At 39.8% G+C, this 542,899-nt stretch overlaps 5 protein-coding genes, 2 long non-coding RNA genes and 4 other non-coding genes across 32 annotated transcripts; 5 read left to right on the forward strand and 6 right to left on the reverse strand.

Annotated features, from left to right (window-relative positions):
* The first annotated feature begins 27,304 nt into the window (after window positions 1-27,304).
* On the forward strand, window positions 27,305-117,354 carry LOC133269865 (ankyrin repeat and sterile alpha motif domain-containing protein 1B-like). 10 transcript variants are annotated; one of them, XM_061454536.1, is made up of 11 exons: window positions 27,305-27,335; window positions 65,760-65,867; window positions 71,005-71,184; window positions 84,927-84,998; window positions 90,309-90,437; window positions 93,446-93,517; window positions 103,129-103,215; window positions 107,805-107,942; window positions 114,090-114,257; window positions 115,433-115,521; window positions 115,718-117,354. In XM_061454536.1, exons 3-11 carry the CDS (start codon window positions 71,101-71,103, stop codon window positions 115,752-115,754), a joined length of 876 nt encoding a protein of 291 aa, XP_061310520.1. In that variant the 5' UTR covers window positions 27,305-27,335; window positions 65,760-65,867; window positions 71,005-71,100; the 3' UTR covers window positions 115,755-117,354. The 10 variants fall into 10 exon arrangements, with proteins under 10 accessions (XP_061310520.1, XP_061310518.1, XP_061310521.1 ...); XM_061454534.1 differs by having other exon boundaries at window positions 27,308-27,335; window positions 84,924-84,998; XM_061454530.1 differs by lacking the exon at window positions 27,305-27,335 and adding an exon at window positions 27,418-27,722 and having other exon boundaries at window positions 84,924-84,998; window positions 103,132-103,215.
* Window positions 117,355-130,154: 12,800 nt separating this feature from the next.
* Window positions 130,155-161,278, reverse strand: APAF1 (apoptotic peptidase activating factor 1). Of its 5 annotated transcripts, none has more exons than XM_061454546.1 (27): window positions 161,119-161,278; window positions 159,200-159,341; window positions 158,700-158,889; window positions 157,229-157,444; window positions 156,111-156,294; window positions 154,877-154,989; window positions 154,214-154,345; window positions 153,592-153,830; window positions 152,869-153,036; window positions 151,914-152,045; window positions 149,954-150,067; window positions 149,199-149,377; window positions 146,918-147,044; window positions 144,790-144,915; window positions 144,032-144,163; window positions 142,114-142,239; window positions 140,868-141,029; window positions 140,441-140,569; window positions 139,551-139,676; window positions 138,573-138,692; window positions 137,021-137,146; window positions 136,542-136,667; window positions 134,806-134,925; window positions 134,350-134,475; window positions 133,476-133,601; window positions 132,898-133,044; window positions 130,155-131,779 (listed from the first exon to the last, which is right to left on the reverse strand). In XM_061454546.1, exons 2-27 carry the CDS (start codon window positions 159,335-159,337, stop codon window positions 131,636-131,638), a joined length of 3,768 nt encoding a protein of 1,255 aa, XP_061310530.1. In that variant the 5' UTR covers window positions 159,338-159,341; window positions 161,119-161,278; the 3' UTR covers window positions 130,155-131,635. The 5 variants fall into 5 exon arrangements, with proteins under 5 accessions (XP_061310530.1, XP_061310531.1, XP_061310529.1 ...); XM_061454547.1 differs by lacking the exon at window positions 161,119-161,278 and adding an exon at window positions 160,588-161,068 and having other exon boundaries at window positions 157,247-157,444; XM_061454545.1 differs by lacking the exon at window positions 161,119-161,278 and adding an exon at window positions 160,588-161,068.
* Window positions 161,279-161,492: 214 nt separating this feature from the next.
* Window positions 161,493-170,620, forward strand: IKBIP (IKBKB interacting protein). 3 transcript variants are annotated; one of them, XM_061454553.1, is made up of 4 exons: window positions 161,493-161,529; window positions 163,604-163,831; window positions 165,345-165,462; window positions 169,434-170,620. In XM_061454553.1, exons 2-4 carry the CDS (start codon window positions 163,638-163,640, stop codon window positions 170,196-170,198), a joined length of 1,077 nt encoding a protein of 358 aa, XP_061310537.1. In that variant the 5' UTR covers window positions 161,493-161,529; window positions 163,604-163,637; the 3' UTR covers window positions 170,199-170,620. The 3 variants fall into 3 exon arrangements, with proteins under 3 accessions (XP_061310537.1, XP_061310535.1, XP_061310536.1); XM_061454551.1 differs by lacking the exon at window positions 169,434-170,620 and adding an exon at window positions 166,361-167,228; XM_061454552.1 differs by lacking the exons at window positions 161,493-161,529; window positions 169,434-170,620 and adding exons at window positions 161,605-161,728; window positions 166,361-167,228.
* Window positions 170,621-174,608: 3,988 nt separating this feature from the next.
* On the reverse strand, window positions 174,609-183,886 carry SLC25A3 (solute carrier family 25 member 3). Of its 2 annotated transcripts, none has more exons than XM_061454538.1 (8): window positions 183,737-183,886; window positions 183,434-183,587; window positions 179,379-179,500; window positions 176,682-176,861; window positions 176,390-176,571; window positions 175,545-175,717; window positions 175,064-175,174; window positions 174,609-174,945 (listed from the first exon to the last, which is right to left on the reverse strand). In XM_061454538.1, exons 2-8 carry the CDS (start codon window positions 183,579-183,581, stop codon window positions 174,785-174,787), a joined length of 1,077 nt encoding a protein of 358 aa, XP_061310522.1. In that variant the 5' UTR covers window positions 183,582-183,587; window positions 183,737-183,886; the 3' UTR covers window positions 174,609-174,784. The 2 variants fall into 2 exon arrangements, with proteins under 2 accessions (XP_061310522.1, XP_061310523.1); XM_061454539.1 differs by lacking the exon at window positions 179,379-179,500 and adding an exon at window positions 179,665-179,786.
* Window positions 176,028-176,267, reverse strand: LOC133270020 (small nucleolar RNA SNORA53). Its single transcript, XR_009743651.1, has one exon. It is a non-coding gene; the product is annotated as a small nucleolar RNA SNORA53 (small nucleolar RNA).
* A 4,755-nt stretch (window positions 183,887-188,641) lies between the features above and the next one.
* Window positions 188,642-214,490, reverse strand: TMPO (thymopoietin). 5 transcript variants are annotated; one of them, XM_061454540.1, is made up of 11 exons: window positions 214,016-214,490; window positions 203,066-203,192; window positions 201,258-201,416; window positions 199,633-199,733; window positions 194,053-194,172; window positions 193,846-193,941; window positions 193,186-193,296; window positions 192,206-192,295; window positions 192,058-192,123; window positions 191,806-191,900; window positions 188,642-190,467 (listed from the first exon to the last, which is right to left on the reverse strand). In XM_061454540.1, the coding sequence occupies exons 1-11, from the start codon at window positions 214,253-214,255 to the stop codon at window positions 190,179-190,181; spliced, it is 1,494 nt and encodes a 497-aa protein (XP_061310524.1). In that variant the 5' UTR covers window positions 214,256-214,490; the 3' UTR covers window positions 188,642-190,178. The 5 variants fall into 5 exon arrangements, with proteins under 5 accessions (XP_061310524.1, XP_061310525.1, XP_061310526.1 ...); XM_061454541.1 differs by lacking the exon at window positions 194,053-194,172 and having other exon boundaries at window positions 214,016-214,489; XM_061454542.1 differs by lacking the exons at window positions 192,058-192,123; window positions 192,206-192,295 and having other exon boundaries at window positions 214,016-214,484.
* Window positions 214,491-220,481: 5,991 nt separating this feature from the next.
* On the reverse strand, window positions 220,482-220,553 carry TRNAW-CCA (transfer RNA tryptophan (anticodon CCA)). Its single transcript has one exon. It is a non-coding gene; the product is annotated as a tRNA-Trp (tRNA).
* Window positions 220,554-220,947: 394 nt separating this feature from the next.
* TRNAD-GUC (transfer RNA aspartic acid (anticodon GUC)) lies at window positions 220,948-221,019 on the forward strand. The gene has a single exon. It is a non-coding gene; the product is annotated as a tRNA-Asp (tRNA).
* Window positions 221,020-221,147: 128 nt separating this feature from the next.
* TRNAD-GUC (transfer RNA aspartic acid (anticodon GUC)) lies at window positions 221,148-221,219 on the reverse strand. The gene has a single exon. It is a non-coding gene; the product is annotated as a tRNA-Asp (tRNA).
* A 1,412-nt stretch (window positions 221,220-222,631) lies between these two features.
* LOC133269873 (uncharacterized) lies at window positions 222,632-293,076 on the forward strand. The gene is made up of 4 exons (XR_009743581.1): window positions 222,632-223,361; window positions 257,939-258,017; window positions 289,767-289,879; window positions 292,774-293,076. It is a non-coding gene; the product is annotated as an uncharacterized LOC133269873 (long non-coding RNA).
* Window positions 293,077-302,036: 8,960 nt separating this feature from the next.
* Window positions 302,037-307,637, forward strand: LOC133269870 (uncharacterized). Of its 2 annotated transcripts, XR_009743580.1 has the most exons (3): window positions 302,037-303,188; window positions 303,865-303,890; window positions 307,224-307,637. It is a non-coding gene; the product is annotated as an uncharacterized LOC133269870 (long non-coding RNA). The 2 variants fall into 2 exon arrangements; XR_009743579.1 differs by lacking the exons at window positions 302,037-303,188; window positions 303,865-303,890 and adding an exon at window positions 306,076-306,908.
* The last annotated feature ends 235,262 nt before the right edge of the window (window positions 307,638-542,899 follow it).

Raw genomic sequence — 542,899 nt, forward strand, 5'->3', positions numbered from 1 at the left:
CGAGGGCCGCCATTACAATACAATAATGTTTTGCAACATGGCCTTTGACACCAATATTCAGCATTTAGAATTTTGTTAACATGCATATGCATCTTACAGTGCCATTAAATAGACATTAGAAGCCATATATTTAACGTTGATATACATGCTGTATGCATATGCATGCATTTTTCAAGTCAAGGAAAATTTCTTTTCTCTTGAAAGCTGATCTATCTCATGGTATTTTCAGACTAACTGTACTGTCCAGCTCAAAATCATTTCCTCAACTAGCCTTCTCTCTCTAACTCTCTGTGAACCATTTATTCCTTCTTTTGTGACTTACAAATTTTAAACCTACATTTACGGGAAAAAAATAATAGGAAAAAATACCAACTTTTATGATTTTTATGCTTTCTTTTCCTACACAAAGACCACCAATCAGCTGAGCAAGTCACCTCCTTACTTCAGTTCAATATGCCGTTACTGCTTCCCTTCTCCCAGTAAAAACATGAACACTCACGCACATTCACTTCAAGGCTCCCCATTTAGTTGTCTGTTACTAGGAAGCAAATATTCTGCCTTATACACCAAGGAATGCATAAAGTGGGATTTTACCTCAGAATATAATCCTTAGTCAGAATTGACAGCAGATTTTCACTCTTTTTCATTGCTTTGCTTTCTGATCACACGTTGCATCATACCTGTTCACTCATCTCTTTCTTTTCCTTTCTAGTTAGACAAAGCTAGAATAACCTCTATTGTTATCGTGGTCACAAGAATAAAACGTATCTATGTACGTTTACTAAATTTATGTGCTGGAACCACGCAGATCTTCCCTGTCAAAATAGTACAACGGGCTGGGTTCACGTTTGCCTCCTCGCCGAGCTGCTGAACTCCTAAAAGTGCCCTTCTTTCACCGTCTTGATAGAAACCTTCATTCTTTCTTAGGACTTGGTAACTGTTACACACTCGCTTCCTTCCTGCAGAGCTGCTCTAGTCTGCAATATGGTGCAGTCAGTGGAAGTAATGAAGTTTATGGCAGGTACAGGCAAATGGCTGGCAGTGCTGCATGCTCCGCCACCATCACATGGGATTCATGCTGACGTCCCTAACTTGTTCCTCGTCTGGTTTAGCAATCCCATGAAAGCGTTGCTCCTCCCGGTGGGGGTTTAAACCCCGCCGCTAAGCCCCACCAGCAGGTGGCTCTGTGGCGCAGTCAACAAAGCTGCGAAGTCTCAGCGAGTGCTGGGGGGACTGGTACAGCGCGTCACGGGTTCGAATCTCACCGCGATGCCGACAGCCACGAGCGTTTTCCTGCGGGATCAGGAAAAGGAATACGTCTTTATATGCTGACGTCCCTAACTTGTTCCTCGTCTGATTTAGCAATCCCATTCAAGCATTGCTCCTCCCGGTCGGGGTTTAAAGCCCGCCGCTAACCCCCACCAGCAGGTGGCTCGGTGGCGCGGTTAGTACGGCTGCGGAGTCTCAGCGGGTGCAGTGGGGACTCGTACAGCGCGTCAGGGGTTCGAAGCCCCCCGCAATCCACCGCCACGAGCTTTTGCCTGCGGCATCCCAAAAACCAATATGCCTTGTCCGCGGACGGGGCCCGCCGCCTTGTGCCCCTTGCTGGTTCCCTGCCGCGCTGGGAACGCAAGCCAGCCACGTTCTGCGCACGGAAAACCCCCAGGGTGGCCCCTGGCTTGCCGCTGGCACTCAACCTTCCAATGACTCCCATCAACACACGCTGGAAGGCCAGGGGGCTGTCCCTCGGGTCACACAGCCATCAAAGATGTATACTACACGGTTCATTCACAGGCAATTAATTCACACAAGTTCACATACTGGTGCTGGTGCTGTCTCATTCGAGTGGCCACGTGATGCTGGCGCGCTCCAGCTGAACCCAGGATGCTAACTCAGAAAGCCGTTAAGGGATCACATCCCACCTATACTAAAGATCTGATTTCACTTTACAGATGTAGATCTCACAAAATCCAGGACAAAGTGACTTGGAGCCGTGCAGAAAGTCTTGCTAGCGGGAGGGATGGTGATGTGGAAATACAAGGGGCTGGAAAAGTTTAGACACATTCATAAACATAATTCGGCATTTTAAGGAAATGCTGCCAAAATGTCTACTTTGAAAAGACCTGTTCCTCTCAGAACAGAACTGATACTGACTATTTAGATGCAATGTTTAAAACTGCATTAACGTGTTTTGCAAGGATGAAAAAGAAATGTCTTGAAATGGTCATTCTCATATTTAGAGTCTCAATCTTTGGAGTTCTGTTCAGGAAACATTGCAAAATGTTTATCTTTTCTTCTGATTCAGGGTGAAGCTAAACTTCTGTATAATCCCGCATAGATCTTGTTTCCAAAACATCTCCGTGCAGCCACAGTCTATCCAGCTGCTTTGGCGGGAGCTCATCCTTTTAAATACTGTCCCCCTAGACAATACTCTTATCTTTAATCACCCTCCAGTACTGCATAGCCATAGCCTAAAGGGAACCCTAGAAACAAGGAGGAGGAAAAGGGCAATTTAAGGGGAAATGTAAGAGTGATGTTAAGAGAGGCAGCGGTTGGGGAGTCCTGAAATTCTCTCTCCTGTTTTACTTGGGTCAGTTAGGTGTAACCACACAGCAGCAAGAGCTAATGTTGTTCTGATTGGGCCTACAAGGAGTGTGTATGATGTTGCCCTTCTTGCATGTAAGTGTTCCCGTGACCAGATGCAGGTTCCTTAGATCAACCTCTTTGCCATAAATTGTCTTATGGTATGACATTCCAGGATCTTAATGCAGAAAAATAACACATTTCTCTCCTTCGCAGTGGTGTGAAATATTAACATAGGATCAATTTATATTTGATCCTGGGGAGAGAATTAAAGGTCATCGTACCTTTGCCTTGCATTCGTTACGCAGCAATCCCTTCTTGCCCTAAAAGATAGGAATTTTCTGAATCATTAACGTGAGCTGGTATTTTGACGGTGTATGTTTTCTCTTTGATTACGTCCTAAAATTTGAATAGATTTTTTTCTTTAAATGATAATTTATTCTTTTTTTTTTTTTTTTTATCCAGTTATTGTTCTAGAACTTTAACATTTCTTTTAGCTCTGATTCATGACAAGAAAATGAAATCACAAAACATTGAATGGAGAAAATTTTATTCAAAAGTTTCATTTGGACATAGCCAGACGTTTGGTTCGAATTTTCAGTCAAAACAAAATAGTAGCTTTGTAGGTTAAAAGTATATTGCTGTCATTTTCAAGAAGGATCAGCCTTCATAGACATATTTCAATAGTACATAGTCTAGTGACTCCTCTGATTCACCATGGTACTTGTTCAGACAGAATCTCATGATGTACTGAAATACTAACCTTGAGGGACTCTACCTTTCTGGGAGAATGTAGAAATCTTAATTATAGATACTGTGAGAAAGTCACTGATTTGGAAAGATAAACAATGCTTTTTTTTTTTACGGGGGGGGGGGGGGGGAAGGGAGGAAAAATTAAAAAAAAAAAAAAAAAAAGAATATTCCATTTTGTTTTACTTATCCAAAACATGCCATTCCGGGAAGAAATGCTTCAACTAGATTTTTCAAACGAAAATTCGGTATTTTTAATGTAACATCTTAATTATAAAGAAACGACATCAATCTGTTAATAATATATTGACAATTTTTACACTGCAGAGTCTCAGACATAGAACATTTGTGTCTAATAAGTGAATAGTGTAAGTATACGAGGGCCGCCATTACAATACAATAATGTTTTGCAACATGGCCTTTGACACCAATATTCAGCATTTAGAATTTTGTTAACATGCATATGCATCTTACAGTGCCATTAAATAGACATTAGAAGCCATATATTTAACGTTGATATACATGCTGTATGCATATGCATGCATTTTTCAAGTCAAGGAAAATTTCTTTTCTCTTGAAAGCTGATCTATCTCATGGTATTTTCAGACTAACTGTACTGTCCAGCTCAAAATCATTTCCTCAACTAGCCTTCTCTCTCTAACTCTCTGTGAACCATTTATTCCTTCTTTTGTGACTTACAAATTTTAAACCTACATTTACGGGAAAAAAATAATAGGAAAAAATACCAACTTTTATGATTTTTATGCTTTCTTTTCCTACACAAAGACCACCAATCAGCTGAGCAAGTCACCTCCTTACTTCAGTTCAATATGCCGTTACTGCTTCCCTTCTCCCAGTAAAAACATGAACACTCACGCACATTCACTTCAAGGCTCCCCATTTAGTTGTCTGTTACTAGGAAGCAAATATTCTGCCTTATACACCAAGGAATGCATAAAGTGGGATTTTACCTCAGAATATAATCCTTAGTCAGAATTGACAGCAGATTTTCACTCTTTTTCATTGCTTTGCTTTCTGATCACACGTTGCATCATACCTGTTCACTCATCTCTTTCTTTTCCTTTCTAGTTAGACAAAGCTAGAATAACCTCTATTGTTATCGTGGTCACAAGAATAAAACGTATCTATGTACGTTTACTAAATTTATGTGCTGGAACCACGCAGATCTTCCCTGTCAAAACAGTACAACGGGCTGGGTTCACGTTTGCCTCCTCGCCGAGCTGCTGAACTCCTAAAAGTGCCCTTCTTTCACCGTCTTGATAGAAACCTTCATTCTTTCTTAGGACTTGGTAACTGTTACACACTCGCTTCCTTCCTGCAGAGCTGCTCTAGTCTGCAATATGGTGCAGTCAGTGGAAGTAATGAAGTTTATGGCAGGTACAGGCAAATGGCTGGCAGTGCTGCATGCTCCGCCACCATCACATGGGATTCATGCTGACGTCCCTAACTTGTTCCTCGTCTGGTTTAGCAATCCCATGAAAGCGTTGCTCCTCCCGGTGGGGGTTTAAACCCCGCCGCTAAGCCCCACCAGCAGGTGGCTCTGTGGCGCGGTCAACAAAGCTGCGAAGTCTCAGCGAGTGCTGGGGGGACTGGTACAGCGCGTCACGGGTTCGAATCTCACCGCGATGCCGACAGCCACGAGCGTTTTCCTGCGGGATCAGGAAAAGGAATACGTCTTTATATGCTGACGTCCCTAACTTGTTCCTCGTCTGATTTAGCAATCCCATTCAAGCATTGCTCCTCCCGGTCGGGGTTTAAAGCCCGCCGCTAACCCCCACCAGCAGGTGGCTCGGTGGCGCGGTTAGTACGGCTGCGGAGTCTCAGCGGGTGCAGTGGGGACTCGTACAGCGCGTCAGGGGTTCGAAGCCCCCCGCAATCCACCGCCACGAGCTTTTGCCTGCGGCATCCCAAAAACCAATATGCCTTGTCCGCGGACGGGGCCCGCCGCCTTGTGCCCCTTGCTGGTTCCCTGCCGCGCTGGGAACGCAAGCCAGCCACGTTCTGCGCACGGAAAACCCCCAGGGTGGCCCCTGGCTTGCCGCTGGCACTCAACCTTCCAATGACTCCCATCAACACACGCTGGAAGGCCAGGGGGCTGTCCCTCGGGTCACACAGCCATCAAAGATGTATACTACACGGTTCATTCACAGGCAATTAATTCACACAAGTTCACATACTGGTGCTGGTGCTGTCTCATTCGAGTGGCCACGTGATGCTGGCGCGCTCCAGCTGAACCCAGGATGCTAACTCAGAAAGCCGTTAAGGGATCACATCCCACCTATACTAAAGATCTGATTTCACTTTACAGATGTAGATCTCACAAAATCCAGGACAAAGTGACTTGGAGCCGTGCAGAAAGTCTTGCTAGCGGGAGGGATGGTGATGTGGAAATACAAGGGGCTGGAAAAGTTTAGACACATTCATAAACATAATTCGGCATTTTAAGGAAATGCTGCCAAAATGTCTACTTTGAAAAGACCTGTTCCTCTCAGAACAGAACTGATACTGACTATTTAGATGCAATGTTTAAAACTGCATTAACGTGTTTTGCAAGGATGAAAAAGAAATGTCTTGAAATGGTCATTCTCATATTTAGAGTCTCAATCTTTGGAGTTCTGTTCAGGAAACATTGCAAAATGTTTATCTTTTCTTCTGATTCAGGGTGAAGCTAAACTTCTGTATAATCCCGCATAGATCTTGTTTCCAAAACATCTCCGTGCAGCCACAGTCTATCCAGCTGCTTTGGCGGGAGCTCATCCTTTTAAATACTGTCCCCCTAGACAATACTCTTATCTTTAATCACCCTCCAGTACTGCATAGCCATAGCCTAAAGGGAACCCTAGAAACAAGGAGGAGGAAAAGGGCAATTTAAGGGGAAATGTAAGAGTGATGTTAAGAGAGGCAGCGGTTGGGGAGTCCTGAAATTCTCTCTCCTGTTTTACTTGGGTCAGTTAGGTGTAACCACACAGCAGCAAGAGCTAATGTTGTTCTGATTGGGCCTACAAGGAGTGTGTATGATGTTGCCCTTCTTGCATGTAAGTGTTCCCGTGACCAGATGCAGGTTCCTTAGATCAACCTCTTTGCCATAAATTGTCTTATGGTATGACATTCCAGGATCTTAATGCAGAAAAATAACACATTTCTCTCCTTCGCAGTGCTGTGAAATATTAACATAGGATCAATTTATATTTGATCCTGGGGAGAGAATTAAAGGTCATCGTACCTTTGCCTTGCATTCGTTATGCAGCAATCCCTTCTTGCCCTAAAAGATAGGAATTTTCTGAATCATTAACGTGAGCTGGTATTTTGACGGTGTATGTTTTCTCTTTGATTACGTCCTAAAATTTGAATAGATTTTTTTCTTTAAATGATAATTTATTCTTTTTTTTTTTTTTTTTATCCAGTTATTGTTCTAGAACTTTAACATTTCTTTTAGCTCTGATTCATGACAAGAAAATGAAATCACAAAACATTGAATGGAGAAAATTTTATTCAAAAGTTTCATTTGGACATAGCCAGACGTTTGGTTCGAATTTTCAGTCAAAACAAAATAGTAGCTTTGTAGGTTAAAAGTATATTGCTGTCATTTTCAAGAAGGATCAGCCTTCATAGACATATTTCAATAGTACATAGTCTAGTGACTCCTCTGATTCACCATGGTACTTGTTCAGACAGAATCTCATGATGTACTGAAATACTAACCTTGAGGGACTCTACCTTTCTGGGAGAATGTAGAAATCTTAATTATAGATACTGTGAGAAAGTCACTGATTTGGAAAGATAAACAATGCTTTGTTTTTTTTTTTTTTTTTTTTTTACTGGGGGGGGCGGGGGAAGGGAGGAAAAATTAAAAAAAAAAGAATATTCCATTTTGTTTTACTTATCCAAAACATGCCATTCCGGGAAGAAATGCTTCAACTAGATTTTTCAAACGAAAATTCGGTATTTTTAATGTAACATCTTAATTATAAAGAAACGACATCAATCTGTTAATAATATATTGACAATTTTTACACTGCAGAGTCTCAGACATAGAACATTTGTGTCTAATAAGTGAATAGTGTAAGTATACGAGGGCCGCCATTACAATACAATAATGTTTTGCAACATGGCCTTTGACACCAATATTCAGCATTTAGAATTTTGTTAACATGCATATGCATCTTACAGTGCCATTAAATAGACATTAGAAGCCATATATTTAACGTTGATATACATGCTGTATGCATATGCATGCATTTTTCAAGTCAAGGAAAATTTCTTTTCTCTTGAAAGCTGATCTATCTCATGGTATTTTCAGACTAACTGTACTGTCCAGCTCAAAATCATTTCCTCAACTAGCCTTCTCTCTCTAACTCTCTGTGAACCATTTATTCCTTCTTTTGTGACTTACAAATTTTAAACCTACATTTACGGGAAAAAAATAATAGGAAAAAATACCAACTTTTATGATTTTTATGCTTTCTTTTCCTACACAAAGACCACCAATCAGCTGAGCAAGTCACCTCCTTACTTCAGTTCAATATGCCGTTACTGCTTCCCTTCTCCCAGTAAAAACATGAACACTCACGCACATTCACTTCAAGGCTCCCCATTTAGTTGTCTGTTACTAGGAAGCAAATATTCTGCCTTATACACCAAGGAATGCATAAAGTGGGATTTTACCTCAGAATATAATCCTTAGTCAGAATTGACAGCAGATTTTCACTCTTTTTCATTGCTTTGCTTTCTGATCACACGTTGCATCATACCTGTTCACTCATCTCTTTCTTTTCCTTTCTAGTTAGACAAAGCTAGAATAACCTCTATTGTTATCGTGGTCACAAGAATAAAACGTATCTATGTACGTTTACTAAATTTATGTGCTGGAACCACGCAGATCTTCCCTGTCAAAACAGTACAACGGGCTGGGTTCACGTTTGCCTCCTCGCCGAGCTGCTGAACTCCTAAAAGTGCCCTTCTTTCACCGTCTTGATAGAAACCTTCATTCTTTCTTAGGACTTGGTAACTGTTACACACTCGCTTCCTTCCTGCAGAGCTGCTCTAGTCTGCAATATGGTGCAGTCAGTGGAAGTAATGAAGTTTATGGCAGGTACAGGCAAATGGCTGGCAGTGCTGCATGCTCCGCCACCATCACATGGGATTCATGCTGACGTCCCTAACTTGTTCCTCGTCTGGTTTAGCAATCCCATGAAAGCGTTGCTCCTCCCGGTGGGGGTTTAAACCCCGCCGCTAAGCCCCACCAGCAGGTGGCTCTGTGGCGCGGTCAACAAAGCTGCGAAGTCTCAGCGAGTGCTGGGGGGACTGGTACAGCGCGTCACGGGTTCGAATCTCACCGCGATGCCGACAGCCACGAGCGTTTTCCTGCGGGATCAGGAAAAGGAATACGTCTTTATATGCTGACGTCCCTAACTTGTTCCTCGTCTGATTTAGCAATCCCATTCAAGCATTGCTCCTCCCGGTCGGGGTTTAAAGCCCGCCGCTAACCCCCACCAGCAGGTGGCTCGGTGGCGCGGTTAGTACGGCTGCGGAGTCTCAGCGGGTGCAGTGGGGACTCGTACAGCGCGTCAGGGGTTCGAAGCCCCCCGCAATCCACCGCCACGAGCTTTTGCCTGCGGCATCCCAAAAACCAATATGCCTTGTCCGCGGACGGGGCCCGCCGCCTTGTGCCCCTTGCTGGTTCCCTGCCGCGCTGGGAACGCAAGCCAGCCACGTTCTGCGCACGGAAAACCCCCAGGGTGGCCCCTGGCTTGCCGCTGGCACTCAACCTTCCAATGACTCCCATCAACACACGCTGGAAGGCCAGGGGGCTGTCCCTCGGGTCACACAGCCATCAAAGATGTATACTACACGGTTCATTCACAGGCAATTAATTCACACAAGTTCACATACTGGTGCTGGTGCTGTCTCATTCGAGTGGCCACGTGATGCTGGCGCGCTCCAGCTGAACCCAGGATGCTAACTCAGAAAGCCGTTAAGGGATCACATCCCACCTATACTAAAGATCTGATTTCACTTTACAGATGTAGATCTCACAAAATCCAGGACAAAGTGACTTGGAGCCGTGCAGAAAGTCTTGCTAGCGGGAGGGATGGTGATGTGGAAATACAAGGGGCTGGAAAAGTTTAGACACATTCATAAACATAATTCGGCATTTTAAGGAAATGCTGCCAAAATGTCTACTTTGAAAAGACCTGTTCCTCTCAGAACAGAACTGATACTGACTATTTAGATGCAATGTTTAAAACTGCATTAACGTGTTTTGCAAGGATGAAAAAGAAATGTCTTGAAATGGTCATTCTCATATTTAGAGTCTCAATCTTTGGAGTTCTGTTCAGGAAACATTGCAAAATGTTTATCTTTTCTTCTGATTCAGGGTGAAGCTAAACTTCTGTATAATCCCGCATAGATCTTGTTTCCAAAACATCTCCGTGCAGCCACAGTCTATCCAGCTGCTTTGGCGGGAGCTCATCCTTTTAAATACTGTCCCCCTAGACAATACTCTTATCTTTAATCACCCTCCAGTACTGCATAGCCATAGCCTAAAGGGAACCCTAGAAACAAGGAGGAGGAAAAGGGCAATTTAAGGGGAAATGTAAGAGTGATGTTAAGAGAGGCAGCGGTTGGGGAGTCCTGAAATTCTCTCTCCTGTTTTACTTGGGTCAGTTAGGTGTAACCACACAGCAGCAAGAGCTAATGTTGTTCTGATTGGGCCTACAAGGAGTGTGTATGATGTTGCCCTTCTTGCATGTAAGTGTTCCCGTGACCAGATGCAGGTTCCTTAGATCAACCTCTTTGCCATAAATTGTCTTATGGTATGACATTCCAGGATCTTAATGCAGAAAAATAACACATTTCTCTCCTTCGCAGTGGTGTGAAATATTAACATAGGATCAATTTATATTTGATCCTGGGGAGAGAATTAAAGGTCATCGTACCTTTGCCTTGCATTCGTTACGCAGCAATCCCTTCTTGCCCTAAAAGATAGGAATTTTCTGAATCATTAACGTGAGCTGGTATTTTGACGGTGTATGTTTTCTCTTTGATTACGTCCTAAAATTTGAATAGATTTTTTTCTTTAAATGATAATTTATTCTTTTTTTTTTTTTTTTTATCCAGTTATTGTTCTAGAACTTTAACATTTCTTTTAGCTCTGATTCATGACAAGAAAATGAAATCACAAAACATTGAATGGAGAAAATTTTATTCAAAAGTTTCATTTGGACATAGCCAGACGTTTGGTTCGAATTTTCAGTCAAAACAAAATAGTAGCTTTGTAGGTTAAAAGTATATTGCTGTCATTTTCAAGAAGGATCAGCCTTCATAGACATATTTCAATAGTACATAGTCTAGTGACTCCTCTGATTCACCATGGTACTTGTTCAGACAGAATCTCATGATGTACTGAAATACTAACCTTGAGGGACTCTACCTTTCTGGGAGAATGTAGAAATCTTAATTATAGATACTGTGAGAAAGTCACTGATTTGGAAAGATAAACAATGCTTTGTTTTTTTTTTTTTTTTTTTTTTTTTACTGGGGGGGGCGGGGGAAGGGAGGAAAAATTAAAAAAAAAAGAATATTCCATTTTGTTTTACTTATCCAAAACATGCCATTCCGGGAAGAAATGCTTCAACTAGATTTTTCAAACGAAAATTCGGTATTTTTAATGTAACATCTTAATTATAAAGAAACGACATCAATCTGTTAATAATATATTGACAATTTTTACACTGCAGAGTCTCAGACATAGAACATTTGTGTCTAATAAGTGAATAGTGTAAGTATACGAGGGCCGCCATTACAATACAATAATGTTTTGCAACATGGCCTTTGACACCAATATTCAGCATTTAGAATTTTGTTAACATGCATATGCATCTTACAGTGCCATTAAATAGACATTAGAAGCCATATATTTAACGTTGATATACATGCTGTATGCATATGCATGCATTTTTCAAGTCAAGGAAAATTTCTTTTCTCTTGAAAGCTGATCTATCTCATGGTATTTTCAGACTAACTGTACTGTCCAGCTCAAAATCATTTCCTCAACTAGCCTTCTCTCTCTAACTCTCTGTGAACCATTTATTCCTTCTTTTGTGACTTACAAATTTTAAACCTACATTTACGGGAAAAAAATAATAGGAAAAAATACCAAATTTTATGATTTTTATGCTTTCTTTTCCTACACAAAGACCACCAATCAGCTGAGCAAGTCACCTCCTTACTTCAGTTCAATATGCCGTTACTGCTTCCCTTCTCCCAGTAAAAACATGAACACTCACGCACATTCACTTCAAGGCTCCCCATTTAGTTGTCTGTTACTAGGAAGCAAATATTCTGCCTTATACACCAAGGAATGCATAAAGTGGGATTTTACCTCAGAATATAATCCTTAGTCAGAATTGACAGCAGATTTTCACTCTTTTTCATTGCTTTGCTTTCTGATCACACGTTGCATCATACCTGTTCACTCATCTCTTTCTTTTCCTTTCTAGTTAGACAAAGCTAGAATAACCTCTATTGTTATCGTGGTCACAAGAATAAAACGTATCTATGTACGTTTACTAAATTTATGTGCTGGAACCACGCAGATCTTCCCTGTCAAAATAGTACAACGGGCTGGGTTCACGTTTGCCTCCTCGCCGAGCTGCTGAACTCCTAAAAGTGCCCTTCTTTCACCGTCTTGATAGAAACCTTCATTCTTTCTTAGGACTTGGTAACTGTTACACACTCGCTTCCTTCATGCAGAGCTGCTCTAGTCTGCAATATGGTGCAGTCAGTGGAAGTAATGAAGTTTATGGCAGGTACAGGCAAATGGCTGGCAGTGCTGCATGCTCCGCCACCATCACATGGGATTCATGCTGACGTCCCTAACTTGTTCCTCGTCTGGTTTAGCAATCCCATGAAAGCGTTGCTCCTCCCGGTGGGGGTTTAAACCCCGCCGCTAAGCCCCACCAGCAGGTGGCTCTGTGGCGCGGTCAACAAAGCTGCGAAGTCTCAGCGAGTGCTGGGGGGACTGGTACAGCGCGTCACGGGTTCGAATCTCACCGCGATGCCGACAGCCACGAGCGTTTTCCTGCGGGATCAGGAAAAGGAATACGTCTTTATATGCTGACGTCCCTAACTTGTTCCTCGTCTGATTTAGCAATCCCATTCAAGCATTGCTCCTCCCGGTCGGGGTTTAAAGCCCGCCGCTAACCCCCACCAGCAGGTGGCTCGGTGGCGCGGTTAGTACGGCTGCGGAGTCTCAGCGGGTGCAGTGGGGACTCGTACAGCGCGTCAGGGGTTCGAAGCCCCCCGCAATCCACCGCCACGAGCTTTTGCCTGCGGCATCCCAAAAACCAATATGCCTTGTCCGCGGACGGGGCCCGCCGCCTTGTGCCCCTTGCTGGTTCCCTGCCGCGCTGGGAACGCAAGCCAGCCACGTTCTGCGCACGGAAAACCCCCAGGGTGGCCCCTGGCTTGCCGCTGGCACTCAACCTTCCAATGACTCCCATCAACACACGCTGGAAGGCCAGGGGGCTGTCCCTCGGGTCACACAGCCATCAAAGATGTATACTACACGGTTCATTCACAGGCAATTAATTCACACAAGTTCACATACTGGTGCTGGTGCTGTCTCATTCGAGTGGCCACGTGATGCTGGCGCGCTCCAGCTGAACCCAGGATGCTAACTCAGAAAGCCGTTAAGGGATCACATCCCACCTATACTAAAGATCTGATTTCACTTTACAGATGTAGATCTCACAAAATCCAGGACAAAGTGACTTGGAGCCGTGCAGAAAGTCTTGCTAGCGGGAGGGATGGTGATGTGGAAATACAAGGGGCTGGAAAAGTTTAGACACATTCATAAACATAATTCGGCATTTTAAGGAAATGCTGCCAAAATGTCTACTTTGAAAAGACCTGTTCCTCTCAGAACAGAACTGATACTGACTATTTAGATGCAATGTTTAAAACTGCATTAACGTGTTTTGCAAGGATGAAAAAGAAATGTCTTGAAATGGTCATTCTCATATTTAGAGTCTCAATCTTTGGAGTTCTGTTCAGGAAACATTGCAAAATGTTTATCTTTTCTTCTGATTCAGGGTGAAGCTAAACTTCTGTATAATCCCGCATAGATCTTGTTTCCAAAACATCTCCGTGCAGCCACAGTCTATCCAGCTGCTTTGGCGGGAGCTCATCCTTTTAAATACTGTCCCCCTAGACAATACTCTTATCTTTAATCACCCTCCAGTACTGCATAGCCATAGCCTAAAGGGAACCCTAGAAACAAGGAGGAGGAAAAGGGCAATTTAAGGGGAAATGTAAGAGTGATGTTAAGAGAGGCAGCGGTTGGGGAGTCCTGAAATTCTCTCTCCTGTTTTACTTGGGTCAGTTAGGTGTAACCACACAGCAGCAAGAGCTAATGTTGTTCTGATTGGGCCTACAAGGAGTGTGTATGATGTTGCCCTTCTTGCATGTAAGTGTTCCCGTGACCAGATGCAGGTTCCTTAGATCAACCTCTTTGCCATAAATTGTCTTATGGTATGACATTCCAGGATCTTAATGCAGAAAAATAACACATTTCTCTCCTTCGCAGTGGTGTGAAATATTAACATAGGATCAATTTATATTTGATCCTGGGGAGAGAATTAAAGGTCATCGTACCTTTGCCTTGCATTCGTTATGCAGCAATCCCTTCTTGCCCTAAAAGATAGGAATTTTCTGAATCATTAACGTGAGCTGGTATTTTGACGGTGTATGTTTTCTCTTTGATTACGTCCTAAAATTTGAATAGATTTTTTTCTTTAAATGATAATTTATTCTTTTTTTTTTTTTTTTTATCCAGTTATTGTTCTAGAACTTTAACATTTCTTTTAGCTCTGATTCATGACAAGAAAATGAAATCACAAAACATTGAATGGAGAAAATTTTATTCAAAAGTTTCATTTGGACATAGCCAGACGTTTGGTTCGAATTTTCAGTCAAAACAAAATAGTAGCTTTGTAGGTTAAAAGTATATTGCTGTCATTTTCAAGAAGGATCAGCCTTCATAGACATATTTCAATAGTACATAGTCTAGTGACTCCTCTGATTCACCATGGTACTTGTTCAGACAGAATCTCATGATGTACTGAAATACTAACCTTGAGGGACTCTACCTTTCTGGGAGAATGTAGAAATCTTAATTATAGATACTGTGAGAAAGTCACTGATTTGGAAAGATAAACAATGCTTTGTTTTTTTTTTTTTTTTTTTTTTACTGGGGGGGGCGGGGGAAGGGAGGAAAAATTAAAAAAAAAAGAATATTCCATTTTGTTTTACTTATCCAAAACATGCCATTCCGGGAAGAAATGCTTCAACTAGATTTTTCAAACGAAAATTCGGTATTTTTAATGTAACATCTTAATTATAAAGAAACGACATCAATCTGTTAATAATATATTGACAATTTTTACACTGCAGAGTCTCAGACATAGAACATTTGTGTCTAATAAGTGAATAGTGTAAGTATACGAGGGCCGCCATTACAATACAATAATGTTTTGCAACATGGCCTTTGACACCAATATTCAGCATTTAGAATTTTGTTAACATGCATATGCATCTTACAGTGCCATTAAATAGACATTAGAAGCCATATATTTAACGTTGATATACATGCTGTATGCATATGCATGCATTTTTCAAGTCAAGGAAAATTTCTTTTCTCTTGAAAGCTGATCTATCTCATGGTATTTTCAGACTAACTGTACTGTCCAGCTCAAAATCATTTCCTCAACTAGCCTTCTCTCTCTAACTCTCTGTGAACCATTTATTCCTTCTTTTGTGACTTACAAATTTTAAACCTACATTTACGGGAAAAAAATAATAGGAAAAAATACCAACTTTTATGATTTTTATGCTTTCTTTTCCTACACAAAGACCACCAATCAGCTGAGCAAGTCACCTCCTTACTTCAGTTCAATATGCCGTTACTGCTTCCCTTCTCCCAGTAAAAACATGAACACTCACGCACATTCACTTCAAGGCTCCCCATTTAGTTGTCTGTTACTAGGAAGCAAATATTCTGCCTTATACACCAAGGAATGCATAAAGTGGGATTTTACCTCAGAATATAATCCTTAGTCAGAATTGACAGCAGATTTTCACTCTTTTTCATTGCTTTGCTTTCTGATCACACGTTGCATCATACCTGTTCACTCATCTCTTTCTTTTCCTTTCTAGTTAGACAAAGCTAGAATAACCTCTATTGTTATCGTGGTCACAAGAATAAAACGTATCTATGTACGTTTACTAAATTTATGTGCTGGAACCACGCAGATCTTCCCTGTCAAAACAGTACAACGGGCTGGGTTCACGTTTGCCTCCTCGCCGAGCTGCTGAACTCCTAAAAGTGCCCTTCTTTCACCGTCTTGATAGAAACCTTCATTCTTTCTTAGGACTTGGTAACTGTTACACACTCGCTTCCTTCCTGCAGAGCTGCTCTAGTCTGCAATATGGTGCAGTCAGTGGAAGTAATGAAGTTTATGGCAGGTACAGGCAAATGGCTGGCAGTGCTGCATGCTCCGCCACCATCACATGGGATTCATGCTGACGTCCCTAACTTGTTCCTCGTCTGGTTTAGCAATCCCATGAAAGCGTTGCTCCTCCCGGTGGGGGTTTAAACCCCGCCGCTAAGCCCCACCAGCAGGTGGCTCTGTGGCGCGGTCAACAAAGCTGCGAAGTCTCAGCGAGTGCTGGGGGGACTGGTACAGCGCGTCACGGGTTCGAATCTCACCGCGATGCCGACAGCCACGAGCGTTTTCCTGCGGGATCAGGAAAAGGAATACGTCTTTATATGCTGACGTCCCTAACTTGTTCCTCGTCTGATTTAGCAATCCCATTCAAGCATTGCTCCTCCCGGTCGGGGTTTAAAGCCCGCCGCTAACCCCCACCAGCAGGTGGCTCGGTGGCGCGGTTAGTACGGCTGCGGAGTCTCAGCGGGTGCAGTGGGGACTCGTACAGCGCGTCAGGGGTTCGAAGCCCCCCGCAATCCACCGCCACGAGCTTTTGCTCTGCGGCATCCCAAAAACCAATATGCCTTGTCCGCGGACGGGGCCCGCCGCCTTGTGCCCCTTGCTGGTTCCCTGCCGCGCTGGGAACGCAAGCCAGCCACGTTCTGCGCACGGAAAACCCCCAGGGTGGCCCCTGGCTTGCCGCTGGCACTCAACCTTCCAATGACTCCCATCAACACACGCTGGAAGGCCAGGGGGCTGTCCCTCGGGTCACACAGCCATCAAAGATGTATACTACACGGTTCATTCACAGGCAATTAATTCACACAAGTTCACATACTGGTGCTGGTGCTGTCTCATTCGAGTGGCCACGTGATGCTGGCGCGCTCCAGCTGAACCCAGGATGCTAACTCAGAAAGCCGTTAAGGGATCACATCCCACCTATACTAAAGATCTGATTTCACTTTACAGATGTAGATCTCACAAAATCCAGGACAAAGTGACTTGGAGCCGTGCAGAAAGTCTTGCTAGCGGGAGGGATGGTGATGTGGAAATACAAGGGGCTGGAAAAGTTTAGACACATTCATAAACATAATTCGGCATTTTAAGGAAATGCTGCCAAAATGTCTACTTTGAAAAGACCTGTTCCTCTCAGAACAGAACTGATACTGACTATTTAGATGCAATGTTTAAAACTGCATTAACGTGTTTTGCAAGGATGAAAAAGAAATGTCTTGAAATGGTCATTCTCATATTTAGAGTCTCAATCTTTGGAGTTCTGTTCAGGAAACATTGCAAAATGTTTATCTTTTCTTCTGATTCAGGGTGAAGCTAAACTTCTGTATAATCCCGCATAGATCTTGTTTCCAAAACATCTCCGTGCAGCCACAGTCTATCCAGCTGCTTTGGCGGGAGCTCATCCTTTTAAATACTGTCCCCCTAGACAATACTCTTATCTTTAATCACCCTCCAGTACTGCATAGCCATAGCCTAAAGGGAACCCTAGAAACAAGGAGGAGGAAAAGGGCAATTTAAGGGGAAATGTAAGAGTGATGTTAAGAGAGGCAGCGGTTGGGGAGTCCTGAAATTCTCTCTCCTGTTTTACTTGGGTCAGTTAGGTGTAACCACACAGCAGCAAGAGCTAATGTTGTTCTGATTGGGCCTACAAGGAGTGTGTATGATGTTGCCCTTCTTGCATGTAAGTGTTCCCGTGACCAGATGCAGGTTCCTTAGATCAACCTCTTTGCCATAAATTGTCTTATGGTATGACATTCCAGGATCTTAATGCAGAAAAATAACACATTTCTCTCCTTCGCAGTGCTGTGAAATATTAACATAGGATCAATTTATATTTGATCCTGGGGAGAGAATTAAAGGTCATCGTACCTTTGCCTTGCATTCGTTATGCAGCAATCCCTTCTTGCCCTAAAAGATAGGAATTTTCTGAATCATTAACGTGAGCTGGTATTTTGACGGTGTATGTTTTCTCTTTGATTACGTCCTAAAATTTGAATAGATTTTTTTCTTTAAATGATAATTTATTCTTTTTTTTTTTTTTTTTATCCAGTTATTGTTCTAGAACTTTAACATTTCTTTTAGCTCTGATTCATGACAAGAAAATGAAATCACAAAACATTGAATGGAGAAAATTTTATTCAAAAGTTTCATTTGGACATAGCCAGACGTTTGGTTCGAATTTTCAGTCAAAACAAAATAGTAGCTTTGTAGGTTAAAAGTATATTGCTGTCATTTTCAAGAAGGATCAGCCTTCATAGACATATTTCAATAGTACATAGTCTAGTGACTCCTCTGATTCACCATGGTACTTGTTCAGACAGAATCTCATGATGTACTGAAATACTAACCTTGAGGGACTCTACCTTTCTGGGAGAATGTAGAAATCTTAATTATAGATACTGTGAGAAAGTCACTGATTTGGAAAGATAAACAATGCTTTGTTTTTTTTTTTTTTTTTTTTTTACTGGGGGGGGCGGGGGAAGGGAGGAAAAATTAAAAAAAAAAGAATATTCCATTTTGTTTTACTTATCCAAAACATGCCATTCCGGGAAGAAATGCTTCAACTAGATTTTTCAAACGAAAATTCGGTATTTTTAATGTAACATCTTAATTATAAAGAAACTACATCAATCTGTTAATAATATATTGACAATTTTTACACTGCAGAGTCTCAGACATAGAACATTTGTGTCTAATAAGTGAATAGTGTAAGTATACGAGGGCCGCCATTACAATACAATAATGTTTTGCAACATGGCCTTTGACACCAATATTCAGCATTTAGAATTTTGTTAACATGCATATGCATCTTACAGTGCCATTAAATAGACATTAGAAGCCATATATTTAACGTTGATATACATGCTGTATGCATATGCATGCATTTTTCAAGTCAAGGAAAATTTCTTTTCTCTTGAAAGCTGATCTATCTCATGGTATTTTCAGACTAACTGTACTGTCCAGCTCAAAATCATTTCCTCAACTAGCCTTCTCTCTCTAACTCTCTGTGAACCATTTATTCCTTCTTTTGTGACTTACAAATTTTAAACCTACATTTACGGGAAAAAAATAATAGGAAAAAATACCAACTTTTATGATTTTTATGCTTTCTTTTCCTACACAAAGACCACCAATCAGCTGAGCAAGTCACCTCCTTACTTCAGTTCAATATGCCGTTACTGCTTCCCTTCTCCCAGTAAAAACATGAACACTCACGCACATTCACTTCAAGGCTCCCCATTTAGTTGTCTGTTACTAGGAAGCAAATATTCTGCCTTATACACCAAGGAATGCATAAAGTGGGATTTTACCTCAGAATATAATCCTTAGTCAGAATTGACAGCAGATTTTCACTCTTTTTCATTGCTTTGCTTTCTGATCACACGTTGCATCATACCTGTTCACTCATCTCTTTCTTTTCCTTTCTAGTTAGACAAAGCTAGAATAACCTCTATTGTTATCGTGGTCACAAGAATAAAACGTATCTATGTACGTTTACTAAATTTATGTGCTGGAACCACGCAGATCTTCCCTGTCAAAACAGTACAACGGGCTGGGTTCACGTTTGCCTCCTCGCCGAGCTGCTGAACTCCTAAAAGTGCCCTTCTTTCACCGTCTTGATAGAAACCTTCATTCTTTCTTAGGACTTGGTAACTGTTACACACTCGCTTCCTTCCTGCAGAGCTGCTCTAGTCTGCAATATGGTGCAGTCAGTGGAAGTAATGAAGTTTATGGCAGGTACAGGCAAATGGCTGGCAGTGCTGCATGCTCCGCCACCATCACATGGGATTCATGCTGACGTCCCTAACTTGTTCCTCGTCTGGTTTAGCAATCCCATGAAAGCGTTGCTCCTCCCGGTGGGGGTTTAAACCCCGCCGCTAAGCCCCACCAGCAGGTGGCTCTGTGGCGCGGTCAACAAAGCTGCGAAGTCTCAGCGAGTGCTGGGGGGACTGGTACAGCGCGTCACGGGTTCGAATCTCACCGCGATGCCGACAGCCACGAGCGTTTTCCTGCGGGATCAGGAAAAGGAATACGTCTTTATATGCTGACGTCCCTAACTTGTTCCTCGTCTGATTTAGCAATCCCATTCAAGCATTGCTCCTCCCGGTCGGGGTTTAAAGCCCGCCGCTAACCCCCACCAGCAGGTGGCTCGGTGGCGCGGTTAGTACGGCTGCGGAGTCTCAGCGGGTGCAGTGGGGACTCGTACAGCGCGTCAGGGGTTCGAAGCCCCCCGCAATCCACCGCCACGAGCTTTTGCCTGCGGCATCCCAAAAACCAATATGCCTTGTCCGCGGACGGGGCCCGCCGCCTTGTGCCCCTTGCTGGTTCCCTGCCGCGCTGGGAACGCAAGCCAGCCACGTTCTGCGCACGGAAAACCCCCAGGGTGGCCCCTGGCTTGCCGCTGGCACTCAACCTTCCAATGACTCCCATCAACACACGCTGGAAGGCCAGGGGGCTGTCCCTCGGGTCACACAGCCATCAAAGATGTATACTACACGGTTCATTCACAGGCAATTAATTCACACAAGTTCACATACTGGTGCTGGTGCTGTCTCATTCGAGTGGCCACGTGATGCTGGCGCGCTCCAGCTGAACCCAGGATGCTAACTCAGAAAGCCGTTAAGGGATCACATCCCACCTATACTAAAGATCTGATTTCACTTTACAGATGTAGATCTCACAAAATCCAGGACAAAGTGACTTGGAGCCGTGCAGAAAGTCTTGCTAGCGGGAGGGATGGTGATGTGGAAATACAAGGGGCTGGAAAAGTTTAGACACATTCATAAACATAATTCGGCATTTTAAGGAAATGCTGCCAAAATGTCTACTTTGAAAAGACCTGTTCCTCTCAGAACAGAACTGATACTGACTATTTAGATGCAATGTTTAAAACTGCATTAACGTGTTTTGCAAGGATGAAAAAGAAATGTCTTGAAATGGTCATTCTCATATTTAGAGTCTAAATCTTTGGAGTTCTGTTCAGGAAACATTGCAAAATGTTTATCTTTTCTTCTGATTCAGGGTGAAACTAAACTTTTGTATTCGGCTCAGTCCTTCCCCATATGGGCTACTTCAAATCTATATAAACACCAGACTGCATCTATAAATTTTATTGGGAAAAAAAAACAAACGACGAGAAAAAAGAGCTATGCAAAGAAGCAGAGAGTATTTGGTTAAAATCAAAACTTTCCAAATCTCATCCTTTTTATTTTTATATGCTTTGAAAGTAATGCTTAGGGTTCCCCAACATTAATTTGGCAGGATTAATTAACTAAAATCGGTTTAAAAAGCCTGTATCTCTAGGAGCTTGCATTATCCTTTAAGTGTTCCTTTCATCTCTTAAATAATCAACGGTTCACAGAATCATAGAATACCAGGTTGGAAGGGACCTCAAGGATCATCTGGTACAACTTCTCTAGGCAAGTATGACCTAAACCAGATGTCCCAGAACCCTGTCCAGTTGAATTTTGCAAGTATCCAAATTGGGGAATCCGCCACTTCCCTAAGAAGATATTCCAGTGAGAGAGAATTATGTCACATCTTTATTACCTGACAGATTTTTTTCTTTGAGGCTCTTTCTACATTCCTATTGCTGTGTGCCTCATGGAACTGTATTCGTAAGAACTATCAGACCTTCAGATTTCTGTAACAGCTAATTAACAACCTTTTTGACTTTCCTACTTAATACTATGTGGAATTTAAGAAACAATTTAGGTAGGTAATTAGGAATGTTATTTAAAAATAATGAGCTGAAGCATCTACAAGGTTTTACTTAGATAAAAGTGTGATTGCTAAAATTTTCACTGACTAATACATATTTGGGAGGAGCACACACCATTTAAAAAGAGAAGTGCCTTCCCTGACTCCACAGAACCTCATTAGAAATGAGAAAGAAATTCAGATCTCCAAAGAAAAGTATATGAAATGGAAAAAGGGGGGGGGGGTAATTTCTTAGAAATTCTCTTTTAATGGATAAAAGTATGGAACATCCACTGCTAGTTGCCAGGGACTGGGCTTTGCAGCACACTTGAGTGTGACTGTCTCACCGCAATGTGTATTACAAGACTGGGGACTGAGGAGTCACTGTCATGCACAATTCAATGCTATAGACCTTTATATTTAATTTGTACAGCCTTTCAAATGTTCTTATTTACAAACCCAAATGTATTCTTTCAGAATCTGGTGTTTCAGTCTGCTTCTCATTCACTCATGCCCATAAGAAACCGTTTTCTACTTACATAATAAGGTTGCCCTAAGGTCCTTAACGTAAGGGTATTTGAAGCAAAAAGTTTATGAAAATGAATGGTTTGCATAAAGTAGTGGTAAACGTCTAAAGTACCTAGAGGGTAGGTAAAATACAGTATAATTGTATACAACACAAAGGTGTAAATCAGTCTCATATTTTTATTGCCTTTTAACAAAAGCCATAGGTTATTGCAGCTACAGGATTGCTTGGGCTTGAGATGACCTCTAGAGGTCACCCGATACTTTCTCTTCTAAAGCACAGGGTTTCATTATTTCTAATTCACCCCAAGAAATTAGAGTTCTTAAAAGTTTTTTTCACTTTAAACCAGTGGTGGCAAACTCCGTTTTGTACATGAGCTCGTATTTGGTCAGATATTACACAGTCTTTCCTAAAGCGTAACCTAAATTTTCCCTACTACATGTTAAATGAATTCCTCGGTCTTCTTTGATTAATCAAAAAAATGGCCTACTTTATGACATGCCTTTAATTATTTGTAGATAGTTCTTGTTGTGTCATTTTCCTCTGGATGGCACTTGCTTAACTCTAAAATGACAGCATGCAGGTACAGACATGTCTCACTCACTGCTGACATAGCCGTGACACCCTACTCAGCTCCAAGTGTGCAGACCTTAAAGACCTGCTGGCTGGAAAGGCATCCAGGTAAGGTGAGAGCGGCTGACTGGGAAATGTACCTTGTGCTGGAACCACGCAGATCTTCCCTGTCAAAATAGTACAACGGGCTGGGTTCACGTTTGCCTCCTCGCCGAGCTGCTGAACTCCTAAAAGTGCCCTTCTTTCACCGTCTTGATAGAAACCTTCATTCTTTCTTAGGACTTGGTAACTGTTACACACTCGCTTCCTTCCTGCAGAGCTGCTCTAGTCTGCAATATGGTGCAGTCAGTGGAAGTAATGAAGTTTATGGCAGGTACAGGCAAATGGCTGGCAGTGCTGCATGCTCCGCCACCATCACATGGGATTCATGCTGACGTCCCTAACTTGTTCCTCGTCTGGTTTAGCAATCCCATTGAAGCGTTGCTCCTCCCGGTCGAGGTTTAAAGCCCGCCGCTAACCCCCACCAGCAGGTGGCTCGGTGGCGCGGTTAGTACGGCTGCGGAGTCTCAGCGGGTGCAGTGGGGACTCGTACAGCGCGTCAGGGGTTCGAAGCCCCCCGCAATCCACCGCCACGAGCTTTTGCCTGCGGCATCCCAAAAACCAATATGCCTTGTCCGCGGACGGGGCCCGCCGCCTTGTGCCCCTTGCTGGTTCCCTGCCGCGCTGGCGAACGCAAGCCAGCCACGTTCTGCGCACGGAAAACCCCCAGGGTGGCCCCTGGCTTGCCGCTGGCACTCAACCTTCCAATGACTCCCATCAACACACGCTGGAAGGCCAGGGGGCTGTCCCTCGGGTCACACAGCCATCAAAGATGTATACTACACGGTTCATTCACAGGCAATTAATTCACACAAGTTCACATACTGGTGCTGGTGCTGTCTCATTCGAGTGGCCACGTGATGCTGGCGCGCTCCAGCTGAACCCAGGATGCTAACTCAGAAAGCCGTTAAGGGATCACATCCCACCTATACTAAAGATCTGATTTCACTTTACAGATGTAGATCTCACAAAATCCAGGACAAAGTGACTTGGAGCCGTGCAGAAAGTCTTGCTAGCGGGAGGGATGGTGATGTGGAAATACAAGGGGTTGGAAAAGTTTGGACAGATTCATAAACATAATTCGGCATTTTAAGGAAATGCTGCCAAAATGTCTACTTTGAAAAGACCTGTTCCTCTCAGAACAGAACTGATACTGACTATTTAGATGCAATGTTTAAAACTGCATTAACGTGTTTTGCAAGGATGAAAAAGAAATGTCTTGAAATGGTCATTCTCATATTTAGAGTCTCAATCTTTGGAGTTCTGTTCAGGAAACATTGCAAAATGTTTATCTTTTCTTCTGATTCAGGGTGAAGCTAAACTTCTGTATAATCCCGCATAGATCTTGTTTCCAAAACATCTCCGTGCAGCCACAGTCTATCCAGCTGCTTTGGCGGGAGCTCATCCTTTTAAATACTGTCCCCCTAGACAATACTCTTATCTTTAATCACCCTCGAGTACTGCATAGCCATAGCCTAAAGGGAACCCTAGAAACAAGGAGGAGGAAAAGGACAATTTAAGGGGAAAAGTAAGAGTGATGTTAAGAGAGGCAGCGGTTGGGGAGTCCTGAAATTCTCTCTCCTGTTTTACTTGGGTCAGTTAGGTGTAACCACACAGCAGCAAGAGCTAATGTTGTTCTGATTGGGCCTACAAGGAGTGTGTATGATGTTGCCCTTCTTGCATGTATTGAAATGGTCATTCTCATATTTAGAGTCTAAATCTTTGGAGTTCTGCTCAGGAAACATTGCAAAATGTTTATGTTTTCTTCTGATTCAGGGTGAAACTAAACTTTTGTATTCGGCTCAGTCCTTCCCCATATGGGCTACTTCAAATCTATATAAACACCAGACTGCATCTATAAATTTTATTGGGAAAAAAAAAAAAAAACAAACAACGAGAGAAAAGAGCTATGCAAAGAAGCAGAGAGTATTCAGTTAAAATCAAAACTTTCCAAATCTCATCCTTTTTATTTTTATATGTTTTGAAAGTAATGCTTAGGGTTTCCCAACATTAATTTGGCAGGATTAATTAACTAAAATTGGTTTAAAAAGCCTGTATCTCTAGGAGCTTGCATTATCCTTTAAGTGTTCCTTTCACCTCTTAAATAATCAACGGTTCACAGAATCATAGAATACCAGGTTGGAAGGGACCTCAAGGATCATCTGGTACAACTTCTCTAGGCAAGTATGACCTAAACCAGACGTCCCAGAACCCTGTCCAGTTGAATTTTACAAGTATCCAAAACTGGGGAATCCACCAGTCCTCTAAGGAGATATTGCAATGGCTGATCATTCTCATTGTGAAAAGTTTTCTTCTTCTGTCCAACTGGAATCTTCCCAGGAGGAACTAGTGCCCGTTACCCCTTGTGTTGTTCATTTGACTCCTTTTAAAAAGGGAGTCTCCATCATCTTTGTAGCCAGCCTTTAAATAGTGGATCATGGTGATGAGGTCTCTCCCGAGCTTTCTTTTCTCAAGGTTGAGCAAACCCAGTTCTCTCAACCTTTCCTTGTATGGCAGGATACCCAGTCCCTGGATCAGTTTTGTGGCCCTTCTCTGGACCCTCTCCAGCCTTTCCACTTCTTTTTTGTATAGTGGGGACCGAAACTGAACACAGTATTCCAGGTGTGGCCTGATAATCTCTGAGTGGGATAGTGACATTTTTATCTGTACTGGTGATGCCCTTGTTGATGTAACCCAGCATTCTGTTGGCTTTACTTGGCACAGCAGCACACTGTTCACCTACATGGAGCTTGTCCATTTCAACCCCCTGCTCCTTTTCCAGAGAGCTGCTCCCCAGCCATGTAGATCCCAGTCTGTGCTGCACTCTAGGTCTGTTTTTACCAGGTGCAAGACCTTACACTTGCCCTTGTTGAACTTCGTGAGGTTCTTGTTAGCCTATTCTTCCAGCCTATCCAGGTTATCCTGGAGGGTGTCTCTCCCTTCCAAAGTGTCCCCTTTCCAACTCATCATCAAACTCCATCAGGGTACATTTGATCCCATCATCTGGCTCATTCATGAAGACGCTGAACAGTCTTTCAATACTTATCTGACCAGCAACAGGTCCCCAGCTGGAAAAGGAGCTGTTCACCACTACCCTCTTGGTGCAGCCAGTCAGCCAGTTCTCCGAGAGCACTAATTTGCTCTTAGTGACTTACAGAATTTACTCTACTGCCTTTACTCACGTGTACTAGTGCATTCAAAGTCTACAATGTTGTGGCTGAGTCAAGTCAATCCAGCTGACCTATTCATTAATTGTGCTGAGCTCAGTGGCCATGTGTGGCCACAGCAAAACTTTTTGTAGAGAACAGGTGTTCCTGACACTGTTTATAATCAAGAGAATCACTTCTGGATAGGATCATTGTTTTCTTGAAAGATTTGCTTTTGAAAAAATGCAGCTAACCACTAGTTTAAGATGTAATTAATGCTCTGAGGGATGTAAATTCAGAGCCTCAAATAGGGCTTATTTTGGTGCTCAAAGCTATCTATGCTTGAAGTTCTGTGTGGGCACATACAGTTGGCCATGCGAAACAGAAGAGCCTGTGAATTACATTTCTACATTTAATCAGTGTGAGGTCTCTCAGAAGTTTTGACTATGGACATATACATGTGTTTGGAAAGTTTGCCTTGCTGGTGCAGCTCCTGTGGCTTCTACATCTTTTGTCCATATTCCTCCTCCTGAGAAGGCTGTGAATTTCAGCACTATGAACTGGCGGTGCAAAACCATGTCCAGAGAGTGGTATTTAAATTGTCTTTCACTTTTTTATTAAGCCTTTTATTTCACGGAAAAGCCAGTTCTCCTTGAGTCTTGGTAGCTTTGGAGGCAGGATCAGGGCCTGAGGCAACTGACTGGCTGCCTTCTTGGTGAGATCTGCTGTAAACAAGCCAGGGAAACGCAGCCTGCATTAGAAACCGAACACTTCACCTGCCATAACCAAGTAAAATTTTTATACTTGGTAAAACGTTTCTTGCAGGTTCTGCTGGCTGATCTTGTCAGATAATGCACTTAGCCATCAAGTGTGTAACTTCCTTGGGGAAGCAGAGCAGGAGATAAGAACTGCCATGGGGGACTGAAAGTGCAACTCTGTCCCCTGGCCTTTTGTAAAGTTAAATTACAGGGGCGTCACCTTCTGTGGTTTATTTCCCTTATTAGCGCGGGTGCTGCTTAACGGGGTACAGTTACCGGAGTAAACAATCCTGCGGGATGCTTATTTGGTCGTATTAACGCAGGAAGCAGAGAGCTCGACCAAGATTTATTTAAACGCTGGCGTTAAAAATCAACCAAAAAATGTTTCTGCCGAGGGAGCAGGGAAAGGTTCCCGCCAGCTGCCGCCGGGCACAGAGTTTGGCTGCGGGCTCCCACAGCCGCCCGAGCTCCGCAAGCCGGCCCCCACCCGGCCCGGGGCAGCGGAGCCCTGCGGGAGCGCCCCGCTGTGCGGCACCGCGCCGCCGGCCGCCTGCGAGGGCGGGCGCGGAGGAGAGGCCGGGCCCATATCCATAGTAACGGCGGGGGCAGAGGGGAGGCGCCGCGGCAGCTCCCGCCCGCTGCAGCCCGCGCGGCGCCGGCACCGCACCGAGCTGCGGTGAGCGCGCGCGCGGGCGCGCGCCCGCGCCGCTCCGCTCCGCGCTTCCCCGTGTTCCGCCCCTCACACCCCTTACCTTACCCACACCCCCCATCCCCCCTCCGGGAGCAGCGCGGACCAGGACGCGCGCGCGAGCACCCGCGAAGGCGGGTGGGGGGGGAAGCGGGGAGCTGGCGGGGGCGCGCGCGGCAGCGGCTGGACGGGAAGGGCGGTGGGGGCTCCGGTGTGCGCGGCTCCGCGGCGCTCGCCCTGCCTGACTCACCGCGGGGCGCGGGGAAGATGCTCAGCGCGGAGGGGTAGCAGCTGCGGAGCAGACGTCGGGCCCCCCCGCCGCTCCCCGCCTCCGCCGGGCTCGGCAGCTCATCTCTCCGCCGCCGCCGCTCCTAGGTGAGACCGGGGGGCACGGGAGGGCTGGGAGAGCACAGGGGGCCGGGCACGGGGCCATCGGGCGCCGCCCCCGCCCCGCCGTGGAGCCCGGAGCGGGAGGCTGGGGACTGGGACACGGCCCGGGCACCCTGGGGAAGGGAGAGCTCTGGCAGCGTACCCTGGGAGGCTGGCGGGAGAGAGCCGGCGGCGTCTGCGGTCGCCGCTTTCGCAGGATTATGTCAGCCTCGCCGGTGGCCCCTCCACCGCCTCTGGGGCGGGCGGCGACGGCGACTCCCACCCGGCGGCGCTGCGGGGTGCCGCGCTCCTGGGGCAGGCAGGGGGCGGTGGGGAGGCGGCGGCTGTGAGCACCGGGATGGCCGGAGTTTCAGCCGCCTGACGGAGCCGGTGCTGTGGGCTGGTGAGCTTCCACCGGGCCGGAGCGGTAGGGGGAGGAAGGCGCTCCGGGCACCCCTGCCTGCCCCAGCGTACTCCCTCCGTGCGTGTCCGAGCCAGAATCCCTTTCGGAGATGGGGGAGAAAGTGGGCATCCACCTGGTGTGCTGCGCCCGGGGGAGAGGTAACACGGCACACCGAGCCTGCAGCTGCCGTTTTCGGGGGGGGGGGGGGGGGGGGGGGGCTGTGTCAGTATTGCAAACCTCCGTGTTCCTAGGTCTTGTAACTTGATTGTGATTGTGCTCTGGTCTGAAACTTGTCAAAAAACGTCTCGGCTTCAAGGCACCGCTGTTTGTCCTTTCGGTTATTTAAGGAACGCTAATTGGGCGAAGTGCTACGGTTATTCTATAAGGGGAAAAAAAAAAACCGAAAAGGTTGATGGAAGGGAGAAGTGTGTAGAGATCGGAATGATGGTTTATGGTTCAGTATCTACGAAAAAGGCGCGTATTGAAAAATACATCTTAACGAATAGCTATTTTACCTAATGGCAAGAAGGCAGTTTTGGTACTGGGAGGGAAAAAATGATACCTCAGAATTTCAGCTGGAACTCAATTTGCTGCACACGTGCAGTAACGGTTTTCCTAAGGATTTTGGCATGTGGACTGATGCATGTTGCCATGTGCCTTGCAAAATTCTTTCTGCTCTGTGAGCAGTGGCAATGTGTGCCCACATGCACGAAATCAAGGTGTGCTCTGTACTGTTCTCAACTGCAACAACGTTAATAAGGAAAACTAATAGTGTCCATCTGTAGCAGGATTACTGATAATAATGTATTGTAATGGTTCCGTAAAGAGCATTTTAACTTACAACTAGTGTTAAAGTAGACCCTGACGTGATGGATGGTAACTTCTCATCTGAATGCATGTTAAGAACCAATTAGTGTCATATTCTTTCGTATATGCCAAAATATAAAATATAATAATCCGCTTAAAAAAGAAACCAACCCTCAGTGGAAGGTTGACATGATAATGGGGCATTTTTTCTTGAATAAATATGAACACAAGTTGTAAGCATTCATGTAAAGTTGATACTTGTTTGCCAAGTACAAATACTTAATCCTGTAGTGTGTAGTTACTTTAACGAATTAAAACTCCATTTTCATGGCATCCTAAAAGTCTCAGTGATACTCTGAAAAGAATGGAGAGTAAGTGATTTTAGCTGATGAATTTGGTCTGGCAACAGTAGTTTGCTAAGAGATCGATTCTTTTTGATGTGTGTATATAACTTATATAAGTTGTCGTCATGTGGTCACTCACAGACTCTCTTAACTTTACACGCCTGTGAAGTCCCATTTCAAGAATTTGTGCAAATGGTTGACAAGTGAGAATTGGAAGAACTCACTGATGTATTCAAAGTAAGCTCTGCTTTCTGTAATACTGGTGAGCTCCTTTATATTTTTTTTTGGGTTTTGGTTTTTTGTTTTTTTTTACAGATCAGGAAAATGTGATAGTCGGGAAGAGATAAATTTATCCAGTAAGAAGGCAAATTGAAATATACTATACATATTCGTTCTACTTAGAAGGCATTCAAATGCAGTACCCCAAAATTAATTCAGAAAGCTAAGGGCCTGATGCTTTTCCTCTTAGCATTTTTCTTTGGGGGGGGGGGCGTAACACCTCTAACTGGAAGTGGGCACATGGAGTTAAAAAGGGAGGGTAGAGAATGTGAGAATTAGGAACAGAGCTGTCAATAAAGCCTCCATCGGAGAAGGCTGCACTGAACTAACTAAAGCAGATCAACTCTAAGCAAGAGTTTTGCTACTGAGGAACATGATGAGGGAGCTGTGATCCAAGTTAGTTGGAATTGACTTAAGATTCCAAGAGCAAGACATTTTAATGTCAGATGAATCTGAATTCCATGTTGGAAATACTCAATTTATTTCCATCAATCAGGAAGATGCACATTTTGCTTTAACATTGAACAGCTGACATTTTGGTAAGGATCTATATATTTATTTGTTGAATGTTAGTGATAGGCATAATGAATAGTGTTCTTCACAAATAGTAAACTTCCAGCTTGCTTTGAGCAGACTGAGAAACTGCCAAACCTTGGACTTAAGATCTCTTGGCTCTTGGTCCTGAGACACCTGCTCTGTGTGCAGACTGAGAGTTAAAGGAGAGATGAGAGTGAATGGTATCAATCCGGGTCCAATCTTACTCATTTGCCAAATGTCAAGAATGAGTACATTACATTTGTAAGACTGGACTTCTTTTCCTGGTGGTCCTACTGTCACAATGCTTTGTTTGTGAAATCTTGAAAATCTATGTTAGTCTTCCAAATTAACAATCATTGTGATGATTTGGCCAGTTTTTACTTGGAGAGATGATTTGGGGTTGTTTTCACATTTGGGAACATGTTGGTTTATGCTAGTTCACATTTTCAATGTTGTCTTCACAGCTATATGAGCGACAAGCTTATTTTTAAGAAATCACAGTCAGATTCCGGAGAATAACACCTTCAGAAAATTGTATCAGCCTAGCAATGTAATTTCTCCCTTTGTGTAGGCTATAACAGAGGGCTGCTTGTACTTGATCTTTTAGTCCATGTGCCAACTATGCCAGCTTGTCTACAAGACAGTAGTCATGGTTCCAAGTATTGAAGGGTTATGCTTTAGATAAACCTGGCTGAAACAATGTAATCAAGCTAATGAAAGCACATCGTTGTCACAGTTTGATTGCTGTCTCTAGCCATAGGCTTTCTGTATTTTTCGCCTTTGAGAAGAAAAGCTTTGAAAACTTGATGATTTTAGTAGTGTTTAAGCATGTTGAGTATTTTGAGCACTGAGATTCAAAGATGCAGGTCTTCACAAACCTTATTCTCAACAATTTAGCTCTATAAGTTAATCAGTCTGCTCCCATGCTTAAATTGCTCTTGGAGGTGGTCTTTGTTTACAGATTACATGTAAAGATTGCTGGGCGTTTTTGGAGAGTTTCAGTGGTCATATTGGTTTTGACATAGAGTTATATACTGTTCAGTATTCTAGGAGAAAAAAATGAGTTACCTGATGTTGGTTTGCTTTTCGTTTTTTCTCTGCCTGTCTGTTTATGTAGTCTGGAGCAATAGAATTTTTCTAAAGGTCCTTCAGTCAACTAAGAAACATTTCGTCCTCTCTCCAAAGATTCTTTGTTTAAAAACCCCTCATGTTTGGCCTGGATTCACTCTCACAAGCTTGAGCACAGGAAAAGATCTTGTTGACATTGCCACCCCCCAGTGAATTTCTGTGAAATATCTTGGAGTATTGCAAGTGACATTTGGGCCTATCTTCATGTTAGCTGCAGATAGCAGTCATTATGCCTAGTGTAAGGGAGTGATGATACTAGTGTTGAACAAACCTTAACCATGGGAGAATCATCAAAGATACAGCTTTCCTTCACTGGTGAAAGAGTAGCGATTCTGTTTTGAGACATGCTGGCAGACCTCCTGGAGACTATCTCTTGTCCTTAGATCACAGAATGAAACAGGTCCTTATTGTCACAGAAATGTTCAAGCACAAAGGAGAAAATCCAGGATCATCTCTGGTCTTCCTCTATTCCTTACTTACTGCCTTCAGCCTCTTGCTACTGGGATATTTCCAACTGATTTGACTGAGGAACATCTTTAGGAGTTTTGCAATTCCTTTCTTTAAGACAGATGATGTTTGCATAGTCCTTACTTGGCTCATTCCTGTGGGGTTGGATAGTGTCTTTGTGGTACATCTAGAGAAATCGCAAAAACATACAGGTTGCAAGTGTAACAATGATACCAAACATTTGCCTCATTTTCATTAGGACTCAAATCCCAGTATATCTGCACACCAATAATTGAGATTGGGTTAAGTCAAATGTCTGAAATGCAGCTTGATCAAGAGAAGAGGTACTAAGCAAGGACAGCGTATCTAAGGATATTATGAAATCCCTCACTGTTTTGTCACTTGAGGGCACTTGTTCAGCATCATAATCATCTTCAACACTGGGACATACTTAACTCCGTGGATGGTTAAGATTTGTACATTTTTTCCCCTTGTGAGTATTCATATCTTCACTTGTTTCCAAGACTTGCATGATCCCTCCTAAGCAACCAAAAAGGACAGTTTTCCTTTAGGAAAACCAAATGAAAATTCTACCTGTTACAGAACTAAGTATTTGTAACCATCTTACTTTTATTAAATATACCACACATGCTCCATGCTTAACAGCAGTGCCTGAATGGGGGGGAAAAAAAGGCCTTAAGAAGCTTGAGATGGAACTTCTTACTCCTAGGCCTTTGCAGCTGGATGGAGTGTCCTCTTTCTAGAAACACAAAACTATGATGTGTTAAGGAAAGATATGTCTCTTTGCTTATGTTTTTTCCAGCTTTTTCATGCAGGAAATCCAAGGTGATTCCTGTGAGCTTTGCTACATGTAATTAGTTTGTTCTGCATTCTGCCCCTGGTTTCTGAAGTCAGCAAATGTCCATAGAGGTTTTTCTGTTGTTTAGAGTATTTTAAGTTCTGATGCTGTAAAAATGGTAAATTTAATAATGGCTGCAGTAATGGCAGATGAAGTCAGCAAGGAGTTTTGCCTGTTTGACAGCCAATTTTAGCCCACTGTTTAATTTCTGAAATACTTTTTTTCCAGAGAGTGTTACCCCGCTGCAGTGGAGAATTAACATTTAGTTTTTCATTGTGAAACCTGGAGGTAGGAAACACTTGTTTTGCTTGTCAAGCTGTGGCTGGTCATCTAAACTCTTCATTTAGTTGACTGGGCCTGCAGACTGCAGAGTAGAGTCAGACCTTCAGTGCTTCTGGGTATTTGCATGTATGCCATCTTGACTGGTTCTGTAAACCTTGCAGTAAAGCTTTTGCCAAGATGTCAGTGAGAATATATGTCTCTTTTACCAAGGGTATACTGAAGATAATTTCTTTCTTCTTTGTGTATCTGTTCAATAAAGAACATTATTACACGTAATATCTTTATTTCTAAGTATTGTGAATGACAGTAAAAGCCACTGTGGTAAACTGGTAAGCAAAAAAGATGGTTGCATGTAATTATTCTGAATATAGGAAAATGCAAAGTCAAATGTGGTGTTCATCAGTATTTATTATGTAATACTAAAATGTGTGTATATGTACTACCCTTACTGGAAAAAAAGTTTGCATGAGGGTGGTAAAACACTGACACAGGTTGCCCAGAGAGGTGGTGGTTGCACCACGGCTGAAGACATTGAAGGCCAGGCTGGATGTCTTTCTGGGCAACCTTATCAAATTGAAGATGTCCCTGGTCATTGCAGGGGGGTTGGACTAGGTGATCTTTGAACGTCCCTTCCAACCCAAACTATTCGATGATTGTATGTGTATATACATGCATAATAGGAATGCATAATTATCTGACTGTTTTTAGGCTTCGTCTTACCCCATTGAAATTGATACTAATTCTGTCATAATTTTAAATACCTGGCCATATGTATTAGGTCCATAAACAGTGCTTGTAAAAATAATCTAGCAACTTTTTACTGTTCTATAAAGTCTTAGATACTGGCACTTATTGCATGAATAAGTATGCTGGCTAAACATAATTTTTGAAATAGTTAAAACACTTAAAATTTAAGGTAACTTAGAACTGTCTAATTATCTTCTTCAGGGTCCCGTAATCAAAGGGCTGTTATACCATTGTCATGCTTTGTTAATGCCTTTATTGTCCACGCATATATTCAGAGGTAATGCTGGAATCTAGGAAAAGTGTTACTTTGATAATAGTGCAGTCACCTGGAAAGCTCATTACTAATGAGTACGCAGTTGGTTAGTGAAACACCTGCACTATTAATATATGATGAAAATACATAGAACTTCAACATTCTGTACTAATATTTATAAACCACCACAGGGGTAAGTTGATATTGGAGTGAATTGTCACACAGCAAAATGCTTTAGCAAAACCTAAGGGAAGTATTGTATGACTCATTTGTATTTTTACTGAAGCCATTACAAGACTGAATGCAAGTTATTATTTTTCTTTTAAAAAATCTGATTGTGGTGGTTTTCCTGCTCTTAGCACTAGCAAGAAGCAATTCAAGGATTTTCATAGACCTTTATGAGTACTCCTCAGTCCTAATCCATGTTATGCCCAGCTCAAGTATCTCAGAAGCAAAAATTGGCTCTACAGAAAACACATTATAAAAAGACTTCCAAATCTCATCTTTGTTTAAAAACTCATAGTAAAATTCAGTTTAACAGGTGGTCATAGGTTTAAAAGTCTGTCGCACTAACCTTTTCTAGGGGTTTCACTGATGATTATTTTAACTAATTGATTGTCCATGTGATTTTTATGTACCTGTGCAAAATGGCAATCAATCTTTACTATTTGTAGAGTGATAGCATTATAAAATGGTTTGGGTTGGAAGGAACCTTAAAGGTCACGTAGTTCCAAGCCCCTTGCCATGAGCAAGGGACATCTTCCACTAGACCAGATTGCTCAAAGCCCCATGGATCTATCTTGCACTTCTTTAAGTATAAAAGTATGGGAAAAGCACTAAATATTATAATTTTCTGTTTGGATTCTAGTGATTCTAATTTTTGTTGTTTGAAAGAGTATCTTTATGATCTGCATGAAAGATTAAAAGGCCCTTTGCCGTAGCGCTAGACATTGATTTTGGTGTCATCATATGGTGCCATGACTTGAGTGCTTCTAAACCGCTGCCTGCACCCAGCCATCTTGGCACACCACCAGATAGCTTCATACTTGTCCTTTGTGTGTTAGTCATGATTACATCATAGTAATAACAAGTGTTTATTTAGCGCTGTCCGCAGGATAATCTTCAGGGTTAACCTGGATGAAAAATGCGCTTTCCACCTCTAGTGGTTGGCTGTGCCCATTCCTGCTCCATTTCTAAGGCTTCCTGACACTATTTTTGTTCTTTATAGATTTGTCAGGGACTAGCAGTAGCTCCTCAGTGATGATATGCATAAGGAAGCATAGGGCAGAAAAAGAAAGCATCACATATCCCAAGGAGATTTTGAACAAGGTTCTCAGCTGGTGTAAATTGTCATAGCACCATTGATTTCACTGCACAGACTGAAGATATGTCTCATGTACTTTGTCAGGAGTAAGCTTGGGTACTAGGAAGATAGAAAAGCAGTAGAGTACATTCAGTTATAATTGCAGGGAAGCAGTATTTGGGCAGCTCCTGACATAACTCTCTGAAGGTAATAAGCATTCACCTGTTGCTATCACTGTCATGAGAGCCCAAACACTGATAGAAGCCCCATGTACTCTTGCTAAAGAAGCCATCTTCTAATGTGGATTTATTCTTGATTCATTTTCACTGACCACTTAGTTGGCTAAAACTTCAGAGAAAATGTAATGTTGAAGGGGGAGGTCAAGGCCAGTATTTTCCATTTTTGTGGCCTAAAAATTAGGCTCTAAACTTTCAAATTCATTGTGGGTTTCAAAAGTAAAGGTGCCTTTAGAGGAACTACTAGTTGATAATCTCTGTAAATGTCCAGTTGTGGAAGTTTACCTTAGGCAGTCCTGATCTGGAAAGTGTGGCTGTAGAGGGTTAAGTTTCCCTTTAAACTATGTTAAAATAAATATGCCATACTCTATTGTATATACAAGCAGGTGACATTCCTAGGTTGAAAATTTTGTTGAAATCCTTTGGCCTTCATATTTAAGGATAGTACTGCAGGACTGTACTTCTGTAATGAGAGTATAGGTAATGGTCATATAAAATAAATGCAGTTTAAAACATAAGCTAAAGAGCAAGTAAAATGCCAAAAACTGTATTTTTCCCTATTTAAATAACTGCATTGAGATTATATTTCCTTTGTTATTATGTATATCAAATATCACTCCAGTCATAGGAAGTTGGGAAGCTTCTTTCTGTTTGAACAGTTTCCTAATTATTTTCACAAGTAAAGGAAAGCTATCATTCCTTCTGTTGATCCTTGGTGTGGTGCAGCATTGTACATGCATGGTACCTGGGGACTTGCTAAAGCCCTCCTGTGGTCAGACCCTTTCAGCTGAGGGCAGTAGTTTAGTCAGACTGGGAAGTGATTTCCCAGCTTGCTGCTCTTTGGTGTCTGAGGTTGGTAATCTGTGACGGGACCTTTGCAAGAGAAGAATCCCTTTTTATCTGCAGAGCAGAATTTGTTTTTAAAAATATCTTTCTTGCCTTATGGTGTAAGAACTTAGACTTGGTGTAAGAAACTTTGTTTTGCAAAAGCAGTTTAGATGTACTGGATACGAAATAGCCTGAATTAGAAGTGGTGAATAAATAGAAAACAGCAGTCATCTTCCTATGTTGTTCTTGCATTGGCATGCACCCTAGTTTGAGTTATGTAACTTAAGTAATACCATTGTTATTTGACCTTCCTAATCTCATTGTATCACTGAAGGTACAAATACTCATGTAGAATAAAATTTCTTCTTTTCTAACCAATCTTCACTTTTAGTTATCTGTATGTGATGATGATTTTATACTTTGATGCAAAACTGTTGATTCATGGCAGTAATCTTGTGTTCATGCATTATACAGAAGCTGTATCTGGTATTGTTGCTATTGCTAGGGGCTGATGTGTCACGCATTTATAAATCTTATTTTTAGAATATCTTATTTCAGCCACCACAACCTGCTCTGGTTGAAACTCTGTTTTGTTGATCCTGATGCAGTGATGACATAACAAAGAGGGTGAGTGGGCTAGCTGGAAAACTAGTAGCACCCCTGAAGTATTACCTCAATTTGTTAGAAACAACCGACTTGTAAGGATTTTCTGCATTCTGAAAGAGGTGGTAATAGCAAGAAAACAGTCAATTCAAATATGTAAATTAAATGGAATTTAGCACTCTTGGTTTATATTACATTTTTCAGCAACTCACCTCCTCCCTGGTTCTTTAGTCTGAAGTTTATACTTTTCATTGTATGTCTTACGCAATTATTCACATCTACTATTTAAAAAAAAACAAAATCCTAACCTTTTGCCCTGGTGTCTTTGTGCTTCTTAGTGGGAAATGGAGAATTGGAGCTGCCCTACTGGAGTGTGTGTGGAGAATCCACACTGGTGCTTTCCAAGGTGGATCTCACCATCTAGCTTTCCCCCATTCCTTCTGTTCTTTCTCTCCCACCTCAGCATAGGGTCCTGCTGAAGAGGATGGAACAATGGTCTGGCTCTCCCTGCCTGTGGGAGGGAGCAGGTGGTTGAAGCTTAGCTCAGCCTTGAGGTATCCCCACATCCTACAGGTTCAAACGGAGGATGAGGGGATGATAGTATAACTTCAGGTCACTCTTTGTCACACACTGCTGTGTTGTGCAGAGGGTCTGGTCCAGCAGTATGAAAACTGACGTAATTGAGTTCAGTCTGAAGGTTTTCATGATGCTGCATTCACATGTAAAGCAGTCTAAGTTTGGCACAAACTTTAATGATGTGCGAGTCTGTGTAATCAAATTTGAAGGTATTTACATAATTACTGAATTATCAGAAGTATTAAGAGAGCTGTCATGCATTATTATGCTATAAAACCTGATGCCTTTTGTAGACTATGACACATGGAGTGTTTTTGTTTATACTTTTGACATACTACAAAAGATTGTGTGATGCATTCAGAAATTACATTGACAGTATGGCAATCTCTGTCTCCCTTTTCTATACGGCAGTTCCATAAAAAGATGAATGTCAGTCATGGTTTTCTGTGAACTGAAAAGAGATAAAAGTTGAGGTAGTTAATCATAAATAATAAACAAATTAAAAAATACATTTTTTTCTATTTCTTGAAGCTCTGACAAAGTGAGCTCCCTTCTGACTCTACAGCACATTTTCAGGCTGTGAAACTTGGAAGCTGGGGACAGCAAACTTGTTAAATTGTGGATGGGAGTAGTTGAAAACAAGCAGTTTTAATGATTTCTGTTTGTATTCTGGAAAAGATACTTATGGTAGAAGGGAATCGAAACTTCAGTCTGCAGGAGAGATTCTAGAACTGTGGTAATTGGACTGCAGTCAAGGTTTAAATGATTACAGGTTTAATCGTATTCTGGTATCTTCTTCCATAGGGATATTTTAGTTTAGGTCTTGCAACCCTAGGTTTTGGTTGTGCTACTTTGAAACATTGTATTGCCTGTTAAGGGTGGTGTGGGTGTTTTCTTACTTTTTGGGATGTAAGACTGAGTTATATTTGTGAGGGTTCTTCAAAGATATTCTCTGCTTTACTCCATGTGTTGCCCAGGGAGCTTGCATAATCCAAGGACTCCGAATGGAGCTTTAGTCCACCCTCCCTAATGTATCTGGGAGATATTTTTATACCTATGTATGTTTATCTTCGGTATGTAAGGTACTTATACATAACGGAATATGCATGTTAAAGTAGAGGGCCTGTTTCTTTAGAGTGCATCCTCTCTGTGTCCTGACATCAACATGAAACTGCAATATACCTGTTATTTAGCTGAATGTCCACAAATTTCTGGAACTGGTGTATTTTGTATTGCCTATGTACCCATAGCATCTCAGTGACAGGTCAAAGAGAACATTCTGATAGATGCCATGTGGTAGAAAACTCTTGCCCAAGTGGCACAAAGTATGAGTGGCTGAAGGCATGTGACAAACATTGCCCATCACTAGCCTGTGTTGCTGCAGAAGACATTGCAAAGCCACATCTGTTGTTTCAGCAGTAGGAAGTGGGAGAGCAAGGTGTCCGAGACGTGTGCTCGACTACAGCAAACACTCCTTTACGAAATCACTCTGGCTGCTCTCTATAGAAGATTAGAAAAGATTATGCTAGTCTGCTACAAATAGCCCCAGTATCTGTCTGTGAGTTTTGATTTTGCAGAGTAGTGATTCAAATGCTTCTGCTCACTGTAGTGAATCATCCGTCTGAGGCAAGGATGTTTTCTACCAACCAGACCAAGGCTCTGTCAGTGATAGGGTTTATTGCTCCTCCAAAGTATAACAAATCCCACTGGAAAGCAAGAATACTTTCATCAGGAGCACTTGGTCCATGATGAAAGTGGAAATGGTTTTCTGGATGAAGTAGATAAGAAACTGAGTGATGCTCATTTCAAACACTTTTATCCTAAACTACTGACCTCCTCTTAAGTCGTCCTGAATTTCTGTCAGCTCAGTAAGAGCCCAGGACTTTCATCTGTCTGTTTAGGATAATGCAATGTGTGTGATTATTCTACAGTTAAGAAGTTTTTGAGGGATTTATTCCCTGTGTTTTCTCTGCTGCCTGAACCGTACCTATCCTAGGAGTTGATTGCAAGTATTTATCAAAGCTATGGAGCCCCCATTTGAGCCATCTGTAGGTAGTGGTTTTGCCATCTGTCACTAAAGACTGCATTCCAGAGGGAGAAACAATATGCACAGACTTCGTCATGCAAAGCCTGTAGGGGATGGTCTCTGATGTTTGCTTTATTCTTGTAAGATGTGTAAGAAGTAGAAGTTGCAGCGTTTCACTAACTTCTGAAATTTTTATTGCAAGAGGCTTCTGAATGCCATGGTAGCCGATACTTCATGCTCACCCATCTCTATGCATTATGCATTTTGCTGAGCTCCACACATTCCTCTGGGAGGTGAACTGTGGTACCTAGCTGTTAAAGGCTGCAAGAATGTTAAATAAAATGGGCAAAACCAAGGTACAAAAGATTTCAAACTAGTATATAGCACTCGGAGATAATGGTAAGAGCCATATAAAATGAGATGCCTTTGGGTGCAGGCATATCATTTCCTGAATATTTCTGCAATGAATGATCAAGGATTACAGCAGCAGCAGATGTTTGAGGCAGCATGATATAGATTGTGTATACTTTTGTGTTATGATTAACTGAGCCAATATCCTCCATACTGAGAGATAGGCGACTTCAAAAAGTTTCAAGAGAACATTAACAGTATGTTTCAGGAATACTTTCACTGCAGTTTTGTTACTAAGAGCAGCATTGAATGTTTCTGTGTGGTGTGTAATGATCACCTAATTTATGATTAGCAGTAGTGATTTGTGATGGGCCACTTGGAGTGGAATTTGTGTTGTGTTCAGACGTATTTCACATTGGATCTGGGGGGCAGGGTGATGACCTAGACAAAACTAAATGTGAGAACAATTACCTACTAATGAAACTGTGGTTTCAAAACAGCAATTTTCATGACTTTGTATCTTCTCTATTGCACAAGCTTATTGGCAGTCCTTGTCGCAGTGAAGGGTATGTCTTCATACTGTTTGGTCATGAGGCCACGAATCCTTCTGCCGCCTTTTCAACTTGGAGTAAAGCATGGGCTAGACACATGCTGGTAACCAGAGGTACCAGAAGCTGCTGCTGAGTTTGTGTGTTTCTTGGTGTCCTGGGTTCAGCAGTAGCAGTCATTTTTTCTCCTTCTTGGTAGCTGGTGCAGTGCAGTGTTTTGACTTTCAGCTCGGGAACAGAGCTGATAACAAGGATGTTTTGGTTTGGCCAAGGACTTTGTGAACTTCATGCTCTGCCAGGGAGGAGGGGAAGCCAGGAGGAAGCAGAGACAGGACACCTGACCCAAACTGACCAAAGAGGTATTCCATACCACAGCACGTCATGCCCAGGATGTAACTGGGAGTTAGCCGGAAGGGCTGGGTGACTGCAGGGTTGGAGGAGGTATCGGTCGGAGCTTGGTCGGGCTTGGGGGGCGAGTTATCGGTCAGCGGGTGGTGAGGTGTTGTATTCTGTTCCCTTGTTATTTCCTTTATCATTATTATCATTGGTGGTAGCAGTAGTGATTTGTGTTATACCTTAGTTACTAAACTGTTCTTATCTCAACCCGTGGGAGTTGCATTCTTTTGATTCTCCTCTCCGTCCCTCTGAGAGCAGGGGGAGGGCAAGGAAGGGGGAGAAGTGAGCGAACGAATTACCTGACTGGGTTTAAACCACGACACTTGGGACAGTAGCTTATCCACGCAAGTAGGACTTGTGAGCTACCGTTATCCATTTTTGACCCACATGGTGTTGGCAATCTGTCAAAAACAGACAAGAGACGTGAAGCAATGAAGTGGCAGGGCTTGTAGTACATATTTTTTTTTAATATAACACAAGGAATAATTTGTACAAATTACAACTCTAAAAGGAGACATTGCATCAGTAAGAGGTTAATACTGTGCATTGCTGTGTTAAACAGGAAAGGAACTGATTTAGCGTAAGCAAATGAACTTTTAAAAAGCCATGTAATAGCTATTCCTATTCTAATACAGATAAGATGTAGCATTAAGAGCCTGTCATGACTTACATGTGTAATGTCTGTGTACTTATATGTGCATTAATAAAATATTCCAAGAAATGCATAGCAAGAACATTACATCCAGTAAGAGGTAATGCATGTTTAATCTAGACCTAGCTTCTGAAAATATTCATGAAACATGGCAGATCAAACATTTTATTTAAATACTGAATTTAAGGGCATTTGAGTGGATTATTCTTCTTTACGGATGTTCTCTCAACATGAAACCAAGGGGATATATAAATATATAAATTTCCTTTTTTTTCTTGTTTCTTTTTTTTTTTTTTGCAGTGTAGCAGGGACTTGCTCAGTTGCTAGGTAACAAGGTATTGCTTTATTTGCAGGAGCAGTAGCTGAGTTGATAGTAGAGGCAATGATTTATCCAAAATGTATTAATATATACTGTAGCAGTAATAATGATTATTGAATTGCTTATTTTTATGTGTTCTGTGTCATGGAAAAAAAATATATAATCAGTTCATTAGAATATTTCCTTCCGCAGAATATAGAAAAAACTGCTTAATTACTAAGAATGTCTTGTTATTTAGCGAAGCAGCAGAATCTGTATCATTTATTCAGTGTTTTAAAATGAGTTATTTAAAAAAAAAACAAGGATTAACATGTTAACAAGAAAAGGGGATTTATAAGGAGGAGCAGTTTCCCTAAATTGTCCATTCATGTCTTTTTTTTGGCCTTTCACACAGGCTTGCTTTCCCAGAAGCAATACGTTTTCCTCCGGGGATCAAGAAAACCTGTCAGTCACCAGGGCAGAAGTTGGCTCCTTCCTAGTGGCAGGCTGCCACCTCTTTTCTGACTCCAAAAAGACCAGCAGGTGGTCTGCAGGCCACTCCACCGCCTGCTTTCTCATACAAGTCTGTAAATTCTGAACGTCAGGGCTGCCTTTAGGGCACATGCTAATGCCACCTGCTTCCACTGCTGGCATGCTGGCTAGTGACTTGCTAGGTGGTGCTGGATGCTGTATCCCTGGCCAAAAATGTTACTGCCATTCATCTTGTTCAGTTTTGCCATTATCTGGGAAAGAGAAGTATATAGAGTCCTAGTGGATTCCCTGTTGTCTTGATGCTCCTTTTAGCCAGGTAACACCTTCACCCCTGCCTGTTAGTGAGATGTATTAGCCAGGTTTCTCTGCTGTTCGTGGATCTGGGAAGACTATGTCTAAGTGGATGGAGTAGGATTTCTGTAGTCACACTAAAGAAGACCAGTTGTTCTTTCAGGATGATGGAAGCTGTATTGACTTAAAAGAAAGTTGTTTTCAGAATTAGCCAGATTAGTGAATAAGCATTATGGCTGAGCATTTTTTAGCATGATTCAAGTCACCTTTGACTAAATTTTTTACACCTTTCCTCCTTGCAGGGACTTACTAATACATCAGATGTATAATTCTGGCATTTTTAGAGCAAACATTGAACTTTCCCCCACATTGATCAGTTTTTAGCAGTTTCAAATCTTTTTAACCTGCAGGCTCACCTCTTGGACTCTGAACTTGGTTCTTGGACTTTCACACATTGGTTCAGAAAGCTACAGTTTACCTCCACTTGGAAGTTATTCGTCACACTGGTTTTCTCATCCTGGTGGATTTACCTTTCAAAAGACTGTTATCTATAGTCCTGATCATTTGGCTCTTTTGGGGGTTGTTTTTTTTTGTTGTTTTTTTTTTTCAACAGAATTCAAGCAGAATTAAAATGGTGTTTATCAGTCTGTGATGGAGAGCAAGGTTAGTCTACAAGTGACTGTTGATGGGCAAGCAAGAACAGGATAGTATAAATGGCAAAGTTGATTTCCATGTACCTCACCTGTGCTAATGAACATTTGCAGCACTGGGTAACATGTTATGTTGCTGCTTGAAAACCTGTTTGTATCTTTTATATTCTATTGTACATGACATTATCCCTTAGACCTCTAATGACATCTAACAGAGTCATTCACAATCAGTTCATGAGTAAATCGCTGGAGGCTTGGACAGTGTATTAAGAACTAAAGTATTCCTGATCCTTTGTCTTTCATTTCAGCAAAAGAAATTAGTAGATTAAATAATTAAGAGGCAGAATGGCACTCTTGCAGTATCTGCCTTCCTGAAAAGCTACAGAAAAGAAAGAGCCAAAGCACAAGAGACTTAAAAAGAATGTAAGTTAGAAAGCTATTCCTGTATCTATAAATTTAGAAGACTAAAAGAAATAAAGGGAAAACAGAAAGGATAGATGAGAGAAAATGGGTGCAGCAATAAAAAAAGAGCAGCAATTATGCTTCAGCATGAGTCAAAAGGACACATGAGGATGGTAATCTTTTGTGAATCATCAAAAGGAAGGTGTTTGGAGCTGTTGCAGGATAAGGCCTTCAGAAGATACAATTCTGTTGTCTAGAAGTTAGAGGAAAAATTTTATATGTATATATATTTTTTATTTTTTTACGTACTGTCAACTGAAAGCTGTGCATCCAGGGTCAGTCACTACCTGTCTGCTCATCTTGCCTCCAGTTTCAGAAGTTTCACCTTTTACGACAGCATCTGGCTGCAGCTTGTTGATGCTTGGTGTGCAGCTGCCCTGGGTGCTTTATCTTGGCAGCAAGAGAATCTAGACAGTCCTTGGATCATTATCATCACACAGAAGAATACTAACCTGGACCGTAGGACTCCCTTAACTGCCCACATTTAGTGAGCTTTGTGTAATTCATTTCACTATTTAAAATTCCCCAGTTGTAATGATCAGGCTCTGACAGGGGACAGCATTTGCCCACTTGATGGTTTTGGTATTTGAATAGTCATGTTCACAAATTGGTTCTTCCCTGAACAGAAGATTGTCTGTATGGCTATTTTGGTAAAAATGCTTTCCTTAGTGGATAAATAATCAAAGTACTGGATTGTTTCTAATTTCAAAATGCTTTAATATAATTATATGGGTGTGTTATAAGCTTAGAAATCAATCTGATGCTTGCTTGTCCTAAGCAGCAGACCACTCTTTCCAGTCTCAGTCAAAAGAATCCTGCATAGAATTTCTGGATGTGTATGACCAGGTGTGAGAAATCACTGAAGACAGTTGCTTAATTAATCACTGTTCTGACATATGTGTGGAATGGCATTCACTCTGCATGAACGTCATGTCATTTATGTAGACACGAATGCACAGCCTATATTTGTTTCACTGAGAAGTGGTTTTCACTGCTGAAGGACAGAATTGAATCTAAATTTAGTGTGCTTTAACTTTTCTGATTGTAGCAAAAGAGTATCATGCTCCTTTTATTTTATGAGGAATGGTGATTAGCTGCGGTTTTGTTAAAGTTAGGTAAGAAATAAGATTTGAAGTTCTTGCTGTGAGCTATAATTATTTTTAACAGACATGCATTTTAGAATTTTTGGTCACTGATTTTCTCCATTAAACTTTCCTTTTGGGGAACACTTTTTAACTTAATGAAGTATGTTTTTGCAATTACGCTGTCAGCCTTTTGAACTTGATTGGGCATTTGAACTGAAAGAATGGTTTGTTTCAGAGGTATTGAGTTCCCACAACTGTCATGAAAGTAAGTAGAGGAAACCCTTTCAATACCCTTATTCTGGCACAGATACTGTGGCTTGCAGTGCTGGGGGTGGGAAAAATTGCAGGTAAGGAATAGAAGAGCCATGGTTGGAAGCTGGAAGTAGTACGGAGGAGAAAGTGGTAAAGAAAAAGGAGGAGTTCTGAGTCAAGAGAAGGATTGTAGAGATGTTAAGTGAAAATCCCTAGGAAAACATACTGCTATTTATGCGCCTGGTGGCACATGTCAATCACCAGGTGCCTCTTTAAAATAAGTCCCTGTGTAATAAGTGGCATATCGGTTTAAATAAAAGCATCTGGTTGTTTGCAGGTAGCTTCTCATACTGCTCTCTTCATTATGCTGAGCGCCCTCTGGTAGCACAGCATCACTGGTAAGGGCCGCGAGTACCTAGCACTCTCGTTTTCTGCCTGGGGGAAAAGCGTATTCCACAGGGTAGCTGGATTTAGCAGAACGTTAGTTTGTGGGAAAGGGTTCCTCAGTGTACGTGTTGCTATGTAGTGGGGAGGGAAAGCAAAGGCAGAAAATCCACCTTCCACTCAGAATGGAAGGTGGCAGAATGGCGTGATAGATGGCTATGTTAAGAATTTGCTTTTGCTTTCTCTTCTCCTTTTAATCAGGTATTTTGCTCTTTTCCAAGGATCAATGCTTGCTAATATTTGATTAGGCAAGCAGTACGTGTTTTTATAACTTTTTTTCTTGAAATTTGTGATCAGTAAATGCAATGTCACTTACGTAATCATAACCTTTTTTCACTTAAACTAGCAGTCTGTGAGGAAGAGTGCTGTGATTTTCATTAATATCATCATTAGTTTATGAGAGCAAAGAGTAGCAGAAGAAAACAATGTTGAACATCTGATTTTAGGCAGAGAGTGAAGACTGTGGACCACTTCTTAGAGTGCTTGGCCAGACTGCACATAGGGTGGATGATTTTTATGGCTCTTATTTCACCCATTCTGACTGTGTGTATACAGCAAGTAAAGCCAGGATAATTTTGTGAGTAAAGCATGGCATTAGTATTTAGAAGATGGGGTTTTCATTCATATTAGTATGCCGAGTTTTATCTGCAGACTTAAGTTTATCAGTTAATCCACTTATGTGGATCAGGTGTTAATTTGTTAAAAGAAAATAGGAAAGAGAAACGAAGTTAGGTTTTTGGTGTTTTTTTTTTCTCCTCTGCATTCATAGAAACACACACTTACATTGTTCAGTGGCTCAAGAGCCACATTTTATCAGCAGTACAGAGTGAAGTGACCGCATTGCAACAGGGAAAGTTGACTCTATAAAAATTAAAATCAATGCATTAAAAAATAGGTTCATAATCTGATGTTTATACTATGGTAAGACTCACTAGAGAACAATAAAGCTTGATCATATGCAATGTAGTATAGTGGATTAAATTTCATAATTGCTAATAATAAGTAATCCTTCTGTCTCCAGGGTATGTAGAAGGTTGAAATGCAGCCAGTGCATTTTCATTGTGTCAGTCTCCTTGGCAGTTCTCTCTGGAAGCATGCTGATGGGCGGGAGGGAGGTTGGGAAGAGCCTGTGGGTATGTATGGTGTTGCTGACAGGTACATAAATTACACAGGTCCACCGAAGTGGGTGCACAGTAGCACATGTTGTATATCTTCCTTTGACACTCCAGTGTAGCATTCTTCTGGCTCAGGGGATTCAGTTATTCAGTGCTCTCTTCCTCTTTCATTTTCGATTGTGAGCTCATTTCACAGGAGTCTATTCTACTCTTAATGCTTCTACATAATTTTCCTGAATACTGGAAGTATATAAAGAAATGAGAAGAGAATAGACCCCTGAGCTTGGACTGTGTTTTCACTGTGCTAAATTCCTGTTTTACCATTCATAAGCTCTCACCCTACAAAACCTGTGCTGTTGCTCTAAGATAAAATGTGTAGGTTTGGATTTCATTTTTCTAAGAAGCTGGATAATAGCCATAGAAGCGATGCATACAGCAGCATATCAGAATGGTTGTCCTGTATTGCTGTATTTGAAAGTGAAGGTAAAAGAGCAAGTCTTTTACTCTTCTTCTTGTTTCTTTAATCATTTTTTAGCATGCTGTGAAGTAAAGCATACTGTGGCATATAATTTTATTCTTAAATCACATTGCTCAACTCTATTCTCATTTATCTAGGTGAAGCAGGAGGCCATGTCTGAGCACATGTACTTTGTTCCCTGTTCTCTCCACTTCCAAACTAATTTGATGTTCAGCTCTTCATTTTATTGTGAGGTTCTGTGTCTTCTCTGGTACTTTGACATAGAATGATGGAAGTCCTGGACGCCTGAGATGCAAGGACAAATATTACCAAATTTGTTGTTCCCTTCATTTCACCATGGGCATTCTTCTTAAGACCAGGGGCTGCCTTAGCACTGTGTAGGCTTCTGCTGTAGTAAAACACAGGTGTTAACAAAGCAGGCTGGAAAGGCTGAGAGCTGACATTACAGGATCAAGAGCAGCTATTAGGAAAAGTTGCTATCATCTGCATCTTACTAGTATATCACTAACATTGTGACTGGGATGAGGTGGTCTGTGGCTGTTTCTTATCACTGACATCAACAGTCTGGGAGAGGTTCCTGTAAGGTCAAGAGAAAGGAGAGACATGCCAAATCTGCAGGTTGTCCCCAGCTTGTCTCAGATCTGCCTCAGTTTTAAGTGCTGTATCAATGGGTTGGGAGGAGAGGATTAGCACTAACAACAGTGACAAGGCCCTTTACGGAGCACAGCCAGGGAGAAATACTGCCATACAACTTCTCTCATTCATCTTTGCATGTGGTTTTGCGGTTTAGTAGTTTGATTACACTTGGGTTGTGTCATAATTGTGTAATTGAAAGATTATTCATTGCTTTTACCTAAGTGCAAGTTAGAACATTTCATATCCCAGCACTGTAAAAAGTCAAGGATTTATTGAAGGGTAGCAAAGTGCCGTGTTTTGTTTTGTCTTAGGGACTACAAGGTAAAAATCATCAAGTTTGGAAATAAAAGGTTAAAGTAACCGCAGTATGCATGTTGCCTGCAAGTCAAATTTAGTGTCTGAAAGGCTGTCTTTCTTGCTTTTATGTTGTAATAGGATTCTGCAAGCAGAATTTACAGTAGGGCTGCTGCAGCCTGTGGAGGCTGTTCCCGTGTATAGAATTTGCAAGTTCAGTTGTTGTTTAATTAGCAGTTACATAGATGATGAGCTAGTCAACCTCAGAGCTTCGGATATCATAGGAAAAATAAGATGGGGGGTGTCCCCCCTGACCTTCCCACTATGGTAATTCAGAGCTTTCTATGCAGTCATGGGACGTGTGCATTTGCCTTCCTAACAAAAGCTGAGATTCGAAAGTTTGTGGTTTTGGGAGGAAGTTAGAGTTTGGTGAGACTCATGAAATTACAAGAGTGAGAGACAATATAAACAGTATCTACTTACTCTCAGCATAAATATGCCATCTCTGAAATGGAAATGAAAAGTAATCCTAGTTTTTTTTTCTAGCCATGAGTATAAGCAGCTATGAGACTGAATATATTTGTAGAGTAGGTTTGCTGAATAAGAAAACACTATTTTTACACAGCTCTCATTCTAGCATTTCATTTTAACTGTACACATCCTTTTCAGTTCTGCAATGCAATAATCCCTATTTTATTGGAATACATCATGTCCAAGTGAGACCCTGGCTTCATTGCAGTCAGTGGTATTTTGCCACTGAGATCAAGAAAACCAGGTTCTCATCCTTGCAACCAGTAAGTGGTGTTTGAAACACACTTTCACTGGCATTAGATCATTGCACGCAGGTAATTTTTAAACATGTGGAAAATATTTTAGATACTCTCTAAGTCCTGATGTATATATGCTTGCTTAAGTTATTAAACAGCTGATATTCAGTGTACATTGAGAAATTAAAGCAAATCAAATGTTCCTTTGGCAACAAGGCACTTTGTCCCAAGAACATAAGTGTAAATCTAGACAAAAGATAAAGTGTTAGCTAAGAACTAAACGTGAGCAATTTCAGCAGGGAATGCAAGTCGTGCAGCCCCAGATGTCTTGCACTCTGGTACTTGTGGCAAGCTGAGAAATGGGTTCTGCTGCCCTGGACAAGTACATAGGTCAACAGGCAAGGACAAACAAGCAAACAAACAAAAAAGCATTTTTATTCTGCTTGGAGGATTTTGTTGTTAATATTTAAGTAAATGAAATGTGTGATCTATTGAATTATTTTCCTAACTGTTTATCTAACTTTAAATTGCATGAAAAATTCAATACCCCTAACATAGCAAAAGTGCTTTGAATGTTCTGTATTCACTGAGTGCATAATAACCTGCAGTGTATAGGTAACTTTTCAGTTTGCTGCACAGAGATTTAGCTGTGCAACTTTGAGCTAAGTTAAAATAATGATATACATTTTCCCATTTAATTTTAGATCCTATTTTTCAGTATGTGGGTCAGCTCCTTAATTCAGACCTGTATGAGTCTTGTTACACAAAGCAGGTTTAGAACTAGGATCAGGTCCTCCATGTTCTCATTTCTTTAAAATAGTGAACTGTAAATGAGATGTTTATATCTAGAAATGTAGATGTGTCAAATGACAGTTACTGTCTTATTGCAATCTGCACAATAAAAGTTATATTTACCTTCTGAAACAATTTATTTTTTTTTTTTTACTAGTGACTCTTATTTAAACCCCATATTCATGCTTCCATGTACTTGCACACCAAATACTTGGAATCAGCTCAATGAATCACACTAATTCAAGTTTCATTATACTCTCCATTTTATGCCTTAAAACTACACATTTACAAGGAGGTTGGGCTGGAAGATTTGTCAACACAGGTCACTGGAAGGTGTCACTGAGGGATACCAGACTAGGTCTTGTCCATAGAGCACTCTAAATACAGCATTACTGTACTATTCATATGCGGAAGTTCCTCTTGCCTTCAGTTTATATTCGATGCAGGATTTATTAACGTACATTTTATTATTCCAAGCACAGAGTAAAATTGTTGTTGAAGTTACAACAATGAGTGACTGCCCTTGCACTAGTAGAAGCCTATATAATATATTCTAGGTATACATCACATGGCCTTTAATCTTAACAGGTGGTATGAAGTGGTGAGCTGCTAGGTAAATATTATCCTGATTTTGAGAGGTACACGTGGGGAAAAAAAAAAAAAAAGCTAGTGTAGGCTTTTGGATTTTTAGTGTCTATTGAGTAATTCCATGCAGATCTTATGGTAGACAACTTCATTGTGCTTGTCAATTGTTTCACAGCTTTACACGTATTTTAAATGAGAGAGCTGGACTATACTGCTCTAGCATTTAAATGAAGCCAAATTAGTATTCTGTCAGCAAGCAGAAGGGGGTTTTTATACTAGAAAGGTGTAGGAGGGAGATGGATAATGACGGGTGAAACTTGCTGATACAAACACATGCCATGTTTTCTTAAAAATATGAAATTCTAAACCACTGAAGCTTGCAAATTGTTAAAACTGACCCTAGGTGATTTTAACATATATGCCAGTTCCTGGGGGCATACAAAAATTATTAGCAAAATAATACAATGGTAACATAAAGAAGTAAATTTTGATATTTTCTAAGTATTTCTCACTTCATGACACTGCAATCATTTTCAATTTAGACAGTAAGAAAATGTATCCAATGAAGAGATGTCATGAGATTTTAAATAGCTAAAAATTAGATGCACATTTTTTAAGAAATCCATAGCAGGCACCCATGTTCACGAAATCCCTTCTTTCTTCAAAATATTATTGAATAGCCATTCTGAAAAATGCTTCCTATTGGTAAAACATTTTCATGATAAAACATAAAAAAAATTCTCAATATGTTTTATCTCAATATAGAATTAAACCATCATACTATGCCTGGTAGTATACTAAGTTGTGCTAGGTCACAGCTGATGAAGCAAGCTGGTTGCAGTGCTCCTAGCAGCACCACTTGTGCAAAAGACTCACTGTACAGACTACGAAAGAATAGAAATGTATGTGGGTGTTTGTTCTCTTCATTTCAACGATATCCTAGAGATGCAAAATAAGGACAGAGATTGCTGAAGAATGAGGCGGTCTTCTTCTGCAAGCTTGGGTGGTTATAGCATAAATGACATGTATAATAGACATTGAACATACTTTAAAAAAATGTTTGTTACACAGTTATTTCACTGCTTATGGAGGAAAGCAGATACCATGAAATGCAATCAAATCTGATTTTATTATTAATCCAACAGCTTCCTTTCAGCTTTTCCATGGGCTTTTTACCTTACTTGTTCAGCAGTTTTAGCATGTTGTTTCGTCCTGTCACCTCTGTAGCAGTCTGCTGGACAAGGTTGGATTATGGCTGCAAATGCAGATTGAATTGCTGAGCTGAGTGGGGGGCAATAAAGAAATGCGGGAGACCTGGAGCAAAGCTACAATGGGGAAAGGAATTTGGGGTCTGTTGAACTGAGAACAAGATGTTAGAGGAAGGGAGAGGGTTGACAAATGAGAGAGAAGGAAATTGAGTTTGTAAAGAAGAAAATAGGAAAGTTATCCGAATAACCAGAAGAGACGAATAACGTAATCTACTCTGGTTTACCACAGATGCCTTGTGGATGTCGCCTACTGATATTTTTCAAATAGTTACCTTTTAATTTTATTGTAAAATGTAAATCCTTCCTATTTCTCATTTTATTACTGTAATGACCCTTTTCTTATCTTCCTTGTTCTCGTTTTTCGCTTGTCTTATTCATCCTTTTCAAATTTCTTCTCATTTTTCTCTCTCATGGGTTCCAAATTCCCATTTTACCTTATTTTTCCAATGTGTGTTGGTTGTATCTGCAATTAAGAAGTTGATTAATAAAATTTAACATTTGCATTTCAAGTTCTCAACAGATACAATTCCTTGTACAGTTAGGACTTAATTGTGTCTTGTGGTGCTTCTCACTGTCTTTTGATTCATGATTTACACTTAGTGTTTTGTCATTTATTTGCTTTCCCCTTTACTCCCTGACTACAGAGGAATCCCTGGCCTGTCTGAGGTCTTAGTTTACACTGATCTGTAACACAAATGTAGATTGTCATACTATATAGTTGGAGCTGTCTCTGAAGGCGTTTGTTGCTGCCTGTGTCCGTCCTAGCAACGAAGCATGACCCTGAGCTGCACTGGCTTGCAGTTGGACTGCAGGATGGCTGCAAAGCAGCCCCAAGTGGGGAATGGCGCACCCTGATGGTGGCAGGGAAATAAGTGTATTAAAGCATCCTGCTGTGCTTCAGGCTCCTTTATCTCGTGGCCTCCCAGCAGGCCAGTTTTGAACTGATGCTTCTGTGTCAATCGTCAGAGGGCTTTGCCAGCAGAGAGCTGTTTTCTGAGAACCCATTTCATAATTTCAGCATGCTAGTGGGTGTACCATGCTCTGCTCCCTCTCTTTTCAGAACTGAAATACATAATCTTATCTCCTGGGCAGCTCTGAAGTGCCAGTATCTTTAGTGTTTTCTTTTAAAATGTTTTGTTAACTTTACATATAATTCTAAATCTTCAAGAGTGAAGAATCTAGTTAATTTTCCCCAGCCCATCCTTGCTGCTCTTTGATGGGAAAACGGGGATGCACTGCTCTCATGCTAGTTCTGTCCTCTGGGCTCACTGCCAGGGAGGGCATTCAAGTCCCAGGGGACTCAGTGGGAACATCAGCACTTCATAAATTCCTTGTGATAGATGTTAATTCAGAAAAGATCAGCTGTACCTATCTTGGACCAAATCAGGGTGAAACGCAGAATGATTTCTTGAAGATTAAGAAATTGCCTGAAGCTGAGTAAACCCATTGTATGTGATACAGAAACATAACATTTCAAAAGCATATTTTAACCTTTTCCATAAGTATTCTTCATTTCTACTACTAAAGTAACACAGTAATTTATTTTCAATTCTGTGCATAAATTTTGTTTACTTACGCTGTTAAGTATCTCTGAGAAATCTGATAAAAAAATATGAACACAAATCATGAAAAGAAAATGTGTTATGATTCAAAGGTTCGTATTAGAGCAGAAACAAGAAAGCTTAAATGTCAGAGCTCTTAAAATGAGAAAAGCCTTACACTTTTCTGCATTCAGATCTGGATCACAAATACAGGAAGAACTAAAAAACCCCATATGTACTTGAATAGTAGTTTCTAAAACTATACTTACTTAACAGTGACCAGATTTAGGCTTACTTATTCATTTGAAAACCCCAAAATGTTATTTAATTTGTTAGTACAGAAATACATTTGAAGTCTAAGTTATATGAAGATAACTCAAGTAGTTACACATGAGAACATAGCAAATATGTAGTATGTTACATTATCATCTAATCATCCATAATAAGAGGGTTTTTTCCTCTTGCCATTCATGTAAATCTACTCTTCTGATTCATTATTAATCATAGTTCATGTGGTTATTGGTTGTAAAATGTTCACGACAAGATTTCTTATGTTACAGTGAGTTAATGTGATCTGTACTGTAGTGCATGTGTGTGACAGGACAATGTAGAAACTTACTTAGCTTCAGAATAATACTGCTGGCTATACATTATAGTATTATACCTAATACTATATATTAATAGGTATAGATATAAATATACATGTAAACTAATATCTTTCTGGTTTAACATTTGAAGCTCTAGTAAAATTAAAGGTCTACGAACTTGTTCTCCAAAACAGATGTGGTTTTTCATTGCATTAGTTTTGATCTGAAGGGTGATTATTTAACTTCATGGTAACATTTGTATTGTAAAATAGGATTAAAGAGATTATGATCTTTGCAACACATAAATGGGCAGTATCAGTTATATAAGATTTAACTGAAGAAATGTTAAAGATTTATTTTGGAAGTACAGATCACATGAGAGAATATAACAAATTCTGACTATCCTACTGGACAGCAGTACTGGGGGAATAATCTGAGCAGGAGTAGTAGAGCTACTGCGTATTAGACTGAACATCAATCAACAGCATAGCACAAAAAAAGGGCAATAATATATGAATGTTGTGCATACTAACAAGAGGAGTATTTATAAAAGCTTGCAGATTTCTGTCCCAGGGAGTGGTTTCCTTTGTGTTTCAACTGGGATAATGGGTTTATATGTTGGATTCTTTATGATCAGGTAAAATGAATTTAAGAGCAAGAGTTATTCTTGGTAGAAGAATTTTGCAAAATTGCATGTATATTAAGGTCAATAACTTGCAAAAGAAAAGAAAACTGTTCTTTGGTTTTATTTTTTTGTTTGTGTTTTTTATTAAGCAAAAGTTTACATGTTTATATTAGTTTTTAGATTAGGAGAAGGAGGAATTGTTTCTGCTCATCTTATATGTTATAAATAATGGCTAGTGTAACAGGCATGTTTCTTCTAGGGGGAACAAGACTGAGGGCAAACGTAAGTTTCTGCCAACATGTAAGCAGATGTTAGAAAGGAGATAATGGTGAATTATTTTCATAACTCTGTGAGGACAGAAATGCTAGAGAAGAGAAAATTCAGGTTGAATATTAACAAAAAAAACCCCAATCAAAATAATTTGATTAAAGATATTTGCTAAATAACAATATTTAGAATTATAAAAGTCATGACTAGACATTGGGGAGATTCTTGAAACATTGAGTGGTTTGGGAATCATAATAGACAAGATTTGGGAGCTCTGACTTCTTGCAATGTGGGGCTGCTACCCTGCAGTTAGCTGCATTTGTGGTTCTGCTACGTCGTCTTTGTGACTAGCCCCCTCATACAGCACTCTGAAAAACAAGGACTGCCGGTGTTACTACTACTGATGGGAAAAGTGGGTAATGAACTCCTTGGCACTGCCTTTCTTTCTTTCAACTTTATTGCATGGGTTGGATGGGCCTAAGATAAAAAAATAAGAAAAGCAAAGCCAGAGTGTGGAGATCCGGTTTATCTTCTTTTCGATACTCCCTTTGCAGAGAGCTTCCCTTTTTCAGGAACTTTTGATAAAGCTGAAGAAAAGGAGAGAAAGAGTAGAGGTGAAGAAAACACACTACACTACACTGTACAAGGAGCCCTGTGCAGCCCTTCTCACTGAGAAAATTCAAATAGAATTTATAGCAAGAAAGACTTTCCCATGATAACCCATTCATTGGTGGGTTTTGCCAGAGTTCTTCATTAACAATGTATCTGCCCAAACCGTGGAATTCAAAAAGATACGGTCATCTCTGTTCTTTTTAATTTATAATGCAGCTTTAAGGGCAACAAGTTTGAGATGACCAAAGCTTTGCTGTTTTTCACTGTTAACATGAAGTTCAGTTTGTCTTTTTTTCAGCTGTAGTACTAAATCAGCTGCCTGTTTGGAGAGCTCTTCAGTACAGCTTGCCCACTCGCTTTGTTCTAATTTGGTTATGTACAAAAATGTTTCTTCCTTAAGCCATACTAATGTTGAATGTTTAATGAAGGAATCTGCATAAGAAGATGTGTATGATCTGAGCGGCCTTGCAGTTTCAATTTCTCTCAAATCATGCAGACAGTAATCTTTTACATTGGAATTTGTTGTGTTGCTCAGAGCCACAAGGGAAGAGCCTGCTTGAGCTATTGACAGACGAGTATTTTTGCCACTTTATTTGTATCTTTTTGTAACCCCGCTTTTTGATGGTGTTCCTTCCTGCTCTTACCTCAAGGCATGAAAGAAAAAGATATTTTGAGAAATGCTTTTGCTGTCCCCTTGCTGCCCCTGGCAGAGTTAATCCAGCCATCCCGCTGTGCTTATAGAGCCTGTTCTCTCCCACCCACAGTGCTTCCTCCTCACAGATTAAGAGTCAAAGTACAGCATGATGCAGCACTGCCTATGATGTATGATTCTGCTCTGCCATGGTCACCATTGCTTTAAGGTAATAGCATTGCTACTGTTGTGATAGCATAAAGGGTATGAATGAAGCAAGGATATAAGGAGGAACTAATAGGGTTTTTTAAGCCATACCAAGTAGCTGGAAAGTGGACAAGATTTGGGGTTCAGAATCTGACAAACATCCTTGCAGTCTGAACCAAATGTTGGTTAGACAAAATTGCCCTTAATTTATTTTAGTTATGCTAATCGATAAGACTAGCTGAAAGAAACAGTAGATTACTATAGCTGCAGTTGAGATTAATTGGTATCTTTTATACACATGGTAGCTTCTTCCAGTTGTTGTTAAAGGATGAGATTGATGATGGGGGAAGAGGGGCTGAAACCTGAGGAGAGGGACTGGTGGCATTTATTTCAAGCTGTGATTTTTTTCCAGAACCTGTAGTAATTGTTTTAATGAGTTTAATTGAGTAATTGTTTAATGAGCAAAGATTGCAAGCCAGGATACTATAAGACAACTGAGAAAATAAATTGATAGAGAAATTTTATTTATTATTTTTATGCTAAGGTTGTATATGATGCCATGTGCTATACTGAGATTCTCAGTCATTCAAAGTTTATTCTTTTGTGGAGTGTCCTTGCTGACAGAAAAGTAATGGAATTGGTCAGCTGGCTGTTGCTGCAGAGCAGGTAGAGTGGTACATCTTTACAACACATCATATATGTAGGTGTTTATTTCCTGTAGTAATGAAATTATAATCTTGATAGAGGTGACATCCGTGGACTGCACATAACACATGGTACCCAGAATAGAGTCAACGGCACCTATACTAGCACATCACAAAATGTATTTTACTTCATGCAGTGTGCCAAATGCTGTCAAAGAAAAAGGCATGGCTGAGGCTAAGTAGCCCCTCTGCAGTAGTGTCATGGTTTAGCCCCAGCTGGCAGCTAAGTACCACACAGGTAGTTGCTCACTCCCTCCGTTCCCTCCCCCAGTGGGATGGGGAGGAGAGTTGGAAAAAGGTAAAACCCATAGGTTAAGATAAGAACATTTTCAATAACTGAAATAAAGTGAAATGTAATAATAATAATAGAGAAAAGAAGGAGAGGAATAAAACCCAAGAAACACAAATGATGCACAAAACAGTGCTCACCCCCTACTGACTCGCCCAGCCTGTCCTGAGGAGTGATCGGTGGCATCCAGCCAACATCTCGCCATCTGATATACTGGACAGGATGTTCTATGGTATGGAATATACCTTTGGCTAGTTTGGGTCAGCTGTCTTGGCTTTGCTTCCTCCCAGCTTCTTTGGCAGCACCTCACTGGCAGAGTATGAGAAACTGAAAAGTCCTTGACTTAGGGTAATCTCAATTTAGCAACAACTAAAACGTCCCTGTGCTCTCAACATTATTCTCAGACTAAAGCCAAAACACAGCACTGTACAAGCTACTAGAAGCTTGTAGAAGAAAATTACTACAAGAAAATTACTAGAAGAAAATTAACTCTATCCCAACTGAAACCAGGGCAAGTAGGGTGAATCCACACTGATTACTGGTAAGACAGAAACAGTTGTGAGAAGAAAAACATCTTTCATTAAATGGCTACCCTGTCTCTGCCAGATTTGCTCCAGTCCTTGGGGAGAAAATGGTAGACACCTGACAGACAAACTAGAAAACTAGTAACTGCTGACTACTAAAATCCATAGGCCCAAAGACCGTAGTTTCTCTTTAAATGTTGGTGTTCGGGTTCTTTATAGATTTATTTTTTTTATGCCCTCTTCTTTTGGGCATCCATTGTAAAAGGAGCTGCAGTTTCACTGGTGGATGCATTTCCTGTTTGGTTTGCAGCGCTGTAAGCACAAGCAGCTGCTAAAATGAGATTTCCACCCCTTTCTCTTTCCCCCATCCTTCACTGTACTTTCTGACCATTTACTTATGTCAGTATTAGCTTTTCTGTGGTCAAGTAAGGAAGCAGATGAGGACCTTCCTTACACAGGCCCTACAGAGAACTTCTCCCTGTCCTCCTCCCAGGTCTCTTTTTAAGGTGGATGGGATCCCTGGAGCAAGATCCCTGGGAGGTTGCTCTGCTGCAGCTGCTCCTGCTGTGCAGCCCAGCATCCCTCCTGTTGGACCAAATCCTGGTGTTTTCTTCTGCAGATCTTCTTCTAAGGAAGCATTTCCATGCAGTTTTCACAAGACTTATGGGACAATTAACCTGTACTTTGTCAGTGAATTGGGATGAGTTGTGTCCTTAGATCATGCTATCAGTTTATACTAGTAAAGTATTTACATTGCCAGTGATAGCTTTTGTAGCAAAGGCTGCAAACACTTTCCACATTTTTATCTTTATGATACTTTTACAGTTCTTCCCTTAAAACAGAGGATAAATATTAATACTAGCAGTAGAATAGTAATACATGATCAAATTTGTAACTCTGGAATGTTTAATACTTTAGGGGATAAGGGTATTTTGGATTGCTGTATGTGGTGTCTTGTGCCAGTCATTCCATAGCACAGCCTGAATGCAAGCCGTAGGTAGCTTCTGGGTGTAGAATTGGCTTGAACTAGAGATTCAAGGGTGGAGCCCATGCTTTCAATGTGAATGTTTTACGATACAGAAAAATAATTTTACTAAACTGAAAATACTTTAGTGCAATAAAAATCAGGTCTTTGTGCATACAGCTAGTAACTGGCAAATACACTAGTAAACTGAATGTGTTCAGACTAACATCTCTTAATAACATTTGTTCTGATCCTTGGTCCAGGTTCTCCTGTCCCGTATTTGGCTTTTCTTTCTGTATTTTTTCGGCAGTCATTATGTATCTAAAAGATGTTGACAGTTTAAAAAAACAACACATAGAAGGACCTCCGTTAAATTCTAGTATTAGAAGGAGATATTTAATGCCTCCCTAGGTTTTTCATTATTTTTACTGCCTTTTTTATCAGACTATATAATTACATGATATAGAAATAATTCTGAATCCTAATATATTAATATCTGTATAATTAACTGATCTTATTCTCATATGACAGAGTTTACCTTTTTATGACTGCATTGGTTATAACTGTGAGCTACATTAATCTGCATTTTCACTCCAAGCAATGAATGGCTGTTTGCTTCTTCTGATATGAAATCATTCATTATAGTATGGTATTAGAAGGCTTTAGGAAAAAAAAAGCGCTATTTATTTAGTAGACAAATGTCCCACTCTTTAAAAGGCCTTGAACGTTGTTTATTTTTTCCCTTTTCCTTAGAATTAAATCCGTGATGAAATTTAATCAAGATCAGAAAAAGGATCAGTGTTAGAGCTGTTAAAATTTTCTATGGAGATTGGTATCTCCTATTATTACACAAGCTGTACTTTACACTTGTATACAGATTAATGTAGTTTGCTGATAATTGTGTATTAAAAACAGATAAATAAATTATTAGCTCATTATGAAATGTTTTGTAGTACCAGAAACTTTAATTAAAATTCATCTGATGTGTATGTAATCCTGGAAAATGCTGTGGGATAACATATTGCCACTGCTACTGCTCTCTCATAGTGCTGTATGATTAACATTGAAGACCTCACAAAGGTTGGCCAGGAATAATATTCCTGGTGTCTATGACCACACATTTCCAAACCTGATCTGAACCAGTGACTAGGTCTGTTATTAATTCAACATGCACGTGGAAATGCATGTCACCAGTGGAGGGAACAGTCTAAAAAGTCTATCCACTAGGACTCAATTTGGAAATATATTCCACCTTTCAAAGTGCCCAGTATTTTCTCCACTTGCTGCCTGTGAAAACAGAAGGAATGTTTTCGCTTTATGTACACACCTGCTTAGTGCTTGGTATTTTTCACATAGGTAATGTTTTCAGCTTTGTCTCTCAGAATACATAAACATTATTGTAATAATCTTTGAGTTTGTATGTATAACAGTGTCCTGGGTTCAGCAGTAGCAGTCATTTTCCTCCTTCTTGGTAGCTGGCGCAGTGCAGTGTTTTGACTTTCAGCTCGGGAACAGAGCTGATAACGATGATGTTTTGGTTTGGCCAAGGACTTTGTGAACTTCATGCTCTGCCACGGAGGAGGGGAAGCCGGGAGGAAGCAGAGACAAGACACCTGACCTAAACTGACCAAAGAGGTATTCCATACCACAGCACGTCATGCCCAGGAGGTAACTGGGAGTTACCTGGAAGAGCTGGTGGACTGCAGGGTTGGAGGAGGTATCGGTCGGTGCTTGGTCAGGCTGGGGGGGCGACTTATCGGTCAGCTGGTGGTGAGGTGATGTATTCTCTTCCCTTGTTATTTCTTTTATCATTGTTATTATTGGTGATGGCAGTTGTGGTTTGTGTTATACCTTAGTTACTAAACTGTTCTTATCTCAACCTGTGGGAGTTGCATTCTTTTTGATTCTCCTCTCCGTCCCTCTGGGAGTAGGGGGAGGGCAAGAAGGGAGGGAAGTGAGTGAACAAGCTGGCTGGCTGGGTTTGAACCACCACAGTGCTTTTTGGTGCCCAGCGTGGGGCCAGTGGGCCCAGTGGACTAGATACTTGCCCATACTGTCCCACACACCCTGCCACTCATGGCTGTCCAGCTTTGGGGAAAATCTCAGTGTCCCCTATATCGTCGTCTAACCCCAGACAAGACCCAAACCAGACTCCGCTTAACTTTTGAGATCAGACAAAATGGTGGTGGGTAAAACACAGTCTGTATGTGTGCCAACATGCTGATCCCCATCACAATCAGCAGGCAGGTCCCAAGGATACCCAAAGGCCATTCAAAACCTTCAGAACTCTCAAACGATGCTGCTGTACTTGTCACTGGGGCTGGTGTAGCTGCTGTGCTTGCCGGCTCTCCCACCACCAGCTTCTCTCTTTCTGAGTCCAGCTCTTCCTCCTCTGCCTTGCTGGGAAATGCTGCGTGGTCTCCTGCATCCTCCTGGGGCTTGGCTGGCGGCTTCCGGGGAATGCTCTCGGCCGTCGCTGGGCTCGGCTCCTCCGCCGCCTTCTCCCGCTGCTCAGCAGCCGCCTCCTTCCGCTCCTCGACCGCCCCGACCTCCTCCACCGGCAGCCGTCCCCTCGCGGCCTCGGGCCCCCCTCCCGCCGCCGCTTGGTCCCCGGGGCCGCTCTCCCGGGCCGCTTCAGCAGCCGCCGGCTCTCGGGGCTGCCCCCCCCTCGGCTCCCCGCGGCCTCACGAAGACGGAGGCGAGGACGAGGGCCCGGACAGTGAAGAGCAGCCGGACGGCCACGTCCGTCTCGCCTTGCTGCTGGAGCCCGCCCGTATTACAAGTCATTGCCATAAAGTACGGTGAGACAAGAGCCTTAGCCCAGGCCCCACACTTGATAAACACTAACACAGCAAATACCGGCTCTAAGTAATGTACTGCATTCTGAAACTGTGAGATCAAGAGGAACAACTCTGAGAGCCAATAAATCAGCATTGTGACGAGTGACTATTAATCTGGTCAGATCTGTTGTTATCTCAACACCTCGTGCCCCACACTGGGTGCCAAAAAGCACTGTGGTGATCCAAACCCAGCCAGCCAGCTTGTTCACTCACTTCCCCCCTTCTTGCCCTGCCCCTACTCCCAGAGGGACGGAGAGGAGAATCGAAAAGATTGCGTGCAACAACTGTCTTTGTGAAATGCTGTCATCAAGACAACAGACATCTGTTTCCAGTTGGGTAATTAATTCAGGGCAATAATGGTGCATATTTCATATCATTATGATATGAAATTGTAAGTCTCTTGCAAGACTCTTTGTAGGCATAAGAAACAATTGGTTCCACTGCAGTTGAGGAAACCAGGAAAGTCTTGCATCTAGCACAGTTGGAGCAAGTCTCTGACCTGCAGGGTCCTTTGGCGCCTCTCTGTTTTCCTGTGCCTGTGCTTTGCTGCGAAGTCAGGGCTTTGTAGGAAAATCCCTGGCCTGATAAAAATGGCAACGGTTTGTGATAATTTAGGGTTGGAAGGAATCAGTAGCTGCAGTCAGGATGAGAAAGAGCATAAAGCATCTGTATGTGAAAAATTCAACAGATGTTTAATATGGTTTGGACTGGATTTGGCTGTGTCTGGTAAGCCACTGGGCATTCAATATCACAGCTGACTCAGGCATATTTATCTTTCAAAATATCCCAATTATTACAGTATGTAATCTTGGTCAGTATGTGGGGCATAGGGTTTTTTTTTGCCTTTTTTTGCTTGGTTAGTTTTTTTTTAATTGTTAATCACTGACAGCAGTTCTGTGGATAGTATTTGTAAACATTTTGAACAGTTGTCCATGCTGGGAATTTATATAACAAGTGTATTTAATCGTTTTTCAAATTTTTACTGACACCAACTCTGATGATCAGGTGAGGTGCAGTGGTTGGTGTGGGCTCACTTCCTGTGTATTCTGGGCAGTGCTGTGCTTTAGGATAAAGCCCTATGAGGTGTCATTGTGGCAGCAAAGTAGGACTAATCAGTATATCCTTCACGCACAGTTCCAGATAGCCTGGAATTTATTCCTATATGACCAGCAGTAAGATGGTTAATAAAATTGAATTTAGCTAGCCTTTTGAGCTCTTTGCTTGGAGAAATAGGAAGATCGCACCTTGTTGGCATGTATTTGCTATTTTTTTCCTTCTTAAATTCTGAATTGTCTGATGCTGCTACCAGAGAATCATTAGTACTATTTTGATCACTCTCTAGTTTGTGGCTAATTCCCAGTGTCTGATGGCTGCTACATGTTTAGTCCAGACCACTTGCACTGTTATAGTTCTTCCGTTAGCCCATACAGTTAACTTTTCAGGTTATCACAAAAGAAAGAAAATTTATAACTTGAATTTCAGTAATCTTTAGAATACTGATTTTAAAGGGGGAAGGAGGGGAGGGAGTGAAAAAATTATAAAAATACGGTATTGGATCATATTGTTCAATCACAAGAAAAGATCAGGCAGAAGAATGTTGCAGAAATAATGCTTAGTTTTAGATGGAATAACTTTTTAATTCCAGCATCTGCACATACACGGTCATCAGGGACTTACTGGACTACATGTGTTTGTTTTTTAGAATATCTGTCAACTAAGAAACCTAAATGCCAAGTGTAAAATTGGTTACATTTGTGGATTCCTTACATTTCCTAGTGGAATTTCATTTTGTATGCTAATAACTGGAGAATATGGATGTAAAAATATTATTAGGTTTGTGAACGTGTGTAATTTCTTTGGACAAATGACTTGCCCTATTCTGCTTTAATTTATTACAGAACCAAATGTAAGTGAATATATGTGATGGAGTTGTATTATTTTTGTCTCAGGTATCCTATTGTTGGTGTGGAAAGTGGCATGTCATGTAAATGCCTTTTTTTTTTTTGTCCCAGTAACAGAATCACAGGTTGTGGAGGGCCTTAGGCTACACTGAATAGTTTCTTGACATGTAGCTGATTCCTGCAGCAACACTGCAAAGCTCATTTCACTGTCATATATTGAGTAGGCTACAACCCATTTGACAAAATGCTTCACTATGAAGCACAAGTGCACTGTATTGGCTGTCGGTATAGTTCAGTGTTGTGTTCACTGTTATCAGGTATGTAGAAAATATTCCTGGGGCTGTAACCTGTGGGCTAAAGAAGTGCAAGACTTGTAATAGTTACCTGATACACAGCACTATGATATTTCTAAGATACTGCTTTAGGCAACTTTACCATTGCACTCTGTTGACCTATATTTGTGATATTTGACATTTTGCATAAATACTGTCAAGGGTAATCCATCACGGAACAAGTTTTCAGAGTTTCAGGGTGTTTGTTAAACTCTGATAACTAAAATATAGAAGTGTTTCAGAAAACAGTATTTTATATTTCTAAGTTGTGAAACAGGTTTTCTAAGTAAGAAAATTACTATGGGGTCCATTTCCAGAAGAATACAGCCGTCCTCAGTTAACAAGAATATGTGGTGCAGATGGGACTGGGCTACAGCTGCCTTTTGGCTGAGGACCATATGTTTCTGTAGGTTGCATCTTTAAATCCCTACCACTTCTGATTTAGGGTGACCACTATTTTAACGGAAAAACTAAATGTCAAATAAGCTTAGCAGTGCTTATGGTGTTTAAAGATCTGTATTGCTTTCAAATTGAGCACAGTTTTTGAAATAAAATAGCCGTTTAGACCCATCTGCTGACCTCCTATGTGCCAAGTCCCTCTTCTGTCCTTTTCTCTCCTGTTCAACAGCTGTTAAGTCAAAGAGAATTGCTTTGTGTGGTTGATACAGCTAATAAGGCAGTCAGAGCATCAAGGAGCTTGAAACAACGTGAGAACTATAGCTTGACTTAAAAATCTCTGGATAAATGTTCTTGATGATTGGGAAGGACAGAGAAATAAGCAAGTTCATTGAAGTGAATTACCTGAGTAACGCTTAAAGCGGCTGTAGCTCATTCCTGTGTTTCATATAGTTAAATACGGAGACAAACTGTGCACCCTTCTGTTTAACATTCAATGTAAACTAAACACATAACTGTCTCCTGCATGCCTCTGGCATTTTTGTGTGTGCTGTGCTGTCTCAGCTTCACTTGTGCTTCTCCAGATTTAGACTAATAAGGAAGCACACAGCAGGCTTGTGGGACTCTGCGGCTTGGGTCTGCAACAGCCCAGTAAGCTGCCTCTCCAAGGAAGGCCTCAGTCTCTTCCATGTCATAGCCCATTACTTAATAGATGCAGGCAGACAAGATGTTCTTTATGTTCAACAATATCAGACAATACAGAAGCATCCAACAGAGGAAGTGTGGACCAATTCACATGCCTGTGGATGGGCAGGAGTTCACCCACCATAATAATGACAGCATGTTGCTCCGCTGTATCCTGAGATAGTGGATCTAAGAGATGTCATAGAGGAGTTGTTGGGGTTTAGGTTCTGTTTATTCTCATGAGTGGTAGCTCTTAGTGGTACTGCTTAAACTGAGATAATTGTTCACTTAAAGAGCATTTTCAGGGCTTTTTGGAGAATATTACTTTTTCTAGGTTGAGTGAGAAATTCCTCTCTACTGAAGGGTGTTGACACATGGTGGTCCTAAATATAGTGGGAAGTACTGTCTTCTGAGTGGGAATGGAGGCAGCTCTGGTGTATGAAACCATATATACAGTCTGGAAGAGTTACATGAGGACATGATTCTGCAGAGCAGAGGTTTGCTTCTACAATTAGGGCATTGTAACCATGAAACAATAGCAACAAAATATGATTTTTTTTTTTTTCCATTAATGTTTGATTTTACAACTTGCTGCTTCTGCCCTCTCTCTTTTCCTGAGAGCAGTTGTGGTTTTGTATGTGGCAGGGACACAGAGAGATACAAGTGGGGAGTGGTTGCAGTAAATTCAGTACACCTTTTTTTTTGGTATTCTTGGAGTCTGGACAAGCACAGTGTATTTGAATCTGTCCACTGACAGTCACATTTGCGTGCAACAGAGATTTTTTTTCCTTGCATCTGATAAAAGTAATACACCTCCAGGACGAAGTTTGTACATCCTGTGTTTCTTATGCAAGGATGATTCTACATGATAATTCAAACTGTATGTGTCATTCAGAGATTACCTGTGAAAGGCATGGTGAATTGAATTTAAAGTGCTAACATTTATTCACTGTGAGTTTCCTTTTCTCCCTTCTTGCCTTCTCTAAGCATTTGCTGGCTATTACTCACTCCCTTTCTCATCTATCCTGTGAATCCTCTTAACCCTCATCATTCAGTGTTTGCCTGCACCTCTGCATTTCCTTCTCCAGTCTCTTTCTCCCTCTCCCTTGTTTTTGCTCCATCTCTGCTGCCTTCTCTTCCTGTTTCATTTTCCTTTCCTCTTTATTAATTTTTGATTATTTTTTTTTCCAGTTTTCCTCATCTATACCTGCTTTGGTTTCTTCCTTCATTCTGCAGGGTTTTTCCTCTGATCTTGCCTCTCGTTTTCTCAGCTGACTGCCTTGCCCTGCTCTCTGTCTGCTTAGCCTGTGTAGTGGACTAACTTGTTAAAAAGGTTAAGAAGAAAATGGCTTCACTCTGAATAGGTCTTCATTTAATGATTACAATGTGTTCTTTTTAACAAGGTATTTTTTGTTATTATTTCAGGTCTTAAAAATTAGCTTGATTGGCCACCGGAAGCGCGTTCTGGCATCTTTGGGAGACAGGCTTCACGAAGATCCTCCTCAGAAACCACCTCGGTCAATAACCCTCAGGGTGAGTCCCCTGGAAAATTTGTTTGCATTTCTCAAAAAGTCAGCAAGCATTTCACAAGTCACGTGAAAACAACAGCTACTTTGGGTGGGCTTCAGCTTACTTCATCTCTGAAGCTTACAGTGTAGACACCTTAGGCTGACCTATTCAGTCGCTGCATATAGCCAACGGAGATAAGTTGTCATTTGTACAGTGTGATTCACCTGACTTGTTTCAGATGTCTACCTTAGGATGAAATAAGTAGTGTCTTAGAAGTCCCCACTTACCTTTTCTGCTTAAGAAATTAGCTCAGGACTAGGTGTGTGCAAGCTGCACATCTACATTTGTCCCCAGGCATCCCAGCCCACCTGATCAATATTGCAGGAGGAGAGTTACCATTTTCTTTTCATGTTTCCAAACGCTTACACTTACTTTTCAGACATACAGTTCATGCTTTCTTTAAGGAGAGCTTCTTGAAGTTGCTGAGATACAAATGTCATTAAGATGTTCCTGTGTATGGAGTTTCATGTTGTTTTTAATTTTCATTTGTATTCCCTCTTTTAGAAACATTGTTGCAATATCCCTGTGATTTTTCCGCACTTCACCAGATTTAACCTTCTCTTGTTACACCACAAACACTGGGTTTCTCCTATCCAGTGCCTTTGTCTCTTTACTGTCTGTTACCCTGAGTTGTGTTCTGATGAACCTTTGTTCTCGCCAAGGGAGTTCATATCATCAGTTTTTATTTTGATAATTTAGGTCAAACCTTTTGCATTTGATTGGATCTGATTATTTTCATGGGGCTGGCATTTCTGACTGGAATCTCATTTGGGACTAAATTTCAAAATGTCAGAGTGTCCGTGCTCCCAAGTAATATTTCCTGGTATAAAGAGAAATAGAGAAAGACAGAATGAGGGCTTATTTTTACATACGCTTCTAATTTCTGTGACCAGATTGTTTTCACCCTGCGTATTCTGAGATGTCACATAAAGATGTTTTAGATCCCCTGCCCCAAATTCAGCCTATTCCTAATGCCATTTTGAAAAAGGTCTCGCAAAACTGTAGCATTCTGCTCTCAGGCACTTTGCGCTAATGTGGATGTTTTCCTTGTATTTTATGTGTTATGTGAATAATTCCTGATGCATGGCAGGTGTTAAAACACTCCCAGGAAAGAGGAGTCATTTGGAAATTGCACATTTTTGCTCAGTACTTTCAGTGCTTTGGACTGGGGAATTAGTTCCTCTTCAGCAGGTGGGAAAGTTTCCACAGCTCATGCTATTATTGGTTGGCACTGTATATTATCAGTTAATAGTGAAAAGGAAAACGAATTTCCTCCATCTGTAGTCAAAAAGATAAAAAGTATTCTGCTGCTCCACTGCTAGGGCTACTGATGCGGGCAAGCGCTAAATGTCATTCATCACCTCATGGTATTGGAGTCTTTACAGAGAATCCTAAAGAGGAGGACATGGATTTGGATTAAGGTTTTCTTTCCCATCAACTGCTACTTTGCCATTTCACACAAAACAAAGCAATAGTATTTAATCTGTAGTTTGCAGTAATTTTTAGCTTGAAAATTGGTTTAAATAAACTGTCTGATGCTTCAAATAGAAGATTGATTTATAATAAATCATAGAACGGTTCAGATTGAAAGAGATTTTAAAGATCATCTAGGTCCAGTTCCCCTGCCACGGGCAGAGACAACTTTCACTAGAGCAGTAGAAGAAGATCATTTGTTGTTTAAAATGTCTGCTTTTAAGGTCTCAAGATCAACCTAAAGCACTTCATCTTTTTTGACTCTTTAAAATATTTTAGAGGAAAAAATTATCAAATATTGAGGAAAAGCAACAAAGATTATAAATATCCACAAAATATGTTATTCCCACAATAACTGTGTACGAAAGAAAAGTTATTTTTACTTCAAAGTCATATACTCAAAGTTAGAAAATGCTGGGTCTTGGGTTACCTATACAATCTTGCAGCCTGGGGAAGGATTTCTTAAGCTCCCCTCCAGTTCTGACCTATGTAGTTCCAGCTTTACATGACTAGCAGGACTGAGAGGTGAAAATGAAGCAGGTTTTAATAGTTAAATATATGGTCAGGCATCTTGCAGAGCATGTGCCTGTGCATTTGCGACAGGATGGAAACATGATATGATTATCTGGTGACTAACAGTAGGACGGTACTGAGGCCATGATAGCACCTGCACAGGCATCCATTCCTGGTCTGCTGATTTGTTAAGGAGATGAGAAAGTGGGCATGGAGTGAGGAAGTGGAATGAGGGAAGAATGGGAGAGAGACTCATGATTAAAGGAATAGCTGTACCTGTGAAAATACAGATTTACACCTGCTTTTGCTACAAAGCCCCTGGATAACACTTAGTAAGTTATTTAGGTAATTGCCTCATAAACAGTCACTAACTGTACATTACCAACATTCTACATATTTGACTGGAGTCTAGAGTCTGATTTATACAAGTGCTGAGCACACAGTCCTGCAGATTAGGTCAATAGAAGCAAAGTTTTGAATACAAGCACTTGGAAAACCAGGCAATAGATATTGTAATCGGGCATCCGAAGTGACTTATATTTTTTAACCTTTGGCTGTGTGTCTTGGGTCCCCCACACAAAAGTGGTAATTAGAAATGCCAGAAGTCAGAGGGTGCGGTGAAAATAAATTGATTGACATTTGTAAAGCACTATGAGTATCACGAACATGACGATATTAGTCATCCTATCTTCAGAACAGGGGTTGAATAGAGTTTAGGGAAGGGGCTTGGGGCCATGAAACGAGGTGAGAATAAAATACTACACAATAACTAATGATAACACAGTGCTGACTATATGACAACATGCTGCACAGTTGAGGATCCATCTGTGCTGTGAAGGACGACTTTGAGAAAATAGCATAAAATCATAAAATTACATACTGTTCCATAATGCAGAGGCACTGTAATTCTTTTATTTCTTGACTTTGTAATTCTTATCTGTATTGCCTTGCCAGCAATCTTCCAATATAGATCTCTGAGTGAATTTCCTCTTTACATGCAGTTTGATAAAATATGAAAAGCTCGATGAGAGCTGGAACCTGTATGTCCATTCATTGCACGGTCATTTGTAACTTTGATGCATTGGTGACTCTTATCAGTCTACTCATAGTGGGTGAATCATGATTCAGAGCGGAGAGAGGTTACCTACCTGGTTGGAGCAGTAGATAACAGTCATTATAAAAGATCTCATTTGGAGCCTCTGTACTCAGGTTATTTTCAGGGCAGAAGCATGTGCACCATCTAGTCCGGCCTGTGGAGGGTAGGTTTTAGATGTTGTGCCTCACCAAACCTGCTGAGCATGTGCAGATGACAGCTTTTCAGAAGCTTTTAACTGGGCCAAATGTAGGTGGATTTTTGTGAAGGAGGGAAAAAGACTATTCCTAAGAGGAAAACACTCCTTTTTTTGCCCTGGGAAGTGTCAAGTGCTTGTCTCAGATTATACAAAAGCTAGAGAATTTAGAAATTAAAAAAACCCCAAAACAACAACCACCAAAAAAAAACAAAAAAACCCCACAACAAAAACCCCAACACAGCAAAACCCACCCACAACAGTTAATTGAAAGTTGCTAAACAACTATATATCCCTGATTTTAGTTAACCAAATGATAAATTCAGATGCATTACTGTGATTGTAAGGAATAATGTCACATAGACTCCTACACTTCAAATATTAACATCAGATGTTACTATCACTTGAACACATGCAGCGAACTGCAACTTCCCTTTCCATTTGAAAGACATCACAGCTCTCTGGTTTCTTACACCAGATCTTGTTTCTTAACAGCATGGAGTAAAGTACCTTGATGCTTTTCACAATTAGGTTTGCTCCAAGGTAATAATGCATGAAATATCCACTTTAATTCTTTCTTTAAAGGCAGGTCTTTATACCCTCCGTCCACACTGGAGCAGGTCTTTTCGTACTCTAGTATCTTCAGGTCCTTTCATGTTGTTCAGTGTTGAAATACAGTATTACAGCAGTAGGTAATTTATACAAGTTCTGCACTTTGCAAACACACTCCTGGGTGCATTCTGCCTCCAAAGAACTTACTATCAGAGAAATCTAGTGTCAGATAAATTGAGCCCAGTGGGATTGGAACTAGATGATCTTAAGGTCCTTTCCAGCCTTAATCATTCAGTGATTCTATGAGAGAAAACTGATTCCCTGTGCAGTTGCAATGACAGTGTTTTACAGTCTGCACTGGGGTGGCATGCATGTAGACTGGCTGGCCAGTTCACCATAGCTCTGCTCCTGCTGATTGCAGTCTCCAAGACAGTGGAGCCAGGCACCAATGTTTGTAATTGGTGTTTGAACAACTGATGTGATGTGCACGAGAGTAAGTGTTGCCAAACATACATACTGTGGCTGGATGTGAGCGGAGTGGTGGCAGATGCTCGTAACAAGTATGATCAGGAGGACATGTTTAGCTGTTTATTACGTAGAATTCATGTATCATTTCACTGTGGTATTTGCACACTGCCTGATAGAAGGTCACAGTTCAGCACAGATTACAAGAAAAGCCTTGTAAAATGTTTGTACTCTGCAGCTTTCATGCATTCTAGGAATTGTTATTTAGCTTGTTTCTGATACCCAGTACTTCAAGTTAAATGAGTGTTCTGCAAGACCTATAAAAATGGCAAACGAAGTGTCTCTATTTTGTAAACATTCATGCATTGCTTTTTTTCCAGCCAGAGATGTTGCTAGAGTTCAAATCACTTTCAAATCACTTTCACCGCTCAGAGTGGCTGCTCAAAAGTGGTGAGAATGTATTTCATCTTACAAATAGCTAGTGCTAAATCAAGGCTTTATTTGGGCCTTGACAAAAAGTAACTCACTGTTTTATCTATCTAGCAGGCCTAGAAGGGAGAATGTATTACACAGGGAGGCTTTAGAGAGGAAATTTGCCACTAGTTGATGTAAATCGTGAATTATTTTTCCTTCCACATGGGCTCTGCACATTAGGTAGGAAAACTCAGAAGTCCATCCATGGTAACCTCTATTTCAGATATTGCTCCTTAATTTTTTTAGTAAGAATCATTCAAATAAATACACTTTTAAATGTGTGGTTTGAAGTCACCAGTATGCTGTTACACTGCATTTTTCTCCTCTCTGCCCAGGAACCCAGTGGTAACCACACTCCTCCTCAGTTGTCTCCATCACTTAGCCAAAGCACGTTCACTACTGGTGGCTCCCTGGACGTTCCCCACATTATCATGCAGGGTGATGCAAGGAGAAGAAGAAATGAAAACTATTTTGATGATATTCCCCGGTCAAAGCTGGAGAGGCAGATGGCACAGGTAGGATTAAAACGATGCCATTAAGAGGCTGCGCCTTGCTGCAATTGCTTACAGCTAAACCTAGCCCTAGCTGTGGGTCATATGTGAAGGGTGAACTGTAAACTACAAAGATTAACAATTTTTCCAAGCTGTCTGTTCCAGTTCTCCATAGTTCAAATAGTGTAAGTTGGTGTGTGGTTTCTCCTGAGAGGCAGAGTTTTGGGGGTGTTTAGATGGAGGCTGAGATGAAGGTGCCTTCAGTGTACCAGAGTATGCAGACTCCCACCAGCACTGACTCTGCCTCTCATTTCTGTAAGAAGGTGCAGATTCCTCAATTTCTGAGCAACCTAGATAAAAACAAGCTGACATCAGTTCACTGCCAGAAACTTGGAGGACTTGGAGGACAGTAATTGCTGCATTTATTAGTGGAGAGGGTCAGCATTCTGCTAAACTTTGTGATCTGGGGATATATCTTGAGTGTTTAAAAAAAGATTTAACAATGCAACAATTTAGTTCAGCATCGCAACAGCACTAGACTCAACTGGATGCTAAATCAAGCTGTTCATAAAAGAAAGCCTTCATCTCCAATGTTTTTCACCCCAACAGAAAAAGAGTACTGTTAATTTCAAGTCAAACATACACTGGCAAGCATGATGTCTTGAACAGTTATAAATGGCAATAAAGTTAAGCTTGGACAGCCTGTTGCTGAAAATGCTTAAGGATGAACTCAGCTGTTTTTTGGTGCTGCGTATGATGAAATACAGACAGGTCTTAAGCCAAGCTGTGCTTTGCAGTGTATATTGGAAATAAGGCTTTGATTTGCTGTGAGAAGCAGATGGGCAGCCAGTGCGGTTCCTGGAGCGACTCACTCCATGAAGGAGCAGGTTGCTGCATGCTGCCCTGTGAGGCTTCCCAATGGTTCTCTGCCTGCCACAGCCCAAAATAGAGCCTCTATCAAAAATTCAGCCTCAAAATGGAGAACACTATGCAAATAACTGTGTTACAATGAACAAAAGGCTGCAGTCTGTTAGCTAATTGCATGAACAAGAAAAAGTAATTAAATAAACAAGCAAAACAAGGTGCCGCTGTTACCTGGGAACACAGAAACAAATTGAATTCCATTTGTTCAGAGGATATTTCTGGGGAGGTGAAATTGCATTTGGTTGGGTGGGGTTATTTCCATGCCTTTCCTTAATCTCCTAATTTTCTGCTGAATAATTTTATTGTACAAAATTAAGGGGAAAGTTGCCTAGTGAATGATCTTGTTTTCAAACTGAAGTCTGCTAGGCTTTTGTGGCAAGAACACAAAAGTCCAGCAGGGAAAAGCCCAGTTCTTAGCATGAAAAGATTTCTTTGAAGGTCATGAAATTTAGGTGTTTGAGCATGAAATACACACTTCCTTATGGCTGAGTAGACTGCTTCATGTACTTAGTTCATTTTATCACTTGGTTCACAAATCCCTATTCTCACTTCCTCTATTAGTCACTAACATTGAATTCTTCCTGTCTCCTTTTCACTCTTTTATTTTCATGTTGGAAGTCCTGATATTCCCAAGAGGTATGATACACTCTCATATATGGCACTTGGAGATTTTCTTTGGGCTTTTAAAAACTGCTTTTCTAGAAGGACTGTGATATGTTGCATACCCAAAGAGAAAACTGAGCAGTTAGTATTTGCACCACTTTAAAATCAATTAAGTGCTGGGATTTTTTTTTTTTTGTGGGAGTGTGTACCCACTGAATGAATTACTTCAGTGCCTTCTCTCTAACTTTCACAGTGGAATATAGCAGTCATCCTTTGGGACTCCAAAGGGGAAAACTGATTCAGATGAAATCCAGAAAATGGTGTTTTGTGTTAGTCCCTGAACTCCAATCTGTTTGGAGTCTTTCTCAGCTCTGCCCCCTAATTCTACACTCCTGATGTATGTAAAATTCCCTTTGACTTTAATGGGAAAGTCAATGACTCCCTCTGGTGATCATTCTCACTAAATTGGACTCACCCCATTAAGAGGCTAATCAGGGATTTATTCAACCATTCTAGGCCAAAAATAGAGTTTTAAATTTATTTTTTGCAATATGTGCTTTGGTAAAATGAACTATATTTCCTTCAATCTTTTCCCCCAAAGACCCTTCGAAATTAAAGGTAAAATAATGGTTTCTGGAAAATAAAGGAGATCCAACTGATTGTTATCCTGAGCCTTCAGTTCCATGGGATTTTATCTAGCAACTTCCTCCTTGCAGTTTGCAGGTTCCTTTGGCTTAAGTCAGATCAACCGTAACTTCTGAGGAGATACTAGTCCAGCTTTCCAGTAGAATACTTCTCACAAACAGAATGATCTAAAGGGATTATTGGAATTGCTTTGAAATTATTCTTTGTCCAACCATTTCTTTGCTAGGCTGTTTGCATGCCATTGTATGAATCTGCATGTTTACTGGATGCTGCAGTAGAGAGACGTGCATAAAGATATTTCTGATGCTGTGATTTTCTCAAAGGGTCTTAGGTGTGTTCTTGATGATGATATTACTGAGTACTGTTATGGCCTTGAAGAGAGAGGCAGCATGGTATTGAGAGTTTATTCATGGTATTGCTTTCATGAACTTTATTTTATTTTAGAAATGTTAAGGTAATACTATTTTAGCCTCAATTTAAAATCTAAAATCTGAAGATATTTTGAGAAAATGGTGAGATCTGATGTTTCTGTCTTTACTACAGCCTGTGTTTTCACTAAACTTTTTATGTGGAAATCATCAAGCATGTTGATCTTTGTATCAGATACTAACTAGTGTTTGTTACAACAATGAGCACATCAGTTTAAATCTGTTTTCGTCTGATCTGCTAAATGGGTTTAAACAGTTCTCTTAACCATAATAAAATCTGCTTGTAAATAATACAACACTTGGTTTCCTGGAGGAAGCACTGATTTAAATGTACTTAATGTGAGTGGTTTTGTCTCAAGGCTAGTATGTACCTTCATTCACTGGCAGACTGTTTGTGGCATAAGAGGGGAAAGTCCTAATGTAAGCAGTACATGTAACCAGTTTAGATTCCCCACTGAAATAGGTTTGGTCGTCCAATTCTCCAGGTGGTCATACAACTTTGAAAGTCTCTGATATCTGGTTGGATAAATCAGAACTGCCAAAAAGGTGATAAAGAAGGTTGTGAAAGGGTTTCTTTTCCAAAAGAGAAAAAAGAAATCCAGAAAGGATTGAGTAGTCTGAGTCATCTTTGACTGTAGATGTTTGATTCTGAACCTCTAAACCATAGAATAATATGATCAAATTAGCGTAGTTTAAAATAGCAGAGGTAACTCTTAAGATTACCTAATCCTTTTAAATAGAACTGAATTCATATAGGCAAAGACTGAGGACTTTGAAACCAAAATCAGTAGCAGGAGTCCCACTAAAGGTATTGGGTTCTTCATTTACCCCTGAAATCATGGAAGGTGGGGGAAATATATTTGTGGGGAAGAGCTTTGGAGGTTAAAAGGAAGCATAGATAAGTTCATTAAAATACATTAATAAAAAAAATAAAATGTCAGGTCTTTAGGATTTGTAATTCTCCAGCCAGTAGAGAAACTTTAGGTACTAGCAGCAAGCATATCCCAGACTGCCAGCCCTGAAGCTGTTGCTGTTTATTGTCCCAGCCAGTGACCTAAGGTGCTTGTAGCCACTGTGGTCCATAAGGCCTATTGCTGTGGTGTTCAGAGCACTGCACCCTGACCAGGAGCAAGGGACAGAAGCATCCTCCCTGTGGCTGATGGGCAGAGAGATGCAGGAAACACCTCTGCCCACGCTGGCCAGCGCAGGAGCAGAGCTGGGTTAGGCATCACCCGGATGCTGACACATGCTCTCCCCATGCGCCTCTTTAGGGCTCTGGGAAAAGCTCCAGGCTGTGCCTGCCTGTGGGAGAAGACACTGGTAATGAGTCAGAGTAAGCTGTCTGGTAGGATAAACCTAGTCATGGCCCATATGGGTGGCACCCTAGTGGGCTGTGATGAAAGGAAGAGATCCTCTAAGATGTCAGAGAGCTGGAGAAGTTATTCACAAAGGCTGTCAAGAGGAGTTCTTTCCCAGAGATGCTGAACCCAGGCTTAATTTTGAAAGCCTTTCTGGGTTCTTTGCTCCCTTGGTCTGAGGGCTCTCACTGCTGGTTTTTCTTCTTTTTTGTTTGTTTTGGTTTTGTTTTTTTTTCCCTGCAACACAAGATAGCTTAAATGTAAGATTTTAATGACTGGGTAGTAAGTTTGAAGTAAAGCTATCCTGATTGTTTGTATTCTGCCTTGTAACATTATTTCATGAGATAATTTTTCATGGCAGGATTAGGATTGATATGCAGGAGACAATTGTTTAAACAGAGTTAGTACTAGAGGATACAGATCTTTATCTACAATAGAGGAAAAGTGTAATAAAAGCAAGAGACAGAATTAGCAAAGGCTGATTCATTAAAAAAAAAAGAAATAATTTTGATGCTTTCTGAAGTAATACCTTCAACTCATTAATATCTTCCAAATACTTCACGGACACTAATGCATTCATATTTCCAGTGCAGTGTGGGTCTATATGATTTAAAATCACGTTTTCCATTTTGCAGCTAAGAAAACTGAGGTACAGGGATGTTGCAGGCTGGCTGAAATGTCACTAAATTTGACATAGCCAAAACCAAAACTCCTGTCTCCTAGGACCCACCTTGAGTTCTTTTAACTTTTAACCACAGTATGGCATTTTCTTATTTGCTTGTTTCCTGTTTGGATATTTTTTAAATTTTTTTTTATTTTTTGTCTCCTTCTCTACTTTGGAAGGATTTAAAGATCACAGCAAATGAAGGAAAATATGACCCTCAGAATATTGGTATGTAAAATGAGATTATCTAAGAAGCAATGAAGAATGGGTTTTATCAAGGGTTGAAATTACCGATGAAATAACAGAATCTTTTACTAGTAGATTTAAGAAGGAATAAATGCAAAAATACAGTTGTCTAGATTATTTTCTAAGGTTTCTTACTTCCATTCTTTATAAGCATAAAGCAGTATCTATTGTGAGGATGAATAGACAGCCCTTTTAAAGACAAGTTTGTAAAATCCAGACAAAATCCTCTAAGGTTCATATTTTATGTGCATTTTATTTTTAATACAGAAAGATGACTGAACTATGACAACCTTTAATTTGACATCAAAAGTACGTAACTCTATTGCATAGTATAGATGTTACTGACAGTTGTCTTATTAATTCATATAGATACTAATGGCATAGAGGGCTGTATCTTGAGCTGTAAATTTCAGCAAACTTTCATCTGTAAAACCATTTTGTACTGTGTATTTAATGGACAAGTAAACTGATAAAGACACTGTGAAAAATCTAAGTAATTTCTGCCTGAACAGAAAAATACTTTTTTTTTTTTTTTTTAGAATGTTATAGAAGCTAGCATTTAGAAATAAAGTTTTGTGATGTTAATCATACCTACATGCTGCTTCAGCATATGGAACTAACGGAGTTGCTTCTATATTTGGTGTTAATGATCCAAACTGAAGCCATAAATACTACACCAAGAAGAGAACAGATGTTCCTTCAAGATGGGGACAGATGTTCTTTATTAATTTACTGTTTTTCACACTCAGTCTTGTGAACAAGAAGCCCTACATTGGAAAGATTGTATTAAAGCTGAATTTTAATATCTAACATTGATATTTTTTAGCTGCTGGAAAAAAGTACTTAGACTTTAGTGTGCTCTTCTGAATAAGCCATTTTTTTTGTTGCTGTGGGGGTTTGGGGAGCTAAAATGTAGGTGTATTACCTAATATTCAGGGACCAAAGTCTCATCATCTTTACTGGTGGTATTTGTCTAGAAGTTTGTACTGTCTGTCCAGGGCTAAAAGCCTGGGGTGCACTTGTAGCTGGCAGCACCAGCAGAAGAGGTGATGTCCATCCCAAGCAACTTGGCTGCTCAGCAGGGGACATGGGGCCAGAGCTGCAGCTGTAAACTGCACCTGCAGGAGCTCAGCAGGGCAGCTGTAGCCTTAGCAAGCCACTTGGAAGATCCTTAGTCCATCCTCCCCAAGCGGGAACTTGGCTCCTGGTTGCTGAATCAAAATCAAATGAGAACTGCCTGCCTGTAAGAAAAGATGGCCATTGCATTAAGGAAGGTGTCAGCTGTTTGAGAGAGAAGCACAGCTGTGTTATTAGTCTTTTCTCTTTAGAGAAAAATGTGCAAATCATGGCCCTGCATGGAGCAGGAGGTGGAGGTGCATGGGACCTTGAGCACTGACGCTGGTGTGGGATGAGGCTTTGCTTCTTGCCCTGCCATGGGCTGGAAGAGACAGTCTTTGCAGGCTCACTGTGGTCCTGGGCCAGTCATCTCCCTTCATGGGGTGTGCTTGCCATGGCATGCACGTTCTTGTGAAACCTTGCTGGATGCATTGACATGGAGAGGGGTGTCACTGCTCATGCCACTGCCTGCCTTCAACGAAGCCATGCCAAGATGGACAGTGATTTTCTGGAAATCTTCATGTAAAGTATTTTCGGGAGAAGCAAAGTAATATACCAATGTACTTATTGTAATAAGAAGTGGTATTTCTGGTTTCTGCTTCTCTAAAAGAAATACTGATTTCAAATTTCACTCTTTGTCTCTAAGGATCTTGGTTTCAGAGGAGGATCTGTGATCATTCCTGCTGGTAAGGCAAGCTCTCCCCAGAGCTTTGGGAACATTCAGGGAAGCAGCAGCCATTGAGACAGTACAACTGCTCTCCCACGGTCCTAAAACATTTGGAGTGACGATTACAGAAGGGGCCAGACAGCCCCATTCATCCGGTTTTCATTTGTTTCTTTCAGCTGTTACACCTTTAAAGATTGTTCAGCATGCCAAGAGTGATATTTCTGGGATTTGATCCAAATTTCTGAAGCTAGACTGAATTACAGCTAGCTAGTTAGGTAATGTGCATCAGAGGGAGTGGGGTTTGCTGCTATTTCTCTCTTTCCCTCCTGTGCCTCACTGGAGATGCAGCACCAAGAGGCGTGAGCGATTTCCCAAGGCTCAGCCCAGTGGTGAGACACAGAAGATGAGGCAGTGGGGGAATAAGCCAAGTGGTTATGTTCAGCAGCTCCTGTTCTCCCTGTGCACCAGCTCTGCAACATGGAAGTGCAAGAGAGGGCAGCCGTTCTAAGGAGAGGTGGAGAAAGCAACAGAAGTCTCCAACAGTGTCTACTCAGACCAGCTCAGAGGTGAACAGACCATTGGGACCCTGTAACCAGCTCCAAGCCCTGGTGGTTTCTAGGCTTCTGGTTATTGTTACTGCCTCCTGGATTCCCTCAGTCTGCCTCCATCCTTTTTGCAGTGCTGTTGCTAATACTGGATGCTGCCCTGTATGAGACCTCACTGGTAGCTGCCCCATATGGCAGAAAGATTCCTTCCCATGTGTTAGAATATGCTGCTTTTATTAAATACCTGGGAGTTTTTATTTAGGAGAGGGCAATTTAGCAAAGGACCACCCAAGATGGCTGGGGGCTGGATCATCAGCCCTCTAAGGAGAGGCTGGGTGACCAGGGCTGGCAGGAGAAGAGGCATCTTTGCATACTGAACTGAAAGAGGAGAGGCACTGACTGGATGCCAAGAGAAACTTCTTCCCCAGGAGGACAGGCAAGTAGCAGAACAGGTTGCTCACAGAGGCTGTCCAGTCTCGATCTTGGAGGTTTTCAAGATCTGACTGGATGAAGCCCTGAGCAACCTGATCCCATCTCACAGCTGCTCCTGCTTCAAGCTGGGGTTAGAATGGAAACTTGCTCCCTTGCAGCCTGAATTATCCTGTGATTTATTTACTTATCCTTTTGCAGGACTGCTATGTTCAAGTTGAAGTATACTAAAACTTCCAGATCTTCTTGTGTCCTCTCCCCACCTCCCTCTTAAATTGTTCTGCTAATTTATTTGCTATTTTACTTGTGTAAAAGTCTTACAATTCCAAGGAATACTCTTAGCTTACTGAATTTCATCTGACTGGTTTATGTAGTTCATCAAATCCATTTTCAGTTCTTAACCCATTCTTAAAAATCTCTCACTTCTGGATCCTGCCTAGAGAGCCTGAGCACTCTTCCAAGCCATGGCATGGAGCAGGTCATTTCAGATCTCCTCAGCTTGTTCCAGTCCAGGTGTGCTTAAATACTGATAGTTATTCTCTAACTGTTCACTTCAACTTCTTGTGCATTTTGATTCAGGCTAGTTTGTATATGGGGCATGTCATGTGTTGCTGCATCAGGAGTCACATAGTCAGTGTTCAAGTCCTGCTGTGCTTCTCCTTGCTGCTGCTGATTTAGTCATCCAGTTTTCCAACAAAGGATGGAAATTCGATCTGAGATGATTCATACTGAACAACCTCATTATGAACATCTTGAATTTCCCTTGGCCCATAGAAGCTGTCTCAGTTAACACGTTAGGCAATATTATGCTCTTTCTTTGTGATTCTCGGAAAGATATACATAGTTACAGATATATACACACATGCACATATTCCAAAGTGTTTATTTCAGGTGGCCAATATCAGAAGGCTTCATAGGCCACAAGGACCAGGGGATGGTGACTGGGTTTCTAAATATTTTTAATAACTTGCTGGTCCCTGTGGTTAGGCTGGCTATAATCTTCTGAATCTTGCTTTTCTCCTATCTTAAACATTCTTTTAGCCCCTCTTTGGTCCTTTCATTATGTTCTGTGACTTTCTGAGGCTAATTGCTCCTAGCTTAGGTAAATCATTAACATCTCCTGAAGTGCCAGTGAGTTCAGTGAGGTGTGCTGAATACATCAGGACTGCCTTTCACCCAGCTTCTTATGCATATGCTGTCCAGGTATTGCTTTCCTCTCCCTAGAAAATATGTAATTTCCATGATTACTCTTACTGGTTTGTGATCACTTTCAGTACAGTTATTCTGTCTTCAGATTATGAACCAAGTCTTCCCTGATTCACTTTATGAAACACCAGGTTGTCTCCAACATAGCCCACAACCTTGAAGACCTGTGTATGTACTGTTCTAGAGCTTTTCCAGTAAACATATGAGTGATTAGAAAGACTTGAAGCAGGTGGAAATGTGCAAGCACTTTGTAGCATGATTGGCTACTGAGTTCACTGTAAGTGTCTGAAGTAATTAAACCATATTGTCTTCTGTCATGATGGAAATTAGCCAGAACAGTAAGAATATTCTTACATGAATGTTTTCTTGAAGTCAAGTAGGTTAAGTTAAATAAACAAGAGAAGTGTAAATGTCCTTAAACAATTCTTTTTAAAGACAGTCATAAAGTGATTGGGAGACTATGTCAGAACTGTGGGAAGAGAAGGGAGATGGATGAGAGGGAAGCAGGTAATACAGAGCTTCACCTCCCTCCCTCTCATACTGTTAACCACCCACCTGTATCATGGGTAGCAGATGGCAGGAGCTGTGCACTGCAAGCCATTTCTTTCCCCCCTTTCTTTGCCCCTCCTGCCCATCAGAGTTGTGTCCCATGGTGATTAGATGGGGGAATCATAGAATGGTTGAGGTTGGAAGGGACCTTAAAGAACATCTAGTTCCAGCCCTCCTGCCATGGGCAGGGACACCTTCCACTAGACCAGGTTGCTCAAAGCCCCATGTAACCTTGAATGCTTCCCGGGATGGGGCAGCTACAACTTCTCTGGGCAACCTATGCCAGTGTCTCGTCGCCCTCACAGTAAACAATTTTTTCCTAATGTCTAATTTAACTCTACCCTCTGTCAATTTAAAGCCATCAAAATCCTTCATGCATGGGACATCTGTAGTTATCACAGGAACAGTATCATGATAGCAGGATCTTGCTGTGATATTACTTGCAAGCATTTATCTTTTGGGAAGTATAAATGCATGTTTGATACTAATCAGGCAATAGCTGATGCCATTTTTTTGATGCTATTTACCATAATACCTGGGAAAATGTTTTTTGTTAAACTCTTTTTCATAGAACCTCTGTGTCACTTAATACCAAGTGCCCAAGCGTATTTGTGTTTATTACGGTGGAAGTGCAGGCACAGATTGAATTCTTTTCCTTTTCTTTGAGGGCATATGTTTTGGGAGCTCAATATTATGAGTGTTTGAAGCTTAATCCCCATTCTCCCTCCTACTGCCTATTTACTGGCCTCAGATACTCACTTAACCTTTTTCCTTTCCCTGTTTTTTTCCTCTTCAGCACACGGGTATGCAACTTTAAGTAATTCTCCTGAGGATTTCATAATTCATTAAAAAGTGTTAGCACTTTGAAGACATAAAATATGTATCTAGTAAATGCTAAATATTTTTACAGTGGTGCAAGGAAAAGGTTGGTTTCTGAATTTGAATTCATTACCTTCTATAAAATTAATGTTCCTTCTGTACTGCATTTCAGTACCTTAGTCATTCAAACATTAATGAGTGCAGAACTAAGGAGTTTTGCACTGCTGCCCTTGTGACTGGGCACTCATACAGTTGCAAGAAATTCTCAGTCTCTGCTGGTTCACTTGATTTATTATTGATTTAATAAATCAAGTCACCTATATTTAAGGATGATTTAGCTTAAGCCTTGATCCTCCAAATAACTCTGGAGGTAGGCCTGTGTGATGGGGGCAGTTCACTTAACAGTCCTTGGAGCAGACACCTGGAACCAGAACTTGTCTCTCACAGGTGAGTACTCCAAACATCTGCTTTTATGCACTCTTCTTTCTCCAAAGAATTAAAAACAAAAATTAGGACTGCATTTATAAAAGGAGTTGAAGACAGCCTGTCTTCTGCTGCTTTAACCTGTGAAAGAGGAAGGTGAAATAGATAGGTATGAATTCCCTCAGAGGCCATCGAGACCTCACAGTTTTTGGGTGAGTACTCTAGCCCCTGAGTTTATGTTTAGGAGAAGATGAGCTGGGGGGGCAGGGACAGTGTGGGTACCATTGGCATGTATGAGGAAGGACTGATTCCCTGCCCTCCTTTTAAATGAAGCAACTTAAAGCTTGCATACATGTTTACTGCAGTGTCACATAACCTGTTCCTGAGTTAGCACCAAAGCAGCTGACCGATGTATCCAGTGTATTTATACGTTAGGTGCTGCAGCACGGTAGGGCTGCTGTTGCAGCATCGCTGTCAGTAGCAGCAGCCCCGGCACTCTGCTAGGAGAGCCCTGCACACCTCTGCTGTGCTGGGACAGGCATTGTCTCTTGGCTGTCATGGTTTAAACCCAGCTGACAACTCAGTACCACACAGCCATTTGCCCACCCCTTCTCCTTTCCCCCTAGGTGGGATGAGGTGGAGAATTGAAGAATGTAAACCCTATGGTTTGAGATTAGAACAGTTTAATAATTGAAACAAAGTAAAATATAATGATAATAGAAATAATACCGCTAACAGCAATACTGGTAATAATAATAAGGGAGCAACCTAGAAAAAAGAAAATTCAGGAAACCCAAGTGATGCACAATACAATCACTCACCACACACTGACTGATACCCAGCCTGACCTGAAAAGCAGCCTGGCCCTTCCGAGTAACTCTACCTAGTCTATATATTGAGCATGACATGCTGTGGTATGGAATATCCGTTTAGCTAGTTCAGGTTGGGTGTCCTAGCTGTGCTCCCTCCCAGCTTCTCGTGTGCCCCTCCTCACTGGCAGAGCATGAGACTGAAAAGTCCTTGATCAGAGTAAGTGCTATTTAACAACAACTAAAACATCAGTGTGTTTTCAGCATTGTTCTCAGACTAAAGCCAAAACACAGCACTGCACCAGCTACTAGGAAGAAAAATAACTCTGTTCCATCCGAAACCAGGACACCAGCTGATTCACCTGAGGCACCACACTACTCCCTAAAGGCTAGTCCTTGGAAGGGGCAGGATTTAAGGATACGCCTTTTTCTCCAGAATATCAAGATGGTGAGCACCAGCTGTATAATATGATAGCATTACAGCAACTGTGTGCCAGCACTGGGGAGAACTAAAATATCTGTAACACACGTTATCGTGCTGCCTTACCTTACTCCTTTCAGGACCACAGCAAGTGTGTCCAAATAGCACTACATTATGTTTTCCTGATTACCAGATGCTTGGGGATGCTGCACCTGGCATGGAAATTTGTTCTCTTTTACTCTTCTCTTGAAAAGCAGAGGCACAATCTCCTGCCATGGACTCCCATTCAGGAATCCTGCCCCCTGCCCCAGGCAAACAAAAATAGGCGTCACATCCATGGGCATGATCAGAACATCCAGAAGTCAGTTTGCTTGACATACAGAAAAAAGGGTCATTAGTGCCAACTAGTGCAATGTTCTAATAATGGCACAGCAGAGGAGTGGTTGCTGCTGGTCTTGCACTGAGAGTAGGTGTTCGTCACATGGAGGAGGACTGTTTTGTAGCAAGTTGCAGAGGATGAGATAGAAGACTGTGAGCCAAAGTCAAAGTTTTTATTAGCTAATGCTATCAAAATGAGCCCTGCACATCATGAAGAAGCAAATAACTTCAAAAACAAAATGAGGGAGAAGAAATTAACCAGATAGGGGAAAGTGTAAGAATTAACTGAAGCTGTAGGAAGGGATGCATGCTCATCCATTACAGATCATGAAGGAAATAAGGGACGATTAACAACATTAGGCTGCCACCAGCCTGTCTGGCAGCGCTCAGTAGTCAGTCCAGAGGATACCAGCCTGCCCTGACAGTAACAAGGTGATAACCTAGTCTGTCACTCCCCAAGCAGCTAGGTTTCAGGCTACAAAAGGTAAGAGCAAGAGCCATATTTTTAAAAACAGTTGCACTTCTTTGAGCATCGGTGCTAAAATCCTGCTGCTGCTGCTAAGAACTGGGAATGCACATTCTTGCTGTTGTTAAATAACTGATATTAATTGCTATCTATTGTGGATGTGGCAGTTGCATTTTTCAAGTGTGTTTATTGCCTTTGTTTGCTGCCTGCCGAAGATACTGTGGGCAGATCCTACATCTGATGCTTTGTTTTAGTTGCCTGGCTACTGTAAAATGTTATCTTAGCTTTTGCTGAGGTGTCACAGATGCTTTCTTGATGAGTGCCCAAACAAGGAAATATGTAAAAGATGCTGGCTCTGCTTGCCAAGTTCTGTTGCTTTTGCTAGAGATGCTACAGTATGCTTACTTGGCTTCGCTACTACGGACTATCTGTACTATAATGTAGAAGGTGGACTGAAACCTTTCATTTGTACAGCAGGGTCATGGTCAGTGCCAAAGGTAATACTAATCTGTATCTCTGTATGCAAAGGAACTGTTTTTGGAAGGCGGTGTTGGGCAACTGCTTCACTTAGCTGCAATGCGTTCTTTTCTGGTAATTGCTACAAAGAAAACTTGTTTTTCCTGTTGACTGTATTGCCAAATTTTTCTCTTCCTCTCTCCCTGTGAAAGTTTCCAACAGAAGGAGGCTCAGATCTCAAAACTTAATTGGGATGTTAACTTCAAACTTCTTCCCTACCAAAACCTGAAAGTAACCAGTATTTCTTCTGCGCTCTGCATTTTCTGTTTATGCCTACATAACTTTATCTCCTTACATCACCAGCACTTCTGACTAAATTGTTTCCTTGTACTCACAGTCTGAAACCTCTTCTAAAGTCTCTGAATAAGCTTTGTTTCCTTCCAGTCAGTCCAAAAATATTTTGTCATCAAATAAATAAAAAACTACTTTTAACAGCTGTTTTATTTCCTTCTTTGATATTGTTGCAAGCCTTTTCTTAATTATTCTTGCCTTTTGGCAGTTGCAGTGCATTAATATTTACAAGATGAGATGTAGTTTTCTGTTTATATTAGCAGTCCTCGGTCTGTGAGATCTGGACCAACCAGAATGCAGGATATCCTTTCTCATCGATTCATCAGGTTCATAATGTAAGATACAGTGATAAATGGCTATGTTGTCACTCTATGGATGTACAGTCTGTTGCCGTGGTGTTATCTACGGGTGTCATGTCACTGAAATGACAAAAAAAGTTTGTAACTTGTCCGCCCTCTTTTGGGATTATGTGTGCGTGCATTCATGTATCGTGCCATGTGGCTAGCATATGTTGGCTGTATGGTGTACATACAGGATGGGGGTATTGCCAGCAGCAGTCTTGCTCAGGGGGAGCTTTGACTTCTCTTCACAATATTTCATTTGCTCACTTTTCCAAAGCGAGAAACCGTGTAAACAGCTCGGTTTGCACAGTTTCACCCCCACAATGTGTTGTGCTGCCCTTTCTGTGTTAACCTATAGGCTTTGCCTAGCTGGGGAACACGCCATGTTTGCAGAGGCACTTTTGGGGAATTAGAGGTAATACTGATGCTGCTCTGAATTTTCATCACTTCTGTGACAGTCACGTGTGCTGTGCACGTGAGAGCAAATCTGGTGATCTGTGCTGCAGCATGGTAAGGGCGACAGCCTGTCATTCAGCAGAGTATATCAGAGGAACTCTAGATTTCTCCTAATTTGTGCCATATGACTGCTTCCTTGGAGTATCTCTCTCAGAGAGGGGCTGTTTTGGCTACTGAGCTTTAGAAGCTTTTAAAATGTAAGTATGCCATGAACCTGCTTCCATTATTTCAAAAGCCAAAGATACAAGGAGCTAAGAAAAGTTTCTCTTGCTCTAGGAATTAAAATGTACATAAATAAAGAAGATTTGGCTGGTCCACAGAACATTTACAATTCTTACAGGGAGAAAATTACTGATTTTTCAGGCAGAAGCGTTGTATCTATGTGTGCTCCAATTTATTGTTGTCATGGTGACTAATGCATGTTACCATAACTAGGCATGAGGCTTTAACAGGTGAAAAGTTAGATGATGTGGTCCTTCTTAAAAATGACTATATTCAACCACTCAAAACCAGGCCTTTCTTTTTTTCTTTTTTCCTGCAGCATGGAGGGTTTTTAACTTGACATTTTTATAAGAAGATGAGGCAGGTGTTAGGTTTTATAAAAGTTGATTTGAGATCACTTGTTTACATATTAAAGATACCTCTTCATCCTTGTCTTTACTATGAGCCAAATTCAATTGTCAGAGAATGGGATGAGAGAGAAAAATGTGCAACAATTGTAAAAAATTACCTAACAGCAATAATCCACTTCTGTAACTCATTTGACATCAAGCATCTGACCCTTTCTAGAGCACTGAGAAGTGCACATCTGCCCATTTTTAGTGTTATGAAGGACTGCAAGAGCATGAGATACTGTTTTTTTTAGGCTGTTTCCTTTATGGTTAAAAGTTGTCACTGTAAAAGAATTGAATCTTTATCACTCTGGCACCTGACTTGAGACCATTTTGTGATTGTTAATTCTTTATCTGCAAAATGTGGAGGAAAAAGATCTTCTTTCTCGAGCTGACTGAAGCCAAAGAGAGGAAAGGCAGTGGTTAAAGGCATGGGAGGTTAGAATACTAAAACACGGGCAGTACAGCAAAAGCCACGTGATAAATTGCACAGCTGTCTGATGAGCTGTAAAGTTAGATGAGGAATAAATTATCTTTTGCCTTTCTACTTCATCAGAGAGATAAAAATCTTCATACATATATTGTGTCATAAAAAATACAGAAGCTTAAATGTTTGTTTTTTATAATTGCTAATTAAATATTCAAACCAGAAAATCCTCATCCGAGCATACCTATTTTTAAAAATCAAATCAAACATCGTAGTTAGTTCTGCACAGTAATTTGTGAACATTTCTATACTGCTTTAAAGTGTTTTAGGTGCTTAGGAAGGTCCTGAATTCTCAGTATGTCAGCCATGAGTTGTACCAGACAGATTCCTCACATTTAGAATTGCTAGTATTTCATGTTTTTCTACCCGAGACTTGAGACTTGTTGTTTCAAGTCTTCTGTAGGTCAAAGATGTTCCTACTTTATATTTTACCTGAAGTTAATTGCCATCATCACATCCTAAATTGAGAAGTTACAGTACCTGACTTGAGTCAGTCCACCGAGGAACAACTTTTTTGCCTGTAGGGGTTTTTAGGCCCAGATTTATGAAAGTAGTTTCCTCTCTAAATCTTTTCTAAAAGCCTTTTTTCCCTTAAAAGAATAAAGATAATGTGTGGGGAGTACGTAGTAAGAATTAAACTTCTAACCATCTTCCTGGATCTGGGCTTTAGAGACTGCTCTGTTCTATCTCAGTCTAAGTAGGTAATGAATACTAGCAATAGTTTGGTTTAAAAATCTGAGGAGTTTGGTAAGAAACAAAAGGAAAGGAGACCAAAAGCCACTTCTACTGAATATTAAAAAACACTTCTGATACAGTTAAAAAAATTTATGTCTATGTATAACATGTCTTCTTCAACTATCATTATAACCTATACCTATGATGTTTAATTTTATGCAGCATTTCTTAGTAGCTGCTCCCTCTGCAAGTCACACTGAAATGCACAAAAGGTCTCTCGGTGCAGAAATCCTGTATCTCTGCATTGCCTTAACCCCAGCTGTATTGTGTGTTTAGATCATCCACTTGTATAGCAGTCTTATAAATTCTGTCTTGTCTAATTTAAAAAGAGTAGGTACTAGAATGATTGTATATATTTATAGAGCAAATACAAACAAATATACAAACAAATACAAACAAATGGTCTCCAAACAGTCCCTCTCCAAGTGACTCATACACTAGTTTTATTAGCCTAGTGGAAGATTATTTCTCATTTTTTCATGATTATTGCTTCCTAGCTCTTTTATAAAATTGAACCAATATGAGATTAATCAGGGATACTCTTTTTACTGCCCTTCATTGACAGAAAGAAACAATGCAGTTCTTCATGTTTTTAATATCTTCCATACAAAAGTGAATCAAACTATAAAATGATGTACTCATTTTATTCCTTATGTACCCTGCTTAATTTGTCAGTATTGTCCATTTTCTGCATGCAAGAACAGTCACCTGCACAGCAGTGCAACAAAAGGGTTTGAAGCACCACTCAGTGTTGGTACTACCCAGAATCACTTGTTCTGTAGAAATTCTAGTCCCACTTATGGCCATCTCCATGTTTCCTTGGTGGAAAGACCAGTGGTTAAAAGATACACTTTTATAGCTTTTTTTTTCCCTGGAGTTACTCCTATTCCGTCATAATAACCTTTTGCTAAATAGATAGGATATACCTTCTGCTTCCTCACACAGAACATGTAGGAGTGTTTCTTTATTAGGAAAAAAAAAAAAAGGAGGCTATATCAAATTGTCTGTTAGCTATTACCTTGAACAGTTCATGAAAAACAGTTGAGCACACTCTTAGAATGTGTCATGGGTTCAATCCATATTGTAGTCAAATACAAACTCCACTAACAAGGATGCAGATGCTTTCCCATTGTAAAATGATGGAAACCTTATTTAATAAGGAGAACTGCTTCTTAAACAAATGAAATTTCCACTTCAGATTAAATATGATAGAAGGATAGAAGGTGGTCAGAAGTATTCATTTCTATGGATACAGTATGCCACAAATTGGAGCAATTGCTCCTGCTACTTTCCTTTAAAAATTTGAGGTTGAAGTCATATCCATAGTATATAGGGAACTTAACTAGGTAAAATAGAAATTACAGTACTGTATATTTTGTAGGTGTGCTAATAGTGCCAATATTAACTGCATTTGACTTGTTTTATGATGTTCCCTTGCTTGAAGTTACCATATTGGCAGGGTAATGTTGATGTTTCCAGATTTATCTCTTGCTTTTCATTGTAGAGTTGTGCAAATGCGTGTCATTTCATTATTTTGTGACACATGAAAATGATGTTTTGTTTACTCTGTCCTGATTTAATTAGTAGGATGTGATAGTTTGCCAGACTTTTGAATGTCTTCAATAAGATTTTTTCATGTGTTTTTGATGCTTAACTTCTTTTTGCTTTAAAAGTCTTAAATTCTAGCCATATTCTGTGTGAAATGCTGATGACAATTCCTTGCCAGCTTTAACACATATTTTAACAACATGGCATGCATAGAAAATACACAGAGATAAGTGCAGGTAAAGAAAGAAGTAGCATGATCCAAATTGAAATAATCAAATAGGACAGGGTAAAAGAGTTTGAGAGAAAACAGGCAGAGGAGGAAGAAGGATAAGGAGGCAGAAATCTGATCCCCAAAAGACAGATAGGAAGGACAGGGGAATTCAGAGACAGACAAGAACAGACCAGACAGGATAGGGGAGAAGTGGGGCTGGTGGTAAAGGGAAGGAGACTTGGGAAGAGGAGAACTCCATCCACAGGTCATTTTCTCTTAAAGTGAGCTGATGCTGATTTGGCAGCATCCCGGTTGAAGAGAGCATGGGCACATGTGAACCAAAAGTAGGAGAGATTGCAGTTAAAAAATAAATAAACAATCTCAAAATAATAGCTGTTTTTGCAAGGGCCTTCAAGGTGGGAGGAGTCCCCAAGGGCCCAGTGGTCAGTCCAGGTCCAATAAAGCCATGTCCAAAAATAGGCAATGGCAGGCAAGACCCAGACCAGCACAACCATGCTGGGGGTATTCCTGTACCAATGCCTGTGTTGGCTCTTTTTGGAAGGGAGAAGAGTGTCCTGCAAAGGGATTTGGTAAACCGCAGTCCTACCCTTGTTCTCTGACAGCTTTGAGGACAAAGGGGAGATGACAGCTCAGGAAGGCAATCAATCACCTGTATCAATGAGAATGATGGATACAGAAGGGCAATGTTAGTAGCTCTACAGTAAGACATCAAGAGAAGGTGTTCAAAGCAAATATTTGTGAAGAGATTAAAGAATACCTGTGTTTGAAGAATGTGCAGTAAGTTTTCAGATCAAAGCAAAGTTGAAGTTATTTAGTCATTTAGTAAAGTTAGTTATCGATTATATGTGCTGGGGTAATGGAACACTTTTTAACAGCGTAGAAGAGCTTGTAAAACATGTAGTGAAATTTGTGAATGGCATTTTTGTGTATCTCATTGCTTTCATCCTCATATATGTATTGTAAACAGTTATTTTTAAAGAACGTTTCCAGAGCCTAATGATTTTATTCTCAAAGCAAATAGATTTAATTAAAGCCTCATTAAACACTGCAGTAGATGACTTTGGATTATAAATTAAATCATGCAAAATGTTGTAGGAGTTGTGTTCCCTTATTTTAGTAACATGGCTCTATGTGTATAAAATAAATTATTGTTAATTGAGCACAACAATGGAGGGTTACTGTATAGTGAATTTGCCTGCAACTTCTCTTATATCTTGAACAACTATGATTTTCAGACAGGAGACTGGGGAGAGCCTTCCATTACCTTGAGACCTCCAAATGAAGCCACAGCATCAACGCCTGTACAATATTGGCAACATCATCCAGAGAAACTCATTTTCCAGTCATGTGATTATAAAGCATTTGTAAGTGTTGATAAATTTAGTGGTTTGACTTGGGGTAGATATATTAACCTTAGATTTTGATGGACTGAGTTTTTTTCATTTGTAATATTTTTTCAGTGTAATTGTACTAAATAAGAAACAAGAATGCACAGTACTTTTTGATACGAATTTAGTGATATATTGCAGTCTGTGTAGCAACAGCCTTAAAGAAATGCTCTATGAATAAGTGGCTAAGTGTCATAGAAGTGGCAGTGAGAGCAAACACCCCTACTTGTAATCTGTCACAAATTCCTTTCTGTGGTTGTCCCTGGACAGTAACTAGCACCTCTGCCTTCCTCAGCAAGTCACAGTCAAGGTCCAGTTCATCTGCTCTCAGGTTTGCTCTCCTCCTGTGAAGCACTTCAAATTGAAAAGGAAACTCAGTGATTTATAATTCCTTAAATATTTTTCATAGTTTGCAGTAAAATGAACAGGTTTATCACACCTGTGTGCCTCTTATCTCATTGCTTGATCCAGCAGTAAATTCACAATCAGATGTAACCTTTGTAGTAGATTGGAAGGCGTGTGGATGACAGAGATGAAGTTGGGATGACCAGGAATATTCAGATTACTGGTGATGAAGGAAACACCTTCCTTTCTTAAGGAGCACGTACCAGTCTATTGTCTCAGCTCCCTGAGCTGTATTGACCTCAGCTTTAAAACCCTAGCTTGGATGTTATAATGAGGGCAGCTTTCATTGTATGGTGCATCACTCAGTTAAACTGTTGGATGCCCTCTGCCTTGCTCCCACATGCTCTGGGTCTTTCAGAAGGAACATTTCCAAAAGCACAGCAAGTCAAAAGAAAGCAAAATTCCTAGAATTCTCAATTTTTCTGGTAACTAAATTGGGCAGTACTTCTGTGATTTGTTTGTCTGTTACACAGTCCACCCTGAGAAACATTTCTGAATGCTAGCAGCTGAGGCAGGGACTGGAGCTGCCAGTCTCTTCCTGTTGTTCTGCCATGAGCTTTTTTGCCCGATGCCTGACCAGCTGGTAGCTTTCAAGGAAATACCAATTTGGTGTGCTGTAGTCCATTAAAAAAGAAAGTAAAGGAATTGTGTCCTTCCCAGAGAAGACTGAGGCTGCCAAAGGTGGTAGACAGGAGGATCTGGAGAAATGTATAGTCCAATTCAATATGCTTTTGTTTAATTTTCTATTTTCAGAACTTGCTTTAAATTCATTTCTCTTCTCCAAGGGCAATACTAAGCCATCCCATCAAATTAATGCCCAAAGCCCTATTCATGTCACCGCTGGGCCCCCAGCTGGACTTGCAGCTGCTTAGTTTATGAATCTTCATAGGAATGCCCTTCATTCCTTTCTGCTTGTGCTTACCTGGCAGTGTTGGTGTTGCTTACCCTTACATTTATAATGCCCTGTAAAGTTTCTCAACATTACCATCAATTAGCATGTTGGCTGCTGTCTACATTGAAATATTTATGCATTTTCTTGCAGGTCAGAAACCCCTGCGGTACTCAGTGTGAACTGAAGGCTTTAAAGAAAATATCTCAGTTTAGGTCAGGAGACTGGAGATGAACCAGTATACTTTCTGTTTTGTCACAGCTTGTATTCAGCTGTAACTGAAGTTATTTTTGATAAGTTCTTGTTTAAGGTGAAGCTGGTTCATGACCTGGTTGAGTCAGCTCAATCTGTTCCTAAGGGGAGTCAGTGTGGTGGAATGAGAGGGATCAGGCATTGGTGGTGGTCTGCAGCATCCTCTAAGAAGAGGCTCCTGCCCTTGGCACTTTCCCTCCTCCTGCAGTCTACCTGCCCCATTCTCACCAGAGGCAGGACTTCTCTTCAGCTCCTGTGTTGCTCGCCTCCAAATGAAGACTTGAGAGAAGCCATGGCATTGCGCTGCAGTGAGAATGCAAAAAGACATCTCTGTGCCTGGGGAGAAGACAAGAGGTGGCTTGCTCTCCCCTTTCTGCAGTTAAGCCAGAGTTGCATGAGACAGAAATACGGAAACATCCTGTTTACTCAGAGCTATATGAGCATGTGCACATCCATAAATGCACATGCCTGAAGTATCTCTAGGAGAAATGCAAGCATGGCTCTCACACAGCCCTGTTAGCAGTAACAAGACCACCCGAGAACAGCAGGGATGATGCAGCCAGCTCCATCCCTGAAGGAGCAGTGCCATTCAGTCACGGTATAGAGAGGTCCTGAGACCTCAGAGGAATAAATCCAGAGGACAGAGCCCACTGTCACAGTGCAGGAGGGCTCAAACTGTGCATGCCAGCAAGTGACAGAGTGAGGAAGAGACAGGTAGAAAAGTGGATGTGTCAGTGAGGCACTCACTGCGCCTTGTGTACCCTCAGAGATGAGCAGGCTTCTCAGAGAGCACAGTGGCTTTCATCAAGCTGAGCCAGGACCAGCACCGACACCCTGCTGCTTCCTCTCACCCAGCCCTCACTCAGATCAGTGAAGGCTTCCAAATAATAGTTCAGGGTCAGCCTTTTCTTAGGAAGAAATAATGGCTTAAACTAGTTTTCAGTTCAGATTTATTTCCTCTGTTGCCATCAGGCTCTGTTATTTGCACATAAATTAGTTACAGATTGAGTACACAGAGGTTAACATCGCTGCTGCCCTTCACATCCATGTGACTGCACACATAGCAATATGAGTTTGGCAGATGGAAGCTAAAAAAAGCAAATTCTCATTTTGTTTTACTCAAACGCCTTTTTTTAAGATGGGATCTGTAGTGTTTCTTTGTTGTTTGAGTCACTACAGTGGTAAGCTAGAAGACTTTCAGATATTGTTTCAAAGGGCTCCATCTGATTCACTACACTTGTTGCTGTGCATTCCTGTTTCATAGGCTGATTAACACACTGGTTTAAATGATTTATCAGAGAACTGCAAAGTAAAAAAAATCTATAGCAATATATTAATTTGCTGCTACCACTATGATTTTTAGGCATTTTTAGTGCATTTGTGCAGATGTTTGTTTGTTCTGGAATTCTAAATTAAGTTTAATGGATTTTTATCTTAGTATTTAGGTTCTATGCTGGTAAAAGAGTTAAGAGGCACAGAGTCAACACAGGATGCCTGTGCAAAGATGAGGGTAAGTTAATAAGCCTATTCCTTTCTTTATCATCGTAATATTAAACACTATCAACTTGTGATTACATGTACTGTGCCCTTTTTTGCTTTTATAATGTTCTGTTGCCCATTTGTTTCTCATTGTCCTTGCATTTACTTTGGTGTTCAGTAGGAAGTCTCATCTGCCTTTTATCAAGTAGTACCAAAATTTAAAGGCAGATTTTTATTTTTATTTTTTATTTTTATTTTGCATTTTGTATGTAAGAGAAAACCATACTGTGTGCATTATGTTTTCTCTTGAATCTTAAACTATGTTTCCACACACTTTAAATGTGCCCATATCATGTTGCTTTTACAAAAAGAATTTGTAGCTCACATATGATAACTACATTGAATTTATTATGTGAAAATACGTACTAGTAAATATATTAGTATGTTACCAAAGCTATTGTTTTTTGCATATGGTCAACTCCTACCGTCACGTAACCCTATGGATGCTTTTACTCACATGAGTATCCCCACTAATTATGAGTTACTTACATGCTTATTGATTGAAGGGTGAAAAGAGATCTAATTCAGTTTCACCTGATGGTGGAAAAGCATTTAGGTTTCCTTCGAAGTGGTAAGAAGATATTTTTCTATGGCTCTGGTTCATAGAAAATTCCAATGAGGCTTAGTCTGTCTCCAAGAAACATACTGCTGGTGTAAACTCAGAACAAGCCACAGGCCAGCTACATGATTTACTCCCAACTGTAGCAAGAATGCACCTGTTCATGGAGACGGTGAACATATTATGGTCCGTCATGATTAATTAATGAAGGATATAATTGGTAATCTACCAAGTGTGTAAAATTACATAGAAGAATGAGTGAAATTCTTTCTTATGTGGATCATAAATCCTTTTTGCAAGATGCCTCTGAGCATTAGACATAGCATTCAGATCAATTAGAAAGCTGGAAGATGTGTAAAATTCATGCAATCAGACAGCCATTTCCTACTGGTTACATATCTGCAGCATACAGACTTTTGTATAAGCTGTTCTAGCCAAAGGTTGGCTGTAATTCACACTTACTAGATTGCCTGAGATCTGTAGCTTTTCAGTTAATTACATGCTAATCATTCTTCACCTAGGCTTAAATTCCTCTGAAAAAAAAACCCAACAGCTTGACACAGAAGGAGCTACAGTCACATATGTGTGTTCTGGGGCATTAATTGAGGCTGCAAGCACACCACCTTCCAATCCAGTTTTCAAACTGTCAGCCTTAGCAGTTCAATTTTTCAGGCGTATGCCTATGCAGATCTTAGGGCAGAATTTGACACCGTAAGTAGAATATGACAAATCAGTAAGTTTTCTGACTGAACTAAGAAGCTTAACATCAAAAAAAGTCTCTCTAAATAATTTATAGGCATTTTAAGATATTTTTAAAGCGATATATTTGGCAAATTTAAATTATATACCTGAAGAAATAAGTGTTTGAAAACAAATTTAAAATACATTTTTTTTCTGTAAAAATAATGGAGTTGCGTAGTAATCTGTAGTGCTGTACATATTATATGGTGATGGGATTTATATACATTTATTTTTTACATTCTCTTTCGAAACCATTGTGCTGTGAGAATGTTTATTTTCTGGCTTGAGGAGTGTTTATTGCAAAGACGTTTGAATAAATCAGGTTTTTAATCAGGATTTCATCTATTCTTTCTATGTAGTCATTTTAGTCATACTGTTATTCAAGTCAGAAACAAAAAACATTGACTTAATGGGAGCAGATTATTATTTTAACATAAGCTTCCCAGCAAGAATTATGTTCATTTGTGTGTATGAATTGGGAGTCCAGGCTGTCCTAAGTAATCCTGAAGTTTTCCTGTGATGTGCTTAATTGTATTTAAGTACCAGTGGGTTGTTGTTGAAAATGTGGCTTCTTTTATAGTTACATTTTACTTTAAATGCACTGAAAGAGACATTTCACACAATGAAAAAAAGCGAAAACCTAGCTATATTAATTTGACTGCTTCTCAAGTACTGAATTTTGTCCACTTGTCAAGTATCTTTAGAGGTAGTAAAATTTTTACATAGAGGTAGTAAGACTTTTTACATCGGGTTGTACTAACGTGATGGAACATTTTTTAATTTTAGTATTTTACTTGGTTTTCCATTTATATATTTCAAATCTATAGCATGCTGCAATCTGAAACATGCTGGGAGGGAGTATGTCGCATATAACCTTGTACCACTTTCAGATTTTTTAATCTTTCTGAAGCCAGCCACATAATGCTTTTTAAGGAGAAGGTATTAAAATCAGGTACCTAAGTTTTTTAACCTAATGCCCCTCAAAAAAGGGTTTATATTCACTGGATGCCTTCCAGTCAACAGATGCACAAGGACAAAAGAAGTCTATCAGTGAAAAAAAGTATCTTGATATTCCCTAATCATTCATAGATACAGAGAAACAACAAAATGACATTTGCTGACTGCAGATCCCTCATTGTTAGTTGTAGAAGCTTCCTGTGCTTTCAGTTACTGCAATTGATGGTTTTGGTTCTCAAGCGAAGTGTCATGTGGATACCCCTCACATCTCTCCACAGTGGGGCCTGCAGCAGCCTCCTTATCTTATAACTTAAGAGTGAAGGGAGATCCTAAACCTCCTATAATGAAAAACATAAAAAATAAAAAGGAAACAAAAAACCCACCAAACCTGGGAAGTTCTGTCTTAATAACTCTTCTTGGCTATCCACTCTGCTTCTCAGCATTGTGCAGCTGTGTGCTCCAGCAGGGCAAATGATGAATTTGTTTGGAGAAAATCATGCAGATGCAATAGATTGAGCTCAGCACGGTGGTCAAGGTTATGCATTCTTTTCGTTCCCACCAAAATTACAGATTTTTGCAGCCATCCAAAATTATGGATGTTTGGCAAGAACTGTGTCTGTTAGAAGGATTATACTTTGGTTTTCCATTCACATATTTGTGCTCCAAAGATGGATTTGTATTTTATCGTTTTCTATTTGTTTCCAGCTATTTTCTCTCACAAACTCCCTCCCCAGTTGACAGCAGTGTCTCCTTATCTCCGTTCCCACCTGCTGTAAACTGACCTTTGCAACTTGGAGATTAAATCTTGCTGTCCTGGTCAGTATGGATTCATTAATTATGTTTGAGAAATGCCTTCAGAAACTCAAGATCTTTCAACTTTCTCAGCACGGAATAGGAAATATTACAAGTTTTGTTTTCAGTCAGATTACTGCCTTCACTTCAAATTGCCATAGGAACACAGAGTGAAAATAAAATGTGTTTACATTAAAATAAAGAAAAGGAATAAAGTTTAATTGGAGCTAGGAAGAGACATGTTCACTACAGTCAACTCCATCTGGCATTTACACATCTGAATGACTTGACCAGGTATGAAGGGGACAGTTTTATACTTACTGGCATGAGTACAGCAGCAAGGTGGGCTCTTTCCTTGCAGTAATATTAAATCACTAATGTTGCATACACCAATTGCACAGTCTGAACCAATCAGATATATCCTGCAGCAGTAGGGAACATAGGTTTTGCTCTTGGAGCCTAACACCTTCCGGAATATTATGTATCTTTCTTAAAGGTTTTCTCGTTAGAATAAAGGTTCTTACATTTTCAAGTCAAAGTTCGGAGAAACCAGCAACATAATTCTATTCATAAAGCAGGTGTTTAAATATCTTGCTGACTTAAGACTGAAAGTTGGAATTGTTACAAAATCTGCAGATAAAGCAGAGGTAACCCCTTCACTGAAAATAGGCAGGGTCTGAGGCATTCATTCCTCATATGAAGAAGGATGACCTGGATATAGATGTCAGTCTCCTTGTTTCTGCTAATCCCTTTCTACTTTTCAATCTCCCTTTAGTTTCTCCCCTCAAAAGTAGAAGTGTCCTGCTCAAATACTCTATTTGAGAATTCACATTCTTCAGTCTCTGTTCTCATGGGACTTGTAGCTCTGTCTCACTCATGTGGCCAGTGCTTCTGGGGAGCCAGCAGTGGAACAGGCACATGGATATTATTCAAAAGGAAAAGAGAACTGGTGGGACATCTAGAAGATGTTCAGTCCTTATGCACATCCACATCATGCCATCCCATGTTATTCAGAGGATTGTATGTCCTTGAGCTCTGTGGCTAAAAGGAATCCAAGGTGCAGGAGGGATGTGCTGCCCTTTCCACAGCAGATAAGTGCAAACAGATATGGCAAAAGCAAAAAAACTTCTTTCTCAAGTAGATGAGTTGCAGGTGTATCCTCAGTGCAATGCTTATGTTAATGATGTAGCTTGGAGGCATTCACTAATTGTAGGGAAGCAAACAGTCTTGTACCACAGGGGCTACAGATGCTATCTTATTCCAAGAGGTATTAAATTATGTCAGTGATGCATTTTGAAGACTTTTTGTAAGTGTTACAAGTCAGATTTCAAAAATGGCTTCAAAACTAACTGGTCAAATGTGAATTTTGATTTTTTTATTTCAATTTCATTTCATGCGTGATCTTGTCAGAGTGATTCACTCAAACAGAACTGTTTAATGAGGCTTCATAAGCTTTAAATAAATAACAGACTTATGGGCAGATAATAGTAGGTGACAGCAATATGTATTTTGAAATGTGCAGTCTGATGCTATTTAGAATTAATAGTTGCTACCAGTATGAAAAAATGTTCAGATTCTCATACTGAAGTGGATTCCAGTACATAATTGAATAGAAAACTTACCAGTTACAGTCTTCAGATAGCTATTAAAAAACAATGTAGGACAAAATTAGCGATTAATTTGCAAAGGTAAAAAGCTGAGATGAAAACTTAAGATATTACAGGCTTATAAACTTCTACCCAGAAGTTATGTATGGAATTGTTAGTGACTTGGCGTAGTTGAATAGTGTTCTTTTTTACTGTGTATTTGAAAGATCAAGTATAATTACATATTCAGTAAAACCTAAAAATTAACATGGGTTCATTTTTGACACTGTATGAAAGCTGAGTAGTCCAGTTCTAAATGTGCATATAAGTACATGAAAGTGGCCAGTGTGGCAAAGTAGTGCAACAGTATGTCAAGTATGTCAAGTGAATGTGTGAGCGTCTTACTTGGACACCATTCTATGTGCGCTCCTTAATTTCTTATTCAGCTGCTTCGTGTGTGTGTGTCTGCACTGTGTTTTGTACACTAGAGGAGTATTTAAAACTGTTGGATTAGTGCTCTCAGTTCTGCACAGAGCAAAGTATTGCAGTACAATCGTGTCTTGAAAGGTTTAAAGGCCCTTTAGAGTTGTATTTGCATGTATTTGCTTTTTAAAAATAAAAATAAAGCTAGTTTATATTGCTTTATTCATAGAACAAAGTTCTCTGCTTCTTAAACTATTGTTGATTACCTTGATTTGTTAGGCACACTGGCTGGGTGGATCTCAGTTGGATTTTAGTTTGTATTCTAAGTAAGTCCGGCACAGCCTTTAACTCAAAATCAAAATACAGGTGGAAATGCTTTACCCACTTAAGACAATTTGTAGTACTATACTCTGGAAATCTGTTTAGAGTCTGCTTGCAAGTGGGGTGGGATTTTTCCATGAAACTAAATTGATAAACATGACGAGAAGCAAGCACTTGCTCTCTCTGTGGTACCACTGTGCTCTTGCATACCTTTAGGCTAGTTTCAAACAGAGGAATTGGGAGCAGCCCTGTTCAATGCTATTCAGGGTTTTGGCACTGTCCTGCCTAATGGTAGCAGTGGGTTTAGATGTAAACTCAGAAGGGAATTAAATCCAGACCTTTATTGTAAAAGCAAGCACTGTAATAACTAGACAATTACACAGCAGACACCTTTCACCTCTTTTCACTGGATGGATCTGCATTCTGGGTGCTGAGGACATGAAGCAGCTTTGTCGCAGCAGCTGTATTAAAGTACAGGCGAGCCTGCTATTACTGTTGTTCTTTATTGTGTAGAAGAGGCTCTGTGTCTTTTGCAGGGGATCTGGGAAGTTGAACGTAAGTCACATTAGATTTTGGATGGTGATGCTTTCTTCCATCTTCCTGTATCTGAAGGAAGCTTTGTGGTTCTTGAGTTACGCAGGGCCTACTTTAACATAGTCATCTACCTGTTTCAGAAGTAGGACCACAGCTCAGTCTCTCTGGCATTGCACTGTGCAGCATTATGACTCCTCACTGCAGGAGCATTGTACCTGAGGAGACAGAGCATGCACATCTGTCCTTGTGTAGGCACTGGCAACGAGCCTAGAGTATGCTTGCTGTTCAACCAAATGATTCTCCTAAAGAAGTATCTTAAAACAAAGAGACAAAGTTATGGTCACAAATGATGGAGTTCATAGGAACTATGACCAGTTCCAGGCTAGTGAGCACTTGCCCAAAGACAGGGCCCTGTCACTATGATTGCTTCTACATGAGATAAAATCTAATTCTGCTACTATGGTATGAACATGCCTTGGAGCATTAGACCATATGTCAGCATGCACATGACATCCAATGCCAGCCTTCAGCTGTGGCTCCTATAACTTTGGCTCAAGTCCGCATGCTTCCCATAGAGGCACCAGATGGACAAGAATGTTTTGTCATCTCATCATGTCCTCGTGGAATTGATATGGTGGCTAGGACCTGAAAAGCCCATGGAAAGGGAATACTGACTCCTGTGTCCCACCTTCTTAGATTCTGGTCACAGGCACAGGCAGAGATGCCCACTTGGCCTGCACAGAGGTGTGAAATGTCTGACCATGAAAGCTGTGGTACTTCATCTCAGCATCCTAGAATTTAGAGCCAAAGCACTTACAGTGCCTTAGTGAATGGTTTTCATATTGTATCCCTGAAAACTCACATTACACATTCTGGCAGCCACCTCCTCCTTTAAAAAGAAAAGAACAACAAGCAAATAGGATGAGCTCACCATGACAACTCAGAACTGTTCAAGTCTGGAAACTGCTTGGAAATAATAATTATATGGTGGACTTCAGTTACTGTATCACTGAGAATCGAGCAGGGGGAATAGAGCTGTTTGTTTTTCATGATAGCACTCTCATTATAACAAAGGATGTTATTGCACTGCCCAACTGTTTGTTGCAGTGGGGGTACAAGTGCAGAATTGTTTCCTAAAATCATGTTTCTACACTGGAGTACAGTCTTCCAGAACACCTTTGCACAAATCCTGGGGTTTGTATGGTTTGCCAGCTGATAAGGGACATTGCTCTTTTCCAGCTGAGACAGTTTGGCTTAATAAATTACAAATGTCCATCAGTCTCTGATTCATTTCCTAGTTTGCCAGGTAAAATTTAATAGTATCTTGATGAGCTATTTCACTCAGATACAGTCTTCTAGCAGTTCACAACCTTGATTAAATACTAAAGATCAGGTCTGCTCTAGATAAAGCCAGGTGAATGTGGAGCAGACAAGGAAGATGATTAAATTACAAACCTACTGGTCTAGAGAAAGAGGACTCCCAGATGGTCAGTACAGTGTGGCCTTGCAACAGTAAGCTTCACCTTTATGGCAAATGGAAGGTAGAGCAAATTAGACCAAAAAGGTATAATAAATTAACTTAGTAGCCATGTTTGTATAGCATGTTGGAGGAGAAAAGGAATTTTGCTGCTAAGGAGGCAAGGAAGAAGATAATTACAATAATCAAAATAGGAGACAAAGAGCTCCTGAGGGTAGCTGTCGGGATAGAAAGAAAGGACAAAAGTTGGATGGTTGCTGGGTTGCCAGATGATTAAAGTGATGTTGACATATTTGTGAATATTTTGTCTGGTTATGAGCATATGCGGGGTATATTGCCTATTATTCTGATAGATGTATGTACTGCAGCTTCTGTAGAGTCACTGTCGTGCTTTCTGTGCATTGAATTTTGTGAAAAGGCTCATTTAAGATCTATTATAGACATACACACACACACACACACACACACACACACACACACAGGTATGTACTTGCTCTGCTTTTGGCAGGGATACCATTTCTTCTTCCATGCAGTTCAGAGTCATGCAAATAAGATTAGTGTCTTCCTTCAGATTTTATTAAGATTCTTCAGGATGTTTTACCATTTAAGCTTTCATTTTTTGAACAGTGCCTAGTGTCCTGGGTAAAAAAAGCTTTCTCTGGGATAAACTGACGCTTGTTGTCTTGAGTCACTTGTCCTTTGATCCTGAGAGATACAACAGTCCTCTCTATTGCATGGATGCGTGGGGCTCTCCTTGAAATATTAATTAGAGGTTTTAGCCTTCATGGCATGGACACTAATTGCAGAATGTAGCTGGATCTGTAGCTTTGAATTTTACGATGGCAAATTTGGAGTCTCATTTGATTCTGGAAGGAACAAGAGCTGATAAGGGGACTTGATTACAGGTTTTTTTCCTTTGAGCTTTTGTTTGTTTTGCTCTCTAGTGTTGGCATCACCTGTTTTTCAGACTTTTTTTTTTTTTTCTCAGAAACAGTCTGTGTTTTTAACCTTATATCTGTGCTGTTTCCTTTTCCTTGAAAAATATAAACCCTCCGCTGCTCATTTTGTTCAGCTGCTCTAATGATCTTTCTGCCTGCCAGTTCTAGACCTTTCATTGTGTTTACACTCTCATTCTGTGGGCTGATATGTATTCATATTTAGCTGTAACTGACCTCACACTTTCTTCTCAAGAAAATGTTTGATTGACCTCTTCGATTGTTTGCAGATACTCCCATGAGTGAGTGCTATTTGAATGTTACCTATCTATTTTATTTATCTACAGTAGTTTTGTACAGAATAGTCTGGTCATTGCCCTCCACCTTAAAAGAATTCAAATCAGCTGTAAACTATTATGTCCATATTTGTTTTGTTGGTTGGTTGGTTTTGGGGTTAGTTTAGTAAATTTGATCTGTAAACTAATCAACAGATTTTTTCTGCAGAGAACTTAAATCTATCCCAAATATTTGCCCAGTCTGCTCAGCAGGAAATATCATTGCTGTGTGCATCATGTTGATGGCACACAGAAATAGATTAGCATGAAAGAAAAAATAGCCATATAGGAAGACATGAACTGGAGGTAGGAGAACCTGGCACTGAGGGAATGCAGAGTAAGCCTCAGTGCTAATTCATGGATAAAGCAGCTTTCAGTAGCAGCTGCACTCAAAAAACTGTAGACGGCCAGTCATGACAGGATACGATGTTGGACTGACAGATTGACTGGCAGGGATATCTTGTGTCAGAAATACAACTGCAAGAACGCAAGAGAGTGAAATATTTCTAAATGACAAGTAATTGCAGCAAAAAAACAGTACTGCGAGAAGTACCGCAGTATTGGTTTTTACACCTAGGAAGAGCAGGAAAAGAAGAGGGGAGGCAGGGATGATCTTAAACAGATGCATTTTGGGAAACCCCTGATTGCATTACTGGTCTTTTTAAGCCTGGCAAATTTATTTCATTCTCTTCCTGTTGTGCTAGGGAAAATGAGAATTTTTACCATCCTTGCAATAAACTGTAAAGATCTTAGTCTTGTAACTACAAAGCAGCTATTTCAGAAGCCCAGAGTATAGCCAGCTCAAGAAACAGTCAGACATTTTGATAAGTACCTTTTGTTTGACTTCCTTATTTTGACAGGAGAAAGAGCATTGGTCTTGCAATGCAACGCAACTCTAACAACATCTTCATTTTGATTCCAGAAGTCTACAGAACAAATGAAGAAAGTACCAACCATTGTCCTGTCTGTCTCTTACAAGGGAGTCAAATTTATTGATGCAACGAATAAGGTATGTGTAATTATTCAATATTGGCTTCTGTTTCTCTCAAATGCGAATACGAGACTGGCTCTCTAAGAGCACCAGTACAGAGAGTGAACAGAGTTGCACTTTGCGTTTTCCTCTCTTTTTTCATCTTCTTTCCAAAATGGATATAATGTCATTGTCATTCTCCAGAAACTCGGTCTGGAGGATGAGTAAGGCAGCTTTAATGGCTCATTTGATGAACAGTGTCCAACCTTCTGTCATTAAAAAGACATTTGGCAGTGACCCTCTGTTGAATCCTTTATCATATTCTTCCCTATACAGTTCCTTAAATATACAGAAAATATATGCATATTTGTTCAATAATAATGTAATTGGGGGGAGGGGAGAAGGGGGAGAAAAGATGCCTTGATGAAGAATAAAGATGCAAAGTTATCTACAGGGCCAGCCATTTTAAAAATAAGAAACATGGGCCTTGAATGTTCTTTTCAAATGTCAGAGCCTCTCTTAGAGCTGTTTTCCTGGTACTAGCCAATTGACCCCCTGAACTGCAGCAGCTTCTTAACGGTTGTTATTCCTTTTTTGTTTTCATCTTCCTGTGTGGCAATGCCCCTGTGCTTTGGTTCTTACATTTTAAAATACATCCAGCATCTTTTAAAAATGAAAAAAGGGGGAAACTGAGACATCAGAGAACTCATTGATGGATACAGCAGTGGGTTATTGTTTAGCCAAAGTAAAATGTACAAGCTCTGTATACAGGTGTAAAGTAATGCATTAATTTCTCTTCTTCGGATGTCTAAAATGGCAAGAAAATGCAATCCATGCTGATGCTTGCATGTGAATAGAAGAAAAATTACCTTTTCTATTATGTGACTAAAACTCACTAAAAGCAATAAGAAAAATAAATCTGACAACCCAGCTACCTGACCAGGTTAATAATGTATATAACTCCTTTGTGTTGCTGAACATTCAGACCACATGATACATCTAATCCAGTATCCATCCAGCTTGCCAAATAAGTCAATTTTTAAAGGTGTTTAACTAGAACTGAGTTTTAAGTGAAGGAATAAAAGCAGTTTTTTGAACTTCTGGTAGAGTTTGGAAGCCGTATCTAGGGTTAGAAGATGGCATGAAAGAAAAAGAGAGGTGAAATCATTATTATGTCAGATATTGGCATATTTGCCGGAGCAGAGAGGCCAGGGATTCCTGTCAGCTCCTTTTTCTTCCATTGATTCAAAACTGAGCTTCTACAACCCTCATTTCCTTTATGTTCTCTGATGTGCAGGGCACAAATCAGGACATTGCAATGCTGTTAGCTCTAACTTGAATAAGGCTGTTTTCAGCTCTTAAATCTCTGTGGTATAAAGGATGTAACTTCAGTGTTCATAGCTTTAAAAAAAGAATACATCAAGAGAACAAAAGGAACTTCCAGTATCTCTTTGCACAGAACATATAATCTTATATAAGATGGAAACTCGAAAGAAGTTTGGCAAATTGCATTAGCTTTAGACCAGTCCCACTGAAATCCTGTGCCTAATAGTGCAATAGATGTATCTGATGGAGGTAAATAATGCCACAGTGTTTTTTCTCAAGTGGTAGATTGCTGTCTCTCCAGTTCAAAATCTGCACTGCCTTTCCCTTCTGTAAAAACCAGGTAATAGCCTGCAACTCTCCCGGAAGCATTGTTATCATCCTTGTCCACAGTGTGCTGTACCCAATTCCTTCAAGACCCAAAACAGATTAGCACTAAGGTGAGATCCTATTCAGACTTGTACTGCTTCCATATGAGCTTATAGTTGACAGCGCTGGGCACCACTTAGCAATAAATGCATACTTTTTAATGACAAAAAATAGCTAGCAGTTATGTGCTTGAAAACTCAGCTCTCATGGCTGTTCATCCTTTTCCTTTCTGCCACCAAGCTAAGACTTTATATTCTGAGTCATAGCAGGCAAAAGCTTCAGGTGACAAAGGGGCCCTGACCTCATTCCACGACAGCTATTTCAGTGGCGCCTTGAAGCTTGGCATGACATGACATGACACCATTTCTTTGCAAGTGAGGCCAGAAAGAAATTGCTGCTTAGGAAAAAGCAGACTTGCAGGATTTTCTCATGGGTCACAGCTAACCCTAACTTCTGGGTGATTTCTGCCAGGAGGGACATTGGCTGACACAAGATAGGCAAGCAAAAGCAAGGCTGCTTAGTAAAACACTGATCTCTCCAAGGTATTTCCTTGGCAGAACCACACTCGACTTTCAGCTTCCCTGCTTTTCGAGAAGCGCCTGAGGTTTCTCTTGCCAAACTGAGTGAATTTTTAGAACAACGGCTGTACAGTGACAGTCAATGCCTGAGGAGTGTTCCCAGAACAGTGAGCTGGTTCACAGCCTTCTAATTTCCACAGAGTAAGACTGTGGGTCTACTGGAGTAATGACCCTAGGAAACAGTAAGCACATGCACTGAAGACATGTTTAGTTTTGAAAGGAGATCACAGAGGGTATCCTATAAAAGCTAGGGAAAAGCTCAGTTTCACTACTCATTTTCATCCAGAAGATTTAGTTTAGGTATACTTTATTTTATTCACAACAAGCTTAATTTGGGTATGTTTCCAAACTCCACTTGCTTTAAAGTGAAAACATTAAAATAATCTCTGAGAGTTTTGATTCAAGTGCAAAGCCCTGTATCAACCCCAAGTCACTTAGGAAAAATTTCAGCATAGCATAGCAGAGCTCCATTCACATACACTGCATAAATTCAAGTGATTACTTTGTGGCTCATGATTTGGCATAAATACTTAACGTGATTTTAAGACTTTCCAAGCTTTAATTATTTCTGCTTTCTAAACTACAGTGTTCCCAATACAACATCAGTGACTGTATTATAGCTATATCTGTGGTTATCTAAATCCCTGGGCTTGGTTTAATTGTAATTTGCATCAAAATCTTTATTCAGAGTAAAAGTTATCAATTTGAGAACAAAGAAAATAAAACGCTTAATGTAACATAAAAAGCCAATGATTGTTAAGCAGAGATTATACGTGTCATTATAAATTAGCATATATTGAAACATAAGTACTCTTTTTGTCATTTCAGTGAATAATGCATCAAACAGAAACAATCAAGTATGTTGCAACAATTTAAGATTAAGAGGATTATTTCATTTCCTCAGTAACAGTTTCCTTGCCTCTTTTTTTTTTTTTCTGTAATTTGAAATTTGGAATGCTTTTTATTAAGATTTTTCCTAAGGCGTGTTTTCCTTAAGTAGATATATTGATATGTCTTTTCAAAACCTTGACACCTATATGCAAGAGGGAAAGTTTCCATTTAGCACATGAAAGAAGATATGGCAAAGCATCTTAACTGATTTAGTTTTATACATTTCCTGTTCCTTATAATTTAAAAAAAGAAAAGAGAGAGAGAGAAGGAAGCAAGAAAGTGGGAAAGAAAAGAGAGGGGTGAGGGAGAGCCAGAGATTGTTTTAACTTGGGCAGATGCCACTAAGGCAGCAGCAAACAGTGGCTCTGGGAGGGACTCGGACATGACAGATGTCACATGTTCTCTGGTGCAATAGCGATGTCGTGCTGCAGGAGGCTTGTTCATTTTGGGGTTTTGTGGAAAAGCTACAGCCAGCAGGGCCACAATTCAGAAAAGCTCATATAAACTAAGTGCTAAGTAAATTCATATCCAGTGAATCATTCTGTTTAAATAGATCGTTTGAAATGGTTGTGTTGCTGAAGCAAGGCCTAATCATAAGCCATTCTGCAGTATCTTCTTCTCTGGCTTCATGGTTTCTTTGGCCTGCACACAGTAATTACATATGAGCAATTTATGTAATGAATATTCATAATTTTCTCCAAAGCTTTAAGACAGCTTTTTTTTCTTTATTTCATCGGACAGACATGCCCCACCTGTATCTCAGTAGTGTGCTATAGCTTACATTGGCTGTTGCAAGTAGTGTTGCTCGGTGCATGAATGGTTTCATTTTTCTACATCTTTCTTGCAGGATGCCGTTGGCAGTAAGCGGAGAAAAGTTGCCAGATCCTTTCTGTAGTTATCTTTTTACTAAGCAGAAGCCTTTTGAGAGCTCTGGGTTTCAATTATGTAAATCTTTGGTGGTTTTATCTCTTGCAAAAGTATAGCTGAAATTTGTCAAACAACATGTGCAAAAACTGGGATATTGAGCCTGTTAGGTTTCACCAAGATTCTGTCTGTCAGTGGACTGAAACAGTGTCATGGAGTGATCATTATACAGAAAACCAGCAGCATCATAAGATGCTCATTTAGTGCTTTGAAACTGCTTTTACAGTGGTGTGCCAGGAAAGATGTCTCTTTGTCAGAGGATCCTGAATAAACTGCGCAAAACTCAACCAGATTTGTAGGGAGACTGTAGAATGTAATTGTTTCCTATCAGATTATTGGCAATTCTGGATATCATGGGTGAGAGTCAAAATTCCAGTGATCTATGTAAGATCACACATGGGGTGTGTTAAATCTCTTCTTACTAAGAAACTTTTGAAATACTTCAGTAAAGCAGTTGAACATAAATGTAAATCTAAACCCACACCTTTTACAACTCTTTTAAATTTAATTCCTAAATTGATTGAAAATATTTTTTTTAAACAGAATATTATTGCTGAGCATGAAATCCGTAACATTTCGTGTGCTGCACAAGACCCTGAAGACCTTTCTACATTTGCGTACATCACTAAAGACTTGAAGACTAATCACCACTACTGCCATGTATTCACTGCGTTTGATGTGGTCAGTTTATAGAAGATACTTCATTTAATAGTTCTTTGTAATAGTATTTTAATTCTATTGAAACATTTTCAGGTATATGGGGGTTAATGGAAGGTGTCATTCATTTACCACGTGAAAAGTCTTATCTACTATGGGATAGTAAAAAGACATTTCTGGAGAAGAGAAAATATTTTCTTTGATACTGTCTCATTTGCCATCTGAAACAACTCACCTCTGTAATCTCAGCTGTTGACTGTAAACTTGGCAAGTAGCATTTCATACATCTTGACGTATAGTTCTTCTAACATGATCTGTAGCCTTCCAAGAAATTTGTAACAAGCAGGTTTGGCCACCAATTCCGATATCTGAGTGCAAACCAAATAAACGAATCAGAATATGCATTATACACAGTGTTCAATCTTGCTAACAGGTAGGTTCAAGATCTAGCTTGAATTATGTTTGCAGGCAGTCTCGTGTTTTTAACTGCACTGTACTCGTGGTGGTGGTAACATCCCACCTTCACAAAATGGACGTGGGCTGCCTTTTTGGAACAGAGGTGAGATGTTACCACCGTAAGTGATTCCTTCAGATTTCTTACCTTGCTGTACTGACTTTTAGTGTTTCAGTGTTAAGCTGGATCAGTCCCAAAAACTCGAAACATCTCTCTAAATATTGTTTAGACTTTTTGACAATATATTGGATGAACTGTAAGACTGAAGCTTCCGCTGCAAATGTGTAGAGAATATATGACAAGTTTTCTGTTTGCTTTAACCAGAGAACCAAAACACTTACAGATCTGACAGAGACCACACAAGTAGCTAATTACATATCTCAAGATTTCCTAGGAATATTTGGCTACCCCACTGAAACATTTGAAACATCTGTGATAACAGAGATCTGCATATTTGCTTGTGTTCTTGTGTAAGTTTACCCCTGTAACTACCAACAGATTATTTGTTGTTATTATTATAGGGTCCTTCTGTTCTGCTCTGCTCTCCTCTCTGTCATGTCAGTTGGAGTTTTAGCTTAACAAATAATGCAGATACAGATTTTGGGAAAATTTTATTTTAGCAGCACATTTACCTTTGCAAAAAGATAGCCTTTGTTTTGAAAATAGCAAATTAATGCTTTAATCCTTTACTTCCTGCTTCAAATCTTCTTGTCTAAAAATCTCAAAAATATTATTTCAGCAGAAGTCCTTACAGCTCCTGATATTTTAATGGAAAATGACTAAGTTCTTCCTACATTTATGCTTCTCAGGTGGTGATGCACAGGCTGATACTGTCTCAAGAAATCATGAACACATCAGTTGTTAGTCACTCTTGCTGTTCCAGCTAAATTTGATGAAATAAGTAGCGGCTCTGATTTTTTAGGACTAAGAGGATTTATTGTCCAAAACTTTCAGGAATGCTTTCCCTCTAAGTTAAGCACAAGATAAATTCAAGATGCTATTAAAACTTTAAAATCATTCAATAAGAAAACATTTTAATATAGTATCATGTATATGAAGTCTTGAAACATGCTTACAGGAATATAAACACTAAATCAAAGAGATCAGAGATGTCTGAACTGAGGCATTTTGTTTGGGACTGGGGAAATAGTCAACACTGCAGAGCAACTGCTCTGAGAGAGTTTAAACAGTAAGATGTACAGAAAGGGAGATTTAAAGGAATTTTAGCATTTTGGTTCAGTGCTTTTGTTGTTTCAATTCTCTACTGACATTTTAGTGTCCACAGGGAGTAGAAAGAACTTCAAAATTTTGTTAAAAATAGAGATTGTGGTTGACAAGATGTTACATTATATAGCTTTCAGCAATAAGTGAATCAGCTGAAATTAGACTGATGGAGGTTATTATTTCTCCTGATCTATTTAAGTACTTGTTAATGCTTTCAATTTACTGCTGTTTCATTTATAGGATTAATAATCAAGCACAAACGTAAACCCAGGTATAGTAGATGAAATTCATTTTCTTCTTGCTTTGCAAGGAAAGAATAGCTATCCAGGAATAATTACAACATTTTGTTCACTTCCTGTACCTTAGGAGGAACATTTAATACCCCAAGCACTTTAGCTATTTTAAGCAATACAGAAACTTTAATGTCTAACTAACTATCTTGACTTAGTTTTCTCTTGCAACATAATCCTTAGTCGGGTGTTACCTACTCAGATACTCTTTTTGTGTTGTTTTATTTCTCAGGCTCTAGCACTTTTGATGCAAATACAAGCGCCCAAAACACTTGCTAGATATGTAGAATGCAAGCATACAGTACATTACATTTGCTGTTTAAAGTCTAAAACTGATCTTCCAGTTAGCTAATAGAAACAATCCTACATGTCAGTCAATAGAGAGAAGTCATTAAGAAAAATAAGGTTTGAAATGGCAGAAATCCCCAATAAAGTATAAAAACGATTCATCTTAAATCATATATATTATGGTAATACAGTATATGCAATGGCACAAAAAAATTTTACTCTTTTAAGTCCTTCAGTTCCTCAGGAAATGTGGGCAAGAACAATTTTATTTTGCAGATAGGAAAGCATTTTATCATAGTGACATGTCAACCACTGATACATGCAATCTGGGAGTGACTGTACATGTAAGTTGTCTATTCAGTGTTAGAATTCTATAATCAAAATTGAAAAAAATGCAGAAAATTAAAGAATATTGAAGAGGACAAGGCTTGGGTGAAGAAGAGGATTTATTGTTCAATATTTGAAATCTGTTTGAGACTCATTCACTTATAAAGCAGCCCTAAACCATAAGTGAAGGATTCCCTCTGGAGGGAACCATTGTCACAGTTCCTATACTAAATTCTGATTCTTAGAGGGGAGACATCCAGAGTAATTTCCATCAGAGATTCCTGTATTGCCCAGTGAACCTATGAATAGAACATAGCTAGCAGTAAAAAAGTCAGTTAAGATGTAAGAAAGCAATTGGGCATTGGAATAGGTTGTCTGAGATAAGGCAGCTGAAAAATCCTGATTCAGACTTGCACTGGCGTGCTATTGTAACATTACATGGCAAACAAGGCAGTTGACCTCAATTTCTCATCTCCCAAAAATTGTTGCTGAAGGGTTTTAGCTCACTCCCTCTCCTTCTCTGCTGAGATGATCATGGAGCAGGACTGCAGCATTCTCAGTAGTACCACGGTCCTATAAGTTTTGCCTACTTTCTAAGGAGCCTGGTGGAGTGCTGTAAAGGTCAGTCTTCCTCAGTCAGACCAGCAGGTCTACAGCTTATGTACTAAGCATCTTTCAGGGAGATAGATCCGTTTCCTTCCTTTTGCACCACATGTAAAAAAGTCAAATAGTCTCCTCGCTCCATCAGAATTTCCATAGTCAATTTTGTGGTTTGGTTTTCCACCCACATCCCCAAGGGACTCCTGCTCTTATCTCTCCAATACAGCACCTGCAAGAATCCATACCAACTCTAATCCTCATATTCCTCTCCCAGTACTTCAGATGAGAAATTCCTCAAACCAAACTTATTTACTTCTGGGTGTTTTAAAAATACAATTTTTCAGATAGTTCTTTTTTTTAAATTTTACAAGGGACAATTTTAAAGCTCTCCTTGCCTCCACTTGCAGATTTCTCTTCATCAAGGCTCTACCGCAGTACACAATGTATAAAGTCTATGTACAAGTTCAGTTTACATTTCAAATATTGAACAGAACACTGGATGTTCCATTTTATTTGCTATATTTCAAATATTTATTAACCACAGAAACAGTTCCATGTTTCCTATGGCTTTCAGGCTCCAGGCAGGCCTGTTTTTTCATTTTACAGATTGCAAAAAGAAAACAAATCATAGTGGCTTCAGACGAGATGCAGGACCCAGACTGGATTTACAGCTCAGCATAGCAAACTCTCTGCTTGTCTCTACTCTTGTCTCAAGAGCTTTCCAGGCCTGTGTCTCAGTGACATTTTTGTATGCCACACTGGATGGTGAATTTTCTTAGTCCCAGTAGTACTGCAGTCTGCATTTTCTTCAAGCCATTACCACACCGTCCTGTTGATGTATTCTTTAGCGATAGTAATAGCCACTGTAGACAATCCCATGGTGATATATTACACTGCCTTACTGTCATGACAGCTGATTAAGATGTCTTTAGAATAATATCTTTGTCCTACTAATAGATGTGCTCCATTTTAAATATTATTATTCTGTACATTTTTAACAATTATACTCTGTTGGTCTTAATTCCATAGCCAGCGTTCTGCTATAAGGCAGGACACTTTATTATAGTCTCTTTAGTCTTTCATTTATTACTCCACTGGCAAACTGCATCCTCAGTGTTTCACCATCCTGGCCAGTCTCCATTATTTAAAAAGGAGATAATGCAGAGACTACTGATATCAAATTAGACAGACATTTTTATTTGGGAAGCTGTGAAACTTTGGTTAGCTTGCTGTTGTGACCACAGTCATAGCAGCTGAGAGTATATCCCAGTGGAGGAGTATAACTCTTCTGTCTGACCTAACAAAGCCCAGAGCTGGCACCTTCATAACAGTTCTTACAATGAGCCAAATGTGCTGAATTTAGCCTCTACTATCTCAGTATACATGTGTGATAACAAAAGGATGTAATTTCTTCACTGTTACTGTGAAATTGCAGTGTAGGACATGAAATAAAATGTCCTACATTTTACATTAACACATTAACTGTGTTTTGACAACTTAAGGGCAAATAGTGTGCTTCCAAGTGTCTTGTATTGCCTTCTGGCTTGTCGCAAACTCAACAGCTAGACTTGACTAGATAAACAGATACCTCATTTAAAATTATATGACAAATGTGGGAAATTTAAGGGATCGCCTAGTTTCAAAGCAATGCGGGATTGCTTCCAGCTGTGGACTACAGAGGTTGAGAAAGGAGAAGATAACTTCTGAATTGCATCAATGATGTGTGAATTGTTCTAAGGAGACCATAGGACATAAAGTAGGGAGCCTGAAGGCTTGCATTTGCTTTGCAGGAGTTCCAAACTTTGTTGCAAATTGAGTCCTAGAAATAGGCTCTAGTAGGAGCCTAGAAATAAATGTACCAAAACAAACCCACAAACCTGAAAAAAAAATTACCATAGAAATTCACTTGCAGTTTAGGTTAAGATCAGATTTGAAACTCACCGCTGCTCTTTCACTGATGTAAAACTGTGCTGAAAAACTATTTGTACCAACCCCTTGGCTCCTCATTCATGCTTTATAAACCTTTCAACAGGTTTTGTTCCACATGAGAACTTAAAAGTATTCCACCGATACCACTAAACTTGTCTTGGTCTCAAGAACCTAACTTCTTTGGTCGTACACAGTAACCTACACGCACACTTAACCAAGAGTATTCTGACATGCCAGTTTGAGCTCAAACATTTTTACTCTAGAGGGAAAAAAACCACCACCACCCCCCCCCCCCCAAAAAAAGAAACAAAACAACCCCCCCGCCCTGAAAAAAAAGAAACAACTCCAAAAACATGGGAAGGTTTCCCCAGCACTTGAAACATGCATCTGACATAGAGCACTGACTTTCACGTGTGCATAGGTGGACTGCATCTGCGGAGCACAGGGGGTTGGACTAGATGACCTTTGAAGCTCCTTTACAACCCAAACCATTCTATGATGCCATGTCATTTGCTTTTTGTCCTTTCGGAAGCACTGCGTAAATGCTGCATCCTCTTCCCATGCTGTTCAGTGAGAGTGCAGCACATCCCGAGGCAGGTGCCCAGGGAAGCAGCTCATCAGGCTGCTGGTTCTGGAGGAGGACAGGTCAGCAGGGGAGTTCTGAAAGCCAAGGTTGTCAGATGCAGTAGTGCAAGATGGGTGGGATCCTGAGAGCAGCAGATACAGGGTGAGCTGAAAAGGTGGGGATGAATGTACTTGTTCTAAAAAGAGATGACACACACTTACCCAATCCTGTTTACATGCTTAGCGAGACATGGTTTTCAAGGTTTTTAGAAGTAATTACTTTCAGTACAATAAATTACATTTAGTTTGGTTTTAATCAATGAGAAGTCAAATGACAGACATAAATATTAGAGAGACTAAGGAAGTCATTAGCAGCATGATTTTAATTATTTACATTACAAATCACTTCCTGTAGACAGTACTACTCCACTTCATGTATCTGATGATAATTCAGCCTCACTCTAATTTTAACTAACTGGTTTTGTCTTGTTTCAGAATTTAGCTTATGAAATCATCCTTACACTAGGACAAGCATTTGAGGTGGCCTATCAGCTTGCATTACAAGCACGAAAAGGGGGCCATTCTTCAACCCTCCCAGAGAGCTTTGAAAATAAACCCTCCAAACCTATTCCCAAACCACGTGTTAGTATTCGGAAGTCAGTGGTAAGTAAAAGGTAGTTGTGCATGCAAAAATAACAAAATTCAGCTATACAGTTAAGAGTTGATATACTAGAAGCTGTAAAAATAAACATACCTGTTGAATGAGAGATGCTGCATGTCTCCGTTGTGCCTCCTCTGCTCATCAGCTGTCACTCTAGCACAGGTAGCCATTTCAAACAACTGCCCATTTCAGATCCTTCCAGATGTGCCATGGCGCTTTTAGTAATTACAGAGCTTTAACTGATTCAGTCTACTTCCAATGTATTGTGACTTTTTTAAGTGCTAAGGGTCACAGCAAATGCATACAACTAAAGCTCTGAGGTTCCATGGGCTTTCCTGATCTCCTGTCGAGAAATAAAACCTGCACCAAACTTGATTGGTACACAGTCACTGCATATGTATCCTAACCAAATTACAAATCCAAATCAATTTACAATTATCTTATCAATCAGACCAAGCAACTTCTTTTCTTACCTTTTTTGTTTAATTTTTGCCCCTTGGCTGACCTTCCTGTTCCAAAACTGGGATTTAATAGACTTTTTCTGTAGTTTCTCTGGAATCCCAAGCTCCTAAGAATCCAAGCTCATGGCACCCTACATATTAATTGCCTTTAAAGTGCCCTCCTGAAGTGCATAGATGACAGAGAAGTATTCTTTTATGGCAGATTTTTAAAACAATTATTAAATACATTATGAATTATGAATACAGGCATAAGATGATTTGGGAGGGAAAAGGCAAAAAATGACTGCACACTGTATCATATTCACTGGCTATAAAATGAGAACCATACTCTCTGATATTTAATGATTGGTTGAGAGGAAAGGGAAAATATGTGTGACTGTAGACTTTTGTCACCCATTACCACAGAAACTTCCTCCATAAAATTTTAAAATAGAACATTTCCTGATATCATCAACTGTCTCAGTAGCAAAAGGACTTCTCAGGATCAAGCATGGCTGTAATAAACTACAATGCCCTATAGCTTGGAGGTAGACATACCTCTGATCTAAATCGGAAGAAGAGGGCAACTGTGGGTACACGGGAGTGTAGACCACCACGCTTGCTGCTGCAGGACATTGTTGATACAGGATTTGTTCTGTATTCTATTAATCCAAAGAAAAAACTTTGCCAGAAATGCTGTGCACAGAGATGGTAACCCTGTATGTTTGCATTTAAAGCAGATAGATCCATCCGAACAAAAGACTCTTGCGAATCTGCCATGGATTGTTGAACCTGGACAGGAGGCCAAAAGAGGCATTAATACCAAGTATGAAACTACAATTTTCTGATACAAAACTGTCCCCCCTTCCTTGTTGTGCCTTGCACGCCAAGCAGTCACAGCACAGCCTTTCCTTTATGGCAACGTTTCAATCCAGCAGAGAGGAAGACTGCACTGTATGAGTGGCCTTGTAACTAACAAAAAAGGCTGACAGTCATTTCTGGTGATGTTCTTCTTCCTGCAGCACTGACAGAAGAATGACACTATATGAAGACTTTTAAAATTACAGTCCACAAGAGGAGTGAGAAACCTTATTTTTCACGCAGTTCTCCCTTGTGACGCTGCCACAGTGCTTTCTTTGATTTCTTGTTTTAGAATTCTACTTTTTAAGAAATAAAAAAACAAAAGGTCTCTAAACTAACACTAATGCTGCCTACGAGTACAATATTTGATTGGTTTTTTATTTAAATCTTGGCAGTTTTTAATTGAAATAGAACCAGAATTAATAAATAGAGTATCTGTGAAACCACTGAATTCATTAATAATTACTGTGTTGAATAAAGAACTTATTGAAGTGACAAGAAATTAGGCACCCTGATTTCTGTATGCGCTGGTTTTATATGTAATCATCGGTGTCCTTTGATCTTCTACAGAAATAGGAACTTCTTGCATTGTAACAAAGGATCAGAGTTTTATGAATGGTTAGAAAAAGGTATTAATAATGCACAGAAAACATTTATTAGATATTTTTATGGAAGAGAAGTACTATAGGAAAACATGTGAATATTTATGGAAGGAAGCCAGATTAATTACGACAAATATTGTTTATTTTAAAGTTAAGTAAACCACTGCTATTGCAGCACTATGAAAAATGTAAAAGTTGTAGCATCAGTGCACTGGATGTTCCATGTGATCAGTCTGGAATGAAAGTGGAATGGTCGTTCTACTACACCTACATATAGTTTATGCAGTTCAACATTGCTATAGCCATGAATTCTGCTAGTATTTTTAAAACATAATCTCAGTGGTTCTAAATAAAGTCAAAACCATGGATTTTTGCTATCAAGATTTCTGTCACAGAAAGCTTGTTTGGAAGCGTGTTGATAAAATTCTACTGCAAAAACATTTTCTAAGTAAAAATAGCGAGAAAAAGAAAAAAATTCCAAAGTAATAAAAAAGTTTTAATGGAACAAAACAGTTAAGCATTTGCTTAATATTTGATTAAATAAGATTTACTTACCTTTTCTTTGAAGTGTTTTAAGTTTTTTAATGTCTGTGGAGTATTTGTATAATACCATGATGTATATTTATGTAGAACTGAAATTATAACAGTACAAATATCACTATAGGAGAAAAATGACATTTTAACGTATACTGTTCTATCCAGTCAAATCGTGAATCATTTTGAAGTTCATTATAGAGATATTGATAAATTGTGTGGTTGTCTTACTGTTTTTTTAATTATTATTTCATATCCAGCTGAGGTTTTCAGTTAGAATCATCAGTTGGTAAATTCCAAAAAATGGATAATCAAACTTGGTTTAAACCTGATCATTGTATATGGTTTAGTTAAACCTAATCATAGCGCTGAGTGATGACATACTTTTAATACAGTATTCAATTTACTTGAACAAAATAGTTCCGTGTACATATTTTTGCCTATTCACTGTTGATAATGTATGTAGTCAACTGACAGGAAAAAAATAACACTAAAAATATGGTACCAAAAGGAAAATTGTATAGGAGAACAGTAAATAGTAGCCTCACTGCAACAAATACTTATGTAAATATGCTTGGGCTTCCAGTTATAAATTTTGTAATTTTGTCATTTATTTATATCCTATAAAAGCACACAAAATAAAATGAAGTTGTACAGTCCCAGTGCTTTGTGCATCATTTCTTCATTGCTAAAGGAAATAAGGGGCCTGATCTAAAGGATACTGACATCAGTGAAAGGTCCTCCCCTGTCCTTTCTCTGCTTTCACTGGGCTTTGGATCTTGTCCTGTGAAAACCCAGGCATTGCTATGGAGACAGTTTTGGTTTAGAATACAGATTTTGTTTACAGATGGCAAATACTTCATACTTTAAAGTCCTTAATTAACTAACTGGGTCTTTAGTACACTACTGAACTGCTGACTTACTGTGTTTAATCACACCCTATAAAGACTCACATAGGGAGTTATGTTAAAACACGTTAACTTTAGGCATCAAAAGTACAAAGTCGCCAGATTTTCAGGCTATGAAACTGGGGCACCTCTTATGTAGCTGAGTGACCCCTAAAGCTAAAGGATGAGACGGGAGCTGCAGCACAACTCTAAGTAGATGTAAGGGAAAGGAGTGAAACAACAGGAAGAACTGGCAACTTGCAGGAATTTGATCAAGGCTCATCAAAGAGATGTCAAGCAGTTAAGGTGGCACAGTAAGCAGCTGAACTTGTCTGAGAGAGAGAATTGGGGCAAAAGAGGCTGAGGATGGCTAGGAAGGCTGATGAAAGATGAGACAGATGAAAGAGTGGTGGGGCAGGGAATGAATGTGATGAGAAAATTTTGGGGACACAGTGACGCAGTGAACAATTGGACCTCCCACAGCAGACATAAATTGAGACTGGAAAGAAGAATTAACAGGTACAAGGCACTTCTGTACTTGCAGAAACCTGACATTTTAGAGGGAAACATTTCCCTCACCAGTTGACACTGCTGCAAGCCAGATGGAGAGAAGTCCATGGGGTCCTCTCTGACACGGGCAGTGATTTCTTCAGATCTTAAGAAACTCCTACAAACCCGCACTAACCCAGAGCAGTTACCTCTTGATCTTTAGTCTTTTTTGGTCAAGGTGACTTTCCATTCAATTTCCTATTATGCTGGAAGTGGACAGTAAGGGGACAATGATCAGTCTTAAGAATGAAGGTATGGAAAAAGCCAGACATCTCCAAAAGATCAGAAAATTAGGAAATTTGCTATTTTTGACCTCTGCACTCAAGGTAAGATGGAAGCAGAGGCAGTCAAGGAGAGTATGTGAAGAAATGGAGCATTTGGATGTTGCAAAACCAGGAGTTAATTGCAACCACTGCCTTAAGTGGGAGGGTGGAGAACAGGCAAGAGAGATGATACAGAAGTAGGTTGCATTTGACATTGAGAAGATAAGGAAGTTGGAATCAAAGTGAGGTAAGTGTGGGTAACAAAGGATTTTGAGAATTATTTGGGTAATGAGGTCTCTAATATGCAAGGTAGAAAAGCTGCTGGGAAAAAGCTTAAAGACTGGAGAAACTCCAGTGGGAATTTTGTGTGGTGGACATGGAGGGTTTCCTAAAGCAGATGTTGCATTTCAGACTCAACATAGTGACTCCTTCAGCCTGGTCTGGTGTTTATTAATAGCCAGAAGAGCTACAGCTTACAGCTGACAGGAAAAGACACTCAGCATATCTGGTTCTGGTATTCCACCAATAAGTTTATGAGAAGCTGCCTCTCCTTCAGAACAACAGTGTTACACATGCCTTGCAGTTTGAAGCCAACACCTTAGCATCAAAAACTGGCAAGGCCATAAAATCACCATTGAGAAGAGAATTATCAGGTCATGAAAAAGGTTGTGCCCATCCTTTTGAAAAGAAAGCAGCATACTAGACAACTAATAAACTTTCACATCCAAATGTGATAGTTCATAGCTTCCATCCTAGGTTTAGGCAGTTTGTGCCATGTGCAGAACTGCCATTTAATTTTGCCCTAGATTTCTTTCAGTATGTGTTGTTTAGCTGTCCTGCTTCACACTTCACTAGAAGATGATGTCTTAAGTTGTCATCAAGACAACAGTCTAGAAATAGTAACTTCAACTGTGCCCAAACTACCAGCCCAAAGAACAATTGACTCTATGGAGGAACTGTGTGGCAGTAACAAGCATGTAAGTGAAAGACATGGCATAAGAATTAGAGACACTATTTAGATGGTGGGCATTTACCCACCCACTTAGTAGGGATATCCATTATCTCATATAAAAAAGACCAGCTGAGGGGAGTCAGAGAATAAAAGACTCTTAACTTGCTAGAAATATTGACAGGATTTTCAGCTCACTGGAAGGCACAAGGGGATAATGCTCAGGCTTCTACTGAAAAGCTCCACAACTGCTTAGTTCTCTGTAACTTCTTTAAGTGAACCAACTTCTTCGTTGAACTAGCAAACTGACCATACTACTATAAAGTCCACTTTTGAATACATTGGTTCTAGTTAATTTTCACACCTGTGAGCTGATAACCCAAGCTAGACAGAGGCTGATCACAAGCTCAGCTAACTGAAACAAACACACAAGATTGATTTGCAGCCAGAGTTCACACTAGAACATAGATTTTGTGGATGATATCCTTCCTACTGACTGGACAGTCACACTCATCCTCATTACAAACCTGAATGCAACCAGCCCAAATGCTGCGGTTCTACTGAAAAGGCAGAAAAGGCAAGAAAAAGGCCTATGGTTTTCACCTTTCAGGAAAGATGTGCTGCAAATGCAGGAATGGGAAACAGCACCTCTTTGCCTGGCTCCCGCTCTTATACAATACCATAAAGAAATCTCTCTTCAGTCCTACTTTATATGCATTTGCTAGTAGCACATCTTTTATCCTTCCACTGTGGAAGTCACGTACATAAATATCTTTGAGAATGTGGCTCTGGGTAAAGTGGAAACAACTAGACAGATGAAAATGCCATCAGGTATGTAAATGAAACAAAATTCTCTCTCTTTACTCTTGCCACTAACAGCTTGGAAAAGAAAACTATCTTTGTATCAATCTAAAAAGACGAATTCAAAACATTTTACAAAGGCTTAATATAAAAAGCAAAGCTTAGATAGAAACTGAGGGCCTTAGACTTCTTCCAAAAACAGGGAAAATACATCTCGGATTTAACATCGTAAGCTCACTTAATTGTAAGATACGAACCTTTTTATGATTTCTTTAGAACATGGCAATTCCTATCTTCAAGTCATTAGAAGAGCTGCTCAAATTCTCCAGATCCTCTTCCAAAGCTAAATGTATTATAGTAATAAAATCCTATTAAAAAACAAAAATTCACATACAATGCTGAAGATGGGTCAGTGCTTGAGAGAACATGTCCAAATTTCAAGGCAGTATATTCATTATCATCTTTTCTAAACACTTAATAAAGAATACAGAAAGAGTGAGACAAAGGAAATGGAAATACGCTCAGAGCAGAGAATACCTAAACAGCATTAAATTTATCCTATAGTGACACCATGAGGAAAAAAGACTACACTAATTTCACAAATGCATTAGATGCAGCGCAGCCTTCATTCTTCTGCTTGTAATTGTTGGATAATGATAATTTGCAGGCTGCAGAATTAAGGGCTTGAGCATGTCTCTAAGCAAAAATATCCTAATGAATATAATTGAGGGTAGCACTACTTATTTCTTTAATTTTGTTGAAAAAATTAGTAGTATTTTTTTAAGTTACCTATATATGCTTACATTATTCTATATAGTCTGGAATATATCAGTGTCGTGGTTCAAACCCAGCCAGCCAGCTTGTTCACTCACTCCCCCCCTTCTTGCACTCCCCCTACTCCCAGAGGGATGGAGAGGAGAATCGAAAAGAATGCAACTCCCACAGGTTGAGATAAGAACAGTTTAGTAACTAAGGTATAACACAGATCACTACTGCTACCACCAATAATAACAATGATAAAGGAAATAACAAGGGAAGAGAATAGATCACCTCAGCACCAGCCAACCAATAACTCGCCCCCCAGCCCGACCAAGCACCGACCGATACCTCCTCCAACCCTGCAGTCTCCCAGCCCTTCCGGCTAACTCCCAGTTACATCCTGGGCATGACGTGCTGTGGTATGGAATACCTCTTTGGTCAGTTTGGGTCAAGCACCCCGTCTCTGCTTCCTCCTGGCTTCCCCTCCTCCCTGGCAGAGCATGAGGCTCATAAAGTCCTTGGACAAACCAAAACATCTTTGTTATCAGCTCTGTTCCTGAGCCGAAAGTCAAAACACAGCACTGCACCAGCTACCAAGAAGGAGAAAAATGACTGTTACTGCTGAACCCAGGACATTATCCACCCCTTATTCCATACCATTCACGTCATGCTTAGATCCCAGATTTTCAATATCGCTCTTACAGATATATATACATCCACATACACACACAGACAGAAAGAGGTCATTTCTTAGTTCATGGACCAATCCCTATAAACCTGCTGAGTTCATTCGGTCCATGATGTCAGGCTCCATCTCTTGTAACAGTTTTTCAGAGCAGGAGAGGCTGTGTGCAGTGTTCACAGTAGTGAATAACCTGGGCAATAGTGTCCATTGCTAAGTCCACCCCTCGATCATGAGTCCATCTCTATGTTGCATCTCTGCTCTGATGGCCTGAAGTGCCATGGGCCCACCAGGCTCAAAATGATTCACCATCCCCTTCAGCAGTTTCTGCAGCTTGTTGCTGGGGACTCCATACAGCTGCCTTCCATCTCTGACACTTCCAAAGCACTGGAGGGGCCCAGTGGACTAGATACTTGCCCATACTGTCCCACACACCCTGCCACTCATGACTGTCCAGCCTTGGGGAAAATCTCCTGGTCCTCCTATATCCTCGTCTAACCCCAGACAAGACCCAAACCTGACTCTGCTTAACTTTTGAGATCAGACAAAATGGTTGTGGATAGAACACAGTCTGTGTGTGTGCCAACATGCTGATCCCCATCACAATCAGCAGGCAGGTCCCAAGGATACCCAAAGGCCATTCAAAACCTTCAGACCTCTCAAACGATGCTGCTGTACTTGTCACTGGGGCTGGTGTAGCTGCTGTGCTTGCCGGCTCTCCCACCACCAGCTTCTCTTTTCCTGAGTCCAGCTCTTCCTCCTCTGCCTTGCTGGGAAATGCTGCGTGGTCTCCTGCATCCTCCTGGGGCTCGGCGGGCGGCTTCCGGGGAATGCTCTCGGCCGTCACGGGGCTGGGCTCGACCGCGGGGCTCGGCTCCTCAGCGGGGCTCGGCTCCTCCGCCGCCTTCTCCCGCTGCTCGGCAGCCGCCTTCTTTCGCTCCTCGACCGCCCCGACCTCCTCCACCGGCAGCCGTCCCCTCGCGGCCTCCGGCCCCTCTCCCGCCGCCGCTTGGTCCCCGGGGCAAACCTATTTCCCAGGCAGAAATCTAGTCACTATATGACACAATCTACAAGGAAACCGCACTAGGAAAACAAAACATGTTTTACCTGAAGGCACAGATCACCTGTGCGCAGTGCCGCACTTCCTAAAGCAGCCAATTTCATAGACTCATAGAACAGTTGGGGGTGGAAGGGACTTGAAAGCTCATCCAGTTCCAATTCCCCACCATAGGCAGGAACACCTTCCACTAGAGCAGGCTGCTCAAAGCCCCATCCAACCTGGCCTTGAACACCGCCAGGGGTGGAGCAGCCAGCCACAGCTTCTCTGGGTAACCTGTGCCAGTGTCTCACCACAAAGAACATAAACCCAGAACAATCAGCAACACCTAGACACATTCTGTGATGTTCAGGATAGACTCTCCCATATAACCTTAAATCTGCCATTCCACTGTTTTAGTCAGGACTGACTTCAGGTCAATAGTTGCCTTGGCCACTTCTTTCAAAACACCAGAATTATCATATTCACAATCCTTTAGAAATTTTTCATTTTTTCAAGGTGTGATTCAAAGGACACTTCATCTTATCCATCTCGGACATTGGCTATTTATTGTTTGGACTCGCCAATTCAAAATTCTTTAGTTTGATTATAAATTTCCTGTCCCTGTGATTAATATACTCCAAATATATTGTCTTTCCAACATCGTATTTCATAACTGTGTCACTGTGATCAATGAAATAAGCTGCTTTTTGTTAACTGCATAGGTTTAATACAAATGACCTCTCATTTACTTTGCTTACTGGTATTTCACTCATTGGTGTGTAAACCCGTATCAGTCACTTTCATGCTTTACTTTGCAATCTGCAATCTAAAATATCATAACCATCCCCTAACACATTTACCTATGTTTCACTGCATCTTCTACACCTCTTTTTTAATGGATGTCATGTAAGATAGCATCTTGTTCAGCAGGTTTGGTGGGTTCACGTCTTCAGCAAGAAGGGGGGTTCACATCTGTGGAACTGTAACTCCTTGAACCCTTTTCAATGATTCCCAGCTTGAACACATCCTACATTACATCCATGTTCCCATCTATGCCAAAAATAGTTTTGCTGGAATAATTCCAAATCTGTAACTCCCTGATCAAGGTGATACCCTGTTATACAAGGAATATGCAAGCAACATACAAATTGGTGACACTTGAAAAACTGCTAATCTTTACACCTTGAATTTAATTTCATAATTTGATTTCATAATCAAAATTTCATAAAGGTTTGCTTTTCAAGAACGTCTCCACTGATCCAAAGCCAAATGTGTGGGTGTTTTTCATCTCGCTGTAGTTGATTTAACTTGTAAAATGGAGACTTAACTTCCTTTCTATAGTTTCTTTCAATTACATAAACATTCCTGCGAGCAACTCAGTAAGAATTTATGACAGATTTAGAGCTGCCTGGTGATAATTTATGAGTACTTTATGTTAGCCTGATTACTGAAATGTTTGTTATATGGCTTTACTTGTTTAACATAGCAGAATCTGTTGGGAAAAAACAACTCTGAAAAGGAAAGATAGATTAAGGTACCCAGTTCTTAAGGATAAATGCCAGAATTATTTGAATATCCTATTCAAAATAGACTCTAAAACTGGCTTAGAGGAAGAAAAAGCAAAGTAGCAAAGTCCAAGAATCGGCAAGAGCAGAATTAGTGTTTCAAATGGAAAGCAAAAAGTGCTTAACTGTTAAAAATAAGTAGTTTCTGTCAGTCACTATACAACCATTACAGTTACACCTTTAACATGCCACTGCTACTGGAATATCTGTGCTACTGATCTCTGACTGCAGTCACTTAAATTGTCTTTACTTGCCCTGGGGGAGAAGTTTTGCAGTCCTCCTGTTTGGACCAAGTCCTTGAGTTACAATACCCAATTGAGCTGTTCTCGGTTTGAAGTTTTGACTATGTTTCCAATTTTTCCCTTCAAGGAATCTCAGCAGCCACGAAATTTCTTAGAAATAGGAAAAAAATATCTCAGTCTGGTCATTTCAATAGGGAAAACCACTTTCTTTGAACTCAAATGTTGCACAGAACACATTCAAAACAGAAGACACCCAAGCTCAAAGCTGCTCGCTAATTTCAACATCCAAACTTTGTTTTTGTGAGAAAGAAGAGTATATCAAAGTTAAGACCACTTTTATTTTCTGCTAAATTCTCAGAGTAGTCACTGTGATCAAATTCTCATTTGCCAGATAGATTCTTGCTTAACAAAATGAACACATGGACAGATATATATCTTAAAATGGTTTCTAGCCCATGACAGAACTCAAATAAGGAGCAAAGTAAGCGATGCGAACTAGAGGTACAAGCCGTGTGAGCACTGTGGTTTAATTTTTGAAAAGCAGATCTAATTTGTATGAAAACTGAAAATGTCAGAAGATCATTTTTAGATATGATCTTTATTCCCCAGACTCACATTTTAGCATAAAAAAAGCAAATATAATGCAAAAAAGCACTTGTGTAACAGCTTGTTGGAGATCGTTATTTTTTTCACTAATACACACTGAAGAAACCAGAGAGATCCAGAACACAATTTGAGAAAACGCTTCATTCCACAAGGCCACTCTGGATAAAAGAAAGGATAGTGAGTGAAATACAACTTTGTTCCAGCAAATCGTCCCCTAGCATTATCAATACTAGAACCCTGAACAGTGGAAAAGCATTTGAAACAAACAGGCAGGCAGTAGTAACAAAGGACTAAATATGAGATGTAATAAGGGGTAAAGCAGAGAAACTGCAAAGTGTAAAAAGCTGCAGAGGTAATAGAACTTTAAAAGCAAAAATAGACCATAATTTCAAGACTTTTTTCCATGTCTACCACAACTGATATTTTAACCCTTTGAACAAAGATATTTTTTGAAAAACAAGATAAACCAATCAAATTAGCTTTTAGCTTATTGCCATCTATTGCTTAACATACTTTTAACCAAATTTAAATGCTCAAGATAAACTGTGAAGAAAATTACAGGCCACATGTAGTTCAACTGAATTGTACCTGTCTCTGACAGGTATTCACTTGCAATCTTGCAGTGAAAAACACACTCTTCTTCCACAGATTCAGTTTGGCCACTTAAGCATCCTTCTTTTGAATGAACATGTACTCAGAAGATCTACCTCAATCCCAGTGCTTCAGACTATGAAAAAAATCAGCTGCTGAGTCAGAGCAGCAATTTAATAGCTGCATCCTTGATACTGTAGAAAGAAAAAATATTAGTATCTGCTGTATAATTTTTAGAGTGGACAAAAGCCACAACTGTTTGGCTTTGAGAAATTGAGAGTGCAACTTCTGCATGATGTTAAAAATATCTCTATGAATATTTTGAAAATTCACATACACTCAGGTGACCTTTTTTCATGCTATTGTTAAACATATATTCAAATAAAGGTAAAATTTAACCAACATTTAATATGTTAAACTCCTTGAAACTCTTCTTCCTCACATTTCCCAGTTCTGAAGTTCAAGTCACATATTGATGAGACCCCTTCCACACATTTCCTCCAATCTCTCATTTGTACAGCAGGAAATATAAAATGTGTAATTGCTATATGGTAATGAATATAAGTGAACTCCACGGCACCTTGTAAGAAAACACGCAAATACACTGCAAAAATTAGGAGCTACCAACTTGTGTAAGTATATCTACACTATTGTCCAGATGCTGAGTGCTCAACACCAAGACATGACTATTGGCTTTAGAGTGGATTCTTTAAATCAAAATGTTTGATTTGTATTTAAAGACTGACTTCTCCTGGCATACACCTATGGCTGTTCATTCATCTATTCTCTACCAAAAAAAAAAAATTCAACCAATGAACCAACCAAAAAACAAGACTAAAACAAAAAAAACACAAAACCAAAACAAAAAAAGGAACAAAACCCCGCACCACAAACGAAACACCTGTTAAAAAGACAAAACTCTAAGCATCTCCAAATCTTGCATTAAAAATATGCCACTCTTCTCATGCATTGTTGCAGCACTGTAAAAACAAAAGCATATTTTTCAATGTTTCCTTAATCTTTTCTTCCTAAACTACTTCTGCCAAGGGGCTTATAAACAATATCCAATACTCATCATAGTATCAAAAGCTGAATTTAAATGGCTCTAAATGGGAAGTGCGGACAGAAACATCCCTGCCATTGTGTCTCTTGGACTGGAAAACTTGATTTCAAAACACTGCAAGCCTATTAGCACTGAAATAAGAGCTTGAACCAGCAGGCTACAATGGCTTAGCACACATAAACCTGAACATTAATTCTAGTGATGAAGAGAAGTATGGGCCAGTTATTGCTTTCTTTGGAGACAAATAATGTGATTTTCAGAATTACAGGAAATCCCTGTTCTCATGTTGTTTTCTAGTACTGGCTAAGTACATAAATGAAATTTGCTATACAAATAGTAAAGAACAATTAAAAGGGCCTACTGCTTTAGAAAAGAGAGAAATGTAAAATAGAATTTTTAAAAGGCATTTTAAATATTAAGCAGACTTTACATTATTTTATGTATTAGAAATAACACATACTCTAAGTAGCATTGTATCTACTCCTACACAGCTGGATTGGGTAAATTTGTCTCTGCTTCATTTTGAGTTATTTTAAACATCATGATTTTCAAAATTCATGTAGCTCATATGTTATTAGAGAACCTGAACAAAGCTAAAAAAAATAATGAAAAAAGGATACAAATAAATTGAAAGAAGTAGATACAAGATGAAAAATACTGCATAAACACAGAGTCTAATTGTGGTATCCTGAGTACTCAGATGATCCCTCTTCAGTACAGAACAAGAATCTGCTGTAGCCTGAAGGACTTGAATCTAACCATTCTCAGAGCACTTGTCATGCATACAGTTTGTGGTTTGTTAAATAGAAACAAGCACAGGAAGCTAATTTGTTCTGCAAACAGTCAGGCCTCAAGAGAGAAAAGAAACTGCCTATTGAAACACAGATACTTTCTGAATAAACACAGCACTTAAATAGTTCAGCTAGTTCAACTATCACACAATTGTGCTATATCATGCAGACAAGAGACAAGAAGTGCTGAAATTGTTGGTCACACACGCAGACAGAAAATACTACTCCTTCATATTCACTGGATCTTCTAGGATGCACCTTAACAGCCACAAAAAAGACTAGTCTCAATATCTCATTGCATATTGGTAAAGCCAGTGATTGTGTCCCATTCCTCGTTTGAAAGAACAAAGTGAAACTGAGCACAAAAATCACACTAGTGTTCCAAGTATCTGGCACACTCCCTGTTCTCCCAACACTAAGGTTCATTTAGCTTCTGCTCTTGAAATCACAACAGAAGTGAGGCATCCCAAGTACTCAGAGCTTCTATCACTTTCTATGAGCCCAAATAAATTTGTTTCTTTACAGTCGATGGAGGAGGAAACCAAAATGTGGGCAAATATACCCAGGTGTGGGCTGTCAGAGGGAAATACCAGAAAGCATCCCTCAGCTGCAAGGCTAACTTTTGCACTCCTTGGCATTGCCACCACATCTCTTTTTGGTATGTAGGAGAAAAGGCAACCGAACAGTTAGGTATGGGGTTCATGTTCTACTGGCAATTGCAAGAACATACCTAAATTCTTGATGACCTGCTGGTAGTCTGGATTTACTGGCTTCCTGAAGATGGGGTGGAGTGGCCTCCCTGCAACATTTTGTTCTAGAAGAGCAGAAGAAACCACCTAAGTCAGACTGTTTTCTCAGCCTGTCTTTTCCCCTGAAACTGGCAAAGCCATCAACTTCTGTAAAACACCTTGGGAAAGCAGAGACAAGGACACAGACTCTGCCATAGCTAGATACAACCTGGGGAACTGGGTCCCATACAGAAACTTCACTAAATAAAAAAAACCTGAGGGGGGTAAACAATTTGCACAGCATTCTGTAATATAGAGTTTAACTGCATCATTTTCTAGGGGTGAGAGAATAATTTTGGGGTGGAGGATGTTCCTCTACTGCCAACAGGTTAACCAGTTCCAGCTCTACCTACACACTCCATCACAACAAGAGATCTATAAACTTTAACATGGAAAAACCTCAGGCAATTAAGTGCATTTCCAGTTGCAGTTCCATTTCAAATGACTGTGTAAGATAAGAGAGGGGGAAAGGGAATGATGTAGTTAAAAGGATTAGTACAATTCAAGGCAATATAAAGCATCCTCTTGAGCAGCTGTGTCACATATGGATAAAATTCCTTGTTGATAAACAAAAGAGAGAAAAGATTTGTGAAGGCACTACAGGTCTACTTGCCAAAGTGAAGAGACTCGAAACTTCTGCAGAAGCTGATAGGCATCATGAATAGGGAATGTACCTAAAAATTGTTTACACAAAAGCATATTATGATTTCAGTTAAAGAACTAGATAAAATTGGCAATGCTCATTAGCTAAATTTTAACGAAGGCTGATTCAATTTGATCTGGCATTACAAGAGATAATGGAAGCACTAATGTTCCATCTACATAAAAATTGCTTTTGGCCAAACTTTCTTTTGTTTCCTTCAAAATACATTTCACATCAAAGAGAACAACTAAACCAGATGACACAGCAGGACTCATTACGGTAAACTGCCTTAAGCTTCTTCAGTATTTTAAAGAAGTGGGGGCCTTGGTTGGCCCCTATTTTAACAATTTTCCATTTAAATTGTCATCATATCTTGCAAGTCAAATCTGTTGTTTGGCTCTTCAGACTCTCTCATCCCTATTTCTCTTCCACCTAAACTAAAAAAGGCCTACAGCCAACTCCATACATTAGCACATGAATGCAACCATCCTGACTCTATTAACACCACCTTCTATGAAGCACTCCTCAGTTTCAGCAATTAGAGCTGCTGTGCTGTTTTTCTTGCAGAGTAACTGAAGGATTGACTATTTATCTCACACTTCTTCAAGCTTTGTGCTACTTGCTTCCTACTCACTTCAAAATTGAAATCGTCTATGAACTCTGCTCATCTACCATTCACATTCTTCATTAAAACATGATCAGTTTTTCCTGTCAGAGTTTCATTAGCATTGTCACAAAAGGCAACTATCAGCCCTGATTCCTAACACGAAACATTTATCCTTATCTTTTTACCCAGTTGGGTCTCTAAGTTCAGACCAACATGGTCCCATGCAATAAGAACAGCACAGCCTATGCAGTCAAAGGACATCGGCAGAGAGGAGATTCCTGCTCCTTAAAACTTCAGCTGTTCAGAGGGGGATGATAAGGTCTGTACAAACTAGACAGAAGCAACTCTGTCCTGAACATTGCACCACATATTCCAAGACTTCAGTTTCCTTTTGTTGGTGCATACTTCCATGCTTATATTTAATGCTGTTGGTTACCTGTCAAAGTACTTTTGATGTAGTTTGTAAAACAGCATTATGTTTAAATTGAAAATAAAAACACAATAGAAGATAATTTAAAAAACAGCACTCCCCCTCTCTCTTACCCTTTAAACAAAACAAAACAAAAAAACCAAACAAACAAAAAGCCCCAAAGAAAACAAACCAAAAATAGCCCATAAGGACACTCAGGAAGTCAAATTTATTTACAGCTTTGGCCAGTACTGCCTGGATTATCTTTATTGAATGCTGTACGTACTCAGAATACAAAACATCATATTTTTTCTATTGAATTCCTTCTCTTTAGATTTCTGCCAGCAGTACTTTGATTACACTGACCCATATTAAATAGCACCTTAGAAATGGTGGAATTTCAAGTTAAAAGAAGAGGAAAAGAAACAGTTGTCAAAACCAGGAAAATACCAAGAATGTATATTAAATCTTTTGAAATGCACACACACACACAAAAAACCAACTTAGAACTGAGAACTTCATTATTCAGTACCAGTTGAGACACTTATAATGTACTTTTTAGAATCAAGTACTTAGATGGAGTGTTCTACTGCCAAGTATAAAAATATGAAAATCATTATATTAATCCTTGTGCAGCTACGCATAACAGTTGAGACGCAATTTGCTAGAACAAAACTGGATATCTAAGAAAAATTGTTATCTAATTATTCACAAAAGATATGTCAAGTATAATTAGTACAAAACATTTTTACCCCATGTTGAATCTATAAATAGGCTATAAAAATTACAATTAAGAAAAAAATAATAATCACATATTATCAGGCAAGAGATCCCTGTTCACAGAATCTCATGTAAACAAAGCTGATGAAAGTAAAATGTATCCATTGTATAAACAATGCAAATTCCAAAAGAAAAAAATGACTAAAATTCACATAATCTTATATTTTTCAATATATACCTTTTAAATATTTTCCATTCTTAGTTTAGCTGGTTAGCTGTATCCATCTTTTGACTAGAAATACAGTACAATCTCTTCCACTTCAATTACAAAATCCTTTCAGATTTTGCCTTGAGAAAACAAGAGTCAAGATGTTCTCCTCAATAGGAATAGCTCATATGTGTTACAATGCACTTTTATCTTCACAAGGTTAGAAGCGTGAAGGTTCTTATTGCAAGTGGGAAGCACTATAAATCAGCTACTTGATTTGTTCTGAACATCAAGCACCAACATAACTAGTTTCATTTTTCAAACAACGGATGTCCCTGATTCTTTCCATTCTGTACTAAATGAAAATCATTGTATCGCAGTAAAAAAAATGTTTTTGCATCTCACATAGCTCTGTTCATGGCTAGAGAACATTTAGCCATTAGTCATAGCACAAAGCAACATTTCAAAGTATTAAATTCCTATTATTTCTTCACTGTTATTAATTTTAACTAATTTGAACAAATCTTAATATAATTTCCTTACAAAATTTGAAGCAATGTACTTAATACACAAATCAAGATTTAAGGATTATAATAATGCTTAACAAAACCACAATTACATGCAAGTTCATTTGAAAATACATGCATAAATGTACATAAATATACATAAAGACAACATGAACAATGAAATATAATTCACATCTTAATGAGTATCAAACATTTAGCACAATTTTCTTTCCATCTTAAAAAATGAATTATCTTTGCAGTGTTCAGCACATGAATCACATCTTCTGTAATACATAAAGAATACCAAGATTATCAACAGTCACATACACTTTGAAATTAGGGGACACACGTATTGACTTGAGGTTTGTTCCGTTTGTGTAGAAGGTCTGTAAGGATTCTCCAGTATTTACATTCCACCACTGAAAAAAAAGAAAAAAAGAACACACTTTCAGTTTGTTGAAGAATGCTTAGGATAAATTCTATCAACAGGCTTATCATGGCAAGCCCGGATGACTGCTTTTCCCAAAAACGTAGAATTAGAAATTAAACCCAAGCAATCTTCAGTAGAAAACATTTAGGACCAGTTAGCAGAGAGGCGTAAGACTTTCAAACTTCAAAAAGACCAAAGCTGTTCAATTTCAAGAAAGCATACAAACCAATAAATTGAGGTACTGCCTCTTGCCTCACCACAAAATAGACTTAAACTGTAACATGCCCCAAATTTAAAAGATTATGCATTTTTATATAACCAAATGAATATATGAAACACATTGTCAGACAATATAACTGAAACTATGGTTCGATTCAGGAACTTGGCTGGATTCACAAGAGGATCAACCATTTACAATTTTGTTAGCAAGACAGACTTTTTTTCCAGTGATATCTCATTTTTTTTATTTTTTTAAATTTTTTTTTTAAGATCTACAGTAAGCACCAATAACAAAGATACAGAGAAACCTTCCACCATCAGTTTGCTGCATGAATGTAGACTGAAATCTGAAATTTCAGATTTCTTGGAAAGACTGTAAACCAATGCAAATTGGAACCAAACGCAATCCAGCACAACGCTTTTACTTGACTGTTCCAATGCCCTCTATTCTTGCAAAATTTCAGTGCAGTAGAAAAATATCGAAACAGATTACCTTCAGCTTTGATCATCTATAAAAGGTGGTCTTACTACTTATTACTTACCTCATGAAATATGTAACACTACTGTTGTGTGCATAATACAGATTTACAACTACACAGTGATAACAATATAAAAATAACAAAAATCTGAAGCTAAAAAGAATTGAATATATGGTGTTCAAAACCAAATTCCAAGTCTAAGCCTAAATTTGTATGAGACCTTTTCAGGGCGGTTTCAGATTTCAGAAGAAGTGAAAAGAGCTTAACAGTCATGAAAATTTAAGAGCTTTGTGTTCAGTAAAACATCTCAGGTTTCTTTCCTTGAATTAATCTGCATTTTCATTTAGAATTATCAGAACACTGCCATTTAATTAGGCATGTTTGGATATTTTATTGTTTAAAGGCTTACCTTAAGATAGCCTCCAGAGGACACAAGTATTTTACTGTCAGGTGAAAATGAGAGGTCTGTTACCCAACCACCATGCGTTGGTTCTCCTTCGTCTACAGTAACTGGGGAGCAGGAGTGAACTAATGCACCTGTTAACATGTCCCAGATCTAAAAGAGAGGGAAGAGTATGGGTATAAGTAAACCTAAGGGGGAGGAAGGGGGGAAATCTCAAGTACAGAAAGCTGAAATGTATTTTTTTAATATTAGAGAACAAAACCATTGCAAATAAGCATTCTACTTGAAGTGACAAAATAACCAGAATAAATGAATTCTCCTCTTAGAACTGTAATGTATATGGAGGATTTGATCATGCATGCAATTCACAGTAGAATTATTGGTAAATTATGTGAATCAGTTTCTCAGCATTCACAGGACATAAATCTATTAATACGGTTACAAACTAATCTCATGTGGCAAACTTTACTATTTTTGACTCCCAAATGTTCACCACAATGCTAACAAATTAGACAAACTGTGAAAACTTTTCTGTCTGAACTATCAATTGAATTGAAAAATAAACAGCAAGATTGAAGCAATACCCTTATTTCTCCTTTGTCATCTCCAGTGGCCAATAATTTGTTATTGTGAGAGAAAGTACAGCACCGCACACAGGCTTCGTGACCTTTCAGCTCATGAAGAACAAATGGACTTTGAAAGCTCCATATCTAAATGGAAAACATTACAGAAAAGTGAAAAAGACAGTTCAAAATCATTAGTATTCAACTGTACTTAAGATGTTTTTATATATGTGCATACATGTGTGTGCATTTATGTATGTATTATATTGTAGTCTTTTTATCATCTGAATCACACAAGAAGGCATTTACTACCACATGCAAGTGTATTTTTTAACCTTGGAATATACTCTAATCAAACTGAGTCATTTACAAGAAAGTTTCAAGCTGTTCACAGAAAAAGAATTCATCAATCAGTTTAAAGCTAGATTTTAGAAAATATAACAGGACACTTTAAAAATCTAAGGGAGCAGCCCCAGAATATTAAACAGTTTACTTTTTGCACCTTGCTTCCAAATGGGAATACCAGAACCTATGGACAGCACTTTCACTGGAAGTTCCAGAATTTTTTTCTTAGTTTAGGCTTCCAAATTAAGATGTTACACTATTAATAAATCAATACAGAAAACTAAGCAAAGTGTTCTCCACAAATTTGTGCACTAAATGTGCATTTTATTTGCACAGAAGTCACCAGGACAGCCTTAAGTTATATCCAAGATGAATACTGAAATAACAGTAATAGCTTTAGAAACATGTTCACAGATGCAGGAAATTTAATACTAAAAATACAACAGCATAGCTTAAATAATCACTAGTCACCTCAGAATTAAAGAAAATACAGCATATATTTCAGGACAAATAAACCATCATTTTTATCTGTGTACAGAAAGTAACCAACCTTTGCAGTTTTGTCAGCAGAAGTAGATGAAAATTTAGTACCATCAGGTGAAACAGCACAGGAAAGAACAGTGCCTCCATGGCAAGCAAAATCTTTTTCTGTGTTGCCAGTAGTGATATTCCAAACCTAACAAATAGACAAGAAAACAGGTTACTTCTGTAACACTGTAAAAAGGTTAACATACCCGCATCTTACACAAGAATATATAAGAGATAAACTCAACTACATAGTTCTAATATGGCAAATATTTTGTTGTACTTATTGGTACAGTTAAAATAAAAGACTGTAAACCTTACCAGAAACAGAAAATGGAAAATTGTGTCTTAAAAAGTCACCTCAGACTTTAGAATCAATTCAGTAAGATGTGTGGCAACACAAGGTGCAAAAATACCAAATGTTAGAAAAGATGGTGAAATGTATTGTGTGCGATTTGTCAATTCACAGCCTTTTATTTACCTTAACGGTTCCATCAAATGACCAAGAAAGGAGTTTTGAATTTTCCAGAAGTCTAAAAGCCTTGATTGCTTCCTTGTGCCCTCTTAGAAACACACATTCATCCAACTGCCAATTCCATACCTAATCACAGAGATGGAATACTTTAAAAAAAAAAAATCCCAAAATTTTAATGGCGAAGATGAGAAGAATTAACTAATTGACTTTTAAGTCACAGGAATAATAAAAAGTTCTTATGGAGGCAGCAACTAATTATAATTAAAAGGTTAGATATTGAAGATATCCATAGGAGAGATGCCGAAGATTGAATATTAAATACTATGGCATACTCAATCTATGAGAAAGTTCCCTATAATAAACACAATCCGATTCTCAAAGTGAATTTGATGCTTAAAATTTACTGGCAATTTAAAAATGAAAAGGAAATGAATAATTTTCTAGGCATCCCAGAAGCCTGGGGTTTTAAACCTTTGATTATTGCAACAGACTTCCATTATCTCACAAACCTCATATTATCCATACTTAAATTAACTTTATTCCATATTTCTAAAGCGTATTTTTAATGAAATGCCATTTTGCTTTGCATTTTTATAATAAAATGACACATTTTTAATTCAACTATTCACTGAAAGCTGAATAGGTTCTTGAAGTTTATTTTACAGAAGCTATTAAGTATCAATTTAAATTCCAGTGATCTTATAGTTTTCAAATTAATGGGTTTTCTGCAAAGTTCAGAAAGCAGAGGTGTTCAGACAACGCTGGAGGTTTGACTGAGACGCTGTCCACTAGAGGGAGCGGACGACTCAGAGGAAAACCAACCTGAAAAGGATCCCGAAGCCGATAAACTGATGAGCGGTCTGTACTGCTTAATTGACCACAGCGAGGGCACTCAAGCTAGCTTCAGATCGGATGCTGCTTAGGTTGCATGTATATCAGCAAGTAGGTAAACCACTGATATTGGAACGGATTTGGTGAGCAAAACAGTGCTGAGAACCAGCATTCACATGTGTTTTGGAGACTTTATTTAAAACAGCTCAAATTCGGCTGTGTGCACCGAATGCTCATTAGCACCTGCAGCATGTGCTCTAGGTTTAGGAATTCTTTCAGTATGCCTGTAACTGCTCTGAAGTGCAAACTAAAGCACAGTACGCATGAATGACCAGAACATTCATTTCAGAAATGCATCCCAGAGGTGAGCTAAAATGCTAATATAGACACACCAGAATGCTTCACGGGTGCCTATCTACCCTGCTGAGAGGCAGAGCTGATTAATTTGAGACTGCATTAGTGCAGCCATTCTGTTTCTAGTTAGTATCTGTATTCAGGACTGGACTGGACTAGGTGGACACACTAACCTGCTCAGAGACAGGTCTTCATACCTCCTTCAGTGCAAGCAAGCCCACTGACAGACCTACCATGTATAGCCAGTTCTGGGTCTTATCCCAGATCCTTTACTCATGCGATCACAACTGTGTTGAGTAACCTTTGAAAACTAACGTTCCTTTCCCCATCTTACAGGAGTTGGTGCCCGTCATCCACAACATTAAAAATAGATATTGTGTAATACTCATTATCATGTAAGGTATAAATAGAGGCTACAGTTTCTACAGTCTCTTGCTGCAAGATGAAGCAATAAAGAATACAGTAGTCATTTACTAACTTTACATTATCTATAGTGTACACGATCTTTTAAAATAAATTGGAAAGTATAACTTTATCTTTTTAAATATCTTCCAAACCTGTATAACTGCATCATGAGCACTTGAAATGAGAGTCTGATAATCAGATGTAAATTGACAATGCTGCACTGATGTCTTGTAGGCCTTCCGGGACTTTAGAACTTTCCCATCCAACAACTGTAATACCTTTAGAATGAAGAATGAAATAATTATATTTTACATACTTGAGGAAAAGGAAGAAAAGAACATCAAATTATTTTTTAAATAACACGGGATTGTGAAGACGTGATTCTCAGTCAATGGTCTGGAACAATAAAAAATTTGTATTAGCTTAGTCCTTGATAAAATGAAATTCAGAGCTACATTATTAGCACTACCTTTAAATTACTGTCATTTAGACATCATTCACAAATGTAAAAACGTTGAAGTATTATATTGAAGAATATTATTGTACAAAGTTACTTAAGTGATATTTCTTTAAAAAGAAAAAGCACCAAGAAGGGTCTTCTGCTTTTTAAAAACAATTTAGGATGTAATACCTTTATTGTTCCACTCTCCTGTCCAAAAGCTGCAAATTTAAGATCTTCACTTAAGCAACAGCAGGAAATGGGGGATTCTTGAGCTCCTGTCTGTATAATAACACTGTCTGTATTTCCATTGATAAGCTGCAAAATAGGAAGTTATTACAATATCTTTAAATTCAAACTTAATTAAAATATAGAGCTAAGAATGTTAAAGAGTGTGCCAATTTCAAACTTTGAATTATAAAGACAAGTTATTTTCATAAACCAATTGCTTTGAAGGTTAGTGCAACTATCTTCATAGAATGCTCTCTGAACTGGACAAGTTTGCAAGAGGAAATTCATCTCAATATTAGAAGGCTTTTTAAAGTTTGTCTGACTAGAGGAAACAAAATACTACTCCCAAATTTCAAAAGCCATATAGTGAGCTCCACACTCACATTTATTTACCTTGCCAGCCAGATTATACAACACATGCCAAATGGAGCATAAAATCCTTTAAGTGTATCCTCTAAGCATGACTTTAAATTTACTAGCACATATAATACACCAAAACTCAACTCAGTATCACTCTCAAATCAATTCCCAATTGGGGGAAGGAGGGAGAAGACAGAAGTCTTTAGAATACAATGATTTCCAAAGGTTAAGTTTAGAAAGCTACCAGTGTGAAGTGTTTAAAAAATAACATACTGTAAATTGAAAGGTGACTAGAACCACAATTCTGAGAGATTACAAATTACATAGGGTAAAACACCACAACTGCAAGAAGGAATGCTTTTAGAAATGTGATAGCAGAGAAATATTGTTAAACTACAGTACACATGCTTAACCGCAATTTGTCTTTTCAGTCAATTTCTTTTCTTGTGCAAGGGTAAAAGAAAATCTATTTTCTTTCTAGAGTGGAGTCTTCTCTCATTACTATATTGCTACAGGATGTCAGAATATTGTTATTTAGGGTAGAAAATCTAAGCACCATTTCCTCTAGAAAATAGTTCAGGTAAAGTTACAACAGGGATATACTAATCACAAACAAACAGATCAGGTCTACTAATTCAAATGAGAGCCAGACTACAAGATTACATAGTAGTTGCTACAGATTTTACAATTCAGGATGCCAAGCTCTCCTAAGGCTACTGGCAGATTTGGGCCCACACCTTTCATTCCCCCAATTTGAGATGATTGATTCAGCTATTACACAGCAGTTCTGAGCATAATGTACATGTGCTGTGTTAACACCTGGTCTATACATGCTGCACACATTACACATTGCTGTGCACATCTGAGCCACCCGGAGGGTCCACAGCTTCCCCAGTCATGAAAACAGTTCTGTTCCTCTGCATCCAGCTTCAGTTTTGACATCTGTGTGAAAATTTCCCCTCAAACTTCATTTTTTGCTTACTAAACTAGGCAGAATTTCTAGATATAAAAATGCTATCACACATTAGGAATTATTTGCTACAAATTCAAGTGTTGACAGCAATGGACAAGCAGTACTTGCAGTGCTTCCTCCATTTCCTGACATTCGCAGATGAAATTCAAAGGTATTAACATATTGAGAAATACAGCTTACTTGTAAATGCTTCTGATTGTAAATTGCCAAAATCATCACTTCATCATTGTGAAATACAACATCTAGTTCACTTTTTAGCACAGCATCAGAAGACTTGCATACCTTCTTTGTTTCCCAAATCTGTTGAAGAAAAAGTATTTCACTAACTTTATTAAAGAACAAAATACAAAACTGGCTGAGTAAGACTACTTGTAAGCCAAAGACTTATAAACTTACAAGTAACACTGAGTTTTAAAATTAGTGAAAATTATCTTTCTGCTATTTTCATTTACAAGGTAAGGTTATGCAATTACTATGGCGATTCCAATGGATGAAACAGAACTAATTTTTTTCAGGATGACTAGCTGACTCCCCTGTGTTTCGAGTCTATAGATATAAAGTCTACAATTTTCTAATCCAAAGCATAATGTAAAGATCCAATTACAAAAATTACCAAGTAGAGCTTTCTATACTTCAATTGCTTTCAAAATTTAAAGACTCTAAGTGTTCAATTAGAAGAAAAAGAAAGGTTACTTTTGTAAACTGTATTTCTGCTTTCACAGTAAAGTTTTAATGAGGCGTTACAATTATAGAAAACTATCCTGACTATTAACATGCAAATACATTTAACAATGAAAGCAACTTCAAGTGTGCTAGGATCCTTTAAAAACATCACAATTACTTATTTAAATAATATCTAAAACAAGATAGGTTACAATTACTCTTGAATGGCTACTGGACTTCACAAATCCCATAGATATACAGTAAATTTATCTAAATAGTAAACAAAGTAAAAAAACAAGCTCATTTTACTGTATATCTAAATAATTTTGTAACAAATAACTAAATATATATTGGCTATAAGTGAACATAAATACTAAATATAACAATATATTATGTATATATTATATGTGACATTTTTATAAAAAACAACTCTGTAGATGTGTAATTTGATAATATAAATTCACTTTTTTTCAGAATGGAAAGATGACATCTTACACGTATTGTCTGGTCATCAGATGATGTCAGAAATAAAGATCCATCTGGTGAAAATGTCACACAATGAACCCAGCTCATGTGTCCCCTGCAATATGCCACTTTTGATAAAGATTTAATATTCCATAACTACAATAAAAATATGAAAGAAGAATTCAAACGGATTTAGAATGTAAATTACAGGAAAACAATGCAAAACAAGAAGCAGTATACTTAATTACTATTTTTCTAGTATTTTCTTACTTCTCATTCTGAAGTCAGAGGTAATGAACTCTGCCTGATTATCACATTTTGGTGGACAAGGAAACTGAATCAGCAGCCTCTTTGACTGCTATAATTTTAAGGGGGGGGGGGGGGGGAAGCAAAAAAGAAAAAAAAAAATCACTCACAGTGTAAAAAAATGCAAGTTCAACTTGACCCCCCCCAAAAAAACAAGCAACAACAAAAAAAAAAAAACCACGACCCCCAAATCCAAAACTAATAGTTGTACAGGCTTGCTGAAGCCATGCTAGTCCCAAAGTTACTCTAGATATTTCATTCCTTTTTAGTGAGTTTCCACATTCTTGTAGCACCATATGGTAGAGCTTGGTTTGTTCTAAGGAATACTCCTTAGAGTGAAAACAGTAACTTTAAATAAATTTAGTGGACTATTGTTTTTGTATAAACATGAGTTCTGTTGTCCAAAATGACATACAACTTTAAAACATTATTTCCCAACTTGTATTTCATATACCAGAAGCGAATGAAAATTAGACAGAATGAAGTACATTGAAAGCCTGCTAATATAGCTACATTTCTTTCACCTCTGCATACAAGAAACTATTAAGACAAATGTAACATTTTACGTTACAAGTAGTTTTTCCAGGTATACTGTAGAAAAGGCAATCACTTACCTCAACAGAACAGTGAGACAAAGCAACTGCTACTAACTCATCATCAGGACAAAAGTCACAGTATTGGATTGTACTGTGATAACTCATGATGACTTGTGTTAACAAATCCCATGTTTTAACACCAAAAAGCTGTGAACACAGAATCACAGTAGTTAGCACTCAGTTTGAGTAACTTCACTAGAGACAAACAGCTTGTATATTCAACAGTGCTCATTCTTGAATTTAGAAGGTATTCCTCTCAGTCAATGAGCTTGCTGGCCACGTATTTTTACTTTACACACATTTAAAATCATGCATCTTATATGTGAAACATCTTAATGGACTAGAATTTTATCTTTAATCATAATTTCTAGGTAATTGAAACATACTACCAATATTTAATTGAAATATACTACCTCCAAAAAAATTATTCAAGTAAGGTACTTACCAAAAGCTTATTTTTGGCTACCACCAAAATCATGTCACCATTTCTGGACCAAGAGCAACATTTTACTAAAACTTCCACATCATCTGGTTGCTCATCTACATTCTTGAAGAAGTCTTTTATCTCAATACTTTTCAGTTCATTTGCTGAGCGTACTCCCCAAAGCTGCAGTAAAAAGTAAAGGAAATACACAAAACCTCTTTTCACCAATGTCGATACAGAATTCAACAGGGGAGAGCTAACTCCCAGTCACTTCTAAGAAAGAAGAGGGGTGGGGGTTAGAATATGAAAAAGAAAGCCTTTGCTACATTCCCTGGTCAAGAAAAAGCATTAGAATATTCACAAACCCAGAAGGCTTAGACAAAAAGAACTAAAAACCACAAACTGGAAAAAAATAAACAAAACCCCAACAAAGGCTTACACTGTAGCAGAACCCTCTCCCTGTGTTCCCTCATTCCAGCTACAATCCTGTCTCAATATCTACTTAACAAAAGAATAAAACAAAAAAATAAACCTGCTCTGCAACTCTTTATTAAAAGTCCCCTCGCCATAAGAAATGTGGCATACATTTAGCTTTGCACCTTAATTTCATTGAGGGACCTGCCAAAAATCTACTACTTCTGTTGTCTCCACTACAATTTTCCTTCTGAATAACAGCAGCTAAAGCAACTCTTCTTTCCTGATTTAGCAACAATACAGAAAAGTAACAAGTGTTTTAAGAACTGCAATTCTGAAATAGCGTAGTTCTGTTGCAACCAAAGGCAATAAAAAGAATACTTAACATTCTAGGGAAAAACACATAAGCCTCTCAAGTCACTTCTAGTACATATATGAAAAATAACACATAGAAATTGCTTTTATGTTTACAGATGATTCATTGACAGAGATAACAGAACTTTCAATTAACCTAAAAACTTCCTAATTTAAAACAAACAAGGTTCACACACACACATCCAGTTTTCTTAACAAAGTACATTAGAGGAAAAAAAGTAAAATGTGAAAAAGTGAAGGATTCAAACTGAGACTAGCTAGGATTTAGTTACAGGCACCCAACTTTTTTGCTGGTACTGGACAAGCCATCTTGCATTAATCTGGGACCATTAATCAAATGTTTCAGGATTTAATTCATTAAAGCTGATCATGCAGACACAAAGTTTTCTCACACATATTTGCTTATATATTTTATACCAAAAAAAAAACCCAAAGCCATCATCAACACAAACACATGATTTTAAAATACACTCTGTACCTTTACTGTTCCATCTGTTGAGCAGCTAGCAACATATTCATCATCTGGTGAAAATCTACAGTGATTGACAGAATTTTCATGACCCATCATTGTATTTCTACAATACTTTTTGTTCAAATCCCAAATCTGCATGAGAAATAAACATATAAATATCATCATATTAAAGAATTATTCAAAGACAGACTGTTCATGCTCTTCTCAAAATCATTCACTAACAACTAAAACTTCAACTATTTTTTTTTTAGTTTTACCCACATCCTCATGGATTTGATGTTATGCCCTGCACTACCCCACATTTAACTCCATCTGCTAATGTGCATGAAACTATTAACATAAGAATTACATACAACTAGTTAAACTTCCTGTACAGTGCAGACAACGCCCTTGAACAGCAGAAAGTTACTGAAAGTTTCCTCCAACCGAGGAAGAAGCTTCCTCTTGCCTCTTCCCCTTTCAACTTTAAAGTTCAGAATTCTGTAACTTACACGTAATAACAAAAATTAACTCTTGGGTTACTCTTAGCCAGTCTGAATATCATCCTTGCCACATCCATACTAACAAAGTTAGAAGAATCCTAGAATCATAGCATGGCTTAGGGTTGGAATCAACCTTAAAGATAATCTCGTTCTAACCCCTCCTGCCATAGAGAGGGACACCTTCCACTATACCAGGTTGCTCCAAGCCCCACCCATGGCCTTGAACACTTCCATGTGTTTGTTTAGGGCTCCTTCTCACCACCCCTCTCACACACACAGTTTTCTAAGTCTATAGCCCAGGCTTCCTTTCTTCATGCCCAAATTCCTTCCTTTTTTCCTATATAAATAAAAGTAATTTAAACAAATAGTACATTTGAGAGTTCAAGTGAGAACTCAAAACAAGAACTGTCACTTTTATGGTGTTCTCTGAAAACAAAAAACAAAAAAAATCAGGCCCTTTTGATTATTGTGCATATGTCAGTTCTGACATTCAATACAAATGAAAAGTGTCAAACACTGTCTAAAACCCTAAAATCTCTATTCCTCCTAGCTACAGCTGGAAGTGACAGTTGTCTCACTAACAATTTCATCACTCTTTGCTGTCTACTCCCAGCAGTTCCCTTGCACTGGAACTGGGCAATGGAGCCACTACAGGGAACTAAACCAAGCAGAAAACTGATCCCACCACATAGAAGTATTTGCAGAGCTGGCTCCTTGAACCACACTACTGCAGATCAGCACATGCACTGCAACAAAGACAAGTATTTTATTTACAGCCAAGACATCTTCAGTGCCAGTTAGCTATACAATTCGCTTAGTTGCACTGTGAAATTGCACTCTTATTTGCCACAGTATAGGTCTTACTTGGTTCTTCTGGTTTCCCCCTTCCCTCAGATGCAGCCTCCCAGTCTGAACAGTGCCAGATGGTTAACATGACAAACCCCTTGCTTTGAATACTGTTATTTTGTTGGCTTCCACCTTCATTTCTTTACTATGCCAAATCAATTTCATAAATAAATGTAGCTGCTACACTTCCATAATACTTTCCCTCCCCAGTCTTTCAGCATCCAGTTTTTTACATTATTCACGTTTTCAATCGTAAATTTCTGCTTTCATTTTTCTTACGCTGTTTTTAATCAGGTATTTCATTCCTATGTTGTCCCATTCCCGTACCACCATCTAAAAGTCTTGCTAAAGCCTTCACCTTCATGCCCTACCAGTAGAGGAACTGCCCGTTCTCCTTCGCTGAGGACAAACACCCCTCCTGTTCTGCCTCACAGAAATACGATTACAGAGCTGTTGTTAGTAGGCTCAATGTGCTGCTATCTCTCTTCTACCAGGCTCATTAAAAAAAAATAAATAATTTACAGTGTTTAAATATATTTATATATTATAATGTTATAATAAGCAGCATGAGACCAACCTCAAACTTCTCCACTTACTTTGATGAAAGTGTCATTTGAGCAGGTGGCTAAAAGATACTGACCACTACTGTTACTGAACTGGCAGCAATTGACCTGCTCTGAGTGCTCTTCATAAACGCGCCTACATTGGCCTGTTCTTGAATTCCAGATCTAGACAAAATTGAAGGATGAAAAAGACTTTTAAATATGTTTAAAGTACTTCATTTAAAAAAAAAAAAATCTGTAAACTATGCTGAAATACAGATGAAGCCCTAAACCATTCTTAACACTTCAAAAATGTTTTGAAAATAAAAGGAAAGCATACATATTTACACTTAGAAAAAATAAGTTACAAGGGGAAAGGGCATAATTCAGATTAGAATCTTATAAATACTGGAATTTCACAAAGGTTTTGCTACAATAGAAAATAAAATTCCTACAAATAGGAATTAAAAATTGCAAATAATTCACATGTAACAAAAAAAAACATGGAAAAAGAATTTTGGATACATTCACCTCATGTTACAGAAAGAACTGGACTCACATAATGTTCTACTTAGAGAGAACCATCTAATAGAAGTAAAATAAATTGTAATGCTGCATGATGTAAACATCAAGCATCTTTTATGTTTTGTAGTGAATGGGGCTTTTATATTTGCTAACGGTGAATTAGCCATGTAAGATTTAAGACAGTTAAAAAAACCCTTTAGTCTTCATAATCTGCTCTGCCTGATTTGATTAAAACTGAAATTAAAATTCTTAATTTGAAAAAAATTGTCTGCTCTGAATTTATTTACCTTCACTTTTTTGTCAGTGGAACAAGTTGCTATAAATTCACCATCTGCAGAGAAAGCGCAGCAAAGTATTTCATCATCATGGGCACTTATCTCCAGAAGTCTCTCTCCACTTTCTGCTTTAAACACCTAAAACAATAGACAACAAAATCTTACAACTCACATACAATTGTAAAATACAAATACAAGTCTGTTTTCTCTTAAACAGCTCTTTTTATAAAAGCTCTCCATAAATTTAATTTTTGAAAGTATTTATAATTTTAGGGAAACAAACATAATAATTATACAAATATTTAATTTGTGCTTCAATCTTGTAAGGGTGAGAGAAATTATTAGAGAGAAAAAGTAAAAATTTTTTAAAAAATACTGTGTATGAAATGTTTCATTAATGATTTTTCCTACACTTAGTCATTGAGCATAGTCCATGTCCTTTCTTAGTACTTTCTAGTAGTATCTGCAAAACACTGTATCTATTAACAAAATCTAAACTATTCTTCAAAGTATAAAATCCAGGTGTATATATAGGTAACACCCTTTAGTGGAAAGTAATAACTTCAGCAGAAATTGATGATTAGGGGAATAAACAAGGAAAAAGTTGTGAAGAACTGTACAGGATGACGCAAGTCTCAGTCTTGAGCTAGTCATAGGCAATAGAAGGACAGCTGGAGAAAAGTGTCACATCTTAATCAAAATCCCAACATTCTGGATCTGACTTTACAATGGTGGGGGGTGTGGGGTGGTGGGAAGGGCAATCAGGTCATCCTTTCCTCCTTAGATTACATAATCTTAACTATTAAAAGAAATCACAAGGTGTTCTTGACAGCAGCCTCCAGGATACCACAATTGTGAAGTTCCTGCTTTTTTCCTTTCATTTTTTCATTGAACAGGAGCATCAGTGATAACAAAACGGTTAGTATTTATTCAAATAAGAACACAAATACTGAAGTAACAGGAAATGTACATTTACAGTAAATTCTGCAGAGCACATGCTCTTAATATAGGATTTTTTTTATTTTATTTTACAGAAAAAGTAGGAATAGCTTGAAAACTGAAAAGCTTAGGCCACTATTAGAAAAAACATTAATAACTTCAAAGTTAAAGAATGAAAAAAGGATTATTGCTAGCTTTCCTATTACTTCATCAAGAAAAGTTTAGTTTATATGCAATCCACAGTTTTTACTTTCTTGGGTAGAAAATTAAGATAAAAATAAGCAACCTTCTCTCAATAATGAGGACATTTACTACAGAAGCCCAGCACAGTAACTTCAGCACAGCATAAAATCAGTACACATCCATCAGGCAGCTCAAGTGGATGCCATGATCATAATATTGTAGAAGCCAGCAAATAAAAAAGTAAATAAAACCACAGTAACAATACATTAAGTAGCCAAATGAACAGCAACTAAGCACCACTAATGTTATTACTTTAGTACTCAATTTATCAAGCATCCAAAACAACACCAAAGGCTTGCAGAAGAGTTGTTCTTTTCCCTTACCTTTGGCTGTCTGGAATATGGATGCTTTACCAGGTTACTGGCTGATTGCTAGTTTCTTGAGAGCTGGCTTCCCCTCCAGGCAGACTGCTGGCAAATTTGTATTAGTCACTTTCCTCTCTGTCTCCCTTAATCCACTTCCTAAGCACTTCAGGCCTGTTTCCAACCTAATACTGCCCTCAGCTTCAGGATTTAATTTTTCTCCCCAAATTTCTCTTTTGCATAAGACAATTTACTAATTAAGCACTGAAGTTACATAATGTTCATTACTATCCCACAGAAATAGCAAACCTGTAACTAAAAGTCTTGGTGTTTCTCAGTTCTACAAAGGTTTACTGTGACTGGAAATAACATTTTTGCAAGCAAATATTAAACATGCTGTGGTGCATTACTTAGGCTCATATTCATATATTCTCTGAAATCTGAGTTTAACTTTCAAACTAGAAGATGCTGCATACTATTCTAATAACACAACTTGATGCTTATGTAATAATACATAATTTGCAATCATTTCTCTCCAATATGTTCTAGATCCCTAACATCTCCACATAACAGCAAAAGAAAAGAGACAGGTCTATTAAGAAATGTTATCAATTTGGTACACAGCATCTCTTTTCACTCACACATAGGTATCTTACCTGAAGTGTTTTATCAGCTCCACATGATGCTGTTCTTTGTCTATCTTTAGAAAAGCAGGCATGGTAAACTGCATCTCTATGTGGACGAACAACCAGACGGTAGAAATTTTTCAAGGATGTTTTATTTCTACAGGGTAAGACAGTTGATTTTAGACAAGTAGTGCCTTTCTATTATTCAAAATCTTCTATAAAAAGATAGCACATTTTCATATCTTGAGCAGTAAGCTTTACAACAAACCAGCCATCCCACTGTACCTTACCTCTCAGCCTTTATGATGAAGTAGTATGGGTAAAAACAACAAAAAAATCTGAGTTATTATCACCCTCCAATAGTTACAGCTTAGAGGCCAAGAAAGATAGCATGTGCACGAGAAAGCAACATGTACTTTATGGGCAAAGCTGATACACTGCAAGACACAGACTTCCTAATGATGTTTTTATGATCTGATACGTGCTATTTCCAAATATAAATTTCTTCACGAGAATTCTTGTTTCCTGCAGGTTCCTTTTCAAGCTTATTAAAAAACATTTGTATATTTGTTTAGATCTTAATAAACTTACTTAATTTTCATATTGATGACTTAATTCTTGTCACTAGATACTTAACATATGACTATAACTGCATTTCAGTAGGAGATTAAGTACAGAATCTAGCACACCTGATATGAGTCTTGCCTCACTTCAACAAAAAATTAGAATTAGTAGCAATTATAATCATCCTGTTTAGCCAGATCTTAATACAGAAAGTCACTGTAATAAGGTGATTTTGGTGATTAATAGATTGTTACAAGATTTTATTTTTTTTTTCTAGAGTCAAAATGAATCAATGCACTTCAAGTTTTTATTGTTATCAGTTTCAAACTTCAAACTTCAGGCTTAGCATTTAAATATTGGATAAAACATCTTAAAGAAAGTAGCTGCACTGTAGAATGAAAGTGATTTTTCACTGCAAAATACTGACTCATCTAAGCCAACTATTTTTTTTTCTTTTGCGTATTTTAATAAACCCAAAATTGCTGGTCAAAAGAGCAGCATATTCACCTACATATCCTACAAACCATTTTTGGAACCTTGCCCTAGGGTTGGAGACAGAAGCATCTGTCTCTGTTCTGCTGATTTCAGTCATGTTCTTCAGCATAAGTTTCCCACAACAAAGGTGAAAACCCTGAACTACCTAGAGATTTACTCTCTGAACTGTGCAATTTCCAGGAGTTTTTGTTAGAATTCTGTTAGCTATGCAAAATGAAACAACCAAATATTCAAAGAGAAGACCTGAAATTCAAGTATGCCTGGATTAAGCCACCTAGTTATTACCATACGCCCTGGTTTCAGCTGGGATAGAGTTCATTTTCTCCCTAGGGGCTGGTGCAGTGCTGTGTTTTGGATTCAGTCTAAGAACAATGCTGATAACACACTGATGTTTTAGTTATTGCTCAGTAATGCTTACCCTGATCAAAGACCTTTCAGTTTCATGCTCTGCCAGTGAGGAGGGGAACAAGAAGTAGAGAGGAAGCAGAGACAGAACACCTCACCCAAACTAGCCGAAAGGGTATTCCATACCACGTCATGCCCAGTATATAAACTGAAGGGAGTCACCTGGAAGGCCCAGATTGCTGCACAGGCTGGGCATCAGTCAGCAGGTAGTGAGCAATTGAATTGTGCATCACTTGTTTATTCCTTCTTCTTTCTATTTTCTATTATTATGATTGTTGTTGTATTATTATATTTTACTTTAATTTCAATTATTAAAGATTTATTTAAATAGGAGAAATTTCAAGACTGGATAGAGATTACAAAGCCTTTTAGTATTTCCCATCTCACTACTTCCAAAAAACTTTGCAAGTTAACACAAATGCTCTCTTTTAAAAAGTATACATTTTACTAGAAAACCTAAAAGCATACTGTAACATAAGGAAAACTTGCACTACAATTCTAACTTTAAAAAAGTATTTAGAGAAATTCCAACGCTTTTTATGAAATTATTTTCATCCTTGTATAGTTATTTACAAATATTTAAATAGGAACAATCATTGAATACAGAAGTAAATATATTTCTCTATTTTCATGTAATTATTACTAATTTGTGGCCTTACATATCCAGAGGTCCCCTCCTCCAACAAGTTCTTTAAAATTATTTCAATTTCTTTTCCCAGAAGAAGAAAACAAACAACACAGCAGTTCTTAAGAAGGTGCTTATATTAGCCATACATTGTGTTGTACATTAAATGATTTTCTTGCATCAAAGGATCAGCATATAAGCAGGTGGACTACAGCTACTTACATCCATTCCAAATAAAATGTTCCTGTTTCTCTTTGAGCATGTAACTTGGCTTGTTGATACACCTCTGATGTCTCTGGTTGGCAAAGACCCAGCTGTACAATGTCAGGAAATGGCTGCCGTCCAAGGAGGTGCCCATTTAAGGACAGAAATTCCTGGAAGTTCTCACGTACTGTGCTACCCTATGTACAGAGCAGAGAATATCCGATACCACAGAAGAGGATTTATTTCCTAATCCCCTTTTTTTCATTTTCTATACAGCTAATATTCTTACAGAAGCACTTAATTCTATTTTTCTAATTAGTTTTATTAGCAAGTACATATGACAGACTGAAATATTTCATTTTCCTGTTCAGGAAAGCATATTATCCTTATTTTTCAAACAAAGAATATTGGTGACAGTCATTTACTCAATAAGCAGTCAATATAACAGACTGTTCCGAGCAGCCAACAGAATTCTACACCTCAAAAGCAGACTGCTATATGCATCCACCATTAGGCACTGCTCTCCACCTTAGTTACTGAGTTCCATGGTCAATTACTTGGGCACACACTGAAGTTACAACTAAAACTGGGAACTAAGTTTTCTTAATTTTTCTGTTCTCCAAGTTACAGTTTAACTTAGTACTGGTTTTATGTTTCAGTTTTTTAAGCTTTCTACGTATCTGCCATATATACATACATACAACAAAATGCAACTACAAAATAAAAAATAATGTATTTGTAACAGACTGATCATTTAACTTTTAGTATCATACCTTTTGGTCCAGGATTGAACTATATTCTACATATTCATGAATCAGATGAGCAGGCCCTACCAATTCAGTTTTAGCTCTAATCCAATCTAAAGAAAACATAAGATCACGGAGTTCCTACAAGAAATAAAAATCCAAGGTCAGAGTATAAGTTTCACAACAGATTCTACTTAAGAGGAAGAAGAAAAGCACAGGAAATACATTAGGTATTTAATATGCTCCAGTTCAACTGTTTCTAGTTAATAACTTAGGCAGTTTCCTTCTTTCATGCATGTTAGGCAGGTATGGAAATTGTGGGTATAAAAGACTAAGCTTGTGATTTATGGACTGCTCTTTGATACAGCTAGTCAGAGAAGACATGGGGGTACAAAGCAGAACTTGACTTGAAGCACACAAGACCTGGTTTAAGATAAAACTCTGAAAAAACTTCTAGTTCAGACTAGCAAAGATCACTCTGCTAATACTGATCTGTTGTTCTTTCTAACAGATACTGAATTTAGATTTAACAAAAAAAAAAATCTGTTATAGCTGCATTTAACTTAGGAAAAAAAGAACGTTATTTAAAAGGCAATCTGAAACTGCAAATAGAATTATGACAATAGAACACTTCATTTGGAAGGGACCTACAAAGATCATCTAGTCCAACTGCCTGGCCAATTCAGGGCTGATCAAAAGCTTTGCCCAAATCAAAAGTGCATTGCCCAAACGCTTCTTAAAACAGGCTTGGGGCATTGAACATCCCTCTAGGAAGCCTGTTAGAGTGTTGAACCACCCTCTCAGTAGAGAAATGCTTCCTAATGTCCAGCCTAAACCTCACCTGGTGCAGCTTTTAAGCATTTCCATGTGTCCTATCCCAAGGAGAAGAGATCAGAACCTCCCTCTCCACTTTCTGTCCTCAGTAAGCTGTAGAGAGCAATGAGGTCAGCCCTCAGCCTCTTTTTCTCCAAACCAGACACTTCCAAATTCCTCAGCTACTCCTCAAAGGACACTCTTTTCAGCCCCCTCACCAACTTTGTTGCCTTCCTCTGCGTGCATTCAAGTACCTTCAAATCTTAAACTGAGTGGCCCAGAACTGCACACTGTACTTGAAGTGAGGCTGCACCAACGCTGAATACAGCAAGATAATCACTTCTCTTGAGCAGCTAGTTTTACTGTCTTTATGCACCTCAGGATGCAGTTTGCCCTCTGGGCTGCCAGGACACGCTGCTGACTCCTGTTGAGCCTGCTGTCAACCAGCACCACCAGATCCCTTTCTGCAGCGCTGCTCTCCAGCCACTCCTCTCCCTGTTTATACTTGTGTCCATTCTAGGTGTAGAATCCAGCATTTGGACTTCTTAAATTTCACCCCATTAATTGCTGTCCAATCCTCCAATCTATCTAGGTCCTTCTGAAAGGCCTCTTGTCCCTTAAGAGAGTCAACAGCACCTCCGAGTTTAGTACCATCATCAAACTTGCTAATGGTGCATTCAACTCAAAATCATTGACAAAAATATTGAAAAGGGCTGGCCCTTAAATTGCAATCTGAGGAACACCAGTGTATCCTCTCATCTCACAGTTGGATGACTTATCCAGAAAGATGCTGTGGGGGACAGTATCAAAAGCCTTATTAAAATCCATTAAAAAACTACATCTACTGTAGTTAAGCCTGGGTTTTCAAGAAGAGTTAGAGAAGATTCCTTAGCAAAGCTTCTTAAAAAGGAAAAGAAAAATACAAGCCATTATGATACAAAATACAAAAACTTCTTAAGAACTGGTTGAAAAGATAAGACACAAAAGGTAGAAATACACTAGTTTTGTATAACAGACACTGAATATCAGCGGAGTGCCTAAAGGACTTTATGTTGAGTGTTTACCTATCTGTTCCAAAGCCTGAGAGAAGAAAGGTTCAAGGGAGAAAAAGCCAGCGAGAGAGAAAGGCTACGTGGGTCAAGAAGGGAAACAGAGGGCACTAGTCAGAACTCACCTTCTGCATGTTGGCACCCGCCATATGGTACGCTAGGAAGTTGTACCAGTACATGCAATCCTCTTGAGATGGAACAGGTGTATTAAGTTTGTAGTATTTCTTGTACTGATTTACGATGTTTTTATGTAGCTCCTGCAATGTGAATCAAAACACTTAACTATCAGTTAATGCTATACCAAGGTATGAATTAGTTTCAGTATTGAGAAAGTATTATTAATATTATACCGTATATAGTTTTGAGGAATAATATTACTATTACTTCTCGATTGTAGTACATCAACTAATAAAACAAGAAAAGCTTACTTTCCAAAACTGTACACTTTACCTAATTTGTCATTTAAAACTTCTCCAGAAACATTCTCTGGATATCAAAAGACAGAAAAGCAAGCTGTTAACCTTCCTTCTCAGGCTGAGAACAGCTATCAAATCACTCTTCACATTAAATGTGGATAGCTGACAAAAAAAAGACCCTTACATATTTAATCTAAAGCAAGTGTAATAACTTGCCTTTTCTTCATATCTACTCTTTTTGCCCTGTCCTTCAGAACCAATAAATTTATTTGGTACAAGTTATAGGTCCGCTCCCTGCAAGTATTGCCTTAAATTGAAAATAACCTTTCTCTGTATTGAAGAAGAAACTTGCTATTCTGGTAGGGTCTTGATGCATTTGGAATTATCAGTGGGACATTCCATCTCCTGCTGGAAATGTCTTGACAGAAAAATTATGGATATAGAATCTTCTCTCTGTTTAGTTTCTTAGCTCCAAATGGAACCATCAGGAAATCACTCCTCAGTTTCAAGCTGAAAATAAATTGTTTTAACTAGTCAGCATTAAGTTTAACCGCATTGTGGACCTATTCTATGAACCTACTCTGGAGACCATTTAACAAAGCAACATTTTCTGAAGAATACCTAGCTTTGGAGAATAAAGTGAATAGATCAGCCAATACCCTACCTGAAGCTGATTGCGATTCTTCTCTGTAAGAAAGTCAAGCTGAAGATCATGTAAATAATAATGAAATGACTTCCCGTTACGATCACAGAACAACAGCGATTTGTTAACAAATTCCTGTAGTATATCTTCAACTTCTTCAGTTTCCATATCCCAAAGAATACAGAGAACCTAAAAAAGCACATTAAGACAGAAAAATCAGAACTAAGGGGAAATATGACTTGCATGAATATCATAACAGGCTACCAATTAGCTGACAACAAAACACATGCTAATAGATACTGAGTTTATTACAAATGGTAATATATCTATAACTTACCAATTGTTCCATACCAAACTACAGAACAGATAATACAAGTTAACCCATCTTTTGTCTATGTGTGCTGATTTATGGTGATCTTATCTTTTTCTTAAGCGAAACAAATTTTACAAAGCAGTTTTTAAGCCTTTAGAGAGCTCAATTACAATCTAATTTACAAGCTGTATATGGAATGCACATTAAACTTCAACATTATGAATACATTTGTTCAGTTGCAATTTTTTTGTTTCACTACTGACAATAAAAGTCATGATGCAATAATGGACCTGACCTACCCGATCTAGCAAATTACTATTACGTTACATACAGCAGAAGTTATACACAACAATTACAAATTATATGGATTCTTTAAAGTTATTTGTTGTACCTCACTAAAAATGCTGGGATTTCTACATTGCTGCTATTACCTTAGTAGGTACTTTAACATCTTTTGGGAGGATAGAGAGGTCTTTATAGTAGTCCTTGTAATTGTCATTCAGTTGCTCAACACTTATGGACATTGCTTCATCAAGGGCTTCATAATCATAAGAAGAAGATTTTCTTATTCTTTTAAACTGCTTATTCTGCAGCTGTTTGAGATAGTATTCCCAGCGACTAGGGAAGTCTCTTAACAATGCACCTATCAAGGATATCACAAGAGGAGAACCTGAAGGAAAAGATTAAATTAATCTTAGAGGTTTTCAGGAACACAATCCCATGGTTAGTCAAGAGACTGAATAAATCAGATAATTTTCCCAATATGTTGATTAAATTCTTGAGGTGTGGAGAAGAGACAAACAAAACATGACATCTGAAAACTCACCAAAATCAAGTGTTAATAGGGGATCAGGGAGAAGATACTCTGAAAAAAACTGCTTGAAAATCAATATGAAACACTCCTATTTAGTTAAAAAGTATTTACACAGCATTTCTGTTTTACTTAAGGTGCACAGTATTAAAGCATGTTCACTCCTCCATTTTTAAGTCAAAACCTAGAAGAAAAACATACATTCAGTGCTAAATGAAATGTTTTAAGAGTGGTAAGTATACCTTTGCACTCTCTTACAAGGCAGTTAGCTTGTTCTGGCAATTCTGATATTTTCGTATTCACAAATAGGGATAAAATCTCCAGTCCTTTCTCATGTGCTAATCCACTTTCCACATGAACCTCGTATTTATTGCCTAGACATAGAAACATGGAAAAATTAGAAAAAAAAAAAAAATCCTATGAAATTGAGAGTATTTTCCAAGCAAAATCTGGAGCAAAGGACCTAGCTCATGATTTTTTGTATAGTTTTTTTTATATGCTTAGTACCAAGAAGACTATAAATTCCACTATCAGAATCAAGTTTGCCTTATAGAGACAAAAAATTTAGACTATAATCTAAGAATTAGAAATGTATTATGGGCACATTGTAGCACTGACTACTTAATAGTATAATCACCCTATAGCAGCAGTGTTGCAGAGGTTAATTCATCCTGCTGAGAATCATTGCAATCTTCAGTGTAGACATACAACTTTCAAGGTAATATATAACATTTTCTTCACAAAGAGCATAAAGTCTTGCAGGGCAGAATTTTAAAACTTGTGCACAAGTTGACAGACACAGATTTTATCAGATTCTTTAAAAAAAACAACAAAAAAATCACAGGAACAAATTGCATACATATACACACAAAACCCGTGGTGCAGGACAGAAAACTGCTCCTTACCTGCCACAGCATCTGTCACGCTCCTGTCCCTGCTGGTGATAAGAACCTGACATTGATTATCAAATGCTTTTAATACCCAGGAATCCCAAACATCATCCAGGATCAAAAGAGATCTAATGCAAGAAGAAATATGGTAGATTTCAGATCAGCTGTCAGTGCTAAAATACAGTATTACAATCTTAATAATGAAAGAAAATTTTCAGAATTTACAAATGTATCACTGAAGAAATTCTTCATATAAATAAGTAAATTATCTTATTCCTCTTATGAGGGAATTGTCTCGGATGCTGAGGTTCTTTTTACATAAGCAACATTTTATAGTGACTACCTATTCAAATCCTATGGCTAGTCACATTTCTAGGTTACTATACAGAATCTCACCATAATAATGTACCTACCTGTATCTAACAGGGAAGTTACTCAAAACTGGTTTTAAAATGTTCCAAGGGAGCAAGAAGTCAAAAGGATTGGCTAGCAAATACATTTATGAAACAAAATAGCAGTTATTTGCATTCTGTGTGCTTTGTGGAGGACAGAAAAGTTACTGAAACCAGATCTTACAACTTTTTTACATGTACTGCCCTTTTTTGGTCTTAAGGAATAGACTTTTCAAGCTACACCAGTCTCTAGTTAAATTGTCCAATTGTCACTGAAGCATGCCAAGACATTTTTCTTCAGCTAAATGATGCCTATGATATCAATGATTATAAATTAGGATTTTATTCTTTATGAAGGATACACATCATGCCACAAAGTTGCATATGTCTTGGATACCCATATCTCATTTTTATACAGTTTTGCTATTAACACTTTTTGATAAATCAAAGGGGTTTACAAGAGTACTATCATAGCCATAAATGACTCAGTTTGTGGTACACAAATACAGTATTGTATTACACATCTGCCACTAGCATCTATTTACCTTTCAATTTTTGTACACTTATCTGAACTTACTTATTCTTTTATCATATGTAAGTCAGTAATTTTGAAAATTTTAACAGGAATGCTTATTAAATAATTAAGTTTCTAGAACTACTCATAGCTTCACCCTGAGTAACACTTCCTAATTATTTGCAGTAAAACAGGAAAAGGGGAAGCAAGAAGAGTATTAAAAACAAAAATACACACCAGAGAGATATGTAAGCACAACACAGACACCTTAGATGATGAGACCAAAGATAATCTGCAAAGTTTTATCAGTTAAAAAAATAGTGGTTTATTCTACTGACATAACCTGTGATATTTGCGTAGCATCAGCAAACGAAGACGATCTTTAGCCTCCTCAATGTTAAGTGGTGGTCTTTGTGAAAGAGCGGAGTCATGTTCTAATCTACTGCAGAGATTCTGAAGTTTTATTAGGAGTCCTGCTTTGTCCTGTTTTCCAACAGAAACCCAGTGAACTCCTCCTGGAAAATAACCTAACAAGAAAAGCAATACTAATCATGCTATACACTTAATATCAGAAATATTTAATAGCAGCTTACTATAGCAATCAATAACTCAATTTCAATTAAAATATAAAATTTTATAGCCTATTGGAAACCAGCCTTACAAATTCACCATTAACACAGAAGGATGGTTCTACAAGACCACTATTTTTCAAAGAACAGGTTCTATAGGGCAAGTTCCCACAGAGAATTCACACCATCACTGATGCTGTCACCCTTCCTCTCTGTATGCCTTCCTGCCTATCCCTTTACAATCCCTGCCACATTCACCTTCCTAGTAGTCAGACTTAACATTTACTTTTATAATGCTCTACTACTGCAGGAGTTCAGAGTTTGGTATGTGAATATCATCCCAAAACGGTGAACAAGAAGGCATCTAGAAGAGTCAGCTGTAGCAGAAGATGCTGTAGTCTCTATCCCTAGATCAAGTTTTCTAATGCGCAAGTCCCTCTTTCTCCTCAGTGTCCTATGGTGGGGGAAGAATAATCATTAAATGGTTTCACTTCTGATCTGCTTTACGCTAAAGTGATACTAGTGTAATCAATCCACAAATGCTTGCCATTATAAAAATATATGCAAAAGTTAGAGTAAGATTTTTTAAACTCATGTAACAAGGAGAACAGTCTAACGACTCAATGAGCAATGCCCAAAATTAGATATGATGCTTCTACTCTCATAAGCCAAAGCAGAATCCAAAGTAAAGAGCTATTCGGAATCTTTTCTCATAAATTCATAAAAGACTTAGTGACCTAGAGCACTGAATGGTTATGAAACCTGCGAGTTGCAAGGAAACATTTCAGAAGCACCTAAGGAATTTAGAAACCTAATTCCTAAATTACTTTCAAGATTACATATGATACTTCACCATGTATGTCTAATACGCATACACCTGTAAAAAATAGACATGTTTTTCTAAAAGTACCTTCCAAGAGATGATGATCCCTTAAAGCTTCTGCTGTTAAGACAGTCTTCCCACAACCTGCCATTCCATAAACCGTGACCCAGCCTGGATCACTTCCCAAGCAGCACAGCTTCTGTTTAATAGCATCTACCAGTTCTGGCCGAGTGACAAACACAACTGGTCTCTGTGGTACACCTCCTTCACAGAGAACTGTCTTAACTGAAGTTAAAAAATGAGAAACATGAAAATGAGAAATAACTTCTAAATATGATGCCTCTTCAAACCAAACTGAACAACTCCCCACCCCAACAACACTACCCCCACCTCATGTCCCATACAAATGTTCTGAAAACTACTCGACTCACAGCACCAAATACTGAAAAAATACTGTTTTTTAGAAATAAATTACTTAACAGGCAACTAACCTCCCACTTACAGTAGTGTTCCAATTATTAACTACATACAAGGCAAGCTAGTTAGATCAATCCCTAGAAGTGAAAAGATAATTAACAGCTCCAGCAGAAACTGTGGTAAACACAAGAGCTCTGCTATACCCCAAAATCAAGTCACTTTCTCAGCCAGGTTAGTGACGCATGGATGCAGCAGAAAAGAAAGCGTGCTTTGTAAGGCTTTTACTTAAGAATTAACAACAGCACAGCATTGTGGTTTAAGCAAGACTTCCTTTCATTTAAGCTAAGATAGCATGACTTGCAAAGGAGCAGGTAAAGCATAGCAGGAAAGAAAATGCGCACTTTATCACAAAGTGGCCATATGCAGTGCCGTATTATACTGATAAACTCTGCTAATTCTTACTTGGGTAATCAAAATTCCACATGCCTGTGACACGTCTTAAAATGTAGCATGCCAATAAATATGGCAGTTACTTATATGTAGTTAGACAGCTCCTCCCACTAGAAACTACCAATTTATTTCATGTCAGTCAAAGATGATACAGATGACAAAATAGGTAAAAGTTGGGAATTTATGTAGGGTAACTAAAACATCTGGTGGAGAGAATTAACAACCTAATAACTAGATCAGCTATTGGAATGTAGGCTGAGAGACTACAGACCTCTCTTCAAGATAAGCATAAAAATTTTGGAGGCTACAACACTTTATGTTAAATTCAACTTTAATACATACAGTAAATCTTTCTTTCACATACAATAAAAATGTTACAATTTAGAGAAAATTGTGAGAGCTTCAGGTTTCCCTCTTAAAATACACATTAATTATATGAACATTTTCCAGATAAGCTACAAAAGTAAACTGTTGTTAACTTGCCTGACATATTAAATATATAAAATACAGAAAATACTACTACCACTACAACTATTACAACACCAAAACAAGTGAACACACCAACTACTCCTTTTTCACTGGAACAGGTATTACAGACAGTCACTTAACGAAGGAATAAAAAAGGCAATTAGTCTTTATTTTCATGCACAGAGATTGCTGTAGTTACACTGACCGTGTGAAGTCATTCCATCCATCGAACTCTTTCTGTTACCAGAGGAGACAGCAGGGATGCCGTCCTGAAGAAGTGCAGCAAGATCACAGTATCCTTCATGAAGTAGTGCATTATAGAATGATCTATATGAATTATTATCTTTTGTAAGAATAATGTTTATTAGCATTGCTGCTCGCTCCTTCTGTGTATTCTAGGGAATAAAAAAACACCCCCAAAACCAACAAAACATTAAAATTGATATTATATAGAACTAAGAGGCCTTAGAACTTGTCTAATCTATCACTCTGTCAATTATAGACCACTTATAGTTCCAGAAACAGCCTTCAACTTTGACCAAGCCCTTAATTCAATACTATGAAGTGCAATAAAAACTGCATGCTAAGCATGTTTAAGAATTTCCTGAATCCAGAAATGAGACAGACAGCAACTACTATTTTTAAAACAATGACATAACACGTGAGTAGACTAGGAAGATAAAAAACAGCAAGAGACAGTTCTACCTGTTGTTTTACTCTCTCCTCCTCCTGTAATGTTAGCACTTCGTCAGAAATCATACGATCCATAATATAGGAAGTCTTGATGTCTTTTTCCAATGCTTGGCGATTCATAAGTAAATAGTTTCTACTCTTGACATCCATATTTCTTCAGTGTGAAAAAGAGAAGAGGAGGAAGAACCAGAACATAACTTACAAGTACAAGGAAAAAAGTTTTAAAACAGCTTATGAATTCTTGTTTTGAACTCATAAAAAGTAGCACAGCATCTGCATTAGCGGAAGACAGAGTGAATGTTCAGGCAAGCTCGTATTACAAACTGCAGAGAGCTAAAAAATTCAGTTGTTTTTACCTTCTGCCTTGACAAAGAGACTTGCTTACCTGTTATATGAATTTAATTATACTGTTTATGAGTAGTCTAGCTCAGCTAAACAGTACAGTAGCATCGCAAAAAACACTGGGGAAATCTAATACTCTTTCAACAGAATAAAAAAGGTGTATTAAAAGTTAAGTTGCAATAGTTCACAAACTACTGTGGATTTTAACAGTATTCTTGAAACACTGCTTAGATGCCATATGCTACCATGTTTAATAAAACTATACATCTGAGTGTTGCTGTAATTAATCTGGCTACGATATTTCTCTGATTGCTCCACCTGGATGCATATAAAGTGGGTATAAAAAGCATTTCAATCTTTATTACACTCATACTAAAACTTATGCGCTCACTACATGAATGGAAGTTTTCATTTAAAAAGCAGATATGTACTACTAATTCTGAAAAAAAAAGAAGAAAATCTGAGTCGCTTTCCACATTTCTATGAATTTATGAACAATTGCAGACCTAAAGAATCACAGCCTGTGCAGTCTAGGAACTTCCTAAATGTCTCCATGAAAGAAATTTTCTCCCCACCCACTACATCCCTCAAATTTTTGAAGTCCTTGGATCATGTGAGTGGGACAACAGGATGAGAAAGACAACTGGTCTCATGGCCAACATCACTGGGCAGAACTATAACAGAAAATAAAATTCCAGTATACCAAATCCCATGAGATAAACTTGATGTTGTCTCCAAGTTCAGGTACACTCACATCTTGACACATGATGGAAGATGGAGCACTCAACACTGCCAGGGACTGAGCCACACCTTCCTTGTCAGCATTTGATGTATAACTATAAACTTGCATTCTTCCTCTCTGTCCTTAAAAACCGTAAGTGCCTGAAGACAAGAGGAGAAAACTATTGCCTACTACACAAAGGTTTTCTAGAAGCGATCAGCTGTGAGTCCCAAATGATCTCCCCGATCACACAATCCTGCACAATGACCAAAGGCTCCATAGGCAATTGCAAACTTCTCCACGGAGCAACTACAAAGCTTCCTGCAGAAGCGCTCACCTTCTTAACTCCTTCCTTCAGGAGCCGGGTAGATGCAAAACAGCTGCCTTTGGAGCAGCCCACGCCGGAGCGCCTCTTTCACCGTACTCACTGAATAATCTATTTTCACTGAAAATGAGGAGATTAGGAAAGTCTTACACCCTTCCCTGACCCCACCGTACCGCTCAGGAGTGGGGACGGGAAGGCTCCCCAGTCGAAAAAACGTCCAGGTTAAAAATAACTAACTAAATGATAATTAAGCCACCAGTGAGGCAAATACAAAAGAAAAGCACCTCGCGAACAAAAAGCAAAGGCTTACCTCAGACCCAGACACGCCTCGCCATTTACCAGCCGCAGGGAGAAGGAAACAGAAACCGGAGCGCTCAAACCAACCGCCAGCCGGGACAGGGAGCTCTGCCCGGCCGCTACCACAACCTACCCAAGGGTCAGGGGAACAAGCCATCTCTAAGGCACACAGCTCGGGGCCGCGGGATGCAGTCAGCCTCAATCCCGCCCTACCTTGTCCGTCCTCTTCCCTCCCCGCCGACTCACCTGGCTGGCAGCGCGGCCGTCTGCAGCCGCCGGCAACAACTCCTCGCCCCACCCTGAGAAACCACTGCCCCGCAGCGGGGAAGCAGCGCGTCCCGACTACTTCCTCCTTCCGGGCCCGGGGGTGGGATAAGGGCCGACTCGGCCCACTCCTGTCCGCAGCAGCCGCCAGCAGCGCGGCCCCCACCCCGCGCGGAGCCCAGCCCGGCGCGCCGGCGCAGAGCCTCGTCGGCCGGTAGCGGGAGCGCGCCTGACGTGGCGGGAGGAGCTGCCTGCCGTTCCTAACAGCTCTGACGGGTGGGGCGACAGGCGCTGGCCCGGGACGGAGGTATAGCCGCCGGGCGTGTGAACTTGGTCACGGCAGGGTAGAACCGCCCCCCCGCCCTGCAACTGGGGCCGGAGGAAGCCTCCAGGGTACGGAGGGTGTCCGCGGTGCGCCGGGGTGCCCGGTTGCTGAGGGAGGGGGAACGGCAGCTCTAAGTACTGCAAGGCGGTGGCGTCGTGGGAAGAGTGGTGGTACCGGGGCTGGGTGGTGTCCTGCAGGCCTGCTCCTGGGCTGTGGGAGTTTCCTGGAAGCCTGGGGCGGAGGGAGAGCCGCAGTCGCTCTCTTTCGGTGCCCTGGGCCGGGCGCAGGCAGGGCAGGAAGAGTATGAGAGGCTCGGGGGCGTCTATGGGGAGCTCGTCTGTCCCCACTGCACGGGGCTGTGCTCTTGTCTTTTTAAGGCTGATTTGTTGCTCCTGTATTGAACTATTTTCCTACCTACCATTCAGATCTCTTTTAAATTTTAACTTCGTAATACGTGCTCTCAATCCCAAAGGTGTTTTAAATGTTATAAAACAATATTTTTGATTTGGGTTTGGGGGGGGGGGGGGGGGGGGAGAAGGGAGGGGGAAGGGAGGGAGCCAGAGGTGGTTTATTTCCTACAGGTCAAGCTCAGAGCACACTTCTAGTACTGACTTGCAAGCAGCTCTCAGTTTCATGCCCTGTGACAGATTAAATTTTAAACAATGCCTTTTATGCCTGTGTGTGACTATGTAAGTATCTCTAATGTTTAAATAGTCGTATTTTGACAAGTGACAAAACGGTGGCAGAAAGAAGTACAAAGTTTTTGTCTCAAATTGTGCTAAACTGAATCTACCAAGGCTCTGGTCTATTTTGAGCAGCATGGTGGAAGAATTAGACTTAAAAATTCCACTGTCTCCTACTTGGTTGATTAGAACATGAGGTTGTGTACTCTTTGAAACTGGAGATTCATATTGCTTGAATTCTATTCAGACCTTCAAAGATGAAATTATGGCTTTCTTTTTACCTAGATGCAGCATTTAATTCATCTTCTCTATTTCTGTATTAACTGAAGTCTGTGGCTTTATGGATGACTGTCCTGCGTTCAGCAGTAGCAGTCATGTTTCTCCTTTGTGGTAGCTGGTGTAGTGCTGTTTTGACTTCCAGCCTGGGAACAGTGCTGGTGATACCAATGTTTTCAGTTGTTGCTACGTGATGTTTACCCTGACCAAGGACTTTGTGAGGCTCATGCTCTGCCAGGGAGGAGGGGAAGCCAGGAGGAAGCAGAGACGGGGTGCCTGACCCAGGCTAGCCAAGGAGGTATTCCATACCACAGCACGTCATGCCCGGTGTGGGGGGTTACTGGGAGTTACCCGGAAGGACACAGGCTTCCAGGTGGGACTGGTTTCTTGGCCGGTGGTATCATATTCTCTTCCCTTGTTATTTTCTCTTATCACTGTTGTTGTTGGTGGTAGTGGTGGTGATTTGTGTTGTACATTGGTTGCTGGACTGTTCTTGTCTCAACCCGTGGGAGTTGCACTCTTTCGATTCTCCTCCCCGTTCCTCCAGGAGCAGGGAAGGGGAGAGCCCCGGGGGGGGAGCCCTCGATTGCTCTCAGCCCGGCACCACTCACTGGGAGTGAGTGAACAAGCTGTCTGGCTAGGGTTTAAACCACAACAATGACATGGAATCATTACAACAGATTTCTAAGTTAAAGTTTGATTTGAAATCCCATTTTTTTAAAATGAGGAAGTTCATTTTCCCATTTAAAGTGGAGTAGATAATAATTTAAGAAAATCTACAAGTAAAACAGGATAGTGAAATTGCTGATGAAATAGTGATGAAATTGTGACAGTAATCAACTATAAAAAGGAATATGCTTTCAGTCCCAGATTTTTAAATATATCTTGAAGATGGCTTACTGTACAACAGGTGACTTATTTCTGGAAAGGTAAAAATAGCTAAAGTTTGAGAAGTCAGCTCAGTCTGAGAAAATATGAAAGTGGTGCTCTGTAGTATAGAAAACAGTGTCTATATTTCCACAGTGTCTTATGAAAGTATTATGACACTTCACAAAAGTTCATATAACTAGAAAACATAGTAAACACTGCAGGAAACACTTTTTGGGTGTAACTAAAGGGCAAAATGTTATATTTGAGGATATTTAGAAGTAAGTAGTCCTCTTTGGTTTTGTTTTTTCCCTAGAACTCTTTTGCTTCTGCTTGTTTTAAAACACAAAATGTCTGAAGTTAAGCAGAGGAATAAAAGTATTTCTTCATCGAAGAAGAATGAAGGGTCACAAAAGGTTGAGACGCAAAGTAACTGTGAGAAGCTGGTAAGTCCCAGGACCAGCAATAATTGGAGTTCCTTTTGGATGGACTCACGGACAAACTTGAGCATGATTTCCCTTGCTGTCTGCCTGGTGCTGACCTGGTAGGTAACCTTCTAAACTGGATTTTAATGTTTTCTTTTGTATTCCATACTGTTAAATCATGGACAATATGATTAGTTACATTTCCTAAAGTTAGAAAGATCAAGGAAGGAATGGCAGTACTCCCAAGTGTGGAAGCATCAGTGTACAGTAAGAAAGTATAGAAGCTTGATCTGTTCCATCATGTTGAAAGTTTAAAAGTTGCCTTGCTCATGAATTCTAAATACCTGCTTTGGAGACTACATCTAACTGTTAAGAGCAACTTAATCTGACAATAAGTACAACAAGGCTCATTTGGCAGGTAATAATTCAACAGTAGAAGTGAAGTAAGGTTTTATGTAAATAATTTGCTCAGCAGGATGGTAAATTGTTCATTGGGGGAGTCTTCAAATAAAGGTCAAATATCTTTGTAAAGGATGTTTTAGAAGATCTTAGCATCAGTACCTTAGTTCCATCAGAAACTAAGCTTCATACAGAAATGATTAAATTCTCAAAACTCTAGGATAAGAAATTAGTCCCAATTATTACACTTCATCTTAATTTTCAGATTGACATCTAAAATTTGTTCTTATTTTCTGCTTATATCTGGTTTGCATGCATCTAACTATCTATCATCATTAGCATTTTAGCTTTTACTAACTTAATCTGTATAGAATATTTTAGATCTTTTGAAACTTCTAATTGCTATTCAGTATACTAATAAATATCAACTTATGAAAGCACAAGTATTTTAAATAAACTCTATTATTCTAGGTAAAATTGTTGTTATGACTGTGAGGACCCCTCCATAGTCTACAATAAACCTTGTTTTGGGATTGACAACCCTCTAGCAAAATTTGGGGTTTTAGCTTATTTGTCTTGCTTCTTTTTTAACTGGACAAAGTACTTTCAGTTACTGTGAATTTAGGAGCTTTCTAAGCTGTATCTAGAATGTATGTAAAGTACAGGATTGAGGTCTTTGCTGTCTTCATTATAACAGTAACTATACAAGCTTTGCTGCAGTGCACCTTATGATCTTGGATGGTTGCAGTTAAACATAAGAGTTAACCAGCCTTTCTAAATCCAAAGGCTTCTGTGCATCATTTTATGATGCTTTACAAGAAAGTCAAATTAGCTTTTTGTATTTTATATCCATGTTAGGTTAAATAGTACTTTATCAATAACATGTATTGTAAGATGATGCATTTTGAGCATGTAACGCCCTATGTCAGCTGTCTTATTGGACATTTTTCCTGTTTGAATGGCATGCAGCATAAGAAGCAAGCACATCTATGGCTGATGCCTTATTTTTCTACCTCTGTAGGTGTGTGTGTATATATACATATATAACTTCAGTATGAAGACAGATCAACTTCATTAAATTCTAGTTTGTTTTTTTTCTCTCATGTATTAATCTAGCAAATTCTGTGAACATAAATCCCTTCAGTAACAGACTGCTGTGAATCAGGTCCTAGAACACTTAATATATGTGACTTCTATAATTTTGTTTACTATTTATTTACTTGCACTTTGCAGGGTCCTGTTTCAGCAGTCAGGTCAATTTGCTGGTATGGAAAAAAAATATACTTTCTTACAGCAAGAAGCTGAAAAATTCCTGGATGTGGAAAATAAAGTTAACTTAATTTCTGAAAAGGTAAGCATTAACATCTTAATTGGATAACCTCTAGTGATTATATACCATTGTTTGACTTTTTTGTCATTTAGGTAAACTTAACTGACTGTCTTTAAACAAATTTTCAGAATGTATTCTACTTACCTGTGAATAGGCCTTGGAGGGTATTTCTTGTGACTAAATGTATCAATCCATACCATTGTTCAAGTATGTGAATATAGTGGTTGTATCTCAGTATTTTTTTAAAGACACTAAACTATTTTCAGAAACTTGATTTATGCATATACTTCATGCTACCAGTACTGTTCTGTGTATAATTCTAAGATACTTAGTTTTGAAGAAAATGCATAGGAATTTTTATGTAGTAGACCTTCATAATAACATGAAGACATAATGAAGTGATAGAAATAATTTGCATTTCTACTTTATTTTCTTATCTGCTTGTGACATTATCAAGTGGAAAACTTGGGCTGGCTGCTGAATTATTTTGCAGATAATGACGGGAAAACAGTATGACTTATGCCAGTGAAGTTGTTCTAGTACTGAGCTTGTAGTGATGTCATTTATACATGATGTGATCTGGTTATTTATATACTACACATTGCAAGATGTTGCGTGGGATTTACATAATGTGATATATTTTACAAAACAAAAAAACACATGGAAAATAAGGGATTGACAACAAAGAAAATAGTGTGTTTTTTATAGAAATTCAACAACAAACATACGCTTTCCTGTGACTTCTTCATGCAAGGTTAATCAGCAATATTTTAAAGTTGAAGCATGAAAACAAATCACATAGGAGCTTTGTAACAAGTAATGTGGCTTCTAAGGGTCTTTATTCTCTATTAAATGCAAATGGTTTTCTATCTTACTTTCAAGAAGTAGACATGGACATTGTTTTATGTTACAAATGCAGCTTGAGTCTTCTGAAAGTATCCTCCAAGCAGCTGCCTTGCCTGTCTCTGTGATGACTGAGTTTGAGCAGGAAATATCTTCTCTTCATAACATCATAAATGATATTCAGAACAATGAGCGGACTCTCTCTCTGAAACTGCAGAACGTTAATGAGAGGTTCCAAAATGTCAGGAATTCCTGGAGAAGAAGCTTGAATGAAATGAACACTAACACCAGTGGCTTAAAATTGGAAGTGAAATCCATACATACAAGAGTTACTTTCCAAATTAATGAAGTTGACCAAAGAATTAAATCCCTTTCAGAAAGAGTAAGAGATTTGGAAGACAGTACAGCTAGAAATATAAAAACACTAAAAAGGCAAGAAGATGATGAATTCTCTAGAGTTGAGCAAAAGTTGGACTTGCACGCAGAGGCAGTTGAAAAGCTAGAACAAGAACAGAATAGTCTGTCAGCCAAGGGCAGAGACCTGCATCAGGAACTTGCCAACTATGAACCTAAAATCGAGGAGTGCAAGACCCATTTGCCAGCAATTGAAAATGCTATTCACTCTATTCTTAGATTATCAAGTGAATTGCTAAGTATGGAGAAACAGATACAGGAGTTGACAACACAGCTATATACTGTGGAAAAGGATATGCTGAAATCCATTTCTGATACAGTGGCCATGCAAAAGGTTCTTGAAAGCATGCAGTACAATGACAGCATATTGAAAATTAAGGGGGAAATACTGGTTTTAGAAGAAAACATGCATGACATGAAAGTATCTTCAAAAGAAATAACTTCGGAAAGCAGTAACTTAGAAAATGACCAGAATGGGGATAAGTGAATTGGGATTTACGGCTTTCATTGCTGAAAAACCACTTAATAATGTGACTCCAACATATGTTAAGGATAGCTGAAATATTGTCATTAATTAAAAAAGGCATTAGATTGAAAGGCAGACTTTTTATATAGAGGCTAAAGAACAAGAAATATTTTTTTAAGGAGGAAGGAGTATCATCTTAAGGATTAATTTAGGTTCTTTATTAAAAGTTTATTAGAAAGGAACTAGAAGCAAAATATTTAGCGCTAAAGTGGGGGGGGGGGGGAAGTCAAAACTGAAGACATCAGATTACAATTTACATTCGGTTTTCACTGCTTATTTTTTTATATTGTTACTTTTTGTATTGTATTCCATGGACAATTATATTACCATGAACAATTAAGTTCTTATTTCAGATACACATGTACTTTGCTTTTAATGTATTATATGCCATGTTTTTTGTGCTTACAATACAGACTTCTGAATGTCAGTTGTTACTGGTATCCACATTTTATTATGTGGAAGAACGCACCAAGTACATTTCTAACAGCTGCAGGTTAGATACAACAGCTTGACAGAAAGTGAGTACCCCTTATGGAGAAGCTTGTACTGGTATTTATAAGCACAGGGTTACATAGCAGCTGGTGTTATAATTCATTTCCTTTACCCTGTGCAAATACCCTCCTCAGACCTAATTTCCATCTTTTTCAGACTTCCTGAAATCACAGGCATAGTTTTGTTCTGCCACTGAAGTTGTTGGACTACATGTAAACTGAAGTCCTTATTTACAGATCTTCCCGTTAGGTGGTTCTTCAGCATTTAATTTGAAAGTTTGGTGTGATCAGTCACTGAGTTTGTTGTTTTTTTTTTTTTTTTCTTGTTTGGTATTTGTGAGTTAGTTTGTTTTTTCTGGTGCTGTTAGAAACAAGTTTTAACTTTTGCAGAACGTTCTCTGTTAGACATTATGTGACATGTCTGGTATTGCTTTGCATTTCAAAGGGGAAAAAAGCCTCAACAGTGTCACTGACATTGTTTCCTGAAGTTTGGTGAACCAAGGGCTGCAGGAGCAGTTAATGAAAGCCATGGAGTTATGTATTTGGGGGCTGATAGTATCTAATTTTTCCGTAGATCTATTACGTCTCCTTATACAGGATGCAGTACTACCTGATGTGCCTGATAGCTGTTCACTGAAACTTGGATCTCAAGACCACCCTAAACTTGTGTCTACAGATGTCTGGTTTGATAATTTCCTACTTCTGAACTCCGGAAAGTAGGTTGCTTAGTAGACAGTATGAACCCACAACATTTGACTTAATTAGGCTAAAGCTATTCTGGCTGCGTCCATTCATCTATCTAGAACTCTACTGAAATCTTCACTACAGTTAATGTTGCCCATTCAAGAGACTATTAAGCCAGCACTTCTCAATGTTATAAAGTCTATCAGTTTCATCATACTTATTACATATGTACAGATTTGTATCTGTTTACAGTCATATTCAAATAAAATATATTGCAGTTAATCACCCTGTCCTTGTGCATAATCTAATTCAGAATAAATTGTTTCTTTTCCAAATTCTACAGACTTACTGGGGATTGAACAGGAGTGTGTCACTTGGGTATTTTCCTTTCTTCCTCTCAAATTTGAAACCCACAAAGAAGTGAAGTAGGAAATGCTGCTAAAAATCTAGCTATAACATGAGTATCCCCTCATTATCACAGCTTTGATGGAGGGCTTTTCTATGAAATATTTGTCTTATTTTAGACAAAAGAGAACCATGCCTAATTCCTTCAGCTTTTCCTTCTGTGACCACCATGTTCAAAATACATATAATGATTACCAAAATAAAACCACATCAATTAATTATGATCCATGAGTTTTGGATAAAAGAATTTTGAAGTGGTCATCTTTCTTAAGTGTTTCTAAACTATCTATGTGTGTCTTTCTAGATCACAGCTGTCACTGGCTTAATACAAAAGCTTTCCATAAATCAGAAGATTGCATTTGATCTGTGGTTTCAGAGGTCGTGCTGGAAAGTCATATAGTGCCTTCCTCCAATGGTTGTTGGAATAGAAAAAGTAATAATATATGCATTTGTTATGTATACTGAAAAAAAAAAGCTTTTTTTTTGTGTTGCAACATTTCTTTCCCACAGACAGGGTTTGCATTTGGTTTCAATATCAGATTAGTAAGATACTGTATTAGATACAGCTTCAATTTTGATATATATTAAGCTGCAAATCTTGTGAAATATTTTTGATTGTTTTCCTTTAGTGTGAAAAGACTTGGAACCTAATGGAATACCTGGAAGATCTTCAAGTAATTTCTCACATTAAACATCTGCAGGAAGATATTTATACAATGAAAGTGTGGTCTAACAGCATAATTAAAAACCAAGAAGAACTGCAGACGAATTTAACAGCCCTTTTTCATGCCATTTCAACTGTGGAACAGAATGCAGCTTCTGTAGCAAAAAACCTAGCTTTGACCATTGTGGCAGTAAAAACTGACATAAGGCGCATTTCAGGCCTAGTTTCAGATACTACTGCACTGACAGAAACTTTGAAAACACTAGAAGATAAAGTAGAAAAAGGTGAAAAGAAGACAGTAAAGAACATAGGGGACCTGCTTAGCAGCAGCATCGACCGAAGTACAAAACTACAAAGCGTGGCATCCAGTAACACAAGAAAAATTGAGCAAATTCAGACAGCGCTGTCTGAGTTAAGGAGTGATTTTAACAAGCATTCAGATAGACTTCTGAATCTTGAAGGTGACAGAGCAAAAGTTCTGAAGACAGTTACTTTTGCAAATGATTTAAAACCCAAGATGTACAAACTTAAAAAGGATTTTCCCATCTTGGCGCAGTTCATAAATGACCTAACACTGAGAATAGGAAGGTTAGTGGAGGATGTATTAAGGCGGGAGAAGGAAATTGCTTTACTGAATGAGAAACTGGCCAATCTAACAAGAGTTCAAACAGAGATCAAAGTTATAAAAGATGAAATAACCAAGATTTCAGACATGAATCGATCACTGTGAAATGCCGCTGCCTAAAGAATAGCAGTTGGAGGAGTGTTAGCTCCATCATGTGTCGTACTCAGAAGGCAGTGTTTAAAGGCTTCTAGAAGTGCACCAAAACTGAACTAGAAATTTGTCCTCTTCCTCAGAAAAGGACAAAGTCGTACTGATTTCAAGGGATAAAGTATAATGTGAGAAAAAAAAAACATGTCTCTGTACATGTATTTGTCTTTCTGAAGGGTGTCAGGTGCTACATTTAATAAAATGCTTGTTTTGTACAATAAAATAGTGTAAAAGCATAAAATCTTGTTCTTAAAGAGCTTTCTTTCATGAAGAAAGTAGGACCCAAAACCAACAAATCTTCAGCTTTCCTTTCCTGCTCCAAAGGAGGGAACAAAAACGTGGTTTCCATATGGAGTTAAGACTTAACCAGACTGCAGCAGCAATTTAAAAGTTGTCCTCTGTTATGCCTGTAAAATGCAAGGTTATGCTCTGAAAGACCTACCAGTGGCTTTTCCCCCACTGTTAAGGATTCTGTTCAGGAATCCTAATAGTGTTAATGATTTACTGTTTCTTAGCCTGTGAAATACTATAGCGGGCAGCAGAACTAGCAAAGAGAAGCTACTTAGGTCCCAAAAGGTTAGACTGATCTGAGCCACAGCCAGTGTTCCTGTGGTGAAGAGCAAGAGCTTGAGACCCGAGACATTTGAAAATGCAGTAGGCTGTAGACTGAAGTAACGAGATAATGGGAATGGATTTAGCAGAGAAAAGGGAGAAAGGTGGACTGAACAGGAATAAAAGTAATTAAACAACTAAGAGAGGTACAGCAATTCAGAAAATCCCTATAAATTATATCAGTAAGTACAAGCAGACAGTACAGCTTTTGTAACTTCTCACCAGTTGGTCATACCTGAGCATCTTGCAGCTAGTAGACTCCTAATTGTACAGAAGCTAAATCATTCCTCTTCCTCACTACTATCCTCAGAAGGCAGGTGATTAGTAATTTCCCATGATCTGCACAGGTATTACAAAACTCCATTTGCCCTTCAAGCATACACCTCCACTGTACCAAAAAATAAGTTTTAGAGTAGCCTTTAATTATACAGGTCTAAGGACGAACGCAAAGCTCTTTGTATGGCAGGAAAGATGAGACAGAGTGTTAAGTATTTTACTATTGCATTTAAAGCAGGCTGCTCACCTTACCTCCTTGGTTTAGTATTGTCAGTGGTGGGGAAGAGTATCAGTAAAGCTGCAACCCCTTACTCAGTTCATTTCTAGGGGCACAATTTTATTGATTAATAAAATACAGTTTTATTAAGTGATTAAGAGATTCAGGCAATAATGGAAAATACAGCTATGACACTTAAAATGTTTCATCCCACACAGCTGAACTTGTTGTGATACTCAGGACATCTTTTTGCTTTTAACTTGGTATGCAGGTATAGGAATGCCCAATAACAGCCTTGCCAGCAACTCACAAGGGGAACAAACAAAACAACCACCCCAGCAATTAGGTGATCAGTGCTGAAAAACATGAGCAAAGTAATCTAAACACATTCAGATCTACTTTTAAACACCAGAACATCAGCTCAGCCAAGAAGTTTCTACTAGCAACATCCTCCTCCCACATCACTCAAGAGTTACAGAAATCATACTCTGTAACAAGGCCATGTAGCTACTAAACTTAGCTACTCAAGGTAGTCATATTTGCTATAAAAAAGCAGGATGTTTATTGTTTTCACTACGAACTACATAATTTCTGTGTAGAAATGCAAGTGAATTACAACTATTTGTATTATTACAGCCTGTTTTAAAAATGATATGCAACAAACATTTCAGCAGGTATCAGCACATTTGATCTGTAATACAACCTGATACAGACACAGGGGATGGAGTTGTTACTCCACATTTATATAGGCAGTATGATTTAAACCAGAAAGCTCCAGTAACAGCAAGAAAGGATGTTTTGATGTTGTCTCCTTCATAAAACAATATACACAAGCTATGTTTTACAAAGCACTCTGGGGTGTAGTGACTGGTCTGGAGTTTCCCAAAATCAAAATGGAGTGTTCCTCAATACAGAACTTCCCCTGCAACATCCATCAAAAGCACCACCACTCCTGCACCCCACCCACCCAGCTTTCAGAAAACACACCAAACATTTTGTCTAAAGCAGTTATAAAGTTGACCTTTTAAATGCATTTTAATACTGCAGTTTTCCCACTGAAGCTTATTTAAAACACCAGTGGGTTGACTGGTGATAGAGTGTATATTAAACCCCTTCATCACAAGCATCCAAACAAGCCCATAGCTGAACATTAATGAAGTCAGCACCTGCAAGGAAATTCTCTTTCTTGTGTTTTCTGTGAAACCCAGCATTAGAAGTAGCACTATTTTCCCTTTCTCAGTTACATTAGAAAAGGGGAACAGCCAGCTGCCCCTTGTAGTCTTATCTCAGATTTACCCTGATAAAATTATCTGAGCATCTTTGAAAAGATAGTTTCAGGTCTACCCTCAAGCAACGAGTAAATGGATTTCAGATTCTAAAATTACTTTACTGCACATTACTGTATTTAAAATGGATGCACAAGAGACCCAATTCTAGAGAAAAACTGCACAGTTTCGCTCCAGAATGACAAGTCTTGAGAAACGTAGATTATCACTGAATTACATGACAATCAGACTACCGCAACTGCATGAGCCAAGTTAATTTCGCTTCTCTGCAAGCCTTAAAATTTGACAAAAGTACTTCACTTTCGCAGGATTAAAAGAAACTTGAGATGTTTCCCAAGGGGAAAAAAAAAAAAAAAAAGAAAAAGAAAGCCTCCCAGGATAAAACACGACTTTAAAGAAACTCTGATTTTCAGTATACAACAGCAGTACTGTTTTTTCTACCAAGTTGAACTAAATACAAAAGTTAACTTCAAAAGCTGATTTAATACCAATGGGCTTGACTGATACAAGGTCAAGTCATAGTTGACACTCTTCTCCAAGGAAGCTTTTATGTAACAAATGATTAAATGCTCCTAACTTCAAAGCTTCTCGCTCTCAATGGGGCTATGAGATGTACATACTTGTAACATGAAATACATTTAATTCAGCACTAAAATTCTTGTACAAATGGTTCATTTCAATTTACAGGATTTGACTTTGCTGCTCAATGCAGTTAGATACAAACCACTCCAATAATGTGTCTAGTGTTATGGTGACAAGTAAATAGAGCAATTGTAGGCTTTTTTCAGTATTTTTGCAAGGCAGCAATTCAAACTAAGGCTCAACTTGCTTGTTTAGCATTAACCATCCAAAATCTTGGAAGCTGGAGGGTTTTCCCAGACGGTAAGAAGCTCAACATTAGGTAAAATAGCAGCAGGAACACCAGACTCCAGCTAGATGCAATGGTCAGTACTTATGCTACTCCAGTGTCACCTGCTTTAATTGCTCTTTTGACTCTGAAAGACAGAAGAAACAGCAGCAATGCAATGCACGTGAACGCCAAGTTCAGTGTCATCAGCTCACATGCTGAAAGGCAGCATATCCAAACAGTTTTGCACAAAAGACACTTGAGCTCCAGCTGTACTAAGCAAACAAAGTAGTGCTGGTTATGATGAACCCTTTACATATTATCAAGCATTTCCTGGATTTTTCTCAATGTGATATCATCTGTGTGTTTCTGAATAGCCACAAGGCAGAATGCTCACCTTTCTGAAAAAGGCTGGGAAAAAATTCACTGCCTTAACAGAACACTGCATGAGTGCTTCCACTTCATGCCTAGGAGCCTAGATTTCCTCTTGTTAAAGCTAAAAAAAAAAAAAAGGTATAGCTTCTTGCACTGCATTAGGGCATTGTTCAAACAAAACTTCATATTAAACTAATTGAGGGGAAAAAATATATATATAAAAAATGTATCAAACTCCAGGAGTACCCACAGTACAACCAAAAGCACTGAGTTCTTTGGTGTGGTTCAAAGCCAACAGAAGCAAAAATTAAAGTTAGCCTAGGTTAGTTATATTGGGATGACCACCCCAAAGCAGAAACAGCTCTATTACACACAAGGTTCCTTCTACCTCTATGGAGAACACCCATAACATGACCAGGAGGCCATGTCAGACTCATTCGCATCTCAACCATTCAGCTGTTCTACAGTAGCAGCTTATTACAGGCAAATACAATGTTAGACTCAAAGTGCATAGAACTGCAGTTAAGTTTCCGCAGGTCTGCAAGGATACGTTCTCGGCACTTCTCTAGAAACATTGAAAACCTATTTCTGTTACAATTGTTTCACAATTCGCTAGCTCCTGAAGTGCAGATTACTATTTTTATTATTACTGGGGGGGGGGGGGGGGGGGGGGAGGGATGAGGTGGGAAGGAGTATTTGAGGTATTTGCTGCTATGAAATGGAGGTTACAGATGCAGTAGTAAAGAGACACTAAGCACTCTCTTTCTCATTTATTTCAGGCAATGACAGTGGTAGAATTTAAACCCTCACGTGGGATGAGGGCGCAGCCAATAACAGTATCATATACAGTTTGTTTTCTACATAGTCAAATATATAAAAGTTTCATGAAACTCATCACTGGGAGGGCCAGTACAGTCAGTCCATGAGTTGTCTACTCGGTTAGACCAAGCTTCTTCTTCAGAGATTCTGGCATTTCTGGTGGAGGCGGACGAGGAAGTCTGAAATAGACCTTCACAGAATCATAGATGAACCACTGTAGCGCAGTCAGGGTACCAATCATAATGATACGGGCAAACAGACCCTTCCATACACCTGCAGAGCAAAACAAAAAACATGAGAGGTGTAAGACAACAGGAAAAAAAGAAATCCCCCCCCCAAACACAACATGCCATAAATGCTTGATCCAAAATACACAAAAGGAAAGATGTACCTTTGAATCCAAGCCTCTGAAGAACCTGTGAAGCAGAACTGCCCTTTTCTTTGTTCAACACAGACACTACAGAGTCAGCAGGATGGGACACAATAGCACAGAACACACCAGCTGAAAGAATAATTTGACATTAGTTCTGTGGTATTTTACCTGTACCATAACTGTGTACATGAAGTACAACTACCTGAAACACCTTCTAATAAACTGCACAGAAATTATGGCAAGCCTCTTAGTATCTTCAAACTGCAGTTTCTATATTTGGACATTAATATCGGTAATATATAGGAACAATTAAGAGTACTGTCCTACTACAGACCCATTTGCCACTTACAGATTAGTGTGGGGTTTTTTTCCCTGCACATTTAAAGTTATATGTAATTTCTCTTATTCCAGTCACATCTATTTGATATTCTGAAAAGGGACAGGCTTACAGAATTGCAGTAGTCCATTAATGAAGTGTAAGACTTAAAAGATTCCTTACCAATATAGCCTGCCACAAATGTGACTACCAGTTGTTCTCCTTTTGTACATTCATTTCGTGGCTTGGGAACGACATACTTGTAGAGAGCTTCAACAGTACGTTCAAAACAGGCAAATTTCATCATTGTGTATGGAATCTGTCTCATCCATAATGGAGCAACACCTTTATAGAAACTTAAAAAGAGAAGAGCCAAATTCAGTTTGATTTTCTCCAGCACTTAAGGTACATTTCTAACTTGGTGTGTGCGTTAGCTTACTGTTGCCATCAAGAATGTAACTTCTAAATACTGACACTGTAAGGGTTCAGTGTCTCAATACATACATAGCAGAAATTTAAGTTTTATTAGTTCCCGAGTATTAACTTACAACAGCAACATGAATTAGAATTTACCTGATCCCTATACTGCACGGCTGTTTCTGTAGTCACTTCAGATCCCAAAACACTGCACTAATGCAGTACTGATACTACAAGTGCAGTAAGGCTTATGTCTGCATACCAGCCAAGTCCTGATAGCAATAAATGACTTGTGTATTTACAGCCACTTCTATCAGAACAGAAAGCTAACATGCAGTTATATTACTCTTACATGCCAATGACTCAAGCATCTTTGACTGTACAACCAAAAAGTTGCTGAATATCTCTGACTGGGACTGCTAGAAAATGAAGTTATCCAGCAGAACTCAGCACAAAGATACTCACAAAGATGGATCTAAGGAGCATGTGGAATTAACAGTCAGTATTATACGCTAAAGCCACAATTAGTTTTAGCAACAGTTCTTCATTAGGAAAAAAAATACTCAACATCAAGATCCTGAATAAAAAAATTATAATCAAGAGATACTTACGCCCAGATGCCTTCTTCTCCAAACATTTTAGGTACAGCCTCCCGCAGAGTGTTAGCGTATCCAGGCTGTGTCTGAATTCGAACTTTAGCAGCTTCCATTGGAGCCAGAGCAATGTCAGCAAAAAATTCTGCACTGGCAGATGCAGCTAAATATAGTGAAGTACGCCACAAGTATGCATTTTCCTGAAGGGAATTTAAACACACAGTTTTGTTAATGAATCATGCTTTTGTGAATACTCTGTGTTACTAATACTACAATAAACATACTGTCACGTAAACCACTTAAGGCTTACCTCTCCTAGCATGTTGCCATACAGGATCTTGAAAACTTCATAGAAACCAAATTTACAAAGCCCCTGCATGGAATATCCAAAAAAGGTTGGAGCCCAACCCTTAGCCAAGCCACGAACACCATCTTCCTTGATTGTCACTGAAAATCCATTGAAGATGCTCTTGTATTTTTGTGGATCAACCTAAACAGAATAGGCAGTTAATTGCTTGATATAGCTTACTACTTTCCTCTCAGCCCCCCACCATCTGAAACATAAAATTCTTAAATTCCTCATACAGCTGGCTTCCTATGGTCCCTGGACAAATGACGTACTCACAAGGTTACACTAATGTAACCGTAATGGTTATTTGCTAGTCTCAAGCCCTTACTTTAACAGCCAGTATGTTCCTCAGTAACTGGGAACAAACCAACCATGTGAATTTTGCTTTACATTTATTCTCCAAATCAATAATATGACTTTCTGAAAAAGATTTACTGAAATCACTATTCTAACCCTGTCAGTAGTATACTTATATAATTCTGTTTAGATCAGATTCTTTCAAAATTTGATAGCTTCTGTCAGCAATCTCAATCACTTTACACACCTATCAACACCCAGGTGTTGCCACAAACCAAGCCTGACAATTCACCTGATTCTTTATCAGAAAAGGTTAGTATGATCCCTCTACCCAGTTCAATTCAGACAGATAGAGCAAAGCAGATCAAAGAGTACTCAAAAACTTCTATACTTGCACTTTCACTTCAAAGTAAAGGGTACATACAAATTATTTTCTGCACACAAAACTTTTGAGTGAGATTTCATTAATAACTCATTAGAAATTTTAAAAAGGACCAATGTGAATAAGTACGTCATTCTGACAAATTTTAAGTCTCATCATAATGTTAATTTTCATATATGACATCATCTAATGTTTCCTCAGAGAATAAGGAAGGTATCAAACAAGAAGTCAACTAACGATTTCAGAAAGAGCTATGGAACACATGTGCCAACCTGAAGTGACTGTTATTTTGTCTTGCAGTCTGGCAAGAACCTACTTTGAGACCTAGTTCACCTAAACATCCAGAATTTCATAATACTGGGTATTTAAGTGGGTACTGTAAAATAAGACTATATTTGTGTCATAATTATGCTTAATTATCATCTACATAAAAGCTGACCTCTTCTTAAAAAAACGTAAGAGCAGGCAAAGGGTTCCTGCCTGGAGCATCTAGGAAGCATCAGTAAGGTCCTCTGTACTGGATCTGTATAGAGATACATGCTGACAGATTTTACAATGTAACACCAGGAATCCACACCTTCCTCTAACTGCTGGAGAAGAAAGGGGAAGTGTCACTACCCTTGCCATGTAGGGGAGCCCAGGACTAGCAGCCCAAACTGTGCACACCAATCACACAGCTGAAGCCTGGAAAGCATGAGGCCTCGCTTCCAGTTGTATACGCAGCACTGTGTCTCTCTCAAGACTTATGCCTGTTAACCCAATCTGGAGTCAGATTAACAACTGAGATGCTATATCTTCTCTACCCATGATCGATCAATCTCCTCAGGAAACTCAACCTTAGGTATGGGTAGTCAAGGTACCAATCTTGTATTCTGAAGTCTGTAACAATGAAAGAGTGCACTTAAGCTACATTTTCAATAACACATACAGAGCTACAACTACAGCTATTCCCCACTAGCAGAAACAGGGAATTCCTACAGTTAACCTTGTCTTGATGCAAATTTTGTAGAAAGCAGCATGCTGCCGTCAATTGAGGTACGGCTGTTTTACAGAATTACTAGTTTGAGACCAGAACCTCAGGTGCTCTCAAGTACATGAAAAAGGTTCTCCTACAAAGGATGCTAAATAAAGGCCTTTCAGAATAACACAATTTTAAAGAACACCACATTCAGTATTCCTAATGTCACTAATAGGTCTTGTTAAATTCACTGTTCCCTCCTAATCTCAGTTCTACCATTACAAAACTGCCACTTCAATAGTCAGTCAGCCTACGCAAAAGGGAAGTCATTAACTACTGTATTTCCCAAAATTTAGAAGTTTGCTTCAATTTGTTTTTCTTGAGGCACAGATTTGCCTGAATAAATCCAGTAGTACGTTTCTATCTACGGCTGTTCACTAGATGATTTTACTGTGGAAACTGTTATTGCAAATTAAGTGTGATGTGATGACATCCCTTTCAATTCTATCAAGAACCACTTCAAGAGTAACCACAAGCACCGATGGCTTTACCAATACCATATCAAGTTTTGCCCATTCTATTCAAAGTGGCATTATCATAAAGTATCCAATCCATAAACCATGCACTGATAATCCACAATGTTAATGGATCAAATTATACATGCATGTCACTTCAAGCTAAAAACCCACAGATCTTCAGAATAGCAAAGATACTATTTTCTTTCTCCAACACCACACAGTGTTAGAGAGCCTACCAGCCAGCAAAGAGTAACATCATGGTTGGTGCCTTTCAGCAAAATCAGTCAAAGGTGTTTTCAATTCAGACAAAAATAATTCACCCAGATTATCTCAAATGCCTCTGCTTCTCTTGAAAGCGGTACGTTGTTAGGCTCACAACAGCAGAGTTAATTCATGTTTACTTACTTCCTATCCTCCATAAAAATTTAGTGTCCCTGCTGTAAAATCTTAATGTGCTGGCCACATAGAGAACCACCTTAAGAAATTTTTAAGTTAATACAAACCTGCATACGACATTTCACTAAATCCAGAGGTACAACAGCAGTGTGCGTCAGGCCACAACTTAGGACCCCACCAACGCCACAGAGAGCATAAAACTTGAGCGAGCCATATTCACAACTGTATTCTGCAGCAAAAAATAAAAGACACACCATGCTTTTGCATAAACTCCATGCACTGTTAGACAATATGTCCAGGGGATAGCTTATCCCTCCAGTTCATTAGTAGATTAAATATACCACACTAAACACACTTTGTCAATGCTACCACATACCGACATGCAGCACAAACCTGCATTCTGCATTTAACCAGGTCTAGAGGAACCAGTGCTGTATGTGTTGTTCCACAGCTAATAATCCCACCAAGGCCACAAAGCAAAAAGAATCTGTTTGAGCCATATGCACAGCTGTATTCTAGTTAATTAAAAAAAAATTAAAAAAATTATATATATAGGATCAATCATAAACAGCAACAAAGCTCAGAAAAGAAATAAAATTGACTGCTACCTTCTTAAAAGTATTACACTGAAATAATCTCCCATATTGTATTGTTCAACTGTAGTGTTATACTCAAAAATAATTCCCTTGCTTTGAATTAGCATCTCTTGGACTGACAAGATTTGGTTCTAAGCCTTTGAAATTAAGTTTGTTCCTTAATAAATAAATAAATAAATAAATAAATGAAAATAGCAATGGAAGAAACAGTCAAGTCTTAGCACTCAGCACACTTAAACCATAGAAATGAATCTCAGAAGCTGCTAACAGAAATTATGACTCAGAGCTGCAATGTCCAACATTTTCTTACATCAAGGAATTAAGCAAGAATAGTATTTCTCTAGTATTACAGCTTCTTTGGTTAAATATTCTATGATAGTACAACTTAGGTATTTAAGTAGAAACCATACAGAACTACAAGATCAGCACCGGATTTTTTTTCTTTATGCAGATACACTTTCAGGTATTTTACAGATTCATACAGATGTTTTTCAGTCTAAAACAATCTCAGATTTATACAGCTTCTGTTTAGTGAAACTGCATCTTATTATCACATTCAATGCCTACAAACAAGGTTCATGAAAGAATCTTCCCATCATGTTTAATCAAGGATATTTCATTTGCACTGCTCCCTATAGTACTATGTATAAAACCATCCAGTCTTTAAAGAACAGGTTATTATTTTTCATAAATTCCATTGACGCAAAGTTACTAGAGCTAGAAAAAAAAAAAGGATGAGTTTCCCTCTTCCATTTTTGAAGAAGCTACAGAGGGCATGATGAGGGACAACCAAGAAACAATTTTTTTTTTGTAATTTTTACAATTAACAGTATGAAATAAGCATGAGGTAGCAACACCATTCTGCTATTATACTTAGCATTTTAAATACATAAGCAAAAGCAATATATTGAATAAGCATATAGAAAACAATACATCACATAGAAAATATTCCCCAGAGTAGAAATGGACAACCTAGGTTCTTTTTCTGTTAAATCTAGTGGTGTTACTTCAATATAATGGAACAGACATTAGTGTTACAGCAACTTAATAAGAACTATCCTCACAAAAACAGTAATGAAAATCAAAAGTCAGCAAAACCCTAACTTTATTCAGAGCTTCTGAGAACTTCTCTGGGCTTTTTTTTCTTCTGTAATAAATTCCTTTATGAACATCAACAAAAATTTACAACTACATTCAACAGCATCAACAGAGCACCAGTTAACACTAGCAGGCTTTTCCAGCTTCTAACTTCGCTTGAGGGAAGGGAACTTCTTCCCTCAACTACTGCAGGCTTTGTATTGCCTGTTATGTTCGTATTTCTCACCTTACTCTTCATAATTAATCAACAAGGCAATAGAAGTGTCACTTTTTCTCCACTTTAAAATAACAAATACTGAAACACAGACACTATATTAAGCCTATACTTGAAGGATGAAATCAGTTAACAATCAGAATAATGCATAACCTATGAGTATTTTTTTTTAAATTGAGATATTACTCAAGACTGTAAATATGCTGGTCCAGGACTCACACACGCCTCTAAAAAAGGTTGGTTATGCTAGCAGACTTGCAAGCAGTAGTAACATTCTGCTTACAATTTGCTAGTATGACTTGCTAAACACAAACACGGTTTTCTATGAAGGTGTAATCAAAGAACAGACTCTTGAGTCTGTATTTCAGGGTAGCTCTGTCTAGCTGAATCTTTGGCCTGCTGCACAACAGTACTGCAGCAGTTATCATGATGCCCAGATACCAGAAGTGCTCATTCACATTCCCTTTTTCACAATAATTTACTGTTACAAGTGATACTCCTCAATTGACAGACAACGGTAGAAATCACAAAAAACTAGAGCTTTATGTACCTGTTTTATTATAATGCTATTGTTCAGACTGACCTGCTGGTCAGGTGTTCAAAACCAAGTAATTAGGAAAAGCAAGCCGGTATTGATTAGGCTTCAGCTCTTTACAGGTACCTAAGTTTGTAATGGTACAGCAATATTAGGGAAAGAAAGCCACACTACATACCAGGCTTTCTATTTTAAAAGAATTAAATTTCCTAAAGACTGTTACATGAAAAGAAAACTGGATAAGCATGTAGTACAGAGAGCAAGAAAATTATTCTGACATACCTAGAAGGGGACTTAGGACAAACACCCTCATGCTACTCAAACATAAACATACAGACCAAAAACTTGTCTACCTATTAAGATAGCTGTATCATAATTATTTGATTTCTCTGCTTCTGATCTGAAACATTAACAAGGGCAAATTCCAAGAGCTGATCATAAAACACTTTGCCTCTGAACTATCCTAGAGTTAATGCTCTGAGATGAGCTCAAAAGACCTTGTGGTTTGTACTGACTTTGTATGACCTTGTGTAAGCTCAGATATCTTCTGAAATGTGTGAACCTCCAACACAAAGGCCAGAGAACCAACTGGTCCATGAAAGAATGAACACAGCAGAAAAAACTATGAAGAATAAGAAACTCTGGTTACCTTTGACAGCATATGCTTTCAAACAAGATGAAGATCATGCTTCACGCTTTCAAGAAATAAGTGCAACCACTGAATATATTCAGCATATCAAAGAATAATTTATGGCTTTAGCTAGTAAGCAACAAGATTACCACACTGAAAGTCAGAAGTACTTTTTTGAAAATGTAATAAAATCCAACAAGTTTATCTCTCTTTCATATATCATATGAATGTTCATGCAAGAGGATTAACACACTTCCGTAAGCATAGTACTTCAGATGAGTATCTTGCTGAAAGTAGTACTACTGCAATTTCATTTTATTTTTTTAATTAAAAGTAGAGGCATGCTTTCAAGTTATCAAAAGCTTAAAATAATTAGAATTTTAACATCTACCTCCACTATTAGTAGTCTCATCAAGGTCTGACCTTTGAAGTCACAAACGCAATAAGGAAACACTTGCACCTAAAATCTAAAATGCATCACTGTATCTTAAGACAGCAGAGCCATCTGGTGCATGCCCAACAACTACAAAGGGCACCTCTAATGTGTCTGGATGTTCAGATGTCCAGCTCTAAATAAACACGGAGAAAAGTAAGAGGAATAGCAAAAAAAAAGGTAAAAAAAAAAAAAAAGTATTTCAAATCCATCCAGATTCACATGCTGCTCTTCTCCAAGGAATAAAGAAGCGTAGGCCTGAAGTCCCAGCCCTCGAGGCTGCAGGCCCAGAAGCCAGCAAATGCACTCTTGCCCCGAAACAGACTCGATCAGCGCTCTCTCTCATTACTCCAAACCAGCACCTTCCCCTGTCACGTCGGATCCCCGCTATCACTTAGCACACACCGCACGGGGAGCGGAAGCTGCCACCAGCGCCTCCCCGGCCCGTGCCCTTCCTCGTCCTCCAAGCGAGCGCGTAGGCCCAGCGCCCGCTACAGAGCCGCTCCTCCCCGGCCCGGCCTAATCCAGTAAGCGTTAACCCTCTTTCCGCCACCCCGGCCGCCGCAAGCCCGCGTGAGCGGAGATCGGGCTGGCAAGGGCGCCTTACCCGCCCGCGGGCCTCGCCACGGCCGCCATCCCTCCCTCCCGCTCTCACCTTCACCGGCGGATGCGGCCGCCAAGCTCCGCCGCGTGGTGGGCCCCTCGGTGGGCTCCGCTCGCTTCCTCACCCCATCCTGGATCGGCTGGAAATGCGGCGCGTAGAAGGGGTTGAGCCGGGCGAGCGGCGCGATGGAGGAGAACATGGTGACCTGAAGCGGGCGAAAAGAGCAGAGCGGCGTGGGACTGCGGGACCCTCCAGGGGCCCGTACGGCTAGTCCCGCACCCAAGATGCGGCCCGTCGCCCCAGGGCGAACAGCGGGTCCCGGCGAGCGGGCAGCCCAATGCTGTCCTGACTCACCTCCTAAGATGGCGGCAGCGCGCGCAGAGGCTGACCGCGGGCCCGGCTCCGTCACTTTGTCCTTCGCCGGCACAAGGGGCGGAGTCACAGCCCAAGAAGCTGCAGAGCGATTGGCAGAGACGCGCTGCCAACCGGCACTACCGCGCACGCGCAGCAGCGACCACCACCCTTCGCCGTTCCCCCTCCCGCCCTTCACGGCTGCGCTCCGTGCCGGGGGAGGTGAGGGGGTCGGGTCAACCCTTATCCCGGGGCTACTAGGCTGCGCCAGGCGGAGCTGCTGGGGACGGGGCACTGGCTGCGCGCCACAGCTGCCGGTCGGTTCACGGGCCGGTCGGCTGCCCCGTGCCCTTGCCTAGGTCAGGCGAGCGCCGCAGCTGCGACAGGCCTGAAGAAGGCTGTGACTTGTTGGGTAGCTCGGAAGGGAGGTATTGGTGCACCCTCCCTGTTAAAACTCTGTGCCTGAACTTCTGAGCCTTCCGTCGTTCTGCCCGTATCTGGGCACTTGCTAGCCAGTCCGCAGAGCTACAGCCCGGGACACTCCCATACTCCTGCTCCAACGGCCTGCTTCTAGCACTAGCAAGCTGTTCTTGGTTCACAGAGCAGGCGACAATCACACCCAGAGTTTAAGATGAGTTTAAAGAAGTCCAGTTCTGTTTACTCACAGCTAGTGATACTTCCTGGCAAAGCTGCAAGAAGCAACTCCTTCAACAAAAGCCGCACCCCTCTGGCCAGGCCCCTGCTGCAGCACCATGCCAGACCCAGCACAGACAAGAGAGAGGCCACCACTCTGCCCACAGCCTCTACAACTGCATTTCTCCTTCCAATGGCAAGCCTGCAAGCTAGCAAGGGCCTGTGCAACAACAGCTACAGCTGCTGTCAGAATAATTGTGAGATACTGTTTTGTTGCAAGTGGAGTGTTATTTAACAGAACACCCATGCTTACCCTTAACTACCTTAAACTACACTTTCTCATAACAGTGTGATTTCACTCATTTTAGTGGATTTACCAGTGCAACACAGTTCAGCTCTCTGGTTATTGAGAGATAAGAACTCCCAAGTTCTCACTATCTCACTCATACCCCTTCCATTACAGTGCTCCGTAACGTAAGCGCAGCAGACAGCACAGCAGGAGGCACACACTGAACATCCCAGCTATTACTTCCAGGCAGGGACCCATACTGAGAGCACACCTGCAGAAACACCCCTTTGGCAACTCAGCAGCTCCTACTGAACCACAATCATACACAGGCAAAAATGACACATGCTTCCTAGCATTGTTATAAAAGTCTAGGTTGGTTAAATCCCTCTTGAGTAAACTTGATTCCAACTGCCAAGCAGGAAAAGGCCGGCTGAACTTGATTCTTTACTTTCACTTGGCTACCAGCTGAGAACCTAAAGTGCTGCTCACTTTCCTGCCACTGGCAGCAAGGGAGACAGGCCAGAATTGTTCATTTTGCTACTGTTCTGCTCTACTCACCTGCATTTAAACAATTGTTGGCAGCAATGTTTTCTAAAAGCCAAATTTCACAAACCAAAGTACATTTAAATGATTGAAATTCTTGCAGAACATAGAGATAACCTCTGTTCCAATTATGAAGGATGAATATGTGACTATACATACATCTAATGGCAATTTTTATGCACAACTAGTACTGACACTTTATAGTCTGCAGAACCATCAGTTTCTTTGGGTTTAGCTGCCAATTAACTTTTAACAGCAGTACTGTTAACAAGTACAGTTAACCAGCAGTCTAACATAACCCTGTGAAAATACCAGAATAATGTGTTTCTGCTGAATGCATACCATTTCCCATCTGTGAAAGAATAAAATAGCAACAGCACGTAATTCAAACTAGCTAGATTAATCTGATTTTCTGACACATATCAAAATTAGTAATAGATGAAAACTTGCAAGATGTTACCTTTTGGTGTCCACTTCTGTCAGATTCACAGTAAAAAGAGCTGTTGTAAAAATTAATCTTTGATTAAAACCATTTTACGTTTCAAATTTGTGGAATTTAGGAAAATGACAGTTTCGCAACTCCAAAGTTTACTTACTTACATCTATCCTTCTGTTACTAACACCCACCACACACACCCTCCATCTCCCCCCCCCCCCCCAAGCAGCACACAATCAACCAACTGCAGACTAGTTTCTGTCCTACAGTAACTCCTCATAGTTCTAACATTTTGGTGAAGCCTGCAAGTAAAATCAAAGCACTTGTAAACTTGTTCTCCAGATGACATACTGCTTTTAAAAATACACAATGAGATGGTGAAACAACCAACCACATCTTTGATAATCAAGTTAGCACAAGTAGCATCTGCTCCTGTCATAAGCATGTATTTTACTTATTTATTCTATTAACACCAGAACTACTAGACCATGATTCTAAAGAATCAGTAACAGATCAATTCAAGCTGTAAGTTTCACAGCCAAAGCCTTAACACTGCAGCATTCTCCTTCAACAGGATCTAAACTAGCTAGGTTGAAATTACATCATCTGAATGCAGGAACTAACAAAATCTCTAAATGGCCTAAGAGTCCCCTCCTCATCTGATGATCTTTTTTATCTAAATTCTCCCCAATGTACCAATGCTGACAAAGAATTTCAAAGTGAGGTGGGACAGAGAATCTGAGGAATTACTTTTCAATATCAATACATATTTCTTAGAGGTATCTATGCCACCTTAGGACTACAAGTTAAATTAACTTGTAGGCCCTATGTTGTATGAACACATACATGTATGTATACATCTGTGATAGCTTGCTTTTGCACTGGTGGAAAGCAGCCTGGTACACTCCCTAAGGAAAAAAAGCTTAAGACATAGGAAAAGTTTTAGATAAAGACAGGTAGCCTTACTAAACATACAGTAAAAGCTGTATTAACAGACAATAAAGGATGTGCTGGAAAGCCTAAGTCTGTTAAACACAAGATTTAAAATTATAATCCATCCCCATATTTATTTTGGCCAGTCAGATAAAGGTTTTGATTTAAAAAAAAAAAAAAAAAGAAAAAAAAGCTTATCAGCCCAATATGCAACTTCAAAGCAAGCCAAAAATATACTATGTAGAAGACATGCCACACAATTTTACAAGCTTTATTCATAATTCTCAGCTGAACAGCCTCTTTTTGGAGCTTGTATTAATTAAAGGCATTATTTTGGTACTCAGCTGTACTTTAACTCTGCACAAACCAGTTAATGGCCTTTAAAAAAAAAATAAAAAAACTAAAAAAAAAAAAAAAAAATCCCCCAAATACAAATCCACAACAAACAAACAGTATTTTGTCCACAGAACCATCTGAGAAGGCAATTAACAGGAACTCCAGATTTTAATACCATGAAGGGTTTTCCTAAGTTGTGCCACAAGAAACAAACTGAAACATACATAGATCAAGTCTATGAGGGACCTGAAAGCTTCTGTAGGGCAGTAGGGAGCATGGTGCTAGAAAATCTACTTGGAGAACAGTTTCCTTCACATAAAAATCAGTTTCAAAACACAGAATTTAAGATCTTGTCTCAGACAGTAGGTAAGCTCTCACAGCCTCACCATGGATCAGGTGCCACAGTAAGTCTCAACACTACAAGTGATACCCCCTAGCCATTCACAGCCTGATACCAGACGCCAAACTGGGCACATGCTACAAGATTAATGCACAATTTAAAGGGAAAAACACGAGCTCTGTGTTAGCTGTAACTCAGACAAGCAAATCAAGGTATGTTTTCAGCACAGTATTCTAAGCACTATGACCAGTCATGAGAATAAAACTCACCAAACCCCCCAATATTGTCATGCCTATTAACTTACACAGCCATTTTTCCAGTCTTTTTGTAGCTGTTGCACTAAAAGGGACTTAAGCAACTTTTACCACATCAGAACTCAACTAATTTTTGCATCTGGAATTTGGATACTAATACCAGTCTGTAAAATGGCTCTATTCTGTGGTTGTGAAAGTTTAACCTGTCTCTGTCTAAAAGTCAAGATAAACTAATGGAACAAAAGTCAGATTAAAAAAAAAAAAAAATGAACACCAGTTCCCATTGTTTCTACACTTCAATACAAAGACTGCAGTATACTTAAGTGTAACTTACTTAGCAGTATTTAGGCAGCTTTATGCACATGCAACTATTCAAGCTAGTAGCATTATTACTACGTGTTTTTCTTATAAACTACATCAATAGCTTTAGTAATGCTAGTAAATCTGTACTTGGGGCTCACAGAGGAAGGAAAAGAGGGAATAAAGAAGGAAGAGATTATTCTCAGAGCTATCTCACACCATTAAATGCCTCAAGCACAAGAAGCTTCCAACATCTTCCAACTACAACCGAGCTACATGTAAGTTACTTTGAGAACTTATGTAGAAAAGTCTTTACCTTCTGTGAAGTAACACTGAAGTTGAGAGGATTCTCCAAAACACTGCATAAATGAAAGAATGACAACATTCGATTGCACTGCAGTTCAGTTTGGGGTGTGTTTGGGTTTGTGTTTTTTTTATGCTAACAGTATCCCTGAAGGAGGTCAACTGAAATTATTTCATGTAACTAGAAGAGAAAGACATATTTCATGTTAAAACACATAGCAAAGTGGGGTGAAAAATAATTTAAAGTGAGAAGGAAGTTCCTTAAGTACTGAAAAGCAAATGAAGATTAGCTATTCCCCCCATCCAACTTAAAGGCCTAACATAGGCCTAAAAGATTATGGTTGCACTACTACTATAGTGCAAGTATGATGATATACCTCCCACCAAATGCTGACATGAACTGCTCTGGTTTTACTATCAGATTTTTATTTTTTTTAAAGATGGATGACTTCAGCAGCACAAAATGACACCTCTGATACATCAGCTATCTTTCTTTTGCTGCTTTTCAGCAATGAATTTATTTTGATAAGGAAAATCCACACACATTAAAATCATTTTTATTTTTCTGCATTTTGACACCAGAAGTGAATGTCTTATGTTACAGTTTTCTATAGGATGGACACAAGTTTAGCTATTTGGATTACTAGAAAGGCAGATTAAAAGGAAAAACAAAAATTAATCTTAACAGAAATAAACCCCCAAAAACTATTGCTTTGCTACAAATTACCATGTTTGTCCCAAAGTTCACAGAAAGTAAAGCTTCTCCATAGCTATAGCCTATGCAATAATTGTACCTAGAGTAAAAAGATAATGACTATTAATTAATGTTCTCAGCGTTTTATAAGTAGCACTTTAAGAATTAGTGAGATTTATTGCGATTTTGTACCAAGCAGTAAGACTGAACATCTGGATGCTGCAGATTTAAGCACACCAAAAATGTATACATTCACTTTGAAAAATTGTTGCTTATCACTCTTCATTGGTAGTAGTGAATTCAGCTGCCTGCTCAACTAAGTTACACAATATAGAGTGTTTCAGCATGCTTCCACTGAGAAAAATATTCAATTGCATGAAAGTAGTAAATCTCACCTCAGAAGATGAAACTGTAGCAGAAAATGCAGCAATGCCCTCTTCATACAAGAATAAAACTTCATACGGAATTTTCACACTTTGAGAATACTTCTCTACATGAATATTTAAAGATAATCAAAAGCTGTGTTGGAAAGACCTCGCTTAAAAAAAAAAAAAAAGGACCACTGCTAACATCAAAATTTAGACTACTTCAGATAACAACTCTGACCCAAAAAAGTATTTTAGTAGTAAATTATATTGATGCAAATTTTATTTTCCACGCATATTCCTAATAAATAAGTTCCTCTAAGACATCTCTTGCCAATTAGGTTTGTATTCAGCTCCTACAACACTGTAAGCACTAAAACAAAGGGATACATTTAAATGAAGTTACACTTAAACGGAGTTATTAATATGATACTAAGACTTTTACAGAAATGCAAACAGGTTTACAGTTACATTTACTAAAAAGTTACAGTAATCTACAGAAAAGGTTGTCATACTCTCCCTACATCCTAAAAGGGATCAAGTTCAGTTACATGGCTACTGAAAAAATGCATAGAAAAATGCATTTCCCTTTATCACCTGTGCTAAAATCTTCCTCCACAATAGAGACAGAAGTACAACCTCTTTTCTGTACAAAGGAAAAGCTTTAAAAACACAGCTTCACATTTTACTACATTTTTGCCCTTCTCAGCTTCCAAGTTCTTGCAAAAACAAATATACATTTTCTCAAAAATGAATTTAAAGGATGTCCACATTAAAAAAATAAAGCCTACAAAAAGTTCAAAGATTTAAAAAAATGTTACTCCTATGGCAGTGATCTCCTACTAGTCCAAATCCAGAAAGTGACCGATGTCCATTTAATATTAACTTTCTTCCTTTATCCAATTTATCATGTTCCAATCACATTATTTGTAAGAAGTCCTTGAGCCGATGAGAGGGCAGAAGAGTTCTCTACAATTAAAAATAGGAGATCAAATTGGGTGTGCCTTTCAGAAAGATACTCATTTGGCACCACCCTGATGGTTAATACTCAGATACTTAGAGAAAGGATTTCCTTGATTAGTTTCCATTGACTGATAAACTGAAAACAAGAAGACCGAAATGACAACAAAGAGAAGAACTTTTATCCACAGGGGAATGGAGCGTTTTTTTGTTGGTGGTTTCTCCAACTTGATGTCAGTTGAGGTACCGTATTTTGGAGCATACTTAGAGAAACATTCCTCCATTCTGAAGTCACTGTGCTCTATAGGCCGGCTAGCAGCTCCTTTGATGGGTTTACGGCAGCTAGCACTGTTAATAGAAACCCCCCCAAACCATAAAATATCACATATTTCAAAGAGCAATCTAAGGTAAACACAAGTTTTATTATAATGAAAGAACTAAAAAATATTCCTAGTGAATGCAGTACCTGAAGCATTTGTTGCAAACTAACACGTCTACCATTACTAGGATGAACACTGAATGACTGCCTTAGTCATTCAGTGTTTAAATACACACCCCTTAAAAAAAAACTGAAATGGCACTTCATCCTGTCCATGTAATCAATGAATCATAACTGGCAATAAAGCTCTAGAAAGTGTGCCTCTTTTACATCTTTAGTGATAACTTATGCAGCTCCACTGGGATTTCTAAATCCAAGATTGCCTTGGCCTTTAAAATATGTATTTGACAGCTTAGCCAGAAGACAAAGCAGTAAGGGTTAAAAAAATCCAGCTACACTGCCATGTCATAGAATAGTTAGGGTAGGAAAGGACTTTAAGATCATCTAATTCCAGCTCCCCCTGCCACAGGCAGGATTGCCTCACCCTGTATGCATGGCATACAATGCATGATTTTTATTAAGTGGTATAGATTTAACACAACTGACAGACCTCAAAACAAGAGCAAAGGTGAGTGGTGAGAGAATACACCACAGTAGTAGTAGCGGTTACCATATGTTCTCCTTATGGTAAGACTTCATGCAATTGCAGTTTAAATTGAAGCTATAATTAACATATTGGAAACACAAGAATTGACTTCACATCTTAACATTGGGAAATTTTCTCATTCTCTAACAGGACAAAGTTTGGTGAATGGCTTAATTATCCAGAAGGTTGTTTAAGTTTTTAGTTAAATATGAAGTTGCAAAGAAAAATGTAACAGCCCTTCTTAGATGCTGTCCTTATTCATGCTAAGATTAATCTCTGACTAGAACAGGACTGCTACTCAGAGGAAAAAAATAGGGTATCTGAAAATTCTTTTTGGCTTTCAGAAAGAAAGCTCACATATATGCTGGGAAATCTTTCATTTAACAGCAGGCCTACAGCAGCTGTATCTAACAGAAAGCTTAGATATTTTAAGCTACACAGATAAGCCCTTTGTATCTAACTCGCAGCATCCAGAAGTTCCAATAATAATTCCTATTAGAATATTACCCTGTTCTCCCACCCTCAATTTAAATAAAGAAATGGCTGTTTTGCCTAACAGAACTATGTATATAGAACAGAAGAGCTGGTCATCTCAACTGTTACTGAGACAGCACAAAAAGTGTTGTTCCTCAGAAACCTACTAATATAATCAGAGAACACTTATCATCTTAAATAGGATTACAAAACTGAGAAACAAGCTCCACATAAACCTTTGAAATACCTAATTCCTGTAGGTGTTGATACTTCATAAGGGAACATTTCCTTGAGAATATCCCTTTCTACTCTTCGTTCTTCTGTATGAGTTCTCTCCAGCACCTAGGAAATCAAAAACAGTTATAAACCTAGTAAGACTGCAAAGCAAAAAGCTCCTGCATAGCTATCTCAGTGACCATAACCATGTGCAATTTTTAAGACTGAGTCACCCAGTGGCATTAAAGAAATTTACTACTTGGGTTCTAGAAGTTAGTTTAACCTTTGTTAGTGGCAGCTGTCTGGTCACTTTTGGTGTCTTAAAGCATTCAGTCCTCTCCTCAGTTTCCTTTAAAATAAAAAATATGCCATATAAATACAATACACCTGCCAGCCAGTGATGTAGATGATCAAAAAAACTTAACCATCACCTCTATCATGGCTGTGTTGATCAGATCACAGGATTGGTTGTGGCCAACATGATTTAAAAAGTACTGATGTAGGCAATCTGTCTCTTCTTGCTGTAATAAACAATGCCACAGTATAGTAAAATACTAACTGAAGAAAAAAAACCCAAAACTAAAGCTTCAAAGACAACATCCAGTTTTCCCACAAGCTTCTATTTGGCAACTAATTCTACATTCCAGTTACACTACAAATAAAGCAGCCCCATTTCATAAATTTCAGACCCATTGAGAATAGGCTTCACAAATGTTAACACAAGTTTTATCTGCAGTAACTACATGAAGCAATGAACTCCATTTAATTTCAGCCAAACATTACCTTGTAATGTAAAAGTACACAATATTACAGTACTATGTTAAAACAGTTACACATACTTGCAAGTGCTTTAGACAGTTCTCCGAGAATATAATTTTGACAGATTTACAGTTAATCTAGTCAAAGAATTATTTTCTTTCTTGATAACTGATAGGAATCTACAGATGCTTTTTAAATTTAGGCTTTTGGGCTAAAGTAATCCTACTATTTGAGGCCCTAAATTAAAGCACATTAAGGCTTTTCAGGATAGGCTGATTTAACAAGATCAAAAGTAGATAAACCAATACTGCTCTATCTTTGAGCTATTCAAAGGATTTAAGGAAAAACAAAAAATCTACATTTTCATCAGAACAGCAGCACAAGAAGAAATAAAACACCAGAACATATTTAGCTTAGGAAAAAAAAGTAGGATTTACACACACACACATACCCCTACGCCCCCCAAATCTGAAAGGGGAAGATAAAAGAGAGAATATACACTTATTTTTATGCCAGTGACACTACTATTTTGACTAGTAACATCTGGACAATGATGTCCTCTACCCCTTCTGTACTAAGAAGTAAGCACATACACACTAGAATCTTGATCACAGAGAGTAAGCAAGAGCAATCTAAGTTTTAATTTATTTACTTCAGCTGTCATCAATGGTTTCTTTGGTGTTCTTCTGGGCATGTCTGAGAGTTCACTGATTGACAGCGTAGGAGATGCATGCTTGTAATTTCCAGTCACCCTATTGCCAACCTGCCAAGATTCAAAATTGTTCAAACTCAGAATCAGCCAAAATACAAAATGAAAGAGGGGGGGGGGAAGGTGGCAGAACCAAGCAACAAAACCTTTATGTGCATTGAATATATGCACATTAGCAGTTAACTCAAGAAGGTTATGTAACAAATACTTTGAAATAAGCACAGGAAACACATTGCTTATCATTCCAAGTACTTTCTTTTAAGCCATTTAGAAATACAGCTATTTAGTTCACAAGAAAAGCCAAATTTAAAAGCTGATATTCTGCATGTACTTAAAGGATCTAAGCTTTGAAAGTGGCTCTTTTCAACCCTCCCCACAAAAAGACGATAGGATCTAGGCGTTTACCCAGTCCCATCTCAAAGTGAACAGCATAGGTACTAATACAAACACTGAATATGGTTTCAAAGAACATAGTCTTTGAATAGTCTTCCTTCCCTTGAAACAACCTGTCTGTTCAAAACAGAACGATTCCATCAGTAAAGATATATTACAGAAGAATACGACTTGCATGATTTATTGAACATATTTACTAAGCATATTTACTAGGGTCTCGTTGCTTGCAGTCAAAATAGTTTCAGCTATGGGAGTACTCTCTGATATTACAGCATCATCTACAGGCAACTGTGCTGTAGCTTCCACCTGTTTGTTTAAAACAAACAAAAGAAAACAATTGAATAAAATTACCACTGAGACCCTAAAAGTGAGAAAAAAAAAGAAAGAGCTTGTCTATTATAAGAAGCCTATCATCACCCTTTTCCTTGGTGTTCTTCTTGACACTCTTGTAGACTCCCTAGAAAATGCCTGCAGAGGTCCACTTTTTGAAGATCCACTTGTCCAGACAGTCTCAGTAACTCCATCTTGAGAATAGGTCTATTCAAGCATCAAACACATGATCAAATACATGAAAGCCATCTCTCAAAATTGGATACCCACAACCAAAAGCCAGAATAGCATGCATATTCCAGAAGCAGTGTCTACAATCCAAAACTTATCTGGATCCTAATATATTCAGTAATTATCATCTAGCTAGACTAGTAGTATCGACCACAATACTTATATTAGAGCACATTATTGTTGAAATACAGAACTGACAAGATAATGCCTGACAGTAAAAAATTTACTTACTACAACAGAAAATGAACTAATGCTCCCTACAAGTAGTTACATCAAGTCATAGGCAAAAAGTATGCCAGCTTTAAGGACCATTGTATTACCTGCCTACACACAAAAAAAAAAAAATATCTGTGAGCATAAGCAGAAAGCATCACCATGTTCTCTACTCACATAGTGGTCTATTCTCTCAAGCAGAGGTGGGAATGGTCTAGGAACAGCCACCCACATATCAATTTTCATGTAACAGTAGGTTTAAACAAGTAAGCCTGACACAGATCTTTACCAATCTAAGTAACAACATGAAGTGCCAAACTTCTATAGCCATTAAGAAACACAGATCATTCCCTATGCTGTAGTGGACGTTTTATGCTAAAAGAAAAAAAAAAATTTTCCTCAAAGCAAATTCCAAACATAGACCTGGAGGGAAAGGGAGAAAAGGGCCTGCTTCTTCTAAATTATACCCAAGACTTCCCTTTGTATTTGGTTAAATTTAAAAATAAAAATAATATAAAAAACCCCACTTTGCTCATCCAAGGTATTTGCCCATTAACACCTCATGCATTGATGTACTACTAAGTTTTTAGAAGTTACATCCAGCGCTGATGGAAGTTATACAGACTGGTGCAACTGTTAATTACAGTTATAACAGCAAGTATCGCTGGAACAATACTAGCCCCAAAATAAAAAAGCCAAGAGCAGGCTGAAAAGGATTTACGGGGGGGGGGGGGAAGCCAAAAAAAAACCTCCACAACAAAACAACACAAAAGCAACAACAAAATAAAAAGTTAACAACATCCTCCATCCATTCACCACTTGTATCTTCAGTGTTACTACTGTGAAATTAGAAGCCGAGAGCTTTAGGAGTCCCAAGTTCTGTACTACAGCTGCTACATATCCAGCAGAGGGAGCACAAGTGTTTCACTTCAGTCACTAAAGTACTTTGAAAGCCAAATGATCAAGTCCAAACAGATGTTTACACAGAACTACAGATTTCAACCTAAGCCTCTGATATTCTTTTCAATTTAAGCAGGATCTTCCAACCCCTCTTTATACAGTCACCAAACACTGGCTTCACTTCCTTATTAAGAAAAGCTGAACTTGCAGCCTTCAGTCATGGCTCCCCACCTCACCTCACCTCCCCACTTCTTCTATTTGAGAGGCATTCTTGAAAAGCCTTAACTAAAACATGAAATTCAGAATAGTTCCACTCAAACACATTCCAGTTAATAAAGCAGTAGAGCAACTCCCTCATACTACTAATGGAGAGCTCCCCTGGTCCAGGCTGTCTGACGAAAAACTACTTTTCTTCTAGTGGAAGTTGGAAGCACTTCAGTAAATAAATGTTTCTCCTTAGTTCTTCAGATTGTTATCAATCATGTGTTTTAAGTACCAAATTTGAAAGTTTTTCTCTCTTACATGAAAAGTCTATGGGAAAAAAATTTCTACTGCATAAACCCCATCCAGGCTTCAGCAGAGAATATTCAACAGACAATTTAAAAAAGTTGTTGCCTACAGTTATACTTATCCTCAGTGTCAATTGAGTAGGCCTTGCCTGCTTATTCCACAAATATCTGGAACTAAATAAACCCTATTAGAATATAACATTTGTGTTTAGGTACGCCGACACCCTGTGTATAACCACAGAAAATTACAATGATGTGGTACACAAGTACTATTCAGCCTGTGCTTTTAACTGTTGCATTACTGAAGCAGCGAAGCCACAGATGAGTTTACTTCAGTTATCACAGCAGCTGCACTGCTGCTTATTTTTAAGAAGCCCAGATATACAGAAAGTAAAAAACTCAAGGGAGAAGTAGGGGAACACAACATCACAAAATGTCACTACACTAACTCTCAAGTAGAAAGACTAGTTCTACACTGTTAAGACTTTGTAACATATACATTATTTAGCCTGTCTCTTTCTGTCCAGTGTACTTACTATGAGGCCTTAGGCTCACTTTGGAGCTCTAAATCTATGTTCACCTACCCAAGTGGAAGTTCAAATAAGGGTTTTCTTCCAGCTTTCTCAGTTCACTATGAGGATGCAATTACACACAAACAGCCAAGCTCAGATTCATCTAGCCCTCCCCTGTTAACTAAGTGATAGGGCCCATAAGCCTGCTAACCTCCTCGCCCCATTTATTTTGCAACAGTTGGCTTAAAGACTATCTATTTGCACTCATTTCTCAAGGGAACAGCAACATCCACCCATGCCAAATGACAACCTTTTCAGGTCTGTACATCCAGACTAAGCCTAGTGCTGCACAGGACCTAGAAGAAGTGGTAAGTCTGCTCACACACTACCCACCAATTCAGCCCCACTGCCCTTCAGAGATTCATAATCTTTGAGCCAATGCCACACAGACCATGACAGTTGCACATAACTCTGCAGAATAAGTATGGTCACTTGACATAATCTCAGACCTGGAAAAAAAATAAAATACAAAAACCAAACCAAACCTTCCACTTTTATTCTAAGCATATCACAGAATCATAGAGCAGTTGGGGTTGGAAAGGACCTTAAGATCATCTAGTTCCAACCTGCCTGCCATGGGCAAGGACACCCCACACTAAACCATGTCACCCAAGGCTTTGTCCAACCTGGCCTTGAACACCGCCAGGGATGGTGCATTCACAGACTCCTTGGGCAACCCATTCCAGTGCCTCACGACCCTCACAATAAAGAGCTTCTTTATACTGAGTCTAAACTTCCCCTGTTTAAGTTTTAACCCGTTACCCCTTGTCCTATCACTACAGTCCCTAATGAAGAGTCCATCCCCAGCACCCCTATAGGCACCCTTCAGATACTGGAAGGCTGCTATGAGGTCTCCATACAGCCTTCTCTTCTCCAGGCTGAGCAGCCCCAACTTTCTCAGCCTGTCTTCACACAGGAGGCACTGCAGCCCCTTGATCATCCTCGTGGCCCTCCTCTGGACTTGTTCCAACAGTTCCATGTCCTTCTTATGTTGAAGACATCAGAACTGTACACAGTGCTCCAAGTGAAGTCTCGGGAGAGCAGAGTACAGGGGCAGGATAACCTCCTTCAACATGCTGGTCATGCTCCTTTTGATGCAGCCCAGGATACGGTTGGCTTTCTGGGCTGCAAGCGCACACTGAAGCCAGCTCATGTTGAGTTTCTCATCAATCAACACCCCCAAGTCCTTCTCTGCAGGGCTGCTCTGAATCTCTTCTCTGCCCAACCTGTAGCTGTGCCTGGGATTGCTCTGACAAAGGTGTAGGACCTTGCACTTGGCATGGTTAAACTTCATAAGGTTGGCATCAGCCCACCTCACTGTCAAGGTCCCTCTGGATGGCATTCCTTCCTTCCAGTGTATCAACCAAACCACACAGCTTGGTGTCATTGGCAAACTTGCTGAGGGTGCACTCAATCCCACTGCCCATGTCACCAACAAAGATGTTGAACAAGACTGGTTCCAACACTGATCACTGATGGACACCACCTGTTACTGGTATCCAGCTGGACACTGAGGCATTATGCATTTGCTAACCAAAAGCATTAAGTTGTTCTTGGCTTCAGGCAGATGTAATTCTTTGTTAGTCACTTTTATTTTCTTGTTTGCTTGGTTCGTTGAAAGGTGAAGGGTTTGACAAGCTACGTTTAAGAGTTCCTGAAGAATTGGGCATAATTGTGAAATTAGATTTTTTTTCACTAATGAAATGATACTCCTTCTATTAACTTCTGGTAACTAAAATACTGCACATGTAATAAATTGCAGGATAAAACACATTAATGACCTCATGTTATTACAGTGAAATTAGATGACAAAAACTTAAGAAGGCACTCATCATTAGAAAATTTCACAAAAATACGTAACTATCTCTTCCCTTTTATTCTGTAAGTAGGTTCCTGAAGACTAGGAAGATTTCTTTGTTGACAGCTAAATTAAATACCTGTGTTACACTGAGGCTGGCAGGGACTTCTGCGTGAACAGAGATTTAGAAGAGTAATCCTTAAAATACAAGATTCAGATGCCTATTCTAAAGACCATCATGAGCAGAAATTGCCTGAATAAATTAAGTAATATTTTGTGTGCTGAACTGTGTGCTTTGATTCATAGAGGTAAGATCTGTTCAGCTTGTACCCTAAAAATCCAATTAATGAGAACTAGTTACAGATCTCTGTAACTGCACTCCATTACCCAAGCTCACACCACAACATACTACCTGCTTTAAGAGACATCCAATAGCAAAAGCATGCTTATACATACAAACACAGTATCTAAAAAGGAAGCATCTGGCATTTAGAATAAAGTAGTGAGGAAAATCACTGTTCTGCTAAAATACATCAAGCTATTAACAGGTAAAATTTTGAGTCACTAAATGTTTTCTAGACAAGCCTTCTACTGCAGCACAATTCCACTACTTACTGGTCAGATGAGTAAAACTGTAAAGATCCTAGGTAACCTAAGCTGAGGAACAGGGCGTTTAGTGACACTGTCATATCACAAGAACACACCAGTCACCAACTACCAAATTCAGTATTCAGCCAACAGTTTGAAAACCTGAGGTACTTCTGTAAAATTCCTTTTTCACCACAACAGAACTAGTATTATTCATAAGGACAGTTGGCACATACAGTGAGGTTTAAACTTGTTATTATTATTCTTCTTAGGAGAAGCTTTCCAACAATTAATAGCTACACTAGTACTGCTGCCACAAGCACAGCTGAGGAAAAAAAACAGATAGCTAATGCATGTGTATACACATACGCATGCTTCTATATATAGGCATATACGGAAGTACCTTACTTCATGTATTAGAAACATTAAACAGATGTATTTAAAATGCATACATATATGTATAGATATCAAACCAGACAGATATAAATGATTTTTTTAAATACATATACATACATTTAAAAAAAGAAAAAGCCAAAACTAACCTTTTTCTAAACTTTTCTTTTGCATGTTATGGTTGCCTATTATTTTTTTCAAGGAGGTTAGTCTGACTGGCCACCTACGGTAGCACAGCTTTTAGTAGAACCTAATTTTGAACATTATCGGGCAGGCTAAACCCAGCAGCTACAGTCACCTCACAAGATTTTTATGCTGCACTAGAATAGGCTTTCTGGAAGAACTTTCAAAAAACAGCAGAGCATACTAAGTCAAATGTGATTATGTTAAAAGCATTAAGGTGTTTATTGAGCATGTCACCTGCAGTTAGTAGCTGTTCCAGACACCACTAAATTAAACATACCTGGTTGTGTTCAACAACTCTTCTTTGTCTGAGTGCTACTGGAGTCTTTGTCCTGGCTTTCAATGGTTCTCTCTTCTCAAGCCTCAGTTCAGTCTTCGGATCTGTAATCAATTTTAATATAATTAGTTTCTACTGGTTGTTGTACTAGTTTAAACCAATTTTATTTCAATAAAATAAATTTTAAGAAGCAACATAACTCTTTTATGAGTTACCACTTTCCTAAAAAGCTTGAGGAAGAGGTAAGTTTGTTCACTGAATGTAGAAGAGACATTTGACATTGAAATTATTAAAAATAATTTAAAACACTGACCCAAGTACTTCAGTTTTGTTATAAAAAGTTACATTTCAGATAAGCTTTGGCCAATCCAGCAGTTCCATTTACAAACTGGTATCAAGCTGCAAATACTTTAACCAAAATACCATTATACTATTAATTGTAGTAAGGGTATTGAAGCTTTTCAACATAATTTAGGTTGGTAGTTTTTATTTCCTTTAAAACAGGTCCTTTTATATAAAGCTCATTTTTGATGCAGAAGGGCAAGTGGTTAGCAGTCATCTTACCAGTAACAGGATGTATTATTACCACCCCTTTCTAAAATTCTAATATACCAACATATCTAGAGTCTATTTATAGAAAAGTTCTGTTTAATTTTTGACAGGGAGGAAGTGTTTGGTTGGTTCTGGCTTGGTTTTTTGTGTATCTATGCCATGTTCCCCTCACCCCCCATCCCCAGTGTTTGAACTTGGTAATTAGATAAAGCATGTGTAAGTAGAAGGAGAAGGCCGTCAGCTGTGACTGGGCTCTCAGCTGTGCTAAAAATAAGTAAATAAATAAATCTTTAACATCTCTCCCTGCTTTGAAAGCGCAAGGGCTAAGTTCAAAACCAAGCCCAAATACACAAGAGAAATCCATTGAGTTCCTAGTTGTATTTCAACCCCTTCTGTCCTGTCTCCATAGAAGTTCTGTAGAAACAACAAAAAACCCAACACCCCCAAAAACAAACCACATGAAATAAGCATCTTCTAACATTCCATTCAATACACTCTTTAAAACCTGTTTTTATATAAGAAGCATGATGGTGTGGAGTTTAAGTTCCATTTCCCCCACCCCTATACCTTTTTCATATAAACTTAGTATTAAAATCACAAAAAACGCATCCAAGATCAACCAACCCACCACAAACTAAGCCCATAACAAATAGAGCATAAAAGGGATTGAGTCGTACATGACAGACATTAAAACAAAAAAGTACAGAAATTTAATACACATTCATATACTATCCAATAGTAAATAGCTACTGAGAGCACCTTAAGACAAAACTGCATTTAATGATGAAGTGCAAAGGACACTAGAACAATTACTATGCAGTTCTCCTCCCCATCAGATTTACAGGCTCCAATCCACAGAAAATGGACAGAAGGGAACAGTTTAGTAGCAGAAGTTTCCTTTTCCAGAACTCGATCACTGTGCTAGTACTGCGTGATTAATTACATGACTCAAGTGGTCTACAGCAGTAAGCCTCACCAAACAGCAGGGTCATGCCCTCTTTAGATATTTCTTCTACTGCAAGTATTATTGATGTATAATTTGAATAGTTCATAACCAAGTTCCACTTAAATCTTACCTTCTTCACTGTCACTGTACTGGTCAGAATCATTACTTCCATTCTGCCTAGTATTCTCTGTAGCTGAAGAAATTGCTGGGAGAGGTACAGGTGCCTTTGGTTCTGGGTCTTGCTCCATCAGTTTCAACAGTTTTTTCTCATAAAGTTTCCTAGTAGTAGCTATAAACAAGAAAGGATATATGCTAAAGATAGTTTATCACCTTTCCTGACTTGACTGCAAGAACCTGGGTGTTATGTATTCCTTTGGGATCTTTGAAAGCACAAGGCTTTGTATTTCTGATCAGTCTGTATGGCGAAAAGCATATACCTCTGGGTAGATAACGCTATCTCTAAGCTTCTAGCTTTTTGGTTTAAGAGAATTGTTAAGATAAACTTAGACCTGTTAGTACACTGAAAGTTACAAGCATTTACCTATGTAAAGGGAACTTACCTGCTCCTTAGATATTTTATTTCATATGTTGTAATACACAAGTGGTTATGCTCTCACAAACAAATATAAAAAATTGTGGGAATGACACTGCAAGGACAACGGTTTCCATGCATATTCCACTATTATCCTCCAAATTATTTTACCCTGTAATTAATGCCCCTTTCCCCTTAGTTTAACCTTTTCCTTTTGCCAAATTAAGCCAAGTAAGCACCACAGATGATGCAATTAACAGCAACAGAACTTCCTGTTTGCTACATCTAGCCATCAGGTTGGCTCACTTGATCTGAGAGCTGTTTAAGATTAAAACGTATCAAGTTTAGCATATACTTCCATGTCAGGACCATGCTGGCAATAATCTATAAAGGTGACTCTTGCCTGAGATGTTAGCTGCAGAAAAGCCTAACAGAAGAAGGCTTCAGGCAAGAGGAAGAGGCAGACTACAAGAAACAGAATCCATGCCCTCCAAGAACAAAGCTTTTACTTAAAATTTTAACATCTTTCCAGTGGACTCTGTGTGTACTCAAATTTTCAGAAGATTTGAGTGCTATCCAAGAGGAATAAATTGAATGGGAAGGCATGCAGTAACAGCTAACATAGTATTATGCATAAGACTTAAAATACACACACAATTCCAGGCTCTACCACTGTCATTTCCATTCACCCAGGATCCCAAGAACATCCACAGGAGGCTCAGCATGTTACAGCAGCCTTTACTCCCCCCCCCCCCTTTTTTTTTAAAAGGGTTGTGGAATTCCCTTGCCATTAAGCTAGTGAACAATCTGAAAGGTAAGGAGCTTTGATCCCACATCACAGATGAGTGCCCAAGGCAAGGGATTAAGCTGGGATAAGAAGTTCTGATGTAGGTTATCATGCAAGACAGAACATTAGTTTCAAGGAGGGGGGGAGGAAAAAAAAAAAAAAGAGAAAAAATAGCAGAAGAAAACATTACTACACAATGCAGAAAGTAGGAAATGCTCTAGGGATGGGTGAAGTTCCACATTCTCATTCTGCTCTCAATACTATAAGGTTATTAAGTAAGATTTATTTTCTTTTTTAGCAGGCTGCAGATCTCCACCTCTGTTATCAGAAAAACTTCAGCACTGGGGTAATTAAGTTAACTAAGAGTTACACAGCTTTGGAACAGAAGCTGGAATATTTCTGGGAGGAGGAATGAACTGCAGACTTGCCTACAATTAAATGTTTCAAGTCTTCTCAATGTAAATAGTTCAATGAAAACATCTTAAGTGGAAAGCAGGACTGCAACAGTATTGGTATTAAACTTAAGTAACTGTATCAGATAAGCTTAGAAGACGCAGAACTGAGATTTACTGGGAAATATGTTGAACAGATCAACATCTGCTAGCACCACTTGACCTACCAACAATTGGGCCAGGATTTAGTCCATACTTCACAAGTTGCTCTTGAAGATCTTCATTACTCATCTCTGTTACGTCTAGGTCATCCTTCTCCTCTGGCCTGGGTTTGTCAGTTTTCTTTGTGGCCTTCTGTGAGTGTGCAAGGAAGAAACAAGTGACAGTGTTTCCAGCTAATATAGGACACATTGTTTTCTTCTAAGGGAACAGGAAGACAGGAGAGTCCTAAATATACAAAACCATAAAAAGTAATTACATTAACCACTACCAAAGCCTATGTGAAACACTTTAAACATTTACACCGCCTAAGCAAACGTGCACAAGCTTCCTACTTATATAAGGACATACCTATTACAAGCCCCTGCTACAGTTTAGAAAAAAAAAAACCCACAAAAAAAAAAAAAACACACACACACACAAAAAACACCACTAAACAACAATACACAAATCCTTAGTTATTATTCCAATCCTGCATTTTAATTTGAAGTTCAAGTATACAACAGGAGAGGATTTCTTTCCTATGACTGGAGAGGTAAGCTTCTAGCTTCTACCATCACAACACTAAAATGCCCATTTTTGTTCCATGGGCATTTCTTCACATTCTTCTTCTACCTCACAGGTCAACACTTGTTCCTCCAATGGCATGGAAAAAGTAGCTACACCCTCTCAACCAAGTTCCTAAAATCCTCATTCCCACTTATCCTGGTATTCTCTGTAAGATTACATTATGGTTACAAAGGAAGTGCAGGAAAGGCAAAACCAGAAACACCCTCAAATTTTCAAAATCCTGTCTGCCTAGGCCTCTGCTACTGTAGCTCTAACAGATCCTAAACCCAACTCTGGCAACACTACTTGAACAGGTGGCAACACACCACCACCACATACAGATGGTTATCAAAATAATCTGCCAAGATGCTACTCCTAAATTAGCAGTTTCCCCTATATCCAAACAGAGTGTTCATAATATTTGTTCAACTTCAGAAGCCTTTGGTCCTAACAAGAGGTATTTCAAGCTCTAAGATTTGCAAGAGAGTGAGAAGAAAAAAACATGCTTAGGATTTACTTGCTCACAACTAAGAAGAGCCTTGATACTACTTTGAAATAAGTAATTTTTTGTCTCAAAGTCATAGGATATAAACAAATATAACTTATTCACTTGGTATTTTTCTCATGTTGGTTGCCCAGATGACCTATCTGGGTTTTCTGGTACTTAAAGAGTAAAACTCCAGATACAAATATGTTGTAATAGTCACTATCAACAGGGTTCTGTGGTATTTCATAAGACAGCACCGAAAGATTGTAAAATGACTGACACAGGTCACCCATATTTGCTAGCCATTAATGACAATTCAATACTGGTTTGAATGCAAGCTTGTTCTTGCCTGAAGTGTCTTGATATTTTGAAGCTAAACAGGGTCTATGAGAGGATTTCCAAAATACCGACTTAATTAGATTTTCCTCCAACTCCTGGATTTTGAAAATCTCAGAATTATGAATCAAAATCAGCTGCTGAAAAGCAACACTCTCCAAAACCTCATGCTGCTTCCTAATTCTGAAAAGTAGACTCCAAGTAATCTGAAGAGATAGTGCCATTAAAGCAGCAGATTTGACTAATGACAGGTTTACAATGCATTCTATCAGTCATTCCATTACCACATATAATCTAATTTTTGAAGCAACTGAGCCTACTTGTGTAGTACACACAGAAAAAAAAAAAAACAAACAATGAACTTGCAGCTATGAGACTTGTATTTACTTTTGAATGTGTCAGTCAGAGCAGTATCACAAGTTCAGCATCACATTAACAAGAATTTAATATCCTGCGCTTTTTTTTTCCCTGGACTACTCGGAACTGTCCAAACACCATAAAAGAATCCCAAAACAAATAATGGATTTCCTTGTTGGGATCTGCTTAGACAACTTGCACACATCACCAAGAAGATTAATTAAGATGCTACTTCCATATTTCAGAAGAAAACTACCACCGTGGTGCAGAAAATCACCATTCCAACATTTCAAAGAAACTGGAAACCTAATTTAATATAACTCCACCTTTGTATCACTTATGGCCACAGAAGAAACTGTATCAATATACACCAGAAAAACTATTCAGCATTGTACAAGACATATTACAGAAATCTTAACTACCAGAAATCTAAATCAAATTAATGAGTAACACAGTCCTTTAACATAAATAGACTCGCATCTCTCATAGCATCTTTGGGTACTTTGTTTTCTTACAAGATTAATTTTACTTTTTCCTGCAGCATTACCACACATTGAGACTATCAGAATAGTCAGTTTCAGCAGAGAAAAAGGGCAAGGAGGGGATGAAAGCTGAAGATAATCTGTGTTCTTCAATCATACGGCCAGATTAATCAACTACTTGTGCTATGTGAGGCCTTCAACTTTTACTTTAAATACCTATTCTCCTTAAAGCAGAAACAAAGTACTTCAACTGTACAAGCAGAAAGCTGCCACTGTAACCACTCACTGTACCATAAGATCAGTTCCTAGAAGCCTAAGGCAGAAGAATCCCTCTCATGCCTTGGTTGCGGTATGACAGCATTAACCTCACAACATCAGTCTTAATTACCACTACTGTGGTAAAAAGCACCACCACACTTTCTGTTCACCATCACAATTTATTCCTGAGACTACCGCGTGAGACAGATAAGAACTAGCTTTAAAATTTACCATTGCAAATAGAAGGCAAGGAAAAACAAACAAAACAGAAAACGAAACAACCAAAACCACCAAACAACCCAAACCCACAAAAAAAAAAAAAGAAACAACAACAAAAAAATAAACCACACCACCAACACCCCACATTTTCCTGGCCTGGTGACCACAGGGAAAATTAAAGTTCTCTTACCATGTTGCAGAGCTGAAGTGCCCAAAATGAAATGGTGGCAACCACTAGGCTTTGCCAAAGTAAGGCAAGGCAGCTGACCACTTTGTATGTGACGTAAGTATTCCTGCAACACTATGCCCAGACCAATAAATCCTCACCTGAAGATCTTCTAATTCCAACCAGAGCTAGCAGCATTAAAACAAACAACAACAAAATATTTCTAACCATTGCCATCTTCTAGAAAACAGAAGATGGAAGAGGAGCTACATAATTCACTTGAGAGAGATTTGTTCACATCAAAGAGATACCACCACCAAATTGCCATTTATCAGGCTCAGTTCCGGATTAACTAGGACCCCAGCCCTTCAAACAAGTACTGAAGTGAGTTATAAGTGTAGGACTTCCACACAGCCTCCTCAGTTCTAGGACCACAGGAAAACAAGAGCGTAAGAGAAGTTCATCTTCTCAGCGTCATATCTCAACAGCAAAAAGCTTTCTTCTTCTTACACTAATGAAAGGAGCAGAAAATGCAAGCAATGAGAATTCAGACTTGGAAGCTACCCCATGCCTTATCTTTTGTATTCCTGCTGAATAGAAATCCAACAACCACAGACTAATTTATCCAGCATAACATACAGGTACATTTACTAGGTTCTAGCACTACTCCACCAAAGACAAGTGTTAAGTAACATCTTAAAGAAGCTATTAAATAATATAGCAGACAAATATGGGGCACAGCATTTCCAAATCCTGACTTAAATGGCACCTACTTTAAAATAATCAAGGATTTTAATCCCAAACAGGTGCAGCTTCCTCACTAGAAGCAGAAAGGTTGAGGGCTTCTTTACTGTTTCTCCAAAAGAGATTAGGACAGGCTAAGACAGTGTCATGGTTTAAGCCTAGTCAGCCATGCAGCACGCCTGCTCACTCCCCCCACTTGCTCCTCCCTGCTCCCGGAGGGATGGGGAGCTGAATTGAAAGAATGTAACTCCCACAGGTTGAGATAAGAGCAGTCCAGTAACTGAGGTATAACACAAAACCACTACTTCTACCACCAATAATAATAATAATGAGAAGGGAAATAATAAGGGAAGAGAATACAACTGCTCACCACCTGCTGACCAATACCCAGCCCTACCCGAGCAAGGATCTAGCCTTTCCAGGTAACTGCTCCCAGTTTATATAGTGGGTATGACGTGCTGTGGTATAGAACACTTCTTTGGTTAGTTTGGGTCAGGTGTCCCGTCTCTGCTTCCTCTTGACTTCCCCTCCTCCCTGGCAGAGCATGAGACTGAGAAAGTCCTTGGTCACAGTAAACATTACTGAGCAGCAACTAAAAACACTGGTGTTATCAGCACTGTTCCCAGGCCGAAAGTCAAAAACACAGCACTGTACCAGCTACTGAGAAGGAGAAAAATGACTGCTACTGCTGAACCCAGGACAGACAGCCCAAATCACACCAATGGAATGCTTTTTAGTTGTCCAGTTCATACAGCATCCTTTCTGGTAATAAACAGCTGTATTTCTCTTAGGGGAGTGGAAGACAAGGAGCTGCATATGCCGAGTCTCAAAAATAAGGCTTATACTGTGAAACTCAGGGATGCTGGAGAAGGACTCTTCAATAGGGACTGTAGCGACAGGACAAGGGATAACAGGTTTAAACTTAAACAGGAAGGTTAGGTTAGATACGAAGTTCTTTACCACAAGGGTGGTCAGGCACTGGAACAGGTTGCCCAAGGATGTTGTAAATGCTCCATCCCTGGCAATGTTCGAAGCCGGGCTGGAACAAGCCTCGGGTGATATGGTTTAGTGCATGGTGTCCCATGGTAGGGGGGTTGGACCTAGACGATCTTAAGGTCCTTTTCAACCCTAACTGTTCTACGATTCTAGGATTCCCCTTACACTTTTTATTCTATCATACACAAACATTCCCTACAGTAGAATTTTTTTAAAAAACAAGTCCTACTGAACTTTTTAACCTCAAATGCCTCCAGACAGTATTCACCAAAAGCTACAGGACAGACAAAATACACAATGAAAAGGCTATTATGCAGCAGTAATTTAGCGATAATGATACACACAACAATGAATTCTCTACCTTTTAACATTAGTTAGTAAGTGCCAGACCTAAAATTTCCAAGCTTACGTATGGTAACAATTCTAAATTATAAGATCAGGGACTATTCAACCCTCCCATCCCCTCCACAGTGAAAGGAATGTGCCCACCCTGAAAACAGATGAGTACTGCATAATGAAGAGCTTCTTACAGAGAAGCTAAGTGAAAGGGGGGGGAAATCACAAAAAAAAAATTAATTAAGAAACCAAAATAACAGATGGTCTCATCAACTGAATGCTGACCTGGAGATCTGGCTTGTGTACATGTCCCTGCTGAACAATGGACATGCATTACTAAACAAAAATAACTTCAACAGGATTTTATTGCTTCAATATAAACACCATTACTACACTAGATGTCTAACAAGCACATCTCCCTAGTTCATGATTCCAGAACTGCAGAAAGCCTGAAGGTGCAGAACAGCATGGCAAGACTTCTCCCTGAAATGGGAACTACTCAACCACCTCACCCCTATTGCTCACAGCTGTCACTCAGACAACAGAGTGCCATTTAAAAGGCCACAAAAGTGTTAATCTGTATTCTGGGTCACATTCGTACAGCACATCATTAATTAAGAGATACAGCCACACAGGAAACACTGAATAGATTCTCTTCCTTCACAAGGTAGCACATATGCTTCACAAGTCCCTCTTCTACCCAAACACACAGTTTCACTTTCCATGCTCACTATCTTCATAAACCACCAGTTTTTCCATTAGCTTCCCTATTCCAATAGGGAAGGGGTTGAAACTATAGTTACCTCAGCTACAGATACTATCACTACCACGCCATTCTGACCTCAAGGAGCTGAGGCTACTTGATTAAAACAAGTGATAAAAAAAAGAACAAACAAAAAAACCAAACCAAACAACAACAATAAAAAAATAAATACATTAAAAAAAACCACCAAACCCACAACACCCAAACAAAAACAGCAAACAAAAAACCTGTCCCTGATATAATCTTTCAAACAGGTCCTTCAGGTCCAGATGCTCCAATTATACTTTCATTAACAGAAGTGAGAAGGAGACATCCAACTGGTATTTTTAAAATCATCACTTTAAAAGTCAAAAATATCACTCGGTGTGTTTCAGAAGAGATTCTTCCAGGACATTAAATGCTACAATAACACAAGTCATAAAAACCTATACATTTTAAGTTCTCCTGTCTGGCAACAGTGTCAAGATATTTTTTACATGAGCTTTAAACCAATGTTTGTAAGGAGACAGAAATGCCTTTTCATAGTTACTTTTTCTGAGCTGTGTCCTCATATTCACCCCAGAGCATCCAGGACCAGGATTATCCAGATGCAGACAGTTCTCCCCCACACAAAAAAAAAAAAGGTGAGGTGTCTCACACCAGCCACTGTCCTCACATACCACTACACTAAATAGGCTTAGGGAAAAGAAGTTGCTCAAAAATGTAAGTAGAGATGAAGGAGCTGGCTCCTCCAGAGAGTATTGTCAGACTGAGGCCCAAACAAGCATGATCTTAAAAGCTTTTCTTCTTCTGGTAAGAGTATGTAGGCAGCGAGCCCTCTCCCCTTTCCCAAAGAGAAGTACTCCATCTAAAGAAATGGTCATATTTAAAATTATACTTTCAGATATTTCACAGGACAGCTCTTTTTATATATATATAAAAGTATATATAAGAACTATATGTAGGTTAACATTTAATCTCACTTTCATTTAGTGATTTTCTTTTCTGTATTTGAAGTCATCTTCTACAAAGCAAACTGCACTTTATGAGATAGGAGAGGATTTTGCTGCATCACATTATGAAGCATAAAAAGTTACTTCCTATAGTAAGATAGTCTGATTTTTAACTTTAGATGCCAAAAAAAAAAAAAAAAAAAAAAAGCTAATTTCCAAAAGAGTTTGCTTGTCTAAAGCATGAGTTTCAGGGCCTGAAAACAACATGGTGAGAACAAAACCCCTATAAGCTTTGATCTACTTATACATGCATTTTAGGAGTCTGTACATTCACTACTGGACCAAAAAAAGAACACACAGGTCAAAATAAACTCTCACGAATAGTAAGAAATATGAATAAATGAAACAGCAGCAGTAGCACTATACATATCAACTTTAAACCACTATCATATTACGGTTGGATGCAGTATTGATGGAGCTATCCTAGAAGTGTGGTGGATTTAAGAGTCTGTACTCAAATTGAAACTACGGGGTTTTGTCTCCTTGCTGCATAGTTTTTATCAACAGAAAATGTGCACCTAAATGCATTATCAAATGCCTAAAACTTAGAAAAAAGAACACTAAAACGACAGCAAAGACAGTTTAAAATTACTAAGGACTATGGCAATGTCAAACCATTAACTGTCAATATCAATAGACCTGGGTTAGCTTTACTGTCTCTTTAGTGAGTGTAACACAGATGTTCAGAGCACTCCTTCGGACTTTTTTCTCATACCCATTTGAAGAACAACAGTGCTTCCTTCCCTTCCCCCCCAGCATCCGTAAGCCAGTTTAGAGCTCAAGTAAGGTATTGGTATGAACTCAAACACCATAGGGGTACCCGCCCTCTCCACCTTAACCCCCATACCCAGAGGATGCCATGGGGAGGCAGCCCCGAAGCAAACCCCTGGCAGCCAGCCCCATCCTCACCCAAGCAACAGGCCACGCCCACTCTCCCACGCAGCTCTATGCTCTGATCACCCCTACACAGACACGAGCACTGCAACCCCAACTGGCTGCCGGCTCACAGAGGGCTGTAACTTTGCACTTGCTAAAGGGAATTCCGAGCTGACCTAGAGGAAGATGGGGATGGCTTAGCTGACGGTAAACTCTCCAATGATTGACAAGCCAAGACCACCCTTATTCAGGCCAATATGGCATCCCCTTTATATTTTTCACATTGAAAGCCTAGTAAAAAATATATTTTGTACATCTTTTATACCTGTGCCCATAAAGTAAGGACAGAGTACTTTTTGATTGTGATCCCAACACCTTCCAAGGACTTGAGCAAGAGAGGATTGCTCACCCAAAGCATCTGCAAGCAAGCAGGCACACACAGAGGAAGTTAAGCCCTCACACCTATTGCCTTGGTATAAGCACAAACTTATTACACATCTCACTTGAGTTGGTCTTCTCTACTCAAAAGTACCCATTTCTCTGCTACAAGAGTGATTCTGGCCTTTTTCTGCCTCTCCCTCTACCTATCCAACATCCATTCATTCATTCATTCATTCATTCATTCCAACAGTTAGAATAAGTCTTTACTCCCAGAGCAGTTCGTCTGGGTTGGGTATTTTTTTTTTGTTGCTTTTTTAGGATTGTAGAATATTAACCTATATCCAAAGAAATACAAAAACATAAGGAATAGCAGAAAGCACAGTGGGACAGAACCCTCCAAAATGCAAACCTATGTAAATGCTCTTTCAAATGTTTATACAAGTTAATACTAGCCTTGACTGAGTCACTGGGATTGAAGAGGCTTTTTCTGTTTTCAAATTAAGCAACAGTCTATTTTTTACAGTGATACAGGTAACATTGAATAGAGCAGTCAAAATTTTTTAATTCCATAGCAGATACCTTTGTAATATTGTCAAGTATTTTGGTGTTCCAGAAACATACTAAGTAGCAGATTGCCTGCAAGTTTCAAAGAGCTGGTTTACAAGCTCCCCCCCAACCAACATACACACACCAATACTACAATTTCTAAGACCTGTAATACACATAAAAATTGAACTAATAAAGCATTGCAATTTTGTTACTCAGTTCTGAACCTAGTAACAGAAGATACACGTTATTACTCTAGCGTATGTCACAAAATACTTTTATTTCCTTAGGCATCCAATGCTAATTGTTTTCTGCTCCTTTTAAATATACACATAAAACCAATACCTAAGATAAACCAATTAAGTTGCACTGAGGAGTAAGAGACAGAGGTTGTCAAATCAAATTCTTTCTGGAGCCTACTAAGTGACTTACAGGAAACATGGAATTCCTTTCTTTTATTTCTCCTAACACCCTGCAGCCCCAGCTTTCTCCCTTTGCCCCTTCCAGTTTCTCTTCTTTCAGAGGTCTGAGTACTTTCCCTCCTGTCCTCTCCATCCTATCAAACTATTCCACTTTGTTCCCGTACCAGAATCACACTCCCCTGGACATCAGAATTCCTTCACTTTGCTTCTCCTCCAACAGCTTTGGGGACAAGTCACTCTGGAGACCTGTATATCACTTTTCTGGAAGGAGAACCAATTAGAGAGGCATCCTTGTGCCAGAAGGCATTAACAGGGGCAACAGCTACTTAAGCTGCAAGCAGTTTCACAACTACCTGCACAAAGTAGAGAGCAAGCTTTTTTGCCTCCCCAGCTTTTCTTGAAGGGATAAAAGTGGAGAAATGGGTAGGAGAAATGGCACAACAGACCCAAACCCAAGCAACTGCCACTAGAATATTCACAGAAGTTTCAGAAGTTATGATGATGGAGTGCTCTAATATTAACACACAAGACTAGCAGAAATAGCACAGCACCTTTTAGACAGTGTTAACAGAAGTTTAAGTAGTACCACCCATTGTGTAAACATTAAAAAAAAAGTCACCTGGAGTTGTTTAAGCTTAAGCACTGTGAAAGAACAAGTAAGAATCAGATCTAAGAACTTCAGCAGTTATGAAACTTTCCTTCTACAAGCGTGAAACACATCAGATTCAAGCTCATCCTACTTTACTCAACAGCACCTCACAAATGCTATAGGCAAACCACTAAGTCAGATCACTGTAGAGTTTCTCAGTGAATGCTAGTTTATTATTTGAACTGGACAGATGTTAAAGATAGGCACATAATTTGGTTGGAAAGCTCTTCCTCTTTTAGTTGCAGTTTTCATATTCTTAATTCAGGAGCTCTTTGTTAGTTTTTTTTAAAGGTTTAAGTGTGAAACACCTTCAAAGGAGTCCGTTTCTCTGCATTCTCTTTACAACTGAGCTTTGAAACACAGTATTTCAGACCCAACTCAGTACTCATAATATCACACACATTAGAACTCTGGTAGCTGCCAGTCGTTATAACAAGCCTTTATGCGAGACCTGACAGCTTAGAATTATGAATTAAGAGTGCTTATTCAATATATTCAAATTTACAGATCACTTATTAAGCAGGAAATCACATTTTCCCAAAGGAAAAAATTCTAAATGGCATCAGCTCCCTCCCTCTTCCCTTACATGATAAAGTTTGTCTAAGAAAGTCTATCTAAGAAAGCAAGTAACAACGAACCAACTGAAAGTGCAGCAGAGGCACTCTGCTGTAAAACATGCTTAGATGTACGAGACAGCAACATTAAGCAGACCCTCTTTACACTAAACACCCCACTTCATTAAACAAAACAAACAAGCTGTGAAGGAACAGCTTCACCCTTTCATCTGGAGGTATTAACACGGAGTAACGTTGCTCCAGTACAACCGAGACAGCTGCCGGGGATCATGTTTCTAAAGTAAGCTGCAGCCCCGTGCAGTTTCTCCTGTTCTAGTCCTCCAAGACCCAAGTATTTTACTTTCGAGACGGCCCGCCAAACCCCAGTAAAGGATTCCCAACACACAGTCCGGGTTTGTCCCACGCTCCACGCCCGATCTCCCTGCCCCTCCCCGGCTGGAGGAGCCCCGCGCTGGGCGCGCCCTGCGGCCACCGTGGACCAACCATTCCGAAGCCGCTGCCGCTGCGGAGCGTACACACTGCTCGCGACACGGAGACGAAGCCGGCTCCAGCCCCGCGGGTCCCAGTTGGGCTCCTGGCAACGCGCGCCTGCCCCTCCAACCCCGTTCCCGCCGGGTACGATCGCACCCTCAGCCAAACCGCGCCTCGAGGGAGAAGAGGCGGAGCCAGCCCTACGGCGGAGAACGCGCGGGGAGCCGCGGCCGACTGGCGGTATGGGGGGTAGGCCCGTTCGGGCGGGAAAGCGGGCCCGAGGCCGCCGAAAAGCCGAGGGAGCACGGGTGGGGGTCGAGACCCCAGCGCAGGGTCGGGACGGCGCTGCTCACCCGTCCGGCGGCAGCGCCGCGGTTCCTGGCGCCGAGAGGCGTGGGCTCCCGCTCCTCGTCACTGGAGAAGTCGGGTTGCGCGGCGGCGGGCGGGTTGCGGGCGGTGAGGTGCTGCAGGTAGAGCTGCACATACACGTCCTTGCGCTGCTCGCCGCCCGGCAGGCTCACATTGTTCGCGATTAGCTCGCTCTTCAGCTTCTCCTTGGTCAGCACCGACGGATCCGCCAGGAATTCAGGCATCGCCGCCGGCCACCACCGCCACCGCCACCCTCCCGGGAGAGGCACCAACAAAGCGCGGGGAGAGGGAAAAGGGGTGGAGGAGAAAAGAGAGGGAGGAGAGAGCGGAGGAGGAGGACTCGCCTGCCCCACGCCAAGGAACCCAGCTCCCTAACGGGCAAGCGCGCGCACGGAGGGCTTCTTTCAGCCAGCAACAAACCGCGCCCCGATTGGCAGAAAGGAGAACGAAACCGCCCTGTTATTGGCTGCCAGGAGGAATAGGAAAGAGGCGCGCGAGACCCACCAGCGTTAGTGCTTTGCGCGCGCAAGGGATAGTAACGCAGTTTAAATTCGGCTCAGGCGGGAGACGTGCGGGGGGAGTTGTGTGTGTCGTTTTGGGGCGGTGGCGATCACCGATCACCGATCACGGCAATTCTTTTCTAATCCGTATGGGTCTCTGCGGCTGCTCCATGCCGCCCTTCCCCGGCTACACAGGCTATTTCCCTCTGCTGGGAGAAGGGATGGGGGCGGTTACGGCCCCCCGTGAAGGAAATCCCTGTACCCTGCTGAGATCCCTGTGACCTGCTGTGACACCTGCTCCTCGGCACCGGCTTTGCTTTGGTGTGCTGAGGCGGCTGGCCCACGGATACCCGAGTTCTCTGCCGGGGTAACAGGACGTGCTGCTCTTGCTAGCCAAGCGCTTAGCTTCGCTCAGCGTGGTAGCTGTCCGGCTGCAGAAGAAACCCAACCGGGAAGCTGGTAGCTAAGCTGTCAGTGTAACTGCTGCCGTTGTGATGACTTGCATGTTACACAAATAATAATAACAAAAAAAAAATGCTTCTGTAGCATTTCAAGATTTGAAAGGTGCATAGAGTTTTAAGGCTGCATGGGAGTTAAACCTGTGTTTACGCGCTCGTGGCTGGAAACACACTGCTCTCAATTTTCCTGTATTTTATGATTGGAACAGTTTAGTATTTAGATCTGACTACATATCCTATGCTTTTGAGAGCTACCTTACAGGATCAGAGATAAGAATTGAAATGTGAGTATTTACATTTGTCCATCAATTGTTGACATACAACAGGAGTGGTAGTGTTTGTGCCTGCACCTCTTTATGTTTCAGAAAGTGTTTTACACTGCTGTCGACGAAAGTGATTCCCCCGGTTTAGGTTTGCTCCACCACAAAGTGTGGTGGCTGTCATTTCGGTTTACCCGGCCAGCGAGGTGAAGGTGCTGAGGGTTATTTTTGTGGAAGGTAATTTTGAGGTAAATCAAAGACCCATGGACAAGAAGCCTGACACTTCCAATGGAGGAATTGGTGTGGTGTAACAAAGTAATTAATATAAGGGAGACGCTTGGCTTGGCCTGTTTAGTTTACTTTGTAGTGCAAATAGTCAGCCATCATATGCAGTTCATTATACTTTGTATCTGAAAGTATTTGGCTCTTGGTGTTGCATATACTTTACCTGTTTAGTCTTAGACAACAAGGCTGAATGGTGGGTAGAAACATCTTCCTTCCATTGATAGCATACATGCATACACAGCAAATATTCATGTACCAATGTGGATTGATTACTATCACTTACTTTTAAACCTGAATCGAACAAATAATGTGGTTCTGTTTATTTTTCAGCATATCTTACCACATTTTTCCTTGAACATGGGTATCACAAGTGTTTTGGAAATGCTTAAAGAAAATCAAATTAATTTCCAAATTTCATAGTAATAATTTAGATAAGAGTAGATAGTATGTTTCACCTTCTTGGTGACTATAAAATAGATCTTTTGCCCACATTTAAGAATTTACATCTTGCTCAGATACGAAACCAGTTGCAGACTGACATGGCGTTTAAAAAGTTTAAATAGTTTAATAGCTTAAACTATAAACAGGTAAAACTACCTTTCAGTTTAAACTAGAAACAGGTTTTTATATAAACATAGTTTAAATAGCTTAAACATAGTTAAAAAATAGTTTTAAAAGTCAAAATTTGCAGCTTAAGCTTTATTATTATTTTAAATATATATTGTGAACAAGAACTTAAAGAGAAATGGGAGATTATGAATAAATAATAAGGTGTATAGGTGTACAGGCAAAATACAGCAGTCCATATAGCTAAGAACTCAGTTGTACAGTAAAAAGAAAGGGTATAAAAATGTAGATGACTAAAGCAATATGTGTGCAGAGGAATAATAATCTACCATGAATTAAAATATGCTAGTTTTGGGGACTAAATTGCTTTTACTACTCTAGAAAGTTGCTTTTACTACTATAGTAGTAAATTACTAAACTGCTTTTACTACTTTAGAAAGCAGCAGAGATTCTTCAGCTATCACACTAATGTGAAAAATAATAACCTCAGTTCATAGAATTGTATCACAGAATCACAGAATTGTTTGGGTTGGAAGGGACCTTAATGCTCACCTACTTCCAACACCCTGCTACAGGCAGGGACACCTTCCACTAGACCAGGTTGCTCAAAGCCCCATCCTCCCTGGCCTTGAACGCTGCCTAAGAAGGGATAGCCGCAGCTTCTCTGGGCAACCAGTTCCAGTGTCTCACCACCCTCACAGTACAGAATTTCTTCCTAATGTCTAATATGAATCTACCCTCTTTCAGTTTAAAGCAATTCCCCCTTGTCCTGTCACTACATGCCTTTGTAAAAAATCCCTCTCCAGCTTTCTTGTGGGCCCACCTTAGATACTGGAAGATTGCTACAAGATCTCCCTGGAGCCTTCTCTTCACCAGACTGAACAACCCCGTAAGTCCATAAAAAATCCTCAACACAAAATAGTCCTTTATATTCCCTGGTTCTACCTTTTTTTGTTCTCACATCTTGGGTACAACAGGCTTTCTCCAGGCAAGGTACAGACAGGGAAGTAATATGAGAAAGCACCAAAATGTGCATGTACTTAAATAACTATTAACACTGCAACCTGCAGTTATCACCAGAGTTAAACCTTAGACAATTAGCTGAAGATTTACACCTTTATTGTTTGCTTTGAAGTAAAGAAAGGTTGCATTTTGCAGCATAAGGCAGCAGTCAAAGGGGATAAGGGAGTGAGCTTTTTATGAACAACGTTGAAAGATCTTTTTTTTTTACCAAAAAAAACCAAATCCATGAGGTGATCCATATGCCAATATGATGATTAGTGTCTTAGAGGTTTTGCTGTGCCTTCCGTGAAGCATTCCAGTATTTAAATGTTTATTCCTAACAACAAGTTCTGGTTTTCAAAGACCAGAATACCAGCCTTTACTTGAGAAACAGGTAGTCATATTTTACCTCTTGTCAGTAAAAATGGTGACAAAAGGAAAGTTTAGGAAAAAAGTGCAAATAGTGTTAAACTATGCCTATTTTCAGTGATTGAAAAACTGCCATACGCTTGCCTAAAATATGAAATATGCTGAAGTTTGAAGCCAAAAATCCTTCCTTTTTAGGACCCTCCCAGATATCTGGAATTTGTTCTCTTTTCTGAGCATGAGAAAGATTTTCAGTCATACAGTCTTCTTTTTCAGAAAAACACTGAATGTCTTCTGAACTATCTCAGTTGTCTAGATTTGGCTTCCCCCAAGTTTATGATTCCTAATCTCTAATGCCACCCAGAAAAATGAGACAGGTAGTTTATGTTGTGCCACACTGAAAAAATTAATTTTCTCTACTTCTGTGTTCAAAAATTATCCTAAATTCCATGGAGGGTTTAGAGAAAATTAGATGGCTTTTTAATAACTCTTTCTTATCCAGAACATCTTTTTTTAAGCATAATCCAAGTAGAAATGGCAAAACAGTAAGAAAAAAGCACATCTTACTCCAATGGAGCATATCACTTCTAGAGCAATTCCCTTATCTCTTGCTGAATTGGCCAGTGGGTATACTGGGGAACAGGGATGTATCAGGGGAACAGGCCGGGTAGCCCCTTGAGGGATGCTGCTGGATCTGCGTCACCCGACGTGGTAAAGACAGGTGGTTGCCCTTGCTGTGGACACAGGGTGCCCAGTGCTGCAGGTGGTCTGTACAACTGTCCCCACAGGGGCAGGGAGCTAAGGTGTATTTAATTCTTTTCTTTTAGTTTTGAAATGTCACTAGGTTATTTCAATTTAGGGACAGTAGGCTCTCCCTCCAAAGAACAACTGACAAAAAACTTAACTGAATGGTGGTGGTAGTCGTGGTGGTTGCCAAATCCTGCTCTCCCTCCTGTCCCAGGCCATGCACCCGGGATGCTTTCCTTGTGCTGGATCTCCTAGGCGTGCCACGAGATCTGCATGCTGAGCCAGCAGTTGCCACTGCACAGTTGCACAACATGATCCAAGTGGAGTGGGGGAAGCAGGCAGGCAGGAACGGGCAGGGCTGAGCCAGACCAACTGCTTCATGACACCCTGCACCTGCATTAAACAAGGTCTGTTGGTGTGAAACCACACACTGAGAACTTCGACTCCCATTAATAGATGTTCTGTATTATCAGGAGATGGACCCTCACTGCAGGCCAAAGATGCTGTCTGGCAGCAATCTGGAATGCTCAAGCCATGCACCTGCTCTGGCTGCGGACAGGAGTGTGAGCAGATTGCCACCGATTCTTACATCCAGCTCTCTGAGGGACCACAGGGCACAGGCATCAGGTATTTGGTAGGATGAGGGAATCTAATGGATTATCCATCCAGTACGAAATGCATCCATCTAACAGATCCTGATCAGAAAAAAAACAACAAGGACTACCCACAGAAATGGAAGTCCTGTCAGCATAGCATGTCAGGCAGTCCTCTGCTTGTTTTCAGACCTGGTAAAACCTGAGTCAGCTGAAATACTGTGACTAGTTCTGGGCACTTAAAAATGCAACACATTTGGAAAGACCCCAGAGGCAAGTAACACAAATCATCAGAGGCCCAGCAAATTCGGTCTGTTACCCTACAGCAGCTGCAGAGATGCATAGCAAATTTCAAATATGTAAGAAGTACCTATAAAAAGGAAAGGAATAAACTGTCCTCCAGTGCAATAGCACAAGGGCTGGATTTAAGTTACGTTGAAAGAGACATCAGGACTAAAATACACATAGCTGCTTCCTAACAGTTAGGACAGCAAAACACTGGAACAGAGCACTTAAGGAAAATACAGAATTTCTGTATTTGAGAGGTTTTACGGGTATATGGAACAAATATTAGCCTGTAAATCCCAAAGTCTTTATCTTGAAAACCCCACATAATTGGATGACTGCTGAGTCTGGTTTCCAGGACTTCTGTATTCTCTTAATTTTCTGCCATGGTTTACAACACTAACAATCAATTCTCCACATTTAGAATTATATCTCTGGAGTGTTTCTCTCCATGCGTCATATTCAGGCCTTTTGACAAACTGTCCTGTTTCCTTCCTAATTCGATTTCATTAAGTGTAAAACTTTCCAGTCCATCCAAATCACCAAAGTATTACTTCTAGGATTTGCTCTCATCTCTAGATCAAAATTTACTTTCTGTGCCTTTCTGCCTCTGGCACCTCAGCATGTGGGAATGGCTACTCTGAGAAGAAAACTCTTTCACAGCCTCAACCCATCACCCCCCGAAACGCGTCCCCTGGCACTCAATCCCCCTGCTCCCCTCTGCTTCCTGACAGGACTTGACCTCCCCGACCCCCTGTTTACAGTGCCTTTATTCCACTCCTCTTCATGTACACTGAAAACAGGTGGTTGGGGAGCTCAAGTCACTGAAAACCCCTGCCATTTTGGGGGTCCCATTTAAAACTTAAAGTTGCTGTTTTCATGCATCTTTCTGATCTGTCCTCATAATTTCCACCCAGTGGGTTGTCTTTGCAGAACTTTGACCTTTGACACATTCTTTGCCTTCCGTGTTTAAGTGTGATATTAGAAAACAACCCCGCGCCAGGATCCGCACCCCGTTTCCCGTCTCCAGCCGCGGAGAGGGCGTCGGGCCGCGCTGCGAGAAGCTGCGGTCCCACGGCGGGCAGAGCAGCACTGTACCCTGTTTCCGTTCCTCTCCAGGCACTGCTTCCCCCTCGGCACGTCCCCTGACCCGCTGCTGCCGAAATGTGAGCGCCAGACACTTTCCGAACACCTATTTCTGGCGTTTCTGTCCGCAGGCTACCTCGTCCGTGACACCGTTCAGACGGCCTCGATTTGTACTTCTGCCTCCCTCTCAGGGTCAAGCAAAAGGAGACCTACCCCGAGCTTTCGGGGGAAAGAAAAAGGGATGTCTCTCCGTTTCCTCCGAGATGAACCGGACAGTGGAGATGAAGAAAGAAAAATGAGATGACCCCGACGTGATTCGAACACGCAGCCTTCTGATCTGGAGTCAGACGCGCTACCGTTGCGCCACGAGGTCCTGCTGCGCAGGTATACACCGGGTTTCAGAACTCGCCCACTATTGGCAGCCTCCGCCCTTGGAGGGGCCAGCATCGGTAGCGAGACAGGGACAGAGCAGAAGGGTGGGGAGCGGACGAAGACCCTCTTCACCCGATATGGCAACCGTACCGATTAAACCCGCAAACCCGCACCGGCCCCTCTCCTCCAACACGGCTTCGTTTGTCTCCTTCCCGCACCAGTACGTTAACTCTACCCACCTGCACACCCGCTGCCGGGCCCTCTCAGCAGGGACCTGTCGGCCTCGCAACACGGCCTCCCGCTGCTCAGAGATCACTCCTTTTGGTAGCCTCCCTTCTTTGCCATTGGTGTATTGCAGATAAAGGCTCCCTCCGAGACGCCTAACTCAAGCCAGCTCCTCGTTAGTATAGTGGTGAGTATCCCCGCCTGTCACGCGGGAGACCGGGGTTCGATTCCCCGACGGGGAGAGGTAGTATGTTTTCCACCCGGGGGGGGTACTTGTTTTACTGGCTGGGGCCAGGGGCCAGCGGCCAGGCCTAGCGCGGCGGCCGCCGAACAAAGGTCTTGGAAACAAAAAGCGCGCTCGAGCGCGGCTCTCCCCGTCGGGGAATCGAACCCCGGTCTCCCGCGTGACAGGCGGGGATACTCACCACTATACTAACGAGGAGCCGCGGGGGTGTGGGGGCCATGCGCAGCCGCTCGGCGGGGAGCGGGACATGGAGCCCCAGCCCGGGCACCCCCTGCGCTGGTGCCCGGAGGGTTTTGGTGGACACTGCAATCTCCCCTGCCTTCACTTCCCTCCGTCCCGTTTGCTAGTCTGCCGAAGGTTATGGCACGTCCCGACCGCTTGGGCGATGTGCATTAGCGTCAAGGCGTGCATTGTGTCGTGCAGAGGCGGGGAAGCGAAGGGGCTGTGCCGGTGGTTGCCGACGTTCCACAGCTTATCCAGCAGCGGGAGACGGTGGGGAGAGGGCGGAAGAAGGGGAAAGGCTCCGCCATGGCTCGTGTTCGTTGTGGTTCTCCCCGGTGGGGAGCGGCATGCTGCCCCGTCTTTCCTGCTCCTCCCACCGCGGAGCGGACCGGGAGCGCTGCAGGGCGAAGAAAGAGCCAGAGGGCAGGCGGCGGGCAGGAGAGCAGGAGCTCGGGTGTCTTGGCGTTTGTATTTTTTGCCTGTCGTTCACGCAGTTTCTCTTGACGGGAACCCGAGAAGCCCTGGAGTCAGCAGTCCTTGGGGTGAAAAGACTCTAGCACCTGCTTCTTCCCTACCTAAAAAGGGGACGAGAAAAATGGAAACCGGTTACTTCGGGATCTGAGACTAAAAGGCAGAGGACATATACTGACCGTATGGCATCATACCAACTCGGTCAGCAGTAACATGGTTTTGTGAGTTTGTCATATTTCTTTGGGTATAAGGACCCCAGCGTAGTTTTTTCAGACAAGCATAGCTAAAGAACAAACAGCAATCTGTATGTAGACATCTAAATAGGCGTGACCTGGAAATAAAGCTTTTCTAAATACTGACCTGCTTGTTTAAGCACTTAAATATAAACATGTGTTTCCCAGTGGATGCAACAGGTTCAAATTTTGTCCTGACAAGTGAAAAATAATAATTAAAGTCTCATAATAATGTCGTTACTTTAGAGGTAGCATAATGAGATGAACTGGTAGGGCTGTGATCAGGTGATAGCCGTAAACCTCCCAAAGCAGGATCAAACCCCGTGTTGCTAGGCTGGTCTAAACTTGCTGTGTGGGTTCAGATTTTATTCAGCAGATGATGGTGGTTTACTTTCAGCTGGGAAACTGGTGGATCAAACACTGCCTGTTTGCATTTTGTGAGATGACTCACACATAACTCTACATCAGACTTTTTTAGCAGTCCCTTCTGAATTCCTTCTGTTCCTTGATCCCTGGGGTCAGGTATCAGAGACGTGACCGCTTGTGTTAAGTGGTGGTGCTTGCTGTCACCAGACCTTCCCTAGCTTCTGCTCTTTACCTCAGAGCTGGTTTTGCCTCAGGTTGCTGTACAGACATCTCCTTGGGCTGTCTTCTTTTGGAACTGTCTCCAGATCTTCTCTTCTGCTGTCTCCATACCATCTCTTGCAAATTTTTGGTATTGCTAAGCACTTTGACAACACCGGAGGCAGGCTCACAACAAGTTGTGTAGACATTTTGGTGTGTTAGGGGCTCAAACTGAGGAAAAATGGAAAAAGCTACAGAAGTGGTTTTGTCTCTTCTGCATTTTATTCAGTCGTCTGGGAAGCATCAGTAGGGGGAATGTGTTAAGCATAGGGCAAAATGTTGTTAGGGCGACTCCTTGCACCAGCAGTTTCCTCCTTGCTGTAGTTGCCACAATGATCCTGCTCTGAAAGAAATGAGATCAGTCCTTAGAACCAGCAGTTGCTGACAGGTAAGTTTTGTGAGCAGTAAGGCCCGTCTTCTTGCCAGGCTGTAAAATGGCACAAGTCATTTCAACTCAGTGACTGTAATTTTATATTGGGAGAGGGGCATGAGGTGGGGGAAGAGCCTTCTGTAGCTACAGAAATTAAGGCTTCGGGGTCAGTGTAAAACCACAAGCCCTAGATGAGAAACAAAGTACTTCACTGGTATGGTCTTTAGGATGCCCCAGCCCAGAAGAGCTGCTGCAATTGAATACATTTTATTCTGATTACTCTTTATAGCTATTTTGTACACTCTTGTTGCTGCCCATTTACACATATCCAACACTGTGTGCTCTGTGCTCTGTTTTCCATGTAATTTTTGTCTGTACGTTCACCCTGTGGAGTTCACAGCTCAGGATTTAATAAGCTTTGTAAGTAAGAATGTATGAGTTATCAGATGGCATATTTAATTACAGTACTTCTTTCTGTGTGAGTTTTGGCCTAACACAATTTCTGTTCAGTGTAATGGATTTGTTGCGTGGTCTGTATGACTCAGTTATCTCTTTCTGTGCTAATGTATTTTGATCAAGCTAAACCAAAGTTTTAGAAGTTATTAGAAAAATCAATTTATATCACTTGAGGGAATGAATGATCAGACATCCCATATAAAATCAACAGCTGAAGAAATTCAAGGTAAAGGGGACTGTGACATTCTATGTCACTGCCTGGTGGACTAGTGGGAGAAGGGACCTAAGGGGCTTTTCCCCCTGTTAGCATGCTTGGTATAGTTTACTAAATGCAGCCACACAGCTGGGCAGCTTTCTCTCCATGTTGCATCATGTGAACTTTTTAATAAATGGAGCTTTTTAAAAATCTGTTGGAGGAGTCTCAGGGATTGAAAGATTATGTCCTAAGAATTGTGAAATAAAATAGAGAAGTGCCTATGCAGAACCCCATTTCTGTTTAGGTAAAAAGCACCCTGATGAAAAAGTTGAATAGTTGAATATAACCATTTCTATTCCTATATCATGGTTTAAATCCAATGGATACTCTGAGTAAGAATAAACTCCTTCTCAGAGGGAATCTACATTCTGATCACTTTTCCCTTCAAAAGGGATTGCCAAGCAAATGTACTTGGAGAGATACCATGAAAAACAGGAAAATTCAAACCAGGAAAAGTGGAGGCTGGCTGGTTTTAAGGAAAAATTTGAACTTTAGAATAGCAAAATCTGAGAGATGTCTTGTCTAAAAATCAGAGGACAGGACCCAGTAATTAAAAGGAAGAAGATTGATCAAGTTGGTATGCAGAATACACTTATGGGGTGTATTGGTTTTGAGTAGTCCCAGAAGAGTGTTTATGCAGCAAAGCCTGTAGAGACATATTGGGACACTTCAAAACCCCAACAGGTTGTGTACTAATGTAAGTATTCCTATGTAATGCCGTTCTGGATACTAGAATATGCCTACCATATGACTACAAGAATAGTCATTGCTTTCTGGCTATGGTGAAAAACTACAGTGGATCCAAACAGTTTCACCATTGGTCTGACTTGGTCTGAAATATGGAATTTCTTAGAATCTAGACATTGTCAATTTGCTTCAAGGTAGACCAATCATGTAGTGCCTAAGAAGGAAAATTGTAGAGGCAAACATGAAAAAGACAAATACCGTCATATACAGCTATAGCCATAAGGTCCGACTCTTGCATCATATCAGTTCTAGGCTTAAACAGCTGTCATTCAAAAAAAGGGAATCATGAACCTAATAAAGGAAAATGATGCGTAGAGAGGGGAAAACACGGGATAGCAAAACTCACAGAAAGTAATACAGGAAAGAGTACCATAGACTGAAGTTAGGTATCCAAAACAAAGATGTCATGAGATAAAGGCATCACACAAATAAATTAGGTAAAGATATCTCCCCATGTAAAGAGCATGGGGACATATTTAACGGTATAGTACAAAACTATAAATGAGGGAATATGCAGCTTATTTAACTTTATCTTAGAAGGCTGATCATCACAAACTTCTTTTACACATTCCAATGCTCACTCAATATAGACATTGCGGACAAGTGCAGGCCAGGTAATTATGATGGGGAAACTGGAAAATGAGACCAAAGATGAGCATAGAGAACAAGTGCCATTAAAACCAAAACCTATGTGCTTGCTTAAGGTATGAAATTAGAAATACACAAAAGATCCTGCAGAAGACTTGGGAAAAAAAAAAAGCCCAGAAAATTTTATGCTCCCATGTCAAAACTCACTAGTGCCCCAGACTTTGAATAATACTTGCTGTTCTCTAAGTTTGTTAGATTGTACTGCTGTAGTACTGAAAAATCAGTGGGAAAAAAAGAAGTCAGTGTGCTGAGCCAACAATGAATAGAAGTCAGTTTAGTCTTTATCTGGTAGTTAACACAAGGGAAACTGACCTTACCTTGAAAGCACTATCAGAACATGCCATGGAAGTATAAAAGGAAATTTATGATGTTTTGCTGCTTTTGTAAAGGTTTTGGGAAGTTTCAGCCAGATGTACATCACTGAAAAATGCACTGTTGACTCAAAAAATCCAGAGTTTATATAACACTGTAGCTGAGAGAGAAAGCAACATTGTAATCTGATATTCAAACTTCATAGTATATCATCAAGGTACATTTTGTCTGTGAAACCATTTGATATTAAGTAGAAAGCACAACAAATGACAGTTTGGAATCTTCTAAATGGCATCTGGGTTAATGGAGCTTGTATGAACAATGTGATGTCTGTTAGCAATCTTTCTTTTAGAGAAAACCTTCAGAGCTTGATGGATGTTAAAAATAAAAATGATAAACGTTAAAAAAAACCAAAACAACCCAAAGTGCTAAAAATAGTGTCAGCAAAAACCAAAGTTGACAACTCATCTATTTTAACAACCAAACACTAGATCAAAGCTACCAGCACTGTATCAGTTTGTTGTAATGCTGGCTTCACTCATGCTCCTGGTCTTCCAGTCTCCACCATTTACTAGTTTGTTGTGTTGTGCATGGGCAACAGAAGAATAGCCTCCTTTGTAGATAAACTGGGGCTTGATGGGGTAATAGTTTACTTCTATCTCCTTTTCTTAGGATAAATGAGCCACCTGCCATGGAAACCACATTTTTCTTTTCCTTACTCAGGGAAGTACTCCACTGACTGCAGTGCACAGGGAAGCCTTGAGAAACCCTGTGTGATCCTCATAGCTGACAAAAACCAACCAGTAAGGCTTAATTTCTGTTTTAAGTAGTCAGGTTTTATCATTGCCATGTGTTGTACTATTACACCTGCATTTAGCTTCTCCACTCTGCAGTCTGTCTTCCTCTTCACTGTTCTTTCTTCTCTCTCCCCCCCGCCCTTTACTTTTTTGTTTTGTTTTCCTCTTTCCCCTGAAGAAAACAGAATGCCCATGTCTTATCCAAGTCATAGGAGTGCAAAAGAGAAAGCTGAAGGCTAGAGGAAACTGCTGGTCCTGTTCATCTGTGTCAGGAGAAGCTCCTGAAATTGGTTCCTTTGCTTCTGACACAGTTTTCAGTGGGTGCATGAGCAATAGAAGAGAAGTGGATAGGTTTTTAAATTTAGCAGATGGAAGAAGGAAGGTGGTATAAAATAAAACATTAAAAAGCCCTTACAGAAATTAATTGCCATTTCCAGTATTATTCATGATAGAGAAAAGCGAATGTGCACATCCACCAGAGATTGTGCAAGATGTGATGGATGATTAACTATCTTGCTCAACTGTAAAAGCCTGACACTTTAAAAAAGTTGCAGAAATGAATCACAGTGCACTTTAAAATTGAAAGAAGAGATAAATATTTAAAGTCAGTTGAATAGCCAAAACCACAAATGAGGAACTGTTGAGAATGATGTGCTTAGAGCACAGCTGCTTGAAGTAAGAGCTGAACACAATGGTGTATCTGCCGTGCATTGGCTGACAATCACCACATTATTCTTGATTCTGGTAAAATCAAAGTAAAAGCAGTAAGACAGAAAGTATCAGATGCATTGCTAGGTAGAGTCAGAGTCAGTGAACACAGCATCTATTCCTGGGAAAAAAGTATAAGAGAGTTTGTTCGTTGCTTTTTGTTTGTTTTTCATTTGCATTGATTATTCTCATTATATGTAATTGGAATGTGGAGTTTTTTACTTCTAAAGGCACAAACACCTTGCTTCAGAACCATAAATTTGTTTCTTTGCTGTTTGCTATTTTGCAAGATAATGATGGTTACATAAAGTTGTAGTTTTTTTTTTTTTGTTGTTTTGTTTTTTGGTTTGATTTGTTTGCTTTGTTTTTGAGACTTCCCAAAAGAACTAGACTTTCAGGTTTGCAATTGCATTGGCTCCCTCTGGTGGCATTCTGAAATGCTTTAGTTTTCAGTCCAGTAAAATTCGTTTGATAGCAGTTTGGGGTTACTATTTTATGTAATTATTATATTAAGAAAAGTCAAACAAATAGTCATATCTCTTAAATCCAATTCAGCTTACACAAAATCAGCTCATAAAATGAAATCCTGTCAATTTGGGTCAAAATGGCTGGAAAAAAAGATGATTCATTTCCCTTCCTTCACATTCTCTTAACTGAGTTCATGAATTGCATTTTGCTATTTTCTGTGTGTTTGGAAAGAAGTTACAACAGTGTCTTAACTATGGGACTGGCCTGTTTAACTTGGCAGCAAAAATCAGTCAGTCTCTTTCAGAAAGTTTTAATATGAGAATTTACAGTTTGAAATTAAGGCACTTGGCAGCTGTTGCCACTTGCATCCTGTCAGCCCTTGCCATAGCTGAACCAGATGTGCAGTTAATGCCTGTTTTTATCCATCTGTTATTAATATTGAATATAGAAAAGAGAGGAAAGAAAAGATAAAGAGGAGCAGGAAATGCAGAAGCAGTTCCATCATTTCCTCTGTTTAGGCATGTGGAAAGAACCCACATTTTGGGAATTTTGCAGAAGATGAAACTAAGCCTTTTCCTAGAGTTGGGCAATTTTGCAGTTGCCATTCTCAGTGTAGCAAGACTGAGAGGAAGAAAATTATTAAAGCTGCATCATCAAGGCATTCCAGTCCCCTATCTGTGCAGTGTAAGGCCTCATTTAGCAAACATGGTAGGTTTTCCAAGTGAGTGAACGTACCTGCCCCTTCTTTTACTTAATAATAATTGAGAGTTCAAGAACTACTGCCTGGTATTTCTTGGTCAGTGTCACTCTGCTCTGTGAACATTCTTGGGTTGATACACTGATATAGTTTTAATTACAGCACTTCAGAAACTACAAAATGAAGAAGACAGGGAAAAGTCCAGTCTTTCTGCAGATTAAGTGCTCACATTGGAAGAAATTGTGTAGGATATTCTGTTTAAATGGATGGAGAGCCCACGATCTTTTCTGACATAATTTATGTAAAAAGGTAAATGCTAAAGATAAGATAATTTTTAGAAACACCATTTTCTACATGGCATGAAGACTAAGCTTTTTGGGAGGATTTCAGTGCTAAATATCAATAATATTTTGCACTTCTGACAAAATTCAACTGAAGATATCATTTTTTTGCCCAGTTTGAAATCCTGATCCTACAAACTGTTCTTAAGCAAAAGGATTTAATTAGACTTACTAGATAACCCTTTAATGAACTTGTTGGTCTACTGAGTCTGAAATTCCAGCTTTTCAGAATTATTTCAGACAGACTCTGCCAGGTTTTTAAAAAAACCCACAACTAGCAATACTATAAGTGAGAACTGTACGTCTGTGAATAGTGTGTATATGTATATATACACTACATATAGTAGTACTTCATATTGTAGTACAATACATTTATGTATTTTTCTACTACAGAATTAAGAATTTACCATGATTCATCTACCAGTATATTCAAGCAGAATAGCTAGGCATACTTAAGGCCTTTTTTACATAATTCTGCACACCTGCAAGTTCTCAGAACATTTATTTAACCTGTAAGATGCACATCATCAGATGTGTGTGTCAGCATGTTATTCTAAAATATTTAATATGAACTTTACCATTACTAAATCTTCATATAAGCAGGTTCCATGTTATTCAGAAAGTCATTTGCCTGGCATTTTCACAATGTGTGTTTGTTTTACATCTACAAAATCCACTAGTTCTGGAGAATGCTTTTTTGTTTTCTAAAATCAACTGAAGCAATGATAAATTGCCAATTTTTAAATAAAGCGAGCTTCTGAGCCGAGAAAGAATATAAAAAATTACAGCTGTGTTTAAAAGGCAAAAATGATTGTGTGTTAAGAAGGGAAAGTCATTCATAACTCTACATCACATGATTAAAAGCTGAGCTTAACTATTTATAGCTAAGCACTGTCAAGAGCAATATGTGTTGATGAGGGAATTTGACTGTTAGTACATTCCTAGATTAGGTGCATGTTAACAAGGGCTGTACAGTGTTAAAAAAAGAATGAAGAGTGAAGGTAATATTTAGAACCTGGAAAACATGTTTAACTTGCTTAGTTACACAAAACTAAAGTCAGAGGCAAAAGGAGTTAAAGTAGGTAAAATTCTCACTTTCTATTGGTAAAGCAGCTCTGCTTCCTACAGAGGCTTAAAAAGGTAGACTAATAATGATTTAAACATTCACTTCTAGAAAAAAATTATATTAATATTTTAAATAGTACTTAATGTTAATAAATACCCCCCTTAAATGAATAATGATTAATGCATTTAGAATGTGTATTTTCCTGAAGGAATTTTTTAAACAAAGGAGAGAAAGCACACACTTTGCAGAGGGACTCCATTCCAATATAATGCTGAAACCAAGCTTTTTCATTTTACTTCTGTCTTAACCTGGATTATATGAAGGATAATTTCAGGATAAGGGGCAAGCACCAAGGCATTGGATTCTTAGTGGTGTAACAACCCTTAAACCTGAATACGAATCACTTTTACAGTGCCTATCATCTGATACAATTTCCTAGAAGATTTTGAAGTTGATGGGATGCAGCTTTGTGGAACTATTAGATCAGTCAGGGAAACTAACCAAAAAGGGGCTGAAGATATATCAGAAGGTAAATCAATGGATTAATCAATCAATCTTTTGGTCATCACTTTTATTCAGAAAAAAAATCCTTAACTTGCATCTGGCTGTCTGTGTCCCCCTGTATTTTCATAGGATAAAAGATTAAAATACCAAAATGACACTTTTTTTTTTAGGTAAATTAATTGTGGGTATCCTATTACAATAGGCATTCTTATCATACACTACTTCTGTAACTGCAGAGCATAGCAATCTGTTTTCTCTGTGTCTGGAAGTGAAAGAAAAACTGTACACAGCAATGGGCATTACAAGGCCAGTTGATAATATCCCTGTTCTCTTAACTAGAAACATGCTTGTGTATAAAGTTTAGATATAGATCTGAGTTTGTCTACAGTTTCTGGAGCATTGCAGTTTTGCAGACTGGATGCAGAACTTCAGCTCAGATATTTGGGAGAAGGAAATTGTGGATAGATACATATCTCAGATTCTAATACCTTTGTGTTTCAGGATGCATTCAGAATTTGGGTGTTGCCTTGAGCTAGTTCCATATTTAAACTTCCTCTGTCGTAAAACAATTACTTAGGTTGAGATTTTGGTGAGTGAAGTAAAGAGAATTTGTGGCTTTTGAAACGACAATGTAATGAAAGCTATGTTTATAGAGAAGAAAATATGCACAGATTTCATGGAAAGAGAATATAAAATTTGGAAGGCTGGGACTATAGCTTCTGCAGCCCATAAACCACAGCATTTCATGTGTTCAGATGATGCAGCCAAAAGACAGTCATTGTGCAGTGTGCCCTCTCCCTTTGGCAGGTTACTTTCTGAAATGGAAAACAGCATGAAGTCACACATCAAGAACAAGTTTCATGGCTAGTACTACATGGTTGGATATGGTACTAAGAAAGAATGGGGATGGGTAATGGTATCAGGGCAGTCCAACAACAACAGGCATGCTATACACACCGTCAAAAGTTTACTGGTCAGGTGTCTCAGCAGGTTCTTGTGCCTACATTCATCTTCTCGCTCTGCATGCACATGATGGTGATGCCCAAATTGACACCACTTATCTCCTAGCTCCTACCTGCAGTACTTAATGAAAATACTGTGAACACTCCCTCCCTATGTAGTCAGTTGTACTGATTTTGGCTGAGGTAAAGTTAATTTTCTTCATAGCAGCTAGTATGGGGCTTTGTTTTGGATTTTTGCTGAAAACAGTGTTGATAATACAGGGATGTTTTAATTACTGCTTAGCAGTGCTCACACAGAGTCAAGGCCTTTTCTGCCTCTCACACCACCCCACCAGCGAGTAGATTTGGGGTGCACAAGAGGTTGGGAGGGTACACAGCCAGGACAGCTGACCCCAGCTGACTAAAGGAATATTCCACACCACACGGCATTATGCTCAGCACTATAAAAGCTGAGGGGAGAAGGAGGAAAGGAGCAATGTTCGAAGTGATGACATTTGTCACCCCAAGTAACCGTTACGCATAATGAAGCCCTGCTGTCCTGGAGATGGCTGGACATCTGCCTGTTCACCTGAACACCTGGAGAATGAATTCCTTGTTTTGCTTTGCTTGTGTGTGCAGCTTCTGCTTTACCTATTAAACTGTCTTTATCTTAGCCCATGAGTTTTCTCGCTTTTACTCTTTTGATTCTCTCCCTCATTCCACTGTGGTGGAGTGAGTGAGTGGCTGTGTGATGCTTAGTTGCCAGCTGTCCAGTTAAACCACAACACAATAGAGAGACAGAGACAGCAGTTCAATGTTAGTCTAGAGCAGAGTTTTATTCTGAACTGCCTACCATGTCCAAAGGGAGGTAGGATAAAGGTAGGCATGTTTGATTAGGAAATTTTTATTTCTGCTTGTTCATATCCCCCTCCTAGTCCCAACAAGTTAGTTTCTAAAGTTCTTCATTATTTGAGCAACACAGAAATACTATCTACTTTGACCCATTTTTTCTTTCATTGTCTACAGGAAGATGGTCATACATAAAAGCTTTAATTTATATTCTTTGTGTATTATCATTAAAGAGATAGTTACAGTGGCAATTAGGATTAGTTTATATTGAAATGTATTTCATCAGGTAATTTAATTGATAGGTTTGGTGCTACCAGATGGCAAGAAAAGGGTATATTTTAACTTTATATACTATATATAAACACCTTCCAAGCCTGTGTGGTAATTGCTTATCATTATGTCTGAAGCAATGGTCTTTTGGCAGAAACTTAATGACTGTTATTCCACTGGGTGAGCTAAGGCTCTGGTATTCACTCACTGAGTTATTATCTTAATTCTTTGTTTCTGGATGATCGCAGAGAATGTTATTAATAATAGATTGGAAATGAAGGATAAGAGAGTCTATTCATCAAAGACCTTATCCAAAGGACATATGAACTCTGGCTTGCTGGACTGGTTGTTTTATGCAAGTGTTATTTGTACAGCAGATGCCTAATAGCAGCTGCTGAAGAGTCACTGAACTGCATTGTTCTCAAAAAGATGTATGCATCTTACCATCTTTGCAAATTATAAAAATAAATCTATAAAGTACAAACACATTGTCATAGATGAGACTACTTTCAAGCAACTAAAGATGTGGTATGACTTAATTTCTTTACATGACTATCTATTCCTTACTTTCTAAATGCAGATAAACTAGAATAGAGAAAAAGTTTGTAGCAGAACATAACATGAGAAGAATGACTCTAAAAGTTCTTGGAGTATTTGTATTATGAAGAGTTCTTCTATCATACATCTAGCTATGGTTCCTAGATTTTTCTGAAGAGGAGACATTTTTTTGTCATCTTTTGAAGTGCCTTAAAATATTTGACCTTTTATATACCTACTGGTTTTCTACAGCCTGCAATAGCAGAAGATTTTTTGCTGTTCTGCAAACAGCATAATTTTCTCCTAGATATAGCCATTTATGATGAACTCACAGGAGTAGTACATCTTGGAGAAGGTATTTGGAGAAGGCATGGGAAAATCAGCAGCTGGCATCCAGCAAAAGCACCACAATTACAACATTTCTTTAAGCAGTAGTCCTACAAACCATTTCTCATTTTCCTGGAGACTCAATGTGTTAAACTCCATGTTGGTATGGGATGGAATACAGAAGGTGGCAGAAGATGGAGAGCTCAGGGATGTAAAAACATGGCAAGGGGCATTTGCTGAGTGTATTGGTCATTTTACTGAGGAAGAGCTGAAATGGTGCATTTGCCAGTGCTCATCAGAGCCTAATTTCAATGTAGGGACAAGGAAGATAAGAGCTACAATGCAATACTGTTGCATTTTTTTCTTTCCAGGACCCTAGGCCTGAAATAGGGCTCATACAAAGATCACCAAGGAACTGCATTTATCTACATGAGTCTGGAAGATGAGAGAGGCTGTAGCACTGTATTGACAGTGAAAATCAGGCACCAAAGTCAGTTCTACCAAATAATCAAACCTCACACTAATATTTAACAGTCCTACTGTTCAGTTTCAAGAACATTTCATTTTAAGAGCTTCTCATATGATTAGGCTCCACAGAGTGCTGCCTTAGGCAGGGACACCTTCCACTAGACAAGGTTGCTCCAAGCCACGTCCAATGTGGCCTTGAAGACTGCCAGGGATGGGACAGCTTCTCTGGACAACCTGTGACAGTGCCTCATCACCCTTGCAGTAAAGAACTTCTTCCATATATCTACTGTAAATCTATCCTCTTTCAGTTTAAAGCCATTCCCCCTTGTCCTATCACTGCTTGCTCTTATAAAAAGTCCCTCCCCAACTTTCTTGCAGGCCTTCTTGAGGTACTGGAAAGCTGCCCTAAGCTCTTTCAGAGACTTCTCCAGGCTGAAAAACCCCACCTCTCTCAGCCTGTCTTCATAGGAGAGGTTGTCACAGGATTTATAGTAACTGATGGTGAGAACCATACCCTGCAGCAGGGTCATGAAGGCTGTATAAAAGCTGCAGGGCAGGTGATGAGATGTTGTCAGCTGGGTCCATTGTGCTAGCACAAAGTAAAGACATGCTTCCAGGTCATAAGTACATCTCTGTAACTTGTCCCTTTCTGCAGCTCAGACATCTGAAATGAAGAGTTTCTGTTAGCCTTGTTTCAGCCACTGAAGGAGAAAATACCAAGGCTGAAAAGAGTCATGACATCTGCTGAAACTAGCACAGTGTTAGTCAATGGCTAATAGTGGGCAAAATGTTCAGAGAAACCAAGGATGTCAGAACAGGGGTCTAACATATACTGCTAGTCAAATTATCCAGCCACTCCCCTTTCGTGGATAATGCTGGGTCTGAATGATTATGAGGTTTTTGGCTGTAGATTCCTGGTGTTCAAGTATAATTGATGACATTTTTTTCATAGGAAAGAGAGATTAAGAAAGGAGCGATTTAAGAACATGACAGTGATCTTCAATTATTTCTAAGCAGTGCTATTGCAGAATGTTAACTTGAAACAGAGACTGCGGAGATCTGAGGCCTTAGTGTCAGAAGTCAGAGATGTGAATGAAATACACTCAACTTGTCATTAAATATGAATACCTCCGTCAGGTATTCTTCAGTTATTCATCAGGTAACCTTCACCAGGTTTCTTCTGCCAACACAATTTCAGACTTATGAAGGCTTATGTTGTCTAAAAATGTTTCTTTTTTTCCCCAGCTATATAAATGGAAAATACAAAAATGTTATCTATATCATTACAAAGCATGACACTTTGAGGCCTCATAAGAAAATTCTCCATGAATGAAATATTGCTTAAGTACATTTTGTGAAATTTATTCTCTTGCTACGCTGATTTTTAATTGTATTGCTACAGTACTTCTAAAATGAAAACAGTAAGGAGATCTCTATAAATACGAATTTCAGCTCCCAAAATCTTCTGCGTTATCTTTCTGATGTACTTGGGATAGGCTAAACTGGTGGTTGAATGTTAAGAAAGAGGTGTATGAATCAGAGTGTTGACAAAAATAATTGAAAATGGCTTCTAGTCAGAGCTCCTGAGAGGTCTCGACAAAGTTGAAGTGTTAGTCCATGGTACTGAAATAAACATCACAAGACTGTAGTGATCAGAAAACACAGAGTCTTTCTTGTTTCCTCAAAGACAATGAACTCAATGTCTCCTCAAGTGATTTTACTGATTTCTTGAGACAAAACAGTTCTTGGTGTAGGACTCCACCCACCTACAATGCTATATATATTCAGAAAACGTATCAAAATTTTCCTCAGAAAAACATCTGCATCATCGTTGCCCACTTGTACACGTAGCCCTTAGGATTCCCAGACATAATAATCAGATATGAACATCTCCAAGTAAAAAATACTCTCCCAGTCCCATGGCTTTTCATCACAGCAGCATTTCCCACCAGTATATTCCCATAATTTCCAGCCATGTCCTTGGATTGTGTTTCTAGAATTGTAGACTGCATCCTTATCAAGTTTGCAGGTCATACCAGATCAAGGGGGCTGTGTGACATACTTGAGGGCTGGGCTGCTGTCCTGATAGGCTGGAGTGGTGGAGTAACAGGAACCTTATGAACCTCAACAAGGACAAGTGCAAAGTCCTACATTTAGGAAGGACAAATCACTGGCAGTGATACAGGCTGGGAACTGATGGGCTGAAAAGAACTCTGTGCTGAAGGACCTGAATGTACTGGCAGTCAGAAAGCTAAACATGAGCAAGCCCTAGCAGCAAACAAAGCTGAAAGCAGGAGCACAGCTTGTAGCCTGAAGAAAGCATTTATCTTCTTCTACCAGTATTCATTACATCATACCTAGACACTACATGTTTTGGGCTCCTCAAAACTAAAGACATTGATAAACTGCAGCAAGTTCAGCAAAATGTCTCCATGGCAGTCAGGCTGGAGGACCTGCCCTGTGAGTGGAAGCTGAAGGAATGGTGTTTGTTTAGCCTGGAGAAGAGATGGGCTTCAAGGGACCTAAGAGCAGCCTTCACATACTTACAAAGAGGTGACTGAGAAGTGGGCCAGGATATTCATGTTTCCCATGAAGACTGCCAAGAAGTGAGACAGGATCCTAAAGAGGCTGTGCAGTCATCGTCCTTGAGGGTTTTCAAGAAGTTGGATGAGGCCTTGGGTGATATGGTTTAGTGTGAGGTGTCCCTGCCCATGGCAGGGGGGTTGGAACTTGATGATCTTAAGGTCCTTTCCAACCCTAACTATTCTGTGATTCTATGATTATATCTGCCTGAATAAACCCCTGAGAAATCTGGTCTTGTTTGATCAGGAGGTTGGACTAGAGAGTTTATGAATGTCCCTTCCAATCTGCATTAGCCTCTGATCGTATGAAATTATTTCAGAAACGTTTCTTCTTCCTTTCACAACTTGGGTGATTTGAGAAGGGTTTAAGGGGGGGGGTGAGGAGAGAGATATGGCATAGAAAGGAACAAATGTTTTATTTCATTAAATTACATTAAAATCTTATGATTTGGAAAACAGAGGTGGAATTAGCAAAAACCACATGAAGAAAAGCATGGGGCAAAGTATTTTGGAACAGAGTCTGTAAAGAGTTATTCATGTGAGCAAGAACTGATAGCCAGCCCTGATTAGTGTACAATTATAATGGGACTTCATGCTCTACAAGATCAAAATAGTAAAGTGCTCCATTATGGCAATTATCTGTCAAAGGGTGAAAGCACAATAGATGAAGTTGCTAAAATACTTCTGTGTTCATTAGTTTCACTATGTTGCAAATGCATTATAGGGCACTATATGCTACTACTGTATCTGACAAACAGAAAATGTTAATGGAAATGATAGGCAAATTATAAAGAAACCAGTCCATGTTTAGCCATTAGAAATACAAGTACATATTCAGCCTACAAATACTTATAGGTGGGTGTGTAGTCAACTTCCAAAGTCCTTTCATCTGATCCAAGTTATCAAGGGATTGAGATCATGCAGCATATTTTTGGTGACATGATAGATCAATAATATGCTACTCAGAGCTAAGACTGAACAATTTGAGTTTCTAACTTAGGGAAACAGCTCTTCATTTGACCTTGAAGATTATTGGAAGGCAAATAAATGACTGAGCATTGTCAAGCATTCTTTGGTGAAAAGCTCTTTGTAATCAAGATTTGTAACTGAAAGACTCAAATAATTTGGATTGAACTAAACTGCAGCTTTTTAACAAGGAAACTTTATGTCACCTATTTGGGATGTGGTTGGGCCCCTGCTTTCTACCAGAAATATGTCTTAAGGATTAAAATCTAATTATTTTTATATATTATATTTTTACATAATATTTAATTGAAATAATTACTTTTGGTTCTGGTCAGTAAAAAAGCCTTTAACTCATCAGGTACCAGTGGATTCAGACATGCTTTAAGAATTTCAGCATTCACCTGTGTGGCTGATTCAGGATTTTAATATTCACCTATGTGTTTGAAGAGAACAGAAGGCATGATCTTTACCAGCATGGAATACATTCCCTGCATAGCGGTGCTAGTTAACAAGTTATAGGGAGGAATGACTATTCCCCCACTCTTTCTCAAATCCTTCCAGGCAACTGCTTCCAAAGCTCTGAAAAGTCCTTCAGCACTTAACATTCAGAAGATCTAAGGGTTCTAATTATAACCAGTTCTTCACTACTGACACAGTTGATGATGAGGAGAAAATGAGATCTCAATGTGTTCCTTCTGTTTTTTTATTCACCTCCAGTGAGTTAAGGAGACATAAACTAGCTTCTGTTGATTGCATATGGCACCACTGTCTCAGGATACTAAGAAAAAGTTATATGAACAGCTGATTTGTGTAACTGTTTTATTCTAACTTTGGTGCTCATTTTTAGATTAGAGCCTCAGAACACGGATCTGTATGTACAAACTCTCTGGAGTTATTACATTTATGTCAAGAATCAAGCCCATATAATGCTGGTGCTCAGGAAGAAATACACAGTAGCTGGAGAAGAATAAAAACACAACAGGATAAAAGTGCATAATAACAGAAAAAAATGAAGATGTAAAAAGGGTTTAGCTGGTTTTGAGGTCAGAGGAATGAGGCCCCATGACTAAACACAGCTGGTCTGGAGGAAGAGAAAAATAGGATAAATAAAAATATGCGTGAAAGAAGCATTGCAAATTAAGTTTTTATATGATTTGGGCAAGAAAGTAGCAACATTTAATAAGAATCTAATTAAACTTGAGTGTGTTAACTGGCAGGGGCAAAGATATGTAAGTAAGGAGTTCTTAAATAACTAGTACATCTATTTGCTATTCTCAACAATGCATTTTCTCTAAGGAGAATTTCAAAATATAACACTGTATTTCCAATAATTCTCCCATTTTCTGGACCAGATTTTCTTCCCCTTTTGAGTCTCTGCATGCTTTAATAGCTTTAAAAATTTTGCAGAGGGATAATTAAACTGTTCAGTAGTTACACTTGCAGACAGTAGTTAGGGGAGATTTGCAAGCTGGGATAAAGAAAAATAAATTTCTGAATAAAAAGAAAATAATAGCAATAGTGATCAAAGTATGCTTTGGAGCGAGCTGTTCTTTATGACTGCAGTGGGTGCAGCAAATGATGTAGATTTGCTGTGCAATGAGGACAAGAGGCTACTGTGCCTGTGCCAGAGAGCCTTGGCATATGAGTGTCACCTAAGCATTACACACAGTCTTGCCATAACTTACAGGGGTTGGAGAAAGATAGTCTTGTGACAAACTTGAGGATGATGGGGGCTGGAGAGGCTTATGAATTCCCTTGAGATTTTTCTAAAGAAATAAAGTTACCAAAGTGTCTACTTGAGTGCAGCTTCTGTGTGCAGGCTGATCTACAGGATGCTTTGGGACAGAAAATTTCTCCTTCTGTCCTTTGTCTAGTGTTCAGCTGGGAAATTGCTCACTAGTCAGGACTAACACTGGCTTAAGCTCCCAAAGTTTTCATAATTCATATTCTCTGTCCAGAATGCCCAATGTGATTTTTGAGCCTTGTATAGCTCATGAACTACTGAAGTGAAGTTGCTCTGCTGCTGCTATGTCACGTGGTGAATTAAGGGCTAGCACTGGCAATGAGTCTGTGTGGTGTTCTCAGCCTTCAGTCACTGAAGCAATGTGGTGGGACAGACAATTCTGGGCCACAGAAGAAAGCTGTCCATCTGAGCAGCCTCAACTGTGAGAAGAAGAGGGGAGACCTTGTGGATGTATTGTAACCACCCATTGTGGACCAGTGCTGGATGTGCTTTCTTTTCAGCTGTCAAGGGGTTTTCTCTCTGCAATATGGGAATTTTGCTATGCTGCTTGTTGGCACTGAAAGATAATGCATATTGAATACTGTATATAACAGGCTCTGAATTTTATTAAGAAAACCCTACATGATATTGCAAAATTCCATTTTGATTGCATGCTTTTTGGAAACAATTGAAAATATTAGATGATTAGGATGCACTTTGTACCATAAACTTTTGCATATTATCAAAACAGAAAATGCTAACATCGTCACATGTAGCTGCACAACTCCCAGTTATGGGATCAGAGCAGCTCACAGAAATATTTCAGAGTTTATAAATCTATATTTCAGCTGCTCTTCTAGCAGCACTCGTTATGTACTCACAGTCATAGGACCATATATGCCCAACCGACACTTTTTGAGCCAATATGATTTACATACTCTGAGCACTGGTGTCTTTTAGAGTCAAGGGCTGCAGTGGCTTTGACTGTGCTCCCTGTCCTGTGCAGAATTGCATAAAACTGGGGGAAAATAAGGATCAGATATTCAGCTACTCTCTATGGATTTCCCTGCCTTACATTCATGATATAAAGAATATAATCCACATGGTGGCCAGGTGGCATGAGCATTAAACCTTCCAGATGTTCTTTAGCTGTTTCTAAGACAAATAGCTTGTCACTGTTTCCCTTAAAACTTATGCTCAAAGAAGGCATAAAAAGAAACCCCTTTAGTTGAAACAGAAGAGGAAGATAACTATGAATTTTAGAGTTCACTTTTAGGAATCAAAATACTGTTATAAAAGCATTAAGAATGTAATTTATGACGTGAACCCAAGCCAAAGTGCATTCTTTGGGAAACAAGATGAAACACTGCTCTAGTTTATTACTCAGGACAGACTGCTACATGTTTTTATTGTGAGTGTAGCAGATTCTTTGTCCTCAGCAGACACATGTGCAGAGTATGAACACCTTGTCCTGGGAGATAATTAACTGGAACAGAAGACAACATGACCAAAAGCTGGTCCTTCTCTGCAGTATTGTATCATTCCTTTTGGGAGGCATAGGATGCAGTAATATCGACAAGTATTAAGCTAGGGCTTAATCTCAAGCCTCAGGCTCTTCAGCTCCTGCATTGCTCTGTAAATCATCCTTTCTTCTTAGCCGAGCTTGATTGGGTATTAAGGACATGTTTATATCTAAGCTTCAAACTCGGCACTTGCTCATACAATTAACTAATCCACATCTCTCAAAGCTGAAGCTAGTTGTTTATTTTTAGGTAGAACTATTTTTCATCTGAAAGCGCTTATTTATCAAAACTGAAGTGTTTTGTGGGAAGATGTTTTAACAAGAACTGAATAGAGCTGTCTGCTGAGGAGGCATGTGTAAGAACCTGCCATTTTGACTAGGACAAGGGACAATGGCAAGTTGAGATCATGAAGCCCTGAAGCCAGGCATGTGACTCCTTGCAAGCTCAGCTTCTCTGTTCTCAGTTTTTAAGTATCTCACCTCAGGGCTGTCAGGAGCTAGCAATAGAGTAATCCTCGGGGTTCAGCACTGAGTTGCCCAGCCACCCCAAACCCTGTGCAGCAAGGAGAACATGAGGGAACTTTGTGGAAAGGTAGAAACACAAAGAGATCTGGACTTTTGAAAACTGCAATTTCAGAATTTCTTTGCTGTGACAACTTGAATTTTAAGTCTGAAAGAGGCTTTTCTACATTCTCTCAGCAGAAAAAATCCAATCTCTAGACAATAATATCTACAATGCTGTTATGTATACAGCATTAGCTTCCCATTTCCTAAGCTGTCTCCACAGGGCTTCTTAAACCTTATTCATTTCAAACATGGAAATACAGGTTCTGAGACACACAGCAGCAGTCACCAAGGGAAAATGCTAAGACAGCAGCATAGTGTGAACTAGGCGAATAGCAATTCCACATTGCAGTTACACTGCTTTATGAAAGGAGTCTAAGAATGCATGCACTAGTAAATGCATTCTCAGGAATTTTGGGTTACATGCCCATGTTCCATTCTCTCCAGCTCTGAGTTGCTGCATTTAAGACTTGCAGTTTTACCTTGTGTTTGCCTTTAGACAAAGCACAGAGCATCTGCTCTGTTCCTCTGAACAGTGACTCTAAAGATCTAGGGTCAGAAGCTGTGAAATAACTATTCTCAATTCCCTGAACAAGCTTGCTATTGAACTGACTCCTTTGTTCTTACCCAGGGAGAGTACTCATCTCTTTAATTTGCTTAGCAGCCAAACCACAACCTCCTGCTATTCAGCATACTCTGAAACTATAAAGCATTGGTTTGAATAGTGTTTTATAGTGAGGAGTTATATAAAAGAAGAGAGACACTGACAAAGGCAAATTTAGAACTTGTCTACATAATTAAGCTAGTATAATTTTGCAGCTAAGATCATACTTGTATAGCTTACCCAGGATGAGGGCTGGTTTTTTTTTTTTTAGCCTGCAGCTCTGTATCTCTTTTAAAGCAATATAATGATGTAAGTCTTGGCTAGACTACAGTATTGTGTTTGCTAGGACTTGAAACTGTCAGTATTTAGGTACTCTGATAGGTAAAAAATGAAAATGGATGGATCAGTGCCTCCTCTCCGACTTGTCCTCCTGCCTTGACAAGCATTTTCCATGGCGTTCAGCCCAGTCTGCTGTCTTGGTGTCCATATTCTAGATGCTTCAGGACCTGGGCCTGAGCTTATTGAGAACATCCTATAAAGTGCCAGGAAGAAGACTGCAGTGGGTAACCTCAGGAGAGGAGTAACAAGTGTCAAAAGGGAACTGCTCACTTTCCTGAGACTGCCGTTGGTTTACTCTAACCTCATATTGCTTTCCCAGTCATCACACAGTTGTCCTGAAAAGCCTGCCATGATTATTACCCATGCCTTGAGGTATGCTGGGAATAACATGAATTTTCATTCTTGATTGGCCAAAATATGCTAGTTTGTACAGTGGCAAATTGGGAAGGAACATGAGAAAGGTGCATATGAAGAACTGTAGTTCCCAGTACATGCTCCTGGATTCTGATAATCTGAAGGTTAGGAATGTCTAAAGACAGAGTTTGTATGGTACTGGTGTTTAAAATGAGCAGTATTACTAACTTTTTGTGAATGTAGAAGCCTGTTTGGAGAAGCAGAAGAGTACATAGGGGTTCTTCAATTCTGGTCAACATTTTGCTTCTTTAATAGGAATAGAAATTTCCATAGTCTGTGTCAGGCCATGAGGTTCTTCTCTCAAGCAGGATTTTGGAAAGTACTTATTCAGGGAATATATTATGGTCCTTAAAGGTTAATTATATGTGGAATTTAATACTGGCATAGCAGGAGCTAGAATGAACCCTTTCAAAGTTCAGAGGTTAATTTTAGATGTTACAACTCCCCTTTATATCTTTCTAGTAACAAAATTATTCATTTCCATATTACCCATGACTCTGACATCTGTGTAAGTGTTGTCACTACTGGGCTTTTACGGCTGAAATATTGTTAGTTATACTCAAACTTGTATTTAAATTTGGGATAATGGAACCATGTTTCTGCATTTTCCGCAATAGTGAAGGATATTTGTCTCCCAAATTATAAACCAGTTGGGCATATTTTACTATTTTAGAATCACCTATATTTCCTTTTCTATACTTGAATGTAATTTTTTTTTTAAGAAAGCCAATGCTGTGAATGTCATATGAACTTTGCACTGGAGCTAAATCTAATTTCCATAGCTGTGGGAGAATCATCTAAAAAGATTAGGCAGAACTACCTTTTTTTTTTTTTTGTGGGTATGAATACATAAAATGGATCAGTTGGCAGTCAGTGGACATCATCCATTTTGGGCTTGGACTCACTGGACCATATTCAAATATAACTGATGTATTTTCCTCCACCTACTTGTATTTGCCTGTGGGGACAGACAAGTCTGGTTGCTGAATACAGAAGCCAAGCAGTGTTAACTTAAAACTGGAATTTAAAGCAGAAGATGGCTTATGCTTTTGCTGACCTTCATTACTTGCTTGTCACCCTTTTGCAGCGGTTGTGATATGACCCAATGTACAGAACAGTTGTTTCTTTGTTTTGTACTGTCACCCTTGCCTATCACATGTTGTCATAGAATCACAGAATGGTTTAAATTGGAAGGGACCTTAAAGCTCATCCAGTTCCAACCCCCTGCCATGGGCAGAGACACCTTCCACTAGACCATGTTGTCTCTGGTTTTCTATTTAAATTTTAATCTCTGTGACTAGGGCCAGAGCTGTTGGTCAGTGTGGAGGAACGGGAAATGAGATGGTCTGAATTGTGCCTACCAGCCTTATCAGTGAATTCTGGGTATGAGTGGAAATCAGATTTAATTAATGACACAGCTGACATTTTGGCAAAATGTTAGTACTGCATCTACTCTATTTTCCCTCTGTTTATAATTTTTAGTATAAAGTCTTCCTTTTACCTGATTATATGTTCGAAGCCATGCAGCACTGTGAGCAACAGCACCTGAGTTACCCCAGGGGTTGTGCAGTCCCAGCCACCAGGCCTGCAACCTGCTAGTTACAGGGTGCCTGTGTTTTCAGCATACGAAAGCCTAAACTGGACCACAACGGGACAAAACAAGTAATCACGGATATTGAATTGAGTAGTTACTCTAGCTCTAAGACAATTTTTAGAGCCTTTCATGCTGGTGTTTCGGCGCGGCGTTGCAGGGCTTGTGTTGAGGTAGGGAGGACATCTTGTGGTCAGTGTGGAAAACTCGCCCTCTCCCAGCGGGCTGGCAGCCCTCAGCTTCCTCCTGGGAGCGAGACACTCGCCGGGGACCTGCCTGGCGATTTTGAACCCCCAGAACATGCTCAGCCACATTTGACAGAGAAGAGCGGCCTCCCATACCCTGCTAGTGTGTGTTTGGTGAAGTGTGGCTGGCAGGGAAGCGAGCTGGGAATCCATCTTTTCCCAGCTGAGGTCAAGGAGCTGCTGGCATTCAGGGCTCATGAAAAGCTACGTTTCTGCAATCACTATTTGTTGACAGGGATTTATTCTCTCCTTGGCATACACCTGGGAGCTGCAGCCATCAGCATCACCACAGAACTGCTGCATATGGAGGGTGTTTTGTGTCAGTAGGGAAGCACAGAACTGCAGCTCGCATCAGCACATAGGGATAAAGTACGGCTGTGAAAACATAACTGAAGCAGGGGGGTGGAATGAAGCTTCTAAGGCAGGATGCTGTTAGCATTCAATAACCATATCTGATTAGGGTAGTGTAGAAAGGTGAGATCAGCCACGTGAAGGACATGCTGACTGAACTTGGAAAGGTTTGCTTTTTATGGATCTGACAAAAACAACCATGGAAAAAATGTAGAGCCTTGTGTTTTATCTCAATTTAATTCAGTATATGGGGTACGCAGATGCACGCTTGCTTGTTTAAATCACTGCAGTTAAACATTTATTTTGATATATCAGCTACTATAGCAGAGATAAATCTGTTGGGATGATGCTGTATTAGGTCGTTATCCCAAGGTATTTTATTTAAATAGCTACCCCACAATCCTGTCTTCTGATTTGGAGAAAACTTCAGGAACAAACTTGCCAACAAAGTTTTCAAGTTGACAAGCAGGTATTCTTTATTGACATTCTGGGAGACACGGGGGATAGCTCCTCCTAACATGTGTCCCCATATTGCTACACAAACCGTCCTTATATAGCCACTGGGCATACATACATAGTCATGAGGCTACATATGGATTGCATTATTTTCCAGAAAGTTCCCCGACTGCGAACAAAATTGTGGTGGTGGTCTCTGAGGGTCATTTACTTTTTCCAACAATCTTCATCACTTCTGGCAGCCTTTGAAGCACACGCAGTAGATGCTTATACCAGCTTAATTGGTTTGTTAACACCACAGACATAATAATCCTCCTGTCCTTGTACTTATCAGTTAGCTTAGCTGCAGCCCATCCTGGACACCTGCCATTCCCAAATACTCCTTATCATTGCGTCCTGTTCTTCTAGCCTGTTTTTCTTAAAACTATGTCAACTATAACAATTTATCTTGTACAAGAATTCTCAGTATGTTCTCTAGCTGTACTCTTATTTTTTTTCTATGTATAGTGAACCTCAGTAATTTTCCATTGCTACTGTTACAAAGCAATCAAACTTGACATTACTTAAAACTGATTCTAAAGGTTTATATATTCCATTTTGTGATTTTGTGCCCCCACTTGTCTAACTTCTTTGCTGCAAATCCCAAGTTTGGTCAGGTATCCACTGTACTGTGCACACCTTTTATTTCAGTGAGCACTATCATCTAACCATTCGCTCCCCTGTATTAACATTATGTAAACATCTGACCATCTGATTTTCATATTCGTATATAGTACTTAGTGCAATGAGGTCCTGAGGCCAAAGGCATTACCACAGCAGGGCAGAAGTAATTACAGTAACACCAGTAATATACTTAGTGGCCATGAATTTTGCTGACATGATGTGCCCTTAGCAGCACGTCCAGCTTCTGCTGCATTGTGCAGCTGAGAGTTGTGAACAGAAATCAGAAGCCAGTCTTCTGCTGGAGATTGCTGCTGCCTAAGAGGCCACCTTGAAATTTTCATCCTTGCAGCCTAAAATAGCCTAAACATTTCTTTAGAATTCTGGGCAGATATAACTCAGCTGCTGAAGAAGTAGGAGCTGTTATTAATCTGTCTGGAAAAATATGTACAATAATACCAATGAAAAGATTTCTGCTCAGCCTACTTGCACCTAGGATTCAGTTTCAGTGAGTAGAACTAGCTTAAGAAAGACATCAACATTTGTATTTGCCTCTGATGCTAGTATGCATACAAGAGCATGGGCATTTTTTTGTTTGTCTGTTTTATTTCCTGTTTCCTTTATATTATACACAATTTTACTGTTAGAACTCCTTATACAATGCTGAAATAAAATATTTTCTTGGTTTGTCTTTGATCTTTGAATAGTAAAGCTTAAGTTGTGTTTTTAAAATTAGAATACATTTTCTTATTTTGCAGGTGGAAAGACTATCCCACTAACAAGCCCTTTGGCCTTAATTCAGTTTTAGTACTCTCTGTTTGTCATTCAGTCAGTACCTGCAAACCATGTGGTTTTATCCATGATCAGAAACAATTTAAATTCCAGGACTGTTTTTAGTGTCTTCTTCCAGTGTCTCTTTTTTAGAATCATAGAACAGTTAGCGTTGGATAGGACCTTAAGATCATCTAGTTCCAAACCCCCCTGCCATGGGCAGGGATGCCTCACACTAGACCATGCCACCCAAGGCTTTGTCCAGCCTGGCCTTGAACACTGCCAGGGATGGAGCATTTATCACTTCTTTGGGCAACCCATTCCAGTGCCTCACCACCCTCACAGTAAAGAACTTCTTCGTTATCTCTAACCTAAACTTCCTCTGTTTAAGTTTAAAACCATTACCCCTTTTACTGTTGATAGGGTCCTTGATGAAGAGTCCCTCTCCAGTGTCCTTGTAGTCCCCCTTCAGATACTGGAAGGCTGCTATGAGGTCTCCATGCAGCCTTCTCTTCTCCAGGCTGAACAGCCCCAACTTTCTCATCCTGTCTTCCTATGGGAGGTGCTACAGCCCCCTCATCATCCTCATGGCCCAGGGTAGCCAGTTCTCCCTTCAGCTTTTGGAGAGGTCCTACCTTATCCTTAGTCTGTTTTTTGTTTGTGACATACCTATAGAAGTCCTTCCTGTTATCTTTCACATCCCTGGCCAGATTCAATTATAACCAGACCTTAGTTTTCCTGACCTGATCCCTGTCTTCCCAGATAATGTCCCTGTATTCTTCCTAGGCTGCCTGTCCTTGCTTCCACTTTCTATAAACTTCCTTTTTCCTTCTAAGTTTTCTCAGCAGTTCCTTATCCATCTGTGGAGGCCTTCTGGCCTTCCTAACACATTTCCTTCTTGTCAGGATGCAACACTCCTGAGCTTGTAGCAGTGATCCTTAAATGTCAAGAGCGGTTTTGGGCTCCTCTGCCCCTAGTGCTTTATCCCATGGAACCTTACTGAACAAGTTCCGGAAGAGGCCAAAGTCTGCTCTTTTGAAGTCCAGGACAGTGAGCTTGCTGCGTGCCCTAAAAACCATTTTGTTTCTGTCTGCACAGTTTGCTTCTAGAGCAGGTTGTGTACCTTTCTTTCCTCAGAGTGAAATTTTGTATATTTCATTATGAAACAGAATAAGAGTAATAGGCAGGTGATCTTCGGCAAGCTCATAGAAGCTAGAAAAGCAAATGTGAAACCAGACCAAACTGAAATGAAACAGGATTTCTTCCAGTTGCAGAGAATAGTAGCTTCTCTGATAGTCTGGTATTGCCTGGCTTATTAACATACAGAGCATATCTGCCAGTATCCACATATTCAACACATATCTAATCACCTTTGAAACTGAAAATAGACTTATTTTGTAGTCATGGCCCAAATGTATCTTTAGGTTTATCTTGTGTCCCACTAAGTTCGTGAATGACTTTCTTTGTGTCTTGCACATTTATACTAAAAGGAACTTGTGACATTTGGCAGTTCTGTCTCAAGTTTTGTATAACAGACTTTTGTATTTTTAAATATATTTGGCCTATGAATCAAAACTAGGCAGCATTCCAATGTCTGCAGTGTGCAATTGTGTGTAGTTTGAGTCTCTGTGCTTTCACAGGAAAAATAGTATTTCGTACTATATTGCAAATGCCCTACAGGTAGGGAAATAACTACATTGATTTATCTCACCTTTAATCTGACTTCCCTTATGTCCATTCTGTAGCTTCTGCCACCCCTTACCACCATAATAGAGATAGAGAGCCATCACACATCTGTTTCTGTTGCCTCACCTGTGGGCAAGAATATCCTGGAAATTTATGGGACAGAGATCTGTGAGAATAAAACTCCCCGTATATTGTAAATCTAAGCCTTCTGGCATGTTTGAACCTGCACAATGATTCTTCAGAAAATGTTTTCCATTTCTGCTGGTCTTGGAGTACTGCCTCCATGGGTACTGATAGCTGGAGTGGAACACTGACCAGACTCTTCTTTTCCCTTGGTGTTGTTAACCATATGTCATCAAAACTGTCTGAGACTGTTTTGTAACAAGCCACTGCACTTTAATACATTTATTTTATTTCTCTGCATAAAAAAATTGCTTTTTGAAATCAAAGCTTATAGCCTATTCCCCCATGATGTAAATTAATCACTTTGGTATTCCTTTTTAGATGGATCCAGCAGTTGTGATAATGACATTTTGAAAGTGGCTGCTGCCTAATGCTATGTAATTATTTTTAATAATGATTGATCCATAAAATAAAATTCATACCATTCTTGATACACATTCTAACTAGAAGCAGGGATGGTGTGTGTGCAAAGGATTCATACCAAGAAGTGTCTGAGTCCTTGTTTCACGAGTAATATCAAGCCCCTGACTGGTGCAAAAGTAGGTATTCTCCTTTGACTGTGCTGGAATTTCAGTTGCTATTAGCTGCAGAGAATTCAGCCTATGATCCAAACAAGAGTCAGACTCCAAGGCATGCTACAGAAAATTAAAACAGTATTATGTGTGGATACTTTACTGTCTAGCCTAGAGAGTGGATGAAAGGAAGTCACAAGGAACAGAGTTAGTATGGGTAATCCCCAGTTTATACCAGGGATGTTCTCCGTGATAAAGTAAAATGCAGTTCTGGGTAGTTTTTCGTTTGTAGGATCTTAGGCCAGTGCAACACAGTCCGAAAAGGCTAAATTATAGCACATTTTACAAGTGAAAGATATGCATAACTTTTTATTTATAAATTGTCTTCATAAAATGAGTTCTCTACCCACTTGGTCAAATACATTTGGTGCAAGTACTTGTGTACAGGATATGCCTGAAGGTAGTTCTTATTAAAGACAATACAAGGAGGTTAGGATGAGTCAGAAGAGGGAACAGGCTTCTTTTCAGTCTTGAGTGAGCATAGTTCAAATGTAATAAGTACCTAAGTAAGCAGTATCTTTATCTTTTTTTTTTTTTTTGCGTTGTGAGGTGGAGTAAGAGAACATTCCTTTCAGCACTTACATATACTTACATCATAAGTATATGATGAGATACTTCATCATCTGCTATGACATGGGATCTATGCAGGCATTTTATTAAGCAGCATCACTTGGCCACTGGGGCAGTAAACTAGGCTGATTCCTGCCCATTACTGTAATATTATTTAATTTGTGTCTTTTCACAAAGTCCAAGAATAACTTCAGTCTCTTATTGCTCTTTGATGGATGCTCTATTCTCCTAGAATCCAAAGCTGAACACAGGCATTGGTATTATTTTTGATATATGCATCTGCTGGCTTACACCTTTTTAAAATGCATTGTACATTAATTTGATATCTATAGGTCTCAACAACAGTTGCATTTTAAAAGCAGCCCATTCTACTCATGAGTAATAAAGCGTTCTTTCAAGAGCTGATAGGTGCATTGAGTTACAAAGACTTTCTTGGACTATGATATTCTCTTGCATTAGCGTGTGAGCTGCTTTCAGAAGGCTGCCAGTTAAAAGGGTTCAGTTCAGCTGTGACCGCTGAGCATGCATGGGACCCAGCCCTTTGTCTGTAGGCAGGCAGGTACTAATATCTGAAAGACCAAAGCAGCTGGGGGACATTATCAGCAGAAGAAAGAAGGTGGGGGTTTCTTCTTCTGCTGTTAGAGGTACAGCAAAAGGAAACTAATACAGTGGTGGAAAGTGTTCCATTTCTGATATTACTGCTATTTCTCCTTCTGGAGTCTTCCTTAATGAGGGATCCTAGTCATGGAGAGCACTGCTGGGACAGTGCTGACCAGCAGAGTCTGTACAGGTAAAAACAGTGCCTATGACTGTAATTGTTGGCTTTGTACAAACTGGAGAACCAGTCTGAGTGGCGAAACTCAGGATCTAAAGTCAACAAATGGAAATTTGGTAGAAGTAAATGCAGTAGACGATAATAAGGCAGGCATAAAGAACAAAATGGTTCATGCTTGGTGAGATAGCAAAGTTGTAGAACAGGGGTTGAAGCTTCTACTGGATCACAGACTGAAAAAAAGTCAGTCAGTGAGATACTGTTAAAAGAAAATTGATCTTCCTCTGGGATGTATTAGCAAGAGTGTCACTGAACTGAGCAGAATTTACTCTTCACAGTGCTGGTGTGACCTCATTTGGAGAGGTCAAAGCACCACACATTCCCAAAAAGAGCAGTGAGAATAGTCAGAGGTGTTTAACAAACATTATCTGTGAGAAATGAAGGAGGAAGGATTTTGTTGCTCTTGGAAAATATATAACTGTGATTGGGGAGAGGTAATGCTGATAACCTTTTGACATTGTAAAATTTCAAAGGTTATTATAAGGAGGACAGTGATCAATTGTCCTCTCTGCTAATCAGCACAGAGAAAGGGTGCTAAAGTTTCAGCAAACACTACTTTGGCTAAATATTAGGAAAACAATCCATTTATAAATATGTTAATGTTCTGAAACAGGCTATCAAGGGATGTTACTTCTACCAAAATTTCTCAAAGTAGGCTGTATAAATGACCCCTTTCCCTACCAGACGGCTGTACTGAAGTTCATCAGATCCTTTCCAAGCCTACAGTAGGAATATCAGTTAGAACTGCAGGGTTACCCCTGTGACAAAAGCTTCTTCAAACTGTGAAGCTGCATCAGTACATGGTGTTATCAGGTCATCATCTTTGAGATGGGCTGTTAGCACTGTGTGCAGGAGTATCTTCATGTTACCAAGTTTTAACACCCTTGGAAGTTTTGAAAGTTTTTCAAACTACTGAGCCATTTCCAGTGGTATGCACAACCTACAAAGAGCTTCTTGCATGACACCCCACTTCACTCTGAGACACAGTAATACTCTCCTGTATCCTTTTTCATAGGGTCAGGACATGGACTTGCAGGAACATCCTGTGAAAATTGAGATTGCCATTGAATGTAACCATTGTTTTCCCAGGCCTGCAGCCTGACTCCTTTTTGAAAGCCTGCATCTATTTTCCTACCTCCTACCAAATAGAGTTGAGCTGAAAGACTTAATGCTGGCAGTCTGGAAGGCAAATAATTCTGTGCCTGGGACTGTAACTGGGCAGCTTAGTCAATATCAACTTTAGTATATCAGTAACACTCTGCTGCTCTCAGCAAAAACAACTTCTTTCTCTAAAAGAGCACATTCTTGGAAAACTACACTCAAAAACCTACTTAAGAATTTTCCAGACAATTAATTGACATCTCTCAGGCTTTTAGCCACCTCCCCCTGTGACTGGTTACAACTTGGGTTGCTCAAAAGGCTGCTGTAGCAATCACAGCAGGAAAGCTCAACACCACTAGAAATCTGTGCATAGCTCTTTTTGAATTAATATGCTCTTGTTTGTGTTTGGGTTTTTTCTTTTTTTTGAGATGAGGACAGAAGAATATGCAGTATTGTTTCGATGGGACATAATATATATGAGAATAATTTGTATGTAATGACAAACAGGCTCTCAGATCTGTTATTATTCCTGTTTCTTTGGAGGCATAAAAGCATGTGTCATGCTGTACAAGCGAGGAAGAGGTTCAGATGCGTATTCTAAATGGTGGGTTGGATATAGCAGGAAAGTCTTGGTACTGCAGGGTGCGCAGGTGAAAGATGACTTTTTAAAAGTCATTGTCCACACTTCTGCTGTCACCTGGGGATTCCAGGGCAAGTAGACTCTATAATCTTTGACTGACTCTTTAAAAGATATCACTAGAAACTGAAACACACTATTTCATGCTGGAAAGATTTCCTACATTTTGGATTTAGAGAGTATGAAGGCTGAAATGCTGGTTTCATACAGCTTTCTCTTCTAAAAATTGGTTTTCCCAAAATGATCCCAAACTCTCTGAAATAACCTGACAAATCCTAATTCCTGTAGAACTTTTTTTCTTATTTTTGGTGTTATCATTAGTAAACACACCTCTAGGCTGGTATTAAGTGACAAACTTTTCATACACTTCTAATAACTTTAGCACCTGCCTTTTTTTCACAGCAGAGTAAATCCTGCTGAAAAATATTTATAGGGATCATCATTTCAGATGTCTTCAAATAAGTCCAGAGGACTTAAGAAACTATGTTGATCTATAGTGATCATCATTTCAGATGCTTTTACAATAAGTCTAGAGGACTTAAGAAAAAGTGTTGATCTTTTCTGTGGGCTTCCATAACTGCAGTGGGTCTGAGTGCAATAAATCACAGCTCCCAACAGGGCTTTGATTATGTGGAGTCAAGTGCAGAGAGAGCAAAGTTAAGCCCAGGAGCTAAAAAGCACTGAATCCTGCCTTAAAATTAACAATCACAAAAGCTGTGTCTATTTAGAGCTTTGATTTGACTAAGTCTCTCAAAGCACAAATCAATCATAGGCATGGTAACAAAGCCAGTCACCATAATGTCTAAGTGAGGATGGTTATCCCAGTCTCATTGTCCTCTGCATTAGTCTAGAGATATAGTAGGATCAAGCTCTCTTATTAGACTCTAAGACATTCCTCCCTTTGTATCTACAAATGAGAGACAAGGGACAGAAACAGATACGTCTTGCAGTCCACAACAGCGTATCAATATCCCAATCTGCATAGCACACAACAGGGGTCACCTTGCAGATGGATTAGTGTGCTGCCAGCTCCCTGTTGCAGCTAGGTAATACAGTGAGTTACATAAAAGTTAATTAGCAAAGTAAAGAAAGCAGAGAACTAGAAAGGCTCTGATGATTTGTTTAAATACTATAATCCTCTGATGTTCTGTAAATTTACAGCAAGACTTGTGGATGCCTCTTCTTTATGGCAGAATGTAGGTGATGGGTTAGGGCTTGGTGAATTTGACCCTTTAGATGCATAGCTGAATAATCTATAAGGCATACTTATAAGGCAGGGTAATGTTCATATGTCAGTCACAGTTACATGTTATTTAGTGTTCTTTTGATTTATCTTGTCAAGGTAACTTTTAATAGGACTGTCCAACTGCTCCTGAGTTTAGCTAGCCACGGCAAATCTCCAAAAGGAAAGACTTGAAACAGTTTGGGAGTACAAGCCTGTTTCAAGGTTTTTAAGTTCTTTATTTTACTTGCCTGAGTATTGCAAACCTATAGTTACTTTTAACAAAATAAACTGCATTTTTGTACTAACCCTTTTATCTTTAGTAATAAGCATGACCTTTAACTTAGCTGTCATATACAGTCCAGCCTGATACCACAAGCAGAGCAAATATTTACCCTCCGCGGTCCTGGGTCCTTTGTGATGTGTACCATCCAGTCAAATGCTACAACTCTATAGAGCTGAGGAACAAGCTTTAATATTATGCTGCAAGGACTGCTTTGCAGTTTGGTGAGATGATGGTGGTACTTGTGGACATCAGTTTCCTTTAACAGGAACCAGGACTTCATTATCATGGGATTCCAAACATAGGAACTGTCTGTATAGGATAAAAAAAACAGATCTACACAACCTGGTGGAGATCAGATGAAGTGTAGATAAGAAGAAAGCAGAACCAGGTGGTTTATGGGCCTGGGAGAGGAGCAGAGCTTCTTATCTTCACAGTATCACAAAGTGGTTGAGGCTGGAAGGGTTCACTGGAGGTCATCTAGTCCAACCTCACTTCTCAAGCAGGGTCACCTGGACCACATTACTCAGGATTGTGTTCAGATGGTTCTTGAATATCTCCAGGGAGGAAGACCCTACAGCTTCTCTGGGCAACCCCTTCCAATGCTCAGTCACCCTCACAGTAAAGTTCTTCCTCATGTTTAGGTAGAACTTCCTGTGTTTCAGTTTGTGCCTGTTGCCTCTCATCTTATTGCCTGGCATCACCGAGAAGAGTCTGGCCCCATCCTCTGTACACCCTTCCTTCAGATTGATCAAATCCTTCCTGAGCCTTCTCTTTTCTAGGTTGAACTGGACCAGCTCCCTCAGCCTTTCCTCATATCAGAGGTACTTCAGACCCTCTACTCTTTCTAGTAGCCCTTTGCTGGACTTGCTCCAGGAGCTCCATGCCTCACTTGTACTGGGGTATCCAGAACTGTGCACAGTACTCCACGTGAGGCCTCACCAATTCTGAGTAAAAGGAGGGTCACCTCCCTCAAACTACTGGCAGTGATCTTCTTAAGGCACCCCAGGATACCATTGGCCTTCCTGGCTGCAGGGGCACATTGCTGGCTCATGGACAGCTTGTTGTCCACTAGTACCCCCATGTCCTTTCAGCAGAGCTACTTTCCAGCAGGTGAGCCCCCAGCCTGTCCTGGAATATGGGGCTATTCCTCCCCAGGTGTAGTACCCTGCACTTGCCTTTGTTGAATTTCAAAAGGTTCCTTTCTGTCCATCTTTTTAACCTGTCTAGATCCTTCTGAATACAGCAAAGCACTGCGGGCTATCAGCCACTCACCCAGTTTTGTATCATTGGCAAACTTGTTGAGGAGTCACGCTATACTTCATCCAAGTCATTGATGAAGTTGAACAAGATCGGTCCCAGTTTTGACCCTTGGAGGACACCGCTAGTTAGAGGTTTCCACCTACACTCTGTACCACTGACTACAACCTGCCATTAGTTTGGATGCTAGGACAAATTTCTTCACCAAGAGGATGATCAGGCATTGGAACAAGCTGTCCAGGGAAGTGGTGGAATCACTGTCTGAAAGCATTCAAAAAAAACCATGTAGATGAGGCCTACAGTTTAGTAGTGGACTTGGCAGTCCTGGGGTAACAGTTGGACTTGATGATCTTAAAGGTCTTTTCCAACCTAGTTGATTTTATGATTCTATGATTCAGCCAGTTCTCAATCCACCTCACCATCCACTCACCCAGCCCCCACTTCCTGAGCTTGTCTAGGAGGATGTCATTTCCACCCAATATGGGCCATGACTCAAAGGAACTGAGTCATAGTAATATAGCTATTCACAATCTCATTTTCTATGGATTAGCACTTCCATTGTGAAGATTTTAACACCAAGCAGTGTTCTCCACAGAAATTAAGCCCTCAGTTGAATTTCTGCAGCTGGGCCTCTAATGACTTCTGGCCATCTGAAAAGCTCCACAGAGTGACAGAGTGACATTAGACACGAAGACCAAATGTGGTTCTTCCAGATCATTGCTGAGTGTGAGTGACACCAAGGTGGCCGAAGGAAAGCCAGTATCCATGCTCTAGATGCCCTTTGGTAAAGCAGAAGAGTTAGTTCCCAGGAGAAGCATGTGAGGCTTTCAAAATTTCAGTCCCCTATAAGAGGGAAAAATCAGTGATGGAGCTTTCAGGAAAGAGGAAACTTCAGGAAACCCAGGCTTCGGAGTGGCAGGCTGGGATAAAGGGATATAAGCAATGACATTCATCTAGAAAAATGATGTTTCATTGTGATTTTGGGATCTGGGCTTCATGGTCTGAGGCTGGCCACTTCACTCCTTTAGGTTTTCACCCCTCAGCTGCAGCCTCCTCTTTTGAGGGATACACCACAGATGCATAAGTGTTGTTTTTTTTTTCTGAGACCTAAATGTCAATATAATGCATTGCTATAAGAAGCAAATATTTACTTAAAAAGTGCACAGCTTGAAAGGTCTGCAGACCCTTGGTATTTGAATTTTTCTCCTAGAATCGTGGTGCTAATGCAGAGACCACTGTGGTTTCATGAAAGAGGAGGGATGCCATAATCCGTAACATTTCTCCCCTGCAAATGTCTTTGTGGGAGGGTTGGAAACTAGAAGCAGCCACTGGATGGCAATGTTTCACACACAATTTCAGCCTCAACAGTTTAATAAGACTTGGAGTGCAGGTGCTCATCTGATTAAAACTTTCATCCAAATCCTAGTCTAACACTTATTTCAATTCCATGTTTATATTGCTGACAAAAATTGAACTGACAGTTGTATTATGGAGAGGCTATTGGCTCTGCATAGCTAAGGTCAAAACTTGTTTTCCATTATAAACTCAATCTTGACCTCACCTGTGAAATTCTCAGTGAAGACCATTCCTCTTTCACACATTGGGCCCACAATAAGTAGCAAAGAGAGATGTTTTGTTTACATTTCAAATAAGTTAGGCAAAGTATTAATTTCTTTCAGGTCTATGGACACCTGGGTATTAAAATACGTTGTAAGCTTTTTTTGCCACACTTAGCAGTATCCCCTCTGTGAAACTTCCTATGAAATTCAAGACCCCAAGGACATCATGTGCTGGGCTGAAAGGTTCACTGGGTAAAATGGGAAGTTATTCCAGCTGAATTCACCCTTCCTTATGTTTTGCTGCAGTGCAAATTCACCTAACATTTCTGAACATTTTCAGAAAATGAAAGCCTAGTGACAAGTAACACAGTGACAGGTGCAGGTATTCTCAGAAAGCAATTTTTTACACTCATCTGTCACTATTCATGCTGGGAGCACTCACACCTGGATTCAGCTAGAAAACAAGGGTAGCGCAAATCAGGTGACTTGGCTGGCAAATTACAGCTGACCAACATGGCTCAAAAAGAAAATGCTGAACACTTTAGAGAACTAAGATAGCATAGCTATCTAACTTTTTCCTCTTTTAAAAAGAAAAATGTACCTCTTTGGGAGGCAATATGAAATGAGAAAGTTGAAGAATCCTCATTGTTTGAAAAATTTATTGTGAAAAAGCAAAACACTGAAAATCACTGATGATATTATTTGCTTTGCTTCACTTACCATGTTACAAAAGCCTCCTTTCTCTCTATACACCTGCTTTTGTTATCTATTTCTGACCAGCACATACCTGACAGGTATGCCACATGTCAGGCAAGAAAACAGAAAATTACTGTTCAAAAGAAATTATTCACAGATCTTTGTTTCTTGTGTCAGTAATAATTGTGGGAGTCATGTTCACAGCACATTCCTTCCTGCCTGGGCCAATATAATGTGGTGTTTACTGGGTCTAAGGAAACCAGCTGCTTTGGAGGAGGGTTGTCTTTTGAGATATTTCTTGATGCAGTCATCCAGGAATGGATACACTTTTTACTCTGCCACTGGTTTTGAGCATCAAGCTTTGCATACCTGCTGTCAGAGAATTTGGAATTGCTCTATATGGGAAAAATCCAATCTCATTCCAATATTGGCACAGTCTTTGAATCCTCTGCTTTACTTCTAAGGATCATAGAGTATGCACCTAGCAGATTGTGTGTAACAGATAAAAAGGTGTACAAAGAGGAGGTCTGAAAGCCTGATATTGCTGTAGAAGAGAGCTAAGGTTAGAACTAAGCTCTGACGATCATTTTCACTTTCAAGCATTCTCAGTATAGTCATACAATGTGTTCCCTAACTTCGTAATGGCTCTCTTAAAGAATTAAAGTGCTCTTATATTTTACTTCTCTGATACTGACAGGCACTCTGATACTGTACACAAGCTTGTGCCTGGGAAGTACATCACTTCTTTGCTGCTGTGTAGAGCAAAATTCAGAAGGTAAATCTGGATTTGATCAAGCCATTTCAAACTTGGTACTTCCACCTTTTTTGATCATGAATGATGACATTCCACAAAGGTACATAAATTGTTATAATACAAAACTGAGGAGCAGCCAGGCAATAAGGCAGAAAATAAATTAGACTTACATTGCTTAGGCATTGCTGAGAAAATGATGTAACCTAGTCTTAGCAGTAGCATAGAGTGATACCATTTGCGTCACTGAAAATCATTAATAAGGTCACCATTTCTCTAAGGAGCTATTGCTTCAGGTGCTACTAACCTGAGTGTGAATATTTGTTTTGACAGGACTTTCATCAGTTTGCACAGATTCAAGTCAATTATTTAATAACGGAGATATTTTAAAAATAATTCTAAGTTTTCATGCAATTAAAGCAGATTGTTAAAACCCTGAACACATTGCCCAAATATGTTTTACAGGGTATATCATAAATGAGTTTATGTAAACAAGCATCTGTTGATGGCATAGGAGCTCAGGTTCTTGGCTAATACAGAAAGGGTTAGTCTCAACAGCACTTAACAGCCATTTGCATAACCTGCTCTAAATACCCAGGGCCTGACTTTTTTAAGTGTATGATTTTATTGAAATGAGTGAGTTCAAGCCATAGGCCTAATATATGGCTGCAGCTATGCATGCAGATCTGGCCCCAGGAATTCACATTAAACATTCTGCATGCATAGAACATGCCAATAGTTATCACCTAGTAACACTTCAGTCTAAATCCCCAGCCCAAAATCAGATAGGACCTTTTGGAAGGAACAAGGGAATACTCTGTGCTGCTGAAATACTAAATGATTTAACTGCCTTTTTCCTTTTACAAAAACATCAAAGTTTTCCTCTCTGGATCAAAATGTAATATTTTATTTTGGGAAATTAAATCAGGACAGACTGCATATTGACACATGTGGGTACAAATCACCGTAAGAGTTGTCCTGGTTTATCCCTTCAAGTATTGAAATTCCTGAATTAACTATGCATATGCGTGAAGCTAATCATGCAGATTTAAGTCTTTGGCGTCAAGTTTATGTGTCAACACTGGAGATCCTTCAGGATTTTGTGGTGGGGTGAAGTCAGATTAAGCAGACTTCCAAAATACAGTACCTTCAATTTTACATTTTAGCAAGCCTCTTACTGAAGTCATTAGGACTTTTCCTGAATGCAAGTGCAAGTTTTCCCCCACTGTTTGTGCAAACTAGTAATTTTCTCCTGTCCTCAAAGACTGCCTTTCTAAAATACTCTCCCTGCAGAAGCACATAATCAAATTTCAGCAAGAAAATGAAATTAAGGAAACAGAGAAGAATGAAGAACAATACTTCTACAAGTAAAACTTGGGGGTGACTTAAGGACAGAATGAAGGAGGGCACTTAAAGTAACATATCTGGAAAACATTTCTACTCAAGCTTCTGGATATGAGCACTCTATTTCTGATGGCATGGAATTACAAAATTTAAAACAGTCTTGGGAAATTGATGTCCCAGTATAAATATTGCAAGAGGCAGTAGTGAGAGGTTTTTAGAGGGAAACCTTCTGTAGTACATCATTGCCAAACACAGAATTGGTCCAGATACACGGTGAAACAGTACGTAAAATGAGACTGGAATTTTTCAGTGTGGTAACTTTATTGTTCTATGAGGCCAACTAGATGTGAGAGAAATAGATTGATTTGATAATGCAGTTAAATCATCATATAAATTGTCACTATTAAAATTTTTTGCAAATATTAATGACATGAAAGAGACTTGAGGGATTGCATTCATTTCCTATTGAATACGACAATATCCTAATACTTTCTCTACATCAGTTTTGTTAATTTTCAGTGTACTGACATCTGTTTAGTGATAATATTTGTCAAATCCAGGAGCTTATTAAATAATGGGAAAGGGAGAAGGAAGAACAAGACTGCATGGGAGGACATGTAAGACCTAAGATATGGTTTAGTGCTGTGTGCTTGTATAGCTGGGTGGATAGGACTGCCAGGATGGAGACTCAACTGGTCCAGGACCTGACAGCTACTCCATGCCTGAAGCTTTGAGGGAGGCTTCAAAAAGTGTGACAATCAGCAAACAATTGACCTTTTAGACAAATGCCTTCTTTTGCTTCATCAGTTGTTGGCTTGTCAGCTCTGCACACAAATTGAGATTAGAAGGCAGCTATCCTCTTTAATGCAGGACTGGTGTTTTACCTCCAAGTTGCTTTAGAAAAATAGTGCTTCTGTCCTTAAAGTGTGACACCTCTGGGTGCCAAGGATGTTGACACCAGCATTTTCTACAAAGATCTTTTAATGGAAGATCTCACTGAAGTGTCACTAGTGAATACCAGCCCAGCCCTCTTGCTTCGAGGCTGAGCAAGGGCTGGAAGATGTCAACAGGAAGGTCTTTCAAAGCTGGGAAGCAGTGGCTCCTCAGCTGGTCCCTCTGGCCTGCCCCACCTTCATTCCATGTGTGATGCCACCTATCACAAGGCAATGTGCTCCGTCCACCACTCAGTGTCAAACTGATGCAGACAGGCAAGTGCTTCTGCAGCTTTTCTTCTTTAACAGAAAGGGAGGCTGTAGGCAATGAGGGCACATCAGAAATACCTGCCTTGTGACAGCTGTGAGAGGAACAAGAAGACCACCTTGCAAGGAGATGGAGAGGTCAAACCTCTCTGTGAACAGAGGAGCAAAAGAGGTGGAATGTGAAAGCTGAGGTCAGAGGAAAATTTCCCATGAGGCTAGTCCGTCTGCACCAAGAACAGGAGGCAGAGAGAGCCAGAAGCTTGAAAGCGTTCACAAGAAAGCTGCCTTTTTGTTTTGTTCCCACTAAATGTGGGAAATATAAAATATTTTATGCCTTGACAGAAGGTTTTTCCCCATAGGAAATTAAAAAAGAGAAGGATTCCTGAGAAAACTTTTAAGATGGAGAGGATGTTTTTGGGTTTTGTAAGCCAAAGAACAAATGTTTTGAAGGCTGAAAGGGAATATTTTCTGATTTGGTTATTTTGTCAGCAGCAACCGTGTGTTTTACTAGAAAATAAAAGCCTTCACAGCTATTTTATGCACCTTTATTTCCCAGCAAAATGCTTTCATCCATTTCTTTTCTCATCCTTGCAACAGCTCCATTAAACTCTGCTTTATTTGCCATTTCTTGCTTTCATTATTTTGGTCCACACGCAATTTTGTGAAATGGACCTACAGATTTTTTTTTTTTTTGGCAGAGAACTTCTGTCAGGTTTATAAAGAGAATGTGGCTCTAAAGTGTCAGAGAATCACACACTAAATTGTGTGTCTCCTCTCTCACTGCTGCTCTCACAGATTTTGGATTCTCATCCATTTTTCAGAGTAGACAAGATTTCTGATTGCTATCTGATTTTACTATAGCATATCTCCAGCAGTGGTATAATCTCTAGCTGTGATACCACTTAGCAGTTCATATTTTTTAAAAACAATACCTTAAATTTTAATTCAATAACGAGCTTCTTTTAAACACCCAATTGAATTGTACTGGTTTTTAGCTTTGTTTGATAGCAAAGCCCTTTAGCTGTAAATATACAAAGAAAGCCTAATTTCCACCTTTTAAAGAGAAGACTGTATACTTGTTTTACTGATATGTGAGAAAGACTTGAAGAAGGTAACCATTGCAGAGACTGATTCTGAATTCTCAGCAACTTTCAAAGTAAGTAGGAGGCTTAAAATCACCAGCTTCAGAATTTTCAGAATCTAAAAATTTGTTGTGAAAGTGAAAAATATCTTTCGGTCTGAAGCTACAGGGAGCAGTGTCTGTTACGTTATGACTTATGAATGATGATAAGTAGAAAAGCAGAGAGTTTCATATATTTAAGAGGGCTTTATTTTGGATCTGAGGAACTACACATATGAAAGAAGGGAAAATTACTATATAATGTTCAAGAAATGTGTTTGCTATAACTTTTTACATAACTAACACCTAGTTATTTTCATAACAGAATAGTCAGTTTGTTGTTTTTAGTTTTGTTTTGTTTTTTTCTTAAACCAAAGGTAATACAGTCTTTGGAGAACCTACTGTTAGACATACTCAGTGTAGAATATCACAGCCTTGTTTCGGATGCTTAAGTGGTAACAGAATTTGAACTGATGCTTGGGAGAGGCAGAGGATAGTGCTCCAGCTTCCTGAAAGCTCCATGAGCAGGAATCTTGATATTTTGATTATATTTTTCTTTTCTTTGAGGTGCCAGATGCCTGTTGTGCTGCATAAGTAAACAAAATGCCTTTACTGATCAGGACAGTGAGAGGAAAAAATGCATATTAACATTGAAATGCTAGAATCCATTTTCTTCTGCATTACTGGCATTAGCCTGTCTGTGGAGTGGTCTGAGGCAAAGCATTGAGAGCTTCTATTGATTAGTCCTACTCTGTGTATGGAATTTGCATCTTGGTTCTTGATAGCAATTTGTACAAAATTATGCTGCTGATGGGTTTGCCAACAGGTCTGTTGAAGCCACTGCAGTCTGCCTGAATAACTCTCTAGGGTAGCTCTGGTAATTGTATTTGTGGAGATACGGGATTGTTAGGGAAATATAATTTGAAAATATAATTTAAAAATGAGATCATTCTAGGCAGGAAAAGGACAATCTTGTTCATTGAGTCCACACCTCTACTACATCTTGCGTTTTCTGTATTTCTGAGTTTTTCATTCAAACTACACTGTTTATTGCCACCATTACTTTTAGTATTTGCTTAATTTGTACGCTGGAAACTGAGAAGGGGGATCAGTGAGTGTCTTATTGCTCCACTAAAATATTGCCTTTATATCAGCTTGTCTGGAGTTTGTTGGGTCTGGGGAAGGTTGATCATCACACATTTGCACTTGTTAGCAGTTCTGGAAGAGCCTCACAGGAGAATGAAATGTTTTTAAGGTCTTTTGCAAGAGAAGATTAACAGATCACTGTGACTACAATCACAGCCAAGGCGCTCAAAAAACAGTTCACTTCTGAGACCAGCATTGGTCCATGATGGCTTTGCAGGACAACCCTTTGATGCTTGTAATTAATAGCTGTCTTTTCCAGAAAAAGGTTGGAGTGACATTCACCCACCAACAGCAGAGGGAGGATAGATGAAAACTACTTATGCATAGCACCTTTTCCTTTCACCAACTTTTGTTTTCATTCAAAACTACCAGCTGAAATACAGTCATACACTCTGGAGCCTGTTGGATTGCTTTGCCAAGGAACACTCTTGTTTGCATAATGGGACCAGCTGGTCATGGCAAGTTATGTGGTGCTGGCAGCTGCCTCTTTTCAAACAGCTTTAGTGGCTCCTAGGCCCTGCCAATTGCAAGGTTGAGACACAGGATCCTTTGGGAGCTCAGTCTTTATTAAGCAACATGGAGAAACCCTGTTGTTTTAGAAATTTGAAGGAAATTAGAAGGGTAATTGATTAGTTTGTGGCTAGCTCTACCAGCATTTCTGTTAATCCACAGAAAGACTGATGAACAAAAGGGAGTAAGTGGGGTCTACTTTTCATATATTAGAATTTTCTTCCCAAAATCTTTTCTGTGTTGGACTAGCTCACAAAGAGGTGTTGCAAACATTCCCTACTTTTCAGCCTGGTGTTAATTATGTAAGTCGTATGCATTGTTTCTGCTCTCTGATTGAATGACTTAGGTAATCACCTACGTCAATGAAAATTATAACAACAAAACTTAGATATGTTTTTTCTGGTTGTTGTTGTTTTCTGAATATCTCAGAATTCAAAGGTGAAAATCAATGTTTCGAACATCTGTGGAAGTGAAGCTTGACTGCATGAATATTTACTGACAGCAAATATGTCAGATTGGCAAATCATATGAATCAAATTTAGGTTTGCTTGTTGCTATTGTTAATAATAACTGGTTGTGTGACAGTAATACTTAATATCCTTTCAGTGTTCAAAATATGGTGAAAGCATACAGCTAAGTGATAGTCTGAACTTCAAAGAAGTTTTACTCTAAGCATAAAACACAGAGGGGTTACTGGCTTTGAAACTAACGTTTGCAGAATTTCCCTCTTTTCTCCTTGGCTCCTGTCTCTCTCACACACAAATACAGTCTTTTCCCAATTATAAGAACCGCTATGAAAAAATTGGTTTAATGTTATCAGTATATATTCCCCAAGCTAGGGCTTCATAAAGCTCTTAGTTTCTCTGACTTCTACAACTGCTTTGTTTTAGACAGAAGAATCAAATCACACTGATCACATTTCTGTAATGTTAAAAGATTCAGTTATATTTCTGAGGCACTTACATAGTTCATGTTGTAGAGGAATCTGTTGCAAAAAAATGTCCTCTGTCCTCTTTCTTAGAGCCAGCATAGAAATCTCTAATAGTGGTTTTGGTACTTTAGGTAGCTAAGATGATTTGGTTAATATCCCTAAAACTTTTCGATGTATATTAACAACCTTGCTATTTGACTCTTTAAACTCTGTTTAAAACTTCCCAGCCAGAATAATAATTCAAGTTTGTAACTTTGGTCACTGAACTTTTTGGGAAGATTGCTTACTGAAAGCTCATATTTCAAGTCAATTTTAATAAATTGATTATTAAATTCACAACTAAAAAAAATATTTAAAAAGTGAGCTTTTAAATTTGAACTACTAATCTAAGAGTTATAACATGTAATCAGAGCATAAAGACATGCCAAGAAAATTGTATGCTCAATCCAGAGAGTTTGAGCATGATATTTCAAACAGTGAATCCCTCCTATGGATTACTCAAGCATAAACTGCAGACAGGGAATTATTTTTGAGGAAGTATTCAACATAGTGTTTGAAATAATGCATACATTCAAGAAATCTGTAGTCAAATAATAACAAGGGAAAAAGTAGAGAATAGTTGCAAGTATTCTCTACTTGCAAGAACAGTTTAGCACTCAGAGGAAGGATCAGCTTCAGAACTACCAGCAAAGTGAAAGAAAGCTTCAACAGCTTTAACTAGCAGTAAATAGCAAAATGCATGCTCCTACATTATCTGCATTACTTGTTGTGATTGCACTGTCTTCCATTTAAGCCAGGGTTGTTTTCATCCATGCAAGGATCAGTTACTACTTTTTTTAATCTAGTAGTTGAAGGCTCTCATAACACAGGAGTGCACTAACTGCAATATTAGAAAAGAGTGAAGTTCATAACCCCTAGCAAGATTACAGTAATGAACCATATGAAGTCAGAGTGAGAAGAGAGAGATGATACAGAGACTGATCAAAAGTCAAAGAAAATCAATGGCAGATCATCTGCAGGCTTCAGTGGGGTGAAACCAGGGCATCTAAACTCGTCTGGTCCCCAGTTTGTCTGTAAATTTGGGTAAGTTATTTCTGCTTTACAGCCTTCATTTACTTCTAGAATGGTTGTGAGGCTTCAGTTAGTGTATCAGTGTCAAAACCTTACATGAAAATAACAACAATTACAGAAATATGAACCAAACACAAAAATATGGGGGTTTTATCTTAATCGAAAGCAAGTAGCAACAAGATGATAATAAGCTATCTTAAATGTGACTTAAACTTCTGACTTATAGATTCAATTAGAGAGATATTGCAGGAGTATAGATGAAATATGTAAGAGTACTGAAGAAAAGCAATAACACATCCAAATCCCCCAAATGCATGCCTTATGAAAACTTTCCCCCACATACACAGAAAACCCACAGGTACTGAATATATTGGCAAAACAAAGGGAGAAGCACATTTAAAAGCAAGCAGGTGCTTGCAAAAATAAAATCATTCAGGGAATCTCAATGAATAATAATATGGCTACTTATCACTTACATAATGAAGGAAACAGTTTTGCCAAGGGCTCAGTACTAGTGCAACTTAGCAAAATTGTGACTGAAGAAAAAGGAACATTGTCAACATGCATATCAAAATGTTATTGGATTTCATATTAGGATATTAAAAACTTCCCTTTCTGGGTCTGAATAATCCATATTTCTGGCTCCACAGCACTGCTCTACCAACAGCTAATTATTCATTCCAGTTTTTCAAATATATGTAGATATATAACTGCACATTTTTTGCATAATTTTAGTCTTACCATATTTGCAAATGAGGAACCATTTGCTTGGATGTATTAAGCCAAAAGGACATTTTCATTGAATTGGTATGATTGATTGGTATGAATTGGCATTTCACAGTATTACTGTATTGTACCAATATTAGGCAAAGCATTGCTCTTCAGTTAGAGAAAGTTCTGTGTTATCCAGTAACGATCTCATACCCTGAAATGACAGCTTTCTTTAAGTTTTAATGTGTTCCTGAACCATTTCTTTTAGGGCAATTTTTAGGTGCTCTCACTGTCTTTTATTTGCTACATGCAAAATATTATTGGGCCACTATTCTTGGGACAATATTCTTTTGTCCACTAACTGCAGTACTATAAAAATTCAGAGCTATTTTTACACAGAACAATTCTCCTTCTATATTAATAATTGATATTTTAAAAATTAATTTTAAAAATACAATTTACATACATTAAAAAGAGATATAATGTGAAATAGGTCTAAAAGCTACACTGATGTGAACTAAAGCCACTGTGGTACTTTACTAACATTGTCTGACAGCTACGTAATGAAAAGTATGTATGACAATAACATTTAATTTCTTAATAGGGTGGAATTCTATATATGTTAATGAACTTCTGAAAAATGTGACTAATTTATTTGAATTTCACATGAAGAGAAGCTGGTTTATCTGTGATAACATTGTATAACCCAAAAGGAACCCCTCTGACAGCTGTTGAATAGCATACGTAAAAGATGGAATGTGGGAGCAGCCAAGTCCATTATAACATATATTGATGTCTCCCTTTGGCAATTTTACTATAGAAATCAAGACTTAGTGTGCCTGAAAATAATTACCTTCTCCTCACAAAAGACAGTCCTTCTGTACTGGGATAATGCTATGTGGACAATGGCTATGGGACTGCTTTTGTCATGCTCTTCATGCAATCTGTATTTGCCTGACAAACAAAGAATTTCAAGGGCAGAAGTTCAGGTCCTTACAAGTGCTAGTTGTAAACCCACAAGGTAAAATCCTCTTCTCATATGTGTCAAGATACTCTGTTCTCCCTCATGTATGGGGCATGGCAGAAGGTAGGTAGCAGAGAATAATGGCAGTGATGTGGCTTTGAGATGAGACTTTTGCTGTGAGAACACTCAGTTCATTTAAAAGGGACTCATTATCCTGCCATCTGTGACGAAACTTTAAAGACTAATTTCATTTCATTCCTTCCTCTGCCTGTGGAAGAGTAACCATTCTAATTCCTGTTTGCTGTCATTTGCCTGAACAGGGTAATTCCAGGCTCTCCGTTTCCTGGTTTTAACAACAATTAGACCTTTGGGCATTGCTGAAGTGGCTTGGATTTTTTACAGCTAAACCTTCACACTTAAAGGGCTGTGGAAGCCTACAGAAGTAAAAACTATCCAGCTTCTTCCCCCATGAGGGGGATTGCTTAGCTTACTGCTGTTACAACACTCCCTGCCCTGATGCACATGCTCTAGAACTGCTTTTTCTCCTCACAGGAGAGGCTGTGAGAAGGAGTTTGTCAGGAAAATGTAGGACTCAAAAGCCCAGTGTGGGATTGGAAATTGCCTGCAGGCACACACAGGACGGGCTCTTTGCCTCCCCTGTGCTCCATAAACCTTCTCCAATACTCTATATCAAACTTCACTAGAAAGAGGAGAAGCCTCAGAAGTTACTCTTTGCCCCTGGAAGGGAGTGGATGCATCAGCATGGCCTTGCATTTTTCCAAAACCAAGGAGTTTGTCAGGTAAGACTGTCTCAATGGCCCTGAAAGAGATCTGTCGCCAGCGGTACCAAGGGAAATACAATATAAAATATGTTGTTATATCTCCATACCACTTTCTCTCACCCTGATTTCAGACTGACACACTCCCCTGATCTTTTTAAATGCAGAAATATTTTGGTAATCTCATCTGGCTCCCAGTAGACACAAACACCAGCACTTCTGAACAGACAGACTTTGGACTGAGCAACTGAGGATGGTGAAGGGAGCTCTCACTGGGAGAGGTGCAGGCATTGGAGCTGATGTCATGTTCTTGCTGGGATGTGGGAGTGAGATCAGGTACAAGTTATGCTAGTTTAGACTCTCTCTGGCCTTAAATCATATTCTCTAGGGTCATATTTTCACTGTCACTGGGACAGGGATTTTAGATGTGCTGCCAGTTAAGCACTGAAATAAGCAAGCAGATTTCAAAAAAGCTCAAACACTTGGTTGAATTCTTCTGAAATTCTGGCTGCATTTGTGGGTGGCATGTATTTGCAGATCTTGCTGTGAGAACTTTTGAAAAATGACTCTTGCTATAGAATAAGAATTACAGCTGAGTTCCATTTTTGCACATCCTAAGAATTGTACAGGCAGGTACTGCCTGAAATCTTACCTTTCTCATCCTATCAATGTCTTGACTCTAAAGTAATATGAAAGTTTGTCTACCTGTGGCTTATTTCATCCATTAAAGCAAGCCAGATCTAAGATGGTCTGCTCAGGTAGCATCTGAACCATTAGCTCAAAGCCTCTTGGGAACTTATATGCCATTTTTATTCTGTTCTGTAAACAAATGCATAGGAAAGCTCTGGGAAGAGCAACTTGTTAGCTACACATTAATTGTCATTTTGGTCTTGTCTGGGTCAATAAAAAACTTCTGAGTATCTGCTAATATGCTGCAAAACCTGTTAGTTGAAGACAGTAATTCTGGAGTGTCCCCTCTGGGTACTCTTCTGGTTCCTGGAAAGAAGGGGATCATTCACACAAGAAGATATTAACAAAAAAGAGAGACCAATAAATGCATCTGTCAGTGTTCAGCAACAGCTAAAATTAATTCACAAATCCAAACAATCTGCAGAAAACTGAACACAATTATATAAGAAATTAAGTTATACAGTTGCCATGACCTTTAATCAATCATTCCAGCTGTTAATGTTAATTTTGTGATCTGAAAATCATAGTTCTATTTGCATTTTAATGGCTGTTAAATGAGAGTCATCAGGAAGAAATAGTGGCAGCTTGGCCTTTTGATACTAAGTTCTTCCTTCCTAATGTGATTTGGAAAATTTGGAATTTCTGTTCAGAAGGGGGTTTGTTTCAAACTGCAGCAGGCATAGGAAGCCAATTCTGCAGAGGGAAAACAGCCAATTCAAAGCAAAATACCTTTTAATCCAACAGTAGCTATGAAGAGATAATAAAAAAACAGGTAAAAAAGCTATAACGGCAACTTCATAACCCTCATGCTAACAAGAACTCTACCACATTTTAACCCTTTTCAAAGATATATGCTATTTTAATTTTTTCCATCAGCAGGATCTTTCTATTTAACAGAATTTTTTGTCAAATGGAAAATGAAACAAACCCCAGCAAATGTAATAAAACCACTAAATAGGATTTTTAGGTTTAGTTCAGTTAGGTTATTTTGTGTTTACCTAGCCAAAGTGTTGCATAAAAGACTGTCTTATAAGTACTAGTCATTGGCTTATTTTTGCAGATAAAGATGTTAGTGGTATTGCTTTAGATCAAAACTCTATTTAAATCAGATTCCCACTCTGGTATAACTGTGAACTTGTTGATTGCTTCAATTTTTAATAAGGTCTAAATGTCTGCCAGACAATAGTGCTAGTGTTTTCCATTTAACATTAATACATTTCTTATTAATAGAAAGATCTTCATTGTTACATGACAATTTATTTGTATGCAAAGCGCAAAAATCTGATTAAAATATGGTGTTCTGCTTTAATCTTCATCTAATCTCCTAGGAGACAGTCCCCAGGTGAATCTTCTTTGGTTAAAAAAAGGAGGTCTTGGAACTACATGTTCAGAAAGGAAAGCAGTGAGCTGCAGACGGATTTCAGCAATTGGAAAGCAAAGTCAGTATTAACAATGAAATAAGAAAATGGCTTAGCTCTACCCAAAGTCCTTTTTATTGAAAATAGGTAAATTGTAAGACGAAGAAAGTTTCAGCAGATGTTTTCAGGCTGAGTTTTATAAAGGATTGAATAGCAATAAGAAAGAGTAACATTGATAAATGCCCTGCCTTTTATCACACAAGTAGGACTTCTGTCCATAAAGGCAATCTAATTTGAATGCATTGAACAGCACACCCTCTTCTTTTCCCAAGTAGAGAACCTATGCATTTTCTACTTCTACAAATAAAACGTGTACAGGTGGTATGCATGCTAATGGGGTTGATCTCTGAAGTTAGACCACTGACTGATGCAGGAAACTGTAGCAGGGCAGAAGGACTCCCATCCTCACTGTGGTTTAACCCCAGCCAGCAGCTAAATACCACAAGCTGCTCGCTCGTTCCCCCATAGAGGGACGGGGAAGAGAACTGGAAGGGTAAAAGTAAAAAACACATGGCTGAATTAAAGACAGTTTAATAGGTAAAGCAAAAGCTGTGTGTACAAGTAAAGCAAACCAAGGAATTCATTCACCAGTTCCCTTTGGCAGGCAGGTGTTCAGCCATCTCCAGGAAAGCAGGACCCCATCAAGTGTAACAATTACTTGGGAAGACAAACACCATCACTATGAATGTCCCACCCTTCTTTCTTCTCCCCACCAGCTTTATATTGCTAAGCATGATGCCATGTGGTATGGAATATCCCTTTGATCAGATAGGGTGAGCTGTCCCAGCTGTGTCCCCTCTCAATTCCTTGTGCACCTCCAGCTCACTCACTGGAGGTGTGAGAGGTAGAAAAGGCCTTGACTGTGTGAGCACTGCTCAGCAATAACAAAAACACCTGTGTATTACCAACACTGTTTTCATCACAAAACAGAAACAGAGCATCACACTAGCTACTATGAAAAAAAATAGCCCAGCCAAAACCAGCATACTGTGACAAGCCCTGCCCTCGGCTCTTACACAGACATACTGTTGCCCTTTAAGCTTCCCATTTTAAAAGCTAACCAGGAAGCAAGGCAGATCCTAACTTTGACTGAAACACAAGTCCAAAGCAACAGTGTCAGGATGCCAATATTTTGATTTTGCTGGCCTTCAGGAAATTTGCTGCCTTAGAAATTCAATGATTTTTCTCTTTTGCCAGTAATATTCTAGTCCATAGTACAGCTTTATAAGAAGTCAGTGCAGTCATGTGTGCATGTGTGGAAATGTAAGTAAGCAGCACTATGCTGTGCATAAGCGGTGATAGAGGACCCTAGTCTGAAATTCTGGCTCCACAGAAGTCAGTGAGAACTTTCTCACCAGGTTTGGTGGAAGCAGGCAGTCACCCTGCAGTCTGAAGTTCTTTAGTCCAGACTAAGGATGGCTTAAGTGCAGGGGTTTGAGGGCACCTCCACACTGGGCAGACTTAAGAATGCTTGGTGTGAAATGTCTTTCCATTGCAGGTCTTGTCATATTTAAATAGGAACAGACAAATCTCCAAAGCTTTGGAGGTGGATTTGGCTAGGTGTTCAGAAGGTCTGTGACTAATTCTAATTCTTTTCCCTGGACCTCTTCAGTTAAGACATCAGTCCACAGATCTCCTGACTACAAGCTTTCTCATAGCATTGCTAGTAATTCCAATTCCAATCAAGTTAGAAATAAGAATCTTTTTTATTCCCCAGGTACTTTAGGATTTCTATGCATATTGAGTAAATGTATATTAAACATTCTTCAGGGAAAATGGTATGTGGAAAGGATTCACCTAGATTTTTTGCTAAAGAATCAGGCTTCTCCTTTTTTTGTTCGACCATACACACCTGTCCTCAGTTTTCATTGCAGGATTAAAGGCATTAAAGAAATCCCAGCAGAGTGATATCTTATTATTTTCCACCGGTTGATAATCCTTGGCATTTAAAATGTCACTATTTTATTTCTGAGGCAGAGCTTTCTCAGAAAACTCTCTATGTGGTGTTTATCATGCAATACATACAATGTTCTTCAACGAACTTCAGGAATCAAGCCAGCAGATTAGCTCCAGGCGAACAGACAAATCTCAAAGGTATCTTTATAGCTATATTGCAGGTCAAAAGCTCAATGCCAATGGGATCTATTTTGTTGCTCACAAATTGCTGAATTGCAGGAAATGTCTACATTAATATCCTAAACAAATATATTCTTCCTGTTATTCTTGATCATATCTTATTTGTATTGCCGTTTTAAAATCTAGATAATTTAGTGTTAAACTGAAATGGTTTCAACAAATCAGACCCTGGGGTACTGTTGGGTTGTTAAGATTTTTTTTTTTTTTTCAGGTAGTCAGGGCTTTGCTCCCTGATTTCACCATTTCTTCCCCACCCAGCAGAATTGCTACCTGCCCCTTTTAGACATATTAAAGTTTAGGAAAACTGAAGATTTTTCAGATATTTTTATGCTGATTTAAGGGAATTATAGCACTTGATAGTTCAGGGATTTTTTGTGATGATCTAGCCTGGGGACTAATGCATGATGCTGGCTGAAAAATCGTTATGCAAAAGTAAGCTCATTTTCAATTTTCTTCTGAAAGTGTACCGAAAGCAGTGAGAGATGGTGGACAGTCTGGGTGTCATGTACCTTCCTCCTCTTCATGAATATGCTCTTTGTTTCTTCAGAAAACTCCAACCAACCTTGTTCCATCTGATTGGATATGATTTTTTAGAAGCCTTACATCATTAAGATGCACTGTTAGGAGCTGTGAAAAGAAATTTAATTTCTGCCCATTTCCCCAGATTGTTGGCAGTACTGCTAAAATACACAAAAAGGCCATCTGGCCCAAGGAAGATAGTTTCCATACAAATAGATTTGTACCAAAATATTTGTGCATGCAAAGTGAGAAGATTGCTGAGAGTGAAGGAGAAGACTCTCAGTGAAATACTGACTTCTGGAGGCTTTATTATGACAGCAGAAATGAGTTTCCTCATACCTCCTTTGGGAAGGCAGGATGGTTGGAGTCTTGATTCCTTGGTGTTCTAAAGGAAAAAGAGAAGAGATTTGGGGATGGCCATCTTCCTGCTCAGGCAGTAAGTGGAGAATGGTGATGGGAGAGATTGAACAGAGCCTCCCACTTGTACTCTTGCAGCAAAGAATGAAATCATGGTCAGACCCTGAGGGCAGCATTGCTGAGACAGCTGACCCTACATCCAGATGTGGGACAAGAACTGGCCTTTTTGGTGATGGGCAGCTCTGTTGCAAAATCCTGGCTGGACTCATTGCCCTCAGCCTCTCACCCTCCTCACTTTACCCAAGAGGTCCTTTTGGACCTCTTACATAAAGGGTACCTCACCTGCTATGGTAATCATGAAAAAATGGGTAAATGGTAGGTGTTTAACCTGGACCATGCTACCAGATTCCCCAAAGTGGAGGTAACCATTTCCTTAGCCACTTGGTGGAAGGGTTTATAACATCTTGTTCAAGTGGTTAAGAAAGCTGCATTTAATGATTTAGGATGCAGATGATTTCAGCTGGAGATATATTTTAAATAGCCTTCCTGATTTTAGTTTTAGGCTAATGGATAGGAACATATCACAGATTTGTAATAAATATAACTCTGCATTATATGAAGCACTATTACTACGTTGCTTCTAGTGACAAAGTTATTGCTCCTTATATGTGAAAACATACTGAAGGTGTCACAGGTAATTTCTGAAAAAATGTTAAGAATATTTACTGATAAGCCTGGTAGGATTATTGTTTTGGATGGGAAAAATCAGAAATAGTCTCTCTTCTGAATCTTATATGACTGTTCATAAGCGGTTAACAGAAATTCTCCATCACTGCAGAAATATTTACAGCAAGGTGCAGCTTTATCAGCACAAGGCAAAGTAAAATTCATGTAAACTAGACTAGCATACAGCATCTGAGTATTCCATGTTTGGAAAATTTTGCCGTTCTATTACTCTTCTGTTACAGAGTCTGGAACTTAAATTGACAGCATCAGGAGGAGCTTTTCATTCATTGGCATAATGGTTCAACATGTCACGGAAATAACTTAGATTCATTTATATTCAAGGGCTTTAGAAGGACTTTTATGTAGAATGGTGCTCAAATGTAAATTTCCAACATATCCAAATTCACTTGACATATTTTTCTCTTGAAAAGAGTTATCAAACACTAGATAATATTATGGGAAAAAAGCATGTTTTAACCAGCAGCAGTCATCTTATTGTAGAGTGGTATTCATATACTTCCTGTTATGGTGAAAATGCCTGAAATGTTCTCTATTTATTTTACATATACCCAAAGATATGTGTGTGTTTTGTTGTACGTTCATTATTTAAAGGTTTAGTCCTGCATCAGAGCAGTAACAAACAGCTCCACACTTAAATCTGAGAGCAGCCTGTTAATGGAGAACTTCTGAAAGTGATCTGAAATCCAAATGGTTACATGGACCATCCTGAGAGCTGCTGGATCTCATGAGGTTGTGGGCCAGAATTCAGCATTCAAAGCAACAGTCATAAGATATCCTGATATCTGTTGGAGTGACGGTACAGCCTGGCACAAGCAATCCAGGAGGTTGCTCGATTATGTGGAAGACAACTTCCTTCTGCAAGTAATAGAGGAGCTGACAAGGAGAGGTGCCATGCTTGACCTCGTGCTCACCAACAGAGAAGGGCTTGTTGGAAATGTGACGCTCCAGGGCAGCCTTGGTTGCAGCGATCATGAGATGGTCAAATTTGAGATCCTCAGGACAGTGAGAAGAGTGTGCAGCAAGCTCACTGCCCTGGACGTCAGGAGAGCAGACCTGGGCCTCTTCAGGAACCTGCTTAGTAAGGTCCCATGGGATATAGGTCTAGAGGGCAGGGGGGGCCAAGACTCTTGGTTGATATTCAAGGATCACCTACTGCAAGCTCAGGAGTGTTGCATCCCAACCAGAAGAAAGTGCAGCAGGAGGGCCAGGAGACCTCCTTGGATGGATAAGGAGTTGCTGAGGAAAAATTGAAGGAAAAAAGAGGCTTATAAAAGGTGGAAGCAAGGACAGGTGGCATGGGAAGAATACAGGGATGTTGTCCGGGAAGTTAGGGACCAGGTTAGGAAAGCTAAGGCTCAGTTAGAATTAAACTTGGCTAGGGATGTTAAGGGTAACAGGAAGGGATTCTATAGGTACATAGCAAATAAAAAACAGACTAGGGACAACATAGGCGCCCTCTGGAAGCTGTCAGGAGAGCTACCTAGATTTGGAGAAGGCTGAGGTTCTTAATGACTTCTTTGCCTCAATCTTCACTGGCAAAGGCTCTGACCACACCACCTAAGTCTTGGAAGGCAGACACAGGGATTGTGAGAACGAAGACCTTAGGCCCACTGTAGGAGAGGATTTGGTTTGAGACCATCTTAAAAACCTGAACATGCACAAGTCCATGGGTCCTGATGAAATCCATATGCCGGTCCCAAAGGAGCTGGCGAATGAAGTTGCCAAGCCACTGTCCATCATATTTGAGAAATCATGGCAGTCAGGTGAAGTTCCCGATGACTGGAAAAAGGGAAATATAACCCCCATTTTCAAGAAGGGGAAAATGGATGACCCGGGGAATTACAGAGCAGTCAGTCTCACCTCTGCCTGGCAAAATCTTGGAGCAGGTTCTCCTGGAAGGCATGCTAAGGCACATGAAAAACAACAAGGTGCTTGGTGACAGCCAGCATGGCTTCACTAAGGGGAAATCCTGCATGACCAATTTGGAGGCCTTCTATGATGGGGCTACAGAACTGATGGACAGGGATAGAGCAGTTGATGTCATCTACCTGGACTTGTGCAAAGCGTTCGAAGCTGTCCCACACGGCATCCTTGTCTCTAAACTGGAGAGACATCAATTTGATGGATGGACCACTCGGTGGATAAAGAACTTGCTGGATGGCCACACACAAAGAGTTGTGGTCAGTGGCTCAATGTCCAGCTGGAGACCAGTAATGAGTGGTGTCCCTCAGGGATCGGTGTTGGGACCGGCCTTGTTCAATCCATCACTGACATGGACAGTGGGATTGAGTGCGCCCTCAGCAAGTTTGCCGATGACACCAAGCTGTGTGGTTTGGTTGATACACTGGAGGGAAGGAATGCCATCCAGAGGGACCTTGACAGTGAGGTGGGCTGATGCCAACCTTATGAAGTTTAACCATGCCAAGTGCAAGGTCCTACACCTGGGTCAGAGCAATCCCAGGCACAGCTACAGGTTGGGCAGAGAAGAGATTCAGAGCAGCCCTGCAGAGAAGGACTTGGGGGTGTTGATTGATGAGAAACTCAACATGAGCTGGCTTCAGTGTGCGCTCGCAGCCCAGAAAGCCAACCGTATCCTGGGTTGCATCAAAAGGAGCATGATCAGTAGGTCGAAGGAGGTGATCCTGCCCCTCTACTCTGCTCTCCCGAGACTTCACTTGGAGCACTGTGTACAGTTCTGATGTCTTCAACATAAGAAGGACATGGAACTGTTGGAACAAGTCCAGAGGAGGGCCACGAGGATGATCAAGGGGCTGCAGTGCCTCCTGTGTGAAGACAGGCTGAGAAAGTTGGGGCTGCTCATCCTGGAGAAGAGAAGGCTGTATGGAGACCTCATAGCAGCCTTCCAGTATCTGAAGGGGGCTTATAAGGATGCTGAGGATGGACTCTTCATTAGGGACTGTAGTGATAGGACAAGGGGTAACGGGTTAAAACTTAAGCAGGGGAAGTTTAGACTCAATATAAAGAAGAAGTTCTTTATTGTGAAGGTGGTGAGGCATTGGAATGGGTTGCCCAGGGAAGTTGTGAATGCTCCATCCCTGGTGGTGTTCAAGGCCAGGATGGACAGAGCCTTGGGTGACATGGTTTAGTGGGAGGTGTCCCTGCCCATGGCAGGCGGGTTGGAACTAGATGATCTTAAAGTCCTTTCCAACCCTAAACATCCTATGATTCTATGATTCTATGAAGAGGTTGATTTGCTGGAAGATGAGTAGGTGCTAATTAACATGTCCTCTGAGGTGTTTTTACTATTGTCATTATCTGATGCCCAGAAAAGGATGGTGGCCAGCTACAGAATCACTCAGATCAACAGATCCAGATTGTTGTCAGATATAAAAATTAAGTATAATGTTGATTCCCTGTTCATTCCCTATGCTTCACCACAGTCAGGATCAGTGGAACTTAGGAGTCCTAGCTCTCAGTCTCTATTGTTATAAAGTCATGCTTTCATCCATTCAGAAATCTTAAGAGACATTAACCACTGAAGTCCTCTTGATTCTTCCAAATCAGAGAACACAGAAAACAACAGATGAATAAACAAAACTGCCTGTAGAGAATGATTGGGCTTTCATTTGCTTCACTGGGAAGTTTTCAAGAAGTATCTACACATGGGCCAAATGAAGATATCTTCTTTTCATAATAACAAGCTCCTGGTCACCTAGAACATCAGAAACTCGAATCATCATAGGATACAAAACAATTCGATGGTAGGCTGAAGGATTTACTACACCACCAACTGTAGTGCATTCATACGTCACAGACTCAAATCCACAGTCTAGATTATCCAAATTGGCCTCTTTATTCATTTCTCCTGGAGATTTCTGAGGGGTTACTAGGTATCACTGCTTGTGTACATTTGTGGAAGACTCCAGTATTTCTGTGATGCTAATTAAAGGCAAATGGAGTTCTATTTAAAGAAGTGAAAAATGTAAATGTGAAGTTGCTTCAGTCAAGAGACCACAGAGAAGAGGGGAGGGAAACGTAATAAGGCTCTGAAAATCCCACTGCGGAAGACCTGCCTTACTGCCAGGCCAGGGGAAATGAATGAATTCTGAATGACTTTTTCCTGAATGCTGAAGTATTTTCAATATGAATCTAAAATAAAACCTTTAAACTAGACTTTAAAATATCACTGAACAGTTCAAGGAAGTTTCTGTGAATATAATAGACCATAGTGGGGATCAAAAATGTCAGATTCAATCCAAGAGTCTGTGCTACCACCACTGTAGCTCAAATAGTAGTATCCCTCAGGTGCTAGCTGTGTCTTGGTTATACGCTGCCTTTTCAGCACCAGCTGCCCAAAGCCAATATATAGATGGCCAAGGAAACAGGCACAGGTATCACTTTGAAAATTGCCTTCTTGAGGGCACAATAGCCTACCCAGGAACCTCCAAAATACTATTTTCTGGGGTTCTCAGAAGGGCTCAGATTTCTAGGAAGCCAGCAGCACAGAGGCTGTGTGTAGAGACACCAAGCTGTCACCTGACGTGTTTATTCTTGCTCTTCTTTCACTGCTCAGGCTAAATGTCAATCATCCTTTGGCATACACAAACTGGAAGATTGTCCTGGGTTCAGCAGTAGCAGTCATTTTTCTCCCTCTCAGGAGCTGGTACAGTGCTGTGTTTTTGACTTGCAGCCTGGGAACAGCATTGATAACACCGATGTTTTTAGTTGTTGCTCAGTAATGTTTACTCTGACCAAGGACTTTCTCAGTCTCATGCTCTGCCAGGGAGGAGGGAAAGTCAAGAGGAAGCAGACAGGACACGTGACCCAAACTAACCAAAGAAGTATTCCATACCACAGCACGTCATGCCCAGTATATAAACTGGGGGCAATTGCCTGGAAGGGCTAGATCCCTGCTCAGGTTGGGCTGGGTATCAGTCGGCGGGTGGTGAGCAGTTGTATTCTCTTTCCTTGTTATTTTCCTTATCGTTATTATTATTGGTGGTAGCAGCAGTGGTTTTGTGTTATACCTTAGTTATTGGTCTGTTCTTATCTCAACCGTGGGAGTTACATTCTTTCAATTCTCCTCCCCATCCCTCTGGGAGCAGGGGGAGGAAGGCGGGGAGTGAGCGAGAGGCTGTGTGGTTCTGGGTTGTTGGCTGGGCTTAAATCACGATGGTTCTTTTTGGCACCCAATGTGAGGCCCGAAGGGTTGAGATAATGACAGATCTGACCAGAGTTTGTCTAATTGTATTTGTGATAAGCATTTATTTTTTTGGATTAATAGTCACTCGTCACAATGCTCATTTATTGGCTCTAAAAGTTGTTGCTCTTGATCTTGAGTTTCAGCTTGTCGTACCTTACTTACAGCCAGTATTTGCTGTTTTAGTGTTTATTGGCTGGGGGCCTGGGCTAAGGTTCTTGTTTCGCTGTACTTTATGGTAATGACTTGTAATACAATAGAATCATTGATCATGAAACTGATTTGGCTTGCGTTCCCAGTGTGGTCACCACCTCTGTACTTTGGGAAGTATATAATAGAAGTGTTTAGCAATTACACATCTTTTTTCCCCTCCTCGGGTGGTCAGCCTATGAAGGAGACATTCTCTTACCTTCCCAGCCCACCCACCAGACTATTTACAGCATCATTTGAGAATTCTGATGAACGGCCTTTGGGTACCCTTGAGACCTGCTTGCTGATTGTGATGGGGATCAGCATGTTGGCACGCATACAGAGTGTGTTTTACCCACGACCATTTTGTCTGATCTCGAAAGTTAAGCAGAGTCAGTTTGGGTCTTGTCTAGGGTTGGACAATGATATGGGAGGACCAAGAGATTTTCCCCTAGGCTGGACACTCATGAGTGGCAGGGTGTTAATTGCCATAGCTTTGATGTGGTTCTGCTGAGGAGGCAGCTCTTGTGGTCTCTTTTGTTCAGTGAGAAGCAGACGTGGCAAGAAGGGGAGGAAAGGAAAGCCCTTTTCTCCCAAAAAGGGGTTGGTCAACTGAATCTCAGGGTCTTCCTCACAGGTCTGTCCCACTATTTTTCCCTTCCCATGATTAGTCCCTGATTCCTCTCTACACAGCTGCCTCAGGCTCCCTGCAAGCTCCCGCATCTCCTGCTTATGCAGGATGTAAGGCATTACACACTGTCCTCAGTTTCTCAAAGGCAGCTTCTAACCACAAGCGGTTTATAGTTGAATGTATATTTGCAAATTGATAATTTTGCATCATGTTCTAAGAGTCTGCTTAGCCCTGGGCACTACTGTGTTAGGAATGTTGTTAATTCCCCCATTGGCTCCTGAGCAGACACTGCAAAGACTGGAAGTAGAGCAGAGAGCTGGTATTGGCAACCTCAGAGGTCACAGCTGACAGCCTGTGGTGTGGTGTCAGAAGTGAAGTGGCAGAGGAGGACTTGAGGTCCTGGGGCCCTATGGACGAGCTGCTGCAGCCAGCCATGACATTCCCTTTCTTCCCATGCACTGCCTAATGAAAGGAAGAGTCTGACTTCTGGGACTGGAGTCTTTCCTTAGGATACAAATAACCACACTGCATTGTCACAGCTTTACTCTCAGTGGAGTAGTCCAGCACACCCTGTGTGCCATGCACAACATTCAGCCTCAGCAGGAAAGCACAGTTATCAGCTCTGCCCTATGCTGGCAGAGTATTCACTAGCTTTGCTGTCAGGTAACCTCCCAGACACAGGGAGGAACACAGGGACAAGTGCAACTCTTCCCCGCCAGCTATATAGCTGCTTTCCTACAGCAGCTACCATGCCCCCAGGCTGCAGTGCTACTTTTCCCCCAGAGATAAGAAAATATAGCAAGAAAGGGGAAATGTTATTCTAATCAGGGAAGCAACTAGGAGGACATGAAAGATGAAGGATACTAGGAAACAAAATGTAGTTCAGTCTTAGGAAGTCACGTTTGTATTGAACAGTGCTGGAGCTGGCTGGGAAGGGAAGAAATTGAATAGTTCATGCATTAATACTAGCTGGATAGTTATTGTGCAAAAAGGCTTGGAAATTCTCACTGATGAGAGAAGGTTTGATGTGTCACTGCAGAACATTAGCAGGGTGATTCATGTAAGTGAAATCTTCAAAACCAGGGTGTCATTCTTGTAGGAAGGACTGGGGGGAGGGATGGCATCCTGCATTACCCCCTTTAAAGTGATCAGTAGCTGGAGGACCGTGAAAATATGCAAACAATAAACTCCGGAAGGGATCCTGGGAGAGTGAGTGTCTGCTACAAAACACTGAATCAAACCAGTAAGTAGGATGAATTAGTCCAAAAGCATCTGCTATGGGGAACTTAAGTTTGGAAGATCTCAGGCAGCTGGTAGGAAAGCATTATGACTTTCAGAGATTTAACTTGACAGCTATCTATTTGGAGACTCAGTCTAACAGTTAATAATACATTAACTCTAGGATTACAGGTTGTTTATTGCTTAAGGCTTATAGGGTCTGGTTACGTTTGTTATGAACAAACAAAGGGCAGTTGTAATTAGCAATATTTATATTTGGAGCTTCACAGTACTGAATATCTCATTATGAATGAATGTTATGAGATTTCTACCAGAGTTGAATGTGTCCACATACGAGGAAAAAAAAAAGCTTGAAAATCAGAAGCTGTTTAAGAAGTTTGCTAAATGGGCAAAAAGCCATGGCCTGGAGTCAAGAGCAAGGATAACTTTGGCAGAAAGCTCAGGGTGGTTGAGAAAGGAAGCCCATGACAACAGGTTTCTGAAGCACAAAGGGCTATAAAGAAGCAGTGAACTGTTGCGTGGGGACAACCATAGCATATGGCTTCTAACACAGCACATGGCTGTCTGGATATTGGCAGCTTTTGCACAGGCCATCAGGCCTTTCAGGGAGATCTGCTGCAGAAGTCCATCCTCTAGGAGGATGACCCTGGCTGAATGACAGGGGTAACCCATGCAACAGCAGCATAGGGCTGCCCTCAGAAAGTTAAGTTACTTTCAGCCTTCCATCCAAATTGTGGCACTTGAAAAAGAAGTATTTTCTTTGGTGTCCCTTGAGAAACTGCAGTTTCCCCTTTGCAAATGATGAGCCCGTGTTTGAAACAAAACCATTTTTAACAGAAGGAGGAAAGGAACATTAATTTAGGGGAAAAGATAACCCAATAGCAGCAACAAATCAATTGTTCATCTGTGCAAATAACATGTGGAACATCTGCCTACACACTAACCTCCAGTGGTCTTTCATTTCCCTCTTCTCAGCTGTCTGATTGACCAACAAAGAATGCCCTTTCACAGGATGCTTTCCTCCCACACTTCGCTTTTTGATGTCCCAATCTCAGCCTAGCATCATTAGCTGGTAAAGTCCAGTGTCTGGACTCAGGCAGGTTCATCTCCCCTAAGGAGAAACGGCATTGTATTTCTGTGACAGGGCTCCTATGCTATTTGTCCCTGAATGATGATATTCCAGGTCATGGTTACAACAGAAGCTGCCCTCTGCCAGGCTGTCCAATCCTACACAGCAACTTCTACCTGTAGTTGTGATAATCTGCATAAAGCGTAAAAAAGGGGAAGACACAACAGTTCTGCAGGGTTTCACAGCACTCATCAGGCCTGACTGTTTCCATCTAGCTCCAGAGGTGGGATGAGCTGCTCAGGACTCAATATGATCAGGTTATTAGGTTGCATGATGGGACCCCAGTTTACCAAAACCATCTCCACTCTCTTTGCAAAGACTGTATATTTAAAATTACCTTCTAGTCTGGCAGACATACAAACCAGGTTAGTTATTTAATTTCCTTTTGGAGTAAAGGTTATGATGACCATATGAGGTTCTCATTCAGAAAAGATTGATGTGGGACTGTGCACAGCTGGCAGTTAAAAACCCATTAATTACCCCAAACTGAAAACAGCAATGCAAGCAAAACTACAAAGCCTAAAAAGCCTGAAACCGTTTGTTTCTGTGTTGTCTTCCAACTGCAAAAAGCCTAGAGGGCCTGAGAAACCTTGGCTGAATCTGTTGGAGCCCGGCCCTACTCTCCTGTAAGGAAAAGGGAAATCAGCTTTGATGTCATCCTAATTAGTATGGGTGCCATGAGCCTCAGAGCTGGTGGGGCCTGGTGGGAGCACTGCTTCAGCAGCCAGGCACAGCATGGGCTGAGCAGGGCCTTTGCCATAACTTTGAAAGGGAAAAAAGGGAAGCAAAGCCCCCATATAACCAAAACATCTTGCTAATGTAATGCGATGGCCCTCATCCCCATAAAGCCCAGCTCCCTTTCTGATCCTCAGTGGGGAACCTAATACATCTGCGGTGCTCCTTCTCCGAAGCTGGGGAGTTGTACATGGAAAAGACACAGGTGTGCTCTGTGTGGGATTTGGGGATTGGTATTTTTACAGTACTGTTTTGCAAGATGTTTCACTTCAGATCAGCTTGTACTCGCACCAGTTTCTCTTGTGCAATTACTGCCAAGTTGGGCTAAAAGTTCGCAAACATGCACGTTCACTGGGATTTCAGCTATGTCCAGGCCAGAGCCATAATTCTCTCCACCTCCTAGGTTAGGGTTTGATAGGGCAATTAAGATATGGGGACTCTTCACAACCAACTCTGCCCTCTTGGGTGAAAATTACTAGGTTTGGTTTATGTGAACTTCTTTATGCTTATGAACAATTCACCTTATAGATACTCCTTTCTGAAAGAGTTAAAGAGGAAATTGTTCCTCTCCATACAGGGATTTTTTTGAGACTTATTTAATCTAGAATTCTGAGACTTTATGAGTGTCTACAATGATGTGAATAAGTTGGCTTTTTTTAGTAGAAGTGAAAAATTCATCAAATTCTATTAGCACGCATTTGTTTCAGATGTGCTCGGTACCTTTTTATTTTCCTTGTTTGAATACTTTATGGTACATATTAGCTAGCAAGAATGATAGGTGAAACAGGTGACATTTGGAATGATTATGAGAGAATTCTCATCAAAAGTAAGTTTGGAATTAAAAAGCATTGGAGTTGGCATTGGAAAACTCTTAGTATAAGACTGTCATCTAATCAGGGAACAGAAAGCTATCATTTGATATGCACTATCAATCAATATTAACCAATACAGCTCAACAAAGAGTGTGGAATGCTGCTGTAAATTTCTCTTGAACAAACTATAAATCAAGAATATATGCTTAAATTATATGACAAATTCTAGCAGTGAATTACATTGAGGTGAAAAACTTTTATATTGTTTGCCAACAATTCACAAAACAAGAGCTAAAGCATTGTAGTCATTGTGGAAAACAAGCCCAGTTCTATTAATTTTGTAAATAGCTTTGCAATTGCAATTACACTTTCTGAAACATAGTATCCATTTTTGGAGATAAGTAATTTTGATTCAAGCTAAAAGCCCTTCATTCTTTTACAAATGATTGATCTGTGCATGGCAATGTTCCAGAGCTCAGATAACTGCCTTGTTGAATGCATATTGCATGAATATTAATCTAACAATATATGCTGATGGCCACGTGGCTGTAGAAATTATCACCTTCTCATATAGACAGGAAAAATAAAATACAAAAATGACATCCAGCGTTTGCTGAAGTTGTGAAAGCCATAAAAATGGATGTAACATCAACAAGCTTTTAATGCTATAAGAAGTTCTTCCGGTGCCAAGAGGCATGCCTGGGGATCACAGCCTTGCTCCTAGTCATCTCGTAGCATCCTCAGCATCTCTGTTAGACTGTTTATACAGCACATGAATAGAAGTGCTTGCCTCAAGATGGACTCCAACAAGCTGCTCTGCTGTGAGAAGATGAAGACATGCAACAGCAAACCCTAGCAAAAGGTGCACATGTCTAAAGCCTGTTCTTTCTTTGGACTTGAGCATTCAGGAAGGCTCTTCCTTTCTGGAGACAGGCTGTTGAGTCTCCCTTGTTTGTGAAAGCCACATTCAAGCTTCTGAATAGCAGGATGCTCTGGGTAGCTTCCTCCCATGCTTTTTTTTGGATGCTGACTATTAAATACATCATGACTAACTGGGACCTTAGACCACACCTTTTCTGCTTTCTGGAGAGCTGAAGCACACAAAGAGAGCATCAAGTGCCACTTTTCCCTCTCCCATTTGATGCCTGAATCCCTGAAATGAGGCACTGGTGCTGGTAGAAAAAGCACCCTGGGGAACCTCCACTGCAGAAAGTCCTGCAGATCCAACTGGGGCTGGGAGAGAGGCTTCTCTGGGATGACACAGAAGCAGATACCAGACTAGAAAAAGGTGATGTTCAAACCATAAAAGTTACAGCTTTCAGGTGCTTACAGAGTAAAGGTAATGTGGCTTATGAAGACCTGAGTTTTGGAAGTAGCATTTCAATGCTTGTGTGGATATAGCCCTCTGCTTTCTAGAAAATAAAAGGATTTTTTTGTTTGAATTCAGGGGTAACCCATTAAAGGAAAGATAACCTTGATCTTACAACTAAAACAAAGGGAAGAAGAAAAAGTTTTCTGGTTAGGAGTCCCATTATACCTGGCTCACTACCTTTCAGGGCAGATGTTCGCACACCTCAGGCAAGATGAGAAAAGTTCATAGAGAAAGGCCTAAACTTTTCTTAGTCACTGAGTCGGTAAAAAGGTTTAACAGAAGCATACAGCCTGAGTATGTTAAGTTCTTTGTGCAGTCAAGGCATCCTAGTTTATTCCCACAAAAAAGTCTACATATCAGTCAGAGATGACTTGTCTTTCTTCCTTCCTTTGGCTGAACTAAATTGCCTTAAGGTCTATCAATGCTGTTCATGATAGCTCTGCTGCAGGTATGTGTGCTTGCCATTAATGTGAAGCACCTAGTATGTGAAGGTTTCCTTAGCTAAATGAAGCAAACTTTTCACAGAAAAAAGCTTCTTCAAAAGTTTTTATCTTCATGACAGAGCCTCTTTAATAATATTTCAGAAGCAGAACCGATAATTTAAAAGTACTTTTGAGATACCAAGTTAAATGTTTTTCCTGCACAAGTGCTTTAATGGGCATGCAAATAGTGATGGGACAGCCCTTTAATATTTTATAAAATAAAAATTCACATTGCAATTCGTGGAAGTTTTGACCTGAGCAGTATGGGGAAAAAAGGCACAGAAGAAATTTTAGCTTACACTGAGAAAGAAATAAGGTATCTCTTCCTCTGTTGTGTGGGCCCCTCATATCAAAATATCTTTTCCTGAGATTTTGCTCCAGATTGCTGCTATGTGTCAGCTATCCCTGCTGGTCTGACATGAGGAATCCTCTTCACTGCTTCCAGGAGTGAACCAAGGTCTCTCTGCTTGAGGGAAAAGCCGAAGAAGAAACTGGTTTGAGGTTATCCAAGTCAAAAAATAATCGCAAGGCTGTTCCACATACCTGAGTTAGGACATCAGTGCCCTGAGAGGTAAAGGGTGAGTTAAATCCTCACCCTACAGGCTTCAGAGAATTAGGATATATCCAAAATTGCAGAAATTATTTAAAATACAAATATAGCAGCTAAAATACAGCAGAGAAAACAGAACAATAGGTATCTGTCCGGGACAATCTTTTTTTCTGTACACACACATGGCAAATGCAGAGTTTTTAAACATAAATGTGGTTAAAATTAATATTTTAAATATATTTTAACTAGATTTGCACAAGAAAAGATTTGGTGTTAAGACAACACAGGAAAGCTCAGTTGCTAGACACTGCCCCTCGCTTAATGAGTATATTGTGACAGCTTCAATTCTGAAGCAAAATTGTATCAATTTTAAAAGAGTTTTTAAAAAAGGGAATGAAAGCCCTAACAGCAAGCAGCTATTAGCTCTCTAGGCAAGGGCTTCAACACTGGTGACATTTTACCTTTGCAACTGAAAACAACGTTGACAAGTGCTAAGGGTATGTTGATGTGCATATCCTTTTCTCCTTGGCCCTCTCCACATCTGCCTGGGGAAGGAGCAGTGAAGTTTTCAAGAGCCTGGCAGTGTCCACCGCATTGTCTGAGAACCCAGACAGTGCTGATTGTTTTAGACATATCAGCTTTCTGTGTGGGAGTTATCACTGAGGTCATTTACGGCTCTTATGTCATTAGACACCATCAGCATGATGGGAGAGTCTGCTTTATGACTGCTGGTGGATTTACATTAGACTTGTTAAGCATGCAGGTCCCCTGTGTGATTATTCAGATGAGCAACCAGGTAATTCATTCCTGTTTTAAACATCTAGATATGGAGCAGAGCATCCAGACTATTGCTGATATTTGTATTTGCAGCTGCTTGTAATGGGCTCACTCATTACTGCTCAGGCAGTACCATTAGTGGGTAAAGTGTATTACTGACGCAAAGGCACACTTGCCCTGAGGAGCCTACAGTCAAAAGCTGACACCAGGATACTGAAAGCTATAGATATTCAAAAAGCACAGGAATGAGAGAATGAGGGCTATAACACAGAAAGATTATGAGATATGCTTGTTATGCTCACCCCTTGCTAGCACCTTTTTTTTTCAGTCTATGCTGACACCTAACCCGAACAATCTTGTGAAAGAATCATGTTCTGAATTCATATAGCTCCTTGTGATAAGCTGTTGATGTGCTAGTGGTATTTTTAAGATACAGAGGAGACATGTCAGAGAAATGGGAGCCCAATTGCACTCCAGATAGAATATTCTAATCAGTGAGCAGCTTATCACCACACTTACGGGCAGCAAATGCTCCACAAATCCCAGGGGATGTCAGATGAAAATCCCCATCATTACAGACATAACTTTCTTGATAAGCCTCCTCAACAACATGAGCTATTGTTTATACTGAGAAGCATGCTGAGGTTCAGTGGAAAGGTGTGCAGAGCTCTTTCCCTCAAACAAATGAAGCGCTGGATTTGTGGGTGAGGAGCAGACCTGCTGGCATTCACAGCTCTTATTCTATTCAGTCGTCACAGCAAATGATACCCTTTCATTTTCCCTTCCTGCACTTCATAATACAAAAGAAAAACTTAAACCTAAACCAGCTATTTTTATTTTGATTAAATCTTTCTTTCCCCTCTCCAGATGTTACATGCTAGGGCATGACATTAACCCAAAACAAAAGTGAGCAACCGGAAGCAAGTGTGCCATTAGCTCAACTCAGTGTCTGATGTGCTTATTTTCAGTGGATCTGTGAAGCAGGCAGACAAGCAGAATCTTTTCTTCACATACGACTTGCAGAGCTCCAGTGAGCAGGTACCATATGAAACATCCAGTGAAAACAACTTCAGCAAGGCATGCTACATTTTTTTCTTTATAAGCACAGGTACAGTTGATCGAAACCTCACTCGATGAAAGAGACTCATCAGAGACAAAATTAAGATAATTGCATCGTAACTACAAATTGTCAAAGAGACGTTTTATAACACAATTTAGCTGAATTAGATACTATTGACCTCAGAGTGGTTTACCAAGGAAGGAGAAATAAATTAAGATATACGACCACACTGAAGGCAAATGGCAAGCTGTATTTTACGAATTCTTTTCAACTTCTTCAAGATTAGGTGGGATGCTTTGTTTTACAGTCACCAAAATGAAAAGTTCAGACTTTTCAGCTCTGTCATATATGACCACAGCAGAGCCAGAAGCTTCACAGAGTGGTATTGTATGGCTTTGTCCATGCCAGTGGCCCAGGCCAAGGCATGGGTCTGTGTGTTTGCCTGGGATCATCCATCCATACTGGAATTTCTATGGCAAGGTCCCTGAGAGGGTTTTGGCCTGTGCTGGGTAGCAGTCCTCCCAGGTTTCAGACAAAGCCTGAAGGTTAGTGAAGGTGAAAGACATGCCCAAATGCAGACCAGATGTGGCCAATGTTTTGAAAAGGAGTTTAGCCATATGGATTAGAGGAGTGCTGTGTCAGTGGACCTCAGGGCCAGTGAACGATCCCTATCTACTAGTATGGATGTACTTTGCAATATGAGACAGAGAAAGGGCAACAAACTGTATTCTGCTCCAAAACAGAAGATCCAGTAAATAGCAGTGGTAACTGGACTCTGGCTATTTTATTGTGGCTATTTTACAGTGCTCTACTCTGGTAAAACATCTCAGCAGGCATGACTAATGTGGAAATACTGGCTTTCTTTGGGCTAGTTCCTGGATGTGCAGAAGGATGTGGCATGGAGAGGCATGCAGACTCGTCAGATACAAGCCAGCTTGCACCTGGAGGTGATGTAGCTCATCCATGGTGCTGCAGCTCATGGGAACAACCTTAGCTGTTAAATACTAACAGCATCCATGTTAGCTTGGTCTCTGCTAGCTGGGGGAAAATGACCATGTGGTGCAGTGCCCCATCATCATGTCCTTTCCCAGGCTTTTGTGTTAGCAGGGAGGTGACTTAGGCATTTGCACACTGAAGAGCATTGGGGTTAAAGGGGGCTGACCAAAGGGTTTACCTGCTATTGAAGCACAAATGATAGATAACAGGAATCACTAACAATGAAAATTAACTGAGCATCAATCAACATGAAAGTCCAACTCACCTTGAAACAATGCCTCAAACACAGGCAAAACTGAGATGTCCTCTGCCACCTATAACTTCATTAAACCAGTGAGGTTTTCCACTGAGTGTACTTGTCAAATACACAACAAACCCTTACTGAGTTCTCTGCTACTTTCAATAAGTGGCACCTCTTGGGACCTGGAATCTGCTGACACAGATGTTATAAAAGACTTTTTGTAGGATTGACGGCAAATAAAATATTCTGCTGCTTATTGCAAGCCTTTTGACGGCATGATTATGGGTATCCTTGCTCCAGGCTTCCTGTCTGATTCCCACCTGACAGACAGCCTCACAGATTTTATGCATTCAACATATGCATTCGCACTCTACCCCGTATTTCAGCATAAATCCAGGAATGAAACAGGCATCAGGTGACTGTCTATTCTGAATCTGTTGTACAGCTTTTAACATTCCTGTCTTTTCTGTATTGGTACAGAAAGTCTCACTTTTGCCTCTCAGCTTTCTGAAACAGAAATAAAGGGCTGTATCACAAACATCAGAAACAAGAGATAAGAATCATGACTGAACCAGGGTGCTGTGTGTGTATATTAGTGTGAACAACTCAACATTATGTTTTTATTAAAGGTAGCTTAAAAGGTAAGGAAGAGAAATTAGAAAACCAGAGACTTCTCTTCATAAAACTAAAGCTTTAGGTTGAACACTAAAACACCTAAGGCTTTATAAAGCCTTCCATTTCTTTTATTTTCAAGGTGCTCTGAGAACAAAAGGCACTTAATAGAAATACACTGCTTTTTAAATGGTAGTGGCCAATGACAGACAATAACAACTTAAGGAAGGACAAAGAGTGCTTTTCTGTGAAAAGACAAGAACACCTCTGAAAAAAAAACAGGACAATCTGATTTCTATGTGCTTATTTCAGCAGAACGTTCCAGTGTTAAAAATCTCCACTAAATTTCCATAGAGGAGTTATACCATTTATGGTCACGGACACCATCTTTAGCTTTGACTTGAAGCACACTAAGCTACTTTTGCCTTATCCTTTGTAACATTAACTGTGCAGTGAAGTATTCTTAGCCTCCTCTTAGCCAGCGCTATTCTAGCAGTCAGCTTTCTACTATGTATCTCTCTTATCACATGCTCAGCTTTTTTTTACTTTCTATAGCTATTGCATCTTGATACCACTCTCATTTGTTGAACCTCTATCCTAGCTTTCAAAAATCCCTCTCTTTTCAAAAGAACCTTTGTACCTTGTCTAATCATCACCTACCACAGGTTCCTCTTAGAGCAACAAATTTCAGTGCTGATATGCAAAGTGAAACACTCAGATTCCTGTTACACTTGCACAACCTGTTGAGATCCGAGGAAGTTGTACTGGTGTAACAAAGGTGAGTTCAGCTCATTATATTTGCAGTCCCAAAACCTTCCTTGCTATTTCTCTGAAGTGTATATCCTCAGACATCTTTCTTGCTCCCACATGCCATGGAGCCCTAGGGAGCAATTCCTTAGCATGGGTGCTGCTTAAAGTCAGCAGCTAAGAATGCAGTATAGAGGCTTTGCTTCTTCTGATCTTGTCCCTAATAAAACTCATATCTCTGCATTTGTAGTTACTTTCTCCTGGGTAATGTAAAAGCCTGATGACTGAGACTGTAGTCCTGACAACTTCTAGTAGAAGGTTTCAAAAATAGTGCCATTACACCAATGTTACTTTTAATGTAAGTGGCATGTAAAAGACAAAATATTGTAATATTGCATCCTAAGCCTGCAGAGAGCAGGGATAGATTCCCTTAAATCATACTGAAATCTGTAGTATTACTGTAAAAGGGGTGGAAAAATCCAGCTAAATTTTGACCTTTCAGAAACCAATGGATAAGCTAAAGAACTGCCTGAATATGTGGTCTGAAAGTGACAAGTAACATGTAATTCACAGTTCCCAGTTTATTTATTTCACCTGTACTATATGGTACTTGCTAATGTAGACAACAGCTTTTCTAAATAAGAGCATTATTTAGGAGAGCTGATGTACAAGCATGGTTCAGGAAGCCCTGAACTCGTGATTATCTACATCTGTGGAAAAGGGCTTTACCCATGCTATTCCCACCTATGTTTGTGCAAATGAAGGCAATAACAATCCCTCACCTTCATCATGAGGGAACATATCACTCCATGAGGATGAAAAGGGAGAAGCTGTTGAGATTTCCTAGCTCTGAAAAATCCAAAATGAAACCCACATTTCTGCATTTTAAAGAACACTGCAATACCTCCATGGAAATAGCATTGCCATGCAGTAAGTAAAAGGTGGGGTGAAAGGATAATATCTCTGCTTCTAGGCTCCAGTGTTTCTTTCAAGTGATGAAGTACATCAGACACTTCATCCTATGTAAGCATGTTAGGCTGAGAAGGACAACTGAGCATCAATTAACAAACATGTTGGACTTACAGTGAATGAAATAAGGACCAAAAGAGCAGAACAGAAGTTAGTCACAGAGGACTAAGGTGCTTTACCAGGCCGTAGTTATCATCAATATGGCACAGGGTTATAGCCCAATAGGTAGAGCAAACAATAGCAATTTTGCTAGTCATCACTGCTTGGTATAATGGCATGAGGAATGACCAGCAGTGCATGGGTTTTTAAGGCATCAAAGTACATTTGTACAGCAGGGATACAGTGCAACATCTCTCAAGAAGTACCACCACAGGGGTTATCAGAAGCAGGTTCCCTCACAAAGAAAGCATCCAGGTGCTGCAGTGAGAAAACCCAGACCTACATCACTGTCTCCATGGGAGTCCTAGGCCTGGAAAGACTCCACTGCAGAGATCCTCCGATGTGAAACCCCAGTGCTGATGGCTACCAGGCCCAGAAGGTGTTTGCCACAAACAGGGGGTCTCTTGGGTGGAGAGTCACAATTAAAAGGCAAAACAAATATCCGTGCATACAGCCTCCCAGAAACATTGGCACCTCTCAAAACCGACAAGACAAGGAGGCAGCACAGAAAACCAAGTGTAAATGAATTTCATTTTGCAGGGAAGCAGCAATGGCCAGAACACAGTGGCTAGCCCTGAACTCTTCCTTCAAAAGCGGAAAGACCTGCTGAAGAGCAAAATCACAAATGTCCAATCCTGTTAAGTGAGCTCACAGCAGGAGTAATTTTTAAAGTGAAAAGCATGCTCACTGTTCAGAGATACAAGCACGAGAATGGCAGGGGAATCTACAAAAAGAGAGAGGTGGTGAAGAGAGACAGCAGGAAATCAAACTCCACTCAGAACAGCAACCTGCAAAGTTCCAGGGCAGTCCAGCCTGCAAAATAACAAATAAACTTCCCCAGGATGAATAAACCACTAAATGCACTGGTAGGAAAAGAATGAGTTGTATCTACAGGTAGCTTATGGCCCTTTTAAATGGTAGCAGTTAGAAGTCTGAATGTGAATACAATCCTTGGTTTCTTTCTGTAATTCACATTATATATGCTTTTGTAATAGCAACATGGAACAAGGAGTTTGGCTGCTCAGGAAAATCGTTATATTTCAAATAACCTACATCACCAACATAGTTTTTTCATTTTTTTTCTGATATGTTCATCCTTTCCGGAGTGGGTATCAATTATAGACCCAAATAACTGCAAATCAGACACCCTTGCATTGCATTACATTTATACTTATGTATAGTAAGTGAAGCCAAAAATTATTGTAATTTCTATCTTAGTCAGAAGGTGTCTGTTTAAGAAAATATTTTTAATTTGTAGGTGTTCTCACTGCCCACTTTCATTACTTAGGTGTAAAAATTGCTTCATTGCTTTCACATGGAGTATTAGCAATGAGTTGCCTATATTTTAGCTTTGAAATAGCTGCGACATTCATTTTAGGATTATCAAGCTTTGTTCCAGACAGGTGAAATAAGCATTTTTATTTTAGATTTGTTTTTCAACTTTATTGCCTTCACCAGGTTCAGAGGTAGCTACTGTACTTTTTTTCAAAATTTGAGATTGTCTAAATTTATTAGAGATAGGATCTTTGACTGGTCAGGCATGGCACATGGCCGTAAGGACTCAATTAGGAATTTAAAGCCACTGCTCAGAACAAGAAAGGTGGGTTGATTTCATTAGTATTGGCAGGCAGGTCACTGAGAAGTTTACCACAGGAAGAAGTCATTTAGATAGTAAATCCTCACTGGTGTTTACTAGGTAAGCTTTAATTCCTGTCCAAAAGAAAAAGGAAGGATTTCTTCTGTTTCCAGTAATGAAGGTGGCTTTTAGGATTTAATGCAACCATATTTGGATTATAGGATGGTCAGCAGTTTCACTAGGAAACTTTGGACAAACCTGCCTAGGCAGTAACTTTCAGTAAGTACAGCACTGCCATGTCACGTCTGCTTCAAGTGCTTATTTCAGTAGTGGATGAAACATCAGGATTGCAAGGCAGATATGTGCTTGCTACAGGTATTTGTGAATTCTTCTAAAGGCTTGTCTTGATTTAATGGTAGAGAACTGCATTTATCTTACTGCCTCCAATTAACTTGTGCAAATTGCTTAGTAATCCAAAATTATTAAAATGTTCAAAATAATGACTTTGAATTTTTATTGTGGGCCGTTTTATTTATGGCCAGTTAGAGAATAATTCTGGCAGGGAAAAAGTTGTGTGATGGTATTTTCTCAGTTCCCACAGGTGTGGTACTTTAGGTCGGTGTATGTCTCTAGGTGTCCTCTTCCATGAATACACTGTGGGCAGCCGACCAAGCATGTCCCCACAGTGTCTGGCATGGTCACTAGCAAGATACTTAGCAGTCTGTTAACAAGGATTCTACAGAGTTGACCGAAGTGGGGTCAAGTCAAGAATAAATCCCTCCTGTTGTGAAACCCAGCAAAGCCACTGTGGCAGTGACTGGGAGTAGCAAATGCTTTACTGATTTCTAGTCAGTGGAGCTACATATTTCAGGACACCTGCAGGCACACTTGGACTCTTCCTTCTAACTGTTCCCCTTCGTGTTACTGCTGCCTTAGCTACAATAGCTGTCAATTTTCTGCTGCAGATGGCTAATCTGCTACTGCTGCCCTGCAGCAAAACCCAGAGAAGAGCTGATTTTTTCCCAAGAGTGATTTTCCAAGTAGCTAAAACAAGCACCCCAATTTGGGGAATTTTTAGGAGGGTTGCAAGCACAATCTATTGAGGTGGTTTCAACTGCACAGGATGAACTGTCTCTACAGATGAAAGTGCTTGTCTCAGTGGTCTTCAGTGTACTGAAATTAAAGATGTGCTGAACTTTGGAATTACTGACATAAGCAATGGTGCACCCAAGGATACTCATGACCATTGCACCAATTTAGTGTGTGATCAAGATTTCGAGATTGCTATGATAATCAGGTTAGTAAGCATATGCCCAGGCACGTAATATGTCTGGCTTTGGAAATAGGCTGAACATGCAAATAAGCACACTTGTAAATCCATTGCTTTGTTTAAAGCACTGGAGATCACTAACTGTACTGTTCACTTTAACAGGCCAAGTAGTGCTCCTTCCTTCCTCCCTTCCCCCATCCTTCCCTCCCTCCCTTCCTCCCTTCTGGCCTCCAGGCCTGCCTGCCTTCCTGCCTTCTTGCCTTCCTGCCTCCCTTCCTTATTTCCTCCCTTCCTTCACCTCTTTCTCCCTCTCTTTCTCCCTTTCTTTTTCTTGCCTGACTGCCTTCCCTCATTCCTTCTCTCATTCTCTTTCTTCCTCGAATAAGTTGTAGGCACCATTTTTTTCCAGAATGAGGTGGAAGACAAATCAGGGATGTAAGTATGCATGCAAACCTGTATTTGTACACACCAGAACACATATACATATATCATGTTAAGAAATACGCATTGAAAGGACATGATTGTTTACAAAATCACACCCTTAAAACTTAGGAAGTGTTAGAATCAATTTTGCCTGTGCATGTTTAATTGAGTTCTGTTCTGGTTTTGCATTGCAATGAGTGCTCGATTTTATGGCTACATGGTTTTTACCCACAGGTGCCTGGGATGGATTAGGATCACTTACTGGGCAGCTTTTCAATATTCTGTTTTATCTTGATAGTTCAGCACATGGCCCATGGCTTGGGTATTGCACTCTACTCAAGCTGTGTTCTGATACATAATTATTAATTTTATCAGCAGCTTTTTAGGGACAGTCACTGCTATTGTTTTCAAGTGGTTGGTGAATAGCGGTGAGTTTTGCTTTCCTGTCTAAGAAGAGGGACATTGTTATCTTTATTTTCCAGGTGGAACAAAAAGACACAGAAAGATAACAGTTCAGAGGTTCCACTAATTTCATCCACCAAAGATCTTTGCTAAATACCTTTGTTGAAAGCTATTAGCATTAGCAGCAGCCTTTATGTGATCCAGTGCTAACAAAGTCTCTCCAGCAGCCATCATAGCTATTTGCTGACAGTGGAGACACCGGAGGCTTGAGCATCTCCTTTTGAGCAAATGTGCCACAGGCAGACACATTTGCTCATCCCCTCCACAGCAGATGATTTGTGGACAGCTAGTTCCCCACTCCCCATCCTTGCCTCCCCCTGAAGAGGGGAGTTTCATGCCCATGTCACCGAGAGCAAGGCAAGCAGGGGCTGTGCTGCCAACCCTAGTGACCATCCCCGGATGAGATAGCTGCTGGGCAATGCTGAGCACCTCAGTGGGGACAGAGCCCAGAAAGCATAGTCTCTCTGGGGAATTTGACTGCTTTCCTGTGCGAAGTGTGCTCAGACTTGATCTTGGGAAGGTGTGCAACATGGGCAAATTTGGGTTGATTTACACAGGAGTAGAAAAATATCTGCTAACCTTTCAAGAAGACAAGGCCCTGGTATATTTTTTCCTTAAACTTGTTCTTAGAAAAAAAAAAAAAAAAAAGGACAGTCTGGTGTTGGATATAGCTTGCAGGAAAATCTGCCCAGAATACTTCAGCCCACCATGTTGAGGTCTAGCAAAATTGTTAGCAGATGAAGCAGGGAAATCCTGTATGACTTTACTAGTAAGTAGTTGTAGTGGCCTTGCTGCTTATAAGAAGGCATATACACGCACATATGCGTGCACACACACACACTACGTGTGCATACACAAGCACAATAATTAGCAGGACTGGATGCCCTCTCATTTATTTTACTTGTTCTTTTCTGTAGAGCTTAATCTTGCAGACAGCTTGCTTTAATCCTGAGTGGATGGAAATGGCAGGAGTTTGTATAAAGTTGGTGCAAGTTTTCAGCCACTGAGAGCAGAACCCATCAGAAGGCAATGCTGAATAAATCCTGTGGCATTAATTGTGCACTGTGCTGAGCATACCTGCTGCAGCAGAAGGTGACTCCAACCCCAGTGATGGATGAGATCCTGAATGAACTAGGACCTCCTCATGTTTCACCAATGCAGAACTGCTTAAAGCTTCATGTCGTGGCCTAATTCAAACTAATTGAATTCAAATGATAAACACAGAATCATACAAAGAACTGGAGTACAAAGTGAACAAGGCAGTGCAGTCATTTCTGTTTGAAAATGTGATAACACCTTCAGAGGAAAAATCATGAGACATGGAGGAAAAAATGTCATTTACTTATAGAAAAAAAAAGTCATTTACTTATAGAAAAAAAAAAGGCCTTTTTAAAAAGTGACCTACTGAATGTTGTGTATTTTAATGATCTCTTCATACATAAACTAAGGGAGTAATGCATGAATCAGTAAGGATTCAAATCCAGGAGTATGATACAATAATTTAATCCTCCCAAGATACGTTGCCAATGTCAGTCCTGTGCTTTTTATACACATGTAAAATTCACTGGAAACCACCTTAACTAGTTTCTTTCTTATTAAACAGTCTTCCAAAATCTATAATTCAGTGAGACATTAAGCAGTTGGCATTTGTTGCTATACAATCCTGCTCCACAAACCCCACTGTGAATTCAGCAGGGCATTCAGCACTAGCCAGCCTTTGTTATCAGTAACTCTACATGAAAGAACTTGCATTTTCTTCCTAATGAAACAATCTGAAGAATAATAAGTTGTTCAGGATTTTAAAACCTTAGTTTGGATTCAGAGCTGAGATTTCAGTGCAGAGAACTGTTGAGATACTCTCAAATCCAGTGTCTTTCACTGTTAAATACCTGTAAATGCTTCTATCTCCTGCAGATGGACATATACAATTTATAACATTTAGACATCAATAGAGGAACTAAATTCTGAGAGGGGATCTCAAATATTCAATGAGCTGTCTATATATTAGGGAATTACAAGTTAAAAGGCAGACTAGACCCTTGGGTCTGAAGACGGTGAGCAGTATAGACTGCAAATGGAAGGTAGAAAGATCAGATCCAGACCCAACACCTCCCCATATCTTCTTAGCATGATCATTGCTTTTTAGAAGCCTTATTTTTTTTGGCAAATGATAACATGTTTTTCTCCTCATGCAGTTTACTGACTGGTAAGCCTGTCAGGGGTACTCTGATCACAGGCGCTGGCTTCCAAAGACTCTTTGGACTCACTGTGCATTGAAGTCTCAACAGCTCCTTTAAGGCTACCCGTGAGTTTGCTTGGTGCCTGCCACCACTTCCTGGGTTTTGTCCAGTGAAGTGGCTAGCCTTGCTTCTAGGATGACCAAAGTGTGATGGATGCAAGTTGCTTTGGGGTGAAGTGTCCAGGCTGGATGTGGTGATGTGGGGCTGCAGCGCTTCGGAGCTCCTGGCACAGCAGGGACCATGCTGGGCTGTCACTAGGGCATTCCAGGCAAGTCCCTCTGGTTTCTGGAAAGATCAAAATGAGGATGATAAGAAGATGAATCAAAGCTATTTTAAACTGTGGCTTCTGCCCTGGGCTTCTGAGGCCATCCCCATACTGTCACTGTGCCCAAGGTAAGTCTCTCTCCATGCTCTTTTTTCCTTTCCGGTTATTTGCCCAAAGAAGAGGGTATTTACTCTCTGCTATGACACGTAACACCCAGCTTGTTTCTCAGATTATCATTAAGCAAAGGGGTATGACATAGATTTTGGAAAACCACAGCCCTACCCCACTGCCTTGTATTTCATTGTCCATCTGCCTCTATCTTTTATCTTCTTCTGCCAAAGAAGAAGGGGATTAACAGGATATCTCAGCATTGTGAGAGTAACATGCAGTGCCACGTTAAGCTGGAGAAATTCTTTCAAATGGGAGAAATTTCAATTTAGCAGATAAAATACCATTTTGGGGAAGCAAGTGCTCTGAGTTTGGACTCTGCCAGTGGAAGAGAGGCTGTATCCCACAGTCAGTAATCTTAGGTTGAGATGGCACTGTTGCAACCAGGATGAGTTTTGCTGCTTATCTATAAATAGGCAGGACAGAGACTTTTACTTTTCTGTGCTTGTATTTTTCAGCTTTTTTTTTTTACTAGACAAATTATTGCCACAAAAATATTGCTGAAATCATTGTCAAGAACCAACTGCAAGTATCTGCCTTTTACAGAAAATGCTTCACCCCTGTTTCTACTTCATACAAAAATATAAGATATCTGATCTGCTCTTCTTGTTGGGGGACATCACATCAGAGCTAGAAACACAGTTTTATGGGGGGAAGGAAAGAAAAGGCAGCAAATTTACAAAAGCTGTTGCATGGGGTTTGTTTTGCACAGCATATTTTGCCAGCAGAAGGTTTCCAGGCTGTGCAAAAATATGCACCATGTTAATGATCCTGATTTCTAATGACTTTTAAAATGAATTTATGCTAGTGCAATCAGTTTTATTAACTGCTGAGCAGCAGTATTTGTGTTCACAATTAGTTGTGGAAGTACAAAGGCAGGAATGCAAGTAGAAGCTGGATTTAAACCGGCACGTTCCAATTAAATACATGGCTGATAACTACATAACTGGAGACTTGTAACATCAGCATTGTCAGAAAAGATCAGACAGGTGTTTGAAGACATGGCACGAAGGCAACTTGAGGGTTGAAATTCTGTACTCTGTGATGTCTGTGAGGAGAGCTGAATCTTTTCACTGCAAAAAACTAGTCTGTCAGGGTGAATGGGAAGCAAGGAAAAAGGCCACAGACTTCTGACAGTGAAGGGTTGCAAGGACTCTAAATACACCAGGACAGCAAGGTCTCAAGGTTTCGGTTTTGTCCCTTGCTCTAGAAAAAGAAGTTTTGTTCCCATTATGGAATACTGTGGAGACAGATCGTCAGCCCCTGTGTGCAATAATTACAACTTCAAACTATCTTGTTTGACTAAGAGTTCTTAGGAAGCAAGTTGCTAAGTGTATGAATTGCTCCTGCTGAGAACAAAGAAGAGTGCTGTATTTTAGGAGATGTTCCTAAATGTTAGGGCATAGGAAGGTGACATCTTTTACCTCAGAGAACAACTCAGGATCACTGTGGTATTATCTGAATTACATTTTTTTTCTATGCCAATTCATGGAGTGAATTGTTCATTTGTGAGAACTCTTTTGCCAATCACTTTGTGTAGATCATTTGGTAAAACGTAGATAAGATGTGTGCAAAACATCCCACCAGACTGCCTGCTGTGGTGTGGGCTAATGTGCAGTTGTCCATCAGGAGACCCATCTCTGTGGTATCCTTCAGGAAGTGTAGTGGCTTTGAATAACCTCCAGCCATGTTGTTGTTGTGGTGTGCTGGAGAAGAGTTTCCAAGCTTCCCAAATTTATGGATATGTGGGACAAGCAGTTCACAACATGTGTACTGTAGGCACCCCGCAGAGATCTTCCTTTCCCCTTCATGCTCTTGGCCATGAGCAAGGCGATGGATGAGGACCCCTAAGTTACTTCCCAAGTCACTTCCCAAGTTTCTGTCACTGCAGAACGGGAATCAGAAACCACTTTTGTAAGTCCTTGCTGCTGAAGCCAATCTTGACTTCCCTAGGTTGCTGAGTCTGAAGACCTTCATTCCCTTGAAGAATTCACATTGAGAATATGTCATTCCCATGAGAATAATCTTATTTCCTACCCAATGAGGTAGAAAGAGTTTCCTGAGTTTATTATATATCTTGGGAAAAGAATGGGGAGAGAGATTTGGAGATGGAGGGAGAGCAAGGAGCCCTTCGGCCTATACCAAAGTCAGAGAAAACACTGGCCAAATCTTTTCATGTCTGTCTATGTTTTTATCTGCATGTAGCCAGCTGAAGACACAAAAACCAGCTGGTTTGTTATTTCCTCAAAGAATTGTCTATTTCTTGGCAGGGAAAACACAGGCTGACACAGTAAGACACACTCCACGCATGCCAGGAGCAGCAAGGAAATGGGCTTGGAGCAATGTCCATCTCCAGCAGTGAACATCTGTACTAGCCACTGGTGCTGCAGGGATGCGAGGGTAAGTGGAGGGGCAGCGTGTAGGCTTGACACTGGGCAGGACACCTGCTGTCTGCTGCCTGTCCATAGTCGGTGCTCCAGTCAGCCCAGTCCTGCTCCCAGGGTGCACAGGCCTCCCAGTGCAGGGATAAGAGACCGCAAAGGGGGCTTGTCCTCTATTCTCCTTTGAAACAGGGATTATCAGCCCTAAAGATGCATGGCTGTTCTTTGGGACAGCTTCAGCATTCCTGTTTTATTGCTTCTCTGTGGAGGAGGCTGCCCAGCCCCTGACACAGTTGCTGGACTGACAGCAGTGGACTGACTAGCTAATTTTGCCAAGGGCTAAAGCAAGATTGATCAGGAGGAGTTAAGTCACTTGGCTGTTGATTCAGACTGGATGGCATGGAAATGGCATGGTGTGAACAGAATATATTTTTAAAGCTGATGGCAATAGCTTCATTATTTTATTCCCTTGGCCTCCTGATCTTGAGGCCTACCCCTGTGTCATGGCAGAAAGAGCAAGAGAGGTTAACTGTGGAATTAACCACTATTCATTCAACCAGCACAGTTTCTGCACCAGAGAGACATAAACAGCAAAATGAGTGATTTTCAAGGAAAAGTGCTAGTGTGCATTCCTGGCAGGGTGAGGGAAATAAATGGATTTTAGTCCCCTTAGACTTTGGGCTACATTTAAGTGACTTTGAGGCACTTAGTCTGTGCAATTGGCTTAACAGGGGCAGCTCAGGAAATATTATCTATATGTCAGGGTTACATGACAATTAAACAGTTAATTTTTTATCTAAAAAAAGCTGCCCTGATTTTAAGAGCATCCTGTGTCTCAGGTGGTTAGCCAAAGGGCCCTCTTATGAAGCTTGTAAATGCATTGTGGAAACTTATTTGTCAGATAATCACACAACCAACAAAGGTATCACAATAGCCAGACTTCTACAGTGCTTTGAGGTCCTCCCTGTGGATCCTGCTGCAGGGCAGAGGGGGAGTGGCTGAGGAAGTTGCCCATTCTTGTGAAATTTTCTGTGGTTTAGAAATTTTACTGCTGAAGAAAAAATGGACCAAGACAGAACTAAACTTGTTCCATAATGCAAGGCTGTAAAAATAGCTCTGCATTCACTTTGCATTGGCTGTCGTCCCCCCCCTCCCCCTTTGTAATTCAAAATATGCTCGTAGGAAACTTCAAGAGAAGCTGTCAACAACATTATCAACATCAGGAGAGACAGACAAACCAATGACGCAGGACATAAATGGAAGGATACCACTGAGAAAAGCTACACAGATGGTTTTATAGATTAAAAAAGCTGGCATATCTAAAGCTCAGGATTGTTAAAAAAAGAAACAGATAGAGGGGGAGAGGGTGAGAGAGAGGAGTAACTTACTTCTTCAATCCTTCTGGTCTGATACTTCTGTAGGCCCCATCTGTACTTTGCAAGAATGGGTTTGTGCTTTTGGTTGCACTCCCAGCTTGTTCTTCTTGGTGTTTATAGACTATCCCAGATGTCAAGTTGTTCTCTGCAAAGCAAGTTGATAGCTCCTCACAGCAAGAATTGTTCTGTTCTAGGGCTCTGCTGAGGCATTTTGCATTTATAAAGTGATTTACAGTGCAGAGTAGTCCTGTGAGGAATGACTGCTGTTCCTAGGGCAGAGGAGAAGTAGGTCTCTCTCTTGGGCTGCCTGCCTATTAACTGGAACAAGCTCTTAGTTATGTTTGTTCATTCATTCCCTCTTTGCCTAAAATTAAGTCACTTATTCTAGTAGTTCCCAAACCAGTCTCTTGTACCACATCAAACAGTGCTTTCTAGGGTGCTTTTCACTGAGCACTTCAGGAAGGAAATGTGTTCTGGGAAATTCTGGTAGTGTTATATTTGAAGAAAAGTTTTGGAAGAACAAACTGACTATCTCTTTCACAGGATTTCTGGTATTACCAGAGATTTCAACACACAGATAAAAATGGGAAGAAATACTCCACAAACCTCCTAGAATATTTGCCCAAAGTTGCAAGATTTCAGCAATTCTGACTTCCAAACAGACTACCTCAACAGAGCCATCTCCTTTCTGCTGAGTAATTTACGTTAAGTGGGTGCTACTTCTGGGCACTCAGTCCGTGCCTCCTGGCACTATCTGACAACCCAGCTCTCCTGCTGGGTGCTGCTCCCAAACATCCAGCAGCTTCTCCTAGTGTCTTGCCCACAGTCCCAGACAACAGAAAGGCAATAAAGAGATCCATAATATTTTCTTCTGTGCCAGTCCGCTCCCTACTTTGGCATGTGCTGAAATTTCACTTTTCTGTCTGCAGCATTCATGAAAGTAATAAAACTGCTGCTGACTCTGGAGGTCTCAGGGAGTCACTGCAGGCACAAACTGTCCTTGCAGCATCTTGTATGGAAAAGGGGCTATTCCAGGCAGCTCTTCGTGGCACTCCATTTCATAACCCAAACTTAAGTAATGCTGCGTCTTTGCCAGTGTCTCTGTTTAAATGGTTGAGACTGGCAAGTGTTTGATGCAAAAAATACTTCTGCATGAGCAAATGTTATTTTCTTTATGAGGACTAGACTGACATGAGCTTTTGAGAAGTAAACAGAGAGAAATGTATAGACAAGACAAATGGGCGGATGATAAAATTGGTCCTTTACTCTGAACTGTTTCTAACATAATTCAAAATAGCAGCTTTGGAAGATGGCACTTCCTTTTATAGTTCCTTTTCAGAAATAATAAGAGCAGTTTGCTAGAATCTTGGTCTAACTATTTAATCACTACATTACCTTTAAGCTAAGGTTTGCCTCCCATCATTAAGTAATTCACTCAAGGTAACAAGTGAAATAAAGTCAGAGGGATATAGTAGTCTCAAGATGTAAGCCTTATTTTACAATAAAGAACAGTGTGGTTAGTCTTTCTCCAGAGGGTTGGTTTTTTTTTTGGTGCTTTCTTGCTTTGCTACAGCTTGCAGAAAACAGAGATTACAATACGCATTTGCTAATCAATATTAAACTAGTAGAGTAAAATGTCAGGGAGGAAAAAATTGAAATCATACTACATTTCAACACCAACAGAGAAAATCCCAGCATTGTTAAATGGCAGCAATAAAACTAGCAATTGTTATTTAGTTTTAAGTAATGAACCAAATAAAAAATACAGAACTTGCTACATTGCCTTCCAAATGAAGCTTATTACACTGCTGCTTGAATGTTTGTACAATCTTTAATTTAAACATTTTCTCTTCAGGTCTTAATAATAGGCATGGGTAGTTGTAATTTACTTCCTCTTCAAAGGCAAAAAATGAAAGAGGAAAACAAAATGCTTTAACAACTCACATGTGAGCAGAAGTAGCTCATTCAGCCAGAGGAGGCTGGTAGGGCTGAAAGTCAGAGAATTTCACCCCGCGATTTATCTTTCAGCCAGGTAAGGGCACGATTAGCATGTGGGCTCTCCAAAGCTGCTCCCCCAGTGAGAAGGAAGAGCCATTCATCACTATTTACTGGGCCTTTGTTCTGCTGCAAACCCTTGCAGAGAAGAAAAAAAAGAGTAATTTGTGTTTCTCAAAAGGATACCAACATGCAACCTCATAGATGCTTCAAGGATTTTTTTTTATTATTATATTTTAATATATAAGCAACCAAGGAAATTATTTAGAGGTGAATGTTAATATATTCCACTCCTCGTGGCCCACAGGATTCTCAATTCTCAGTTCAGTTTTTTCATTATGCATCCTTTGTTTCTGGAATTACTGTGATAGTTTACTGGTTTGAAGGATTTTACAGTTGCAGTCATAAATAGAGGCAAATCTTAACCTTGAAACTTGAATGACAAAATAATCCTATTTGAAACAACTCCTGAGTGGCACATGGAGGGGAAATAAATAAATTAATTCTTTTTTTTTCCTGCACATGACTACCCCTACCTCAAGCTTCTTTTTAAAATTGATCATCTGATAAAATACCAAATTTTAAAATCCTTGGTTGACTTTTTTATGAAAGAACAGAGGTGGGTTAGGGTATTTATTCCTGGCCTTGGGACTTGTGATTGCATGACCTTTTGTTTCCCCTCTCCTTTTGGGGCACTGGTGCTTGAATGCAGGCAGAAATCTTTCTGAAAAGCTTGGATTCAGATGCTCACCTGCAAGGTAAATAAGGACATTTTCCTCTTGGGCTGTATTTGATTTCTTTAAACATTTTTGTTCTTTGGTTTCTGCTGTGCTCTTGCAGTGAAGCATGGCTTGTTATTCACCCTTCTGCACTGGAGGCAGAACACGAACGGAGGGGCTGCTCCTTTGCAGGGCACGCAGCCTCTGTCTGGACTCCTGCCCGCTTGTCTGAGTGGCTGTGATGGTCACGTCAAGTTTGGGAAGTATTATTTTAAGAAGGCTGGAGGAGCAGAGGAACCCCATTTCCAGCCTGGGACTGGATTCCCACTTGGGACTGAATCTAGTTCTTGTCAGTCTTGGGTAGCCAGGAGATCTCAGTCTTTTCCTTCTGTGACTCACAGCATGGCTTTCTGTGATATATGTAAAGCTAGAGTGACATTTAATAGGTCACAACATACAGAAGGGCAGATTAGTGAGTATCATACAACATTTAGAATTAATTTTTATTGTACCTACTACCTTTATCCTTCCTTGTAGGAAACTCTCCTGATCCCATCTGTACTAAAAATAGAATAAAAGAAGAATGTCGTTAACACAGTGAAATAAATCAGGCAGCACAATACAATGCCTTGAAAGAAGATGTTCAAATAATGAGGCCCTGACTTGCTGCACCTCAGCAGCCTTTGGAGAAGCTGGCACACCCTTCTGTGGGGCAGCTGAGGACCCCACTGACCTGCACAAACGCGATGGCCCTTGGGCTGAGATCCTGATATACCGCTCCAGGTATTTACATATGCATTGAGGGGTCCTCTGGAGCACGCTGATATCTTTTTTCCAGGTGAGCAGAAACCTTCAGGACAGGACAGATTTCTGTGACAGCTGATATTAAAAACCAGGAGCATGTGACAGTGACATTTGAAAAATGCATCTTGAAATGATGCTTTTGCAAGGGAAACTGTGCTTAGTAACAATTATTATGGAAAGGAGTCTGTTAGAGGTCCAGCACAGCTATATGGTACCTGAGGTAAGATAGCGTTGCTGGAATGTTATCAGTACTTGCACCTAAATATTGTTTTTTATCCTCCAGGATCTGTTTTGGATAGTCTCATACGACCACTTCAAAACATATTGACATTATACTTTTTTTCCAGATTAATCTAGGAAACAGCTGAAAACATAGTATTCATTTCTGTCTTCCTTATTTGTTGCTCATTCAAACTATTGGTAAACCAGTAATCTGTAAGATTGAAGAGGCTGGCTATAAGAAATTAGGATAGGAAATTGTTTTCCAAACTATGCTGCAGACTTTCTCCTCAATCAAAGTTAGTTAAAGGAAAAAAACAATTAGATATTATTTCAGCCTGAGTGTATACAAGGCCAAGAGGCAGTTACTGCTACCAGCAACAAGACTTCTGGGATCTATCAAATATTGAATGTTGAAGGCAGACCCTTTAAAATCTAGGAGCAATTAAATATCCAGACTATAATTTAGAAGACACGAGAAATTTCAATTATGTATTAACATTTAAGGAAGGTTGCCTATAGTTATGAGGGATGGAAATGTTGACGAAACAAAGCTAAATTGGTATGGGAGATGGAGAAAAGTGAATCCTAAATCTAACTGGTTACCTAATGAAATTCAAAGGTATTATGTGACTGACGATAGAAGAGAGCATTGTAAGAAAACTAAACATCAGGTGTTTACTGTTCCGAGAGATAATCTAACTTAGGGAAAATACACACACACATGTACTTATAAATAACTACACAAAACACAGGAAGCTTTAATGATAATCTGTCATCAGCACTAATGGGGAAGACTTGCAGCCACATCAGGTAACCAGGAGTGCGTGGGCCACATCTGGAGGTCCTAAACCAGGCTGCAATCATCATAATTTTCCTAGTAATTCATTGCTGCTTTGTAATCAAGGACTATTGTGTCGTCCAGGCCAAACCCAGGACATAAGCCAAGGAATTTCAGACAGTGTTTCCTACATCTTCGGATCCTTCATCCTTGTTGTAGAGCAGGGGGTATTCCTAGGACCTCTGGCCAACCAAGTAGGCACTCAGCTATGCAATCATTTCACAATGATTTCAGGAGATGTTAACACATTCCCCTAAAAGGAAAGTTAATCTTATTATTAACTATGTAAGCAAAAAAAAAAAAAAAAAAAAAAAAGATATGAGAGTTTCAATATAGCTGATAAAATGTAAGTCTTCTGCCTTTTGGAAAGCATTTTTGAGCCTGGCTCAGATTAATCATGATCAAAACGCATTTTTGTCCTCAGAATGCAGGAGAATTCTTTTGTCTCAGGCCTTTGCTCAATGACAAAGGTCAGGTTTTTGCATCTACAGATCTGACCTGCGGCTGCAGAAGTGCTCAAACAAGAGAATGAGGAAAGCAAGGAGGAATTATCTGCAGCTAAAAGGCAAGCCTCTCAACACAGGTTAAAGCATTTTTGCTTTCAGCTGCTGACTCTCATCTCATGTTTTCTGATCTAGCATCTAGCTGACAGTCAGAGTCACCCTGCAAAATGAGGCATAACAAAGCCAGGAGACAGAGGGAAATCGCTTCCCTCTACATTAGTGGCTTATGCTTAGTGCCAGCGAGGAGAGGAAGGCATTGGATTGTTGTCTGAAGGCTTTGTCCCTTGCTAGGTAAAAGAAGAACAGCCTGAAGGTGAGAGCCTTGAGAAAAAGTCTGTTATTTACAGGGGCCACAGAATAGGAAGGACAATTGCATATTATGAAGGAAAGGACCCCCTGCTTGATCCAGGAGGAAGGCAGAAATGCAATCTTGAATGAAGGCTTTCCTTGGAAGGAAAAAGCAGAAGAGGCTGGTGTTCCTGCTTAGAAGATAAGACCAAAAGGAAAGACAAGACCAAGAAAGAGTTGCTCGGTTAGGGAGGGAAAAATAATCATAGTGGTAGAAATGATGCAGTTTGGACCATGAGAGCAAGCACTAAATGTAGAAGGTGAATGAAAGTCTTTAAGATAGACAGTGAGACTCAGTGCTTGTTACAGCTAATGCCAAACAATATTAATTTACTCCACCAGGTATTAGTGAATATTAATATTATGTCATTAGCGAGCTTTCGGTACCACTGCCAGTATGTTATGCCTTTTCTGGGATGAGATAAAAGAACTCAGTTTCTAGCCCTACTAATTTTATATCTTTTATGAGCAACACATTTCTTTTTAAAAATAAAATACAGCATGTAAAAGTAGTAATTTACAGCTAAAGCAACTATTTTCTGGTGTTCTCATTAAGCCTATTTTATGCACCTGTCTTCTATTCACTCTTTTGAAATTGTAGACCACAAATAAGAGTGAATAATTAGCCATAATTATTGTTTCTTTGTAATATTTTAGGATGTTGAGAAAATTTCTTACGTGAGGACGTCCTTTGTGAGGAAGGAAATATTCATAGTGATGCTGAAGCTTATGACTCGAAGCTGCACATCGACAGTAACCTGCAGTGAGGAGGGCAAGAAAGAATTAAAGGGGTGCTAGTCACAGCAGATTTCATCAAGGATAAATCCCAATATGGTTTAATCACTGCTCAGTTTTAAACACTTTTCATGAAATATTTGCATTTTTATGTCTGTTAAAGGCTTCAGTAGTTACTACCTCTTTGATTTCCCAAATTTGCTATAATGGTGTTATGTTTAAATACATCTGTATGTATAATAATCTTTAACATTGCTGATCCTCTATGTAATGAAGTAGACTTTTCACTGTTGTAAATAGGACTGATGTGTGATTAATAAACCGAGCCAAAGAGTATTGATACATGGAATTGATGTAAACCAGGTTAGAGGAGAAGCTAATTAACATGCTTGAGTGATTTGCAGTCTAATCCTATACAAAACATTAGAAACCAAACTTGTGAGTACTGAAAAAAATGAATCCCAGCTGAAGTATTAAAAGCAATTCTTCCAATTCTGCCACAGTTCGTCCTCTTAACTCCTCTTAATATTACAATAGGTATGATTTTGCAGACTAAATGTAAGCATTAGTATTTATTTTAAAACTGGATTTAATGTGAAATCTGTTTTTCACAAGGATTTTTTAAAAGAAATGAGTGGATTTCTCCATCTATTTGCAAATCTAAACTATTCAATTCAAACAGTAACTGCGACGGTGTGAAAAGCTATTTACAGGTCTGCAGCCATCTCTGGTTTCATCAATTTGTTTTTCAGTCTTTGTTGTTATTTCTTGTTTCTTATGGATCTCCTGGGACAGCTTCTTGCTTGAGGAGAGAATGTCAATAGCTCATTCGTCCTCCAGGATGTTTCCTCGCAACAATGAGCTTACTCCCCAAATTTAATCTAGTTCTTTTGCCTCTTTTCTGTAAAATCAAGGAAAGTAAGAAAAGTTATTTCAGGAAACATGAACATCATCTGAATAAGTCTGCTATGTAATAACAGCCTGGTTTTGCTTGGTTTCTATAAAGGGATATTAAAATAGATTATAACTTTCAAAAATCCATTAGTGAAATTCCAGGCCATTTTAGACATTAAGTTCACAGTACTGTAGATGCTAGACAAAGTTCATCTGAGAAGGGCATTTTGCTTTGTTTTTGTTTTTAATCCACCAACATATTCATTGAACTTGTAATTAAATCTTGTGTACCTGTAGGTTAATCTGCTGGAATGCTTATTTAAGAACTAGTTTCTATTTATTTTCCTGGGGCCATAAGATATTTCTTAGCCCATGCAATATGAGGATGCACTGTGACGTTTATAGTACTGTATTAAAAACAAAGGTAAGGAAGTATGAGCATGAATGCACAAAAGAATTTTTGTTCTAGATGTGTTCTAGAGAGGAATAAACTTACATTAAGTGGAGAGTTTAATTTTTCTATGATATAATATATGGGAAAGGCATCTGTTCTTTCTCTCTTTACCTGCAATTTATAAGAAAAGATAGTTTCTTTTGTTTGGGGTATGTCTACCAGGGCAAATTAACTATGATAGCTCTTCTGGATTAATTCTCCACACACTTAATATCAAACAGAAAAAGGGCATTCTTATTCCAGAATTAGAGTGTATACATAAGGGAAATAGTCTTGCAAGATTGTTCCACATTCTGTTCATGCCTGAATTTAATCCTCATTCATTTCCTTTCAGGCATCCTGGAAAAAAACATTCTTTTTGTTTATAGGAAAAGGGCTTAGAACCACGGAATGGTTTGTGTTGGAAGGGGCTTAGAGATTATTTAGTTCCAACCCCTTCTGCTATGGAGAGGGACACATTCCACCATTAGACCAGGTTGCTCAAAGCACCATCCAAACTGGCCTTGAACACTGCCAGGGATGGGGCAGGCACAGCTTCTTTGGGCAAACCCAACCCCTCAGTAAAGAATTTCTTCCTAACATCTAATCTAAATCTGCCCTCTTTCAGTTTAAAGCCATTCCTCCTTGTCCTGTCACTATATGCCTTTGTAAAAAATCCCTTTCCAGCTTTCTTGTAGGCCCTCTTTAGGCACTGGAAGCTTGCTCAAAGGTTTCCCCAGAGCCTTCTTTTCTCCAGGCTGAAAAGCCCCAAGTCCTTCTGCCTGTCTTCTGCCTGTGCAGGACCTTGCACTTGGTCTTGTTGAACTTAACGAGATTTGCAATTGCCAATCTCTCGAGCCTCTCAAGGCCCCTCTGGATGACATCCCTTCCCTCCAGATGGTTGACTGCACCACACAGCTTGGTGTTGTCAGCAAACTTGCTGAAGATGCACTCATTCCCACTGTCTATGCCATTGACAAAGATGTTAAACAGCTCTGGTCCCAGTACAGACAGTTTTCAGGAGGATCCGTTCCACGATCTTGCTGAGCAAAGAGGTGGCACTGACTGGCCTGTAGTTCCCTGGGTCTTTTGTCCCTTTTTAAAAATGGGGGTTATATTTCTGCTTTTCCAGTCAGTGAGAACTTCACCACACTCCCACAACCTCTCAGATATGACCGATAGTGGCATACCCATTTCATCTGTTAGTTCCCTCAGGACCCCTGGATGCATCTCATCAGGTCCCATGGACTTGTACCTCTTCAGGTTCCTTAGAGAGTCTTGAACCTAATCTCCTACAGCAAGCAGTTCTTCATTCTCCCAGTGTCTGCCTCTGCCTTCTGTGACTTCCGAAGTGTGGCTGGAGCACTTACTGTTGAAGACTGTGGCAAAAAAGTTACTGACTACCTCAGCTTTCTCCATATCACAGGTAACAAGGTATCCTGTTTCCTTTCGAGAGGGCCCACATTTTCCCTATTCTTTCTTTTATCACTGACGTACCTATAGAAACTTTTCTTGTTGCCCTTGATGTGCCTGGCTAGACTTAACACTATCATTAGGGCTTTGTCTTTCCTAACCTGATCCCTGGCAGCTTCGACAATTTCTCTGTATTCCTCCAAGGGTACCTGTCTCTACCTCCACCCTCTGTAGTCTTCCTTCTAGTGTCTGAGTTTGTCTAGGAGCACCTGTTCACCCACTCAGGCTTCCTGACATTCTTGCCTGAATTCCTCTTTGTCAGGATGCATTGCTCCTGAAATTTGAGGAGGTGATCCTAGGACATTAACCAGTTTTCCTGGGCCAGTTTTCCCTCCAGGGCTTTATCCCATGGTACGCTACCACACATACCCCTGAAGAGGCCAAAATCCACTCTCCTAAAGTCCAGGGTAGCAATCTTGATGTGAGCCCTCCTTGATGTCCTATAAGGCTGCACCTATCTGCTTCTAGAGGGCCTCATCCACTGGCTTTCCTGGTTGGGTGGACTGTAGCAGACCCCCACTATAATGTCACCTGTCCCTGCCCTCCCTGTAATCCTGACCCATAAGCTCTCGGTTCATCCATCCTCAGGCAGAAGTCCATGCACTCCAGCATAACATGGAGGATAATACCCCCTCCTCATGTCCCCTGCCTGTCCTTCCTGAAGAGCCTATATCCTTCCATTCCAACACTCCAGCCATAGGAGCCATCCCACCACGTCTCAGTGATGGCAGCAAGATCATAGCCCTGCAGGCATGTGCACACCTCTAGTCCCTCTTGTTTATTCTGCATGCTTCATGCATTTGCATAAATGAAGCTGACTTGCTGGCTTGAGTGGCTTAAATCTCTGTGCTCCTGCTTCAGGTGCTGACCTGCCATCCCCCTCCAGGCTCTGGGCATCTCTTGCTGGCACTGCTATCAAACCAGTAGGAGTAGGATTGAGGTTTCCCTCACCCACCAACTTTAGTTTAAAGCCTCCTTCACCAGCTTTTTAGTAGTTTCTCTGAAACTGGGTCTGAACAGTGAGAAAAGGAATATTACTTGTCTCTTGATTTAAATTTTCCTTGTATTTGCTACTACAGTTCCTATCTGGTTATATTTCTGGAGTTATTTGGCATCAGGATGCTTGGAGCTGCATACAAAAGACATGAGGTCTGCTGCAAACCCACAAAAAAAAAAAAAGAAGAAAAAGTAAGTGAAAATTGTTCCCTGCAACAGATATATAATAAAAAATATTAAAATCATAGCTGAAGTTTGATGTGATAGTAATGCAGAGCAGCTGAAAGTGTGACTTCCCTGTCCACATCTGTCCATATCTGTAAAATCTGTGTAATTGCTGAAGCTTTTATCTTCTAGACTCTGACAGACTCTTTCTCTCTTTGTTAACATAAATGCCTACTTGGAAGGGGCACCAGATTCTGACATTAGTTACATGATTATTGTCTAGCAGTTTATAGCTAAACCCAACTTTCCCTTCCCCTTTCCTTGCAAACAAAAAGCCTCTAAAAACCTATGGGAAATCAGGTGAGAAACTATATTAAAGAAAATCAGTTCATATATATACAGACTAACAACCTTTTGACCTTTCTTGCCAGAATACACGCGGTAAGGGTAATTGCCAGCTCTGTTATTTGTTCTCATTTTATTAAGTCTGTTTTTACAATAGGTGTTAGAGATAAGTACTCTGATGGCTATTTTTCCAGATGTCTGGTTTAAATGTACCATAAAACATACTAGATGATGCATCCATTAACACCATATAGTGCCGAGAATACCAGATTAACCACTTTGTTAAACGGGAAGATGTTTCTAAATTTTGTTTGGATTATTCATAGCAAATGGAAAAAATTAAAATTGAAATAATTAAAGTAAGATTTCCTTCTATACCAGTTTATTTTTTTTTTCTTTTCTTTATTTTCTTTCTTTTTATCCTTTTTTTTTTAATTTTTTTTTTTTTTTTTTTATTTCCAGGGAGCTGTCAGAGTTAGAATTATCAGGTTTGGTATTTCTGGTGCTATGCAATGGAGTGAATATGTTCGTGCTTCCAGAGTTGGAAAGAAGCATAGATTTTCTGCCTCTCTGCCCTCCCTACTCCCTCATTATGCACAGATACTCTCTGTCCTTGCACGTTGAGCTATTGTATACACAAGGTAAATGCTCAGAGCCATGATGGGTGCATACAATTGTTAAAAAGACAAGCGTTTTTCTGTGTTTTCAGGATTGCTGCTCCAAATTTTCACTTTTGAAAGTCTCATGTATCCCAAAAATAACTGTTGGACCTACACTGTGGAGAAACAACTCAGACTTTTAGCCACTGAAAAGACTCAGTAGTCTTTAATTCTAAGAACCCATGATGCCTTTTACGAAGCACACTTTTATATGTTCTTGCAAACATTATCTGTCCTTTTCTGCTCTGCCCAAATATCACTGAACGCTTCATACTTTCTGTATGCATTGCTTTATTGCCATTACCATCATCTTGGTTATGCCTTTCAGCTTTGGTGTTCTGCTCTGTCTTTTTCTATAACTCCTAAACAATAGTCTCCAGCTATTTATTCCATTCCTTTTTTTTTCTTTTTACCCCTTTCTTGTATTTCTCCTTTCTATCTTTCCACCAAGTATTTTGCAACAACAACAGTATCTGATTAGTCCCTGTGATTTCCTTTCCTAGTAACTTGTATAGAGAAAACATACTTTGACAGATACTTCAGGCAGATAATGAGGATTTTGGAGATGGCTGGTCATGTGGTGCTTGAAATCCCTGCTGTAACGAATAACAGCCTTTCTCCAACTGGATGCGTTCCATTTCACTTTGTTTAACTGTCTGGCTCAGCTTTGCAGACTATAGAGTAGGACTGAGTTCCTTTGAAAGGTTTTCAATTAGCACCGTGCTCCCAAACCAGCAAAGCAAAAATGTATCAGAAGGGAGGTGAGGGGAGCAAACAATTAATTTTATTTCAAAAGCCTTAAAACACTTTGGTTGCTTAGCATAGCAAGAAACATCATTTGAATGGAGCCTAATGAACTAATTTTGACAATCCTGTGCTTGTCAAGCATTGTTTTTTTTCCCCCCTTTAAATCGATACAACACATTGCTTTTATTTCTAAGCAGTGAGCAGAAATAAGTGAAACATTTTAATTGAAAACTGAGCTCGTATATTCAGCATGCGGGAAAAAAAACTAAACCAAGGAGCAGAAAATGTTTCTTCTGCATCAGCAGATGATGAAAAGTTTTGTCCTCTTCTGTGAGAACATGACTTAATTTTTGTTCCTTGGTGTCAGTGCTTTACATCCACTTACAATCCTCCAGAAATTATTTTTTTCTCAACTTTGAATGATTACCTTCTTTTTAAACCTCAGGGCATGGGATGGCAGCACAACACTTGCCACACAGGAGGCTGGCCCCTGGATTTAAACTACTCAATGAAGTGGGAGCTCCTGGCATAAGAAGGGTAATTACATTGATCGAAACACAGCCCTGTGAGACTGGATGACTGAAAGCTGCCTATCTTTAGGCTTTAGGAGATGGCCTTGTGCAGTGTCCCATCAGGTGGGAGTGGATGTTGCTTTACTGAAAGGATTGACTCCAAGAGATTAATATCCTAGTACCTACATAGATTTGGTAAAAGGCTCTTGTTGTCTCAACTGGTAGATGAAAACCCTTAGGGCTGTCAGCACCATTTTGCATCCATGCTCTTCAGCAGGAATGAGGCATTTGGTGGGTAAAAAAGGGCTCTTGAGCTTTATGGAGGTGATTTTTTTTCTATCTTCTTGTGCCTCCTCCCAAACCTGGGTCTAGGATACTGGCTGAGGCTAGTTTTCTGTATATAATGGCCATTTGTCATCATCTTGAAAAGCTTCCTGGCAGACAGGAATTTGGAGAGATGATCCAAGTTTGACACTGCTTCCTTTTTTCTTGACAGCTTGTCAGCCTAACCCATAATGTTTATAAGAGATTATCAACACAGTGAAAAGGTATGGCACAAGATTTTCTTTAATGGATTTTGCTGCTGTGATGAGTGGGGCTTATTTTCACTCGTAATAGCCTAGGCATCTCCTGAAACTGGAATGTTTTCTTGTCAGTTCAGACATTAAGGTAGGTAACACTGGTGAGCAGCTGTCTTGCACTCAGCTAACCTTTTCAGCAAAGTTAGCTGATTAAAAACCAGAATTATCACAGCTGACACCTGAGTCTGAGATCTGGGGAAGGCAAGCAGGGCTTGTTACCAGTTGACTTCTAAAATCGATATGAAGTTGCTAATTCCAGCTCTTATGTGCTTCAGCTTGCTTCAATGCGTGGTGTCCATCTGTGCCCCCGGTGTTGCTTGGGCATGTGCTGAGAGACTAGAGGAGCTACAGAGGGCATGAAAGAAGCTTGAACACCCCAGGTCTCATGGGTTTATGATAAAAAAAGGTGGTGAGTGAATGAAAGAGCACTCAAGTGGAACAGAAGGAAGAGAAAAGAGAATGAAGGAACAGTTATAGTAAGACAAAGAGGAGTGGATGAAACTATTGTGCAATGAAGTGGGAACTGGAGACATAAAACCAGAGTAGGCAATGTGAAAAGATGGAAGTCCCTCTATCCTATTCTGTGACTGACAAGAGCACTGCTGTGTCTGCAGTGACAGGGAAAGCTGCAGTTACCCATCCAAACTGTGTTGTAGGGACTGAGGAAGGCCATTTCTTGCTGTAATTGCCCATTTAATATAGAAGCAAAATTTATGCAGGATTTTAGAGGATGATACTGTTTTGTTCAACAACTTGCCTTTAAAATGTTCTTTTAAAGTGGTGCAAATTTTACCTGGTCACAGTAATATAAAAATATAGCCTGAAAAGTCAGGCATTTGATGCACTGCAAAATTAGATGATCAAATTTTTTCATGCACAGTGATGAATATAATGCACTCCATTTATAGCAGTTACGTTTATAATAGATATGTCCTCAGAATAATAAAATAGGTTTATTAGATAGAGTTACATTCTGTCCATTTTTTTTTGCTGGTGATAAGTTGTTAGTGCTGGTGACCAGTTGTTTCTTGATCTTTTTTTAGAATTTCTTTGTAACTAACACTCCTCACAAAGTTCTTTGTACTCTGAAAATGTGATTAATACAAGCATTTTAAAACAAGTATGTTCCATCTTCTGGATAGAAAACAGTAGGAGGGAGCAATGTTGGTGAATAAGTACAGAAACCAGGCCAGCCTTCGAATTTTCTAAGACATAACTGAATAAATCTTTTCCATGTAAACCAATTCTGTAGAAGAAAGATTTCATGGTGCTGCTGGATGCAGCAGTGATAGCTACATCTTTTCTCTGTCTTGAAGTCTCAACATCTGGCAGGTTTATCTTGACTTTCAGCAATATGCTTCTTTCAAATAAATCTCAGTTTCCCTGGGTACAAACGGATATTCATCAAACACAGACACAAAGTCGAAACCCAAACTCATGAACAAACAGTAGTTGCCTGTTTCATAAATGCTTTGAGTGTGTTTTAAACGCATGTGACAACATACTGGTTTTGTCCTGGCTTGATGGTATTGAAAGCTTGTAACAGGAACTGGGAAAGTTTTGAAATACTGCCCCTAGATACAACGTTTTATTAAAGCAACATATTACTGCTCAATGAGGACTTCATCTATTGAACTCCTCTGCTATTAGTTCCCCAGACCAATAAGCAGCAGCTGGACCTAACATGGGCCTTTCATGTGTTGGAGAATATACCTGCTTTCACCCAACCAGAAAGGGAGCATTAATACTCTGCAGCAGCTAGGAAAACACATGTGTGCTACCAATTAGGAAACCTTTCAAAGTGTGGCTTTGCAGCCCATATGTGATCTGGAGACCTCAGCTTGGGAACCATTATTCTCTATTAATGGCACCAGGGGAGCAGGGAGGATGGAAAACCATGGGGTTTGAGGGAACAGAGTCTATTAAATGCTATGGCAACAGGTAGCAAAACAGCATTCTCCTTTTCTCCCTTACTAATTAGTAGCTGTTAGCATCTGGAGTTGATGTTGGTGGATGTGATTTGCTGCAGTCCATCTTGTGATGGCGCAAAGAAACTGAAGGACAATGCAAGAAGCAGTCAAGCCAAGAGGCCAAAGAAATATCAGGGATGAGCTCCTGTTTACTTCTTTTGCAATACAATGTTTAAAATAAAATCATGCTCCCGGAGGTCTGGGAGTAATGTGCCTAACACAGCAATATTTTCTACCCTGTCTGAATTGTTTTGCTTACATTCTTTGCATTCTTTTGGCAGAAAATAGTCCAATACTGGTCTTTTCACTTGTTCGAATTTCTGGGACAATGAAATTGCCAACTGAAAATAAAACTCCCATGGTATGTCTGAGGAAAATATTTCTCTTTAACTATTGGTGACCCAAATCCTTTGGAAAGGAGAGGTTTCCAAGTAAGCTCAGGTCTGGTGGCATGCTGGTAGAGGGCCAGGGAAGGAGCCGTAGGCATGGGGTTGTCCCTGTCCATAGGGAGAGGTAGGCTCACTGCAGTCCTTCCCCAAATAGTCAATAGTGGATTCTTTCTGCTTACCAAGGCTGAATGTTTTGAGATCATCATCTTTCTCTTAGATATGATTATTATTAAATAAATAGGGCCTATGGGTTTCAACATTTTTTGCAGAGAGAGTGGGAAGTGTGTCTGGAGATGTAGAGTATTTGCAGAAGCTTCATTTCCTGAGGAAACAAAACTAAAAAGAATTTCAAACTTAAATATTGTGCATATATGGTATGTTTGAAGGCAGGAGGAAAATTAGACATCTCTGTTCAATTGCATTGATATTTTATACTTGATTGTATTAATCTTTTTCATTCAGTCTTAATTACTACCAAGCTCAACAGAGTTTCCTCACTGACTGGCTTGAGAGGAAAAAGGAGCTGACACCAAAACATGTCAAAGGAAATAACTGTCAACTGAAACTGTGCCCAGGACCTAATGCGGTGTTTCAGGGATTCTATGCAAAAATAAGTGGGGAGGTTGCTATTCATTAATTAAGTACCAGGGTTTGTAAGGTACCATCCTGACCTGCTACAAAACCAGGAATAATTGCTGTAAAGGTCTGGTGGTCCAAAGCATGTTCGACATTCTGCCCACTTCAGTACCTGAGAGACTGCAGGATAAGTAATTTACGTCCCTTTGTAAAAGACTTCACAAAAATCTGTGCCTTTCACGTGATCATAATCTGCACAAATTTGTTAATGTATTTGTTTCTGTTGTTGTAGGAAGTTCCAGTTACTCATATACATGTTTTCAGAATGTAGGCTGTTATCCTAGCTTCCATGAAGTGCAACCCTCCGGGTTACATCAGTTCTTTTTCATCAGCAGATGGACACTTTCTAGAGATTTAATAATCGCAGTTCTGATTACTCATGTGCTTACTTTTTCTTTTGCTGCTTTATATGGGTTTGAGTTTGGATGAACAGTGCAGTAGCTCTGCAGGAAGTCAGATATTATGAGGAACTTTACAAAAATTGGAATGTCTTCTAAAATCAGAAGTTGCGGATTATTTATCAGGTAAACAATATGGCTTAATAGAAGTAGTGCGTTTCCATTTTTAACCATGGCTAAATAGAAGCTCCAAAGTTCAAATATCATAATCTTTGTAAAAATGGATTTTAATTTCTCCTTGTGTTTTTAATTTGTGTACCAGCTTGACCTTGAAGGCCTGCCAAAGAGATAAAGCTATCTTCTGAAAATGCAGAAGGAATGATAACAGCTATGGGAGCTAGGTGATAGTGGGTATTCGAAAATCCCACTAGATATCCATCTGTGTTTTTAAGCGCCTAAAATAAAAATCTATCTTCAAATCTGCAAAGCAATCAGTTGCTCATTGGGCCTCTGTGATGGCAGATTTAAAGATCTGCAGGTGTATTAATAAGAAATCAGCAGGATCTGAAGCAACACAAATAGGCATGTTATACAAAAGAACTGGAACTGTAAACTGGGATAGGCTGCAGGGGTAACTCGAAAAAGTCTCAAGGGTGAAACTTGAGGAGCAGAAGCTCCATAGGGACTGTAGGGAAATATTTGTTTAGAGGTGTTTTCACTACTACTGTTACAGTTTGGTTCATATGTTTTACAACAGATGTTACTTTTTTTTTTCCCCAGGCCTATATTCAGAACTTTGGTGGATGACAGTGGGTTAAGCCCTATTGACACACATAATAAAGCAATACTGAAGTAACTGCGTTTTTTGTTTTCTTTTCTTTTGTTTTGTTTATTTATTTTTGTTTTTAACTATCATGTTGGGATGAAAGGGGTTCAGACATTGTCTCTAAGACATGCAGACTATAGAGGGGAGGAAAAAAAAATCTATGCAAACCATAACCAAGCAGTCTTAATTACTACACTGTTGTGTAGTACCCAAGTCATTAAGAAGGATAACGGCAGAGAAAGTGCAAACGGAATGAAGGTGAAAGAACACAAAATTAATACTAATGTTTTCCCTTATCTCCCAGTCCTGCCTCTGGCTTCTCTACATTAAAAAGATGTTTCTGAAGTAGCATTTCATTCAATAGATGCATGATACCTGTATGAAACCTAGGCCTAATACTTTGCAGGTCCAACTCAGATATTCCTAGCTGCAAGATTTTTTCTGAATGTGATTATAGAAAGTAATTTGTACTGCATTTTTAGCTTAGTGGCACATTGAGCTTGCTCTGTTTTTTTTAGCCTGCAAGAACAATAACAATAATTTTATGAGAATGAGGTTGTAAATCACCTACCTTTTCAGTTCAATGTTTTCACCCAGTGTTTTTCCCTGAGAGCACCCGAGACAGATGGGCCTGGAGGACACTACTTCACCCTTCAGTCCCTTCAAGTGCCACTGGTGTCTGCCTGGTTTTAATTCACCTGCCTGTTTTGAATATTTATTCTGAGCTTATAGTCACTGTCACTTTGCAGTGGTCATTAAAATATATGCAGAAATATATGTAAATATATTCTGATGTGGGTTTTAAAAATCTTATTTAAAGAAAACCAGATTAGTAAAAACCAAGTAAAAGAGCTCAAAATCTGGCATGTGTTTATATTATCTGTGGAACAATTAAAAACATTTTCCAGGAGACACTGTTTTATCAATATTCAATCTGTCAGTCATGACAAACAATGAAAGATGGTTGGAGAATGGCCCAAAGTGAAGCAAATTCAGTAATTACAGAACTATAAATGGCAAACTTTATTATTCTTTTAATTAAAAGCTCTTTAAATTATTATTATTTTTTTTCTTCTTTATTGAAGCTAAACACAAAAAAATTTAGCCAGGTTGTTAATATGTCATTGCTTCCTATAGCTAGAAAGTCTTTAACAGACAGCATTATACTACCTTCTGATTCACCTTGTATGTTAATTTATAGATGGAAATGAACAATCTGTGTTTCAATTTAACCAGAGAGGCACAGCAGTCTGACTGTGGACTGAGTAATCTGAATATACGATAAACTTTATGAATATATGATAAACTTTATGAATATATGATAAACTTTAAAAGAGGAGCACATGTAGTCAGAATTTAGGATTAAATGTTGTGACAGTGGGACTGCTCATTTATTATTATTTTTGATTTACTGTACCATTTGATATATTCCGTACCACACTTGCAGGTAGATAAGCAATAATGTGGTGAACTGTGATGCACAAAGGCATGAGGATTTCTTAAAATCTTAATAAAGAAGTGCTGTAGTTGTTAAAATCTTAACATATTTACTGAGTACTAGAAAAAGCAGAAATGGTAGATCTGTGGCAGGGCTCACTCTATCTGGAAAGTTAAATTCTGCCTTTTTGGAGAATTTAACTGCACTATTTTACACTGCAGAGACTTTTTTTTTTTTTTTCATTTACTTGATTTTATTTATTTCTTCTTTTTAAAAACAGAAATGTTAAGAAATAGAGCTGTCATTGCTTTGTTTTATCACATGCTTTTAGCCATTTGTCTTCTTTGAGGATAGTTGTAAGAAATAGCTAAGCTGTCCTGCCTAACCAGGGCTTGAAAATAGCATCAGCCTCTGCTGCCACCACCAGCACGTGGCATCAGCCAAAACAAGAACACGTGACTCGTGTCCATTGAGAGGGATTTGCAGCCTTCCATGCTACAACAACCTCTGGATCAGAAGCAGAGGAAGAAGAGAAAAGCAGTGATGGTTAGAGAAGGATGAAAGAGAGAGAAGGAGCACCAAATGGACTGAATGAGTCTTGAGTGCATAGACCCAAAAGAAGCTATCAGAGAGAGGTTTTTAGCTGAATGGGAACAGAGATGATTCCTAACATTCACTGAAGAGCATTGCTCCAGGGGAGTGGTCCACAACTTGGGCTCCTGCCAAGGGGATCTCCCATGCTTTGGATTGGGAGTTGCTCAGCACTACCCCCCCATGCCATAGGTGGCCACAGCCGTGAATTTAATTTAACTCACTAAGGTCCAAGTGAACCAGGAGTGCTTAGTTGCCAGCTAACGTGCTGGGGCCTTCTTGAGGAGTAAGGCTAAGTTGTTTCAGAAGGGCAATGGACCTGAAATGGAAATTTATTCCTCTTGACACATCAATTTTTAGTATGTTTGGGAACCTTTGCTTAGGCACTCAGGTAACTCTGACTTAAAATGGAGGCATCAGCAAGTTTTCAGCACACTTGGGTATGTGGTGATGCTTTCAGGCAGGCAGTTTGGTTTGTTGGGTATCAGGGCACCTATCAGATTGCTTTTGATGGCCAACACAGAGCACTGGAGACATTCAAGTTCTTACTGCAGGCCCTGCAGTACCTCCAGGGCACCTCATTTGCACGTATTATTAAAGCAATCTGAGCTGCCAAGTCTAATATCTATCCCAGAAACAATTACACTACTGCTAGCAAGGACTTTCCTGTATTTGTCCTGTATGTAAGTGGTCTGCGTCGTGCTCACCTGTAACACTCTCATACACCCTGGAATGAATAGCTATGTTGCTTAATGAGATTGTTAGTGTCACAGTATCACAGTATCACAGTATGCTAGAGATTGGAAGGGACCTCGAAAGATCATCTAGTCCAATCCCCCTGCCGGAGCAGGAACACCTAGATAATGTTACACAGGAATGTGTCCAGGCGGGTTTTGAATGTCTCCAGGGAAGGAGACTCCACAACCTCCCTGGGCAGCCTGTTCCAGTGTTCCGTCACCCTCACTGAGAAGAAGTTTCTTCTCAAGTTTAAGTGGAACCTCTTGTGTTCCAGTTTGTACCCATTACCCCTTGTCCTATCATTGTTTGTCCACACTGACTTCCGTATATCAGTGCAGATGAGCTGGCTGAGGCTTGCAAGACCAAAGGTGGAGGAATTACATGGAAGCAGGACAATCTGTAGAGTTCACGGCAAGGGAGTGAATACGCCATTGCCAGAGTCAAACAGTTAGTTGATTTCAGGGACTTTTCAACTGGTGCCAGCTACATCTTGCAGCTAGCTGCTTGAACATCCTTTATTGGGACCAGGTCATTCTTCAGACTTGGGACGATGGACACTGAGGTGCTAATTGCAGAATGCAAAATAAAGCCAGATGGCTTCTGGTTCAGGAGATGCATTGCCTTCATTTCTGCTTCCCATTGAGATCTGGAACCGGGCATATATGCTCTCTGCAAGGTAGCCACATTAGACAATTAAGGCACAATGGTTTGGCACCAGCTACGACCAGTATCATAGCAGAGGTCTGTAAACCCATATGCCATCTGGTCTGCTCTCTTCAAAGTTTTTTGCTTTAATATAACTTTGGCAGCCAACCCAAACAGGAAATAGTCACTGGAATATGAACGTCAATTTCTTGCCAGCAGACCACTGCTTGTTTAACCTTGAAACACTCAATGAAAGATTTCTACTCTGTTTCTAAGCAGTGTCATTGCAATGGGGGGGAGTAACTTTGGGGTTTAACGGGTAGTGAGGAGACATTCATTTGTACCTGTTTCACTCCTGTGACAGGACTGAGCAGATTCCTACAGCCCTCAACTGGAGGAGTAAGGGTGGACTTGGCAGGCCTGGGGTAAAGATCAGACTTGATGATCTTCAAGGTCTTTCCCAAGCTAGTTGATTCTATGAATCTATGAAAGCATATCACCAAGTCAACATGACAGAAAAGCAGTGGAGACAGAAACATTGATAATGAAGACAAATGAATTCCAGGCTCTTGTTATACCAGGGGTCTCTATATGCTAACATGGCTACAATGATCCTCAGTTACATGTCACAGGTTTCTCCTTTTGACTGCCAGCTTTCTTAGCCTGAGCTGTAGTTCTCTTACAGGGTTTACTTCAAAATAGAAGACACACTGAATTATCAACTTTAAAATCCCAACAAACCCCTTTCTTCCTACCCCCCCCCCCCCATCCTAGTGCCACTGTTAGAGTTTACAAATTGTTGAAGAATGTAAATAAAAGTAGTTTGGTTTATAACAGAGAACCATTCTCACTTCCTTATGACAAAGCAATCTTTCATGTGTGCATGTGATAAACTTCTATGTTGTTGTCCTGTGAATTGTCTCAGGGGCTGTTTTTGCCATTCTTCAACAAAGGGTGTGGGGTGGCACCACGGAGGAGCCAGGATTTGGCTCTATGCTGCTTATGTTTAGCTGAAGATGCAAGCATACTCAGGAGTGATTTTTCAAATATTTATATATTTTCAGTCTTATTACTTAGTTTGTAGGAGCTTTGCTGTGTGAAATCAAGTCTTACATATAGCAGCAAAAGTATTATTTTAGCTGTGAAACCAAATACGTTTAAACATCTTCACAAGCCAGTGAGACTCAAAATATGAAACTTATGTGTAAACATAAGGGAAAGAAAACTGCAAAGGCAAATAAAAAGGGTCTCTGCAGAGTTTTCAGAAACAGTCTGCCTAAGTAAGAGATGTTAGCACAGCAGTCTCTGCCACATCAATTTTTTAAAGTTTTATAGAAGATGTTTTCAGCTTAGGATGTCTTAACTGGAAAATATATTTTTGGAGAGAATCGCTTTTGGCTTCTTGGTTGACGGTCAGGTCTATACTGCAACTTTTTAGAAAAAGAAGGTTTCCTTTAATAGAGATAATTAACAAAATTCTTATCAAAGTAAATTGAAAGGAAAAAGAGATTTCTTAATGTAGAATTTTTCTTGCTAAAGGACAGAGTTTCTCAAATTTAGAAGCCGAGAGAAAGATTCTTCTGAACACAGGTCCCATCTGACATTTTATCTCTTGCCTCTAACCCTACTGAGCTGATCTCTTTCTTACTTTTGCATGCCAATCATAAAACCTAGTAGGTGGTGGATCTTCAAGGAGCTGCCACTATGATGTGGAGGAAGCAAATGAATAAGGCAGCCAGCATGGATGAGCAGGAACCTCCTGATTGAGCTCAAGTGCAGCAGATAAGGTCATGGAAGGAAGAAGTGGGAACGGCTACCCAGGGGTAATATGGAGACATTGCCTGAGCCTGAAGGGGTGGATTTAAGCAAGTTTGACTGGAGATGAAAACAGCAAGGGATGGGAAGAGCAGCAAGATTTATATTTGGTAGCAAAAAGAAAAAAAAATAAAAGCAAAGGAAATATGGGCCCCACAGCTCAGTGGGACGGAAAACCTGGTGGCAGAGGACATGGTAAAGACTGAGGTGCTAAACTTCATTTTTGCCTCATTTTTTATTGGAAAGATTTGCCCTCCCAAGTTCCTGAGCTTACTAGCAGGGGCTTTGTGAATGAATCACTACTCACAGTAGAAGATTGAGTCATGGATCACTTGAGTCAACCGGACACACAAGTCCATGTAGCCAGATGCATGGAAAGGTGCCGAGAGGCCAGTCTTATGTCATTGCAAGGTTATCCTCACCCTTAAAAGACTTTGGTCAGAGGGGGTTCTTAATGACTGGACTAGCTGGAGCAATGGACCGAGGGGAACCTCACGAAATTCAAAATAATTAAGTGTAAAGTCCTGCATCTGGCAGTGAATAGTCTCGCACAAGTCCAGTGCAAGCTGGGGATGAAATTAACAGAAAGCAGCTTTGCAGGAATAGACTTATGGGCTTTGCTGACCAAGAAGTCAGTGGTAAGCCCTCAAATGCTACCAACATACAGGCTGTACTAGCAACAGTGTAGCTAGCAAGACTGGAAAATGAAGCTACTGTCTTCCCATAGTTGGTACTGGTGAGACCATATCTGCAGTACTGGATCCAGTTTTGGAGTCTCAAGTATGAAAGATACTGACAGATGACTGCCAAGATGACTGGGTACTGCAGCAGATGATGTATGAGGGGCTAAGAGAAATGCATTTGACTATTCTGAAGGTAAGAAGGCTACCTAGTGATCTTATTGCAGCTTTTGTCTACCTAGGAGAAGTATATCGAGTAGATGGACTAGATTTTTCAGACTAGATTTTTCAGAGGTGCTTAGTGGCAGGCAAGAAGCAATAGGAGTTGCAATAATGCCTATCCTGACTGGATGTTAAGGAAAAGATTTACAGTTAGGATAATAAAACGTGACAGATTGCTCAGAAAGCTGTGGAACATACAGGAAGCTGGAGACATTGATAACAACTGGACAAGGCCTTCAGCTAACCTGAGTTAGATCTGCTTTGAATAATTGATTAGAATAGAAATCTCCCAATCTAAATTGTGCTGCAGTTCTGTGGTATTATTATTCTTACCCTGCAAGCGGCTAAATGAGAAGAGACACAAATGAAGGAGCAGACTGGAGCAGCTATTCAAATAGCTATTCAAAGCTATGTTCTTTGAGTCAGAGGAAGAAGAGAATTGTAGAGAGAAGTAATACATTTTACTAGATCAGCCGATATAGCTGGAAGAGAAAAACAGCTATATCGTTTATTAGGTTTTGAAAGAGAAGCGGTGCTCTTCAAATCTGAAAACAAGTAAAGAACAATTTCTCTAAATTTTATATTTATATTTAGCTGTGAAAAAAGGCAGTAGGTACTTTCAGAGCAATGAAGAATCCTAGACTAGTGCAGGGAAACATCTATAGGACAGAAAATGCACCTCAACACCAAGACCAGCTTATATATTTTACCCTTACTCCACCAAACTTTGCCTTCAATAACAAACATTGCAGTCGTTTTCACAGCTGGAAAAATAATGCGTTCCCACAACATGCTGTAGGACTCACCATGAAAAAGGGATTCTAAATAATTATCAACAAACCTAAGAAAGCTTCATCACCTGGACTGAAAACCTAGAATCCCTATCGATTTCCAGGACAGCTTCATTAATCACTTTCTGTTCTAGCACTAATTTCCTGGTCACAATCAGCAACATAAAGGATAGAATACATCCAGAACCAAGACCAGTGCACATACTTCTGTGATCATTTAATCACCAATAAATCACTTAAAACAAAAAGGTTGAGGTGTGCACTCAGATCCTGAAACATGGGTGTATTAGCTTTGAGGAAATTTTGCAACATCCTTCCAAATCCCCCCAGAACTACCAAAAAAGGGTCATCACTTGTGAGGCAATTATATGAAAATAGATCCCATCTTTAACCAAATCACCACAATTTACAAAGTCATGTAATTTTAAAAGTCACATCAGCTGGATGAAGCTGCCTGGCTAACACCGCAGCCTTGAAAATAATACTAAATTATCAACCATACTTGAAGAAAGTTGGAGTTTATTCACTTCTTTGGAAAATAAATTGGCAGCACATTGCCTCCCAGCCCATCTAGTCTCACTAAGTTCGTTGCCCAAAGCAAGTTTCATAGAGATCAACATGCACCACTTGTTCAGACCATTGTTCAGGAAGACTGGAATTTTGGAGAGAGGCCCACTTGGCTAAGCAAGGAGCTTCTTAATGAACTAAAATGCAAAGCACATAAGAAGTGGAAACAAGGGCAGACAACAAAGGAAAAGTACAAAAGTATTGCTCAGATATACTTGGACAAAACCAGAAAAACCAAAGCCCAGTTACAGCTAAAACTAGAGAGGAACATAATAGCTAACAAGATGCAATATCACAAGCGTGACAGAAGTGAAAAGAAACTCAGAGAAAATGTGCATTTCTCCCATTCTGTTTCTGAATGGGAGAAAACATAATGATGGATAGTATGGAAAAGGCTGAAGTACTCAATGACTTTTTGTTTCAGGGAAAACCTGCTCACAGGTCTCTGCACATATCAGTGCTACATGAGAGGGAGGACGGCGAACAGTGTATTGAAATCCATAGGGCTGGATGGGACTTCTCAACTGCTACTCAAAGATATGGCTGATACGGTTGTGAGGATGTTCTAATTTTTGAAAAAAATCATGGTGTTTGGAAGGGAAGGATGAGTCCCTGATGGCTGGAAGGAGAATCTAGGGAAATATAGGCTGAACAGTGCCGTTTCAGTCCTCAGAAAAATAAGAGAGCAGATCTATTTCTGATCACAGGAAGTTAGCAATCAGGAGCAGTCAACAGATGTATCAAAGTGAATCCTAGTTACAGAGATGAAGTAGGACAGAGTTCCGGGCTGCATTAAAAGAATGCAGCCAGCAGGTTGAGGCAGGCTGATAATTATTTCCCTCTTTTTGACACTTGTGAGGCCACATTTAGAACACCAGGCTGACCACTCCATTTCTCCCTATGTCCTCAGTATGAAGATAATACTGACATATTAAAGTGAGTCCTGGGGAGGATCACCAGAATGACTGAGAGGAGCACAGCTTGTTCAACCTGGAGAAGGATACAGGGAGGTCTGATTGTTGATTTCTACCACCTAATGGGAAAGTATAGAGAAGGCAGAGGCAGATACTTCTTGAAGGTGCCCAGCAAAAGTATCTGCTATAGAAAAGGCAATTTTAGTCACTGTAATCATCAGAAGTATTCAAAGCTCTGTTTGACAAGCCCCTGACCAATCTGATCTCAGTTTTGAAGTTAGCCCTGCTTTGAGGGGAGAAAATAAGAGTAGCCTACAACAGCTTGAAGGGGAGTTATAATACCAACAGAACCGCAGTCTTCTAGTAGACACCAGATGGCATAAAAACGTGCAATGCCCACAAATCACAGCTTTGTGGTTCAGAGTGGACATCAAGAATGGCTTATTCACTAGGAGTGTAGGGCAACAGTGGAACAGGTTTCCCAGAGACATGGTGAATCTCTGTCTTTTCAAGTTTTCACTGCTTTCTTGGCGAGGCAGAGCTACAAAATGTGGTTTGTGTTTGCCACAAGCCTGCTTAAACAGGACTCTGGACTAAGTTAGAGCTCTTCCAATCAAAATTTCAGTGGCTCTGTGAACCATACTGCATTGGAACATGTGTGAGACTTGCCAACATGTCTTCATGAGCACCGTGGTAAAGGCACCACTACAGAAGCATCATAACCTTTGGCTCCTAGACAAGTACATCCCAGAACACACTATGCAATGGCCAGTGAGACAGATACACAGCTTCCATGGCAGTAAAATAACAATAACCACACAGTGGAAAAACTCACAGGGATCATCAGTAAAGGACAGAAGCTCCCAGTTAGCAGGAGGACTTTGTTCACAAAATAGCCCTGCCATCTGTGACTGCTCAGGCCTAACCCTCAGGGAGATGTAAAAAGCACCTTCAGAAGAGGAGTGTGGAAACTAAAGTGCACATCCCTGCTGGACACTAAAAATTACAGACCAAATAGAGAGATTGGCTTTATGGTACATTGTAATTTCCTATCCAAGCTCCTCCATCTTTCACAGACAATGAATTACCAGTCTTTTTCTCTTTTTGCCCAATAGGAGCTAATGACCTTATCAACTTTTTCCTTGCTCACACCACTCTTAGGCTCCACAGGTATCAACCACTTCCTCACCCAGATAGTCTAACTATTTAATGTAATCAAGTTAAACTCAGACCAACTGTTCAGTTGCCTTTAACACCAAAGATGCTGCTTTTATTTCAGTCTTGAAAAATGGCTCTTGTTGTTGAAAGCCTGTCTGCTCTTTTCCAACAATCTGCTGGGTGTAAGAAAAGATTATCTTCCCCTACAAACCTTCATTTATATCTGTTGATTATCATGCTATAACAACATCGCTTTTGTGAATTACATAATTTCAAAGAACCATGTTTTCAGAGAAAAATGCATAATCCTTTCTTCCACTGCCACCCATTTCCCTGTATAGAGGCACATGCCTGTAAACTGAATTTTCTAGTGGAGTCAGATGATATGACAAAAGTTTAATTTACTCTAATTTGGAATGCTGCAGGTCTTAATCCTGATATAGGTCAAAACTGACTTTTTACAGTCTGCTGAAGGCTGATGTAAGTCAGCCATTGAAAGTTATCTGTCTTTATGAACTGCATCAATCTCAGACTCGTCAGTACAAACACAAACAAGACTGTTGATGCAGACTTCTGTGCCCCTTGAAATTGCAAAGCTGAGCTATTTATAATATTCAGATGGTCTGTTAAGCCTGTTTTCTTTCAGGCTAGTGATCTTGGTTGACAAGGAATCTTTTCAAACATTTAATTTTTAGTCTTTTACTGGTCTTAAATCAGCCCATTAGCTAGTTGCTGAAAAGACAAGGGAAATTCTGAGGCCAAAAAAGAATCACAGTCCTCTCTTGATGGACTATATCCCATACCAGAGACATGAAATTTTAATGTAAGACTGATTTAAAGATGAAGGCTTAGTAAAATTCAAATATTGCATTTAAAGAAGGATTACAGCAAGCAATAGTTAAAAGTACAGGAAATTCTGTAACTTTTGTAGTTGTTTATAAAGCAATTATACTCTTGCTGGAAGCCAGGACCAGGACCGTCACTGGAACTACGATGGATTTTCCCTTTCAACAGTTTCCCTACAGGTCAGAGTTCACTCTAAGCTGCTCCACTGTATCATGAACTAAGCCAGAGGGGTTAGCTTAGTAGTCTAAGTATCAGCTTTGAAATATCCAGACATCCTGGAAACAAAGGTTTAAATCCCAGCAGGATTGACTCAACTCTTCCATTTTTTGAGATAGATAAATGGTGTGCAGTGTGCTAGACTACCTATGGACCTCTCTGATACAGTGAGACCTGAAAAAGAGACATGTGATCTACTCTCTGCACACATTAAAGGGCTTATTGCCTTTTTCTTAAGGGTAAGTTTGTTTCAAGTTCTTGGCCAAAATTTTCAGCTCCAAGAGTTGTGCAGTTCAACCTTGTATCCATGTCTGACTATTGCCTCCCGTTTCAGAGACAGCAATGCTCCTGTGAGACTGCCTGCACTTCAGCCTGGTCCAAAGCCTGTCAAAATTAAGGTTGCTCTCACAACCTCTATATTGGTTTATTTTGGAGCAGCACCTTCCAAAAAACCTTAGATGTGACCCCCACCAAACCCAAACATTACTAATGACAATCCCTGTAGTGCAGTATGTCAGAAGCACAAATGCATGTGTAATACCATGTATTTACGTCCTCTTAGATATGCATCCGTGCACACACATAATATGAAAATAAAATCAAACAAATGTGACTCAGTCCTTCTAGATACCTCAGCCTGCCTGTCCCAGGTGTGCAGCATATTAGCATTCATCTCACAGTGATTTGCCTACAGAAATTTTGCAAGATGAAAGTTTGATGCATAAGAAGAATCTCAGGACAGAACGGTTCCCTTAGCAACCTTGCAGCCAGCTCCAGCAGCCCTGACCCAGCTACAAAGCCCTTCAGAAGTCGAGGAGACACACTTTAATGACAGCTGGCTGAAATTTGAGAGTACTGATAAATGGCCTTCTTATCTAGAAATCACCTTTGAGGAATATTATCTTTATTGACTTGCTTTAAAAAAAGCCCACAAACCGCTGCTACAAATTAGTACATAATAATAAGCAGCAATACCAATTTATTAGTATGCCCTCCCTTTCCACCAGTAAAGCACCTGGGGCACTGAATAACAGAGTAAAAATAAACACAACATAATTAATTAACACTGATTACACTTCTTCCCCTCTGGACCATCTCAAATGTAGCCGTTTAGTCCTGTCTGGCTCACCCATGTCTCTCCCCACATCACCTCCACTGAGGAGTCCCTTGCACATCCCCCAGCTATCCATCGCCCCTGCAAGCTCTGGTCTTGCCTCCTGTCTCAGTCGGTGTACAACTTTGTCTTTTCTCTGTATTTGTCAGGTATACCCCTGCCTTCCATTCCCTGCCCCTGTTTTGTGAACAAAGGCCAGTTTTGTCTTTTGGAGTAGGGAGTAAATGATGAGGATGGCTGTATTGTGTTAGCAAGGAAATACGCAGAGACTAATGTGCGAATATTACTATGATTTCCCAGGTCTTTCTATCTGCAATACTAGGAAAAAGTATAATCAAAAGTTTGGTTTTTAATAGAATATTCACATGGTGTCTCTGAGCCAGCCTCAAGCCTTCTGGTTGACTAGCTTGTCGTCCAAGTTAAGAAAAGTCAAACATCTCTCTACAGAGGGGTTGGTGTCATTGGTGTTGCAAGGTACTCAGTTGCAAGGTACTGCCTTTGAGCAAAGTTTTGTAAATCTTTTCCACTTCACACTAGAGCTGATTCAAGGAAAAAGACAATATTTAGCTGGTAGGGATTGCAGCAGAAAATTTTTGGTGTGTTTGTGTGTGCACGTTGAACACACAGGGAAGGTGTGTCCATTCCCATTCTTCATGGGTTACCCATTGTCAAGGTAATACAAGATCAGAATATTAAACTCTTCTATGTTAGAAGAAAAAAAAAAAAGCATTTAGCATCTTGACTTTCCCCAGTGTGCTGCTTCTGATGCTCAGCCCTGTCACCACAAACTCCTGAGAACTGGATAACGCCTTCCAGCCTCTGAAAAATAAAAAGAGAAAAGAAAACCTATGGCGGTTATATGTTATAATAGTTATTGTATGCTGTAAACTGTTACATGTTGCAACAAGTTGGAGTGAATCTTGTAGCTACCTCCATTGCATTATTCATTTTACAATTAAGACAGAACAGTGACGAAAAAATCCCAGCAAGATTTATGAAATTCTGATGGGGATGAACTTCCTGATCTCCAAGGCAAAAGTTACCTACAGAAACAGAAAATATGTGCGTCAAAAGAAGACATTCCCATTCACAGCTTGTGTTAGGCAGGAAATTGTAAAAACTGTGGCTGAAAAATGAGCATGGTGTACCCACGCAAGGCTGTGGCTGGAGTTGTGACAAAGCGTGTGACAGCAGCTTCAGCATTCATTTATGCTGGGTGAGCATGAACCTTCTTTCCACAGATTTACATTTTGAAGGCATTGTTTGTGGGGAAGATGAGGTGTTTTAGGGCAAACATGCTCAGCCTAAACCACCACTCGTTCTAAGCCTCAATTCTGCATTTGTAGCTATTCAGAAATAGATATAAGTAGGTTTAGATTAAATGCTGCTAAATAAAAGATGCTTTCACATCTTGTGTAATTTAAAGTGATTTTCCTCAGCTCACCAGCCTCCAAAACTAAAACGTATCCCTTGTTACAAGTAGATACACATACACAATTTATCATTTTGAATCATCCTTTCACCTTGAGATCAGCTGGGCAAAGTGCAGGCACAGGCAGAGTAGGTTGCTGCCTTGGACAGCTATCTATCAGTGGCTGTAGAATTACAATTGCCCCTGGCTGCTGCAGCTTTGGCTCTCTTGCCTGATTTTGCCTGTCCTTTCTCCTGGAAGGCAAGAGGACTGGCTGAGCCACCCTAGCTACCCTCAGAGCAGATGTCTCTCTCTCTCTTCCCACAAAACTCGATGTGCCACTGCCCTATGGTTGGGGTCAGGGTGTGGGGTTGAGGGGGGATTTCTCCAGGGTGGAAAGAGGGGCAGGCCTGTTGCGCTGCTGATTTCCATGTCTTTACCTTCTCTCTCTTTCTTGTGCCACTCGTGTCAGGGTATAGACTCATGGGGACAAGGGAATAGGAAAGAGCAGACTTACACCATCACCCAGCACCACTGAAAGTCTTCTGTAATCTCTCCAGATGTCCCCAGAGCACTGAAACTTTCCAGCTCTCTGTACCATTCAGCCATCTTCCTTCTTTCCTTTTTCCCCAGGCATTTCCCATTCCTGGTCCCTGACACCTCTCTTCCCCAACTGACACACGCGCTTCCTCACAATCCTTGCACTGCACCTGGCTGTCCCTTTTCACTCCGGGTTTGGATTACTATGCCTGTGTATTTGACATAAACATTCCTGACCTCTGAACAAAGTACTCCTTTTTTCCCATACCCGGTGTCTTAGGTCTGCTTGTGTGCTGCCAGCCTGACCTCTCTGTGCGAGGCCATGGGGAGCAAACCGGAGCTGTCAGCTGTACACCAGCCCCACAGCACCATGATGCCAGCTGTGCGAAGATGACAAAAGCTCTGGCCATGAAAGCCGCTGCAACAAAGAATTTACAGTCTCAGCAGACAGGACAAGCACAGGCTTGTGAGAAGTGAAACAAGCAAGCAGAGAGAAGAAATATGACAGCCCAACACAGAGGACATGGGTAATTTTTTCAGAGGTAGATGTGCTGAGACGGACCTTCATCTCAAAAAGAACAGTGAATGGTTGGGGGACCATGACTCACAGAGAGCAGGGTCAACAAGATTTTATGGTTGACCATGCGATCCTCAAAAATGTTGAATTTAAACTTCTAAACACCTAACTCAGCCTGAATAAAACAGTAAGACATTAAATACCCACAGCGGTCCCCTTCAAGTTTGTAAGCCACAACTACTGAAAATTTTAGACGTTCAAAACAAAGAGGGATTGACTTCAGGGATGTATCACCTCTGAAGGAGACCAAAATAATGACAGTATTGGTGGTGAAATATATGGGATAGAAGAAAGGACATTCTTGCTAGTACACTGCTCTAAATTGGGTGTGATCGAAAAGATTTCAGAAAACTATCAGTAATTTTTCATGGAATGGAAATTGAAACTGAAAAAAGAAATGCGTCTGCTTCAGATATCCCAGTTTTGTGTTGTTCTGCTGATTAGAAACAGCCCAATTTGTTTTATGATATCATTTGTTACTGTACCACAAGTTTCCAATAAAGACTTTAATAAACATCACAGCCCAAGAACTCATCATCCCTACTTATGTCTCCATAAAAATTTATGACAGCATCATTCTGCCGGGGCTTCTGACTGAAGAATTTAACTCATATGGTTATTTATGCTTTTTTTTTTGTGGGGGGTGACATATTTGTAGAACAGTTTGATGCAGCCGGCAAATCACATCAGCCCCACACATCCGTAACAGCAGGGTTTTTTGGATATTTTGCCCCTCCTGCCTCACACAGTGGTTGGGTGCACAAAGAGATGAGCAGCGGAGTGGCTGCAAGCCTAAGCCTGAGCTGCAGCACAAGCCTGTGGATGGGACAGTGGCAGTACTTCGATGTTGCCCTGCTGGCTACAAGTGCTGGCACTAGGGCTGGTGAGTGACTCTTTCTAGACTCTGGAAGCTGAACTACAGCCCAGGCTCCCTGCCTATTGCTTTAGATATATCTAGAACCTGCCTGATCTTTATATTTCAAACACTGATGAGAAAACACTTGAAGTGACTTTACCTCACAACCCAGTTCTGTTTCCGCCCAGTTCATAGTTTCAGCTAATAGTTTTGCATCAAATCCTATAGAAACAGTGAGATTACTCTTATATGTATCTTAAGAATACTTACTGCTATCAAATACTTAAAAATAAGGTCTGGTACAAGGAAAGACCTTCACAGACTGCAGGAGTACAGGAGGAACTCTGTTAAGAGGAGAGGAGGCTAGAGCTGCCCGTGGCTCTGGGCTTGGTGGGAGCCAACAGCACCAATGGAGAAAATTCATGAGGAGGGACACAAAAACACCAAGTGAAAAAGAAAACAAGGCCGTTCTGTTAGCACTTGTTCACATTTATGTGGTGCATGAGAATGGGAGCCTGTACAAGCTCTCAGCACCATGCGGCACTCTTTCGTGGGAGCTGCTGTTCCAAGCCTACCCTTTTTAACTTCTATTTTTCTTCAGTTTTAGTTGCAGCATAGAAAAGTGAGATAGGAGGGACAGATCTGATGCATGTAGAGATAGCTCTGTTTAATGGTGACAACAATTTGCCAAATTCCCAATATTAATTGGCCATGTTTGCCTCCTCAGTTGAAAAGAGACTTTATCAGGCATAAGATTTATATAAAAGACTGCTCCTTTTATACCTCTTTATACAAAGCAGGCAATTTTGTCATAAATCAGCATTAAAGCATTTAAACAGTAAGTTGTTAACGCATAAACCAGTAAGTCAGCTTCCACCACAAGCCAAAATCAGTCTCTGTCAGGTTCTGCTCACTTGGTTGGAGTCTCCAGGCAAATTCTCTCACATCTGTGCCTTAAAAATAGATTTATTTCAATGCATGGGGAATTTAGCTCAGTTCCTCATTGGAAAGAGGTCCATTTCCAGGCCATTTTTATGGCAAAGTCATAGATTCACACAGGTGTGGGGTTTTTTATTTGTTTATAGGCTTGCCTTTTTTATTTTTTTTTTTTTAAAAAGAAATGTCACTGTTTTATTTTTCATGAGTATCGTACCACAGAGACCAAAAGTATATGGGCTTCACCACTGTGCCTTAATTTGTATGTTCTCCTATGGCTCAGTATATGACTGTTCTTTACTACATCGGCTTATGCGGCTTTTTCCTTTTCAATTTTCTTTGCATTACTTCCTACTGTACAGCTCAAGACTAAAAATAAAGGATAGAATGACAATAAAAGCTCCCAGGGAAAAACAAAAGGGAGGAAACATGAAAAGGACTTGAGAAGAAAAGGGTACAAAAGCACAAAGTACAAAGGAACCTAGAGTTGAAAAGATTATAGAATTAAGGGGAAAAAAGTGCTAATGTAATCTTTAAAAAAAAAAGAAAAGAAAAATAATTCAAATGAAAAGCCATCAAAAAGAAGATGAAAAAGACCAACTTTTTTTTTTAAACAGGGAGATATTTTTAGATAGCCTGTTTAACCTGAGGGGACAGCCTCAGGAAAGCAGATGTAGTTTACTGGAATTATTATCCTAATAAAACGTGTAACAGAACACAGAGCACCATAACAACACTTTCAGTGGAGCACACAAGCCCATGTTCTGCCTCTCCTTTCATAACACCTTTGTTTTGAGTAGATCATGAGGGCAACTTTCAGAATGGATGCTGGCATTACCAGCTCATTAATTCTTTGCCAAAATAATACCGATGTGGCTCGCTCTTATTTTCCTGTGATAAACATTGAAAACTCAGTTTTCCCTACCTATAAAATAGCGATATTATTTCTGGACCTGTCTTGCCCTGGGGTAAGAGGAGGTAGACTAAGGGCCAAAGGGGAGCAGTGCCCAAGTTCTCCTCATCTGGAGGGAGCAAAAGGGATGCAGCCCGACAGGGTGGGAGCAGTGTCCTCAGCCCTGCCTGCCCATTTGTCCTTTCCTCAGGCTCATCCCAACAGGTAGCTTCAATTATTTATGTGATGTTCTTAGCAGGGTTAAAATCAAATGGCCTCTTTGAGGGCAGAAGGGGAGAGTCAGTTCAGCTTGGTAAAACGCAGTCATTAATTTTCTGCATGATAATCTTTTATTACATTGCTATATTTAAAGGTATGTACTTAAAGAAGTATTTTTTTTTTCCCTCTTGTTCAAAGCCATTATCTACAACAATGCCTACATTTCCTAAAATGCTACATTTTTGGCTGGGAATCATTGTTTCTTCTAATTTCAGTAATGAGCTATTCTGAAAGATTAAAAAAAAAAAAAGTATTACACTTGTGTTTAAAAGATATCAATATAAACAAGCGAGTGAGGATTCTCATTAGTAAGGACAGTCTTCATTTCCCATTTCATTTCACTGGGAACTGAGTACAAAGCAGTTGAAAAGGCAGTTAGGTAAATTAGCAAAAGAAACATCCATTAAGGACTATTAATCACAAAGGTGTGAAAAGTTTTTTAGTTTAGGAAGTCACTAGACTAACTAGCTAAGACTAGTGGAAAGGGAAATGCCACTTGGTTCTCAACTTGATTTAACCTTGCTTTAGACCGGACAGAGCTAACCTAGATGCACCTTCATGCAGCTTGGCATTTTAATGTTATAAAATCAGAGCACAAAGAACCAAAAGTAGCTTTATAAAGTATTTGTCACAGGGATTTTGCTGGCACATATTGCATCAAAAGTGACAGATTGTCACTGCTAGACACACCGTTAAGGGCAGGGAATATGAAGTCTGTTTCACACTGCAACACACAGCATGCCTAGGTTAGAGAAAAAGATGGCTAATGGAGAAGCTTCTCATTAGGTCTGCACGCATGAAAGAGAAAGGCCTTGACAAGTGAGTTAGAAGAGTTAGAAAGCCACATATATATTCAGAAGCAGAGAGGGCAGTTCCCAATCAGGCTGGGTTGTTGTTTCTGACGTTATTACAGCTTTCTCACCACGGGCTGCAAGTAGACAAAACCTACAAATGGCTGACATAAACTTTGCTGGGATGGGGATAAGGGAGGGAAAGCAAGGCTGAAACCAAGGGAGCCTAAATGACAGAGAAATTAAAGGTAAAAAAACCCACAGCTGCCAAGCTCTATTTCAAAACACAAAAAGCCCTGGCAGTTTCGAACAGGTCTGCACAGTCGGGAACAAGTATAAAAACTCATTTCTGACCATGGTCTGGTGTGGAATGTCAGTTAGCTCTGTGATGAACCTAAGAAAATAAGCCATGGGAATGACATTGCCCTCTTCTAGGGATGCCCCCAAATGCCTGACTTTGTCTTAGTTCCCTTCTCATTGCTTCTACTGAAGAGAACAGCACTTTAGTAAGCCCAGAGGGGTCTCCCAGCAATAGGAATTCCTTCATCTGTAGCTGTCTTTTTCTTTTTTTCCCCACATTTTTATACTCATAACACATATGTTGAGAAAATGGAAGCAATAAGAAAGCAGGGCTAGCATAGGTGGAGCTCTAATAATCGTACACTGGTAAAAAAGCCCTCATCACCATTTTGTTTGTGCACAGGGTTTCCCTGGTTTGTCACATTTTGGTTTAGCTTACCAGGAAGAAAATGCTCTGTCATGTGTGGCACCACGCAACCAAGACGTGCAGTCAAAGTGGAGTGGTAATGAAGACAAATCACACAACAGTCTGCATAGCTCGTGAGCTGATGTGTGTTGGAGTAACAGCGCTTATCAAATCTGCTGGAGAAAATGAGGAGCAGTTTGTGAAATGTTCAGGAATAGAAAAACAGTCTGCTAGAGAAACTCATTGCTGATCGCAGATGGATCTTGGTGAACTGTTTGGCAATAAGTAAAATGGGACTGAATTGAATGCAGCAGGCAATTTCTCCCAGAAGGATGTGCCTTTCGGGAGCATACCAGTAAAGCATCACAGAGTGGATGCAATCAGGAGGTGTTGGCTGGTTTACCAGTTCAGGCCCCTAAGCCTAGGACTCCACCTGGACATGTCAGCCTAATAGTGTAGGACTGTGGCTCCCCCAGTTAAAAAAAAATGTAGTCCTGTCTACTGACATCAGTATAATGCACCTGTGGAAATGAAAATACACGAAACATTTCCCAAATGGCCATGCATATGGTTATTCTCGACTTCAAAGCTGAGTGCATTACTACGACCTCTCCCCCCTCCACACACTCCCTTTTCCCAAGGAAAGAAATCTGTGTCTCCGTTACTCTTGCACCTTCCTTTGAATGCATCTTAATGTTCTTAGTTTTAACTCCATTCTTCTTCAACAACATATTTTCCTTTATATAAGAAGTCTGAAAGCAAACTCCCACATGAAGGGTGGTGTCAATATTCCCCTCCACAACCTCCTTGTCTTTAAACAGTGAAATTGTTGACACATAGCTCAGAATATGAATATGTGATCAAAAAGAACCTTCAATGATTCCAGAAATTTCACGTCCCCAAGCATCTTTTTGGCAGATGGCCAGTAATCATCTACATTTTTTTCCATTTGGATCCACCTTGTTTCAGGTTTAATGCCCTTAGAATAGAATAACCATTATGGAAATTAGTTAGCAGCTGCTGTACATCAATGTTTAGAAAATTAATATTACCCACATTACACAGCACAGAAGCTGAATTTCAATGAAGCATGGAAACTATAAGCAAATTGACCTTTCACCTCATCAGAGGAATAGTCAAACACAACTTTGTCGGAGAAAACTTATAGTTTCCATGAGAATTATAACAGAAATACAGTATTTTCATTACAACAAAAGAAATTAAATGCTTCAGCAGACTAAAGATGACAATAGACTCCAAACTATTATGTGTTCTTGCTGCAAAGGTTTAGAAATATTTTCTCTTAATGTATGACAGTGGAAATTTCAATGCTTTATAATAATAGATCTAACACATGAAGATAAATGATCAGATATATGGTGGGAAGAAAACTGATCTAAGCAGTCAGCTAAGGTTTCCCCTGGCTTAGGAAGCTGCTACCAACCTGTACCAAGAAGGCAGCTGCAGCAGTCCTTTGCTGTCTTTTTCGTTGCTGCTTCTTTGCTTTGCTGTCTTTCATCACCATTTTCTTTTCCTTTTTATTGAACTACCAGAAATGTTCAATTTTGACCTCTTTAATTTCAATCATGTATCTTCGTTTATATTCTAAGACAGTTATAACTAGATCACAGGAGAAACAGAAGGGGTAAATTTATTATACTCAGGCAGTGTATCATGGACATTTTAATTCCGGCTAGAAGCATTTGGTTAATGTATTTTTCTCTCCAAAAAAAAAAAAAAAAGTAATTTGCAAACCCCACTTAGGAAAACTTGCAGGGTGTCTTTCTGCAGAGACTTTATAAAATAATGTTGTAGCCTTATTAAAACACCCTCCTAGTGTGTGTTTCTGTGTATGTGCTCATGTGGTGGTGTGCATTTTGTAAACATGTGTCAATACTGCCAGTATAAATTTACCTTCAGGGTACATTCATTCTATAAATGACAGCTAGTACAAGAAAGTCTTCTAATGGAAAATGATGCACTGTTTCTAGCAGATCTATTTGTTGGTGTTCCAAGTTAGAGGAACAGGTCTGAATGCTGTAGTGGCCACATTTAGTTTTTATTCACATTTATTTGGCAATACAAAAGCTCTGAAAGTCTCAATAAATTTTTGAAAAAAAAAAAAAAAAGGAAAAAGTCTTCAGGAGGACATTACAAGACTCAAATAACTGTAAATTAAAGTGATTCACCTGACTGCAGCAGGAATCCTGCTCCGTGCATAGGGATTAAAATGAACAGAACTTTGGAGAAAGGAGAAAGCCTGCTTATCATTTCTCTCAGACACAATGCTGATTAGAAGACTGCAACAGAACCATAAAATGCTATAAAATTACTTAAAGGTCATCACATGTTGTAATAAACCATAACCTAATTTATTTTTTTTTAATGCTGACATGAATCTGCTGAAACTAGAAAAGCAAGTAACTTTCTCAATTAATGTCAAAATATTCCATTTGATTTTATAGGTTGTTTTACTCATTCTAAGTTAAAATGATGCTTTATTATAGCATCACTTTATGAGCCCAAAGAGACATTTTGACATTTAGCATAATCTTCCTGAAAATCAAAAGAGAAATAGTTACAAAAGACGTACTGAATAAAACACCCTGAAACAAAATGTAAGAAAGATTATGTTATAAGTAGGAGTGGTGATTAAAGTATTGTTTTTTTCCCACTTCATATGTGGGGGCTCTGTTTCCCCCGCCTTCTTAACACTCTAGCACTGTCTGTGAAATAAAAGGTGAGCATCTTGCAAGAGAGACCTTTTAAAAGCAATAAAAATCCTTCTTCAGCCTTCGTTTTTGTCTCATTATTTTACCTGTAACCATTTGATGTCGGTTTAGTGCAGAGGCATTATGGATTTAAACTGTAATTTACGGGCAGTCTTTGCTCCTTACTGGGGCACTGCATGCAGGTGAAGAGACAAGATATAAAGGCTTGAATAGTCTCACTTAGAGAGCCTTTTTCTCCCAGCCCTCTCCACGGTGTGGCACTGGAGCACACCCCCATTCGCATCACCACAATGCAGCAGCAGCAGGATTCTGGTGGCGGCTCCTCTCCTGCCACTAGCCTTTGTCCCCACTCGCTAGCTGGATCCCCTTGCCACTCTATTTCAATTCAGTGCCACGGCTTGCAGGAAGAGGGAGATGATCTCCTCTGCTTTGGCTCCCCAGAGGAGGTGACTACCCTGTATCCCTGCACTAGCTCCCTCCCTGGCTCCTGGCAATGGCTACCAGTGTGCTGGCCATATACCCCACACTGACTCTCTGTAGACAAGGGATGTTATTGAAGCCTGATGGAGTAGGGAAAAGCAGAAAGTCAGTCCCTCCTAATTAAAAGCTTTCATTTACTTTAAAGCCACACATTAGGTCCCTGGAGCAGTCCCGGTTTCCTCTATGTGTCTTCAGAAGGGCATTTCCCACTTTCCTGTCCCCACCACAGATCAGAGAGGTGGGAAGCAAGTCTGGGAAGACTGTCTTGCAGACAGAGGTTGGAGAAGCAGACAAAAGGCAGCAGCAGTGGCCTGGCAAGATGCCCAGGAACAGGGCTAAGCCCAGTAAGTTCCTCACTGTCCGTAGAGCTTCACATGTCCTCACTGGCAAGGAAAAAGGAGGTTATACTTCATTAAGTGCTAAATGCTGATAGGGCATCTGGGGTTTCTCTGTTTAACAGCAAGTGTTTCTAGGGACCAGGTAGCAGCTCACCATTGCCTGAAAGCAAACTTTAACTCTTGGCTGCCAATGGACATGAAGCGTTTTAAAGCACAGGATGTCTGTGGGGAGGCAGCAGTCCCAAAGGGTGAGGGGAGAGGTGCAAGATAAGGCCAGTGTCAGTCCTGCCTGTGGGACGAAAAATGTCTGCTCAGGGGCAGGGATGCCATGTCTGGGAATAGGAAGAGATGGGAGGAGCAAGGCATGGAGAGCTGGACATACATGGGGACATCATTAACACAACATGCAATCCCTACACAACCAGTGTGCTGTCTGAGACCCCCAGACGAGCTTGGCAACATAATGGAGTGTTTGGCTGCTGGGTGATCAGAACGGGACAGGGTTGATCACTGTCATCTCCCCCTGCCAGCTGTGTTTTATTAGGGTTTGGAATGGTGAGAGCACCCGGTACCTGCATGCTTGTCAAGCTGCTAGCAGCAATTTTCTTTGGGAATTTAAGCACTGCCAACTGACAGAGAGGGCAGTGAAATCTTCGTCTTGGACAAAGAAACTTTCAGCTGCAGTGAATTATATGTGGCTTCCCTATAAACCCTGGGTATTTTCTGCTCTGATAGTGCTTACTGGAAAGAAATGGAAACACACTGCTGCTGTGGAAGAGGGAAGAAAAAAAGAGGAGGGCATGGCTGTTGCACAGCAAAAGGTGACTGTTAGAAGAGAGGGCATATAATTTGAGGCATAAGGCTGGAATCCCCATTGATCTAACAAGCCTCACAAGCTGCTTTCTCCCTGTGTGTTAAATCATCAGATCCCTTCCCCAGTACACCTTGCAACACACAACCAGCTGGTTTTCATCCTGAATGATACGCTTGAAAAATTTCCAGTAGGCCTCATTAGCAAGGAGCTGCTAGCATTTGCAGATGTATCGGATTTAACTTGTATCTCATAGGCACGTTTTTAATGTCCTTGTTATGACTGCAACTGCAATTTTGAAAGATTATACCAACTCCAAATGAGTGTAACTTTCTGCTGCCCCCAGGAAGAGGACCAGCTATCACACTGTTTGAGGTCGCTCAGGAGACAGCAGCTTTCTGCTCTTCTGTGTTAATCAGAAGGCAGAATCTGAAGTGCCAATTTTGTAGAGAACTCTGTGTCCAGTTTTCCCCCAGCCCCAACGCTGAACTGTCTGATCAATATTAAATGTAATTTATAATGATGGCCCATGTGAAGCTTGCAAATGTTATGTCAACATATCTTAATAGCTTTGGCTTCCTGAGTAGCCTTGTTAGCTGCAACCTTGTCTGCTTCTGCTACTCCCTAAACTACTTCCACCTATGGAGCCCCATCTGTAACAACGGTGACCACTTCCCCCATCCTTCTTGCTCTCTTCTACCAGCGGAAGAGAACCACGCTGACGGTACCTGTCATGTGCAAGCTCTCCAACAAGCACAGGGAAGAAAAAAAGAAGAGGAAAAAAACCCCCAAATTAATTCCCCTGCCGATTCTCCCCCTCCCTGCAACTGACGAACCAAAGAAGGAAATAATTGCTCCTCTCTTTTAATAACGGCACGTTTACAGAAATTTCCATACAGATGATTCAGAAAGGAATGCATGGATTTCTTCTCTGTGGGGTGTCCAAAACGGTTTGCATTGTTCTGTAATGTAATGTTATTAGTGCTCCATCTAATTTATATTTGCATTTCCCTGTCTCCAGGGCAAATTCTTACAACTCACTTGCAAAGTACTAAATGAAGAAGTGCTGCAGTGCTAAAGAACTGCATTTTCTATGAAGCTTTCAAGCCAGCCATTAATTGCCAAGGGCCCAAATCCAAAAGGTGTTGAAGGACTCCAAACACTGAGTAATCTCCATCCTCCGGTGGAGTGGAGAACACACAGAACTTCAGAAAGTTAGGCAAAGTGGTTGTAGCATGGAAACTGGAAATGCACACACTCTGTGTCTGTGGTCTGTGTTTCCTATAAATAGAAAGGGTTCTCTCCCTACTTGCCATTAGAAGGGAGGTTGAAAGTGGAACAGAGACAGATGAATGGTGAGTGACAGTTGGAGAATCACCATCTTTCTGAGGTGTCTGATTGTCAGAGCATGGGACACATCCATGTGTGTTGCAGGATACTTTAGCCAAACCAGTTTTCATTAATTGGATACTTACACTTAAGGAGCCCCAACTACAACAGGGTTTCTTCTGCCAGTTACTGTGTAGGAGCAGATTCTCTATCCCAGTGGAACAATACAGGTGAAGATAGAAAATACTATTAGTACTATTAATGAATTATTTTGAAGTAGGTGTAAAATCTCCTTTGTACATACATTCGGAAACTGACACAAAGAGATGTAAATGACTTGCTCAAAAGAGAGATTAGAAATGAGTGGTAGTAGGGAGGAGGAGGACACAGATCCCCCGAGTCTCAGTCATGTTCTTCACACTCAAATCTTTTCTGATATTTCAGATGCCACCAGTAAAAAAAAGTATAAATACGTGTACATAAAACCCCTTCATAAATTAAACATCATTATCAGATTCTTAATTCAGAGAATGAGTGTATGGTATTTCAAGAATTTGCCCAGCATCTCAGGTCAAGCTAATTTGGGTATAGCAACACAAGCTGCAGACAAGCCCGAATAGTCACCAAGGGACAATGGTTACCCTTTTCCAGAAAATTGCTCAGGCTTCACAGCCCGTGGAAAAAAAGCTGTATAAAAAACGTCTGGGAGAGAAAGAAATTTAATGTGAGATTTCTTCTCTAAATACCTGATCAAGAGACAAGAAAAGGAAAAAGCAGCAGCTTCTAATCCTTCTGGGAAGCAGAAAGTTGTGATGATTTCTGTGCCTGTGATGCCAAGGTGGCTGCTTTGTTTTCTAATGAGACAATATTATAGTCCAATTAAAACAGGATAAACTTACTCCACCTGCTTTTTAATGTCAATAACCCTAGGCTGAATTTTATAGCAAACTCTATCCACACAATGGGGAAGATGCACCTGCTCAAACATCAGGTCTTAATTTGGTCAAGAATCATTATGGATGCACCAGATTTTGTGTTTATAATATGACTCTGCATACTTCACTGAGTGCTAACCTTTCAAGCCTTGCAAAGCAGAAAAGTGTAATATTTCAAGCCTTAATTGTGCGTCTTAGCACCTCAAACCTTATGTTCCAACATTTTTAAAATCTCTTCATTAATTCAAGGTAAGGATCATGTAAGTTTTGTTTCTCAGCAGGAATTACAAAGAGTGCATCCAGCTTTTGTTTGGCTCATCCTTTCCATTCTGGAGTAATGTGATCCACACAGCCCCTCTTCTGCAGCTCAGAAAATCTGCAAACATTATGCTAAGTTAAAAACAGCAGCAAGAACAAAACCTAATTTCCACTTCAGCAGCTTGAAGGTTAGGTTGGAGGGGAAGCAATGCAGACACTTGTATTTATGAATATTGTATGAAATCTAATATGTAACAAAACTATATTTTAAAAATGAGGTGAATGCTGGTCAAGAGAATTCCTGCTATATGACCGTTTGGACTCAAAAAATAATGAGTGAATTTTTCGCAATGGAAAAGAGTAGCATCTATCTCGGTGCTGACCTCTCTCTCTCCCTTTGTTCACTCCTCCATAGATCCATCTCTCTCTGTTCCTCTGGCTTTGGTAGTCAGCAACCAATTTTCTCTGTGGCAGGAGGGTTTCTGAATGGCAGTGATAAACATCTCCTCACTCCCATCAGGGAGATTCTTCATAAGGAAGGAAAACCTTATACACTGTCCTTACAAAGCCTCTTTCTATATACGGGGATCCTAAGGGCAATGGTAGTGGACGGAAACTATAAACATCCTCTAACGTTTCGGAACAAGTACCTGTGATAAGAATTTAATAACTAGGCCATGTTTTCAAGAGAAAGACCAGAAACTCACAGTAAAACATGAAAACTGACCTTCAGCTCAACATTTACAGTTTCTACAAACTGGGTACCTACAGGCTTTATGACTTTCAGGAGACCCAAATTCTGCCTCTGAATGGAGGGTACCACAATGAATGCCTGAGGATAATGCACATTGCAAGAGAGAGCATCGTGTGCTTTTTCAGAATCTCCTCCCCAGTTGCACATATGTGCACCCATGTTCTTTAAGGGCTTTCCTTTCCCAAATATTTGTTTCAGGTACAGTCCTGTATTTCTGCCTCAGCTTTGCCAAGGTCTATAGAATTTACTAGGCTAATAAAACAGTCACCACACACAGACCATTTTTGCTGGTTGAGTCATGTGTGGTGGATGTCTGTGGCCCTCATCTGCCTCTGTGCAACATCTGCTGGTTTAGTATGGACTGCATGTAGTGATACCTCAAGCTGATGCTGCACTTAGAGAAAAATCCACCAACGTGGTACTTTCGGCAGCATAGGAATGAGCAGCTGGTGCCTGGCAGTACTGCCTGGTGCCCTCACAGCAACTTCTTCAGTGACTGACAGTGGCCATGGATGTCTGGGAAGTTTTAGCTGTGTCAGATCAGTATCTGTTACAGGCAATCTGCCTTAAAAGTGCCTAAATTTCTACACAGGTTAGAAAGGGTGAGCAAACATTTGCAAAAGAACCCCCTACAGATCCTAGTCTAGACAAAACTGGTGAGAGGGAAGGGGTGCTTAAGTCAGATCTGGAGGATTTGGCAAGCAGCCAAGCCACTTCTTCCCTATTTGTAGCAAGATCTGTGAAAAATAGGATAAGCTTCAGAAGGCTCAAATCTGCCCTTCAAAAAAATCCAGATAATTAAAGAGTTTCTCTCACTGACACGTTTCTATTTCTGTTGTCGAAAGGGAAGACAACTAATAATGTTGGCATTTAATAACGGAATACCCCCGACACACAGTAGGTCCTTTAATTTTGATTGGGAGTATACAAGCTAGGCTGCTGTTACCTGTGCTTAGTACATAGCGCACAGTAAAATCATAACTGAAGGACTGAGGTACAGGTCAGGCACGCCACAAATAACAAAAAGGAGGGGAGAGCTATGACATCTTTCATTTCTCTTTCACACTGCAGGGATTTAAGAGCAGTAGTAAGTAAATAGGTTTACAGCTGTCCACAGGTGAGGGTTTTTTGTTCACTAATATGCCTATATTTTACAGACCTGATATGTTTAGGACCAGGATATTTTAATGACTGGTCCAAATGTCAGCCTTAGTATCTCAACAGAAGTTCAAGATTGCACTCTAAAACACCAAAACAAATGAAAGAGGTAAAATATTCATTATGGGATCTGATTTGCTGCCTGGAATCCTTATTATTGGTGGCAGTCAAAAACAACAAAAAAATACCCTTCTTAAAATGGCAGCCCAGTGTTATAAATAACCATTCCCTGAGAGACTTTTGAGAGATATGCTTTCAGTTTACTGAAAAATATATATTTTTCTTTCTGTCACCAGAGTAGAGGCAATATAGCTACACATGAACGTACTACATTCTGTCTCAAACACGTCCCTGGAGAATTTCCAGTTAAGTTCTTATGCTACGATTTTTATAGTCAGCAATGATACATAAAGTACAGAAATAACACAGTTTAACTTGAAGCTACCAGGCTAAATCTCCACTCTTGATCAAAGAATCTTGAATTGACTTTAAAACCAAATGAATTTCATATGGAATTTATGGTGCAGAAATATGTAGGGAATGTTTGGATGTCAGTTTTGTAAGGACACTTCTTACAGTAACTGAAGCTATAAATTGAATTATGGAATATGAAAGTCCGTAAGGCTTATAGCAGAATTTTTTGACTGCTGCAGTGAAGACAAAGAACTTGAGATAACATGCGTGTCAGCAGCACAGAGGCTAAATATGATCTGTTTTAATGTAAAATTAAAATATAGTATTTTCTGCAAATATTTGAATTCCACTGTAGGTAAGTGAATAGTGGGTTCGTATTAATTCATACCAAAAAAAGATTCTTGCTTCTTTGATGCTGAATAGACTATATTGCACCATGAATTTTTAGTACAGTTATTTCTTTTGCCACTAATGTTTGTAGCATTTCATAGATATTACACAACGAACTCCTTGGACTTGAATATATATTCTCTCTCCCGATCCCACAGAATTTGTTTATACATTTCACTCTCCTGAGTTCATTCGTTAGAGTGGTAATTACTTACAGGAGCAGGGCTTGCTTTCTTAGGTCCTAAAACACGATACTCTAATTAGGTTCTTTGAAGCTAGCATATTCTGTAAATAATTTATACATATCTGATTCATGAAAACACATCCAAAATCTCCGTAGAAGCAATTTTATACAAAACAGAGCTTGGGATACCAGTTCCTAGATTTCTGCCTTGTCTGAAGCTTTGCAGCTGCAACAGGCATTGCTGCAGCCCCGGGAACTTCTGGTTTCAAGAAGTGTCCTGGTGGCCCAGCCACTTCTGTGCCAGTGTCAGGCAGGGTGCAGTCTCAGCTTTGGCAGCAGCACAGCAACTCAGTATTAGTATGGCTCAAACAATCTTTCAGTTCTAGTTCAAAACTCATACCTGTATCTAACCATTACTAAAGGGAAAAGGATGCGTTTGTCAAGAGGCTTAGCTGAGGTTTTGCAAAAGGCTGAGGTGTGCAGTGGATATAAAGGAGAGAAATGAACCTTGGATGCTTAGAGAGGTGAGATCAAGGTAAGCATCTGCTGAATGCTAAGTATGAGGATGGCATAGGATTTAGTTACCACAGGAACAGGTACTTTTGAAATAAAATGGTTTGATATTGGTGACACAGTGCTTTTGAAAGACACTACAATGGACACTCTGACTTTCCCTCTTCTTCTCCCGCCCCCTTACAGAACAAATGCACCAAAGCGTATCAGCCAAATAAAGCAAAAGTAGCAGCCAGACCAACTGACCTGGAGCAACTCTGAAGGCATAAAAGATGCTCATTCTATGGCCCATGTAATCTTTGACTTTTGCACTAAAAAGGTGCTAACTAATGCATATTGTGGTAGTGTTTTGGTTTTGGGGTTTGATTTGTTTGGTTTTTTTTGTTTTTGCAAGCCAATTCCTGCAAAGGTATGAAGCAAGAAATCCCATTTCTGACATGCACTGTAGTAGTCACAGGAAAGTAACAATCTGTTGCGGACATCAGCTTAGGCTACAGCTGAAAACCCAAACCTAACACCAGGGGCTTCTGAATCAGCAAAGCTCCAAACTAAGCTTTAACCACACACATACTGTCTTTGGTGTTAATAGGATTGTTCGTGTGCTTTCAGCTATATGTGTTTAAGTGTCTCAGTGGATCAGGACTTCATAGAGATCTCAACCTTGAAGACTTTGCTTTCAAATCTTTCTCATTTTCTGTTTTATGTTGTACAGCACCTCCTTGAGAAGGCAAAAAAGCTCAAGTTGGAATAATGTCTTCTACATATTAAAACTGAGTATAGAAAAGTAGCAAAAATATATTGTAAAGCAGAGGTTTAAAAAAACCTGATACATAGTTAATAATGAAAAGAAAAAATAATAGTTTCACATATCAGATGAAAATGTTTTCAAAAGCTGGATGGAAGTACTTGCATTAAAAAGACAACTGGTTTTGATTCCCTTAACACATTTGTATTATTTAGACATTTCTAAGCCTTTACCTCAGAAATATTTTGTGGTCATGTCTTCTGAAACCATGATTACCCACCACAGTGCTAGTGTTAGCACTTTTTAGATGGTGGGGATATCAGCAGATGTGTGTGATTGTGTGCATATGCTTTGCACAAAGTTTAGAGGAGTATGATTGTACAAAACAACAATAGAACTTTTCATTAGAAAAATAACCTTAACAACACAAAAAAATTAGCTGTTGATTTTTGAAAAACAGTTAAAATGTTCCTTTATATCCAAGTAAAGACCCTTCTAACTTTCGTCTGTGACCTCTTTTCCAACTCCAGCCACATTGCCACATGCTCATTTCTATGAGCTTGTGACAACCAAGAAAATCTCCTACCTACCAAACAAGCACATAAATGCACAAGAGCTCTGCAGTGCATTTATTGAACCTGTTTTCTAACACAATGCCAATTTACTGTGTTCAGCTTCCCTGTAAAAGGGACACATGAAGCACTCAGTTATACAAGAAATTCTTACCACTTTCCTCATCAACAAAATCACAGAACACATGGGGATTTGGGACCTTCTAATTATATCCTAAAACCCTCCTTTCCCTCTGCTCAAGCTGCATTCATTGCTCACATCTGTGACCTTGAGTATAGCCAAGGAATTTGTAGCTATGGGTGTGCTTCCATTTCTGCTGTGGTGTGGGATGAATGCTGGTGTGTGCACCAGACGTGCTTACCACAAGGTGGAGAATAAAAAGGTTTTACAAAAGGTTATGAAGTTATTGTGAGGATGGATCCTGTAATCTTGAAGGTAAGTGCTGCCCCTACTCCTCTACCAAAAGGATATTGATTTGCAGAATTAGTAAAGTCATCTAGAGAAAGAAAAGGTTGCAGTAGAATTAAACAGTCTAAACATAATGTCTAGAAAATATGATATTATCTGTTTAAATTCAGCTATGTTTCGGGAGTCAATGACATATAGCATCTTTTTAAAAAGAAGCAAATAAAACCCAAGTACATAACCTTGCAAAATAGTGGGATTTCAGAGTCTGTTGAATTATTATTAAATTATTAAACACAGCTTATCAGATAATAAAAAATAATACATGAATGATCTATATTTCATAAGGTGAAACATAGCCACACTGTACTTCGTACAATTAGTTTTGCTGCAACACTTGTACTGTGCAGAACTTAAGAGATTCACTTTAACAGTCAACTTTCCAAGTACATACTTTACAAAAGGCCATCCCATTACACAGCCAATTAAAACAATTTGTTTGTTGATAATGAAATCTAATGTAGAGATTTGTTTTCTTTCAATAGATACCTTCTGCTAAGAAGCCAAATTGACACAACTTTATAATTGCAGTAGTTCCACTGGGAGCTACAAAGAAGTATGTGAAGCTGATAATTCTTTAGTGCAAATGAACTAACAATAAAGACAAACTACTTATAAAATTTTCCACTGTGAAAATTCAGAAACATTGTAGCATCAAAGAAAAATGTGTAAGATTATCCCCCCTTTTTCCCCGGATTGTATTATATTACCATCTTTATTGTATTACTTATAATACTTATTATGTCATTACATTACTATATATAATATACGATCAGCTTTATAGTAGATGCATAAAGTTTTTGTCAGAAGGATTTTAAGACCAACAACCCAATATTGCAAAACCTTTCCCAAGCAAGATACCAAAGATGTTATGAAGGTTGTCACAGTGACAGAATTTTGGCCTCTGTTGCCCGAATAAAACCACTAAAGAAAAGCCAACCTAGGCTTAAAATTCAGTAGCTCATATGAACATGTTTTAAAATTGCAAGACAAACCTGCAGAGCCTAATAGTCTTTGTAATGAATATGAATAGAAATTTGCTATGAGGCGTGCAGAGCAGTATGCATCCTACACAGTGTATCCTGTTCATCAAAACTGCAGTATGTACAAGCCCGTGGATTAAAGCACAAGACATAGAGGGAGCAAGAGGAAAGGGCATGGAGCTTAAAAGAATTAAATCTGAAAGTGAACCTCAGTGAATGACCAAAATTTAAGATTTTCTTTAGTTCGCAGTGGAGTTGACATTGTCATGGAAGCTTAACTGGCATTATTGCTGCAATAGAAGCATTCTTGAAGCACTCAGATATTTCTCTGATCTAAAGTTTGTTTTCAATTTTTTGATGTGAGGGGAAAAAACGAGCAGAGTACACCATCAATATGATCAGAGACAGGCCTAATAACCCAAAGCTGGTGGAGAAATTGATGGTCCTTGTTGCAGACCACATCATCACAGTAGGAACGCAGAGAAAGCCAGACACGAAAGACTTGTTATCCTTCTGGGCATGAGTGAATCTGCGGCAGTGGCAGCAAACCGCCTTACAGGTACCATGACTCTCACACAGCTCTCAAGGGGATGAAAAAAGATGGGTGATGTTGGCAGTGCTGGGGAGAGGACATAATCCCTAATGGTACTGACAAGCTGTGACCAGAAGTGACCAGAAAAGAACACTGGTCTCTCCAGGACAGTTAATATTTCAGGAGAAACAAAAGTAAAGATTAGTACTGAAGGGAGAGGAAGCCATGCTCCCTTTCACCTTTTCTCCTTATCCCTGGCAATCGAGTCTAAAAGTGAGGGAGGTGAAGGAGGTCTCTGAGGGCTCTGGGGAAGTGCTGCCAGACACCAGAAAGCTAAGGAGAGCTCCAAGGGTGAAACACAGGATTCATCATAAGCCATCCAGTGTACCAAACCTGAGGGTTTTGTCCACACTGTGGTTTTAAGCAAAGAACTTTGTTACCTTTTCTTGAAGGAAAAAGTTTGTTTTAAACCATTTGCTTCAGTAGATTAAAATTAGGAGGCAAAATGTGGAGTATGCTCAGATACTTCTAAAGGTAGGAATTTCTCTCAAGGCATCTAAATTACCTCAAACAGACCTTCTGTTATGGTCACTAGTGTGTGGAACTAGCATCTCCTTTACCTTGTGACTTTATAATCCTTAAAGTCAAAGTAGCAGTCAAGCACCACCAAGACAGCAGTGTGCATCATTGCACTTTGGTTTAGTAACTCTCCAAGGTGCAGAAAACATGGTTTGTTACAGTATTTGAATTATTTTCCTTTGGCTGTTAAATGCTGGTATGAAACATCATTATTATTCTTCTTGTGAATAAAATTAGAATTTAAGCTTGTAAAATATATGGCAGCGGCTGATGATATAATAAAATGAAGTTTTGGAGTTGATGAATAGTTTATAGTCTGGATGCTCAAACAAGATAAAGAATGGAGTTAATGCTGAAAAAAATGAGCTGGATACATCTCATTAAGGGCTTAGTGCTGTATTTGCATTTTTGTTTAATACTCAAATCCTGAAGCACTGCAAATGAGCTGTAACTTTGCAGTCTTTAAAAAATAAATAAAGATTAGATAAATGCAGATGCTATGCAAATAGTCGATCAGCAGCAAGCTACTGAGCAGCTGTTAACAAGTGCTGGGAAGTTACACAGGTGATCGTGAAAGACCTTTCCGGTAAGACTAAATGCCACAGTGATGTGAAAGTTCCTTCTGATTCTTCCCTTGAATTTGTCATACAGACTATGGGAGGTAATCTGAAGTTGTGCCTTGTTAGTTAGGAAAAGATGATATATCTGTAGGTGGGGAAATACATGTAGAATTGCAATCATGTAAAGAAGAGACAAATAGTACAATTGCACAATGCCCGCATTATTGCAAGGGAAAAGAAATAACCTTTTCTATTATTTCTAGTTCTTCATTATCAAATAACATATGAATATCTCCCGCATTCAGGATCATACACAGATCTTCTAAAAATGATTCATCCTAGATCAGATGAGACAGTTGCTCATTTATACCCCAGATTACAAAAGCATTTTAAAAATCATTCTTTCACTATCCATTTATTTGTCTTCCCCATGCTTTCTTATTGGTTTTTCGTTATGAAAGAGATTTATAGTTTTAAACTCCATTTTATATATCCCCTTCCCTTTAATGAGTAACTATAAAATAAGCATCATTTTCCTAATGTACATTTTGAGTGTCAGAAATAGGCAATTTAAATGTGAAGCTCCAAAACACTATTAATGTTGCAATTTAGCGACAAAATATCTCTCAGTTTTCAGAGCTTCTTGCTACATTTCTTCATTTCAGTGATTTATTGTATTATTTCTCAGCCTGTAATAGTTAGTGCCATAAGTAGCTGGTTTATTTTTGTATTTCTTCACACATTAATACATTTCGGTAATGGCTGGATCTACCTTTGTTTGACAATCAGCCGAGAGGAACATGGTGTAAGCCCCCCATAGTGCCAGGCCCTTCTTGACACATTTTTGAGATCGTCTCTCCATTCACCAACTGTATACGACTCCTGAATACTAACTTTGAAAAGCTCAGCCTGCCATAAATGGCTCCAGTCTCGCCAGAGAGCACCAACCACTGCTTTCTCCTCCTGATGACAAGGGGGGAAAGCTGTCACAATTTCTAACATGAAAACCTAAGTAATGATAGAGATTAGAGGGTTTCTTGATGATTAGCTCAGCTTCATCTGTTCCAAAGCCTTTAGAGAGGATGAACTCTGTTTCAAGAAAAGTGCTGTTGTTCAGTGAGTTTACCAGACTCTCCTCTCAAATGTGCTACAAGTAACTTCTTAGTACTCGGCGTGTGGCACACACAGCTTCAGGGTGCTGGATTATATGCTTGCCTGCATGAGGCACAATGTAAATTATCCAGCATCCTGCTGCTATTTGAAGATATCAAAAGGTTGTTTTCAATTTTAAATATGCATTCAAATCCAGAGACTATACTGTAACCATGCTTGTGTTAGATATATACACTTGTGCTGAAAATGTTTTCAGACAGCTTTATACAAATGGGTCATTTGTGAAAATACACTGTGGTGCTCTGAAAGCTGCATAAGGACAAATTGTGCATAACGTAGCCCTCCCACGATCTTCTCATCCTAAACTTCAAAGCCTGTAAAAACAGTATAGCTAGCCTCATCACACACATAATGTATATGACACAGGGGTGGCTAAGAGTCAGTATTGCCATTTAGGGGTGAAGAAATAAACCCCAGATATGTGAGGTACCTATCCTAGTGCTGTGCAGCAGATCTATGAAACATTTCCTTGCTCTGTGCCCTAATCAGATATTGCTATGGCTGACACAAATGCATTCCAGTGATGGTGTCTCCACAGACAGCTAAATCAAGTAAACAGCAACATTTGCCGCTGAAAAAATGCCTGTTACCATGAGTTTGGTCCCAAAGACAGGAATCCTGTGCACCTTCAGATCGTAAGCCCCTTTTTGTTGAAGTTTTATCCTGTAGTTAAAATACTTGCAGAAATGCAGACTGCAGTTCAGGGGGACAAGCACAGGAAAAGAATAGCCTCCTCCTCCTCCTGAGCTTTCAAAAAGCCTGGAAGGTTATTTCTAGAGAAGGACAAAGCTAGACAGAGCTGGCTACCTCTAATTAAAAAAAAAAAGAAAAATTAAAAAAAAAGATGTGCGATTTATTATTATTCAACAGCTCATTTTGGTGCCACAGGAGCAAAGCACTTGAAATTTCCTTGCAGCTTAGCGTTGCTTTTCCTTTGCAGAAGGAAAATGTCCCACTGACCTAGCACATGTTTTTATCTTTGTTTCTATTTAGATGTTTGTTTTTACAGTATTTAGCTTTGGAACATACCTTTTTTTTTTACCCCAAATTATAATTCTCCACGGAGAAGGAAGCCCATCTCTTTAGCAGAAGCATCCCCCAACCCAAACCATTCTGAGGTTCAGTGAAGATTGGCTGGACATGAAGACCATTAGCATTGCTTCCAGACTATGGACTGGACAGCCCCTCTGGAGTAGGCCTTGTATGAATCTCCCAAAACTTCAAGATCCTGCACAAAACTTGGTGCACCCAGGAGATGGAGCACCCTTGCCTTCTCGTTACATTACGCATGACCAGTTTTGTAAGACTGCATGTGCCTGAGGTTCTGCCATTCACTCTCACCCTCACAGTTTTACTGCAAGAGTTTGTATAGAGCCTGAAACAGTAGCTTGAAAGACATATATTCTCCACCTGCAATAAAATAAAAAATACTGAAATTTTCTAAGAGAAGGATGAAATGTCATTTTACTGAATGAGTTCACCTGAAAGAACACATCAACCAGAAAATTGTTCTCTACATGCACCTGAATGCTCTTTGATTGCTGCAGTCAGTCATAGACCATCACATTAGTCTTTGAAAGACGAAACTGCAGACTAACTGCAGAGACTTGAGGACATTAGGCCAGCAGAGCTTGGAGACACTCTGAAAGTTTCTCTCCCCACTCATACGGTGAGGCACTGCTGAGCATTTTGCAGTTTAGCTGACCACAGATGAGACTGTCAACTATTTTTCCGAGTGCTAATCATGACACTTTTGTGGGAAATAAGAGGGACATAATAGGAACAAGCCGTGCCCTGGAACAGGCAGATGAAGCTGGGCCATCTGAAAGCACCATTTCAGGCACACATGCAAGTTCTGTGAGCGCAGGCTGCCCAGTCCTTCAGGCTAGTCCTTCAGCACAGCAGCCCTATCTCTTTTTGCATTTAATCTGAAACAGTCATTTCTCTTTTACTCATTTTAATTATTGGGTAAATTGGCAATTTTCTTATTCTGGCATTTTAATTTTCTTTGAAGAGACAGATTTATTAAAGAAAAAGCTACCCAAATCATCATCTTGTATCAGTGCCCCTCGAGATGGCGGCTGTCTTTTTGCTTTGGAGCAAAGTTTGCACATGTTCTGAAAAGAAAAAGGTCTGAATAACTCAATCTATTGTATCTAAAAAGCACATGGGCTCTACAAAAAAAAAAACATTTCACATTTTTACCACATTTTCCAGTAGAAAAAGAAAATCTGAAAGTAAATGTGGAATGATGTGATTCAGGTTTATTAAGTCTACTTGACCCTTACGTCACATACTGACATTTTAATTTTTCTGCCTGACATTTAACAAATCCTTAGTAATCCTGAAAAAGTTAATGATTAAAAAAAATCTCTCTGCATAGTTAACTTGAATATATGCAAATACAATAAAATAATTAGCAGCACTTTTTGTTTCATCATACAAAACTGTTCACTATGGTGATTTTTAATTGCATATTCAGCATGTATTTATCCACAGCCTTTTGACTAAGAGCTTGCCTGATTTATCTAAGTAGTGGTTGTTTCTTTAAATAACAATATTTATAAAATGTTCAGCAACAAGAAGGAGAGATTGTTATAATAATAACAATTTATAATATTCCTAACGTTTGCAGGCTTCTCTCTTCTTCACACAACTGACCTGGGGAGCCACTGTTATGGGAATGAAAGTACTACAATGCCTTTGCATATTTCCTACAATAGGATCATGTCCCTCCCAGCTATTTGCAAGAAGTCCTACAGGAACAATTATGAAATACTCTCATTCATTTGGCACAATGGCATATGGAAATTTCCTGCAACACTAATTAGTATGGTTGCAATTTTTAGCCAAAAATGTCAGTGTCTAGGATTTAATTAGTCTGCAGCAGAATTTTAAAACTGACCTTCTAGTTTAGTTAATTAATTTGCCAGTTTTTTTTTTTATTATATTTTTTTTTTCCAGAGAGCCCTGTCACATCAGTTTTTAGGAGATTTTAATTAAAAAGAAGTCACTACTTCCAATGCCAGCAGAATATCTAAAAGCAGTTGTCAAACATTTTAGCAAATAAAGGCAGTGAGGTCAAGTTCCTATTGTCTCATAGTGTCCCCTTAGCCATTGCCTGAGTGCACTGATTGCTGCCCAGGTATTTGTGAAAGGCAGTTTGCAAAACGTATAAGTGCAATTGAGTTTTTCCCCAATTAACTGTTCTTCCCTATGCTTGCATCAGCACTCTCTGCTGATAGTGGTTTCTTTACAGGAATTTAATACAGTTTTAATTAGAGATCTGTTTGAATCAAAATACTGGAAACCAACACACTGAAAGTCTTGGAAAGTTTCAATTGTCTCAATGTCTCCAATGAGCGTCTGAGGCCAATTCCTCATTCAAACCAAAAATCTTGCTATAATTCAACTTCGGAGTTATAAAGACAGAACTGTGAAAAAGATTTTTTTTTGTTCAGTTTTATCTTGACATGAGCCAAAATATGCCTTTTATTCTATCCTCTTTCTTTGTGAGTTACTCTGCTGAGAAGTTACACATTAGTCTTTCCTGTGGAGAAAATTAAAAACAAGCTATCTAGCAGTCCCAGCTCTGTGGCACATTCCAGCTACTGAACTGTGTCATACTGTTTTAAAAGAAGAACTATAGTACATCTTCTGAAATGGAAGCAGCTGTGACTTTTTAGGTGCAAAGGATCAATAAAAGAATGAAAAGTACATGGACAAGCCTGAGACTGCTCTTGACACGCGCATCTGGGCACAATTATGAGCTATAGTGTACTATAATGGTAGGGGTTTTACAGCTAGGATTTAATCATAAGCATGAGTGTTGCCAGCTAATCCGTGCAAGTGAACTTGTGAATGCCAGTGCACTTACATGTGCAAAGCAGAAACCTTTGGCCAGAGCTATTCATTTGCTTCCAGAAACCAAATTTTATTAAGCTGGGTGAAATATCTTAATAAAACATGACTCCTCTTGACTGGTTTTGTATCTAGCTTCATCTTTGGAGTGTTATTTCGTTTTCCATACTTTCATACTGTCTTTCAGAGACGTTTGAGTTTTTCATAATACTTTTCCTTACTGTTTTTTTTTTTTTTTTTGTTTATGTTTTTGCAAGAAAGTAGAAGAAAAGCAGGTAAATTCATCTGAGTCACGGAATCTGAGATATTGCCTTTGAGATAGTCACCACATCCTGGGCACTTTTCAAAGACCATTTCTAAGGCCTACCTAGTATACTCCAAAGAAAAGGATAAGAAGCTCCATGTGTGACAAGGCATATCTACCTGTGGACAGATAAGATTGACCTGGCTTTTCAGAAGCACTTCAAAAGCTGAAGGGTCCCTGCTGGGCCTTACTGCATGCCATGTTATATTCACTCTTTGTGGCTGTGCTAGATGAGCTGAGTTGTCCTAGTTCAATGGTTGCATGGGTGACCGCACATCTTCCAGTAAGTCTCAAGAATTCAGTGATGGATTCCCAAGGAATTTCACTGCCACTATTACCAAGCCCTCAAGTCTCAAACACAGCTAAAGCTACAGTTAACATCAAGGGACTGCCCATTTGCAGAAAGGTGTTAACCTTTAATCTCCATGGCAATACTTGTGGTGGATCTCTAGCCTTAGGTTAACCATGTTTCCCCCATATCCTGTATGAGAAAAAGGACAAGTAGAAGAATGGCACCATTGTGATAAAGTCATTGTCATGACAATGAGCTCCAGTGATGCATAACCCCAAGGCTATCGCCTGGGATGTCTCATCAAGTCACTAGGATGAGCAACAGCTTTATCTGTGGATATCTGCAGCTCTGTCTGCCAGTATGCGTCACCTTTCTGTTGCAGGGAAATGTTTTCTTTACAACCACAAAATGCTGCTTAGAAACAGAAGACACGAGACTCCATTTTTTAAAGGCAACCAAGTTGCTGGAGGTGCAATGAATGGAGAGGAAAAAAGAAGAGAAAAAAAAGAAGCACGATTAGAGGGAGAGAACAAAATAAAATATCAGAGAAAATAATTTCAGGGAATGTGCCAATTTGAAGTTCGGAAAAAAAGAATCACAGCTGCACAACACCTTCTCCATTATTCATGCTGCTGGTACGAGCCAGCAGTGTGTACTTGAAGCCTGGAAATCTAACTGAACCCTGGTCTGCATCAAAAGAAGCATGGCCAGCAGGTAGAAGAAAGTGAATCTTCCCTGCTCTTATGAGACCCCACCTGGGATACTGTGTTCAGCTCTGGGGTTCCTAACACAAGACAGACATAAATTTGTTAGAATGAGTCCAGAGGAAGACCATGAAAATAATCAGAGGGCTGGAAGATGTCTCTTATAAAGGCAGGCTGAGAGACTTGAGGTTGTTCAGCCTGGAGAAAAGTCTCTGGGGCGACCTTATAGAAGCCTTTCAATATGGACAGGGGCTTATAGAAAACGTGGAGAAAAATTTTGGCCAGGACTTGTAGCAACAGCACAAAGGACAACAGTTTTAAACTGAAAGAGGGTAGACATAGATTAGATACAGGGAAGAAGTGTTTTTATGATGTGGATTGTGAGACATTGGAACTGGTTGCCCAGAAAGGTTGTGGATGCCCCATCCCTGGAAGTGTTCAAATCCAGGCTTTGAGCAACCTGACCTGGTGAAAGATGTCCTTGCCCATGGCAGGGGGTTGGACTAGGTGATCTTTGAACATCCCTTCCAGCACAAAAGTACAAACCATTCTGTAATTCTGATCTGCCAGTGAGCAAGTTTGATAACAAGCTGAGGGCCCACTAGCTTCAGTGTGTTTGCTCAGAACATTGCTCATTGCTAGTGAGTTATGAATATGGTGTCAACTCACTTCTTGTACAAAATCTCTCATGAATATCATGAAATCTCTAAAATGGAGAAACCTGCATCAAGTGTTCCATAATTTCCCAGGAATCTGCTTCTGATGTTGCCCCATTATTCATTCATCAAAAGGGCTCTCTGGACCATTACAAACGGTACATGCCTGCTTTCATTTCTTGGCAAGGATCGTGCCTGAAGACACAAATCCATTTCAGACACAATTTTTCTTGTGTTGCTGGTTTCTTCTTGCATCATTGCATGATGCCAAGCTCCACTGCAAGGACTACCACAAATGAGATGAATTATCACTCTTATTTTAACTGATTTTAATCACTGAGCACATCCTCTTGACAGCTGGAGAGGCTTTGTTTCGCACATGACTGAAAAAGGCTGCGTGGTTGCACTGTTTGTTGACTCTTTGTCCTCAGCAGGTGAGGGAATTTCACAGCTCACACCTTTTGCTGAATGTTTCACAAGCAACATCACTGAGGTAAAACCAAAGGATTTCTTTCCCTTTAGAAAGAGAATCACAGGAAAGTTATCACCTTTCAATTACATGGTTACTGTTGACCATTTAACAGTTCAAAGCAAGTTCTGAATAACAACAAATACAGACTTTGCATATTATTATACGCTAAATGAATGGGTGACTATTTCTGTCTCAGGAACCGGAGAGCAGACTAGCAGTAATCACTTGTGAAATGAAATTAAGCTTACAGGCAGCTAGACTGAACACCTCATTTCTACAGTACCATTAGGAATTTTGACTTTGCATTGTACAAAATGTATGTTCCAAGGGCAGAATTTCATTAACTTGAACATAGTTTGGGCTCATCCAGTTAAAAATCAAGCAAGCAAAGGAAAGAAGAGTCAGTGCACCTTTCATAATATTTCTACTCCAATACTTCTACTTGAAGCTTCAAAGCTTTCAATAATTGCCTGAAATCATTAGCTGATTTACTTGTTACCTTCACAGTCTGGAAGGAAAGTTCCCTCTCTGTAAACTTTGACTGTCTACAGCTTTATCACAAAGGACTCAGTAGACTTCCTGTACCAATAGTGACATTAATTTTCATGTTTCTTCAAGATCTTGAGGTACTTGTTCTGCCTTCAATAAAATCACCCCTTACCAATCAATAAAAAAACCAGAGAATATGAATCTTTCAAAATCAATACAATGTACAATAATTACACAAGTATGCTAGTGACAGCCAGAATGCCAAAGCAAGTCCCAAGGCCCATGATCTCAAAACCTCCAGAAACTAGCAGAAAATGATGCAGTTTTATTCAATTGTACTTTTGTATGAGCTGGTGTCAAGATTAGATGGAGTGGGTGTATTATCTCCTCAGCCTATTCCCTCAGCTTTCACAAAACAGGTTCCACTTAAATGCAAGGATTTTCAGTTTGATCAAAAAATTTCTTCTGCTGTCTGCCCATTGAAATGGCAGAGTTCAATGAGGTGGCAAAGAACAAAATAGTGTCTGTGAGTGCTAACCCCACACACTAGTCATTTATGTCATACAAAGAGGTTTCAAGAGGCAGTCTTACAGAAGGAAAAATCACAAGGCCTGTTAGATATGATGGCAACAATGCAAGCTGAAAGCAGCTTGGAAAGTCCACGTTCAGCAAGAAGCTAGTCCCTTGGGTGAAGGGCTGGGGTACTTCTTCACATGTTCTGTCACATGAAGAAGTTAGCTGGTGCGTGCTCTAGGGAATGCACTGCTTCCTACATAACACATTGATGTCATCTATTTAGAAGAAGCCTGTGTTCTTCAAATTTGAAGATATCAAATGATTTCCATGTAAGAGTACAACCCTTTCAAATAAGGCTTTTCTGAATCCGAACTGTTGGCAGGCTATGACGGGATTTCTTGAAGACTTTCTTAGCACTCCTTCTGAGCTTCACACTTCCATCCATTTGCTTTCCTACAAAGAAAGTACCAAGAATTTGGCAGTAAGAAACAAGAGATAAGGGTGGCTTTTCACATTTGCTCACACTGTAGCAACAGGGCTTATTCAAGTCTAGCTTCAGTTGCTTGTGTTTTTGCTTTCTGTCTGGTTGGTGAATAAAACTGAAAACCCAGGTGCACAGCCTTCCTTGCTTTTGACCATTTCCTAAGTACAGCACAGTGGAGTAGACACGCTCAGCAACCAGTCCTCCGTGTTCTGGTGAAGCGTAACTTAAAACAGACCTCTAAACTGTTCTGCAATTTTATCCCTCCAAGTATGCTCAGATCCAGGAATATAAAAAGCACCTTACAAGCTTTTCCACCCACCAATCCTCTTCTTCCCCCTATCTCCTCCCCCCCCCCCCCTTTTTTTGTTTTTCTTGGGAGTACAAATTTTTACTTACATCTTTATAGACTCACAAAAATGCGTGGATTACATTTAGCTATTTCAAACTGAACATGCAACCCAGAAAGTACGCCGAAAAATCCCTTCTGGGGAAGGTGGAAGATTTACATAAACGGCAGCCACAGCTTGGTCATTTATATATGTTGTTGCCCAAAGCTATTATGGAATAGAGGCAAAGTGAGAAATGGAATAAGAAAAGATTTAAAAAATAAAATAAATAAATAAATAAGGTTTTTTTAAAGTATGCTTGTATTGATGTTTCAAGGCCCTACATTAGAGCTCAGGTTTATCAGCAGGAAACTGGATACACTGATATCAAATCGCAACTCTAGCCTGTCAGTCAAGAATTCAGCCAATACTTGTTTGTGTGTGCAGTTAGAAATCCTTTGGCGATAAAGTGAGCTTGGATGTATCCTGCATTTCCTGTGTCCTTGGCCTCCAAGTAGAGAGATAAACTTGTATGAAAGGAAACTTTCCAGAGTTATAAACATCTGGCCTTTCAGCATATTTCTATACATTCAAGCCAGAGAAGATATAAGTTGGATCAGACAACAGGACCAAACATGGGAACTGATTTGAAGATGTAAATAATAAAAGGGAATAAAAAATAAATGTGATGACTACTTTATATTTTTAATTCATCCATGGTTTTCTCTTCAGTTGTTCTTAGGTTTCTTTAGTTGTTTCTTACATTACCAAAGCCTCTGTTTGCATCTTCCCCATTTTTCCTTCTTATTTTATTTTTTCCAGGTATTTTTAAAGGCTCTACCAACCTTTGCAGTCAGGAAAGACTGGAAAAGCTACACTAGAGAAACCAGAGATATAAGCCTTTTATCAGCAAGAGGGAAGGCTTTTCTGCAAGTCTGAAAATCCAAATATAACCTAACTCTTCCTCAGGGCTGGCCATTTGCAATTGTCTTATTATTTCAGGGCTTTATTCTCCTACTTGGGTTATTTTGTGAAGTGGCTTGCATCACAAAAAAGCCAGGCAAGCAGCAATGAGTGTCCGCAGAGCTCTTTTGACATAAACGCTTTTCTCTCCCTGCCATGTTGGGGGTCCACTGTGAAGAGTTTCCCTATTCATTTCCACAGTAAGATTCAGGACAAGAGAATTCAACTTGTTAAAAGTTCTCAATTTCATGCAACCACAGTTCTTAGGAGATATATCATACATGTATGTATATATATATTTAAGTACAGATTTGATGTATTTAGTTTCTTCTTCAGAGCTATAGAAAGAATAAACCTGAGTTTAAAGATGCAGACAAATAAACCCTGAACATGGAAAAAATACTAAGAGAAGTCAAATCTTTGAGTACAGCTCTGTGTCAAAAAGATGCCATAGACGTTTTCAGGAAAGAAAAAAAGAAAACAAAGAAGCATGCAAAACTTTATTTGTCTTGGTTTGGTTTTCCAGCTCACAGCATACTGTCATATTACCATGTAGATGGAGAGTGGCAGATCTGTAGACCAGACAAGTAAGATTTGCAATAAAGTCCTTGCTGAAAAAAAAAAAAAAAATGCCAAAAGTCACCACCAGGACTCTTTGCAAAGAATTTCATTTTTTTAACCACTTCTAATAAATGAGGTGCCAGATGGTCCCACATTCAGTACAAGGTTACACTGGCTCAGGGGGTTCTGCTTTATCACGGGTAGCAGCTGAACCCCAGGACTGGGCTGCACCCTGGGAGGTGTCTTTTGTTTTAACGGGTAATGCTTCCCATTTTTGTTCCCCCCCCCCCCTTTTTATTTTTTGTCAGATCCACACAATGGCATGAAAATGATTCCTCGCTAAGTTTCCTTTTTCGTACCATTGGCAATTGTTTTGTCCTCCTCCAGTTCATGGGGGAAAAGTCTTGCATAGCTTTTCCATAACGACCTCGTTATCTTTATCTGTGCAGCCAGCAACAACGTTGGCAGTGCTGGAAATTGGGTTTGCTAATTAAACTAGTGCTCCCTCTGTAGGCTGGGTGTCAGCACCCCAAAACAAGGACTTGCACAGCCAGGGGCTGCAGTGATTAAAATGAAAAAAATTAAAAAAAAAAAAGTGATGCTCTAATAGTTCTAGAGCCTAGATAATATCCCAAAGTAGTGCTAAAGTTTCCTTGAAAATGAAAATTAGGTCCTGATAAAGCACCTTCACTGAGTGTAGCTTTTTCACGTTACAAAAAAATGAGTTCTGTAATTCTGAACTCTGCAAAATATGATTTCTCCTTTCTGAGTGTGCACGCCAAGACTGCTTCCTCTCCCCTTACATTCATGTCAGTCAGAAATAATTTAGAGCATTTGAAGTTTACCTGGGAAAGAGGAGAAATAATTCAGACCTAACATGTCCTAATGCTGTTGAATACTGAATGAAGGCTGAGAACTGAGTTTACTCTATATCACTTTAGGCTCTGTCCAAATTCAATTCAGAAGGTTTCAGAGACAAAACTCAGCAATTATATTTTAGCTGGAGTACTGTCTTCCTTCCATGTAGGTCCGCAATTGTAAAAGCATGTGGATGAATGCATGCAAAAAAGTTAAACAAGGAAAAAATAATTTTCTTCAAGTTTTTTAAGACATGCATTTCAAGGTGAAAAATATATATACAGTCCTATATGCTCAGGTTTGAGGGTTATACTTTCTCAGTGGTTTCTCTCTCACTTGCTAAAGAATAATGAAGCACTTTCCACCAAGGAACTAAATTACACATCTGGAAAGTGATGGAATATTTTGAGTCCCTATGTTTATCTCGCTCACATTGATGGAAGGTGAGTCAAAAGAGTGTAATGAAGTTTTGCCCTTCTTGCTGTATTATGGCACAGTGACAGAGAGCCTCATTATTACTCTGTTCTGTTTATGAAGACGGGACTAGACTTTTGAAAAACTGTGATTAACCAGGCTTTCCACAGAATGCTGAATATCTTCACTAAATTACAAATCTTGTGTTTCAGAACTAATGCTGTTCCCCATTTCAAGAAAGCTGTATGTATCAACTTTTTAATTAATTACTTGCCTGGTGCTCTGTTGCAAGATAATACAGTTTGGGTTGTATTATTAGCAAACAACATTGTCTTGCATGCAGCCCCTTGGGTTGTCAAGAACTATTTGCATTAGAGGAGGGTGTCTCTGCTTGTTTGGCACAATGGAGTTTAGGATAATTTGAACTTCATAAACTGAAGGGGATTCAAGACAAAATAAACAAAATCCCGAGATGTATGTGCTTCAGCTAAGCTCAGGAATTCCTTTCATCCTACCTCTTTGTAGGACGCTGCCACTTGCAGAGGTGTTTCTTGGCGGTGTTTTGGCACTGGTTACTTTCCTGAGCCTCTGACCTGTCAAAACAGAGTTGTTGCATCTCATCTGATCTTGCTGGACATGAGCTACATTCCCAACTAAATCAATTCCTGAAGCTTGTTCACCTAGCTAGCTGGCTGATAAGATGTCCTTCCTCTTTAGAGACTCTTAATTTCCTTCCTTACTCCATATTTTATTCGATATTTCCTCTTTTAAAGCTATTTATCATCAAATAGTCTCAATCTCAGACTGTTTTATATTTGCTTGCTTTGTACAAGCATTTTCTTTATTTGCTGCTGAAGACATATGTTCTGCCAATCCCTACCCCTCCCTGCCACCTTCTTCGGTGTCAATCTTTCTCTCATTTCCCATTTCTGTTAGCTCAAATCTCACTGAAATAATTTCTTGCATTTCAGGTACCACAGGGAAGATCAATACCAATTAGGAGTGTGTATAGTAATAAAGATGTATTAAAATTGTTCATTCTTATAGGCCAATTTTATTCCCACTGAAGGGTAAAATAAGGCAACAATTTAGTGACAATTCCCTTTTCCTGAACAGGGCTATATATCAAGTTAGCTAAGAGCTTAGCAGGGCATGCTACATTTGCCTACAGCAAAAGCCTGATCCCTTCCTATAGAAACAGTTGCTCTTAGCTACTTTTGGATATAGAATAATGCATGAAACAGAGCTTGGTTCTGACCGAAATGTAGAAAAGAGCTAATACATGACTTACAGCCCTGAAATATCACTGAGAAATTATTTTAATGAATGTCCTTAAGGGCTTTTTGTGATCTTTATTGGGAAAATGGTACTGTTTTCTTCCTTCTAGGCAAATGCAGAAGTCCCATTCAGTTCTTTGGGGGTGCAAATCCTTGGCACAGGATTTGGCTCATATTGCTGTAAATATGGCCAGGGAAGGCAAGATACATAGTTACTAAGCTTTTAAGCTTGGATATGATTTCAGAAAAGCATCAGACTCCGTATCAAAATGCTCAGTCAACTCCTCATGGAAAGATATCTGCCCTGCTTCCGTTAGGGAAAGCATCTGTGGAGATTACATCAAAAAACGACAGCGATATCGAAGAGTCTCTGTACGCCTTCCACCACCAGGAGGGGCCATAGCTGCAACCAAAAGCATGTCCTTGGCTGAACCACGCCCCTGACTTCCTACATCAGACCCCAAAATGTCTTAATTTCTTTGTCATGTATTGCCAAAACCACCCACCCAATGAATTTGCCTGATCTCCCTCCACAAACTCTCTTTAACGGATAGTGTAAAGCACCCCATGCTATCCCTCTCCTACTGAGAGCAGCTCAGAAAAGAGAATAGTCATCGCACAAAGCAAAGAGAGGCTATGCTGTTTACTGCAAATGAAAGCAGGGTAAGGGAGGTGGCTGGGCTGGGGGGGTGAGCTTTTCACAGTCGTGTATTAAAAAGGTAACTGTCTGCATCTCTGCTGCTCTCAGGAAGAGCTATTCTCTAAAGAGAATGGATGCCTGACAGTGTTTTTTCTAATAGTTTGAGTTTAAAGTAATGACCTCAGACTTTAGTCAAGCATTTAACAAACAGCAAATTAAGGTTTGCATTCTTGGAGAAATTACTGAGCAAGCCTAATCCCTGGTCTGCCAGTCAGGCAGAGGAAAAACATTAAAGGAATAATTTGTTGTCTCCAGTCCTTCTGCCTGCCTCCTGACAGGCAGACCCACCACCCCAGGAGAACGTGATTTCTCAGGTTTGCCCTCCAAGATGGGCACTGTTCCCTCAAAAAGGCCATTCTTTTGCCACATGCAATAACAGTTGCAGGGGACAGTTTGGACACGAAGCGTTTCCTAGCCCAGCAGGCCCCTTTCCCTCTGCTCACACGTCGAAGCTGGCTCCTTCCTCTGGAACATTGCTTAGATGCCTTTGCCATCACCAGTGCCAGCAGCAACACCAGGCTAACAGAACAGAGACTTGGTTTGCTAAAATTTTCCAGGCTCCCTCTTGAAAATCAGTACTTCCCCCTTGCTTTTTTTTTTTTGCTTGCTTCTCTTATTTTGCTTAAACAGCCTTGGCAGTAATTCTGTCAAGTCTTTTCACTCTGTGCAACTTTTTTTATTGCACCTTCTCCCTGTTGCCACAGTAGCAATGTGTTGCCCATCTCAAACTACTGAAATGTGTCCATGTCACAGATCTCAAACTCTGTTCTCCAAAAAACTGCTGCTAAATTTCAACTGAAAATGTGCAGTAGGCAAGAAAAAAGCCCAGACTGCAGTGTCAGAAGGCTTGACTGCCTCGTCACATTTTTGTTCCAGTTCATAAAGCTACTATTTTAAGGGGGGGTAGGAACGGATGAAGTCTGAGCCTTAGAAAATGCAGTGTGACTGGTGCTAGACCAGTCCATCTGGTGGTCCAGCTTCTTTATGGCTTGCTGTGAGAGAATCGCCCGGCTCCATTCACACATGAAAAAAAGCGGAAGACAGAGGACTGCTGCTGTCATCTGAAACACGGTGCTGTCTGCTGTCACTAGCAGTCTAAGTGTCACCCCAACCAACCAGGGCAAGAGGCAGAGAGCAGTGAAAGAGGGGCAGCAAAACCTGGATGTGGGACACTCAAGATTCCTGATTTTCAGTGTTTGACACACAACTGTTCTTCCCCTGAGAAGACTATTAACAGTTGGGGTGAATTTACAAATAAAATAAATGGAAATACTGATTCCTGCTTTGACTGCACTTGGCAACTCCCTGTCTTCTGATTCCTTGCTGGCCTTCCTCTGCACAGTCTCCCTTTGAGCCTTATAGAGGCAGGGACCCAGGCTGTGACTACCATACTCCTAGGGGCCACTGACAGCCTCTTCCACTGCTCAACCTAAGATCTGACCAGTGTTCAAGCCTTGCAGGATCTTTGATTTGCCATTTAATTCTCCACAAATATGCAAACATCAAGAAGTCCATCAGGCTTTGCAGAGGCTTCTAACCCCACTGCTCTTATACATCAAGACTGCACAAGAAATAAGTAACATGCAAACAAACACCTACCCTATCTAGTCTTCTTATCAATCTAAAGCGTCGGACTCTTTTAAAGCATTCAAGAGGCATCTTCTCCTCCATCCTTGTGGCTCCTCCTGTCACGTTCTCTTCTTGGGCTGTGAAATAAACCTGTCCTTAATGGCTTCATATTGGGGTCTTTCATCCCTAGGAAGGTTCATTCAAATTCCCTACGATGTTATGAGGCTATAAGTAGACTGGCTTTTTTAAGCTGGTTACCTTCTGACCAAGAATGCTTTAATTTCAATAGAAAATTACCAAAGTGTAACCTTTCTCCATAGTCAGACCCTTTGTCTCTGAAATGTTCCAAAGCTGAAGATGAAAACACACAGGAGAAGGTGAACAAGGTCCTGACTCAAAATGTGAGTTGCATGATGAGTATAGAATATATATAGAACTATATTACTGAATTTGGGAGCACTTCTGACTCAGAAATATAACAACAGGTATTACTAGAACAATAACAGAATAAGTGAATATGGAACATTTTTTTTTTAATATAGAACAAAAACATAATATAAACTAAACCAAAATAATAACAGTTATGTTTCAGAATTTTCAATAGAAAAGGTTTATTAAAAATAACACATCTATTCATCTTAGTGAATTCTATTGTTTATCAGGAATGAGTTTAATTTTTATTTAAAAGTCCTTCTTTCTTAAAAAAAAAGCCACCTTTATTTCTTGGCAAAAACATTTTTTTCTTTTTTTTTGTTAGAAATGTATGACACTGATGGTCTTACTCAGTTAGAAACAGAACTAAAATAATTGTGGCAGGGCCAAAGGTATGGTCTTGTTTGTGTATCTCATTTTTCTGTTAAGTGCACATGCTGTTTTCCAAGAGCACTGGTGTAAGGAGTAGAAATAGAGGCACCCCCACAATACTAGATTAACACTTCTGAATTAATCACTTCAGAAACAACAGTTCTGGATTTTACACAGAACTTTTAAACTCTATTCATTCATCGGTGTCCTCCAGAGTTTGTGTTTTCAAACTGTGCAGTGACATCAAGATATAGTAGGAAGTAACTGTCATTCAAGGAGTGGTGGGTATAACGTTATGGAAACTGAAAGAATTTGAGAGCAGGAGGAGAGAAGTACAGCTAGGATCCCTGCCAAGGCTCCATGGAAAGTTTTGCACTGAGAGTGCGAAGGACCAAGGGGCCCTTTGGGGAGCACATTTGAAGGGAAGAAAGAGTCATTAACTGCCTGGTTACTGAAGAATCAACCAGGAAAGTGCAGAAAGACTGTCATTTTGCATCATGTAAGGAAGAATTTCTGTGGGAAAAGGCCTCTGAGAAGAGGGGCAGAAGGAAAATAAGCAGCTACATCTCCTTTGGTCTATATAAGCTCTGTCATGATAGGCAGGGATGGACAAGCACATTCAAACCTCCTGTAAATCACCAGTTGTGGAATCCACAGAGATGCATCTCCATTATACAGTTCCCTCTTGGAGGTGTATTGTGTGATGTACATGAAGACTTCACAAATGCAGTGGCAAAAGAAAGGCTTTCTGAACCAAATCTTGCCTCCCCATTCGTGTCCTTTACACAGTTTGAACCAGATTTCTAAGGGGGATATTGCAATCAGCGGAAGAACAGTGCACTCTCTTCCCTCCTGCCCTTCTAAAATGACACGTTAGATAATGGGGGAATTAAAAAGATTAAAGCTCTGAAACTTTTCTACATGTAAATACTCTCCAAAATCTAGAATCCAAGAAAGGATTGAGGCATATTTTTCTTTTCTTATTTTGTGCCTGCCAAGTGGTGTCTCTCATTAATAGATCAAGTATAAATAGCGTGCACAGTTGGCTCTGGTAATTTTGAAAATATGATATACATAAATTTAACTTTATAATCTCATGATAAGTATGACTGCATGAAGAAATAATAAATGATACACTCTCTAAGGCGTCTTCAGATGCTGCTGAAATATTTTATTGCTGTAGCAAGATTTGTGCCATCTATCACATGAGGAGTAAGGGGAAGATGTTTTCTCTTCTCCTTCTGTGCCCTACAGAGAAGCCAAACCACTTGCAACAGTCTTTTAGAAGGCAGCTCAGCTAATTTTTTTTTGTCTACATTGGGGATTTAACACTTTCGGCTGAGTTCAGCCTGAAGAAGGTAGGGACAATTGCCAGGGACCAAATTTGGTTTCACATGTCTACAACTTCTCAGAACCACCTGAGATAGAAAAGTATGAAATGTTATACCTAAAATTGAAAAAGTGTAACTCAGGGGGCTCAGTTTTTAAAAATAGAGGTTGGAAAGGAAGCGAAGGGGAAAACTGGCAGGGTAGGAACAGAGGAGCGATGGGTATAGAGAAAAGATATAGGAGATGAAAAGTTGCAGAGAAGTAAGCTAATCTTCACCCAAGTTTTCCACATTTCATGACCTTTTTTGTTCATTAGCAGAACTGAAACCCCATATGTGTACATTCTTAGAGTTGTTCTGCTCCACAGACACTGCTGTGACTACTGTCTCCAGAGACATGCTTGAACCCATATTAAATGAGTTAGCTTGGGTAATATTGTTTAACTGGGACAGCACAAGCAGCACAGGCAACAAAACAGCACAGACAATTAAACATTTGCAGAGACCTTCAGGCAGGATCTGTATCTCATGCAAAGCCTAGGCAAAGATCTATGTTGCCATGACTGCCCTCCCAGTAGTTTCAAGCTACATCTAGTGAACATCAGTGGGGCTAGCCCAGGCAGTCAGTCCTTAGGTTCAGCCCTGATAGCTGTATGGAGTGGCACTTGCCTGGCACTTCGAAGTACAGTCACACAGGTCTGTAATGGAAACTGTAATGCTCTAGACCTCTTGTCCTCATCCAGCATGGCTGTTAAGTTAGGAATTTTTCATCCCTTCATACTATCAACAGTATGGAGTAATATCTGGGTTAGGCTCTGCTGCCGTCTTCAAAGTTCAAACAGCTAAAATCACAGGATTCTTGAGCAGTGGGCATGGAGGAGGCAGAGATTTCCTAATGGGATAAATGAAAGAAAAATGCTGATTTGATGAACAGCTTTTGTGATGGAAAGACACACATAATGGACTGCTTCCCTACTGTGTTCATATCTACATAAAATCGCATAAACATCACAGATCTACTTGCTATCTGTATGATATTTTATTAACTATGTTTATATATATTCATAAAGTTGGGGCTGTTCAGCTTGGAGAAGAGAAGGCTGTATGGAGACCTCATAGCAGCCTTCAAATATCTCAAGGGAGGACTAACAAGGATGCTGGAGAGGGACTCTTCATCAGGGCCTGTAGCGATAGGACAATGGGTAACGGGTTTAAACTTAAACAAGGGAAGTTTAGGTTAGACGTAAGGAAGAAGCTCTTCACTGTGAGGGTGGTGAGGCACTGGCACAGGCTGCCCAAAGAAGTAGTAAATGCTCCATCCCCATCAATATTTGAGGCCAGGTTGGACAGAGCATTGGGCAACATGCTCTAGTTTGAGGTGTCTCTGCCCACAGCAGGGGGGTTTGGAACTAGATGATCTTAAGGTCCTTTCCAACCCTAACCTTTCTATGATTCTGTGATTCTGTACATGCTTACATGTATATATGCGCACACAGAGATAGATAGATAGATAGATAGATGATAGATACGAAAATATATCCGTGCATATGTCTTTCTCATTAAAGTGGTTAGAAGCAAGTAGTGGACAGATGAAGCAGCTGGCTCTTGATTAATCCAGGAAATGCGCAATATTTACAGGAATAAAAAATACTACACAAAACGTGCCAGAATCCTGACCTTTGTCAAACGCGTAATATCTTCAAGGTCTTATGGGATACCTGGAGGGAAGAAGAATGATGGAGAAAGCCTTGTGTTATCATTGTCTGACTGACATACTTTAATTTGCTTGTCCCAAGCAAGAACTACTCTCTATCTATTTGCCTGTCCTGGGAGGGGGCACAGATTCTTACTCTGCCTGGATCTGAACACGACTATCTCAGATGGGTTCAGTCAAACAGCCCAGAAATTCAACCACCCATATGATCTACAAAGGGCTCAGTGAACACATCTCATCTATCTTTATAAATTTATTTGATTACACATTCCTTCACACCAAGTTCAAAGGTCAAATTCTGCTTAATGAAAAGAACTTCCAAAATCAGGACAGATACATCTAAGAAACATATCCACGAAGTTTCTCATCGATCGCTAGAATTGCACCACTGAAAAGCCATAAAGCAATGTAAATCGAGGACACAAGACTGTCTGGTCAAGCACTGGCTGTAGGACCTGCTTCTGAAAGAAATCAGGCTGGGCTGTACCACATTTAAAGTTAACCTTTTTAATATACTCTTTTGTCAGGGACAGTATTGGTAAATAAAGCAATCAATGCCCATGTAGGGGGAAGACAAAGGAGAAAGGAAGAGAGAGAGATTCACACAACTGGTAACTCTTTCTTGTTTGTTTGTTTTTTTTCTTCCTAGTATCAGGAAATAACAGGGTTGTGCCATCATGGGAAAAGCTACCTGCCTCACAGTACGTATCTTAAGGCAGGATTTGTTCCTTTTTATTGCTACATATCCCCTCCATTTCTCCACTTCTAGTAGTTAAGGTTTCTGCTTCATGTTGAGCCCATCCTTATTTTGTCACCTCAGAGCCATTTTGTAACATATGGTGTATTAGGTGTAGACGTGCAGCCGCTTACATAACTTAAGGCTTGCTGGAGTACAAAGACCTAAGTGTATGTAACAGATGCACAAACGAACACGCAGACAAACGTGCTGCGGATGCAAAATGATGATGATACTGCTCCGAATCAAATTTATTCTGCTTCTCCTGTGGAGTACACCTGTCTTCTGCTGGCGATATGTGCGGCTCCAGCCAGCGAGGCTTCCTCATCCAAAACTAAGCTTAGAGCTTTGTTCCCTCATTAGTGCACTGTGACTCCTGCTCCCACACCTTGTTTGCACAGGGCATCTAAGTGTTCGCCAAAGCATTTCATTAGTGTATTCAAGACATACCCCAGGTAGACCTGAATGTGATACACACAGATGCAAACATATAAACCTAGATGAGCAAACGCAAGTATACCTTGTGGGTACACAACAGGCTTTAAACAAATTCCCAGAAAGGAGATTAAAAGTCATAACACCTTTACTTGTAAGAAAGTGAGTCATGTTTGTTACTTCCTTCTGGCAGTTCACCATCCCATTTAAAGCGTGCTGTGTTACTCATGCTATGAAAGGAGCTTCATGGCATGAGTTTTCTGCCAGATGGAGCTATTCCAGAGGTCAGATATTAGCTCCTGGCTCCTTCTCCCTCACTCTGCTTGGGTAGTGCTAAGCCAATGGAGCTAGTCACATCCAGCTGGGAGTTATTTGGGGAGCCTTCATGTGGGATAATTCTGATATGAATCAGTTTACACTGTCTGCTTTTCCCTGCAATGCAGGTATTTGGCATGTTTAAGGTAGTGCAGAACTTGGTATGTGAGTTCCAGCAGTCTGCAGCAGGATTTTTAGGGAACTGAAATTTATAGAAAGCCTTAGAGTAGTAGAGAAATGAAAATAGGCTATGAAGCAGATTGTCCAGGCAAGTAGATGCAAACTTCTCTTGATTATTTGCTATTAAAAAAAAATATATGTTTCATGGACTGGGGAGCCAAAAGAGCTTTCATGCCCTCAGGCAACACTACAGCTTCAGGTTCCCTAGCAAGTCCCGCATAGCCCTCCCACCCCAATACCCAGCACACTACGTGTTGGGCCTGCTCCTCCACCAATCCCATCCTTCACTCACTGGGGTCACATCTCATGTGTTTAGGATGCTTTTATATCTCTGAGACTGCAATAGCTGTGTCAAAACTGGTTCACAAGTTGTCAGGGAGCAGGGGAATACAGACAGTGCAAACGCAAGAGCATGATTTCCTTGGGACTTCTTACCTGCGTGAAAGCAGGGACCTTTTTCATTGTCTGCAGTAACCACACAGTGTGACAGAAGCAGGCTCTGAGGCACAGTGGGTCTTTTACTAGCAAATCTTTTCTATTTAGCATCCTCAATGGCTTTGCCGCCAATAGTTTAATCACCTTAGAAAGCCATGGATCCCTCTGACAGTAAAGGATAGTATCTAGAATTACCTCAGCTGCTTCTTCCTGTGGCTATATTGTCAGATATTATCAGCAAATATTTGCTTGTTATAGACTGACAATGGGGGAAAAAACATGCCAGTCTTCTTGCCTTCCAGGTAACTAATGCTTTGTTGTTTACCCAGTAAAGACCATCTTGCTCGAATTGTTCTTTCTGTATATATTGCTTATCCAGACAGGCTGAGAAGTGACAAGCTGCACCCAAAAGCAGAAGTAATTCTGAGTATATAAAGGAGCAAAACCTTTGTATTCAAAATGGTATGAGTTTCTTTTTTCATTGTCCCCACCTGCTTCTTCCCAACTTCTATCTCATGGTTTATACAGAGGGTAGGGTGGTATGAACATTCCTGATAAAAAAAGCCTTATTGTTTCTACAAGGAAAGAAACTCTGCTGTATCAGAAACTGAGGGATTTTGGAACAGGAAAATTACATGCACTTCAATCACTATTTCCCAAGTTCAGTATAAAATGATGAAAAGATTCTAGCTAATCTTTAAGCTTCTAGTGGAATTTAACTTTGAAAACGCTAAGAAATATTCTAGAGTTTTGAGAAAACATCAGATTTAAAACACACACATATCTCCTTTTTTATTTCCTGCTTTTGTATTGTGGTACAAAAAAAGCTGAAGCTTTTATTTTATTTGGTTAAGGGTAAAGAGAAAAGTAGGCGTTCCATTTGAAATGCAGACATGACTTGCCAACTTTCATGCCTCTCCTTTGAAAAGCACAGAGGGATCATAGGCTGAGACTGCCATGTAAAGTTGTAGTACAATGTTAAACACCTATTACTAAAACCCAGGATCTCCAGTAGAGTAATGTGTGCAATGACTGGTTTTAAACATAATTGTGAACCATAATAATAATAAAACATATAAGAAGTACCAGTTCTTAATTAATGGCCTATTCATTTGGTAAAACTGCAGCTGCTTTCTACCTTAGGTGTATATAATTAAGTGCATCATAAAGTATGGTTACATTTGTCTAATGACTGAGCACTGTAATGAAGCTACCGTGGCTAGGTGCTATTTTACTTTTCCTGTTCAAATCTAGATTTTTTTTCAAGCTGTAGATTAACTAGGCTTGCTCTTAAACAAGAGAAAATTCTTTTAAATACAGACATGACAGACATAAACAAGGGAGATTTTTCAGTCTTTCCAGCTACCAGTATTAACATATATCACGCAGAAAAGTGCCTGAGTCTATTACACACTCTTCATCTAAACATTGACTGCACGTTAGAAAAGCATTTTCAACTGCATTCTGACCTCAAAGTCATTTGCTGAAAGACAAATTATTTTGTTTTAGCCCTTAACAACTGAGAACTAAAAATTTATTTCAAACTGTTTTGTGCTGGCTTAAATACTGATGATACTTTCTCAAAAGCATGAAGCTGCTTGTTGTGCCTCTCTCCCATATAGGCTCGCCTTTCTCATGCTGTAATTCACTGCAACATATAAGCCTTTATTCCTTTTCCTGTACATGGAGTCATGTAACTCAGAGTGTTTTCCTGTTGTGACTGAGAAGATGAAGAATTATAAGAGACTAACACTACAATTTAACGCTTCAGAGAAACAGTGTATATCATTACTCCTCTGTAGCCAAGCACACTAATTAATATTTATTGCACCTGTCAAACCAGTAGCCATGGTCAATCCATTGCTGCAGCAGTTCAATGGGAGGCTGGGCACCATATTTCTCCTTGGCAGGCATGTTTAGGTCGTCAACAAAGACAAAAGCCCTTTTCCCCAATGGAGCACTGTAAACCCTCTTCGTTCTCCTACAATATTAAACCATTAATTTTATTCAGGTTAATTTTCATCTTACTTTGAAAAAGCAGAAAGAGAGAGAGCAGAGGAGAAGAAAAGAAGAGAAGAAAGAAGGAAGGGAAATCACACACATTCAGGGGAGCCTGCCTGACATTATTATTAGAACCAGTTATTTTTGAATCCATGACCTTTTATTTTTATCAGATGTGCCGTAAAGGTCACAGAAACATGGGGAGGACATAGTTATAAATCCACATGGAGTTTAATCAAAGGCGGCACGTTGTTCTGAAGTAAACAAGCTAATAAAACTATTCTAGTTTAAACAAAAAAAGAAAAAAAAGGGGGGGAAACATCTTTGTTGAAGACTGTCAACAAAACTCTGATGAATGTGAATGTATCAATGGAATTAATTAGGCAAGAGGGATTATAATAAGCAAATTTCAGTGTTGCACCTACAGTAGGCACTTTGGCACCCTGAGTGAAACGCTTTTATTTCCATCCCTGTGCCTTGTTCCAAAGCATGTCACAGTGCACAGTGCGCTGCTGGGGAGCCGCATTCACTTCAGCTAATTACAAGACAATGAGAACTTGAACTAAAGGCAACTACAGAGCAGATTGCTTCAGTTCTGCCAGCCTACAACCTGATTACACCATGAACACTTGTGACACTGTGAAATAACAGCATAAATGGAAGAGAGCTGAGATATGACATCCTGCATTTCAGCAGGTAGCATATGACAACAAAATTAGAGGCCTTGCAAGAATTTCACCCCATTTTTTTGACCTCAGAAGTACCTGGTTGGGCTGTCATCAAAAGGATATTGTGCTCCTGTGTGGTACGAGGTAAACTAAGGACTCAAAAATAGGACTTTGGTTGTGTTTCTACTCAAGCTGGACTTGTGCTGTGTCCCTGGGAAATGTCTAACATACCTAAGAGATAGAAGAGTCAGGCAATGCGAGGACAGGAGGCAGTGTTGAAATACAAGCTACCAAGAGTGAAAGTGGTGAAACAACCCAAAAACCTACTGGCTAGCAGAAGAGTAAAGCATTTGCTTCTTTTGGAGAAGACGTAGAAAATATTAGTGAAGCCCAGTTGTGCAAGAGTTCTTGCAAGCACTGAGTCAGATGCCAGTTCTTACAGAATGTATTATAACAAGGTCAGTGAATAGGTATTTTAATGTTATAGATGCATATGAATAACATCATACTTCTCCCTGCAAAAGACCATGGAATGGGTTTTCAATAGATAGTTCAATACTCAGAGAAATAAACACTTCTAAAATCTTTGTGGCTGTCTAGATAACACTTTGAAATAAGAACTGGCTTTCAAACCTACTAAGGTATGTTTGAAAATCACTTTAGCAGTTACAGGTGTCTAAATACTTTAGGAAATACAATACTTTATGCTTAGATATTGAAGGATAGATGTACACATGTTTTGTCTCTTATACTAAGGCTGGCTACTCAGATGGGTCTAGATCCACCCATAAAGGAATATTAAGGTCATGGCACACATGGCTTTTAGCACCCTACCTTCTTAAGGAAACCGCAGCCCCAGGTTGGATGCTTAAGGTTTCTCCATACAGTGGAAAGCAGTACAGGTTCAGAGCCAACGACTGCCAATGCTACTGTCCAAAGACCTTATCCACCAGGAGACTGCAACTATCAGAGCAGGATGAAATCCCCTCTTTTTAAGGAGAGCTTAGGCACCCCTCTGCTCTCATTTCTCATCAGCCCATGTAATATCTCATTGTTTGATACAAAAACAAGAATTGTGCCAACTCCAGGAAAATGTCTTGGGTAGGACAACTCCTGAGAAATAACATCAAACCCTGCCCAGGTGGAGGGGTGCCCTGAGCTCAGGTCCCCAATTTCTAGCAGGGGAAACCCAGGCAGCCAGGGAGCCTGAGGCAGAGCAGGGCAGAGGGACTGCAAACACCGAGGGGCTGAAATGAGCACTAAGTGCTGGTGTCCGTCCTGTGAGTCTAACCTATATTTCCTGGCACTTTAATTTGTCCACAGGGTTTATTACGTGAGGCTGATGAAATGTATCAAGAACTACTCTGTGGGCTTAATATGGAAAGAAGCCATTTTCCCTGTGCAAATAATTATAGAACTAATTCTCAGGTCTTTTGTCAGCCGTCTTGCCTCTGCCTTAAACACTGTCGGACGGTTGTAGTGCCATAAAGCAGATCCAAAATAATACTTGAAATTAATACAACTTGATTTAGATGATAATTTATTTTATAGCCCTAGTTAAAATGTCAGGGAGATTTAACAGAAGATAAACTTTGTATTTGGCCCCTTATGTTATGATAATTCTAGAAGATCAATGCCTTGTTTTGAGGGCCTAGTGTTAACAGTGTTTTTCCTTTTCTCTGACAAATGAACTGTTAGTTAGCCATCAGCTAGCTACTGATAGATAGAGATGATATATCAGACCATATTTTATATTAGAAAATCACAGGAATTAGTTGTAGAAAAGGCTTCCTATGTCATTCATGTCCCTACCAATATGGACCTGTTTTGTGTTTTATATTTTATAGAACCTTAGCATGGTCTGGGTTGGAAGGGATCTTATGGATCATCTAGATCCAGCTTCCTTGCCATGACCTAAGAAATGCTGCTTTCATTTTTTCTCCTGGAGTCTATTCATTAACAGGATTTTTTTTTCTTAATATGCAGCTTAAGCATTCATTACCTTATTATGCTTCACAATGAACTGAATTCAGTGCTTCCAGCGTACAGTCATAATTTTTACCTATCAGCTGGAGGTGTGTTTTACTGGCTGAAAACGTCAGAATTATCATACAGCTACTGCCTGATAAAACATTACTCAAATCCTGTAATGTTTTCAAATCTTGAGCTATTAATAATTATTAATTTAACATAATTAATTCAAAACACTTCACTCAACGTGAACCAGAGAGAGACGATGTGGAAATGATGCATATTCCATCTTTCAAGGGTGGAATTAAATATGGAAAACCAGGAAAAGATAAAGAGCTGCCAACACGTATTTGGAGTGTTATTCACCTGTTTTGAACTTGCTATAAAATTCACGTTTCTAAGACTTTCAACTAACTTCAGAGGCATAAATAAAAAGACCCCTTTCCCCTATCACAAGCAAACAATTTAACATGGTTAGAGCTGTTTGTCAGGCATAAGAAGAAAAGAAACAAATTAACAAATGGGGAAGATTTTTCTACAAAGGGAAGTAACAATTAAGCAAATGAACAGACTTGTAGAAAATCATTTAAAATACAATACACAGAGATTCCTTCCTCTTTTTGCCAAAGCTTATCCACAAGAAATATTGTATCAGTAACACTTTTGTTTAATTAAACCTTCTTTAAAGGTAGCTTGTTGTTGCTCTTTTCATGATGGGGTTGCTTTTGTAATTTTATTTCTTTAAATCGAGGCTGGACCCAAACCTTTATTTTTCTGGTTGGAAATTCTTGCTCTTAGGAAGAACTGCAGGTGCTAAATTATGGCACAGTACATGGCAGCTGCAGAAGTGCACCTGGAAAAAATTAGGCTAGTAATGAAAATTTCACCTGAAAAGTGCCAAATTGGAAGTCTCAGAGATTGAATGCTTCCATTAAGCCACCACTCAGGAACAAACCAAGTAATAAATATTCAAACTTACTTTCTTCTTTGACCACAAAGACTTACTTCAGATGTGTTTTACTTGATATTTGGGGAAAGAAGAGGAGAACACAGGGAGAGCATGTTCATCTCTCATCTCCATTAAATCCCCAGCCAACCTTTTCTGCCAATAGAGGTACCAATTAGTGCTAATTGTAGTAGACACTAATAGTGTAGACACCTGTCACCATCTATTGAGCTGGGACCATCAGTAAATTCACAAAGGCCACCAAAAAAAGCATCCAGAATATTAATGATCATAATTTTGGTACTGACCCAGTCTGAAATTAAACTGTTGATTCTAAGGTAAAAAGTTGAGAAATGTTTTTTGAAGGTAGAATAATCTCATAAAAGTAATGCATATATATATATATATATATATATATATATATGTTTTTATTATAGAAACACAAAAAATGATACAGGACTGGTTACCATAGCAACAGTGCTTCCTGCACTGCATGGACCAACAATCCTTACTATTTTGGAGCATTACAATGGATTCACGCTTTATGAAAAGAAGCTGAGTGGCAAAACCTAAATATCCCCCTAAGCAGTGGCAGGACCTCTGTAGGGAGAGTGATGAAACCCAGCTGGTCCTGATCCCTTTTGCAGCTGATGTGTACATCATTCATACACACACAGGCAACCTTCAGGTTCTACTATTTCATGTGTAATAATGTCATAATTTGGTATGTAATCTGTCACGATGCAATGAAAGGTAATCACCTTTCATTTTGACGTAAAGCATACAGGGTCTGTCAGCTTCAGCACAACAAGGGCAGTTCAAGGGCCGAGCCTGAGCATGTTTCCAGGACACCTACCGATATGTGATGTAAGTTATTCCATTAAATGCTCCCTTCCCTCAAAATGGTTGTGGAAAAGACAAAAGCCCTTATGATGTGAATCATGCTAAAGCAGCCATCCAGACACAGGACCGGTGCTGCCTGGCTTGGGAATGGGAACCAGCACTTGTTGGTTTTGGGGGAGCTTGTATTTCTGCAGTTATTCTGCAAGCACTCCAGGCACACTCTGCATCCGCTAGTAGAGCAATAACAAGCCCATGAAACACTGAGTGATAGACATTACATGTAAGCATGATAGAGAAAAATTAAATCCATTAAAAATCCCTGCCAGGCCATGATTAGCTATTATTATTTTTTAATTCATTGTAATAAACACTGAGCGTAAGGGAAAAACTAACAAACATAAATGAGAGGAAGTTAACAAACAGATTAATTTCCATTTTAACTTAGGCCTCTTGCCTGGAATTTATGGAAGTGGTAACTCATATAGATGAGTAAGATCTGCTCTGAAACCTTCTGGATGAAGGAGCCCTGCAGAAATACCAACAGGATGCCATTTTTAAGTGGCTTCTCTCTGGCAGTGAAGGAACTGCCTGCAGTACTCAGAGCAGGTCATTTTTTCTCTATTTGCAACAGCTGGACAGCCGTGGATTCTTAAGCAGTTTCCTTGCATTAAAGGAAATGGGGGATTGGGCATTCAGAGGGTTCCTGCTAGCTGTTTCCTGCTTGAAGCTGAGCACAAAAACAGTCCAGTGGAATATATTTAGATAAGCAAAGCCTTTTCCCAAAGACAGACATGTTTCATTTTCAGTTCACAAAGTAGTTTTTGGATTTCTGCATGTTGGGAAGTCTGCCATGAAGATTCTTTTTATATTCTAATCTCTTGTAAGGCTTCATCTTGGGGCCAGCAGTATACATCAGCTCCAGCAGTGCTCAATGGGCCTAGTGATGCTAGTGAGGACAGTCTCTTTTCTTCATCCCTCTCCTGGAGGAAGCACAGGGAAGGTTTGTGTTAATCGCTAGCTCTCCAGGGAGAACTTGGATCTGGAGTTCCCTTCACTCACCAGAGGGCTGTGCAGACAAGCATGGAAAAATGCTAGTTTGCTCCTTGCCTTTCAGTACAGCACTTCACATTCCCCAAGCAGGCGTGAAGTGGTGTGCTTAATAGTGCAACCTGCCTATGTGCTCTGATGGAAAATGTTACTGCAAGCATGTAAGTTTCCACTTAGGAGCCTCAGTGTACACCCTGAAAAGACCCTGTCTGTGAGAGAAGTTACTTTGCAAAGATTTTTTTTTTTGCAAGAATTAATTAGGTGTAGTCACCAAGGAATGGTGAAAAAGCTCAGACAAAGAACTTCAAACCAGAGCCTGTAATCAAACTATGAAAATCACTCAACACACATTTGCTCCATCAGGTAGGTAAATGCAATCTGCTCAGAGAGAGATGCAGCACAAAAAAAAAGCTCCATGGAAGAAGATGAAGTTTCTCCTGCAGTCCCTGTAGAGCATCTTTCCCTATCTCATATTTTGGGACAGAGTGTTTTGACTGACACAGAAGAAGGTACACTGCAGCCCTTGCCTCCCCCTCACTGCCCTTCAGCAGAAGCTTTGGACAAGTTACAAACCAAGCACACAAAGTCAAAGAAGTACAGACTGTCCTCCCTCTCCCACAGGTTGACAGAAGGGCAGTCCAATCTTTGTTGTCAGGGGATGAAAGAAATCTCATTTTTGAGAGCACACTGTGCACTAACTGCTAGTCTCCTTATTTATTTGAATGCTTAATTCAGTACGTGACTTCAGGCATGTAGTCAGATGTCTGGTGTTCATTTTCAGTCAGTTGACAAAATGCCTGGAAGTTTGAGTCATTTGATCAAATACTCCACTGAAATAATCACTGACTGAGTAACTCTGACAGATCCAGGATAGCTTCTCCTTTCGCTGATTTCTTTATAGACCAGAAAGTTGCCTTGTGCTGTATGTAGCTTAAGCACCTCTTTGATCAAGCAGTTTGGCAGTATTTGTTATGCTAAAGGTACACTGCTCATGCAGTCACAGCCTCCTTCTTCCTCAGCCCTGCCTGATAATCTTGTATGACTGTTTCCCTCCTCCTCCCTCCTTTGAGCCCATCACCTCCTTCCTCCCTGGTCTCAGCAGATGACTGTCCAGGTGGACCTGTATTCATCTGGCTTCCTTTCTGTTATTCTGGTATTTCTGTGCCCCCAGGAGAGCTCTGCACCTTCCTGGATCCCCTCGGTCCTCATCTGTGAACATCTGCATTGGAGATGTTTGTGGGGGTTTCCCTGACGCTGTGACCACCCACAGCCTTCACTTAACAGATAGGCTGCGTTTTTCAAATTGCTACCTGTGTTTCCAGACATCTAACTTCCACAGCACCTACCTCAAAACAGCCACCTATACCATGCAGACCAATTTGGGTGACGTGTCACTCCATCATTGACTTTTACGACATTAGATTATGTTGATTTGTACATAAAATGCAACATGTTTGTGCTGGGGCTTCTAATTTAGTGGCAGATGTTTTGCAATTAAAAAGTTAATAAAATACCAAAAAATGACCTTTCTTACAAGAATAGTTTCTCTGTTCTTTGCTTTTACAAGTCTCTGTGATCAACTGTAAACCTTAAAATGAAGCTCTGCAACATCTGTACTACAGTTTGGTTTCATTCCTGGGAAGTGCTTGTACACATATACATTATAGATTTACTCTGAGTAAGTATTTCTGAAATGTTCACTCTCTGCTTTATTTAAGGGGGGGCAAAGTAACTCTGGAAACTATGCTACAAGTTGCACCACTATGATCCTGGCCTCTAACAAATAAACCCAAGAGATTCTGGCCAGGCATAATCAGGGAAGAAACCTCCTTTAGTCCATAAAACTATCTAAGCTGGGTAGCTGCTGTTTCTCATTCAAAAAGTACATTTATTTAATACACCTCTGGAGCACCACATTACAAGTTCTTCAACACCTTTTGGATCAGAAGCAGATTTAAAGAGAGCATGAAAGGCACTTATTTTCAAAATATTTAAGATTTTCTCCAGACACGCATTACATTTTTCAGAATCTGCATGTTCTCACTCATTTCTTAGCTAGTTCACTGCAACCCATTACCCAAACAGATGGACTTTTCAACTAATTTTTATGAATGGGAAAATAAAAATGAGAATAATCAAAAATTGGCATTTTTTTAATCATCTTTGTGTTGAGCTTTCCGAGAGTGTTCTTGGATATGTGTTTTACATAAATTGAAAACAGGCTCCTCCTGAGAATTTTCCTCATTTGAGAAAAAAATTCCTACTTCAGTGTGGGCTAAAGCAGTGCAGGTAAATCACTGCTTACGTCAGAAAGCACAAGTTTATGGTGACCTTTCCAGTTTTGGGACTGATAATTTTTGGCTGTCTAGTTATTCCAGATCTTCTGCCTGGACTACCTTAATGTTCTTTTTTATGACAGAAGTTTGAAAACACAGCTTAAAGAAAAATATAAATATTAAAAAGAAATACTGTTGAGCAAGTGGTTTTATATTGACTATCCAGAGATGAAAATGGTCATGACTTGTGAACCCCTCAGCAAATAGCCTCATGGCATTTTCTAGTCCTTTGTATTGTTGGTAGGATATATTTCTTCATTCGCTAGAGACTGTCAGTTTTCATAATAAATTTATCAAACTCCAGTATGCATAAAAATGTATTCTTTATGTAGATAAACTATTTATGTTACATCTGAGTCAAATTCTCAGTTTTATTTGCTCAGGGAAGCTGCAATTATTATAGCAAGTTGTACCACCCAAAATATCATCTGTAATGTTCATAAAGAGTCATGTTTGCACTGAGCACTTTCATCACTTTCTCCTGATTTTTTTTTGCATTAATTGATGAGTGATGTTGCCCCCAGATCTCATTTCTGGTTCTTGCAAATATACAGTTCAAAGTTTTGTCTAGGCTGGCTGGCAAGCAAGGCTCTCCACATTGAAAGGTGCAGAATACGGTATGAGCTCCCTTTTATCATGCCAATTAATGTTTGACTTGTTTGTCTGCCATGTGATGAATTAAAAATGCATGATGCTGGAGAGCTAACTATTTTCTAGATATAATCCCCTGGATGCTGCCATTCTTCCAGTTGATCTTTTTGCCCTCCATGTCTTGGCGAGTACCATATACAGCCTACTGCTCAGATCTTTCCCTAACAGATGGCTCACTTTACTAGTTGGGACCCAATATGGTGATTTCCTTTAATATGTTTTAAACTGAAGAATATCGAGGGACAGGCAGCTGATCCATTCTGCTAAAGCAAAATCGACTAAGAAGATAAAGCTAAGTAGATGTGCTTTCCAGACTATGTGCTGCTCTATATACCCCATAAATCAGAATATTTGTCAACGTCAATTAAAATACAGTTTCCCCTGTAATAAACATCACATGGAGAAACAAATCAGCTTTCATTTACCCTGTCAGAAATGGAAGGAGAGCATTTCATATTATTTTGTGGATAATCTCTGTGGAGTAAACTAAACACAATTACATATTTGATTTTAATTAAAACTCTGGGTACCTTTTGAGTTTTGTTAGGAAGATGTCCTGGGTATGATTAGCTGAGGTCTGTGCTGAGAAGTTAATTTGATGTACAACATATTTTTCATGAAGTAACTGTCGCAGGAAGTTGTTTGTAATAGGTATCTTTCCCAGGCCTGTGGGGGCAACAAAAAGTAATGGCTTATCCTGAAGCAGCAGCTTCTCCCGTATGCAGTACATCTGCAAAACAGTCCCAGTGGTGCTCACAGTAATGTCATTAAGCTGGGAGAATAAAAGAAAGAACCAAAAGATGCAGATAAAGGTATTTCATTACCCACTGTACACAGAACAACAATAGAACTCAGTCATAAAATAGTTTTGGGTGACAATAAAAGCAAAAACCACAAAAAATACCTGGGAATGACAAAGGAGTTACAGTTTATGAGCAGTGGGCTGGGTGGAATTGCCAAGTTGGAGTCTTAAGCACAAAAGAGCACTAAGAAATCCTGTTTGGTACTGAGGGAGGGAGGCTATTATACTCAAAGCTGGTAATGAGAATGCAGTGTCGTTAACTGTTTTCTTTTACAATATTTGACACCAGGATGGCTTAATGCTATGTTGTTTTCTCTTCAAGCTACAGTTTTCCTTTGCAAGAGTGTGAGAGCAGAATTCTAATGCAAGTATACACTGGGAAAAAGGGCCTCACTGCTCTGCTTTGTCTTTTCCAATCTCTTACGCTTTAACTAGAAGGTCATTTCATTTATTACACACAGAAAAGGGCAGGAGCCAGGCTTAAAGCTTGGTATGTACTCGTAAATCGAACTGGCGCTTATTTTGTTCTCCCTTATCTGGGTTAGCCTCCTGCCCTCATCACTGCTATAGGTGCATGCATCTGTCTAGAGAGAGGTCAGAAAGACCTCATTGCATGCACTCCTCCTTCGGACCCTTCCAAAGGAGTTACCTTAACTTGGGGTACTAGCAGCAGAACTGTTCTGCTGCTCCACGGGGTATTTTCTAACCTCAGCAGCTATTCCTCTGCATGAGAAAGCTACAAGGAATGTGTGCTTGATGCAGCAGGTTCACAAAGCAATTTCATCTATTCACAGCTGGCTTATTAAAGGAATCTAGCAAATGGCAGTATCATTGAAACATTACGTCTCCTGCCCTTTTCCTTTTGAACATAGCTTTGAAAATGTAACCAATGTAAGCTGATAGAAACCAATTGCTGGGGTTGATAGCTTGTCACTTATGTTTCCTGAAAACGAGTAGCTATTCATACTACCCTCTACTGGAGTCCAAACTGCACTTTGAGTAACCATGTCTGTGAGTACCTCACTTTCCATTGCTGTTGAGGGCTGCATGCAGTGCCATTCTGCACTGCCTGCCTGAGTGTATGGGCTGGTGGCTTTCCTCACAGCTCAGCCTGGCCGCAGCTACCAAACCTCCGAGCAGCCAGTGTGGGCTGTGGTACAGTAACATAGGTGAAGGTGTGGAAGTGCAGGGGACCAAAGAAAGAAAACTTTCATGTAATGCTATATTTTTCATATGAGCTTTTGCTTTGGTTGAGGTTGAACCACTCAGGCCTCCTCTGTTGTTTGTCCTGACAATGCATTTGCACCGCACTGGCTATATTGCATGCAACAACATTTTGCTACTCAGCATGCAGACACACAGGAAGAGCTAACCTACCTCCTGCAAGAGCCTATGCTATGGGTTGACAAGGCAGGTAAAAGCTGGGAGGGAAAGACAGAGAGATGATGTGGTGTTCCAAGGTCAACTATCAGCTCTGGGGAAAAAAATGTTAAGAGTTCCCAGCTGCCTGTTACTCACTCCAGGGTCCCTTCCAGTAGAATGCTGTGGAGAACAGCAGAGATGGATAAGACCTACTATCCTCAAGTGATGATGTCTATAACATTTCTAGAGAGTCATGGACAAATATACATCAGTGCATAGGGATCTAACAGCATCCTTTTTATTTTACCAAGAAGCCCTTGAAGCCTTTTGAAGCTGCAGATTAACGGGGAGGCAGTAGGCCAGTGCTTCTGCAATAGAATAAGGCCACTCTTCTGCAATTCCTACGCATTTTTGTAAAAACCAAATTAGTTCTTTTTGGAGTGTGTCCAAAAGTACTGTCTCTCTAATCAGCCTCCTCCCTGACCAGAAGCCTGCCCTGGGCCTGCCAGTACATTACTGATGGGCTGGAACTGGATATCCCTGGAGTTAGGCAAACATTGTAAGTATTGCCTCACCCCTGCACAAATTGTATTTCAGTGGCCCTTGTTGTGCTTCTAGATGCAAAGCTAGAGGCTGTCATAGAAAAGGGGAAAGAGAAGAATCACAGAAGTATAGAAAACTCCAAAGGCTATTTAATTACTGCAGACGTTTTGTGATTCCGGAGATGTGCACTGTACACACTTGGGTGTATGCAATTAAGCTGCGAATTAGTCATGATTTGACCTGTACAATATTGGTAGCTGTCCCTACAGATTGGTTTCACTCCAGCCCAAATTCCTAGCCTGAAAGGTTAAATATATAATACTCCATATGGTCAATACTCCATTTTTCCTGCTATCAACAGTAGGAAGAAGGTGAACATACAGCTAATTAAAATACATTTGTTGAAAAGGTCATGCAGTAAGCTGCAGTTCAGCTGAATAGAAGGTTTACAAACCTATTCACCCAATCTGGTGACAAACATACTGAAAATGGAGTCCAAGACACAATTAATCCATTTTGCTATCACAGAATGGGAAATGACTCAAATTTACCGGTATTCAGGTTCTGAAAAAAATACCAATCCTTACTGTTCCTAACATGCTCTGGTACAGTGGTAATAGGCTATGTCCATGTTATTCACAAGGGGTTTAAGAAGTCAGCTGCTTCAATTCTATTCAAATGCAGTTTGAGCATCTCATTCATGTTCCTGTAAAAACACTGGTTTGCTTTACAGAAGTAATTTGTACAGTGCAGTCACATATTAATGACTACTACCTCCTGGCAAATAACTAAGCAATTAAAAACTATGCTCAGTTTGAAACCACTGATCATCTCCTTTTTCCTGGGAGAAAACTTACAACAAACGGAGTTGTGTGTGCCTACATCTAAATGTTCTGCTATGGAGTCTGATCTCATTTCAGGAATCTGATATTTGACTTTATCAAAGACGGGAACTGTTCTATGTTTAGATTTCACCAGCCACCAGAGGAATCTAAAGGTACCTCCTCTGCATGAATACATAAAAAAGAAGTTGTGAATATTGCGCTTTTCATGCTATTCACTGTTCTGAGTCAGACACTTCCATGACACCATAAGCCTCAGAAGATTTTTATGCCAAGGATAGTTAAACAGTAAAAAGATTACATTCATCAGCCTCTCATATTATCTAGAAGAGGTTTCGAAAACTTCATAATTGTGCTCTTTGTGATCATTATTTACCCTGGGGGTCTCTGTTGAAGTTCCAGATCTCCATCCTAGTAAAATTTTAACACCAGGGCTTCTGAAGGGACTAAAGGAACTGAGCAGCTCACAGAGCCTGTATGTGTGTGTGACGTATAAGGTGATGCTGTAGGATTGTATAGAATCATAGAATAGTTAGGGTTGGAAAGGACTTCAAGATCATCTAGTTCCAACCCCTGCCATGGGCAGGGACACCTCACACTAAAGCATGCCCACCTCCCTGGGCAACCCATTCCAGTGCCTCACCACACTAACAGGAAAGAATTTCTTCCTTATATCCAATCTAAATTTTTCCTGTTTAAGTTTTAACCCATTACCCCTTGCTATCACTACAGTCCCTAATGAAGATTCCCTCCCCAGCATCCCTATGACCCATGCATTCCTGAATAGTCAGCAGAGTGTCAAGGAAAAAGATGAACTGTTGCCATTTATGCTAGAGCAAAGACTTCTGCTTGTATGAGAATGCAGAACATCAGCAGAAAAGGGAGTGAGAACATGGTACCTACTTGATTATATTTAAAGGTAAAAATGCCAATAAACAGACAGCAATTAGCCACAGGTACAGGGCTTGCTGAAAATGAAAGGCAGCCCAAAGCAAAATCTGTTTATAGTTTTTCAGGTTGAATTACAAATACTAACAGATTATGGAGTTTCAGAACACCCAGAACATCTCATGAAAAGACACATGGTCAAAGACCAAGACTAAAAGTTAGGTTAAAAATGAAATGGTGGATCCCAAAGTGAACTTTTAGCTGCCACCTCCTGATGAGATTCCAGATCCCTCATGCAACCTAAAAGGTTGCTGTCATGGGTGATGATATCATCATGCAGGCAAGATCATGCAAAATTTCACTTATCTATCCCCAGAATCTGAAGCAGCCTTGAGAAAGAAGGCCAGTTGGCATGGACTACAGTGCTTCTGCACTGCAGTAGGTAAACAATAGATCCAGATCCAACATGAACAGTAAACACTCAGATGTCTTGTAGAATATCTACACCCATAAGTGCATGACACACAACACCATTTCTCCAACTGACAGTGCATTCAGCCTAGTATCCAATGGCACCATCAAACCATGTGACACACATGCCGTCTCATATGCAACATGGGCTGAGTCAACTGATTGACACGTGCACCTAATGACAGTAAGTCTTAAGTCCTGTCCCTCAGGCAGAAGTCACCATCAGAGCTCTCTTGAAGACTGACATCTGTACTCTTCCTTTCTTCCCAAGGCCTGAGCAGGATCTCAGATGACTCTTCAGAGGAAATGCCTCCTGTGCTTTTGATCTCTGCCTGGGTATGGGCTGCCCAGCTCTTTCAAAACAGGGGGAAGTTGATAAGCTTCAGTCTTTAGGCAGTTTCAGAGTCAAATAAAATAATTAACTAAACTAATAATAGAGTAAAAGGAAAAATTCTGCAAGCAATACATCTAAAAGCGAGTTTCTTCCTTGGATTATCTACTCTCTGACAGAATATGAGTTCTGGCTGGAGATTTCTGATTCCACAGCTGGGATTTATTATTTCTTCCTTCTTTTTCTCAGAGTCTTCAGTGTCTAATAAGGATTAAGATCATGCTGCACGCTTTCTCATAGTGGGCATCCTAATTAAAGTCTTACTCCTTTACACAGCTATTTATTTTAATCAAACTTGTGGAATTTAATATATATTTAAAGACTGCCATCCCACTTTCAAATCTGCTTGAAACTAAATAATTAGTTCAAAATGTATTTAAAGAAAATCTGTAGGTAAAACAAACATATACTATACGTACATCAGTCTTACTTCCTTAAGAAACTAGGTAAAAATCTGCATTGTCTATGAGGCTGAGGTACTTCCAGAGATAGTTTGCAGCAAAGGGGAGTTTTCAAAGGTATCTTTTGGAATCTGATGCTCAAGTTTGATTAAGTCCCACCAGAAGATCTATATCTTGGAGATTTTTCTTCATTAAAAAACAAAACAAAACAAAACTAACAAGCACTCCAGAGAAAAGGACTCATTTGTTTTCTTACCATGTTGAATAGAAATCCTCTTCTTTCGACCCACATGACCCTGCATATCGTTAGCTGTACTAATTGTAAACAAAAGTCACACTGTCAAAATAAAAGGAGATGAATTAGCAGCAATAGAGTTCATTAAAGCTTGTTAATCTTAAAGAGGATGGGTGCTATGTAATTGGAAGAAAGGCTAAGAGCTATGTGGGTAAAATATTTCAAGGGAATACATTTCACTTCAAATGACAAAATATAATTAAAAGTGAGCAGTTAAATCAACTGTCAAAAGCACAGTTGCAGCTACCTTTTTTTTTCCCTTTAAATTTTGAATACAGTGATGTTCTGTGGCCTGCTTTCCTAGCTTGTTTGACCTACTGTGTCCTGCTCTGGTTTTAGCTGCAGGCTCCACCGGGCTGGTTCACTTTGCTCAGAGGGAATCTGTACCCCTCATATATTTTCCTCTTTTTTCCTCCTTTACATCCCTCCCCACTTACTTAGCTGCCAGGTCATCTTTATAACAGCTTTCTTTTTCCTGACCCCCACTTTACTTCCTTAGCAAAACTCATACTCATTTTGACAACCTGCCACAAAATCTGCTGTTAATAAGTGATTCTCTCCTGTCTGTAAATGAGATGTCCAGGGACCTGAAGTCTTCTGCTTCAGTTCCTGAAAGATTCCTCTGTCCGATGTCTCAGCTTCTTCTTCTGGACTCTGCCTGTTTTCTCTCTGCCCATTTTCTCTCTGCCCTATAGACCTCATCTTCTCCACAACTTCACAATCATAATATTTATAGAATCATAGAATCATAAAAAGGTTAGGGTTGGAAAGAACCTTAAGATCATCTAGTTCCAACCCCCCTGCCATGGACAGGGACACCTCACACTAAACTATGTCACCCAAGGCTCTGTCCAACCTGGACTTGAACACTGCCAGGGATGAGCATTTATCACTTTGGTCAAACTGTTCCAGTGCCTCACCCCCCTCACAGTAAATATTTTATCAACCCTTCCTATATGAGATGCCTGAACTTCTGTTAACAGTGCTTTTTGTAGTTTGAATATCTTTTCTCTTCCACTGGCCACAGGAGTCTTGTGATTACAGTTCAGGTCCTCTCAGCCAGTGCAGTGATCCATTCTCTGGACAACCTCTGCTGCTATCATTGCAGTGCCAGACTTAACCTATCATCCTGTATGTAAGGAAACCTGGGAAGTGTAAGCTTAACACTGCAACATCTGCACCCACAGCATACACTCACCAAGAGGCTTTTGCTTGTCTCCCTTTGCATTATTGCATGCTATCTCATCTCTCAAGTTAGAATGCAGCTTCTTCTCGTATTGCCTATCTCAGCTAGACAGTCACTTCCTTGAATCACCAGCTTTTATGTATAAGCTATCTAAACAGCACACATGCACTCAAGGTGTCTCTTTCTTCAAACATAAGTACCTCTATTACTTTCACAGTCAAAATAGGTGCTTTCCAGGGAGGATAGACGAGGCTAAATAGCAGCATATGGTGATTTTCCCACCGTATCATTACTTCTAAGTGCTCACAGTCATACTTCTGAGATCTGGTTTGTAACCAGAAGACTGGGTGCTTAAACACACACACCTGCATTTATCTGAACATACACACAGAGAGTTGTGAGTGACTATTGCTAGGGCCCTGAGGGCACCCCCAGCACCCACTGACCTTGTCTGGACCCCTGGTGTTTCCCCTACCATGCCCAGCTCCCAGGACCCAATTACAGCCCCCAGCAGTTTTGAGCACAGCTGGACATGAAATTATCTGGGGTGGGGAAATGAGAAATGATGGGGAAAATGCCTTTTCCCTGAAAAAGGCAAAAGGAAAAAGACTACAGAATTTATGACAAATGTTTCAGTCATGGGTTTGTATGCTTGTATCCTCCCACCCTCCTCTTACTTATTAGTAATAACTCAGGAACAGCTCCTGACTTTAAGAATGGAGAGTTGTCTGATTATGTGCATATAAAATGTCTAGCACCCTGTGACATAGAAATAATTCATAATGTTCCTAGTGACATGACAATACTACTCACAATTTTCATAACTGTAATTTTCATCCTGGCCAAATAGACAGAAGCCTCATGTGTGCTAAATAAAAAACACCTTAAAAAAGAAAAATATAAACAGACACCAAAAGAAGCAAAAGTATCCTTCTTTCTAACATATATGAATCTCTAACCCATGAGCCGTAAGCACTTGTATTTCAGGCTCAGGGTCAGAGTGTGAAATGAGTGGGACCAAAACTCTGCCTGAACATGAAAAGTTCAGGGGTCCCCACAAGTTGCCAGTTCAATTTACAGGGGAGAAATCGTGTACCTGCTGAGGTAAAACCTTTAGTTCAGTGATATTTATACTGTCAGCATAGGCCATCTTCCAGGTGAATTATGTATAATAGCAGTAACAAAGATTATTACTGCAGGTTAATTGCATAACTACAAGTGTATACAGTTGTTTAAATAACACTGCTATGAACACAGATGTGCTTGCCCTCTATCGCTATGTTTTAATATGCTTTCTTGCAGCATGAATTTTGATTAATGAATTTCTAGGTGAATAGATTGCAATACTGTGATTAAATGTAACACATTAAAACATCTCTGATGGCATCTCTGTATTAGAAAGGAATTAGGGTGATTCTTGAGTCTTTGCATGTGTGAGGGTTTCTAAAACACATTTTAGCAACTACATATGTGAAAGTTTCAGAAAATTGAATGGCGTTTCTTCCAAAAAAACCTTATCATTAAAATATGTAAATAAGTAATAGGGAAGAAACTGTACCATCCTTTAAGAATTTCTGTACTGTAACTTTTGGCATGGCTACTTTCTATGTCTGGGGACTCAATACAGAATTTTTTAATTTTTCTTTTAAGTCATACCTTGCTTTATTAAAACAAACCTTATAATGACAGTTCAATGAAGCGCTTGAGTACCACATAGTCTCCACTACTGTCATATACATAAAGGTTTGTATGTGCTTTTTTTCTCATGAGAACAGAGTTTAGGATAATTGCTAGCACACTGAGAAAATACCTTGTGTTAAAAGGCTCATTATTAAGTCTGCCAACAAATCTAACTTAACTCAGTCACAATTAAAAATGGAAATATTGACTATAAATAATACATGAAGAATTAAATTCTTTTAGGTACTTAATATTTTCATAAAGAAAAGAGTTTAATTTTGTCTGAAATGTTGATGTTTTCTTTGCACCACTATTTTAACGAAAAGATTGTAACTCACCCTATTTTGTGATTAAAAGTATGTAAAAGAAACAGACATCCTGACTTCCTAATGCTTTTTCTTTCTGTCTGATTGCAAGAACACAAATAAGGTTTTTGCTTTGTTTTTTGTTTTGCTTGTGTTTTATTTTGTTGCACATGAGCCACATCAAAACAAGGATACAGACTGAAGACTAATGAAGAAATTACTCTGTTTTCAAAAGATTTATATTTCAAAGGATGATGGTCTATATTGCAAGTACAGCTGATGGAGTATATTCTCCTTAAATATTGCATTCTAGTCCTAAAAGTCAAAAAAGTGTAACCCCTCTGCAAGATATTGATGAAAAACTCCACTAAATTGTTTATGCCACCTTCAATTCCCTGAACAGTGGCCCTTTAATATTTTCTTCTAATAGGAATCATAGACCCAGGCTGCAGCATACTAATGAGTCTAAGCCTACCAATTACATTTTGCTCTCCATTTCAGATTAAATGACTGTCTGTCTACGCACTCCTGCAGCCCACCCCTTCCCCACACCATGGTGTCCTGGTTTTCAAAAATAGAAATAATAACAATAATAATGTACTGTATCTTTCCAGTTAGCTACAACTCTATATGCTTTGTTAGGCTAATGATAGAGAAAATGCCTGAATCTCAATGTGTTGGTAGCTGCTTCATGAGGATAATCAACTTGCCATGCATCCCTGATGCTTTGCACAGCAGAACAGAGAGATAGGCTTCGAGGATTCAGAAACAGCAAAGTGCACATAGGATAGAAAAATAACCCACAAATGAAACAGCAGAAGAAATGTGATGGGTAAAACCAGTAGAACTTCTTGGAATTTTCCACTTCATTCTTTTCCTCTGGAAAAGACTATTTTTTCCCCATGAAGTACACTTTCCATTATTTTCCTCTTGAAGAAGGTCCCTTCCAGCTTTCTGGCACTCCCTTTTCCCCACAGCCCTTGTCCAGAAGACAACTGGGATAGCTGCCGTCTGTATTCCATTCACCCTAGCTACCAGATAGCAGTGGTTTGGGAATGCACAGCTTCCAGCAAAACATGGGAAGATTGCCCTCGGTCTCTCTACTTGCCTGATAGATTCACGCGGACACCCAACCATACAAAATCATGAACTTACCTTTGAGCTTACACCCTGTATATCTGCAAAAGCCAGGAGGTTGAAACAGACCCATGCCTCTCCTGGTCTGCCCTCCTCTTCTATATGTCTGCCATCCATCTTTGCCATCGACACTGAACGTGGTATTTTATTAGTTGTGACAAAAGCATAACTACGCAAACTTGGAACTTCTGAAATAGTGACACAGGCTTTGCTGTCAATTAAAAAAAAATGACTCCTAGCCCAAGTCCTAGCCTCTTGTGTTTCACAGCAGATAAGGAAGTAAGAGAAGAACAGTTCTTCTGTTGCAGCAGAAGAGGCTGCAACTATAAGATGCTTTTATGAGATCCAGAGGTTGGATTTGTGTAGAGTAACTGTAAGAAATACTTGACAGAGAGTTGTAGGAGATGGTTATAATATTCCAGAACTTGAAATTCACATGCATCCAGGAGTACCATAGGCAGAGCTAGGGCAGGACTGCAAATAGACAGGCAAGCAAAGGCCACTCAACATGCTTGTCTTTACACACACTGCTGTCTTCAGATAACTTCAGTCCCTGGTTTGCAGGAAGTGGAAAGCATGCTTCCAAGGGATATTTCTCACAGCTCTTGGCCATACATAGTAGCCTAGTTATTTCTCTCCATACTGGGAAGATGTTTTGTGCCAAGGGGATGAGTATTTAGTCCTATGGATTTAGTCCAAACCTGCCTGGGCCTGCAAGTTTAGAGTATACATAGAAGTTCGGGGGCACCTATCTTCATAGAAAAGAAAGTACCTATCACCCTGTGATGCCTCCCAACACTCACCTTACATGCGGTAACAGGAGACTAGTTTTAGGCTTGTGGCTTTAACTTTAATCTGTGGGTAGTTGAGGTTTGCACTGATGTTTTGCTGATGGACATCCTGTGTATCTTGGGACAGGGGAAACACAATGAACAAAGAAATATTCCTACTGCTTGGTAAGACCTGTATCTATTGCTGTGAATAGCAACACAAGACTGGGGCCTTTCTGGAAACTTCTCCTTGCCTCTAAGTGCCCTGGCCTCCATTGTCCTTGTTCCAGTTGCAAACCCCAGTTCATTGTTTTTTAATTAATTTCTCCTGATCATGACGTGCATATCCCTTCCTTCCTTTTTCCTCTTTCTCACCACAGGTGGACTCCTGCCCCATACCAAACTCTTTTGATCTGCTTTCAAAGCAAGAAGAAAACCAACTCTCTCCAGCCTGATACCTCATCCATGAAGAGAGGAAGATGCGATACTACCAATGGGTTGGTGTGGTGCCTGAAGAGTGGATGCAGCAGCTCTCAAATTGGCTGAATTAATGACGGAGTATGGCTGACCTATACTGTAGAGCCACTTCTGGCTTGCTTAGCGATGGCAAAGAAAGGTGGTAAACTTGCCTCCTAAACCATGTATCTCTTACCTTGTCCTGAGCTTCTGAAACATTGAAAGACTGGATGGGAAGGATGATTCTGTTTCTCAGCTCCCTTCAAAGGCAGGCAATATGCTTCCAGACTCCTTGCTGGCTGTCGTACAAATGTGCTGGCAGGTCAGAAAGGGACAATTACCCAATCTTATCCCCATCTAATTGTTATACGGCCAGTCCATTTAAAGGATCCCTGGGTCATCCTCTAGTATAGATTTGCATGACAACTCTGATTGCCTTCTTTGCAGAAACTCCAGAATGAGAGCAGAATTCGCCCAACTGGCACACAGGAGGGTTCATGATTACCCTACTGAAATTGGTGAGAAAAATCCACATTTGGGAGCCATAGGTAGGTTTTAGAGAAATCATTGTTAGGTTACAAGTCACTAAATGAGTCCCACTGGTTTTGAATCATGTACATATACTGTAAGACAGCTAGGTGAGTTAACCTACACAGGGGTTTTTAATTTTGCCTGGTAGGCACTACTGAAAGAGAAAATCCCACCACAAAACATAAAAATTACAGGTATTCCACTTGTCCCTTTGGAGTTCAACCACATAAACTGCTGAACTGGCACAGTTCAGGAGGGAGCAGAAGTACTTCACAGGGGAGGAAACGGATGGAGACTTTGTGGTTTGCATTAGGAGTTTTCTAGGGCAGATCAACAGCTGCTGGAGGAAGACTGTTCCATCGAGGAAGATGGCCTTTGATGGTTCTCCATACACCCTGTTTATCCTTCCTTCTGTCCAGGGTGCTAAATGACAAATCGGGCATTTTGACATTTAGTGAGAGGCAGGACCAAGAGACCTTCAAAAGAATGAAGAAAAGAAAAAAGGATTATTGCTTTTAAAAGTGGTCATTGGCAGACAGGTGTGTACCTGAGAGACCTAATTTGGCCTTGATCAAACAGCCTTGTTGCAAAACGAGTCCTCAGGGGCAGCTCTGCTTTGACTACAAGTACAAAGAGACATCATGGGCAGTTGCAGTTTGCCTTTGACTTTAGTTGAGGACTTTAGCCAGTGAGTCTTGGTTGACATTTACCATATTCAGATATTTTTTACAATTTATATGTTTCATATCTACTACTGTCAACTTCCAGTAAGGAATACAGCAGCAGCTGCAGCCTTCAACATGGTTAACTCTACTGCAGAAAGAATTTTACTCTCTGGTAAAATCTTACTCAACTGCATCAATAACTTATCTGAAAGAAGAATAATTTGCCATGGAAGGCTAAGTGACAATCAGAGGGCCTGACATATACAGAAAGGTGAGAAACCTAAATATGACTAGGTTGGCCGAATACCAAGGATGAGTGCGACTATACATGAGCTATCCAGAAGTACCAGAAACACCTGAACAGTAAGGATGGAAAGAGTTGATTTAAGTTGTATCACGGGTAAAAGCAGGTGCTGTAGTAGTGTCATCTTTCCAGAAATGATACATTCACAGCTAAATATAAAACCAAGCTTTGGTAATGAAACTTGCTATATAGGAGAAGAGTTTTTCACAGTAAGCCCTTAAGCCCTGTCTCCTGAGACCTTAAACCTAGGCTCAGAAAATACCTTATGAGGCAGGAACAAAGCTGACACAGCCTCCAGTATGGAAAAGATGAACCAATATATCTTTTTCTTCCATAATTTCTATAATTCTATGAGCTTTCATATTTTGAAAATAAAATTAATTTATGTTCATCAAATGCTGCCACTGCCTGTTGCCTTGTGAAAGTAGAAACCTCTTCCCCAAAAGTTTCAGCTGCCCTTTATTGCAGTCTTTCGTCACTGTCACATCATCATCTTAAGGCTATCTGCACCAGAAAAAAAAATAAATAAATGTTTAGGAACAAAGATTAATAAAAGGTTTATTGAAAGGGGTGAAAATGCAAAAGGATGCATGATTTTTTGCCTCAGGCTGTTAATGCAGCATCTTACATACACTGGCACTCCTTGCCTGTGGAAAACAGGAATGCTGTTTCTGCTGATACTGGAAACACGGCACGTTCACAACACTCTGCTCTGAGAAGACAAGTAATTATTGACCAGTTGCTATTAATAAACAAAGAAAACCTGATTTGGAGTATAACAGTGCTTTCTGAGAATGACATTTTTTACAGTTTCTCTAACCTACTGTATATATTTAGCACTCCTGAAATGAAGTGTGTCATTTTTAAAAAGAATGAAGGTTGAAATGGAGTAGAACAGTAAAAGAAACAGTGGGAATGGAAAGAAACTTTTGATTAAAACGGGAATGACTAAAGCTAGATAGATACACTAAAAAAGCTTGCCATGGAAGAAAACTGCTCTGTCTGTAGCAAGTGACTTACTTTCACCTGAGCACTTACTATGAACTACACTCTCAGAGAAAAATTAGAATTTCCACAGGACTCAGTAGGGCCAGAAAGGAGACACAAAGGAGAGCTGGACAAACAGCTGTGAATAAATTCCCTGAGTATTTTCTCCTGTCCCCTTTTCCTCCCAGTGACAACAAATCCTCATCCTACCTATTTACTCATTCTTGTGTATTGAGTGCTAAGTAGTTAGTCTAAATTTCATGGAGTGAAATTTGTTCCGTTGGGAAATAATTGCTCTGTTTGGGGTGAGGAAGGGGAATATTTTATTACACATCTTGGAAGAGAGACATGTTTGGATCATTAAGCCATTCTTTTCTTTCTGAATAAAATCAGATCAGAGGGCACTGGAGACATGACAGCAATGGTGGAAAAGATAGATGGACGTATACACAGATAAGATGGATAGACAGATATCACAGATGCTGATAACAGGGTTTTAATATATGGGATAGATAGAAGAGATTACAAAAAACACAATCTTCCTCTGACCAGATGTGGAGACTGTTTTCTGGAATGTTACGTTTGGTGTTAAGAATTCTGTAAAAGCATTTAAGTGATCTGATATATATGGTTTATAATAAATATAAAGAAGTTATCAGCCTGCAAATGAAAAAAATAGAAAGGCTCTGAGGAGCAGAAAATCATGGAACAATGATTTGACATGGAACAGAAATAATTTGAAAAATAGTATCCTCAAGTAATATAGACACTTCCTTACTGGTATCTCCAGAGAAGAAACTTCTTACTGAACTAACACAGCAATCTTGTATCTAGTCCTTGTAACTGATTACATCATCTGCTATATTTAGAATACCTCCAGTGTAACCATGGAAACTGCTTTTGCTTAAACTCACATTATTCCATTCAACATTAGTTGACACTATAGAAATACTTTTGGAAGCTCACAAAACAATTAACGTATCACTGTTATTATATGCCTGTATATATAGCAACACGGGGTTTTGTCTTTTCTTGAAGTATGCATTATGCGTACCCAGAGATGTCAGATTTCTGACAAAGAGCCAAATGCATGGCAATGGAATGAGCATACAAGACTTACAGGAGAATTTAGAGTACATCCTCTGTACTTTGCTTTTAGCCCAGCTGTCTAAGGAAAGGGCTCATGCTGTCAGACTGTACGCACAGGTCTGTGTGCCTTTCCCATGCAACTTTTGAATCCAATTTCAACCAGATTTGACAAAGACAAAAAGAGGAGGTTTTTAATCTCCCACAAGGCTTGCAAAAAGATAAACAGCTATGCAGAAGGTAGTCTTACCAGTGATCCCACTGAACGACCAAGAAGTGCAATTCATACTAGATCTAGGTAAATCTGCAAAAGAGTCTGTGTGATTTCTGCAAGATATGTAACTACCTATAATGCTGATAAAAATATTAGAAACCAAAGAAAATATATACATTTACACTGCATCATAAAAGTGAAAAAATACTTTATTTTGTTCTTTCATAAATATGCAGCTTTGCAGAAATAATTAAAAATACTAAACAAGTATCAGAACTTCAAATACCAGAAAACCTGGAGAGGAAAACAGAAAAAACACTTAGAAGCAGAAGTCCCAAACTCAGCCTTCCAAACTGGAGGCAAGGTACTACAATGATTTCACAATGAAACTACTTTAAATTTCTGCAAGTGATTATCTGAGAATAAAAGGTAAAATTAGCACTAGGAAACAAAGTACTACAGGGTTAGTACAGATGCCCAATTTTCACAGCACAGGAACGTTACCATGAGGTCCCACATGCATCTGTGCTTTTCAGCGTACTTAGAACTGAGCAATAAATGGGAATGAGGTGATCACATTTGCAGGTGACACTTGATTGTAAATAATTACAGAAGGATATACTGATTATTATGTGACTGAGTGATAAAATGGCAAATGATATTCCATGGTAATAAATATGAACCAGAGTATGTGTATGTAAAATAACCCAAACTATACATGTACAGGGATGAACTCTAACTTAGCAATTATTACTCAGAAAGAGATTTTAAGTTTATAGGCATCTCAGCACAAAGATGGGTATAAAAGGCATATTAGATACTTGGAGTTATTGGAAAAGTTACTGAAGCAAAACAGAGAAGATTTTATGTCACTTGTGAATTCAGGTCACACAACGCATTTTTATGACTGTGTGGATTTTAGTCACCTTAGAAGTGATGTGAGAGAACTGGTAACATGAGGAGGAAGAAGATAACGGAGAGCCATGCTATGGCATCCTTTCAAGAAGAAAAGAATAGATGAGAATTCCTCAGCCTGGAAGAGAGTCAGCTGAGAGGTGGTAAGATTAAAGCATACAGTGACATGAATTGTATGGAGAAGATGAAGGGGGAGTGACCTCCTTCAAGCTGGGGAGAAGATGAAACAGGGAGAAGGGAAATGGCCTTGACCCCAACTTCCACTTCATGTGAGAGTTCTGTCAGTGGCATATCTTTTACATCTGTTCTAAGTTATGTATCCTGTCTCTGAGTGGTGCTAGCCAAGAACGCACCACTGCATAGAGACTGCAGGAAAGCAGAGGAATCATTACAGGAGCAGCAAAGAGAGGTTTCTAGTAACTACATATCTAAATGAGCAAAGCACTCACTAGAGATGATGTTTTCAATACATTAGAGCTTCATGGGTAGCATGCTGTCACTAGCAATATGCCAGTTCTGCATTATCATCTTGGCAAGACTAGCTAGACACTTCAAGTGGCACAGCACTTGCTTTGAAAAGACTACAATCTTTCATTATTTCACCCTTTTTCTCAGTAACAGCAGACAAAACTTGCTGACTGCTACAGTTACCAAGTTGTGGCATGGGACTAGACCTATAGAACAAAACAGATGGTTGTGAAGACCTGACATCTTCAGTACATGGTCTGGGAATGAAGGTGCTTCAGCTTAGCCTTAGTCAAATAACACGGTCTGAAGGCAGCAGATCTACTTCTGCCCTTTGCTCCCAGAAGGGCAGCCAGCCATCCCAGGCGTGCTTCAGGGCTGTCCTGGCACCCTCTCTTTGTGCAGCCAGGTTGCAAAACAGGTGGTTGAAATGATCTAAAATAACAATAACTGAAGAGAAAAATCTACATAGAGTATTGCCCTGCTGCAGATGATGGTCAACAGATTGCCAGCTGCTGGGTGGGTTTTGTCTACTTGATTTCTGCAGGAAAGCAGCTAAATGGATTTTCAGTGCAGTGGCTGAGTAAAGGAGGACAAAATGAAATGATAGTGAGAGTCAGTTCCTCCAGCAACAGGATGTCCCCATAGTGACCAGAAAGAGACACTTGAAAGTCACTCCTGCAGTGTTGAGTTTTGGGGTCCCTTAAATAGCATGGATCAGGGAATGGGTCCTTTCTGCAGAGAGGAGCTCTGCAAACCCTTGATGGTGGCAGATCACCAGTTACATTCTGCAAAATCTTCCATATTGACCACATGAAATCCAGAAGTATTTCACACTGAAAGAAAATTATCACTCACATGTAATAGATTGATTTTCAAACAAAAATACTCTGTCAACTTTCATGTGTTTAACAAGCTTTTCCCAAGGCACCAATCCCTGTTAAATCTTAGGAGACTCAAAGATGCTGGCTTGCAAAGCATAGCCTTCCAAAATATTTTGCAAACTTTTCATGGTATGCTCCCTTGTACCAGTGGAATTCTGTAAGAAAAAAATCAGATTGTTACCAACATCCAGAAACTAATTAGGAGGGAAAAGTACATTTCAAACTGTAAATATTCCTTTTTATACTCCCAGAGCATTACAAATTGAATGACAACTTGATTTTCAACCCCCACCCCCTTCTGCAGTGTTAAAAATGTGACTGGAAAATAATATATCACCAACATGAAACCTTGTTTTACAAATAGAAGTTTTAGCCTAAGGCAATAGTTTTGAACAGTCAAGTGGGAAATTCTGAAAATAGGGGCTGGAATGTCCTCGTGGAGTGGAGAGGCACCCTGAGTTAATGCATTGTCTGCATGTTGATGTTTTGTAGCATCTTATTCCTTCTAATGGGGCAGAGATGATTTCAGATCTACACTAATTTGCTAAGCAATGCCATTACACACCTCCAAGTCATTTGCATCTCACTTTAATCCTTCAGTGTAAAGTAGACATTTCCATAGTCCCACATAATATGAACCAGCTGAATGGATTCCAATTTATCAAGAAACTACAAATTGCAAAATATCAAGCTGAAATGGCAGTAACAAGCCCAGTGATCACTGTCCCATACATTTTAGATTGTTATTTAAGGTCTCCTGAGAGATCAATGCTGTATAACCTATTTCTCAGGATCCCTGTCAGCTATATGAACTCTTTGCAACTGCTTTCACTAATATGTTATGACTTGTTTATGATACTGAAGAAAAAGTGATGGGGTCAGCGTGGTCACGGCAGAATGGGAAATGATGTGGAAATAGTCTGGAAAAGGTATAATGTTTTTTCCTCTCTCTCTATGCATATTCTGAAGGACTATTGTTAGGCTGTCCCACAGGCATCCCATTTAGCTCCCTCACACAATGTGTTTGAGCCTAGATGTTCCCTCTTTGTGAAAAATACAGTATCCGGGATACTCACTGACTCTTAAACAACAATCACAGAGCTCAGACTCAAGATTTAACTTTAAAATTAAATTTAGAAGTTACTAAGAAGATCTGTCAGCAAAACTCTAAATCTGTGGATTTCTTCGCAAATTGTGCATCTGCCAGGCAAGCAATGCCCTACTCAACAGCAGCTGATATAGCAGCTCATTTTGACCTCCACTGTGTCCCTGCCTGCTACCCCTGGTGCATATGGCTTCAAGGAAACAGAAGACTGAATCTCTTCAGCAGAGATTTCCAGCTCCAGCTGCTGCAGGTGAGATGGGTCCAACAGGTTCTTTTGGGGAAATAACACACAAGTTCCCACTGAGCAGGAAATTTGTAATGAAGCCTCCATTACTTTCCCACTTCCTCAACCCACTCAGTGAATAAGCTAAGCCTGATCGACAATGCACTGGAAAGAGCAAACAAATAAGCAAAATTGACCACCCTCTCTCCCTTCTGTGGGAGCAGCTTCTGATAAGGAGGCTTGAAAAGCAGCTGTTGCCAAACATTACATAGAGCAGACCACTGCTGAAAAAATGTTATACCCCTTCTTTCTTACCCTTCTTGCAGCCAAGTTCTCTTGCTCTGTGTCCCAATCCTATACCATATGTGTTCATATCCTCATGTGCAACCTGCAATGTTGTTGGCACCTCGGAAGTGTCTTTCAGTCTGACGGCAAAGGGAATCATGTCCTTCATAAGGCTGCTGCATGCAAGCTGTTTTCAACATTATATCACAGATTTCCCAAAAGACTCATGCTATCAGTACAATGACTTCCATTTAACAGAGGACAAAACTGCACTGAGAGCTTACTGGTTTTCTCAGAGATTTCTCATGTGAATTATATTTTTAGCTCAAGCATACATATAAGTATATACTTAAGTCCATTTACGTTGCTGTCTAGGACTACACTATTAAAGACTTATTTTAAAGCCCACTTTAAATCCTCTTGATAAAAGTCCATGCCTATATGGCTTTCTGAGTAAGAAAACCACCAAATTGGAGTCCTGTGTATAACATGGATAACTAAAAAATAAAATACTGCTCACTATAGGCACCCAACAGAGCAAGGAAATATATCAAGAGCTTTCATACTTGGTGTCAGGCATGCTCAGATTCATTTTGGGTCTGCCTTCTGAGCAGAGAAAGTAGTAGGAGGCTGAAACTGTAACACATAAAATAAGAGAAAGAAACATGGTGGTCTCACCTGATAATGAGAATGCAATGTGTTTTCTGCTGCTTTCCTTTCCCACCCAAACATAAATGTCTGCGTATTTTCCAGAAAGCCTTAAAGAATAGTAAAGCCATTTGTCTAATAATGGAAAGTTTCATTTCCCATTGTCTGCAATGCTATAGAGTATCCTGCATCATTCCTACAAGGTGGTGAGTTTTGCAATCAATATGGTCCTAACTGTGCTTCTGTGACAAGATGCTTAAAAAGATTATGTTCTCACATCATCTTCCATGCAACTCATCTGCTCCCTCTTTCTTCCCTCCCTGCACAATGATTTGCAGGACTCAGACAGAATGAGATATTTATAAAGTCATCACCTTATTTCAGACACACAGATATATAGCTCTCTCACAGAAAAATATTGTCCATTGCGTTGAAATAAAAGTCATAATGAAAAGAATTAAATTGTAGGAAGTGTTGCGGTTGTTAAATATAAACTATTAAAGCCTTTCTCTTTTCTGTCACAAGACATGGTATGTACCTTCACAGTATTATAATTCAAATAACTATTGAATGACAGTTGTTAGGTTCATGTTCTGATTCTTGATCTAGGTAAGTGTGTCACACTTTTAATGCTATTTGAAAGGACAGTGTTGCTTTGGCCTAATGGAAAGAGGCTGTTTTTCTGAATCTTTTCCCAACATCACAATTATATCTTGTTCACAGCACTTCATCATAGACATATGCACACCCAAATGTGCATACACACATTGCCCAATTTAAACTGCAACAGAAATGCTGTCTCCTGATAAAACACGACCTTTTGAGGGTGAAATCTTGCAACTATTTAGTGGCATGAAATCATGCACATTAATTTTAAGAAGTTGGGAGCTTGGCTACAGGGGGAGCTGCAAGGAGAAAACTGGTCACAAACTGAGATTTGGCAAAACCATCAGGATTAGTAGTCAGACTTAAAGACAAAGCTGTCTGCAGTGCACAAAGGTAGGGAGACTCTCAGCTTCATGGCCCAGTTAAACCAAAGCAGTTCCAGCAGCAAAATCTTTGCTGCTGTTTGGATTTGCTACTGGCTCAACCTGGGTCTTCCAAATCACTATCACCATTTTCTGCAGCACGGAGATATTTTTTCTGTATGTTTATGCAACAGAGGCTGACAGTGCCCAGTGTACCTGGCACTGTGTACCTGGCCCAGTGTACCTCTGTCTGGGCTGCCTTGAGCACAGAAAACAGCCTAGATGAACTATATACTGTTCCTTTCCTGCCTTGTGGAGAAGCATGAGGTATTGATATAGGCTTCCCACCTAAGCAACGATTTACTTTTTCCTTGCTTAGCATATCAATTCAGACAGGATCAAAGTACTAGCTGACATGGCTGAAAACTAATCAGCTTGTAATTTGAACGGGTTACCATGCTAGTATTGTACATCATTTCGTTAATAAATATGACAAAAATCAGACAAGTCTGCTTGCTGATCATTCATATTACATAGGAAATCGACTGAGAATGTCACTAGGAAAAAAATAATCTGTATTCACTCAGAACTGGAAGCACTTTTTCCCATTTTTCTTTTCAGGAGTTGTCCAAATCTTTAAAAATATAGCAGAAAAGTTGCTTTGATTTTGTAAAATGTCAGCTATCCCTAAGTGGCTTTTTTCTAGATTATGAAAAGTATTGACGGGCTTTCTCATTTGCAATTCCAGGAAAGTTCTGCAAACCTTTTTTTTTTTTTTTTTTTTTTGTATGATTTTTGGTCAGTAAATATCAGGATATGTGCAGAGCAAATGGGATGAAAAGTGAAGCAGCTGAAGAGTCATCAAGTGAATTGCTTCTTTTCAAAGATCTACTAAATTAGAACAAAATTTTTGAGACACTAGAAATCACTCAATAAATCTTTGAATCCAGCTCCCCATCTCTTCAGCAATAAAAATGTTTTGCAAGAGGCAACCTGAATAGCTCACCTTTCTCCTCTGACTGTAGGTATGAGTGGCTTTGTAATATTTTAGTGGGGGACAACAGGTCTTCCTAGCAATCCCGTGAGTTGTCTGGTAAAAACAATCAGTAAATTAAAATAAAAAGAAAATTTAGGATGTTGTCAAAGCACAGCCCAAAGGAGTAACCAGGACTTTGGGTATCTAGGAGTGCTGCATAGTGCTGCCCACCTTCTATCTTTCTGCATGCAGTGATCACCCACAGGATGATCTTAAATGGAATCTCTTCCGCTTTTCCTTGAGCCTTTTGCCCCTCTGATAGCAGCCATGCTGCCAGGTCCTGTGCCAGACTATTCACTTCCTCTGCACAACTGTTTTCCCTTTGGCTGCTGGCCAGACCAGCATTGCTTTCTGTGGTACCTAGAGCTTTGTAGTGCATCTCTCCTGGCTGACTTGGTGTCATCAAAGAGAGCTGCTATCTGACACATTTGGCACTTTTACTGCAGATGCAGGAGTGCATTTCATAGTCAAAGTAAAATTTAGGGCTTTTGATGACCGTGTATTTGGCTAGTCTTTCTCATTTAAATTAGAAAATATCAGCAAGTGGAAAATAACTCAGATTAATTGTAGGATTTTTTAAAGGCTAATATCACACATAATATAATTTTTGTAAAATACTTTGGCTTAGGAAGATTGATTAACAAAAACATAGACTAAAACAATCTCTAAGTGTGAGCATCATGGAAAGGACTGAATGCTTAATAATTTCATTCCATGACCAGTAATAATTGAGAATAATGCTTGCCTCAAGCATAATAACACTAAAGGACAGCAACACTATTTTGGATGGAAAAAGTGGAAGAAAAAGAAGTTTGGTCTGCTTTGATACTTAAGATGCAGTCTTTGACTTTGTTAAGATAGAGTTGAAGAAGGAATGAATTATTCATATAAATGTTGCCTTAGTAACAAGCCAGAAAATAAAATGAAAGAAGCCCCTTGATTTTAAGGGGGAAACTATAAATTTGAGCCTATTGGATCTGAAACTTCAGCACTTTATACACTCTGTGGCAACTCTAACTTAGGTCTACACATGCAACAAATCAGTCCTGCATGATCCCAATTCTCCCCATATGATCAATTTTTAGTATTCAGAGGAGTGCAGAAGCCATTGCCCCAGTAAGCTCCAAGCCCCATGAGATGGGTATTTGAGCATCACCCAGGATCTAGGCCTATAATGAGTGGAGGTGTGTTTTTAATTTTCTTTTCCTAAAACTCTAATTAGCTCCATTCAAAATGCTTTATTAAAAGATAACTAAGGCCAAAAAGCAAAGCACACCAAATGAGGAAATTTCAGTGCGAAAAGGATAATGAGAAGATTTTCAAACAACACATTCTCGTGGGAATGGACACAGGTACATAGCTTGGCATTTCCGAAACAATTAAATCAATTAGGGTGAAACCAACAAAAGGAATAGAGTGGGGGTTTTGTACTGCCTAGTGAAAACCAGAGCCTCTGCTTGAAACATGAACTCCCATTTGGTGCCTGAGGAAAATTTAACACCTAAACCTGTTGCAGTTGGCATGATGAGATGGAGTTGCCTGAAAAAAGGCAGTGGGCAAGAAGGGAGTATCCCATGGCTGCCAGCATGGGGGACAGTGAGATGACAAAAGGGTGATCGCTGGGACAAGGCTCTCAGACGCCCAGACAGAGAGGACTGCAGGGTGAGGCAGTGGGCAATGCCTAACCTTCCCTGATGCGGGTGTTCACCCTGGCTTGGGGGGACACATCACTGGGAGCTGAGCTGTTAACCCCTCAGAGCAGCTGTGGTGTTCAGGACACTTACTTGGGAATGGGCACCACAATATTTTCGAGAGGACAGGCCTAAATCAGAGCATTGGTAAGCTGCCTCTTGGTCTCGGATGTTCCTGCTGGCTTTCAGAGCCCTTCCTGACCTCCTTTGTTGGGGTATGAGCATGCACATAATGTATGCTAGCAGCTGCAGGTGCCTACCCTCATACAAAAACATTAGCTACTCTATGTTTAGTATTTAAAATGGGGTTATTGTTCAGCTGGAGAACAGCAATACAGCTGGTGACCAGGGCACCACAGGGAATGCTTGCCAGTCAGCATGGACAGCCTGTGGTATGAGACTTATCTTTCTGAAAGTTGTTGTAGTTTTAATTCTCTGTTCTTTGGCTTTTGCAAGCCTATTTCTATTCAGCTTTTCTCATGTCATTAAAAATGAGCTCAGCAACAGGATTTGACTCAGTAAACAAACCTGAAGCAAGGTTAGGAGCTATACCAGGTTATATGGCCAGACAACCTAGCATATTTTCTTTCATATTCACTCCTTTTTTTTTTTCTTTCCTTCCCCTCTCCTGCTTTTCCTTTTTTTTTTTTCCCCTGAAAATATTTCTTTAACCCACTGTAAAAAATCTTAGAGAAGACAGAGTGAAATGTGGTATCTTTGTAGCACATTTCTTAATGTCCCAGGTGTAATCAGTTGAGACAACCTTTAGCAGTGAAGAGTTTAAGTAAGGGTCAGACTGATAGGAGAAATTTAAATTCTGCTTTCTAAAAAGTTTAATATATATATATATATATACAGACATATATTTGGCCAGAAAATTTAATATGGATAGGTGCTTTCATGCAGTATGCTTTCAGTATATCATCTGTGCCTGATGTTTTTCCCTTCATTATCGTCTAAAATTGGCTTTACAGACTACCTTACATCAGATCATTTGAAAGCAATGTCTGTTGATTTCAAGGTTAAGCTTGCTGTTACAATAAAGTGCTGCTAAAATGTTAGCTCTCTATAGGAAAACCTTCGCCAAAGTTCACTCTATGCACAAATTATTGTCTTGGAATACTGTGTAGAAATTAGAAGAAAAGACAAGCTAAATCACAAGGATGTTTCTTTAGAACAATAATTTTTGTTTACAATAGCTTCACTTGGAGAACATCGAAAGACCCTGACTGTACACTGTTTTTGAGTCTGTGTTCATGTAACAGGGGGCTTATCCTAACATTCACACTTTCCCAGTAAAAGTGCCAACAGATTATTCCACTGGAGTGACTGCATCTTGTCAGACAATGCAAAGGATAGGCAGGGCTGAATGAAGTGGGCCCATGGATTTAGGAGATCCCCATCACTGTCACATGGCTGGATACCACCAAGTTTGAGCAGCTCCAAGGATCCCCCAAAATCACAGAATCATAAAATAGAATCAAAGAATTGTAGAAAATGATGCTCATGGATTATCACAGACCCATTCCAAGGCCAAAGCCTCAGCTGCCAGGACTGACTCAGCAGACAAGTAAACAAAAGTATTTTTGTTGCATTTATGGTAAGTGTTTTCATTCTGTTGAATTTAATAAACTAATATGAGACAGATGCCTAGCAATCATCTTTTCATCTTATCAGTTTATCTTGCTTGTTATAAACCTGCCTTTTATTCTACCTAAGCTATTACATCAAGCTTGTGAGAGTAGCGATGCTTGTGAAGTTGGTGACTACATAGTCATTGCTGCTTCTGCATTAGATTTTTGTTTTGATAACCTGAAACCCCAGTCTCCGAGTGGGGCAGATTAATGCTTGTACCAGACAGCTCCACCAGGATCATGGGTTTCAAAAATTCTCTTTAGCAAATGGAAGTTTCATTAGAGGTTAGAAATATAAATTGGTCAAGTGACAGATTCTGTGATATGATGGAAGCTCAATTATAAGTGGATAACATAATATAACAAGTGCAGATGAAATCCTATTAAGGTCTGAAAATCCAATATCTCATCTTTCTGACTTTTAATTGATCTTTACACATATTGTCATTGCAGTCAAATATTTGAAATGATTCCTGAACACATAAACAAATGTAAGCACATTAACTCTGTTAATAATTTTAACAAGTAATTTGTATTTCCCATTAGACTGTCTTACAATTTGCTTTACTATAATTAAAGATATCATCAGTGATAAGCTTTAATGTGTTATTTAAAGTCTGCCTGTTTATAAGATTTGCTTTTATCATTAACTGCAGGTTGATAAGATCCAATACACATACCCTCATTAAGAAATTAGATTTTATGTCTAAAGCAAATAGTGTGCTCATGTAGGGAAGGACTGCTGATTTTTTTATAAATCCTAAATATAGACCTTTCTTCCTAAGGCTGGTCTGTAGTAAGACAAGCAAGTTCATTACACCATGGCTTTCAGTCTACTTTACAAGAAAAGCAACACTTTTCCCTTGTCATAAAATTACACATCTCTGTGGTGCCTAGAGTACTGGTGGGAAAAAGAAGTTCTTCACATGAACATAGTTACGGAAACTTGCTGTGGGGCAGTCACGAGTCACTTTGCTTTTGGGTGCAGGTGAAAAGCCCTGAAAGAGTGTCAGTCCTTTTGCTGTCAAAGCCCAGAGAACACAGACTTTTAAAGACCCAGCTAGAAAAAACAAGTGGGATACATGAGATATGGGACACTGGTTAAATGCTTTGCAAATACTTTGCTACTTATGCCCTTCCAAATCAGATCCCAAACACTTCTCCTTTATTCTTGACTAATAAAATAGGAATCAATAGACTACTCACCTCTGACCCTGCTCTGTCTTGTGTTATCATCATGTCCCTCTTAACAGCAGTGCTCTGAACTGACTTTAAGATTTCTTTCACATTACTTGCCAAGAAGAGAGAGGGAATTAACACGTACGTTTCCAGCTTGAGTTTTGAACTATTTGTTTATGGTACAAATGTGACTTTTGGTAGTCTTGCTTTAGACATACCAAACACTGTCAGTTTGTAAACAAAACCAACTCTCAACACCAGCTATGACTAATTCCATTGCTTTAGTTCAGCGAAATCAAACATACATTCAATTCATAATCAAACAGCCAAAATTAACCTGCAAGGCTGAAAAATTGAGGAGTGGTTTAGCCTTTTCTATTTTATTTTACTTCTAAGGTTATGAGACTTTTAGGTCTCAAGTGAATAACATCCCACTGAATAAATTAGCAGAGCAGGTGGAGGTGAAATTAATTTTCCTTAGTTTATTTTTCACTTGTGGTTTGTTTGCAGGGTTTTTTTTGGCTTAATTTTATTTTAAGGGATGAAACACTTACTCCCCAGCCTCAACACCTGCTGCTTTATGGTTCTACTGTTCTTATTTTTGTGTGGAGAGGAGATGATTTGGACCTTAATTAAAATTGTAACCACTTCTTACCGTGGAATCATATTAAACATTTTGCTAGCAAGGACTAGCACATGGTAAAAAGTTTTTCTAGCTGTTATTTTGATGACACTTTGAAGATTCCTCCAGAAGACTATAAAGACATCACTGGCAGCTAATATGTAGGTGCTCTTCCACTCCACATGACTTTCAGAACAGCAAAATCATTTGCCTCCTCATTGTTTGAAATCTCAGCTACCCCTCCTTTATATTTTCCAAATTGTCAAGAGCAGTGCAGATTCAAGCATAACATTAACTGAGAACTCTTTAACTATTTATGCTGCTATAATTTTGTATTGATTTTATGTAAACTTTTAACCAAACATAGATTGCACTGCTTAAAGAAGACTTTTGGGAGTTCCTAATAAATTGCTTTTCTGATCTTTAATGGAGCATTAGTAATTATCGGATACAACATGATTTAAAGTCATTTAGAAACCACAGAACAATAGCTTGATAGAGTACATTTCTGCCTCACTAAAAAGTTGTGCTATATGCAGTTTATATCTGACAAAAACACTAGGAAAAATACTGACAATTTATCTTGATTGTAAAATTCTATATGCTCATTCTGATACCGTATGCTATATAGTATTTTCATCATTAAGAACTACTGTAGTGTTTTAAGCATTTGTGGAACCAGATCTTTAGAATTTCCCTTTAGTTGTGGGTTAACAGCCAAGGAAACCCAATTAATGTGCATTACTGCAACAAAGTTCATTAGGTAAATAGAAGCTGCTATGACTCAGCATCTGGAAACAAATGCATCTGAGTGGGTTGCATGAATGGCCTGACAAAGCCCTCTGTATCTTATTCGTTTCCAGCCTTTTGATAGCACCTCTGATACTTGCTTTAGATACAAAAGACTCCAGAATTTTTTCCAGTCTTCCTGTGGGTAGCTTGGCACAGCTGGTTTAAGGAGGCTAACTGTGCAGTGAATCGAAGATGCACGGGGGAGAGAATTCACTTCTTTGTGTTGCTATTGCTTGATCTTTCACTGTTGACAATTCCTCATATTTTCAGCTGTCTGTACCCAAGGCACAGACTTTTTATTAGTACCCATAGACATGAGGAAAGGCCCCACCACCTCAGCTGTGTAGAGGCCTAAGAGAAAGTGTTTCCTGCTACTTGTCCCCCACATACTAAAGGTGCTACAGCTTTCAGTTTATCCCTCTGTCCCTATCAGAGCTCACTAAATCCACAGCCTGCTTGCAGTGCTCACTGTCCCTATTCATCATTGCTCCTTTCTTCACTGCTCATCCCCACATGCCCCTGAACCTCCAACCCACCTGCTGATACCCCAGATCCCAAGCCTCCCACACCTGCCTTTTGGTCACCCAGCTCCCACCTATATATATATTTCTCCATCCAGTATCGGAATCACCTATTCCGTCTCCTTTCCCTGTTAGCTGCTTCCACTTTGTCTATCTGGCTGTTACTGCCACTCAATTCTCTTTCATATTTCCACTCTAACCACAGCAAGCACTGCCCAGGACTGCAATAAATTTCAGATAACCCATTATTTTTTCCTTGCGTCAATCTACCCTGATGCTTTTTATCAGTTTCCTCCCTAGGGAATTACTTGCCCTTTACTTGGCCCCTATAACACTGTTGGAGTAACTGTATTCCTATCAAGTCTACCCATCTATCTCCAGTATTTATGGTGCTCAGATCATTATAGAGTGTAGGTATCGTTACCTTTCCCAAGATCACCAATTACCATTTAAGCCGCTTCCTTAAAACTCAGCTCATTAATTAGATATTCTGACAAGTACCCTCATCCCTTTCTCAGTACCTCATATATGCATTTCAATAACTTTACCAATCTATGAACAAAGGAACATACTTGCAGGATTTGTACTTGTAGGTGCTTTCTAACAGGCTGCCAAGAGCAGTAAAGCTCCCACCTGTTTTGCAGCTTGCCAGATCCCCAGGACTGGTGCATGACCATTAAAATCCATTCATTGACTCAAGGGGTCAGTGAGTAGAGTCTGCTGCCTTATCTCTTTGTTTGTTAGAGCAGGCAAGAGTAACACGGTTAAGCAAGCGTTCTTAAGATTTAAGAGAGGTTTTTTTTTAACTGCCTGTTTCATGGTGTACCATAACTCATGGAGGTCATGAGCCTGACTCTAGAAAGCAGAAAGCCCACAAATATTCCATAGAGCACTTGCTAGTGGAAAGAAGCGCAAATGTTCACAGCCAGCAAGCAGCTAGCTTACCTCATCCATTACCTCAATCGGCGTATTCCCGTGTGTGCAGGAACCTTCTTAGGTAGATCTAAAATGAGACAGTGATTGATTATGGAAGGAACTGTTATATAACTTAGACATTATCTCAGTTTCCACAACCCTAATCACAAAGTTCCAAATGCATTCAAGTGACAAACCAATTTAAAAACAATTTGACTCCCAAGACAATCACAACAGGGAAAGACTTTAAACTGAGCAGGTATTACAATGCAATTAGCACAATTAACCCTTTGTCACAGCAGCAAATCAAGAGGTTCCAACTCTTAGTGTTTCTTTAAAATGTCTGCAATTGGAAAATTGACTTCCAGCAGGGAGGAGTTAACACTATGGCATACTCTTCCTTACAGATTTTTAACAGTCACCAGGTGGCAAAATCTATTTATACACCGTATGTTTGTAATAGGATCTCAATTTGTAAGATACAATATTACATTTTTTGAATGAACATACCGAACAGAATAGCATGGCAACTGGAGCCGCAATAACATGATGAAACAGATTAAAATCAGTGTTAATATAATAATCAGCTGTGTTTTGTTCCATATGGCAATTTATGGTAACAGTTAAGCTAAACCCCATCTGTTTCTTCAAAAACTGAATGCAATAAAAGAAGAAAGGTCACAATCACGAACTTCTGCCTCCAAGTAACACCGTGTGTATTTAATAATGAATGTATAGCTCACTGGTTTTATGTATGATTTGTGCCAAGTTAAAAGGCAAGTTTCTTCTGCATGCAAAAGAGTGGCAGTTTTGGAGAGAATCTTACTCCCTGTCTCCAAACTTATTGAAGAGCCTTGAGGAGGTGCACAGATGGCAGCAGAATGGTCAATGGCAATGAGCAGGCCTAAGTTTTTCCTGCACTGAAGATCCTCTCATCTCAGAGTACACCTGATTCTGCAGCTATGACAAGACAAATAGTATATTCCACACATCTAACAGGTGTGCTGTGCTACCCTTCTGCTTGTACTGAATTGTGCTGACAGTACAGCAATGGAGAACATTTGTCTTTATAACAACTGACAAGATGCATGATTACTGCTGTAAGGGTATCAAGGAAAAAAATAAAAAAGAAGGCCCTGTCCATGGGCCTAGTTATTAGTCACATGCTGAAACGCTGACCAAGTCTAGGAGAGTAGGAATTATTTGTAAAATTGCCTTCAAGGGCCATTATCTCCAACCCCTCTACCAATAAGCAGACCAAACAGATCTCACCTGCACCAGCTTTTTATATTTTTTTTGTGAGAATTTCTGCAAGTTTTGTAACTTAGCCAAGCTCAAACTATTAATGGCCACCTGAAATTCATCACATCTGTGGCTTTCTTTCTTCAACCTTTGAAAAGAAATCTAATTATTGCTATGATGGATTTTTATCTACATAAACATCTCAGAAGAGATGCTACCCATGAATTTGCACACTGTGGGCAAAATCTATATATACTGTGGTTTGGAAAGCAAACCTCTCCTGGGATACCTTATTATCAAGCTGCATATTCAAAAAGAGTATCATTACCTGGTGCTCCAGGTTCATAGGATTCCCATGTACAAAGACTGGACACCAAACACAATGTAAACAATAAAATGCTCTAGCCGATTTATTGAGGTATTAATGCAAAGCAAATATATATACATATATATTAGTGACAAGCAGGTTACATACATACCAACCTCTGGTTGAATGAGATACCGCCAAGCAGGAGAAGGAGATGGAACACGTTGCCCGGTCAGAGTGGTGGTAGGCCGTGTGTCGTCAGGGCATCCCCCGAATCAAGATGCACATCTGGCCTTGTCACCCACCCGTCCCTGCACAGGTCCTTATATCCCCCCTCAGGTTGGAGTGGAAAATTACCAATTGCAACATCAGCGCACAAGTAGCCAGCGTGTGAACAGATATTTACGGTATAAGATATTTATGGTATAAGACTCGCTTTTGCTAACAGCAATGTTAACTCCCCTATTTTCAAGGTTATGTTCCCACAACTCGTACCAAACGGTACTTTACTATTTTTGTGTGTTTCACCATGGACCATTATCTACTGTTAATGATACACCTGGGCATCTATCTTACGTATTTTACTGCACTGAGATATATAAAGAAAGGGTCTGTGCTGTCAGTTTTGTCACACACATTGAGAAACAGCCTATAAAATAGTTCCTATGCCAGTCCTTTAAATAATCCAGCATTTCTGAATTGCCCTCCCTAAAATGGATGGATTCCCCATTTGCTGACTGGAAGTTAACCCGCAGTCCTTTGTTATTTCTATGAATACATTCATCTGTGAATATAATCCTGCCATTGATGAACAGGTGCAGTGTCCTCTGCAACGTGAAACAAATTCACTGTGCAAACAGCTCTAGGATTTCTGTTCAGATCCAGGCAATGAGATACAGAAAGGAAAACATTAATGTAACCTGGGAGACCCCTGTGAGCTACACAAATAAGGAGTATTAGAAACATAGTTTATTCTTACCAATTATAATTTAAGCTTCATGAATTGCCTCCCAGGGCACAGTAAAGCCAGATGTGGATTTTCCTTTACCTATGAAAGCATAACTTCAGCTAAAACTTTTCCACCTCAAGGAAATGACACATACAGAATAGCTAGCTAGTACACAGGTGGGAGATCCTACTGTTCTTTCAAGGATGCGTATTATGAAAAGATCAAAGGTCTCTTGCAAGATCTTCCCTGAGACACTCACACACACACTCATACACACCCCAGTGAGGGTACGTGCTCTTCAGTGAAGATGGTCAGCATGAATCAGCTCAGCTATCCTGACTTTCAGCAGCTAACTGGAAGTAGGAGCACCAGCAGCTGCTGTTCAAAGCAGAGCACGGATGTGACACTTGAGCCTTCAGCATGGTGGATGCTGTTTTCAAGATGTTTTCCCCCAGCAGATGTTAGCAAAAGGGACAACTGGAAAAATATCTTTCTGACTTTGAAGAAGCCCCAAGTCCCAGCACAACTCAGAACCACACTCATGTGATTTCGCTTAACTCCCTACAAGCCTTGTTTTTCTGTTGCCTGTCCTCTCTGTAAGCTTTTTGGCCAGGCATTTCATCCTTACATCTGCCTGAAAAAGCTATCAATACATTGTTTAACCAGGCAAACATGCAACAAATAAATAATAACTTGTTTGGAAAGTAGGTCTTTAGGCAAGTGATGAAGAGTCATTTCTATCAGAGACAGGTATTACCTCAGGAGAGCCATTGTGGCCCCTTTCAATATTCACAGTCCTGCATTGTTCTTTTTTATTTATGTTAAAGTAAAACAAAAACAAATTTAGAGGGAAATTATATCACTTCTGTGTCGTTAAAATTGAGATATAAACCACAGAAGCCAAGATATGCAAAGACATGACTGCAATTTTTCCTGACACTATGTAGTCTGACACAGTGTCAGACTTTGAATTTCCTGTCTTGGGTGGGTTCTTGTTCTAACCCTAAGATATCATTTAAATGTAGTTTGTCATTTCTGAATATAACAGTAGCTCTTATATTATCAATAATAATAGGGTACCTTCTGCTCCTCAGGGGCAAACTCTCAAAGAAATGGCTTGTGAATCAATAAATCCGTTAGTGTGCTGCAGCTGAATTTATTTATTCATGAGATGCTTATCTCTCTGTAAATTCCTTAGGAAAAATCCTTAATCCTGCCATACTGAATTGACTATTTATCAGTTTCAAATTGGACCTTATTAATTTTTTTCCCCATGATGGAAAACCTCTCTCATACCATATATCTTCATATGAAATTAAATTTCTAACTGTCTCCCTTTTTTCTCCCAGGAACCAAACCCAGTGGTTAAGAATGGGAAAGAACAGATGGCAACAAGCTCCCATATACAAATCCGCTGTGTCTGAGTGTCCTGTAAGCTCTCTTTGCAATCTACTCACAGAAGCCTGTATGCCATGGCATAAGCGCAGTCACATTTGGCTTCTCACTCACTGGTGACAGGCTGAGCTCTTTCTCCCTTTGTTTTATTGCCTGCTCATTGGCAGCTGCTGTAAGTAGAGATCAGCTCCATCACAATTGAGTGCAATTATATTTATAGCATACAAAAGTACTTACAAACCCTTAAGCATAAAATTGAATTTGATGCTAAGGTTGTGATACAGGTTTTACCCACTGACTGTGGCAGGAGATGTCTTCTCAAGATCTAGGAACTAAGAAAACACTGTTCTGCTGTGGGCTTATTTGAATAATCTCACCACTCATTAAACACAGCTGCAAGGCAATGGATGACAGAGTTCAAAGGCAAACCAGGGGAATATATTAGCAACAAAATTATTGTCAGAGCCTTTAGGTATGTTTCCTCAATATTCCTCAACATAATGCCATTAATTACAATAGGAACAATTTTGTCATTTGCAAGCACTTGAAAAGGTTAGGAGAATGTGCTGATAGCCTAAATGTCTATTTTTAGAAACTGTTGCTAGAGAATTTCAGAATGTTACACATTTTGATGAAGTTCCAAAAGAGGAGTTTGGTTTGGGTGTTTGTGGCCAGACAGGCACAATGATATAAAATCTATTGCCTAATCCTAATATTATCCAAGAGGCTACAGACTGCAGGGAAAAAAAATAACCAGCAAACAGAGATTCACACAATGTTATGTTTTGCTTGTGTTTTTACATATTATTATCATCAAGCTACTTCTCTGGCCAAATGGCACCCACTTGCTCATCAGAAATGCACCATTCTCCACCTTTTTGGCAGATGTTCCCCAATACACCTGTTAGGACAGGCAGTGAGCACAGCAACGGGGCAGTCTCCCTCGATTCGGTTCCTGTGATCAAAGGGTGCCAAAATGCTTCAGGGCTACCAAAGTGTTGACATCTCCAGTGCAATTTTCATCACTCTCTTAGCTAAATAAAATAAGCTTTCCAATACAGCACAGGAGATTGGAGTAGTGTCTTTTTTCTTCTCTGCAAATCAGAACTGCTGCCATTCTTTAATATTTATCAGCCCGAATCCAGAGGGAAATATTCAGCCTCTTGTTTTCCAGAATACATGTTTTTCCTCATCCCCCCCCCAAAAAAAAAAAAGCTGCTGGATTCTATGAGGCAAAAAAATTCAAATGTGTTTGATCTGGGAGAAGGGGGATAATACAAGTGCGTTGAGGCCAATGTGGCAAGTGGCCATTTTTCAGATCTGCTATTGTAATCAGAAGCAGTGTCTGGAAGGTATTTTCCATGAAATACCTCTCTGGAGCTAAATCTAGGGACTAGGGCATTGTTTGTGAAAACACCGTCATTTTTAAAGGAAATGTACTTGTTTACACATCATAAAAAATTTAACAGATATTTCTCCTTTAGGGAGAAGTGCAGACAGCTAGAGCCGAAGAAAGTTGTTTTACCAATCCTTTGTGAGGAGCGCTGAAAACTAAAAGGCTGTAAGTGATACTTATGGAGTCTGTCTTTTTAAACTTCTGTTAAACTTGTAAAGGAAATACTTCAAACAGAGGGGATATAAGTGCTCCCAGTTAGATCTTGCCTTACTTAGGCACCTGCTTATCTTTCAGCCTGTGAGTAGCAATGCTGACTCCCAAAGCGTGTGCTTGCAGATGAGCATGCTCTTCAGCCTGGACAGAGAAGAGGACCTGCACAGCAACACTATGCCACTCCATGACATGCTGTGCTGTGGTGCTGTGTCCCTCCTTTTTCAGGTCAGAGAGCAAAAGACCTCTCCAGGCACCAGGGCTATTTTGCAGAGGTTAGTGGACACGTAAATGAAGTTTGATCATATTCCGAGTTGATTTAAGTCTTGTTTTGGTCCTGCAACTATGTTGCTTAACTCTGAAAAGTCATTTTTAGGCAAGTTCGCAGGAGAAAGTGCTTTATCAACAACAAGCCAACACCACCTGCTTTTAGCCTTCCTGCATGGGAACGAATGTCATGAAAAAGAAGCAAAAAGAATATGCTTTTATTTTTTTTCATGGGGAATTAAAAGTACTAAAAGCCATGGTCCTGTCTCGGTGCACAATTTAATTAGACTATTTTTCAGTGGTTTGTTTAGTTCTCTTATTTATATTTAATGTGGCTGCAAACAGCAAGCGAGAAGTTTGGATCAACAGCATAATGATGCATTATGCTCATGACTAAACTCCTGAGATTTTGTGATCCTGGCATTTCTGGTCAGGTCAGCTCCAATTATTCAGTTTTTGGAGTCACATGTGAAGAATATTAGCATTTGTTCGTACAGCAAAGGGAGGAAGAGCACAACACCAGCACACTGGTGGATGCTGTTGCTAGGCAGGAGCTGGTCCTGCGGTAGGGTCGTGCTTGCTCCCCCCACATGGTATCTAATGTCATCACAAATTACTGCAGATGGATTGAAGAAAGCAGACCCGTATTCTCTGGAAGGACAGAGTATAAAGAAAAAATAGAAGAAATGCAGTGTTGAGAACAAATTGTTGCTATTACGTGGCACAAGGGCCCATGCTCATCCCTAGCTTTCACTATGTCTTGTTCTGCTGGGAGGGCAAACAACACAAAAGGACAGACAGAGCTAGTTGTGTCAGCAGTCCTGAACAACTCATTGCCCCCTTTGGCCATGGGGAGAAAGTATTGAAATGGATACATGCAACCAAGCATTAAGATTTCCAATAAAAGAGAACTGTAGTGGTGGGATTTGGAAATCCTTGCCATCATCATTCTTCTTCCCTGTTAACCCGGTCTGCTGCCCTGGAGTTTATCTGAGCTCCAGGAGTTTTTCAGACACCATGCTCTAGGGCAGGTTTCTACCTTCCAAGATAGAAAAAGCAGAGCTGCCTGGGGCATCTGCCAATAACACAGGAACACGACAAGGGAAACTGACTTCTTAGTTTTCTGGACCTTTGATTTTAGCATTTATTTATTTATTTATTTTTAAATCAGGCTCTGGTAATCTTGTGGATGACGTTCTGACTGATTTCATTTTCTCAAGTTGGTTATATTTTGCAATTTCCAGAGCACATTTCTGTGAGCATGTATAACAGATGTTGGATTTTGTTTAACAGAAATGGACATTTTTAGCAATTGTTTTGAGGATATATGACAAAAATGCAGGCTGACAATGCCATGGCACTTTTGTTGATGTCCTAGAAAGTGAAAGGAAGTATTGAGATGTATCAAATATTAACTCATATTTCTAACTAAAGTAAGAAATATAATCGAAACAGGATAACAATAATAGCAAAAAAAAAAAAGCAAACAAAAAACTAGCATAAAAAAAAATGCAGAAATGTTTCAAAATCTTTGTCCTAGAAAAGAAATAACTCTCAGGGACTTATTCCAATTTATTCCAATCAAATATTGCATACTGTTGAAGTCATATATACACATTGATATAATGGATTAGAGTCTGAAAGAATGAAGGCACTAAAATCAGATATCTAAACCAGCTCACTATACACAGGGCTTTACATTCAAAGCCCTGTTTACATACATACTATACAGACTTGGAAAGAAGGCAAGCAACTGAAGTCTACTGGTGGTCTTCTTGGAGAATGGTTTGACATCTCTACCTATGTAAGAAAAGAACTATACTGGTTTTAAAATGAGTACATAAAACTAGAACAGTGGAAAAATCTCTGAAAGAAACTCAGGCTGAACCTGAACACCACACTAAGCAGACGGAGTCAAAAGCTTCTGCATAGCATATGGGCAAAACTTCTTAAGAAGGTTGATTAATATGTTGCCAATGATCTGGGGTTAGCATACAGGTAGCAAACAATTGGCATGTGCTGGTCTAAGGTGTGGGTTACAGCCAAGGAGGCTGTAATCTGTGCTGGGACTTGTTTCTCCCTAAGGACAGCTACCTCCCTAAGGAGATGTGTTGAAAACACAGCCTTCCCCAATAGCAAAGAATTGAGAAGTGAAGGTCGTTGACCATATGGGTCTTTACCTTGTGATTAGACAGGCCAGTCAAACCTAGGAACTACACAACAGAACTAGGATCACATATACAGAGCTTCATTGATGTTGGGATTGCTTGTCTGGCGAGGACCACCTGAGAGAAAAGGCAGATTAATTCAGACTTATGGGTGCTTTAATATTAAAAAAAAAAAAAAAAAGAAGAAAAAATTCTCAAGAGATGCTCAGCAATTTTTTAGGACTCTGCCTAAGAATCTGAAGAGAAATCACAATTACTCATCCCTTTTTGTCTGTATGCAGAGTTTCTAAAAAAACTGCAATGATACACGACCTTGACTTCTGTGCGTATAAACAGTTCCAAGTTCATGGCAAAAGGTTGCCATTTCACGGCAAAAGGTTGCCATTTCACAGAGCTCCTTAGTCCATGTGATTGTATATTAATGTACATGAAAACAACAATAGTAAAACATTGAAAAATTCCATGCACTGGAAATGCAGACAGGCAGACAGACTGTACTTTGTATACGGCATCTACATAAAAGGATTGCTTCACTTTATGGCTTTACAGTGGTTATGGAACAAGCCTATGTAACATTTTAGTAGCACCAGCAGTGCTGAGAGACATGTTAGGATGATTTATGTCACATAGCTGAAATGACAGAAGTCTACAGATGCAGCCTGCAGTAAGCCAGGCTGGACTGTAGCCAGGACACTCAGCTAAGAAACACTACAGGAAGCTCATGCATAACAATCTTGGGATCTTTAATGACTGCAGAGGAGCAAGCTAACTGCTTTGCAACTCATCTGAAAAACAGCTCATCATCACAGTGGGGATATTCAGTCTTACAGCTAAGGCACTGTCGGGCAGTTAGGAGGTCTGGGTTTAACTCCCCACTCTGCCACATGCTTCTCGTGCAATGGTGGGGAAGTAAATCTGTCTCCCTGTAACTCCACTTACTCCCTGATGCACAGGGCAGCAATTAGCCTCCATTTCCTCCAGCCTTTGCCTACTTTGTCAAATAAGCAGCAAATGAGGTGTGGTGTGCTTTGTTTGTATATGTCCACCCCAATGTGACCCTTTGCTTTTTGGAGGCTGTAACTCTGCACTGATGACTATTCCTGCTCTGAAGTCCCCATGTCAGGTACATCTTTGTAAAAGACCTGGGCGCCACAGCCATTGCTGAGGTTGAAAAGCAGAAGAGGTGCCCCATCAGTATAATGCAAACATCTGAGGAAGAAATACCATCATAAAAGAGTGTGAGGCCGAGGCCAAGGCCAAATGTAAGTGACATTTGGCAGGCCTGATCTGGGAGCATGGGCAAGAGCAACAGTAGCCAGATATTGGAACAAGGGCTTGTGAAGAATAAGTCAGAAATACTGTGTAAGTTGCTTCTAGACATATTAATCTGGAATTAAATGTTATATATTTCAAAGGAGGCAGAATAAAATCCCCAGATACATTGCTATAAATTGTCTAATTTTACCCCCTTGAAATATTCATATTTCTAAAGTAGCCTGATATTGAAGTCTTGTGATAGGGCAGTCAAAGATTTAATTCAGTTAGCTATAGAATTATAGGCATTTATTCTAAATCAAGAACGACAGCTGTAGTTGTTGCCTAAGAATAACATATGAGACTTTAAGCTCATTCAGACTAAAATTACCAAATCTCAAACTGCCAGAAATTTTTTGAAAAAGGTACTACTATATGACCTGAGATATGGAAGAAAATACTTCAGAATTAATCATATTAAAAATTAAACCCAGCTGATTAGGGGAAAGAAAATATAAATAAATAGACACTTAGGAAACTGAACACACAAGACTGTGGACCACAAGGAACAAGAAGCTGTTCCACACAAATTCTTTATCAGTGGAAATGCAGCCAACCAGACTGTTACATTAATCTGAATTGGTATGCTAAGAGAAACATAACTATCCAACTTCTAATAAGTAATATCATTACACAAAGGGAAATTGATTGGGTTAATTCCAACAAGTGTTTGAAATCTTTGAATAAAGAAACTCTCAAACGACAAACAGAAATGTATTCACAAGGTCAAATAGTAATAGTTTTTATAGTAATATAATGAATTAAATTTCATATTTCTTTTACAATAAGAATATCTGACACATCTATCAATACTCTCAATTTATATGAACAGATGAAATATTTAAGCTAGACACTGAACATGTTAATCTGTATCTTTTCATTCATGGAAAAAGGTCATTCTGAGAGGAAATTAGACAGCGTATGCAAAAATAAGGCGAGGAAGAGAAACCGAAAAGCCAGTTTTAAACCAAGCCCCACAGTTTTGAAAATAAACATATTAAATAATGTAAAGTGCATGTGTTCAGACAGCGTTATGTGACAAGTTGTCAGATAAGAACTGTTGAGGGTACAAAGAAACTGTCTAGGGATCCTTTTTCCCTATCTTTCTTGGATTTTTCCATTTTGGAGAGCATTCAAAGTGAAGTATAACGTCAGAAAAATGGCAAAATTTGGGCACCAAGAAAAACAAATGGATGGACAGTGGAGAAAGAGCTGTTCCAGAAAACTGGACTTGGAAAGAAGAGCTGATTTCTGTGTGACAGCAGTGGGCAAAGGATCTGTGGGCCACAAAGTTGTAGGCATATGTCCTTATACAGAAAGGCACGGGTACCTAGTGGTATCTGGTGGAAAGCTCACTGAAGTTAAAGGCTGTATGTCTAGGCTCCCTCTCAAGTCAGTGGAGTGAATAAGAGCTCCAAGGGTAACTTCATTTTATCCTAAAGTAGGTGACTGGAAATAGGTCAGATTATTCACACTTTAAAAGCTGCTTATTTCATTCATGTGGATAAAAGAGATCTGGCTGATACAGTCTACATGGATTTCCCAAAGACATTCAGCAAGATCCTTCTACAAAAGCCCCTAAAGTAACTAAACAGACATGGGATAAAAAGGAAGGTCATTGCATGAATAAATAATTGATTAAACAATTGGAAGAAAGGGTAAGAGTAAATGGCCAATTTTCACAGTGGAGGGAGGTCACCAATGGAGTCCCACAGGGACCCTGCTGGGACTCATGCTGTTTAACATATTCTTAAATGCTGTGAAACAGAGGGTGGGCAGTGAAGTGACAAAGTTTACTGACTATACCAGATTATTCAGGGTAGGAAAGTTGAAGACCAACAGTAGAGAACTGTACATGGACCTCTTAAAGCTGAATCTTTGGTCATCAGAACTTAATGTAGAGAAATATACAATGAGAAAAATGAGGAAAAACTTCTGATATATAACAATGCAATTTTATCTGATATTAGCCTTGAAGGCCAAGATCCTAGGCTTCAAATGGATAAGTAGAAAATTCCTTGAATATGTTGACAAAGTGTGCAATTATATTTAAAAGAATTAAAAGCCAACACAAAGAATTCTGACGAAAAGAGCACTGAACAAACCAGAAAAAAGAAACCAAACCCAAAACATCATGTTTTGAAAAGCAATGACTGAGGGAGGCATATAATAGAAGATTATGAAATTATGGAAGGTAGGAATAGAGCAGCCAGGAAAGGACTATTTGCCATCTATTCCTGCACAAGAAAAAGAAAACATCAATTGGTACTATGAGGTGGTAGGTTCACAAATAAAAAAGAAAAATTAAAGCAAGTCGTTCTTCACACAGCTTATATGCTGCAGTCCAATTAAGAGAAGAAAAATTGTTCAAGGGTAATTAAATGGAAAATAAATAAATAATAAAAAAAACCCAAACCCCCCATAACTCCCAATATATTCGTTTAGGAAACCACCGACCTTGCAACATGTATGATGCTTAGAGAGTGTTTCTCTAACATTATCATAGGTGGTCAACTGCTTTTCAAACTCATCCTTTGGCATCTGCTATCTCTGGGGGTAAGATAGACGTTTGGCTTGATAGACACAAGGCTTGATAGACCTTTTTCTCCACCCCAGTCTGGCTGGTCTAATTTAATGCGAATACATTCTTGTCAAACCTTTGTCTTCTGCGCCATAGTGATTTCCATGCTCAGTGCTACAGTTATAAAAGTACACCTCAAATCTGAAATAGAAAACTCAGTCATTTCAAAGGACAAAATGCAGCACAGAATAAAATGTAACAAAATGTCACAAATGTAACAAAAAGCCAAATAAAAGTATTTGGAAGAACAAGCACACACACTGCTCTAATTGTTACCAGATCTGTGAAACATGCAAGACGAAAGAGAGAAACTGGGAGTGACAATGCAATGACTTCTTTAAAAGAAATAGTAAGCTCAGACTAGGCTACACAGAAACTAGTTCCCTTGACTACCGGAGAGTTTTGGAATGGAAAAAACCCAGAGGTGACTGAAAGAATAAGCAAGTGCAAAAAGAGGGGAAAACAGAGACGCCAATTAAAATGCACAAGAGAGTCTGGAAAAGATTTATGGGGACACCTCAGATAGCGTTATGCAAAAGACTGGGCAACAAGCAGACTTTATTGGGCCAACATGAATGCACAGACAGTAAAAATGGTCAGAAATCATTGCCACTGTGCAAAGTACCAGAGGCAGAAGCACTGAGAAGCTATGACAATTTGTAATGCACGCAGCAGAGCTTGGCAGCAACTGGCAATTGATGTATTCGAACATGGAGGAAACCACTGCCTGCTGATAATTGATTATTACAGTCATTCTATTGAATCTGACTGAAGTAAGCAACACATTAGCCAGTACTCCAGTGAATCACACTGAGGTAATAGTCACCAAACCCTGTACTTGCAATGAGCTCATTTGAGATAATGGTTCACTATACGTGTTGGAGGAATTTTGAAGATTTGTAAAGTACTGGGGCTTTAAATGAAGCTGGTAGTTCTTATTGCTGACCAACACTTACAAATGGCCAAACAGATACTAATGCAAAAAAGGACTTCCTTGAGATTTATTGACAAGCTCTTATGAAATCAGATGCTTTACTGGCTGAGATGCTAATAAGCTGAAAACTCTACTTTTAAGTCCTGTGCCATGCCCGTTCTACAGCCCAGAGCTGCAAATAGGAGAGAGGGGAGCAAAGGGAGGAAGGAGGCAGCAAGCCCAACATGGTTATTCAAGAAACAATGACACAGTTCTAGGTAACTCAGAAATAAATGACACAGATGGGGAAAATCTTGTGTAGAATCAGTACCTGTGGAACAATTCACGTTATTTAAAGTACAGGTAGAAAATGGAGAGAACGAAGATTAACTTCAGATATTAGAAGGCAGCTCTGGCCATGCAACTACTCCTCTGATAGTCTGAGAAAACCACTAACTACAATCCTACTATGACTTTAATGCCACTTGGTGTGCAGAAGGGAGATTACTCAGGCCTGAGCATCAAGTGATACTTGAACTATACTGTGCCATTCAAAAAGTTCAAGCCCAAAGAGCTGATATCCTAATGCTGTGATTACACAGAAACACTAGTAAGAGCATCTCCAGTTTTATGTTGCTTTCATGCACCATTAGGTAACTGGTGCAACATCATTTACAGAAAGGCTCTTAAAATGACTCCAGGAGATTGTTTTCTGCTCACTTGCTCTGCATAGACACAGAAATCAGATGATGAGAGCAAAGGGTGTTTTTGAAAAGCCCAAATAAAAAAATCCACCAAACCTGTTTAAGCTTACATATGTTGAGCATCATTCAAGAAGACAGTTGAAATAAAGATCAAATAAATAAAAATGAACAGTTACATCCAAACCAGAAATTCATACCTGTGCTGCAGAAGAGCTAAGGAAGATTTGTGTGTCTGAGCTGGATCTCTTTCGTCTCACAGGGTGAGACGAAACCCTCTGTGATAGTGCAGCCACATCATAGATACCCCATCATACAGACATTGCCTCAACTAAGAATTAAGATAAATTAAGGGCATTTTGATTATTATGAAGCAATGCATTCAGGTAGGAAGGTGTTTATCATAGTCAGTATAATGGTTTACTGGAAGAATAAGTCCTTTCCAGCGTGGGAGTAAGTTCTTTTCCGTGCACATAGCACTGTCCCCGGGAGGAATCTGGCTGATGAAACACTAGATATGTGAGCTGAATGGCTCTTTTGATTCCACTGTCTCAGTTAAATCTCCAGTAACCACAATGGGACCTTAGACATGAGAGTAGCCATGTAGTCACCTAAATTTAGGTGTCTTAAACTGAATGTCATGCTCTATGACTATTTTTCTTCTCCTCTGTGGCTGCCCTTATCCTCTTGCCCTTATTCACTCTAGTTAAAAATAAGCAAAATTTTAATTAATCTAAACTAGCAGAAGTTAGAATCATAGAATCATAGAATAGTTAGGGTTGGAAAAGACCTTAAGACGATCTAGTTCCAACCTCCCTGCCATGGGCAGGGACACCTCACACTAAACCATGTCACCCAAGGCTCTGTCCAGCCTGGCCTTGAACACCACCAAGGATGCAAATTAACTCTTCTTGTTTCCTTGTTTGGACAGTCTATCTCCAGTCCCTTTATCTCTGTCTGACTGAAAAAACTAGGATATTTTCCTTATTATGCTAGCCAGAATCTAGCATAACGTGATCCAGGAACCAAATAGCTTTTTGGACTGTATAATTACATATTACTGGTCTTAAATTGCTGGTTACATATTAGATCCTATGTGATATCACAACAGTAGAACTTGGCTCTTCATGATATGTTTACTTAGAATTGCAGTGTGACATCATCACCTGGCAAATGCCAGACTGGAGAATATGAAACTGATCATGTGTATATATATATGTGAGTGTGTGTGTGTGTGTGTATAAACATGCACATATATGTGAATGAAGTAGCTGTGACTATATTTATCAAATTTCTGTTCTTAATTACAAAGTAATCATCCATATTTTGCATAAACAGCTGCAACCACATTAATTCTTTTGAAAACAGTATGGTCAATTAATTTTAATCAACTGTAGTAAGTTTTCCTGTTGTTATTTTCTTTTCCTAATAACCTCTTGTTCTGCCATCTTTCTTTAGCCCTCAGGATTTTCTTTAGTTTCCTATTCAAATATTGATGAAACTTATCCCTGGTTAGTTTTCACATCTGACAAGATCATAACTCGATGTGTACTGTTATCCATTAAAAATCACTTAAGGCAATTGCTGTTACCACTGTAACATGATAAGCCTGACAATTGACTGTTAGTTCAAAAGAACCCAGTAATTTCATTTATTTCCTGTTCCTCAAAACATCTGCAGTGACGTGAAAGAAATGTCAAGTTAAAAATAACAATTCATGGGTCATGGTATCAACTGTGATTTCATTACATTATGTCTGTGAGCAGATGTAAGCTGCTCTGGCATTCAGACTTTAGGTGAGCTGGTAAATGAAGAGCTTAATCTAATCCCTTTTAAGATTATCAATTATTCAAATGCCTCTAAAGTGTCTTCATTTTCCCATGTTCCTCAACTGAAAACACAAGACGGACTGCATGATGTGGGGCAGGTAAATGCTGGTGGGCTCTGACAGCAGTCTGAGCCTGCAGGGTCTGCATTAACCCAGGGTGGGATGCTGGGAGCCCATGTGGTGCTGAGCGTGGATAGCCAGACAGCCAGCTGGGGAAGCAGGGACATCAGCTCAAGCCTCAGTATCATGCCAGTGTGTCTTCCTGCTTTTTCTATGGGAGTTGTGTTCCATCTTCAGGCAAACCTTGCCTGTGTCTGCCTGCACTCTCCTATGATGGCATGACTCAGCTTTGGGAGAACTGCTGCTTAAAGGAAAGATCTTCCAGGTCCCTTCTAAACACCTTGCTCCTTATGCTGAAAGTCAATTATTACAAAGCAGCTACCTTATCACTTAGATAAATTAAAATATGAATACATATTGAAAGAGCTGGCAATCTGACAAAACCCCAGCAGAGGAAAGTACAACCAATACATTCCCCTTCTATGCATTTTTGGCAGTTGTACTGCAGTATCTAGGGCTGACAGGACCTAGCAAGCCCATGCTCTGCTCTGAGACACGTGTTAAAGAAAGTGAAGTTTTATCCTCATTTCAGAACTCCATTGCTTTAAATTAGTAAACCTTCAGGACTAGCCTTACTTTTAGGGAACAAAAATTGCTTAGTCCCAAATGAGACAGACAAAGCTGAAATCTAGCAGAGGAACTGGTATTTCTAGATATTTCTTGCTTTAAGCTATCTGCAAGAAAAATGAGGCTTAAATACAAGAGTGATATAGGCACTTTAGAAATCCCCATACAAAAAGGGACAGACACTCAGAGATACAGACAGTTATAGGTGCCCGTTTCAGAGTGTCACTGACCAGCATCTGGAAAGAATGGATCTCATATAGAAGAATGACACAGGTAATAAAAATTTAAAATATTCACAAGCAGAGAAAATCCATAGATGGAGAAGTGATTCACCAGGGTTCCCTTCTCTCCTTAAAGCATCATGTCTGCAGCTAGTGGTTGAGTGCACGCACAAATTAAGTTTACAGATTTCATAAAACAATTCATTCTGCTTGAATGTAATAGCAGTAATTTTTCATGTAAGTCAGCAAAATACAATCCATAAAGGAAAAATATTGCGATTATTTTAATCTCTATTGTCCTTATTCAATCCAAATGTGAACTCAAGCTAAATAATTTACTGCATAAATTTCATTTTTAATTTTATGCTATTCCAAAAGAAAAGAGAGTGAATAAGAGAGAAGCTTCAAAGCTTTAAATCCTTGTATCCTAATATCTCAACAGTAAAATAATCTGAGGAGCATGCTTCAGCAAGAATGATTGCTGAGATCTATAATAAGATTGTTATAACTCAATAGTGTTTTATAAATTTTTGATTCACTCTGAGTTTTTGACAGCTTGCCAAGTTCCAGTTTTTATCTGATCACCTTTATGTTAATAATACATTACAATAAGTTTCTCTGAAAAGTGGCCACTTTTTTCTCACTGAATACTTCACTTTTGCCAGCAAAATATTGATTTGGGTTTATAATCAATTCCTGTTTGGCTTGATCATGCTTAGCATTAAACTAAAATATTTGCTGCTAGAGAGCTGCCAATACAAATGTAATCATTGTTCTACTCTAACAAATTCCACCAGTTGCTAAATGATCTGCTTTGTCGGTTGCGATGTATAACTGACTGAAACCCAGAGCTTCAAAGACACCAGGATGTGAGCATTTATATTTACATGAGACTCCTGCTCATGAGACTCCTTCATAAACATTTCTTCCCTGCAACAGCATCCATTTCCGAACAGTCAGCCTCTGAGTCACCTGTGGCTTGCTCACTGACTAGATTCAATCAAGGCAAAAATAATGAATAAGAGCAAAAATGTCAAAAATTATTTTAGTCACCTTCCCCCACCTGCTCAGACATGAATGAAAACTGATTTTCGACAACAAAAAAAACCCCACCAAATAACAACAGTAAAAAAAACCCAAATAACAACAGCAAAAAAACCCAACAAATGAAACCAAAAAAAAAACCCGCCACAACAAACCAACTAAAACAAAACACTAGAAATAGGACTTATTTATCAACTTACTTCCTGAAGGCTTAATACTAATTACATCTTTTTTTTTTTTTTTGCGTCAGCATACCACCTTGAAAGCCCCATCAGGTTCTGGCATATCAAGCCCAACCCCTCAGTTTCCCTCTGGGATTTGGAGCCAGAAGTCCTGCAATTCTCTATGCCTTCTAAGCTGACAGCACAGCTCTTGGAAATGTCCAAGGCTGGCACTGATCCAATCATCTACACTGCTGGCAAGAGATTGCTTTGTCACACTGCCTGACCAGAGAATACAAGAAAACCCATGATGTTGATGGACAGCATGTGCTCTTGGAACAGGGAAAACCTTGTTGCACCCTCAGCTATTCCTGTTGTTGGTAAGGGTAGTGAGAGTGACCTCTCTCAAGCACCAAGATAAGGACTGTAAAGAGTGAGAACCTGCTTGAAGAATATACACATTGGAGTCTGGCCTAAATGAAGCAGTGATGAGGTCCTCTCTGTCTGAAAGACAAAACAAGTGTGCAAAAGTGGCACAGGAACAGAACAAAAACCAGATACTCTACTTGATCCTCACAGTGCTGCATTTTCCGCAATACATCTCACTTTGACAAGGTTAAATGCTCTGACGCGCTGGTTCCCTGTGTTGTTCAGTTCATGGCCAACTTAAATATCCAGAAAAAGGGAGGAAAAGAAAAACAGGTATGTACAGGCATTACAAACCAACAGATTTGTACATCAAGGGATGCCTTAGAATTTCATAAAGCCACTCTTCTTGTTATTACCTTCAGGATGTCCCATTCAAAAAAATAAAAAAATAAGAAGGTGTGTGTCTGCATTTAAACACAATTACACATTATATTTCTTGCTTAATATAGTAGATTTCTCCTACCCCCCAGGCAACAGGCAATTGTTCTGAGAAATACAACATGTGTGAGCCACTAGACTATACAGGTCCTTTAAAGCAATGCATACATCTTTAGTGTCCCAGTAGCAATGACGCTGTAAATTGTAGCATAACAATATGCCCTTTCTGAAAGTTATTTTCCTAGATCTGGTCATTACAGAGGTACTTTCAGAAATATGTTTCATCTTTCCAAAACTTGAAATTCCTTTCAGAAAGCATGTGAAATTTTGTCTCTGAAAAGCTAGAGTTGGCAGTCCTGTGGCACATAAGAAGATAGTGCCCCAAGTCTCAGTGTCAGTGATCTCAGAGAATAAACTCCTTTTATATAGTTTCATCTCACCTGGGGCAAACAAGTAAGACAAGAATGTGAGTTTCCTGCAGCTGCTATTTCCTGCCTGCAAGTAGCTGTCAATCAGCTTGAAAGGAAAGGAAGATGCATCCCTCTCATACAAAGATACAAAGAACTGAATATTGTGGGAGCACAGTAAATCAAGATGGGAAAAATCACCATTTGGAATTAGAATTGGAAACAGCTGGGCACTGACCTTCCTCGATGCCTGTGATTAATCAATACATCTATGATGAATCAATTAACGGTTGATAGCTGGTGTATCTATTACAAAAGTTAAACAACGGAAGCAAAATTCTATTGAAATAAATAAACCTGCACATATACACCAGTGAAAAAAACGCTGTGGAATGCTGCAAAACCAGTGCTCGTTATTTTTAATGTATGCTTTCCACTTGCTAAAGGTGGACTTCCCTGTCCTCAGGCTGGGTGAAGGTGGCAGAGGGATGGTACTGCAAAGAACGCTGAAAACACGTGAATGACACATGGGACTGAGTTAAAAATTACCTTTTGTCTCAGCAAACAACAAAAAAGATGAGAGTTTCTGATTCTCTCACATTACCGTCTTTTTGCAAATCCGCCACAGCAACTCCATCACTGATGCAGCACGTAACACTCTCCATTTCCAACACAAGCAAGCATAACCTAAATGGCAGCAAAGAAAGTCTGCAAGGAAGAAATGCTATCCTGATTTCACTTCTGACAGTATGATTTGTATTTTTCAGATTTGAAAGAGTCAATGGATTCACTGAGAAAATGAATAGGAAAGAAAAAATTAAAACTCTCACAGCTCTGTGCATACAAAATGAGAAATATCAACCTAAGGCAATCAAGCACATGGAAAACAATTTTATTGTTTATACAATAGTAATGAAAGTAAATAAGCAAGTTCATTCAGCCCTGGCTTTCCAAACCCTGATTTGTTACACTTCTTCCCAATAGGAAGGATTAGTTGGTTTTGGTTTTGCTTTTCATTGAAACAGCAAAGGATGCAGATGATCAGTGTCCCTTTGTCTGTGAGCTTCCACCATGACATAAGGATAAGAACTTTGCATTTTGTTGCACAGCGGAATCATGTGGTTTCACCAGCAGGCTACAGAAATGCATCAACCATTATCTGGAAACATATAAGCATGAATCACTAAGAACAGCATTGGTAGTCACTTCATCACTTCACCAAAGGAGAAAGAAGCTTTCTGTTTTGAGGTTTCTTTTTATTTCCCCTTGTTGAAACAATCACTCTTCCATTAATGTACACTGGTCATGACATTGTTGGTTTGTTTATGTGATTTCCTAATGCTATGATGTCTGTGAGGCTTTGTCCAAGCATCTTAACACCTCATTTTCTCTGGCAGCTATCATTCCCATCACAAATGCCAGTGGAGAATGCTACAATGGAAGAAAGTGAAATTTGGCACTTTCAAAACCATGCGTTGTTGTTACAGTGATTGAAGGTCAAGGTCAGCAGTACACAGCGTTTTGTATGGCTGCAGCAACAATAACAGTGAGTAGCTGATGCTCAGAAAATCACCTTTTATTGCTTCTTTTTGTGTTGCACAGTTCCTTGTGTTTTACTGTAAACTGGAGGTATGTGCCATCTGAAAATCGATGTAAAGGTCTTTACTCATTTCTCTGTACCAAAGGAGGGTGTATTTTCTCTCTCTCTTTTTTTTTTTTTTTAAGAGAGTTCGTCTGAAGTGATCCAGAGGGTATGAAAGAAACTCAAAAGGAAGCTGGTTCCATTAAGAGGAAAAGCATTCAGAAGCATGATGAGCTTTTCTATTGAATGCAGAGCTGACTCATGCAATTGAAGAAAAGACCAAAACCCAGGTACTTATGATAAGAGTATCACAAGTTCTCCTCTTTGACCTGAGACAACTTGGGGATTTCATTATATCAGAGCATCTCATGGCATTTTGCTTGTAAAAACACTGCCATTGCTCAAGATCATCCCTACTTGGCGGTAAGTCATGCCTCTTCCAGCTTCTGACTCTGACAGCAGCCCCAGAGCACACAAGAGCAATGAATAGAAACCAAAGTGGGTTTGAGCCACATAAATTTGTACTTTTAGTTACAGATATTGGAGAAAGGCTCAGTTCATTTTCTAATTGAGCCAAATCAGTTTGTCCTCTCCTAGTGCCAAGCCACTTATAAGTAGGCTCTTGGTTTTCCATGTTCGTAGTGTCTTGGGGAAAGAGGAGCATGTTAAATGCATGGTCCCTACTTTTGGTCAAAGGTGCTGGGAAGCAGATGATTCTCAAAAAAGCTGCAGAGTCTGTGTGTTTTCTGCTGCGTATTTCTCTCTCAGCTTCTTTGTTCTCATAGTTTCCTGCCACTGACACCAGCATTTCCACTTGAAATGGTGCTTTAACATAGATATTCCCCTATGTCTGCCATTCTTCCTTGGACTAGCATTTGCATGGCAGATGGTGCAAATGGCCCAGCAAATATTTACTGGATCAGTGTTGGAAAAGCAAAGCAAAGCAAAACAAAACAAAACAAAACCACCCCAGCTGCCAGGCGAACGACTTTCTGGCATATTGTGTGCCACCAGTCACCAGGATAGAGAAAACACCACAGGAAGATAATCGATGTTGAACTTGCTGTATTTTTCAGAGTATCTTTCGAATCTTGTCCTTGAAACATTCCCAGAGGGGTAGTACAAGGACAGGAGCTTTTTCCCTTCCTTATCTGAGTCTGCCTTTTTCTCACTGCTTAGGTGAAAAAAAAGTATTATGACAGATTAATGCATTTCCCTTTTGAATAAAACCCATTCATAATTGGTATCAGAATTGTATTAATTACAGAAAACACATTGAGTTCATTGCAAATGGAGTCTGCTGAAACCCTCGGAGCAAAGTCTGGGATAAAAATATTTAAGATTTAAACAGTGATAGAAGTAGAGGAAGGCAATCAGTGTTAAGAATAACTTACTGCTTTCGGAGGCACTTGTTAAGGAGTATCACAGGAAGAGCAGAGCAGTGAAGTACCTGCCCAGTGAAGTTGCTTTTTAATTTTCAGGATTTCCATGTTCCTGCCAAACACTATCCCTTTATTTTGCCATTTCCCTGGTAGCTGAACTAACTGAGTGTGGACACTGTGATGATGAAGGACAATAAAATGCCAGGAAGCATTAAGGAGCAAAAGTATTCTTTTCTACCATAGTGATACTCTACTACATTTAATGGTGCAGAATCAGTGCAAATTATATTACTGACCAAAGAGAGGTACTTTCCTAACCAGGTTACATACCCCATAATTTAAAAAACAGTCTGTTAATATTCCAAAGGGAAAAGAAAGGAAACCGGGAAAAATAAAAGCCAAAAATATTTGGGCTGCCACTCCGAAAAGTAGTTCAGCACATGGTCAAATGTAGATTTATATTGAATGGGACACAACAGAAGATGGAGCACATCTGAAATTGTTGTTCCAACTGGAAGCCCAAACCACCTGAGAATCAAATTGCACATATTCTACAGTTTAGTTTTAATTGTAATTACAGTTTAAGAAATTCTTAATAAAGTCTTTGCACATACAGTTTTTTAAAGAAAACACCTTTTCCTTCTTGCATCAGTCCCTCATGAAAGGTTCAATTTCTCTTTCAGCCTAAGAGCAGGAAAGATAGAAAGACAATGTGTTCACAACAAATATCAGGCAAGAGAAGAAAGAAAATTCAGTCTCCTGTAATTGTATTTTGCCCATTTTTCTTGCACTGTAAACTGTGAACTAAATGAGAATATGCCATGAACCAGAAAAGGGAAAAACAATACAGTCTTGACTAATCTAGTTCACCCAAAGTTCTCTCCTTGATCTTATGGCATTTCAGAAGACAGTGTTCATTAGTTGACAAAGCTAAAAAAATGTCAGCATATCCTCAGTGCCAAGAGAAAGGTGAAGAGATCTTCCACTGGAAAACAGAATTGACTACAAAATCCTTGCACAAAGGCCACAGAGGGGTAGAACTGTTTTGGGTCCTCTCTCCAGGAATGCTTTTATGACTTTTAAGCAAATCTTGATTTCCAAAACCCAACCCCAAACCTCAGAACATCTGAATTCACATCTGAACTCTGAGGTACTCAGAATCACAGCATCAGATATGGGCATTCATGAACAGTGGAAATGTTTATCTACAGACACTACTTCATAATCTAGTGGACCCTCTTCTCCTATTAAGTAGATTCATGTAGTCTAGAAAAAGAATATGCTCTTATACAGAAAATGAAGTTCAGAAAACTATCAATGAGAATGGTCTATTTAAAAGCATGGATTCATAGACTGGTATGATGAATGCAGAGAACGTGTATCAGGGTATTCAAGTGCTTGAAGGCTTTGACCAGCCAAAGGGAAAAAATAAAATGGAAACATGGCAAAGTTGAACCTAATGCTTGTCTATGTGCTTATTAAAAGAGCTGATCACCTGGTTGTGGAGGTTCAGGGATTCTCATCTTGCATGTCAGTTAATTCTCCAGCTAATCTTAATTCAGCTGAGTTTTCTGCTGAGCTTCAGCAAGCATTTTCAGATAAAAAACTGTATAATAACTTACCCAACTGGCCTGTACTGATTTATATAAAAGCACAATAAAAAAAAATCAATGCTTAAGTAATTTGTCAATGTTTAAATAATCTTCCAACTGCACACCAAAGGGATTCTTTTTGCTATCATGTTTACCATTTCCTCTCAGTGGTTCCTAAAGAGAGGCTAATCTCTCTGAAGCACTTGCAACTGCCACACTCTAAAGACAAAAAAAATCCCCCAAAGGATATTGGATATTTTATTTCACTGGCCTGGGATAGAATATCATCACTTTTGTGTGGTAAACAGAAAAGGTTAAGCAAGGAAAGGGAAGGTTCAATTTTTGTGCTCAGTTTCCTGTTTTCTTTTTCTGAGGGAAAAGGGAGGTTTAAAACTGCACATGTTGCTAAAAACCAGACATGCTACAGAACCCCTTAGAGTGTAATATGCAGGCAAATATTCTGTTTTTTAAAATAATTTATAAGGTTTAGTTTTTGTAAGCAAATCTGCTTATTAGATCGTTCAAGAAGTGGCCATGAAGGCATTGACCAGCTCCTCCACTGGAGGGGTCTGGCAAAGCTGTGATAAAGCCCAGGGTTGCTCGGGATAAGGGCCAGCATTCTTTCTGTGTATAATCTCTTCATTTCTCTGTACACATGACTTTTTATGTGTACCCCTATACATGGAGGTCTGCATGTCACATACAGCTTGTGCACATGCACGTAAATTCTGACCTATACAAATACTACAGGAAAGACTAGTCACAGATTGTGTAACTTAGAGTGGCACCTGTCACTCTTGTGTCTTGCAGAGATAGCACTGTGTTTTCACAGAGCTTATTGTTCTGTCAAAGGTACAGAAGTTTTCTGTGGGGGGACTGCTACCTCAGATTACACTGGGTTTTTGAAATCTTCAGCCACAACATTCAGAAAATAGGATGTGGGGAGAAGACTCTTTTGTTCATTTTGAAAAAAAAGAAAAGGGGGGGGGGGGCTGGTTCTTGAAAGAAGGGAAGAGAAAGCAATTCGAATGAATGTTAAAACCAAGGATCAGCGGAGCATGTTACAGGTCCCTACCTATAACATGGGGTCGGCTGACCCTGCTCTTCCCAAGGAATTGCAAAGTTTCATTAAAGTTTGCAATGTGTTCGGATAGAGTGAGAAGAACTGCAGAATATTCGAGCAGGAAATGAATAATTCTGTCTTTAGAGCCATTGCCTGAGCAGTGTGTAGTAAATAAGGCCTGGGGCCAAAAGCCAAGCAATGAGGATAAAAGAACATATTGAATAGCTGCTCATTAAGTGAGCACCATCCATCCTGTGCCCTGCTGAAGCAGGTGTCCTGGGGAAAAGTAATAGTGTGCAACCTTGTAATTAAAACTGTATCATAATGCATATTCACCAGGAGGCAAAATTAAGGATGCTCTGAGAAATTCAGTCTGACATTGCCTAACTTTTGAATGCTGGACTTTGCAAATCTTATGCTCCTTTTGCCATATATATACATCAAGTCTACCCTCCATCCCCTCATTTTCTGTCTCAAGAGGTGAAAACATATGATAAGAGATAGCAGAATATAGTCTTTCTGCCCACACATCCAAACAATAAGAATTACTTCAAACCAATGGACTAAACCTAAAACCACGGCACGTGTCTGCAGAGCCCAAAGCAGTGCTGAAATAAGAGGGGTAGGTAGGACTGACAATCTGTGAGCAAGATAAAGAAAGCCTGAGGGCCAGGCATCATCAGCCTATGGTCTGTACATAGCAAGCATTGATGTATATGAGGGTTCGACCTTGGGACATACCTAAGTCTTGCCTCAGTGGAAATCTGGTTGTATTTTATTACAAATTTTATCTAGCAAATCTTTTATTAAAGAAAGTTAATGTTCTTTGACTACCTCTTACTCATTCCATGCTTCTTTTTCTATCTTGTTCTTTCTTTACTTATCCCAGAGAAATCATAAATGATTTTGCATGTTTATTCTCTCAGTCTTTAAGCACCTTATCTTGTTTTCTACCCTGGGGCGATCTTATTTGTTAGTACATTTTCACCTAGATATTTTTGATAGTCTAACGGTGTGAAAATGATTGAAAACAGCTGCAGATATGTATTTATATTAACATATGCATGCATGTGTGAATATGCACACATATCTTTTATACATATCTAAACTGGATATTAAAAGAATGTTTATGTCACAAAGGCAAGATCATGCAGTAAACACCTCTATAAAGTTGTTTGAACTTGAACCTCAAAACTTCTTGCTCTACTGGTGCATCACCTTTTCAGTGTAACTAATTCCGCTTTGAATGAAGTGGAACCTTATTCCTTTGTTGATGTCCAGATATTCTGGCTGTGCAAAGGATATTCCAGTACCTCTGTCCCCATGCAGAGCTGAGGATGAAGACCCCAGCCAGGACTTCCCTGGCTGCTGGGAAGGAGGTGACCTGGCCAAACGACCTGCTCCTGCCAGGAACGTGATACTCAGTCAACCACCCTGCAAGTATGAGGAAATCCACTTTTAACCAAAGACTAAATTCAGCACTCTCAGCTTTCACTGTATGCTCTGTTTTCTGCATGTCAGACTTCACAGACAAAATTAATTACTTTCTCATGAGCTTCTGCTCATGGGATTTGTCTGGGTGCTCAACTTAAAATGGAAATAACCTGGTGATTTTTTGGGTTGGTTCTTTTTGTTTTGGTTTGTGGTTTGTTTTTTTTTTTTTTTGGTGTGTGGTTGCTTGGTTTTGGTTTTGGTGGTTGTTTTATTTTCTTTTGTGGGGTTTTGTTTTTTTTTTTTTGTTTGGTTTGGTTGATTTTGTTGGTTTGTTGTTTTTTTTGTTTACAATGGTATTAAAATGGGAACTTTTTGTATTCCAAGAGGAAGAATCTGTTGTTTGCAACTTGCTCAGAGAAAAGAGCTGCCTAACGCCTTTCTGGCGGACACGAAGTCTAATTTATCTTGAAGTATCCCCAACCCACTTTGGGCTTTTTTATGACAGCTTGTCCCAGGTCTAGCCCCAGGTGAGGAACCCCTGGTTTCCGGTCCCAGTTTCTAGACTGACATATCATTCTTCAATAATATGTTTTGCATACATCACATATTTTATAGATTACTTGTTTCAGAAATATTTTGAATCAGTGTTTTTTAAATAAACTGTCTCCCCACCTACTTATTCATAAAGCAAGAGGGATTTTTAATACCCCGAATATATTTTACAGGCTCTGGGAGAAGAGGAAACTTATGGAAGTTACCAGAATGATTTTTTTTTTTAATATATAATAATTCAATAAGTTTAACTTCTCATATCTAATTCTGGTGTTTGTTCATCCCCTTTTTCTAAGAAAACATTGCTTGATGTTAAATCTCAAGGGACTTGCAGCCTGTAGAACAGTTACAGTCTCTAACATACTATTGCACATGCTGAGACTTAGAGCTAGCACAGTGTGAAAATAAAATCATGAGTTGGAGGAAAGAAAGAAGGAAAGTGTGGGTTTTTTTTCTTTCAGACAAGTGTTTGTGAACAGCAGAACTAAGAACATGAGCCTCCAACATATTTGTGTTCTCTGCTTGGTCTGCCTGGTGGCCAACAAAGTGCAAGCTGCAGGCAAAGCTTTCCTTGCAGCTGGGACAGTCATGTATGTACAACGTGCTGCGAGGATGTCTTACTTTCACAGATTTTCGTGTTTAGCAGAAAATGGGCTCGTGCCACAGCTGTCCCTCCAGTGTGAGCCATCCCAGAAATTTTGGTCTTTTCTGGAGTATGGAACATAGAAGCTTTTAATGGTCTCATGCAAATGCACCATGCACCAAGGCAACACCTGGATTCAGAAATGAAATCTATACTGCGAGAGAAGAGGTGTATCACAGATCAGTCTGTACCATGCATAGGCAGGAAAGTGTGAATCTGTCTGTGAATGTGTTCTCAGGTGCTTGTGCCTCTATGGCAGATCTGACTGACATTGACTGACTGGTTCACAAATCATTAGACACAGAAACATGCAGACAGCACCACAGAAAACTTGTTTCTGTAGGAAACCAGGGTCACGATGCCATTAGCCTAGAGAATCTTTGGGATGCATTTAAAGTACTGGGAAGGATATTATTTCATGATCTAAATACAAATCACAGTCAATGCCTGTCCCCCAGTCTCCTTAGTTATTGGTCACAGCAGCATCACCAGGAGCTTTTATGACTGGGTGGAAGAAAAACTGAAAGAAACCACTATGAAACTGCAGCAGTACCTTCCCTGAAGTCCAAGCACAACCAGAAATTTCTCCAGGTTGTGGATATTCAGGTTAGCTCAGGCAGCTTGAAATGAAAAGCAATGCAAAAGTCAAGCATCCCTTGTAGTTACCCCTGAAAATATCACCACCAGTTTAGTGTCCAGATGCAGAAACCACAGCTGAGATCTATGATCCCTCATGGCTCCATGCATTTACCCCACAGCTCAAAGCCTGATGGCTGCAGTAGACGGTGCCATAGCAGCAGAGTATAGGAAGATATTTAGGTGATTTAAATATCTCAGTCACGCGCCTGAAAGGACAAGAAAAGATACAGTGAGGTGATAGAGAGAGGCTGTAAGATACTAGGAGACACTGCTCTAGCTATGATCCCAGGCCTCTGGATTTCCTACAGCCTGACACCAAGGAGCACTTGCCCACTGGGGTCTTTCCCCTTACTCTGCTGAACTCCCTGCAAATAGCAATGATTACTGTAGAGGTTCATCAAAACTTGTTGCATTTGATAGCTGCTTGGTAGATACCAGGCACGTGCTCAGAGGTGTGTTAGTATCTTTCCAAGCAAAACCAACGTCAGTACGCGAGTGCTGTGGGGAGAGACACATACTTAACAGGGGAATGGGGAGACCATGAAGACACTTGAGCAGAGCAGGGCAAATGTGAGAGTAGAGGTACAGAGCAAGGAGCAGCTGAGCTTTATGTGATCCCACTATACTGCGAAGGAATAAGCACACGCTTTTCTGTGGTCACTGAGGACCCAGTTCTTTGAGCAGCCACTTCTTCAGGGACAAAGAAGGGAAGAACTGGAGAGTCTGCAGCTGAGGGTCTTCCTCGCCTCCCTCATCTCTTGCTTTATAAAGCCTGCAGACAGAAGTGAAAGGAGCAATGCTACTCTGTTTTGCATCCCAACTTCCCCTTGCAGTTTTCAGAACAATAAGGGGCATTTTTCAGCAAAGCTGTTGAGAAGACCATTTTCTTGCAGCTTGCTTCACCTGATGCGAGGTTTAGAGTGCTTCTGTCCTCACAAACCAATCAAAGTTGCTGCTGACATTTCTGGAAAGCCACAGAGATCGCAAGGAAAAAACAACAAACGACAAAACCAAGGGGGTTGGGGTGGTAGTGGTGGAAAGCTGGATAATAATAATATTATTAATAATAGCCAAGGCCTTTGTTTATGACTAGGTGAACTGTCAGAAAAAATGCAAAACATTGCCGCATTTATCCAGAGAAAGGAACTCTAACCTGAATGAGTGGCCAAAGGTTACCCTTGCTGGGCAGGTCCACAGATATACCTGTGCTCTGAAGGTATATACATCACTGGTCTGCCAAAACAAGAGAAAACAAGATATGTTGAATCATTTTTTGCTCACAGTACAATAACACGGTAATTGTGTTGCTTCTTTGCAAGATAAGAGGAGTGAAAGGACAGAGGTAGGGTTGTGAAAGAGCAGTCCAGAAAGTTCAGTCACTTGTTCTTACTTGTTTCTTCTTCTTCATGTGAGACCTTTCCAGGAAGGGTCCTTTACTGAAAAAAATCTTTGTGCTTTAAAGAATGAAATTCTACTTAAAGCACATTGAGGTTCCAGTGTAGCATACAGCTTCTACATATGTATTTAAGGATGAGCATTTGTCTAAATAGTATCCTTAGTCAGCAAAGGATTCAAACCCCTTATGAGCCTCAAGGACTTGCAATTACTTTTCACGCTGGAGAATAATACATCAGTGTAGGAAAAAGAGACCTTGAAAAACATCAATGTGACAAATGGAATCAGAACTGAGCCTAAAAAGTGCATTTTAAAATATCAGCAATAATAAAAAAATGCGGATAATATGTAAGAACTGTTTTAGTGAATACCACTAATGTTACTATTCTTCTAACATGTTAATAGCATCCTTGTCATCCGGACAAGCTATACAGCTCTATACTGGTATTTTAGCTCCAGGCAACTGGACCATATGGAACAGGAGTCTAAAGTGTGCTGTGGATGCTGTAGGCCAAATTGTTCCCACCAGGATGTTCATCTACAAAGCCAGAAAAGAGCTTCACAAATGTGGACTTTGCATTTGCTTCACGGTAATGAAAATTTACAGTTTGGTGTCAGCAAATGCAGCAAGTGTGGAAAACATCCTGCAGACTTTATTAGCATTTTGAAGGAGTATCATTTCACTGTGTTCAAGGAAAAAAAGACAGAAATATCACAGACAATTTTCACTGACAGTCCATCCTGTTCTAGGGTGTGAAGTGACCCTATTTGTTCAACATTATGGCATTTTAGTTTAGGTACTGGACACCTCACATGAGTCTGTTGTATATTTATTTATACAAATGTGGAGCTGTGTACTTTATAACATGAGAAGATAAAAAGCAGAGCAACCTCAGTCAGATCTTTGATTTTCTGAGTGTTTTAAAGAATAGTTACATATTAGAAGAAACCTGAATATTGGAAATAAACAAATAAACAAATAAATTACAAAAAGATCGTTACTAGCTGGTGAACAGTTACTTTACCTCTTAGTTAATTTATCTGTTATATGAGAAATACGTTATCTTATACATCAATTTCTGCTTTGAAATAAATAGAAATAATTAAATCATAAGTCCTATACCAATGGAAAAAGTTAATAGAAAATTTAATGGAAGAGTAAACTGCATAGAATTTTAACTCAATATCCTTAAAATATAAGGCATCTATCCCCCAGACTAAACAGCTTGTGATACCATCTACAAATAAGATGCATGATTTTCACAGGCTCTCCTGAAGAGCAGTTATTATCATACATTAGATTTTGCTTCATGATTAAAAAACCATATTAATTAAATGCAATTAAATTAAATTAAATTAAGTTAAATTAAATTAAATTAAAAGTTGAAGATGCAGCAATCCATTTATTATTATTTTCTCACAGTATGGGCCACATTCTAATAGAGTGATCACCCTCCCTCCCAGCCTCCCAGTCATGATTACACAACATCCCTGGAGCACTTGTAGTTAACTGTGTGTACAGAATAGACACACTACTGAAGTATTTCCATATATGATTTCCTTTAATGAGATTTTTCTTGCATGAAAAAAATGGTTGTAAGTCCTCCTTTTCATCTTTGGGGTCATCTTTTCCTCTGAATTATTTCTTCTTCATCTTGCTCTCTCTGAATTGTCTTTGTATCATTGTGCCATGTGTCCTTTCATTGTGCTGGTCTGCTTCACTGTATCCACTCTAGATTTCCTGGATATTTCCTTGTGAAGCACAGACATCTCTGCTGATGGCTACTCTTACTGCCACTGTGTTGTACAATCACTGCGATTGTATGTCTCGAGGATACTTTGGAAGAGAGAAGCAGAAAAGAATGAAGCAGATACCTCAAAGTAAGAACAAATGAATTTTTTTTTTTGGTATTGAAGGCAGGATCAGTCATCCAAAAGGCACTTTTGATTTAATTGGGAAGTTTAGGTTAGATACAGGGAAGGAGTTCTTTACTGTGAGGGTGGTGAGGCACTGGAATGGGTTGCCCAAAGAAACTGTGAATGCTCCATCCCTGGAGGTTTTCAAGGCTGGTTTGGACAGAGCCTTGGGTGACATGGTCTGGTGTGAGGTGTCCCTGCCGATGGCAGTGGGGTTGGAACTTGATGATCTTAAGGTCCTTTCCAACCCTAACTATTCTATGGTTCTGATTCTAATGTACAGACTCCTGAGCAAACTTTAATCAGTCACTTAAAGACTTAAAGGTTCAGGATATGTCCATTTGGTTAGGGGGGAGGAGCTCCCATGCTGGCAGGGTAAGTTGGCCCAGAAGAAACTGCAGTAGGCAGTGGGCACACTGCTCCTGCACAAATTAGTGTTGGGTTCTTCGTCCCTACTCTACATAGGATGGCAGTATGGAATATGTGGGCTGCCCTGCTAAACTAGGGCTGAAGAAACACGCTGGGTTCCCTGAACCACAGCACAAGAAAAGGTTAGACACTTTGCCCAGCAAAGTCCCAGCTGGCTGAAGAACTGATAGCAGGTGAGGAGTCTGGGGCAGAAAAAAATACCTCTACCAAACAAACCATTTCTTGCCAGTTAAGTCTCAGAGCTGTCCTGGTGGCAAACCTGTGACCTCATTAAAATGTATGTATTCTCCATGGATTTTTATCTTCCTGAATATAGGAGGAAGCAAAAACAAATCTATCATTTGCAGTTCTTTGTGAGCGGGCAATCCTCATGTGGGAGAACTATTGAGAGCCTGAGCAGCTGCCCCTACAAAACTAAAACCAGGGTCTTCATTAATGAACGCACAAACATGCCGCAAAATTACACCAGAGCCAGTTTTTTAACATGCATATAATAGAATGTGGAATTATTTTCTGCTGCAGTGCTCTCCTTCCCTCCACTAAGCTGGCACTGCCATAGCCCCTTTTCTGAAATGCCTGCTGCTCTCAGGAGCATTCATCACCCCCCTCCCACCATCTGTGAGAAACTTCTTCCTATATCATCTGTCTCACCCATTTTCTATCTCACTTCAGTTCATTGCTGGCAGCATGTTCTCTCCCTTTCCCTCCTTAATTCCTTTTGCTTTCTCTCAGCAATATCATTTGATATGTTAATATCGCTATTTAGTGTTGTCTGAGGTTCCTGGATTCAGGTTATACTGAAGTAGCTTGTTGTATTGCATTTGCCGCAGTATCTTTATACATTATGTTTTTATCTCATATGGCAGATTTGTTTCAAGGACATTATGAAAACAAGTCTGTTCATGACTATATACTGATGATTCAAGACACAATTTTGTTTTCCTTTTCAAAAATCATGTTGGCTAAATGTCTTTCTTTTTTGATATCTCTGGACAGCTTCTGTGTTGTACTCCCTTATTAAGGTTTTTTTCAGAAACAGATTAAACTATACGGCAAAATAATCTCCTTACACTATCCAGTTCACAGCAAATACTAACAGGGACTGTACTGAAAGGAGGATGTATTCTGTAAATAAAGTAAGTCCATAACAGTTTTTCCTCCAATATTTATATAGTCAGGATATATAGGCTTAGAATTTATTCTCCACCACATAGCTAAACCCTCTTCTGATCTTCAACTTGTTTAACTGTGCTATTACTCAGGGACACACCAGCCTGTAAGTGAGAGCAGGAACCACCCAGAATGGCCAGGCCACTGCTTTACACGCAGATAGATATGCATATGTATGCTTACAGTCATCCTGTCTGCTTCAGTCCTGCCCCACAAAGGCAGTTTCTGAACTGAGGTGAACAATAGCCAGGCAATTCATCATAACCAACTCCTTAGTCTTTGCAGTTCACTTATTTACACTGATGGCTAAGGCTAGCCTTTTACTCATTATCACATTTTAAAATAGTTTGAAGTGTTTATTTGTAAGGTAAGTTTTATTTGTAACATATGTTCACACATGAAGAAAAAAAACACCCCAGACTTGCCAGGTGTCCAAAGTGTCCATTAGTTTTCAAAGAAAATCCTAACCAAAATAATCTCCTGAGTCTGAGAAATCAAATTGTAAGCCTGTCAGGAAAATGGCACTATAAAGTAGACCACACATGAAAATATAATTAAAGTGGTTAGTAGTTTTCACTACAGGAGCCCTGTTCTGCTTTCTGAAATACCAGCCATCTCTCCACTCATGTGAAATTGGATCATATCTGCCATACAACTGCTTCATACAACTGTTCTTGGGCATATGAAAACATGCCGTACTCCTCCTTCATCCACTAGACTTTTTCTTTCCGGCTGTTCAAGCATCCAGCGGAATTCTAGCAGAGCGTTTTGCACAGCAGTTGCTATGCATAGTCTAAATTTACCTCTTAAATATACGAGATTTATATTACATCCCCAAAAAGTCTGTTAGTTTGGCTTTTTGTTTTCTAATGGAGGATGGCAGAAAGATTGGTAGTACATCCCTAAAGTTATAACACTCGATACATAAAATTGATTCAATATACATAGAAAAGTATACAAAGGTAACAGATCCACTAAGGAATATATCACAACATTCCTAAATAAAGAGAGTGGGATATTAGGGAAGGAAGGATAAGAAGGTGGATGTAAAAGAAAGGTTGCTTTTCCCCAGGGATACCCTTTTTCATTTCTAAAGCTTTTACCCTGGAGGTCCACTTATCAGCTTGCTTAAACAGTGTGTCTATGTAGTTCAAAACAATAACTTTTTAAATATATGAAAGGGTATCTATGATTCCACTAAAGTGCTTTCACATTTTCTTAAACCAGAGAATTCTGAATTCACATTTTATGGTATTAAATAGAAAGATGTCCTGGTTTGTATTATCTAACCAATGAACCAGGGAACCAGCTGCAGATTCATTTTCTGTATGATTTCCCTGATGGATACATTCAGGATGCCATGGTCAGGAGCTGGTGAAACAATCCCTGGGAAGAGGTCCGAAATGATGTTATCAGAGAACAGAATGCTGTGGGATAGGCACAGAAAATTAAAAAAAAAAAAAAAAGAAAAAGATAAGGAATGTGCAGCCAGGGCCACCACGTAATCATTTTAGCTTCTCTTATTTAAATCTCCTTCAATCCTTCATCTACAATTAATAAGATTTGCTATTTAAAAAAAGTTCAGAGGGTTCTACTTTAATTGCTGAGACTTAAAAGTAAAATCCTGGCCTTTCATCATCTAAAAGATATATAAAACTTTGTGAATCAAAAGGCTCTTTCAAACATCTCGGAGGGTGACAAGTTAAAAAACTGCCAAAACTGAATAGTTTATTGTTGAGATCCCACCACAGAGTAGCGAAGATATAAACTGAGATGATACATGGTGGTATATGGATTTGGCGTCAAAAAGAGTGAGCATTCCATCTATTGTGGAAAATAATTTTTCATTTAAAATAAAAGGTAACCCATTAAAGCTGCAAAGATTATCTTTTTCATGACTCATAATGTCAGATAGACTGAGTACATGGAAGCATGAGAACAATAAGCACAGAGAAACAACCCCAAATTAACATTAAATGTGGGCTCTCATAGCAGCAATGACAGCCACAGCAACATAAAAAAGGAACTGTGCATACACATATTTTGTGTTCTTTTAGACCCAGGTGATGCATTTGCACAAGCAACTCACACAAAAAGGCTATTTTCATAGCCCTGTATTACTAAACAAAGCTGTGTTGAATACACAGAGATAAGCCTGATGTGGTATGTAAGGAAGGCAAGAGCCTGTGCCTTCCCTTTATTAGCTTAACACAGGTCCATTTTGGTCTCAGCCTGCGCACTGAGAGCTGAGGGAATAGCAGAAAACCATTGTATCCTTTTTTTAACTTCCAGCCTGGCTGCCTGGTGAGGCAATGCATCGTGAGACAAGAGCTGCTTGGACATCTCTGGCTCCCAAAGACTCCTGGCCAAGCAGCTGGTGCTGCTCTGCCCAGGGATGGAAAGGTGTCAGCGGACTGAGTAGGGGGACATGTAGGCAAAGCCACTCCTGAGGGGGTAGAGAGCCCACTCTGCTCACCAGCCTGCCTGAAAGACTGTAATACTGAGGGAACTGGATCAGGCAAGAGCCAAAAAGGTTACAAAATTGGGTCCCCCTTCTGATCAAAGCCAGAGTAGAAAATAGTGTGCTGCAGATACCATGGACCAGCTCCAGAGCTACACTACCATAGAAAAAAAAAAAAATCTTTTCCATTCTTCCCTATTTATTTGTTTCAATCTGATTGTTTTTTTTTTAATCTGTTGTATAGCCAGTACTACCTCTTCTGCCTTTGAATGAGTTGTGTAATAAGCTTTTCTGGAGGGAATACATAAAAAAAAATCCAACCTAAACAGCTTAACAACAATAACAGTTGTAAAAGAGACCTTTTCCTCATTCTTTTACAGAACCAAAAAAGAAGCAATTAATCTAAAAGTTTGTTGTGTCACAACTCCCACCCCCCAAGGTATTTATTCTAAACTTTTGTTGTCATCAGAATGACCTACAGAGTGAGAAGTGGTGCTACCTTTGAGAGATTTAGGACTTGGCATTTTTTTAACATGAGAGGAGACATCATTAATCTTCATAATTTCTACTGTTTTTATTGTATACATAGCAATAGATGTATGTACCCAGGAAGATAAATTAATCTACTCTGGATCAGTCCACTCAGTCAAGCACTTCCCCATCTCTCTTCAACAGTGTGTTTGAAATGGAATCAGGAAGTTCCTGCGTTTTAAAGATGTTTTCTCCTGTAACTTTGAAAGCAGGTAACACCTTACCTGGAGCCAAAAAAAAAAAAACCCAGCCAAACAACCTCTTTGGTGCCCTTCTCTGCTCCTGAGTTTCCATCCTCATCCTCCCAAAGTGCAGCATCAGAATGAGGCAGAGGTAGGGAATGGGAAGGTGGGGGTGTCCCCTGAGACCGTTAAATAAGCTAAAGATACTTTAATGATGATATTGCAGCCATAGAAATGGCTGGCACCAGTAAACTGCTGTTCAGTGGGATATGAATAGTCATCTCTTATTTGTACCACTTCAGTACAGAAATATATGCTGTGTATCTCTTTTAAATGATGCACCTTTAAATGTAAGGACACAGAGCAAAACACAGTTTCTGGTTGTTCAGTATAATAGCATTTAAATAGACCTGATTTGAACAGTCAGCTTTCTGAGATATCCTAATTGCATCTCCCCTCTTGAGCTAGCAGAGGTAGACTATTTCATAAACAGGTAGTTCGAAAGAACTATTTCACCAAAAGTATGTAAAAAATACATTACTCACATTTCCAAGATCACTCATGCCATATTACTTCAACACACAAAACCCTCTAAAATCCAAATTTCAAATTGCAAAAGCCATCTTGTTCGTCAGCGTTCCTTTGGTCCTATCAGAGGTTAGGCTGCCATCATGCCCAAAAGAAACAGCTGAAAACTGCTCAGATCAAATTGCATAGGTACCTTGAACTAAACTGCTCACTGTGACATTTAAAAAACTTGGGTTGATGCAAGACAGCATAAACACACCAAAGGGTGGTTTCGTACCATAAAAAAAAAAAGAAATTTAGTACACAATAAACAGAATTTAGATCAACAAGGAGAATGCAAACTTCCAGAAGAAAAGCCTGTCAAGAACCAGCTTGCCCCATACACATAAAGATGTGTATCCAAGGGAAAATAACAGTTCATAGATTCCATTAAAATATATATTTAATAACTTTACATGGCTGTAATGACACTGAGATTTTTCAAACAATAAAAAAGCATTTCTGAATGCATTTCAAAGAGTAAAGGCTACCAGCAAATTCCCTGCCAAAACAACTTAAATTACCATGCCACTTTTCCATGCGTGTTCAAAAGCAAAATGGAGATGAATACGAAACAACAAGTCTAAGATCTATTTTTCAAAGTGTTGAAGCCAACACATGAAAGTGAAATATTTCTTAGTCTCCCTAACTATAGATCCACTGCATTAATGCAAGACAACGACTAAAAGCCATACGAAAGCATTTAAAAGCTAAAAAACAAGCAATGTGGTTTTCTCAAGGAAAGCATAATAAATTAGCTGTACAAGAAATGAAAGTGTTCAGAATTCTAAGGCAACTAAAAATCTGCCTGTTAGACACTGAGGAATACCTAAGTGTGAAATTTCAAAACCTGAAATATCTAATTTACTTCTATATTTAAAATGCCTGTTCCTCTTAGGAATATGAAATAAGGTACATGAACAATAACCTGAAAAACCTCAAGAAGATGCAGAGACAGATGGAAATGTAAACAAGTTTGAAGGATCTCTGCCAAAAGCCTGCTCTAATCCACTGTCCAATCATTAAAGAATAAACACCACACAAAGCCTTTTGTTTTGAATGAATTACAACCTGGAATTGCTTGGCAAATACACAATGCAGAACGCCATGGAAATAAAGAAATAGAAGCTAGCATAAAAGGACATATTTGCAAGTCATCTCCTTCTGTGCAAGATCACAAAAAGGCAAAAAATATGTCTTCAGGACTTTGTTGGCTAAAGGTATAGATAACAAACTTTTCACTTTTTGGTCATGAACCTGACAGAAGCAGATTGGAGGCACTGCAAGCTGCAGGATACATGGGAAATTAGCCTGTCTTACAAAAGTTGCCTTGGAGCTGCCCTTGGGACCTAGTTTTCTCTGTCCAAGCAGCCAGTGAGCCTCTGGGGAGGCTAGCACATCACGAGGCAGCTGGCCTGTGCAGCAGCCAGCACCCCAAAAGAGACCTGAGGAGCAGCTCGTTGAGGCTATGGGTGCAGGAGGCATGAGGTTGCCATCCTTGTAGCTGTGTCTCAGACACTGCACCTTTATAAGGTATATAAGAAAGAGACTAACTTTAATTCTTCCACAGACCTAGACCTCTGGTAGTTTAGTTGGCCAATCTCTCTGTTGTGATTTACATCTTCTTCACAGCAAAATACCTCTTGTTTTAGGAAGAGAAATACCCTTAGCAACCCCATGTTCACTCCACTCTCTTGTGGTAGCATGCTTCTTTAATTAAGGGTTATCACCAGAGAAGCTGCCCAGCATGGAGGTCATACTTCATAAAAAGAAGCTATAGATGTCTACAGCGCAGAGAGCTAGACTTCAATGAGACCATCAGTATTCAGCTCCTCTCTAGTTCTATGCTCCCAGTGGTCCCCTTCATTTGGTGGCATGAGCAACACCTACCAGGAGCTGTCTGGCCAGACAGGAAAATGGACACATTGCTTTTAATACATGACTTATTAGCTAATGAAATTAAGCTCAATTAGAAAAAAAACCCTGTGTTATTTCTCTCAGACTGACTAAATTCACATATGGAAATCCCTTTCAAATTCCCAACAGCTGTAATGCTATCCTACAACATATTGCAGCAACTATGAAAGAACGATTTTTTGCTGACAATAGAGGCACATAAAAGGACAAGATGTCCTTCTCATCAATGACAGCATAGATTGGACGTAATTCTATTAAGGGCAGTGTAGACCTGTCAGACATTGCAAATCCATATTTCCCAGGGAAAGAAGAGAGCAGGAGCTGGAGATGGGAATTTGGTAGGAGAGTAGTAGTCAATTGTATTAGGAAAGCATGGCATGGTAGGGTATAAAGCTTAGATTATATTAATATATATATCTTTATCTATATATACTATATATATATATACAATATGTATCTCAGCAAGAAAATAAATTCTCTTATTCATCTGTTAGCTGTTGGGGAAGTCTATTAAGGAAGCAGTAGCATAGATGTATTTTCCTTGCCTAGATTCATCCCAGTTTTTTCCCACTTTTCCAAGAAACTTCACTTTCAAATTAGGCAAATATCAGGGTCCCCTTTCTGCGATTAGTTATACTTACATATGCTTTCCTCATTAAAGATATGTCTAAGCCCAGCTGAAATATCTCCTCACTGTTTCCCCCCTTGCATTTTGCATCAAATAGGTATATCAAGTAGTCTATTCCTACTATTCTACTCTATGCAAAGAGAAGCTGTCTGTGCTCTCTGATTCGAAGGCAACTGTGCCTTTATTTACCATGCACATACCCTGTCCGTAGCTCATTGGCTAGCGAGATCAAAAATGCAAAAGAGTATCTGGAGGAGATGGATGTGAAACAGGGTCATTATGGAAGAAGCCAGCAGGGCTCTTCAGAGACCCAATCTTAAGTTTACTTAAAGGTCTATTTATTTCCCATGCAGGAAATAGGCTAAGATATCAAAAATGTCCTCCTTTCCACATGCATATCCCAAAGGTAGCTGCTGATGTGGTCAATTCAAAGAGGTGGCATTCAGATACCTTGCACAGGCCACCTGTGGTACAAGGCAAGTTAGATCAGATATACAGTCCTTTTTACTTTTTACAGAGTTAGGGGTTTGTTTTTCATGGTGTCTTTGCACATCGTAATTGGGAAACGTGTTAAATCATCTGTTAGCTCACGGGGCCCGTGAGGTGTGGAGACCCCCCTACTGGGACTAACAACAGCCTCTGAGCTGGAAGCAGGAGCTGGGAAGAGCCAGGAGAGCAGGCAAGGGAAGCAGCTGGAAGCAGAGAGAAAGGCTCAGCAGGGGATTCAGAGAACCTGGCATGGGGACCCCATCATGCCTGGCACAGTACAAAACACAGCGTAGCTCCAAGTGCAGCTGCCCGCCTCCCCAGCTGCAAAGACACGATCACACCCATCAGTTTCACTGTGGAGTAGCAATGAGTGAACTTCTAAACGTCTGGAGGTTGTCTCACTACATGGTCCAGGTGATTAGCTGAGCCCCTTTGGCCTGCAACACCAAATTTGAACCTCTTGTAAACAAGCTTAACTGTGAGATGGGGAAAGTTTTTAATTCCCCTTCCCAGACAGTCCAGAATGGTTTGAAAAAGACAGTTTGAAATTTTCACAGAACTGAACTTTTCAAACCTGAGAAAAACTTTGCTTCATTTTCATTGTAGATGAGAACTTGCAACATTTCTTATTTCATCTGATATGATGGACATCCACACACACTGATAAGTGCAGCATTCGCTAAGCCTTACAGGCACTCTTTTGGGGAAACAATATTATAGCATTTGGTATATGTGTTCATATGTTAAGGAAAATTGACTTGCAGCATTTCTCTTTGAATGTTCAGCTGACACAATTCCTATCCCCCCTCCTTTTCAGCCCCAGATATCCAATCTTATAAGCATTAATAAAAATATTAGAAGAGCCTTTTATTTATTATCCGATAAACAATCCTGATTTCTTAATCCTTAAGACTTTCATTCTGCTCAAATTAATTCTTGATAGAGACCTTGCTTTCATACACATTTTCCTGAGTAAAACTTGTGAACAAGGAATCTGTAGCACACCTATGTTTTCACCCAAATCACTCCTACGTGGGCTTGTTTGCCCAGCTGCACATGCCTTATGTGAATGCTCAATGCCTCCTTACTCCACGGTCTGCTGAACTCCCCCAGGTTGCTCTCTACTCAATTGCACTGCTGAATACAACCTGCAAACATTAGCACCTTACTTTGTTGTCTGGCTGTCAGCCCTGTGTATGCAGATGCCTCCACTGTTCTTTAAACCTTTCCAAATCGGGCAACCCTGCCATTGAAATCTGTTGGCTGTGGCACCAGGTTTATGTATGTGGGGAATTACTTCTGCAACCTAGCCGGGCAGAGGCAAAATTACCCTGATTCTTAAGGGGTTGCAGATTTCACAGACACCAGCAAAATGGGGATACTCCTTCATTCACATTACAAGCCTCAGTAGTAAAGTCTCATGAGACAGTACTTTCCCAGCTTTTAATTGGTACAGGTCTGGGACTGATAAGGAATAGATGAGTGCTCCCACTCCATGTGGCAGAACATGGTGAGGACTCCAGCAGTTCCTCTAGTGAAGCTGGGTGCAGTGTTACACATTGCTTAGGTAACCCTGGAATTTATACTGGGTTAAATCCATCTTTTACAGCATATATCATCATCACAGGGAACTTCCCCGCCCCCTCCCAAACCACATCTCAAGGACTAGCATAGGAACAAGCCCTAGTGCCTAGTGGAGGATTCTCTGCTGGCAATCCCAAGAATTCTCAGTTGCCCTCACACTGAGGTGACAGTGACAGGGCTTGACTAAGACAAAGTCATAAAGTCATGTCCCGTCCCCGCTGTGTGTTCCACACCCCCCCTCCCCACCCCCCCGAGAAGTCATGCAGTTTAGCATAGAAACCGTATGGAGAGCATCTCTTAGCCTGCAAAGATGGAGAGCTTCTCTGCTTGCTGAATTTGATTTTTAAGTTAATACTAGAAGTGTATTCCCCCGTTGGGGAGGTGACTTGGTGAATCCCATTAACGGCTCATCTCTCCAGGCTATCTGCAGGTACTATCAACACACCTTCTACCAGCTCTCCTGGGACAGCTGAAACACTTGGCAATTAATCTGCAGGATCTCAAGCAGAAAATTATTCCTCTGTAGAATGAGTCAATCTGGACTGCTGTCCATTTTAAGACAGATAGTACAGAAATGGCTGCTATTCCCAAGAAATCCTGAGTGTGCATCTACCTCTCCCACTTATCCCCTCTTATTTCTTCTGGGATTTATATAGGTGATAAAGGGCAGTGTTGTTATACAGAAAAATCACAGCCTGAGTGTAGACAGAACTGCACCCAAAACTGAGCAGCAGCTCTTACAGAACCATCTGACTACCACTGCCTGCATCTGTGTGAAAATGCTGGATCCAGCCAGCTCCTTGGAGCAGGCTCAAAGAGCTGGGGTTACAGAAAAGGTTTTCTTCGTAATTTTCACCATGGAAAACAACACTTTTAACACATAAGAATCAGGAGCTGCACATTGCAGATGTGAGACAGAATTTCTATTTTCTACATGCAGAGAAAGCATTGAAGCAAATATGTTTTATTGATTATTTTGATTGTGGATCTGAAGAACAGGATCTATTCCAAGAGACATCTGCCATTTAAAACTTTAGCAACATGATAATTAAATAAAAGTCAGTTAACTTTTAATTTATTTCTATCAATTTATTTTCCTGAACCACTAAACTGTGCTCCAGATTAGATAGTGCCCTGCTCAGAATATAAAGTGTATCATATTAAGGTTCTTTATAGATACTTGGAATTTCCTTGCGAAATTGAAATCTGTTGCTATGAATGCTCATGTTCAATAGAAGTAGCTATGCCTCTTACCATGCAAATCAAGAAGGAAAATGCATTCTAACTGCAAGAAAGGCTTTTCTTGGAACAGCTTCACAGGGCTATCAAAAATGGTAATGAAATGGTGATATAAAAAAATAAATCTATGTATACAATGTGAAATGGTAAATGCTATACTTTCTATTAAATATTTATCTAAAACAAAAATCCTAGCTTTCTGTGAATACTGCACTGTACAGAATAGGTATTATTATAAACCTAACACCTATTCTAAGAGGAATTTTCTTTGATGGCGGGGTGGGAACTTTGTGAATTGATCATGTATGTGAATAATAAAGAAAAGCCAGTTCAGTGCAAATCTGGTGCTACCGATTCATTTTCTCCACTTCCAGGTGAGTGAGTTCACGGTAGCTCAACAGCTTCAGACTTTCATCCTTAATGAAACTGTGAACAATTCTTTAAAGTTCCCACAAAATTGGTTAATTTATAATCAGGGCATGAGCAGTAAATTACTTTTCTCTCACTTAACATTAAAGTAACATTAATTACTCAACATTAATTAATGTTAATTATTTAACCAAAGGCACTTTATTCTCCCAAGTTCCCACTCAGTTAAAGCCTCACACATACTTTGAACAAACAGACTCCAAAAATAAACCAAACCAAATCCCAGAACCCCTGGAAGTGCTTTCCTGTTTGGGAATGTCTTGGCAAAATCTGTCTGTGTATTCGAGATATTGACATTGCCTCCAACAGCAGGCTTCCTGAGTTTCTCTCTATATTAAATACATTTACTGCCCAGCTTCTCTGTGCCATTATCCTATGAGTCAGAGAAACAAAGGACAATATTTGTCTGCCCTAATTTGAGTAGCTAAAGTTAGATGTCACTCCAGGCTCATCCACTGAATAGCCCTCTGGAAACATCCCCATCTCTACTTCTCCTGCCAGGTCAGTGCAAAGTTATTGTCTCAAACTTCACACATCTTAATATTAGATCAGAGTCAGATAAAATGTAGCCCAGCATAAGTGATTTACCTAAAGTGCAATACTGAGAAAAAGACCTCATCTCTCAAGCCCAAATACCTACTAGACTATACTTTCTCTTCCCCAGTTCAAAACAGAGCAACAGCCATTGTTTAAAGTGATACACAACTTACAGTTTTTTAGTGCTCTAATAATTTGGTCTGGTTAGCTAGACAATGATTTCCTTATATGTAAAAGTTAGAGAGCCTTTTGCAGAAAATCACCTCATATATATAGTGTTTGAAGGTGATTTTTTCTTTTTTTTACATTACCATCACTTGAAATGTTTCTAATTCAGAATTTACAGTATCTGCTAAATTAGTTAAGATTTTATCAATTATATGTAGGTGTTCATAGTTCTGTTATTGCCATAGAATTATTTAGAGTGAATCTCAGGGGGATTCAGTGGATCGCATTTTTATATACAAATTAGAAGAGATTACTAAAGAGTTTAGTGAGTCAACATACTTGATGCATGAGTGTAAACTGTCCCACATGTTTATGAGGTGCAGAAAAAGCCAGATGCAAAGTACAAATGGTCATGAGGATATAAACAGAACCAACATAAGTAAGACAGAAGGTATGCTGTGAGATTTTAATCACTAGGTAAAAAAAATCTTTATAATCTGTTTATATATTTTTTTATAATCTCTTTATGAATAGACCCTCCTTGTAAAGTCTCATCTTAAAAATTTATGAGGATTTAAAGACAAATCACATCAAACATATCCTCCATAAACTTTAACTGAGAATGCTCAATTGAGAATGCCTGATGTTCCTGACCCAAAAGATACACCATTCCAAGTCTGGTCCAACTAAAATCAACCAGTTTGTAAATAGAATTGGCGATAGATACCTAAAAATCTTCATTTAACCCAGAAATAATGTATTTCTCATGTAACAAACAGGAATAAACAGTCAGCAAGGAGATTCTATTATCAGACACAGTTTGTCATGCACACACTCAAGGTTAGGGAGATCTGTAAGTGGCAACAATCCTTTGGATAATGCCCTGCTTCAGCCACAAACCACCCATTTGTTTGCATCTTAGCCTGGATAAAGCAACCCTTGTGTGTTTTCTAGTCTGCTGGTTAATGTAGTTGTTTGGCACTCACCAGCAACTTTCTAAAAGTTGTTGAAAAGATGGCTCTTTACATACTGGTTTTAGAAGACTTCATGAATATGGTACAGATACAACAATGATGAACAACACTTTTCCATCATCAGTTTTATCTCTCACTTTCAGAATACAAAAAACATCAGCTTTATTAAAAAAAAAAAAGAAATAAATTACTCAACTTTGGCAAATTGCTACCTGTGTAGGATTACACCTTCAGAACACGAGTGTTAAAACCTCCATGCATAAAGTTCACAATTTTCTCAAAACTGTAACGAGAGTGAAATTGCTCCTGCTTTACCATTTACAACATGAGGTGGAGCTGAACTGGGGGTTTCATGTTGGAAAGATACTCATTGATTTTGGAATAGAATCTTCAATGTTTTATACAGGCTTTTTTTCATATACCAGTTGAAGTAAACTCTTATTGTACAATTGCCTGCTAAGAAGAAAAAGAACACTGAGATTTTTTTGCAGACATTTATGTCTAGTCCTTATGAGTCTCTTGGTATGTCATTATAAATTGTGGAAAACATGAACCAGAGATATTAATGGTTTTGTTTTCATTTTCTTCTCTTAAAAAATGGTAAGACAAAATGAACTGAATTCGAACTTGGTGTGAGCCTCGTGAATTTACATCCAAAGTGATGGTAAAAATAGCTAAAATAAAATGCTTCTACTCTGATGAAGTACACTTTTCATCTTGGATAGAACTGTCTTCTATATTCTCCTGGACATTATTTTTTGTAAATTCCTCTGTTAGGCTGCTTGTTAAACTTTTTCATCAGTAACTGTTAAGGTAAAAAACCATAACATTTTATCTGATATGTGAGTGAGAACACAGTGTAAACAAGATAAACATTAAAAATCTTCCTTGGAGGGTTTCCAAATCCAGCAATGAAGCACTGAGTCCTTTATTTTCTTACTTTAAAAGCCTATTTAGAATATATAACTTTTCATTTCCAGCAACAAATAGCCTCCCAAAATAATTTTGATTTAAAAGGTCATATTGTCAACCATAATGGGTAATACTGAGTATAAATATCATAAAATCTCCACTGAGATGTGATTTCTGCTATGTAGAGATCATAGCTTGTTTAAATACAGTGGAAGCCCCAGTTCATGGTTTGGCTCATGTAAGAGGCAGGTATTTTTTTCCAGTGACCTGCTGTGATGGTTTTCATCCTGGAAAATCTTGTGTAGATTTCCCCAGAGAAAAATACCAAGAAACATCCCAATGATTGTCCAAAATCAAGAAGGGGAACAGCACTAGTAAACAAACAAAAAACCCAAGAGGGCAAAGAAACCTTTGTATGAATGTGTGGACTATAAGAAACCACAGCATTGCACGTGCATATCCTGCTCAGCATCTGCAGGACAGATGGAATCAGTTCCCATCCACTCACAGCAGCACCAATAGGCATAAGCTCTCAAGTGACCGAGACCAAATTACAACAGCTTAATAATTTACTGCCTCTCAGTCAAGTGATCAAACCACAGCTTTGATTTGATAGAGCCTTCTTGTCATGGCTTAACCCCAGCCAGATATTAAGCACCACACAGCTGCTCACACACTCCCCCGTTGGGATAAGGAAAAGAACCAGAAGGGTGAAAGTGAGAAAACTTGTGGGTTGAGATAAAGACAGTTTAATGAATAAAGCAAAAGTCACACATGCAAATAAAGCAAAACAAGGAATTAATTCACCAGTTCCCCTCGGCATGCATCTCTAGGACAGCAGGGCTTCATCGCATGTAATCATTACTTGGGAAGACAAATGCCATCACTCCGAATGTTTCCCCCTTTTTCTTCCCCCAGCTTTATCTGCTGAGCACGATGCCGTACAGTATGGAATATCCCTTTTATTGGCTGGAGTCAGCTGTTCAGGCTGTGTTCCCTCCCAAATCCTCATGCACCTCCAGCTCACTCTCTGGTGGGGTGGTATGAGAGGCAAAAAAGGCCTTGACTCTGTGTGAGCACTGCTCAGCAATACCTAAAACATCCCTGAATAAACACTGTTTTCAACACTAATCCAAACCAGAGCCTATACTAGTTACTATGCAGAATATTAACTCTACTCCAAACAAAACCAGCACCCTTCCTCAGTGATGAGCCAAAACACAGTGGCTGAAACTCCTTCCCAACTGCATTAACCTTATCCAGTTTTATTGAGGTTTGGACTACCTCACTTTACCTCCCAGTTCAGTCAGGCTCATCCTGCACACAGGTACAATTAGGGCAGCTCCTCTGGCATGTGGTAACACATTACACTGCCAGTACTTAACGTTTGACTGTTGCATGCTCATTCGTCACCAGCCAAAGCTTAATTCTTCTCTATGATAGATTATTTTTTACAGTATATGATCTTAACTCATCCTGACAAAACATGTCTACTTTAGTTTTTAAACAAAACATTATGCTAGGTTTTTTTTTAAGAATAATACTAGTGCATAGCATAAATAAGACATAAAACAGTATTAATACAACTATAATGTTATTATATACTATGTATTTATAATCTTTAACAATATGTGTTTTCAGTTTCATAAGCACACTCTCCAGCCATGTGTTCAGCACCACAAGTAATACCTGCCATTTATGTTTTCATAGAATCTTAGAATTGTTTGGGTTGGAAGGGACCTTAAAGATCATCTAGTTCCAGCCCCCCGTGCCACGAGCAGGGACATCTTCCACTAGACCAGGTTGCTTAAAGCCCTGTCCAAGCTGGTTTTATTCCCTCACTGCTTTTATTCTTTCTCCAGTGGAAGAACAGGGAGTGCAGTGGAGTATTCATTTTTGTCAAGGCCTTTGGTTCAGTTCTGGTTGTGTGTTTGTTTCAGGGGCCAAGATGTCCAAGAAGTGCTTCTTGTCCCGGAGCAACAGGTGAGGAGGTGGTCAGTGCACCTGCAGGAGGGCATTTGCTCCCCACCTCCCAGCCTGGCACCCAGAAACCCGCAGCCCTCTGCACAGAGGAATTTTGTAAACTAAATCTATGAATTCATGTTTAAAAAGGAAGCTGGTTAGCAATGCAAAAACACAACAGAAACTTTCAAGGAAGCTTTCTATTATAAAGAAATAGTTGATGTGTCATGATTGAATATGCTAACACACTTGAAACTGAAATAATTTCACAAAGCTATTTTCTATATAATACTCAGAAAGGCATTTTGGCAGCAAGGCAGGAAGAAGTTGGCTCTGTCATTCCACCAGTTCCTCCAGAGAAAAAGGAGACAATAGGAAATGTAAGTATAAAATAGACACCTCCAAGTAAAATACCCTCTGTCACCATTGTGAAGAATTAATTTTGGCAAGCTGACATCTCTGGTTGTTTTGTTGGGAACCAACACTTCATATGCCTGGATATCAACTTTCAGATTACCAGTGAGGATGAGGACAAATTTTACCCTTGTCACCCATGGGTTGCAAAGACATATCTTGTGACTAGAACTAAAATCTGGAACTCATTTTAAAAGTGTATCTGATATAACAGTAACCATTGGAATACATCCAATTATAATTATAAGACTGGAAAACTTTAAATTAGGTCAAACTTCAGCTCCAAATTAAAATGAAAGCATTCAAGGGCTTAATGCATACCAGCAAGACATGCAATGTTGCATCTGCTTTCACACTGGCTACTTGAAGGCTAAATTGATATTAAAAGCAAGAATGTTAAATAAGTGGGATTCATTTTAATCAAGAGTTAGCATTTTCTTTGCTCATCACTTTGTGCTAGAGGGCCATGAAACTTACTCAGCAAAACTGTCAGTGCTTGATGTCTCCGCAGCCTACTCCCCAGTTAAGCTGAGCTACAGATTTAGCTGTAAAATGTTTCACTAGTTGGAGTTTCTAAAATTACACACAGAAACAAGACAAAGGTTTGTCAAATCTCTCCTGAATATAACGGCAAACCACAAGAAAATTACTTTCACAAAATTTATTTACCAGAGACAGTTCAGCTTAGATGAAATATTTGCTTTTCCACACAGGTTTGCTTTTCCAAAATTTAACAGCAAGGTTGACTGCAAAAAGAAAAGCTGTTGAGTTGCCACAGGCTACCTAATGAAACGGTGGCTTTGTTAACAATAGATGCTACAACTCTGCTGACTCCCACACTTTCAACTCTAACCAGTAGACTATCCTGACATCCTACTGGGGATCAGTAGGGACCCAGTAGAAGCCATACTGTGTCGTTTTCTTCTTCCAACCTAAAGATTGGTAGTGGCATGTGGAAAGAAGTGGTGATGTGTTCCCTGTAGGCCATAAGACACAGCTCTGAAATGACCCCGTAAGAAATAAAATAAAATTAAAATAAAATAGTCAGGAAAAGAGACCTATTTAACGGGAAAATAATTTCCTGTTGAGTCGTACATTAAATCTGTAGGCTTTGGAGTGAAACAAAGCCTTTCTCAAGCCCAAAGTGAAAGTAGCTTACATTCTTGTTGTTTCTTTTAAAATTATCATTTGATGACAGTAAGACTAGTGAATTTTCTACTGTGAACCCACCTCTCAAAGGCATTTTATCAAAGTAACAAGGTTACGTACTGGAAATCTAGCATCAAAGATACAGCGCTGTCATACCGGGCAGGGGCAAAAAGTACATGGAATTCATTGTTTCTGACCTAACTGCGTATAGCAAGGAAGAAGATCACAGTATGCTAGAGATTGGAAGGGACCTCGAAAGATCATCTAGTCCAATCCCCCTGCCGGAGCAGGAACACCTAGATAATGTTACACAGGAATGTGTCCAGGTGGGTTTTGAATGTCTCCAGGGAAGGAGACTCCACAACTTCCCTGGGCAGCCTGTTCCAGTGTTCCGTTACCCTCACTGAGAAGTTTCTTCTCAAGTTTAAGTGGAACCTCTTGTGTTCCAGTTTGTACCCATTACCCCTTGTCCTATCATTGTTTGCCACTGAGTAGAGCCTGGCTCCATCCTCGTGACACTCCCGCTTTATATATTTATATACACTAATAAGGTCGCCCTCAGTCTCCTCTTCTCTAAACTATAGAGACCCAGCTCCCTCAGTCTTTCCTCATAAGGGAGATGCTCCACTCCCTTAATCATCTTAGTTGCCCTGCGCTGGACTCTCTCCAGCAGCTCCCTGTCCTTCTTGAACTGAGGGGCCCAGAACTGGACACAATATTCCAGATGGGGTCTCACCAGGGCAGAGTAGAGGGGAAGGAGGACCTCTCTCGACCTACTAACCACCCCCCTTCTAATACACCCCAGGATGCCATTGGCCTTCTTGGCCACAAGGGCACAGTGTTGGCTCATGGTCATCCTGTCGTCCACTAGGACCCCCAGGTCACTCTCCCCTACACTGCTCTCTAGCAGGTCGTTCCCCAACCTATACTGGAACCTGGGGTTGTTCCTGCCCAGATGCAGGACTCTACACTTTCCCTTGTTATATTTCATCAAGTTACTCCCTGCCCAACTCTCCAGCCTGTCCAGGTCTCGCTGGATGGCAGCACAGCCTTCTGGCGTGTCAGCCACTCCTCCCAGCTTAGTGTCATCAGCAAACTTGCTGATAGTACACTCAATTCCCTCATCTAAATCATTGATGAATATATTAAATAATACCGGTCCCAGTACTGACCCTTGAGGCACTCCACTAGTTACAGGCCTCCAACTAGACTCAGCCCCATAGACTACTCTCTGGCTTCTCTCCTTCAGCCAGTTCGCAGTCCTCCTCACTACCTGATCATCCAGTCCACACTTCCTCAATTTAGCCGTGAGGATGCTGTGGGAGACTGTGTCAAATGCTTTGCGGAAGTCAAGGTAGACCACATCCACCGCTCTGCCATCATCCATCCACCATGTTATTTCCTCATAAAAGGCTAAGAGATTGGTCAAACATGATTTCCCCTTGGTGAAGCCATGTTGACTGCCCCTCATAACCCTCTTATCCTTGATATGCCTTAAGATGGCACCAAGGATAAGGTGTTCCATCACTTTCCCAGGGATGGAGGTGAGGCTGACCGGCCTATAGTTACCCGGGTCCTCCTTCTTGCCCTTTTTGAAGACTGGAGTGACATTTGCTTTCCTCCAGTCCTCAGGCACCTCTCCCATTTCCCAAGACTTGGTAAAGATGATGGAGAGTGGTCTAGCAATGACTTCCGCCAGTTCCCTCAGCACCCGCGGGTGCATCCCATCTGGACCCATGGATTTATGGATGTCCAGATTGCTCAACTGGTCTCTAACCCATTCCTCATCGACTAAGGCAAACCGCTCCGTCGACCTGACTTCATCTAAGGTCTCAGGGGTACAGGGCTCTTCAGGACTGCCTCCGGCAGAGTAGACAGAGACAAAGAAGGCATTCAGTAACTCTGCCATCTCTGTATCTTCTGTCACCAGGGCACCCATCCCGTTCATCAGTGGGCCTACATTGCCTCTGGTGTTAGTTTTATCTGCCATGTATTTGAAAAAGCTCTTTTTGCTGTCCTTGACCCTTCTCGCCAGGTTTAATTCTAAGGAGGCCTTAGTCATCCTGGCTGCCTTCCTACATCCTCTGGCAGCAGCCTTATATTCCTCCCAAGTGGACAGCCCCTCCTTCCATGACCTGTAAACTCTCCTCTTCCACTTGAGCATACCCAGCAATTCCCAGGGCAGGTCTCCTGGCCCTTTTCCTTGACTTCCTACGTGTCGGGATGCTCCGATCTTGAGTTCGGAAAAAGCAATCCTTGAATGCCAACGAACTATCTTGGGCCCCTTTACCTTCAAGCAGCCTTGCTCATGGGATTTCCCCTAGCAATTGCTTGAAAAGGCCAAAGTTTGCCCTGCTAAAGTCCAGGGTTGCAATTCTACTTGCTATTCTACTGGTCCTGCCACACAAGATCCTGAACTCCACCATCTCGTGGTCGCTGCAACCAAGGCAGCCCTCAACCCTTACTGCTTTGACCAGACCCTCCTTGTTAGTGAGGATGAGATCCAGCAGCGCTCCTCTCCTGGTCGGCTCATCCACCGTTTGCAGGAGGAAGTTATCATCCATACACTGGAGGAACCTCCTGGACTGTGGCTGGGTTGCCGAGTGGTCCTTCCAGCAAACATCAGGGAAGTTAAAATCCCCCACGACGACCACAGCCTGTGACTGTGAGGCCGCTCTCAGCTGCCTGTAGAAGGCCTCGTCAACTCCCTCACCCTGATCTGGGGGTCTGTAACAGACACCCACAACAGTATCCCCCCTGCCAGCCTGCCCCTTAATTCTCACCCACAGACTCTCAACTCGCTCGTCATCTGTCCCTGGACAGAACTCGGTGCATTGTAGTTGCTCCCGTACATAAAGAGCAACCCCACCACCCCTCCTGGCTGGCCTGTCTTGCCTGAAAAGAACATAACCCTCCATGACTATATTCCAGTCATGTGAGCTGTCCCACCACGTCTCTGTAATTGCCACCAGATCAGTGATTATTTTTACAGTTTTGGTTTTGTGTGTGTGTGTGTGTGCCTGTGAAGTCAATTACACCAGGAAATGAAAAAGGCCAAACAGCACCAAAACCAAGCCCAAAAAGCCCAACCCCCCAACCCCTTAATGATTCCCTGCTATGTTATCACTACACCTGTTCAAACATATCTCTCTTTTTTCCCTTCACCCATTTTGAGAGCTGAAATAAGCTGCAAATATTGGACAACATGTCTGGATAGTACAACAGATAATTTCTTGAATTAATTACTGCAAACTTATTATCCACTCTTTCCAGGGATGCAAAAAAACAAATGTAGCTAACAGAAGGGTGAAATAATAATTATTCCATTTTATTTTGACTTCTAATCACTTTCCCCATGTGGTATTAAAAAGAGGATAGATAAACAGCCCCTTTTTTAGCATGACCTTGCTAAATATAACCTATTCCTTGAAAGCAGAATTGGCAAAAAAGAGTTACTTTCTTGAAATGGGACAATTAGTTTATCAAAGCTGGGGTAACATATAAAAAAATTTACTCAGAAGTCTGGGATTTTGTTTTTTTTTTGTTTTTTACATCACAGACAACCTTGCTTAGGAATGTGGTTTTAAAAAGAGAAGAAAAACCCCCAAGGAAACAGGAAGCAACCATTTGAAAACAAAAAAAGTGAAAGAGAGACTACTTAGTTGAGGTTGGGGTATCTCTCTAAGAATACCTCTACAGCCTTCAGTACAGCATCACACTTCCCTCCTCCTGCTTTCAGGATGTCATTCCTCTCCCTCGTGCCACCAGCAGTGGCTGTTTCCAGACCACAGGGAAGGCACCCACTAGGGTAGGGTGTCACCTGCTTGGAGGTAGGGGAGAGGGCTCAGGCCCCAGTCTGGTTTGGGGATTCAGCCCACTGGGGGAGTATGCCACCCCAGACACTGATCCAGGCTGGGGCTGGGTATAGTCCATCCTTGTTCTGCACAAAAATCCAAGTTCAAACACTTCTTTTACTTTCTTTCTGGGGTAATAATGTTTTGGGGTCTTTTTGCTTGAACATTGGACAAGTGTATCAAACATGTGCTGTGTTTCTTGCTCTGAGGCAAGGTACTGAAGCGGCCGAAACATGCCACCTCACCGTGTCTTTGCCCCGATCACCTCCCTTTTCGAGATCTGCATCCTGCACTCTGTAAAAGACAGTGCAACACCTGTTCATAATCTCTTACCTTCAGGGTTTGTTTTTTCTTCCCCTGCTTTTCTTTTCAAGTGGCAGTTTATTCAACACGATGCTTGCAAGTCTTTGATGGTGTAAGGTAGAAAATCATAGCACAAAGAGTGTTACTCCCGGCAATCCAAGCTCTGCTTTTAACACAAAGCGACATTAGATTTATCAAAAAATATATTGTTTCTACCTGCAGTTTAGAAACCTTTGTTTTCTTTTTGCCGAGCCATTCCTTATGTTTCTTTCATCAACTGCCTTTCAAGAGAGGAAAGAGTATAGCTTTCTTCCTTCAGAAGCAGACTGCCCAGACAAATCCCTCTTGCCCTAGAAATCCCTCTTTACGGTCAAATTTCTTTTGTGGATACTTGATTAGGGATTCCAGAAAAATCAGTAGGAGCTGCTTTCAGCCCTTTTAAGTCTGGCCTTGCTGAAAGTAAGGAAATATAAAATTCCAACCGAAGAATCTGCCTTTTCAGAAAAAATCCTTTCAAACATTTGAATTAACTAGAAGCCTGTTTTTACATTCACTTTCAAAGAAACAGGACAGTACACTTAAGTATAGTGACAAAGAAATAAATATATTATTCAGTCCTTAGTTTAAAAAAACCAAAGCTGTCTCAACATTTGTTGTATGAGGAAACACAATACGGGATGTATTTTCTTTGGGGGAAGTATTGCAACCTTTCACCAGGATGAAATATATACATAGACGTGAGGTCATCAATTTGGGAAATTTATATGCTCAAAATAAATCCTAGCATAGTCAAACACACTGTTGAAATGCAATTGAGTCTTTTACATGCTATAAACACATTGGTCTCATTACCAAAGTTCAACTTTGACATACAATTTAATGACAAAGAATTAAAAACTTTGAAAAATTAGTGTGCAGTAAGATCAAAAATGGCCAGGGTAATGAACAATCCTGCTACAATATCATCTTTAGACTGCTCAGAATATCTACTCCTTGCACATAAAACAAACATGCAAAAATATAACAAGGGTTATATAGATTTTGAAGTGGATTTCCATATAAATTTGGCAATATCTCCACAAAGAAAATACCATTCTGATGTGAATTGTTCACTTAAAGATAAGACCATGGTCCTAAACAAAACAGTTGTTCAATAAAGATTCAATGTCTTATAGGACTGTAGTTACAAGCGAAAAATGAATTCAAAAGCACATCTATTCTATACATTTTGAAAACTGCGCAGATCCAAGCCCCAGTCAAGTAAACCAATTTGAGTAGTTCTTCTCATTAGTCATATGCCAACATGCTAAATTAGCAAGAGAGCTTTTTAATAACTTTAAAATTAATGGCCAGGCTGTTTTTGACTGCTGTTAGGTCAGGATTTCATGTTGCTTTACTGAATGCATGTATATATATATGTATTTTTTCCAAGACTCACACTGCAGAGCCAGTGCAGAGCTTTGGAGGAATGATTTAAATTCTCTCCTGCCTTCTGTATTGTTAGCAAAGGTGCTGGCAAGCATTCACAGAGCACACTCTTTGCACTGCATAAAATTTTAAATAGCAGAAAGAAGTCCAGAGCCATCTTAAGATGTTAGATCTTAAGATGCTCACGGTTCAGTCTAAACTGAACAGATTTGTTCTAAAAGATAGTGAAAGGCACATTGCATGAGAATTTAAGGAGGGTGCATGTTTCATCTTCTACAAGCTAATACAGAAATAAGGAACCCAAAGTGGCAGAGAATGGGCAGGTGAGGTTAGGAAGCTGGGAGGAGAAGGATGCTGCTGGACATCGGGGATACAAAAATTTGCAATGAGGGAAAGTACATTTGGGGTTCAAACCAAGCATGTGCAGGGACTTCTTGTTTTACCTGATGTGAATTGGGAGTAAAGCCACCCTTTAAGATAATTCCACCAATTTATATCATTTATAAATGCCAATAACAAAGCAGATATCAGATATTTTGAAATCAACCGCTAGCTCAGTTATGGGCTGAAGAAATCTTTTCATCTATGGATGCCACCTTCATCAAGAATAATTTGTAACTTGACCATCTCCGCACTTGCTTAGCCAAATCATGCGTGAAACAGCTTTCACATGCATCCTCTATTTCTGCTAGTTATCTGGAGAAAACCAGATTCATCCAGGTGCACTGTCTTCATGGTAATAGCATGGCCTTATGCAATACCTCCTTTCCCATCATGTCCAAGCACCCTATAGGAGCTCCAGAAGGAGAATTACAAAGAAATACTATTAATATATATGTAAGACTGTATTGCTTATTTCTTCACAGCTCCCTCATATCTACTATTTCCACACTTGGAATTGCATTACTTATTCAAGCACTGTACAAAAAAAACAAAAACACAAAAAAAACCACCAAAACAAAACCACAGAAAAAAAAACCCAACAAAGTGAACACAAAGGAGCAGATTAAAGAAGAAAAGGAAAAGTAGCTGAGTCTAATAATCCAAAAACTTTATTATAATAACAAATATTGTTGGGCTCAGAAAGCAAAAGGTTGGATTTCTTTCTTTTCTTGGAATATCTATCACAGAAATTAAATCACTGTTTTTATCTCTAGTTTGGGGAATGTGCTTGCAGAAAAGATGAGTTCACTTCTTTTGCTATCTACAAACACAATAATGTCCTATTTCATTTCTTGTTATAGTATTACTTTTCTTGTGATTATAGTTGTGTCAAAGTGTACTTCCTCTAAGCACGCAGAAGCAGCATAATGTCTTTCTATGAAATGAGTGAAATTATGAAGTTATTTGAATTTGTGATCCATTATAATGTAATCACTAGCCTGACGCAGTGGTGTATTAGCTAGCTTCCTCTACAGTTTGAAATTCTTGTAAATACTTACCCCTGTGACGCAGTTTCAGGCCCTGTAACACACCAGTGGTGAACTCATAGGCATCTAGATCTTAGTACTAAGAATTCTAAGGGAATATTTTATTTCTCAATCCTGCCATTTATTCTTTTCTATGGTTTCTCATTAAGAAAATTTCAAGTGTGTGACTTAAAATATATTTAGACATTTCAAAAACCCCACCATGTATCCTGATGTTCTTTTACAAATACGCATACAAAATTAAGAGTGAAAGTATTAGAACTTTTGAAGAGCAATTAAAGATGTCGAGGCAAAATTTTTTTGTCGAGGCAAAAATAAACAAACAACTCATTTTAATGGCAAATTTCCCAGTGGAATTCTCAATGGTTTTCCTTAAAGGCTATTTGCTGTCTTTGTGTTTTTATCTCATCCATTTCAACACTTACTTGCAAAAGAATGAGTAACTTCATGAATTTCTAGACTCGAGAATGGATGATGATGGCTTAGGCGAGCTCTTGCAGATGAGACCAATGTTATGGCATTGGACTGAAGGAAGAAACAAGACTTTGTACAGATGATACGTTTTTGCAGTTGAAGTCTACAGACTCATAGCCACATTAAATCTAAGCTCTTTTTAGGGCATGAAAAAGCCTCACAACCCTGAAAGTATTTCCTGACTCATAGCTCTGGTGTTAGAGCCCTGACATAGACCCAAAAGTCTTACTGTGAGGCAATTACAATGATGAGCAGTGGCTAGGAATGATTGTGGGGATTGACAAGGGACCTGAGATAGAAGTAGATAGACAGCTACTGACCTCTGATGGATTTTCAGGTGTTAATCTAAATATGCTATAGAAGCCTTCAAATTATACTAGACCATTCAAATGTCTTGGTGACCTCTACCAAAGTTATCCCATACCAGGTCACTCCATCCATGGCAACCTCTGGGTGCTAGAGGCTGAGAAATTCCTTAGTCAGATATATTGCCTTGTGGTTAGATAAAATCTTTTGCCATTTGTATGGCACTTTGTTCTTTGGAAATAAATTCCATCAGCAATTTGAGGACCAGAAATACCACACAGGTAATACTTAGACGCTCTAATATTTCATTTTTCAATTTGAAGACAGATAGAATTCAAGCTAGGTCTCAGAATTAAAACAAACAACTTACGATAAAATGACAAGTTAACACTAGGGAGTTGTAATCCTCCAGTTGAATCTCACCAGGTATATATCATTATATCCAGTGTGTGATAATATATAAATAAAATCTAATATATCATAATGGATCACAACAGTGCTAAAAACCACATTTAGGGCAGCACATGTATGCAGTTTATGCCTAAACTTAGTTGCACCCTAGCCCTGTGTTAATGTAGGAACGCAGATTCTAGGTGACCTTATATTTAAAGAACTCAAAAAAGAATATCTTTTTGCAAGTATGAATCCCATTCGAAAAAGAAACTGTATGGGATGAGCTAAAATAATTTTAACTGCCAGCATCAAACCTTTTACAGAAAAGGAACTTAGTTTTTAAAAATAAAATCAGGAAGTATTCTTCTGGTTGCTGATTAGTGGCATGCAGACATTACAGCAAAAGGTAAGTATCCCAGTCATCCATTCTAATTAAAATTTAAATTGAAAACTGGGTTCTAATGAAGAAGAGCTTAGTGCTGGTCTTGAGGGATTTCCTGTCAGTGGGCAAAGCAAAAAAGTGCGCAAAGGCAAAAATTTTTCACTCAGACATTTACTTGGTCTATGCTGCACTCTTATATAAAAAGGAATGGACGGTGCCTTCTACTGAAAAAGAACCAATGTTGCTTTTCATGGTACTGCAATTTAGGGAGAAAATCTTTCTAAGCCTAGCAGAGGAGCAAACAGCAATAAGGAAGAAAACATCCTATAATTTTGTCCACCCTAACAAAGCTGTTCTACTATTGTTCCTTTTGGATTTTTTGACAGATCCATTCCACCAGACCACCCAAATTGCTGATGACAAACAGAGTGGGGGGTGAATCCAGACATATCTTCCTACACCTGCACCTGCTCAGACCTGGTTTCTGAAAGGTCAACATTTGCTGCACAGCTACAACGAGCATTTAAGAGAAGTGCAAAGCAAGCTCTTTAACACAGTTTTGTACACACCAGTACATCTGTTTTTTAAACTTTAAAATGATGTTTTAATGCACTACCAAATGTAATAAAACCAAAAATCCATCACAACCTTAAGCTAATAAACTTCCCAGTGCATTGGAAACCTCCCTATGCATCAAATGATAACCTGAGGAATGAGTGAAAATGCTAAAGCCATAGCATCTTCCAGAAATAGTTACATATCTCTAATGGTCTAATACAAGATAATGGAAAATACAGCAAATATCTTGTATTTTTAAAGCCTGTTTCTGTGCTACCTCAGAGATTTAAATGAGTGGTTATAACCTAATTCAATGTCAACACTTTTTACCAACGGTTGCCGGTAGTTGTGATTTAAAAAGAAAGAAAAAAAAGAATCAGAAAAATGTAGGAGCTACAAGAGATCAACCAGATCACCTCAGTTTGTAGAAGAAAATAAGTTATCCAGTATTTTCCTATATGGACATTTAATTATGCTTTGTGTAAGTATAAGAAATTGCATTCTTAAAACCCAGAACTCTCATTCTTTGCAGATTCCTTTGAAGGATTCCTTTTTGTTTTTTATTGCCCCCCTTCCCAACAAGGTACTAAATGCAATATTAAGGCATTCTCTCTCCCTGGCTGTGAGCTTTCTGCAGATGAAAGTTAACTCCTGTCTTTCAAAACACTGTGAGTGGCAGGTTGCATATCAGTGTGGAAGAGAAATCTCGACTCTAATCTATCATGAGCAAAATACAACGTCTCCCCACAAACCTCCCTCTGCCACTGTGCTCAGAAGGTTGCAACAGCAATATTTCTCCAGCTGTATTTACAGCAGAGAATGCAGAAAACATTAAAAAAATCACAAGGACAGATTTGGCATAGACAACCCATTGAGTTTGATTAAAATGTACCAAAATTGTATTTTTTTTCATTTAACAGTAAGCTTCAGTCAATGTTGCTTAATGTCAGTACTGTTAATGAAGTTGTCAAGCTTGTCACTTTCGCTGAATACCACCTTTGCTAAGAAACTGGTATTACAATTACCTCCAGCTCTTTATGATTAAATTCATCAAAGCACACCAAGGCTCCAGATTGTGCCAGACCTTTGAAGAATTTCCCCATGGCTTTGTAGTCTCGTCCATCAGAACAGTTCAATACAATGCACTGCCAGAAGAAAAGAGCTTAAAAAGATCATTTTTGTTATTTAAAATGTATAGAGTTTGGCAACATTTACCACACGTAATTTGGCCTCCCCTACCGCCACTCCCCAGCCTTGGAATTTCCCATATTTATCCAATCTGAGCAAGTAATATAAAAGCAGCTTATGCAGTTCCTAACTAACTCAAATCATTCATGGTAGCATGTGAGATGTGTTTGGACATGATTTTAAAAATAAATCTCTAATATCAGGAAGATGAATTCAAAAGAGGAGCAGCTGCACTTTCATGTCCACCCAACTCCTGCACTTGAATATGTTTCTCAACATCCCTCAATGAAAAATCAATTCTTTTAATGAAAGCATATAACATTCAGAAAAATAAAAATAAATATACAAATCCCTCCAATACTAGTGAGCAGGTGAGGGTGGAATGCTTCTTAGTAGAAAAAGTCAATGGAAGAAAAGAGCTTATTGGATTCCTCTCCTCTTTGCTGACATTAGGAAACCCCACCAGGGTGAGGTGACTGTTCTCAGCATGAGGCACTTGGGTGGAAACTAACCTCCTCCTCCATCTCCAAGTCTTCCTCTCCCACCCAGCTGCCTGGTAGCCTGAGAAGGACCAAGGGTCCCAAGAGGAGACAAATTCTGGCTATGAAGCCAGGGCAGATACCTCTTTGGGCACACCCTGGGTTGGGCACTTCTCCTTGGCAATCCAGGTGTTCCCTAAATCTTTTTGTTTTAATCTAAAATTGTTTTTGCTCTGAGTTCTTTATACCACCCTGAAATGAATATACACCATCTTGTGAAGACCAAACAAAAATCACTGCCCAAAGATGTGCTTTTGTGGAGATTAAAATACCTATGAAAACAAAGACATAACACATGAAAAATTAAAAAATAAGCAAACTGATTTACACTGCGCTGAACACACAATTTTTGTTCTGCTGTAGCTGGGTTGAAGAGTGCAGAGGGTGAAAAGGTGAACGCTGTACAACTGGTGTCAAAGCTAATTTGACAACAAACAATGTAGTCTAGAGTAATGCATAGTGCTTGCTTGGGCTGCATATACAGTACAGAATAAAATTCTCGGGTACATCCACAGAAAAGAGATATTACAAGGAAAGTAAAGTTCTGAGTCTACATTGCAAGCTAAAGACTGTTGTGCTTTCCAAACAACTACATACAAGCTCTTCCAGGAGTAACAACCACTTTTGATGTGGTGAAAGGGTAACACGGATGGACATCCAATGCAGCTGCAGAGAAGCTATTTCCTCCTGGCTTCCCACATGCTGCACTACCCTCCCCCGACTGTGCTTATAAATAAAACACATCTAAAACTCTCAGGTTTATACTTCAAGACAAATGAAGTAGAGAGACTTTGACAGATAGATACATCACCTGTGGAGCCATCAGGAGCTCATACTGAGGCAGAAAGCATCAAGTAGAGCCTCACCTGCTACTCTCAGGAACCTCAACTCCAAAGTATGCAGATGTATTAGACATGCAGGAACAGAACAAATGGGTCACATCAGTACCCCCTCTAATCCACCAGAGGTCAATCTTTGCACGTCAGCCAGTAAAGCCCACTGTGGGGCAGAAAGGAATAGGTGGCAAGGCAAGCAAGCCACCATGGATAAGTATTAACATGAGTTACTTGGTCAGCCCAAAATATTTTGGGAGGGTGGACCTATTCAAAATGGGATCAGAGACAAAATAAGGAAGAGAATAATGGATCAACTTAATATCTTAACAAGTATATAGTATAAGTAATGAGTATATTAATGTTAGTAATGAGCGGAGTCCCTCAGGGATCAGTGTTGGGACCGGTCTTGTTTAACATCTTTGTCACTGACATGGACAGTGGGATTGAGTGCGCCCTCAGCAAGTTTGCCGATGACACCAAGCTGTGTGGTTCGGTTGATACCCTGGAGGGAAGGAATGCCATCCAGAGGGACCTTGACACACTTGTGAGGTGGGCTGATGCCAACCTCATGAAGTTTAACCATGCCAAGTGCAAGGTCCTGCACCTGGGTCGGAGCAATCCCAGGCACAGCTACAGGTTGGGCAGAGAAGAGATTCAGAGCAGCCCTGCGGAGAAGGACTTGGGGGTGTTGGTCGATGAGAAACTTGACATGAACTGGCTTTAGTGTGTGTGCTCACAGCCCAGAAAGCCAAGCATATCCTGGGCTGCATCAGAAGGAGCATGACCAGCAGGTCGAAGGAGGTGATGCTGCCCCTCTACTCTGCTCTCATGAGGCCTCACCTGGAATATTGTGTACAGTTCTGGTGTCTTCACCATAAAAAGGACATGGAACTGTTGATCCATGGAACTGTTGAGTCCAGATGAGGGCCACGAGGATGATCAGGGGACTGGAGCACCTCCTGTATGAAGACAGGCTGTGAAAGTTGGGCTGCTCAGCCTGGAGAAGAGAAGGTTGCATGGAGACCTCATAGCAGCCTTCCAGTATCTGAAGAGGCTTATAATAAGTGGAACCAAGGACAGGCGGACTGGGAAGAGTACAAGGATATTGTCTGGGAAGCTAGGGACCAGGGTAGGAAAGCTAAGGCCCAGCTAGAATTAAACTTGGCTAGGGGTATTAAGGATAACAGGAAGGGATTCTACAGGTACATAGCAAATAAAAAAACAGACTAGGGAGAACATAAGCCCCCTCAGGAAGCTCTCGGGAGAACTGGCTACACAGGATTTGGACAAGGCTGAGTTCTGAATGACTTCTTTGCCTCAGTCTTCACTGGCAAAGGCTCTGACCAAACCACCTAAGTCTTGGAAGGCAGATGCAGGGACTGTGAGAATGAAGACCTGGCGTCCACTGTAGGAAAGGAACTGGTTTGAGACCATCTTAAAAATCTGAACGTGCACAAGTCCATGAGTCCTGATGAGATCCATCCGTGGGTCCTGAAGGAGCTGGTGAATGAAGTTGCTACGTCACTGTCCATCATATTTGAGAAATCATGGCAGTCAGGTGAAGTTCCCGATGACTGGAAAAAGGGAAATACAACCCCCATTTTCAAGAAGGGGAAAATGGATGACCCAGGGAATTACAGAGCAGTCAGTCTCACCTCTGTGCCTGGCAAAATCTTGGAGCAGGTTCTCCTGGAAGGCATGCTAAGGCACATGAAAAACAACAAGGTGCTTGGTGACAGCCAGCATGGCTTCACTAAGGGGCAATCCTGCCTGACCAATTTGGTGGCCTTCTATTATGGGGCTACAGAACTGATGGACAGGGGCAGAGCAGTTGATGTCATCTACCTGGACTTGTGTAAAGCATTCGACACTGTCCCACACAACATCCTTGTCTCTAAATTGAAGAGACATCAATTTGATGGATGGACCACTCGGTGGATAAAGAACTGGCTGGATGGCCGCACACAAAGAGCTGTGGTCAATGGCTCAATGTCCAGCTGGAGACCAGTAACGAGTGGTGTCCCTCAGGGATCGGTGTTGGGACCGGTCTTGTTTAACATCTTCATCGCTGACATGGACAGTGGGATTGAGTGTGCCCTCAGCAAGTTTGCCGATGACACCAAGCTGTGTGGTTCAGTTGATACCCTGGAGGGAAGGAATGCCATCCAGAGGGACCTTGACACACTTGTGAGGTGGGCTGATGCCAACCTCATGAAGTTTAACCATGCCAAGTGCAAGGTCCTGCACCTGGGTCAGAGCAATCCCAGGCACAGCTACAGGTTGGGCAGAGAAGAGATTCAGAGCAGCCCTGTGGAGAAGGACTTGGGGGTGTTGGTTCATGAGAAAATGAACATGAGCAGGAGCGTGACCAGCAGGTCGAAGGAGGTGATCCTGCCCCTCTACTATGCTCTTGTGAGACCTCACCTGGAGTATTGTGTGCAGTTCTGGGGTCCTCAACATAAAAAGGACATGGAACTGTTGGAACAAGTCCAGAGGAGGGCCACGAGGATGATCAGGGGACTGGAGCACCTCCCATATGAAGACAGGCTGAGAAAGTTGGGGCTGCTCAGCCTGGAGAAGAGAAGGCTGCGTGGAGACCTCATAGCAGCCTTCCAGCATCTGAAGGGGGCCTATAGTGATGTTGGGGAGGGACTCTTCATTAGAGACTGTAGTGATAGGACAAGGGGTAATGGGTTCAAACTTAAACAGGGGAAGTTTAGATTGGATATAAGGAGGAAATTCTTTCCTGTTAGGGTGGTGAGGCACTGGAATAGGTTGCCCAGGGCGGTTGTGAATGCTCCATCCCTGGCAGTGTTCAAGACCAGGTTGGACGAGGCCTTGGGTGTTATGATTTAGCGTGAGGTGTCCCTGCCCATGGCAGGGGGTTGGAACTAGATGATCTAAAGGTCCTTTCCAACCCTAACCATTCTATGATTCTATGATTCCATCCCTGGTGGTGTTCAAGGCCAGGTTGGACAGAGCCTTGGGTGACAGGGTTTAGTATGAGGTGTCCCTGCCCATGGCAGAGGGGTTGGATGATCTTGAGGTCCTTTCCAACCCTAACTATTCTATGATTCTGTGATTCTATGATCCTAAATGTTTACATACTAATACACAATCTGTAAGTCTATGTGTAATAAACTATAGAAGATTGAAGTCTTCATACATGATCAATACCATTGCTTCCTTGGCCTAAGAGGCTCAATCCAATCACATTCTTACAACTAGCATATAAGGTGATGTGAAACTTGCTGAAGAAGTACAGGTAGAGGGAAAAGGAAGGACCTGATATTTCCAAAATTAAGGACATATTTATTTGCTCTGAGATCCCAGAATGCAGTGGGCTTTTGAACAGCTGAAAAGCTCTTAATTAATGATTAAATGGAAATGCATGTGATGGTGAATCTACTAAAGTTCACCAAAACAGGGTGGTCTGGTGGAAGAGGCTTTTATGAGCAATAAGCAGAATCATTTAAATGAAAGAATGTGGTGGTGCTCAAGCATTTGAGCTACACAAGCAACTGATGGAAACTAAATATACCAGGACACAAGGACCCTGCTCTCTTTCAGATTCTCTGGCAACACTTATTCAATACCGATGGCAGAGAAACATCCAGAAAAAAAAGTGTTTCTATATTTGTTTCTAACTAATGGCATGCGTAGTTTGAAAACCTGAATATAGAAAATAGCTGAAGTGAGCATCATTACGAAGAAAGAGTAGCAAAAAAGGAAACCAATGGACTTCAAGATATTGACAATCTCAAAGACTGACTGGTCAGCTCTCCAGGAACTAAACTGAAAAATAGTCAAGGAGAAATGGCAGGTCCTCAACATGAGTGTACTAAGGACTCAAGTGCAAACTATCATAAGGAGAAACTAATGGAGAGAGTTCAGTAAGTAATAACCTTTTCATTTAACAGGAATACTTGAAGACATACAGGAGGCAAAAATTATGTCAGCTTACAGACAGGTTTACAGAAATAGCAAAAGATGATAGAGATAGACTCACAAAAGCATGAAATGAAATACAAATACGAAGTGACACGGTGCATAACTAGAAATCATTCAAGAACATTAGTGACACTAGGAGATGAAAAAATATGTTGGAACAAAAATTGCAAAGAAAAATTATCAACAGGTAGTGAGAAGACCAAAGCTTACTGCTTTTTTTGCATCTGTCTTTACTAGAGAGTCTAGCCACAACATGATGCCCAGCAATATCAGTGACCTTGGGGTAATATCTCAGCTTCATGCAGGCAAGTAAGAGGTTAAAAAGTAACTAGCTTAATGATTGTATTTAAAGATCTGACTGAAGCAACATCAGAGGCATTACCCACTATCTTTGAGGATTAATGGGTGACTAGTGAGATATTAGAAAGCTGGGAAGGGCCAACAGAAAGCTAATATTTATACACGAAGACCCAGAGAATTAGTAGCCCAATTTCAAGTCCCTTAGAAAGCACTAGAAGAAACAATTAAACAAAGAACTTTTCATAAGCCCTAAGAAGAAAACAAGATGAGGAAGAGTCTGAGTTGATTTGTCAGGAACAATCCCATCCAAACAATCTAATTTCTTCCTGTGACAGGAGAATGACCAGTTGATATGGATGTTCTAGTAGATGTCATACACCTTCTTTTCAGTAAGGCTTTTGACAGTGTCTCAGGAGAAAGATAGTGAAAACTGTTCTGGGGGTATTTATTTCAGGCTGGGTATAACTGCTGGAAAAACAGAGCTTAAATGTAGCTATCAGTGGTTAATTATCAAACAGAGGACTGTATGAAGCACGGCTCTGCAGTGCATTGCAACTGAGTCTGCTGTTCTCTGATACTTCCATTAGCAACCTGCATGACAGAACAGAAAGTAAAATTTAAAAACCACACCACCTTAGTAATGTGGATAACCAAAGTCCTGTTATTTCATCATTGAGATGTCAAGAAGCATAGAGATGCTCACAAAAATAATGATTCAGCACTGAAGAATCTCCAGTTAAACTGATGTCTTGAGTTTTGAAACTGAAAAAAATTGTACAGTGTTGGAGAACATATGGATAGAGAAATGTGTATGTGCTACAACGGATGATTTCATAAGACTGAGACAATAAAAACCACCAAAAAAGGCTTCCTTAAAACCAAAGAGAATAATCTATTTTCCGTGACAGTGGTGGATGATCAGGCTATGGAATATCCATGTTTTGATCCCAAAGACAGACAAATGTGCTTGAGGACACACGGTTTTGTTGGTCCAGCTCTGTTGAAGAGAAACATCTTGAAACCCTTTCTCAGTCTATCTTTTCACATGATTTTAAAATCAGAGAAAGGTGCAAGGCATGTGAGCTAATCTCTGACAAAAGGAGTTTATATCTTGTATTGTCAGCTTTAAGGCAGCAGGCACAGTACAGTGCTATGGAGACATACCCAAACTCGCTATAAACATAGCAATCTCAAGTGCCTGGAGTGACAGAGAGTGCAATTCTGAGTGAGATCTCTGCCCCACCTCTTGCTCACTTAATTCAGTCATACCTGCACAGCGCTCCTTTTTGCAATGGAGACGTGCACCTGGCAATTACTTCATGCCCAACAACTCAAGTTTTTATAATCCCAGTTAATAAAAAACATGTAAAATGTGCATCACTTTTGGAGACAGGATAGAGGTTTTCATTGCCCATGCAAATGTTCAGTTCTTTTATCAGCTCCCATGATCTGAAAGTATCTTTAGTGACTGAATATACTGCTTAATATATATATACATATATTTTAATTAATTGTTTTTCAGCTTTACTTTGTCTTCTCAGATATTTTGTTAAGCAGAGGGGGACACAGGAGTTAACTACATCTTCTGACAATGCCCCTTCCATACATAACACATATGAAGGCTGAACCTCTTCTCATTTCAGATCACAGAAGAGCCCAGGTTAAAAGGAGCCTTGAAAGATCATCTGGTCAAACCAAAATCTCACTCTGTTTATGTGCCAGAAATTTGTCCTTTGAAGGCTCTCCCTTTTGTTATATCTTTCCAAGACAGAGTTGCCTGAGCTGAGGAGCAGCATGGAGTTGGAGGGAGAAGGGAGTCTTTTCAAATGATGGCATTGTTGATGTTTTCAGTGTTACTCTGTATCCGGTATATTAGATAACCAGTTTGTCTGGGTTGCTTCTAAATTGACTTCTTCACATTTGCATATTAACCAGAGATTTACAGTGACTCGTTCACAGTAATATTCCAGTCTTTTTCCATAATGGTTACAGCTAATTTCAAAGCAGCAATGTGCATGAATACCTTGGATTATTCTCTGTGAATTCCATTAGCCTGTCTTCATCAGCAGTGTTTTCATTTGGCACTGCGCTGCCTTGTGCTTTCATTTTGGTCTGTCTGAATTTTATGTGTTGCTCCATCAGGGCACAAGGCTGGAGACCAGTGGGGAATGGAAGAGGCACACAAATTCCCCAAGAGTGGGGACCAGACACCGTTGTCTTAACTTTAAGGAAAGGATAGGATATCACCGTGACTACTCTAGAAATGGACCTGGGTTTGCACCCCTCTGTGGGTCTGACACACATGACCACCCTGATAAAGCCACTTCTAAATACATACAAAATTAGTAGAGTTACACCAAATGAGGGAACTAGCCCAGCATGTGCTACCAGCTGTTCTGAGCATATTGTATCCTTTAATTTTTTGTATTGCATTTTCCCTTTTGTTCATTCCCCTACTTCCTTCTGTTACCATGTAAAAACAGAGGTGCAGGTAGTCCATTTTGTCATTTCTTCTACTAGGTCTCAATTATTCTTTCTAACCTGCTTTTCTTCTCTGTCAGCATTCCCTCGCATTCTTAACCTTTTGATTTCTTCCTTCTCCTATCTGCCCAAGACTGATTTAAATAAACCTCTGGGAAAGTAATGTGAATGGGGCTTTTGTCTGAAAACTAAAAGTAAGTGACTTACTCCACTGGCACTGGAGTTCTGTATGTGCTGAAGAATTTCTACACCTTATGTACAGCAAAAAGCTACATTCACATAGTCAAAAAGTGCATGTATCTGAACACAAGGAGTCAAGATCTTTGTCCCCACAGAAGTAGCAGCCCTAAACATACCCATGACAGAGGCTCAAATACTTCTTGGAAGTGTATCAGACAACAGAATTATTTAATCCCAAACATCACATAACACCTGAAATGAGAAATCCCACACTTCAGTCCCTTAGACTTTCTAATGAAGTATCATTCTCTGAGGTGCTTGCATGACTGCATTTTCTGAACCAACAATGTCTCTCTCAAACCTTTTCCAGTGCCTTTTTTGTCTCTTCCTCTCTCTTTCATACTTTTCTACCCATATTGTGAACACTTCTTAGCTTTTATCTTTACCTAAAGCATCTAGTACTTTTCAACTCAGGAAGATTGAAGAGTTCTGCCATTTTGTGCTGCTTGAATACTGACATTCTCTGAGATGTTAACACTTTGCTGTTGTTGAGCAAAGAGTGTTGAACAGCTGAAGTATGTCTGCCAGGAACTAGAAGAGCAAGTTTCTGAGCACAGGCATTCCTGTTCTTCAGTAATAGTATCTAGCTCTTCCTTTTGACCACTGACCTGTAACTTTCCTCTCACTTCTTCAAGAAGTACAGGCTGAGAGCAACAGCAAAGCATCATCAACAGGTCAGGAAGCTCCCTTCCCGGAGACGCCAGCACTGGACTTGACGGGTAAACAAGGACCTATAACAGGGATTTCAGTAGGTGGCTTGGGGCCCTGCACTGGTAGTTAGCCTGACAGTATTTTGTTTAATCAATAGAAGCAAACATGCTCTTAAAGTTAAGCACACACTGATGAGTCAAAATTAGCTAGAAATTAGAAACCAGCCACAGGATGATTTGCTATTACATACATGTCTATGTTGGGACCTGTTTCTTTTCATTTGCATGTGTTTATGTACTTAAGAGACATTCATAAGCAAATCCTCCTCCTAAATGTTTATTTTCTTAGTGGAAATATACTGTAATTTGTTGCTTTAGAAACACTGGACTTGTATCTGTCAGATACAAGAATTTTAGATCATTTTATCCCACTTTCTTATTATTTAAGAATAAGATTAAAGACCATCAACGAAAGATATTTAAGTGTCATCTGAATGGATTATTATAAAAGGAAACAAAGCTCCCAGTCACATTACTATATGTTCTCAGCAAATAGCAATAACTGTTTTTATGCATAATCATAGAATCATAGAATAGTTAGGGTTGGAAAGGATAATAAAAATATATATGTATAAAACATCGTATATAAAATGATACAGCAATGAAAAAATATGCTTCTGGGACTGATACTGTTATTGCCTCAATGAAATTCAGCTCCTCTGTTCTCCACTAATTTAGCAGCACACAAAACCGGAATCCTTCCAGTCCCATACTGTGCCTCAGAAACGCCTGCGTACACAGACTGTGTTTCTTTAATCAGTGTAAATTCACCCTGCAATTTTCTCTCCTCACTGCTACCCCCTTGAGCAACAGCTTAATAAATAAATAAATAAAATCCGTTTAGCTACTCCCCAAGTTGAGTGCAGCCAGACATCCTCTCTAGGTCTTTAGGTAGATGAGCAACCGTGCTGACTCCAGTGACTCACATATTTGTAATTATGTTCACACAGGGAATCTACATCCTTAATTTGTTTTTTGCCTCCTGTGGTGTTTAAATCATGAGGCTTTTTTGTTTTTTTTTAAACTATTTTTTTTTTTTTAACCTGCTTGTTGTTCTAGTTAAGTCTTGTCAAGTTTCAAGTTTCTCTTTTGCCTGTTCTATTTGGTTTTTCAGGTGCTCCAACCAAGTATAAGGCTCCCACCAGAGTCCTTAAAGAAGAAAGGTTTCCAGGGTGAGTACACTGTATTAATAAATGAAATCCAGCCTTTTAAAAATTACACTGTCAGAAAAAACCATTAGGCTGTAAAAGAGTTGAAGTAAACATTAGATTTTAATATCTACTGCTGCTTAGATTTTTCTGAACCAGAAATCCCCAGTGAGCACTTAAAACTTCATTACTACGCTGAAAGGTTGTGAAAGGCTATTTAAAAGTTTTCAATTTTGCTGAAGTCTAGAGGTTATTACAGCTTGAAAGAATACAAACCCTAATATTACAAGGAATGAAAAGAATCAAATTTATGTTCTCATCTCCCCTGTAGTTTAATCCAGTTCTATTAGATTCAATGGAGAGAATTAAGGCAGGTTGAAACTTTTTAGAGGGCTGATGAAAAATAATATTTGGTCATTGTAGAAAACATTTCTGTCTATTACTCACACTCTAAAGGATACTCCTATCTTGCAATCCCACAGTCACAACTTAGAGTGTTATCAGCCTCCTGCTCAGAAACCCACAGGCTATGACCTGTGTCATACCCATACCTGAATGTCCAGAATTACACAGGAAAAGTGAGGATATCTGACTTCATCTCAGAACTGAGGTTAGCTATAACTCGATATGCAGGATGTCATTATAAATATTTCAGGCTCTTTTCCTCCTTAATTTGGGATGGAATATTGGTTGAATCAAATATCATGGGCTATATATTATCATATTAGACAGCTATTAATGGAAGTTGGCCAAACAGTGCAGTGCAAATTCTGATGATGAAGAACTTTTATACTCATCTGCTGAGTAGTCTCTCAGACTTCAGGTTGGTCAGTCCCAAGTGCTAAATGAAAAGCATGTTTCTGGTGTGCAGCTGTGGCTGTGGGAAGAGCTGTTCATCTCCAACCCTACTGGGACTAGAGACGTCAGTAGCCCATTTCGTTTCATTTTGGTGCTCTAGCCATCTCAGGCTCTCACAGCTGAAAGGGATAGGACCCAACTACAGAGGCTTCCCTCAAATTATATTATCTTAGCATAAACCAGTAATAAAATACTTCAGGTTCTGCTTAGTACCACCCATACTTGAATGTCTCTATGTTGGCATTTCTACCTTGAGCCAACATACTGCCACTTATTTTTAAATCATACCGGGTGCTAATTGTTTAAATGCTTGTACATGACTATAGCTGTGTTGACATAAATCCTGGAAGATAAAACCAAACCAAACCAAAACACAGAAAAAAACAGCCAAAGAGTTTACAGCTACATTTAAAAACATCTTTAACAAATCTGTGCATTAAAAGAATACTCTTAGTAGATCCTCAGTTTGGATCCTTGTAAGAGGAAAAAAAATTGCTAAATTGTCTTTTAATGGCTGAAGCATATCACCCTCTTAGACATAGTAGTCAGAGTGCAGTTGAGAGTGGGAGAACAAACAGAAGTCTTGGTGTTCTTTCTGCATTCCGTTGCCTGATGCATTGGCACATGGCAGGAAGCAGATCAGCCCATGATGCAGTTATGCAACGCGCTGCTTGACTCATTACTCAAAAGGACAGCTCTTGGGGGGTATGACAAGCCAGAGCTCAGTACTCTCCATTGCTGCTCTTCCACCAAACTTTCAGTAAGACCAGCCCAGAAGATAAACACTCCCCACCACTATCACCAGTTTGAAGAGAGCTTCATAAATCTATGTTACACCTTCAATGCAACACTGTTGCTCAGTTTCTTGGAGATGTTCATTCCAGACTATGGTATTAATTATAAAAGGGGGAGGAGGTGTTGACAGGCCTAACACTAACTGATCTGTGCCTTTGACTTCTCCCCTCACCTCTCCTTTGCATCATCTATTAGCTCTTTAACTCCTCCAGAAATCACAAGATCCTTAATGCAACATGTGCATGAACTGCCAAGGAAGTGCAAAAGTGCTGAGGGACTCAGAGGACAAAGTAGCTGGAGGGGATCTCTAGAGGTCTTCTGTTCCATCCTCCCACATAAAGGGGGTCCAGCGAAGGAAGGTTGCTGAAGACCTTCTCAATTTAGCTTTTGAATCTCTGGCTTGGAGATACCACCTCTGCAGGCTTTTGGGTATAAAAGAGTATTAGTCTATATTTTTATGTAGGAGTGTCTCCAGCTATGAAGACACAGAAAGACATACTACATTTCCTACAATTATTTCCTGTCTTGAAACCCAGAAGGCATGCAAATAGGCAGAATGCTACTATCAACTGTGCTTAATGAGGTATAGTGGTTTTAAGATGCAAATTACTCTTCAAATCTGAATTTCATTCACTTGGAAGAATTGCAACTTGCATTTAATATGTGGACAGAAACTTTTATTGACATTTTTCTCAGAGCTTTTGCTGTTACAGAAATCACTTATTCAACACATCATTTCAAAATATTCATCAACACTTCAGAATTAATAAATCTCCTACATCGTTCCAATACATCTTTAACATTTTTATTATGTCGGTTTTCTACCCTTTGTTGGTAAGACAGCGCATCTTCATATTTTTGCTATACAGTAAGTGCTGGAGCACAGATCCTGGTCTTTATGTTTGTTTAGAGATGAGATATAAAAAGGCATTAATTTATTAAATATTGGCATTCGTGCAATTTTCACCATTCCTGTAAAGGTCAGTGAGTATGCTGTCAGTGGAGGAGAAGCAAATAAGTGCTCCTTTACCCAGGAAAGCAGGTGTTATTTGAATCATTCTTGCTAGGCAATTTTCATCTTCCTTTGAATTTATTATTTGTGTCAGCATCAGCAACAATAAATCAAGCACAAGTTGCCTGTCTGCATGGACACCTCTGTTGTCTTACAACACAGGAAGGTAATGAAGAGAAGGAAATGACACTGCATGGGTAATGCAGGTAAGCATGATCGCTCAGGGAGGGTGTGAGGATAGTATTTGTGCCAGCTCCCACCTATTCCAGTGTGAGAGGCTTTTTGTGGGATGCTTTGGTGCCATGGACTCCTCTGTCTGCCACCTTCTCAGCTGTGGAGCTGAAGGTAATATAAGTAGAAAAAATTAAGAAAATCTTAACTTATAAATAGCACCTTGGGATCACACAGGAATACAAGTTTTATATTGGCATATATAAAATACATGTCCCATACTACCACACAAGGATCACACTAATTATCAGTCCTCAGAAGTACTCAGGTCTTTAGGGAAGTCACAGCTTTGCTGAGCTGGATCCGAGTACACAGTACTATGCCATTGGCAGTGGCTACTTAAGCAGCAGCATTTCCTTAGCCTGACACTTTCAGGTCTCTGTTTCCTTCCTTAGAGCCCTAAGCAAGCACAAACCAAGTTATGAGCTTAATAACCTCTCAGCCCTTGGTTCTCTGAAGTAACCCTCTCTTGTAAGGATGCAATGGCTGGCAAAATCCAACCTTGAATCCAGTGGGGCTCTGAAGTACTGAGGAAAAAGCACATAAGACATACAGATGCAACACACCAAACTGAGAAAAATGTGGTTTTTAGGGTATTTTTATTCCTCTAGCAGGCTTACTTTCTTTTACCAAAGGAAAAAAAAAAATGCACCATCTCTGCTGACACCCTGTAATAATTTGCAAGAAAGAAACTTTGTGGTTTATGCTTATATCTCCTCATTAAACTGAGTTGAAAGATACACAGTTTCAGGCTGGTTTTTGTTTTGCTTATGGTGTTTCAAGAATATAGTCTCAAAATATATATTTCAGAATTAACAGGGGCTATATGGCTATTAAATGCAAAATGTGTCTCAGCTTTAACCATGGGCTGCAACAGATACCTCCATAGCTTCCTCAGAGAAACATTTCTATAATACATCAAATATTTCTTTGAAGAGCTATAAAATAGGATGCCAATACACACACGCACACACAGAAAGGCAAATGCAGTCAGCATTATTGGGCTAACTTTGTAATACAAAAATCCATCAACATTAGCTTCACAAATACCCTTTACTGAGGAATCGGCAGTTTCTTAACCCATCCAAATGCTTCAGAAAGAGAACTGTTTCTCCCACCAGTGTTCAAACAATGCTTTTAGTAAACACAGCAAGAAGACTGAGAATGCATCCAGGAGGGGACATTCAGCTCTGCTCTTGGTTTGGAGAACACATTTCATTAGCTCAGGGTGCATGCTCTCCATGCAATGTCATCACATAGGTTCCAGGGGGTGACTTTGAGGGGCCCAGCTTCAAGGGGTTAATGATATAATGATGACATACTGAAGTTTCTAATGCTAATGTTTAAATTGGATCTGGTTGATTAATGAGGTCTTTCATTTGCAGTCACTACAAAAATAAGTTTTTTTATCTTACTTGCACAGTCTACAGTACTTTCAAAGACGCCGGCTGCTCATTATGAATAATCACACAGTGTTCATGAAAGAAGAGTACACTGAAAATGACAAAATCCCCAAGTTATTAATGTGCAAATATTCAATGTAAAGTGAAAATTATTTAGTAAAAAACACTCTGAAATTTTGTAATGTCATTTGTATAATTTCACAGTGGAAAAAAGAAAAGGATGAGATCTTACTTTCTATCATTTTTGTAATATTTTCTAAGCCCAGGATTAATTTTCAAGCAAAATGTTAGTCTTCTGTTTAGACAGCTGCTGCTTTGAGACTTCAAAAAAATATTTAAAGAAAACAATTTGCTTTGAGAGTAAGGATATAAACACTGTACAATTAGATGTTATGACATTGCTTCTTAAGAAACATATTTAACTCCTGATTTTTGAACTAATCATTAGATTTTCATTAAAATGCGTTCTCAGTTTCTACGCTGACATTCAAAGGTGTCTTTTTTCTCTGGAAACATATTGATAAAGAATCATTGCAATAGCCTGTTTCGTGAGCTTCTGTGTTTCAGGTATTAAAATAATAACAAGGAAAAAGAAAGCATGGGAATATGATAACATCAAATTAATATGGGAATATTATTAACATCAAAAAATAAAAAGTATCTTGGAGGTGAGGAATAAGTTTCAAGGCGGGAGACAGTCTGCAGTTATTGGAAGCAGGCAGGGAACTTAGTAGGGCAGAATATACCATGCCTGCCTCAGGAAGGACTCCCTACCTTTTCCACTGAAGTAGCTGGTAACAATTAGCCATATGAAACTAGGTGTTTAAATGTAGGCACCTGAATGAATACCGGTTGCATATACAGTATATCTAATGTAGCCACCAGCTCAGAACATGATCCTCTAAATTATCACCCATTTGTGATGCCCTTTCTTTAGAGACAGAGATACTAGGACAGTGAGCATAACACACTGTGGCATGTCACATGGAGTCACAGAAGAAAACAAGGGTTTGGCCTAGGTATATCATGGTTGAAGTAATGCAAGTTGCAGCCCTGAGAAAAAAATATTTGAAGTCCCAAAACAATGAATTTACTTAATTTTCCTTTCATGAAGCTATTTGCTGGCATTTGTTTGCTTACCTGGTAGTCAAATTTAATATTTACTTGACATGCCTAGTTCTAGGCCTGTGATTTCTAGGAGATTTTCTTTACTTCCCAGGCACAATAAGTACACCCACCTTATCCTGATGCAGATCTCCACCTCTCCACCATGCTCTTTCAAAAGAAAAGAGAGGTAGGAAGAGCTGTGATTTGAAAGCCATTTTAGTCTCTATAGGGTTTTGAAGGCCATCGAAATGTGTTCTGAGTTTCACATAAATGTGTTCTGAGTTTCACGTAACACCATTTATTCAAAGCAATGAAAAGCTTAAATTAGTGTTGCTTGAGAACATTTCAAGACTGATTTTTCTGTAAATTAATTTCTTGCACTATTTTCACTGATTTTGGCTTGCAGTAATTTAATCAGAGTCTGTAATCTTCTATCTGTTATGGTGCTACCCTATAATGTTTCTTTACACTTGAATGGAGTTCCTGAGTACATTTCCAGACTACTGAGTGGACACATTCTAGATTCTACTGCCCCAGACTTCACGCTGCAGGGTCTGAGAAGCACAGAAATAATTAAAATAGGTTAGTGTCAACTTTTAATATTCTAGTTTTCTCATTATGTGCACTGAAGATAACTTATCCTTACGGACTCATTTTAAGTCCTGTATTTGATTGATAGTTGTTGTATGTCTCAACAGAGATTGTTTTGAAAATACGTAGATTCCTTAGGTAGGAATGTGTCCTAAAGAAGAAAAAAAATAAATCCTGGTTGTGAAAATCAGTTGCATAAAAAAAATTGCTTCTGGCTGCAATTTTCATTTGTTTTTCATGGCAATTTACAATGGGCTTTTACCAGAAATCCTAGCAGAATCTATCAATCTTTCTGCCATAAAGTAAAACGATGCTTTACTCCCATTGTGTGACCCTGATGCTTTAATATTTTTCTAATTAAGATCACTACAGAATTCATTTTTCCTCTACTTCCTCCTCCACATCCCACTCCCAATTTTCTCTCAGAATAAGAAGGCTACTGTTTCTGTCTACTACCAACATAAATCAATTCATAGCAAATAGCCTAGTGTGATATCTATTAACTTGTCACCAGGAATAAAATTTATTTAAAAGTTAAGAAGTGTTTTGCAATATAAAATGCTACCCAGTGCTGCAGTAAATAGTATATGCTTCTTTAATAAAACACTTTTTCAGGCACCATTTTTAGAAATACAATCTACCATTACTGGAAGACTTAATGAAATTCATATGCCATGAACATCTTGAGTGATTAGTGTCTCAAGAGTAACACTTACTTTTCTGGATAGGTTGCTTTGTATTATGTCAACAAGATTTTCCAGTGTTTTATTGTCTCTTCCTTTTTCCTTGTTTTCCCAAATCAGCAGGTAGATTACCTCTTTTGGACAGCGACCTAAGAAAAATGCAAAGCAGATGGATACTCCAAATAATTTTCTGATATAAAGCATGACATGGAACTCAGCTAATTTCATTTTTATTTTCTGTATTTTTTACAGTAATTTGATTTTAGTTGCATAAATATGAATGCATTTGTTAATCAACTCTGGCATGCTCAAAACTGTGCAAGAAATCTCATATTTTTTTAAGCAGATTTGAAAAACTCTTTTTGTAGAAAATCACCTTACTTGATAGGTGTATAAAATAAAGTAGTGTCTAGTCACATCACTTGTGTTTTTCTGTTTTCCTCAGTTTATTAATATCTAATGAGAAAGCAGAGAAACACACAGAAATCCAGGAAAAATAAAGCAAATTACAATAAACCAGTATTTCAGCAGATTACATACAAAAAGGAAGTAAAGAATTCATCTCCAAAGACTTACATGAATCTTTTTAAACGTAACAAGCGTAAATAAAATAGTTGGCCTTGCATGCTAAAGTTCTCTTAAAAATCCCGTTCATTTGTAAAGGAGAAACATTGCTGTATTTTTCAAGTTTCATGTACCATCCTGTGTTAACTTCCCCTCAGAGGTATGTTGGATAGGTCATTTAGCAATTTTGCATAAAATGGAATGTTTTAGATTTCCCTTATCTAAGTGTGATTCATTTAGCCACTAAAATTGCTATTGAAACCCATTTTGCATCATTAGCTGGCATTACTAAATCGTTCAGCATGCTCAGAAACACAGCCCTGGGAAAACATATGTTCATGTGAAGCACTTTTGATAAGCTGTTATAAAGAGAGTTCCAGTACATAAACCCATAACTTCTACTTATAAAATGAAATGTGCAACAAGTTGGCCAAATCTTGATTATAACTCTGATATTAAAGCCGCATTTGATTTATTTTGCCACATGGTGATTATGCCATCTGTGAATGACCCCTATAAACTCCTCTGGAGTCTTCTGTACGTGGTGAGAAAGAGCCATTTTTATGGTTTTCTTTTATTTAATGTTTAGGTTTTGTTTTAGACAATCCCAGTTCATTATTTCTGGCCTGGCCCAGGAATAAGATCTCAGGCTCTCCTCACAGCCCTCTGGCCTGACCTCTGAGCAGCATCTGTAACACATCTCTGGGATGAGGGGACACTCCCCACGTCACTGTGGGGACCAGAATGGGAGCCGCCTGCAACTCTGGAGAATTTCCCTAATAACAGAATGTGTTGGATACATCTCTTTCATACTCATAATAGTCAAGCAAGGCAAGAATCACCATAAAACATTTTTACAAGCAACCAGTTGCCACAGGGTTATCATTTTCCCTTGAAAATCAACAGCAATTGTCTCGATTCTTTGCTGGAAAAAGATACAAGAGAGCCAAAGCTATGCATATATGCTCCTTTGACTTTATGATCAAAGCCCTTTAAAATACAGTATGGGCTCCTTTCCAGAAATCCAGTTAGTGAATTGGCATCATTTCTACTTTGCAGGTTTTTGCATGTTAAATCAAAAGACAAAGCATTTCCACGATACTGCTTGGACCAAAGTATTGGTCTGGCATTTGATGGCAGATGTGCTCCAGCCAGTCACTGACCCATCTTTCCAGTGGCGATCCTGGCCAGGAATTGTTATGTCCCTACTGCCACACTTGTGTCCATGTGATCAGGTAGGCTGGAGAAACTTGATCCAGATGAAAAATAAACTCTGAAAGAAAATAAACAAGAGTATTTACTTTCTAGACTGTTTCACTGCCTGCCTGGAAAGAAGGTGTGCCAGCATGGGACTGTGGGATGAGAGACACATGAAACACAATGCAAGAGCCAGGAGCAGGAACAGCTAGTGCTTGCACTGGCATGGCCACAAGAAAGCTGTTCAGCACACCACGGCCACAGCACCCTGCTTTTCGCCTATTTGATTTTCATTGTCCCCACTGTAATTGAAGTTTTGTGTCCTTCCTTGTATTTCTCAGCAAGCAGCTCCTCAATGTGTACAGGCTTAAGCATCACTTACCAGTAATGCCTCTATTGCTCTGAGCATAGGTAGACGTGCCAGCACCTGCTCAGGCTAGTCAGCAGAAATAGCTGTCCCTCCTTTTGGTCAAGGGTATCAATAGGGTCATAACTGCTGACAAGCGTTTCTTCACTGACTGGATCTACCAGGAAAGCAAATCTCTCACAAAACTGAGTCAAATATAGCAAACCCACTGTTTGCCTTCCTTCTGAGAGATAGTCACAAGGACATTTAGAAATTAATCTGAATGATCATTAAGCATCTTTCTGACACAGGGTAAAGATCAATCTCGCTAGCAGGTAACACATGCAGGTTGTCAATGAAGTGCCCTTACAGAGGTAACAGAAGGAAGGTATTGAAGTCTTTGATGAGGCAGTATTTCCAGAAGCCCTTTCCCTTGTGTTACGTGTGGGGGCCTGCATGGCTAGGTTTCTTCAGTGTTGACAATGGAATCCTTTCAGCATCCCCTAGGCAGAACTCTAGCAGGCAGTTAATCATCAGTTTAGAAATATTATCAGCACAGAGAGCTAATTTCAAACAGCCATAAACAATGATAAAAAGCTCAGAAAGAACCGGTGTCTGCACAACCCAACTCACAGGCACACTGGGGAAGGAAAGGGGACTTGAAGTGGGATACCTCGGATGAGCAAGTTGCTGCCAAACACTTCTGAAGGCTAAGATGACCCTTCATGTGTCTCTTTAGTCCCTGCAGCAACAAAGCAAGACAGATAAAACCCCCAGCTACTGAAAAGTACAACATTGTTCTACCTAACCTGTGAGTCATCAAAACAGCCTTGTTGCCTGTAAGGATACTTCCTAGACAAAGCTGATGATGGTATGCACACTGCGTGTGCTGGAGACTATCATCTCTTAGTACAGGCACTCAAAGAGATGAGAAGTTTTTAAAAAATGTTGAAATGCCACCACTGTACCAGCCTCCACAAAGCAAGCTGGAAGATTTTCTCCTTTCCAAAGCACAGCAGACTCACCTGGGACAGCTGCTTCGGTGTTATTTTTGCATCAGATCACTCAAAACTACCGTGTCTCACTGCAAAGAGGGGTGTTGGGCAGTAGGATGAAAGAGAAACAGTGATGCTCTATCTGAGGAGTCATTTTAAAAGCTTCATGAATTTAGTGTAGCTCCACAGAGGAAGGGAGTGCTGCTAGCTGACAGGATGCTCTCTACCATAAATTAAAGCCTGTTTACTTAGGGATCATGTCTTGATGCAAGGCAAGAAAATTATTTTTAGAGAGATTTCGCCTTTATTGCCATTGAATGGAATTAACGTTAGCTGAATGTCTCACTTGGAAACATAAAAAGCAAAAGCATCCTAACTTGCCAATTACAAACATAAGGTCTGGAATGGCTCTCACCAGCAAGCAGCAGCTACTGGTCCTTGTGAAGTGACTCTGCAATGCCCTCTCCCTCTCCTTCCTGCTGTTGAATTTGCTGGCTTGTGATTCTTTCAAACAGCTCATTTTACTGCAGACAGAAGCAAGCATAGTTAACCCACTGTCCGAGCTGACTAAAGCTATCCATGCTCATGGGGGCATGGCTACAACCCCAAACCTGCCCCTTTGACTGAAATTGTTATACAGTATTTATCCTGAGCTGTTTGCCCAGTTTTAGAGTATACCTTTTGATGAGATGGAGAGACAGCTTTCCCCAATGACACCATTCAGTTCAGGGACAGCTTTGATCTTTTCATGTCTTCCATCCAGCAACAGGATTTTGCAAACAGTAACCTTGAAGGAAGCTGGATTTCAGCCATGAGCAGGAGAAAGTAAATATTACATGTCAGTTGAGAATTTTATAGGGAATTTGGTGGTGAAACTTTTTTTTAATAGAAAGCACATTTGGGAGAATTGAAATTTTTCTGTCACGTTTCAATTTCAAATGTGCAAAATGAAAATGAAACAGATTGGCTTAGATTGGATTGATCCATGCAGAACTAATTTACTTTGCTAAATACAATTAAAATATCTTGTCTCAGGGCAGTTCAACATTAATCTTTCCTTGAGCTGCCACAGTGCTTCACAGGAGCTACAGTTTATTCTCTTTGGAGAGACAGGTACCTGACAGACCACATACCTCTTGGTCCACACAGATTTTGAATGAGACCAGTTGAAATAAAGCCATTGCTTTGCTGAATTTTGTTTCGATATGTTACCTTTGGTTAAACCCAAAAATGCAGGGGAGGTTTGGATGAGAATTCAGGAATCAACCCCTGTGGAAAGCTAAACGTTTGTGTCAGGGTCTGCAAAGTGCAGAAGTGGATTGTACCTGGCCCTCCAGGCAGGTGGTAAACCTCCTGGCTTTTTGGAAATGAAGGCTTCTATGGGTAAGTTTGGATAACCAGGACAGTAATGCATAAACAACAGCTCACATCCCTCAAGGTGGACCAGGAAAACAAGCTTAAGGGCAATCACCCAGACTTTTACATTGCAACAATTCTGTGCAGAAATCATCCCCCATGATTTTGTGTGATTTTATTGCTCTAAAAGCTCTCTGAACTGTGCTGTTCAAGACTAAAGGCAGCAGCTCTCCCCTCCAAACATCTCTGCACAGCTGGATACCTTGTCATTGAACACTTTCCACTCTTTTTTTTTTTTAATCATTCCAGCACAGTTTCAAAATTGATCTCTTTTCTTTCAATAAGCTCAGGATTTTTAAGGGTTCAGCTGTAGATGTAACAACTAGTTTTCACCACTGAAAATGCAAGGGTGGAACAGTACACGCTTACAAGCAGAGCTTCAACATTTTATTTTCACAGAAAGGGTACTTTTTTCTAGGACACTAATGAGGAGAAGCCTTGTACAGGGGAGAAAAAATAAAAAAGCCCTGACATACACAAGTAGCAAAGAAACTGCAGAAGAACTTCACCCTTTACTGAAGGCACAGTAATACCAGACTGCTCTTACCCCAGACTGCTGAGCCAAGTCAGGTTGCTCCAATCACTCCCACTAGAGCTGTCTTTTCTGGGGAGACCAGCAGGGCAAGTCACATGGGGGAGTTTGCTGCCACTGGGCACTGGGAGCTGAAAACTTCCAATTGAACTTTCAATTGATCTTCTATCACAGGGCTTTAAAAACACTTGGGTGGTGGGCATTACAATTTTACAGAAGTCTTCCTTGTTAAATGGTAGTTTCATTATTCCAGTGACAGCTGTGAATCTATGTTTACACACACAAACGTGCACACACACACACACACGCACACACACACACCCCCCAGCACATATTGTTCGCCAGATAAGAAGATTAGAGATAAACAATTGCCTTATTTTCACTTCAGCTCTACCACAAGCAAAGACAAATACTTAATGCGACAAATCCCTGAGCAGTGAAGTCAGTGGAGGGCACTGATTTACACCAGCCGAGGATTGAGAGCAGTGCACTCACTTTCTCTTTTCTTGAGGGAGAGTATTCCTTATTTCTTTCCTAGGAGTTTTCCTGTAGGATATGTGGATAATTGGAAATGAATTAGTTATACAGAATATTTTAAAATTGTTTTATTTAATTGGCCATACACTTTTAATATAATAAATATCACATGACAGGTTCGAGGGAATTAGGTGTTCAGCATGAATCAAGTAATGGCCTTTTCCTTGCTTAACATGTCTGCTTACTAGCATCTCACTTCAGGTTTCTTTTCTAACTTTCGCAATGCAGTAACTTCCTAAATTTATTGAGAGACTTTATACTGGAATGAGGTAAAGGTTAAAGTTAATATTTTACTTATGAGTCTGTGTCCCATTTTCAAAATAAATTTATCCTATATGCCCTTAAGTATCACCAAAAGTCAGTCATAAGCATGTAAGTGCTCCTTGTGTTTAAAAGTAGACTTAGATGTATCTGAATACCTTATCTACTACCAAGTTCAATATTAATGTCAGCAGTGAAACAATTGTTACATTAACATTATTGTCATATTATTTTTAAAGCTTTGTCTGACCACAGCTTAACGTTCTGTGTACATTCAACTTCATCTACACTAGTGATTCAATGTGCTATTTAAAAACAAATCATTATTAAATGTATTTGATTCAGAGCAGCTGTGTGGACAAGGACTTGGGGGTGTTGTTGAGAAACTTAAGATGAGTCAGCTTCAGTGTGTGCTCACAGCCCAGAAAGCCAACCGTATCCTGGGCTGCATCAAAAGGAGCGTGACCAGCAGGTTGAAGGAAGTGATCCTGCCCCTCTACTCTGCTCTTGTGAGACCTCACCTGGAGTATTGTGTGCAGTTCTGGGGTCCTCAACATAAAAAGGACATGGAACTGTTGGAAGAAGCCCAGAGGAGGGTCACGAGGATGATCAGGGGACTGGAGCACCTCCCGTATGAAGACAGGCTGAGAAAGTTGGGTCTGTTCAGCCTGGAGAAGAGAAGGCTGCGTGGAGACCTCATAGCAGCCTTCCAGTGTCTGAAGGGGGCCTATAGGGATGCTGGGGAGGGACTCTTCATTAGAGACTGTAGTGATAGGACAAGGGGTAACAAGTCCAAACTTAAACAGGGGAAGTTTAGATTGGATGTACGGAGGAAGTTCTTTACTGTGACGGTGGTGACGCACTGGAATGGGTTGTTGTGAATGCTCCATCCCTGGCAGTGTTCAAGGCCAGACTGGACAGAGTCTTGAGTGACATGGTTTAGTGTGAGGTGTCCCTGCCCATGGCAGGAGGGTTGGAACTGGATGATCTTGAGGTCCTTTCCAACCTTAACTACTCTATGATTCTATGATTTTCATGTCACTCTCATTTACTGTAGTCACAGAAATAATTTTATCAACAACAAAATTCTAAAGTATAGCAAATAATAATGACAAAGTTGAAGGACATCACTTTTAGGGATATAAATTTCACATCACGATAATCCATTGTTGACTGCAAACGTATTCTGTATTTTAAGTACTAGTATCTGTGGGCTTCTACTCATGGAAAAAGTACTGCGCTACAAATGGTGCTTTTTCAAAGGAATATATTGACAGACAGCACCGTGGGCATGAGTCTGATTTCTCTTGTGTAAATACTGCAGTTTATCCTACTATGATTGAGATCTGTGTGTTGATATTCTCTACTTCTAAATTTATTTCACCATTTTCTCTGCATTATCCCTTACTTCAAGTCTGCTTTAGTTTACCTTTTAATTATTTTTAATAATATTTAAGCTGGGGAAATGGGAGCTTTTGCTCTCCCTTTACCCAGAGCTGCAGAAATCCCTCCTGCCCAGGCCTGAGAAACCAGGAATGACAGAAGGCGGATGTTACACCAAGGAGAAGAGAACAGGATCTGTGTTCTTTTAATGCACCACCTCAGGTCCCATCTGATATGAAAGGGTCATCCTAGCAGTATTAGCTGTTGTTTGAAATACTACCTCCCAGGCAAGAGATGTGCATGCAGAGGTCCAGACTAAGTTTTCATTTTGTACTGAGGAAATATAAAAGATGAGCACCTGAGAATTATGTGATTTTTCTCTGAGCGGTTTAAAAGCTGTGGATGTTACATGCATGAGTGCCCTGTCCCTGTTCTGTTCCGCACCCTTTGCAACCCTTTTCAGATTTTCAAATATGGCCCTTGAAATCACGTAGGTTAAGGAAAAAGTGTCATATTTCATAAAAATTTGAAAACATCTTACCCAGTCTGTCAACTCAAACTGGAGTGAGCTGGAGAGGAGACAGGGAGCTGTGTTGTGATGGCTACCCTCCCCACTTTGGGGAAAAGAGAAGATAGCAAGCCTGGGTGCTCCATGACTGCCTGGGTTAAAATGAAATATTAGAATTTTGTTTTGATTTTTACTGAGACTAAAAAAAATAAAAAAATAAAAAAAAATGGTTGGCTTGATACCCAGAAATATTTTCTTCCCAACATTTTTATTGCTGAGGAACGTAGGCATGACCAGACCCAGCATCTGCCTGGCCCCTCCAGTGCTGTATACTGCCTTGAACAGTCAGCAGTTCAGAGGGTGCTGAGCCAGGGTCAGGAAACCTGCACTACAGAAATGCTTCTACGTGCCAAAGTACAATTTGTTGCTGATATATAAGATTACTTTTATACATACATTTTGTCCACAGCTGAAGTAAAACAGCTGGAAACCCAATCTGTTAAGTAAGGTTACCAGGTAAAACATTTGTATTTCGTCTTTATAACTATAGAAGCAATGGGAAGTGAATGAGCTACAGTGTGAAGCATTTTACTTCTGTTGCATGCAAGAAATCAAAAGATCAGGTGCTGTGAAGGATCATAATGGGCTTAGGAAGAGAGAACAGCCCTCCACTGTGGTCCATCCCTCCACTGTGGTCCTCCATAATCAGAGGAAGATGACGGGCATATACAACCAGCACAATTTATCATTAAGCTGCATCTTCAAATGCCAAATTTATTTACTGAACTTAGTTCTATGTTATCATTTACAAACAATGCAAAAAAGGAATATGCTTCATATAGATTAATCCTTGTAATTCTGTGCTGCTTACTCACAGAGATAACTCTCACTCACTTTGTCTTCTTATTATCTAAACAGGCATGCCTTTCCTTAAGTCATCAACAGAGGTCATCACACAAATGCCCTTGTGGAATATTCATTAATCAAACAACTAATTTGAAATGGATCTTCAAAGCATTATTCATTCCTCATCATTCTTCATACATCAATTTAAATGCTTTATGTGTATAATGATTAGGCTGATGTTTAATTAATTGTGAAAATGTGAATTAAATCTAAATTACAAGACAAATTATTCCACAGCACACAAAAAAAACCTTAATTCTCTACTGATAAATTTTGAAATCTCAGCAAGTTTCCATAAACACCTCTGTCAGCTTTGTACTGTGAGATTATAGCAAGTCAGTTGGCTCTACTTTTTAATCAAGGTTATAGTATCAGTGCCACTAATTTGCTTCTTCCAGTGCCAGAATAAAAAAGGGTTAATGTAAATACACGACATATTTGTAATTAAGAATAAATAGGATATTTATTGAGAGGCAACTGGGAGGGCCCAAGACAGAGGGAGATACACTAAAGACGTTCTACTTCAGCTTGAGAATTTATCTAATCTCATAAAGCCCTTGGATCTAATAATTAATTTTTTCAAATTAATCATTACCAAAGATCACCAAAGACAATCCACCCCCTATGGAATAAAAAACAGGTATACACTATGTGACATGTATGTCTCAGATGCGGCAAGTCAGTTGGTTTTATGACAGAGTAGCGTCCAGATTGCAGCATGTTAGCTACATATGCCCTATTTACAAACCAGTGGCTGTACGTTTCAACTGGATAAACCATTTATGTTCCTTCCTGCAGGTTTTCACACATTGCTGCTCTTGCAGAATGGATACTGCTTCTAAACGCCAGGAGGGTATTTCATAAATGGATGGCTGATCTCTGCCGCCCAAAGTACTTTGGTATGCCTTCTGAGGGAAAGTAAGAAAACAGCAAGCTTATTTGCGAAAAGAACTTCCCAAATTTACACATGGAAAGGAGTCAAATACTTTTATATAACAAGAATTAGAACAACTTAAAAATTTCTATTTCAGTATAGCTGAAATATAAAAATATATGTATACAAATATAGCCAAAGAGTCTATATATGACCAAAAAAGTCCATAGAATGATGCATGATTAAAAAATAGTTATGGTAGGTAAGGATCACAACTAATTTTTATCACAAAAGGAAGTATGATTTTGAAACAAACGTATTTTCATCTGTTTATTTAGTGGAAGCGTGACAAAGAAAGGCTACTCAGATTAAACTTTTTTCTTCCGCTCACAAAATGAATATGACAAAAGAGGTGCAGAAGGCATGTTCAATTTAACCAATATAAGAACAGGGAATGCATTTTACAGGACAGGGTGACAACAGTTGGTCCCAGCGTGGCAGGGCAGTAAGCACAGACATTTGTTAACACTGCCCTGAGCCTTACTTGCATACAGTTCATGTAAGCTCCAGCAAAAGGATCTAAAACCACATCCTTTAGGCTTATGCATACACAATATTGCACCGAAGTATGAATTAAGGTTCATCCAGATGTGTGCATAAGTGTTTTGTATGATAAGGCTACATTAGTGGATGGACGATGCTTGAAGGATAAGCAGGAAGAATTGAACAGAGCTGCTTGGAATGAGGGAACGTTTTTCTTTTGAAAAGCCTGCATGAGCTAGTCTGAGTTATCTCCTTATTTGTATGTCTCAATAATGAGATATGTTGAACAGCTACACTTCTCACTGACTCAGAATCAGTTGCACATCTGGTAATAGACCGATTCTCTTAGATTTACTTTCTACAAGCAAAAGGAAAACCACCAACTTTTAAAAAATACTGGAATTTCAACAGCAAATCCTTGAGTTCACGGACCCAGGCCATAGAAGCAATATGAATATTAAGGATGCTGACTATTAGTCAAGATGAAATTTCAGATCAAATTAATGTCAAAATACATTGCAGAAAAAGCCAAATATTCAAGCAGTATTTCATCAATTTTCCTCTTTGGAGAAAGTTCAGTAGGGGTTTTCAGATGAACCAAGAGTTTTCAATTTGCTTCAGCTGTCTTGAATAATAACTACCTTTTTTCCCTTTCTTCTTTTTTTTTTTTTTTTTTTCCCTCCAGCTGGGATAATAGCTTTATGGTGTACAAGCCACACATGCTAAGAAGAAGCAATGTCCAAATTCCACTTCAGCACATCACAGCCCTTAGCAGCTGATAAAGCAACATTAATAAACCTGGTCTCATCCAAGTCAAAGCAGATATCATTCAGAAGATGTAAAACACAGCAAAAGGGATTGAAGTATATATCTAGCTTTCAGCAATTTATTTATGAAATTCCTAGGGAACGCAGACACACAAAGGTCTCAAACCTGTGGTCTGTGGTAAATAGTATGCCATAATATATTTAACAAATTCTAATTCAAACCACATAAAACTACACAGGGAAAGGTTCAGAAAATATTTTCTAACTGGGAAGTTCCTGAACATTCAGTTTACATATAATTAATTCCTCCTTTCTGTAGTAGCAGGTTTTTGCTTACGTTAAGATTGTTAAAATTCTAAAAACTACAGGTCAAGATGTAGAAATTTCCATGAAAATGTCCCTGTGGATAGTGAGTCATTAATGAAGAAACGGTTTCATATATGGCAGTAAGCTTTCAGAAGTTATTCAGAACCAAAAACTATAATAATAAAATATGAGCAAAAGAAAATTGATTTAGCATCAGAGAAAACCTCAGGTGCTATATCATCCAAGCTCTTGAAGTTAATCATTGAAAAATAAAGGGAAATACTGTACAGAATTCTGTACTCAATTTTGTAGTGTCAAACTCTTCTGTAAATAGCCCATACAACAGCAATCCTATGCTTTTTCTCGAAAGGTCATTTCCTCATCTGGTATTGCTGTAGAGAATCAGCATTTGCAAGGAGTCAGATGGAATTTTCCAGTTCCCCTATGCCATAGCATTACCGACCCTTTGTAATGTCATAAGCAATTGTTTTCTACCCTTCATGCTTAGATATGCCAAGTACTGTACAGGAAGTACCATTGTTGAACCTCATGGACACCTTTTATAGTACATCTCTCTTGTCCTGCTGCCTGCTGCATATTACAGCTGATTTACCATGCTATTGCCAGCCTGCAGCCCATTTCCCAGGAACTTAGATGCATCACCTTTCAGTGTCCCATGCTACATTTTATAGGATATATAGTTACAAGATATACATTTTCACTGCTGGCTGCTTTTACTAAGAGAACTCACACAGGATCCACTAGGTTTCCATTTTTGCAAACACCTGAATAATGTTAAATGTTAGAAAATGTCTACAGGAATTTAGTTGAGGTTTGGCTGGCATATCCCACTATGCTAGCAAAAACTGGAATGTCTGTCAGGCTGTGCCTGCTTTCAGTCCAAATGCTTAGAGAAGAATGATGTCTGTGAACAAACCCTAAGCTTTGTGTCAGAGGAAACATCTGTGAGTCTACCTTTGGTTATTGAAAAGCCCTGTGCCAAAGTCCATTAAAGCTCTGCTCAGGTTCTTTCTCTTAAATACCTGGATTCTGACTTTCCCTATTGCTCCTTTCTTTTCCCCCTATTATTTCCACTAACTCTCTGAAACGAAAAAAAAAAAACGCACCAACAACCAACCAACCAACCAACCAAACAAACAAACCCCCCCAAAACAAAACACCACACACATACACAAAAAAAAAAGCCCATGCCGAAAATTAACAGACAACAAATGCAGAAGCCATACAGTCTCATTAAGCCTGGATACAAAGTTTATCATGTGCAATGATGAGGACTGTGCAGGAATGTCATTCTTTAAATGCAAGCAAGTTGTTTCAAAATCCCAGCCACATCTCTGCCTGGCTCCCAGGAGATCCTCCTATAACTTGTCATATTCACATGAATTAATTCGGGGCTTGTTTGTTTTGTCCTAGACTCTTTTTTTTCTTTCTTTTTTCTTTCTTTAAGGAAAGGCTACTGGGTGGTAACAATGAAAAGGGCAAAAGTCACATACACAGAGTCTTCTGAAAGGTCAAGCCATTAAGAATTTGCTTATATCTTTCACTGTGTCTGCACTTTTGTTACTGATACCCAAAAGCTGAGTCCCAAAGCTGAGCAGGATAGTCAGCTCTAGTCAGCAGGATAGTCAGCAGGATAGTCAACTCTCCCAGTCCTGGCAGACATATCAGCCTCCATTCATCTGTGTAACTTGGCTCCACTCAAGGTTCTCACTGAAATTACCTCTAGTGTTCACTGTCACAGCCCTTCCATACTGTGTAAATTCAAAAATATCAGAAGCCATTAATATCTCCTTTAGAACATTGCATCTTTGGACTTTAGAATCTTTGACTGCTGTGACAGAGTGAAGAAAAATGTAGACTAAATAACGTATTTATCAAAAACCTGAGGTATAGGGTATACTTGCCACCAATCCTCCAGCCATTTTCATTGTTTACTTTAAGACTTTTCTTTATTCTCTTTATTGATTTAAGAGTAAAATGTTTGAGCACATCTATATTCCTGCTACACACAGATTATTGTAAAGTAGATAACCATTATCAAAGAAAAATACAAGACCAGCTTATTCTCATTTGCCCCTTGAAAATACCTGGTCAATCAAGAGAAAAATCTAGTACAAGAGACAATGAAATGCAACTCTTTTAGAAGAAAGCATTTTTACCAGCAAGAAAAATAACCTGTTCAGTTAGCTTTTACTGTTCACTTCTGTTAGAAGTGGTCTTGCCCACAGACTTCAATTTTCTCCTAATTCTCCAGGAAGGTAATTCCAGCTGATGACTTGTGGAGCTTCCAGTTCCCACCTTTTATTCCTTAGCAGGCTGTAGAGAGAAACATCTTTAACAACTTAAATCTTCAGTTTCTTTACTAGACTAATATTTGTGTTCAGAATACATTTTCCATTTCCCATCCAACATACATTTTCTAGAGTTGCTGCAATACAATAGAGGAGCCTGTGGTTGTAAAATGTAAAATATTACCAAATCCTACTTCATGGGAATATGCAATTAGTCAACAAAGTAATTGCTTGCAAGGACCTTAATTCTGTAAGACTGTGGAAAGTCTTTCTTTCTTTCATTCTCTCTCCATTTTCTTTTTCAAGATAAATAGATTTTGGAAGCAAGAGATACCTGAAACAGAATTCTGTATTTTATTTAATCACAATCAGCAAATGTCCTGAACTCGATTTCTTTAAAAAGGGTGATAAGAGATATTTAGTAGCTTTTGATCATGATGGTGATTTTGGAGTACTTACAATAACTTATGCAAGCTAGCAGGAACGTTGCTTTGGTACCCTCATCTAACCCAACCCCTGCTGGTTTTCCTTCCAAAATACCCTTCACTGATTTTAGCTTTGATTTCTGCTACTCTGAAAACAGTGTGAGACATGAATCCTTTCCAGGTTAATCATGCAGCCTCCAAGGTCTCTCATTTTCCTTTGGTGAAATGAAATGTGAATGTCTCTGGATCTTAAAGACATCTCAGGACAGACATAAGAGTGAACTTTTGGAACTGCAAGCACAGTACCTGGCCAGCAGTGTCTCCAGGCTGTGAACTTCAAACAAGTAGTAGCACAGACACCAGCTATAGTGTTTTGCAGGTGCACCATAGAATTTTCTAACTTCTCTATAGGAGGTTAAGGAAAATTTGGAAAATAAGGGTTCCTGGGGTTTAGTGATGAATCGTGAAAAATAGTAATGAACCTTGAGTCAATAGCATCCCCCAGGGCATCTCTCTCAGCTGTGTTTTCAACTGTTGCACTTCTAACACACCTGGACTGGTCATTGAGTCATAGACTATCTCAGATTGGAATTGACCCGTAAGGATCATCAAGTCCAACTCACTGGACTACCTGTAACTAAATCAGATGACTAAGAGTGTCATCCAGATGCTCCTTGAAATCTGACGGGCTTAGTGCTGTGACCACTTCTCTGGGGAGGCTGTTCCAGTGATCAACCACCCTCTCAGTAAGAACCTTTTCCTAATGTGCAATCTGAACTTCCCCCAATGCATCTTCCTCCCATTTCATTGTGTCCAATGAACTCTTGACTTATTTACCCACCAAGTTTAGAAGCCAGTAGTCTATTTTCTACCAGCCAGCATCAAAGCTAGTGAATCAGGAATTCCCCATCTAGGGTATCAGACATTTCAAGGGATAGAAAAACCAAAGCTCTCCACTGAGATCATCTCAGAGGATGGCATCAACATCACAGTTGATTCTTCTTTACCAGTCACTGACTTGGGTCTCGGCCTTCTTTACAGACCCACTGACCTGGGTCTCAGCCTTAGCATTAGGCTGTACCTGAAAACATTCCCAGCAGATATCACCGACCACTTGTGCCACTGCCAGGGACTGGTCTTTCCACCATAAATGCTTAATGCAGTTTCCCAGCAGTGTCAAGCAACTTGATGGTCATTTGGAGATAAAAGGACAAAGCTCTGACATGTGTATGGTCTCAAATATTTCAGGGTCAAAACTGGGTGTGAACACAAGAAGACCCACAGCAAATGCTTTTCTCAGTACAAGTTATTTCAGTTTTAGTTCCCGTAGGGTAATAAACTACTGGCAGAAGGTAGTGCAGTGTTGATTTAATGGTATCTATGCTCGGAGTTACAACTTTGGGAAAAAAAAAGCTCAGAGTTACAGCAATTAAAAACCTGCAGTCAGGCAGAAGCTTAGAACAACATCAGCAAATGCACATACACAAAAGCTGATAACATTTTGCTTTTGTGGACTGCAGGCCAGCTGAGAGTGACCAAGGGCGGATGAAAGGTGTGGACACCCTGAAACAGAGTCACAGCTCTCCTGGACACCTCCCAGATTAATCTCACACATACATTTCAGCATTAGCAGCACAGCTGCTTCTGCACCATGCAGCAAACCAGCTTGGGGGTTAACTGGTTGAAAAATTAACCCAGAAAGTGAAGAGCAAGAGGAAATTGTGGGGTCTTTGCCTTCAACTCACAGAGCTGTCACATACAAGTGGCTGAGCTGGCACTGCTGAACAGGAGAATGCTCTGTCTGGGGGGGCATTATCCTGTTTTGTTACCAAAGGTTTTGCACCATGAAGTTGCAAGTTGTAACACTGCCTTCTCCCCATCATCATGTCGATGCATTATATAGATGTATTGATTACTAGTGTCTCTTCTTAGCCAGACATGGGTCTATATCCATTTCGACTCTAAGTATCCCCCTCCCAAAAACCAGGGTATATACTTCAAGTTCTTTGGCACTGTGGAAACAGGCTTTCATCACTTCACTACTCTTTACCTGTTTTGGAAAAGGGACAGAACTTGTATATCCCTTTTTATACACTTTCCCTTTAGTTGCCTAGGTACAGCCTCAAGTATCTGGATGTGTATCACAAAGTTCTTAGAATATCAGTAAGTAAAATCCAGACGTAGTTTCAGGCAATATATGCCCCTCTTCTACTCCTCTGTTGCAGTCTAACCGCGGTTTCAGCTACCAAAATCCCTTCTACTACAAGAACACAAGACACCAGTAATATTCTGGATTCCTCCTGCTCTCTTAATATAGGTAAATGAAAGATGGATGGCCTTATTTTGCTGGGGTGCCTTCCATCATTTTTACTGCACTTGTCCCTCAGAGTGTGGTTTGGTTGAAAAGGTCCTTTTGCAGACCACAGACACCACCTTCAAATTGCTGACTATGGGAACATGGATAGCTAGTATCAGAATTGATACGGGTAAGATTTAAACCTCAAGTAACATCTTCAGATACCTGAGTGCTATGATGTCTGGATTCAGAATTTGATCTAAAACTATTGATCAAGGTGAGATATCAAAACCCAAACAAGCTGAAATGCCAAAGTTTAACCTCCCCAGAAGGAGTGTTTCTGTCCAGGGTGAAGCCAACATCCCTCAGAGGCAGCAGCAGAGCATGAGAGTCAGTTCAAGTCATGTTTCGAAGAGGAGGTGAATGCCAGACCTCGGGCCATTTGCACATTGCTGACTCCTGCCCTAATCTCTGCACTCTGGGAAAATCCTCTGTGCAGTTAGCTAGAGAAAATTCCTGTACAGAAAGTAAGAAGACTGATGAGGAAGGTGACTAATACTCAGTCAACAGCATCTCCTTGGGGAGGGAGGGAAGGAAATCTAGAAATATGCAACTTTTTAATTCCAGCAGGACTTGAACCCAGAAGCTGGGAAATGTGACAGTCTCCCTGTCCTCCCAGCACAGCCTCATGCTAAAGGCTAGGTCCGCAGCTGGCTCCAGAGCAGCTGATGGGAGGATTTTTGGGGCATCCCACCGAGGCAGTATCATGGAACCAGGGACTAGCATGCCATCAGTAACTAAATAATGTTGGACCATATTACCCTTAAATGAAAAGGGATGCTGCTTCTACTGTTGGCAGCAGAGGACCTGCACAATCACAATTATAATTCTGCTCACCATGCTGTGATTTAAAGACTTGAAGAGACAGATTTCCAATCTGTCTTTGCTGACCCTGAGACCCTCCCTATTTCAGGTTCACTTTCATGCGTGTACCTTAGGTCAGATGGATACAGAAGTCTCTCCTTCTCTGTGACCTATCTGCTCACACAATTTAATTTGTGGATTTGTACTGGCAGAATAAGAGGTCAGCTCCTGAAAATCCAGCCTTAACATGTCCTGTTGACAGCTTCTCAGATATTGCCTATCTGCTGCCCATATCACAGCTCATGTATTCTTTCCTCATAACAGTAACAAACCTCCCTTCATTCTCCAGCCTGTCATCTTTTTGACCTAAGAATTTCCAATAACATCCTAAAAAAACATCAAAGCCCAAATGAAAGACCTGAGAAAATCCTGCAACCAATGCAATGCTCCTGTATAATCCCCTAAAACATGGCATATATTAATATAAATCTATAACAAGAGTAAATCCCTGCAACAAAACAGTATAGGTTTTCCCTTGTTTATTTTTTGGGGTTTCTCTTTGTCACTCCATGTATGTTAATGTAAAAGACAGTAAGCAGCAGTAAGCAACCAGCACATTATTCTCAGGTAATGCATGCTTATGAGGCATTCCAGCTGCTCCTTCAACCTGAGCTGTTTTGAAATGCATGTGAACCTTGTTTGAGCTGGCATGATATAGTATCTGGAAGAGCAATTTAATGCAATCTCTCATCTATTTCACTGATTGCAACCATTTAGTGCAATCTTAAAGAAAGATGATTAGAACTCACTGGTTCTTAATGTTTAATTTATTTACATTCATGTCTGCTAGAGAGCCATTTCATTCATCTCCTAAATGATAGCATAAAACCATTGAAAAATGATGCGCAATAAACATTATTATTATACTGCTGTCCTCACTAGCAGATAACAACTGCTGTCATTGGTAACACTGATTGACCTATATGGCACAGGTCTTCAAATTCTAGCCATAATAAAACACATTACAGGCATAACAGTTCTGTATTGATGCCTGGCACGATAATAGGTTTTTACTTAAAATAAAATTCAAGCAAGACTGGTATTTCTGTGCAGGTCGGTTGAAGCACAGCTACTCTTTGAAAGAAAAAAGACCCGACATATAAATGTCATATTAGCTGAAAAGAAAGGGTGAATTTTTGGAACCATGACTGCATCCTAATTGGCACTTCTGGTGTTGTTGCCTAGTGCAGAGGCATTCGTATTAAGCTGAACAAATGCCACATTTGCATTTCCGGTAAGTGCTAGCATTTTCCACATTTCTCATGCATCTCTTGTTTAAATAAGCACACCTGAAGCGTTACCTAAACTAGCCTGACAAGATAGCTTACTATCTCATTTTCATTGCAGAACTGTGGACTTTATATAATAATAGCCTTGATTCAAGGTAAAGATCCCTGCCAACAACAGTCAGGGGATTAAAATAAGAGCAACATCAAAAGTTAAAGTGGCTACAATGGAGATCATCTAACAAAGGAAGCAGCAGACACCAGCCTGTGCCAACAAAAACAAACTATTTAACAAAGTTTCCAGTAAATGAATGCATTCATGACTGGAAAACGTTTTGGTTTATGTTTTGTTTTTTTCTTTTTTAACATGATACAGATATTTTGTGATTGCAATATTATGCTTTTTCTTCTATTTGGCAAAAAGCAATATTTGTCATATTATTACTTCTTTCAAAGGCACTGTACTATTATGAAAGAAGGTATACGGTAATGAATAATTGAAAGTTACTCTTCATTCCAGCTGTGCAGTATGGCTTCTAAGTTTCAAGTGAAAAAAAAAAGGAAGTAAAACTAAATTACTTTTGCATAATGTATAAATACATATAGATCTATAAAATAAATAAAGGTGTTTGCTATGTTTTATTCCCCCCCCCCCCAACAACACAACACTGATTAGACCTATAAAAGTGTTCTTCTAACAAGGGACCTGGAATCAAAACGCAGGTTTTGATTTCCTCTCATTCAGAAAGCAACAATGTGAAATGGGCACTTTCCACTTATACAAACTAAAAAAAGCATGTTACTTTCCTTGAAATTCCAGCATTGAAAGAGACAGACAGACAGATGGAGGGATGGATGGACTCTTCACTCCACATCACACCATATTGCCATCTGAATTGCCTTTCCAGGCTCCAACCAGACACACATGGGCAAACCCTAGATGGTCAGTGAGGTTGCTCAGGCATCACTGCCCTTTTCCTGGCAAACTGGTATTACCAAATTGATACAGTTACAGAAAACTTAACCTAACTGACTTTAAGCTGAATTTCCATAGCTGAAAAGTAAAAGAACAACCTACAACCCATCTCATTTGACGAAAATACTAATACTGGACGCAAAATCAGTCAAGTTGCAAAAATAAACCAACCAAAACCAACTCAAACTCAGTTTAAGCCCCTTTTTAAGAGCCTTTAATGCTAGTAAGACATAGGTACTTGAAAATTCACAAAGGACTAATTAAATGAGGGTTCCCAAGTAGCTCCCACAACTATTTTTCACTATTTCTATATTTAATTATTTTATCTTTATGCATTCCGATATTATTTCTGAATAAACCTGCATACATATGCACACTTTTACGGCAGAAGGGGGTGAGAGAAGAGTTTGTTGAGAAAGCTGGTGAGCTTGCAGGTAGTGACAGCAGTGACATGGGAACACAACTACAGGAATCTCTGAGCACCAGTCACAGCAGTGCAGAGTGATGGCTTTCTTGGAGGTAAAGACCCCGTGAGCACCTATATGACTGCTCCCATGCAGGAAGGGGAATGATCTTATAAAGCTTCACTCTCTGCCTTTCCATAACTAAAATCCCATACTCCCTCTGTAAACGCCATTTCCATGGCATAACTCTTGAACAATCAGCCTCTCTAAATGAAAACATATCTACCTACACAACTGTAAAGAAACATCCCAAAACCCCCCAAAAACAAGCTACTCCAAACAGCAGAATTTCAGTCTAGTCTCAATGATATACAAACGGTATTGTTTTACCCATATAATATTTATGTTTCTCTTACCAAATTCATGGCTTCCTTTTAAAATGCCGGGTCTTCCCTTCTCTAAAATAACCTTTCTTAGGACTGCAGGAGTGGGAGGTTTGGAACAAAGGTTGCTTAGCACATGGTGCAGCCAATTCCCTCTTATAACCACTAAAGCAAAATTTTTTGGGTACTGATAGGGGTCTGTGGCACCTTTCAAAATTTATGCCGCACATAGATTGCATCAGCTGAAAAAGAACAAAACAAGAAATGTTTCTCTGATATCCTCCTAGTGTACCTAACTGCTATATACTAGCCTGAGGTGTCTGGGGTGTTAGGGCATCAGTCCTGCAGCTATCTTTGGGGTTTAGTTCTTGGGGGATTTTTTAAAATCCAGTAAAACTTGCTTGAAATGCCCAGGCATACAATGACCTGCTTTGTTAAGCGCAGTATTACTACCTCATCACTGCACAAGGAGCTTTTGCTTTCTGTTGGAAGTAAAGTTTCACCTATTTCCAGTGACTTTTGAACAGCTTTAGTTACCCTAGCAAGAGATTAAGAGTCCCTTCCCCACTTTCCTCCATTTTGCCAGCAAGAAGAAGAGAGAACATTTACCTGAGCTATGTTGTCTCTCCAGCACAGTGTACACATGGTCACCAAGACAGCAGCTGGATAGCAGTCCTATCCTGGAGAAATTAAGCTGTGCTGGATACTGTAATATTAGGAGTAGACAATGTTTAGTGTGAAAAAAACCCAAACACTTCCCTGTTTTCCCCAGAAATAAAAAACAAAACAAAAGAAAAGAAAAAACCAACCACAAAAGAACAAACAAACAGACAAAAAAAAGACCACAAACCAAAAAGAAACCCAAACCAAAACACAAACCCACAATACAATAGTTTCAAAATATGTACAGTATCTACCAGAAATGGAGGAGCAGTGAAGGCAGCTGTTAGTCAACCAAGTTGCTCTGAACTGACAAACTCCAAACCAGGGATGTGCAACTCTACCAGACAAGCATAGACCCTCTCTGCCTCCTGTCTCACACAAGTGGTATTCATCCCTTTCGTCCCTATTTCACCCTTCCTGACTACTGAGGCTATGGACACATGAACACCTTAACTTTTGACAAGCTATCTCAATTTTTAAAAGCTGTAAATGACAACAAAACTCTTAAAAGCACTATAAACTTACCTGGATTGCAAGAAGAACACCAACAGATGAGTCAGGGCAAATCGTGTCACACTTCCAATCACTTAGTTGAGCAGTGCAATTTGCTCCACATTTATGACTTTGGTGTCAGCTCCTTGCTCTGGGGCGCCTAGTCTTATAAAGTCTGAGCTAGTCACACAGCGAGATTTAATGCCGATAACTCTACCTCCCAAATCCTTGTTATGTGTGTGCTGTGGATAGTACAGAACAGAGCAGAGCAAAAGCAGTAGCTACTCTCTTAAGCTTCTTTAGAAGCTTCTGTTATTTCATAGCTATCCCAGTGCTAATTAGGACTCTTGATTTAAAGTTTCAGCAGTCCCCAAGGACAGCAGCAGCTACAGCAGAAAAATAAATACTTGGGTTTTCTTTTGCCTTACACTGATCAAGGAAACACTGACACCAATACATTTTCACATTTCTCTGTGACTATTATTTGCAACCAAAAAATAACTTCAAGCCAAAAGATTAGAGAGAGTCAGAATGTTGAATTGGGCCTAGTGTGTTTTCAGTTTTGGGGAACAAACAAAATTATATTGTGCAAACCAGAAGACAGCAAAAGTCATCATTCCTTTTATCTGATTGCCTCTTACACTGTACATGCAAGCAAAGCAGTCCCTCTTCTTATTAATTTGGCCTATTTTTTGTCTATGTTTCTTTAGAAATTACTGAGAAAAACAGGTAAATTATGAGCCTGGAAATCTACATGTTTCAGTTTTGTACAAAGCATTGTGACCTTTTTCTGCTCTCCAGTAACTACAAAGTGTCGTGCTTTTAAAAGTTCAAACTTGTCATTTTGTTAATTCGGGATGATGACAAGTGTACACCATATATTTGAAAGATATTGGTTGGAAAATAAGAATGATATTAACATTCAAATTGATTAACCTTTGCAGGATGTCATATTATACTGGCTGAAGTGGGCTGAATACCAACAGTACTATTTCAGGTGTCCAATTAAAGCACTCTGATTCACCACACCTACAGACACCCATTTCCTCCCTCTGGCTCAGAGGGAAAGCTGGCCTCCTCATGGCAACCGCTGTCTCTTCCACTGTTTCTTTTAACATGCTTTAGGGCATGACATATACCTTCAAATCACCACCATCCGAGCAATGGTGCTGAGGATCTTTGCCAATCTGCCTAAGTGCTTATGGTTCTCATTCTTGGCTGGCCATTTGTTGGAGCATCCTCCAGGTGTGGTCCCACCTCAGGTGCCAGGGCACAGCCTGGTGAGTTCCATCTTTGCTGTGGCCACAGCCAGCACTGGGCATGGCTGGCAGAAGGTGCTGCTGGCTGCTGCTTCCTGTGGAAGACCCAAGTTCAGCTTTTTGAGTGCTCTGTTGGTGTTTCAGTGCAAAGTCAGCCAGTTCAGCCTGAAGGCACCCTGTTAGTCTCACTTCTCTAGCAAGCAAGGGAAGGACCTGAAGCTATTCCTAAAGCTATTCCCTAGCCAGGCACAGAGTCCAGCTGGAAGCAGCAAAGCCTTGCTTATGCAGAACTAGAGGGTCAAAATCAGCAAAATTGCCAGTGAAGGTATTTGTAAAGCTTATTTATGAAATTCACAAGGACAAATAAAAGTATTGTCATATCTGCCATTTACTTTGGGTGCTAGATTTTGGGGTTTTATGAGTTGTTAAAAAAGTTTTTTTGGTTGGTTAGTTGGGTGTTTTTTGACAAAACTCTTAAATTGCTTCTTTTCAAGACAACTGCATCATCTCCTTTCTTTCTAAATCAGAGGCCAGGAGTGTAAAATGAAGACTGAGAAGCCTCAGGTGCCTGAGAAAGGCAATGAAAGTTGGTAAGCACAGTAGTAGGAAACAATATATTTTTTCTCATTTCCTATTCTTAATCTGTCTGCATGATGGGGCTCACAGTGTGGCATGGGGCAGTATGAACCAAAAGAGGAAATGACAAGAATGAAAACAACTTGGAAAAAGAAATAGGAACTAGTGAATGGGAGCTGCCCTGTAAAGAAAGTTTTAACTGCACCAATTTCATTGCTATTGTATGTCCTGAAAAGGGAAAAATCCAGTGTAGATATGTGAGGAATGGTAGGGCATATTAATTCAGATTGGAAAACGATCTACTTCACATAGACTTTGCAAACAGCAGACAACCTCTACTGATTTAAATCCAATAATGTTTTTCATCTAGGTCTGTGCTGCTTACATTATCCTCCTAAACAGACAAATGACACCACTCTTTTCATTACCTAAAAAGTACTATTCAAGGAAATACAGCCATGGTTAATAGCTATACCTTAAAAAAACCCAAACCAACATAATATGCAGAAGAAACCTGGTTACACTTAGAGGGTATTCAACTTCTTCAACCTACACAGCAATTGCCTTCTCAGGGTATAAATCGTGACAATGAGAACAATTGCAATCTGAAAGTGCTTTTATGATTACCACTTACTGTTTGTGGAGCTGGTATGTTTTTAAAAGTGTCACCATTACATGGCAAACTCTGATTAAAAAGATGAGACATAAAACTTTTATTTATAAGTAATACTAAAAAATCTCCATCTCTTTTTTCTTACACATGAAAACCAGACAAGAATTTAGAAGTTCTGTCATTAAAACTGCTGTTATTAGCCAGACTAAAATAGTAAAAGAATGTTAACCAAATTAGATATAAGGCACTAAAAGTGCACAGAGCTCAGACTTTGTTTCTGTGTAAAGGAGTAAGCATTTTGCCCCTGACTTCTGGAGGAAGGGCTGAATCTGGGACCTATGTAGGCACTGACTCACCTGGTACAGGTTATCTTTCTTTTGTGTAGCTCCACTGCCAATCTCCACTATATCCTGCTTTCAGCCCTCTAATCGACTCCAACAACTTGGGAAAAATTGTTAAAGTATGAAGAGGACATATTCTTCTCACTGTGTTAAACACCAGGGTAAGGTAGGAAAAGCCTAAGAAACACCATGCCCAAACCACAGCATTATCAGAAGATATCTGCCCCTAATTTGCTTGTGAGATACTAGGCAACCAAATTACCTGCTGAACCATAACCAGTACTACACACCAGCTGCTAAAAATACTACCTTGTTTCCTTTTGATAATTCCTGGGGTACTTCCGCAGTTAATTCTTCTCTAATCATAGTCATGGTAACTGTATCCTGCTGTATTAGCATGGTAATCTTTAATAATTTAGGCACCATCTGACTGACCATATTCTAAGAGATCCTCTTAATGAAAACAATCAGTGCTTCTTTATTTTCTGCAGTTGTAATAGATTTATTCTTGGTCTATCCTTTATTTTCTTGTACCTTCCTCTTTGTCCTGAATTCTCATTCTATTTTCCACGCCTGCCCACTTCCCAGTGATCACTCCCTTTATAAATGTAAGAATATCCATACATCCCATTGTAGTGTCTTTTCATCTAATTATTATTTCATGAAATTAAAGGGGCTGAAGGTCAATATGTATATGATCAAATTGCACAGTGCTGTACCTATACATCCTGTGAGCTGGTGTCTTGCCCTGAAAGACAGCGAGAATAAAAAAAATGTATATTTGCATCACTGAATTTCAAAGAGCCTCTGGTCTTTCATTAGACCATTTTTGTCAGTGAAATCAAAATTGCTGCTATCTTAACACAAGTGGCGGAAGTTACCATGCTCTTCATATTCATCAGTATCACCATGAACTGAAGCTTTCTTATTGCAGCTATTTCTCTTCTCTAAATGAAGAGGCTACTTTCAATATACTCTGAGCCAGGACACCAGATTTCTTGTCTTTTCCTCCAAGACCGCAAAGCCCCATGGAAGCCGCTAGCTGAAACATTATTAGTCAACTCCAAGGCCACTGTTCACCTGCTCTGCGAAATCACCGCCAGACAGCTGGTAAGAAAAGTAGCTTTCAGTAGTGTGTGCTGCTTAATAAACAGCCCCAAACAGTATAAACTGGGACCCATGATATACTCTTGAAACCCCAGGTTGTAACATTCAGTGTAGAAACAGGTCAAATTCAGCTCTGTTTCTTCACCATGACTATGGCTACATTACTAAACATCCATCCAGTACTGCTATACTGCAGGATGGCAGTAGCTTTGCACTAGGGACAAGGCTGGGTAGAAACTATTTGCTGCTTCCTCCTCACTTCCCAGCTATCCAGCACTAGCAGCTGCCAACATATACAGATATCTGATTTCTAGTCCAAAATCATCCACTCATCTTCTGAAAACATCTCTGAAAGCAAAAATACTGTAAGTAAATTCCTGCCTTTTATACATCATGTACAAACGCAGCAAATTGTTACTATTCCCCTGCACGTTTTGATACAGAAAAATGCAGCCTAAGAAAAGGGTGTAGAAGTCCTCTCTTTCATACGTACAAGCCAGCAGACTTTAGCTGCAGCTTTCTGACCCGGTCAAAGCAGCAGTCACAGCATATTCACCGCCATGATGAACAAGTCTAGTGCTTACCAGAATGACAGTACCTGTGCTATTCCCAAGGGACTAAAGATTTTGTCTTCCTCCTTTGTTACTACTGGGCTGGAAGGAGACATTTCTTGTTTTCAATGGGTGGGAAGACAAACATCCTCGTTTCTTAGACCTGTGTTAACAGAGCATAGTAAAATCTTGCTTCAGTGGGCAGGGCTTCTGTAACACGTCAGCAAGGCTGTAAAAATATTTTGATCTTCTCTGTCAAACTTCTTTCTGGAATGAAAGATATATCAGAGATTCTTTATAGTCTGTAATGACTTCCTGGATTTTTATTTTTTTTTTAATATATATAGTTATATATATAAAACAGTTGATATCTTTATATAGCAACAGATACAGCTTACATATTTATAAAAAATGAAACAGTGTTACTAGATTTATACTATGAATTGCCTGGAGATACTACCACATAACTGTATGTTTTATCATGCAAGTTGAAAACCAAATTGTTTTGCTCCCTTGTTGACTGCAATACACACAAGGAACTCTGTAAACTCCAAATTACAGCTGCCGAACTTTTGCACGTTCCCTAGGTAATTGAACAAAAATAAAACAGATTCTAGAAATCGTTATAATCTGAAGCAAACTGGAAAATATATGGGTGGAACTGATGGAAAGATGGAGGAAGAAAAATGCTGCAGGATACATATAACAAAACACATCCTCCTTGAAGTTTGCTGTTCACATGCCCATGGATGGAGATGGATGAAGAACTGAGACAAATGATATAGTGTAAATCTGAAATCAGTTATGCTTGGTATTCTTCACAATGCCAACACTTCAAATCTACATTAATGACCCCCACAAATGAGTTTTGATGCTAGCTGTTCAAATGCCATGGAATCACTAGAGTCCTAAATATCAAAACACAGTCAATTAAAACTACAAATGACAATTGCAAAGCCAGCTTAAGAAATTAAGATGAAATGCTCAGGAGCACAGCAAAATTGCCAGGCTGTACAGCAAAAAGCCTTCTTCCAGTCAAAAGAGGAAGAGTCTCCAATCTCTTCATCCTTGAAAGAGAAGGTATTCCACCTCCTTTGCAACAGCTGTCCAAAAGCTATATAGAATAAGGACAATATGGAGAAGATAAGGGTCAGTATCTACAGTTAGCATATTTTCTTGCATTCCATTATGGAGGATAAATTTTTTCTTTTTTTTTTTTTTTTTTTTCTGGATGAAAATATGAAGGGAGCTTTTTAAAGAAACTATGGACATATCAGCTCCAAGCATTCAAAAAGCACACATAAATACATGACCTTCAGGAATCATAAATTCAGCTTAAAAATCTGAGATGAAGATTTATTCCTAGTGTAGTAGATGGCAGATTTGATTTCAGCAGAGTATGGATTCCACTCTGTCAGATTTCGTAAAAAGCCTCAGGTTGATTTTATTTGCAGGTCAGGTTTTTAAGCCTGCAAGGTGCATTCAAGTTACATTTTCAATGTTTTCCCTGCAGAAGAGCTAAAAGAAAAAATGCTTAGGTTTTGGGAGAACTGAGGTTCTCATTAAGAAAACCCAATAATAATAAAGAGTCACAGACCTACAATTTTAAAATATGCCACATCTGAGACACATGATGAAGCCATACTTCTGCAGTCCAGGGCTGTCAAAAATCCACCTACCTCATACAATTTAGCAGGAAGGAAGAGGCTAACATTGACAAGTCTGCTGAAACTGCTTTGATTTTTTTTCCTTTTTTTTTTAAATACTGGGTTCTAAATTAACCTTGTAAAATAAAAAGCTTAAGTTTAATTTCAAGAAAAGTAATTTTTGAGTGTGGTAAAGGAGCCCCCTCCTGACCAGGGTCTGGAGTTTCAAAAAATCAGCAACACATTCTACTATGCATCTTATCAAGACAGGATTCTACTTGGGGACAAAGTCTCTTCTACCCAGGCAGGTCATTTTTGCCCATAACCTTTCTGACTAAAAATTGTGCAGTGCTAAAAATAATAAGAGCAGAACCTGTTGAATTTATCAATGATCAGAATCAGTGACAAGGGGTGCAACCTGTATAGAAAAGTCAAATTTAGAGAGAAGAGGAATGCAACGGCCTCTAACATAGAAAAAAAAAAAAGGAAAATATTTCAATCAGTCCACTCAAAAAATTCCTTGACATAAAAATTAAAAGTGGCCCACAGAACTACATGAGGAAATACAAGTCCCCCCAAACATGGTCATATTGGGTCTGAAATGCACAAGTAACTTGTAACCATGCTGAATTGCTTCTCTTCTCCATTTCTATATTTCTGCTTTCCTATCTCTCAATAAATCTGATTAAAATGTGCTTGCTTAGTGAAGGGCAAAAGAAAGAGGAGACAGAACTGGCTAGGATTGAAAAGAAAAGCAAGGAAATGAAAAAGGCAAGAAATAGAAGTTGGGCTATTTTTTTTTAAACCTTCTGTACCCTATGACACCTAACACTGTGCAACTGTAAAAAGAACAAATACTATAAAATAAAAGAAAAAAACAGCTCCAGATAAAACATTTTTCTAAGCTCTGTGCCCAGGTTACATTGTCATAACATCAGCAGAGGCAGGGGTTGATTTTTCAGTTACGTGTTAGACTCTGATCATAATCAGCCATGTAACTAGCTTAAAAAATTTGGAAGCTTTTCTCTGCTTTGAAGACCAGCAGAGTTAGACATCAGTTCTTCATACTGCTGTATAAGTCTTTATGTCATGAGCACTGAAAAGAGCTCTTCTGAATACACTTGAGACATATGCATGGAAACCAAATGCAGAAAGTAGGGGGGTTTCGTTTCAGTCCCCTAAACAAGAAATCACAGGCTGAGAGAGGAGGTGAGACTCAGTTTTCAAACCCCACATTCATTCAGGCTGCACTGTTACTGTCAGTTGGGTTTATGGATGCCCTGTAAAAGAATTTATGATGGATTTTCTAAAAAAAAGAAAAACAACCCAAACCAAAAAACAAAACAACAAAACAAATACACCCCCCCCCCCCCCCAACAAACTAATAAAGAAAAAAACATGCCACTTGATCAGGTTCACCACCACACTTTTTAGCTGACTACTCCATATGATCTTTTGTCCGTCTCCACTCCTCCCCATCTGTTCAGATGGAACAGTGCCCACTCGCAAATTGGACGGTCCCTGTTGCAGAGATAGCAGATGCAGAATGAATACTTGAACAACAGGAAAAAAAAGTAGCCTACAGACACTTCTGACTGCCAGCAAGACACAGCTGCATTGCAGAAAACACAGAGAAGAAAGCAAGCAAGCAAGGAAGAGTGAAAGAGAGAGGAAGAGAGAAAGAGAGAGAAAGAAAAAGAAGAAGAGAGAAAGGAGAGAAAGTAAAAGAGAAAGAAGAGAGAAAGAAGAGAGAAAGGAGAGAAAGAGGGAGAGGAAGGAAGGAGAGAAAGGGAGAGGAAGGAAGGAGAGAAAGGGGGAGAGGAAGGGAGGAAGGGAGGAAGGAAGGAAGGAAGGAAGGAAGGAAGGAAGGAAGGAAGGAAGGAAGGAAGGAAGGAAGGAAGGAAGGAAGGAAGGAAGGAAGGAAGGAAGGAAGGAAGGAGGGAGGGAGGGAGGGAGGGAGGGAGGGAGGGAGGAAGGGAGGAAGGGAGGGAGGGAGGAAGGAAGGAAGGAGGGAAGGGAGGAAGGAGGGAGGGAGAAAGACAGACTACACAAAAAGCCAGCCAAGACAAAACTGTGGCTAACTTTCAAAAAGATGTAGCTGAATTACAGTTGCAAAGTAGAAAATTGCTTCCTTGGTCATGTGTGTGAGTGAGGTAAGCCAGCAGGTACTGGCAGCAGAAAGCTATTCAAGGTTAAGATTTGCTAGATGCATTAATTGAAGAAAATTTTTAAGTGGGTCAGCTCAGAGGGTACGTTATTTTCTATGTGTATCTCAATGCCAGAGGAAGCCCTGGCTGGCAATGGTTTGTCGTCACTAATGTTTCTCACACTTGTGTTCATAAGGCAGTGAGTGGTAGACTGCAAACATCACTAGGTCTGAGAAGTAGCATTTCCTACATTTTTTACTGCACTAGAGTCCCAGTAAATGTCACTTACCTGCATGCTTACTTCATCAAATATTAAGACTGCCATTTTATTCAAAGCTATCCCATTTGTCAATAATGGCAAAGAAGTATATTCTATTGTGTAATAGAGAAATGAAGGAAAACAGGGACATGAGGGGAAAATCCAGCCACTGAAAAGTGCACCCAGCAAAGCTCCAGACACAGCGATGCTCTCCTCTATCATTATCCAAGTGTGCCCCTCTAAAAAAATACATTTATTTTCATATTTCTTCCAGTCTCTGTGTAAACGGGTCCAGAGAAGCACAAAAAGCAGCCAGCCAAATATATAACAGGGGTCAAGTCTTTTCAGAAGTTCAGGGAAAGATGTTTAGAAGAGGAGAGCAGCTTTTGCTGACTGAAAAGGTGGTGATGATCTATTCAACAACTTCAAATCTATGCCCTTGTGCCTTAAACTGCTATGAAAACAACTGGATAGGGAATACATTTTTAAAGAGGGAAAAGTTATTAATGCTCAACTTCCGCCAGTATAAGTCATTTAGTATTAATAACTTCACTTCATAATTAACTTTGCATAACAATAGTAGCCGAATACCCTCATGGTGTGATAAGCAACAGGCTCCTCTGCCCTGGAGACAATACAATCAAAACCGAGAAAAGAGGAAAAAAGGGTAATATATGGAGAGATTAAGTAAATGTCCAAGGTCACAAAGGCTGTCTGCCAAAGAGGCTGAAGCTGACCCCAGAGATGTGGAGTGACACTGGCAACTGATATTAACATACCTAGAGCAGACGTTAGATCTCTAAGGTGGCATAGCAAAGGAAGGTGTATTACAGATCTAACTTCCATTTGAGGATTAGTTGTCCTTGAGGTCAACAAAATCCACCAGCAGAGAAGAGTTTGATCCATCTGCAGTTTAGAAGACTCATCCATCAGAGCTGTACAGTGAATGCTGAAAGAGTTAACAGACATCCTCGGTGGCATCATTTAATTTGACTGTGTTATGAATGCTACTAAGATAATGTGAAAGTAGATGAACATTGCAGCAATATTAACATGCAGTGATGTTAATGTTTATTAACCTAAAAAGGTTTGAGGAGCATTCAGGAATAAACACAGCTGGGTGTCCGGCAAAATCTTTTTCCCTGCCAAAGCCTTGTCTCAATTGATTGCCACCATGAGTGTCACTGACACCACTGTTGCTGGTTTTATCCCTGAATGTCTAAGCATTTTAAATATCCGGTGAGATAAGGACACTTCTTTATTTATGTGATGGCAAAGAAAAGACAGGAAGGAAGCGGCACTGCTTATCTGCTTTTTTTTGTAGCTGGAGTATTAGCAGGTTATCAGTATCTCTAAACTCTATAGTAATTTGATTTTGAAAGTGGTTTCATTGCTGCCCTTTTCAACTTATTTCTCAGAAGATTTGGAGTCACATTCTCCATTGATTCTTTACCTCTGACCCTAGGCAGATTGAAGAGATACTAGGTTCAGATGCAATGTTCACTACAATCTCAAGAAAATCTCTGCACGCTTTCTCCATCAAGGCTTTGTTTTGATCAGTGTCTTGGTGCATTTATGATCTACTCAACAAGTTATATACATAAAAGTGACAGGATTTTTAGTTCATTTGTGGAACTATCCAAGCGCCTATTATTGAGGTTCAACAATCATCTCTCACCAAAACTCAATCACAAATGCAAATAAAACTTGTAGACAACAAATTCAGCCATATTCTTTCTCCCATGCTGTGAGCAACTTAAACTGTTTTTTCTTTCGTTGACTGATTCTTTGATACATAGATATATCCAACTGTGAGCACCATCTTTTAGATCTGTATAAAACTAATGATTTTTAGTATTGTCTTCCATACTTGATCATGCAGAGAAGAAATTATTTGGCTGAAAAAAGTTATCCTTAGATCACAAAGACTCTAAGGTGCACAGTCTGCATTGTTTCAGTACTTCAGAGGAGGCCTAAGGACATCCATGCATTATTCCAAGTAGTTATAACTGAGCAAGAAAGCTTTAAAATCGATCCAATATCAGTAAGTCTGTCAACAATTTTGGTTAATAAATCTGGGTTACCTATAGTAAAAATGACAATATAACCATGCTTCTCTTTTGAAGCACAGTTTCTGATCATGTCCTTAGTTTTAGGCTGGACTTGCAACAGGGTTTTTTGCTTGTGAAGGAGGTAATGGCTTGTATAAGATGACTCACTTTCCTGCGTACTACAGAAAAGCATTAAATCTGGTGAGCTATGTGTCCTTGTATTGAAGCTGCTTGCATAGTTCTTTTTCAGCAGCTTACACATAAAGGAATCTCTGTGATACTGCACCAGAAACATCTATGGAATGCACATATTTTATTTCATCATCATCACTTATCCATACAATTCATGTCTTCACCTGTCACTGCATTTCCAATACTGAAAAAAATGTTTTATTCACAATGGATATCCTAAGAAACTTCTGCCATCATCCTCTTCACTTAGCCAGTGTCTTCTGACATATGGTTTCAGATAAACTGCTACAAGTTACAGCCCATACTATACCAACATTATTTTAGATCACATCATTATGAATCACCATAAACTAAAAAAAAAAAATACCATTTTTATTCAGCCTAGACAGGCATTAAGGACATAGCACACTTTGACAGTAACTTCACTGTGATGACATATTCTTTTTCTTTGGCACCAGATTATATTTAAGTCTAAATCACTCACATAAATAAATAAATAAATGAACAATAGATCAGAGAAAAATCTGATTCTTTGCAGATGTGAAACTCTGCTACTGATATCACCACATCAGCCGGGAGCAAACTGAAGCTTTTCAACTCAAATTGCTGGATCTGAGGTGAGTTCCCATTTTTAATGAGACATTTACTAAACTTCTGAATATATACAGAAAGCTAATTTACTTCTTGAGAGATCAGTTATGTTACCATCTCAATCTAATTAGAGCAAATTGTGTTTAAAACAATATTGATTTTAGATTAAAGCTTTCCATTGCATTACCAGTAGGCAGAGTTTCCCTTATTTAACCTTGGTGACAGATAATGTCAAATTCAACAAAACCCTATTTATTAAAGAGCACAGTTAAAGCAATTTTGACTCAAAAGAGAAAATTAGTTAAATTGTGCTAATTGTTGTATCAAATAAATGTAATATGTTCTGTTATAAGGGGAAAAACATTCTGCATACTCTTCAGTACCTTTTTTTTCATTCATAATATTTCAGAAGCATTAGAAAATGCTTCTGCTGCATGTGTAAGATTTATTTGGGTTTTATTGTGCTTCCAGGTCATGGTTTAACTCCCATGCTCTGTTTCATCATTAAGTTTCATGAGCATTCTCAAAGGTAGGTAGGTTTACCAATCTAGTATCGTGTGCACTTGAGTCTCTATTTTCTTTTGTCCTAAAATGTACTTTTGCCAAAAGAAATGAGTAATTCTGAAAGGGACAGGCTAAAACAGAAGATCTTCCAGAAAAGGAACCCTTCAGTCAGCCAGAGCACATGAAATTTGGAAAGTTAATGTTTGGCACATTTATGAACAGAAACCGAAGTGCCTCTTCCTCACTACTTTGAAGCAATGAGAGAAGTTGCTTCAGTGCACCAGAAGAGCTATGGAGCTATTCCTACTTCCATCTTCAAAAGTACATCAGAGAAGTGCAAATGGGAAACTGAAGTCTGGAGCTAGGCTGAGAGCACTTATTCACACCAGATACATGCCAAAACACTGCAGGTCATCAGCATAGATACACATCCACAATTGTAAATAAGCCTTGATTTGTAAAATGTAAATTATAAATAAGCCTTGCTCTTGCAGATTCAGTAGCCAACAAACCAGGCTGTGAAAGCTCATTAAAATGTGACAGTGTTATGACCAAATAGTATGTAACTTCCACTAGCGCCATGTGCAAGACAAGGAGGGTGAGAAAATCACAAAGAAACCCCTACAAATATGGAGAAAATGAGATATTTGGAAAAGGGTTAGCAGTAAACAGGGAATAGTATTTGTCTTCTCTCTAACCAAATTATTTTAGCATTACCAGAGAAACCAAGACAAAAAGAAGCAGTTTTCAGAAGTATGTTTGCAAGGTGCCCTATCTTGAAGCTGTTATGTACATTCAAAACATGTCTACACCTCCAGCTACACTCATCATAGTAGACTGTAATAGCTCCACTTTTTCAGGTAATGAGTAAATTCCGGTTATTTTGGTAATGTTACTTTCAGTTCATAATGGTAACAATCCATATTTACTTGCCACAACCCATAAGAATGATGGAGAATGTTGACAATTTCACATTTACTATCATTTTGGGTGTTGTTTTCTTAGCGATATAGGAACTTACTGTAATAAAAGCAGTCAATGTGTATTAGATGTTTTTATTCAGTACAGTTTAGTGGGCGTCTAGTTCCCCAGGGAGGATGTGGAAAGCTACACCTGCCTTCAATGAACATGTACAGATTACCTCTTCTTGCTGAGACCCTAAATTTTTCATTCATTAAAGAAAAAAAAAAAAGAAAAAGATATGAAGATTATTTTTTTTATATTTTTACATGCCTGGTCACCTCTATGGGTTACACAAAAACACTTCATGTGACTAGGCCGCATGCTGCTGCAGTACAAACAGGTGCGTTACCATACTTACTTAATCAGTGCTTGGGACTGAGATGGAGACCTGCATTGCTAGCACAGCGATGCTGTACCTGGAGTCAGGGACAAGAACGATCATATTTAAAGTCCTTCCAGTAAACCAGTCTGATTATTGTTAGTCCTCATTTTCAATGGCCTCATCTCCTCCTCCATGCATACTTAAGGGCTTCACTGAGATAAGACAATTTTGAAGGCCATGTATCCTCTGAAGTTTGCTTTCTCACTCCTTTAAAAAATAATAAAAGAAATAATCCAGAGGTTCATTCCTCATTCTTGACAGAAACAAACATTTGATTATGATCCTGCTATTTAATTAGGATGGCATTAGGATACCATTATTTTATGTTTTAAGAAAAAAAAATCCTATAAAGTCCAAACAGTGTATTAAAATTGTATTATGTTACAAATAGAAAGGAATAGAATATCCTGTAAAAGCAGAACTCTTGCCTGGGCCTTGAAATCTGTTTCTGTGTTTACCATCAATAGCACTTACATCCTGAATGACTATCTAAGCCACCCAAGTTTCCTAATCCTGCAGTACTAATAACAATTAAGATTTAAAAATATATCCCTTAAATGCTAAATCTACCATAGGCTGTAACTTCTCCCAGGCCCAGTATATTTTGCAGGATTTCCATAATCTGTTTCCAGATGGTGATTATCAGCAACAGGCCTAATTAATTCCTAAGGGTTTTTACTAAATAATAGCTGAGTCATCACACAAAAATCCAGAAAAATTAAATATATGTTCTGTATCCTCAGTAGACTCTAATTCTGCATTTCCAAATGATAACCAGACAGGCTTATGCAGGGAATCCTTCCTTGAGGGTAGGAGGAAAACACCATCTGCAACATGTTCAAACCAACTTCTGTCCTGTCCTGGGAGTGACCCCTGGGACCAAGACTGCTGCAACCTCTAAGTCAAATCATTTCACTCTCCAATTTATCACCATTTAGCCTGGTTAAGAAGGCATCACTGCAGCAAAGATAAGAGATCAGCCTGCAACAAGACTGCTGGGTGTTCATGCCAATTGTTTATTCTGGTGAAGCTAAAGGGTTTTAACTCTGGGCTGGATCCCCATCCATCCCCACAGACTGAAGAAGAGCTGATGGCCCACTAGGCTGCTGGCCTTCCAGCATCCTAGGCGAGAAACAACCCATTGCTCCTAAAAATAAAATGCACATGTGTGAGAAATGAGTCAACTGCTTCACTTGGATCAGGATATCCACTGAAAGTGATCAAGACCGAGTGACCAAGAAACACTTATTCAAAAATATAATTAAACAGATAAGTTTACAAACCACTAAACCATGACATTTTATAAAGGAACTTCAAAAGACTTCATTGCAAATAAGTGAAAAGTCACTAGTGTCTCACAAAACAACAGGTGGAGAAAGTAATATAGATTTCTAGATGCTATTTTATCAGAGCATTTAATGTTTGAATACTGAATATATATATAATGTCTGAATATAATATGCTGTTATACTTAGCTAGGAAAATACTCTTGCAGAGCCAAGAAACTTCCCTGTTGATGAACTGCAGATCAGACATAAACAGATTACATCATATTAATTCTGTCAAGAGTTCCAATATCTACTCACTGCAATTCCTCTACTAGAAAAAATTGAAATAAGTGTCAATACAATTACTTTTAAGCTGTCAGAATATATTTTTTATTTTAAAGTTCTCTGTAGTCATTCCATCAGTTTTTCAATTCTTATTTCCTGCCAAATCTTCCAAAATGTTTCACAATGAAATGCAAGAAGAATCCTTCAGATTCTATTTGCAGAGTAGATGATATACATATAATAAAGCTTATCTTCATAAACATCTAGATTTCTAAAAAGGATGTTGATCACTTAATATGAAAAAATAAGAAACCTTATAATTGGTTTTAGCATCAGTCTTTTCCATTTCAGTAGCAGCTGTTTCTATTCTAAATATACTTGTGGGTGAACTTCTGGACCAGTAGTTGGTGGATATTGTTTTCAGAAAGACTGAAGTACACTAAATCTCATTGACTTTCCGTTTTGCTCAACATGCCATGCCCCCTGAACAGTAAGTGACAGCTGTGTCTATTGTCCGCAGTAGGACTTAAAAGGCATCAGTGCCTTTTTGACAGGATTCATTTTCCACCTAAAATGTTCTGTCAGACAGAAGTTGGCAGAATTCATATAAAAATTCCTTCTTCCTGGATCACAACTGTTAAAACAGAGCTTTTAGAAGGACATCTGAAGGGCTTCTGGACCTGGTATGCTATCCTGGATCCAAGAAAACCAATGTATGTTACTTCTGGTGGATTCAGGAAGAATCCAAAGCTTTGAACTCTTTCCTGCATAAAGAGAACGAACCTGCTGTCTTTTGTACTGTCATTTGGACATGTAGGAATAAGTCACCTTTGTTTTATTTGTATAATGCTTTTTGACTTTGTTCTGAAATAATGTTTCTGGAATGATGAGGCATTTCCATGTCTATTGCCCATATAGCAAAGGGTTTGGCCTTTTTGTCCAAGGAAAAGGAAGGTGAGAAGGGAGTCTGTAAATTTTCTTGGGCTAAATAACCATTGGCTCCATTGTACAGGCACAGAAAAGAGAGGCCACAGGGAGCAGCCAGGTGTGACTCCCCAGAATGGGTCAGGCAGAGGTTAGGGCTGCAGCAGGGCTGTTTTCCTTTCTGATGTTGACAGCAGAACAACGTGTAGCACATCAAACCTCCCAGTGCTCCTGGCACAAGCAGTAAGCAGGTCACCATTGCCAGCTTTATGTCCATATTGAGACCTCGTATACAGGCAAAATACTTCGCAGGAAATCACACAGTGAAGTTAATGAATTCAACGTTGAAAGGTAAAATTGCACAACCACGTTAGCTTTCACTGCAAGTAACCTGTATTGCAACCCTCAAATCTTGTGCATTAACCTATGTGTGCAGAGCAGCCAGGTCTCCAAGGAAAATGGTCAATCCTCTACAAAGTTTCACAGAAGAAATAATGGTACTTGGCAACTGATCCCTCTATAAATGTTTTCTTTCAAGTTGGATCTTGTAAGTTTGGTGGGCAAATAATGATTGTACCATGGAGACAGTTTCTGAAAGTTACCACAATGTAGTAAGGAAGAAGAAAAAAGTCTGTAATATTTAGGGAATGCCTCCCTCTGCTAATCAAGGAAAGATGAAAGATCAAATACTTGCTCAGTATTAGTTGTTACCAGGTTTGTTTTTTAGTTCAGTTCAATAAATTGACTCACTCACTTGTTACTAACGCAGATTATTGTTAGTGTGCTTCTTGGTCAACAGCACCTCTTGATAACATTTTAATTAAAATGAATTAACACATTTACTTTTAGGGGTCTAATGTGTGACACTTCAGAACACTGACAGATATCAGATGCCATTTTCCTCAATTAATCAGTATAAAATTATTCTGAAACGGTTGCAAAGAGTGCAACTTTTACTTAATGCCACATTTACCACTTTGATACTCCACCAGTAGTGCCCAGTATCAAAATCATGCTTTTTCACTGAGAGGGGACTCCAAATTGAACTTGCAGATCAGGCTGCTGTTGCCCACGCTCATCTTCATCTCAGCAGCAGCCTCTTGTCTGCTGGTTATGCCAGGCTGCTGTGTGCCTCTTGCTCCAGACAGCAGAGGAGGAACACCAGGCACCAAGGAACACATCCCTGCTCCTTGCTCATCCCTGGAGGAGACTTGTGACCCCAGCTCATACTGAGGCATTTCTGGCAGTCACAGCTGGGTGTGCCTGCAGGTTGGGAATATCGTAGCCATGCTGTGCACAATAGACATGGATGTGTGAGAAAGAAAAGCAATCAAAATACTAATGCGAAGCAAATGCAACCAGGCTTGCTAATCTTTTCTATCCTAAGAGCTTCAACGGGAGCTCTCTCGAGCCAGAGCTCCTGACAGGGCTGTCACTGCGAGACACTTGTACACAGACTTGAATGCATTTAACTCATGCCGCTGTGTTTAGGAGGAAGAGTGATATTGTTCCTCTTCTACATTAAGGAAGCGAAAGCACAGGGACTAGTTCAAAGACACAAAAAGACTTCCTGGGAAAAAGCAGCAAAAGGACATGGGCTTCTCATGTTTCAGGCTACCACATAAATTACTGTATCAGTTTTCCCCCTGACATTAATGCTAAGTAGTCAGAATCACTGTTTTAGATCTCATACCATACATCCCTCTTGTAAATATACATCTAATTCCTATCAATGATAGATTGTCCCCTCTGGCCCTATCTGAAAAATGGGGAATATTCTTTCCTTTTTGTAGCAGTCATGCCATGCTAAGAAATAATGATTAAAAAACCATGGAGATCAACCTGCTTCTTTTAGTCTTGGCATCCCCCTATTATTATAAATATTTTCCTACACAGTTGACATTACAAGGTTTCTGTGATGAACTATTTGTTCATCAGGGAGCTAGCTTGTAAGCTGTAAAGATCAGCGCTTTATTTCAAAGGGAGGGAAAACATTATAGCATTTCATCTTATGCGCATTTGTTGTGGTTTAACTCCAGCTGGCAACTAAGCACCATACATCCACTTGCTCACTCTTTCCCCCATGGGATGGGGGAGGGAATCGGAAGAGTAAAAGTGAGAAAACTTGTGGGTTAAGATAAAGACTGTTTAATAGGTAAAGCAATCAAAGCAAAGCAAAGCAAGGAATTCATTCACCATTTCCCATCAGCAGGCAGGTGTTCAGCCATCTCCAGGAAAGCTGGGCTCCATCACTTTACCTGTGAAGATAAACACCATCACTCTAAACATTCCCTCTTTCCTTTTTCTCCCCCCAGCTTTATACTGCTGAGCATGACGCCATGTGATATGGAAGAATATCCCTTTGTTCAGCTGGTGTCAGCTTTCCCAGCTGTGTTCCCTCCCAGTTCGTTGTGCACCTACTCCCTGGTGGGGTGGTGTGAGAGGCAGAAAAGGCCTTGACTCTGTGTGAGCACTGCTCAGAAATAACAAAACCAAACCTGTATTACCAATACTGTTTCCAGCAGAAATCCAAAACGGAGCCCATACTAGTTACTATGTAGAAAATTAACTCTACCCAGCCAAAACCAGCACAGTGCTTTGCTGAATTTATAACTCATGAAAGAAGTTACAGGATCTTACTGTCAGGCACTGATGCACCAAAGTGGTGCAGCAGAATGTAGACATTTTAGGTATCTCCAGAAACAGGTGTAGCCTCTATTCTGTTCGCACATATCCAACACTCAGAGAAGCTACTCTGCTTCAGTGCCTATACATTTTCTCTCTGCTGCAACCTTCTATTCGTGAAGGTGATTTTTGTTATTATTTTCTGTTGTAGACCCTTGTCCACTTGGAAACCTCTAAGCCGCAAAAATCCTGTCAGACAGAAGCAACTTTTGGTTACTCTGAACCAGGGCTAGATTTGACCTGACAGTGACGAAGGTGAGGATTTGGTATTATCTATTAATTTTTTGAGCCATCTGGTTCCAAAAATGCAGTTTAACAATGAGACATCACATCCAAGAATTTATGAAGTTCAAGACGAGCACTACCCTCTGAATGACAGATGCAATCCTATCAGCTTCAGCAGATTATATGTTTCAAATACAGCTATCATTCCCAGCGAAGGAAAGATAACTCTGTATCATTAAATCTAATGCAATATAAAATAAATGCACATATACAGTGAAATCTCAATCAAATACTAGATCTGATTTCTAAATAATTAAGACATGTAAATCCAGATCAAGATATCAACGCAAGATAAGGAATTTAGTAAGAACATCTGTACAAATCTCCATCAGAGTGCTTCACTTTTCACACACAAGATAGAAAGCATCTTATGTATTGCAGCATCCGCATGCAGTGCCATGAACTGCAGCAGTGCTTGACGGTCTTCTAAAATGGAAGCAAAGGATTTAATAGATTGTTTCCAGCAATCTCACTGCTCTAACTGCTGAATGTCCCACAAACTTCAACTTAGTCAGAGAAATTCCTGCTAGGACAGTCCTTTCAGCCCTTCCTTCTTCCATCCCTCCTTGTGCCTGTTCTCCAGATGGAGAAATTAAGACCAGGCACCTAGCAAGACTTGATGAAGATCACACAAAAAATCTCTAGCAGAGGTCTAAGATGACAGACTTCCTCCAGATCCAGGTTTGCACACCCGCTGGATGACTGTGTGACTTCTCAATTTCTTTCTATAAAGTACACCTTATTTTTATGATACACACTTTCTAATGAGTTTGGAAGCTTGGACTTCAGATGGGGTGGGCAGTCTTTGCAGTCATTAGGAACCTCTATTAAAGTTAATGCACATCTAGGAAAGGGGAGGCTATGCTCCAGATTTGGCTACTGATACAGTACTTTAATATTATTCAAGATTTTATTTGAACTTTTAGTGAAATATTCATTCATATCCTGATCCTAATATAAAATTCCTTATTATGTAGTTGTACTGATTTTCAGACTTGCAGTTTTAAAGTAGGGCAAATGTTAGGTTTAAATACCCTGAAAATGTCTTTCTAGAAGATAATAATCAGTCAAATGTAAAATTGAGCTTGAAAGGTAACACATCTGCATGGATCAGTGCAATTTTGAAGACTAAATTATGCCTAATTAGCTAGGGTGAGAGAGTAGCTTTTTCCCCACCTCCTATTTCATTTCATTGTTAAAAGTCATAATCTATACATTAACCAGCTCTCCACCTGAAATGTGGAGGAGTGCTACTTGCAGAAGGCTCCAAAACCAGACCTAAGGTATCAGTCTGCGCAGTTCCTCGCAGCTAAGAAGTACGTCAAATGCTGCTCTCTGTTGTATCACATATCTGACATTGGCTTTCAAGGAAGAATTCAGCCTGAAAACCCCTTTGAAATGAAATAGAAACTTTGAAGGCAGCATCAGAACAAAATCACGTTCCACTCTTCACATCTGTCTGTGCACTTGGCAGATGCCACACACCAATAATTTAAATTAAGGCGTTTTCCATTCTCAGGCATTGTGATAATTCCAGGGCATTTCCTCCATCATATTTGTAACCTATTCATTATGCCATTTTACTGCATAATGAAGACAAATGCCAACAGTTTAGCAACAGATTTGGATAATGACAAGATGTACAGTAACACAGAATAATGTGAACAGGCCTGCAAGTTCTAATTGAATATTTTTCTGATCCCAGTTCCATTAATCTTTCCTCCTGCTTCATTTTTCTAGCCATTTCATGTGTCACCTGCCCCCTTTCTACTTTCCTCCTCAAACCGCCAGCTGAAAGCATTTTCAAGAAATAGATTCTGCCTCCATTGTGGAGTCAGGCTTTCTCCTTATCAATATACACAGCTCGCTTGCTGATGAAACATTGAGCTTCTGATGGAGGGAACAGCGCATATCCCAGGCATGGTACTTAATTGGTATGCTGGCCCATGCAAAGCTATCTGATTGCATTCAGTAACTGGCAGGGACAGAAAGCATTTCCAGGGGAAATAATATCTAGCTGTGAATGTCGAATATGTGTGTAAGAACTGAACAGTAAACACCAGCCTTAATTTTAATATCTCACATTATGCAAAACTTAAAAAAGATGAGTGCTCTGATATTCAAGCAGAACCCTGCGGGATAGGAATGTTATCATAAGAATATTATAGAAACCAATGTAAAATATCCAGCTGCTGTGAGAGGTTTGGGGCATCAAATGTTTTTGAATCACCATTTTCCTTCCACAAATGGAAGTATTTACCTATTAACAGCAGCAAAACGATATTATTTCACTGGGCTGTATGACCGCAAGCAACATTGCCTTTCAGTTTAGGCTTTGATATGTTAGCACTTAATGTCCCAAACAGCCCTTAAAAGCTCCAAGGTGAAAATGTAAAACCACAATCCAGCCCTAAATGGTCATTTAAAAAATGATCAACCCAAAGCTCAGAAGTACCTTTATCTGTTTATGAGGCATTCCAGTTAAAATAGTTACACTAGGAATGCAAGGAGTATGATACCTATTTAATTTTATGGTGGTTTTCTCTCTCTCTCTCCAAATGAGAAAAGGTGGCTGGGACTGCAGCAAGAGCCAAATCCTGTTTGTCTTATTCACACAACCACTCGCACTGACTACAGCAGGACTGTGAAAGGGATTTGGCCTGAATTCTTACTGTGTCAATTATAGTTACAAGCCAGTTTCTCTTTTCGTCCTGCTCTCCAGCCAAACTGTTACTCATATGCTTCCAGATGAAATGCGTGACAGACAACAGCAAAGATGTGAAAGCAGCAAAAGGAAACATCAATTCAGATCAGTGGATCCAGATTAAAAACAAAATCTTGACCAAACAAAGCCTTTTGCTGGCACAACTTTTAGGGAATTGGTCAAAGAAGATTTACGCAGAACTGTTTAGACAATACCTATCTAGGATTTGCATGTACTTTCCCAGGAATGAGAAGGCAGAAAAGAATTTGTGATATTTAGTGAGACAATTTGTGTGCAAATCTTGACCTTCATAAAGATGTCCAAATATCTGCAAGTTGATTTTTTTTTTTAAAGTAACATGTGACATAAAGAGAATTAAGTGCCTATCTGGCTGGGCAGTCATTTAAGCTAGGGTGACAAGTAAGCACAACCTGTCATCACAGTACAGTTCCTTGTTTGTGTTCTGTCCAATGCACAGCCCAATGACCTTATGCTGAGAGGTTTTCACACTTCAAAGCTAGATCTCAGCAGTCTTGGTCAGTTCCTGGGTTAGACACCTCCAGAAGCACCTTTGAGAGCATGCATGGTGCTGAGAGATGGTTCCTGGCCTGGTTTTGCTAAGACTACTGGTGCTATCAAGAAGGACCTTTGCCACTTCAGACATTTGTCAACACTTTCTCAGCCTGATTCTAGCTCCGTTTGCTGTCTTTCAGGGTTACTCCTGAAAAATAATAAAAAGTATAAATCAGTTCTCCAGTGCTCCCCTTTCAGTGGTCCCTGCTTCAGGGTGAGGAAGATGAGCTGGCATTTCTTGGCCAACATCCCGGGCTCCTCTTGAACTCTCTGCTTCTGAGGGATGGGGAGAGGATTCTTTTGTAAACTCTGTTTTTCTGCAGGTGGCAGAAGGAACCTCAGCAACCTGAGGAGACTAGTTCCTCATAGAGCCCAAGCCTTGTGAGAGGAGGGGATCTTATCATCACCTTTCTCTGGGGTATGCCTCAGCAAGGAAAAAATTCTCTATAGGAGCCCAGACCTTCATCCTGAGAGACTGAAGAGCATGACATGACAATGAAGCCTTTTGTGCAAGCCCGAAGAAGCACAGAGAGAGAGGACTCGGGGAGCTAGCAGACCTAGTGAACAGTCAAATTTGCTCTGCTTATAATCAGAAATCTTGATACCCCCCAAAAAGAAAAAACCCTGAGACAGAAAAAAAACACATAATAACTTAAACACCTGTCATTACCGATTCTTCCAGAAAAGATGTGGGTTGTGTATTTATTTGGGACCAAGTCCCACTCATCCTCAGACTTTGCAGATCCCATCCTTCTTGCAGAATAGTAATGGGGAATGGTGCAAACATTATATGATATTATAGTGTGAGAGATAATAGCAGCAAATCTCCATCAGTGGCATAAATCTTCAATGTCCTATGTTTAATCATTTTGTTTTCTTCACTGCTGTGCATTAATGGACATAAGAGACAAAAGACTCAATAAGCATTTCTGCACCCTTTGTGCCCTATTCTGGGTATGAGTGTAGGCTGCGGCAATCTGAGATGTTAAGTCTAGCTGTCAAGGAAAAAAAAAACAGAGACAAATGGTCACCCCGTCGCACAGCTGTGCTTACTGCAAACTAAACACAAACACAGTATTTAGAGCCCTAACATTTGAATAGGTTACAATGTTCCTCCGAATGAAAGTTTCCATAATAAAAGGATAAAGAAGTTGACATAATTTCTTAGCCTACTTGTATAACACCTTTCTAAAAGTAGGACTTTGAGGGAGATTGGATTTGTCTCAGCAATGTATGCTGCACAGTGAATTGTCTAGTGCTTCCCCAGTACATTTTGCCAATTTGATCACCAGTAGTAACTTGGGTGAACCTTTGAATTTCAATGCATGTGACTCCTCATGCGTCAAGATGAGATAATTCTGTGACTTGGACGATTACTTCTGAAGGCAAAAGGCCAAAGTTTTCTCCTTGAACTTTACATAAGAATTGATCAAGTCAATGCATTTTACATAGTTTTAGGTACCTCCTTGCTTTGCCTAGCCACATCAAGGGAATACGGTGGTAAAAAGCCATTTTCTTTCTACTTGTAGAACATATTAGCATTTGAGAGGGAAACATCCGTAAAAGACCTTATAAAAGTCTTCAGAAAATCCATTAATCCCAGACATTTTGTCCATAGTTCCTTGCAGTGCTATTGGAGTGTCTAGGCTATTGACCTATAATCCATTAACAGGATTTTTAAGAGTTCTGCTATGGTTACTCTTCAGGAGATGAGCGAACAGATGGATAGGATGGTCAACCCCTTGCTATAACCTTTGCCTAACAAAGCTGATTAATTCAGTCTTTCTAGTTGATAAGGCATCAAGTGTGGCTTTATCTACAGATAATTAACTAAGACACAAGGCAGATGAGTGAAAAGAGGTGAACAGCAAAGTGAACTCTCTAGGCTAAATTCAAGAGGTTGGGGACTAGAAGCAGAGGTGAGATATCTGATGCTGTAAAGTATATGTCAGTAATGACTATTGCTTTAGCACAAGCATTTGTGAGCAGATGCAAGATACAACCTAGCAAATAAGCAGGTAGTGAGCAATGCCAGACACCATGAGCACTAGCTGGAGCTCTGACATTGTACCACCCTACAGCCCAGCATTCCACTCGTTGCTCATTACACTTAGCTTCCCAATACCTTGAAGCCACCAGAAGACAGTCCACCTGATTAGGTGGCACTGAACATGTGGCATACAGCAGCATCCCTGCCCTGCACAGAAAGGGGAAGTTCCAGGGCAAGCAGAGAGGCAGAACTAACAGTAGCATAAATGTAGGTGCCCTGCAAACCCTCACAGACATGGTCCTCCCCCTTCCCATTTGCTTTTGTTTGGCTCTTTGGAGCATTTCCATGGGCCCACACCAGACCGGAGGCCAGTAGCTCTTTGCCTTGCCTCATTAGATGTGAGCAGTAGGGGATGCAGCCATCTACCGCACTTAAGACATTCAGAAGCACCCTGAAACATAATTGACTCTTAGCTCCTTTCAACCCCAAAGCAAGCTAACTGCAGTCAACAATAACGAATAAAGAAAGAATTGAGGTCTGGTAAATAACCTGAAGTACAACAGCTGCAATGGAAAGGGAAGCAGCCAAGTGAATTAAGCCTCCTATGTTCCTTGCTTAGCCTTGCTTTTCTCTCTGTGACCTACAGCTGGATACAGCCTTTTACCACTGCTCTGCCCAGCTTGCAGCTGCACAACTTTGAGACTGCCAGGAGCCTCTTAACTCTCGTCTGGTCAGTAGTAAGGAATTTGCACCACCAAGGCAGGTACACCATGTTGCTCTGCCTTCATCTGCTCCTGTAAAGCCACATCTGCCTTCCTTGGCATCCTTCCAGCTTACCTCCCAGGCTGTGCCAGCACACACCACTGACTGTATGTTCATAAAGAGCTTATCCTAATCAAGCATCTTAGGAGGCCTCAGCCACCACTTTTCAGCAAAGGAGTCAACACAACAGTGGGTTAGCTGGTTTGCTGCCTCACCTGGCAGTGTGGAGCAGAAAAAACGCACAATCCTGCCTTGCCAGAAAACTGGAGGGCAAACTGGTTTTCATGTTTTCAGTTTTAAGTTTCACCCCATGAAAAGTACAAGGATGTTGTTAGGTTTTGTAGAGAGAAAGTTAGAAAGTTGAAGGCACAGATGGAACTAAATCTGGCCACTGTCATAAAAGGTAATAAAAAGGACTTTTCCAAACATATTAGCAAAAAAAGGAGGTCCAAGGAGAACATCCATCTACTGAATTCTAGGGGAAACCTTGTGACTGAGGAGAAGATTGAGTTAATTAAGGTCACCTTTGCCTCAGCCTTTAATAGTCACTGAATTGGATAGCAGAGATATGGACCTGATTGAAGTCCCCTTAATCCAGGAAGAAATGGTTAGCAACCTCCTGCTCAACTCAGATGTACACAAGTCTATAGGGACAGATAGATTCCACCCTAGAGTGCTGGAGGAGCTGGCAGAGGAGCTTGTTAAGCCACTCTCCATCATCTATCAGCAGTCCTGGTCTAGTCGTCAGGTCCCAGAGAATTGGAGATTGGCCAATGTGATGCCTCTCTACAAAAAGGGCAGGAAGGAAGACCCTGGGAACTACAGGCCTGTCAGCCTGACCTCAGTGCCAGGGAAGGTCATGGAGCAGATGATCCTAAGTGAGATCATAAAGCATGTGTGGGAAAACAGAGGGATCAGGCCCAGTCAGCATGGGTTCATGAAGGGCAGGTCCTGCTTGACCAACCTGATCTCCTTCTATGAAAAGGTAACCACCTAGTTGATGAGGGAAAGGCTGTGGGCATTGTCTACTTAGACTCAAGTAAAGCATTTGATACTGTCTCCCACAGCATTCTCCTGGAGAAATTGGCTGTTCATGGCCTGGATAGGTGTACTCTTCACTGAGTTGGAAACTGGATGGATGGCCAAGCTGAAAAAGTGGTGGGAAATGGTATCATGTCTAGTTGGCAAATGATCGCTAGTGGTATCCCTCAGGGCTTGGTGTTAGGGCCAGTATTGCTTAATATCTTCACTGATGATCTGGATGAGGGGATCAAGTGCACCCTCAGTAAATCTGCAGACGACACCAAGCTGGGTGGGAGTGTTGGTCTGCTGGATGATAGGGAGGTTCTGCAGAGGGATCTGGACAGGCAGGCTTGGTCAATGGGCTGTGGCCAATGGCCTGAGGTTCAACAATGCAGAGTGATGGGTCCTGCACTTGAGTCACAACAACCCCATGCAATGCAACAGGCTTGGGGAAGAGCATCTGGAAAGCTGCCTGGCAGAAAAGGACCTGGGGTGGTTGGTTGACAGGCGGCTGAACATGAGCCAGCTTGCGCCCAGGCAGCCAAGAAGGCCAAGAGCATCTAAGGGCATCAGCACCGGGGTGGCCAGCAGGGCCAGGGCAGCAATCATCCCCCTGTACTCAGCACTGGTGAGGCTGCACCTCGAATGATATGTTCAGTTCTGGGACCCTCATTACGAGAGAGATATTGAGGTGCTAGAGTGGGTCCAGAGAAGGGCAACTTTGCTGGTGAAGAGTCTGGAGCACAAGTCTGATGAGGAACAGCTGAGGGAACTGGGGTTGTTTAGTCTGGAGAAGAGAAGGCTCAGGGGGGACCTTTTTGCTCTCTACAACTGCCTGAAAGGAGGTTGTAGTGAGATGAGGGTCAGTCTCTTCTCCCAAGTGATAGGACAAGAGGTAACAGCCTTAAGCTGTGTCAAAGGAGGTTTAGATTATATTGGATATTAGGAACAATTTCTTCACCAAGAGGGTGGTCAGGAATTGGAACAGGCTGCTCAGGGCAGTGGTGGAGTCAATGTCCCTGGAAGTATTAAAAAAACATGTAGATGAATCCCTTGGTGACATGGTTTAGTGGTGGCCTTGGCAGTCATGGGGTAATGGTTGGACCTGATCTCCAAGGTCATTTCAAACCTAGCTGATTCTATGATACTAAGTGTTGCACTTTACAAGTAGCTGTACACAGGTTTTCATTCTGTTTCTGAATTCAAAAAACAGATAAAAAAATATAATTTACTGTGCCAGCTTTTTTTTAAGAACACAGGCAGGAATTTTATCAGCACTGAAATGGGAGGTTGTTCAAAAGCTGTGGACTACAAACCCCAGAGATTTTTCACGCATAACCCCCAAATCCTGATTTATAAACTGTTGATCCAGCTGTGAAATAGTACTATAACAACCCAAACACTTGCTCTGGGATTGCAGAATTTTGCCTTTGGCAACTTCCAGAAATATCTCAGTATTGGTAAGGCAGTCCAGCTCTAACCTAATCTCACGCTCATGCTTCATCAGAGGGCACGATGACACAGGCCTCTTCTTACAGGCTAATTGCCAAACTGAAGGCTCCTCTGGGGTGATACCATGCTGAGACTGGCTCGCTAGAAACAATGACTTATGTTTCAGTTTCTGTCCCAATGTCTATTTAATGTACTTTATTCTCTTCCTATTTAAGGTAAACTACATAAGCAGCTTATAGTAGAGGCCAGAAACCAAGAAGATGCTCTGAGCCACCAGTCAAACTGACACAATCTCTTCCATGAGGAGCTACAATTGACCTTCTGTAATTGGCTTGCACATTTTAGAGCATTTTCTTAGAAGCTGGAAGATTCAACGTTAGTGCCATACGGGCAGAGAAGAAACTGAACTCAGGTCTACCTTGTGCTTGATTAAACAACATCTAAACAACATGTGAAAAGGTGATAGGGATACCAGTACACGCAGAATGCTTTTACAGTTAGTTACAGATAGGAACGGAACCCTATCTTAGCCACATATTAAAATTCTACATATCTACATACAAACTTATATTGAGGATAATATATAGAGCAAATTTCAGGGGAAAGAAGTTTAAGGAACATGAACAATTAAGCAATTTGATCAGTCAGTTATGAGTGATTAATTCATTCCTGTCCAGTAAGGGTGTGCCTGCCCTCTTTACTCAGATGAGCAGTACCACCAAAGAAGCTATTCGTGTGAGCAGAACAGCATGATTTAGACCTGTCTGATTTCTACACTCATAGTAATTATGCTACAAGCTTGAAAATCAGGATTGACTTAGGTATTTATTAGCAAAATTATGTCTGCAGCCCATCGTAGACTGAACACAATTTTGATAGTAATTTTCAAATCATTAACACACTGTTTTAGTAACATCTCAGCTATCAGACAGGCTGTCCTTAAATTGAAGCCATTAGCAAACACTCCATTACTGCATTGTTTTGTTTGCAGTATGCATTTAGGATATTGGATTATTTTGTAAAGTACATAGACTCTGCATATGAAAAAAATCAAAATATATCTGGAAAATACAATTATAAGGCTACTTGATTTTGCATTATATAAAGACTATTTTCAACTTTTATATGAAGTAGCTTCTAAGTAATGGAATTTATTGTACATGATTAATTATAGCAATGATGGCCATATATCCATGCTAAAATATGACAGTTTAATCTTCTAAATCACATCAAGAATGAAACAATTCTGTATCCAAGATATCACTTTATGGGTTCTAAGTAGAGCTCATAAATTACTGTGGTTTTTAAATCTCATCTATATTTCTGCAGCAGAGGGCCAAACCAATACTATGTTTGAGTCTGTAATCTTTTTCAGGTAAAATTCCTGTTCATTACATTATTTTTAAGGTGTGTTTGTAAGAACAGCACCATATGGCTAACTTCCTCTGGGAAGTATTTCTTAGGGTAGGCAATTATTATCTTTTGGGATTTTTTACAGAAAGCCAACACAGTGCTTTCATCACACTCCTTGTGTCTCTCAGAAGGATTAGTCCCTGCATCATGTCTGGGAAATCCCAAGTTACTTCAAATTTTTCCAGCTTGAAACTACAAAATCCCCAAACATCTACCTCCTACCCAACCTAATAGATTCAGAAAGTATGAGGGTTTTTGGTGAAGCAAGGAAGCCTGGTTGACTGGAAGCACAGTGCCTGGCGCTAGGAGTTATTCTGTTTGTGAGTTACTGGGGTACTTTCACGGAGGAAGGTACCAAAATGAAATAATGTCACAAGTAAGTTGGGGAAGAGATTTATTCACATATATATGGGAAGCGCTTTATTACCTCCTTCCCAAACTGTAGTCTGCAACAGCAGGTAGCTCTGCAGCTAAGCTCCGGGAAAAAGGGTCCCTGTGCCTAGGTCACCTTCCCAGGACACACTCTCTAAAGTAAGGCCTAAAGCCCAAGCTGTTGATCAGCTGAGAACCAGGGAAGTTTTCAGAGAACACTGTTGCTCAGTGACCACCAGGAAAAAGAAATGAATGGTTGCACTCTAAGTGTTGTGGTCAACGGCTCAAAGTCCGAGTGGAAATCAGTGACACATGGTGTCCCTCAGGTGTTGGCACTGGGACCAGAGCTCTTTAACATCTTTGTCAGCAACATGGACAGTGGGATTGTGTGTGCTCTCAGCAAGTTTGCCGATAAGCTCTGTGGTGCTGTCGACACACTGGAGGGAAGGGATGGGACCCAGAAGGACCTGGACAGGCTTGAGAGGTGGGCCAGTGCAAACCTCATGAAGATCCCACACCTGGGTCAGGGCAATCCCAATCACAAATACAGGATGGGCAGAGACTGAATTAAGAGCAGCCCTGAGGAGAAGGACTTGGGGGGTGTTGGTAGACGAGAAGCTCAACATGCCTGGCAGTGAGGACTTGCAGCCTAGAAAGCCAGCCATATGCTGGACTGTGTCAAAATGAGTGCGATCAGCAGATCAAAGAAGGTGATTCTCCCCCTTCTCTCATGAGACTTCACCTATAGTACTGCATCCAGCTCTGGGACACAAGAAGGATGTGGGCCTGCTCAAGTGAGTCCAGAGGAGGGCCACAAAGATGCTCAGAGGACTGGATCGCCTCTCCTACGAAGACAGGCTGAGGGAGTGAGGTTGTTCAGCCTGGAGAGGAGAAGGCTCAGGGGAGACCTAATAACAGTCTTCCAGTACCTAAAGGGAGCCTATAAGAAATCTAGAGAGGGACTTTTTACAAGAGCATGTAATGATAGGACAAGGGGGAATGGCTTTAAACTGGGAAATTTTAGATTAGAGTAGGGAAAACTTCTTCGCTATGAGGGTGCTGAGGCACTGGAACAGGTTGCCCAGAGAAGCTGTGGCTGCCCCATCCCTGGCAGTGTTCAAGGCCAGGTTGGACAGAGCTTTGAGCAGCCTGGTCCAGTGGAAGGTGTCCCTGCCCATGCTGGTGAGGTTGGAATTAGATAATCTTTAATGCCTCTTCCAACCCAAACCATCCTGTGATCACAGAATCATAGAATCATAGAATAGATGATCCTATGAAATAAACACAGAAATTCAGTGCTTTTACTTGGAAAGAATAGTTAGCTCAAACCTGTCACACTAGAACCTAGGTTCTACTTCTAGTTTTATCAGAATAGTGCTGAATAATGTCTGGATCAGTTTAATCCAATAGCACAAAGCAGAGAAATATCATGATGTGGATGAGATGCAAAGAAGCAACATCAGACAATGGGACAACTGTAATAAAGACCTGGGATTTCTCAGCAACTTGTAGGCAAAAGAAGAGCAAACAGATGAGAAACAGCATCTCTCCATGTGCAGTTCTGCTTTTCTATTCTGCAAGGATGGTGGCAGGGGAGTGAGATCAGCACACTGTTCACACTGCTGTCTTCATTTACAAATCTTAGTCTGTGCACTGACCCTGTGAGAAGGACTGGTTTGAAGATGGGACTGGATAATGTTGTGTAGCTATGGCAAACCCGCTTTGCTTTTATTAGCCTTTCCCTGAGACTTGACTGTAATAAGCACCAAAACAGCCACACTATCCCATGATGGCAAGGGGAGGAGGGAGGGAATGTCTTAGAAAAAGAAACAGCTACTGAATTTCCAACATGGATAGTGGTAGAGCAAAAATTACAGACAAGTTCAATAATAACATTTAAAGAAGGTGTTAACCAACTAAGCCACCGGCTTTTTTGTCTACTCCAACTATAAAAATACAGGACCAGTGGAAAAAATTACATTCACTGCACAAATATTTGGTTGTAAAAGTTACCAAGAAAAAGAAGCTGTCATAGCAGAAATTCTTATCAGGATGATGCAAAGGAAGTGCTCTGTAAGAGATTGTTTTATAGCTCTTGGAGCCCTAAGGGCACTACTGTGCCTCATGCAATGCAGAGAAGGAATAACCCTGCAGCTGCCTATCACAAGAACAACTTCCTATCACACTGTTTCCTTTTCAAAATATTTTAATGCACATGTCACAGTCAGTAAGACACTTGGCTGAAAGTTGTGGTTGATATAAATTCTCACAATATGAATCAAATTAAGCTTCCATGTAGTAAAAGCCGAAATGGTCCTCGGATATCATGTATTTCCAATTTTCTTCTCCAAGGTCAGAGGAACTAATAGCTTTATGGGTAAATTGGCCAACAAGCAGCTCCTTTCCTGAGTTTTCAGTAAAAAAATTCTTTTTCTGTTTAGCTGACTGCCTGAAGGTAATTTGGCAAACACAAGAGAAAAAGGTAATTTTTGGTGTTGCTGTTGTTCAAAAATGTTTTTTAAAGAAATCAAATTTTGCTTCCAGAGAGGCTTTCAAGGAGAATAATATTTTCCAAGACAACACTCTCTTTAGAGTTTTCATTTGACTGTGGACTTTTTACTGCTTTCAGCAATCTCCTCCAAGTTGTCCCTGATTTGAAAGCATCTGCAAGGGAAGAGAAGACTGTAAAAACAGGAGACACAAAGTGAGGCCTTGAGATGAAAAGTGGCTGAAATAAGCTTTTTTTTTTTTTTTTTAATCTAACCTTCATTGCTATTGCCTAAGAGAGTCATGAGAAAATAGCACAGTTCAATAATGCAGTGTACTATTACAGTAGGTGCCAAACACATAATCCTATGTTGCTGCAAATATTTTGGATTCCAAGCTTTTATTTCTAAGAGTTTTTTTCCTTCTGTAGTTCTACACATAGCTCTTGAATTAGTTTCACCTTTGATGTTGGAATCTGCTGTGGTATAACTACATGGCAATCCTTATTCCTTACTTATTCCTTATTTCTATGCTTTGTATCCAAATCCCCCTGCTGAGGGCATCCTCATGAACTCTCAACAGAAGTGGGGGAAAACCAGCAAGCGAACCACAGGGAAACAGAATCTAAGAGAAAATTGTCCTTTGGACAACCTCTGCTGCTCACTCCCATGTCACCATGCTCAGCATATTCCCATGAGCAAGATCTTGTACTGAGAGAAACACATTAGAAATGATATTTCACTATTTTCTTCATTTGCTGTTAGGCAGATCCTTTCTCAAACCAACAGAAATTTGATGGATTTGATTTAGGAATTCACACTGCCAATTAATACCACATTTCTACCCTCTTTTAGCTACTCTAGCCAATAGATTTGGAGAATCCCTGTAAGCGAGATTTGGAAACCTGTCACAATTTCCACCCCTTTGTGTATTTCCTGCTTTTCCATAGCTGTTCCCACCTGGCATCAGTTTGAAGGATCAATATTGTTACTGTACATATTATAATATCTGAACTTTTATGCTTGTCTAGAAAGACTCCCTTGATTTATTGCCTTAAAGTATCAGCTATTAAAGTTTGTCTTAGCTTAATAAGATATACATCTCTTTGGTGTATTAGGTGCAGTAATAGAATGATAAATATCCACATGCATGGGATAATCCTGAATGAACCATTACATACAGACTTACTAAGGTTTTCTAATAATGTAAGTACAGTATTCATTCTCAGTTTAGCACACTTTGAATGCCACTGAGTGAAGAGCTACATATTTACTGCATAAATTACAGGTATATTCTTCATGCTACTGCTTCATGGGACCTGATTTTCTTGCTGCATCTTTCAAAATATCTTCTAATGTCACTACCTCCCCTGTGCTATCTGGAATCTCCTCAACTTTGCTATGCTATACTAAACTAAATATTGTTTATAATTGTGTAAAAAACAAAATGTATTAGACTTTTCTGAAGTTATAAAACATACAGCACCTTTCAGAAGCTTGTATTTTTTATCCAGAGGAGCTGGAATTTCCACCAAAGTGAAACCTGGGACCAGACTATGCTATGATAATA

The sequence above is a fragment of the Pezoporus flaviventris genome, unplaced genomic scaffold, assembly GCF_033815535.1.
Source record: "Pezoporus flaviventris isolate CSIRO_AGI_PZ_B2104156 unplaced genomic scaffold, CSIRO_AGI_Pfla_v1 ptg000016l, whole genome shotgun sequence".
NCBI classification, from domain to species: Eukaryota; Metazoa; Chordata; class Aves; order Psittaciformes; family Psittacidae; genus Pezoporus; species Pezoporus flaviventris.

Bases quoted from the DNA above. Each gene is read 5' to 3' on its own strand.
- LOC133269865 (XM_061454534.1), top strand. From the start codon at position 71,101: ATGCAGGGTGATGCAAGGAGAAGAAGAAATGAAAACTATTTTGATGAT. The intron at 84,999-90,308 runs GTAAGATACAGT...TATGATTTTCAG, and splicing joins CGATTCATCAGGTTCATAAT to ACAGGAGACTGGGGAGAGCC. The intron at 93,518-103,128 runs GTAAGTTAATAA...TTTTGATTCCAG, and splicing joins ATGCCTGTGCAAAGATGAGG to AAGTCTACAGAACAAATGAA.
- APAF1 (XM_061454546.1), bottom strand. From the start codon at position 159,337: ATGGATGTCAAGAGTAGAAACTATTTACTTATGAATCGCCAAGCATTG. The intron at 157,445-158,699 runs GTCAGTGTAACT...TTTTAACTTCAG, and splicing joins GGATGGAATGACTTCACACG to TTAAGACAGTTCTCTGTGAA. The intron at 142,240-144,031 runs GTAAGTGGAGAA...TTTCTCATGCAG, and splicing joins CAAATGACACTTTCATCAAA to ATTTGGGATTTGAACAAAAA.
- IKBIP (XM_061454551.1), top strand. From the start codon at position 163,638: ATGTCTGAAGTTAAGCAGAGGAATAAAAGTATTTCTTCATCGAAGAAG. The intron at 163,832-165,344 runs GTAGGTAACCTT...TGCACTTTGCAG, and splicing joins GTCTGCCTGGTGCTGACCTG to GGTCCTGTTTCAGCAGTCAG. The intron at 165,463-166,360 runs GTAAGCATTAAC...TTACAAATGCAG, and splicing joins TTAACTTAATTTCTGAAAAG to CTTGAGTCTTCTGAAAGTAT.
- SLC25A3 (XM_061454538.1), bottom strand. From the start codon at position 183,581: ATGTTCTCCTCCATCGCGCCGCTCGCCCGGCTCAACCCCTTCTACGCG. The intron at 176,862-179,378 runs GTTTGTATTAAC...TATTCTGTTTAG, and splicing joins TAGTGAAATGTCGTATGCAG to GTTGATCCACAAAAATACAA. The intron at 175,175-175,544 runs GTAAGGAATCTT...TTATTCTTTCAG, and splicing joins ATTTGTGGCAGGCTATATTG to CTGGTGTGTTCTGTGCTATT.
- TMPO (XM_061454540.1), bottom strand. From the start codon at position 214,255: ATGCCTGAATTCCTGGCGGATCCGTCGGTGCTGACCAAGGAGAAGCTG. The intron at 194,173-199,632 runs GTATGTTTAATT...ATGCTTGAATAG, and splicing joins GAGTTGTTGAACACAACCAG to ACCTATTCTCAAGATGGAGT. The intron at 193,297-193,845 runs GTAAATATGCTT...GAATCTTGGCAG, and splicing joins CTGCAAGCAACGAGACCCTA to GTTGGCAATAGGGTGACTGG.